Source organism: Pelodiscus sinensis, chromosome 1 (assembly GCF_049634645.1).
Source record: "Pelodiscus sinensis isolate JC-2024 chromosome 1, ASM4963464v1, whole genome shotgun sequence".
In the NCBI taxonomy this organism is placed as follows: Eukaryota; Metazoa; Chordata; order Testudines; family Trionychidae; genus Pelodiscus; species Pelodiscus sinensis.
In genome coordinates, this window is record NC_134711.1 from 119,962,900 (window position 1) to 120,513,564 (window position 550,665).

Below are 550,665 nucleotides of genomic sequence, written 5' to 3' on the forward strand. Positions count from 1 at the left end.
ATAGATTTATCCCTATGATCAATCAGAGATTGTTGAACTCAGTTACTCTGCCCATGCAGATCAGCTTGGACTGTAGGATCTCTGGGACATGAACAATACCTTGAAGTGCAGGTAGCACATTCCTCTCGCTACGTTAATAATCAAATAAATGAAACGGTGACAGTTGAAATGGATTGGGGTGACCATATTTTTGTGACTGTCCTGATTTTATCGGGACAGGCTATTTGGGGCTTTGCCTTACATCGCGGCTTGTTATCCCCCACCCTCCCCCCGCCCTGATTTTTCATATTAACTATTTGGTTACTCTAACTGGGCCAATTAAATAAATCCTCATGGATGAGCAATGAAAGTGTACAGGATCTTAATGAAGGTAAAGGGTTTGAAGACCACAACATTTGGTCCATTAAACCTAAGGTACAACTGTATAAGGGGCATGTATTATTTTAAAGAACCCAACGCCTGACCTACGCGCCCCTATTTTGAGACCTCTCTGCATTTCCCAGTCCTGCGTTGGGCAGTTTGCGGGGTTCATCAAGAAGTGCGGCTTAAAAACCACCCCCCCAAACACCGGTGCTTGGGTTGTCTGAACGCAGCAGAAACGCGGGCCAGATCCGGGGCGGGTGCGGAGCAGCACCGTAGCCCTTCGGCGGCCAGTGGAGCGAGGATGAATGACACGGGCGGAGGGGGCTGGCGCACGGGACGTTCAGAGAGGGGGCGGCCGGAGACACAGGCGGGCGAGCCCCCGGCGCCGCCTCGGGACAGGGCGCTGGGCTGCAGCCAGCCCGGCCGGGCGCGCGCCGTCCTGCCAGGGGAGCAGCGCCGGGGGCGCGGCAGCAGCTGGTCTCGCTGCACGCGGGAGAGGGGGCGGGCGGGAGAGGCGCAGCGCGCGCGGCAGGAGAGCGGCGAGGACTTCAGTGCGCACGGGGCTGTCACAGGCCGCCCTCGCCTCCCCGCTCCGCCAGCCAATCGCCTCCCCGCTCCGCCGGCGCCCCGAGCTCTCGCGAGAGCTGGCTAGTAAACATCCCTCCGCTCAGCGCCCTCCCGCTGCGGCCGCCCTCCCCCCTGCCTGCATGAGCGGCCCAGGGGAGGGAAGGGCGCGCGCGGAGCGGGGCTGCAGCGGGCAGTGCGGGGACGCGGCAGCCGGCGGCCAGGCGCAGGGAGGTGAGTGCTGCGGGGCGCCCTGGTCTCTGCCCGGGGACGGGCCCTGCAGCTCCGGCCGGGGGAAGGCGCCTCTGCCTGGCTGGGTGCAGCGCGATGGATCCTGCATTGGGGACTGCACGTACCCCCCCCCCCCCCCCCGGCGCGCGCACACACACAGCCCCCACCGGCGCGAGGCAGCGCTCGCAGCCACCTTCATTCCCCGCCAGGAGGGTGTCGCGGCGCGCGGCTGCTGGAGCGAGACCCCCCCCCCCCCCCCGCGAGGGGACAGGACGAGAGGGATCCGCTCTGGAGAGGAACAAAGCCTGGCCTGGCCTCTCTCCCCTGCCGCGGGGCCGCAGCCTGTGGGGCCCGGGGGCCTCTGCGTGAGGGGTAATAGATACACGCGGGGAGGTGAGGTGTCTCCCTGCGGGCAGGGTCTTTCTCTGGGAAGGAGCGGCCCGGCTGTGCAGTCCATTGAATGAGCTGAGATTTCTCTCTTTAAAAAAAAAAAAAAAAAAAAAAAAGTGTCGAGTGAGGTTTTAAATCTTACCGAATCAGCCACCTCAAAAAGTCATCCCCGCCAGAGGGAGAGCTGCTCAACCTTCTCACTAAGGGGTTCTCCCTGCTCTAGACTTCAGCTTTCAACTTGGCAGGTTTGTTCTTCGTGTTCTTCCCCCTCCCACCTCCCCGTGCCCGAAATCCTGAGGCTAGTTAGAGTCTCCAGCGCTTGAGTTGAAGGACAGTTTTTAAATGAAAGACTTTTACAGCAGAACTCCTTTTTCAGTAGTGTGACAAGCTTTAAAATCCTGCCTTTAAAATTCATCCAGATTGGTGACAGATACTCCCCGAAAGGCTGAAGGGTAAACAGATTTTTGGTTTAGGAATATCCTGTCCTGTTCTGAAGTGCCAGATGAATCCCTAAGGCTGAACCATTTTAAAAAAAAGAGAGAACCGGTTTATATGGCCAGATCAACAACCCATTGAAGTTAGTGGGAACCTCTTGCTTGACTTCAGTGGGTTTTGGATCAGGCCTGTAGCGTGGCAGCTTTGCTTCTTGCTTGGTTTGTATTTTTAACTGAACTAAAGTAGCATTGATTAGGATCAAAGTTAAAATGCATGCAGAAGTAAGAAGAGTCTTGTACATGCTGTAAATCTTGTTTTAAAAAATCTTAAATAAATTAACCTTTGGGTTAGAACAGTATATTTCAGATGCTTGCTGTCCATTGTTCTTTGTCTTTTGTTTTAAATACCTTGTTTTGGTGTAGACTGCAGGTTTTCAAATTGCCTGACTGTAGATAAATCTTGTTTTGGAGTGTATATCACATTAAAAATATTGCTTTGATTTGCTGTGCATACTCTATGATGCGCCTCTCACAATAAGCAGAAATGTTAAATTGTTGCCTCCTCTCCATTCCAGAAGTACAATGTGTGACAGTTTTTATTTAGAGCAATAACACAAGTGCTTAGACATTTTACTATCTATCTTAGTGGTGAATGTTGGCCATGCTCTGTTCTCTCTAAAATTGAGAGAGGTTATTTAAATATGAAGCTGGTTGACAAACTTCTGAAACTGTATGATGACAGAAGTATGATAAGCCTGTAAATGATTGGGGGGGAGGGGCAAGAGTTCCTTCTTTAAATACAGTATTCATCAACATAAAGAGTGCGCTGTAATGATATGGTAAATTATTTGATTTTTATCCCCCCCAGAAGAGGTTTTGTGTATCTTAGGGTAATGATAGTTGACATACGTCAAACATACACAAAATCACTTAAAATCTTCTCTCGTTACTTACTCATTTTAATGTACAACTATATTTAGAAAAGATGTGCCTTCAACAGTAATTGTATTGCAGTACTATAAAAATACGAGGTTGATAAATAACTAACAGAAGTTAAGTTCTTTAAGATGCACTATGGCAAGATTTTTAAAAGGGATTGATAACTGCATCACTATTAAAAACTGTATTAGCTGTGCAAAGTAAAATAACAGTGAGGGTGATTAAATCTTCTGGTTCAAGGCATAAGCTGAAGTTCTGGGAAAAATCAATTCCTACACCTGTATAACACAGTACACTTGACAAGGAGAGGGGTATACATCTCAGGGATGTAAAATCTCATTTAACTGGCTAATTCTTTAACCAATTAGCCATATTGTTTAATGGGTTAACTGATTAAAAGGGGTGAGCAGGGGCAGCCCCGCCCCCCTCCCCCCCCCCCCCCCCCCGCCCACTGCTGGGCTGGAAATCCTGCCATTCTCTGCTACAGGCAGGGCTGCTCCATCCCGGGCTCAGGCAGGACCTACACCATCTGGGACACTGGAGCAGCCCCTGCCTGTGGGGTACCCTGGAAGGGGCTGCTCTGGCTGGCCAAGTTGCTCCACAGGCAGGGGCTGCTTTGGCATCCCGGCCAGAGCAGCCTCTGCCTGCGGGGCACCCTGGCAGGAGCTGCTCCTGTCCCTAGCTCCAGCGGTTAACCAATCCTACAGATTTCACTTTTTAGTTTGTGTTAACTCATATGCAGTTCAGCCAGATAACATCCGATTTTTAGGAAATGAATGGAGCTGAACTTAATGTTGTTGCTAACAGCTTGAGTCAATTACCAGGTAACACTACTGTTACTTGGCACACTCATTCTCCAAGCACGTTACCAGTATTAACTCACTAAACCTTACCCCACTGCCTACAGAGGGAAAGAGCATATGCTGCCATGAAAAGGCCCACTTACTGCCACAGTTACTCCACTTTCCCTGATAGCTATGTATGGTACTTAGGCACTTGGGGTGTGTCTAAACTACATGGCTCCATCGATGGAGCCATATAGATTAGACTGATGGCAAAGGGAAATGAAGCCGCAATTTAAATAATCGCGGCTTCATTTAAACTTAAATGGCTGCCGCGCTGAGCCGACAAATAGCTGATCAGCTGTTTGTTGGCTCAGTGCGCTAGTCTGGATGCTCCCGCGCCCACCTGGAAGCCCTTTATCGACCTCCTCGTGGGATGAGGTTTACTGGGAGTTTGATAAAGGGTTTTCATGTTGGCAGGGGAGTGTCCAGACTAGAGTGCTGAGCCAACAAACAGCTGATCAGCTGTTTATTATTTAAATCGCGGCTTCATTTCCCTTTGCCAAACAAACAAATCTACATGGCTCCGTCAACAGAGCCATGTAGTTTAGACACGCCCTTGGAGATGACATGAGGGGAAGGCACAGGTATGCCTAGTATCTCCTAGCAAGTCTGGTTCTTGCCTGAGTAACCTGAACATTCCTTAAAGGGAGTTACACAACCAGCACTGAACTCTTCCCCCTCTAGCTCCAAAGGAAAGAAGACAGGACTGACCACTGGATTTAAGACTTCTTGCTGCACACTCTCTTTCTAAGACACTCTGGAAGGGTATTGGAAGGAGGAAATGCCCCAGCTATAGTAGTCAGGTGAATGTGGTGGATCCCAAGTTGAAATCTTCCTCTGAGGTTTTTGTGACTGGGATGGGAGAGAAAGAGGGAGACTCATCTCACAATGCAACAGCTCCTTAAAAATAAAACAGTTGTGAAACCCAATCCCAGCCCGTCTGACTCACTAGAATCTGATCGGGGTTAGTGCAACTTGAGCCCAACATCGGTCCAATCGTGAAAGTATTGTCTGGTCCACCTAAAAATTTGATTTAGTTTTAGTATGTGGTGTGACAGTAACATACACTGTTTTCATTCATAACTCTTTGGGTAACATTAACCCAACTGTATTTTTTGAGGTAGTCACCATTTCTTGAGGTTAAAGGCCAACGAGTTGCACTGCTAGGCTCTGCAACTTGTGTGTGGTGTTATTTAGAGCTTGGTGATGCAGGAAAGAAGAGTAAGTGAACTCAGTTACAAGGTGGTGACGTGTGTGCATATAACACACATTTTTATCAGCCATAGTTGTGGAAGAGAGAAAACAAAGTCTGTGTATGAATGGTGGTTCTGCTCTGAAAATGTAATTTGCTCAGCATCGAACTCTTGCACAGAAAAGTCAGAGATTTTTAAGATGAAAATGAGCTTTTCTACTGGATACTGAACAAGCAGACAGCATTGAAAGAGTTGGCTGTTACTAAGACATGTGATGGCCAACTGTTGACACAAGCTACCCTTTAATGCAGTTGTGACTCTTAGTTTGCAGATGTTTGTTTAGCAAATACACTCTGAAGGAATTATTTCCTAGGACTGGTGTCTTTTCTCGCAGAGCAGCTGCGTGTCCTAGAAAGCAACGTGTGTTCAGCTGCATTCACACTGTTAAGAGAAGTTAACAGGGGAAGGGAAGAAGGAATTTTCATCACTAGCTTCACCCTTTTGCAACGTCCTGCACGTACACTTTTATAGCAAGGTTTTCTTTGCCCTTGGTTGCCCAGCTGTGGTGGTAGAATGTTCTGACTGAACAACTGGCACAACGTTCCTCATGATTGACCTGTCGTATTTCATTTCTGTAAATTGAAAGTTTTCTTGTCTCTAAAGAAACTTTCTCCTTGCTAAATTAAGCTTCCCCTTTGTGCTTAAAATAATTTGTTCCTTTCATCACTTGAAATTCATCCAGGTATGGCTCTTGGTTTCTGATAAATTTATAAAAAACCCGAGTAAATCTGCTTTGTGCATGTGTTTGTGAGGAGGAGAGGGAATCTCTCATACATTCAGGTACACTAAAAAAAAATTAAAATGGCAAACAGCTGTTTAGAACTAGTTTTAAGGCTTATTCAAGGCTAAGTGTTATGGTCAGAATAAATCACTCAAAACTGTCTTGTTCTCTTCATTCCCTTCAGGCCACTGTCAGACAGGATGCTGGGCTAGATTGCCCATTGGTCTGATCCACTATGACTGTTCTTTTGTTCTTATATAATAACCACTGTATAGGAAAACAGAATTAATGGGATTAAAAATTGACTTGTATTTTTCAAAAGTTTGTATGAATAAATACGGGGGATGGAGCTGTCCAATTTAGGATTATAATATCCTCACCTACTAATCGGTTTGATCCCTTAAATCCTTTGCATGTGAATCTTCCATAGCTTCAGCATAAGTTCTACAAATGGGGTGAAATTGTAGACCCAATTAAGTTTAATGGCAACACTTCAACTAACTTCAGATAAGAGCAGGATTTTACCCAAGATCTGTTACTACTCCGATTAAGTTGTTCAGATATCACAATGAGGAGTTTGGTATAAACACTATTCCTTGATTTATTGTTTTGTACTATGGGATCAAGCCACTTTGTGTTAGGTGCTGTTAAAACACATTCAGAGACTCAGTTCCTATCCTGAGAGCTTACAGCCAGCCTACTGTCTTGCAAACACTTGTTTAACTTTAACCATGTGACTTAGTTTCATTGGGAATTAATCATCTACAATGGACTTGGCTTGTTTATATAAAAATTTGTTTCTACCAATTTCCTCTTTATTTCAGGTTGCCTTTCTGTTGTTTTTTAGTTTTGATAAACATGGAAGTTTTTTACACTTGGTGGCCCTATTCAGATGGTGTAAAGTTAATGTGTATTGTCATAAGTCTTCACAGAGTGTGGGCCTCAAAAGGATACCAGTGATTGCCAAGGAGGGGTACATCTACACAGCAGAGCTGAAGTAGGAATAAACTACGCAAACTGAGCTACATCAATTGCGTAGTTTATGTCGAAATAGCTTAGTTTTGCTTTTGATGCTGTCTTCACAGCATGAAGCTGAAGGAAGAATACTTTTCCTTCTACTTTCATTACTCCTCTTGAAACCAGGGTTACAGGAGTCAGAGTAAGAAGTCCTCCAGCTTGAGATTATTCCTAAATAAAGGCTGGCAGTGTAGATGCACAGTTATTTCGGAATAATGCCACTATGCAGACATAGCTGAAGAGAGTGGGATACAATCACATGTATTCAAACATTTTCAGTTTTAAAAATAATTAGGTTCCATTTAATCTCATGACAGTATAACCATTCTTGACTAGCTGATTGAAAGGATTTTATTAATTTTGGAGAGTCAGAGATAGCTTGCATAATTAGCCAGTTTATAGTAATTTTAAAAAGTGATGTTTTGAATGCATATAAGATTTTAAAAATCTAATTTATTTTTCATGATTTATACTGTTTACTTTTGTCAGATCTGGCAGAGAAAGAAAATAGCTTTGTTTACATTGCAAGAAAATATTTTATTTTGCTTTATTTTTAAGTTTCCATTGGAACTCTTAATTTCTTTTCTTTCTTTTCAAACATTTCCTGGAAGACTTACAATGATATGTTGGGTTACATTTGACCTGATGGTGTATCTTCTACATGCTTGAGAATGTCTTTCTTCTGGCCAGAAAATTACAGGAGACCATGAATGGGGTTTAAATAGGCCATAACTTTATTCACTTAAACGAGGGTGGGGAACTTTTTTTTTGGGTCGTGGGCCACTGACTCATAGAAAAATCAGTCAGGAGCTGTGCAAAAGTGAGAAGGAGAAGCAAACCAAAAAAGAAAAGCATCTCACTGACCCATGCTTTCCTCATACACCAGGCTCGTGGATTTTGTGGCTCACCCCTAGGCTCTGGGGTGGGGTCAAAACGAGGGGTTCAGTGTATGAAAGGGAGCGGGTTGCAAGGAAGGAGGCTTGGATTGTGGGGTCTGGGTGGAGGACAAGTGCAGGAGCGGGCTGGGAGGGGAGTCCTAAGTCTCAGGGGCCATATCCAGGCAAGGCTGGGGCCGCACCCTGACTTAAACTATCTGGAAATAGTGATAGAGATGTAGCCGTGTTAGTCTGGTGTAGCTGAAACAAAATACAGGACTATGTAGCACTTTAAAGACTAACAAGATGGTTTATTAGATGATGAGCTTTGATGGTTTATTTGATCTGAGGAAGTGGGTCTGGCCCACGAAAGCTCATCATCTAATAAACCATCTTGTTAGTCTTTAAAGTGCTACATAGTCCTGTATTTTGTTTCATCTGGAAATACTCATCAATAAATCATATAGCGAAGGCCATCATTACTGCCTCAGTCGTTTCCACTTATTGGGAGAGGGCTGACAGCAGCCCTCTCTTCTCAACTTGGACCCTGCCAGCCTGGAACCTAACTGCCTTTCCCTCATATGAGGTAAAGCAGCTGGAAGAGGAGCAGGCTTCAGCTCCCAGTTGTACCAGAGATGTTAGGAGCTCTGAACCACTTCTTCCGCAGCTTACTTAGGGAATGCTTTCCTCTTAGCCCCCTTCCAGTTCATTTTTAAATAATAATAATGTCTCTTCTCTAACAAGTACCTACACTGGACACCTGCCACATTTTTAGTTACTTGCTTGCAGTACATTAGCCTAACCTCCCTGATTCCTGCTGATTTTTTTTTTTTTTTTTTTTGCCTGCCTGCCTGCCAGCCAGCTAAGGGATCACCAAACAGAGTTGGGGTAAGGACATTAGTCCAGTGGTCCCCAAACTGGGGCCATGGAGCATAGAGGGCTGTGCTGGCTCTGCTTCTGGCCCAGCTCCTAGCACCAGGCTCGGCTATCAGCTCAGCTGCAACTCCATTCCTGATTGGGAGGGTGTGCGTGCACAGAGGCATGGACACATTCCATTGTCGGTCAGGGGAACGTGGGGAAAAGTTTGGGCACCACTGCTTTAGTCCAAAAAGCACAATGTTTTCTTGTCTCCATAATCTAATTGCTTTTTTGTGAAAAGTAGTCTAGCCATAGACTTCTAAAATGTCACCTTAAAAAACTGCTGCTGGACAATGAATGATGACAAAGTACTGTACCTTTATGTGGAGTATTCAAAATATACTGGAGGAGGGAGCTACAGTGCATCTATATCTGCCTTGTCCACAGCTGAAGTGTGCTGGATGAGATTTTGCAGTGACTAAGGAAAATCTAAGTGCTTTTTTTCCCCTTGCCCTTTGCTTCCAAGGCATCAGAGCTGGGTTTTACTGCAAAAGCGTTGGTTAAGTAACACTTCTAATGGTAAAGTAAATGATTTCCAGATATTGCAAACTAATAAACCACATTCAGTGCAGTGCAGATTATATTCCATATTTGTCTTGGATGGAAGGTCTGACTTCTGTCTGGAATGATTAAATTTGTTCTTTGGGTGCAGCTTCCTTGTATTCAAGGGTGGTGATCATCTTGTCAACAAAGCATCTGATTTACAAGATGAAGTCATTTACAATAAGTAGACTTTCCATATACATATGAAGTGTTATTTTGCACATGACCAACTAACTTCTGCACCTGCCAGTGTTTTTCCTGGGGTATTCTCCCTTGTGTCTATACATAGAAGAGCAGGAAAGGTTCAGGAAATCTGTGTGTGATTTTTTTCCCCCCCCCTCCCCCTCAGAATCCTATTTCAGTATATGATGCAAAACTTAGCTAGACAATATTATTTAAAGGGAAAATTGTATAATTACATTCTGATACCTCCAATGAAGATGTACTGTGCCAACATGAGAGTGCTCTCCCATTGACACAATTAGTCCACCTTAACAAGAGGCAGAATCTATTTTGGTGGGAGAACATCTTCCCCTAATTTAGCACTGGTGTGCACAGCACTTAGATCAGTGTAATTTGTACTCTTGAGGGGTGGCTATTTCACATCTCCATTGACATAATTTATGTTGGCTTAAGCAGTAGCATAGACAAGCCCTAAATCTGGGTTGGGGAACCCAAGGCCCGGGGGCTGGATGTGGCCCCCGGCTTGCTTGGATCTGGCCCCTGAGGCTCCAGGCTCCCTACTTCCCAGCATTGGGGAGCCCATGCTGGCATGCCAGCCCCCCTGCCACAGGGCTGGAGCGCACACAATCTGCTAGCTTGGGACCCCTTCAGTTCTGGTGTATGAGGGGAATGTGGGGAGTGCCTTTCTCTCTCTCAGTTGCTAGCCTCATCTGTGAATGTTTGGTTTTTGTTTTTTGCTTCTCACTTGTGTGCGGCCCCTGACTGATTTTTTTTTTCTTCTATGGGTCAGCAGCCCCTGGCCCAAAAAGGGTTCTCCACCCCTGCCCTAAATGAATATTTACTGAAGAAGTAGAAGTATTTAAAAAACACTTGGGAGGAAAAAAAGAAATACTATTACTGTTTTTAAAATCTCCAAAAGTTCTATATGGGTCAGGTTAGTTACTCAAAGAGAACAGCTGCTTTCCAGAAAAAAGTCTGGTCTGTTAATATATGGCCAAGTCTTGCTCATGTTAAAATCTATGCCAAAATTCTCAGTGGAATCCCCAAATCCTTTAGTGGGAACAGGATTGGAAAAAAGAGTATTTTTAAAAAGGAAATAATAATCTGCATTTTGATCATGCTTTTAAAAGATGATATACAAAGGAGTCAAATGATCTTTTTTGTTTGTGTATGAAATCTAAAGAGAGCCTTAAAAGGAACATGTTAAAACATAACTTTTAAATTTATTTCTAATGTTAAAAAAAAAGGCATATTTGTGCTTTCAGATCCTCAGGCTGTTTTTTTGCTGTAGCAAATTTCATAGCCATGATTAAATCTCCTATTTTGGGAGCAGTTCACTAAGCACCCAAAATTCAAAAGGACTGAAACCTTCCTCATAGGACACTAATTCTCTCTGCTATCCTCAGTATATTTCTATCTGCTTAGCAAAGCTAACTGTACTAAGATTATTTGTGCTATTAGGCTTTTGTCATTTCAGCCAAAGAATGTTCATGTTAGTTTTACCAGTGATCAAGTTCCACCATCATTGACCCAAATTGTACTTGTAGTACCTGGAATTTAGCTGAATTTCTAACAACCAAGGTCTGTTTCAGTCAGTGGGGAATGAAGAGAAATAGTCTGATTTTATTACATGACCTGTACATTCAGGTTCTGAATCTGCCACCATCTGGTTCCTCTTAAATTTAAATTACCCAATATCCTAAAGTGAAGTACAAGTTAAAAATAGTCATTTAACTGTTTGATGTGAGTTTTGGACTAAACATTTCCAGGAAGAAAGCCAGTGAATGCAAGGCCACTGTGAAGTCACTGCTGTTCTGTGCTGAGTACAGGCAGTCCCTGGGTTACATGGATCCGACTTACATCGGATCCCTACTTACAAATGGGGTGAGGCAACCCCGCACTAGCTGCTTCCCCCCAGCAGACCAGGGAGATGCGAAGCTAGCGCCCCCCCCCCCCTCCCCAGCAGACCAGGGAGACGCAGAGCGGCTTTTCTCAGCAGACACCTCAGCTTGAGAATATAGGACTGAGGGAAGTGAGGTGTGGGAGATTAAAACTGAGCTCTGGAGAAATGTTTGGCTAGAGTTTCCCCTACAATATGTACCAGTTCCGACTTACATACAAATTAAACTTAAGAACAAACCTACAGTCCCTATCTTGTATGTAACCCGGGGACTGCCTGTATGTGCATGCTTTGCTGCTGCCCCAAAATGGTTTTGAACACGGTTTCCATTGATGTTTCAGTTAAGATAAATGAGTTGGCATTATCTTGATAAAATATCACTGCATTTCAAACAAAATCTTGTTAATTCAGTGACTGTATGTGGTTCATGATGTAGTTGGAATGTTTTTAACTGTCTCTGGAAGAGCATGAGAATCTGCTGCATAATAGCAGCTGCTAAAACGTCTGAGCCCAAGAGAGTGGTAGAAGCAGATGGAACTCCTCTGGAATTAATGCACTTTCATTGGTGAAGAATTTGGCTCAGTCTTCATTTAAACTCTTGATTTTTTTTTTCAGTCTCCTCTTATTTAAACTGTATAGAGCTTTATTCTATCTTTCTGTTTTGAATGCTAAATCATATGAACGACCATAGACACTTAGTTTTGTTTCTTTTAATGCATGCACAAACTTCACTTTCAAATGTGTTTCCTTTTGAGAACGTGGATGTGTTGCCAGAGAAATAGTTTGCCTCTCCCGAAGGCTCAAATATTGACCTTATTTCAGTTCTTAGCTGTGAGCAGCTGGTGGCATCCGGGATTATAAAGATTCAGTTTCTCAACCCTTTCTTTCTGAGTATGTAGTTTTGATAAATTACACATTTTGCTTCATGGTTTTTAAAGATTAAATGAAACTTTTCCTTTCTTTGTACCAAGATTTAAAATAGGCTCTCTGTGTTGTACGTATGCATAATGACTTAGACAAAGCATGGCCATGTGACTATGGTGAGCAGCCTGGCTCTCAGGCCGTGGCACTGTATACAAAACATAAATACGTGGAAAGAATACTAAAGATTGGGCCTTGAAAACTGGACTTACACCATGAGTTTAGTTAACTTAATTTTCCTTTATCTCAGTTTCCTCATCTATTAAATGAGACTAGAAAGCTTTATCTTCCAATGTGAAATGCTTTGGACTCTATATTTGTCAAGTATTGACATTATACCATGAAGTCAGAGGAGTGTGAATTAGCAGATCTAGGTTCTAGTCTCAGCTCTGCTATAGACATACTGTGTGATGCAGGTGTCTCTAACCAAATCCTACCCTAATTTACACCTGTTTGACTACAGGATTTAGCCCTCTCAAGATCTGTTTCCTGAGGAGTGAAATGTTGATAATACTACTGATCCACCCATAGAGAGATGTGCCGTATGGCACTGATAGTTATTTTTGCAAAAATAACAAGTAATCTAGTAGCACCTTAAAGACTAACAACACATGCAGATGGTATTGTGAGCTTTTGTGGGCACAACCCACTTTTTCAAATGACGGGAGTGTTGGAAGTCATCTGAAGAAGTGGGTTGTGCCCACAAAATCTCACAATACCATCTGCATGTATTGTTAGTCTCTAAGGTGCTACTAGACTACTTGCTGTATTTTAAGTTTTTCCTGTTACAGACTAACTCGGCTACCCCTCTGAAATTTTTGCAAGGTGCTTTGAGATCTTTGGATGAATGACTCTGAAGAAATGAAACATCTGCAGCCGAGTAACTCCCAAACCGGGTCAGTTCAGGTATTTTTCTGACTTTAATGCAAAGAATATTCAAAACAAGAATAAAGCAACTCAGAATTCTTGTCAACAACCACCGGAGAGACCTTTGCAACTTTCAACAAGCTGAGAAGGGTGAGGACACACCCTTGCTCTAGGTTGCTGCCACCACAGCAGCTTCCTCTTTGCCTTTATAGCACTACAGATGGTCTTAATTCATTATTCTGAGGGTGTTGGGGGTGTGGCAGTACCCCTTGACTTCAAGTGGTTTCTGTCATACATGGTTTTCAGTTTTGTTCAAAGGCTTTCAGAATATAATTTGTTCCACCACTGCTGAGAGTGCATGAGTTAGAATAAAATCCAACTCCCTTTCCTATAGCTGTGTTGATGTCTAAGGATGAAGATGGTACAAATTAAATTAAAAAAAAATCTTTGGCACTAGACTAAGCAGATTAGACTCTGAATACAAATACAGAGCTTATCTGCTGAGTAAATAAGCATCATGTTCATGCAATCACTTTTCTGATCCTTTTAAAATAGTTTGTAGTAAAAGTTATAATTCAAGCACTCTTTTTTTTTTTTTTTTTTTTTTTTTTTAATAAATCCTCTAAGAATAATCATAATTTATACAGCTTGACTCTGATTTTGGAACAGCTCCACACTATCAGTCTTAATGTAGTCTGTTTGATAATGTGGCTTGTTAAGTCATAATGCAGGAAGGGAAAATGGGGCAAGCTCTATTCTGTGATGGAAAATAAAAATGCTCATGCTGGCTCACCAGTTTAAAAATACAGCACACTATATTTGTGATATAGTTGTACATATGTCTCTACAAGGAAATTTGGAAAATATCTAGGTGTCACGTATTTAGCATTATTTTAAAAGATCTGATTAAAAATATCTAACACTAAGGGCTCGTCTACACTGGCCCCTTTTCCGGAAGGGGCATGGTAATTTTTGATATCGTAATAGGGAAATCCGCGGGGGATTTAAATATCCCCCGCGGCATTTAAATAAAAATGTCTGCCGCTTTTTTCCGGCTTTTAGAAAAGCTGGAAAAGAGCGTCTACACTGGCCAGATCCTCCGGAAAAAAGCCCTTTTCCGGAGGATCTGGCCAGTAGGAATAAGAGATCCTCCGGAAAAGGGCTTTTTTTCCGGAGGATCTGGCCAGTGTAGACGCTCTTTTCCGGCTTTTCTAAAAGCCGGAAAAAAGCGGCGGACACTTTTATTTAAATGCCGCGGGGGATATTTAAATCCCCCGCGGATTTCCCTATTATGATCTCAAAAATTACCATGCCCCTTCCGGAAAAGGGGCCAGTGTAGACGTAGCCTAATTGTTGGCTTGTGAATAAGAGTATGAAATGTTGATTAAAGAGACATTCAGTTAGATATATTTAACTGAACTCCTGGTGGCAACATTTTGCTTTTAGCCAAGGGAAAATGTAACAGTAACGGGAAATGTTATTGCCAAAGCTAACTGGTCACTTGCATTAAATTGTTAATATTTGGAATAGTTCTTTTCCTTTCGTAATCTTTTCTTTATTTCACTATATGAAGCCAGAGTATGTGTTCGTTCCATGCTCAAGGCACTTACGTAATGCACATTTTTCAGTGTCATAATTGCTTATCTCGTTCTACCAATAAAATACAGATATGCCCCAACATATACAAAGATGACTTTGATGGAATAGGCATACAAATAATAGCGTCCAGCAACTGCAGTCAGATTTGGTGCATTTGCCAATTAGGTCCTTTTGCAGATATGGGCTAAAACATTCAACCCAAGATAAAACATCCACCTAAGATAAAAATAAGTCTTATCCAGCCAATTGAAATACTATACATTATTTTAAGAGACCTTTTAAAATGAATTCCTTAATGATTCCTCATAATTTTTTCTGTTAGGAATATCATTTCTCTACCTATTCCAAACATGGGGAAACAGAGGCACCCCACAAGTATTTTGCCTAAAGTCAAACAGGAAATCCGTGACATAAGTGAAAGTAGAACCCAAATCTAAGTTACTTAATATTATTTCCTCTGTCTTAACCACAGAATGTTTCTCTTTGTATAGGCATAATATGAAGCTGAAGCATGGCTTACTTTTTAGTTGTTTCTTAAATGCTAGGATCTGCAGTCAGGATCCAAGAACGTTTTTATTTTTGCTGTACGGATTGTCCAACTTTGATAGCTAGTGGATGACTTTCCGCACTACCTTTACAAGTAAATATGCTATTAATGTCAATGGGAAATTTGCCAGGATGAAGCAAATGCATAAGAAGAGCTGAAGAAGGCCCTTGGGAGTGGCTCTTGCCGTCGTCATAAGTAAAATGTATATTCTTCCCAGCATTGCTTGCATTAGTGACAAGCTTATTAGCGAACACTGGTTTGTTTGATGAGACTACCAAGATCAAAACGTAAGACATGTCAAACCTGAGTGCACGGTGGAGGCTTCTGCCCTATGTCAATATCACGGTTTCATCTAGCTTATCTGTGGGTAAACCCTGAACAGCAATTCTATTCTAGAAGAGTTTGGCAATAAGTCCCATTTCTACAGTGGGCTGAGCCATGATCCCAGATGTGAACATGCCTGATATCTAGATTCAGAATCCAACCTTGCGGCCTATGTTCACTTACTATTTTTTCACCAAATGTCTTACTATCTTTGGGTTTTTTGTCTTGTTCTTTATTCAGCATAGGATAAATTATAGCATAATTATATTTCTGGATGCGCAGGAATATGTGTTCTTGATCTTATAACTCACTTGGTTAGGTCCAATAATAGTATCATCAGAGTGAATATGTGGACAAATATGTGGCAACGAGGTTTGTTGCAAGGGAAGGTACCAGGGTTGGTATTAGTGTGGTATGTCCTGTGGTGGTTGGTAAGAATCATCTGGAGTTTAGGTGGTTGTCTATAAGAGACTATGGGTCTGTCTCCCAGAGCCTCTCGGAGTTTAGTATCCTGTCCCAGTATAGGCTGTAGTTTATTGATAATGTGTTGGACAGGTTTAAGTTGGGGGCTGTAGGTGATGACAAGTGGTGTTCTATTGTTGGTTTTCTTGGGTCTGTCTTGGAAGTAGTTGGCTTTTGGTATTCGGCTGGCTCTTTCAATTTGCTTTTTTATTTCTCCGGGTGGGTAGTTGAGGTTTATAAATGCTTGGTAGAGATCCTGAAGTTTCTGGTCTTTGTCAGTGGGATTAGAGCAGATGTGGTTGTATCGAAAGGCTTGGCTATAGACTATGGATCATATGGTGTGTTCTGGATGGGAGCTGGAGGCATGTAGGTAACTGTATGAGTCAGTGGGTTTTCTGTAGAGAGTGGTGTCTAATTTTCCATTGCTGATTTGTACTGTGGTGTCCAGGAAATGGATCTCTCGTGTAGAATGGTCCAGGCTGAGATTGATGGCGGGGTGTAGGTTGTTAAAATCTCTGTGGAATGTCTCCAGTGATTCTTGGCCATGCGTCCAGATCATAAAGATGTCATCGATGTAGCGTAAGTAGAAAAGGGGTAAAAGGGGACGGGGGTTGAGGAAACTTTGTTCTAGGTCAGCCATAAAGATATTAGTATACTGTGGGGCCATGCGTGTGCCCATGGCTGTGCCGCTGATCTGGCGGTATAAATCGTTCTCAAAAAGGAAATAATTGTGGGTGAGAACAAAGTTACATAGGTCTGCTATCAGATTGGCAGTGGTGTCCTCTGGGATAGTGTTTCTAATTGCTTGTAATCCGTCTTCATGTGGGATGTTGGTGTATAGAGCTTCTACATCCATGGTGGCAAGGATGGTGTTATCGGGGAGGTTATTGGGGATGATTATTTTCAATCCGACTGGTTCATTGGGCAGCATGTTCACATTATTTGAACTTCACATTTTAATTGTATTTGTATTTTTAACTGTTGCAGAGCACCTAGAGCTTGGAATTAAGCAACCACCTTCTGCTCCTTTTCCCTCATTTTTTATGTACCAAGATGGTGGCTAAGGCTCTTGTCCACACCTCAGCATGCGGCAGTCATTTCACTGGGAAACACATTAGCAGAAATATCGAATGTGAGATTAATTTAAAGGAAAATGCCATCCATTTGACTGAGCTGTCTCAAGGGCAAGCCAAAGACTATGGACTGAAGTCCCACAGAAACAGACCCATCCCAAACCTTAGCATCTTCCAGTCTAAGACCAAGTGTACACTTAAAATTAGATAGAGATAGCTATATTGTTCAAGGCCATGACAAAATTCATGCCTCAAGCACTGTATTATTTAGAACTAACCCTCATTACACACCTAGCTAGATTGATGGAAGAATGTTTCCATCAACATGGCTACCCACTCAGATAAGTCTGTTAACTGTGCTGATGGAAAAACCATTTCCATCAATGTAGGAAGCATCTGTATTATGGTAGCATTGCTGCAGCCTTGTTCTGATAACTCTTATAGTGTAGACATAGCCTTGCTTTAGTTCAAGGCAATTTTTTCGACCCGTCCGCTCCAATATAGCAATGTATGTGTCCGTAAATGTATTTAAAAAAATCAAAACAAAACCGCTGCACACACTTCTCTCCCTGGGGGAAGGACGAGAGGACAAATGTGTGACAAGTGGTTGGTGATGTTACTTAATGTGCTCAGATACTACAGTGATGAGAGCAGTATAAGAAGCTATACAGAATATAATAAGATTTCTCGCCGCCCAAGCATTGGAGAGATCAAAGATTAAAAGCAAACCTTGCTAGAGATGCCTGTAGACTCTCTGAAACAGATCTGAAAATAAAATTTGAGTCCATTCACCTTTCTGAGCCTGTGACAACTTGTTGAAGAATGTCTTTGCTTGTGATGGTGAACATAGCTACAGTGCTGTTGTCAGTCAGAGTGCAAAATTAGACTAATATTGCCCTTGCTTTTATACTGTACAGTTAACCAGATACTACAGCAGATTGGAAATGTTTTCCCTTTGCTGTTGCTTTTATTGCTTTAGGGACCTTACTGCTAGTCTCATGGTCCCTTCGGGTACGTCTAGACTACCGCGTTTTGTCGACGGAAGTTTTGTCGACAGATACTGTCGACAAAACTTCCGTCGACAAAGAGCGTCCAGACACATTGAGTTCTGTCGACAAAGCCAGCTGCTTTGTCGACAGAACTCCGTAGTCTGGACGCAATGTTACAGGCAATAACACCTTCTGTCGACAGAGTTCTGTTGACAGAAGGTGTTATGCCTCGTAAAATGAGGTTTACCAGCGTCGACAAAACTGCTGAGTTCTGTCGACATTATGTCGACAGAACTCAGCGGTAGTGTAGACGCTGGTATAGTTTTGTCGACAAAAGTCCACTTTTGTCGACAAAACTAGGTAGTCTAGACACACTCTCTGTGAAATAATCTTTCTTCTTCCTTCTGTGGTATCAGGGGGCTGAATCCAGCTGTATGTGAAGCAACAGGGAGGAGCTCTACCCACCACATCCACCTCCACAGGTCCAGGCACTTGGAAGGCACCTTCAAGCACTTGTGTGTACTCCATGTTTCATCTATCCAGCAAGCTCTAAGCTCCTGCTTCTGCTTTATGCACTAACAACTGGCTCCTGCTCCAAAAATCATAATCTGTCAGCAGTGGAACTTCAACCAGCTCCCAGCAGCTTAGTTCTATTTGGATTCATAAATCTTAAAAGCCAGAAATGACCATTAGGTCATCAGTTCTGACCATCTGTATAACAACAACCACAGCAGCTCATCCAGTTTCAATTCTGCTTCTCCTTCAGAGCTCCTCTTTTGCTAGCCTACATTACCATGCTTATTTGTTATATTTGCATATCTGTTGTTCCAGTGGTCCTTATGCTCTTGCCTCCCTAAACTAGGCTATATCTACACTGCCCCCTCTTGTGCAAAAAAAAAAAAAAAGAAATGAGGCAAAGTGTGGAATATCGCCGCACCTCATTTGCATAACTTATGAGGGTCCATTTTTGCACAAGAGGCCTTTGCGCAAAAAGGAGCTGTCTACATGGCTCCTTTTTGTGCAAAAACTCCCTCTCATGCAGGAGCCATTCTTCCTCTTCCCTTCCCTTCCCCCCTCCCCCCCGGAAGAACGGCTCTTGCGCAAAAGCCTCTTGTGCAAAAATGGAGGGAGCCTCATTAATTATGGAAATGAGGCGCGGTGATATCCACCCTTTGCCTCATTTGCCTATTTTTTTGTACAAGAGAGGGCAGTGTAGGCATAGCCCTAGGATGATCTTTGCAGCATGCCCTGAAGATCAGTAGACTTGGACTCTATTGGATCATGGGCAGAATGGAATTCCAGTGGTAAAAGGACTTTAATGGTGTATGGAAGCCACAGGTCGTAATTTTACTATTATTTTTACAATCTTGTGTGTAGCAACCCCACACTTTGTCTTTTCACAATAATGGTATCAATGGCTCAGATCATATGTGGGGGAAACAATATTTTGTTACATTTCCACAACATATTCATGGTGAGAGGTAGTTCGTTCTTTTTAAGATTCTCCTTCAAAAACAAGTAAGTGTCACTTTCCCTAGAACGAGAAGAGCAATAATTTAATTAGAAAAGACAGTGTAGCATTGTGAAAAGCCCCTGAATAGTTGATCTTGCCTTGTTCTTCATTATTTCATGGCCCAGTTTTTGTGGCAAAATGGAACATTATGCACATGCTTCATCAGTGAATTCAGTGGGGCTTAACATAGTGTTTTGCTGGATAAGATTAGACCTAAGCACCAGCATAAGGGTAAGCACATGCTTAAGTGTTTTTGGCTACTATGGAGTAATTCACTATTTTAAAACCTTTCTAAGAGTACAACCACCTTGTATTTTGTACATCAAGTTGAGTCCAAGATGAGTCCTATGACAAGGAAAAAAATATAGTAAGCTAGGGTAGTGTGTGAAATGTGCAGTGTCACATACTTATCTTCTAGCACTGCTTAATTTTTATTCTTTGCCAACCATAATGAAACTGTGAAACAAAATTAAATTGTTTCAAATTTTAGAGTAACCCTTGAGAGAGGCACGTTGACACAGCCAGACTGGAAGTCAGGATGCCATCAAGCTGATTTTCCTGAGACTATATCGCTCCTATTATAATGGGTTTGAAATATGGAGGCTCAGAACTTCTGAAAATCAGGACCTTTAATTCCACTCCAGTCCCTATCATGGCAGCCCTCCTTTTATTCCTGGCGGTGCAGCATTGACATCACATTCCCAGGTTCCTTCTTTCTAGAATGGGGATAATAATATCTTACCTATCTTACAGCAGTATTAATTAATATTTGCAAAGCATTTGAAATCTTTAGATGAGGGCACTACCAAAGAACAAATACTTTCTTTTGAAAATAGTTTGTCAAGAGAAAAGCTGTGAAGAGGCTGAGCTTGTTAAGGTTTGAGCAGAACAATAAAGCTTTGTCTCTATATTGGGTACATAGTGTCTCAAAATTGTTCTATTACCATTGGAATAAAGAGAATGGCTCTAGATAGTGGAATATAGAGACTATAATTGTATTGTGTACACGTTGTTAAATGTTCAGGAACTGAAGTGGTTTTATTGATAGTTTAGTTTTTCTAACTTTTTAGATAACTGTTCTCTCCACCACTAACCAGAACAAATGTTGATGTGTTCAGTTAAATGTTTATTTACTACTTGTGCTGGATGACAGATTAAACTTTTTTGTACATAGCTTTCTTTTACCCGCCCAGTATGTTTTCCTGTTGGGGAAATGAATTTGCATTTGTCAGTCCTCCTACTTGCTGCTCATTGAAAGTAGAGTAGCAGTAAATCATAGGCTGTTGTTTTCAGGAGGTTCCTGCTGCTTTACTTAGTTGAATAGCAGGAAATCCTTAAGTGTAACAGAACTCCAATATTCAATTTGTATTCCGTATTTGGAAATATTTCCTTATCATTACTGTTGGTGTTTTGTAATGAAGAGGAAGATTAATTTTCCTGGGCCTTATTTGAAGGCAATGAGTAAGGTAGCATTAGTCCTCTCTGAATTTAGACAAACTCGTCTAGAATTCGTTTGTACTCTCTGCCTGTTTTGACTAGAAAAATGGTGTCGCTAATAGAAGGGGTGTTTTGGATTAACATGTAGAATAGATACAGTTTTCCACCATTGCAACTGTGCTAGCTTGTGGTTTAACAAAAGGTACATCATCTGGATGAGGAAAAGCAGGTGAGAAGATGTTGAGAATTAACAAACCTCAATTTTTTCTGTAGGCTAGATCTAGGATGTTAACACTTTTCGCCTAGCTTTTAGCTGCTCGTGATTGATGCAATTGGCAGACATGACTACGGCCGTGTTAAATTGTGGCAGTATTGGGGTATGTTATAAATCATGACCTCTACTCAGTGTTTTTTTAAAAAGCACCTTTTTCTTCTAGCCAAATAGATCCTCTTTACACTCAGCTAGGCAAGAGATATGGAGTTGTAGGAGTCAGTCTAAAGGTCAGGGGATCTAAGTTACGTTATCTTATAGATCCCCTCTTAGGTTGGTCCAATGTATCAGAAGCGCTTCCCAACAAATTCTTCTAAAATTTAAGGCCATATCTACACACCCACTTACACTGGCAAAAGTTATGTTGTTTGGGGAGTAGGAAAAAATCAGTCTGAGTGACACAAATTTCACTAGCATAAGCGGCAGTGTGCACAGCCCTATGTAGCAGGAGAAGCTTTCCTCTGTCATGGAAGTGGTTTGGTTGATGGGAGAGCTCTCTGCTGTCTCCACAAAGCAGCTACGCAAGCAATCTGATAATGGTGCAGCTGTATTGATATAGCTGTGCTGCTGCAAGGTCACTAATTTGGCCAGGCGTAACATTTTGAACACAACAGGCATTTGGATAAATTTAATGGCTAAATCCCTAGCTCTTTTCTAGGCTCTCATTCTCTGTATTCTGAGAATTCCTAATGTCTCCTTTAAAAGAGCTGCAATGTCTGAAGAATTGAATAATCTAGTAGGCTTTTTTTCATCTCTCGTTTCTCCATGTCTATGAATACCTTCTGTGGATTTTTTTTCCACAATCTTAGAGTTCAAATGTTGGGAGTGTCTGCTGTTTTGCTATATTAGCTGTCACCAGACGAGTCATGGAGCTATATCTGGTTTTAACTGTAAGAGGTTAGAATGGGCGACTTATTATGGACATTCCACAGGAAGGGCAAGAATTACTTAAAATGGCCAAAACATTTGAGTACTTTTTACTTTTAAATAGTAAAGCTTGTTCTGAGAGAACTAATTTTACTCTGGGTTGCTCTGTGTTCACTCTCTAGTGCCAGATAGTAAAACTCATGTGAGCCTAGTTACAGACAGATTAATACGTATTGGAAAATAATGACTAAGTAAAGGTTTCTAGATTCATAGATTCCAAGGCCAGAAGGGACCATTGTTATACAGGAGATGAACTAGTCTGATCTCTTGTAGAACAAGCATAGAACTTCCCCATAATAATTCTTGGAGCGGATTATTTTTTATTTTTTTGCGAAAAACATCCAGTCTTGATTTAAAAATGGTCAACAATGAGAATCCACCATGATCCTTGGTATGTTGTTCCAATAGTTAATTATCCCCTCCTTCCAACATTTATGCTTTATTTCCAGTCTGTATTTGTCTAGCTTCAACTTTCGTCCGTTGGATTGTGTTATATTTTTATCTGTTAGATTGAAGAACGCATTACTCAATATTTGTTCCCCATGTAAATACTTACAAAGTATTTGGATAGTGGAGGAGATAAGTAAATGGAACATTTAAGGATAAAGGAAGTGGTAGTGAAGTAATCCTCTCATTATTGTCTACTGATGTTTTGAGTTTCATTTTCTCTGCTCGTTGTTAGGCAGTACTTTAGTAAAAATGTATTCCAAAGATATTAGCGAGGGTGCTTACAGAAATATTATCAAGGAAGGAAAAGCATATGTGTTAAGCATCTGATTTGTAATACCTGACTGTATAAGTTGCTACTTAAAGGTGTAAGGAGAAATACAGTTAGAGGTTTTGATGGATGGTGCTATTGTGAAACATGAATTATGAAGGGATATAATTTTTTTTGCTTATTGATCAAGCAGTGTGTTGGAAAAGTTTTACTGATCTGCTAACTAAGCTTGTGGGTAACAGTACTTTAGCAGTTAATATTTTTCAGGTTACCAGAATAAGATTCATTTTTAATGGGTCTGATCCAATCTTATTGAAGTCAGTGGGAGTCATTCCACTGGCTTAAGTGGACATTTTATTAGGTCCTATATATTTCATTTCACTAACAAATGTGAATCCATGTTTTTCAGTATTATGGAGTCTTATTAGCTATCCCTGGCAGTTTGCAAAATATTGCTCCATAACTCGTATGTCCACATTATTCCATCAAACTGGGTTTCTTCTTACCTGCACAATAATACAACCAAGATTTTGGATTAGTGTTATTTCCAGTTCCTGGATTTTTAAGCATTTGTAGAAAGAAACATTGTTTGGTAAAGGTCAAGTTTTGGTAAATTTGATATACAGGCAGTCCCCGGGTTACATGGATCCGACTTACATCGGATCCCTACTTACAAACGGGGTGAGGCAACCCCGCACTAGCTGCCCCCCCCAGCAGACCAGGGAGACGCGAAGCTAGCACCCCCCCCCCCCCAGCAGACCAGGGAGACGCGGAGCGGCTTTTCTCAGCAGACACCTCAGCTTAAGAATAAAGGACCGAGGGAAGTGAGGTGTGGGAGAGTAAAACTGAGCTCTGGAGAAATGTTTGGCTAGAGTTTCCCCTACAATATGTACCAGTTCCGACTTACTTACAAATTCAACTTAAGAACAAACCTACAGTCCCTATCTTGTACATAACCCGGGGACTGCCTGTACTTGAAGATTTGAAATCTGTGCTTGAAACGGGGAGATGCAAAAAAGCGAGCAACACAAATAACAAGTGGCAAATAACAGTGCAAAAGAGACATCTTTCTTCAGGGTACATAATGCAGTCTTCTTTCTCTCTTTTGTCTCTAGGCTGTTCAGTCTCAGATTTAGCATTGACAGCCATTGAAGTGGTAAACTTTTAGTGCGGGGTGGGGGGGGGGGCTATGTTATGTTTTGGAAGCTGCCTTAGGTGACTGGGTTTCTGTTTCTCCTCCCTTCTCTTGCTAACATGTCACATCACCCCATACTGCTGATTCTTTGATTGTCTCACCCATTGTAACTGACCCTGCCCACTGCCTTTTGGTGTGAATCATGCAGTTATTTGTGGCTTTTGTTTGTCTCCTGCCTCTGTCTCTCTTAAAGAGAATGTAAACAATGTGGAGAAGGGAGAGCTGTTTTCATATTCCAAAGCTCTTAATTTGCCCTCTCCTTACTACTTTTATAGATCGCGCCCCCCCCCCCCTTTTTAAATATAGTGGTAGACAGCACTACTTTGTCACCTAATTTTGCTACCACTTGTTCTGCTGTTGTGTCTGTCAGTGGCTGGTCAAGCAGCTGTACAACAGTAAAGGTAATGTGGTCTTTTCTCTTCAGAAGAGCAGGCACTTCATTGTTTTATATAGTGGTGATAATTTATTTGGTGATTATTTATTTTATATAGTGGTGATAGTTTAGTCAGATAATTAATTTACTAGACACTGTGTTTTAACATTTGAATGACTATCAGCATAACTTTCTCCTCTTGACCTTTTTCCTTCTATCTCCTCTGCCTTCTTTGAAACTTTAGTTAACCTATCTGATTTCAGAAGAAAGTAGGGATCAAATGAGAAAATGTATTACACTGAGAGTGCTTCAGAACCAATGGTTTAAAGTGAGAAACTATTTCTCAATATTGTCCCTATACTCAGGTTTGAAATGTGAGTAGTATTGCTCTACTCGACTGGTTTGAGTGCAGTCTTGACAAATGACAATAGCAGAGAATTAGGCCTGTGACCTCTAGGAATCAGAAACACTAGTGCGAACTGGCTTGCATTAATGAGTCTTTATTTACCATCTAATAGAGCCATAAATGTTGTCATAGGAAGGATAGGCATTCCCTATCATCAGGTACATCAGCATATACATTTTACATATAGAATATGTAAGCATTGTATTTTTAAACCCAAAAGAGCAAAAAGGGGTTTCAAAAATTTCCCAACTAAATTGTGAGACCCAGTAATCTGAATAACAATTACAATGTGCTATACTGTAAGTATATATCTGTTAAAGTTGTATAAGGAAACTGGAAGTTTTTGTGCTCCATGCAAGAGGCTCCAATTTGTCAGTTGTTTTCTCCTAGCTACAATGTTCAGTTAGCAAATATCCCCTTGGCTTTTGGAGCAGTTAAAAACTAAACTAAAATAAAACAGTTTGCAAAAGTAGTAGTGGCTGGGAAGAATATTTGCGTTGTCTGGTTTAAATGCTATTTAATTTGATGCGTGGTAGCAAATAGTACCATCTCATGCAGTTGTGCAGAGGCTTTATCTTTTAATGGGATGGGTGATCTCAGTTTGGAGAGCTGTCCACATCAAGAAAACTACCACTACCACTCTCACCAGTTTGCCCTGTTGCTGGCATCCTTTGCAAGAGATGTTAAGGATTGAATGGGCTTGGAGACTTATGGTGTCCCCTGGATCTTGAAGTGTTTTTTGTGAGAAAGATACCATTTCCCCTGCTCGTGCTGTGCCTGTTGAGTGAACAGAAGTCTTTGGTTTTCAGTGTTTCTACTGCCTTTTTGTAAGCATAAATTCCCATTAAAAGACTGAAATAAAAAATACTCAAAACAAAACATGAGGAGCCAGAAAGATTTGATAGAAGGATCTGTGGTCATGTGGCTAGTCTCTCCAGCACGATGCATAGAATGGCCCTATCAATGTACTTTCTGAACTAGGGTTGCCAAGCCTCTGGTTTTTTGACTGAAATGCCCAATCAGATGGGCTGTTAAGAGTTCATTCGGCAGCACAACAGGGTAAGGCAGGCTCAGTACAGTTCCTGGAAGCAGCCAGCATGTTCCTGCAGCCCCTACAACTAGGAGTGATCAGGGAAGTGCCATGTATTGGCTCCACAGCTCCCATTGACTGTGCCTCTGCCTAGCAGCTGGACATCCTGGCTGCTTCCAGGAGCAGTACGAAGCTAGGATCTATAGGGAGCTTTCTTTAGCCTCACTGCGCTGTCAACCTGGAGGTGCCTGAGATAAACGCCACTCAGCTGGAGCCTGACCCCGAACATCTGTCCCAGGTTGGAACTCCTTCCTGCACCTTAACTTCTTCCCAAAGCCTGTATCCCCATCTGCACCCCAATCCCCTTCCCTAGGTCAGAACAAGCCTGCATCCCAACCCTGAGCCGCCTCCTAAATCTATTCCCTTGTCCCAGTCCTGAGCTCACTCCCATACTCCAAACTCTTGGCCCCAAACTTGGAGGCCCCCCCCCCCACTGTAAACCACTCATCTCCTGCCCCACATCAGAGTCCACACCTCTTCACACACCCCATCCTGAATCCTTCATTTCTGTTCCCATCCTGGAGCCCACACTTCCACCTGGAGATCTCACCACCAGCCCCAGCACAGCCACCCTCTGCCGCTCCAGCCAGTGCTCACCTCACTCACTGCTTCCTGCATCTCCTGCCTGCCCCCCTGAGGCTGCAGGTGAGCCTTCCTCCCTGCCCTGCTCCATGGCTGCCAACTCTCCTGGACTGGACACCATTGCAGCAAATGGCATCTGGCTCATCTGTTCTGGGAAAGTTGGCAGCCCCCTGCCTCCCACAGCTTGTCCCTGCAGGTCCTCTCCCCCAGAGCGGCCACTCCTGCTGTGGTGGGTAGTGGTGCCAGTGCTGCCTAAGGCACCAACACTGGTAGGGATGGCTCTGATGCTACCTCATCTTTCATTTTTTCTGGCTTTTCTGAATAGAATCCCATCCAAATCTCTGAAGTCTGGAGATGCAGTGCTCTGAATATGAGAGACTTAGAATATGAGACTGGCTTTTTATGCTTATTTCTCTTGTTAGGAAATGCTCCCACATTTCCAGAGGATCAGTTTCATTAGAGGGAACTCATTCTCCGGATGCTTCATTCATCCCATTTTTACTATTCTGGCTCACTGTAGCAAGTGGTTCCATCTCTCAGATGCTATGGTGCTCCAATATGCTTTGGTTTAATTAACATTTCCAAATCAGTGTAAACACTCTGAGGAATAGAATTTGAGCAGAGGACTTTGCATGGCCATTTGTGCACCAGTGATAGAAATGTAGCCGTGTTAGTCTGGGGTAGTTGAAGCAAAATGCAGGACAATGTAGCACTTTAAAGACTAACAAGATGGTTTATTAGATGATGAGCTTTCGTGGGCCAGACCCACTTCCTCAGATCAAATAGTGGAAGCAATTTGTGCACCAGAAATTGTGGTATGTGGAGACTTTCAACAATGGAACAGTGTTTTCAGGAACATTTGACTTGGGACAGACAGATTTTTAAATCGATCCATAAAACTGATTTGAAAGTGGAGTGAGGAGATAGTAACTGGTGCTTACTAAAGTTTTCCTTTCATAGTCCACTTAGAAGATTTTAGATTTAAAAGGCTGGGGGTATGTCTTAACCAATCAGTAATTTTTACATTTTCTACCAGTAAAGGTTTGTGGTGATGAGATTGTGGAAATGCCTGTAAATCAGGGGAGTCCAAACTTTTTTCAAAGAGGGCCAGATTTGATGAAGTGAACATGCGTGAGGGCCGACCATTTTGCCTGACATTCTTTGAACCATTAAAATTAAATGCAAATTAACTATTTTATGCAAAGTTTATTGCAAAGAGCATACTTTTCATTTTGTCACATGGATGACAAATCTAAACAGGTGTTAAATCACTCTGCCTTTCATATCTGAAGGCCAGATGGAAAAAAAAATCCAGGAAGCTGAAATATATGTCAGGAACATTGTAAAGTACATTACATATTATTGGTAATAAAGGTTGTCTGTCAACTTTTAAGTTCAAAAAATATGAACAGGAACATAACACCAAGTATACATGTTGTGTCCAAATATATTTATAACTGATTTAGACCAACTGACATTAACTGAGATTTTACAATGTATTCATCTCAATACATATGGATTCGTTGGGGGCCTTAAAAGCTAGATATTGCCAAATTACCTGTGGGGCCATATTAAACCGGAACACGGGCCGCAATTGGCCCGCGGGCCGGACTTTGGACATGCCTGCTGTAAATTGTTATCTTTTATATCAAGTATTCCAGAGTAATAGACCTGTTGTAAAGGACTTGAAGCCTTCTGGCTGAGAAATTCAAAAGCACTAAGTGAAATATGACTAATTGGTTAAAGTGCTGTGTTCTTTGTAGTTTCATAAATCTAATGCAAATTAGATGGCACTTCAGGAATAGAATGACTCTATTATGTAAATGGCATGATCTTGGGCGGATTAATGGCTCTTTTATGGGCATTTCCAAGAAATATGGGTGGCACCTTTTCAAAACATTTTGATGAATATAGTGAGATCAGTGAATGCAGTGTTCAGCCAAAATTCTGAGCAGGGCCTTCCTTTGATTTTCCCTTACTCCTCCTGCCCAGATCAGTTGTTTATAAAGGCCATGTTTAAATATTTTGTTTGCCTCTTCCCAACTGCGTTGGGTTGTGTGTACATGTGGAAATTTAGGGACAACTCTGCAAGGTGCTGTATACTTTCTGCAACACCTCTGTGCTCCTTCTTGGGAATCAAGGGAGTTGATTAGGATTAGGCTCTTAGCTAAAGGGATGTGGGTGTTTTTTTTTTGTTTTGTTTTTTTTATAATTAACAATGCTGGAACTGTTAGTTACTTGAATGTGCTCGCATCACAGTGTAAGCAAAATGTTCTAAACATCAGAAGAATAAATAGCAACAGAGAAGTGGCTGGGGGAGGCAATTATGATTTTGGAAGTGGACACTTGCTACAGTAATTCTACCTTTCTTTATTTTATGCTGTATTAGCACAGTAATGACAAGCTTCTGAACAGTTAAATAGATTTCTCTGAGCTCGCTAATTTACTAATCAGGAGCTATTCTGTATTTTCTTATTTTAGAACTACTTCCAATTAAAATCAGCCATTCTATTTATAGCTCAGTGCTTTACTGCTAAAATGATCTCCTTTTTCCAGGCTTAATGAAATCAAGTGATTGAGATTTGGTAGTGTCTGCATTTGTGTGTATAGGAACATGGGGAAAACAAATGAAAAGAGCACACAATTATATGCTTATTTTGGCCAACCGAGAGTACTAGACTTGCAAATGATAAATATGTGTCTGATACAACTGAAAAGTCTTTATACTTTAAATGAAGTTTAATCCATTTTGAGCCTGGGTTAGCAATACATTCAGTGCCAAGAATTCCTAAAGGAACAAAAGGCTGTTTTTGCCGTGTTGGATCATTATTGGAAACAATTAGATCACTGATATCACTCTGTGCCCCGCTAAGAGGGAGAACTAGAATTCGAAGTGTGCATATACTGAACTTCGTTAGTAAAATCACCTGGTTTGTGTTTCCCTTTCTTTGTCAATAGAGAACTGTAGTGCAGCTATTACAATATGTATTGACATGATAGAAATATGCTATACTTACATTTTATCAAGACTTCCACCTATTGACGTGGTGACTTTGAAATGGCATGAAATCAACAGAATTAATAGAAATGGCTAGAGATTTTGTAGATCTCTAGGATGGTACTACGCCCACATCTTGAATACTGTGTACAGATGTGGTCTCCTCACCTAAAAAAAAGATATTTTGACCTTGGAAAGGGTTCAGAAAAGGGCAAATAAAATGATTGGGGGTTTGGAATGGGTCCCATATGAGGAGAGGTTAAAGCGATTGAGACTCTTCAGTTTAGAAAAGAGGAGACTGAGGGGGGGTTATGATAGAGGTATATAAAATCATGAGTGGTATGGAGAGGGCGGATAAAGAAAAGTTATTTATTAGTTCCCATAATAGAAGAACTAGAGGACACCAAATGAAATTAAGGGGTAGCAGGTTAAAAACTAATAAAAGAAAGTTCTTCTTCACACAGCGTGTAGTCAACCTGTGGAACTCCTTGCCAGAGGAGGCTGTGAAGGCTAGGACTATAACAGAGTTTAAAGAGAAGCTAGATAATTTCGTGGAGGTTAGGTCCATAGAAGGCTATTAGCTAGGGGATAGAATTGGTGTCCATGGCCTCTGTTTGTCAGAGGCTGGAGAAGGATGGCAGGAGACAAATCGCTTGATCATCGTTTTCGGTCCACCCTCTCTGGGGCACCTGGTGTTGGCCAGTGTCGGTAGACAGGATACTGGGCTAGAAGGAACTTTGGTCTGACCCAGTACGACCGTTCTTATTTTCTTATCTGTTTTCATCAGTTTTTCCATCACTTCTGTATATGGGAAAACTGGGGGAGAGGCGGGGAGGAAGAGGGAGATTTTTATGGGGGGGGAAGGAAGAGGGAGATTTTTTTATTATATATAAAATCATGATCATGCCTGGTGGTTCTGGTGTAAGAGAAGGTAACCTCTTGGATTTTTGTTTCTGTGTATTCATCTATTGTTAATCTAGATTGTAATAGGTTAATTGAGCAAATAGCAGGCCTTGTGAGAAATTCTAAGGAGATAAAATACTAATAAACCCCGCAGAAATAGCTACGTAGGGTTGCCAGGTATCTAGTTTTCTCCTGGACAGTCCGGTAATTGCGTCTTCTGTCTGGTTTAAAAAAACAAACAAACTAGAAAATACCACAGGGGCGTGCAGGAACTTAAAGGTGCAGCGTCCTTTTTTTTCTCAACAATTTTGCTTGAGAAACCAATTATGGTGTCTCCCCCCCCCCCCCTTTTTTTTCTCAACCAATTTTTTTTCCCTGCCATGTTTGGGATTTTTTTTGTGAAGGTATCTGGCAACCATAGCTACAAGATCGTAAAGTCTACTATATTGCTAGTTCATCAGTATTCTTACTTGTTCTCAGAAGTGGCACGTGGGCATTGTCCAAAATGGATAAGTAAAATACTATCTGCATGCTATTGTAAAATCCCACGGCTCAATGCACAGCTGATGCATTATGACAGTGTTTCTTTGCTAGAAATGTATTAAATACATAAAATTCAATTAAAAGAAGATGAAATGCCTTCCTCGCAAGCTCCCTTAAGCTATGTCTACACTGCAGTGTTATTTCAGAATAACTAATGTTATTCCAAAATAACAGTCTGAATCTATACACAAGGGCTACGTCTACACTGGCCCCTTTTCCGGAAGGGGCATGGTAATTTTTGAGATCGTAATAGGGAAATCCACGGGGGATTTAAATATCCCCCGCGGCATTTAAATAAAAATGTCCGCCGCTTTTTTCCGGCTTTTAGAAAAGCCGGAAAAGAGCGTCTACACTGGCCAGATCCTCCGGAAAAAAGTCCTTTTCCGGAGGATCTCTTATTCCTACTTTGAAGTAGGAACTTTGAAGTAGGAATAAGAGATCCTCCGGAAAAGGGCTTTTTTCCGGAGGATCTGGCCAGTGTAGACGCTCTTTTCCGGCTTTTCTAAAAGCCGGAAAAAAGCGGCGGACATTTTTATTTAAATGCCGCCGGGGATATTTAAATCCCCCGCGGATTTCCCTATTACGATCTCAAAAAATTACCATGCCCCTTCCGGAAAAGGGGCCAATGTAGACGAGCCCAAGCAGTTATTCTGACATAATGTTGAAATAATAGCGAGCTGGAGGACTGCTTACTCCAACTCCTGCAACCCTCATTGTATGCGGAGTAAATGAAGTTGGGGAAGAGTGCTCTATCTTGAAGTAACTGCTGTGTAGATAACACCAATAGTTGAAATAAGCTATTTCAACTTAAGTTATGCAATTAATTATAGTTTAATTATAACTTGCTGTGTAGACATGCCCATACTGTGTGTGTGAAAAGTCAGACCAAGAAAAAGACATGTCTGTAGGTTTTCTATACTAAAACTTACTTCTGTTTGTGACTTTTTATCTGTTCACCAAAAAGAAGCATTATAGTATTCGAAGATCAAACATTGATCTGGATATTTGTCAGAGGGAGCTGCATCAAAATCCTTTTATGAAGCAATAGGGTAATATAAACAAACAAAAAAGGAAGTAGCTTTTCAGGAAGGAGCCATTGGCACAAAATGCTTCCTTCCCTGTCTCTTAGAGAATGGCAGTGCTTACATACTGATTTATTTCCCACCATGCTTTTACCTAGCTCCGGACTAAAACATGACTGCTAAGAGAAAAGAATGCTTCCTAACAGCTCTGCTGGCCTGGAGCTGAGAGAGCTGAGCTGGCTTTGCTCGCTTCCACGGTGGGGAGTTCTTGCTCACCCTTCTCTTGGAACTCCAACCCTAAAACCAAAATGGAATGGATTTGGGGTGTTTTTTTTTTTTTTTAACCAGCCCCCAGACTGCTTCTTAGCAACCCTGTCCTGTTCCTCAGTGATCACATCCCCTGTTCTACAGGTTATTTAAGTCACAAACCTGGAATGGCTATGTGCAGGTCTAGGGGAATTCCTTTTCAGCCTGAAAACCCCTTTACAGTGGTTTCTGAATGTGCTAAACAGTTCTGATTTACCAGATTGTCTCTAGCGCATGGAAAAGGATCTGAAGGAGATCACAAGGCAAACAACTTTTCAGGTTATCAAAAACTCCCTCGGAGCCTGATCCATTTGCAGGGGGGCAAGTTTCATGATTTATTTTTTATTATTTTTGTGATTAAGAAAAATTTCTCCATAAACTACGGAAGATATCTTTTTGAGGGGATGATTTCTAGATACAGTATTATCCAAGTATCAGTACTAAGTTCTAGTAAAAGATGTTTTTTAAAGTAAAATAGTTTACAGTGAAATTTAGCTTATCTTATCTTTGCTAGATGTTTGCTTGTTTTTCATTTTCATCATTTTTTTATGTGAAAGATTTGAAGTTTTTCAGTCTTAAAACTTTTTTTGTGCTGTCCATACATATTGCATTTAGAGAGCTACATGGATGACCTCTTTCCTCATGCTCCAGACTCATTTTATATTTATATATGGGGCAGGTGTGGGGGCAGGGTAGGGGAGGGAGCAGGGAGAGAGTTGGACTCTAGTGAGCCAGTAGTAAATCTCTTTAATGCCTGGACAAGTACATCAGAGTAGTTGCCTGTAATCAGAATGGTCCTCTCCTATGAGTCACTCCTTGTTTTGCCAGGACATGGTTTCTGTTTTTTGGTGAGTGGGTAGCACATCCTCCCCTTGCTCTTACTTTACAATATGAAGTTTATGGATTTGTTCACAAAGAAGGGAGGTGTCTTCCCCATGAATTTCACACTCTCTCTGATTTTCTGGGGGGAATAAAAAGTCTCTTTGAGTAATTGTATGTGCTCTGTTTCAGTTCATGTTACTATGGCAATGACTGCAGGGACTACAACATCCTTTCCCATGAGCAACCACACCCGGGAGAGAGTAACTGTGGCCAAACTTACATTGGAGAATTTCTACAGCAACCTAATTTTACAGCATGAAGAGAGAGAAACCAGGTACTTTGTCCCGGTTCTTTCACACCTTTAGCTTTTAATTTATATTGTTATTTTGTGGTATTTGTACAAACCAACTATGTGCTTTTAAATTCATTTAAGTCCCTGCACAAAGTATTTCTTAGAAAGCTGTATTGATTTCAGTTTCTAAGGAAATTGCTACCTATTTGAGGGTACATTCTTTTAGGGAATGTGTATCTCAGCACAAAGGCCTTGTTTGGGCTTCTATCACTGTTGCACTAGTGTTGGCTGCAATAGCTGCAGAAGCACTAGAATAGAGCCAACTAACTTGATTTTAACTTCCATATCCTCCTTCCCTAGGCCTAGGTCTACGCTGCTGTTAAATCGGAAAAAGAAACACAATTTGCAGTATTCACATTGAGTATCTTTTTCTGATTTACTTTCAAAAGAGGCTTTTCCAAGATTTGGCGCATCTACACAGCGCCAAATTTTGGAAAAAAGTGCTCTTTCGACACATCACTTAATCCTTGAAGAATGAGGTTTACAGGGATGGTGAAAGAGCGCGTCTTATTTTTCGAAAAAATTTTTCAGAAAAGTGGATGCGTTCCTTGGACGTGGTATTGCTTTTCCGGGATATCTCTGGTATCCCAGAAAAGTAATGCAGTCTAGACGTAGTCTAGTTTCCAGTTACATTGAGGTTTACAGGGATGGTGAAAGAGCGCGTCTTATTTTTCGAAAAAATTTTTCAGAAAAGTGGATGCGTTCCTTGGACGTGGTATTGCTTTTCCGGGATATCTCTGGTATCCCAGAAAAGTAATGCAGTCTAGACGTAGTCTAGTTTCCAGTTACATTGTAATCAGCGTTCCCTCTAAGCTGCAGGGTAGCACAGCTTCACAGGTGATTAATCAGCCCCACCTTGTCAGTAAGCTTCATGCAGGGAGCACAGCTTTAGAGAGAACATTATTCAGTAGCTTTACATTAGGATCAAAGTGTCAAAACACCAACTCTTTATTGTAATGAATACTTTGTTTCAATAAATGACATAAGTTTCTGTTGTTATAGAAACAATTTTTTATTGAGATTATATAACCACAGAAAAGGTTTGAGGGGCTTCTCTTTTAGTCCTTACTATATTAAATGGGCCTCTCCCAAGTGGGAGGATAGATTGTTCACCAAGGAGTCTTAGTCTAGTAGATTGTACTGTAATTCTCAAAATGAGAAAGTCTTGACTTTTAAATAAATGCTTAAAATGAAACTAGAGAACTTAAAATCGTTTCACTCGTTCAAAATCTTAGCTCAGATGTATGGTCCCATTTGCTTCAACAGGCTAATGCATGACAATAAAGTGGTGAAGATCAAAGTATCTAGAATTTGGACCTTTAAATCTCCATCCTGCAGACACTTTGCATATATAAAAATTTACTCATGTGACCCATTGGCTTCAGCAGGTCTGGTCACATGTGAGAGGCATGACTGAACATGTGTGTAAGTGTTGAGGGATTTGGGGTATTAGATGGCTCTTGGGGCAAAGGCCTTGTCATCTTTTATGTGAAATGCTATACACACATCTGGTATTATCAAAATATAATAGCTAACACTTATGGACTGGGACATATTGTCATGTATGCCTTTGTGTGGGAGTTCTTGTGACTAGAGAGTTGAGACCTGGGTTCATGATGTTCTTCTCTTTTAAAGGATAGTACAGATCCCTTGTTTTTGTACAGAATATCTTTTCCAAGAAATGAAAAAGCTCTTTAAAATGGCAGATTTCTGATATTACACTTCTGTTCTCCAATTGATGTAAATGATAAAGATGTAAGGGAAATTTTCCCTGTGATGTAAGGGAATTTTTATACTGTCTGATGGAACTTTATTAAAAATGTCTTCTCCCATGTCTACCTATGCAGACAGAAAAAGCTAGAAGTGGCTATGGATGAAGAAGGCCTGGCAGATGAAGAGGTAATGCCAACTGAGATACAAAGTCTTCAAATATATTTCATGGTGGTTGTTCAGATCTGGTGTTTGGATGAGTATATGGTTGATTGTTAAGAGTCTTATTATCCAACATGACACTGATATTTTTTTTTATTGTAAGTTTTGCTGTTGTAAACAAACTCCACATTTGAGTTTTTATAAGAGAAGCCTCATAAGCTTTTAATTTTTTCATAAAAAAGATTGCTCACACACCGTTTGGTACTCATGATCCAATAAGATAGAGGCACCTAAGAAGAACGTAACACAACCCTTGGTTTTTGGAGTATGAATTTGTTTGACGCTCAGGTGTGGAGAAGGAATGAAAAAAGGACCAGAAACACTTGGATGACATAGGCAGAAGACAAAATACATAGGGGAGCGGATTTAGGTTGTAATCCCTGATTCAGCAGGCTGTTTTAACTATGTACCTAACTTCAAGCAGGTAACTAATTCCACTATAGACCGTGGGAGTTGCATATACTCACCCGAGGGTTGAATTTGCTTCAGTGGCTTTATATTTTCATTGAACCAAACCTTGAGGTTTTTTTAAAACACTGGGTCTAGCATGCACCAGCATTAGGGCAGTAAAGGATTTATGTATCCCTGCTTCACAGCAGTGTAAGTGAGAAGAGAATCACACCCACTAGATCTTTCAACATTTTCTCTTTTAAATTGCGTTGCTGTGGCCATTCACATAATTGTTTCTTATATTGAACTTTACAATACATTGGTTACTTTACAATTACATTGGTTCTTTTATTGAAGAATACAATAGTCTGCCTCAGATGGGTCTTGTATTGGTGCATTTAAAAGCTCATCACCTAATTATCCATCTTGTTAGTCTTTAAAGTGCTGAATAGTCCTGTCTTTTGTTTCAGCAAGACCAGACTAACACGGCTACATCTCTATTACTATTCTTTAGAGAATGAGTGGAGAGCAAGTGGCCATATGATGCCATCTTGTGGCTTTAAATGATATTTAAAAATCTAGTATAAAAATGTATTACTTCAGTGCCTGATCCTGCTGGGTCTCAGTACCTTTAAAACTCCTATTAACATCACTGGAAGGTGTTGTACTAGCATCTTTCAGGATGAAGCCCTTTGACACTTTTGTATACTAAAACATATTTGCAATGACCATCAAGCTGCCTTACACAAGTAGTTTTTGGTGTAAATGAAAAATGTGGATCTCAGTTGCCCAGCAAGCTACCTAATTGTTCTCCCACAGCTGCCTTTTTCTTTTTTACCCCCATCCAATTCATAGTACCTGTGCTTTTGCTTTTCTTGACCTATCCCACCTGCCCCACTTCAAAATAGAATTGTCTTCTGAGCCAGTGGATTTTACCCAGTGGCATATGTAGATGATTGGAAGCTCTTTTGTTTCAATGTTCAAGTTTTGAAGCATCACTGGAAGCAATACTTTGAAATGTCACCAGTTAGCATCTATGTTTGTGTCTCACTTCTACCCCACCTCAAGAACTTTAATTAGGTGTATTTAGGTCATTGAGCAGTGGTATGTACTTTAAACAAAGTGTCTTCTCTCCTTCTCATGTGTAGTAGAAACCAGTAACTAAACACCCCTTCACACACTCTACCTGATTGTATTAGTCTCTCTTTATGCAAGTAGCATGCCTGCAGCTGGAATACAGGTGCAGCAAAAGCTGAGCAAGAATTTCTTGGACAATCTCTTCCTGTCTCATGGAAAAGTTTGAAAAAAATTCTGTCCTAAATCAGGATGAAAAGTTGGAATCTCAAATATTTTTGTAAACTGAAAATCCAGCCCCCACACACTCCTGTTTTGAGTCAACTGAAATATTTTGATTCATTTATTTCTAAATGTTTTGTTTCAGTGTCAACCATTTACTTTTTTTAGTATAACTAGTTTGAGATGCAAAATAGAAAACATTGTTTTGAATGGGAAAATCAGATTATTTTTTTCCCCATTTTTAAAATTCTGAAATTAACTGTCCCAGCTGCTCTCCAAAAAACATCAAAACTGATCCTTTTCCACCAAAAGTTTTGGATTTGATTAATCAACATTTTCAGACCAAAAAACATTTAATTGAAAAATTCCCCACTAACTCCCTCATTGTTTTAAAAATATTAATGTTACTAACTTTAAACATGGAGAACTGAAGGGTTTTAAAATCTTTTTTTTTTTTTTTTTGGCAGAAGCCAATATCTAACTATTACGATAAGCTCTTCCTAGGAGTTTGAACATCCATACCTGCTTATTTTGGGGTTTCTTGCACCTTCCTCCAAACATCTAGTGCAAGTTACGTCAAAGACCGACTATTGAACTAGATGGACTAGGGGATCTGATGGAGAATTACATTTCCTATGTTCTAAAACTTTCTTTTTCTAAAATATAGTTTATATATTCCTGATATTTTCAGTTATATATGTTACTTAACTTACAAGAAACTTTCTAATTATCACAATATGTTTCCATAGAAAAAACTGCGTAGGTCACAACATGCCCGCAAAGAAACAGAATTCCTGCGACTGAAGAGGACAAGGCTTGGTTTGGACGATTTTGAATCTCTGAAAGTTATAGGAAGAGGAGCATTTGGGGAGGTATGTGTCTGAAATGTTATATTTATTCTGGAAAAACAGTGTCCACATAGGAGTTATCTGGAATAGATATTTCAGAAAATGTGCGAGTATAGACAAGCCATAAGACTTTCCTGTACAAATTAGCACCATTGAGCTAAAGACCATGTAGTAATCAATTTGATTGTTAATTTTATCAAAACACTGACCATCCCAAAAAGATATTTAAAATATCTAAAGTCCAATTTGGTGTATAAGTATGTATGGTTTATGTCCTGTTTTTTCTCTTTCATGTATTCATGACTTTAAAATCAAAGAGATCTTTTAAGCACCAACCATTTTCAATCCTTCAAGATATCACAATTTTGTGAACCATATTAAAAGGATGATTATCTATTTAATTTTAGGTACGACTTGTCCAGAAGAAAGATACGGGTCATATTTATGCAATGAAGATTTTGAGAAAAGCTGATATGCTGGAAAAAGAGCAGGTTTGTGGAATGGAATGTGCCTAGGTTTATAGTAAATACCTTTTATGTTTCTGTTGCTTATGCTAGGAAATTACTGAGATTGCAAGTTCTCTGAGGCAGGGACCATCTTTTCATCCTCTGTTTGTTCAGCAGCTAGCACAGTGGGCTCCTGGTCCATGACTAGTGCTCCAGGACACTATGGTAATACCTTATTTTCTAGCCTTTATTTGTAACAATGGCATTTTGCAAAGTGTTATATTTGGACACTCCTGGGGTGATGAACAATGCCCTTTTTTTCTTCAGATTATGTAGTGCAGATAGGGCCTTCATTTTCAGTTATTATTTTGCTTTTTTCAGGAATTACCAGTGTTTATTACCACAACAATAAAAACAGATACAAATCAGTACAAAATTATTAATGTTTCTGGATAAATATCAGGGTTTATTTTGGTGGACAGAAAGAGGGGAGGAAAATATTCAGTCAATTAAAGCTTTGAATTTTGTACATCTGTGGGGTTTGCTGAAGAACTCCAAACACAACTGTCACCTCTGGGTTTAAGAAAACAATCTTTAATTCTCAAACTTTATTTTAATAAATAGTTTTCAGTTGTAGACTGAGACCTATTTGCCTATAAATATTTACATTTAATAATTGGGCTACACCGTTTTCACCACATATACTAGCTCTATCGAAGCAGGTGCAGAAATTACAGACATGGCTACAATATAGACAACCCACAATCAGTAAGGAGTGTAGATTTGCTGAATGTTACACTGCTTAGTGTGTTCTGTAGGGACAATGCATTAGAGACAAATGCAATAAAATCTACAGAATTTCAAATATGTTGTCACTGGGAGAGATCGTCATAATTTGTTTTTAAACTGTGTTTAATTGTATGCGGTATCCTCATTCTGAATAGGAGGTAGGGAGGAAAGAAATCTATTGGGACAGGCAAATAAGTTGAAGTGAATAGGCCTCTGTGGAGAGGTGACAGAATGAGGAATGGGGAGACCACTATCCTCACAGAGATATTTCTGGGCAATAGAGTTGAGGAGCAGTAGAAGAAGTTGCATTAAAGATCAGATTCTGTGGCTTGGTGAAAATAGTTCTGAAAGTTGGATTACTGTAAGATTATTTCCTTCTATTTAACATCTTGTATCTATCTGTCTGCAAGACAGAACTTCAGCTGATAGGGAGTGATTCAACTCTTCAATCATATTTCAGATTCTTTAAGAATTAGAAAATACCCAGTGGGATACAGAGCTTAGCTACATTGTCCTTAAGTTCTGTCTAGAGGATGTTGCCGAGTTACATCAGAGCTCACAGGAAATATTTATCCGACATAGTCTTTCTGGACCACACCTCTTCTCCACTGAAATACTACGCCTTAGAGTGTCACAGTTCTTCCAACTAACAGTGCTGCAGACAAAAACAGTCTGTCAAGGTGCTTTTCCACCAGTCCAGTCCAGTACTATTTTGTAGATTGTTTTCATAAAAGAGTCCCAAAACCTAGGATATTTCCCAGTGGATTTTATGAACACTTGGTTAATACTTTTCGTTAGGTTGCTAGTAAGTTGTATTCAGTTAACAAAATAGCACTATTTCATTGCAGCTCAGGCACTTGTTTTTTACCTACCTCTCTTGATGATGGAACCATTCTTCTGCCAGACAGACTGTTTCCACACGATTTAAGACAAGCTTCTACACTTGTACCAAGCTTTCACATTGATGTTCAGATAACATTTCAGCTATTTGTTGGTATCTATGAATTCACAGTTGGAAAAGTTGCATTACAGACCAAACCTTGACATGGTTTTATACTTCAATATGTGGAGCCCAGCACACATACAAAATTTGTATTGGCATCTGCAAAAATGATCTGCGGATATCTGAAAATTTGCAGTATTCTAGATATAAAATTGGATTCGCTCCTGTATCTGCAAAAATGAGCTATGGATGTCCACATAAATGTCTGTGGATGTAGATACTTGTGGATGTGAAGTGGGTATCTGCAGATTTGCAGGGCTGCATCAATAGATAAAAATCTTGCATGAAATAAAAAAAAATCCATAGCCAGTTTCAATAATTCAAAAATTCCATTTTTCCACAAGCACTGCTCAGCTGCTGAGTATTTTTCTTCAAATAGAAACACCCTTTACAAACAACAATGGATTTGGGAATGCATTGAGATGATATTTCAAATCAGGAATTTGCCATGTAGAGTTATTGTTCATTCCTACTCTCTTCAAGCCCATGCAATGTTCAGGGACCTTTTACTGGTAAAGCAAACACTCCATGCACTTTATTTACCACATGGCTATGTCTAGACTGGCAAGTTTTTCCACAAAATCATCTGCTTTTGCGGGAAAAACTTGCCAGCTGTCTACACTGGCCACTTGAATTTCCGGAAAAGCACTGGCGATCTCATGTAAAATCATCAGTGCTTTTCCGGAAAAACTATGCTGCTTCCGTTGGGCAAAAGTCTTTTTCCGAAAGACTTTTGCGCAAAAGGGCCAGTGTAGACAGCATAGTACTGTTTTCCGCAAAAAAGCCCTGATCACGAAAAAGGCAATTGGGGCTTTTTTGCGGAAAACCGTGTCTAGATTGGCCACGGACGCTTTTCCGCAAAAAGTGCTTTTGTGGAAAAGCATCCTGCCAATCTAGACGTGCTTTTGCGGAAATGCTTTTAACGGAAAAGTTTTCCATTAAAAGCATTTTTGGAAAATCATGCCAGTGTAGACTTAGTCCGTGTGTTTCCACCACTCTTATACCCTGTATTATTTTATGCTTACTGCCCTACAGAGCCCTCCTGAAGCAGGGGAGATCTCTAGAGTCGCGGTGTCCAACATGCTAGCCAGATGTGGCTCTTTGGCTGGTTGAGTGTGGCTAGTTCGCTTTAGCAGTAGTCACTGTAATGGCTGCTGCTTCAGAATAGGTTGGACACCATGGCTGTAGAGAGCTTGGACACCACGGCTGTAGAGAGCTTTCTCTCATTCTTTCTCTCCTCTCTCTCAATTCCCTCCTATGCCTTTTGTGTCAGTCTCTTAGTTCTCTTCAGCACATCAGTTAGGCACAGTTCTTAATGAGGTCTACTCTCAGGCTTGTATGCAGTGGGAGTGCAAAGGGTGCAAAAACACCTCCATAGTCCCCCAAGTAAGTACTCTGGCCAGCTGGGGAAGGCAGGAGTGGAGCACTATCCAAGCCTCCCTCTCCCATCGTCTGGCCAGCTGGGGTTGATTTCCCTGCTTACTTGGAGGACAATGAGGGTGCATTCATACCCTTGCCGTCCACATTTACCAAAAAAAAATGCACACACCCCAGAAATTCCTGCATACAGGCCTGACTCTAGAGTAATTCGTTTCAATGACCAGAGTGCTGTCTCCCCTGTTGTTGCACTTTGACAGAGGACTGTAGTTTCTTCATCAGAGATCATGAACAATGCAGTGATTGGTTCAATAACTAGAAATACAGGTTAATATTTAAGTAATAACTGTCCTTGAGATGAGTGACACTTTTTTTTTTTTGTTCTCTTTTCATGTAGGTTGCTCATATCAGAGCAGAAAGAGATATATTGGTTGAAGCAGATGGTGCTTGGGTGGTGAAGATGTTTTATAGTTTTCAGGATAAAAGAAATCTTTACTTGATCATGGAGTTCCTACCTGGAGGTAAAAAGCAAACCAGTGAATTCAGTTGCTCAGTGTTTGTTCCTTTTTTTTAAGATCGTGGGTGACAAAACTAATCTTAAATTCTTGATGATTATGGGCTTTTTACACTGTTAAATTCCAGTGTCAGTGATATAACTATTCCTGCATTTTTTTCCCCCTGGGCCTTCAAAATATTTGTAATCATAGTTGTGGTTTTGATTGAAATAATTCCTGTAATTAGATGTTCTGCTGTTCTCTATTGATGCCAATATCTATGGAAGTGGCTATTACTGAAAACAATTACTGTGTGGTATATGTTAGGTAATTAAACCAATTCCATCTCGCTATGTACCCTACTTAAAAATCCAGTTAATACTTTTCATCTGGTTCCTGCAAGGTCCAATTTTGTGAACAGGTCTTGAAGCAGAGTAACAATGGGTGTACTGAGCTAGCAGTTCCTGGATCAGTGTTTGACAAAGTGTTCTTTGGGTGCTTTGGGAAAGCTGCTAGTGGGTCTGCGCCACTTTGTTTACTTAACAGGTCCATAACAGTGGAGCCTTGCAGCTCCCATTGGCTCCAGTTTGCCATTTCCAGCCAAGGAAGCTCATTTAAGTAAACAAAGCAGCATAGGCCCATTGGTGGTTTCCCCAAAGTGGGGGCACGAAACAAAGTCGTCAGTTGCAAGGTTCTAATAGAATCTACTGACATTTCCAGTACAACTGTGCTTGGTAATTAAAATGCACTCATCTTTCTAATGTGTTTTTTCTCTGTGGTTAGGTGACATGATGACCTTACTTATGAAGAAAGACACTTTAACAGAAGAGGAAACACAGTTTTACATTTCTGAAACTGTGCTGGCCATAGATGCCATTCATCAACTGGGATTTATCCATAGAGATATTAAACCAGATAACCTCTTGCTAGATGCCAAGGCATGTAATTTGTTTGTAAACTGTTCACATTTTAAACTTCTACAGCGTGATGTCAATTTCCCTACACTAGTGTTAATCCGAAGTAACACCATTGAAACTAACAGCATTAGGCCAGGGTTTAAACTAGTGGAAGTGAAGTCAGAATCTGCTACCTACGTTTTATCATTTAGAACATCTGCATAATTAGCATAGTAAAAGTAGTACTACATTGTTTTACTTTACTGAAAGTGTTTTCAATGTGCATCTTCTTAGAAGCTGGAAAAGACACATCCACAATGTCCATATACTTGCAGACTGTAGCCTTAAGCTGCACATACCTCAGCTGTTGCTTTTATTTTACAAAAAACATAAAGTGCAAAACACATAGCCAGTGCTAATAAGTGTTCAGTTTTTCTTTAAAATGAACATTGTAGAAGATGATGCAGTTATCTCATTTGGCTTTTTATCTGTTAACTGATCAGAAGACCAGTCTATTGGCTAGAAGAAAATTTTGAGAGCCAAGAAACTAAACTAAACTATCCCTAAAGTGAGTTTGTTGATCACTACATATCTTTCTAAATCTAGCTATAAAACTGATAAAAATATTATTTTTAAAAGTATATTTTCATCCTAGTTGAGACTTCCTAGTAAACAGTACTGTACTTTTCCATTTTCCCCCCTCTGACTCTAAGAATCAAATAAACAAAATTCTTTGGAATAAATTAGCATAGTTCATTCATTACAAAGCGGAGGCAAGAAAAAAAAATCATGTTTTCTTGATGTATAAAGATTTAGTTATGATGCCCTCTAGAATTAATCCTGCATAATTCTGTAGTTTACTCATTTCTGAAGGGAGCAGGTAATGTTGTTAAATTGTGTGCTCCCTCTAAGGCTCAACTTTCTCAATGAAGTTTTTATCTTCTCTGATTCTGTAGGGTCATGTGAAGCTATCTGATTTTGGACTATGTACTGGTTTAAAGAAAGCTCATCGAACTGAATTCTATAGGAACCTTACGCACAATCCACCAAGTGACTTTTGTAAGTATTCTAGTCAAACTATTCAACGACTTTTGGACTGAAGCCATTCCACACTGTAATCTTAAATCTGTTAGGATTCAGGGACTAAGCAAGACTGGGTTGGGTTGAGTTGTGTTTTGAATTGGAGAACAGTCCACAGAACAGCTAAGAATTACAGGAAGGAGATGGTGTTGGTGATTCTGTAGGTGGCACTTTTTTGAATTGAACTCATTCCCCCTAATGTTAAAGGACCTTTTTCTGTGCTGCTGGAAATAGTCTTTCAGCTAGAATGTCCTCATCACTTGGAATAAGTAATGCTCTCATGCCACTTTTTCATAATTGTAAGGGTGTCAACCTGTTTATCATGGTTACATTTCAGTGGTAGATAATTATATGCTACTGATCTAAATTCTCTCTGTGCTTTAATTCAAATGCCTTATTTTTCACTTCTAACTTTATTCTGCAAGTGTGTGTGTGTGTGTGTGTGTGTGTGTGTGTTTTTTTTACACACACACACACACACACACACACACACACACACACACACACACACACACAACCAGGCCCATCATAAAGGTGTTGAACTTTGGTTAGTTAACAGTGATTTAAGGATTTCTCAGTGGATCATTATCATTAACATCATTATTGTTACTGTTGCATTCTTCATCCTGGCAACTTAGAATTGTTTTACATTTCCTTTTCCTAGTCCAATTCGTGTCCCCCCCCCCCACCTCAAAAAAACCCTGTTTATATAGCATTTCAGAGGTACAAAAAGATTATTTTGTAAATTGACATTATCAATCAGGCTGATTTTTCTTTCTTTCTTGTACTCTTTCACAAATCTATATAGTGTCTAATAACTCTATTTTGTAAATAAGCATTTCAGAATATGAACTCAAAAAGAAAAGCAGAAACATGGAAGAAGAACAGGCGTCAGCTGGTGAGTCACTTTTTATAGTGGAACATATTTAATATTTGTAGAAACAAATGTGAGACAGATCTTAAAAATTCACAGTTTTTAAAATGTTCAAGTTACTGACAAAGTCCTCAAAGGCCATGCTCACATGAATGTACTTAGCTTTAAGTGTGAGAACTCCCACTGTAGTCAAGGGGCAGTGTGATTTAGTAGTGAAGACAACAAATGCAGTCACAATACCTGGGGGCAGATCTTCAGGTGGTATCAATGTGCATAGCATGAAGCCATGGAGACCCACCGCTTGTAGCACGTGTTCTTCGAGTGATAGCTCATATCCATTCCATATTGGGGGGGGGTGTTGCAGCGTGCACTCATGGTGGGAAATTTTTCCCCTAACAGTACCTGTCAAGTCATCAGGGGAGCCCCCTGGAATGGTGCCCCTATACCAGCCAATGCATACCCCTGCTGGGCAACCATTCCCTCAATTTCTTCTTACTGCCTGTGACGGTTGTTGGAACATGCTTCTGCTCTTGCTTAGCAAGTGCCCTTTTGCAGTTACTCAGCATTAAATTTCTGTGTTCTAATATCATAGTTATGGTTCTTATCAGTTTTTCTTTAAGTAGTTGTTAAGTGGTGTTTCCTGAGTTAAGAACTCACCGTGGTTCCTGCTCCATGCACCTGGCATGTGTGGTGGGGAATGCTCTGGTTGCAAGGCTTCAAGCCCTGTGACAAGTGCTAGAGGCCTATGCCCTGTGGCGATCCGCACTCTGCCCGCCTTAAGTGCCTGGGCAAGGCCCATTTGTCCGAGGCCTGTAAAATCTGTAAGGCGTTAAAGCCGCGCATGAGGTGGGAGAGAGTCACGCCTCAAGATCATCCTAATGGAGGTGGCTTTGTGGCCTGCATGGCGTCCAACCCAGCACCGGTGACCCACAGCGCACCAGCCTCGGTGCAGGAGGCATCAAGCTATTTGCGTGCCTCACTGACACCATGCAGACCCTGGCACTGCTCCGAGTCCCCGGTGCCTCAGAAAAAAGGAAGGCCTAGCAAGGGCAGGTCACCTCCATGGCATGTGCCCACAAGTGGGACATGTTGCATCTTCAGGCGCCGAGCCTGGACCATCGCGGTCAGACAAATGACTCAGTCTGCACTGGGACACCAGTCCCTTGGGGGACTTCCCAGAGCCTTTGACTCCGGAGGCCTTCGAGGCTGCTGGGGCTTAAACTGTCCCCCTCTCCTACTTTGGCACCAGCCTCAGGCAAGGATTGGGACTCCAGTCGGCACCAATTGGAGGCTAAGGCACCCAGCGCCCCAGCACCAGAACCAAGGAAACAGTGACACTGCGCCAACTGCAGCAACCTCAACCCTGGCCTCCGCACCGGACCCAGCACCAGGACAAGCGGCAGTGAATGCAGCACCGGCCGCCATGACCTCTGGCCTGCCCAGAGCTCACCAGGCCCGGGGCCAGCCATGCCTCTTTCTTCTCCCCCTCGTCTGCACTGGGGCAAGCCAGAACTGATGACCCGAAAGCAGGGTCACCAGCTGCGGCTGCCTCCTCTCCACCCTGGTCAGCTTTGGAGTATTCAACCGACTCTGAAGCGGAGTCCATGTGGTCATCAAGGGGATCCAGATCCCGGTCTTGGCACCGGTCCTACTCCCGTCACCGATCACGGCACCTGCAGTACCTTTGCCCATCAGCAACAGCACCAGTGGGCACAGCTGGTCCCGTACTGGGGATGTAGCTGTCATGGTCTCTACTGGCACCAGCTCCATCTCAGTGGCCGATTTGGACCCCATGAACCTACTGTCAGAGCGATGGTGTGGGTCCTTCTAGACTGTAGCTGGTCTTCTCTGGGTCCAAAGCACCTCCTTTGTCACCCCACTGACTCGGTCTCCTATGTCGGAGCAGTTGCTCCCGCCAGGGCAGATCTCCCCACGTCCTTCAGAGACCAAGGGCCCCGTAGTTCAGCCTCTCAAGCCCCCTCGCAGGCCACAGTCCTTGTGGAGACAGGCCTGAAGGGGTCCTCATCTTCCTCTCCAGATGAGGCTCTGGGCAACCCTCTCCCCTCTGTGCCCTCAATGGATTTGAGGGCAAACCAGGACCTCCTCCTGGGGGTCCAGGCTGAGAGGGTGTCAGAGGACTCTGACATCCTATAGTCTGACATCCCTACCAGAGTGGCCCTCCCCATCAATAAAACAGTGGCCAACATCTCCAAGTCCCTCTGGCAAACCCTGGCCTCTATTCCACCAATGGAAAAGAAGGCTGAGCGGCAGTATTTCATTTCCCAGGAGGGGAGCGAATATCTTTTCTCTCATCCACGTCCGGGGTTGCTGGTTGTCCAGGCAGTGAAGGAGAGGGAGAGGGAGAGGCAGGGTACCACCCCTAAGAACAGGGTGCCAGAAAGATGGACCTGTAAGGAAGGAAGGCAGGCCTGTGCATCCGGAGGCCTCCAATTTCACATATCGAACCAGCAGGTTCTGCTGTTCCGCTACACCTACAACACTTGGGCCCCATGGACAAGTTTACCTGACTGCTCTCCAGACATTCTCGGCCCGCGTTTAGAGCCCTCTCGGAAGAAGGCAGAGCGATTTCTAAGGTTGTGCTCCAGGCTGCCCTCAATGCAGCTGCACACGCCGTGGCTAGGGGATTGGTGTCACACCACAACTCCTGGCTGCAAAGGTCCAGGGTGTCTTCGGAGCTCCAAAATACGATTCAGGACCTCTCCTGTGAGGGCTCATCTCTGTTCTCTGAGCAGACAGACCAACGTCTGCACAGTCTCAAGGACACCCAGGCCATGTTCAAGTCCTTGGGTATCCACACCCCAACTACCCAATGGCAATCCTTCTCAGGCATGAATGCCCCCAGGCCTTACCAGCAGGGAGTACACCCTGACTTCTCTCATCACCTCAGCAGGAATGGTAATGGGAGGAACGGCAGGTGCCATCCCCGACCGGCCCAGAATCAGGGACAGGGCCTGCCTAGCAAGTCCTCGGGGCCCCATCCAGAGTTTTTTTTCAGGGTAGGCCTGAGGACAGCTTACCAGACTTACCCTTCCCTTTCTGGGATCGCCTATTCCCTTTCTGCCGACTGCTGGGTCCTAGAAATGGTGGCAGAGGCTATATCAGCCCTTATCATCTTGCTCCTCCTTCCCATCCCTCTACCCCATCCCTCCCCAGGTCCCGCTTCCTAGTGTTCAGGTCGGCTGTTTGGGACATGCAGACGTTCCTGATAACCACGACCAGAACTTCATGCGGCTTCTGGGTCTAATGGCTGCATGCACATACATCACCCAACACATCAGGCTCTGCATGCACCAACTGCAGATGTGGCTGGTGCGGACTCACAACCCATCCTTTCATCCATGGGACAGAGTGCTGACTGTTCCCTCCGAGGTCCTTTGCTCCCTGGTTTGGTGGACCTGGGAGGAGCAGGTCTGCACCGGAGTACCATTCTCCAGGCCTCTTCCAACCCTCCAGCTAGCGACGGCTGCATCAGACATAGGCTGAGGAGCCCACCTCTGAGACATACGGACACAAGATATGTGGACTAGGGACGATCTCTCCCTGCACATCAATGTCAGGGAGTTACGGGTGGTCCACCTTGCCTGCGTGGCTTTCCTCCCTCACTCAGGGGCAAGTCAGTACTCATCCTGTCCGACAATACACCAGCAGTCACAGACATCAACAGGCAGGGCAGGGCCCATTCCAATCACCTGTGTTGACAAGCCTTTCACCTGCGGGATCTCTGCATCGGGGCAGACGTTCACCCACTGGCCTCCTGCTTCCTGGGCTCCCAGAACAATCTGGTGAAACAGCTGAGCAGATCCTTCTCCAGACACAAGTGGACATGGCCCGCTGGATCTTCCACAAGTGGGGCTTTCCCCTTCTGGACCTGTTTGCCACATGACAAAACAGGAAGTGCCCAAGGTTCTGCTCCCACATGGGGCCAGGACTTTCAGGGAGATGCACTGGTCACCTCCTGGCCAGTGGTCTGCTCTACGCATTCCTGTTGTTTCCACTAGTCCACAGGGTGCTCCTGCAGGTGCGGGAATTTGGGGCGTTGCTGATCCTCATTTCCCCAGCATGGCTCAGGCAGCACTGATTCTCGACCCGCCTGACCCTGTCATGCGAGAGGCCGATAGCTCTCCCGCTGGTCCTGGACCTGATTACACAGGACTGCGGCAGGCTTCGACACCCGGACCTGTGCTCCCCGCACCTCAGGGCATGGAAGCTTCGTGGCTGACAGCAGCAGAGCTTCAGTGCTCAGCTTGTGTTCAGAAGATACTGTTGGGTAGTAGGAAATCCTCCACTAGGGTTACATATCACTACACGCTGACACATCAGGCAAGGGAGGATGCTACCCTGGGTAGGGCTGTCCTCCATTCAGTGGAAGGTAGAACTCCGACCTCGCCTCCTTGGGTTTCTGCTTTGGAGTCACCTACGTGGAATGGACATGAGCAATCACTCGAACAAACAGTTACTTACCTTGTAACTGTTGCTCTTCGAGATGTGTTGCTCATGTCCATTTCAAATCCTGCCCACCTTCCCTTCTTCCGAGTGATCCAGTAAGAAGTAACCAAGGAGGTGTAGGGCCAGCAGGGGTATATATTGGCTAGTATAGTGGCACTACTCCAGGGGGTTCCCCTGCTGGATCGATGGGTACTGCTGGGGGAAACATTTCTGACATGTGCACGCTGCGCACACACACACCTACATGGAATGGATATGAGCAATGCATCTTGAAGAACAACAGTTATGAGGTAAGTAACTGTTGTTTCTTGGCTCTGTCCAGGACCTTCTGTCAAGTCAATTCACTTCTTTGGGCTTTTGTTTCCCCTCCAACCTTCTAACCATTTAAACTGCAAACTCTTTATGGCTGGGATTGCCTCTTACTATATTACCTAGCACAGAAGGCCCCTCCTTCGTCAGTTGGGTCTTCTGAGGGCTATTATAATACACAGAATTAATGCTAACAGCAAGTGTTTGTGTGATCAGGGCATAAGTGAGGAAATTCAAAAAGAGTACAACCGTGTAATTCAACCACGTTGTACAACTGATTGTTTGCTTTGCAAGTCACAAACTAGAATATATTAAACCAGCAAAAAATAATAAAAACATGTCTGTCTTGTATTTGAAAAGATTTATAAAGAGGAAAAAATGATAACAAACACAGCATGTGTGCTGTACTGCCAAGCAAACGTTGCTTTCTGATTTTTAACTTCGGCATTTCTTGATGAAATTTACCTTCCTTGTTGAGCTGGTTTAAAATATCAGAATCTTTTGTTTTTCGAAACCTCTTTTTACTTGTTTATTTTATAATCTTTAAATTGTGTCATCACTGCACAGTTAACTTGGATGATTGGCAGTAGGGTGTGAGCTGCTAGGTGGGATTGAGTGTGAGCAGCCAAATTGTAAAGCCACTTGAGTGTGACTAGATTGTATCAATTCTGGCACTGCACTCATTTTTGTGAGGTACTAGCACTTCTGAGATATCATCCCATGGTTACCAGAGGCATGTAAATTAGATTACCCGACATAGTCAATGAAGCCGGGATTTAAATATCCCCGGCTTCATTAAAATAAAAATGGCTGCCGCACTGTGACGGCTCAGTTGGTTGACGGCACAGTGCGGCAGTCAAGACGCGGATTGGTCGACAGGGAACACCTTTGTCGACTGTTACAGTAAACCTCGTTTCACGAGGCATAAGGGAGCAGTCAGCTAAGGTGTTCCCTGTTGACTAAGCCATGTCTTGACTGCCGTGCTGTGCCAATGACCAGCTGAGCCGGCACAGTGTGGAGGCCATTTTTATTCTAATGAAACCGGGGATATTTAAATCCTGGCTTCATTGACCATGTCGAGTAGTCTAATTTACATGCCTCTGGCGACATAGGCATGTAGCCTAGACATACCCTCTGTGACTATTTCCTAGTGAAATACAAGAGAACTTGTCTGTCTGGTCACAAAGAGGGAATTGTGGGAAAGCATTGGAGAACTATTAGCAATGGTGATTGAGCCGACATTCTTACAGTAATATAGACAGGTTACCTGAGTGTCATTAGCATTAGCAAGTAGAATTGAGTGGCACTCAAAATTTCCATTTGTCAGGAAATTCCTGACCAGCTCTAGTTTTAACCAGTACCCTAGAATAGGCCAGCGAGCCTATTACAGTAAACCACACTCTCTTGTGTGTGAATAGGAGCCGTGCTAGGGGAAATGCCTGAATTAATTCTGTAATGCAAATAAGCCCATATGCAGAACAGTTTTAGTGTTTCAGGAGAGTCAGATGTTGAATATACATTTTTTTCCAACTTCTTTTGTAACTTACTAGTAATACAGTAGACTAAAATGAATAAATTAATTTGATCTAAGAAATAATTGATATTTCAGTCTGTATAGTCTCTCTACTCTGAAAGTCTCACTTCAAAGTTATCTTGGTTCTATGCTTGTATATCCAAATGAACCATTTCTTTGGGTTATATGTGTTGTGATGATGTATCAGATTTCTTCTCCTTTTCCCACTAAATACCAGTATTGTACTTTATACAGTAATTCTAGTAAGATTTTCACAGAACTCTAAATGGTGAGTGTATAACCCATATGAAGAGTCCACCCACCTTCTGTTTTTCCCCCCCAGGCATACTCTACTGTTGGAACCCCAGATTATATTGCCCCAGAAGTATTTATGCAGACTGGATATAACAAGTTGTGTGACTGGTGGTCTTTGGGAGTGATTATGTATGAAATGCTAATAGGTATGTAACCAATGTGGAGATAGATTTCAAGGTCAGAAGGGACCACTACGTGATTGAGTCTGATCTCCTGTTTTAATATGAGGTGTAAAATTTAATCTACTTTTTTTTATTATTATTATTATTAAGTCTAACCTGACAATTTGTAGCAAAATGCAGGACAATGTAGCACTTTAAAGACTAACAAGATGGTTTATTAGATGATGAGCTTTCGTGGGCCAGACCCACTTCCTCAGATCAAATAGTGGAAGAAAGTAGTCACAACCATATATACCAAAGGATACAATTTTAAAAAAATGAACAAATATGAAAAGGACAAATCACATTGCAGAACAGGAGCGGGATGCAGGGGCGGGGGAGGAAGGAAGGTAAGTGTCTGTGAATTGATGATATTAGAGGTAGGGAGAGTGGGATGTTTGTGAGTTAATGGTATTAGAGGTGATAATTGGGGAAACTATCTTGGTAATGGGGGTGAGAGTTCAAATGTTTGTTAAGTCCTTGTTGGAAAGTGTCGAATTTTAACATGAATGACGGTTCAGAGGATTCCCTTTCAAGTGCAGATGTAAAAGGTCTTTGTAGCAGAATGCAGGTGGTTAAGTCATTGAGAGAGTGTCCTTTCTGGTTAAAATGGCAAGAAACTGTTTTCTCTTTGTGATCTTGTCTGATATCTGTTTTGTGGGCATTAATCCTTTGGCGAAGTGTCTGAGATGTTTGTCCAATGTACATAGCAGACGGACACTTTCGGCACATGATAGCATAGATTATATTTCTTGACAATTTGTATTCAGCTAAGTAGATCTTTCAGAAAGGAATCCACCCTTACTCTGAAGACATTGAGATAGATAATGCACAACTTCCCTTAGTACTGTAGTTTGGTCCAGTAGTTGATTTTATAGTTTTCCAGGAGAGACTATTTTTGTTGACATTTCCTTGCAGAAATTTTTCAGGGAGAGGTAGTGAAATAGCTTTGTCGGCTCAGACCTGGGCATGTGTTCTAATGCTGGAAAAGCTCATTAAGCTTTTTTCCATTTTTATATAGGATATCCACCTTTCTGCTCTGAAACACCACAAGAAACGTATAGGAAAGTTATGAACTGGAAAGAAACTTTGATATTTCCTCCAGAGGTGCCCATTTCAGAGAAAGCAAAGGACTTAATTCTAAGGTTGGTAACTAAACTCCTGTGGCCATTCAGACCCATAGACAGGATCCTCTTCCATTACGTTACTTTTGCACCTTGTGGAGAAACTCATTGTGCATGGTAGAAAGGTGCTAAACTCATCTCCTTCTCCCCATATGATCATTTCCTGAGGCATCTTACAGAAATGGAAAATTCAGCTTGCTGGCCAGATTCTGCTACCACTGAAGTTAACGAAAAGCTTCCAGTGAAGTTGGTGGGAGCAAGAATAGACCCTAAGGATGGAAATCCTGAATTACACTAATGCATATGTATTAAAGACCTGATCCTGTTAAGCTGAGGATGACAGAACTAGAGATATAAATTCCTGTTTAATCAGTTAACTGATCAGTTTATGTATAACTAATTAACTGCTTAATTAGGAGCGGATGGGGGGGGGGGGAACTCCAGACAATATGGGCTGGAACCATCCTTTCCTGCCCCTACCGCCTGTTCTGGCCTGGCCTGGCCTGGCCTATTGTGGGCGGGGACTGTTGTAGCTGGGCTGGAGCACCTTCCACCCTCCCCACATCAGATTAGCCCCCTGGAATAGCCCCTTGCTCCAGCCCCTGCCAGTTAACCGTAACCAGTAAGAATCACCCATTAAGTGTGATGCTTACCAGTTAACTGGTTCACCATTCACAGCTCTAGATAGAATCCCCATTCAATGGAAATTTTGTCTGCATTAGGAATGGGTCCTGAAAGAATATAAGAGATGGGGAGAGAGCTAGAATAAAGGGAAGATCATGAAGAAGAAGGAAAAGAACAGTGATAATAGATTTTACAGTATAACACTTAATCTTATAAAGCATTAGATTCATAGACTGCATTAGTCTTTCTTACAGTCACTTTTCAAAGGCTATAACTTTAGAAGCAATCTTCTGTCACAAGCACCGTAAAAATTATGAACCGTGTTCCACAGTGATCCAGTCAGAGATCAAAGCATCTTTTACTTTTACATGCAGAGAAAGTTTTGGGTTGAAAGAGAAGTCTAAATCTCTTTCAGGTGCCTCTCCCACTTTGCCCTTTTCTCCTATGCATTTTATCCATTATTGGTAAATTTTTCAGTTTTTCATTTGTACCTCACAATAATTTGTTCCAAAATCACATCTGAATGCTTTGCATGAGGGAATAGGAATAATGCAATTACAAATCTCTTGGAATGTTGGTTTCCAGAAGCAGAGACAGAATGTTTTAAAAATAACATTTTAATTTATCAGGAGACTAGAAAAAATGAACAGCACCCAGCAAGTAAAGCACATACAGTCAGAGCCAAACAAAACAACACAGCAGGCGCTTTAAAAATATCAAAGATAGGAAATAATTTCAACCTCAATAAGTGCCATTCAAATGTAAGGCAAAAATATTACATCTTGTGGGAGTATGGCTTAGTCAATTTATAACCTGACTGACTTGTCACGTTACTGAAATGCCTGTCAGAACTTGCTTTGTGCTGGCTAGGAGATTTTGTTTCTGAGAAGGCTTGGTAGGTGAAATGTTTTGTGAATCTGGATGTTGTGATCATGTAGAAATAGCCTGTTACCCATATTGATTCCGATAAACAAATTGCTCTGAGTACGTTGGCAACTGCCGAACATACACCCCTTTAACTCTGTTACTTCAGATGACCAAGAGAATTTTCTATTCTGCTGGACAACAATTGCTGCTGAGCACAGATTGTCTACTGCTCTAGTGTGAAACAGATGACTACTTGAGAGTAGAAGTGGAATCTAATTAAACAAATCAACTTTCAGAAACAACATGGCTACGTCTACATTGGCATCCCGTTCCGGAAAAGGGATGCTAATGAGATGAGTCGGAATTGCAAATCCGTGGGGGATTTAAATATCCCCCGCGGCATTTGCATTTACATGGCTGCCGCTTTTTTCCGGCTTGGGGATAAGCCGGAGAAAAGCGCCAGTCTAGACGCGATTCTCCGGGGAAAAAAAGCCCTTTTTCGGAGGATTTCTTATTCCTACTTTCAAGTAGGAATAAGAAATCCTCTGGGAAAAGGGCTTTTTTTCCAGAGAATCGCGTCTAGACTGGCGCTTTTCTCCGGCTTATCCCCAAGCCGGAAAAAAGCGGCAAAGCCGGAGAAAAGCGCCAGTCTAGACGCGATTCTCCGGGGAAAAAAAGCCCTTTTTCGGAGGATTTCTTATTCCTACTTTCAAGTAGGAATAAGAAATCCTCCGGGAAAAGGGCTTTTTTTCCGGAGAATCGCGTCTAGACTGGCGCTTTTCTCCGGCTTATCCCCAAGCCGGAAAAAAGCGGCAGCCATGTAAATGCAAATGCCGTGGGGGATATTTTACATCCCCCCGCGGATTTGCAACTCCGAAGTGTCTAATCTGCATCCCTTTTCCGGAAAAGGGGTGCAGTGTAAACACAGCCCATAAGTGTATACAAAAACAGCTTATCAGTCCACAAATGAGCTTCAGGGAGTTCAGCACATTTTCATGCATCATACTGAAAGCCCAATTTGCAAGTTGCTGACTGGACTCAACTCCCATTAGGTCAGTGGGTGGCTCAGCACCTAAAGGGGCTGGGTTGTTTATTAGAACAGAGCCTTGTTGTTTTCTCTATTATGGATGGCCAAGGCACTTGACAAGGCACTTGTTTCTCCAATTGTCTGTTGGCTAAACTAGCAGTGTTAGAAGGCTGACTCTCAGTGCACCACTGACTTCTTGCTGTTGAAACATGCTGCTGTTTAATGTGGGAGTATAAGGTTTTGGAGGTTGATTACAAAGAGAGAGTACTTAGCAGAAATGGACACTTGAAAATCAAGTTACTACTTCTACACCAAACCATGTGGAGAAAATGGGAATTCTAAAACAAAATTCCTTCCTATTACTGGTTTGGAATAATGACCAGCACTGGCAGCAACTTGTTCACAAAAGCGTGAGGAGGGAAGGGAAATGTGACCTATTACCATTGTAATATTGTGCCTTTATAATGTGACTGGCAATGTTTCTGTGATTTTTTTTTTTTTCCCCTGCCCCCCGCAGGTGCATTGGGATGTTGACCAATCCAAAGATTAAACCATTTTAAAGGGCTTTATAAAATTTTTGCAACAGGATAGTATGATAGCTTATTTTATATGCTGCTTTTTGCATTGACTGTAATATTCTTTCTCTCTTCCCCCCCCCCCCCCCCCTTTCAGATTTTGTATTGATTCTGAAAATAGAATTGGTAGCAATGGAGTAGAGGAAATAAAGGATCATCCTTTTTTTGAAGGCGTTGACTGGGGGCATATCAGGTATATACATGTGCTTTATTTATTGGATGGAGATCTTGAGAGCAACCATTTTATATGCTGTAAAGACAGGAATAACTTGTTTTAATTAGCTTGTTATTTTTGAAGAGTAGCCACTGGAAAAAACAAGCAATTCCCGCCTTGATCTCAGAAGAGGCATGCTCTGCCTTAGAAAGAATTCATGGTGATGCAATGGTGTTAGGTAAAGAGGATTCCTGACATGCACTTCCCCGCCTCCAGCTGTTCCCTTGGCAGCAGTGGTCCATACCTTGTCAGCCTCACACCTTTTCCCCTGCTCCAACAGCTTCCCATGTTGTAATAGGCTGAGACATAGCTCATGACTTTGAAAAATGCATGGGGCCCATCCCCAGAGAGCAGCCATTGATCACACCCAGGCTGTAGTGAAAGTAACTTAAAATTTCTTACAGGTATGTCCCTGCCAGCTCTTTAAATAGCTCCTTGCTGACTTTTGCTGCAGCTCTGCCAGCGCTTGCCAGAGCTGTGCACTGGGCTTATCTGCTTACTTTTACCTCTGGCCTCAGGTAGCAAGTAGCCTTCTGATAAGCTCATTTAAGGAGAAGGTACAAATTAAAAAAACAGAAAATAAAATGAGGGAAAAAAATCCTACAGAGATATCACAAGGAAAGAGAATGAAAAGGAAAAAGGTTGTAGCTATGAGTTAAAGGAGATGTCCCTGTGTTTAAAACTAACATTAGTAGAGACTGCTGCTACTATTGTCCTTTAAGGATGTAAGGTAAACCTGTTTCTTAGAAATATTGTACCTTCGTATGTGAGAGCCCACATTCCTCCTTGGGACTTGATGGTCACTCCCACCCAATCCTGCAGCTCATTTGCATTTATGCTCTCTCCCTCATATTCTATTGAGTGTGGTGGGAACCAGTGGACAGCAAGAACAATAGTACATTTGTAATTTCTGGATTTGGCAACACAATAACATAGCCTCCTCTCTTCCCTTCCAAGATTCCCCAGTGATATGGCTAAATTCCTGGGGGAATGTTCATTATGAGAAGATATTATGAGGCGTTCATTATGAGAGGAGTGTGTCCTTGCCTTTTACCACCTTATCTCTATTTCCTGTCTCTCACACCCATGATTGGATTTTGAATGGATGTGTGCTTTTTTGATTTTTTTGTTTTTGTTTTTTTGTTTAATGTTAAGGCAAGTCACTTGGGAAGCTCTTTTTAACAAATCTCCCTTTTACAAGTATTTGTTACTTTGTTACTGCTCTGTTAGTTTAATGGTATGAATTAAATCTTTCTGTGGGAGGTAGTGAGGAAGCACACTGGTAAAATAGTCAGCAGCAGCGATCACAAACAAAAGGTATTCAGAACAATAACTGTAGAGTTCATAGTGCTGCATGTTGAATGACCCAGCCTATCAAGGTAAGTACTTGACTGAATGAGTAGGTTGGAACTGCGACATCAGTTCCTGACTACAAATCTTGATTTAAGTGAATCACGCAGCTATAGGTTAGAAATCAGTTTGGAGCCCTTTTTTAACAAAAGGGAGACAGATATTTCCCACATGGAAGCCAAACTTTAGAGGATGTATTCAAATTCAGTTCACAAGAACTGTTTTAATATAAACTAACTCAGAGACTGATTGTTAGTTTCCTGTGATATCAAACCAGAAATTAGCAAGGCATTTTACAGTCAGATCCTCAACTTGTGTAAATTGTGTTAGTTCAGTAGAGCTATAACATTGTACACCAGCTGAAACTCTTACCAACTGTGTTTACAAGTTTTTTTTTCTTCATCCTGTTGTATAAAAAAAGCTAAATTAAAAGGCTATGAAATTAAATGAAGCTTTTCTTACTATTCATTACTAATCTAATTGTTTGTGTGCAGGGAGAGGCCAGCTGCAATCCCTATAGAAATCAAAAGTATTGATGACACTTCCAATTTCGATGAATTTCCTGAATCTGATATTTTACAGCCAGGTGAGACCTTGTAAATGGCAGACTCATCTAACATACCAAAATATAATAATTTTTATCTCTGTTATATTCATTTTTCCAGTATCTTAATTCAAATATGGTGCAGGTCTGAAGTAGCTGGATCATACCTTAACGTACGTACGTGCGTGTGTGTGTGTGTGTGTGTCTGTGTCTGTGTGTGTGTGTGTGTCTCTCTCTCTCTCACACACACACACACACACACACACACACACACACACACACACACACACACACTGTGTTTATATGAAAGTGTGTTGCCTTAATGGTAAGCAGTTATAGAATACAACACAGGATTTCACCATATAGACAATATCGTGACATTTTTGTTAAAATGTATTGAACTAATTGGTTTCAGGTGTTAGATACCATTGAAATGTAAACCAAAAGCAAATGTTATATTCTTTGTCTTTCAAATTTCAAAAGCAGTGAAATGAATGACCAGCAGCAATAGTAAGGACTGCTAGACATTTAAGTGACTTAGGAGCCTTATTCTCATTGGAACTCATACAGACACTTTTGAAAAAGTTAGGTCAGCATGTAGTAGGAGATTGTTAAATGTATAAGACCTGACTTGACATCTCTAGCAGCCGCTACTTTGCAAATGTGTAGTCAACTATATGATTAACTGATAAGCCTAGGCATATTGGTTAATCTTGTCAAGTACATGCATTTCTTCTCCTCCCCCCCACTGCCTCTGTATCAGAGGCAGCCAGGGCAGGGGAAGCAAGAGCCAGTGCTGGGGGGGAGCTGGCTTAAAAGCTGGTTCCCTCCAGCACTGGTTCCATGGTGCCACTTCCCCCCTCGCTCCTGCACTGCTACCTTTATCAGCTTGGGCCTGCTGTGGATAGAAGCTGGTCCCCGGCAACAGCCCATGACAGAAGCTGTTCTACCACCCATGGAACAGCCTCTTTTCACAGTGAGTTTGGGCTGGCTGTGGACAGAGGCTGCTTTGTGGGAGGAGGAGTAGCCTCTGTCCGTGGGGAGCTCAGACCCCCCACAGACAGGGGTTGCTGCCGTGCCACCACAGACAGAGGCTGCTTCGTGGCAGCCTCCTCTCCCTCTTCCCCCCCCCCCCCCATCAGCCTTTGCCCACAGGGAGCTCGGAGCCCTGCAGACACAGCTTGCTGCAACCCCACACTGCTGCCAGAGTTTCAGAGGCAGCAGTGAGGGGTGGCAGGCAGTCCATCTGCATGGGGAGCTGTTTTTTAAATTGGTCTCCTGCCTGGCACCCCACGACCTCTCTGATAGAGAGGCAGCAGCGCAGTTTGGCGGGGCGCTTCCCAGGGGTGAGACCAGAGCACACTGCCTGCTGGCCCCGCCCCAGGGAATGACAGAATAGAAGTTTAACTGATAGGCATGTAACTGCATGAATTCTTATTGAATTATGCAATATCTAGTATCACTCAGCTCCCACTGGCTTCAACAATATTATGTATGTGCTCTGAATGAGATACATACGTAAGTATCTTGGCCTCAGTCTTTACTATTCTTAGCTCATCCCACTTCCCCTAAATCTTAATTTTTTTTCCTACAACCCTGAAGTGGTTCCAATATAATGGCAAGTTTGTTTTGCTTTTTCCTTTAAGGCCAGAATTTTTAAAGTTAGGTATTACATTGCTATTTAGGCAGCTAATTAATTTGCATGGATTTTTAAAGATATTCGGAGGATCTGTTACTTCCATTTAACAGGCATCTGTGATGCACAGTATCACAGAAAATGTTGCATATTCTTTAGATGCCCAAATATGAACTTAACTTTTAGATTTGCAAGTTTTGTCCTAGAACTATAGGAAAATGTATTTGAATAACAATTTTCAAGATCACTGTAAGACAGTTCTATACTATTGCAGTACTGAATATTAAATATTCATAAAGTAAAATATTTCTAGTTTTCCTAAATGCTCTACAGACCCAACAAAAGCACTAAGAAATTCAAAATGAGCAGGCAAAAAGCTTAGAGTGGTATAGTTCTGTTGGGATTTTCACTGCTGTTCCTGGTAGGGTACCAGATGTGTTTGTGTCAGCTCCTAAAAAGTGTTTTGTTTCATTTATTATTTTAATTGTGGTCACAGTTGGGGATCAGGATCTTGTGGTGGTAGGCAATACAAGGGCAATTCCTTCCTTAAAGATACAAGGTGATATTCCATCCATGTTAAAGTTAATGCTAAAACTCACAATTATTGATTACCTTAGGACCAGCATTTTGCCTACAGTTTTTATGATGCTAGAGAGAACCAACCTCAGGATTGTTTGCTGGACATTGTGTGGCAACTTCTCTTACCAGCAGTATTATTTTTTTTAATTATTTCTTTTTGCTTTCTACATTCCAGTGCCAAATACAACAGAACCTGACTACAAATCCAAAGACTGGGTTTTCCTCAATTATACCTACAAGAGGTTTGAAGGGCTTACCCAGCGTGGCTCTATCCCTTCCTATATGAAAGCTGGGAAGTTGTGAAACAAAACAAAACTCCACAAAATTAGAAACAAAAACAACCAAAAAACTCAGGTAGCTGCATCACCAGGCCTGCTTGGCGCAGATATCAATACAGTGACTCTGGTGTGCATCGACTTCACAAGGAAATTCTACAGGATTAGGATTTCTAAGACTACTACAGGAATTAGTTGGCAGTGCCAGCTGGGTTTTTTTTTAATATTTGAATATTTTTGTTAACTTTATTATACAAAGGTACTGGAATAAAAGGATCATACATCCCTTTGTAACTGCACTGCCTGTGTGTGTATAAAGGTTAATTATGCCTCTGTGTACTGTGGCTTTGTTTGTACTGTAAGCCATCTAATCCACGCAGGAGGAAAAACATATCATTTGAAAATGCAACATGGGCTAATGTTGCAGCACCATTATTTTACTGCTAACCTGGTGGATTTTAGATCTACAGTATTAAAAACCATCAAATACATTTGTAAAGATCGCCTTTGAGTGATTGTCCACATGGATTGCTCTCCTGGTATGACATTGAACTCTTTAGTGGTGTGCCTTCAGTCATTCCTCATCTCTTTTCTGCTGTCTTTCTGCCATGGGCAGAACCCCTGCTGGATTGGCTTTGTCTGTGCTCTGTGCAATTTCTAATTTGTATTTAGTTATTATGAGTAGTTTACTAGTATAGGAGGTACTGGAGCCTCCTATAGGAGGGTGGAATCTAAGACACCAGAATTCAAATCCTAAGTCTTCTGTGGGGCAAATATTCTTCTGAATAGTGGAGGCTGTAAGTGCCTTTTCTGCCTCGTTGAAGCACATATTCCAGGCAAGTGTTCCGTACCTTGCTTTTTTGTCATCTCATTTAAAAAAAAGCGAGGGAATCTCACCTTTAAACTTTTCCTCTTGGAACGCTCCATGAGGGCTTCCTCTGTCCCCGAGGAAGATAAAACCGTTAAACTAGATCAGATTGTCTCTGAGTGCTTTGAGGAGCCACAGGTCTAGCCTGTGGTCCAAGCCTTCCTCTCCCTTGCGAAAGACACGTTCTTTGATTAAGGAAGAGCATCTAAACTCTACTCTGCCCTAATGCTGGAGAAAGGGGGAAGGAAAGAACACCTTTCTCAGGGTGACCACAGACTTGGGGTCTTCCCTGGGAGCGGCTAAATTAAACAAATCCCACTATTTATGTATTCTAGCTCATGCTTCTTAGCCAGGACACAGCTCAAGGCCCAGATCAGGTCTTACTGACCTCTCAAGGTCCCTTCCAATCCTAGTATTCTATACTGATACCGTGGCACCAGCTGGTCACTATATAACCAAAGTACTGTCCAAGGATCCTATCCATACTCCTACTAGTACAGTAGCACATTGGTATCAAAGCACTTGGTACCCTCATCTACGATATCCAACACTCAGATGTGGAGGTGAGCTTTCTAGTGCAGACCTTCTCAGGATTGAAGTGCTTGATAATCCAGAGTAATTTAACAGTCAACAAACAACTAGAGTCACCACAGGAAGAGAGCAAAGAAGCTTCTAGCTTCGATACCAACGGAAGATATTTCAGAGTTCCCTGGAACACCTGAGAGGGTAGCTTCACCTGTGTAAAGCAAACAAACCCTTCTCTTCCTGTGCAGAGGATGCATACCTGCAATAGGACAGGGTCCATTTTATACTTAACCTTGTTAATCAATTTCTATAGCTCCATCTGCAGATGACAGCCCCATCGACTTCTGCAGCTTCTCTATGGCTGTGTCCAGACTCAGGGGTTTTTTCGGGAAAAGTAGCCTTTTTCCGAAAAAACTTCACCTGCGTCTAGACTGCAGCCGCGTTCTTTCGAAATTAAATCGAAAGAACGCGGCTTTTCTTTCGACGGCGGTAAACCTCATTTCACGAGGAAGAACGCCTTCTTTCGAAAGTGCTTCTTTCGAAAGGAGTTCTTGAATGTAAATAGGGCTTCTTCGAAAGAGAGCATCCAGACTCACTGGGTGCTTTCTTTCGAAAAAGCGGCTTGCTCTTTCGAAAGTTCCGCGTGCAGTCTAGACGCTCTCTTTCGAAAGAGGCTTGCAGTCTAGACATAGCCTATGTGGCATTCTCTTTCATCTAGTGCTACTCCTTAATAGAGAGCTCTAGAGCTGATGTGCACTTTGGCAGAGCTGTCCTGCAACCACTGTTTAAACCAGAGTACAAGTAGAGCTCCTGACTATGAGGTCACTGTTTGTGAGTCACCAGAAGTGGCATATATGTGGACAATCATTTGAACAAGGTTACTTGCCTTACTGTAACTGTGATTCCTCAAGATGTGTTCTACAGCATGATCACTTCCCTGAGGGATGGTTGGGCCTACTCTGGCTTTCATGCCATCAAAACATCGGGGGCACAGATGGGGCCTCAGCAAACACTGCTGTTCAAAAGAATCTAATTTCACACTTATGAAGTGTGTGCACACCAGAACTGAAATCCTTGTGGGCCGCACACCTTAAAGAATCACAATTAGTATAAAGTAAGTGACCATTCCTTATCAAAAACTTGCCCTGTGTGATTGAACTTGTCAACATATATGAAGGTAATTTTATTAAGGAGATTTCGTGGAAATAGTAAACACTCAAAATTGGTTATTTGTGTGTATGAGGGTGAAATATATACATTTAACTTGAAGCTATCTACTACACTGACTTTTCTGTACATAATAATTGGTTTATCACTAAGGAAAAAGCTATACCCTCCTAGTCATAACACTAAAGATAATTTGCATAGAATACTGCAAATGGTTACTCAAATAAATGCTCACATAGGAGTTACACTCTTAGGGAGACTTACTGCAATATCATTAACATAATAATCTCCTGTATTGTGATAGGTGATTTTTTTTCTGAAAAAAAATGGCATTATTTTAATCTAATCAGCAAGTCAAATTAAAGAAAATATAAGAATACTGCTTTTAGAATTGTAGTGAGAATACTTTTTTAAAGGCAAAACTATGACACTGTAATGATCTAAAGACAACAGAAGGCTTTCCAAAAACAAGGAAGTGCAACGTGTCTTTTTGCTTGATAATTTTTTGCTTTTGACCATGTTTGTCATTATGCCATTTTCTTTTATTCTCAGAGTACCAAAGATCCTGAAATGGCTTGATGATTGCAATCATGTGAAGTTTTGATTTCCATATGTATGTTTTGTTAACTTCTATTAAGTATGGAATAGGGTGTGCTATCCACAAAAGGTTTTTCTGGGCAGGTAACCTGTTCCAGCAGGAGAAAATGTTAAATCATTAGTTGCATAGAAGTGAGCCTGAACCACAATCATGGATCTAATGACTCTCCAAACTGAGGAGGAAGTTTGGATTGAAATACAGCTTTTGGACTTGGATCAATCCATCTCTAATCAGCATGGGTTAATGAATTGAGGTATAGGCAGTAAATAAATGATGGTCAGGGGGATTATTATGTGTGCGCAAGAAGTAGTTAAAATGACAAAGTAATGTTGCCAGCATTCAGAATTGAATATTGTTGAAACTGCATTTGCACTGTTAATTTGCCTTGCTGAAGAGTTAGGTAAATTTTATTTTTATAGGTCAATTATTAATAACCTAAGTCATTGGATACAGTGTGAGGGTAATTACAAGCATTGTAACATACTGTACCTGGAGTCCTTTTAATGTTGTTCATATTACACAAGCTCATTCTCTGAGTCTAAATGGCAACTGCTATATTTTTTTCTGGACTGTTGCATTAGTTGTGATTGGGAAAGTTATATAGAAGCATTATAAAAGATTTATATGAGGCTTTTTATAGTATTTGAAAATAAACATAGCATTCTTTTGTAAAAGTTGGAGTATTTTTTTAAACCCAGTTCATAAATGGCATTTTAAAGGAATGTTTTGTTTCCCTTTCCAAATGTGTAAACAAAGGACTTTTGAGACATTTGAAGACTTTCAGTGTTGGATTTGCCCATCATGAATTCCATCACATACCAGTCTTCAGTCAAAACAATTAGCCATGCTGCTGTTGCTATCATTACATAGACAGCAACCATATGTTTTTTAAAAGATTTGTTGTTATTTATAATAGTTTCCCAAACGTATTCCTATGTGGATCACATTTAAGTAAACTGGAGTTTCTCATGGAGAACTTGCTCCACCTGTTTGTTAAAGGAAGATCCACTTCCCTTCCTCAGGCACATCTAATCACTGTGATAACTCTGGCACATGGTTTTACATGTAATATCTTCTACAGGATGAGCTTTTTTTAGGTGAAAGGGACAAGTTTTTGAGCTCACAGAGCAATTCTTCAGGCCCTGAAGCTTGAAAGCTTCTCTTCCCCCAACAGAAGAGGAGTAAGGGAAGTCAAAGGAATAGTGTTCTTCTTTCAACTTCCTGCTGTGTAGACAGCTCCAAAAGCCCAGTAAAGCTATTTCTACTTAAGCTATGCAACTTCAGCTATGTCAATTGCATAGCTTAATTCAACTTTAACCCTGCTGTGTAGACATACCCATACTGGCCTCTGTAAGATGAGCTAAGATTTCCCAAGCATTTCAACCAAAACACACTTTCTTAGGTAAAATATAATACAGATTTATTAACTACAGAGAGAGAGATTTCAAATGATTGAAAAGTAGCAAACAGATCTCAATTGGCTAAGAAAAATGAATTTTACAGTCTGAATTCTGCAAAGAGGATGTGAATCAAGCTGTGTCACCCTGACAGGTGATACAAACAGGTCACAAATATTTGATCCAGAGGCTCAGACTGTTTCCTGGCTAGGGACCACTCTCCCCCAGTTCAAAGTGCTTGATCCTCCAGACTTGTGTCCTCCTGCTGGTGAGTTGGGAGCGGGAAAGGCCAAGAGATGATGCCACTTCTTTTATAATTTCTTCCAACCTTTCTTCCAGAAAGATCTTATGAAGTGGTGTCAAGCAATCCCCATTGGTGAAACAGTCCCCATGGTTTTGCTCCCTGTGAGAAGTCATCTGGGATAAACCTTAGGGAAAGTGGATTCTCTTTACTGGGCTATCATCCTGTCTGTCTCCTATGCCTTTGTTGTACCTGAAATGAAGTTGTGCGTGTTCCCAACCCAGGGCTGTCCTTAGGATTTATGGTGCCCTAGGCAGGATTATTAAACTGGTGCCCCTATGCCTGACTTACTCTTCCACCCCTACTCCCTCCCCTTCCCAGAGACCCCAGCAGCCAATCCCTTCAGACTTTGCTGCAGGTATTGCATTAGGCTCTCTCTAGGACCCAGCCCTGCTGTTACATGCTCCACTGCTTCTCCTCATAGGCATGTGCAGCACATTTCATTAGGGTGTGCACCCAAAGATTTTTTTTTTAAATGTACTCTTTAACTCCCATTAGCCACACCTCTGACCCCTGTGCTCACTCTTCCAGTAGCCCCACTCTGATCATGTGAGCTACCCCTCCTCATCCTCTCTCCTAACACCTCCCTCTACACACCTGCCCTGTCTCTCTCTCCTCTGGTGCTGTCCCCTGCAGGTGTCTGCCCATCTGCTTCACCAGCAGAATCCCCTGGCACCTCTACCTTCCCTCCTGGCGCCTCCCCCTTCCCTCACTGCCCCTGCCCCCTTTTCCCTCTTTCTCTGATGCCTACCCCCTCACCACCCTCTGCCCCCGTTCCCCTGGCTCCGCCCGTCTGCTGCCGCCCAGTTGACAGTTTCCTTTCCCCCGGCCCGGTACCTTCTCCAGCCGGGGTCAGCTTGCCGACCTCCTCGCCGAAGTCCTTCGGCCCAGCAGAGTGGTGCTCCAGAAAGAGGTGCCCTACGCAACTGTGTACTCTGCGTATGCCTAAGGATGGCCTTGTCCCAACCTCACATGTATCAGAAACACACACATGGTAAAACTCCTTAGCTTCATGTACAAGGACAGCACATACAATCCAATAGGTTATTAATGCTCAGCTGATTAAGACTTTTAAAATACCTGACAGTCACAAGGCATAGGTCGTACAGAACATATTGCAATTGTAGGACAGTGGTGAATATGGGGATTCCAGGACTGAATGGAGGCACAGAGTGTCCGAGGCACCTAGTTCTGCTTGCAGATCTTAACCAGGAGCCCCTCTTTGGAGTTAGGCACTTCTGCAAGAAGCATGGAGTTGAGGCAGGCAGGACCTCCCTCTAAACATTTGACCCAGAGTACTCACCTAGGGCTCAACCCCCTGGTTCAAGCGTGTCTAAACCTGAGCGGGAGAAGCATTTTGAATTGGGATGTGTCAGCTCTTAGATGAGTGCCCTCACTGGTGACAGGACAGTCTGATGTGTGGTGCCCCTCAGACTCTCCTCTTGAAGCTGTTGCATTGCCAAACAGAATCATTGGAGCAGAGCAACAGGATCTTGGGTCTTCCATCTCGTGTGCGAGTGCTTTAGCCACCCACCTTGTCTCTCTTCACATGCTTCTGCTTTCTTCAATGACTTCCCAGGGTAACTAGGACTAGGGATCTCCCACACAGCCAGGTAAGTACTGTAACCAGTGGTCTAAAAGTTATGAGCAGCAACCCCTCTTCCTTCCCTGCCCCGGGCTGTTTTCTAGAGCTTTGAAAATCTAAAGTATGTTGTTGTTAATGTGTACAAAGTATATTTCAGTAAACTGTCTGGAAGGCTTTCTTCAATATGAACGAATAAATGCTGAAGGAAGAATATACTTTTGAAAGTGTCCATATTTAAATGTAATTATAATCTGGCAGCTAAATAAGGAAGTCCACTTTAGGATTGCTAACATACCTTAGTGATTTTAGTGTCGCCCCCCCCACCCCCAAACCCTTTAATCTTAAAAGAATTGGGCATCCAAATCCCTTAAGTAGCTTTGAAAATCTTAACCTGTGTTGTTCACGGCATAAAATACAGTATTTCAGTAAATCTTCTACAAGAGTTTTTCTAATCCATTTGTACCAAGCGATGAAGGAATAATATACTTTGCACTTCTGTACTTCTCAAAGCCCATTACAGGTGGGTAAGAACTATTAGTCCTACGCTTGCTGTATATTAAATGTTCACTTTAAAATGAGAGATGTTCATTTAGTTCTGGCAGCTGAAAAGCAACAGTAAGTGGGTATTTTCTGGGATTCATTTTTGCTTGATCTATGAAAGATAGGACAGTTACACAATACTTTAATACCCACAGAAAGTGTACTTATTTTTTTAAAAAGTCACATGGGACACATGATAAAATATCCTATTCTCATTTAAACTGAGCAAATTAGAAGCCAGTTGCTAGTTTTTCCTTAATCTAGCTCAGGGCTTCAGAGCTTGCATCTTAAAGATGCAAACGTTATGCATCTTCCCTCATCCCCCATACTGACTTAATTTCCCTGATGCTCCACTGGCACTTGCACCACGATGGAAAAACATCCCATTCTGTTCATGTACTCTGTGGCATGATGGGATATGAGGACCTCCTTAGTATTTATGGGACCCTACACAGTACCCTACAACTGGTGCCAACAGCAGCCTGGGTTGACAATGTTTTAGAGATGTGATTTTATAATCTTTAGCAACACACTAATGCGGGAGTTGTAAAGTAAATTTTAAACTATGATCCTGTAGTGTAGACCAGTGGTTCCCAACTTTTTTCACAAAACTTTTGGCAGACTGCTAACATTTTATTTGCATATTCATTATGCAAATAATGAACATGCAAATACAATTTTACCAGTCCACCAAAAGCCCTAGCCTGAGTCACCGCGAATAGCTGGCTTCACATCTAGCAGTCGCCATATAGTGGACAGCTGCCGCAGCTGAAGCCAGCTGTTCACGGTGGCTCAGGGGGCTGGGATATACCCCAGCCCTCTGAGATCCCCCAGTGCCAGCCCTAACTCCTAGAGCCCCCCACCTCTTCTCTACCCCCCAGCACCAGCCCTGCACGCAACCCCCCAGTGCCAGCCCCCTGCCCCTTAGAGCCCCCGCCCCCCCCAGACTCCCCAGTGCTAGCCTCCTGTTTCCAGAGCCCCACTGCACCCAACCCCTCCAGAAGCCCCAGTAGCCTCCTCACTACTATCCCTGCCCGCACAGCCCCCCAGTGCCAGCTCCCCACCCTGGATGCCCTACTGCTTCCCAGTATCAGCCCCCTGCTTTAGAGCCCCCCACCCTTTAGAGCTCCCCAGTACTAGCCCCACTCCCAGAGCCCTAGTATTAGCTTTGCCTCTAGAGCCTCCCCAGTGCCAGTCCCCTACGTCTTAGAGCCCCCCACCTCCAGAGCCCCACCTGGCGCCACCAGTGCCTGCCCCACCCAGTCCTTTCTGCCTCCCACCTGCCAGCTGAGTGCTGTTGCCCGGGTCACGACTGTTCTAAGGCTCCCATGCTGGGCTCCGCATGGCCCTCCTGCTGCACAGTGAACAACTCTTCTACATCTGGAAGGAGACCCCACCTTGCCCGGCACTGGTTGGCTGAGAGATGAGGCAGGACACGCCTCTCTGAACAGCTGTGGTGGGAAGGGAGGTGCTGGGCAGTGTACCCCAACCCCAGCAGCCAGTGGTTCGTGGCCTGGCACCGGTCCACAGCCCAGCAGTTGGGAACTGCTGGTATAGACTAATACAGTAAATTCTGAAACTGACAGTATATACCTGGGGCTGGCAAATGCCTGTTAAATGGCTTCATTACCATTTGAATGGCTCTTTCACAGATCCCATTTGTGCTAATAGGTCAGGCAGGCATTTTAACTAGATCCTCTCCAGAGAAAACAGAGCCACCTACCAGGGATAGGAAGAGCGAGTGAGTAGACATTAAGGGCACATCTACACAGCAGGGCAACATTCCAATTAAGCTACGTAATTTCAGCTACATCAATTGCATAGGCTAGTCAAAATGGCTTAATTCGGCTTTTGGCACTGCCTACACAGTAGGAAATCGAAGGAAGAGTACTCTTCCTTACTCATTGTGAAATGAGGGTTGCTATGATTCAGAGTAAGAAGTCCTCCAGCTTGACGTTATTTCAAAATATTATAAATGTCAGTTATTCCAAAATAATGTTGCTGTGTAGACATAGCCTAAGATTGTAAATTAGAATTACCAGTTGGTAATTGCCAGGATCATCTAGAGGTGATTCTGGCAATTACGGGCAAGTATGTCTAATTTCAGTAGTGGTTGAAACTATAGTAAAGAACAGAATTGTCAGACAAATAGATGAACGCAATTTGTTGTGGAAAAGTCAACATGGTTTCTATAAAAGGAAATCATGCCTCACTAATTTGAAGGGGATAACAAGCATGTGAACAAGGGGGATCCAGTGAAGAGTTCCAGAAAGCCTTTGACAAGCTCCTTCACCAAAAGTAAGCTGTCATGGGAAAAGGGGGAAGGCCCTCTCATGGACTGATAACTGGTTAAAAGTTAGGAAACAAAGGATAGGAATAAATGGTCAGTTTTCACAATGGAGAGAGGTAACTAATGATGTCCCACAGGGGTCCCTACAGGGATCAGTCTTATTCTCCAGATCATTTATGAATATGTTGAACAGGAATGTAAAATCCTGATTAATCAGTTAACTGGTTAAATGTTCATTTGACCTAACGTTTAACATGTTGACTAAGCAGGATCCTAGCCCCCAGGGTATGGCTACTGGGGCTGGCTGCTGGCAGGTAGCCTCACACAGGGGCTCCACACACGGGCTCAGCCCAGCTAGAGCAGCCCTCTGTCTGTGGCAGCCCATGGGCAGGAGGCTGCTTCAGGGGAACTGGTTAATCATTAACCAGTAAGCAGTGCAGGTGGGGGCAGCAGGCAAGATGCCAGAGCAGATCCTGTGTGGCCTAGGAGATAGGGCACTTGCCTGGGGAGGACAGGGTTGTGGGTTCAAGTCCTGCCTTTGCCCCAGTCGGGATGGTCAAAACTGGTCAGCCCCCAAACAGGTGGGATAAGTACTTTGATCACCAGAGATAAAAGATATTATGAAAGAGCGAGATACTCCAGCAATGAAGATAAACAAGCAATAATTGTGACGGAACATGAAGTATTAGCAGCCCAAGATTCCAACGTAAAATTTAGCAAATGGCTTTCCTTCCATACCAAACTTTCAAAACAGTTTTCTTAAAAGGGAGTGTTAAAAAGGATGAAATGGAAGCAGAGGGATAGGGCAAGAATTTGGTTTCAGAGTGTGGTTCCAGGGTACCAAAAGGCTACTCTTAGTTACATTAGGGATGCAAACGTTTAACTGGAGCAACTCCCCACCTGCTAGAGGGAGCCCTGGTCCGCTGCAGGCAGAGGCTGCTCCAGCATCCCACAGAGCAATCACTATACACAGCAGGCCTGGGTGCCTTGCCAACAGGGGCTGCTCCAATTGGGGTGCTGGTGTAGCCCCTGCCTATGCGGCACCCTAGCCCACTGCAGACAGGGGCTGCTACAGCTTCTGCCTGCAGCGGCTGGTGGGGGACGCTCTAGCCCCCTCTCTTCTCCCTTTAATTTGTTAGCCAATTAAACAGGATTTTACATCCTAAGTTACACAGCAAATAGAGGCATAGATGTTTTCTTCCACGTGACACTACTTTCCAGGATTATCTGACTGAAAAGCTACAGTGAGAGCCCTTTGTAGAGTGTGTAATTTTCTTTAATTTAGAAAGGTGCCTTTTAAAAGAGCCAGGTGTAGTCTCTTGATTGTGACTGAACAAGTAGAAAGGAAAGGCCTCACCACCAGAACTGCCACCAGCTGTGAGGTGCTTATGAAGTGTCATCAACATTCTAACCCCTTCAGTCCTCTATTGTTTAAGACTATCCTTTGAAGCAAATGCCTTTTCAGATAAATATCTCTTTGTTCATTTATTCCTGCAGTAACAAGTTTGTAATGGACAGCTTTTGTCTGGATCCCGGCATACTTTCATTTTCCATTGTACCAGACAAACAACTAGCCTGCACTCATCCACATGTGTGAGACCTCAGCTTCCTGTAGGTTAATAGTCACTTGAGAGAGTACTTATGTAAGTAATTTCTCCTGCTTTAGCTCAAAGTAGATACGCCTTTTCTGTTTTTCACATTTCCCTTTTCACTTTGTAAATCAAGGTAGTGGAATATTTCCCCCTGTATTTTAAATGTGATGTTGTTTTGCCTTTGTAATGTGTCCAACTCCTAATAAGCCAATTGTGCTCTATTTAAATGCCATGGCTTTCTCTGTGGACAATAGCAAGAAAAATAAAATATAATGGAACCTTATTTATAAATAACATCCAGCCCCCTTCATTTTGGATTTGGTTTCCAGCCTGCTCTGGCTACACCTGATTGCCCACTCTGGGCTTATCTATGCTAGAGTGTTGAAAGAGGATATGTAAATTCCCATGGAATTTGCATAGGAATTTGCATATCTTCTTCCGATCTCACGTTCGAAAGCGGAGCTTTTGAAAGTGAAAGTAGTTTAGATGCGGCTTTTTCGGCAAACCCCCCTTTGTCGAAAAGCCGCATAAACCTCATTTTTTGAAAGCTCTGTTTTCAAAAGTGAGATCAGAAGATCTTTCAACACTCTAGCGTAGTCTAGATAAGCCTTCTCTGAAATTCTGCTGCCTTGGAATGTTTCAGCCCTTAAAAGTGCACAAGTTGTTTCAGTTCCAAAAGCTCCCTACACATACATTTTAGCAGCTGAAGTACAGTGATGCAGTGAAGACACTGGACTGATACTGGTGTTATCTGGATTTTTAATTCCTGGTTTTGCCAGTCTACCAATATAACCTTTGGCAAATCACTTAATCTCTCTGTGATTCACCTCCCCATGCTTTTTTTCTCCTCTGTTTTGTTAGTCTTGTTCATACAAGTTACTCTTTAAACTGAGTAACTCTGCCTCAGCAGATAGGGTGTATTAGATGACCTCTTAAGGTCCTTTCGAGTCTTACATGTCTATGGTGTCATTCTCCCATTATTATGTGTACGTACGGCACTCAGCACAACAGGTCTCAATATCAGTTTGTGCACCTATGTGCTAGTGCAATATAACTGAAAAGTGATAATTAATAATTGAAAGGCTCTGTCCAAAAGAAAAGATTTTAAATTGTCTGAGGGAATTAATTATTCTCATTTTTATTTGTAAAGGGAAAAGTCTGAGTTCTTAAGAATATAAGATTGACAATTATAGTTACTTATCTTTTTGTTTTATATTTAACTCATACAATTAATTAGTGGTATATGATAGTTACATGGAAGACTATTAAATTAGTTGCCATGTACTATTTAATGCTTTCACATAAGGCTGAAGTTGTGGAAAGATACGATTGCTACAGAAAACTTCATAATGTTAATGTGAATGTAACTTTTGGAACAACACTTGATGCTTGCAGTGTGCCTGAAGCAAAACACATTTGTAAGTGACTGATAAGTCTTTACAATGAATGAAAGAAATTTAGCTACTTTTTAAAAATTCTGGATAGTGCTTGCCAGTTTTTACACATCCATGCTGGATGAAATAAAATATTTTATGAATCCACACAGCAGATATTGACAAAATGTGCACAACCCACACTAGGAGCAGGACCCATACAAGGCTGTATTCACCACTTACATCTCGGTTTGACTGCTTAGGGTCCAAATCTGTATATAAGTATGCATATGAATGTTTGGAGGATTGAGCCTTAATGTAGAGCTTAAATTTTCCAGGGAACCCTACTCTCACTTCATGACAGAGTACAGAGTCTGAGGCTTTGTTGCCAAAAACTGCCTTTTGTCAACAAAATAGTGAGAGCATTTACACTGCAATGCGACTTTTATTAAGAAAAACACCCACTTGGAGACAAAAAACTTCCAGCCCTGCTACAGACTTCCCCCCCCTTTCTTTGTTGTTGACAAAGAGCCAGTGTGCATACTGCTGTTTGCTTTAGTAAGAGAACTGGCTTTTACCAGTATCTCACAAAGCCTGTATTGATGGCTGTGCTTAGTGTTTTGTGATCTCTGCTGCCCTACAGGCATGTACCCCTACACTTTCAAAGCTTCTGGAAGCATCCGACAGCTGAGTGAGCTGCTCTGTTTAGAGAACAAACAAAGAACAAATCATTGGAATGCTGCTGTTCTGCCCTGGTAGGAACACTGCAGCAGGCAAGCTGCTGCTTGCAGCAATGGGAGGGCCGAGGAGGGAGGAGGCTGGAGAGACAGGTGTACTGCTTTGACATTCCTCAGCACCAAAAGCTCACAGAGCTAAGACAGAATTGCAAGAAGTGCAGGGATCAGCTCTGTCTTCCCACCACTCTGCACTGTGGGATGCTTATCCACTTTGCTTTGCTCTGCTCTATCTCAGGGGTGGCCAACGGGCAGCTCTCGACCTGCATGCAGCTCTTTGGTTAAAGAAATGTGGCTCTTGTTCTGAGCTGTGTGCCCAGACTGCTCACAGCTGGCTGCTCTGCGCACGCGCCTAGAGAGAGAAGCATGTGGCGGTTCCAGGACCCAGGCACTGGGTTAGAGCTGGGAGGGGCGGGGCTGGCTGTAGGGGAGGAGGGGATTGGGTTAGAATGGGGGGCTGAGGGTGCCTGGCTCTGTGGGAAAGAAGGGATAATGAGTTAGAATGAGGGGGCTGAATCACCTTAAACTCAAAAGTCTTCATGGATGCAGAATAAGGCAGCCAACACAGATGTCATATTTAAAGTCCACGGCAAAAAAAATTAAAAATGAGGAAACCATACCAGAGATCAACAAGCTGGAGTGAAACAGGCACTTCAAATTGTGCTAATTTACTTCTCAATTCAGTTTAATTGTTTAAAAAAACCACACACGCATCACAGGAGATAATAGTGCACTAATGTTAAATTTAAAATATATGATGGGGATGCTTTTTTTTAAAAAAAGTGTGAGAATGTTAATGTATTTTTAAAGGTTTTTTTTCCCCTCAATTTGATGTTTGTTCCTTGCCCAGTTCTCTGAAGATCTACGGACTGGCCGTGAATTTTTTAAGTGACTAGAGACTTTTTAATTGGTTTTTATTTGAAGTGTCCTCTAATGTTATTTTTATCACTACATTTTGTGTACTATATCTATCTATACACAGATATATAAAAATAAATATATAACATGTGGCTCATTGCACTATATCCACAGCTATTTTGGCTCTTCGTTTGTAACTGGAGGGCCACCCCCATTCTATCTATTGACAGGGTGCTCACAATGTGGCCACGAAATGCCAACAATAGGAGGCAGAAAAAATGGTTTCATCTCCCAACCTTCCCAGTGTAGACACAGCCTCAGTGTTTTGGCAGTGGAGGTCAACGTGATTTAGGGAACGGCTATAGATTAGGGTTGTAATATCATAGTTGTAAGCCAATTAACGGCTAAGCAAATAAGTACAGGTTAATGCTATAGAATACATGTTTCCTCCCCTACACACACTTCCCAATAAATTTTTTAGCAGGCTGACCAGCAGTCCCTCTCAGTCCTGGCATGAAACAGATCTGGGACCTACCGCTGCTGCAGCTCTGCATTTAAAGTATATTAGGAGGCAGGCAGCCCAGCTCAGTTCTGGTTCGCACCAGGTCCGGGAGCTTAGACCCACCCTAGACAGGGGCTGCTGCCACCTCAGGCTGCTGCCTCTTTATCAGAGGCAGCAGCACAGGGTGACAGGCAACCGGTCCATGAGGGGAGGTGGTTTTTAAATTGGCTCCCCGCGGACCAACTCCCATCTGGCACCCTGCACTGCTGCCTCTGCTAAAGAGAGAAATGTGGCGTGGCAGGGTGCTCCTCCGGAGTGGGGCTGGAGCACACTGGCTGCTGGCCCCGTCCCCAGGGACTATAGAAGAGTCAATTACGGGATAAGAATTCTTGAGGTTACTCAGCTATTCGATGAAGTGATATTTAACATCCCTACTCTAGATACTCTTCCATCTGAGGGCCTAGAGAAGAATCTCTGGCTTTTTCCTTCTGTAAGCAAGTTTCTAGCGCTCATATTTGGGGGGGGGGCTTAAAAATGGGACTCACCTGCTTAAAAACGGGAGCTAAATAAAAGGCTCCTATGTGCGAAGCGGTCCGGATGTGAGGAAAAGGGGGGGGGGGCACTGACGACTTTTGCAGACTGGCTGGCCTGTGGCGTCGTTGTTCTCAGCCCCCGCAAGTGCAGTGCGGGCCAAGCAGGCGCCTGGTGCCAAGTCCCAGCCTGCTCCGGCTCCGTGGCCCTGGACTCCGTTGGGCTGCACGTGCGAGTCCGCTCCGCCCAGGGCACCTCAGCGCCCTTGCCCCGCCAGCTCTGAGGAGATCTCGCGAGAAGCGCGCAGTGGAGGGCGGGCGGCGCTAGAGTCGGGGCTTGACTTGGGCCAACCGTCCGCCGGGCCGGTGTGCGCCTCGCGCGCTCCATGCCGCTGGGGCCGGGCGCGCTGCTGCGCGGGGCGCTCGCCATGGCCCAGGCGGGGCCCGAGGAGGAGCCGCGGAGAACGGCGCCTGCAGGTCAGCGCGGGGGAGCTGGGGCTGTCCGACCGACCGACAGACAGACAGACAGACCGGTTACCCTGTGCCAGGCTAGGGAGCGCCTGCCTTGTCTGTCTGTCCATCCGTGTGTGTGTGGGGGGGGGGGCGGTTGTGCATTCCCGTGCGTGGGTGTCTGGAGGGGGTTGTGCAAGCGCGTGCGTCTTGGGAAGTTGTGCATTCCCGTGTGTGTGTGTGTGTCTGTACATAAACATACTTTTTCTGGGTGTGTTATCCTGGGCGGTTGTGTGGGTGTCTGCATTGTGTCCTGGGTGTACTTCTGTACTGGGATACACAAATACACACGTTGGCGGTGTGTCTTTCTTTTCTCCTGGGTGCTGTGCCCCATCTGTATCTTTGTGCCTGATTTTTCCCAATAGGTTATCCCAGTATCACCCCACTTTCCTTGAAAAATACACTGGATTGTATTCCCCTTCCACTATATTCAGAAGCCTGCTTTTTCCCAGGCTTAATAGCCACTCTCTGGCCCTGAGATCCTGCCAGCTCCTCACTTGCCCATGCAGTGTTTTTGAAGTCATAGATGAGGAAGCATTTGCAGCATTGAATTCTATTTTATTATTCATCCTATACACCCACACGCAGGTTTTATGCTAAATAGTCACACACTGATCTGATTTATTATTGCTGTTGTAGACACCTGTATTCAAATGAACTAGACTAACTGCCTTTTTTCTCATTTGTAATGTATTGGGTTTTTTTTTAATTTAGCGGTTGATCTACGCTTTCTGATCTACATTATTTTGCTTTATATAGAGTATGCGTGTAATATATCCAAAAGCTTCAGAGGGGTGGCCGAGTTAGTCTGTAAGTGGAAAAACTTAACAAATAGTCTAGCAGCACTTTAAACACTAATAAAACATGTAGATGGTATCATGGGCTTCTACCATGAGGTATTAGCTTTTTGATGTGCACTAATTTAAACTATCTTAAGTGTGATATTTCTGTTGTGTGTGAGAATAGGTTTAATGTTGTTTGTTCTCAACCATGACTCTCAGGAGCTGAGTGAGATTCAAAATTCACAGCAGTTTGGTCTTTTTCTGCTTTAAAATGTATATGTTGCTTCCTTCCCTGATTTTCATCTGAGGAAAGAAATAGATGCTTTGTGTCTGACTTTGAGAAGGGTGAGCGATTTACCATTCCAAATGTCACTTGTAGTTTGTTATGTTCATGCTAAGTCTTTTGATATTTTGGGCTGTGTGTGTGTGTGAGAGAATTCTAGTCACTTAAAAATAGGTCATCGGTTTTTTTCCCCCTGTTTGTCTCTTGGTTTATGGAAGCTAGACAGCATTTGTTTATTTAAATGCAGGTGCGATTTTGAAGCTGATTTTTGTTTTTGAAGCATGTGGGGTTTATTTTTTACCTTGATGCTTCAATGAAAATCATTTCAAAAGGAGGAAATGTATTTGAGTCACTCCCTACTCTGTGTACCTCTTGTAAGAAAAGGAGGAAACAAAAAAAACTCTCAAAACACTGGATTTATACTGCTCTTCACCTTACCCCCACCCTCACTGAGCAGCATCCATAGGAAAGATAGTTAATCATACTGTCACATATTTTATAGTAACTTGCTTCTTACTGTTTTCAGTTTCCACTATCAGATTCCTGATACTTTTTCACATTGGTTCTTTAAGATGTTAGACCAATTACAGTAGAAGTTGTTTACTTCTACTATTAAGTTATAAATAACTGTGTGAAAGACCGTAAACTTTTTAATCCTAAAATTGGACTAGGTTGAGACCAAACTTTTTTCTTATTTTTAAATTTACCCTTTCACATTATTAGTGCACTTGTATGAATTAAGAAAAAAACTAAAATTAGATTTTTGATATTAAGACACACATGCAAAGTGAGCTACAAGTGGGAATATAAAGGTGTGTGTGTGTGCGTGCGCACATATGCAAAACCATGGGAAAACAAGGACCATTGGGGAAAACCAAGAGCCAAAGGATATACTACTGAAAACTTCCTGGTCAAAATTCTGTTGATTTCAGTAGGTCCAGGAATTTTGACATTGGCTTCAGTAGAACCAGGGTTTTGCCTATAGTCATTGATATGTAGGATTTGCAAAAGAACAGCTAACATCAGTTTTCCTAACTGCCTAACGGGATGTTCAGGACAGGTGTTTTCTCAGTTTGGCTCCAAACTGTGCAATTCTTTGTAGCTTTCCCAGAGTAGGGATGTAAGTGAGTAGTTGACTAGTTGAATAACCGATAAATCTAGGCTTATCTGTTAATCTAGTTGACTGTTTGGATGTTCCCCTATATCCGAGGCAGTGGGGGTGGGGGAGCAGGAGGCGGTGCTGTGGGGGACTTGGCTTAAAAGCTGATTTTTTTTCCCCCCCCAGGACTGTCTCCGTGGCATCCCCAGCTTCCCAACCCCCACCATGCTGCTGCCTCTGTCCATGGCGGCCTGGGGTGGCCAGACTCCTGTGCACTGGGAGCCCCCACAGACAGGAGTTGCTGTGGCGATGCAGCCTCTGCCCGCGTCCACCCGGGTTGGCCATGGACACAGATTGCTTCATGGCAGCAGCCCCTGTCAGCAGAGGGTCCCATTGGATGGGAGCTACTACTGGAGCGGCCTCCATCTGCACAGACAGAGCTGCTGCCTCTGTTTCAGAGGCAATGTAGACCACAGGGTTTTATAATGTTTTATGTAATGTGCTTAATAGGTAGTTTGAGAATGAATGTTAAACAACTATAACTCTGCTGGCCACCTTTCTCTGGTTATCAGGGAAGAAGAGTCTTCTAGGTCCTTAATAAAGATGCATCAGGCAAAAACAGCTTGTGATTATTGTATCTGATGTCAAGACAGAAAGAGATCAGAAGGAGCCTTGTTATTCAGCATGGTTACATTGATGCTCTTAGGAGTAATTAGAATATATATTATGTTATAAAAAAAAATATGATGAATGAATTAAAAGTTTGTATTAGCAGAAGTTTTGTATTGAAAATAGATTGATACCTCTGGTATGGACAATTGTATCCCTTTTTCCCATCTTTGAAATGTGTAGTTCTTGGGGAGGCAGAGTGAATGAGTTTGGAATGTGATTATTTGGAGAGAACACAATTTGTAGGTCCAGCAATTTCAGAGTTCAGATGGTAGAAGAGGGGAAGGGACTGGAAGACTCAGAGGTGTCAAGGTATGGTAAATTGAAGCCCAATATGACGCAGACCAATGGAAGACATATGGATGGCCTTGAAGTATTAAGAAGCAAGCACCCTTTTACAAACAAGCTAGCCTTGAAATAAACACTGGGAAGGAAGCACCAACATATTGATGTCAGATGGCAAAGAAGAATGACTTCCAGATAAACAGATGTCAAAATGGTGATTGATTGATAGCTGAGGATGCAAAATGTATAAACCTGAATGGGAGAAAAGTCCTATAAAAGATGGGATGTCTTGCAGGAATCTCTGGGTCTCATCTTGTCAAATCAAAGCATTGGTCCAGATCAAGAGAAGCTCCTGCTCCTTTCCCTCCCACTTAACTTGCCTGGACAGTACGTTAATGTGAGCAACAAACTGGTAATTTTAAGCAGTGATAAGACTGTGTGTGGGGGGAGGGCATGTCTTTATGAAGCATATGCTAACTGTTTTTCTACTGTATTCTCAATAAATGTGGTGTATTGCCTTTTCCCCTGAAAAAGATCCCATGTTCTTCTTATACGTATAATCACAGTAGGGCAGGGTAGCAGGGAGCCAGTCTGCCCAGGGAGCTGCTTTTTAAACTGGCTCCCCTCATGGATCAGCTCCTGCCTGAAACCCTGCACTGCTGCCTCTGATACAGAGATTTCAGGACACGATGGCAGGGGGCTCCCTGGGAGTGGAGCCAGACTGCACTGGCTGCTGGCCCTGCCTCCGGGGATCATAGAATGGTTGACTAACCATTAAGAATTCATGTGTTTAGTCGACTGTTCTGTTAGCTAACATCCCTATCCCACAGTTGCACCTGGAAGTGATTGAGGAGGCAAAGAAGACTTTAAAGCATTTTCTGTTTGTGAGTGTTTAGGTTTATATATGAGTCATTGCTTACCTCTGTGTGAGTATACACTATATGAAAATCCTGAAGGCAATGAGCTATGTAGGTTTTACAAGCTTGGGCCATTTCATTGGTGAAGAACTGTCCAATCGCGTATTACAATAATTTCTAACTTATTTCTTATCCAGACTTTTTCAAACTTGTCAAAGCTTGATTTCCTTGCTGAAATCTCTGACTGTTAGGTCTGAGCTACTAAAAATATTTTGGATAAATCTGAGCATAAAAAATATCTGAATAGTTTACTTAAGCATGAAAAAACCATCATTTTATGCTATGATGATTCAAATTGCTGATAGAATTTTCTTCAAACATACCCAACAAAATTCACCTCTGGACTAAGAACTAGTATGAGAGAGTTCTGGATAATTTCCCCTACCAGCCGCACCCTCCCTCTTCGCCCCTCCCCCCTTAAAAAAGGATTAACATGAAAATGCCTTTTCATTTCTAAATTATAAGAGTGAAATGCTGACAGGACCTTAATGACAGCCATAGTATTGCAAAGGAGGGAGTAACTACACAAGGATGAGAAATTTTCAGTGTATGCCCTATTTATAGAATATGAAAAATGTCAGACAGAATTTAAATGCACTTACTTTGTTACAGTGTTATTATTTTATTACACTCCAAATAGAGATGTTAGTGACTAGTCAACTGATAAGCAAATGCTTATGGGATAGTTGAGTAGTGACTCGACTAGTTGTTCCTCTCTCACTCCCCTCCCCCCTTGTTGCCTCTGTCAGAGAGGCAGCAAGCAGAGAGCCTATGTTGGGAGGAGCCAGCTTAAAAGCCAGTTCCCCTCAGCACTGTTTCTGGGGTGCCACCTGCCCCCCTGCCGCTGCATCTATCGGAGGCAGATAGGGGACATTGCTGCGAAGCAGCCCCTGTCTGCAGGGGTCCCAGCGGGGTGCTGGGTGCCTCCATGGATGGGGGCTGTTGCCACCAAGCAACCCCTCCCTGTTTGCAGCGACCAGAAGCTGCTCAGGCAGCAGCCCCGGTCCATGGCCAGTATTCCTTAATACTACAGTTTATTTAAAAAAAGGTAGGTGGTGTTTTGAAAGGGAAAAAATTGGTGTAGTTTTCACAGTGCATCAGAGTTATTTTTTATTTAAGAAAAATATTCAAGTTTTGATCTTCTTATGCTTGGAGGAAAATTTGTACCATTGTAAGTGACCAGCCATGCCATTAAATTATTTTCTGTTTATTTATGAAGTTGTTTATAAAACAGGTTGGCTATCTTAGTTTGTACAAAAGACTATTTAGATTTTGTTACTATATGAAAGGATCTGCTGTACTGAAAGGAATCTAATCTTCATTCACTCAGAGTTTTGTTTGTTCAGTGTACACATAAGGTTGGTACTATGGATGTAAAATCCTGTTTAAATAATTAACAGTTAAATGTTAAGTTTAAACAGTTAACTGATTAAATGGAGGTGGGAAGGAGGTAGGGGGCAGTTCCAGCCTGCTGGGTTGGAGCAATTCTACCACCTCGCCCATTGTCACAACCAGGTTGGAGTGGCACAGGCTACCCTGGGTAATAGTTAACCATTACAGTAGAGTCCCTATTATCTGACCTAAACAGGACCGACAGGTGGTTGGATTAACAAAAATGTCGGATAATAGGGATTACCTGTACAGTAGTTGATTCAAGTGGCCTAGCCCCTTCCCTCCCTCCAGCACGGGCGGGGAGAATGGCCCTGCTCACTGCCTCGTCGTTCTGGGCGCTGCTGCTTTTGCCAGCGCCACTCGGTCCCCATTCCTGCCTGGCCCCTTCCCTCCCTGCAGCCCCCAGAGCGACGGGGTAGTGAGCGGGGCCATTCTCCCGGCCCACGTCCAGGGGCTTCAGGGAGGAAATTGGCCAGGCAGGAATGGGGACTGAGCGGCGCCGGCAGGAGCAGCAGCAGCAGCAGGGATGTCAGTAGCTGGGGAAGGAGAAATGGGCCAGGTCTGGGGGCAGCGTGGGGTTTTAGTTTTGCTTTCAGGAGCCAGCTATGTCGGATAAAGCAGAATGTCAGATTAGCGAAGGTAGGATAATCCGGACTCTACTGTACCTGGTAAGTATCATTCATTAAGTGTGATGCTTACTAGGTAACCTGTTAACTGGTTACCCATTCACATCCCTATTTGGTACCCTTCAGTAATATGTACCCCACAAGATTTTTCTAAAAAACTGAGTTATGTAGATTTAATTATTAATATTTAATGTGTAAACATGACTCAAGTACAGGTGCTCTTCAGATATGCTCCTTTATGGATTGTAAGGTTTAATTAATTTCCCACATAGTCATTTTTCTTTGAAAAAGATACTGGAAATGAAATGTGCTGGGAAGATTTAATCCAGAAAAATGTTGAAATTCAGAATTAATATTAGACACAGAGGCAGTATTGTCAATTGTGAAATAGGTTACAAATATTTCAAAGTGAAGATAAGATTTGAAACTCTTCATGATCATTAATATCCATGTTGCTTTATATCATTCCTCACAAACCGTGGCTGTGTTATAACTGCCTAAAGCCTGCTACTCTTGATTGCAGTCTATTAACTCTTTTCTTGTCCATCTACATTAGTTGCTATCCAGGGTAGAAACACAGACATTATATTCTGCCGTAGGTCTTTTTATTAACATTATTCCTAGTAGGAATGTAAAAGAGTAGTCGAGTAGTTGACTACTCGCGTTTTCCCCCCTGCCCAGCTGCCTCATATTAGAGACAGCAAGGGCTGGGGGGAAAGCAGGAGCCACTACTGGGGAGAGTCAGCTTAAAAGCTGGTTCCCCCCAGTACCACCTCCGCAGTTGGGATGGGGGTGGGGAAGAGGGCAGGCAGAGGCGCAGTGGGGAACCCGACACGAGCTTCAGTCCACGCTCACACTGGGTCCTGACTGCTGTGCCTCTGCGTTTTAAATGTAGTAAGAGCAACTGGGTTCTTACTACATTTAAAAGGCAGAGGAGCAGTGGGGGTAGCAAGCACCCCCTCCCCCCCATTGACTAATCAAGGGAGCAGAGAAGGAGAGCCAGGGGAGGCTGCTTTGTGGCAGCAACCCCTGTGCATGGTGGGCCCAGGCTTGCTGTGGACAGAACGTGCTCCACTGGATGCAGAGCAGCCTCTGTCTGTGCCGAGCCTGGGCCTGCTGCGGGCAGACGTTGCTTTGCGGCAGCAGCCTCTGTCCACAGTGGGTCTGAGCTCCCCAAGGACAGAGGCTGCTCCACATCCTGCAGGGCAGATTCTGTCTGCAGTGAGCTTGGGCCTGCTGCTTGACAAGCTGCTTGACAGAGGCTGTTTTGTGGCAGCCTCCACTGCTCCCACTCTTCCCCAGCAGTCTCTGTTCATGGGGAGCTCTGACTCCCACAGACAGGGGCTGCTGCCACCCCACACTGCTGCCTCTGGATCAAGTGTGGGGCAGCAGGCTGCCGGTCTGCGAGGGGAGCCAGTTTTAAATTGGCTACGTAGGCAGCAGTGCAGAGTGGCAGGAGGTTCCCTGGGAGTGGGGCCCGATTGAACTCATTGCCAGCCCTGCCCATGGGGGACTATGGAATAGTTGACTAACTGTTAAGAATTCATGCAATTAGTCAATTATTCTATTACCCACTACCATCCCTATTTTAAACTGATCAAAGCAGTGCCGGAGAACAGAAGCATCATTGCTGGGGGGAGCAGAGGTAGCATGTGAAGGCTCCTTCCTCTCTCGCCAGCTGTCCAGAACATAAAGCAACTGGCTGTTTATACCATGAGCTGTTCTCTGCCTCAGGGTTCTAGCGTGGCAGCCGCAGGTCAGATCCAGTGGCTTAGTAGCCAAATCTGGCCCACTGGCACCCTCTTACCCACCCCTGGTCTAGAACAGGCCTGCACAACTCAGAAAGAGGTGAGGGCCATATTACTCCAAGACAACAGCTGTGGACTGCAAGTAGGGTTGCCAGATGCTCTCCTAAAAAATACCGAACAGGCGGGCAAAAAATTTTTTAAAAAACCCACGCGTGTCGGGCATACAAAAAAAAAAAAAAAACCCCACACGTTGCCCGGCTTCAGCACGCAACCAAAGATTTTGTTGAAAGCTCAAGATTTTGTTGAATAAATTCACACACAAGGAAAGACTCAGTCACACACAGAGAGAAGAAATATCTCACTGTGCAAAATTTGTTCCCTCTGATACAAGTTATAATATCGACGGAGTGTAGATTTTACCAGCTGGCGAGCTGTGACAGGGTGGGGCCACCCTGCAGCGGTGAGGGCTACCCACCCCACACTCCAACAGTGCTGACCCCCATGCTGCATGAGGAGCATGGTGTTCTGACAGCAGTATACGCCGTGCAAGCGGCTGCCCTGCCAGGACGGGAGCTGGAAGCTGGGGCAGGGCCGCACGCAGGCATAGGACTGGGCCAGAGCGTGCATGTGTCCCTGACGTCAGGGGAAGAAGCGCCGGCACAAGAGAGTGCCGCATTCAAAAGGGGAGTAGAGGAGAGCGGAAGAAAGGAGGGGGGAAATATTATTTCCTAAAGTTGTTGCGGGCCGCACTGTGCGCCCCTTCTGGCTGCATGCGGCCCGCGAGCTGTATGTTGTACAGGCCTGGCCTAGAAGCTGTATAGAATAGTTAGGATCCTCTATGAAGGCAAACCCTTGTGCTCGTCTGGAGCTCCATTAAAGTCAGGGGGGGCTCCACAGAGATGTAAAAGTCAGCCTACACAAGCACAGTTTGCAGAATCAGAATCTATGGCTTTTAAAGCTATCAAGTTTATATCATTCTACAGTAAACTTCCGATAATCCGGCACCTTTGGGGCCCAGGGGGTGCCGGATTATCAGATATGCCGGACTATCGGAAGGGGAGGGCTGTGAGGGGTCTGGGGTGCGGGGGGGGGGTGCCACCCCAGACCCCTCATAGCCCCCCCCTTCCGATAGTCCAGCTCTGCCCCAGGCGTCCCTGATTAAGCCGCTGCTGAAACTGACCAGCAGCGGCTGAATCGGAGACGCCTGGGGCAGAGCAGCTGGAGTGCTGCCGGGTTGGTCGGGGTAACGCCGACCCTTGGCATGGAGAGACCAACCAGGCAGCACCCCAGCTGCTCTTGGGGACGCTGCTGCTGGGGTGCTGCTGGGTTGGTCCCGCACCACCGCTCCTCAATGCTACTGGATCAACCTGGCAGCACCCCAGCTGCTCTGCCCCAGGCGTCCCCAAGTCAGCCGCTGCTGAAATTGACCAAGAGCTGACTCCAGGAAGCCTGAGGCAGAGCAGCTCTGCCTCGGGCTTCCTGGAATCAGCCGCTGGTCAATTTCAGCAGCGGCTGAATCAGGACGCCTGGGGTGCTGCCGGGTTGGTCCCGCAGCCCCCAGGGGCAGCACTAGAGGACCTACCCGGCAGCGCCCCAGCTGCTCTGCCTCCGGCTTCCCCGATTCAGCCGCTGGCCAGTTTTAGCAGCGGCTGAATAGAGAAAGCTGGGGGCAGAGCAGCTCCAATGGTCCAGCTGCAGAGCACTTCCGGGTTCCTGATGGTGCCGGACCGTCAGATGCCGGACCAATGGAGTTTTACTGTATTATTCTATACACAGTCAATGCTGTAAAGAACCAAGGACAGTGTACTATGGTAATTGTTTACATCAGTGAGTAAAGCAAGAGAAATATATGGGAGTCTAGTGAAGAGCAGTTTAAAATATTTTTTGTTATGCAGGTCTATGTTGTTTTCTGAGTCTGTCATTGGTGTATCCTACATGTATTGCTTACCTGAAGGAATCTTTTGTCCACATTTCATATGGTTTTTGTATGGAAAAAAGCTTGTTCAAATAACTAGTTTTAATCCTTAGTAGCACACTCAGACCAATTCCCTCAATGAGTATAAGATAGCATTTTCAAAACAACCTTCAGCTATCAGCAGGACTTTTCTACCTAGGTTTGAAGATCGGCTACGTCTGATATCCGTCTGCTTTGAAGTGATGCTTGGAACTGAACAGTCCATAGGGCAAGTTCACCTAGAAAGAAGAAAAATAGCCTTTGTTTTCAAAGACTTAGGGGTACAATGAATAATAAAATGAATAATGACTGCAACATTCATCACTGATTTCTTATATAAATTTAAAATAGCTAGTCCTGCAATATGATGGCATGACCTGGTTACAGATCATCCCATTTAGATGTATTTTCTTTGACTTACTGTTTAGAACTTAATCCTCAATTCCCCTTTTTCTTAACCTTAGGTAAAACCCTGTAGTGATAGGTTGAAACGAGATTGTCAAAGATAGCTCCTTTAGTTTAGTAATTAAATCTTCATGAGCACCACCTAGGTAGTGCTTTGATAAGTCAGACAAGGAGCGTGACAGCATATCAATTACAGTGAATCGTAAAAGAATTATGGTAGATGGAAATGTGAAATGAATGCCAGAGGCTAGTAGGGGTTTTTTTTTAGATTAATTGGAAACATTTAAGCAGTACAGAATGGAAAGAAAATTCCTCTTCAAGGCAATTTGAGAACATAAGTTGAGAATGCAATCACAGAAGTAAATCTGTTGGGACAAATCGTGGATTTCAGTTTGTTCACCTTCCTTCTTTGATTGTTCTACTATAATAGCTAGACAAGCCTAGTTCATTAGTCTGTCCTGATATAAATATGTAATTCCTTTTTTATTCAGCACAGTAAGTCCAAGTGCTGTAAAAATACTATCAGGATTTTTTGTGTTTATGTCTATAAAACTAAATTTTGGATCTGTAAATTAATGGTATTTTTAAAAAATGGTGTTTGAGTGCAGTGCTAAAAATAAATCTTTGGAAATTGATTTAATTTAAGATTTGCACGTTAGCATTTAAAGTCATCATATATTGATACTGAAATTTTCATCATTAGGATAAAATGTAGAAAAAATTCACTTTTCCCATAGCCTTCTCTGCTATAAATGAAAGCCATGAGAAAATGTGAATAAACCCAAATGCCAAAAAAAGCAAACCACTGCTGTCAAACATAAATTTTTGAGATTGCAAACTCAACTCAAAAGTAAGGAAATGGAAGATTTACAATTGACTTTGTAATTTTTATTTCTCCCCCATGTACTTCGATCTTGTGCTTTGAGTTAGGCTAAATTCATCTAGAAAAATATGTTCACATGAAATTAAGGACTATAATGTAATTAGGGCTGTTTGAAAATCCATACCTCACCCTCTAGTAGATAATATGGTTGTAAAGTGTTGGAAGGGTCTGACTAAGATGTTTCCACCTATAAATGTGGGATCTTGTGTGGCACCTTAAATTAGTTCTGTCTGCACTGCTTGCCATTGGTTCGAAAGTTAGCCCCAGCTGCTCCTCATTATTTCTCTCACTGTGAAATGGTAGTTTTAGTTGAAATTACCTCTCCAAGAAGGTGGGGCTTAGAACATAACATATATAGGTTTTCTGTCAATCTGGAAAAAGTATAGGCATCATCCTAATTTCTATCAAAAATTGTTACAGACTTTCATTTGAACTAGAGATGTGAAAGTGTAACTGTGCACTTTTTAAGACTGAAATGAACAAATAATACTCTTCTGCTTTCTTTTTTTTTTAACAGATAATCTTGTGATGGAAGGGAACCGATGTGTTGCCCCTGAACTCTCCACCCTTATTAACACAATAACCAAGCCTACCACTTCATGCTCATTCAATACATTTGCAGTTGAGTTTCCAAAAAAGCGCAAAGAAAGTGACTGTGATAACCAGTAAGTGATTTGCTTCTGTTCTGTTTCTACATCATAATGAGACGAGGCCAATTGGAAGCAAGCATCTGTTCTTGTTTGACTTCCTACCATTTTGGTAGCATTTCCCATTATATTATATTTATTTTAAAGGGAAAATAATATTGCACATCCATTCTTTGGAAATCCTGAGACATTAAGAACTGTATACAGGGTCCTCATTTTCCACAGTTGATTTTAGTAGGGTTTCTAGAACGGAATTTTCTAGTCCAAGAACTTGATAGTACACTGTTGGTGCTGGAATTTCAAGCCATATCTTTTTTTCTATCCCTCTTTTTTTATTTTTTTTTATTTTTAAGTAAAGGCATGCTAACATGAAGCACAGGATTATTACAGATGCAAACAAGAATATCACTTAGGGTGTGTCTAGACTACAGAGATTTTTCGAAAATAGCCTTTTTTTTTTTTTTTTTCAAAAAATCTTTACCTGCGTCTAGATCGCTGCCGCGTTCTGTCAACAGTAAATCGAAAGAACACGGCGGTTTTGTCAATGGCGGTAAACCTGAAAATAAAGGCCTCCAGGAAGAAGCCCTGGTGGACACTCCTGCCAGACCTTTCACTTCTATTGTTCCTGCCTGTAGCCATCTTTTAAAGGCACAGGCACCCAGGAGTAGCATTGTGGCAGCAAGCCAGCTCCAACTAGGACCCTGGCTGCTTGGCTCTTGCTGGAAGGCTGTGGACAAGCCTCCTGAGACAAGCCTCCCGAGGCCCCCCTCGCCTTTCCAGGGATACATCCCCGCAGCAAGCCAGGGGCACCAAATGCCAGGTATCCTCCTGGTCTGCGCCTGAGATCAAAGCCTTCTTAGAGCGCTGGTCTGAGGAGGAGTCTCTTCAGGCCCCACAGTCCAGGAGGAGGAATGCAGACATTTATGGCAGAATGGCTGATGGTCTTGCCAAAAAAGGCCACCACCTCCGCACCCTAGACCAGGTCAGAGCAAAGGTGAAGGAGCTGCGGCAGGGATATGTTAAGGCCTGTGAGCACAGCTCCCACTCTGGGGAAACAGCACACTGCTGTGCATATTATGAGGACCTGGACTGGATCCTGGGGGCAGGGAACCCCTGTCTCCCGAGAAGGTTGTGGAGTCTGGGATGGAGACCCCTGTGCAGCAGCAGCCGCAGCTCCAGGATGACACCCAGAGGATCAGCAGCTCTAAGACGAGGAGGAGGAGGACGACACCAGGCACGCACAGTGACTCTCACCCTGGAGCCGAACACCTAGATGCAGGAGGCCTCCCAGATAGCTTCAGACATCGGGGAGGGAACATCAGGTGAATGCTGTGAGGGTCCAACACGCACAGGGCAGGGGAGGCAGAAGCAAAGTGGATGGTGCAGTACTGTGACGTGTCATGCTGATCACAGCCTGGGGGGCCCCCCCACACATGGCCGACCACAGGGAGAGCCATCCTACCCCTGCACCAGCATGGGTGCGAGGCACCATCTGCTCCTGCAGACAGTGATGCCAAGTTCAGGCATGGCTTTGGGACTCTGGGATTACCACACAGCATCAGGCCTCTCAGCAACCTGTGGGAACCCCAACTGTGGCCTGACACTTGCCTGTGCTGCTTGGCCATGGTGCGTGCGTGTGTGTGGGGGGGGGGGGAATGCAGGATGGTGGCCTGCACACCTACTAGGCTCCAGGAAGGCTGTGGCTGCTGGCCAGGCCACACCTGCCATGCTGAGACCACATGAGCATATCCTGACCCTTGGACAGGCACTGACTGCTGAGAAGGAGGGCATGCCCTTTCAGGGAAAGTGTGAGCATGCATGACTGATGACTTTTCCCTCTTGTCCTTCACAGCTGGACCAGCTGTCCAGGAGGGGAGTGCCACACCTGTCCCACCACCCAGACGGCTGCATGGAACCCGTCGGCACTGGCACACATACTTGGACCTGATGTGACAGCACATCTCAGTCCTGCAAGGGATGCAGGAGAGAATCACACAGAGGATGGAGGCAGAGTGGTGCAGTTGCTTGCTGGACAAGTTTGTCCAGCAGCACATTGCAATTTGCGCTGCTATCTGGGAGGTGATGGCCTTCCCCGGTCCTGTGCCTATTCCTGCTCAACCTGCCTCCCCCACCCCCGCTCCTCCCCATTCCAGATCCAGGTGCAGCCCCACCTCCTGCCCAACCCCCTGCTGTCCCAGTCCACATGCATGGCCATCTCTGAGCAGGCTCCCACACCCAAGGTGGCAGGAGCTCTTCGTCCAGGTGGCACCCTGAGCCTCCCTTTCCTCTTCCAGGTTTACATCCTCCTTCCACCCATGAGACTCAGCAAGGGAAGCACTTTACTTCGTTAACAAAAAGTTTATTTTTCTTTACAAAACAATTATATAGGTTTTGTAACATACCACAGTGCAATAAACTAAGCATTTTGTCAAGCACACCTGTCTCTGTTCTCCTGTGAATGTGTACAACGTGGGGCAGGGATGAGTTTTGGGGGGGAAGGCACTGGGGGCATGGGGCACTCCCACATTTGGAAGGCCCCGGGGAAACTCCTTGGGCTTCTTGAGAGAATCTCTCTGTCAGAGCTTGCCAAATGCGCAATCCCAGCTGGTGGGCTTGGCAGATGGCAGCTGTCCGGGGCTGCTCAAACTGCCTCCCCTCCACATCAGCCCGTGTTTCCCCCCCGGGAGGAAAGCAGGCTGTGCAGCACACAACAGGCAGCAACCACTTCGGGGATGTTGCATTCCCCCATGTCCAGCCGAGTGAGCAGGCTTCTAAACCTGCCCTTCAGATGACCAAAGGAGCACTCTACCTGGAAGCGAGCCCAGTTCAGGTGATATCTTGCTCACATATAGTTGTCCAGTGAACGGCTTCATGAGCCAGGGCATAAGGGAGTATGCCGCGTTGGCCATGATGCACATAGGAATCTGCATATTCCCTGCTACAAAGTTTCGCTCCGGAAAGAATGTTCCAGCCTGTGGTACAGGTATGAGTTCCGGAAGATGCAGGCATTGTGTGCCCGGCCTCATCACCCGACACAAATGTCTGTGAATTGTCCCCGGTGGTCAACCAGGGCCTGCAGCACCATGGGAAAGTCGCCCTTTCTGTTAATATACTGGGCTGCTGGATGGAGCGGTGTGGTGCAGATCAGGATGCGAGTCCCATTGCGTGCTCCACCACAGTTCGGAAATCCTAGCCCCGCAAATCCAGCCACGATGGTATCCAGGTCTCCAAGGCGGACAGTCTTGTGAAGCAGCTCCGATTTGATGGCCGTCACCACTTGCAGAAAGGAACAAATAGAAACACAGACAACAGGAAATTAGAGGAGTTGCCTGAGCTGATGAAAGGTGCTACCTCTCCCCTCCCAGACCCCAAGTCTCCCCCCACCCCCCGCACCACGGCAGGGTGAGGCCAGGAGGGCTTCTACCACTCCCACCCCATCCCCTCTCCCCCCCTTATCTAACCCCCACCCTCCGTGAACTGTCCCCAGAGAGTGACTTACCTCCATAAAGATGGCCCCATGTGCAGACCTCCCCACACCAAACTGATGTCCCACCAAGCAGTAGCTGTCAGGGGTGGCCAGCTTCCACAGAGCAATAGCGACTCGCTTCTCCAGGGGGATGGAGGGCTGCAAGTGGGTGTCCTGGCATTGTAGCGCAGGACGAGCCAGGCACACAGCTTCTGGAATGTGGACTTCCACATACGGAAGTTTTGAAGCCGAGTGTTGTCATCACACTGCTCCCTAACAAGATGGTTCCACCAGTCTGAAGTGGTATCCAGCCTCCAAACTCACCTCTCCAGGAATAAGTTAGTGTATGTCTACACTAGCCCCCTAGTTCGAACTAGGGAGGCTAATGTAGGCATTCGAAATTGCAAATGAAGCCCGGGATTTAAATATCCCGGGCTTCATTTGCATCTTCCCGGGCGCCGCCATTTTTAAATGTCCCTTAGTCCGAACTCTGTGCCCGCAGCTACATGCGGCATGGAGTAGGTAGTTCAAATTAGGATCTCTAATTCGAACCAGCGGTACACCTCGTTCCACGAGGAGTAACGGTAGTTTGAATTAGAGATCCTAATTTGAGCTACCTACTCCATGCCGCATGTAGCTGCGGGCACAGAGTTCGGACTAAGGGACATTTAAAAATAGCGGCGCCCGGGAAGATGCAAATGAAGTCCGGGATATTTAAATCCCGGGCTTCATTTGCAACTTCGAATGCCTACATTAGCCTTCCTAGTTCGAACTAGGGGGCTAGTGCAGACATACCCTTACGTGGCAAGGGCAGAGGGGCTGCAGCTCGAGTGAGGGGCTCAAAGCTGGGCTCTGAATTCAGCTCATTCATGATGATGGTCTCATGAACATGCAGCAGAACTTCCAGCATCAGTGTGGGGCCATCGCTTGCCCAGGAGCAGCTGTAGCTCCATGGCAAAAAAACAATTGAAAGCACAAAAACCAACCAGGAAACAAAATGCCATGGTGTCCCACAAAGCAGGTCACTCAAAGCAAGCACTGCAGCAGTTTTGCTGTCGCTATTGGAGGTAGGCAAGCCAGCTGCAGGAGCAGAGCAGTGGCTCTTCAGGGGGATCCCTTGAAGCACATGTCTCTGCAAAGAGCATGCTGCAGGACCCGGAAGAAAAGGCTGCCCCCATACCCTGGCAGAAGTGCTTCCAGGTGCCCTTTTTTTTTTTGGCAGAGTGTCCAGGCAATCTGGATGCTCTTTTTCGAAAAAGTGGATCGCTTTTTCGATCCGCTTAGTGTAATCTAAACGCTCTTTTTCGAAAGAGGTTTTTTCGAAAGATACTTTCGAAAAAGCTTCTGTCGAAAAAGGCACGTAGTGTAGATGTACCCTTAGGCTGCGTCTAGACTGGCAAGTTTTTCCGCAAAACCTGCTGCTTTTGCGGAAAAACTTGCCAGCTGTCTACACTGGCCGCTTGAATTTCCGCAAGAGCACTGACTTTCTACTGTCTGAAATCAGTGCTTCTTGCAGAAATGCTATGCTGCTCCCATTCGGGCAAAAGCCCTCTCGCGCAAATGCTTTTGCGCAAGAGGGCCAATGTAGACAACGCAGTATTGTTTTGCTCAAAAAATCCCCAATCGCGAAAATGGCTATTGGGGCTTTCTTGTGCAAAACCACATCTAGATTGGCACGGATGCTTTTCCGCAAAAAGTGCTTTTGTGGAAAAGCATCTGTGCCAATTTAGACTCTCTTTTCCGCAAATGCGTTTAACGGAAAACTTTTCCGTTAAAAGCATTTGTGGAAAATCATGCCAGTATAGATGTAGCCTTAGTGTCTGGTTGGGTTGGATGATTAGCTCTTAAACCTAGAACTCTAAAATATGGTCGTGGCACAGTGATGAAGTGGGTAGGAAGTCAGTTAAGTATCTAGACAGAAGTACAAGCGAGGATTTTCTGCTGGACTTCTAAAAAATTTAATAGTGTGACGCATGCTGTTATACTGAGGTTATTTTGTAGACTGCTTCTCTTCCATCCATAGGCAGGTAACATACCTGGGACATCTACAGTGATTGCTTACATAGAAAAAATAATGTTAGAGAAGCTGTACCTTAAGGTATGTTTTTTTTTAATGTAACTTAGCAGCTGGCAGGAAGAAAGAGAGTCAGTATCAGACCAACAAGCTCTCTCTAGACTTCTTTTGGTCTACAGTTTGAGAATCATCATGTTTAATAACAAGGGGGCTGTGTTCCCTTCTTGCTAACTCCCCTCTCAGCTGGCAAAGGTCCAGGGGTGAAGCTGTCCTGGTCTTGACTTCCCCACACCAGGGCCCTGGCTCATTCTTGCTCTTCTTCCACTTCCTTCTCCCTCCTCTCCCTCCCCCCCACCACCGCCCTTTCTTGCCCCTCGTTCACCCCGCCACCTTTGACCTGCCCTGGCTCTTTCTCGCTGCTCCACCCCAGCTGCTGGGGAGGCCCCGCTGATACTTACTTCTTAAACAATGGTGCACATCTGATCACTAAAACACGTTAATTTACAACTCAGTACAGCATTTTACAATAGCTAAGAGGGCATACTTTATGTAATTTTTAGATAACTTTTATTAATTTAGGAAATAATACATAGTATTCATTACTCCTATGAAGCTGCAGATGCAGCAGCAGTACATTAAGAATAGTAAGAACTAAATCACACAAACACAATAGCATTTACGTTTTATGAATGTAAATCTTAATTGTTATATAAATGTTTCACATTTGCAATTGCAACATTCTGAGTTGCCGGCTGACTGCTGTCATTAAAATTTGAAAATTAAAGTGTGTTAACTCTAACAGAGAAGTCCTCAGAACACTAAATGTACAATGTTCTTAAAACTTCTCATCTTCCCCACTCCCACAGTCATTTAGCTTCATAAACTGAAACAGAAATATGAGTTTTCCTGCTTTTTTCAACTCCTAATTGACTTGTTAGATTTATGATGTGCTGGGCCGTCTTTTCTCTGCTCCTGTGCACATATTTTGTACAAAGTGCTTCTTAGTTTTGTAAAAGTGTAAAGTTCTTCTTTGAGTGCTTGCTCCTATTTTTTCCATTCTAGGTGTGTGCATGCCCACATGCACAGTTGTCAAGAGACTTTTGCCTTTGCATTATCTGTAGGGTTGGTTGTGGTGCCCTCAGGAATACTGTGCTCATGTCAATATATCATTAACCACCAGCCTTATACACTCTCGGTTCCTTCTTGCCACCAGTGTGGTAGTTGGTCAGTGCCTTTCTCTCCCTTGCCTGGCAGTTTTGTTTATTGTACATGAGTTTTTAAGAAGTTGTTAAGTACTGTAGTTAGTTAAGGTTGCTGGAGGGGACTTTGCCCCAGGCAGGGCATGCCATATTCTTGGGTTTTGAACCCTGCACTGACCGTAATTATGTAATAGGCCTATGTCTACTAGTGATCTGCATGGTAGCTGCCTGGTGTCTCGGGAAATCCTACAGCAAAGAACAGTGTTGCATATATAAGAACTTTCACTCAAGGACACAAAAAGAATGTGACATTCATTTGAGGGCCTTTCTCATAGATGCTGCTCTCCACCCAGTCTTGAAGATGTCCTGGCCAGGCAAAACTTGTGGCACTTTGGCGTTGGTGCACCCCAGCACTGACCCTTTTTGCCAGTGCCCAAGAAAGGGTTTAAAAAAAAAAAGTTGGATGTAGCATTGAACAAGATGGACCAACGGGCATTGGATAAAGGACCCTTTTTCCCAGAGAGCAAAGGAATCTCCCAGTGTAGCCATTACCGTGTGCAGCAGTGGACCCACAAAAGCTCCCTACAAGGGCAAGCCAGCCATGAAAGCCCCTAGAAGGCAAGTGAACTCCACCAGTCTCTAGAGCTCAGGCAGAGCTCTGTGTCACTTCCCCTTTGGTCTCTGCATCAGGCCAGGTCATTGGTTTGTCTCCACAGATCGCACTGCACTCCTAGTCTCCACCCTTTTGGTCCAGACTCACCAAGAGGGAAGTGCCAGTCACTATATGATTAGCACTGCTCATCCTCACATTGATCCTCTCCTTGATCACCACCAATGCCTAGACTATGGGGGGTTTTCCTGCATGATGGTGCTTCCCCTGCTCCTGGCTAAATATGGTGGCACAATCAGACACTTTTAATATGCTCTGCACATCTATCCTTGCATATGGTATGCTTTCAGTGCCCAAAGGGGTGCTTAAGATCGCCAAAGCCCTCTGGCAAACCCTATCTTCAATCCTGTCCACTTCCAAGAGGGCTGAGAAGTATTTTGTCCTTGCCAACGGATTCAGATGCTTATTCATTCCCACCCCAAGGTCACTTTTTTTTTCCAGTGGCCATCTAGAAAGACCAGCAAGGGTACTCTAGTTCCATCTCCAAAAATAAGGAAGCCAAGAGACTGGACCTTTTCAGAAGGAAAATATATTCCATGGTTAGTCTCCAATTCACAGTTGCAACCCACCAGGCTCTTTTGGGGCGATATAACTTTAATGTTTGGGACTCCATATCCCAAGAAGTGTCCTAAGAATTCAGGGCCCTTGTTGAGGAAATAGCAGTGACTCTGTGTTCTCTCTAGATGGCCTGGGATGCAGCAGATTCATAAGCCAGGGTAGTCGCCTCAGCAGTGGTTGAGAAGTGGAGTTCCTGACTTTGGACCCAGGAGATGCAGTTCTCAATGCAGAATCTCCCGTTTGGTGAAACTGGACTCTTTTGCAGAGCAAACAGATGCAAAGCTGCACCGATTGATGGACACTCAGGCCATCCTCTGCTCAGTGAGGTTACAGACACCTCAGTTGGCCAGGAAGCAATTCCAGCCACTCCCAATACCAAGACCATGGCAGCCTCAGCAGGGGTCTACAAGGAGACGGGACAGTAGTTTTAGTTGCCACTCCCTTTTCTCCTCTCATTCACCTGAGCAACCTAGCCCAACGAAATACTGCAGAGATCAGAAGTATGAGTTGTGAGGGTGTGCTTGAGATACTCCTATAATCTGCCTCATTTTTTCCTCAACTGTCTCTCTTCCTATCATTTGGCCTGGTCATGGTCTACTGAGTCCCAGTGCAGATCCCTGGGGGACACTGCTAGTTACCTCTCTCCTTTCTGAAACTGACTCTTTGTTTCCTGTCTTTTAACATTTATCAGTCCATGAGAGGGCCTTGCCTCTTATTTCATGACAGCTTATTTTAATTAAGAGCCTTTAGTGAGTGACCTTATCAAAGGCTTTCTGGAAATCTAAGTACCTATTTCCACTGGATTCCCTTTGTCCATGTGCTTGCTGACCTCAAAGAATGTTATGTGCACAAACATGGAGATGTGTGACACATCACCTCCATATTTGTGCATATAACAAAATTCATTCTGCACATAACTGATCTGTGGTGGTAATAGGGTCAAGGGGTTCAGAGTGTGGGAGAGGGCTTAGTGTTGGGAGGGATTAGAGTTTTAGTTGGGGGTACAGGCTCTGGGGTGTGGCTGAAGCCAAGGGGTCTGGAATGCAGGACCAGTCTCACGGCAGATTGTTGGAGTAGGAGTGCCGTGTGGGCAGGAGATAGGGTGTGTGGTCTAGGAGGGAGTTAGGTTGGTGTAGCAGGCTTAGGGCAGCGGATTGGGGAATGAGGTCTGTGAGGGAATTGTAAGGGGCTCTGTGCTGGGGCTGCTCTTGTTTGATGGGTGGGACAAGTTGGCTCCATGCTGCCTCATGGTCATCTGCAGGCACTGCCCCCTACACTCCCATTGGCCAGCGCTTACAATGATGTGGCTCCAACCTGAGGTGGAGAGAGGAATGGCAGTGCATCATCGCCATCCCTCCATCCCCACCAGGAAGCACTGGCCCTGAAAACAGGGGCTTTATGGGCTGCAGCCCCTAAAGTCCATTTCTTAATTTAGCCTTGTTGCTGTGGCCAGAGGAGCACACCTCTCCTCTGGCTGCAACAGCATCCCTGAAGCCTAGCATGGGGTTTATTAGATAGCTGCACAGCCATGCAACTTAGATCAAATCTTGGTGAGGAGGGAAACTGGGACTGGGAGTTAGGGGGAAATTATTCAGATCAGTGACAATGTACCAGTTACAGGATATTTTTACACTTTACATCCTTTTTTGGCAACATTTTTGTATGCTGACCACTTACATTCCATTAGCGAATGTTCACCTTTTTCTCCTAGCTTCTCATGATAGAAGCCAATATGGCTTTGTTTCGTTTATGTCTTTATAGACTAGTATCAATAATGTTACTGTTTTGTTTTGAAAAATGTTTAATTTGTGCTCTGTGCTGACTAAATGGAATCATCCTAAATTGTGTTCGGTTTGTTTTTCTTGGCAATAATATGTGTGTCTTTTAAAAAGAAAAATCCGTGGCATATTTCTCACCAAATTACAAATTTTATGATAGCCAAATGTGGGACCTACACCAGCCATGCAATCCATTATATTAGACTATACTATTTAAGTTTTGTGAACATTCCAAGTTACATTCAATGCACTGTATTATGTTTTGTCCTTGCATTATGGAATGGTTCCTAAAGAATTTTGAGACTTAAAACTTTTCCATTAATGAGCAATACGTCGTTTTATTTTTTTAATTAAAAAGTAATATATAATGTAAAATTGTATTCTGTTTTTCCAGGAGTGAAGATGGAGAACATGTGAAAATTAAATATTTCAGGTATAGTAATTTGGAGAAATACATTTTTCTACTATTTACTGGGACTGAATCTACCAATCTCTGAAATCATAATTCATAGTTTTGTCAAAAGTTTTCGAATACTTATGTTTTCAGTTTACTTACACTAATATATACCTAGTAAAACCAGGAGTTTGAAATTTCAGCATGAGTTTAGAAAAAAAGTTTGTTTATGGCATGTTTAAACTAGAGCACAGCTGTGTAAATTTGAGAATCTAGCTCTGTGACTTGAAGAACTTTATAACTTAACAGTCAGATATTACAACTCCACAATCCACTAATCAGCATGCTTTGAAGTGACAGAAAAAAATGCTGGTCATTCCTTTCTTCTCAGAAAAACTTTAATTGCAAAGTCCTGTTATGTGGTCTAATACTACCAAAATCTTAATTATTGTACAATAACTATGAAAGTATGTTTACTGTTTACTCTGAACTATCAGACATTTGATTTAGTTTGACAATTACTGTTTAGATTTAAAGTGCTCTTTGTAATGTATGGTCCTTGCTACCTATTTTACTTGTTAAACACAAAAATCAGTTCTCAAGGCAAGTGCCATGGTGAGTAGATTTCAGCCGCGCGCCCCGTTTACCGGCAGCACGCACATGCGCAATGCGGCTCTTGCGCAAGCACAGTGCGGGGCTGGCGAGCGGCTTTCGCCGCCATTCGTCAAGCCCTGTTAATGAGAATCTGTATATAAATTCTGTCCTTTGTGTATTTTCACATTTTGTTCTTAATTTTGTTATGCATGCAGTTCATGAGAGGAATATTTTAGGGCTTGGTTCCTCCATTGTTGTTTTACAGAAGCTTTGTTGGACAATCTATGAACTTAGTCTCCTCTCCTACCTGGAAATCATAAAACTTTATTTCTTAGCAGCTGAGGAATGCATTCTGCACCATCCAGACCCCTGCATCCATCTACCCCATTTGCAATAACCTACCTATTTACTGGGTTCTCCAGGTGTTGTACAACTGAGGTGGGAACTTCCCCAACTGTCTGGCTACTTACATGTTATAATTTACATTGCTATACATTCTTCTTTGAGAGACATCCCTCTGGTGTTCCAAAGCAGGTGCGCTCTAGCACCACTGACTGGATTCTTCACAGCAGTACCTTGAAGGGCCATGCATGTGCAATAGGATTATGCATGCACAGCCCCCCTTCCCTCAGTTCTTTCTTATCTTCCCCTGCTTAAGATGGAGCTCAGCAGCGTTCTTCACTCATCATCATATCCTGTAGATAAGTAGTTACATTTTCGTTATTTCTTCTCCAATTACCCCACACTTCATCCAAGTTCATCTTCCTTGCCAAAAAAAGTTTTTTTTTCTCCAAGTTGTTCTCCCCTTGTTATTGTTGTTACTGATTACCTTGTGAACAATGTTGGGAACATCAGACTTGAAATGCTGCTCAGCCTATAACAATGCCATGCCCATCTCTGACAGACATTCAAAATGTGTCAGATGTCTCAGCGAGGCCCATGTCCAGCAGGACTGCCAGCATTGCACCAAGCTGAAGGTGGGAATACCCAGAGACAGGGACCTTCGCCTTAAAATGCTCATGATGGAAAAAGCACAACCTCAGTCCTCTGACCCAGGCAAAGAACACCCTGACAAACTGAGATCAGATAAGGGGAAAAAAATCTCCCAAGAAACGTGCCTCATCTCTGACTCCCAAGGCTCCATCACCCAAACGGTGCATAGCTGAAAGATCTACACTGAGGGCTAAAAGGGCACCACGCCTCAGCGACTACGATGCTGTGGGCATCTCTAGAACCAATCGGGCCGTCTCCAAGCATGGGACGCATAGAGCCTGAATCAAACCTACAGGCCTGACTGTGCCTGCCTCACCTACCTCAGGGCCCACTGGTCCATTGTGTAACTAAAGCGGAAATGCCAGTACCAAGGCCTACTGATACAGCACCGCAACAAGTAGCTGCCCCGGCCATTGGTACCATAGCAACATCCGGCAGAGCCGTGACCACCTTGGCACTGCAACACACATCTCTACCAACGACCTCCACCTCTGCACCAGTAGGCACCGTCCACTCCAGCACTAAGGTACTTCCACCCAAGAGACCTGACAGTTAAATGTAGATGAAACTCTGTTCCTCGGCATGGACATATCACCAGTCACAGCAGCACCCAAACATGCCTCTTTGCCCAAGCTATTATCTTGTGATGACAGTGACAATGAGGAAGTAATATTTTTGTCCCAGCTGTCGCCTGGCCCTAAGATATCAGTGCCTTCAACCCATCCCAGCTTAAGGCACTGAATTGGCACCGACATTCCTCCCTGGGGCCCACGCCCATGGATGCCACCATCTATGCCTTACACTTCCCATTGGCAATATTGGAGCCCATTGACATACACAAAAAAAGAGGGAAACTCAGCCTGTCCCTTTTCCTCCACCACAGTCTCCATCAGGATGCAACAGGAGACGGTGGAGCCACAGTCCCTTGAGTTGGACCCAGATACGTCCCCTGTTATGAACTTGTCCTTCTTACCTGACAAGGCAGTAATGTCTCCACCTCCCACTGCAGCTAACAACTTCACATCCTTTCAGGATATTCAAGAGGGTAGCAGCTGACCTTAACATCGCCGTGGAGGAGGTCACAGAGATGCAGCACAACCACTCCATTGGCTAAGATTCGACCCATAAATCCTGCCATTATGGATCTTGCCAAGACTATCTGGCAGACCTCTCCCACTATTCCATCTACCTGTAAGAGGGCAGATAGAAAGTGCTGTTTCCCCAAAGGAGTCTGAATTTCTCTTTACCCACCCACCCCAAATTTTGTGAAGGTGGAGACGGCTCATCAGAGGAAATAAGCAGCACCAGCTCTGCTCCATCCCGGCTGATAAAGACAGCAAGCGACTTGCATTGTTCAGCTAGAAGGTTTATATATCATCCACCTTGCAATTCATAATCACTAATCATGCGGTGCTGCTCAGCGTATATGACTTTAACAGATACTCAAAATAGAACACCTTTATTGATGATATATCGGAGGTGAAGAAACAACAATTGAAAGCAGTCATTGCAAAGGGCCATGCAATGTTACGGATAGCTCTACAAGCTGCTCTTGATGCTGCAGATATGACCACAAGTTTGACAGCAATGGCAGTGGTCATGAGACGAGCCTCATGGTTCAGCTTTTCAGTGTTTCCTCGCAAGATACAGTTAACTGCAGAGGATTTACCGTTTGAGGGCGAGAAGTTGTTTTTGGCTAAAACCAACAATGTCCTTCACTCCATGAAGAATTCCAGGGCGACACTCCATTTTCTTGGTATCCATACACCTGCAACCAGGAGGAGACAGTATAGATACCAACCTTGCTCTAGACCAAGGTTTGCAGCATACATGTATCAGCAGTAATGACAGGACCACCAACTACAATGCCAACATGGTCGTGGCAGGCAGGCATGTAGATGAAGCCACAACAACAACAATATAAGGAAATTTTTGGCATCTGTTGAGGGACTGAAAATGATTCTACCTGGTCCAGAGTTGTCAATAAATTATAAGACTTTTAACCATCTCCTTCTACCCTTTTACACCAACTGGCAGGGCATAACATCAGATAGATGGGTGCTACAAACTATCCACTTAGACGGCATCCCCTTTGTCTCCATCCCTCTTCAGGGACCTCTCTCACAAGGCCATCCTAAGAAAGGAGGTTGATCATCTACTCTGGTAGGGCACTATAGAAGCAGTGTTATGTCCATACAAAGTACACGAGAGATCTTTTCAAGGGAAGAAGGCAGTACGCCGCATTTATTGAGAATGCAACAGTTAGCATATGCTTTTCCGTCTCTCACACACATACACACTCCATGCACACAGTCCTGCCAGTCAATGTTCGTTACCAATCCAGATTTTGGATCAATCTAGTGGCCAGCCAGACTTATCGCAGAGGGGAGCTGGGCTTTGTCGGTTGCGATCTGAAGCTCCGTGAGCTGGTGACAAGACGAACCCAAAGTCCCATGGCAAAGCACCCTGCTCTTATAATCCTCTTTTCTCTGTTGAAGTCTATGGATTTCGCTGTGTCAGTTTGTGATCAGTCACTCCTTAATGGGTGTTATCTTTTGATGTTAACATCCCAAAACACCCCCGAGAGGGTCATCCTGTCCTGCAAATGTTAATCAATTGTGTTAATCAATTGTCGTTGGGGTGCCAGCCTTCACCTTCGAGTCGTCAGTCTGCCCCTTCTTAATCACTGATGGTTCTTTGGCATCCTGGAGTCTCTTCGCCCCCCCTCCTCTCTTGACCATGTGGCCTTAACAACGGCCTTCACACCTTATCTTTTTCTGATGCATACATTCCTCATTCACACAAACAGTCTGTTGCAGAGACCTTCAAAGCTATACAAACAGCAGTGTTTTATATTGAGCAAAAGCAAAAAGCATTGTAAATTAAACCTTACTAAGTCTTGTAATCAAAACAGTTCACATTGAAAGCCCGGGCCTTCAACATTCTTCTAATCTTATTAATATAGACACAATACAAGATCCCGTCTTTTACTTACTAAACCTTAAAACAAAGAAAGCTTATTTACTAAATCTTAAAACAAAGAAATGTATATTTAACTAAAGGGCCTAGTGGTCTGTCCCTGCCTTAACATCAGTACAGACCACTGGCAGTCTGTCAGATGCGTTTCTACCAATGAGGGTGTCTGGTAGGATGAAATTAAGTCATACATTACTACATTACTAAACCTGAAATATAAATATAAAATCCCACTCCTACAGAATTCCCACATGGATACAAAGGGAATGGTTTTTACTTGCACTATTTTCTCACACAGAAAAAGAATGGGAGGTGGCACCCAATTTTAGATCTTAAAGCAGCCCTCAACAAATTTGTAAAAGGGAAAAAATGGAAGATGGTAACGTTGACCACCATTATTCTATCTCTGGAGCTGGACAATTAGTTTTCATCTCTCGATGTACAGGATGCCTACTTCCATGTTATGATTCATACTGCTTCATAGGTGTTTTCTCTGTTTCATCCTAGGTACCCAACATTACCAATATACAGACCTACCTTTTGGACTCTCCCCGGTATTGAGAGTTTTGTCCAAGATGCTTGTCATAGTCACCTCCCACCTGAGGAAACAAGACATCATTATCTTCCCTTACCTTGATGATTGCTTCCATTGAGGCAAAATCCAAATTAGATGCTTGTTGAAACACTTACCTGGTTATGACATGCTTCCACTCTCTGAGCCTGTTAATAAACTAAACAAAATTAGTGCTCACACCAACACAATTCATATACAATTCTTCGGAGCACAGCTCAATACCCTGCTGCAAGACAGATTCTTATAAATCCACAACCTGGTTATCAAATTGCGTTTGATGCCACAAGTCACAGCTCACAACTGTCTCCACCTACTTGGCCATATGGCATCATGCAACCCAGTAGTCTCTTTATGTAGAGCCTTCAAGGCTGGCTCAGTGCTGTCTCTAAGCCAGTGGTCTCCAACCTTTTTAAGCACAAGATCTGTTTTTGAATTTAAGTCAGTCCAGGATCTACCTCAAACCCAAATACCTCTGCTCCACCCCTTTGCTGAGGCCCCGCTCTCCTCACTTTTGAAGATGGGGTACAGGAGAGGGGGACAGAGAGATATCAGTGCCCCCCTGTCTCTGTCTCCCCACTCTGCACAGCAAGCAGGAAGCAGGGGCAGCTGAGCAGGGGTAGGAGGGCAGCTAAAGTGCCAGAGCTTGATAGCCTCCCAGCCAAACCAGTCAGGATCACCTGTCAGATGCTCCAAGATGTACCAGTAGATCCTGATCTACTGGTTGGTGACCCCTTCTCTAAGCCAAATCAACACTCCCTCACCTCAGCCTGTCCATTCCAAAAGTGCAATACTATGGTGGACAAAAACAGACAACCTGTGTAGAGGTCTCCCTTTCCAAACACCAGAACCCTTGGTGGATGCCTCTCTCATAGATTGGAGGGTGCACATCAAGAGGTCCACAACTCAGGGTTTATGGATACTAGTAGAACAGGATCTCCATATAAATGTCCTCGAGCTCAGAGTTGAACCGTTTGCCTGCCAACGTTTTTTACCAGCAATATCCAGCAAACATGTCCAAATATATACTGACAACATTGTCTGCATGTTTTATATAAACAGGCAAGGTGTTGCCCGTTCCCATGCCTTATGTACAGAGGCTATTACCCTGTGGAACTGGTGCCTTGCTCATGGCATCGCCATAAGTGCATGTCATCTTCTCGGTGCCTTAAATACCACTGCTGATGCAGAGCTCTTGCAACAATCTTCAAGCAAAGGGGATGCCCTCTGATAGACCTTTTTGCCACAAAGGTAAACAAAAATTGTCCCCTGTACTGCTCCAGGGCTGGCATTGGCAAGGTCTCCCTTGGAGATTCCCTCATTCTCAAATGAAACCATCACTTACTATATGCTTCCCTATTGATTCCCCTTCTCAACAGAACAATTCTCAAGATAAGGAGGGACAAGGTGAGGATCATTCTTGTAACCCAATGCTGTCCCTGGCAGCCTTAGTTCCCTTTCTGGAAAAGAATGGCCCTGTGTCCCCTAATCCATTCAATCCAAAGCTCCTATTTCAACCAGGGCTCTAGACTTGGCACCTGCAATTTCTCAGACTCCATCTAAAAGCCTGCTAACTAGATGGCTTTCAGGGATAGAGGTGCAGTGCTCAAGTCAAGTACAGAACGTATTTCTACACAATAGGACTCCCTCAACTCGAAAGACATATAGGCTACGTCTAGACTGCAAATCTCTTTCGAAAGATATTTTTGAAAAAGCCTCTTTCAAAAAAGAGTGTCTGGACTAAAACCAGTACTTTCAAAAAAGCAAGCCACTTTTTCGAAAGAGAGCACCCAGGCAGTCTGGATGCTCTCTTTCAAAAAAGCACAGTGTGCATTACATAGCATCTTTTTTTCGAAAGCGCTTTTGAAAAAAGGCATTCTTCCTCGTAAAACAAGGTTTTCCGCAGTCGAAAAAACTGCCGCATTCTTTTGATTTACTTTCGAAAGAACACGGCAGCCGTCTAGATGCAGGGGATGTTTTTTCAAAAAAAGGCCCCTTAGTCTAGAAACACCCATAGTGACAAGTGTTAGAAGAGATGGCTGCCTTAATGGTAGATCCCTCATATATTCCATTCTTCAAAGATAAAGTTTCTCTATACACCCACCTGAAGTTCCTCCCCAAAATACACTCATCCTTCCATATCAATCAGACAATTCACCTGCCTGTATTCTTTTCCAAACGTCATGCCAATATTTTGAAGCACAAATGCATACCCTTGATGTACACAGGGAGCTTTCTTTTGACATCCATAGAACACAAGGCCTTTTAGAGCTTCACCTAGGCTGTTTATTTCTATAGCAGAACGCAGTAAAAGACAGCAGATATCATCTCAGAGATTACCATATTGGATTTCTGACTGCAGCAGAGTTTATCACCATAACCAATTATCACCACCTATCTTGCTACATGCCCATTCCGCCAGGGCTGTTGTCACATCAATAGCTTATCTCCGCAAGGTTCCCATTGAGGGCACATGCGCTGCGGCAACATGGACCTCCGATCAAATATTCGCCAAACGCTACACACTTTTGCAGTGACCTCTCTTCAACTAGAATGGCCAAGGCGTCTTATCTATGGTGTACTTACCAAATAAAAATTTGACCTCACACCATTTTTCATGAGTAGCTGCTGCATATTTTAGGTCAATTAGGTGACAGATTAGCTGTCAAATATGTGCATTGTATATAAATTCTTTCAGTATGGTCGTATTTCTCACAATACAATCTGTCCCCCTGATGAAGCTGAAGCATAGCAAAGAGCAAAATCTAGAGAAAAATGTACGTTTTTTGAACTTTGATTAAAATACTTTTCTTCTTAGAGAAGCTCATAGTCAAACGGAAAAACGAAGAAGAGATAAAATGAATAACTTGATAGAAGAATTATCTGCTATGATACCTCAGTGCAATCCTATGGCACGTAAATTAGACAAACTTACAGTATTACGAATGGCTGTACAACATTTCAAGTCATTAAAAGGTAAATTAAAAACTGATCTGATAATTCCCTGTTTTATTGGGACTTACACAATAGCATTTCATTACAATTACATAACGAAGGTTAGCTGTTCTGCTCATGCAGTCCCCCCTTGAGCTACCATGGCACAATCCCTATTGCTGGGCTGGCCCACATGGGCTGCCCTGGCCCTAGCTAGGTTTCTGGGCTGCCTCTGCTCCGCTACCATGGTCTTGCTACTGCCGCCAGGCTGCTAAAGCCCTGGACCCACTACCACCAGCCTTGTTGTGCGTGGGGTTCTCAGCAGCTGGCCCTCCTGCCCCAGGGCTCTCTCGTTCAGCAACATCTGTGGTCCTACCGGACCATGGATGCTGCCAGATGCAAGAGAGCCCCAGGTTAGGGAGATACAACTTGTATTTAGGTCATATTCTTAATACGTACTGAATAATCATTCTGAAATGAAAATCAGAGTTCTATACATAAGTGATGCAAAATCAAGTTGGTGATGTTACAGACAGTTATTTTGGCTTTTCTCAGTTTATTTAGTATTATCCAATTTGGGGAAGGGAAGATGCAGTGGGGCTTTGGAATAGAGCGATGGTAGAGGGCTTCTAGGGGGAAGTTCGGTTAGAGGTACAGGTTGGACTTCCCTGGTCCAGCACTCTCAAGACCTGACTGGTCCCAGATGAGGGATTTCTCCGAACCAGGGGAGGTGATTTCAGCCCCCTGCTCTGGCCCCCACTCCTTGCCTGCTCCTTCCTCTCCCCCCCCCCCCCCAACCAGGCTTCCTGGCTCCTCTGGCAGCCCAGCTGAACTGTGCACTGGCTCCTGCTCCCCCAGCCCAACTGAGGGGGGTGTATAATGTTCTGGGGTGTTTCTCCTGAACTTGTTTGCTTCAGCGGCAGTCTGGAATTCCTGAGATGAGGGTATGACTCTTTAATGAGTTACTGATTAAAAGAAAAATGAAAGTACGTTCCAGTATGAAAAGCAGTTTTTTATGGTTAGAAAGTACTGAGTGCATGTTCTGTGTGTAAATTTGATTAAAGTGCAGTCTTATTTGTAAAGGAAACTTAAAGGATTAACATTTATAAATAAAACTTTCTGTTTTACAGGCTCTACCAGTTCTTATGCAGAAGTCCAGTACAAACCTTCATTTTTGCAGGATGGTGAACTGAGACAGTTAATCCTTAGGGTATGTGAAAAGAAACCGTATATCAAGCAATGGCCTCTTTAAAACCTGGTTTAACTTTAATTTTAGTTGACTGCAAAGGGCTTTTCCTCGTATTCCTTCCTTCAAGTCAATGCTTTGATATCCTTGCTAAGACTCAGTCTATAAACTCTAAAAATAGTTTATTTTTATGCACAGGATTTTTCTTTAAGAGCCATGGAAGATGTGTGTGGATATGTTTCTCAATATCCAACTGTGTGCTCTTTTACAGAAAACCTCTTTCATTTCCATGAAATATGCCTGCACTTTTTCAACATTTCATTTTGGTTTTCAGAGTATACATGTCAGTCACTGGAAGATCAGGAAATCACCCTATGAAAGCAGCTGTTTTTACTTACAATATTTTCTTATCACATTTTCATTTGCCGTAGTTTACCTGTTCTATTGCATGTAATAATACTCTTTAGCTAGAATCTGTAAAATATCTCTAAGTTAATCTCTTCTACAGCTAAGCTGCCTTTTCCAAAATCTATTTTTATTTTTTGCTGCATGTATGTCATGGTCTGATTGAATATTTGACATCATTTTAATTTCTTCATTTAATAAACTTGAATTTACCTAAGTATTGAGTTGCACAATTATACTGTCCAGCATCAGTTAATATACTCATTCTCAATAGTGTGGTATGATTTTATAAAGACCAATTCTTATATTTATAGGCTGCGGATGGGTTCCTCTTTGTGGTTGGATGTGACAGAGGAAAAATTCTTTTTGTCTCTGAAACAGTCTGCAAGATACTTTATTATGATCAGGTCAGTTTTTATTAAAACGAAATTAGTTTCTGAATAATGTGTTTGGTTTTGTTATAAATATCATTCCTTGTGCACGATTTCTTTAAGTCTTTTGGCTTTAGCTTCCTCTTCAACGCAATTATTCCAAAGGTTTGCTACTCTGAAATTTTAAGATTTTGCAACTAAAGTGAACGTTTCTGACCTAATTACTGACTTCTGATTTCAGGAAATAACTAATCTTCAGGTAATAATTTATATACTAACCTACAAGAAGAATATGTTTTGAAGATGTTCTTGTTTCCAGCTTTTATTGACAGATTTGGGCTTTCAGATGGTGAACTGTTATTTTGAATTTTAAAACCAGTACTTCAACAGTGCAAATAAATTGAAACTTAGCTTGGTAATTGCATAGTTTCAAAGATTTTAAGAGTGAATGTTCATGCACTGACATTTATGGTGTTGTACAGGTTGGATCTCCCTAGTCTGGCAACCTCAGGACCTGAGTGGGCCTGAAGGAGGGAGTTTGTCAGACATGGGGAGGTCAATTCCGGTCCTCTCTGCTGACTGACTCTGGGCTCTCCTAGGGGTCCGTCAGCAGACCCAACTGGGCTCCCTGTCCCCAGGCTCCACAGCCAGCCCCTGGTACTGGGCTCCCAGTTCTTCTCTCTGCCCCCAGCTTCCTGGGGCACTCTGTTCTAGGATATATTTGGTCCGGCAACGTCTGTGGTCCTGCTGGACAATGAATGTTGCTGGACCAGAGAATCCCGGACCAGAAAAGTTCAACCTTTAGTAAGGAAACCAACCCATCTAGACATTTTAGTTCAGGGGAAGGAGAATGAATGAAGACCAATCTAGTGCATGTAATGATTCTCTTTTGCCAAGATGCAAGCTATTTTCCTGGATATCTCTGGCCTGAGCTGCCTTGCCCAGTGGCTGATGAGTAGTTTTTTGAGCTCTTTGTGCCACCACATCTGCTTTTAAACCCCCTCCACTTTTCCATTTTTCCTCATAGCATTTTAGAGTTTAAACGAGGTTGTCTGCCCCCGTACTCTTCTCTAGTCAGCAATAAGAAACACCTTAACCCTTAAATTAAAAACTGAAAGATAGGAAAACAGCATGAATGAATATTTTCCAGTTTCACTATTGAACTTAACAGGTAAGATATAAGTGCATTTCTACCACAGTGTTTTTTTATTAATTTCTAGTGTGTCCATATAATTTTGACTAAAATACTGAAACAAAATTAAGAATTTAACAAAGATTTGTTTGAAAGTAAAGTCAACAGATAAATGTTACAATTTAGACAGAATAATTCAGGTATCTGGAAATTCTGGCCTATTCTAAAACCATCTAAAAAATTAAGTTCCTTGGTGAGGAGATGCAGAATAGAGCATATAATGCACAGCTTCTAAATTAATATTTTTCCCACTAGGCCAGTTTGATTGGACAAAGTTTATTTGACTACTTGCATCCAAAAGATGTTGCCAAAGTGAAGGAGCAACTATCCTCTTCAGATGCTTCACCAAGAGAAAAGCTTATAGATGCTAAAAGTAAGAGTCTATTTAGATATATTCAGATTTTTAATGTAATGTCTCCATTTGCTTTTAAGTTCAGTTATATAATTTGTACAAACAAAACATGTTTGAATGCATACTTCTGCTTAGAGTACACTAATAAGTTGAAAATTACATCAGAAAGGAACTCATTTTAGGTAATAATGCTTGAAGTTTACATTGTTAGACATTTACCAAGAATTGGTATGAACTTTTTTTTTAACCAGGCATGCTACTTTTTTTTCTTGTATTTGATAGGTCTTGTCAATACAAAAGACCTGATGTAGTCGAGCATGGGATAAAATGCTTCAATATCAAGAATCACTGTCTTCTCTGAAAATGCTAAGTGTCAATCCTAATTTAACCAAGTCTTATTTTGCTAGTATGGAGAACATTATGTACTTGCAGCTGATCACTATTTCATAGTGATTTTTATGAGCAGCTTTGCAACTTCCCCCCATACCAAATATAAATGGAAAGATTTTAAACGCTTAATTTACTAAATAAGATTGCATAGCACTGAATGGTATATTAGCATACTTAATTAGTTTCCACTTTTTGACAATCATGTTTTGTTCATCTTATTTAATGCATTTAAGGTTTTTTTTTTAGTAAATAGTATGTGCAAAAATTTAACAGGCAGTAAGGAAATTGGGATAATATATTAATGATTTAAATCACAATGTTTTATAGTCCAATGATCTTTTTCTGACTGTCTTCTTAAACTTTTACAAGCTGGCTTGCAAGTACATATGGATTTTCAAGCTGGGTCAGCTCGATTTCATTCTGGTGCTCGGCGTTCCTTCTTCTGTCGGATAAAGTGTAGTAGGATCACAGTCAAGGAGGAAAAGAAATGCTTGCCCAACTCAAAGAAGAAAGGTATGTCCAAGTGTGATTGAGTTGGAGGTTTTCTATTTTTAAACATTATATATTTAAATTCTGAATCGGTTATAAGCTCTGTGTAGTTATCAATGACTTCACAGAATAATTGTAGGGAATAAGAGGTACATGATAAGACCATGTTTGATCTCTAAAAAACTCGGCTTAGTTATCCCCTTAGAAAAAGAAAACAGAGATTTAGGTCATTGCTTGTAAGTGTATGTGCAATTCTTACGGGATCTTGAATCCTGAAGAGAATTGCTGAATGGAGCTGGAGCAGTGCAAAAGCATAGGAGTAGGAATAAGAAGAAATATCTATTGCAGAGTTCGTTATTAATAGGGTTGCCAACTCTGCTGTTTTCGAGAGGATAGGTTAAGTGATGAAAAAAATCACCCCTCCCAAATACATTGTTGTTGTATTTACATATCAGGTATGATTTCTCTTTTATTATAAAACCTACTAAAGTTCACTATTCAATATGCAGCCCCTAGAAATTAGAGATACAAGGTGGATGAGGTAATATCTTTTATTGAATCAGCTTCTGTTGAGAGAGAAGCTTTTGAGCCACACAGAACTCTTATTCAGTTCCTGAATTGAAAACTGGTTTTTCACTAACAGAAGTTGGTTCAATAAAAGATTATTACCTTCCCGTTCCATCTCTTTAATTCTTTAGTATATTTATGACTGATTTACATGACCGCTTTTATAGCTGTTTTTGTTTCTATGAGTGATAGTAAACACTTGTCATATTTTTGTTGTACTTGGTCACTTTATTTAAACAACTTTTGTTTAGATTATATTAAACATAGATTTTTTTCAAGGCTTACTGAAATTGTCAGAGATTCCAAAGTTTGTCATTTTTATTTTAAATGTAAAACTCTTTTTGTTGCGATTAACCATGGAGCTATTTTAATTTACTCTCTTTCCCACAACATTTATTGTCAACTCCTGACCATATTGAAGTCAGTGGCAAAAATCTTATTGACTGTAATGGGGCCAGGATTTCCTTCTTAAACTTGCATGCAGGAGACACTTGCAATTTGTGGAATTGCTTTTCGTGGTTCTACGTGTTTGCAGCGGTTTCCCTGCCTGGGAGGAGGATACGGGGGTTGGGAGCCAAAGGGAACTCATCCCAGTTCCCGGCCCCCCACAATAAGTTCCCCATGGTAGTCAGGAACCATGGTGAGTTTGGCAGCTGTGGTGAGTTCCCCGCAGCTCCCAGCAGCTTTGGTGACTTCCCCGCCACTCCCATCTTCCGCGGTGTGTTCAAGAGCTGCAGGGAGCTCACCTTGAGGACCAGAGGCCGTGGCCTCTAATATTCACGAATTTCATCTGTCGCAATGGAACGCATCCACTGCAAACGGTGAGGGTTTCCTGTGCATCAGTACTTAGGGAAAGAATGACTATCTAGACATGTCCCAGAAATCATGTTGATATACCACTGGAAATGGCTTTGCCTTTCATTTTCCCAAGGTAGATAAATTGAGTTGCATGTATTTTACTTTGGACCAAAGCATCTTTGTATAGGACTCTAAAAACAGAGCTCCTGTCTGCAGTGCATGGACACCAACAATCCCTTGGCACTTTTTAGAACGATAAAGGTTTGTACCAATGTCTCTGGGCAAAATATCCCCATCTGCTCCTTTTTGGGTAAAATGATGGTAGTCTGCTTAGCTGCAGTCCTGCATCCATATCATGGTGCGTGTACTGATTCCTGAATGTCACACACTAAAACAGGGAGAGATCCACTGAGATAATTGCAATATGTACGATAAATTCAAGAAACAGAAAATTCAAGCTTTTACATTTTGCTGAAAGGTTAGTCTTGGTAATTACACTAAGAATCATATCTCAGTCTCTTTGACTAAGATTAGGATATTCAAGTTACAGAATGTCTCTTTAGCCTAATGTAATTCATGGTACAAAAGAAACTGCATAAAATGTTTGCAGTAAATGAAAGCAATCTGTATTAGTAAACAGTTGGTTTCATTTTCTGGTGTGAAAACATTTAAGACACTAGTTAATGACATTATTTACAACTCTGTAGAGTTCAGACCTTAATTTGCATTTGGGAATTTAACTCCTTTTCTACTTTAATCAGATCACAGAAAGTATCGTACAGTCCACTGTACTGGCTATCTGAAGAGCTGGCCTCCTAGTGAGGTGGGAGTGGAAGAGAATGATGCAGAAAAAGGCAGAAGTAACTGTCTTGTTGCAATTGGGAGATTGCATCCTTATATTGTTCCACAAAAGAATGGTGAGATAAAGGTCAAGCCAACAGAATTTGTTACACGCTTTGCCATGGATGGAAAATTTGTTTATGTAGACCAGCGGTAAGCATTTTGTTCTTTTATTATAGAAAGAGTTGATAGCCACTCCTTATATAAGTTTCTTGATGCTTTCTGTTACATAGACAAAGCTAGTTGAGCAGGAAGCTCCTAAGTATGTAGGCTCATATAAAAAGTTATCTTACACTAACAAATTTACTGACCAGATTAAATCACACATTATAGTGTTATCATGCTTGCTAAGGGATGTATTGCTTACTCCCGGTCTGGTGCCTCCTCATGGTCACTCTGGGAATTAGTTTGAGGCTGAGGCCCCTACCTTTGTCATATGCCATCACACTGTCTCTCTGGTCCCAGGAAGCACAGCATCCTCTTTGTGACTCAGCCTTTCCTCTTTCCAGGATACAGTCCCACAAATCTGTCACTCCCACTGTGACCCAGACAGTTTTCCAGTTCACTGCCCTACATCTGCTCTATGCCCGGCCATCAATGGCTGATACGAAAATCTGGCACCTCAATCCAGGAGTTCTCAACTTTCCTCTCCAGCCCTCTCCTTCCCTGGACTATTTCCTATAACTCCTGGTTTCCCTCTTTGCCCTGAATGTACCAGTTGCAAACCCTCCTCCCTCTTCCTAGGGGGTAACTGCTGTCTGCCTTCCTGCAATCTTTTCTAGCAGTCCCTATCTGTTCCCAGCTTCGCAGCTATATAGGCTCTTTCTGTTTCTGCACAGGTAAGCCACTGCCTCCAGCCTCTAAAGCACTCCTGTTTGCAGTCTAATTAGCTAATTGAACCCACGTGGCCAATTTAGCTCTTACAGGGCCAGTGTGGGGAGCACACAGATCATAATGCTTTAAAACTAATTAATCAAAAATCTCAAATTAGAATTTGAGAAAATTAAGCATAAGTATCAGCAGTTAGCATTTAACCAGAAAATCATTAATTTTATTTCTTATCATTTAAATGAGTTGCATGAATTTTTCCAACAAATTATTTAATATAGCTGTCCTCACTCTACATCCAAGATACGTTCCAAAAAACTTGAACTTATAGTGAAACAACTTAAAGCAGGGAATTTTTTTCCCATGGCTGACTTCCATTTGAACAAATTGAGGGGAGAGAGTTTGTGCGATTTAAGAACTGGGAATGGGAGGACTTACAATTCATTAGTTCCGATAGGCGTCAAAGACTTTAGTGTGGAATGGATGTATACTGGGGCAACTTAAAGTGGGGATGCCCTGTAAGCATAAGAGTTTGTCCATGTGTTAACTAATTTATTTAAAACAAACATTTCATAATATAGACTCAGTTGTCAGCTTTTCTTATTTTATGACTCATTACTTAAAGTAGAAATGCTGTAGGGTTGCTTTACTGTGCTATGTCTATACAATTCTGTCTCTCATCTGTGAGCACAAAGCCTTTTAATATAGAAAAAAGTAATTGTTTAAACACCATTATTCAGTGGGGCCATCTGATTCACTGGGGCCCAGGGCAAGGTTGCGGGGCGGCTCTGTGCCCCCAAAAGTGGTGGGGCCTTGTGCAGAAGGGGGTGGGTCTGGGGTTAACTTCCCCTAGGCAGCCCTCAGCACTGCCCACAGCACCAATCAGCCATCAGCGCTCTCCGGGACAGTTGCTCCCTTTGCTTCCTCCACCCCCATTACTATTATTTAAAGCAGGGGTTTCCAAACTACGGCCCGCGGGCCGGATGCGGCCCGCGAGGCCCTCTCATCCGGCCCGTGGAGACCTTTTTGTCTGGCCCCACCTTCTTCCGCGTGCCGGCGAGATTATCCCTGAGGCGCTCTCGGTTTAAACTACGTTTCCCAGAAGCCCTTTCGATGCCGCCGTTTCAGTCCCTCTCAACCCAGATTGGGCGGGGTCACGCATTGTGGGCGGCACCAACCGGAGCCAATCAGGCGGAGGGTGGCTGCGGCGGTGGAAGGAGAGAGCTTGAGTCCGAGCATTGGTGTCAGCGGGAGAAACGGATTCGCAGGCGGCTGCGCGAGGCCCCAGCGCGCGCACGGGACAGCAGGTAGCCCAGGTCAGGGACGGCTCCGCGTGCCGCTTGGCCGGGCGGGCGAAAAAGGGGGGTCTCGAAGGCGGGCTCCGGATCAGACCCGGCGGCAGAGGATCGCGGGAGGCTGGACGGAGGGGAGGAAACCCGACGGTGGTTTCTCAGGGGCTAGGAGCGAGGGGCTACTTCTCCGGGGGCGGGGCTGAGGAGCTGGTGCCCATTGCAGGAGGCGGTCTGGTTGCTGTGGCACAGCCTCTGGGTGACGCTGTGCCATGCCTAGCGCGCTGCCCTGGTCCCTGCAGTGCGCCCTGAAGAAACATCCCTCTCCCTTCCACGTCTGGTCTCTCTCATCCACAACCCAGAGCAGCACCGCCCTGCCGGGTATCAGTCTGTGGGAGCATTGGGCACTGCTTTCCAACTTCCTTTACCAAGTGATAACGTGTCTGCTTTCAAACCAGCTTTTCCCATTAAAATGCATGCCCCTTGTTCCATGGGGCTATGTTACAAATTGTCACCTCATTCCCTGCATGATAGGAGAGCGATCACATCTCTTCAAGTGTGAGTGTCTTAGGCTGAACATATTTCCAGGATTATGTTGCTTACAATTTTCATCACATTGCTCAGGTGGAAATGAGTTCTCAGCAGTTTCCCCGTTCTGGAGCCCCTCCTGCAGGACTAGGACAAGCACCACCCCCAATTTCAAACAGTGATTTCTAAAGCCAGAAATGTCTGCTATTTTGGCATCCAGGAAACAATTTCACCATTCACACTAATACAGGTGTTCATGTGTAGTGTATCAATGTGTTATTAAATAATAACTGAATAAAATAATATTAAATAAATAATTAAAAACAACATCCATGTTTTGATTGTTTTTTATTTGGACCTCAAGTGTGTAGTCGGCCCCCGAACTGCTGTTTGATAGTTAATGCGGCCCTCGGGCAGAAAAGTTTGGAGACCCCTGATTTAAAGTAATACTGATTTGTAACACTTTGATACCAACCAAAGTGCTTCATTCTTACTAGAAGAGTTTAAAGTGGTAACTGTTAAAATATATTCAGTTTTTTTTTAAAGAAATCCCACTGTGTAATGAATGTAAATAATTTATATCAGCCTTTTTTCTGTATGGTGAGCTAGCTTGTAGAACTAAGTGCAGAATTTCATAAATGTCAAAATATGCCCATAATACAAATATTCTCTGCAAAATAGGGGATTGAACTATTTTGTGTCTGATGGTGCTGACTAACATAACAATGTTAACATCCTGTTGCTATTGCAAATAGATTCAAGGTAATCTGCTACTTAACTGATCATTTATATTATACATGCTTAGATCTGTACCTGTTGTAGTAGAATTTTGTTTTCAAATACAAAACATTTTTCCCCTTTAAATGTGCTTGTTCTGTTTTGTATGATATTGGCATAAGATGCTAAAGAAGGTGTTTTAATTATGTGTGAATCCTCTCTTCTTATTGTATAACAGCGCAACAGCAATTTTAGGATATCTGCCACAAGAGCTTCTAGGAACTTCTTGTTATGAGTACTTCCATCAAGATGATCACAGTCATCTAGCTGATACACACAAAGCAGGTATGAAATTCTTTAATTTTCCCTACGTAAATTACATACAAACACTATGTGAAAAGAAAATTGTCAAGTAGTCAAGAGCTAGGAAATAGAAATAAGGCCTTTGTGTGCATATGCATTAAGTATTGCTGTCCGGTATCTTAAACACAAGAGAATATTCTTTCTCTTCCCTTAGCCCTCTGTCTCAGTCTCTGTCTACCCTATGCACTGAATGAAGCAGAGGTCCTATATAGCAAAGAGTATGTAGTCATATAATTAAATATTGAATTTAATGGACTAACAAACCTCACATCTTCCCACTGTTGACTTGCAAGCGCATAGATGATGGGCTCCGCTTGACATCTGATCAGATGACTAACTTTGAAATTTGATTAGTGTCCAGTCTTTGTGCTTATCTGGAAAGTACCAAACACATTGTTGACACTACTACATTGAAATTGTTTTATTGGTTGTGTGGCTACCAAAACTGAGTAATCAAAACAGATTTTCAAGTCATTTGTGTCCTCCTGTATATACAAATTAGGAGGTCTTTAATATGCTTTTTTCTTATCTAGTGTTGCAGAGTAAAGAAAAAATATTTACAAATTCCTACAAATTCAGAACAAAAGATGGAACTTTCATTACATTGAAGAGTCAGTGGTTTAGTTTCATCAATCCATGGACCAAAGAACTGGAATACATTGTATCGACCAACACTCTAGTGTTGTAAGTAGCTGGTGATGTGAATAAGCATCTTACTTTTTGTCTTAATTAGGGAAATCATTAATATAAATCATTAATATAAATTCATTTTAAAAAGATTAATGAAAAAAATCAGGGCTAAAAATACAAACTCCATGAAATAGTTGAATAATAGATTTAAGTTCAGAAGAGACCATTGTGATCATCTAGCTTTTTGACCTCCTGCACATTACAAGCCACAGAACCTCTGCCACCTAATGCTGTAATAAACCCATAACCGGTTTAAATACTGAAGTCTTTAAATCATGATTTAACGACTTCAAGTTACACAGAATCCACCATTTACACTAGCTTAAACCTGCAAGTGACCCATGCCCCATGCTGTAGAGAAAGGTGAAAAACCTCTAGGGTCTCTGCCATTCTGAACTTGGGGAAAATTCTTTCCCAACCCCCAAAACAGTGAACAATTTGAGCATGTCAGCAAGACCCACCATCCAGACATACAGAAAAGAATTCTTTGTAGTAACTTGGAACTTTCCCCATTTAGTATCCCATCTCCAGTTGCTGGTGATATTTGCTGCTAGCAGTCACAGATGGGCCACATACCATCGTAGGCAGTCTGATCATAATATCCCCTTCACAAACTTATTAAGCTCTGCCTTCACACCAGTTAGATTTTTTGGCCCCCATTACTCCCGTTGGAAAGCTGTTCTAGAACTTCACTCCTCAGATGATTCGAAATTTCATCTAACTTCAACCCTAAACATTATTGCCAATTTATATCCATTTATTGTAGTCATCACTGGCACTTAAATAATTCCTCTTCCTCCCTGGTATTTATCCTTCTGATTTATTTATAGAGAGCAAATGTATCACCCCTCAGACGTCTTTTGTTTTCGCTTAACAACCCAAGCTCTTTGAGTCTCCTCTTATAAGGTATATTTTCCATTCTGCTTCTGGTGATGTCCCCATGGGTGTTCCACTGTTGGTGACAGGCCGTCCCGGAGCTGCAGATCAGTGCTTTTCTAGCAGTTGTCAGTTGGACCGTGCACACGCAAAAGGTGCCTCATGCCGTTTGCACTTTGGCACCTTGCACACACAGCCTGATCCCCTCCCCACCTTCAGTTTCTCGCTTACCACCCTCGGTCATGGATGGAGCTCATCTCTCGCCTAAGGCATTTGTTCTCCTCACATAGATAGCTAGAGTTATTCATACCTTTTTTCTTAGTTTATTGTTCAATAGTTAGGATTTTCTTGTTCCTGTTATCTGTTTAAAACAAAACAAAAAATCATTCCTGAAGGGAGCTGCGGAGTGGCAGCAGCTTTCAGCCTAGTTAAGCTGCCCCACCACAGCTTACCCTACCCTCCTTATCTTCATTTCCGTGTTTAAAAAAAAGGGGGGGGAGGAAAAAGAAGAGAGCAGGAGGAGACAGAATAAGTTTAAGGTCGCCCAGGAGTATATGCTGCTTGGGGGAGGTTCACATACCCCAAAAGTGTGATCACTGCCGCAGCCTTATGGCAAGAGCCAGAAAAGACAGGGAGTTCCAGCTCCATACGATCCTATTTGAAAAGGCTATGCAGCCCACTGAGGAGCCACAACCTTCTCGACCTCCTGTGGAGGCTGCTAAGAAAAGGGCTGCTTCTCCCTTTCCACAGAAGCAATTGAAGAAGAGAGCCTCCCCAGCAAGATCTCTTCCTCCTACCCCATCTCTTAGGGTAAGCAAGGGAGACACACTGGCCACCTCCGGCACCACAGCACCAAGACCTTCTGCTAGCACTGCTTCTGCAGCCTGCATGGCCTCAAGGCTGACACAGTTGTCAGCACCAGAAAGGTCCCACAAACAAATCTCGGCACCGATGCCAACAACATCTGAGGACCCGGCACCAACGAAAGTCTCCACACCGGCAGCTAAGCAGCTGTCCTGCCTTCCACTGTGTTGGCACTGACCTCAATTCTGCTTCCCCTAGGGGCATCAGCACTAGTACAACATAGTCTACATGATGAGCGCACATCACTGACAAAACCCGGCTTGTGTATCGCTGGCACCAGATATAATCAGGAGACAACATATTTCTCTCCCTCCATCCAGAGAACTCTCCCTGGTGCTGCTCTCACCCTACACTTCTTTGAGGTATGTTAGGTCTCTGGTGCTGTCTGAGTGCACCAGATTCAGCGAAGAAGATCAGAGGAGTGGCTTTTCCTTGCAGCACTCCTCCCCTGCGACATCTCATCACTACTAATCTTATTGTGTCAGACCCTGCGACCAACCCTGGTACTCAGAGTGGCTGTACCCTCCTTCCCACTATCCACCCTGCTGACTACCATGGGAGCATTGGGGATCCCATAGACGACACTCCACGGCTCTGTCTACCCCGGCAAAGAGGTCTTCACCAGCCTCGCCCACTCGCATTCTTCTAGCCATGGAGGATTTGGCGGAAGAAAAGGGTCAAATCCCAGATGAGCAGACCGAGACACAAGCTCTTGGGGACTCACCTACTGACAAATCATCATCATCACCTGATGAAGCCGTGATTCCAGAGGATACACATCCCACTGATGACTTGAAACAATTCCAAGAACTCTTTAAGAGGGTGGCTGCAAGACAAGAGATTCAGCTTCAAGAGGTGAAGGAAAAACAGCATCACCTCCTCAAAAACACCCATCCTACCTCTCAGGGAAGGATTGCATTGCCCATTGATGAGGCTATTATGGAGGTATCAGATGAAATCTGGCAAACTTCTGCTTCCATCCAACTGGCTTGCAAAAGGGCCAATAGAAAGTATTTTGTTCCTCCTAAAGACTTAGACTTCCTTTTTTCTCACCCGCAGCCTAATTCGTTGGTAATGGACGCTGCAAACCACCACTCGAACGCTCCACAATTCAGATTCACACTTAATGACAAGAAGCATAAAAAGCTAGATTTGTTTGGTAGGAAATTATATTCCTTTGCCATACTACAGCTTAGCATTGTGAACTATTTGGTGCTCCTAACGAACCATGACTTTGACAGCTAGCTACTCTAAGCTAGCTGAACCCATGGAGCATCTCCCAGATTCCAAGAAGCCCATACTGATAGGTCATCCACGAAAGGCATACCATCGCTCACATGGCATTGCTGTTATCAGTAGACGTGGCTGACACAGTGGCTAAGGCAGTTGTATGCAAAGAGCTTCCTGGATCCAGGTAGTGGGAGTACCTAGGGAACTATAGTCTAAGGTGGAGGATCTCCCTTTCAATAAACCTTTTTGTGGCCAACACAGACAAGGTCCTGCATAGCAGCAAAGATTCCCAAACTACACTCCGAACGCTCAGCATATGTACGCATCCGTGTCAACGGAAGCCTTATACCCTGTACTACAGGAACAAAGACCACCTGCAGCAGAAGTCCTATGATTATAACTGACCCAGACCACGGCCCCAGCGGAAGTGCCCATCTCAATCACATTCCTCTGGCTCTTAGGCTTCTAGGCAGCAGATTTGAACCTTTGCTCGAGGGTCTGCCTGATTTTTCCATCTGTCCAGTGCTACCTTTTCACCCACTGGCTACAACCCTTTTTCCACCATTGGGACTCCATAACATCAGACCAGTGGATGCTAGAAATCATCTGTACAGAATACACCATTTTCTTTACGTCACTTCTCCCTCCCTTCTCCCCTTCCCTGTCCCCTTTTGGGGACCCCTTCCACGAGATTCCTCTCAGACAAGAAATCGATTGTCTCCTTCACGTAGGAGCAATAGAGAGAGTTTCTGACCTGTATTGGGGAAGGGAATTTTGAATTAGCTGCCCAAACTTATCTCCCACATCACCGTTTTGCCATGCTACAGAATCTGGTGGCCATACTATCCATGATTCTTTAATCTCCACCTAATCCTTAATATTCCTTGTCTTTCTTTTCCTTTATATGGCTAGGTACCTTTTACTGTTTTAATTTTCTTAAAAGGCCCAACTTTGTTCAGCTTCTGTTGGTTCTCACTTGTTCCCTAAACTTTCATACCTCCCAGAAGTAGCTTTTCTTGTAGCCATTCTATTTTTTCTTAATAAACCTGTTTGAGATGATTGGTCTGCAACCTTTTCCTACAAATTTTTCCCCTTTTTAGGTCTGCAGGTTTCAGATGGCTTCTGCAACATTGATTTCAATTCCAAGCCTTTTCCATATTCATATCCTTGAGTTCTTTTATCCATTCTACTTTTTAACTAATTCCCATAATTTTTTTTAAAGTTTGACTTTTTGAAATCAAGGACCCTAATTACAAACCTGTTATAGTTCTGAACTGAATTAGCTCATGATTCCTCCAACTAAAGTTGTCCTATAGAACCAGCTGGTTGGTGAATGCTAAGTCTAAAAATGGCATTGCATTTTTTTGTTTTGTTTTTGTTTTGTTTTGTTCAGTGACTAGTTGATGATGAAATCTGTGGGGTATCAAATCCGAGAAAATCTGGGCTTCACCATTATTAGTAGAACTTGTCCTCCAAACTATATCTGGGGAATTAAAATCTCCATAATCACACAATTCCCAGTAATATTTATTTCATTAAAAGCATTAGAAAACAAGATTTTCTGTTGTTGTTCTTCTTCCCCAATGTGATTTTGACCCAGGCAGATTCTGCATTATTCATTCCATCATTTCTAATATCTTTACAGCCTGCCTCATTAGTATATACAATACTACTCTACCACCTTTACCTTTTTATTTCTGTATTTTCTGAACAGCACATATACCATAAATATCTGTACAGCAGCCATAAACCCTATTCCCCCATATTTCTGTTACCCCCTAACACCAGGTTTTACTTCCTGCACCAGTAATTGGAGTTCCTCCCTTTTGTTACCCAGGCTTATTACATTGAACTTCAGACTTGATAGTTGGTTCTGCTTTCCAGATTCCTTACCCAGTTGGTTAGTTGTTCTACTACCAGAATTGCCTCTCTGACTGTTAGTGCCGACACCAATGACCATGTGTTTCATATTGTTCCTTTCTTCATTGTTTTATCCTCTCATAGGTCTAGAAAACATGACCTGTGAGGAAAGACTGAAATAATTATGTTTGTTTAGTTTGGAAAAGAGAAGTGTGAGAAGGATCATAGTAACAGCTTCCAAATACCTAAAAAGTTGTTACAAGGAGGAAGGAAAAAAAATATTCTCCTTAACCTTCATGATAGCACAAGAAGTAACAGAGTTACATTACATCAAGGGAGGTTTAGGTTGGACATTAGGAAAAACTTCCTAACTCTCAGGGTGGTTAAGCACTGAACTAAATTGCCTAGGGAGGTTGTGGTATCTCCATAATTGGAGATATTTAAGAGCAGTTTAGACAGACATCTGTCAGGGATGAGCTAGAAGATGGTGCTTAGTCCTTCTGGGAGGGCAGGGGACTGGACTTGATGACCTCTTGAGGTCCCTTCCAGTTTTAATATTCTGTGATTCCTACTTGATTTGCCTCACTCTATTAGAATCAAGTGAGGAGATTACATGAAACTCTCGTGGCTGTCCCAAGAATTCCTAGTTTATAGGTCATTCAATCAGTTGATCCAGAATTCTGTTTCCCTCACTGCTTTGGTGGAATCAGTACTGACTGTGAATGCTGAAAACATTTTTTGCAGCATCACTGCTACAGCCATCTGTTAGTCATCATACTTGTTTTGCCTTCTCTCTCATCCTCTAGGGACAGGTAGAATCTCACTGAAAATCACATGAGCCTCCATTTCTTTAATTGTCTTCCCCCGCCTGTAATAGTCTCCGTTGATTCATTCTGGCAAGGATCAGCTTGATAAATTTTTTCCCATGTGAAGGGCAATAAAAGGATTCTTCCTGCTCCTTATTCTCCTTATGCTCAAGTCCACATCCTATCTCTTCGTTCCCAGCAGACTACACACCCTTCTGTTCTCTGGATTAGCTCTGGTGACAAGCTTGTCTGTTCTTTTTAGCAAGGAGTCCTCACTCAGTCGTGCTCTGCTTGGTGTTGGTGTGATTCTTTAACCTTCCTCTTTCTGTTCTTTCTCGCAGCAAGTTGTCTTATCTTCTGTTATCACTTGAAATTTTAAGCAAGTCATTCTTTGTCCTCTTGGGGCTCTGAACACTGGCTATCTCCATTGACTCCCTCTTGTAGGATTAGCCACTCTTTTCTTCCTTGCTCTCCCACCTTTTGATAGTACTTCCAGTGCCCCTTTTTCATTTTCCAGCTCAGCAAACCTGTTCATGAGGTCTGTTTCTTGCTTACTAGTCAGTCTTTTCTTTCTTCCTGGTTCTCGTAGTCCCATGCTTCCACTTTCCTTGTCCAGCAGTCTCCCCTCACAGTTAGCCAGTCTAGCTTACTTCTGCAAGTCTTTGAGTTTTCCTGTCAGCTTCCTTTTGCTTTCCCTACATCATCTGCTCAGATCTTTATGACATTCAACCATAGTTTTTACCTGAATCACTGAATCGCAAATCTTCTCTTCCATCAGATCTATTAGGTAGCATTTCAAACACATTTTTCATGTACTCTCTCCAGGATAATGTACACCCTGCTGCTACAGTCATCTTTATTATCTCTTTCATTCCTTGAGTCATTACTGTTATTACCTCTATAACTGTCATAGCCTTCCTGCCTAAGCGCTTGCCAAGAGGAAAAAAAGCATGTGAGCGTGCACACACATTGCTTTCCTAAAACTCGTTTTCAGTTGTGTTGGCTGGCTCCAATGCTGCTATTCAGCTGCCTTTAATAGATCCTGAAGTTGGGGAAACTCCACCCCGCTAATCAGGGCTCTTCTGTCTAAATGGCTCTCCTTCTCTGATAGTATACTGCCTCCTATCTGAAAACGGAAAATAGGAAACAACAAACTAGCAAGTAAGCAACAAAACTCTTAAGAAGTTTTCTTCACTTCTCTTTGCTTCCCATCTCCTCCAACAAATCTCTAATCATGTCCTCTGTTTTCAGATCTGTTTATTGGCTCCTCTGCTGCTGTTCCAAATGTGACAGCTATTCTACATTTCCTGATTCCGATTTTAATTTCAACTTTATCAAAGTTTTTGCATTTAATTTCTTAGGTGTTTCATTTTTATATGGAAAATCTTTTTAGGGAAAACTTAAGACTTTGATCTTATGTTTAGTAAAATCCTATGCCTCAGTTGGGGGATGTCTGATTTGAACGAGAAGGCATTGGATTACTCCAGGGGCAATTTTGTGGGACTGAGCACCTACAGAAAATGCCATCACTGCAGAATTCCTATGCGTCCCTACAGAAAATGGCAAGGAAGCAAAGGGCAACTGTGTAGGGATGACCCGTGGTTGTAGCTTGGGGGGAGATTGCCCCCCAACAGAGGCAAGGCATGAGGTGTTGCATGCTGCAGCTCTCCCCACCCACCAGGCTGCATCTTGATTCAGCTGAATGCAGCTGAACACTACCCCCTTGGTTCTAATGCTAGTCTCTCATCTTCTGTGTGCAGGGAGCCTTCCTGTTCTCTATGTAACAATGAATGTCCGTGATGGTACTGGGTAAGATGGGGAAATGAGGAAAGGGAGTGAGGGGGTGGGAGAAGAGACAATGGGAAAGTAAGGGGACTGGAATAGGGCTGGAGGAGGGGAATATGTTAGTGAGGCATAGGCTCTTGATTAGGTTTGAGGGTGTGCAGCATGCCCTGGCTTGAGGTGGTTTCCATTATGTATAGGGCTTGCAGTTTGGTTCAGTGGCTCTCAGCACCCCACTATACAAATTATTTGCACATCCCTGAAGTGAAAGGAGGAGGATGGGCTAGTTAGGGAGGAGGATGTGTTGAGGAAGAAAAAGGGATAGGGGAATTGTGGAGGGAAGTGGGCAACTGGGATGCAGCATCCCGTTTGCAGCAGCAGCTCCCTTGTTAAGAAGGCCCATTGAACCTTTACCCTGATAAGCCCTACAATTGGACCCTCTCCAACAAGGCCTCCACAGACAGACTCCTGTCCCCCCCAGCAGCACCTGAAGTCCCATCCTGTCAATTCCCAGACTTCCACTCAGTCCCCAGCACCCAAACTCTTGCCACTCAAATCCCCATATCAGGCTCCCTCAGTGAGCCCAGGCCATGTTCTCATGCATCCCCTACAGAGTCCTATTGTCCCTGCACTCAAGATCTCCCCCCAACAAGCCTCTGTGCATCCAGTTCTCCTAATGAGCCACCCACACCCAGATTGCCCCACACAGAAACCTCTTACCCCACACTTGGATCTCCACACATTAAGCTACTCCACACTTGGATCCTGCTGGACTGAGCCTTCCCATCCATACCTGGTGCAGTAGCAGACCTGGCCCTTGCTCTGTGTCAAGGTCAGGTGCAGCCTTGCTGTTGAGGTCCCTGTACCAGAGGTCTGCGGGCTTCAAGGTTATCTCTCACCTCAATGCAGCCAGTGGCCTATGCTCCCTACTACCATGATGGATCCTCATTTATTTATTGACAAATAAAATTTGCAGAATTTTACAATATGTAAATATTATTAATATAACATTAATTGGCACAGAATTCCCTCAGGAGTAATTGGGTGCTGAGGCAAGAGACGGAAGGTTTTGTTTTCCGCCATCTCTGTGTCACTCAATGGGTAGACTGTTTAGGACAGAGGAAGAGAATTGACTGTCTTTCATGGGCTCCTTCTTCTCTACTGTATATAAAATCTTTAGAACATGCAACAGCCATTCCTCTGCTGCAGCTGTGCTGGCCTCCCTGCCTTATCAGGGAATAAATTTGAACTCTGTTACCAGAATACTTCATGTCTGGCTGTTAGACAGTTTTTGGGGAGCTGAAAGAAATTTTACCCTAATGGCAAGGTGTCATTTTTTTATTGTCTTTACAGCACCCTATTCATCCCATTTTAGGCTAAAAAGGTGCAAAAAAGGGAGTTTAAAAGCTATATGTGCAGTTTGTAATTGTATTGCAACTTGTGACTGGTGTCTGGTACAGATGAGGCTCAAAGGAGCCAGCTTCCTGAAACCAGGAAGGTGGCATATAGAGCTAGTAGTCAGTAGAAGAAAGGTAGACCTTCAATCTTTGCAGACTGAAGTACTCTTCCTGTGTACTCACATTCCCCTTCAGAAGGGAAGGGTACAGATTCAGAAATGGATTGAATCCTAGGGGTTTGGCTATAGGGGGCCAAACCTGATTATTGGTTATTTAGCAGGAGGCACCATCAAATGGTTCCCACCCCAAAGAACTAATTATGTTTCTGTGAATTTAGTTTGTAGTCTTATCTTAAGGTCTCATGGTACTGTAGGGATGGTGCCCAATTCTTCCTCTGTAAGAATTTGGAAAAGTTCAATAGCTAAAAAGGTATCTAAATTTAGGACCAGTAATTTCACTTCATCTGTCAATGGTTTGGAGCCTGCAACAGCTTTATGGCTGTAATGGATTCTCCAGCCACAGACACCTAGTGAATCTCAAAATTAACATAATCCTCCTCCAAGAAAGATCAACTCCACCGTTGTCTGTCCTCAGTGCCTGACTATCTGTATGCATCAGGAGAGATAGTAATTCTCTGATGTCTCATCCGCGGGTTGGGTGGAGTGCCTCCCTGGGTATCAGTCTAACACTGTGGGTACAGTATATGCCCTGAGATGTGTTTTCGGTCAGAATATTCAGATGAGGCCCAATTCAATGAACTATCTTGACTTCCATGGTAACTGGATCTTAGAATGAGAAAAACATACAGAACCACAAAATGCACCTTGGAGGATATAAAGGCAGCTTTTCCATAGATACGCAAAAGAGGAATCCCTTTGTCTCCTGCCCTTCCTAGCAGGAGTTTACTGTTCCTGAAGCTGGGAAGAAGAGAGCACAAATCCATCCTGAGGTGCTTGGAGGCATTTATGTGACTTTTTTCTTCAGACACGTGGCCTAAGCAGCTCTACTTCATCAATCTACAGAGCAGACCTGGGTCCCCTTGCACATTAGGATTGATCATCCTAGTGTGCAGGGTGGTGAGTCATATGTCTGGATAGGTTTTATATAAAGTGCACTCCTCACTGTCTCGTACTAGTGGTCTAATCCCTTGTGTTTTCCATTGCTCTAGCTTCCTTCATTAGTTGTAAAATATAACTTAAACAAAATTGGAGCAAAAATGGTGCTAAATTTTTCACCTAATTTCACAAAAAGTGAGGTTGTCCTGCACAAAGCGATAACATAGGATATTGTTATTTAGCAGCAGGAATTCAGTTTTTCTGTGCAAAAGGATTAAACCTAAAATTTTCAGCAATGTGCCCAGAATGGTAATGTTTTACTATGTTTCATGTACTGTTTAAAATCAATTACCAAGTACATGATGTATTGTGTTTTAAAATTTTACTGATTTTTTTCTATGCTATTAAATTCTAGGGGTCATAATGAATCAGAAGAAGAAACATTACTACCCTGTGGTTCCCAGTCCTCAGAAGGCAAGTACAGTTTTTAATACACAAAATCTTATCATTATAATATGTACATTTCTTACAAGATCATTCCTAGTGTTTAGTATAATATTGGAATAACCCAAGTCTTGGGAACTTTGGCTCCAGGGGAATTGTATGAAGAAAATAAGCATTCTCCAAGCCAACTCAAGTATCTTTGTATTAAAGTATAAAACATACTTTAATACTCAAGTGTTAAACATAGTATCTTTGGCTCATGTAGCTCATTGTATCAGCTTCTGATCCATAGTACAGCGAAAACTTTGTTATTCGGCATGCTGAGATAATGTGGGTGCCAATCAATCAAACATTCCAGTTACCTAAGAGTTATGCTTACCAATGGCATACCAACTTTCAAAGAATGAAAATACAATAAAATGAATAAAATTTACAGCAAGCATTTCTGGGAGCAGAGTGTGGGTGGGGCCATGCTGGAGGTTTGGGAAGGCAATGCCTTCCCCCGCCTACCATACTGGCTGCCCATGATAATGCTGCTATATAAATCCATGGTACGCCCATGCAGATATGGTCACCCCACCTCAAAAAAGATACATTCGAACTAGAAAAGGTATTGCAGAGGACAACAAAAATAATTAAGGTTCTGGACAGGTATTACATACGCATAGGTATTAAAGAGACTGGGACTTTTCAGCTTGGAAAAGAGAAAACTAAGAGGGGATGTGAAAGAGGTCTGTAAAATCATGAATGGTGTGGAGAAAGTGAATAAGGAAATTCTATTTACTACTTAACATGAGACAAGAACCTGGGGTCACCAAATGATATTAATAGGCAGCAGGTTTAAAATAAACAAGAGTTAGTACTATTTCACCCAACACACAACCTGTGGAATTCTTTACCAAAAGGTGTTGTGAAGGCCAAAAGTATAACTAAGTTCAAAAAGGGTAAGTTCATGAAGGATAGCCGAGATGGTCATGGAAGCAAAACTATATGCTCTGGGTGTTTATATTCTGACTACCAGAATCAGGGACTGGATGATGGGATGGATCACACAATAATTTCCTTGTTCTGTTTGTTCCCTGTGAAGATTGTGGCATTAATTGCTGTCGGAAGACAGGATACTGTGTTGAGGTATACCATTTATCTGACCCAGTATGGCCTTTGTTATGAGTCTTGTGTAAGTGCAAAGAAAGTATTTTCTTCATTTCAGTTTATTCAATCATTTCAATTAAATAGCAGTCTTGAAGGCCATGGTGACCAGAAACAATGTGTCCAGTTAATTAACTACAGATAATACTTCCTTTGTTTAATAAATCAGTCATTTTTAAATACAAAACATGTTCTAATAAACTTTTTAACTACATATCCAGTAATTTATCTAATACAATTTAATTTAATTTAATTTAATTTAATTTTCATCCCATCGAGCTTGACACAAATTGCAAATAAAATAACAATATGTAATAAATAAGTGCATAAGTCACCATTTTCTAACAAATAAAATATGTAAAAGTTAAGAATCTGGATAAATTTAAATTAATCTGTATAATAGCTTAAATAAACGTGTGTGGATATTCTGTATCTTCCTGGTTAAAGCACCAAAGTTAGTGTAAATGCTATATTTCATTGCACATTGGTGTGTTATAATGATTACTAATGAATGAGAATTAACTTTTCTTTAAGAAAATAGCATACAAATATAAAATTATTGCCAATTTAAATCAGTCCATCCTGATTTTAAATGAAATGTAGTTTCATTAGTCAAGCATAGTGAAATGGGAAGTGAACAATGAAAATCTAATTAAATTTATAAAATTCTCTCTAAGTTGTTAGTAATACGAGGAATCTTTTTATGTAAATAAGAGGCTCTTGCTGTTTAGTGAAAATAAATTAATATTTAATAAACTTCTACTTTGTTTTCTTTTTGTAATTATAGATACTTCAAAGCAGTCTTTTCTCAGTGTACCTGGGATGTCCACTGGAACAATACTTGGTGCTGGAAGCATAGGAACTGAGATTGCAAATGAAGCATTAAATTTAGAAAGGTAATGAAAATTAAATATGTATTTTAAGGCTTTGAGCAAAAAAAATAGCAAACATAAATAATTAATGGAAATTAACTAATGTACTGCGTTTATTTTATCTTGTCATATGAGTAGTTGTTTTTTGATTCAACATTAGTATATTACGTTGTGAGAGATTAAATATAACAACCTCCCTTGAGATTCCTGCATGACAGTGCAGAGCTCTGACCTGATAACCATCTTAGTAATGTGCTAGTCATTTTAAAAGTTTGCTTATTCACCCAAATTTTTTTAATATTTTAAAAGTTTGCTTATTCATCCAAATTTCTAAAATTTGTATTATTCTCGATTAGTTACATTTTCTTTTTAAACTAGATTAGAAAAGTCAGCCTATGGATTAGAAATAATCTTTATCTTCAAAGTGGACTCTGAAGGAGGAACTTTCTTGTAGCAGTGTCGGTTGGGGAACCCTTATAGCCCATTCCTCTGATCTCATTTATCACTGTCCCCAAATATTCAGAGGGTAATATTCTAAAAGGCATATCATTTCAGCAACCTCAGTTCCTTCCAATCACAGTTTCAGACTGATCGTGAACCTCACCACGTCGTTCCGACTGGAATCATAGACTCAGAACTCTGAGCCTTGGTTCACTCTGTTGGTGTAGAATTAACCTGTGATGGGGTACAATCACAGAAGGCCCTTTGGGGTTGCTTCCTGGTTGCAAGTGAAAACAGGCAGAGCAAATTACAAATTTAAAGTAACAGAAAGCTCATAGCTAGCACATTAAAGCTTATTGCAAACGTACCCTAAAACTGTTCTTATTTCAGATAAACCTCCAAGCCAGGGATGATTTTTTTTCCCACTAGGGTCTCTGGTTACCCTCTTGGGTGTGTCATGCCAGCCAAAGACAAAGGCTACATGTACACTGCAGGCCTTTTGTACAAGAACTGTTTTCCACAAGAGTTCTTGCATGAAAGGTCTTGTACAAGAGCACGTCCACACTGTCATGTGCTTTTGAGCAAGAGATGTGCTTTTACACAAGAGCATCCATTTTAGCAAGTACAGACTTGTTAACTTGCCACATTTTTTTTCCTGGGGAGTGGCTCAGATACACTAGAAAACATTAAATTGACACAACATACAGAGAATTTAGACAAACAGAATACAATTATCCTACAGGGATATTAGTATAGAGAATCTGACTCTGAATACTGGCAAGAATGGAATATATCACGTTGGGTTAAATGACCTTACTGACTTTTTCCTAGCTATTAAAAGGATGCTGACCTGTTCTGTCTTTACAAAGATCCCCTTAAACCTTGCACACTGGATCAAACTCATCCAGATCAGTTTACATCTTCATTTCTGAGGGACCTTGTCCAGCATTAGTTCCTGATATTTTATCAGAAAATGAACCATAAGGTTTCATTGAATTCCAGAACATGAACAGGGAACCAGCTAGCAAAACTGGTCTCCTGATGATATATAAAAGTATAACTGAGTTTAAAACAAGAATTAGATAAGTTCATGGAGGATAGGTCCATCAGTAGCTATTACCCAAGATAGGCAGGGATACAACCCCATTCTCTGTGGCTGTGTCTACACTGGGCCACTTATTCCGGAAAATCAGCCGCTTTTCTGGAATAAGCTGCGACCTGTCTACACTGGCCCTTGAATTTCCGGAAAAGCAACGATGCTCTACTGTACAAAATCAGCCACTATTCCGGAAAAACTATTCTGCTCCCGCTCAGGCATAAGTCCTTATTCTGGAACACTGTTCCGGAAAAGGGCCAGTATAGACAGCCCAGTAGTCTTTTCCGGAAAAAAGCCCGAATCGCGAAAATGGCGATCGGGGCTTTTTTCCGGAAAAGCGCGTCTACATTGGCCACAGACGCTTTTCCAGAAAAAGGGCTTTTCCGGAAAAGCAGCCTGCCAATGTACACGCTCCTTTTCCGAAAAAACTGAAAACGGAATAGTATTCTGTTTTAAGCATTTCCGGAAATTCATGCCAGTATAGACACAGCCTTGTGTGTCCCTAAATCTCTGAATGCAAAAAGCTGTGAATGAATCACAGGGATCACTCTGTGATAAATGTCTTGTTCTGTTCAGTCCCTCTGAAGCATCTGGTACCATCCTCTATGGAAAGCTGTGATATTGGACTAGATAGACCACCGGTCTGACCCAGCATGGTCTATCTTGTGTCCTTATGTGTGGTTTCCTCAACTACTTCTCCATCAGAAGGTGATATTCAGTTTGAAGAACTAGTGGAAAAAATGGCTACAATGTAGAAAATATTCACAGTGGAAGAGATTTCTCATCCTGTGTTTGTTTTGCAACCCCTTTCCAGCAGAAAATCACACACCTCATTTTGGAATGATTATTGCAGCTAGCCAAGATTATATGGTCAAATCCTGCAACTGATCAAGTTATGTCTTTATTAACTTTTCTACTTTTTAAAGTACTATATGAAAGATTTTTCACTTTTCCACAAACATCCAGCTCCCTGTTCACTGGTGTTTCACTGCTGTTTCCTAAATGTATATTATTGCCAGTTTTCTTTAATTTCTCCTACCAATATCCTGATCTTTCGTGGGTGCAAGCCACTGTCATCTGAAGAAGTGGGCTGTGCCCACGAAAGCTCATGGTACCATCTACATGTTTTGTTAGCCTTTAAAGTGCTACTGGTCTATTTGTTGTTGTTTTTTAAATTTCCCAGACAGCATTTAATGAAAGAATTGCATGAAAGAGCACAAGAAGTAAAAGTAAATATCAACAGGATATGTGTAGGGTATGTTCCCTCTCTTTTCCCCCACTCCCTCCACTTTTTTTCATTTTTGTTCCCACCAATTATACATCAAAATTCCAAACCACCATGTTCAGCTTTTTGGAAGCTATGTGCTCCAGAGTGAGAAGTTTTGCACTGAAGTGTCCATGGCTTTGTCCTGACGTATGTTCATTTTTATAATTGAGAAAATATGTTCTACTAATTATAATCCTGGGTCTAGATGGCCTATTGCTTCTCTTTCTTTACCAAAATTAGGAGCAGGAAGTGTGCGCAGTTATGTGACAGACTTCAAACTTCACTTTTGAGAAAGCAGTATTGTCTGAAGTCTTAAATAGCTTATCATCTGGGTGGGTATTGCTGTGCTCTGAGACTACATAAGTTTTTTATTTTAAAATGGAAGGGGCTGGAATTCATACTTAACAGTGAATGTATTGTACAATATGCACATGTATATTTTTTAGATTAGAACATTCTCCATCTGTTGGTGAGTTAAGTCCATCTGATCTTATGAGGAAATTTTCCCCAACGTTAACTCCAAAATGCAACAGTGTAAGTATATCATATACCATTGACTCCAAAAACTTTCAATGAAAGGTGGGGTTCATTTAGCAGCTAGCTGTGGGACCGTGCTGCCATACAGCTTAGAGGGGACCTTTGGACCATACTCTTAATCACTTATTTCCTTCCCTCCAGCAAAATTGTGAACCCAATCACTGTCTTCCTACTTAAATGTAGCTTTTCTCTGATAATTTTTTTCAACAGCATTGTGCTATGATTTTTCCCCTTCTCCCTTTTTTATACCTGACGTCCATTCCCACCCATACATTACTTCAGCTCTGTCCTAAGAACTGATTCATAGATACTGACCCACCCTCTAATTAGTGCAAGGCTGGCCATACCATGAGGCAAACTGAGGTGGCCACCTCAGGTGCCAGACTGTGGGGGGGGGCACAATCTAGACTGCAGAGCTTTTCCAGGATACCAAAAGAATCCCGGAAAAGCTGTGCCGTGTCCAAGGAATGCGTCTGATTTTTCAGAACAATTTCCGAAAAAGTAGATACGTTCTTTTACCATACCTGTAATCCTTGTTCTACGCGGAAGAAGGGATGTGTTGAAAGGGGCTTTTCTGAAATTTGGCACCGTGTAGACAGGCCGCATTTTGAAAAAACTTCTTTTGAAAGAAAAGTGGAAAAAGATAAGCAAATTGTGACCCGCAATTTGCTTATCATCTTTTTCCAACTTTTCTTTGCAGCGTAGAACTAATCACAGTCCCCTAAAGGAAAACCCATGTGGCAGTTCTTGCTATAGCTTGGTGGTGAAAAGTCTTCAGTTTCCATTGCAGTCAAAATAGCACCCTAGACTCCTTGTAAGCACTAAAACCATTTAAATACAATTTAAAATATTTACATGCTGAAAACAAGATTTAAAATGCAACAAAAATACCAGCATTTTTTTAAACAAATGCTTGCATTCCAAATAGCTTAGTGCAGAAACTAAAATACGGTGAGTCTTTTTTTTTAAAGCTAAGATGTATGTTCTTTAAAATTCATGGAGGGGAGGGGGTTAGCGTAAGCCTTGTAGAGATTATGGTATGTGAAGTGGAAGAATGTGAGCTTTGATCATTTTCTAGACTCAGAGAAATTAATTCATTTGTATGGTGGTTTTAATCAATTTATAATTTAACTTCATGATGTTTTTTTCTTTTTTGTGTTTTCAGGAGCCAAATAAAGAGCTGGTTCGATTATGTCCTTCAGAAATGGAGGACTTGGAGACCTCTGAGCAAAATCAGGGCACTGTTTCTTTCCCAAGCAATGAACCTCTTCTCAGTAAGAGCTCTTTTATTACAATTTATCACTTTTTATTTAAAGTAAGGTCAACAACATTCAGCATGTGGTCCATCAGGGCACGACTACACTAGAAAACTATTTTGAAATAATTTCTTTCAAAATAACTAATTTAAAATAGTGTGTCCACACTACAGGGAAGCCTTGAAATTAGTCTGAGGCAGGCTCCGTTAATGTGGATATGTTACCTCGACTTAGAGCCCCAGGAAGCACTGGGGGGGGGGGTAATTAGTTTGAAGACTCTGAGGAGTAGTTATTTCAAAATAGCAGCAATGGAGTGTCCACACTAACGCTATTTTGAAATAACTATTTTGAAATCGTTTCAGAAAGGTTGAAATAAGCATTGTTCACCATGGAAAGCAGGAGTTATTATTTTGATATAATGGGCTTGGTAGTATGGATGCTGTGATTGTTATTTCTAAATAAGAGATATTACTTTGAAATAATTCCCTAGTGTAGACCAAGGCTCAGGATAATCTGCTGGTGGGCTGCTAAACAATTTGCTGATGTTGGCTGTCCATAGGCATGGCACCCTGCAGCTCCCAGTGGCTATGGTTTGCTATTCCTGGGCAATCGGAGCTGCAGAAAGTGGCACAGGCTGGAGGAATGTGCTGGCCGCCGCTTCCTACAGCTTCTTGTGGCTGGGAACAGTGAACTGCGGCCACTGGAATCTGCAGAGGACTGTGCCTGAAAACGATCTACATAAAGTGTCTTTGCAGCCCACCAGCAGAATATACTGATGGGCTGCGTGCTGAAGGTTACCAACCCCTGCTTTAAAGAAAAACTCTATCAGTTGGTACAGCTTCAGCACAACAAAGTTGTACAGTGAGTGTGCTCAAAATTGTTCCAGTTTTGAAGGGTTATCAGGGTTCCTATTTTAATATATCCCATCATAATAGTGGGAACGGAAGTTCACTGTCTTTTCTCTTGCTCTCCAATACTCACAAATAGGTTGCTTCACAGTTCTTCCTTCCAAAAATAGAAGTTGTGCAGGGCTGATCCATGCAGAATTAAGGGAACTGGATATAACCTGATGTGCAGACCCTTTATGTAAAGTATGAATGTTTGTGTCTATAGAGCTGATCGAAACATAAATGTTTTGCAAAACAGGTTGGAATTTTGAAGTTCTTTCCATTTTATAGGGTCTGAAATGACCCATTTTTCTTTTATATTAAAACATTTTTCTATCAAACACTTGAGATTTGGATAAATACAAAATTTCAGAATTTTTTTAAATAAAAATGTGAAAAATGAAGCAACCATGTCTTTTGAAATGTTTATTATTTAAAGTAAGACCATTTTATAAACTGTACTGAAATCAAGTTTTCTATGTAAATAGTGTGGCATTAAATTTGTCATTTTATTAGCATGAAGTTTAAAGTGTGTCTATGGAGTGACATAAATTTAGTCCTAGAATCAAGTTACCTATTCTTTTGATGGTTCATGTGCAGCAAAATACTCTGAATAATTTGGTGGTATAAACATTGAAAGTGTCTCTCCTGAATCTGAAATGTGCGTTTAAAGAAGGGTAAATTGAAGCACGTAAGGGGCATATTACATTCTTGTCTTCAGGGAGAGCTGCTGTTTTAAAAATAAAAACAAGTAATCCTTGGCAATATAGAGACTAACAAATATATAAAACCCACTTTCATCTGATATTCATGATCTTATATATTAGCTTCTAAGCCCTGGTCTACATTAGGGAGTTACTTTGAAATAACCCCCCTTATTTTGAAATAATAAGCGGCGTGTCCACACTACCAAGCCCATTATTTCAAAATAAGTCTGGTTATTTCGAAATCTGTACTCGTGCTTTCCTCGGGGAATAGCTTATTTTGAAATAGTTCTTTCAGTAGTTATTATTTCTAATGTAGTTATTTCAAAATAATTTTCTAGTGTAGATATGATATGCCCTAATGTCCCACGGAACTACTCATTGTTTTTAAAGTTACAGGATAACATGGCTACCTCTCTGAGACATTGTAAAAGTAAGTTTGAAATGTGACTTTGTTGAGTAAGTTTTTATGCTGCTTAAATAGTGTTGTTTAATTGTTTCGTAGGTGACAATTGCCAATTAGATTTTGATGCAATGTGTGAAAATGATGACACTGCCATGGCTTCTCTCATGAATTACTTGGAAGCTGAAGGAGGCCTTGGGGATGCTGTAGAACTCAGTGATATACAATGGATTCCCTAGTGGTTCTTTTTTATACAAATAAGAAGAATGTAAAATTCTGTAATGCACAACAGCCGCACATCCTCAAGTACTGTATTGTTAATTTTCAATACTTGATTTTAATTCATGTTTACTATCTGTATATTTGCTAAGATTTTTATGCCTGGTTCACAAAGAAAAGGTTTGTTCTGCACATATCGAAGAAAATGTGATTTTTTTTCATGACTGAGAACCTCAACATTTTATTATTGATACATATCTAACTAGAGCACTTAAAACACTGTTTATCAAAAAGCTTTAACCCAAAGATACCATACAATGTATAGGAATAACTGTGTTCATCTTAATGTTTTAATACATTTTTTAAAAGCTTTTATTTGTAATTTTAAGAGTTGAGTGGGTAAGAGTATTATGTTCCATGTCATTTCTATAGGACATCTGCTTACCTAGTTTGAGATATATTTGTTTTGTATCCATAAGGTGTCTTTGAAAATATGGTTTCCACATTGCAGAATTGTAAGATAAAGTACTATAATACTAAAGGGGACACTGTGGTTTACAATTCTTTGTTCTTTTTAGAAATATTGTGTGCAGTTTTTGTAGTCAGGTCAAAACAAAAAAACAGTAGCCCAGAAGCAAGTTATAGGATTTCTGTAAATTGTCTAGTATGTTGACCAGGAAATGACTTTAAGATTTCTGGACAAATAATGTTAAACATTGTCCCACAGCACATATATGATGAGTGGGAGAAGGAGAGAAACAAAATAGTTTAATTAATTCAAAGTATTTTTATTTAAGTAAAAGGACAGAATACAAACCAAAGTAGTTATATTTGGAATTTGGTCACTATCATTTGGGAATATTATTGTCTTGGAATTATGCTTGAGAGCAGTGGATTTCAACCTCTTTTCACTTGTGGTGTCCTAAAAATGTTGAAGGGAAGGCTGGATTGCTTTGGAAATCTTCAACATAGTCTGCTGATCACCAGAGATCCATGGACCACAGGTTGAAAAGCTCTTTTATAGAGCATAGCTATTTAAAGTGAGTAAATATAAAATTAGCTAATATAATTTTAGATCTGAAGAAAAATTGAGCAGCTGGAGATTTTAAAAAGTAATAAAGTGGGATTGAGTCTAGTCAGAAGTGGTAAAGCATGTTGGTTCTTAATGGCCTTTTTCTGTTTACTGTCTTACATAAATACAGTTTTGTGAGCTTTACCTCAAGTTGGGGGCCTAAATATTGAGCCAACCAAAATCATTAGCCTCTTTTGAAAGAATCCTGGTCTTTTTCTCTATTAATTGAGACTGCTGGAGCTACATTTGAGTTATGTAACTGCACAAAATATTGGGAAAAATGTGTGTATGCTTGTGTAGTGGCTCTAGGAGGTTTCCAAGTGACAATTTAGGGGTATGTTAAATTTTGTGAGATGTATGCTTAAATTAATATTAGCTTTTGTAGTATTTGTATTTTGGAGAAATCAAAACAGTTTTCTATTACTTAATACTAGATGCAAATAATTTTTTGTGCCACTACACTCCTTTAATATATAATTACTGCATTTAACATTTTTCTTTCTAATTTTATAACCTTGCAAAACATGTGATCCAGTTATGCCAGATAAGTATTGAGTGTAGTACACCATATTAATACTTAATAATCTTAATAATACTGTATTAATATGGTGTTAGTTTCCAGGTATTGATGTCTTATCTCATACATTGTTTGTGCAAATAAATGAGTGAATCACTCAAATGTACACTTTCCTACCCAGATGCATAAAATGAAAGAAATGCATTGAAAATGTTTGAGATGTGTAGACCTTTGGTTCAGTTTGTAAGCAGTAAGTCTTCTAAATGTAAAATTATGAATATTTTAATGAAAGAAATTGCATATGATGTAAACATGTGCCTGACATTAAAGGTGATGACTTCAGCAGACTTCAGACATATCTAGTTGAGAGTGTAGAGTGTAGAAAATTTCCTAGGCTATTTCAAGAAAAAAGAATATGTAATTATCCTAAATAGCCACTAGATGTCAGACTTCTTCTGTTTGACAATAATTTGACTCTGAAAAGGGTGGGATACTGTAATTTTCTGTGATGTATTAACTTCTATATTTGACTGGAATAGCTGTATATCTTAAAGATATTTTTAAAAATTACTGAAATGTCAGATATGTATACATTTCTAACTACAGATGTAATTATACTGCTATAGCAAAATTTGACTCTTGACCTGAAGCAACACAAAAAATCAGGACTCTCCCAGAGCAGTTATAGGATTCAATTTTTGTAATTGTTCCTGAAAGACAGATTCCAACTATTATTTTAATTGTAGGGAAAACTATGAAACATAATGGCTTTTTTCCTTATTCTGCATTTGCTACTTGAACATTAAAAGTAAGAATAAATTCTTATTAAATCAAGTTCTGTAGGTAACCCAGAAAATAAACACTTTAGAACCAGAGTATTAAAAGAAGGTCTAGATGCTCCCATGCAAGAATGTGTGAGTATTGCTTCTTATAAGAGATATTCTCATGCATGCTCAAACCACTGTTATGGGATTATCCTGGAGACATTATTCCTGGAGAAACTTTTTTACCTTTGAGGCAAATCTCTTGTAGAACTAGTTTTGCTCATCTAGTTAGCTGGGCCTTTTGTAATCAGCAGCTTGTACAGCAAGTGTGTCTGTTAGTTTCTTTCTTGAATCCTTTTTGTTTGCAAAACCATTTGCCAATACCTCTGATTTCACACTATTCTACATTTACAATGTCTCTTGTAAATATTTTTGATGATGGACCATGAGGGGAAATTAAAATATATTTTATACAAATTTCAAGTAATTATGTGCGTTTGTTTAAAGCCCAATGTTTTTAGTGTGGGTGCAGCAATATCATAGTCGTTAAGATTGTGCCAGGATTTCTGTTTTAACAGGGTGAAAAGGGTCTCTCAAAATCTGTCTTTGGAGTTAGAAGATCAGTTTTATAAGCTGCTTGAATGTTCCATGTCAGTTTCTGGTGAGGAAGAAATATAAAGTTAGCTCTGACTGTTTGAAAAAGTATCACTTGCCCAAAGATATGTGATCTATAAAATTAAATGTGTGGGAGTTGTTTCAATTTATGTGTAACAATGTTTCTTAAAACTTGTAATGTTTTGTATAAATAGCAATTGAAAGTTTAAAAAAATTAGGGTTTGGATGTTGAAAATTATATGTTACAGGTCAAGGTAGCCATTGTTATTGATGACTTAATTCCTGTACCACTACACAGATGGTTTAGAATGACACAAACTATCAGGCATAGTATTTACTACTACATACACTACAGGACTTCAGAAGATGCTAATGTCATTCATGCTAATTATTTGGCCCATCATCTTCATATAACAATAAACCATGGATTCTGGTTTGAGAGTCTACTCATACCTCTGACCTGTTTCTTGAGTTCAGGCTCACATAATTGTACATTCAGGTCCAATCCTGCACACATATATGGGAATTTGAACACTTGTGGGTTTCTGCAACTCTAGAGAGTCTTCCCCAGGGAGGGTAAGTGTGTAACTGTACCCTAATTTAACTGTGTGGGGGATTTTGTGGGGAGGCTCCATCTAGTGGTTAGATGTCTAATGATGATCACTAATCAGATCATCTGTGGGAGAATGACCATTTCTAGATGTAAAGCCTCTTCTGTTAATGATTAGGGCCATCAGATCAGCGGTGTGCAACGTACAGCCCATCAAGGTTCAATGCGTGGCTTGCAAGACATTTTGTTTATCATTGACCGTGCACAGTGTTAACAAATTCTATGTACATGAAGTGAGGTGTATGCTAATTGCACACAATATTGATGTGAAAGCTATGCATCCGCTCTATGTCCAGTCAGCACACCCCACAAATTCTAGATAAGCAAGTGTAGTTAGCAAAATTACCTTATGCTGGGAGACCATCTTAGTTACCACAGTCTTACGACCCACTGCGATGAAGGTGGTTTGTTCATGCAACCCACTCACTAGCCTGGGCAGCCCATTGCTGCATTAGGTCAACAGCAGAAGCAGGCTCTTCATAAACCTCCATGTGGTACAGCTGCTTTAATGAGGCAAGCGCAATATTGTAAATTTGTGTTCACTCAATTTCATTCAGCATAGGACTGAAAAGACATTTTAGAATAAATATTTATAGAATCATAGAAATGTAGGACTGGACAGGACCTCCCCTAGAGATCATCAAGTTCAGTCCTCCGTGATGAGACAGAGCCAAATAAACTTAGACCATTTCTAATGGATGTTTGTCCAACCTGTTCTTAAACTCCAGTAATGAGGATTCCACAACCTCTCTTGGAAGTCTATTCTAGAACATAAATACTCTTATACTTAGAATGCTTTTCCTATTAACTATCCTAAACTTCCCTTGCTGCAGAGCTAAGCCCATTACTACTTCTACTGTCAGTGGTCATGGAGAACAGTTGATCACAGTCCTTTTTAGACTACCCCTCAACAGATCTAAAGACTGTTATCAGCTCCCCACCCCCATCATCTTTTCTCAAGGCTAAACATGCTTATTTTTTAACTTTTCCTCATAGGACAGGTTTTCTAAATGTTTTCTCATTTTTGTTGCTCTTCTCTCAACTCTCTCCATCTTTCCTTAAGTACACATGGACACGGTACTCCAGCTGAGGTGTTACCAGTGCCAAGTAGAATGGGACCTCTGTCTTATAAACATCACTCCTATTAATATGCCCTAAACTATTTGCTTTTTTCACAACTATCTCGCATAGTTGGCTTGTATTCAGTATGTGATCCACTATAACACCCAGATCTTTTTTAGCAGTATTACCAGCTAGCTATTCTCCATTTTGTAATTTTGCATTTGATTTTTCTTGTGTAAGGGAAATACTTTGCACTTGTCTTTATTGAATTTCATCTTGTTGATTTAGATCAATTCTTCAATTTGTCAAGGTCATTTTAAATTCTAATTCTACGCACCAGCCCCTCCCGGTCTGGTGTCATCTACAGATTTTATAAATATATATTCCACTCTGTTATTCACATCATTATATAATACTATTTGATATTTTCATTAAGCAAATACTGTCTTTCATTGCTGGTCCTAGCAGCGATGAGGGAAGATTTAGTCATACTCATGGTATACCATACTCATGGTATACCCCATGTTATATCCCTCAAAACTGGTTCCTTTCACCTAGACCCCTGCTTCATCTTGCAAAATGACACGCCTCATTTAAACTCAGAAAACATGCTGGCTATCACTGGGAATGAGAACAGTTGGTGTGTTTGTAAATTAGGACTTCAACAAGGATAAATGTTTTGTTTAATCCAAGCAAATAATGTGGAGGTTGAGATCAAATTTTGTGATATCTTTCTGGCCAGGTTTAAAAGTAGAGAGAGATGCTTCACATGAGCAGAAGAAGAAGACCATGAGAGAGGAGAGCATGGTAGCATTACAGTACAAGTTCACATGCTGTTGCTGCAGCATCTCCTGGCTGTATCAGTTTTCCAGGAAACACTTTGATGTGCTTGGGAAAGGAAGGAGTTCTGCATACTCTTTTCATGGAAGTCACTCCTGCTGACAGGTTGTTGTTTCCATTAAATATGGCAGGTTACTCTTGGCTTAATTAGATTCTGTAACTTTATAATACTCATATCATTGCTGAGAGACCTTTATGCGGCATGTTGCATTTAATGACCTTTGGGAGGATTGAGATAGCTAGGGGTGGTTTCAGTGATGCAGTTTTACTGTCTCCTCCTCCTCCTCCTCTTCTCAGATCCTGAAAGATTTGAGTTGCTTCAATTTCGTATATAAAAAAGACAAGTTTGGGAAATCAACATAAACAAAAACTTTATTTAGTAGTAATTAAGGTTTCAGACATGACACACCCATCAATGCCAAATCTTTGAAAAGATGAGAATAAGTCCTGCATTCATTACCTTAACAATGCCTGCAACACCATGTTAACACTGTCCAAGTAGCATTTATCTTCCACACTGAAAAGTGTTACATCTGAAAAGCATTCCCGTCTTCATCACACTGACTCTTACCTTACAAAAACTTCATTGGGGGCCTCAGCAGAATTAACACAATAACTTTTCTAATGGACTTTGGGTAGATGTCACAGTTCAGCTAATGCAGCTATTATGTGATTTGGCTGAACTGTGAAGTATGTATGATTATATGTTCCTGGTGGTAGAAATCACACCATCTGTATACTGCAGAGGAGCTTATTTAGACAAAACATTTAAAAAAATTAAGTTTGCTTGACAAGAGCCCCTTTCTCATAGTGACAATGTTTTGTCAAAATGGGAAAATAAGTGAATCCATTCCTCAATCCTCTCCATTCATGTACCCATTTATGGTCCATGGAGTCTTTCAGAATCCCATCATCCTTCATATCAGAGTCCAACGTAACTTCAATGTCAGATTCTTTAAGTATTTCCCAAGGAGTGGTTAGCCTCTAAAAATCAGAGGTGTTCAGAAGATGCTAGTAAATGTCATGTCCTTAGGACACAATCAGCTGATGAAAACTTGTTCTGATGAGGTAAGCCTTTTCAGTAGGTTTTTGCATAGTTGCCTCTTGATTCCCTATGAAAGCACATACAATGTCATTTCTAATGTTCAGTTAAGTTCTTGTTAAATGAAGTTATATGTTCTCTGTTTTGTTTTCAGTGTTTCAGTATTGCAACTCCAGGAGCAACAATACTTCTATATTAAGCAAAACTTTCTAGTCTAATTGTGTATCTCTCTCAATACATAAAAAAAAGTTTTACCTTTGGGATGACAGAGTGACATCATCATGTTACTCTGCATCCTGCAGCCCCTCTCCTTCTCCAGGTTTCTGCTGCCACACATGAACCTCCTTTCTCCCCCTTTCCCGGTGACAGGGAGGAAGAGCACAGGGCCTGTGAGGCCCCAGAGCAGTCCCCCTTTCACCACTGGCAGCTGGGAGAAGAACACAAGATCTGTGAGGCCTCCCTCCCTCACACACACACACACCCCCCAGCAGCCAGGGGGAAGAGCGGGGGAGCCTACAAGGCCCCAGAGAGCGCCCCCCCCCCCATAGCAGCTGAAGGGAAGAGTACAGGGTCCCTGAGGCCCCGGAAAGTGCCCCTCTCCTGCAAGGCCACAGGGAAGAGTCAGGTGCAATCTGGCCTGGGTCCTCCTTCCTGGCGGCCAGGGGGAAAAAAGAGTCAGGACTTGGAGGGGGAGGGGGAAGTGTCTGGCAGGTGCAAGGTGGAGGAAGGGGCCGGCTGGGGTGGCCTTGGGGTCTGGGAGCAGGGCGGAAGAGCCAGGGATGGTGGTGGCAAGAGCAGGGGTGGCCCGTGGTAGGAGGGAAGAGCTGGGGCTGGTGGGAGGCATAAGGGGCTGGGGCGGGAGGGGAAGAGTAGGAGTGGCCTTAGGGCGAGGAGACTGGGGGGTGGCCCTGAAGAGACAAGAGGGAGAGAGATGGGGTAGGCCAGGACTGCCACGCCTCGGCCTGGCCCTCCCCAGTGGCCGGGGGAAGCCGGGCTGCCTACCCCAGAGGGAGGGGTTGGGGAGCGTAGTGAGCAGAGGGAACCACCCCATAGTATATTTATATTCTATAAAGTTCTTATCTCTATAGGGTGTGAGTCTTGAATATTTATTGTAGTTTTTGTTTCATGAATAACATTTTAAGAGTTTTGTAAGGTTTCTTGTTGAAGATTTATTATATAAACAGTATAGAAAGTTATATTAAGATCCTTCTTCATATTAGGAAACCATCACTTGAATTGTTATCTAAACAATTGTCATTTGTGATGTTTTGCTTTGTAACTAAATTGTTAGGCTTATTATGCAGTTCTTGAGATGCATTGTATTAAGGCAGGCATGTCCAAAGTCCGGCCCACGGGCCAAATGCGGCCCGCGGTCGGATTTAATACGGCCCCCCGCTTCTCCTGGCTCCCCGGTGCTTTTTCTAACTGGCGCGCTCAGCGCGCCGCTTCGGGCCGCCGCCGCCGCCGCCGCCGCCGCTGCCACGGTCCCAAACCCTGCCCCTGCACTCCGCTTTGGGGCTGAGAGTGCAGTGACAGCCCCCGCTTCCTCCCCCTCTCCTGGCTCCCCGGCACTCCTCTGACTGACGCCGCTTCCGGCCGCTCTGCCGCCGTCCATGGCGGCCGCTGCGGTCCTAAAGTCCACCATGTAGGGCACGTCCACAGCCCTGCTCCCCCGCTTGGCTACGGGTTCGCCCTGCCCCCGGGCCGCCGTGAGGCCAGCGTGCCCTGCGCTCTCCACCCGCCTCTGACCCTGCAAGCCCTCTACCTTGGGGCTGAGAGTGCAGGGACGGACTCCGCAGCTGCTGAGATCAGGGACGGACTCCGCAGCTGCTCAAGCTCAGTATCTGCGATTGGCCCTGCGCACTGTCAGCTTCCTGGCGGGCTCAGGCACGTGGAGCTCATCATTAGAGACTTCGCCACAAACAGCCACAAAGGCAAGAGAATTCTTGTTGGGCAGTGTATTAGTGCAGTGTATTACTTGGGCAGTGTATTAAACCTCTGGCACTGCGCTCACATGATCCCTTCCCCTTCTGGTCAATTTTAAAAAATGGCGACTGTAAATAAGAGAAGGAAAGTTGACAGTGAGGGCCGCCGCTTCCAGGACAGGTGGAAAGTGGAATATTTCTTCACTGAAATAGAGAATCACTGTGTTTGTCTGATATGCCAAGAGACTGTGGCTGTTTATAAGGAATTTAATGTCAAGAGACACTACCAGTCGAGACATAGCACATACGATAAGCTTACAGGGCACGACCGCAGTGAAAAGTTGAAGCAACTTGAAGCTGTTTTAATGTCACAACAGAAATTTTTCATAAGAGCCCGTGAGTCAAATGAAAATGCCACAAGGGCGAGCTATGAGGTGGCAACGTTAATTGCTAAAAATTGCAAATCTTTTGCTGAGGGTGACTTTATCAAAGAATGCGTTATGAAAATGGTTGAGAATATCTGTCCCGAGAAGAAGCAAGAGTTTGCCAACATTTGCCTGGCTCGTAACACTGTAGCACGGAGAATTGAGGAGATTTCATCAGATATTAAGAGACAGTTGACATCCAAAGGAGTGGATTTTGACTTCTTTTCAATAGCCTGTGATGAAAGCACGGACCTATCTGACACAGCTCAGTTGCTGATTTTTATGAGAGGGGTGGACGATGAAATGAATGTGACTGAAGAGCTACTTGACCTCCAGAGCCTTACGGACCAAACAAGAGGAAAAGATTTATTTGTTTCTGTTAGTTCCGCCATAGATGACATGAAACTGCCTTGGAACAAAGTTACTGGGATTATTACTGATGGGGCACCTGCCATGGTTGGTGAACGAAGTGGATTATCAACCCTAATCTGTAACAAGGTGATCGAAGAAGGAGGCAAAGCTATTAAACTCCATTGTATCATTCGTCAGCAAGTTCTCTGTGCTAAACATCTCAAATATGATCATGTTATGAAACCGGTGCTAAAGACTATTAATTTTATTCGCTCTAAAGCCCTGTGCCACCGCCAGTTTAAACAGTTTCTACTGGACATCCAGGCTGAATACGAAGATGTTTTATATCACAACGATGTAAGATGGCTCAGTCGGGGGTCTGCACTGCAGCGTTTCTACTCTCTCAGAAAGGAAATCGGAGAATTCTTGGAAACAAAGGGACAACCAATGCGAGAACTATCTGATCCTATTTGGCTGGCTGATTTGGGGTTTCTAGTTGACATAACAAAGCATCTGAATGTACTGAACACGAGTCTTCAGGGGAAAGATGCAGCGGTGAACCAGCTTTATTCACACCTCAAAGCCTTTGGGACAAAGCTGCAACTTTTCATAAGGCAGTTGTCACAAACACAGCCCAATACCATACATTTTTCAGCGTTTCAGGAAATAATGAACAGTTTTCCACAGGACAATATCAGTGCGCAAACGAGCAGGTATGCAGCAGACATTGCATCTCTGGCTGGGGAGTTTAAACGGCGCTTTCAGGACTTTGCAGCTATTGAAAAGGAGATCAGCCTTTTCTCCTCTCCATTCTCTGTTGACCCCGATGATGCTCCAGATCAGCTGCAGCTCGAGCTCATTGAGCTGCATTGTGACAGCGAGTTACGCAGTCGTCACCAACAGCTCTCTCTTGTGAACTTTTACCGCCAACTGGATAAGAGCCGGTTTCAAGAGATTCGAACATTGGCTAAGAAAATGCTGAGCTTGTTTGGCTCAACATATATGTGTGAGAAGACATTCTCTGCTATGAACTGTAACAAGAACCGCGTGAGGACAAGACTAAGTGACTCTCACCTGCGTGACATTTTGCGCATCAAAACCACTGCCTTTGAACCAGACCTAGCCTATGTACTGCAGTCCAGATCTCAGTTTCACCCTTCACATTAGTGTAGGCAAGTTTTTTTTTCAATTGAGGTGAATACATTGTAAAATCTCAGTTAATGTCAGTTGGTCTAAATCAGTTATAAATATATTTGGACACAACATGTATAGTTGGTGTTATGTCGTTTGCCGTTTGCAATAAACTTTGCATAAAATAGTTAATTTGCATTTAATTTTAATGGTTCAAAGAATGTCAGGCAAAATGGTCGGCCCTCACGCATGTTTACTTCATCAAATCTGGCCCTCTTTGAAAAAAGTTTGGACACCCCTGTATTAAGGTAACTTAAAATATGTATGCTGCTAAGTTGTTATCTATAAAGCATCTGTTTAGTTGGCTTTAGTATGTTATAGCTCTTGTGGTATTGACTGTTCAGATGTGGCAAGGAACATTTTAATCTTCCAAGACAAGAATACATGTATTTGCATATCCCAGAAATAGGAGGGCAGTATTTTGGTCTTCTCATGGCTGATCTGCAGGGAAACCCTGGAAACACTCTAACTTTGTGGGAGATGAGAGATGAACAAAAGATTGAACAGAATGAAAAGTTAGATACATCTACAGGAAAACGTATACTGTTAGAAGAATATTTATACAAGCCCTTCAAATAAGTGATCCAAAGCATGATCCTAATGCACACGGTATGCAGAACCTTCAGAGGATTGGTCTTCTGGAGTTAATATTTTATTACAGTAATTCTGGATTTTTTTCAGATACATAGTTGTCACGTATACCCTTTTGAATATTTACTGAATGGGGTTATTTTACTCAAGGAGTCTTTTTATTGCGCTTTGGCTTTTGATGTTATGCATATAGGGGCAATACGTTCAGAAAAAATGTTGAGGATTGCTATTGGCAATATTTAGTGGTGGAAAATATTTTAAACATACTGGACTGGATTCTTCTACTACTTACGGTAGCCTCACATTTGTATAATACCACTGACTTCAATGGAACTGCTCCTGATTTTATGGGCTATGAATGAAGAAGTAAATCAATCCCACTAAGTGAATTTCAGTCCTCAGTTACACTTTTGTAATGTGTTTAACTTAACTTTACACCAGTATTTCTATGGGCAGAATTTGTCACTGAGAGTTAGAGAGAGCGCTTGCTGAATTAAAACACTTTACTTCCAATAAGACAACACAAGTCTTACTTTTTAGAAATATTAATGGAAAATGTACCATACTATTTATAGCGCATCCTATATATCCTGCTGTTCCTTGTGTGCTTTGATACCTTACTCTAATTTTGATTAGCCAAACTCAGATATATGAAGACATAACAGGAAAAGAGCTTTCCAAATTTAGCCTTGGATAACCTGTGTTGAAATCATGGGAATTGTCCCACTCCAATAAAAAAAATGTTGAAGCTGTTCAAATATTTTTGGAATAAGAAATTGATGACTTGGCTCCCCTAAACAATTTCTATCTTGGAGAAAGGTGTGAGGAGTAAGTTTTGTATTGAGATTGCAGAGTAACTCTGGTTAATGGGAATTATGTGCCTGAACTAAGAGAAACCCTCACTACCAGTCAATCAAAAGATTGAACAGGTATTTTTCAAGGAAATTATGTGCAATTTCTATATGAATTACCCAAGATAATCATATAGTATTAAATAGCTTTTGTAGAATAACCAGAATTCTGAAATTATTTGATTATCAGCCTCAGGGAAATCTTGGAGTGTCAGCCACCCTTGTCTGGCTACAGGCTGATGACCTTACCTGAGGTCATGAAACTATTGTTGATCTGAACTCCAGTCTATTCCAAAAAGGATGACACTAAATGTGACTTGGCTGAAGGGCCTAGTCACAAGATGGAGACCACAAAAGGACCTGAATAGGTGGCCAGTGGGGCTACACCATGGGTAGGCAATAATTTTTGACCAGGGGCCAATTCAGAAATTTTTGAAGTGGCCCTGGGCCACCCCAAAAGAAGAGGGCTCTCAGGCGGAAGGGGCGGGATCAGGACACTTCTGTGCTTCCTCACCCACAGACCCTGATTGGCCTGGGGGTGGAGGTGCACATGAAGTCTTTGCCCCCGCCCACTCCCAGAGAACCACCAGCTTTTCTGAACAGCTAGCATTTCTCTCTAGGCACCTGTGCCCCTGGCAGCAGGAGGATTGGCCTGGGGGTGGGGGAGCAGCAGGGTGTCCGCAGGCTGGATAAACCCGCTTGGCAGGCCAGATGTGGCCTGCGGAGGCCCTTTTGCCCACCTCTGGGGTGCAGAGAGGGAAAATCCTATAACAACACACCCAGCCACAAGGCAGCACACCAGCTAGTTAGTCATTTTGACACAATGCCCAATTCCCATTACAGCTAATTCAGATGACTTTGGAAGTCTCAGCCATAAAATGCTAAGAAGTGAATATTTTTATTCATGTTTTCTCCTTGAAGATCTAACATATTCATGACTGTTAAATTCAAATCAAAAGAGAAAGGAGTAATTCTCTGTAATCATTCAGAAGGAATATTATTAGAATTTAATTTAATAAAACTAATTAGATGGATTGTTTTTGCAAATTAATTTTTTATAATGTAATATGCTTATATTTTTCAGCTGAAAAAGATAATAATGGTCCTAAATTAAGTGTTCCAGTATTAGCTATATTACATAAGTTGCATTATAATTGTTATGGATATGATTTGATCATGGTAAAATTAAGCAAAATTCACATAACAGTTAAGGATAAAATGTACAAAATCAGGATATTGTCTCGGCAACCAATGGGGAAATGGGACTTAATAGGGTAGGGATCCAGGTGCAGCTGGTTAGGGCTTCATGGAGTGGGGATCAGGGTACAGGTGGCTTATTGGGGTGCTCCAGGTGTGAGGGGAATGGGGCTCAGCAGGGAGGGCTCTGGGTATGGAGGATGAGACTTGGTGGGCGTGTCTGAGGGTGTCTAGATGTATGGCTTTGGCAGATAGGGTAGCAGCTCCCATACATTGATCACTCATCTAGTAATTGAGGAGTGCAGGAAGTGGGAATGAGGGAGTTTGCAGAGATTTCTGCAACCTGTGGAGAAATCTGGGGGTGGGTCTCACTTGACCTGAGAAGCCATGCAGGAGAAAAGGAAGGCCTCTCTTCCCTGCCCCAGCCAGGACTAGCAGCTAAGCCTGGCACAGGCTAGAAACAATAAGCCCAGTGCTGTCCCATCTTACCTAGTCCTGGCCTTTGCCCCTAGTGATTTCTCTCTCTGCTGGCTGCCCTGGGGACCCATAACATACTGCTGGGTAGGATCACATGACTGCTCTTGTTGCTTCCTTTTGCATCTCCATCTGAAAGTATTTTTTTTCTGTGGGGAAGCAAATAAATTGGAGGGGGGGCATGAATTCTGCATATGCACAATGTTGTAGACTTCCACCAAGAGTAATCAGATGCGGGTTCCATTGTATCTGCACCCAATCTTTCTTTGAGTGGGAGGAAGGAGCAAAGCAGTGTGGGTTTGGATTATGATTTACAAAATCTTACCAGACAGGTTTTGTTTTTGAGACATCAGGATGCTCTGGATTTCATTATATCTGAGCCACTGGTTTATAGATACCCTACCCCACCCCATTTACCCAGATCTATGCAGCTAAGGAAGAAGGAACCATTTGATTATGTAATCTAACCTCATGTATAACACATTTCATCCAGTTATGCATGCACTGAGCCCAATAACCAGTGGTTATTAAACTATAACTTGTATTTGGCTAAAACATAACTTCCAGAAAAGCATCTAGTCTTGATCTGAAATACAAAGAGAGAGAATTTACCATTTCCCCTGGTAGATTGTTCCAGTGTTTAATTATCCTCACTTAAATTGTGCCTCATTTCTAATTTAAATTTTAACTTGAGGAGAGTATTAAATAAAAACAGTCAGTGTTGTGCATTTTGATGTTTTCATGACCTTGTTTTCTTTCATCTGGTTTTTGATAGCTGAATTTAGCATTGTTGCAAAAGGTACCCTTGATTGACAGCACTGGAAATGAAATCCTCTAGCTTCAGAAAAGGCACAGCATGAGCACACCAAAGTAAGAACTTATATATGTAGCATTTTATATCTTCAAAGCACTGTACTAGTTAATCCTCACAAGCATTCGTGTGAGGAGAACAAGCATTATTACCATTTTAACGATGGAGAAACGTAGACACAGAGGTTAAATTACTAGTCTCATAATTTCACACTGTAAACTTCATTCCTAATTCGTAGATCTTTCAATTTCACAATCCCTGCCTGGGCCTAAACCCTGATGTGGAGCCTCTAGTGTTGAGAGAGTAGTTCAAGTTCCAGCTCTGGTTCTAAAGTTCAGTTTTTGGCTCTTCTGCCAAATTTGCAAATGAGGATTCTGAATGTTGGCTGGGATTGGGATTGCTTTGTGAGGTAGGGACACTAGTGTCCCAAAAACTGGAATGACTCCACCACCTTCTCTTACAGGAACCACTAATAACTTCAATCCATCCCAGACTGGGTGGGATTTCAATTAGTAGTCTTGTGGTGCAAAGGAGAAATAGTAGATTATCCTTACTCGGTATAAAGAGACAATCACTAGGCAGGTGAAAGGGGCTGGCTGGAGGCATGTGCCCCCACCCATCATCTGTGACTACCCCAGCCCCGCTCCTCACATTCCTCATATGCCCATTAGGGAGGTCAGTTCCTATAGGAACATTGCTGCTTCTTTGAGAGATGTCCCTGTGGGTGCTCCACATTAGGTCGGTGTGCTGCCACCAAGCCATCGATTGGAGAATTTAGAGAAGTTTCCCTAGGGTCGTGCATGCACGTGTCTGCTGAGTGAGTTATCCTAGTTGTCTTCTGTTTTCTTTAGAATAGCCTTGCTAGTTAGATAAATGTGATCCCAGATAATTAAATTCATCTACTGCCACAACAGCTCATCTATTTATCATGATGTTAGTTTCCATGCTGTTTAACTGTGGCAATGTACATGCATTTTGTTTTTGTCACATTCAGGAACAGTACGTGTCTCTCTCTAATTGGTTTTATAGCATGTGGTAATCATTGTACCATGTCCCTGATATTGCACACAAAGTTCTATGCTACATCATTCAGGGTTGCATAAAAGAAAAGGCTAGAAGCTCAACTACCCTCACATGTGACCAAATCACAAAAATCCATCATATCATTGAAAAATGCAGAGTACAATCAGTTACAGATCATGTGCTTTTGATACCACACATGTTTGGAGGACAAACAAGTTCCACGGTGTCTCATTTGAACCCGTCTCAAATCTTTGCCACTAACAACAAACTATAATGCAAATGTCAGTAGGCAACAGTGGGTGGTTTTCCATTGGACAGGATGAAAGACAAGGGTGTATTTTGTCCCTGTGCCTTTTGAACATCAATCCATTGATGACATAATGTGCTTTACTACAGCCACTGAAGCAGTGCTGAGTGGCAGAGGAGGGAGAGAGCGAGAGAGAGAGAGAACAGTCCAGGCTGTTAGCTGGGAACATGGAAAATCCAGGTTCAATTTTTCTGCTTTATCACAGACTTCCTGTTTGACCTTGGGAAAGTCATTTAATTTCCCCTTTGGTAATTGTTCCCAAGTGCTAATAGCACTACGGTACTCATAGGAATGTGTTGAAGATAAATAAATGTCAGTTTTTGGGGTGCTCGAATACTTCAACAATGGAGGATATATAAGTATCTAATATACCAGCCTCTGATAAGAATGCCAGCTGCTGCCCATGGGGAACAGCAAAGTGGTGGAGGTTTGAGAATTGCCCCAACTCAGGTCAACTGACTACGTTCATAGCCCAAGCATAGGGTAAATTTGCACAGTCCTGAAAACATTATTAAATCTATACTGTAGTTTGAATTCCACTCTTGCTATGGAGCTTCTGATGAGGAAAATCATGTGGAGAAGGCAAAATGGTGGGACTTAAATAAAAAGAAAAAAATCTGTTTGCTGATATCGGCTGTTTGCCTGTTACAGAACTTTGCATTCTTCAGCTTTAGAATAACTAACTTTGGTGATAACCCTTGAAAAGCAGGAAATGAGCCTGATGAACCAAACATGAGTTACTTCTGAGGAGCTGCTCTCACAACCAGCCACCCCATTTTTCAGGCTGATTAATTCATGACACAGTTGAGACACAGCTGTTCACTAGGAAACCAGCAGAGTTTATCTGATGCATACCAAAGAAGAAAAATCATGCACAGAGAAAGGAGGCATTAACCAAACACTACTGTTCCTCCTCAAACACTTCTAGATTAGCCTGATGAAATTCTAACCTGAGTGCTAATTGTGACTCTTTAAATTAAGTTTGGAAGCAGGTGTTACTTCTTGAGCGATTTAATGCAATAAGCCAGAACTGTGCTACACTGCAGTCTCTGGTATTTCCTGTCCCACAATATCTCATCCAGATGTCTCCCAGCCTTCCCTGTCTAGGTATCTGTTGAATGCTAGAGCACAGGTACTAGTGAGCTTAAAGTGCTGGAAAAAAAACTTTATTGCTGTAAGACTTCAGCAATGGAACAAGCTGCCCGTGACAGTTGTAGATTCACCATTATTGCAGATAGCGAAGACTGAACATCTGTCAGAGTCTGTTTTAATGTTAATGCTTAACTCCTACCATGACTCAGAGAGAAGGAGGTAGATGGCCACGCTATACTGGATCAGAATTTCAGAAATGCCTAAGGGCACTAGGAAAGTCAAACTAAGATTGTACTAAATCCCTGAGGCATTTTTTTTAAATCTCTCCATAGTGTGTAAGGTTAGATAAACCAAAAGACTTGGAAACTGAAATTCTTAGCTAAGACCAAGATATGTTTAGGAAGGCCAGCATGAATACAGCTCACTCCTACTCCTTGCAATGAAGGCCAGTTGTCATTTTTACACCCACACTTAACATTGGCCATGAAAAATGGTGATATTCCACTTTTATCATTGAAAATTACTTCCATATAATTTATTCAGGTTATAGAAAATCTATTGAATATAAAGAAATTAATCCCATACCATTACAAACATCACTGGGATTATTAACCGGATATGGAGTTCACTGTGTAGGTAATATGCCAAACAACACCATGAATGGAAATTTTTAGTACAAGCATTTTATTAAGCATAGGAAGAGAAGGTGTTGATCAGATTTAGTCTAAGGCCAAATAGCAGGGGTAGAAAGCACTGAAATCCTGCAAAATCTGACAGAATGTTGTCTCAGATGATAGAAAGCTCATGGGAAAAGTCAATAGCATGGATAAATCCACCATTTTGTCCCCAAATCCTGTGAGAACAGCGGCTGCTGTATGACAAAAACAAGGAATGCAGAAAAAGAGCCCCTGTTGGTTGGGATTACTTCTTGAATCAAAAGTATAGGAGCACATTCAGTTCTGGGCATTTTAATCCAATCTACTGCTCACAAGGTTATGTTTTGGTCCATCTCTAGCTGTTTTACTTTTGTGAAGGCTGAGTGTAGATAACCCAGGACCCAAACTTGCAAGAAATTCAGGGCCTGCAACTTCTGTTGACTCCTTTCTGACCTTGTAATATCTGTGGATGCTCAAGAGTTCACAGACTCTCTTCCAAAAACATTAGGTCTTGCAACAAGAGGCACGCAAGGACAGCATACCAGGCAATCCCTTTTGGAAATCAGCTTCTCCATTGATCACCTAGATCAGTGATACTCAACCTCTGGCTCAGCCCTAGAATAACCTTTATTTTATTCAACCATAAGCTGTTCTTAATTAGTCGTACCTAATACCTGTCAATTAAAATGCAAAATTGATACAAATTAAAATGTTCTCCTACACTGCCAGAACAGCAATCAGTTCAGAATAGTCTTTATCAATTTCACTATTTGGTACTGAGGTGCATTTCAATGTTATTGAGTAGGGATTGCAGCAATGTGTAGGACATTGGTCACGTGAAAGGTCTATTATGCATATGATTTGCCAATATCAATTAACTAAGCTATGGGAAAAAAAACCCCTACTGCTATCTTGTATGAGACAGTCTTTGACCACAGCTAAAATGTATGTGTGGGATGTGCTATGTGTTTCATAGACGTGCTTGCCATATGCTTCATTCCCATTTTATAGATAATCTCTTTCATTTCTTTGCATTCACTCATAAGATGGGAAACAAAAAAGAAAACTGCAACTTTTCAGTCTTGCCAGAAATATGCCATTTTACAATAAGATGTCAAGTTTACAGTCACAATCTCAGTTCATTCATGTTTTTAAGTTTTTTTTTCTTTTCTTTCAGAATGCCATAATGCTGATAAGAAAATGGATATTTGGAGGCGGGGGGGTCATATGAACAATATTGGAGCAAGATTTATTTACTATGTTTATTATGCTTTATAATTCATTTAATGGCTTATGGTTCCAAAATCCTTCTGGGAGTGTCACAAATCTACATATTGGGCTAGCCTTCACTTGTTGTATATTGGCAGAGGAAAATTGAAATTGATTAACTTTTGTTGCATTACATCAGCTGAGGATTTAGCCCAGTGTTTCAGAGCACTAGTCTGCATTTGCTTCTCTGATTTACCTAACAGATATGAATAAATTCATATAGCCTAGCCAAATGACTCCCTAGTGACTGCACAGCTGCAAATGCTTTAGAACAAGTTATTACAAATAAAAAGTTTACATTAGCATAGACTGTTCCCTCCAGATCTGCTTGTGGTAACATACAGCTTTAATATTGTTTTGTGCGGTGTCTATTCTTTTTATCAAACTACTTTGGAAATACACGTTTTTGTAAAGCGGGAATTCAAAGCAGATACTCTGTTAAGATGCAGAATACCTGCAAATAAATAAATGATGCTGCCCAACCACTGAACACACAGGTAGCTCATTTCATATATGTGTATCCCTTAAGGGGAACATACTCATATGACTAGAATTGTTTTATTGTGGTCGCATCCGACTACTGCATTCAAGATTGATTAAAAGATCATAAGGCCAGAAGGAACCATTGTGATTAGTTAGCCCCCAAAGAACTTCCCCAAAATAATTCCTGTTTAAAGTAAAAAATGTTTTTAGAAAAAAAAACAAATCTCGATTTAAAAATTGCCAGTAATGGAGAAGCCACTATGACACCTGCTAAGTTGTTCCATTGGTTAGCTAACCTCATTTCCAGCTGGCATTTGTCTAGCTTCAACATCCAGCCTGTTGAGCAATACATATATAATAGGCATACTATACACTATATCATGTAAACTATGTGCCTGTATTTGTACAATATACTTTATATATGTATGTTAGGAAGTTATGTTAACAATGTACAATGCTCTTCCCATGGTTCTGTCTATCCATGTCCAGTATCCCACAACCAAAGAGTCAAAGTCAGCTTTGGCATTACAAACTAGGAAACTTGTCAAAGCAAAGTTGCATGAAATCTTTGTATGAAGTATAATTAGGGAGTATATTCAGGCTTATCAACACTTGGAATGCAGTATTCAAAATGAGGTATGGCAAAGTGTAGGGAGGTACCTTCGTGGACCAGTACCCAGAATGCTAGTATCTAAAACAAAGATAAGGTACAGAACAACAAATTAAGGTGCTGGTATGACATAGTGGGTTAGATTTTAGCCACATATAGAAAGTTTTGTCACTTGTAAAATGATAGTATGAATATTGCTACCTGAAAAAACATTTCTCTGTAAGTTGAAAATGCTGTGGGAATTTGGTTCTCAGAAGGACAGTAGGAATGTCTCATTTATATATGGCACTGCTTTGTCTTTAGTCAGGGACCGCAAGGCTGGCCAGAAGGAAGGGGGGTGGGAAGCAGAGCCGGGGGGACGGAATCGAGGGCCGGGGGGGGCTGGATGGGAGGAGAGGGAGCCAGAGGAAGGGGGGCGGGAAGCAGAGCTGGCGGGGGGTGCAGCCACTGGCCGCAGCCTGAGTCCAACAGGCCGTGCCCCCAGCAGGCACTCCCTCTAGTTGCTAGTAGAAGCCGGGCTGGGGTAGGGGGAGTGGCTGGGATCCACTCCCTCTGCCCGGCTTCTGCACGCAACCAGAAGCTCTCAGCTGGCAGGCAGGGCCGCGATTGGCGCTGGGAGTCTCTGGTTGTGTGTAGAAGTCAAGCAGCGGGAGTGGCTGGGAGTCCCAGCCATTGCCCCCACCCCAGCTTTTGCACACGACCACACGGCTCCTAACACCAATTGCGATCCCCCTCCCAGTCGCTCCCCCGCCTGCCCCAAGCTTCTGTCCGGCGCCCAGCCGGAAATTCAGAAAATACCGGACATTGAACATGTCCGGTATTTTCTGAATTTTTTCCTACCGGACAGAGGGCGCAAATACCGGTCTGTCTGGTAGAAAACCAGACACCTGGCAACCCTATGGTACCCTATCACTCTCTGTTCAGGGCCTACAGGATTTTCCAAGAGGAAACCTTTCCTGGGTCCATAATCGAGGGAAGAATATCATAAGTGGTTGCACGTAACTCCTATCAAAGTCACTGGGAATGACACACATGCATCTAAGGGGGGGGGGGGGAAGAATTTGGTACATAGCCCCCCTTTTATAAAAATGTATAAAATGCTTTGATTCTATCTGCTTTAGCGATTCCCAGACCAGAAAGGATCATCTAGTCTGACCTGTATAGCACAGGCCATGAAATTCCACCTGGTAATTTCTGCACTTTATTTGAGGATACTGAAAAACCAGCTCTTCAGGTTTAAGATCGTAGAATCATAGGGCCAGAAGAGACCTCAGGATCCTCGGTATTAAAGGAGACTGGATGCTGTTTGTCGTCACCTGTGAAATGCCAAGAGATAATGACAGGACTGCATTAATATCAGGCACCCTGATGCTTCCAAAGCAAAAACAAGTCCAGAGGCTAACACAAAGGGAGCATATGAGTTCTGAGTAGAATAAAAATCCAGCCCATCTCTGCTTTTGAAGTGCTGCTGTTACGTTCAGAATGAAACTAGATGAATTTCTGAAATGGTCTAGAGAACATACATTAATAGCGCTTGTCTTTAGAGGACCTGCATCGGTCTTCCAGCGCTTCTTTGATGTATGTTGCCTCATTAACACAGAAGGGATAGGCCGCATAATTTTTTACAAAAAATGGGAGCGCAGCTTGAATTAAGGTTCTTCATCGAGTAGTGTCCCCGTGGGTGCTCCACTCGAGGTGCTGGGCTTGTCCCAGCACTGCAAACCGGAGGAATTTTCACTAGCAGTAGCCCCCCTACCGGACCGCGCATGCGCGAGTGCCCTTTCGCACCTTTCATCTGAGCGCGGTCTGGTCTTGTCAGTTTCTCTCCAACCGTCCGCAGCCGCGGATGGAGTTAGTTTAGGCTCCCTTCCCCTCTCTGAGGAGAAAGGGAAATTTCCTAGTTATAGTTAGTTGATTGGTTTAGTCATAGATAGTTATCTGTTATACTGTTTCTAGTTATAGTTCCCTTCTTTTTTTCCTGGTTTAAAAAAAAAAACTGTTTTTCTTCAGCGGCCAGTCCGTGCCTTCCTGAAATTGATTAACAGACTGATTAAACAGTAAAGGACTCAAGGATGCCAGGATCACCTGGCTTCAAGAAGTGCCTCCAGTGCCAGGAGGCTATCCCCATCTCAGATGGACACTCCCGGTGTGTCAGATGTCTCGGGGATGCTCATGTCCCAGCGAAGTGTGCCCACTGCGCGAAGATGACAGCTTGCACCAGAAAGGATCAGGAGCTGAGGTTGAGAGTCCTTTTGTTTAACAAGGCTCTCCAAGCTCCTGAGGTCTCCGAGCCGCGCTCTGCATCTACTGAGCACGCTGGGCAAGCCCGCAAGATCCACGGGACGCCGGGCGGCACTGCGGACAAGCCGGGGAGCTCTGGCTATGTGCCGAGACTCCCTGCGGACAAGGCAGGCAAGGGCCGTAGCTCTTCTACCCCAACTGCAGCCCGCCTCAAAAGCTCCGCTCCGACACCCAAGAAGGGGTCGCGAGCGGAGTCGGTGCCGGCAACGGCTTTAACGGCCATTGCGGAGCCGGCAAGAGAAGCTCCGGCACCGGGAGTTTCAGCGCATGCGCGGCCGGAGACAGCTGTCGGCACCCGCAGCGCCTTCCCTAGGTGCCGCTCAGGGCTCCTCGGTGCCGGGCATATCAGCACCGGATGCACCGTCGCAGCAGGAGTCTCTGCCAGCCCAGTCTCCTGATTTCACATTCCCGGCTGATCAACCTGCTCCGAGCCTTTACTCTGCCGACATTCAAGTAGCAGAGGCTTCTTCACTGCCTGCTGTTCTGCCACAAGCACCTCCTCAGCCTGCCTGCAATGCCTCGGGGCCAACCAAAGCACAGCAAAAATCTGCATGGGTCCGGACACTGTCACTAACGCCGGACCATGTCACCTTCTCACCTGGACCTGATTCACCTACCTCGTCCCACGCTGATTGCCGTCGTCGTCTTAATTGTTACACGGTCTCTAGGGAACCCTGCTATAGGTCACCTCATCGTTCACCGCCACGTCGGTACTATCGGGACTACTACTCGCAATCTCCTTCACGCTACTATAGGAGATCCCTTTCACCAAGGTCCCCAAGACGTACAGAGTGCCCTCGTCGGTATGACACAGTGAGAAGATACAGCCATTCTCCCTGCCACAGCCAGAGGGATGACCGATGTTATCACTAGTGTTCTTCTCATTCATCCCACCGCAGAAGGTATTCGTGATCGCGGTCACCACAATCTTCTCGGCATGAATCTCTACACGGTCTGGATGAGTCTACTCCTTATGTTGCCCCGCCATCCTCGGCTGGGGATTTGGATTTGGATTCACAGTATCAGGAGGATAAGCAGGACCACACTCCTCTTCAGGGACAGCAGAGCCCTGATTCCCCGGTGCAGCATTCCTCATCCTCGTCGGATGATGCAGTTATCCCTGCGGATTTGTCTCCTACGGAGGACCACAAGCAGTTCCAGGAGCTCTTCAAGAGGGTTGCACAATCCCAAGACATTCAGACCACAGATGTGCAGCAGAAACAACATCGGTTGCTTAAAAATCTACAACCTTCCCAGAAGTCAAAGCTCACTTTTCCCTTTGATGACGCTATACTGGAGGTCGCCAATGACATTTGGCAGACGCCAGCCACATCGCTACCAACTAATAAGCGGTCGGACAAGAAGTACTTCATATCTCAAAAGGATATGGAGTTTCTGTTTACACATTGTCAGCCTAACTCCCTTGTTGTGGATGCTGCACAGCAGAGAACAAGAATGCCTCAGACCAAGAATTCCTCAAACGACAAGGAGGCCAAACGACTGGATATCTTGGGCAGGAAAGTATATTCCTCCTCCACGTCTGCTCTGAGGATGTATAACTTTGCGGCACAGCTAGCAAACCACGATTTCGACAACTATTCGAAACTGGTCCCTCTATTTGAGCACTTGATGGACTCCAAACATCAGATTCTCAAGGCAGTGATACAAGAGGGCTATACGGTCGCCCGAACAGCCTTGCAGATGGCCCTTGACATGGCTGACGCAGCTGCTAGATCCACAGCTTCGGCCATAGTCATGCGTTGGGCATTTTGGTTACACCAGGCCGCTGTTCCCAAGGAGTTGCAGGCCAAGGTGGAGGATTTGCCCTTTGATTGCAAGTCGCTATTTGCTCAGTCAACAGATCAGGTTTTCCACTCGGGCAAGGATACACGTACAACTTTGAGAACGCTAGGGATGTACACCCCCCCCTACAAACGTAGGAAATAAATACCCTACAATAGGCAAAGACCATTCTCGTATGTGACGCCACGCACCAGGCCATACGAGCAACAGAGGCCAAGACAACGGCCCCAGAAGCGTCGCCAGCAACCTAACAAGTACGAACAGGGTGGTTTCTCTGCCCAGTCAGGTGTGGACTTCCCTGACATGGTGGGACAGCCCCAACAACATGCTAACGGTGGTCCCCTTTCATGCCCGAAAACCATCTCTACAAATCACTACAGATGCCTCTCTGCTTGGCTGGGGCACCCACCTTCAGGAGCACTGTGCGCAGGGTCTCTGGACGCCCCAGGAATCGCTACAACATATAAATTTTCTCGAGCTAAGAGCACTTCAAGGCCTGCGAGCACTTTCTGCCCATCATCCGAGGTCACTCCATACAGATTCTCACCGACAACATATGCGTGGTGTATTACATCAACAAGCAGGGGGGGTCACGTTCCCGCTCCCTGTGTGCGGAGGCTGTGCGCCTGTGGAATTGGGCTATTCAACAAGGTATCACCATAACTGCAGCATACCTTCCTGTCAAGGACAATGTAATCGCCGATACTCTGAGCAGGCATTTCCTCTCACAGCACGAGTGGGAATTGAATCCCGAGGTGCTCCGCGACATCTTCTTGCAATGGGGTTTTCCCAAGGTGGTCTTGTTCGCCACTTGACACAACAGGAAATGTCCTCAGTATTGCTCACGAGCAGGCATCAGCACGGACTCTCTCGGGGATGCCTTCCTCCTGGACTGGGATCGTCACCAGTTGCTATACGCCTTTCCTCCACTTCCACTCATTCTGAGGGTTCTGGAGAAGATAGCACTGGGCGGCGCAACAGTGATTCTGATAGCTCCTTTCTGGCCCAGGCAGATCTGGTTAACACAGCTGTCGAGAATGTCAGTGGCCTATCCACGACGACTACCGGAACTGTCCAACTTGCTATCTCAGAAACACGGCACGATTCTTAACCCAGCCATCGACCGCATGCACGGCTCCTAGCTGGCTCCAAGCTTCTGAACTCTCCTGTTCCCAAGAAGTGAGACGCGTGTTGATTAACGGTAGGCTCAGTACAACACACAAATCCTATCTCTATAAATGGCGTCGTTTCCATTTGTGGTGCTTGGCAAGGGATCTTGACCCTCACTCGTCGTCTATACAACAGATACTGGATTATGTCATGCATCTGAAGACGACGGGACTAACTATTTCTTCCCTAAGGGTTCATCTAGTGGCAATTTCAGCCTTCCGTCTTCCCGTTGACGGTTATTCAGTGTTCGCCACCCTATCACCAAAAGATTTCTGAAGGGGTTAGGCAACCTGTATCCGACCCACAGGATTCCACCAGAGCCTTGGGACTTGCCTCTAGTATTAGACACTCTGACTCGCTCGCCCTTTGAGCCGCTTGTGACATGTGGTCTACGGATGCTCACGATGAAAACGGTGTTTCTACTTGCCATCACGTCGGCGCGTCGAGTAAGCGAATTAGCTCTTTCCGCCGACCCGCCGTATACACAATTCTTCAGTCATGCGGCAGTACTGCATGTCCAACCAGCGTTTTTGCCAAAGGTCAACTCTGCTTTCCATATAAATGAGCCCATAATTCTACCGACTTTCCACTCAAAGCCTCACTCCTCATTGGAAGATGCACGTCTACACACCCTAGATGTCAGGCGAGCACTGGCCTTTTACCTTGACAGAACTTGGGTCTTTAGGAAGTCTCAGCGGCTTTTCCTCTCTACAGCCGAACGCTCCAAGGGCTAACTACTTTCTGCACAGCGTATTTCCCATTTGGTCGTTGCTTGCATCACACAATGTTACACCTTGCGCAACAAATCTCTTCCAAGCGGTCTTCGTGCTCATTCCACACGGGGCATAGCAACATCCATTGCCTATCTTCACGGAGTACCGTTGCAGGACATATGCCGTGCGGCAACCTGGTCGTCTACCCTCACATTCGCTAAACACTATGCCCTTGCGAACATACTTACCTCCGATTCGAGGGTAGCTCAGGCGGTCTTGTCTACAGCCTGAAGGCGATAGGTCCGAAGCACTCATGTAACGTTGGACCACTGCTGTGTACTCACCTCGAGTGGAGCACCCTCGGGGACACTACTCAATGAAAAAAAGAGAGTTATTCACCCTGTGCAGTAACGTCTGTTCTTCGAGATGTGTGTCCCCGTGGGTGCTCCACGTCCCACCCTCCTCCCTGCTTCGGAGCTTCTATTTATGTCTTTCAGATGCTTTCGGTTGGGAGGAAACTGACAAGACTGGACCGCGCTCAGATGAAAGGCGCGAAGGGGCACTCGCGCATGCGCGGTCCGGTAGGGGGGCTACTGCTAGTGAAAATTCCTCCGGTTTGCGGCGCCGGGACGAGCCCAGCACCTCCAGTGGAGCACCCACGGGGGGACACATCTCGAAGAACAGACGTTACTGCACAGGGTGAGTAACTCTCTTTTCTGTTCTGTGTAAAATAAGATATGTTTAATTTAAAAGTACAGCTGCATACGTAATGCTACTATGGTAGCTGACAGCCCAAACAAATCATCATTGCCACTAAGGATTGCCTCATCTGAGAGAGGATACAGTACATGAAAGGCCTATGGTTTTAAAGATTATCTTTAATTTTGTCATGGGACACTTAGTCCAGATTTTGGTTGGAGGTATTGAAAGTTCCTGTAAGGCTGGCTGTGGTTGTTTCTTCCTTTTTTACTCTGATGTAACTTGTTTTATATTGCATTTTATAACAAAAACAGTACCACCAGAATAGAATAATACCAAATAAGTGTATTGTAGGAGAGGGTGTGTAGTCAAATGGTCAAAGGACTAGAAATCAGGACTCCTGGGCTTTATTCCCAGTTCTTTTTGCCCTTGGTAAGTTATTTACCTTTTTCTATGGTCCAGTTTCCCCATTTATGACATGGGCATAATAACAGTTCCCTTTCTTTATAAAATGTTATGAGACTCAGAGATGAAAGGCATTATGTGAATGCTAAACTAGAGTTAAGCAGTAGCATGGTATGGTGCTTAATTAGTACTGTGAGATCCTTGGATGAAAGCTGTTAGAGGGATTTAGGGCAAATCCAAGCGCACAGTCTGACTGTAGCAAGACCGTGAGCTGTTTTTTCTTTTCCATAAACATTGGTGATAAAGGGGATCTTTTTTCTTCTCCCACCTCAGGCTGCAGAGTCCTGAGGCAGTAATATTAGATCCTCTGCTCCATTTCTGCTCTTCAGTGTCTGGCAGTTGGTGGATCTATATAGAGCAGAACCAAGATGTTCTTCAGGGCCTTCTCTTCCCTTCCCCAACCTTGACATACACTCCTGCTACCTCCCCCAATTGTGATTTACTACAGAGAGGGGAGGTGCATCAGTGCACCTCTCTAGCAATGTGTGGTACATCCTCCGGGCTCACCCAGGTTAGCTGGGCAGTCAATATAAACTCAGGGACCAGGAATATAAAAAGTCTTTCTTCAGTTCAAAGTCCACCAGGGAGCTAGCAGGGGGACCATGTTTGCCTACTCCACTGAGTTGTAGCTGAGGGCCCTCAAGTTAGAGAAGCAAAATTGGGGTTCTTCAACTCTGAAAGTGCCCTGAGCTCCTCCCTACTATCCCCTGGATCTCTGGTGGCTCTGTGATGGTTTTGGTCACCGAGATCCCCTTGAGACTCTCACTTGATGTGCTAATCGTACCATTGAGTCCACCTACCTGCTCTCTGGAGTGTCCCAGCATCCTATCCTGCTGAACCAGACCCTCTAGTCTTCTCCAGCATTGACACAGAGTTGGGATCACAACCCACAACAGAGCAACACAGACAATGACATCAGCGCAACTCTGGAAAGGCTCAGTCACAGGGACTTGACACAGCACCCAGGTGCACAATGGGACCAAAGGCCCAGATAAATCCATCTTACTCTGTATAAAGTTTTTTATACAGAGTAACTCATAAATTGTTCACCTCCCCTTTATCAATGAAAAAAATATGCACAACTGTTGTCACCCCCAGTTAATAATTATTTATACTGGGTTTATTATTAAAAAAGTTAATTTATTACATATAAAAAGTAGGATTTAAGTAGTTGTGAGTAATAGCAAACATCAAAATAAAATAAACAAAATAAAACAAAACATGCCAGCTAAGCTTGATTCTATAAGAAACTTGTTACATGTAATTCCTTATTCAAACAATAGTTCTAAAAATCTTTTCTCGCAACCTGGGAGGCCTCCCAATTTGGTGCAGTCTCCATCCTTAATGGTTTTTAAGGCCCATCTTAACTGAGCTCTGGTTGGAATGATTTAGCTGGGGTTGGCCCTGCACTGAGCCAGGGATTGGATTAGATCAGTGGCTCCCAACCTTTTCCAGACCCCTTTTCAATCTATTAAAATGTTACGGATTCCTGCATACAATATAGCTGTACCTACAGCCTGCATGTCCCTCAGCCCGTGCTGCTTCCCAAGCCACGTACCTCAGCCTGCTCGGGGAGCAGTGTAAGCTGAGGGACTTGCTGGCTGCTGGCACGGAGCCTTTCAGCTCCCAACTTCTGCGGACCCCTTAGAGTTCCATTGCGGACCACTAATGGTCCACAAACCACAGCTTGGAAACCACTGGATTAGATGACCTCCTTAGGTTTCATTCAACCCTAACCTTCTATGATTCTACTAAGATCAGAATTATGCCCAAAGTCTGCCTCTGGACAGTCATTTTAAATTTAATTTTAAACTTCTTGTTGAATTCAATGTCTGGATCAACTGAGTGAAGAGGAGGGTTTTTTTCATCTTCACGGTCACTGAGCCATCAGATATTGTGCAGCCAGAGAGGTGATGAAGCAAGCTGGAGGCAAAACATGAAGTTTTCTGAGCTGTGAGATGCTGCTATGCATTGTTGATTGTATTATTTTATTAGTTTACTTATGTTCTTGGTTATAGCAGCTTCAGGGTAAGTGGGCAGCTATTACATTTAACTCTGCCCCCCCTTCCTCTGCTTCTCTTGGATTATATGCTATTGTGGGAAATAAATTTCCATGAATTTGGTTTAATTTTAAGAAATGTTGTTTCATGCTCAAGAGCTTATTATTATCTTTTTATTATTACTGTTTTCAAACAAAAGTACTATTGCTTCCCCAAGTATATGGCTTCTTTAGACAAAAATAAATGCGGGGCTTAGATGGTAACTGAGCAGAAGCCAATTTTCCTAAACTAGTACAGAACAAACCAAGCTGAGCTCTTGTTAACATGAGCCCAATTTAGTAAGGGGGAAAAAATAACCCAGCTCCTGCAAAAACGTAGAAACGGATTATTTTTAAAGCACAAAAGGCTTGAATGCTCACAAGTACTCTGCATGTTTTTGTGCATATTTGTAATTATCAATGGTCTGGAACAACTTCAATATGAGGAAAAGTCTCAGGGTGGGATCTGTGTTAATCTGTAACTGTAAAAACAAGTAATCCAGTGGCACCTTAGAGACTAACATACATTTTATATATATAAAACCTAGTGATGAGCTTTTGTGGGTAAAAACCACTTCATCAGATGAGCTGGAGTGGAAAAAAAGGAATCCAGAATGTATAACAGAAAAAGAAGGGAGAGGGGGAGAAAAGTGCCTGCACTACACTTGACAGATGCTTTTTTTCCTTGTCCCCTTCCCTCCCAGTGCCTCCTGGCTGCACCATCAGTTGTTTGGCGTACAGTGCAGGCATTGAGAGTTGAGAAAAGGCAGGGTGCTGGTAGTCCTGGGCAATGCATGACCCAGATGCTAGGAGTGGACGGGATGGGACCAGCCCCTTCCAGCCACTGAGGTGCTACTGTTCTGCAGTCCTGCATGGCAGCTGTCCGAGAGAGCCTGGCTGGAGAAGATGTGATTTCTGTTCCCTGCCTGGGCTTGGGTGCTGGTCCCCGACAGCCAAGCCAGGGAGTGAGCAGAAACCATCTCCTCCCTAGCCAGGCTCTCTCAGGCAGCTGATGAGAAGGGCTGCAGAGAAGTGAGTAGGAGGGGCCGATGTTGAAAGCAAATCCCTCTTGCTCCCTGCCTGGACTTCCTGCCCTCCAGGAAGAGCAGCAGAATTTGCCAGGGGGAAGTGGAACAGATGTACCTGGAGGTCAAAATGCCCCCCACAGGTACCATGGGGTGGGGAAAGCATGGTGGCCCTGAAGTTAGGTACAGGAGAGTGGGCACATGAGTCCACTCCTTTAGAGACCTGTCCTTTACATCTGTGTGGAGGCACTACTTGAATATGGGGCACTGTAATGGGAGGGAACAAAGCAGGGGTGGGAAAAGGTGGGACAGGGGTGGATTGGGAGCAGGGCCTAGGATGGAGTGGAGGCTAAAGTGCCCCCCAGGAAATCTGAAAGTCTGCACCTATGAGAACAGAAATATTTATTGAACAAGTCTGCCTTTTCTGCATTATTAGAAACAGTTCTACCATGTTTCTGTAGTAATGAACTACTTTTGTTCTTGCCATTCTTAAAACCCATCCTTTTTATTATCTTATATTTTGCTGGCCATAGACTGTGCCTTGTGTCTTTTAGTATACCTTATCAATTTTCTGTCCTTCATGTCTTCTAATTTTTATTAACTGCTAACTTTCCCTGTTCCCCATTTAGTATATACTCCATTGAGACTTTACTTTTTTTGTAGCCGCTTTAACTTCCTGTCTAAGTCAGGCTGTTTTTTTCAGCTAGCACAGTGTTCTTTCTCAACTGTAGCTTTTTGTGCATCAGGTAAAATGGATTGTGAGTTTTTTTGAGCATCTTGTAAGGTGTACTTAAGCAGTTTCTCAGCTTTTTTCTGTTTAAATCTTTTCTCTTAGGTGATTTTGTGCATAATTGTTTTCAACTTTGTGAAATTAGCCTTTTTAAACCATCAGATTTAGATTTACAGATTTAGACTTTGTTGTGTTTGCACATATTAAATATAATCAAGACATGAGCAATTGCACCTGATCTATAATTTTTAGTTCAGATATCAATTCTTTCTATCTGTCAAGATGTGATGTAAAACAGAATTTGCCTGTGCTAGATGTAACAATATTTGAGTTATCTTTTGATGGCCATTTAAGTTTAAAGACTTTCTTTAAGAATAATGTAAATTTAAAAGAAACTGTTAAAAGCTGAAAGACCTATATAGGAAATAGATGTAGAATTTCAACTCCTACTAAACCCTGATGAAAGTAAAGGGATGTACAGTAAACTTCCGATAATCCGGCATCTTTAGGACCCAGGGGGTGCCGGATTATCAGATATGCCAGACTATCGGAAGGAGAGGCTATGAGGGGTCTGGGGTGGAGTGGGGGGGATGCGCCCCTCGGCACTGCAGGACCAACCCGGCAGCACCCCAGCTGCTCTGCCCCAGACTTCCTCAAGTCAGCCACTGCTGAAACTGACCAGCAGCTGACTCGGGGAAGCCGGGGGGCAGAGCAGCTCCAATTGTCCGACTGCCCAGAGCACTTCCGGGTTCCAGATGGTGCCCGACCATCAGGAGTGCCGGACCGTTGGATGCCGGACCACTTGAGTTTTACTGTATCAGAAAATGAACTGAATAAAATAAATATAGCGTTTTAACTCTCTTTCAAGGTATTTTGAGAATTTCCTGTCCCAAACTCAAAAGCAATTAGTTGCAATATTGAAGAATTACAACCCTGCTGCATATGCAATAGGAGACTGCATATTTTTGAACTGAAGATGCTCCTGTGACCTGCCAATGAAAGGTTACAGTGGCTGCTATTTCAATCCAGTCAAATCCTGAAAGAGGTATGCCTTCCATCTTTAGTGGAACTGTGAAAAGAGAGGTGTATAAATAGCACTGGACTCAGATGCATACAGGCTCACACACCTTTGTGCTCTTATTTTCATATTCGTAAGTGTGTATACTCACTCACACTTCTCTTGCTCATGCACGGTCACTTTCTTATGCTTATGCCCTTAATTCAGCTAGTTCATCTCATCTCAGCAGGAGCAGCAATATAACAGGTAAGAAGAACAATGAAGCCACAGTACAGCATCCTGAAGCAGCATTCTCCTGACCCAGTATGGCTGCTGCAACAAGATAATGAGAGCTGGTTAAAAAAAAATCTGACAGATCAATATTCCATTGGAAAATACTTATTAGATAAAATAGACAACTTTCAAAAGAACATATGACTTCATCAAAATTTTGATAGGAAACTATCTAAAACTTTCACTTTGACTTTATAATTTTGACTTTTAGGGTGTATATATTTCTAATATATAGCTCAAAAATGAATTCAGAACATGTTAGTTGCATTGAAACAATATTTTTGGAACATTTTCTTTTATTAAAACATGACATTTTGATTTTTCTTCCCAATTCAGGATTAAACCAAATTTCAAAACTCCCCGTGTGATAGAAATATCAAATTTCAACCACCTACTATGATGACATGATCAAAGAATTCAACACCATTGGTGAGCTGAAACTTGCAAAAGCACTGCCAAGGGACTGGCTTTAAATTGATCCTGAAATAGTTTTAATGGGATGTTGAAATGTTATTTTAATTGAAGGTACTAAGAGTTTCTCCTATTAAATATCAGATTGTTTAGATTGTGTACCAGAGTTGTTTACTCGAGTCCCACAACTTGAACTCGAGTCCGACTTAAGTTGCCTAGGTGACTCGACTTGAGACTCGACTCGGATTCATTGTTTGAGACTCGAGACTCGACTTGAGACTTGCTAATTTTGTTAAATCAATTTGGTGAAAAAATTGTCCGAAAATGCTGATATTGATGGCTTGTACAAAAGTGACTTGACATTTTTTAAATTAAGACTTGAGACTCGACTTGGGACTTGACTTGAAAGTGACTTTAGGGACTCGAGACTCGACTTGAGACTTGAACTGTAGTGACTTGAGACTCGACTTGGACTTGACAATGACGACTTGAAGACAACACTATTGTGTACTCCTGAAAAAGAGATGTCCGCTACCCTTGGTAGACAGAAAGGTATAGTGAAATGTAACTTGAATGTAAGATTCTTAATAATTAATGTATCTGTTTCCAGACTGTTCCTTGCTTTTCTTAGGTAACAAATTTAAATATTGTTTTTGCTTTCATAAGATTTAGTTAAAAACACTTACCTTTGCTATTCATAAACTGTTCAGGTTACCCAGGCTAAACCGAGAAGTATTAATCAACCCTTAAAAAATATTTATTTGCCCAGCTATAAACTGCTCTAGTAATGAGACAGGATTCATTACTAATTCTGGGAATAATATTACTTGTCTTATCTTACCTAGAGGAGAGTGTCCTCACCAAAAGAGGACTCATTTTTAAGGTCTCTCTATTGAAAGTTCATCACAGAAAGACATGCAGAAAATATTGCATCTGAAGTAACTGTTGTTATAGCCTGAGTTCTGTTTAGTTTTGTCTTATTTTATTTCTCTTTCTTTACTAATAAAATACTTATAGTTAATGACTATAGTTATTTTGCTTAGCTGACACCACTACTAAAGACAAGGCATGGCAAGAATCCCATGTGATTAAAAGAGTGGGAGTCAACTCTTGGAATTGGCATTGAGACATTTACTAAGATCTGGCCTGTCATTTCTTGTTTTCTTAGATTACAAACAAAATGACGTGGCACTTTAAAATGCTCATTTCTATCCCACATATGTGAGGGATGAATGGGGCCCTTGGTGTACAGTTATTTCCCAAGTCAGTGAGTCAGGGACTTTCAAACCACACAATGCATTCTAAAGATGTCAGTCCAGGAACAAGCAAATACAAATGTCTCAAACTCTTGGAAATGGGAAGCAAACACAGTTCCTGTTCACATAGTGGAAGGATATTGTGACCTTCCCTGGAGGTCTTGTGGGTTTTAAATACTATTGTCGGATTTGTATGGGGAATGACTGAGCATGTAGTCTCTTCTTCTTTTTAAAGCAGGAAAGCTGGTTTTGGTGTTAAAGTGCAAGCCTGCAAGGTTGTGTTCCTCTCTCTGCCATTGACTCTGTGTATGTATGAGGAAGTCACTTAACTTATTTGTGCCTCATTTTCTTATTTGCAAAATGGAGACAACTCTTCCCTATCTCACAGAAAGTTGATGTTTAATTCATTCACGCTTGCAAAGGGCTTTGAGATCCTCTGATGAACAGCACAATAGATACGTAAAGTATCCTTATTGTGATTTTTATTACCTGAATGACTGTGCTTGATGAAGGGTGACAGGCATTAAATATATACTGTATGTATGGCCCCTGTTGACATAATCTGAAAAGGACTCTGTTTAAGGCCACCAGCAATTTTAGCCCCGGTGCATCTTAGAGTATATCTGCACTGCCCAATAAGCCTGGCTCTGACTCACCTTTGAGCTCAAGCTCTCTTCCTTCCATGCACTCACAAATTAGTCCAGTTCATGTCAGCAAGAATTTAGGACCCTGCTGAGGGGGTAGATCAGAGCCCAAATTACATTAAGACTCTGGTCCAAACCTTGTTTTTTTTTTTTATGTAAGTCAAGCTGCAGATCCGACTCAGCAAGTCCGCATATTACAGTATTGACACATTAGCCCGGCTGCAAGACTTAGGTCCAGCAATTGTAAATTGTGGGCTTGGAAAACACTGAGTCCACAGACCTGGGTCCCATAGACCAGGGTTCACAATGTCCTTAGGGCAGTGGTCCCCAACCTTTCGGGGCTGCCCAGTGCCCGGGGGCGGGGCTGCTCACACGCCGGGCGTCCAGGGGCGGGGCCACCCATGCGCCACGTGCCCGGGACCAGTACCGAGCACGCGCCTCACGCCCGGGGTAGGGGCCAGCCCAGATCATTCAGTGGGTGCACCTAAATGCCCCATAGCACCTAAATGCCGTAAGTGCACCATGGCGCCCGCGGGCACCGCATTGGTGACCACTGCCTTACGGTATATCTACCCCACAGTTAGATACCTCGAGCTGGCACGTGCCAGTTGACTTGGGCTCTAAGGGGCAGTTTCATTGTGGTGTGTAAGTTCAGGCTTTGGCTACAGCCTGAGCTCTGGGAACATTCCACCTCAAAGGATCTTGACCCAAGCCCAAACCTTTACAGTGCAATTAAAGAGCCCCATAAGCCCCCACAGGCCAGTCATGAGTGTCTAGTTGCAGTGTAGATATTCTTAAAGGCTGCAGCTTGGAGCAAATTGGATCCAGCTTTACTCAAAATAACTTTCATGATTAATGCAACTGATTAAAAGAGTTCAAGGAAAAAATAAAGCACCAGTCTTCCTCTCCCTTCTCTAGTAAACAGCTAGTTGATTACGGGGGAAGTTGAGAGGATATCATTTCTGTGACTAACTTATACCAGGCAAGCTGCTGCAGCAGAGGCTCGGAATAGGTGTAAAATGAGCACACGAGAGCCTTTCTGCAGGCCATGCTGCAAATGTAAGTGGGATGCTGTGATAACAAATACCCAATATAAGGCAGTCATGTGCCCAAGCATAGTGGCAGGGTGAGGAATGGCTAGGTGTGCTGCTCAATGGGTTTACAGGTGTCGGAAGGAGAAAGCAGATGTTACAGACCAGCTGGACGATTCATAACAGCCATTATTAGACACAGATATAAAATGCACCTTTGCTCTTTATTGTGTCCTTCAGGTGTGCTATACCCAGATGCCATTTGTCTGTATTTCTATAGATTCCTTCGCCCTGATAAGTAGCGCTGGGTGGGCATTGCCCAAACCTCTGTGTGTATGAGTGTAGAGAAAGAGTAGAATTACTCTCATTTTGCACATCCACAAAAGGCCTCATCATTGTAAGTTAGTCAGAAAATTGGTGTAATCAACAAAGTAATTGATCTTATGCTTGATAGCTTAATTTTATAGCTTTCAGTAAGTCACTGCAGATTTTTTTTCTAGATCCAAATCCATATTTCTTCAGTATTAGAAGGAAGTGTTCTGGCTGGGGCTTGATCCAGCAGTCAACTTTAATAAAGACATGAAGCAGGAAGTAGTGAAACATTTTCTTCAGGTCCAGAGAGAGAGAGAGAGAGAGAGAGAGAGTTATATATGAACACTGTACTTGCATGAACTCACTGAATATTACATTCAGATTAAGGTATATTTATATTCAAATGAAAATCTGGAAAATCTTTGAAACAAAAAAGCAAGGTTCTTGTAGGGAAAAGGGGCCTAGAAATTTGACATAAGGATGTGAAATTGACTTTTAGGCTGCAATTTCTTCTTCCTTGCTCCCAGCAGAAGTGATCACTACAAATAAAATAAAAACAAAAGCCCCCTTCACCCATCAAATCTTGACAATAATTAAAACGCTGCCACTAAAAAAATACTCTTAATTGGCTATCTAAGTATTTCCGGTTCACACCAGAGTAAGAGGAACTTTTAGATTTTATTTTTACATCACTTTTATGTATAGCCATTGTAACTCACTGATATTTATCTCCATGTTCAAGCTGGCCAGATTCCAGGAATTAATCACTCTGTTTCACACATGTTAGTATATAAGGCTTTTTATTTGAAGATTTCTTACTCATTTGAAAAGAATTTGTAGTGGTTGTTGACCTCTTTCCCTGCTTGTGCCATAATGGAGAGAAGAATTATGCAGAGCTTCCAGAAAACATGTGATAGCAGCATAATCTTGAAAGGGTCAATATGTCTTATATTGAGCAACCCACCGAATGGAGAACCAAAGGGAGCACGATTAACAGAAGCACAGGCCTTCTCAAGTTGCAGCTTCCCAAAGCATCTTCTGAGTGACTGTGTTATATCAAGCTTAGGGTTGCCAGATGGTTGAAACAAAAATACCGAAAGCCCCACCTCTCCCCCCCCAAAAAAACACTGAGAAAAAATTCTGTTGAAGGGGAAAAAAAGTGTGTGTGGGGGGGGAGGGGGCGCAGGGAGAGACCAAGGTTGTTGAGTCCTCCCCCCCCCCCCCAAAAAAAAAGGACTCCAAGACCATTTTGTGCCGGCAGCCTTGAAGAACCAGGTAAGTCTGGTGTCAGGGGGACTGGGGGTGTTGGGAGCCGGGATGGCTCGAGGGCGGGGAGGCAAGTTGCTTCTCAGTTTAAATCTCTGTGGTAATCACAGGGATAGGATCACTGCTAGGGTTACCAGGTAGTCATTAAAAAAATAAATACCGGACACGCTTCATGGGGGAAGGAGGGGAAGGACCAGCCGGGAGGGGAGCCGGTGCTGGCCAGGAGGGGGGTGGGGTGGGAAACAGCTAATGGGGGGCAATGAGGCTGGCTGGGGGAGAGCGGGGGGCTGACGGCAAGCAGGGCTGGACGTGGGGGGAGGGGTCGGGCATAATGGGGCTGGCTGCGGGATATCGGGGGGGGCGAGGAGGCAGCGAGCTGGCTGGGGGAGCTCAGGAGGAGGGGAGAACTGGCTGCCAAAAGCAGGGCTGGCGGGGGTACAGCGGGGCTGGCCGGGGAAGATCTGGAGCAGGAACCGGTCAGCGGGACACAGAGCTGGCGGAGGGGGTAGGGGAGCAAATGAACTGGCAGAGAGTAGGACTGACCGAGGCTGTGCAGATCCTAGGGCGCTCCCATCCCGCGAGTCAGTCTGGGTGCAGCTCCACCTCGCACTTGATCAGCGCGCAGGAGCATGGACCAGGCTGCCCCTCCTCCTCACGCGCAACCAGGGCTCCCATGACCAATTGCGCCCTGCCTGCCAGTCACTCCTCCTACCCCCGCTAGGCTTCCGTCTGGCGCCCAGCCGGAAAACCAGGAAATACCGGACATTGCACAAGTCCAGTATTTTCTGGATTTTTTTTTACTGGACAGAGGCCCCAAATACCGGACACCTGGCAACCCTAATTTCATGGCTACAGGAGAAGTCTACACAGCTATTTTCAGCGATTACACATTTACCTAAAAAATGCATTTTAACATCCCTGTTGCTGGGTCTCTGTCTTTCTGTTTAGAAATTTAAAAAAACTATAGGGCAGCGATTCCTGATTTCTGCATTACTGTCCTGTGAAAGACTTCTCCCATCAACATAGTTACAACTTCTCAGGGAAGTGGAATAACTATGCCAATGGGAAAAGTTCTCCCTTCAGCATAATACCATTTTCACTAGAGCACTCCAGAGGCACAGCTGCCCGGGTGCAGTTATGCCGTTGTAGTCGGGGCCATATAGGAAGACCTGACCTGCCCCTGTATCCATTTCTGAGCTGAGCTCCTTTGTTTCCTACCAGATGTTTCACTTTATGCCTCAGCCTGTTTAGTGTGCTGCACCAGAATCAAATTGTTATGAAGATGTTCTTTGTTGCTGCTCGGATATACATTCAATCTTTCTCAAATCTGCTGATGATACCAAGATAAGGGGTACAGCATCAGGAGGCCAGACCCAAACTGCTATATGATCTGGATTAATTATAGAATTTGGAAGCCTCAGGAGAGAGGACTTCTCTACTAGTAATGTGAAACTCCTTTCCCAGGGAGCACAAAATAAAGAGCACTGTGATGTAACTCTACCCAGGGTGTTAACATAAGATTATTCTCATTATATTTCAAATCTGTCACAGTGACTTTTCTCTGTCACCCAGAATTGGAGGAACTGCACAAAAGGTGCAGAATCAAAATGGAGCCTGGCCACAAACTGAGCTTTCTCAAGAAGTGGTTCTCAATCTGAAAAAGGCTAAGAGCCACGGAAAGTCCGTGTCATCTGGGCAAGTGAGCACATGGTTGGGAACCAGGCAGGCCTGAGTTTTCATCCTGATTCATTGTGTGACCTAGGGAAGCCATTGCACCTCTTCATCTCAGCTGAGCGCCAGTCTGGCACCTTCCATGGGCTGGGAACTACACCTAATGGGAGCTGTGAGGGCAATGCCTGTGGGTGGAGGCAGCACGTAGAGCCTACTGGTTGCGCCTCCACCTAGGACCTGAGGGACTTGTTTCCACTTCTGGGAGCCACCCAAGGTAAGTAACGCCTGAAGCCCGCAACCCAAATCCTGCCTGTACTCAGCCTCGTGACCCAAACCCACTCCTGCCCCAAACTCCCTCCCAGAGCCCACACCCTGCACTCCTTCCCATACTGCCACAGCCCAGAGCCCTCTTCTTTCCCCAAATGACTTCATCCCAAGTCCAACCCTAGACCCTGCACCCCAACCTCTGCTCCAGTTGTGAACCTCCTCCCATACCTCAATCCCCTGCCCCGGCTCGGAACCCTTCCCCACACTCCAAACCCTTCAGCCACATCCTATTGCACCCCAAACTTGCCATCCCCATCCCAGAGCCCTCACCTCCAGCCAGAGCCCTCATTCCCTCCTGCGCCCCAATGCCGGTGAAAATGAGTGAGTGAGTGAGAGAGAGTGCAGGAGAGTGTGTGACAGAGGGAGGGGAGGGTGTTTGGGACAGGGACAAGGCTGCGGAGCAGAGGAGGGACAGAGCAGGGGGCAGGGTAGGGGTGGGGTAAGGTTGTTTGGTTTTGTGCAATTAAAAGTTGGCAGCTGTACATGTGTTAATAACACCATAGAGTGGCATCTTATAATTTCACATAACAATGTTGACACCCATATTTTATCAGGATGATACTGATCAACAAATTAAGAGTTTTCAAATGATACCACACAAGAAATATTGTGTACAAAGATGATTGCAGTAGTGTGCAGGGTGTGAATACAGAAGTACATTCAGTCATAATAATATGTACCCACCTATCTCAAATAAATGGCTATAGAATGGGGTAATTGCCCCTCACCTGGGCATTGTAAGGATAATTACATTAAAGACTGTGGGCTGTTCAGATACAACAGTGATGACAGCAATGTTAGCACTTAAAATGGACACTTTGTGAGGATTAATTAGTTCTTCTGTACAGTACTTTGAACATTTAAAATGATACAGCCATGTTAATCCATACAAACATTTGAGTTATTCACTGGCACTAAAAAGACAAAGTCATGTACAGTATTTATCTTCAAAATGCCCGTGGGAGCTGTCAGAATTATAGGCTCAAGTATTCATACTCATTTTGAACCACAAATAGAGACTATTTTCATTGCACAAAATATATTAAAGAATGTAAAACATTCTAGAGCAAATATCTGGTTGTGACAATCTCCTGTTGCCTTCCTAAGAAGGGTTGGGTGAGATGTTTATTTTTCCAAATGTTGCATTTTTCAGAAATGTATAGCACAACAACCTTTCTTACAATTCAGCCTGAAGCAAGAAGGGCTAAGCTATTTTGGGAGATAAGAGATAAGCAAAGCAGAAACCCTCATCAGAGATTTGTCTTGACTTACAAGGTATTTTCTTTAATGAAAGAATTCAAACAATGGTCATAAATTCTTTTTCAGTTTTGATTTGTATTCAGACAAAACTCACTTGTTCAACCTCCTACAAAATATTTCTGTTTAGATTAGATTTCTGTGAGTTGCTCTTTGTCTTTCAGGATTAAAGGAGAGTTAAGAATCAGAAAAAAAAATAAAAAGAATGAAAAGAAATAAACGGACAGACAGAGATTATAGTAGTGTGTTTCACCAGGGATCAATGTTGCTTAAATTGACCGAAGGAGTGAGGTGATTAGGTCCAGGATTTTTGTTTTTGATCCCAACCCTAATATTTATTAATTGTCTGGGACACAGGCTGCATAGCAAGGTGGCAAAATGTGTTGTAGATTCAAAACAGTCAAAGCCAGTGTTCCCTCTAATCTTTTCTATGCCTGTGCAGATTTTTTTTCATCCATGTATGGAACAATTTTATGTGCACCGAAGCAAGTGTAAATGTGCACTACTAGTAGAAACAAAACTTAGCTCTGAGTGGTTGCACAAGCACACAACTTACTGGGAACACTGGGAGAATGTCTAGAAAGACCAACCACAATTAGATAACTTGGCAAAATAAAAGCAGATTCTTCTTCGAGTGATGTCCCCGTGGGTGCTCCACTACAGGTGTCGGATTCGTCCCGGCGCTGCAAACCGGAAAGTTTTCGCCAGCAGTAGCCCCCTCCGGAGGACCGTGCATGCGCAGAGCGTCCCGCGGCATTCGCGCCTTTTCTGCGTCGCGCAGTCCGACTCGCCAGTTCCTCCTAACTGTCCACGGCCGCAGATGGACTTGGAACACGCTCCTCCCCTGAGGAGAAATCGTATCGTTTATTCGTTTGTTCTTTCCCAGTTAGCCCCTTCCTACATAGTGTTAGTCAGTTATTATCTTAGTTAGTTAGTTAGTTAGTAGTTAATAGTTTAAAAAAAAAACATTTCTCTTGCCGTTATAACCTTTGAGGGCCGCTCCGACCAGCTCCTCAAGTTCTTTCTTCCCCCGGAGACCACCGCACTAAACATGCCCGGCTCTCCCGGCTTTAAGAAATGCGCTTCGTGCGGTGACGCCATGCCGGTTTCCGATGGCCACTCCCGCTGTCTTCGCTGCCTGGGAGAGGGCCACATCCCCCAGAAATGCGGTCACTGTTCCAAGTTGACTATGCGAGCGAGGCGGGACAGAGAAATGCGCCTGAAGATGCTACTCTTCAATAAGGCGCTTCAGTCCCCGTCAGTAGAAGAACGGGAAGCTTCAGCCCCGCATAAGTCCAGGGACGGAAAAAGCTCCGCTCCGTCCAGGAGCCTAAGTGCAGGAGAGACACGAGGCTCATCGGGCTACCCTCCCACACAGGGAGTGGACAAGTTACCCAAAGCCCGTAGTACATCGGCGCCGAGCCCCGCACTCTCAGTGCTCTCGGTCCCGCCAGGTCGTCCGGAATCGGCACCATCATCTGCGGCACCGAGTCTCCGAGCAGCACCGCAGCCAGATACGGTGCGGTCCTCGGCACCGAGACACTCGGCACCGTTGCCTCACGAAGACTCTCAGACTAACCCGGCACCGAGAGTCAACCCGGCACCGAAGCCTAAGCAGGCACCGAAGACTAAGCCACAACCAATGCAGACACTGGAGATGGCACCGAGAAAGCACTCGGCACCCAGGCGAAGTCTGCACAATCAAGAAACTCTGCTGCGGACAAGGAAGCTAAGCGTCTGGACTTGCTCAGCAGGAAGGTATATTCGTCGGCAACAGCCACACTGAGGATGGCCAACTACTCTGCCCAACTTGCTAACCACGACTTCGATAATTACTTGAAGTTGGTGCCTTTGATACAACATCTGTCAGACTCCAAAAGGGATGTACTGAAATCCATTGTGCAGGAGGGTTATACAGCAGCCCATAATGCACTCCAGATATCTCTGGATATTGCCGACTCAGCTTCCCGCACTACGGTGACATCGGTCGTCATGCAACGTGCCTCTTGGCTCCACCTTGCTTCTGTGCCAAAAGAGCTACAGCCCAAGGTGGAGGACCTTCCATTTGATCGAGCCTCCTTGTTTGCCCAGAACACGGATCAAGTGTTCCATTCCGGAAAAGACTTCCGAACTACGTTAAGAACCCTCGGGATGTACACTCCGCCTTTCAGGCGCAGGAGAGCATGGCCGTATAACAGACAAAGGCCTTCTTATTATTATTCCACCCAACGCTTCAGGCCCTACGACCAACATAAACAAAGGCAGTGCCCCCAACGTCACCGCCAGCAGCCCATTAAGCATCAGAATCAACAACAACCTCGGCAGCAAGTTTGACGCCCTTGTCGAGGGTCTGCGTACCATCCCCCATTGGAGTCTCCATCACGAGTAACCAAGCTTTTCCACCGCCGCCTGAACCCTTATTGCCGCCGTTGGTTCACCATCACCACGGACCATTGGGTCAGGGAGATCGTAACCTCTGGACTCACCATTCCCTTCTCCACTCTACCTCCCACCAACCCTCCATTCCCGTCCCTTTTTAGGGACCCCTCTCGCGAATTTCTGTTGCGTCAGGAGGTCATGCACCTACTTACCATAGGTGTGGTAGAAGTAGTTCCTTCCGAGTTCCGAGGCAGAGGCTTCTATTCCTGGTACTTCCTCACTGAGAAGAAGTCTGGCGGATGGAGACCGATCCTGGATCTTCGCTGCCTCAACCGCCACCTGTGAAGACAGAAATTCAAAATGGTTACTTTGGGCTCCATCATCCCAGCACTACACAAAGGGGATTGGTTCGCGTCCCTCGATCTACAGGACGCATACTTCCATATTGCCATCCATCCAGCTCACAGGAGATTACGCTTTACCATGGGCAACGATCATTACCAATATGTGGTGCTCCCCTTTGGCCTATCCGCAGCCCCAATAGTGTTTTCAAAGACCCTGGCAGTCATAGCTGCGTACCTTCGTTGAGCCGGCATCACCATCTTTCCCTATCTTGACGACTACCTCCTCACGGCCCCCTCGATGCAAGAGGCCGAGACCGCAGTTACCGCTACAAGAGGTATCTTCGAGACTCTTGGACTAATCATCAATCTACCAAAATCTTCTCTGGTCCCAGCCCGGTCCATCGAATTCATTGGAGCCAGACTAGATTCTACAACCGCTATGGCGTACCTACCCATAGACAGAGCCCACGCCATCCGAGACCTATCGAGCGTCCTGCTTACTGCCCCGGCAGTCTCATACCTCACCTGCCTGAAACTGTTAGGCCACATGTGTTACCAGATTTGCCCAATACTCTGGGGTATGCTCATTTATCAGGGTTACCCTTATGGGACTGGGGGAAGGTTAACAGTTCTATCCGTGTGCTGTTGGTGCTTACTGGGGCTCTCATATGGAGCTGAATTCTCCCTGCTGCCAATTCCCCCTCCCACTGGAGCTCTCCTGCAGGAACTAGATTCCTCAGGATGGGGTTCTTCCCACCTTAGCAACACACACAGACACTCACACCCACTAATCAGAGCACGTCTGAGAGGACTGGGTACTCAGCACTCACAAGCTGACCCCCTCATATGTCCCTGGACTCAGCTGGCTGGGTTTCACAGCAATGCCACACTGCACCCTCATGTGCCTTTGGACTCCGTGGGCTGGATTAAACAGCACTTTAAGCTGCCATCCTCATAAGCCCCCAGGTTCAGCACCCCCTATCCCCACTTTCACACCACAGTCATTCACTGGTAAACCACACGATGAGCAAACCCCACAGGATTTTGGGCACTACAGGGATCTTTTGCTTGGGTACAAGAAGCGTTGTTGCAGAGCGAATGGGGAAGCCAAAACCACACCCCTTAAGGAAGAGTGAGCAAAAGAGAAAGAAAGAGAGAGAAGCAACCAGCTTAACAATGAAAGTGATTTATTTCTGAGTAGTGAATAGATATCAAACAGTTACAATATTAAATCTAACAATTACAATATTAAATCTAAATTGAAGCTGCTTACAAATGTTAGGTAACCATATAACAGTTTACACAGGGCAGGGTCAGGAGGCTATGCTTAGAGAGATAGTTGAGAGAGAGAGAAAAAGAGAGAGAGAGAGAGAGAGAGAGAGAGACCTCACCACTCCACGGAGCTTGCACTGATCGGGGTTCCCAGATGATGATGGTAGCCGGGGGTCCAGAGGGCAGGAGAAAAGCAGGACAGAGCCCCCAGCACGATCAGACAGGAGATGAAGAAGTCTCAATGGAACTGATGCAGTTTAAGTCCAGGTATCAGAACAGATTTCTTGGGGCAAGGATAGGAGTTTTTATAGGGATAGTTCAAAGAGAAAGAGGAGAGACAATAGAGACTGATCACCCCTGGTTATGGGTGATGTTCCTTGAACGAGCTCACAATGCAACTTGGCAGTTTCAGTATTTTAGATGTCAATAGGATCGTTACTAGAATTGGTCTGATAATGACTAATTTGGGTGTGAGCAGGCTTAGGTTCATTAGCATCTGGAGCAGGGATTTCCCATCAGGCAGTGCTTCTCTGCTTTCGGTGTCCCATAGTTCAGTGCGGTTCCTGCCTTGGAAGAGCTGCTCTCCATTCTGTATGCTAATGAGATGTCCCTCTGTTCCATCTTTAATGTAAATGAGGCTGGGGTGTTTCCTTAATTGTATCACCCTTGTCTGAAGCAGTTTAGGTGTGTCTTCCCCGGCCTTTTCATTGCTTTGTCTTTGATTCTAGCAGAGGCCTGAGGGAGGGGGATGGTTTTCCATGAATGTCACTCCCTGACTCCCCAAGAGCACAAGGCTGACAGGCGACCATGTTCTGGTTCCCCAAGAATCACAGAGCTGGTGGGTAACAAGTGGCCTCCACTACGTATGTCATAGCCCACGCTCGCCTTCGCATGCGGTGCCTGCAACATTGGCTTCTTGCAACCTACAGACCTGGTATTACCAATATCAACAGGCTCACGCCTGTTCCTGCCCGCGTCAGGGACTCGCTCGCATAGTGGCTCCACCCTGCCAATACTTTTGCTGGTGTCCCCTTCCGGGCTCAACCCCCGTCAATCCAGCTTACCACGGATGCGTCCCTTGTAGGCTGGGGAGCACATATACTACAACATCGGGTTCAAGGCTTGTGGTCCCACCAGGAATCCCTACTCCATATAAACTTCCTGGAGCTCAGAGCAGTTTTCAACGCTTGCCGCCACTTCGTCCACCAGATCCAGGGAACCACACTACAGGTCCTTACGGACAACATATGCACTGTATACTACATCAATCGACAGGGCGGAGCCAGATCCAGGACCTTGTGTGCGGAATCAGTGCGCCTTTGGAACTGGGCGATTCGCCACAGTGTCACACTCACAGCCTCCTACCTCCCCGGCAAGATCAATACAATTGCAGATGCACTCAGCAGATCCTTCCAATCCCAACACGAATGGGAACTCCTCGACTACGTAGCCCATGATCTGTTTCAGCTATGGGGCTACCCAGAAATCGACCTCTTTGCCACTCACGACAACAAGAAATGTCGCGCTTACTGCTCAAGAGCGGGCATAGGCAGCCAATCAATGGGAGATGCCTTCCTGCTCAATTGGGGGACATATCATCTCCTATACGCCTTTCCCCCGATTCCGCTGATACCCCGAGTAATAGGGAAAATACTATCCGACGCAGCGACAGTAATCCTGGTGGCTCCCTTCTGGCCTCGCCAGACCTGGCTGACGCAACTCATGCAGATGTCGCTATCCAGACCTCAACGACTTCCACAGCTGAGCAACTTGATCTCGCAGCAACGCGGCAATCTTCTCCATCCGAACATTGACAGTTTGCATCTGACAGCTTGGCTCCTAACTGGTTCCAAGGCCTAGAGCTAACCTGCTCCCAAGCACTCAGAGACGTACTGGTACAAAGCAGCTGTCACAGCACTCAGAGATCTTACCTACAAGTGGCACCGCTTCTATACTTGGTGCCAATCACAAACCATCGATCCTCTCGAAGCACATATCCAATGCATCCTAGACTATATACTCCATTTACATTCACAAGGCTTGGCAGTCGCTTCCCTAAGAGTACATTTGGCGGCGATTTCGGCCTTTTACGCTCCGATAGAGGGTTTTTCTGTCTTCTCTCATCCACTTACGAAGAGGTTCTTTAAGGATATTTCCAATCTCTACCCACCGCATAGGCCTATCTCAGAACCATGGGACCTTACCCTCGTACTGGACACTCTTACCTGTCCACCATTTGAACCACTTGCAACTTGTGATTTACAGACTCTCACTATTAAGGTTGCCTTTCTCCTCGCGATCACTTCAGCCCGACAAGTCTCCGAGCTCGCGGCACTCTCCGCCGATCCTCCCTATACAGTATTCACTCAACAGGGCGTCTCATTGAGATGTCACCCAGCCTTCGTGCCAAAGGTTAATTCGTCATTCCACGTCAATGAGCCTATGGTCTTTCCTACCTTCTACCCCAAGCCACATGCTACACCTGAGGAAGCTCGCTGGCATACATTAGACGTCAGAAGGGCGTTGGCATTCTATTTGGACAGAACGCGTCCCTTCCGGAAGTCTCCACGATTACTATTATCAGTGGCGACCCGCTCTAAAGGTCATCAACTGTCGTCACAACGTATATCGTCGCATATCATTAACTGCATCATTCGCTGCTACACCCTCAGGGGCAGGCCCCTACCCTGTCCACCAACAGCACACTCAACCAGGAGTATGGCTGCCTCCACAGCATTCCTAAAGAACGTCCCACAACGTGACATATGCCGTGCAGCAACATGGTCGTCCTCATCCACGTTTGCTCGACATTATGCCCTTGACCGTCTCAAAGCTGCAGACATAGCAGTCGCTCAGGCAGTTCTTTCTTCTGTGCACAGATAATTCCGAAGCACGACCAGCTGTTTGGGTGACTGCTTCATACTCACCTGTAGTGGAGCACCCACGGGGACATCACTCGAAGAAGAAAAAATTGTTACTCACCTTGTGCAGTAACATCTGTTCTTCGAGATGTGTGTCCCCGTGGGTGCTCCACGACCCGCCCTCCTCCCTGCTTCAGAGCTCTTCTTTCTCTGTTTCAGATGTTCCGGCTAGGAGGAACTGGCGAGTCGGACCGCGCGATGCAGAAAAGGCGCAAACGCCATGGGACGCTCTGCGCATGCACGGTCCTCTGGAGGGGGCTACTGCTGGCGAAAACTTTCCGGTTTGCGGCGCCGGGATGAGCCCGACACCTGTAGTGGAACACCCATAGGGACACACATCTCGAAGAACAGATGTTACTGCACAAGGTGAGTAACAATTTCTATGTTTCTGTGTAGATCTGTTCCAGGTAAAATACAACTGTTCTCATACACGCTGATGGAGTTTGACTATGTTATGACTTCCCAACACAAAGATCCAGGAAGCCAGTGAATAAGTGAAATTAGATGTTTTCTTGGTGCATGACAGCTAGTAAGATCTTGGCATTACAGAAAATGTCATTGTACAAAATAGATGCTACAGTATATCTTCACCTTGAGTACTGCAATTAGTCCCCTAATTTCTGAAAGGTTATATTAGGAACAGAAAAGAAATGCCAATTCATTGTGCAGACAGCCAACAGAAAGACCAGGCTTCTGTTAAATCCCAGATGAATCCTGACATACGATTTATGTGGGATTTAAGTGATTCATGGGATATTTGCTGGTCATTTCACCTTGCAAGAGAAAAATCTGGTAGAGGTGGCTAATTTGGAGGACAGTTTGGATGGTAATAGAAATGTAGCCATGTTAGTCTGGTATAGCTGAAGCAAACTGCAGGACTATGTAGCACTTTAAAGACTAACAAGATGGTATTAGATGATGAGCTTTCGTGGGCCAGACCCACTTCCTCAGATCAAATCTGATCTGAGGAAGTGGGTCTGGCCCACGAAAGCTCATCATCTAATACCATCTTGTTAGTCTTTAAAGTGCTACATAGTCCTGCAGTTTGGATGGATGGGCTCAATGAATGATGAGTTACAATCTCACACCACTTCTATACTCATTTGATTCCATTGACTTCATTGGTTTGTACCATTGCAAGTGAGATCACAATTCTGGTCTACTCATACCCTTTTATTGCTGCTTTTCACTGTAAATTTAGATATTGGTATAGAGAGAGCACTTATTAAGTTTGAAGATACCAAGCTGGGAGGGGTGGCAAGTGCTATGGAGGATAGGGTCATAATTCAAAATGATCTGGACATGGTTTGAGGTAATTAGGATGAAAGACAAATGCAAAGTACTCCACTTAGGAAGGAACAATCAGTTTCACACATACAGAATGGGAAGCGAGTACTGCAGAAAGGGATGTAGGACTCATACTGGACCACAAGCTAAATATGAACTAACAATGTGACACTGTGGGGAAAAAAAAAAAGCAAACATGATTCTGGGATACGTTAACAGGAGTGTTGTGAGCAAAACACAAGGGCTGCGTCTAGATTGGCATGATTTTCCAGGAATGCTTTTAACTGAAAAGTTTTCCATTAAAAGCATTTTCAGAACAGAGCATCTAGATTGGCACGGACGCTTTTCCGCAAAAGCACTTTTTGCGGAAAAGCGTCTGTGCCAATCTAGACGCACTTTTCCGCAAAAAAGCCCCGATCGCGATTTTCATGATCGGGGCTTTTTTGCGGAAAACAAATCTGAGCTGTCTACACCGGCCCTTTTGCACAAAAGCTTTGCGTAAAAAGGACTTTTGCCTGAACGGGAGCAGCATAGTATTTCCGCAAGAAGCCCTGATTTCTTACAGTAGGAAGTCAGTGCTTTTGCAGAAATTCAAGCGGCCAGTGTAGACAGCTGGCAAGTTTTTACGGAAAAGCAGCTGATTTTCCACAAAAACTGGCCAGTCTAGACACAGTCAAGAAGTTATCTGCTTTACTCTGTGCTGATTAGGCCTCAGTTGGAGTATTGTGTCCAGTTCTAGGCACCACATTTCAAGGAAGATGTAGAGAAACTGGAGCAGGTCCAGAGAAAGAGCAACAAAAATGATTAAAGGTCTAGAAAGTACGACCTATGAGGGAAGACTGAAAGAACTGGGTGGCTGTGTCTACACTGGGCCACTTATTCCGGAAAAGCAGCTGCTTTTCCGGAATAAGCTGCGAGCTGTCTACAGTGGCCGCTTGCTTTTCCGGAAAAGCTATGCTGCTCCCGCTCGGGCAAAAGTCCTTTCTCCAGAAAAGCTTTTCCGGAAAAGGGCCAGTGTAGGCTGCTTTTCCGGAAAAGCAGAAGAAACGGAAAAAAGCGCTTTGGATGCTGCGAGACCCCGTAGGAGCCCTGGACTTCCTGGTAACCCGAGCTCTTAAAGAGCTTGGAGGCTGCTGGGCGCACGTGGCAGGAGCGTGCCGCAGTCCCTGCTGCCTGAGCTCTGCCACGTGCCGCTGTGCTGCCCAGCCACCATCTCTCAGCAGCAATGGCAGCTCCAGCTGGTGAGCCCCCTGCACTGCCAGCGGAGGAGGCCCCCAGGGGCCGCAAACGGCGGGCCCCATCCTGGGCCCCCAGGGAGCTGGAGACCCTCCTGGACCTGTGGCAGGAGGAGGAGGGTCTCCACGACCTACACTCGAGGCGCCGCAACGTGGACATCTACCGGTGGCTCGCCGACAATCTGGCCGAGCACGGACACCCCACCCGGAACTGTGAGCAGGTCCGCTCAAAAGTGAAAGAACTGAGGCTGGGGTACATCTGGGCCAGTGAGGGCAGGGGGGCAGGACCAGACGCCTGCCCCTACTACGAACGCCTCAACGCATTTCTGGGCCAGCCAGCCCCACAAGCTCCACCAGGGCCAGTGGACATCTGCCAGCGCCCCCCGTCGTCTGACCCACCAAGGCGGGGGAGGGAGAGGAGAGCGGCAGCGCATCCGGTGGAGAGGAGGCCAGTGTTGCCACCACCCAGTAGGCCCCCTCCAGCAGCTCCTCTGAGGCCGAGGCCGGGGAGGAACCCACTGGTGAGCCTTTGGAGTTTGCACTACCAAAGGGCAGGGGGCTGAAGGCGGAGGGGGGGGAGCCAAGTGCCCGGAGGGAGGAGGGGGAGAGCATGTCATTCAGGCCACGCGAGCTGCACGCTGCGTAGCATTAGGCAGCAAGCAGCACATGCAACCACGTGCAGCCTGGTGACCGAGCAGCACTTGTCCACGGCAGGCAGCTGCAGGGCACGCCTGGGACCGTGCTGCTCACACACATTCCGGCGGGACCAGGGGGAAGGGTGGATGCCGGCTGGAACCGGCCAGGGCCCCAGGGACTCAGCCCAGAGCCCGCACCTCCGCCAAGGGTGCAGCACGGAGAACGGCACACTGTCCCATGCCTGGCTGCGAGGCACAGCCAGCCGCTGTTGGGTACGCTGCAGTATCACAGTCCTGTAACCGTGGACCCCACCGAGCCCCTCGCCTGCTCCCGGTGCCTTGGCTGGTTCCCCGAGGGAAGTCCCCACTGTGGCCACACATGTCCTTGGGCTACCGGGCTTGCGGGAGGGATACTGGGAGGGAGAAGGGTCCCAGAGTTTTGCTGCAAGGATGGGACACCCTCCCCCACCCAGTAACTCTTCTGGTTCCGTCCAGGAGATATCCCACACGAGGGGATCTGAGGGCCCAGACCACCTCTGCCAGATGTGCTCCCAGGCACTGTGTGGGGATGCATCTCGCTCCCTGTCAAATACCAGTGATTAGCCCAAAGCTTTTCACAGTCTCCACCGGCAGGGAGTTCCACAGGTGAACGCAGCCTAAACTAAAAAGAAAAACCCTAACTAAGCCCGACACACCCGACGAACAGTCACAATGATGGCCGATATGCTTTGAACCGACGCTTTACAATTGGGGGAGAGGTAAGGGGAGGAGGTAGGGAAAGGTAGGGGATGGGAGGGAGTAGTCTGGGGAGACCCAGGCGACCCTACCACAGGGCTTGGGCAAACACGTCCACCAGGGCCTCTCTGATGCGCACCGCATCCTGGCGCGCCTGGCGGACGGCAGCTGTGTCGGTCTGGTCTAATGTCTGTGAGCCGGCTGCCATCCATGCACAGAGGAAGGCCTCCCCACTGCGCTCCCCAATGTTGTGGAGCAGACGGCCAGTACCTCCGTTGCATTCTGCTCACCCATCTCGAGACGGGTGAGCAAACAACGGAAGCGGGCTTTTAAACGTCCAAAGGCGAGCTCCACTGGATTTTGGACCTGGTTGAGGCGGTCGTTGAACCGGGCCCGGTTCTGGTCCGGCTGCCCCATGTAGGGCCGCATAGGCACATCCCCGACAGTCAAGTCTCGCCGGGGGAAGTAGGTCCCTGCCTCCAACCTGCGAAAGAGTCCAGAGTTGTGGAGGATGCGGGCGTCGTGTGCTCGGCCGGACCAGCCCCCATAAATGTCCATAAAGCGGCCCCGGTGATCCACGAGGGCCTGCAGAACAATGGAGCAGTACCCCTTGCGGTTCATGAAATGGCCCGCTCGATGCAGGTGGCGTCCAGGCCTCCCCCGCAGTTGGGGAACCCGAGGGCAGCGAAGCCGGCCATGGTATCATCCACGTCGCGCAGGTGGATGACTCTGGGGAGCAGGACGTTGTTGATGGCGTGGACGACCTGCAGAAGGGTGCAGAGAAACACAAGGGTACACATCACATACGGCAGGGGTGAGTGTGCACTCCCTTGGGCCCCCCCCCTTGATTCCCTGTGTCCTCACACACACACACACACACACCAGGGCCCTCCCTCGCCCCATGCCCCCCCCCCCCCACCGGGCCTGTGCAAGGGAGGGACGGCCCAAACCCCTGGGCGACCCAGCCTGGAGTCTTGGCTGTCCCTGGGCCTGGAGTGCAGCACCCTCCCCCCACCCCACTCCCCCTGGGACTTACTTCCACGACGATCACTCTGACGGTTGATCTTCCCACCCCGAACTGCTGTGCCACCGAGTGGTAGCTGTCCGGTGTGGCCAACTTCCACAGCGTGATGGCGACCCTCTTCTTCACGGGGATGGGTGCCCGCAGCCAGGTGGCGGCTCTCTGGAGCGGGGGGGTGAGCCAGGTGCACAGCTTCATGAAGATCCGCTTTCTCATCCGGAAATTCCTGATTCATTGCTGGTCATCCCATAGTCCGAGGACCACCCGGTTCCACCAGTTGGTGCTGCTCTCCAAACTCCAGACGGGCCTCTCTACGGTGGGGTGCTGATGCGACAGGGTTGCCAGGGCAATAAAGTGATAGGGAATAGCCAGCATGGGTTTGTGAAGAACAAGTCATGCCAAACTAATCTGATAGCTTTCTTTGATAAGATAACGAGCCTTGTGGATAAGGGAGAAGCGGTGGATGTCATATACCTAGACTTTAGTAAGGCATTTGATACGGTCTCGCATGATATTCTTGTTGATAAACTAGGCAAAGATAACTTAGATAGGGCCACGATAAGGTGGGTGCATAATTGGCTGGATAACCGTAGTCAGAGAGTTGTTGTTAACGGTTCTAAATCCTGCTGGAAAGGGATAACAAGTGGAGTTCTGCAAGGGTCTGTTTTGGGACCCGTACTGTTCAATACAGGCAGTCCCCGGGTTACGTACAAGATAGGGACTGTAGGTTTGTTCTTAAGTTGAATTTGTATGTAAGTCGGAACTGGTACATATTGTAGGGGAAACTCTAGCCAAACATTTTTTTTAGTTTTGGATAGCATAGGGAAAGGTTAACTCCCCTCTAATGTTTGTTTTGCTGTCTGTTCCCCTGTTCAGAAGATTTCACATCTATTTCTGTCCCTGTGACAAACTCAGGACTAAAGGAGTAACTCATCAAATACCAAACAGCTCTGCACCATGCTTTGAGCTAATAGCTTTATTTCCACACACCACCCAGGGTTCTAGGAGGAGGGTCCTTTTTTTGCTAACACAATGAGGCCAGCACTTTGTTTGTGTTGGTGGAGTCTTTGTTTGCCCAGGGAGCCCAGCATGTATAGAGGGGAGGAGGAGCGGAGAGGCTGCTTTTGTCTGTTCGGCAGCCTGTTGCTCAGGGGAGGGGGCAGCCTGTTGCTGGCAGGGGGGTGGGTGGGGGGGCAGCGGGCGTGGGGAGGCACTTTTCCTCTGCCCGGCAGCTCTGCGGGACCCCAGTCAGAGCCGGCCCGAGGAGGAGGAGGATCCTAGGACCCAGGTGAGTGAGCCCCGGGAATGCTGCTGCGCATGTGCGGGAGTTGCCTCACCCCGTTCGTATCTAGGGATCCAACGTAAGTCGGATCCACGTAAGTCGGGGACTGCCTGTATCTTCATCAATGATGTAGATATTGGGATAGAGAGTACGCTTATTAAGTTTGCAGATGATACCAAACTGGGTGGGGTTGCGACTTCTTTGGAGGATAGGGACATAATTCAAAATGACCTTAGCAAGTTAGAGAAATGGTCAGAGGTAAACAGGATGAGGTTTAATAAAGAGAAATGCAAAGTGCTCCACTTAGGAAGGAACAATCAGTTCCATACATACAAGATGGGAAGCGACTGTCTAGGAAGGAGCATGGCAGAAAGGGATCTAGGGGTCATAGTGGACCACAAGTTGAATATGAGTCAAAAGTGTGATGCTGTTGCAAAAAAAGCAAATATGATTCTAGGTTGTATCAACAGGTGTGTTGGTAGCAAAACTCGTGAAGTCATTCTGCCGCTCTACTCTGCACTAGTTAGGCCTCAGCTGGAGTACTGTGTCCAGTTCTGGGCGCCACATTTCAAGAAAGATGTGGAGAAATTGGAAAGGGTACAGAGAAGAGCGACAAGAATGATTAAAGGTCTAGAGAACATGACCTATGAAGCCAGGCTTCATGAACTGGGCTTGTTTAGTTTGGAAAAAAGAAGATTAAGGGGGGACATGATAGCGGTTTTCAAATATCTAAAAGGGTGTCACAAGGAGGAAGGAGAAAATTTGTTCCTCTTGGTTTCTGAGGACAGGACAAGGAGTAATGGGCTTAAAGTGCAGCAGGGGAGGTTTAGATTGGACATTAGGAAAAAATTCCTAACTGTCAGGGTGGTCAAATATTGGAATAAATTGCCACGGGAGGTGGTGGAATCTCCCTCTCTGGAGATATTTAAGAACAGGTTAGATAGACATCTGTCAGGGATGGTGTAGACGGAGCTTGGTCCTGCCTTGAGGGCGGGGGGGGGCTGGACTCAATGACCTCTCAAGGTCCCTTCCAGTCCTATGATTCTATAATGGCTCATTTTTTTGCATGGAAGAGTGATAGAAATCACGGAGGCAAAGTGTGGACAAGTTACGTAGTGCAACAAAGATCATGTTTGGCATCCACAGTTGGCATCTTCTGATTCAGAAGAAGCTAGTTGGGGAACAAATTTAGATCTTCGCAGAAGGTGATCTACAGGAGTGGAGGGAGGTGGGATTGCTTACATAACGAATACTCAGTGTAATTAAGATAAAGGCCAACTTTAATGTTATTTTCTGGCTCCATTCAGGAACTATCAGTTCAAGAATACAAATTATTAATATCACATCACATAGCAGAGGCCAGTACCCACCATCTCCAGAAGTTAAACTTAAAAAACAATAAATGGTCTGGTAGCACTTTATAGACTAACAAAACATGTAGCTGGTACCATGAGCTTTTGTGGGCACAGCCCACTTCTTCAGATGACCTGAGTTTTGAGTTTAGGATGTGCAGACCCAAAATAAACATCTCCAGAGGCCATGTTACAAGAAGGACACTATACAAGCTATTATCCTTAAATGCTTGCTTTTTATTATTTTTATTTTAGTAGTAGTAATATTTTAAAGGTAGGAGCTTTGTAGTGGTTTGCATAGTTGTTAGACGATCCCAAACATAGTAAAAGCGATGACTTTACTGATAGTCCCTAAAAGAGGGGAATTGTGGATGCTCTTCCTGTTTGGCTCATTCAGAGTTCATTTTTTTAATTGTATCCTTTGGTATATATGGCTGTGACTATTTTCTTCCATTATTTGATCTGAGGAAGTGGGTCTGGCCCACGAAAGCTCATCATCTAATAAACCATCTTGTTAGTCTTTAAAGTGCTACATTGTCCTGCATTTTGCTTCAGAGTTGACTGTGTGTGCTGAGTTAGTGAGTATGGGTTACTCTGGATAAAGCCTGTATTGAAATCCAAATGCTTGGAGCATGTTTTCTAATTACGAGGGAGCCAAACTCCGGAGATGTTTGTGTGCAAGAGGTTTAGAGAATGCAGCGCTGGGTTCCTGTTTTCCTCCCTACTCTGTTGCAGGCAGCTTTCCGCGGGGTGCCCACAGGTTGCTGGAGCCTAGCTGGGAACAATCCCGGGAGTATCAACAGAGGCGTTGCAGGGAGGAATCTTTGGGTGTGTGTCTGTGTGGGAGTTGCGAGACGTTGCTCTTCGGTGGGGGTGCAAGAGGCGTGTCCTAAGAAGTTGAAAGTTGGGGAAGGCGCTGGCCCTGATTTGGAGCGTGTGTCGATTCTGAACAGTCTGTGTAGGGAACACCCCCAGAGAGTGGGGCAGCCCCGGTGTCAATCACACTTGCAGTGTAACCGGGGAGGGGGGTTGTTTACACTTTCCTTTTGGGCTCGGAGGTCAGGACTGTCCCATGCAGAAGGTGCCCAGCATTGGCTTCCTGAGCGCTTCGTGAAACCACCGCCCCCTGCCCAGAGACACCAGGGAAGTCGCATCCACAGCCCCCCCCCCCCCCCGTCCCGATTTCCAGCAGGACTGGCGCTCCCCGCCTGGAACGCACACATGCTCTGCCTGCCCCTGAGTGACTGCTCCCGGCCCCAATGAGCTGGAGGGTGCCGGCTGCCATTCCCGCCCCTCCCCGAGCCTCTGTGGCCATTCCCCGCGGGGAGGGAGGTACCTGGAACCGGAGTGACGTCAGCTCCCAGCTCAGCCCCTGCTCGGATTCCTGCCCTGGTGCGAGAGGCAGGGAGCGAGCCCGGCGGGGAGGAGGGGGCGATCGAGGGTTTAACAAGGCTGCCCAGGGAGAAGGTACCGCGCTCGGCCTGGGGGAAGGGGCGGCAGAACTTTTGGGGAGGGACCTGGCTGCTTTCCACCCAGGTAGCTGGGTCGGATTGGACTTTGGTGGAAGTCAGGAAAAGAGGGTGGTATTGCAACACGGGGCTGTCTGCAGCTGCTGTTCCTGGGGCTCAGCTTCCCTCTGCAATTCCTGCTCCTCCTTCCAAAACAAAACCTGTCCCTTTCTCTTCTCTCTTGGCCTCTGGGTTTTTACTTGAAGCGCGGGGCTGCTCAGTAACGGATCGGGCAAAGCTCCCACGGAAGGGCGGCGAGACAGTACCTAATTCAGTCTGCCTTGCAGCATGACGGTGTTTGTGTCCGTGGGAAGGTTTCCTGTAGAAGGTTTGTTTGCAATAGTTGGAAGGATTTGTTTGGGGAGGAGGTAGCAGAGTGTGAAGGAAAATGCTGAGAGATTGCAGACCGAAAAAAAGTGGTGGGGGAGGCGATTGTATGCTTTGTAGTACATTGCAAATCTGGTGTTTGTAAGGATGTGTGTGTGTTTAAATGGTTTCTCTGTGGAGAAAGGGGGGAGGGAGGATTCCTTGAAAAAGAAAACCTGGTGCCTTCAGGTGCTATAAGTTTCTGGCTTCAGGCTTATACCATGCTATGTGGAAAAGAGAACAGGAAGCATTGGTTGGTTGTAATGTTGCTTCAAATAACATGCTTAATTTGTTGCAGTGTAGTGACTGAGACTAGGGTTCTCAAAAAAAATCATCTTCTAGAAGCTGATTGAGTTCACTAGCACTATGGGTTTTCTCATCCCCAAGAAAGGCTGTAGGTGCCTTTTATTTAATTAAAAATGTTGCACTCAGTAAGTTATTTGCATTCTGTGGGAGGCTGTGTGAAATTCAGCTGCATGTGTTAATTGCAAACCTGTCTCCTAAATCTAAGGGAAAGCAGCCTTTTGGGAAACATTTCAGTTGAGCAGCACAGATAATCCTGCTCGTCTCAGCCATTTCCGCTTTCCTCCTTAATTTTAACACAGGAACATTTTCTGTTGCTTTTAAAGTTCTGCTCTTTCTGGAAAGTGAAGGGCTCATGTGAACATAGACTTCTTTATTTCCCCTGATTGCTGTGGACTCCAGTTTCAACGGGCAAAGTTAGAAGGAGATCTGGCTAATGCTTATGCATTGCAATGAGACAAATCAATCTTGTGCCTACTAAAAAAAGGTAAAGAAGCAACTGTGTTTAAAACTTTAAAAGCCATATCTGCCTTGGTTACTTTAAACTGTATTTAGAGATTGTGTAGCCACTCTCTTGGAGAGAGCTGTCGACCTGTCTCCCCCCTCTTCCCCTTGCTGCAAAAGACATTGCCTGTTTCTTGATCTTTAGCTAGGGTTTGACAGAAATAATCTAGGGTGATGAGTCATGTTTCCAATGTTTTGCTTTCCTTAGTCCAAAGGAAGGTAACCCCCTTTCTTCCCACCTTGTAGCATCTCCATAAGGGAACAGGAATTGGCTTCGCTGTGAGTGAATGGTTAGCTGGCAGCTAGACTCATGGCACTAGAGTGGTGTGTATCAAATGGCATCCTCTCCAGGCCAGCCAATAGGGATGAAAACTAAGTGTGTGTAAGTGTGTGTGTGTGTGTGTGTAAACAGGTGATGACAAAATTTAGACTACTGGACTCTGCTAACTAGCCACTTACTAGGCTTGAAAAATGAAGCTGATTAGAAGAAGGTCTAAATTTAAACCTGTCATATTTCTGTTACTGTGTAATATAGTGCATTATAGCAAAAGGGTTGAATCTGTGTCTGGTTTGCCATACCGCGTGTACTGGGATGTATTCTTGAAAGTCACTAGCTACAAGCCATGGAGACATTCTGCTTCTAGGAAGATGGTAGGAGAAAGGTGTGCTTAAGTTCAAGCTCTTTCATAATTCATGGATTCAGTAGAACTCTTCCAAATACAACCATTAAAAAGCTAGGTGTGCCTTGGGTTAGCGATGTTTCCTTCTCTAAGGCCTGGTCTACACAGTCTTATATAACTATTTTGTTGTGCTCTTTGTCAGACTGTTTAAACCAGTGTAACCCTTAGTGTGGATGCAGCTATACCAGTATAGAAATTCCTTATACTGAAATAGCTTATTTACCTTCCCTAACATCAATAGTTCTGCTGGTATAACTGTGTTCATGTGAGGGGGATTGTATACTGTTGACTCTTAAATGAAAATGCTTGTCTATGCACAAGAGTAGTTAGTATTGCTTTAACTATGCCTGTGTAGCTAAAGTTTAGTTATCTTGAGAGCTTTCAGAGGCTTTGCTGGTTTGGTCTGGTTGCTTTGACCCCAAAAAGGATTTCAATAGTAAAATGTTTGAGTGGATTGTTGGAGAAGCAAAGTGGGTGAGGTAATATCTTTTATTAGGACAACTTCTGTTGGTGAGTTGGAGCAATAAAAGATATTACCTCACTCACTTTGATATCCTGGGTCTGATATCCTGGGTCCAGTATGGCTACAGCTACACTGCATAAGTTGTTCATTGATGCCATTTCAGTATATGCCACAGAGCTGAGCAAAACAAGTATCTGCATTCCTCAAACTGAGTCCTCAAAGGAAAAATGTTCTTCATGCTTGTGTGATCAAATGTCTGACAATAAAATGTCTTGGTGTGTCAAATCCAGATTTATTGCTTCTATTAAAGGCAAGAGTCATAGTTTAAGAATTAACATTTGTGAAGGACTTCTGACTTCTGGTCACATTGTAAGTGTAGATTTCAGTAAAATCAGTACCATGGTAATCAGAGAGGCATCATTGAAGCACTGGGTTGGGAACCAGGAGATATGGGTTCTGTTTTGCTTTGATGCTGACTTGATTTATTAAGTCTTCTAAGATTTGAGTGCCACACTTTCCTCATCTCTCAACTAGGGATGATAACATCTATCTTGTGGGGATATTTTGAAGCTCAATCCATTAATGTTGGTATTGTACTTTTTAAGATCCTCTCCTGGAAAGTACTGTAGGAAAGTACTGTAGGAGTGATACATATTGCATAACCTGGATTTGTAAAAAAACAAAAACAAAAAAAACCCCACCTCCTGTTTTCCGTTAGCCAAAGCAAAGTGATGCTGATATGCTCTGTGAACAACGATGTCACACTGAATGCAAGTCAGCACTGAATCTGGTCTATTCTCTCACCTGGGCCATCCTCGGAATAATAGTTATTCCGAAATAGCTTATTTTGAAACGGCATGTCTATACGGCAGGGAAGCCTCAAAATTAGTCCTAGGCAGGGTTCTCGAATGTAGATGTACTATCTTGATTTAGAGCCCTTGAGGCACTGGGGAATAATAACTTAAAATGGCCCAGGTGAAGGGCTATTTTGAAAGAGCAGCAGTGGAACATCTACTCATGCCTTATTTCAAAATAGCTATTTTGGAATAGGTGTTATTCCTCATAGAATGAGGTTTACAGATTTTGGAATAAGCTGTCCGTTACTTTGAAATAATGGAATGGCTGTGTAGATGCTTGCATTATTTCAAAATAATACTAGTTATCTCAAAACAATGGTGCAGTGTAGACATACCCCTGCTTTGTACCACAGAGGTATGGAGTGTTGCTAAGATTCCTTCCTTATCGTTGCACCCCCTTCACCACAACCACTAAACTTCTCTGTAGCCCAAACACATCCCTTCCACTGGGAAGGATCTACATGGCAGCAGGTCATTGGGATTTACATCTTCCACAACCCATCCCAGCTGCATGCTGGACCATTCCCCGCAAAACTGAGCTTTACACAACCGGTTCACACCCGGCATTTCTCTGAGGCCCTACTTCCCGTCATCTGGTACAGCAGAACCGCCTAAGTCCTACTGCCAAAGGAAGCCTCTGCAAGTACAGATTTTGCCTTTGATGTACACACGTTCCCTCCAAAATCTTGATCAATACTTGGAACAACCAAAGAAGATGCTTCCCCCCAGAGAATCCATTCTAGATTTTACATAGAGCCTTTAGACAGTGAGCTGTTTACAGAAGGGATTTTATCTCTTCATATGTTTGTACCCTGCCTAGTAGAAAGGCACCAGGTTGGGATAGGAGCATTTAGCTGCTACCACAGTACAAATAGTAATAGTCCACTGCATGCTGGGAAAGGAGATAATGGAGTGCCTTGTGAATACTGCTGCAGTTCAGCAGTGAAGTTTACAGGTATTTACCTTACTTTTGTGTCCATGCCTCAATAACCATTCCCATAGCTCTCATCCTTGAGGTATGCATGTCACCAGCACAGTCTACTTGACAGCTTCTTCTATTGCTGAACTCATTATTTTCAGACTTCAAAAAGAAATTCAGCCTCTTCTGCAGCTTTAAAGCTACACAATTACTGTGACCTATTTCTGTCTTGCATGTTAAACATACAGATATCAGCTTTGAACATTTAACATTTTTGCTATAACTTTTGACTCCTCTTTTTTGGCCAGGTTTACTGTATATTTCTGTGGTAAGGTTAATCTCAAATAGAAACCTGATCATGATGATGTCCCCCTGTTCTTTTTGTCCCTAAATCCCTTTAAGAGCTTGGCAAAGAAGATCAGAATCATTACCCACACTTTTCAGATGAGTAATTGGAGCCTAATATAAACAATTAGTCCAAATGCCCTGGGATCTTTGCATATGTACAGTTAACAGTGACCTCCCCTAATAGTGGTGGATCATTGTTGCCAGTCATTCATAGGTGGCACATGGGTCCTCCATTGTGGAGGCTCTCACAGGAGAGCTGGAAGCAACATAGAAGTGAGGGGTGGGGCCATGAGCACCTGGACTGTGGCCCCGCCCTCTGTCTTCTCCCATCCTCCTCCCCTCCCCCCCCCGGCCCAGCTGCTCACTTCTCTCAGCCTCTTTCCCCAAAGTCTCCCCACCCAGTGCTTGCTCCGATCTGCCCCCTTCCTAGACCGGGGGGGGGGGGGGCATGGCCTCATCCCATTTACCTGCTTTAGGTGGGCAATGGGAGGAGAGGAGCGAGTGGAAGGAACCATTGGTGGAAGAGGCAGAGTGGGGGCAGGGCAGAATGTGTGTGGGGCCATGGTGCAGGCACCAGTGGTTCTAAGTCCCTCACTCCCCAGTCTGTGGAGTTTCGCTCCCAGCCCTCCAGAGGCGGCGGGTGGGTGAGTGGGATCACCCATGCAGTCATTTCATTAGTAAACTCTCTCTGGCTCTGGGACCTAATCATGATGTGCCTTAAGAAGAGAGTGTCTCCCCAAGGAGCTTACAGTCTAGGGGTGATGGCACAAAGGGGAGTTAGTTTTCTAACAAAGTGTGTGCCCACTTTCTAATCACAGGGTATATGATCTAGCAAGTTCAGGTACTGGCCTAGTGAAGCCATCGCCATCTAGGCTTCAGTGCAGGCTAGATGGCTGAGTAATGACGCAGAGTTTTGGGTAGCCTGTATAGACCATGCTGCTGTAGCCTCATTGCTCCAGTAGCTAGATCAAAGCTAGTGTGCAGGAGCTGCAATGACTCCCCCTTTGACAAGGAGGACTTTTCTCATAAACTTTTCAGTAGAACTGGCCAATAATTATGTTGCTGCAGCATTTAAAAAAAAATAGAAATGCTGAGTCTGATTCTCCTTCCACGCTAGTTTTATATATCTGTTTAGTCTGATTTCAGTGGAAGTTGGGAATAACTCCAATACTATTGCATTAGGGAGGTGACCTGAAACTTGTGAAGAAACTGCTAGAACTATGTAAAGACAGTTTCAGAAACCAGGCTAATATAGAGCACAAGATAGTCTTCAACATGCTTTACAAATGCTGATCTTCACAGTACCTTGTGAGCCAAGATAAGTATTATCCCTTAGAGGTATTAGACTTGCCCAAGATTTTTGAAGGAGTTGGTATCAAATCCAGAATTGGAACTTGGTTCTCTTCTTGGAGCACTAAATTATGTTTCTCTAGTGAGTGGGTTACCTGGAAATATGAATGCATCACTGTTGGACAGGGGCGTGCACAGGAATTTAAATTTGACTCCTTTTGGAGGGGCCTGTTAGAGCAGAATCTAGGGCTGGATCCAAGGCTGAAGCAGAAATAAATACTTTTTAGTGAATATTGGGGAAGGGACCTATGCTCCAGCATGCTCTACCCCTCCTCCCCCATGCATGCTCCTGTTGTTGTTATAGAGCAAACTTTTTCTCCTCAGTTATTGTAAACCAAGGCCTCAAATATTACATCAAGTGAGGAAAACAATGGCTCTATCAGTGGGATACTGTGTTTTCAGATCTTTCCTGTGGCGTTTGACCTTGTTTGGTTGTTTTTAAACAAAATATCCAGTCAGGGGATTAAGTGTGAACATTTTCCAAGGTGCTGTGAATTATTCAGTCATTTTTCTGATTGAACATAGTGATTTGTATTTTTAGTTCAGATAGGCTAAGGTTACTGGTTCTCTGCTGTTTTTCTAATTGTAGTGACTAAACAGTTTATTACCATTTTGAGGTTTATTATTTTTTACTAAAGATTGGAATTTTTTATTGTTAATGAGTCATCAAACTGGATTTGCAGTCACTTACCTGTGATGTGGATTGACTTTCCTGTTCACACATAGGGTTTCCTCAAGCTTGTAGCTTTCAGGGCCTTTTATTCCTTTATCTTGGTTGTAGACTGGAAAAATATGGTGGATAAAAGCTTAATTTGTGCAAAGAATATGTCTCTGTTTTTGTCAAAAGCCCAAACTAAATTACCATGTAATAAAACTGATTGTGGTGCATGGAAATATTTTAAATAAAACAAATTGCAGCCGTAGCCTTTCTTAAGCCTCTTTCATTCCCTCTTGCATGGAAATAATTTGTGAGGGAAGGGAACATTTACCTGAAAACTTGGGCAAGGTTTGGGGCTTTTGCCAACGCTGAAAGGCAAGTCCTTAACTAGCTGAAAATTTGTAACTCAAATTCTGTGGTTCCTCATCAAGACAACTGCTCCTCCACATTTCTCTCATGATGGGAAGCGTTCCTCTGCAGCAACACTGCCTTCTGTGCTTGCTACCTGTTAAACCCTGTGGTTCTTCTCAATGTGGAGGGATTTAAACCTGCTTTAGGACTTCCTCAGCTTTAAGCAGAACCATCTTTTCTAGGTAGGACGTGCTTCATAGTAGCTGTTCCTCTCCTCCATCCCTGGCACACTCCACTCTCTTTGCCACAAGCATTTTAATAGAGTGACTGTAAATGTATATTTTAGACACAAAGAGTGTAGTCCAGGGACGTGGCCTCGGGGACTACTGGGAGCCTGTTTCAGGGTGGCAGCAGGGGTCAGCCTCTTCCCCCCCCCCCTTGCATTTATTGTGGTGGCAGGAGCCGCAGGGAAGCGGAGCAACGTGGCAGCCTCTGCTCCGCTCCACCACCATCTGCCAGGCCAGTCTGGTTGTTTCGCTTCACCGTGTTGGTAGGAAGCAGAGCGCCCAGCTCCTGTGCAGGCTTGCTGGGAAATGGCAGCAGAGCTGGCTGCTGAGTAGCTCTGCTTCCCTGCAGCTCCCACTAACCTGAATACGGACTATCCTGTCCATAGGCTGGCTGGGGCGGCCGCTGTAGGGCCCAGGGTGGGGGCCCATACTGTCCTATGGACAGGATGGTTCTGCGCACTCCTCTGCCAGGCCACAGGCACGTGCTGGCAGTGGTACAGATCTAGCAGCCAGAAGTTGTGCTACTGCTGGTGGTGCCAAGGATCTCGGGGGGAAGAACATAAGTTGCTCAAGGGGCAGCAAGTGGAGCTGGGGGACATGCAGCAGAGAGGGAGGGAGTGTGCATCTGGCTGGCAGATGGGGCTGGGAAACGAGGGTGTGGGAGAAATGCATCCAGACATTTTCCCCCCCTCCCTTCCAAGCCCTGGCAGAGAAGGGTGCCCACTGGATCACAAGGGGGATTTGAGGACTGGCACTGGCCCTAAGCTGAATTGAGTGCGAGACCTCTGGTGTAGGCCATGCTCACACGATGGGGAAATAGACTATGAAGCAGTGACAGAAAAAGATGTCTGGGTTGTGTTACATAATTAGTTGAATTCAGGCTCCTAAGGTGATGCTGTGGCAAAAAGAGCTAATGCAGCCTTTAGATGTATACACAAGTTAATCTCCAGTAGGCATAGAGAGATTATTGCACCTCTGTATTGGGCACTGCAGGGACTGCTACTAGGAGTCTGTGTCCTGTTCTGATGTCAGCAATTCAAGAAAGATGTTGATACATTGGAGGAGGTTCAGAGAAGAACTTCCAAGTACGATTAAAAGCTTTTGAAAATCTACATAATAGTGATTGACTTAAGGAGCATCAATTTATCTCAAGAAAGAGACGGGTAAGGGGCAACTTCATTACAGTCTGTATGTTCCTACATGGGGAACAAATAATTTAATGATTAGCTCTATAATTTAGCAGAGAAAGGTATAACATCCATCCACAGGCTGGAAATTGAAGGTAAACAAATTCAGACTGAAAATAAGGTGTACAAATGTAACAGTGGGAATAACTTACCAATGGTGGATTCTCCATCACTGACGATTTTAAAATCAGGCCAGGATTCTGAAAGACCTGCTTTAGGAATTATTTTGGGGGAATTTCTATGGCATTAGACTAGATGATCATTGTTGTCCGTTTTGGCCTTGGAATCTGCATCTCTTTGAAAAGTCATCTCAAGTGAATGGAAGGTATTATCTCAGCAGAAAGTGGAATATTATCTTCCCTTGAACACTACCCACAACATTTTCAAGACATTTCTACAGTTTTCTCTCTGCTGCACTGCAGAATGGAGAGGGGACGTACAATGGGAGTTTGTGTTCTCTATGGTTTATGGTAGAGTCCTTTTAGTTTGGGGTCTGAGACACGAGTGCGTGTGAATATAAATGTTTGTGGTTTTCAGTTGTAGCACAAATGTGACTTCTTAAATACTTCCTCTTGTGATGTGAACCCCAAATACGATTACACAACATGTTAAGTCATGGGAATCGGGCAGTGAAAATAACTGTGTAGATCCCTTGTAGTTTTATTTTCTGTGTCCTAACCAAATGTCAAAAGCAAAGTCCGCCTAAATAAGTAGCCACAGCTTCTAACTGGGAAAGCAGCTTATAAGACCCTGAATATTCATTTTAGGTGCCTACCTAGGTAGAAACTTTTTTGAGTTAACTGTGTAAATGGTGGACAGATCATTTTATTTTTAAAATGTTCTAATATTACAAAGTATTGATAAATATTATTACTAACAAATAGTAATAATGCTTGTATAGCACTTTTACATCTTCATGCCACAAACATTAATCCCCACAAACATCCTTGGGATGTAGATAATCATTATCCCCATTCATCACATAGGGAGAGAGGTAGGAAGTTTGAATGATTTGTCTAAGACCAGAGAGGAAATCAGCTGCACAGCTTGTATTAAACTCAAGACTTCCTGACTCTTAGTCTTCTGCTCAGACCACAAAACGGTGGTGGTTTACATAACTCCTGATTGTTAGTGCTGTGATTTTTTTTTTTAATTTGGTTGTTGTCTTTACAACAGCAAATTGCATGGATGGGTAACATTAACATTGACATCCATACACTGGGCATGGTCCTTCAGCCCTGACATGAATGTCCGTATGGGAACAGTCCCATTAACTCCACAGAAACTTCTGATGGAAAGTTGTATGTTGATCGATACGGGTGTATGCTTGTCCCCGTCATTGTTGGCTTATTAGTCTTATTGGAGACTAGCGTGTGAGGATCATGTTTATGAACCACCTACAGTACCTGAATTTTAGGACATACACAGGAATCTAATTATAGGACTTAAAGGTTGTTTTTAAAAAACATACTGATTTAAGACAAGGAGTTATCTTCAAAGACTTATGGCACTGGTTTGGGAGAACAGTTTTATTTAACTGTTTTTCATGAGAGAATTGATTCAAATAACAGAGAGATGGAAAAGTTGGGACCGTAAAATGGATTATGGGCTGTAGGGGGAGTTTATTTTGGCTAACTTTGTACTTATGTAATGGTTGGTCATAAGTATCTTATTGGCTAGTCAATTTTTAGGTAACCACCACTGGAAAATGCATTTCCATTTCCATTTCAAATATAAAAAGAGAAAGCAAGTTCTTGTTACCAAAAGCTTATCAAACATTTTAAAGTTTGTGAAAGGGGAATTGAAACTACTAAATGTGATTTAAGCCGGAGACTCCACAATATCAAGATGATTTTATTTCTTTTTTTAAAAAACTCTCATTTTGAAGGCCCTGCTCCTTCAGTGCCTTGTATGAATGACAGAAGGATAAAATTAAGAACATGTATGCATTTACCAAATTAGCAAAGTGTTGTTTTTGGTACTAGCAGAAAGGGTGGCACTCTGCTGAGTCTGACGGCTTTACACGTAGCTGCCCATCTGTTCTCGGTACTGTGCAAAGTCATTTTGAATTTTAATTTTATACCAGTCACATGTTTCAGCTATTGTTGGACTAAATGGTTTTGATTTAAAACAGCACGAGTAGTGGGTGAGTTCAGTCAGAGTACCTACATTCAGAGATAATGCTGACTCCATTCAGCTGTACACTTTTCCTCTCTGCAAAAAGAAACCCTTTCAACGGCATGAATGAAGAAAACTGGAACGATTCCATCCTATTGCACCCACAAAGGCTACAGAACCCTCAGAGCCAAATCCCATCCTTGGTGTAGGCAGGCACCATTGAAGTCCGTGGGAATGAAGCATGTTTATTCCCAGGGATGATTTGCCCCTTGTTTTTTTTCTTCTTCTTTGTATTACAGTAGCACCTACAAGCCAACTTTTGGGCACAGTATTTACATACAGCCCATACCTCAAAGAGCGTACTGCCTAAATAGAAAAGGCAGACAATGGGTGAGAGTGGAAACAGCTGCAAAGAGAGGTGAAGGTCTCACAGAGGATCAGTGACAGAGCAGGAAATGGAGCCCCACACTCGGACTCCCAGTCCTGTGACTTACCCCTGAACTGCTGCTTCCTCCAAAATGTCTTTGTTTTGTTGTCTGTCATAACATATTCCAGTTAAAAGGAAATGATTAAGTTTCTTGAAAAGCTGCTCTTTGGCTCATCAGTTGAATTTTCCTAAAGTTTGAAGATGATCAGAAACCGTGAGTGTGAGTGTTAGTTAAAGGGTCAGAAACATCTATGCAGACTGGAGCTGAACTTCCCCAAAGTTTGGAAGAGTTAGGATAATACAGCTCCAGTCTGTCTCTTGTAAATATATCTTGGTTAAATGGTATGTGAGGATCAGGCAGAAATATCACACTTCTACAGGTATTTGAAATATGTAAGCATTACACGTTACAGATCCATTGTTTAGGATGGCCCAAACCCAAGGGAGTTTGTAATAAAATGCGATGAGAGTAAGAAAAGGAAATATAAGCTCACTGGGAGCAGAAGGCTTCTGAAAATGGAGAAGTAAAATTGACAGATAAAGATGTTTCCAGGGCTAAATTAAGATTGTATGATAAATAAGTCAAAGCAGGATTCTAATAATTGAAATGAATGCTTTTCCCTGGGGAGACTTGCTGTTTAGATGACATCTCAGGAAAAATTTCCTGCTGCTGAGACACATTCTGTAATACTTCTATAGAAATTACTTCAACAACCTATAGTTTAACAGAGGGCCCAGTTCTGCTGTAGAATTTTGTAGGCTGATATTAAACATTTTGTGGATAGGTGGCTATTCACTAGTAAATTTCCAAGGATTTTTTTCTGGCAGAGAGAGGGACTACATGAGCTTTAGCTAATGTGAATTCCTCATTCTGTATGTTCATAAGTGCCTTTGAGGTGTTGGGATTTTTTGATTCCATGTCTTCTAAGTCTCAGATTATTACCCAAACCACTGAAGAGTCTTGAGAAAAGTATAAAAAAAAATGCACCAACCATAACCAGGAATTTTCAGGGAACCTATGAATTGTAGATAGCTAGTATATTTTAGAAGATAAATGCAAAATGGTGATGTGTGGGGTACCCTACTCCCAGCAGAACAGAATTTGGTAATGAGGATACCATGGTAATTTCCCCTGATTCTAGCCTTAATGGACCAGAAGTAGGTATACTGAGGAGCCTGGTTAATCAGACTAGGCATTAGTCCCCTGCAGGAAGGAGGGAGTGTAGCTGTTCCGCTGGACTTAGTTTGGCTGCACAAAACCATCCTTTTGGTCAGTGTTGTCTTCAAGTTGTCATTGTTAAATCCAAGTTGAGGCTCAAGTCACTACAGTTCAAGGCTCAAGTCGAATCTCAAGTCCCTAAAGTCACTTTCGAGTCAGTCTTAATTTAAAAAATGTCAAGTCACTTTTGTACAAACCATCAATATCGGCATTTTTTGACAATTTTTTCACCAAGTTGATATAACAAAATTAGCAAATCTCAAGTCACAAACAATGAACCCAAGTCAAGTCTCAAGTTGAGTCACCAAGGAGACTTAAGCCGGACTCGAGTTCAAGTCTTGGGACTCGAGTCAACAACTCTGCTTTTGGTGCATTCCATTTTAAAAGTGAGACAAAGGAAACTTTTTGCATTTTTAATTTGAATCTCTGTGGAAAATCTGTTTTGCTTTTCATTTTGACAGGGCCCCAACAGGTGGATTTCCAAACCGTGCAGTGTTTGTGTCTCACCAAACTGAAGTTCGTTTAACCTGTCACAGCACCATATTTGTTCAGAGAAACATCAGGCAAGGTTCAGAAGTATTTAACAGCTACGCTCATGTAAGGTAGAATGGTGTAAACTTACATTCTTAATTTAGTAGATGTGCTTCAGTCATCCAATGGGCCTCTTTTTCTTTCTCAACCTGGGGCTGATGCAGGCATCAGCCATTGGACAAAGGCAGAGGGAAGCCTAGAGGTGATCACTCAAGTGCAGAAGGACACACATTTCTATCTTGCATCCTTCTGGCAACAGTCAGAGGCTGGATCTAGGATTTTTAGTGGTGCTACTCCACCCCCTGCTTAATGTGGTTTCTGTCATGTACAGGGTTTACAGTTTGGGTCAATGGCTCTCGGTGACCCCATGATACAAATTGTTCTAGTGTCCCAGTGACAAGTTGTTTCCTTTCGGCCTGTACACTGTTGGCAGCCATAGCTTCTAGCTGAAAGCATCTTCTAGAGCAGTGTTTCTCAACCAGTGGTACGAGTACTCTTAGGGGTACTTGAGAGCAGTCTGGGGGGGTACGTCAACACATCTGAAATTTATAGCAAACTAAATTTTTGTTAACGTTTTACAGCGCTTTACTATTTTTGTACTTTTTACACCCAATAATTTCATTACTTCCCCTCCCTGACTACAATTAAGTTGTTTAAACAAATGTGTTGCAATGGTAGAAAAAAATTGTGTGTGTCTGAAAACTGTAGGTACTGGGGGTACTTATAATTTTTTTTAAAAGGGTACTTTGTAAAAAAAGTTGACACAGTGTTCTAGAGGAAAGTATGGATTGGTTGTAGTAATCGGGGAAGCTATAGCATAGACATTTTCAAAATTGTCATATAGTTCTGCTCTTGCTACTGGGAAAAACATCTGTCTCCTGTTTCCACTAGCATATCCACTGCTACCAGGTCTAAAACATGGTTGTGTAAATAGGGTTGCCAGATGGTTTAACAAAAAATACTGACACCTCTCCCCCCCCCCCCCCCAAAAAAAGGGAAAAAATTCTGTTGAGACAAAAAAAAAAAAAAAAATTACAGTTGCGGCTCCTTTAATTCCCAGCCCACTCCATCCTCCCCGCCCCAACCAGCCCGAGCTGCACCATGTGTCCCAACCGCCCTTCCGTCGGACGCCCGAGCCAAGAAAAATAGAAAATACCGGACATTTTACATGTCTGGTATTTTCTGATTTTTTTTTTAAACTGGAAGGAAGGCACAAATACCGAGCTGTCTGGTTCAGTACCGGACACCTGGCAACCCTGTGTGTAAAGAGAGCCCCACAGGTATAGCGCCACTCAAAGGATATGTTTATACTAAGGAGGCTATCCTAGCATAGCACCATAATGTAGATTCAACCTATGCTGACGGAAGGGATTTTTCTCTTGGTGGGTGCAGGAATACCACCTACCTTAGTAACATTTGCTGTGTTCACAGGAGCCCTGAGGACTGTGTTGCCATTAAGTGCATTGGTCAGAAGCATGTGGTTTTTCACAAATCTGACCATAAGTATTTATGCTGCTCTAACTCTGTATAGACCAAGCCAAAGCTGCTTTTTGCGGGGAGCTTAAAACTGATTGTTCAATTTCTCCCTTTTGGCCCACCTTTTACTTCACACTGCTCTACCTGCTTCACGGTTCTTTCTGTCACTTAAAAAGTGTGTTCTAAGTGAGTTTAACCTTAACAGTGCAGATGTCACTGCAGTCATAGTTTCTTGTTCACCATTCCTTTGTTACTTGCATGGCTGACTTGGCTTCAGATGGTTCATGCAGCACAGAGATAAAAAACAAATGATGTTGTTCTAAGGGTGGTGCAAATAAACTTCCTGCTAGCTTTAGTGAGTTGTTCCACAGAGGTAATTCTGTGGGTTTAGCTCCATTGTTGGGTGATTATTCTGAAATGAATTTATAAAAATATTTTGGGAAGCGAGAGAAACTTTTTTATCTAAGTTGAAAAAAAAATCTCTTATGAGTCCTGTATGTGAGAGTTTCACTATATTTTTGGAATTAGATCGGAATCCCTAATTTTTGCATATCCTTATCCAAAAGGCACAGAATGAGGACATACACATGGAAAAGTTGTATAATTGCTCTTCATGCTGGTTGGCCATAATTTAAGGTGTAAAGAGACTCTTCTGTCCTAAAGCTCAGGCTAAGGTATCAGTATGATAGAAGGGATGTCAGAATTCTCCCACTGTGATTAAAATTGATAACTGAAGGTCTGATTGCTGTGTAGCCTGTCAAAATAATTCTAGTTCATCTGTCAGAAAGGAGGGGTAAGGGCAGAGTCGCTTGGCTCAGCTGATAATCCACCACTAGGCTGTGATGCACAGGGAAAGTCGAAGCAACTTAAGGGGAAATCTTTTTACTCAATATGCCAAGGTCTGTGAACTTGTGACTGTGCTAGATCAGATTTCTGACATAACTGAGGCACCCATGCAGGTCATGAGTGAGCTGATGGTTCTAGGCAGTAGCTTATCTGTAGTAGGAACTTCCCCTACTGCCTTGGTTCTTATTCTATAATTTCCCAGCTATAGGAATGGATTTCCCTTCCCTCTTCTCTAGTTTGCAACGCAGTTGCTAAGGATGTTGAAAGTGATGGTAACAACTGGAGTTCCACATGAGCACGAGCAATGCTGCTAGAACCCTTGCAGGCCCTGCAGAGCACCACGCCTCAGACCAGTACTGCAGCTATTAGCAAGACTGGCGGCAGTTCTACATGACCACACACAGTCCTCCCTCTGCACTCCCTTGCTCGACAAGGTGCATTTCTAACTGCCCTGGTTGAGGGTGGCATTTTGTTTTGGACCCTGGGAGGAGGCTATTCTCCTCTGATCTTCATGTTATATACACGTGGAATGCCAAGGCAATAGGCAAGGCTTGATGGCTATAGAAGAGGAACTGTACGCTGGTTGTGCTAACCGCTCTATTGCATTTATGTGGCCATTCCATACTAGGAGTACGTTGAGTTTCTAGCACCCAACTCCTGTGATTACAGCTCTAACCCACTTCAGCCCCCACATCTGAGGCCTTTTGAGATTTAGGCCTTCCATTTCCTCCTCTTCACAGGAATTTTGTAAATAAATCAACTAGCACCAGGTAGTTATACAGCAAGAATAAAAAAACAAACTGGCTTCATGGTGATATGAAAAGTACTTGTGCAATACCCATGGAAGAGATGCACCTCACAATTATCCCTTACATTCCTTCAGGACATACCTGAAATTATTTCCAGTAGTTAAGCAATTATTGCAAGTTTGTGCAATTAAATATATTGGTAACAGCTTCTCTTTCTTCAATTTTGTACAGTAATTCCTCATTTAACATGTGCCTGCTTAACATGTTTTTGCGATAGCACGATTTTTTTGTAGGGAACATTTTTTGAATTACACGACTGTCCCCTGCCTCCCTGCAAAGTGGCGGAGGGTTCGCTGCTGACTTCCCCTCGCTGGACTCAGTGCGGGTCCCAGCAGACCTGTCATAGGGACATACTCCCAACCCAATCCCTCTCTTCCCCTCTGCTTCCCTTCCCCAGAGCCAAACACCTCCCCTCCCTGCTGTAACCCAGTCCCCTTTCTCCCCCAACCTTATGTCCTGGTCCCAGCAGACACCACCGCTTGAAATGCAACCCCCACCTTTTCCATTATTTTCAATAGGAAAATTGACCCTGCATAACATGTTTTCACTTAACACGATCATTTTCTGAAACATATCTATAGTGTTAAATGAGGAATTACTGTACTGCAAAAAATGCATCATTGCAAATGAGGGAATAATGGATTTAAATTCTTGGTGGATGAACTACTCCTGTTGGACTCCACCTGGATTATCAATCTGATAGGGTGAAATTTCAGTCAAGGTCTAAAAAGACTTTTTAGCTCTCTGTTATGCCTTGCAATGCACATAATTAGGTGCCAGCTAATTTTGTGGCAAAGGAATTGAATTATTCCTGTTTGAATAGTTCCCAGCATGTGAGCGTTAGTGCTCTTTAATTTGTGCATCATGTCTAATTTAACTTAATCTGTCAATCTGCAATGAGTGAGATGAAAGTGAATAATTCCTATCTTGAAACCTCATGCTGATACTAAGCTATTGGCACTAATGTGAGATGAAATCTTTACAGAAGTGCAACAAGCAAAACTGAAATGGGGGTATATCAGACGTGCCCAAAATAAATCTGACCCTGATTGTTTTTCATTTAGAACAGCCGTTCCCAACCTGTTAACCCTAGCCTGGCCGGCCATGGCACATTGCCTGGCCACGCCCCCAACGTTTGATTAGTCCCGCCTGCTGGGGTTCCCTAGAAGGGAATTCCCTTCTGCCCACTTCACCGTGCAGCAGCACTGTGAGTGGGGGGGTGGGTAGGGTTGACAGATGGTTTCAGCAAAAATACCAGACACACTTGACATTACATCACAATCTACATTGCATCTTATGTAGAAAATACCAGACATTTCTATTTTCTCAATTTGTTTCCCGAACAGAAAGCTCAAATACTGGACTGTCCAGTTCAAAACCGGACACCTGGCAACCCTAGCGGGTGGGCAGGGCTGGAGCTTGGCTACAAGCCCAGCTAAGGGGGCTATGTGGAGAGTGGCTACAGTGCTGGAGGTGGGTGAGGCCATGGCTGCATGGTGAGCAGCTGGGGCCTATTCCAGCAGCTGGGGACAGGGCCAGTGCCATGGCCATATGCTGAGTGGCTGAGTCCTGCTCCAGTGGGGGGGAAGGGAGGGTGGGGCCTGTTGTGGCTGTGTGGCAGGGGAGCTGGGGCCTGCTTGGGAGAGGGGCTGGGGCCTGCCACTTGACGAGGAGGTTGGGGCCTGCCACAGCTGAGTGGTGGGGGAAGCCAAGGCCTGCTGAGGTGGGGCGGGGGGGGGGGGGAGAACGGAACCTGCTGCGTGGCAGGGGGCAGGAATCTGCTCCATCTGATGGGCAGCTACTCTGGCAGCTGGAACTGAATAAAATAATATGGGTGGGGGGGAGCAGGGGTCAGGGTTAGAGTACACGGGGGGGGAGGGAGGGTACATATTTTGGCAAACAAGAAGTGTTTTATTTGCATATTCACATTGGTTATTTGCATAATGAATATACAAATGCACAAATGTTGCCAGTCCACTGCAAATTTGTGAATGGGTTTGCCTGTCCCTGGTATAAAAAACGTTGGGAAACACTGATTTAGAAGGCTGTATTTTAGAACTTTGTCCAGCTGTTTTGCATTGCTTTTAAAAGGTTATCTTACTCTCAGTGAAATATAGTACCATCATATGTGTATAAGCTCAACAAAACACACATGCTTGAGCCCTATTTGTGCTCTTTTGTACCAGTGCTGTTCCATTCACCTTACTGGGATTGCATAGATGTAACCGAATACCTAGAGGGGATCTGTCTTACTGTTAGGTTAATGTGAATGCAAATTAGGAGAACTATTTCTTATGCCTCTGAAAGGGCGTTCATGGACTTCACTGTATTTCCCTAATCTGCTTTATTACATAGCTTAAATATACTAATTAAGCACATAACATTTTCTTTGGATGTTGCATTCAATCCAGCTGGTATACTCATTGGTGCACCTATCTGTAGTGGTACATCAGCGTATTTAAAAAAAAATTGGAGTACATAAAAGCTTGAAAATCTTTTCTGAGAGGTAGACCTAGTCTATATTTTTATTCAAAAACACACACAAATGATGTGGAGAAGGCAGAATGATGATACAGGTTGGACTTCCCTGATCCGGCACCCTGGGGACCTGACCAGTCCTAGATGATGGATTTTGCTGGATCAGGAGAGGTCATTTGTGGCCTCCCTGCAAACTGCTTCCCCTGTCCTGGCCCGGCCTCCTGGCCGACCTCCACCTTCCGCCGGTCCCACTGCCTTGCCAGCCGGCCCTGCTAGGCAGCCCCACTGCTGGCATCCCGCTGCCCAGCCTTCCCTCAGGGATCCCAACTGCCATCCATCCACTGGGATTCTCTGGTCCTGGAACATTCATGGTCTGATATTGCTGGTTTAGAGAGGTTCAACCTGTAGTTTTAACTTATAAGAATGCTTTTCCTTAAGAAATCTCAAAATGCCTCTCTCTTTTCAATAGAGGAAACACTTCTATGCAGCTGCCTCTTGGGCTCGTGGTGATAAAATATTAGGTGGTCACTTTATAAATATAAGGTGAGCACGTAATATTTTACCACCAAGTGCCATGTTGTTATTCAGTGACCACTAGTGGGTAGAGTCTGGGTTTTCTCTTATCTTTTTTCAGCTATTAGATGGAGATTAACTTCTTTTGTGACTGCCACTTTATTAAGGTGGTGTAGAGTCTACATTTAGCTCTAATGTGGGAGTGTTCCTGTATAATAGCTGCGAGATTTGTTCTTCAACAGTTGAAAAACTGAAGAGAGCCAGGTTTGGAGTGTCTGGATAGTCTGCTACTTGTTTTCTTTTTCTTGTCAATATCCTGCTTGAACCTCTGGCTTTAGTCACCCTGAAAAGTACATTGTTTCCAGAGGTGCTCCACTTAAATCCTAGGTTGTTGAGAAGGTGCTGTGGAAAAATCAGAACCCGGCACTTGTACTGTAAGCTGCTCTGGAACTCAATGAAGGCTGAAATCCTGGCCCGACAAAAGCCAATGGAAGTTTTGACGTTGATTTCAATGGGGGCTGGAGTTTACTTTGTCGTCTTTGTTCTAAAACGGCAATACACATTTGTGGTGCTAGAACCAATGTTGTCATCACTTAATATGTACAGTATGGAATAGCCCACGTGTTAATGTTTAGGGCACTGTGCAAAAAGCCGCTTATTAGGGCTTGTGATGTGAACTGCAAGCTTGGGCCTTGGGTGGAAGAGTGTGATGGAGTTTGGGGTTCTGTTTGCTGTCTGGCTTTCTGATTTTTATCATTATGTTGGGTTGCTGGGTGATGTTTGAATTGATTGTAAGTGTAGTTGTCAGGGCACCTAGAGCTTATACACAGGCACTATTTGTTTGTCATTTAAATCAAAAGAATAAATGAGTGTTTTCTTCCAGTCTGCATATCTGATACACAGCTGTAATCTATTGCCCAATATTGTGCATGTGGAAATTTTTGTAATTTTAAGAAATAACTTAAACTCTGATGATTAGTCTGTTGTGGAAGAAGAATTTGAGAAATTACTTGCTTTCATGGAACATTGAGACTAGTGAATTATAGAAATGCAGCTTGTAATCCAGTTCCCCTCCTCGAACTACCAAAGCTCTGCTCCAAGCCCTGCATTGCTGTAATCTGGTCTGCACTCCTCTCCTCTGCCTGCTTCTCCCCATTCTGCTCAGTTCAGTATTGTCCCACTAAAATGCTCTCCTGTGTTCTGGGCCTAGCATTCTGATTGTTACCAGCTCCTACAGAAACCCTTTCCCGGCTTTGTTCCATTTTACTTGAAGTTCAGATGTGCTGCACAGTGACACCCCTGCCAACATCTCTGCCCTAGTTTCCTACCACTCTTTACCAACTCTATCTGCTTTAGCAAACCCATAATCTCCTCCTATCTGCATTGTGGCACTACTTCTCTCTCTTCCCCCCCCCCCCCCCTTCAAACCACTCTCTACATCTGGGAAAGGCGCTCACTTTTTTTCATCCCTTCACATATCTGATTGTTGCTGCTTCTTTGCTGTCCACCCCTCCTCTTATACATATTGTATCCTGTCTAGGTTCTTGCACTTAGCAGATCACTATAGTATCTAAATGCCATCCAGTTGTGCATTGTATATGCTTTACCGCCTACTACTTTATCTTAGTCTCTTCACAATATAAATAGAATGTGGGGGTTTTAATGTCAAATTCAGAAGACAAATATACAACCCATCCCAACCAGTTATGTTGTGGCCTTTTTTGTGTAACTATTGTCTGATTTAGATGGTAACCTCTCTGGAGCAGAGGCCTTGTGAATATCTAAAACCCATATATGTTAACCACACCGTATAAGCACTAGATAGTAAAGTAAAAAGACAGGGAGAGGTTCTCCAAGTCTCTAGCAGAGCCAATGGATAACCATGTGTCAGGTGAAATCCAATTTCCATTATTTATTGCACGGTAGATCCAGTGTTATAGTACACATTTATCGTGTTGCATAATTTAAAGTACATGGAAAATGAGGAAAAGTGAGTTGATCTTTATGCAGTTTTTGAGACAAGTCTGCTCATAAAGTTGATTGTGTAGGCATTGTGTAAAGAGATTAGGTGAACTACTTCACGTAACTACTCTAGTTTACAAAAATAAAGGCTCAATACCCTACTTCAATGTACCCATTATCTCTGAAGCAACTAAACAAAAGAGCTAAAGGGATGGGCTGGATAGTAAAGTAAAGCTGGTAGGGCAGGCCTGGCGGAAACGCTTATTGGTTAGCTATAAGCCACATGTGCCACAGGATACATAACTGGCTTTTGGAAACTCATGCTTCTCCATGCGCATGCTACAATGTTGGAGCATGAGGAAGAAAAGTGAATACCAGGAAAATGGGTGGGTCTCAGAGCATCTTAGAGAAGATGGACATGGTTCTGTTCCCGTGGTGGTGCTCAGGGTGAGCCATAAGGGGCCAGCTGAGAATTCTTCTGGTAGAGGGAGGGGAACTCTTGGCTGGTGTAAGGTTGGTGGAGCCGGTTCCTATGCCAGATGCCTTCCTCTCCTCCCCCGCTCCTAGCATTAGGGGAAGGGAAGAGGGTCTGGTGGAATCAGCTCGGCAGAGCAGAACCCTTCAAGTGGTGAAGACTCACCTTATGGCCAATCGAATTCATGCTGGAGTTAGTATAAAAATATAAACCAGGACGAGGACCAAGTAGGGACAGCCAGCACTGCGACCTGGGATCTCATCAGGGGTCTCGAAGTGGGCAGGGTTAGGCCTGGCCAATCAGGAGGTATTCATAGGAGTTTTCCCATCTTGGTGCCACAGGGAATGGTGGTAGCCAGTCACCACACACACGTTCCCCTCTGAGCTTGTACTAAATCATCACCAGAAATTGTATAACTGGGCACTGTGGTGCTTGTAGCCCATTTCTTCAGCTGAAACACATTTAGGCTTTTTAAGTCTAATGTTGTTAACTCTTTATAAAAGCCATAGCTCGGCATATGTGAATTATTAATCCAAGCTACCACATCATCTCATTGTTGTCACCCAGGTCGCATCTTCATTTAGACCTTGAGTTTATTTAGTTCAGGTGGATTCCCACTAGAATCAACTTTCAGGTTTGGGACTTATGATAATAAGTGGTTCGGGCAGGTCTGTTAACTTTTACTCAGAGCACTGGGTACATTTATACTGCCATCTACGTAACACGGAACTTGGGAAGAAGAGCAGGCCCCTGTCCCCCAACATCAATCTATAACGTGCAGCATTTACACAGAATGCTCCCTCTGGTAAGATTAATTCCATGTCCCCATTTCTATTAATGTTTGTCAATTTACTGCATGCTGCTCTTGCCTATGAATGAATCTAGTGCGAGTCAAGAGCCCAAGATAATAAATGCCTCTGGCTTATCAAGCCAGAGGAGATGAGCTGCCTGAAAGAGAAAGGAAAACATACTCATTTTAGTTATGCCTTTCCAAGGAGACCTTCCGCCATTGGCTTGGTGCCTGTAGCACTCATTCTTAGCATTTTAGGTATTCCTGATCGGAACCTGTGTTAACTTGAGTTGTGCTCACTTGATTATTCGCTCTCCCTACTCCCCCCAATGGGCCTTCTCCTCTTCCCATTGAAGGAATCTCCATGTTATGATAAATCCCATACCTACAAAAGCTGGAGAGAGGGTTTATAAGCAGGTCTTGAACTGAGTCTATGATGTTATTTAACTTAACATTTAGTTGGATACAGGGTGAGCACTGAACACAAAAATGTGTTTGGCCCCAGGCTTAAACTTGACACGCATGTTCTTATCTGAATCAGGATTTGGTTTTTGTTAAATTGGTATCAGTTCTTTTCACCAAAATTAAACACCATATCAAATGTACTGCAGACTGGGTCACAACATAAGAAGATTCTATGTTTGTTTGTAAGTCTAATCTGGCTCTCAATGAAGACAACTACTTACTGATATAATGCATTTTGCAGCCATATACACAGAGACTGATTCCCTCGTGTTTCCTTCAAACTCTTCTGTCCTACAGCTGATTCCATGTATCTCTTTTTAAGAAAAAAGAGAAATAAAAGTGCTGTTCCTTTTTGCTTGTTTTTTTGCTGTCTGTCATTTGGTCATTTACAGTGCTTTTTTTTGTAAGGAAAAAGGTGCCGGTACTCCAGGGGAAAGTTGTTGGGAGGGGGAGGAGGAAACCCTGGGGGACGAAATGCCCTTTAAGAGCCCCCTTTCTGTCAGGAGCCCAGCCGCCCCAGGAAAAGAGGTGCCAGTATGCCAAAGGGGAATTCAATTCATTTAAGTTATGCAGGGAAAATAGGTGCCGGTATGATGTCCTGGGGTGTATCATCACAAAAAAAGCACTGGTTTGTCTTAGCATTTGTCTGAAGAAATAGTAGGACTTGGTGGACTTGTAGGCTCTAAGGTTTTACATTTGGTTTTGGTTTTGAAGTTTGGTTCTACAAATACATTCTATATTTGTAAAATGCACTTTCATATTAAAAAGAATTTCATTGCAGAACTTGTAGGAGGTGAATTGAAAAATACTGTTTCTTTTGTATTTTTACTGTGCAAATACTTGTAATAAAAATAATATCTGGTGAGCACTGTACACTTTGTATTCTGAGTGTTAACTAAAATCAATATATTTGAAAGTGTAAAGAACATCCAACATTATTTATAAAAAGTCCATTATTGTTTAACAGAGTGATTAAAACTGGAATTAATAATTAACTGCAATTAACTCAAAACAAATTAATTAAAATTAACTCAGTCGTTTTAACTGATAGCCCTAATATATATATTTCTGTAAAAAATAAATTTAAACAGTGTATTTCCATGGCCTCACCCAACAACATGTGAATGTTTATGAAAAATGGGCTGTCAGACAAGGTAATCATGGGAAAAAATGAGCTAATGCTTGCCAGGTTTGATAGCCTGCTGTCTTTCAGATGGGTGAGAACTGAGGTCCTAGCCACTTATTAAAAATTCCACATTGCTTTTAACAAGAGTAAAGTTGTTACCTTGGATTCCTGGCTATATTCTGGCTAGCGTGTGTCTTCACTGCAGAGTTAATTTGAGTGTTTGTTTTTTTTACACTTGTTACACCTTTTGAATTAGCCTACCTCTCCTGAGAGAGGTCCAGTATCACTCTTGAATCTCTGTGTCCACACAGGCCCAACCCTCATGTGTAGTGCTAAGGCTGTTGGGACCACATGCTATGATGATTAGAGCTGCAGTAAGATGTGCTGCTCTATGCATTCTTTCACGGGATGTTGTAGGAGAATTTATCCTTTGTGGGCATGGGAGGGTGATGGATTGTAAAGAGCCTTTAGAAAACTAGCACTACTCAAGTGTGGCAGTAGCTTGTGTCTGTGCTGCAGAATGTCTTTGTTTAGCATAGGGCAAGTTGATTTATTTGAGCATTATTTTGAGCCTATGTCTCTGATGAGCTGACCACCTTGAGTAAAAATACTGTGGCTCTTGAGTTCAGGGTTTTTGTGTGTGGATGGAGGTTAAGTTAGTGCTTGTCTTCCACTACACTACCGCACCACCAGTGGTCAATCTATCATGTCCATTTAGACCCAATAAATCGACCTCACAATGCTCTCCCATCGGCTCCGGTACTCCACCAGAATGAGAAGAGTAGCCGGAGTCAGCAGGAGAGCAGCCCAGGCAACCTTCCTGTGTGGAAGACACCACAGTAAATATGTCGAATTCAGCTATGCTATTTGCGTAGGTTATATGGGGTAGGGAAAGGAGATAGTGTAGACTAGGCCTGAGGGGCAATATTCAAGTTACAATTTGGCAGTGATGCCAAGCCCTCAGTTCATTAGTCTGTTGAGCTAAATCTACAGCAATTTAACATTTTTTTATCATTCTCTTATCTTATCATAGTGGTTTGCTGTACAACGTTAAACAGTTCCTCCGTCTCAATCTTGAAATGGTTGCATTTCAGTAATTCACTAAGTAATCTCTGGGTAGTTTATATTATAGACTGCATTATATGTTATAACGCCTTGCATCATTCATTAACTTTTTTGTAGCTGGAATATTCTAGAACGTAATTTGGTTAAGTCTTTCAATAATGCTACTGTGTGAGATTGAGTAGAATTCTACTATTCTTTCTGTTTCCTTTTTTATTTTGTGCCTGTATAAATGCTCTTTTCTCTCCCCCTCCCCTTCTCTGGCCCATCTTGAATGCTAGTCTATTTTGGTGTGAGCTGCATCTGTCCCTAGCTCTGAGTGGGAAGTGATGTCTAGTAGTTAGAGCATGGGGTTGGTAGTCAGGCCTCCCAGGTTCGATCCTTGGTTGAAAGAGTGGGATCTGGTGAGTTAGAGGGAGTCATCAGGACTTCTGGGTTCCCTCTCTGGCTTTGGGAGAGGAGTGGGGAGTCCCATCATCCGCTTCTTTTAGAAACTCAGAGTCACTGTTTCACAATCATGCTTACATTGAGAAGTTTGATCATCTGCCTTTTTTTTTAATTGCTTTGCAGATTATCAGCAGTTAACTACTCCTGCTCCATAAAAAAGGACAATCACTCAAATCCAGGTGTGTGTGTGTCTGTATATTCAAATGCAACATTTCAAAGTGCAGTACTCTGTTTTGCTACAGAGTTTATGTCCTCTGGGTGTAATAGGCCATTCAGATTCAATGACTTAAAAAAATCTACCTGATGTTATAGCTCATGGGAAGTATATCTGCAGTCCATGGTATTTTCCTAAATTATTTGAAAAAGCTCCTGGAATATATTCCTTCAATGGCCCTTTTCGTGTTTGTTTTCTGTTCCCTGTGCTAATAATTTTGGCTCCTTATTCACTTTTTTTCAAGTGATTATGAAAACAATGATTTCTTTTTGCTGCCACAGTATCTTACAGGACAAATAAGTCTCATTATACTTTTTCTTGGCATCAGAAAAATGTTTCATTAGAGGGAAATCATAAAATAAAAAAAAATACAGTTTGACCTTTTAGTAGATAGGAAAATAGTGTGATGTAATCAAATGGCTATTGGAGAGTATTTGTGAGACAAATGGTACTGATCTCAGGCCTTTTGTATGTCAGTTCTTTTGCATTTTGCCTGACTCTGTTTTCCAAGAAGTGCTGCACTTTGCCAGAACTGCAGTCCCCAGCTCTTGTAGTTATACTATTGTATGGAACTTTAATTTTTGATTGTGCAGATATGAGTCCAGATAATCTCTGCTCAAAGCAGAGAGAGGGGTTGACAAGGAGCAGGTTATAGCTCCCTGATTGTGTCCAGAATCCTCTAACCTGCATCAGATGGCTCAGTAGTCCCCAAGAGATCATTTGCCAGCTGAGGTGTACCCAGCCATACCTGCTTCCTGACTTTGGCAGCTATTTGCATAAGAAGTTACCGGGAAGGTGGCTAGTCTTTGCCACCTTCCTGTCAGGTCAGGGGGATGTAGCTAGTCTCTGCCTCTTTTATGCCATTTGAGTGTCACGAATGGAGCAAAATGTGGCAGACACTCTCTTCCTCAGTTTCTCATATGGACCAAATTCTGGCTTTCTTGTACATGGCTCTAAAGCGGGTGTTTGTTACCTATCATTGTACAGCCACCTTCTGCCCTTTCCCAGGTCCCTAGTACTAATGGTTCCTCTAGGGAGTATAACATCCCTGGTGGGTAAGTGAACTGGAGCAGTAGGAATGTGCATGCAGCTGCCTGGACCTCATGTGCTGGAACTCTCAACCCCCACCATAGAAAGTCTAGATCTGACCCATTGGAGGATTTTGAAAAACTTCAGATTGGGGGAGAAATCTTTCAACTAGCACCTTCTCTGCACTTGTTGCATGCCACATTGCAGACCGAATGGGACCCTACAGGACTAAGATTTGACTTAAACCTGTATGAATTCAGAATTTATTCAGTGGAGTTGCCCTATTGTAAAGCTTGTGTGAGTGTGCTCAGAATTGGCCCCATTTTGTTTGAAAGGGGAAAACACATGGTTATTGATGAATGCTCTCAGAATCCATTGCTGAGCTAGTTTGAGACTTTCCAGATCTTTCCTGTGTCACACATCAACACAGGCTTTCTTTTGCTGTTTAGCTGGCTTCAAAACATGCGCTTGGTCAATGGAAAAGTGCATGCCACAATCCCCAATTTGCTGCAAGTCTGACCCAATACTTTGTTCCAGCTAGATGTGTACAAGCTATCATGATATTATGACTAGGAACAGAAGAGAGTGAAAACCAAAGGTCACACTCTGGGCAGGAATGGTGTCCCTAGCCTCTGTTTGTCTGGAAATGGATGACAGGGGAGGGATCATGTGATGATTACCTGTTGTTTCCTGTCTCTGGGGCATCTGTTGGCAAACAGGACACAGGGCTAGATGGACCTTTTGTCTGACCCAGTATGGCTGTTCTTATGTTAACAGACGGTGAACCCTTTCAAGATATTCTGAAGATTGATTTTACCACATTCGATCTTCAGAAGTGTTTCTGGTCTTTGCATGTGGGATTGATTTTAGTTGATTCTTCACAAAGCTGATTTTACCCATCTCAGCACAGAAGCTTTGACCTGTATCAAAAAGGGATTTAGTAGAAGTACCTTTGTAGCTTAGAATTTGCAGACATCTTTAAATAGCCCACAAGCTATGATTTAATATCTGGAAAAAATTTAGCTTTTGGATATTGAATGAACTCACTAGCCATTACTATAGAACAATCAGATTTCCTTGCACCTCCGTGGTGATAAGAGTCCATTGCTGAATAGGATAGCTCTTGTTGGGAATGGACAGACACATAAGCTTGTATTGAAGAAGAATCTTTCTTCGCCTGTTAGGTGCTTGGGTAGAATTTTGCACTTTGCAAACCTCCTTATGTAAATTTGCTGTGCTTCCTGGGGTCTACAGTTATTCACTTCCTGCTTCCTTTTGGGGGAACAAATGACTTTAAACAGGTAAAGCTGTTAGGTATATATGTAATTATGTGCATGTGCTGACATGGAGAGATGCAAGTTTCATGCCTGTGTATCTGGTAGGAAATCATTGGGCCAAGACTGAAACTTTTAGTTTTGAGCCACAGGGAAGTTCAGATTCATATGGGCTACGTCTACACTGGCATCCCTTCCGGAAAAGGGATGCTAATGTAGCACGTTGGAATAGACAAATCCGCGGGGGATTTAAATATCTTCTGCGGCATTTGCATTAACATGGCTGCTGCTTTTTTCCGGCTTGGGGAAAAGCCGGAGAAAAGTGCCAGTCTAGACGTGATTCTCCAGAAAATAAAGCCTTTTCCGGAGGATCTCTTATTCCTAAAGAGATCCTCCGGAAAAGGCTTTATTTTCCGGAGAATCACGTCTAGACTGGCGCTTTTCTCTGGCTTATCTCCAAGCCGGAAAAAAGCAGCAACCATGTTAATGCAAATACCGCGGGGGATATTTAAATCTCCCGCGGATTTGCCTATTCCAAAGTGCTACATTAGCATCCCTTTTCCGGAAAGGGATGTCAGTGTAGACACAGCCATACAGTATAGCTTTTGTGAGTTAGGCCCAGCCTTAGTAAGAAATAATAATTAGCACTGATGTAGCACTTTGTTTGCACAATATTTTTCAAAGGAGGATACAGAGTCCTTTAACACTGTGCCTGCCCTTAGGAGCATCTGTGCCTGGCCGTCATGTAGATTCAGTATCTTGTGTGTACAGATGCTCTTAAGTGTCCCTCTGAAACTCAGCATTTCCCAGTAACCGTATTTACCACAATTACTTCTCTTGGCTGAGAGTCCTGCTTCAGGTAACTGTTGGCTCTTAAATGACTTCAAATATCCTTACCTGGGTGCCATAAAACAAAATGAAGAGTGGGCGAGTGAGTTAGAAGTGTTCATGGTTCCCCAATCCAAATGCAGTACACAAAACCACCCTGCAACTTAAGTATCAGTTAGTATCACTGTGTCTCTGAAAAGTTTGCGTGGATGGAAAAGGAGACCATCCTGCATAGTTGTCGGACTATTGACCTCTATCAGAGCATCTTTAGACAGACTTTGTTTTTCTTATGCTGGTTTTGCACAGCTGTAACTCCATTTACCTCAGCAGAGTTATCCTTGATGTATGAGTGCAGAATTCAACTCCAAAATGTTCTTGCTTTGCCCTGGCCATGCTTTTAGGTTAGTGCACCCTGCATGGCTTGCAGATGCACCTCTGTGGTGCATCTGGTGAAGATGCTCCATGCTGGCCGGAGAGAGCTCTTGTGTTGGTAGAATAAAACCACCTCCATGAGTAGCAGTAGCTAATTTGGTGGGAGCTCTCCTGCTGGCATACTGCTGTTCACACCTGCGTGTAGGGCCATGCAACATGTATCCCTCTACAGAGGTGGCTTATTCCCCCTATTGAGCAACATAAATTTATACCAATGTGACCTTTAGGTTAGACAAGCCTTTGAATTCAGCAGGATTTTTTTCAGGGAATTGCTGGAAATAAAGTCAAGGGCGTAAGTCTTAAATGGTTGAATCTATTTTTCCACAAGTCCTGCTTCATAAAAAGGGAAGTTTTATGTGACATTCTTTTATAATGACCCACTGTATATGGGTACACTTACCAACAAAAAAAAAATCTACACTGGAAACCTATTCCCTGAAGTTGAGCCATGAACCAGGCTACTAACAAAATAGTTTGTTCCTAAGCATTTCTTTGGCATAATTATATTGTGAGGGCGGGGGCGGCGGAAACCCTCTATTCCTTGATGGCACATTTTTCTCAAATAAAGGAGCTCTACAAAAACCCTTTGAATGAGAAATTGTGCTGCAGGCAGAGAGGGGGAAAATACATTATAACAAACTGTATAGCTTCAGTAGGCACGAGGATTGCTTTTGTGCAGTGAGCAGGGTAGTCTCTAGGCTATGGTAAGTTTTAAATCTCACTGATTTCATGCTGCAGCAGAAGGTGGCTTAGCAGCTTGCAGATCCCCAGCTGACTTGGAGAAGTGACCCTGGGGGAAAAAATTGTGGAACTGCCAGTTGGTGACACTCTCTGTACATTAAAAAAAGTTTTTCCTGCAGGATGACAGTGACATCATCACGTCACTCTGCGTCCCGCCTCCTTCCTCCCTCTCATCGCTGCTTCCCCTCACCACTTAGAATTGCTGTTTCAAACTGAGCCCCTGCTCACCTTCCTCCACTCCCACCCCACAGGGCTTTCAATGCCAAGAAACACTGCACAGCAGCCTGCAGACCCCACATCTCAGCCATGACAGACGGGGGGAAGGGTACGGTGCTTGGAACAGCAATCTGGGGACAGGCGCTAGGAGCGGGGTCCCAGCTGAGCTTATGCGCCAGCAGTGGGCTCTTGGGGGGCTCCCCCGCCACCAGGCTCTTGGGGAGCCGGAGGGCAGTGCCCGACTGCACCCATGGTGACTCACCCCCTCCCCAACAGCTGCACTTACAGCGACTGCCAAAGAAACCCCAAGCATCCTGGGGGAACCGCCGCACTGACCTGTCTGCAACTTTCCTTTGGCTCCCTGCGGGTGGGAGGGCAGCCCTGGGCTCTGAGCAGGGATGGGGCGGTGAGCAGTGCAGGCAGGACCACACAGGGGAGAGGCCAGGACAGCGCCCTCCCGTACCGCTGCTTTCCCCACGTCAGCAGGCTGCAGTGCCCTGGAGTGTGGAGTGCACACAGCACTCCCTGCACCTCACTGTGCCCCATGCAGGGTGGGCAGATACCTCTACACTATCTCAGCCGCCAGGGTTAGAGCCAGGCCTGGTGTGCTGGGGAGGGGTGGGGGGCTGGCGGCGGCTGGGAGGAAGGGACTCTGGATCACGGGGGAAGGGGGAGCAGGGCAAAAGAAGGGGCCTGGGCTGGAGTGATGGGAAGGGGGAGAATGGGGGCCGGGGTGGCAGCGGGAGAAGAGATGCCTGGCGGCTGGGCAGGGGAGACCCGGGGTTGCCTGCCATCCGCAAGAGGGGGGTCGGCAAGCGCAGGGAGCACAGCCCCCTAGTATTTTTAATGGAAAAAAAAGGATTTATCTTTCTCCACTAGAAGGAGAAGAGCTGCTAGTAAAGAAGCTAACTTTGCAGTAGTCAGTTCAAAATTGCTGACTCCATTTGCGAGCTCTGGAGGGCCTTACACTATTCTTCTCTGTGCTTTCCCTATTCTTCTGTTTTCTCCTTCCTGCAAGTAACGGTGCTTGTGGACATTGACACTGGAACTTTTGTAATAGTGGGGGTGCTAAAAGCCAGCCTCCCCCTTCCCTCCCCTCCGAGCTGGGGCTGGATGCAGGGCTCTCTCTCTAAGAGTGGGGACCCAGATAAGGTGGGGGCTGAGCCTGTGGCTGGCAGCCAGGATCCCAGGAGCGGGGCTGGCATCCTGGACCCCAAGCTGGCAGTCCATATGCAGGGCCATGACTGGAGCCTGCATTCAGTGCTGGCAGCAGGACCCCTAGCGCAAGGCCGGGTGTGGAGGCCTGTGGGAAGCTGGGGGTGCTGCAGCACGCCCTCCGCTTCTAGCTCCCGCACTTAAGATTGTGGCTTGCTCCTTTGTGCTGACCAGTCTGACAGTCTCTTCCCTTCTTCAAGGCTATTGAGTCACCTTCCTTCTTTAAATCGGCACCTTGGAACCACTGCATCTTTTAGGACTTGTAAACACAACTTTCCTCCCAGCTGGAAACGGGGGCAGTGTGACAGGTTTGGTGACAGAGACTCCTTTGAGGCTGTCACTGGATGTGCTTAAAATACGACTGGGCCCATCTACTTGCCTTTTGGGGGGGGCTCCCTACATCTCTGTCCTGCTGAGCCAGGCCATCTGGCCCCCTCCAGACTGGCCCAGAGAGGAAGTCACAGCCCACGGCAGAGTAACACACTGAGATCTGCTCAACTCTGGAAAGGCTCAGTCAAAGGGACTTGCTATGGCATCCAGGTGCACAGCCTGGTGGGACCAGAATCTCAGATAAATCCATCTGGCTCTGTATAAAACTGAAACAGAGCAAGATAAACAAAATAAAACAAAACATGTTAGCTAAGCCTGATATACTAATAAATGTTGTTACCCTAACAGTAGTTCTAACCATTACCCTTCCCACCCCAGACTAGAAAGCCTCCCATCCTGGGCTCAACCTTCCCCCTGTTCAGTTTTAGGTGTTTTCAGCAGTCATCTTGGGTGATAAGCTCCAGTGTTGTGGCATCTGGCAGCAGTCCCTGTTGTTTGGCTTCCAGCCTTTTGTATATAGATTTTGCCCTCAGTGAGAATCCATTGTATTCGGTTTACACTTTTTCACTCTTTCAGTGGAAAAATACTATGTCCAAGACGGGTTCCATCATTAGGTGACCTAAACCCATGTCTTGAGCCCCTATTGGCTGGTTCATAGGAAAACAAGTCAATTTACAGGTCACTGTCCCTATCCATGAGCCCTAAAGTTTCTGGAGTACCCTTAATAGCCCTCACATAGCATGTCTAGATTAGTAGAGCAGGTTTTGTACTTCTTATTTTTAACTTCAAATACAGGAATGATAGATGCACACAAATAGAATATACATCTTGAGCAAATGGTAACTATTTAAATGATACCTTCTAAATATGGGTCGTCATTACATTTCAAAAGGGTTGCCAAGTGTCTTCCCCAGGTGGCTCTGCCCTTCCTCTTCCCCCTGTTTTTGAATTGCCTTTGGTCACCAAGTCTTCCTGAATTGTCAGAATAGGTCCCCATCTGGAAAAGGTTGGGAACTGCTGCCTTTATAAGGAGTGTTTTGCATAAAGTATCTTCCATCAATGCATATTCATAAGTGTATTTCCATAAATAATATGAAAGGCATCATCACAGGGAGTGTGGTGTCTTTTGGAGGAGACGTGAAATTACACTGAGAGCTTGTGGCCTTCAAAGTTTTAATGGCGATTGTCAAAAACACACTGTGAACCTCACTGTTGTGAGGTTTTGCTCACGATACTATATATTTTGATTAGTCTCTAAGATGCTGCAGGTCTGCTCCATTGTTTTTGAAATAACTTGTGTGCATTCTGCTTACCTAAAATTTCCCTATTAGTTGCAGTTGGCTGCTGTCATTTTCATTTGCTGCCCATAACGGTTCCACAGGGTCACAAGTGTGGTGCTGGCAGTGGCTGCATTTCAGCACCAGATTAAGTGAATCTTGAATAACTTCTTAATATAAACTTGTAAAGATCTTTGGGATCCTTCTGCATTAATGGAAGTTCTGCCCTCAAAACACATTCCTCTTCTCTAGGATTTGTTATTGTCACTAAAGCATTAGGCTATTTCCGTCTCTGAAGGGCTGTCTACCACAATAAATTGCACTGTAGTATTTTAAGGGCTGGATTGTAATTCTTGTTGCTTGAGGGTGGGAGATGTGCTAATTGGATGTTTCTTAGGATGGTGCAACCTGCTTCCTTCATGCCTTTGCATGTGGCGTACTTGGCACATGGGAGTGACACGCATCCTAAGGGCTGTGAAGAGAGTAATTCCTCAGTGAATGGGTTATGACTGTCACTGGTCCTTATATAAGTGATTAAGGAAGTTCCCTGTGTTCTTCCATCAAGCATCTGTCAAAATCTAACCCTTAATAGCAACAAGTAGTCCTGTGGCTCTAACAAATAATATATACAGTATCATAAGCTCTCATAGGAAAAAACCCAAAGCTCATGATTTTCGGTGTGTGTGTGGAGAGGGGGAGAGAGAGTGCGCTACTCCTCGTTGTTTTTTAAGTTACAGACTAACATGGCTACCCCTCTAAGGGCTAAAAGTCTCAGTAAGTTTTTTTTAGTTAAACTAATTCAATTTAAACAGTAGAAACATAATTAGTGAAATCTGAACTGTCCCAATGGTCAAAATTTGTACCAAACTAACAATAACATTCTATTTTACTTGTCTGGCTTTGGATTCCTGATCTTCTAATAATAAATACTGTCCATCTTCATTTAGGAGTCGTCATGTAATAACTTTCCCCTGTGGCTGAGAGGTATAGTTATTCGTGGTGGCTTTTACGTGAAGATACTACACACTGCTTATGTGGGTTGGCTTGTTTTTATTTTTAATAGCTGTGAAAGACGGCGTAGGTACCAGTGGATGATTTTCTAATTAGCTACTGTGTCTTGGTTTGAACAGCTTGCGTTTCCACCACTTTGAAAACTTGGCAGATGAAACAAAAGAATTAATTGAACTAGACTCTTTGAAAGGAACAAAAGTAAATGTGCTTCTTTTGTTGTTGAATAGTTGCACTGTTCTATTTTGGATTCTGCTGGAGCACACTGATGGTTCACCATGGAAAGACTGAGGATGTTACATACCAGTAGCTCATCTTTTTTTACTTTTATGTCCAGTTTTGTCTCATTGTTTACTCCTGGTCCCCCTGTCTGTTTTGTCAATCTGTTGTCTGTAGTTTTACCCTTAGATAGGCCCTGCCCCAACAGCTTACAGGCTTTCTGTTATGATTGTACAGTGCCTAGCACAAGGGGTGCAGGGTGCTGTTCTAATACTAATAATGAGCTTCATCATGAAGGTTGCCAGGGTGACATCTATGTGACAATCGCTAGGTACAGTATAGGTGGCAGCCATGCAAAATTCCCCACATTGCCTAGACCTGGGGCACCTGCAGTGGTAATAAAGCAGTTCAGTTTCCATGCACATTCAGCCTGTTGCTTTTCTGGCGTGCCTGCCAGTGTGGGGGCGGTGTTCTTTCTGGAGGTGTGGCGGACATGTGTCCACCGAGAAGTGTACCGAGAAATAAACTTCACTTATTTTAAAGATCAGCCAAAAATCCATTGGCTGTACATTTCAATCATTACATCATTGGGCTGGATTTGAATTGGTGACCTAGCGCTGACAAGGTTCAGTATCCCTTCAGCAATGCCCTGAGCCACCCATTCTTCCTGATTCTTTTTTTGAAAAATGGTGCATTTTGTTCAAAAGGAATATAGTCAGGGCTTTCATTCATTTTAGTTTGATACCACAGTCTTTGAAAACCTATTTTGGAAGGGGTAGGCTTGATTCTTCATGCTCTAAGCAGAGCTTACTTCTCCTCCAGACAGGAAAATGAAATTGTGGCACTTTTTGGGTTGCATTCATAGTGCATCGTTAGTATTCTCCTAGAGAGAAAAACAAAAATCTGTTGTTGCAAGACACTGACCTCTTTGGAGAAGTAGATGGATTGAAAGCTAATGACGTTTATTCTCTGAGGACAATGCTCTATAATTGTCACTGAAATTGGGGTATTTAATGCTAGTGGCAGTATCTTTACTTACTGCTGAGATAAAATGTTGCAATTGGTGTAAGAAAGGCAGATCAAAATGTTTCTAGCAGCTATGTGGGGAAGAGTTTGCCTTCTGGCATCACACTGAGGAAATGATAGCTGTAAACTACCAACATAAATAAAACTAGTGCTGTTTATCTGCCAGCTTTAAATGTATGCATGTGGTGATGTAGCTGTATGGGTCCCAGGATATTAGTGCGACAAGGTGGGTGAGGTAATATTTTTTTTCATTCAACCAACTTCTGCGGGTGAGAGGAACAAGCTTTCACTCTGAAACTGAGCTCTTTTTCAGGTCTGGGTAATGTACTCAGTGTCACAAGACGGAGAAGTTTGTTTAGCCTAAGTAGCTAACACACATTTCAGGTGCCTGTCAGCACCTCTCCAGAGACCTTCCCCAGCCTGGCAGATGCAAGTATGGGGAGCATGGTCTAGTCCTTTGGAATAGGAAAGCGGGGCAGGTACTTTGAGGTCTACCCCTGTTGCTTCTAGTGATTTGCTATCGGCCAGCTTCTGCAGGGTACTGTGTGCTTGCAAGACCAGCACATTGCAGAATATGCTCAGGGTCTCACATGACATGTCATGAATGGGCAAATACCAGGCTGTCGGCTGGATCTGGTTACCCAAGGTTAGCCGCAGTGGACTGCTGGCTCTATACTGATCTGCGCCTCCACAGGTACAGGTGGGTGCAGCTCCTGTTGGCCGTGGATTGCCTGTTCGCAGCCAATAGTAGCTGCGGGAGGTGGTGTCCTGGTCTTCAACGCTGCTTCCAGGAATAGCAATCCACAGCCAGTAGGAGCTGCACTCATCCGTACCTGTGGAGGTGCAAGTAAATATGGTGGTGATGGCCCACCAGGGGCGAACTGTGAAGAAACACCACCGTTTTATTGCCTAACCCTGCTCCATGTGGTCATGGGGAAGTTATTTGACATTATTTTGTGCCTCAGTTTTCCCACTTCTAAAATAGGGATAATACTTACCTGCCTCTCCGTGGTTTTCTGGGGCTAAATGTGTTAATGTTTCTGAAATACTTTGAGTTGCATGAGTGAAAGGAGCATAGACACGCAAATATCCCCAGTTCAATTTATGCCTTGCTCTTACTGGCCCTTCACCCTGCCTACTGACAGCTTCCCCTTGTCTTGCTCCAATCAGTATTTCTCAGAGGAACCTGTTCTTGCCTAGTCTCATATGTTTACAATCAAAATCCATTTCTCTGGTATCTCCTCCCACAAGCTGTCAAATCCTCCTTCTTGCAAGAGGGGAACTTAAAAAAAACAACAAGCACTACTGCTTACTTAAGAAAAAACAAGGCCTTGCATAAACCATTGCCCAGGAGAGGAGCCTGGGGAGAGAATCATGCTCTGGGTAGCTGTGTTGTGGGACATTAGATCTTGTGTTCCTGTAGTCAGCCTACATGAGGGGCTCTCCAGACCACATCACTTTTTGCATCCTGTTTTCCAGGTGCTGTTCCTGTGTGCACTCACAAATCAAGTACTTAAACGTCGCACTGACCTAAATTGTGGCTGTAGCTCGCACTCCTTCTGGGTGTGGTGCTCCGTCTCATCTAGTGGCACCAGAATAATTGTTTGTGTATAAAAATAACCCACAAGTCTGGAGTTCTCTCTGATGGAGAAAGAAGAGAACTCTCTATTTGGGTGAATGAGATTAAACAACAAATCGGGGTGATGGTGGGTTTATTTTGTAATCTAATTGCAGCTCTTTACACTGTTTGGAAAATCATCTGGAGAATGGAAATGGTGTTCTCAGGATTATTTAAAATTCCCTGTTGGCTGTTAGTTTTGTATATTGGAAGCTTACATTGCACTTGTGCTTATCCGTATATTTTAAAGTTAAAAACCAAAACAGACAAACCAGAAAACCTGGAACTGCAGTTTTATTTGGCAACAGTGGAATACACCTCTATTTGTAATGCCATTGAATTGAATGAGGGCCCTCGTCAAGTCAGTGGAACTATATCAGAGATGAGTTTGTCCCTGTGTGTCTTCAGATAAGATGTAAGTGAAATTAAAGATAGCCTCTTCAGAAGTTGTGAAAAGAATGGAGTAAAATTGGAGTCGGTGAACGAGAACACAGTGGCCACGTTCTCATGTTAAAGCATGGTTCTTTTATAAAATGATTGTAATAGGGGCTTAAATCATAGAAAACTCTTGTTCATTCTGACTTTTGGACTGTAGTGCAGTGGTCACTAACCAGTACATCAGGATCTACTGGTAGATCTTGGAGCCTCTGACAGGTGATCCTGGCTGGTTTGGCCAAGAGGCCATCAAGTGCCAGCACTTCAGCTGCCCCTCCTCCCACTGATGCTCATCTCCTGCCTTTTGCCTTGGAGCTGTTCCCTTAGGAGCCTCCTGCTTTCTGTGTCGGGCAGGGGAAGGAGAAAGGGGTGTTGATGTCAAGGTGCCCTCCTCTCCCACTTTGTATCCTCACTCACCAGAGCAGAGAGGGGGCGCAACAGGACTTGGGATGTAGTTTGCTGGCTGCTTTTGGGAATGATGCAGGGCCAGGGCAGGGTGAGCCTGCCTTAACCACAGTGCACCGCCACCCAGGGGCCACCTGAGGTAAGACGCGCCCAGCTGGAGCCCACTTCCTAAACTCCCACTCCAGTCATGAACCTCTCCTGCACCCCAAGCTCCTGTCTTAGCCCCGAGCGCCCCTGCATCCAAATGCCCTCCCACAGACTACACCTAGAACTCCCTCCGGCACCCCAACTGCCTGCCCCAAGCTCAGTTTAGAGCCCCTCTCACACTCCAAATCCCTTAATCCAAGACCAAAGCCTGCACCCCAACCCTCTGCCCCAGCCTGCTGAGAGGGAGGGAGGATGGAATGAACAGGGGTGGTGCCTTGGAGAAGGTGCACAAAGGAGGCGGGACACGGGTATTTGGGTTTGAGGTAGATCTTGGATTGCACTTAAATTCAAAAAGTGATCTTGTGCTTAAAAAGGTTGGAGACCTCTGGTAGTAGATCAGGCAACAGGTAAAAGTTTGTAATAGACTTTTAGAATTTCCACAGCAAGGTGGCTTGCTGCTAGCATTGCTATTAACTCTGCAGGTTGTAACTTGCAGCTACTTGTCTTCTGAATTAGCAAGATCAATGAACTGAGTCCAAGAGATACCAGAAAAATTGACTGAACTAAAAGACAGACATGACAAATAGATTTCATCATTTTAATTTATACTAGAAAATAAGTCTTTTTTGCGTAATGGGGGGAGATGAGAGATCTCTTCAGTATCCCTTTGGATATGACCAATTACCACCTTGTTTTTACAACAGACTTGGGGCATGAAATGTTGTAGATTCTTACGTTGGACTTGTGAGTTATAGGAAGATTTTATTTTTAATTCGGCATCTTTCAGCCATTGTTCGTTGGTGGGGAATTAAGCAGCAAAAATAACCACCATAGTTTTGTCATTGTTTTATAAAGTTAAGTTAAAACAACAAGTTCTATTTAGCCTAACCGAAATGACACAATTAGTGCAGAAGAGTACTTTAATTTTGCAGTTGACTCAGTCAGTGATTAATATACAAATTAGTCATACATAGTCTTAAATTTTTTCCTAACGTAGGTCATGTCTAGTTTCACTTTTAACCTCTAAACAGCCAGTTACTTGAATACTTTATTTAAATGATTCGCAATTTTATTTTCATCCTATTATTCATGTTTTCACCAACAGATCTGTTTAATGTAGCGCTTATCTGTGCTTTCTTTTGGCAGTACATGTTGAACCTTTGTAGTCCAGCACCCTTGGGGCCTAACTGGTGCCGAACCAGATAATATACCAAACCACGGGAGGTCAGTATTGTCTAGCAGCACTACCTATACCCCCACTATCTATTGAGCTCTTGGAAGACATTTAGGGGTCAATTAGAGCTAAATAATAGCATGCAACACTGAGAGCCAGAACTAGTGACTGTAAGCAAAATTTATGGGACTGTGGGAAACTTGGCCAAACCCATAGGTGAACATTTGACTAACTACAATCATGCCAGATGATGGGTGTTGCCACACTAGAGTGTGCCGGACTACAGAGGCTCAGCCTATATATAATAGGTTAGTGAAGTGTTTTCCCAATAATAAGTTAGTGCAGTGTTCACCTGTTAAAGAGACAGAGTCTATTTTTATTTTTTTGCTAGACCAATTCTGGCAGGTCTGTTTTTGTTTTTTTGCTTGACAACTGTTACCCTGGCAACCCTAGGGGTTCCTTGAAATTCTTTTAAGATGAAAAGGGTTCTTTGGCCAAATAAAATTTGGAAATACTGGGTTAGTGTAGGATATGAGGTTAATGTTCTGAGGTTAATGTTCATGATTCACATTATGAGTTGAGGACAATTTCCTTTTTCATAGAGATGAAAAAGTAATCAAGGATATTTTGAGTGAAGGTTGAAAAATTCTGTATCATGTGTGCTTGGTCAAATGACTTTGCCTCTCTGCTTCAGCCTTCTCCTCTGTAAAATTGGAGTAACAATGCTTGTATCTCAAGTATATGTGAGGCCTAGGGATGTCAACATATAGATGACTAATTAACCAATAAGCTAGGCCTAGTTAATCTTCTTGACTACACGCTCTCTTTCCCCACTGCCTCTGTATCAGCACCAGCTCCTGCCGTTCCCTCCCCTTCCCACCGCTGCCTCTGTAGGAGGCAGTAATGTGGGGGCAGGCAGGTCCGCGGAGCCAACTGCCAAGGAGCACTGAACCCGCCTGCTTCCCTACCCCACCCCACCTCCCTACCTTCAGCTGAAGCCATCTCCTGCTCTGGGGAAGCTGGTGGTGGCTGCCCATTTGCTCCAGAAGTGGAGGGCAGGGGGCAGGTGGGAACTGGTCTGTGAGAGAAGCAGATTTAAAAACCGGCTTCCTGTGCAGATCGGCTCTGCCTGCCGCCCTGATAGAGAGACAGCGGTGCAGAGGGTGAATGGGGAGAGGGCAGGCAGGAGCCGATAGGCGCAGGAAGATGGTTTTCAAGCAGGCTCCCTGCACATGCCAGTTCTATGGACCCGCTTCCCTCCCCCCCCCACCCCCGCTTGCTACCTCCTACCGAGGTGGGGGGTGGAGGAGGGGAGAGGAAGAGAGGCAGGAGCTGGTGCTGAGGAGAGCCAGTTTAAAAGCTGGTTTCCCCCAACACCAGCTCTGTGGTGCCAACCCCACACCCTATGCCGCTGATATCAGAGGTAGCAGTGTCGGGGGTGGGGGCTGGTGGCAGGGGAGGCTGCCGTGAAATAGCCTCTGTCCGTGGTGGCCTGGGCCTGCCGTGTACAGAGGCTGCTCTGTGGCAGCAGCCCCTGTCCATGGGGGTCCGAGCTCCCCGTGGACAGAGGCTCCTCTGGCATCCCATGGAGCAATCCTTGAACATGGGGGGTCCAAGCTCCTTGCAAGACAGGGGCTGCTGCCATGGCTCAGCCTTTGTCAACGGGGAGCTCGGATCCCCACGGAGAGGGGATGCTGCTAGGGCTGCCAGATGGTTTTTCCAAACCCCCCTCCCCACCCTCCAAAAAAAACACACCAGGGAAAAAATTCTGTTGGGGGGGGCGGGGGCGGACACCAAAGTTGTTGAGCGCAAAAAAAAAAAAAAAAAAAAAGACCCAAAGAGTTAAGTAAATAAAACAGCATGGCCACTTTAAGTGCATGCAGAGTCAGAATAGGGATAGGAAGAGGAGAGGTTGAGTACTAAGACCCAGGGAAGGCATTGCTTCCCCTTGCTCAGGTCTTTCGGCTTTTTGCCGGTGGCCATCTTGTTTTCTTGGTTGAGCCAGCCGGGAGCTTCCCTGTGGAACCAGGTAAGGGGGTGGGAGGACAGGGATCCATCGCCTGTGCCTAGTTGCTGAGTGTGTCGTAGGGTTGCCAGATGTCTGTACATTTTAGGTGTCTGGTATTTTCTGAATTTTTTACCGGACAGGAGGCAAAAATATAGGACTGTCTGGGTCAATATCAGACACCTGGCACCCCAAGGTGCTGCTACCCCACGCTGTTGCCTCTGGATCATAGAGTATTTTTGTAATGCATAAATACTCTAGCTTTCATCTCACTCATTGGAGTAAATTATGCATTTTTAAATAGGACACTTGCTGAGCAAACTAGATTCCTGAACATCAAAGCGAATCCAAATCACAGAATGTGTAATTGAATTTTGAACACCGAAACCATATTTACTAGATATTGTTTGCAGTAGCTATCAGGTGTTGGTTACATCCTACAAGGCTGACGTGAGTTTAGTGACCTGTTTTTATTTCCCCTCCAACTTTAAAATTTTGTAGTGGTAAGTATAGCAGTATGCAAAATACCAGTGGTTTTGGTCAGAGGGCTTCATGCATACATTAAGTTTCAGTCATGAGGGTTTGAGCACTAGTTTCTCTCTGAGCTTCGGGTTTAAAGGAATGCAGAAGCTCAAAGTAAAATTGAGTTCAAACTCCAGCATTTCTTTCAACCCAGGTTCAATCAAGGTTGTAATCAAGCCTGCTGGTAGGCAGGTTTTATGGGCATTTTGCCTTTTGCTGTACATACCTCTTCCGAAGACAAAAATGATAGTCCAAAGACTAGAAGGTCAACATTTTAGTTATTACAATTACATGAGCTAATTTAAAAGAAAAAAAACAACCTATGCATGGTAGCGGGAGCTGAAAACATTATTTCCAGAAGTAGACTGACCTCGCTGCATTTTGATATTTTGAATGGTTAGGGGCTACGTATTGATATGGTGAAGTATAATGACATTTTTCACACAATAATCCTCTTAACTTCATTCCAAAACAGTGTTTGACTTAATGCCTGTTCTATGATGATTTGCAAAATATTATATTGAAATAACAAAATGTTTATCAGCCATGAACATGGAGTTGACTTATTTTTTGCTAAGACAACATTGGGCTGAAATAGGAACACAAATATTCTTCAGTGTTTGGCTCTTTGACTTTTTAAGACTGTAGTATAAAGTTATGGTCTCTGCCTCAACCTTGGTGCAGTCATAGGGTTGCCAGGTGTCCAGTTTTGAACCGGACAGTCCAGTATTTGAGCTTTCTGTTCAGGAAACAAATTGAGAAAATATAAATGTCCGGTATTTTCTAAATAAGATGTAATGTAGATTGGGATGTAATGTCAAGTGTGGCTGGTATTTTTGTTGAAACCATCTGGCAACCCTACACAATCATCATTGATTTAAAACAACAAATACAACGACAAACCAAAAAATGCTGTTTGACAGCTGGGTGACATACATGATTTGACAGCTGGGTGACATACATGATTATTGAAATTATGATGACTATGGTGATTGCTTTAGAAATATATAGACGAGTATTCCTTTTCTTTGATTTTAAAATAATCCCCCCTTTTAAAAATCTCACGTGATCACAAAATCAACTAAATATCAAGAGAAAAAACAGAGAAAAGGGTGGGTAGGTTCCAAAAGTTCCCTATGACTTTCAGTATAGATCAAGAAAAACAAGTAGCAGTTGATAATAGGACTTTTAGAGAAGCATCTGTCAATCAGAGTGTTTCAGTTCTGGGGCCGCTTTACATCATTTATCTATAAAATACAGCATGTACTGAGCATGTATTGTTGAGGAGGTTAAAGACTGAGGGCCAAATCCTGGCTAAAAGGTCATCTTTGATGTGAAACTCATAGAAGATGTGTAAGCCACCTGGGGTTCTGATGGAGAAGAACATCTCCTATGGGACAGCTTCTTCATGATGTCCTCATCACTGAGTGATGTCTGACTCTTCACTTTAAGTACAGGCAGGTTCTTTGGGAGGAGGCTCCTCCTCAGTTTCTCAGCAGTGGGTGGAAGAGTTAGTCTGTGGTGATGAGACTGAATGTGCTGGGTGGTCTGAGGGCTTGTCCTAGGAAATATCTCCGTAGTATGGCTGCAGCCAAACAACAGAGATGGGGGCCCATCAGGCTGAAGAACACCCCATCTCCCTGAAAACAGGAGTGATATCTAAGGTGGGGAAAGCCCCACAGGACACCTACATGTACCCCAAAACCTCCCACATTTAAAAAAGAGAAAGGGAGAAAAATCAAGTCTATTATTCTTTCCCAAAGCCCTACTATGGGGGGAAAAGTCAAGATGTGCATAATGAGGCTCTTGTGTTGTATTTTAAATGTCCAGGCACTTTGCAAGAGATGTCAGTATCATCTCCTCCATTCTACAGATGGGGAAACTGAGGCACAGAAGCAGCAAGGGGGTGGGCAAAGCGAGTAGTCAGGACTCGACTACTTGCTTACATCCCTACTCTAGTGACCATAAATTGGGTCACTCCTTGGATTTTTAAAACCATAAACCTCCTGGAATGTTAAGGAGGCTGAATGCATGGCAGGTTGATCAGCCATCTCCTTTGCTCCCTTTCAACGGTAGTGATGATTGTGGATCTCAGTGGCTAGCCAAGGACCAGCAATGGAAATCTTCAGTTTTTACTTTAGCAAAAATATTGAGGTAAGATCACAGCCAGGCATGTCGAACTATATTACATTTTTTGTTTGGGGCTTATCTCTAAAAACAGGCACCTCACAAAAGTATAAGGTGGTAATGGGATGTACTTTCTGAGACCACTTGTCATAGGTTAAGGCAGGAGTGGGGAAAAGGGCCTCCATGGGCCAGATCCGGTCCATGGGGGCCCTGCTGCTCCCCCGCCCCCAGGCCAGTTACGGCCTGGGGGCGGGGGAGTGCGCGAAGCCTTCCCTGCTCTGCCCTCACCCTGTGAGCAGCGCACAGCACTTGGAAGCATCACTCGCCAGGCGGGGGCAGGGCAGAGAAGGCTTCATGCGTTCCCCAGGCCCTGATTGGCCTGGGGGTAGGAGAGCATGCCAAGCCTCTTCCAGGGCATGGCTGCCTAGTGGGAAGGGGGGAAAAGGGGCTCCCTCACCCCCCAGACCATTCATATCTGGGGTGGGGGGGGAGTAGCCCAGCCCCTTCTGGAGTGTCCCGGGGCTACTTCAAACATTTTTGAAGTGGCCCCAGGGCAAAAATTATTGCCCACCCCTGGGTTAAGGGGTTCTGAGGAATGTGTATGGACTTATTAATAAAATTAATGTAGGTTTAAAAGAGGGAAAAATTTTTTTTGAAGTTTGTGATAGGCACACACATTATTGTGAAATAAAATTAAAAAGCTCAGATTCATCTTTGTGGTAACAGCTCACAATGTAGTATAGGTTTCCTTTATGCAAAATGTGTTAATTTTTTTCCTCCTGTAAAGCAGTGAGCGATCGTACCAGCGGCTAGAACTCTAGACTTTGTACATTCAACCTTAAGTCTGTTGAAAAGGAAATAACCAAAGCTGCTTGTTTTCTGTCATACCAGAGTACAAAGAACATCTTTGATTTACAGAAATAGCCCTGTGAAAGAGAGACAGAAATAACGACAGTGTTTATAAACAGATGTTAAGGACACTCCACTGATGGAAGAACAAATTAACCCAAGCGCCATGTTCAAGGTAGAAATGAGCGAAAGCAGCTCTCCTTATTAAAGTGGAATAAATAAGGTGGATGGACTTTGCATAACCAGAAAAAGCTTCACCCTGACAGCACATTCTGTTACTCTTTCCCTTAAGACCGATCTCCATAAAGTCTGCAACAGATGAAAAGGACAGAGTGGCCTTGATTCAGTTAGCACAAGTGAGTGAAGGCCAATTGGAAGCCTGACTAAAGCACATTTATGAACCTCCACCTCACACACTGGGGAAGACTTTCCTTCCTCTCCTTAGACTCTTACTCCCCTGGATGGACTGCTGTCTTCCTGAGTCTTTAGTCTTTCTGCCACATGGTCAGGCTAGCTCATTTCAGCTGTCAGCTAGCTGCTGGCCCTGTTCGGCAGCACACAACATCACTGTCTACTGTGCTGCCCTCTGACTCACTACTGTGTTTGGCCTTGTCAACATGAAGCCACAACCTTGTGACAGATCCTGCCAATTAATGAGGCTTGAGCATTTTACCATCAGCTTAATACATGCGATTAAGATAGCAGAGACGAGGAGATCTTTTTCCTTATTACATTATTTTCCATTTGAGTCCTTTGCTTTAGTCTAGACACACTCAAAATAACATTGTCAAGTAACTTTTTCCCTAGCTGTCTGCAATTATGTGTCTGCAGTGCTGTTTTTAGAATCCTCACCTATGTTTTCCACCTCCCAGATTTTGTCCCTTTTACATCGGGCAAATGAGTCCCCCTCCCCCCCAAACACTGGTGAATGGAGCTCAAATTAACACCATTGTTCTTTTTCAAAAGTTTGTGGCCCTATTCCTGCAACAGTATCTGCTTCAACAAAAATCTCTTATGCCCATGTAGATTCTTGCTGCCTTGAGAGCAAGGAGCCACTTGTGTGACCTTTTGCAGGATCAAGGCCTGAATCTGTATGTCACCTTATCTGGACAAACTGTCTTTGTGCCCCAGCATTATGACAGATGTTAGCAGTCCTGGCCAGCTCCCACCAGTGCAAAGATGGATCTACAGAGCAATTTAATGTGTGTGTGGGTTTTTTTTCTTTAAATTAACTTCTGGTTTGGTAGGTTCATTAGTTGATGATTTCACAGTTCTTTGACTGTACAGAAAGTGCTTGTATCTTGCATTAAAAATACAATTGACCTTTAGGAATCAAAGGAATTTAGGAATCCAAGAACTTTAAAGTTAGAAAAGCTATTTAGATTATCCAGCCCAACCCCTTGCCAATGTAGAATTGTTTCTGATGTTTGTTTCCTAACCTTTGTCCGTTCTAGTTTAAAAGAATTTTGGAACAAGAACTAGATATGGGGGTCACCAAATGAAATTAATAGGTAGCAGGTTTAAGACAGACAAAAGAAAGTATTTCTTCGTACAACGCACAATCAACCTGTGGAACTCTTTGCCAGAGGATTTTGTGAAGGCCAAGAATGTGACAGGAATTAATAAAGAGCTAGATAAATTCATGGAGGACAGGTCCATCCATGGCTGTTAGCCAGGATGGGCACCGATAGAGTCTCTAGCCTCTGTTGGTCAGAAGCTAGGAATGGGTGATGGGATGATCACTTGACGATTACCTGTTCTGTTCATTGCCTCTCTGGCACCTGGCATTGACCACTGTCAGAAGACAGAATATTAAGCTAGACAGACTTTGGTCTGACCCAGTTTGGCCGTTCTTATGGAGCCAATGAGCTTTTACCACTACTCTTAGGAGACTATGCCATAAGTTAATACATCTCACTGACCGTTTTTCCTTGAATTCAGTTTAAATTTTCCTACACTAGACATCTTTCACTCCTTTGTATTTTTACTCTTTTGAATATTACCAAACTGTCTCTCATGTTCTCAGCCGCCACGTTACCTCAGCCAGTATTTTCTTAATCCTCTTTTTTTTCTTTTTTTTTTTTCAAATTGATCCCTTCATTTTTTCATCGTTTTTCTTTTATGATGCAGTCCAGACCTGAAGACAGTATATCTAGATTGGGGGGGGGGGGAGAGAGAGAGAGAGAGAGACCGAGACCCACACCCACCACCCTGCTGCTCAGTGATGTGTGTTAACTTTACAATACAGGCAGTCCCCGGGTTACATGGATCCGACTTACATCGGATCCCTACTTACAAACGGGGTGAGGCAAACCCGCACTAGCTGCTTCCCCCCAGCAAACCAGGGAGACGTGAAGCTAGCGCCCCCACCCAGCAGACCAGGGAGACGTGGAGCGGCTTTTCTCAGCAGACACCTCAGCTTGAGAATAAAGGACTGAGGGAAGTGAAGTGTGGGAGAATAAAACTGAGCTCTGGAGAAATGTTTGGCTAAAGTTTCCCCTACAATATGTACCAGTTCCGACTTACATACAAATTCAACTTAAGAACAAACCTACAGTCCCTATCTTGTATATAACCCGGGGACTGCCTGTATACGAGTCCCAAAGTACACACACCTTTTTCCTTTTATACCTCACTGCAAAGGCATGTCTCATTTACTGTTTCTTACATTAACCTCTTGGAGGAGGAGGAAGGTTCATACATGTAATTTGTTTTAACTAAATTAATGGTCCCCAACACAGTGCCCGTAGGCGCCATGGCGCTGGCTGGGGCAATTATGTGCGCCCACCGAACAATCTGGGCCAGCCCCAACCCTGGGCATGTGGCATATGCGCGGGGTCGGCCCCAGGTGCGTGGCGCATGGGCAACCCCTGCCCCAGGCGCACAGCACATGCTGGCCCTGAGTGCGTGGCGCATGGGCGGCCTCAAAAGTTTGGGAACCACTGAACTAAATTCTTCTCCTCTTAATTGTGCTTTGCTTGCACGTTTGTAAGAATGTAGAGTTTCCAAGAGAAATGTAGAAATATTAGTGGCTTCACTTTGATTGCAAATGTGGGTAGAATGTGTGAGGGGATGGAATGGCTGCTTCAAGCAGAAAGTTCACCTGAGGCTCAAGAAACATGCTTGCTTCTGGCTTTCTCAGTTTCTGATTTTATGGGTCCCCAACTCTGTGGTGTGCTCTCCATAGACTCCCAAGATTAGAGGCGAGCCTGTTGCTATGCACTTTTTCTCCTTTCCTTGTTGCATGTTCTTGATCATCTTGGCCAATGGAAAGAAGAATCAGGGCCATGGAATAAATAGAAATTGTAGGAACAAATTTTATTAAGAATTAGGAATAAATTTAATAACTCATTTCCAATATGCATTTCTTTCTCTACTCTTACCCGTTAGTTAGTTTTTGATATTCACTTACACGATACATACAGGTTATGTCTACACTCGCGGCTTCTTGCGCAAGTATGGCCGTTCTTGCGCAATAATCTGCAGAGCGTCCACACTGCCTGCCTGCTCTTGCGCAAAGAAATTTACAGTACAGCGTGGTAAGAGAGGGCTCCTTGCGCAAGAGTTACGCTCTTTTTTTATCAGGTGTAAGCCCTCTTGCGCAGGAGCTCCCATGGCAGTGTGGATGCTCGGCAGGGATTTCTTGCGCAAGAAAGCCCTATGGCTAAAATGGCCGTCAGAGCTTTCTTGCGCAAGAGAGCGTCCACACTGCCATGGGAGCTCTTGCGCAAAAGCACAGCTTGCACATGGCAGTGTGGACGTTTTCTTGCGCAAGACTTCTTGCACAAGAACCCTTGCACAAGATGCCGCCAGTGTAGACATAGCCACAGTGTTGTTTTTTTTTCTTCAGCCGGTGTTGTATCTGATAGTTGTGTGCTTAACAAGTTACTTCAAACTTTGTGCTGATTAATAACTTGAGTTCTTCTTGTGTTTTTGTTTTTTAGTGTCAGATGTTTGTATGGATCCATTCATTAATCAACTGTATAGTCTGAAGAGCAGCAGCAAAGATCAGCATTAAGTCGTCTTTTCCAGTGTGAGTAATTTCCCCAGTCTACTGAATCATCCTCATTATTGACCTCTTTAAAGGTCATAGTCATCTGTGTTGCTTTTACATTATACCCCTGAGGGGCTACTTTCCCAAGTTAGGGAAAGTTTTACAGTATAAAATCCTTGTAATGAACTGTAGATTGATCCCTTCCTTTGTATTATCCCTGCTTTGAGGCAGTAGGACTGGGACCTTAATAGGCAGACTGCTGTTCTATCCCTGTTCTGTACTGTATATCATGTGGAAGACTTCCATATCCACACCTACAGGAAATTTCTCTAAAATAATCACTAGAACTATCTTTCTTGTAGAATTTGATTTAGAAGACCATTTTGTTAAACAATAAAATATTTGGTTTTTTTTTCTTAGGATGAAGACCTATATTTTTAAATGTATCTGAATTTGACCAATTGTAGGCTAGAACAGGGGCGGGTAATAAATTTGGTGGGGGCCACTCCAACATTTTGGAAAGTGGCCAAGGGCCGCACTTTTTCTGTGCAGGGAGTGCGGGGTCAAGGATGGAGGTTGGGTGCAAAATGGCCCACAGGGCATAGGACTGGGGTGCAGGAGAGGGTGTGAGGTCTGAGAGGGAGTTTGGGTGAAGGAGGGGGCTGTGATCTGGGTCAGGAAATTGGGGTGCAGGGTCTGGGAGGGTGTTTGGGAGCAGGAGAGGATTCTGGCCTTGGAGAAGGGCGTAGGAGGGGATACGGGGTCTGGGAGGGAGTTGTGGCCTGGGGCAGGGGCATGCAGATGGCTTAGATGGTGACTTGCGGGAGGGAGTTGGGGTGCATGAGGGGCAGGGGTGCCAAAGGCAGGCTCTGGCTGGGAGGCACTTACCTAAATGTCTCCCGGCCTGCAACACTCCCAAAGCAGGCTTGGTTCCTTGTCTGCTGCAGCCTCATATAGTTTAAATCTGCAGGCTTTTCCCTCCATGTGGCTCTCAGCTCCAGGAGGGAGAGGCTTGTGCTGTTCCCCATCCCCCAGGCCAATCTCTCAGCTCCTATTGGCTGGTCGTTTCCAGTCAATAGGAGCTGAACATTGGGTGGAGGGTGGGGAGATCACACGAAGCCTCCCCCACCCTCCAGAGCAGAGAGGCAAGTAGAGCAGCCCTGTGCTTAAAACAGCAGCTTCTGTGTGCTTGAGGGTTCTGGCATGGGGGTCTGCAGGCCAGGTCCAGTGGCTTGGCAGACTGCATCTGGTCCATGAGACGTATCTTGCACACCCTGATTTAGACTCTGATCTAAACAAGTGGGCACATGTCAGAGGGTGGCATTGTTGAGTTATCTACATTTTCAGGTACTAAATACTGGGTAAAACATGAGAGGACTTCATATTTCTGAAACTAAACTCTCTCTTTATTAATTCAATTGTTTACATAGGGACAGCAACTGCTGCCAGTATTCCAACCATATGCGTACAGACAGACTTCTTAGTGCTCCTTCCAAACTCTTCTTGCAACTTGTGCTTCTCCTTCCAAGATCCATGAAGGTTGCTACAGTGTCCCTTTAAAAAAATTTTTCCTGTTTTTATGAGCGTGTGTGCGCACACGTGCGTACATAAGCCAGTGGTTACTAGAACAGATCCTTCCATGGGCACATGGCCTTGAACATCAACTCATTGTGCCCTGTTAGGCCTCACATTCCTTCAAGTGTACCTGTCTTCAAAACAGCCATCTACTTCTTGTTTGTGTCAGTAGCCTGAATGAGTATTTTCTTTTAAGAAAACTGCATACCCCTCCCCCATGGTGTGTGTGTGTGTGTGTCTCTCGATATAGATATAGATAGATAAGGTGTGTGTGTGTGTGTGTGTGTGTGTGTGTGTGTGTGTATGTATATATATATATATATATATATATATATATAAAAATATAAAAACAGAAGTAGAAAGAAGCTTTATAGGAAACATGATAAGCTGATATACCATCCAAGTATCAGGAGGACAGTATTAAATGCCATTGAAGTTGCAAATCAAAGAGGATTGTACTTAGATTTGATTCACCATTAGATGCACAGAGATATAAGGCCACAGACACTTCAGTTTTTTAAAATGAGTTCTTTGTCTTGCCCAGACAAGTCCTGACAGATGTTGTGTTATTCATAGTATGAATGAATTTAACCTCAAGTATGAAGGAATGAGGAAGGAGCAGAGACAAACCCCTAACAATATTCAAAAGCACTGAATGCTTGGCTGTCAATTTTGTTCAGGCACCAGACAAAATTCTAGCACATCTGCATAAAAAAACTTGATATTTGTAAATGGAACATAGTTAATTCATTGAGACTGGTAGTGTGGATGTGGTCTAAACAAGAAAGAATATACTTGAATTCTGTTCTTACAGATGAGTCGGACGGTTGTGGGGTGTGTGTGTGTGAAGGTGTCATTGAAACTTTGTTGTTTTTTTAAACAAATGCTGCTACTTGTAGAAAATTGTGTGTTACAGGGCCTCATCTCTCTCTCTGTTTATATTAGAGTTTGAGAGTCTTTTTGTTCAAGAACTCCTCCTAAATGAAAAGAGCTAGGACCACAAAATTTGGTAGGCAGCTTCCTCTTCTCCAAACTTAAAGCAAGGTCTGGGTTTGGCTGTGCCAGAAGGATGTGCCTGGAATTCGATTGTTTCCCGTATTATGGAACGGGAGGGAGCCGAGAGGAGGGATGCAATACTCAGTGGCCATTGGGGGCAGTGAGCCCACAGGGGAGGGCTATACTGCAGAGTGACTACTAGGGACAGCCAAACCACCAAGAGAGTGGCAGTTGAGTCTGGGGCTTGCCATCTTGCCTGCCACCAGACCAGATAAGTAGTTCCCCTGCCCCAAACCCTTTCCTCCTGAGTCTGTTGGCTGCGGCACTGGAATGGGGAGAGGGAGAAAGGCCCCTGCTGCCCAAGGAGTCTGGAGGAAAGAGCAAAGGCCCCTAGTGGATGGGACACCCCCACCTCCCTGAGCCCCTCCTCACCCCAATCCTCACTCTCTCACCTCCTGCATTGCCCCCTGCCCTGAGACACTCCTCAGTCCCCCTTACTGACTCCTGCACCCCTTACACCCGCAACGTCCCCCCCCACAGCCCTAAGGGCTGCCCTGATTCCTGCACCTCCCATACTACCAGTCCCCTGCCCCAGAGGGTCCAAGCAGCACCGGGTAAGTCTTCTAATAATGTAAAAACGTGTCTAGCTTGTGGTTCAGGCAACGGAAGTGCTCTGTTTTGCATTCTCTTCACCTAAAACACCAACAGTGAACTCCAATACAAAGAGGCAGGGAGAAAGCATATAAATATTTAGCACACTGCCCCATTTATCTAGCATCTGATCTCTCTATGGCATCCAGTGAATAGGGTTGGGTTTCTTTTGTTGTTTTTCCGTGTGGTGATTTATTAAATTTACCCCTCCAGTGCCAGCTATCTATTTTAGAATGTGTACCTCTGTCAGTCCGTGAGTCTGCTCAAAAACTATTCCTAAACGGTCAGAGCTAGAACCATCAAATTTGGTATGCAGCTTCCTCTTCTCCTAACTTAAAATAGGGATGTTAAATATCGATTAATTAACTAATTGAATAGTCGATGCGATTTCCATTGACTATTTGATTAGTTGGTAATGACTAGCATGCGTTCCGCCTTTGAAACGTACAAGAGCCCGAGCAGAGGTTCTTGTGCATTTTAATGATCGAAAGACCACGTGGAGCCCAGGGCCAGCAGGGAGTCGCCTGCTAACCCCAGACTCCACACAGCATTCCAATTTTGAAATGTACAAGAGTCCCTGCTGGGGCTCTTATACATTTCAAAGAGGAAGTGCCACTGCTGCGCCCCTGTCCCGTCCCATGGAGCTGGAGCTGGGGGGAACTGGCTTTTAAGCCGTCTCTCCCCCCCAGCACCCCCTCCACTCCTCTCCTTGCTGCCTCCTTGTAACAGAATCAGTGCCGGGGGAAGAACCAACTAGTCAACTAATGTGTCTACTATCCAATAAGCTTTTGCTTATCGGATAGTCGATTAGTCGCTTGCATCCCTAACTTAAAGCAAGGTCCGAGATTTGATTGTGCCAAGAAAACAGGAAGTGCTGGGAATGGGACTGTTTCTCACAACATGGAAAGGGAGGGACGTGATATCGAGAGTGGCCACTGGGGGCAGCCACACCACCAAGGAAGAGGCCACTGGGGCTGGAACTCCGCTGTCTTGCCTGTCACCAGAGAGGGTGAGTAGCTTAGTAGCTCACCTGCCCCAAACTGTTCCCCCCCCCCTTCCTCCAGTGCTACAGCCAAGGGCTGGAGATGGGGAGACAGTTGGTTCCTGGTGGCAGGAGGTGCTGGGGGGAAGAGAGAAGGCCCTAGGTAGCCGGGGAGGGAGGTTGGGGGCAGACAGAAGGCCCCTCAGATGGAGAGAGCCCTGTCAAATGACTCTCCACCCTGAGCCCCTCCTCACCCCCACAGCCCTCACTCCTGCCTCCCTAGTCCCCAGCCTTCTGCCTTTGACCTCCATATCTCCACTGCCAACCTCTGGCCCTGAAGGACCCAGGCAATGCCGGGTAAGTCACTTCATATTCAGAAATTATAGATTCATCATCCCCAGAGCTTTTAAGTATTTCCACTTCTTTGAGATGTTGTTTTCCCTCTCCAAGACTTGAGATACTTTTTCATGTTTATTTAGACAAGCTTATTCTGCCAGCAGAAAGCCCATTGAGTGATATTTTTCTTTTCTTGGATGTGTAATCCAATAAAGTTTATATGGTTGGAATGATCTTCCTGAGCTGGCAAGGGATTATGCAACTTGGTTTAAAATGTCCCACTTTCTGAGTATCTCATTTCATTACAAATACAGTTGCGTGTTTGTGTTTTTTCATAAGTACCTAGAAGGAGAAAATACATAATTTCATCATCGAATAGTACTGCTTGGCACTTAGGTAGCACTTCGGATCTTGAAAGAGCTGTATGAGCATTAAGTAATTGTTACAACAACATTGTGCAGTAGCTAGTAATTATTGTTTGCTCCATCTTACAGGTGGGAAAATGAACTAGAGTGGTTTTAGTGACTTGCCTTAGGCCATGATGAGGAGGGCAGGGTAGTCATTTTTCACAGTGAAATTAGAACACTAGAGGTGCTGGCTCTTAGTTCTGTGCTAAGACAGTACCACACCCTTTTGCAAACTTGCTCTCCTAAGAAAAAACTTTATGTAGAGAAAGATCAGACTAATTTACTTCAGTTGCAAAAGAGAAATTTTAAGTCCGACACTTTGGGAGAATGTCATCTTTATGCTTTAAGTGATCTAGCCTAGCTTTGTGAGCCATTAGTTATTTACTTGTATAATGACAAGTTTTGCAAGTTATGAGGAAATGGACCCTCCCCCAAGGAATATGAAATCAAAGATCCCAAACCTATAACTGGATTCATGTGGGCAGAGCCCTCTTGCCTGCATGAATCTGCTTGTTTGGAATCTGGGCAGAGCAGGCAACCTAGGAATGAAGAATAGGGCTTGAGATGTGACCTTAAAAAGCAATGATCAAGCAGAGGGGTGAAATGTCTTGTTTTGTGATTGATTTGTTTTTGATGTATTATATATTATGTTTTGCTTATTGTTGATTTCATTGGATGGTTGACATGTCTGGGTGTAAGAAGGGTTGGTTTCAGGGGCGGCTCGTCCATATAGGCGAACTAGGCAGTCGCCTAGGGCGCCAAGTTAAATGGGGCACCAAATGGTAGTGCAATATCATTAAGGGGTTTGGAGGGGGGGCGTTGATTGCATGGTTTGCCTAGGGTGCCAGTTGCTGGCAGCTAATCTAGGGCCGCCCCTGTTTTTATTAGGCTAAAGGGGGTGTGTTTGACTTACTGGAGTGTAGGAGAAATAAATAATTATCCTACAAGTGGTTGGCAAGCGTTTCAAACTAAAGAGCCAAACTACATCAAAATTCAGAACAAGTGGTCATCAAAGAGCCGGACGAGAATACCCATTTGCATGACTGAAAATATACAACTTAATATTATTGATACTTGACATAATGATTAATAATAGCAGAAATGAAACTTTATTTAATGTAACTTTATTTAATGAGACTTCTGCTGGTGCATCTTTTCGCACCATTCTTTGAAGTTTACATTATAACTGGTCAAATCCAGCTTAATGCACGCATTCAGTCTGTCTTCTGTCAATCTTATGGCGGGGGGCTGGGCATTTAGGCATTCAGGAGTCTGGTTTGGGGTATATGATGGACTCAGGGCTGGTGTATGGTGTGCACAGGAGTGTTATGATACTGCAGCCAGATGGGGGCTGGGCCCCAGTTGGGGGTTTGTTGGCCAGGCTTCATTTTACTTTACTGTCTATTCCTTCCTTCCACTCTATGCTTCAAACTTTCTCCCCTTTCATAAAGCTGAACATATTCCAGATGGGACTGGAACTAGTAATGCTGAAAATAATAGGAGGAAGTTTGTTGTAACAAAGTCCCAACTGAATTGTGCTGACTCCTGAGAATCTTATACACTTCAGCTAAGCATCACATAGAACCTGAACTATGCACCTTGAGCGCAGTCCAACTTTGAGAAATCTGTGGGATTTTTTTGTTCTCTTGAAGTGGGGGGAAAAAAGTTGTTGGATCAGGCCCCTTTGGAGGTTCTCATCAGTAGAACCAATGTTTTAAATCAGTGACTTTGGCTAAGGCTTAAAAGGGCATTCACTGTATTTGTTGTTGTTGAATTATTTTAAGCTGCCCAAAAGTACATTAAGAATTTTGCAGAATAGGTAGTTCACTTAATTTACTGAATTGTCATCCCTGATAGAATAGGGATGTAAATCATACTAATAATCTCCAACTGCTAGTTATGCTAAAAATACTTTCCCTGGAACAAAGGAGACAAGTTTTGTTTGGCGGTTTTCCTGAACAATAAGGAAGATCATCTCAGAGCTGAATAATGACAGAGCCAGGTAACCCTGTTGGGGAAAGATATTTCATCTGCTTAGTGAAAAAGGGCTGGGGCAGAAAAATGCAAATTGCACTGGAAATATCTTCATTTTGTTTAAAAAATTCTCAGTGGTGCTTCCTAAAAGGTTTCCAAAGTGGTTTGTACTGCTTATGTCTGACCCACGTTGTGGCACTTGCACTTTTCCCGGCAACCATTTTGTGTTGCTAACCAGACTTTTTAGGGTTGCCAGGTGTCTGGTATTGACCCAGACAGTCCGGTATTTTCGCCTCCTTTCCAGTAAAAAAAATTCAGAAAATACCGGATACCTAAAATGTCCAGTATTTTCTGATTCCCCCCCCCCCCCCCTCCCGCCAGGAGGTGAAAATACTGGACACCTGGCAACTCTATGACACACTCAAAACCAGTCCCTGTCTCCCCCCCCCCCCCCCCCCGTCAGGCCCCTTGGATCCCCCCCCCCATCACCCCACTTACCTGGTTCCGCAGGGGCTTGTCTTGTGGCTGAAGCAGAAAAACAAAATGGCCACCAGCAAAAAAGCCTTTTCTTAAAGGGGCGATGCTGATTTGGGGGGGGGGGGGGCTCAACAACTTTGGTCTCCCCCTTTTTCCCCCTCAACAGAATTTTTTTCCTGGTGTTTTGTTTTTTGGGGGCAGGAGGTGTTCGGTAATTTTGATTAAACCCTCTGGTTAAACCCTACTTCTAATGTGCATGCTGCATTTACTGCACTGTTGATAGAAAGGTTGCGGGGATTTTTTTTTCAGCTCTAACTGGGAATACAAATCCTTACCTCATAGTTCACTCTTCAACCCAAGTTGTCAATTTAATACCAAGTAGTAATGGGTGGTGGTACAATTTTATTTCTGAAGCTTTTATTTCTGCATTTCAGGCAGGAAATACTGTTTTCTCTTGGAGGGGCTATGCTTTTGGCTGCGGCAGACAATTTTTTTGCTTTCTTTTAAATGAATGTGCATTTTAGTTTTCAACTTTCCATTGTTGGTAATGTTCTATAATTTTATCCCCAAATTCTGTGTGTGCATATGCACATACATGCATATTGGGAAGTGGGGGAGCAGGAACTGAGAAAGAACTACAGACATGGGAGAGGTTATTTATACAGCCATATTTGTGGACTGAAATTTCTCTGCAGTGATTTGGTTGTGTATCTTCCATGTTCATTTTAACATATGTAAATTAGCCATTGGCTTTATTATGGGTGGTGCTGGTAGCTCCACCTATAGTTATGGTTGCATGAAATGCCCTATTATTAGACCTAGGTTTCAGTTGCTTATAACTTTGCCAAACTTGAAACCTCCAGTAAGAAGATTTCTGGACATAATCATCCTGTGCCAGACATTCAGCATGGAAAGTTTCAGGAAAAAAATGGTTCAGGTGTTTCCAAGGATAAGTTTAAGCTAACTATGTTGGACATGCTAATTAGCTGTAAGAAATACTTTGAAAAGTGCTAATACATGCAGGCTGTGGCGTAGGGACTTGAAATTTGGCAAGGGCTGTGTCTTACTGTTACTATGTCTTTGTAAAATTTAAATGAAGTAAAATTTAAATGAAGCCATGATCATTTAAATCACAGCTTCATTTCCCTTTGCCGATCAGCCTAATCTACATGGCTCCATCGATGGAGCCATGTAGTTTAGACACACCCTTAGTGAGGCTTCATGGCTGGCTGGCCAGTTTTGCCATGGACCATTAACGATCTACTGGATCAAATTAGCCCTTTAGCACCATGCTGGTGGATTGGTTCTGGGACAGAGTAGGGAAGTCTCTTCTCTACATACCGACCCAGGACAGCCCAGCTCACTTGGAGGGTCTGTACCATGAGGCACAAGTGAGGCGGCGGTAGGCATAATATCTTTTTTGCAAGATAGGCTTGAGTTGAAACCCAAGTTGTTGGACTTACTGCAGAGTGAGGTCTTATGGCCTGTGCTATGCAGGAACTATCATGGTTCTCTCTGGCCTCAGAAGCTAGAAATGATGAATTGCCTTAGAAATATCTTACACCAGAGAGGTTGAGGATTTTAATCAAGAGCTAAACTCCTCTCTTCTCCTCATCAACTTTGCCCCTGCCCTTAGTTATTTCTGTATATGAGATGAGTGTAGGTGGTCTGCTTTCTAATAGCACAACACCCCTTTCTCACCCATTTTCTGAGGCCCTGCTCCCTCCAGCCCACTTGTCACTTGCTCTCCTTCACCCTTACTCTTTCTCACCAGATTTGGGCACGGTGTTGGGGTGGCTGTGGGAGAGAATGAGGCTCTGGCAGGGTGTGCGGGGTTTGGGGCGGGGTCAGGCATAAGGGCTTTGGGGCACCAAAGGGGGCTTCAAACTGGGTCTGGGGGATTTGAAGGGTGGGAGGGGGATCAGGGCTGGGAGCAGGGGTTTGGTGGGGGTGTGTGTGGAGGGAAGAGGCTCAGGGTGCAGGCTCCGGGCTGAGCTTGTCACCTTAAGCAGCTCCTGGAAGCAGTGTCATGTCCTCCTCCTGGCCAGCTCCCATGTGGAGACACAGCCGGCCAGTGGGAACTACTGGAGCAGCACACACAGCCCTCTGGCCGCCCTTACTCGTCAGAGCTGGCTGGAAAGAGGATGGGAGTCGCGTGGAACCATGGCATGCACAGAGCCGGGCACACCCCACACCTTGCTCCCCAGCAGGCGCTTGAGGGCCAGATTAAAATGGCTATTGGGCTGAATGCAGCCCATGGGGCCCTAGCTTGTCCTCCTCTGAGCTAGCAAAATCATTAGGTGCTGATAAAATCAACCTGTGCAGCAGCACCAGTGTTATTTCACCAAGGGGCAAGAGTTGTTAACTTGACCGCAGACTCCAGCTAATTCTGCAGTCAGGATATAGCCACCTGCTCTGCCCTGTCAAGCCAAAGATAATTGCTTGGTTTAATTACTGGGTGATGTTTGCTGAGGTCTTTGCCATGTCTACACAAGAAACCAGTGGGCCAGGATATCCCAGTGGCACAGCGAAGGGGGGCAAAGAGTGCCAATTTAGTCCCCATCTGCTCCCCCCGTCGTCCCTTGGCTCGCCTGCTCCTCCTCCGCCGCCTCTCTGCCCCCAGTCCGACCCTTCTCCATCTCCGCTGGCTGCGTGCGAGGGCCTGGCCCCAAACTGAAGGGGGAGGGGAAAGACACGGTACAAGTTCCCCGCACCCTGAGTTGGGTTCAGCTGTGCTCCAGGTTCGGAGCCCCGCTGTGCAGTGTGGGGAGGGCGCAAATTTTGCCTTTGCCCCCGGGTGCATAACACCCTCGCTACGCCTCTGGTCTATCCCATGAACATAATTTATTGTGTATAAAATAACCCAGACACATGTATAGTTCCTTAGCTCAAGCTATGAATGAAAATGAAGTGTCAAATTATGGCAGATGTTTGTGCTTTACATGGATTACAGAAAAGCCCCTAGTGTTAATCAGCTGTTTTTGGCCTGAGATTTTCTGGGTCTGGGTTCTGTAGAATTTTTACTTGAAGCAAAAATAATCCAGGCATTTTGGAAGACAAAAAAAGAATGTTTGGTAGGGAAATAATTGTCCTGGAGGAAAAGTGCCTTTTTGAAATCATCTTGAAAAAATGGCGGTGATCTGGCTGAGTTTTGAGCCTTTGAAAAGTGCATTCCATGCACTTATAGTACATTTTTAACAATAGCACTCAACTCACCTCATTCAGTGCTCTTTCGTTCCAAAGTGATACAGCGTCTGTGGCTGTAACTTTGATATTTCTCAGAGTCTTTTATGTAGAATTTGACTGTTCTTTCAAAGTAGATGTCTTTGATGTAATATTCTAGAATTTCTGCTTACTTTGTCATGGGTGGGCAAATATCAGCCCGTGGGCCAAATACAGTCCCCCCGGGTTAGCCTCTGGCAGGCCGCCATGCTGTATTTACCTGTGCCTCCTGTTGGCCATGGGTTGCTGTTCCTAGCTAATGGGAGCTATGGGAAGCAGTGTGGACTGGGACACCACTTCCCGCAGCTCCCATTGGCTGGGAATGGTGATCTGCAGCCAACAGGAGCTGCAGTTGCTCATACCTGTGGAGGAGCAGGTAAACATAATAGTCCTTGGTGAACTGCCATCATTTTATTGGCCACCTCTGCTTTAAGTGAATGGTGCTTTAACTTACAATATGGCACAAGCATAGCATACTTCACAATCCAAGCTATGGTGGACCTATTTACTGCTGAGAAAAAGTTTATTATCTGTAAATATCCTGCAGCTTTGCTAGTGCTCTTGCTGTTTTGCTTGCATAAAATAGAAATATGTGCAGCAGTGTGAGTGTCACTGAGCATTTGCAGATGATATTTTGGAGTCACTAAAACCAAAGCGATGTAAAAGGTCACACACACTCTGCACAATACACACTTGCTGGCCTACAGCCATGCTACCTTGCTGTGATCCTGTCAGATACCGTAAACTAAGAACCATTAGACTGTGTCAAACTTGAATGAGAGATCTGCAAGATATGCTTTGCTGCTGCCAAGCCTTTGCAGTGCTCAGTATGCCTGTGCATCTATGCCTCTGTCCTGTTTAGTACCTTTTCTATTACTGCATGTAATGTCTCCCAAAAAAACACCAGCAGCGTATTGCATGTATTTTTAAATTATACTTTATTATGCATTTAAATTTCTGATAATTACACTTGAGATTGTGATACCATAGTATTTAAAGCCTATTCAACTTTGGAAGCCCTAGGAGCCACAATCAAACTCTCAGTACATGCCGAGGGCCACAACATAAGTGTGGTTGCATATACATGCAAATAGCTTCTTTCGCACTGACGGGCATGACTACAAAGATTAAGGCAAGACTACACAACACACAGGCCCCATATAAGTCTGTTCTGCTGATATTAATAAAATACAATACAGTAAAACTCCAGTTGTTCGGCATCCAGTGGTCCGGCACTCCCAATAGTCCGGCACCAACTGGAACCCGGAAGTGCTCTGGCCAGCTGGACAATTGTAGCTGCTCTGCCCCTGGCTTCCCCAAGTCTGCCGCTGGTCAGTTTCAGCAGCGGTGGACTTGGGGAAACTTGGGGCAGAGTAGCTGGGTGCTGCCCACGATTTGCAGTTCCCCGTCGCCCCCAGACCCATCATTGCCCCCCTTCCGGTACCTCCAGCATATCCAATTATCCGGCACCCCCTGGGTCCCAAAGGTGCCGGATTATTGGAAGTTTACTGTATTTACCCAATTTCCACCCATGTGACTAGGGTTGCTAGGTATCCAGAGGAGAGTGGCAATCTAATTTTAAACTTTCCCACAGTGCAAGTCAAATATTTCAGCCAGCAGTTCAGTATAAAGCTATAGTGAACAGCGGTGGGGGATGAATTCTAGAGATGACCCTCCTCAAGCCACCAGCACTGGGCAGCTCCTGGCCAAGCTGTCTCACTCCCCTGCCAAACACCTCCAGCCAGCCACCCAACTGGCTTGGTACATCCCCCCTCACTCCTCCTCCCATGAAGGGGGCAGGGATGCAGTGAATACTGGGTGGTTATAGTGGTCAAGTGGCAGATCCACTGCAGGCCAGGCTGGCGCCCGTGCCTGGCTGGATTATTGAGGGGACACAGCTGTTCTATAGTCCAGATGGTACCTTAGGGGATGTCGTGGGTCTTCAGTATATTAGGAGAAGAGCTGCAGTTAAAGGCAAAACTCCAGCACTAAAATGGCTGAAGGAGAGAAGCCACATGATATTGTCTTCCTTGAACAGAAGCCTTTTCAGGCTTATACAGGAGGCCTCCTGTGTTACGACGGCCCGATTCACGACCCCCTGCACTTACGACCTTTTCCATAAGTGCGGAAGGGGCCAAAATCTCCCGATTTACGTCCTCAGCCCCGCATTTACAACGGTGTACAACACCTGTTGTAAATGCGGACTCAAGTTATGAGATCAGTTATCTCTGGAACCGGTTGCATGGCAAGTTGGGGGCAACCTGTACCCAGCACTGAGATTACACAGCCATATGGTTCTAGCTGGAGAAAAGCTGTCACACAAATACTATCCCATTTTCTATGCCACGAAGATGCTTAGGATGTGTCCTATACTGCAATAAAATCCCACAGCAGCCAGATCAGCTGATTTTAGAGGTGCAGGCTGTGGGGATATAAATGGCAGCACAGAGATTTCAGCCTTGGAGGAGATGTGACGAATTGGGTAGAACACTGAATGTGGCTCAAGAAACCTGCATTCTCTTTACAGGTCTGGCATTAATTCACTTGCCCCTATGGCAGGGGTGGGGAACCTTTTTTAGGTAAGGACTTGCTGACCCACAGAAAAGTCAGTCGGGGTCCACACACAAGTGAGAAGCAAACAAACAAACTCTCACTAACGTGCCTCTGACTGAGAAGGAGAAAGACACTCCTCACGTTCTGCTCACACACCGGTACCTTGGGGGGGACCCAGGTTAGTAGATTCTGTGTGTTCCAGCCCTGTGTTGGAGCGGCTGGGGGGAGAGGCTGGAGCACTAGTGGGGACTCCCCAAAGCTAAGAGGGAACCAGATCCAGGCAAGCCAGGGTCCACATCCAGCCTCTGGGCCTTAGGTTCCCCACCCCTGATCCATGGCCCGCAAACACTGCTAATATCTACATTGCATAATATACCAGTGCGGTGGGAAGGTATTTATCTTCATGGTATCAATGGCAAAGCTCGAATTTGAAGTAATAAGCAAATTGCCCAAGGCTGCTTTTTGGGTGTGTGGCAGAAATGGGAGTACAGGCAGACCCCGGGTTACATGGATCCGACTTACATCGGATCCTTACTTACAAACAATGTGAGGCAACCCAGCACTAGCTGCTTCCACCCAGCAGACCAGGGAGACGCGAAGCTAGTGTCCCCCGCCCCCCCCCAGCAGACCAGGGAGATGCGGAGAGGCTTTTCTCAGCAGACACCTCAGCTTGAGAATAAAGGACTGAGGGAAGTGAGGTGTGGGAGAATAAAACTGAGCTCTGGAGAAATGTTTGGCTAGAGTTTTCCCTACAATATGTACCAGTTCTGACTTACTTACAAATTCAACTTAAGAACAAACCTACAGTCCCTATCTTGTACATAACCCGGGGACTGCCTGTATTGTCCATTATTCTTGACTTTCATCTCCCTGGTTTTCCCAAGGCATACAGTGGTGGCGGGAGGGGATGCGTCATTGGAAAACTCCCCCTTCCATTCACCCCTTTTGAACAATAGCAGACTCTTTCTCAGACTGGTAGGACATGTCACTCAGCAGGTAGGGTACTGGAATACAACTTAAGATACCTAAGTCCTGGGCCTAGTGGCCAACACTAGCCTGAGTGAACACAGGCAACAAAAGTGTGTTTGAAGATTTTCTCAAGGTTTTCTCAAGTGCTGAAACACTGGTGCTCATGTGGTAAGAGTCATTATTGCAGTGTACTAAACATTTAAGAGTAACAGTTCAACAAGCAAGTTTCCTTAATCCTCATTTTATTTGAATCATATTAAAGGATGCTTTGCACAAGCCTAAAAATCAACATACATGCAAAAATGATGCAATTCAGTAGTACTTTAGTCTTGCCAACTTATTTTTCTAATTTTTTCTCTTCAGATTCCAAGAATTTAATGCAAGTAAAAGATTTTTAATCCTACTGCTTTCCTCTGAAGTTTTCAATTAGTCGATTAATGCTGATTCAGATTTTGCAATCTCTGCAAAGTACTGTACATAATATGCTGCTTATATCTTACAGCACCAGGTTTTTTTTCTAAAGCAAATTTAACGAGAGAATTATTTTTTAAATCTTACCAACTAGTTGTACAAAGATGAATGTCAAGAATGTTAACTTGTACTTTCTCTAAAAGCTACTTAAAAAACAAATTTTGTCTGCAATTCAAATGATGTAGGAGAGATGATGTTTCATTAAAATGCACTTTTGCTTTATCAAACTTCCTCAGAAAACAGAAATTTGCTAATTAGAATTCTCAAGAAGGATTTTTTTAGAAGTGCACCAAAACCTCTGGTTCAGAAATAAACTATTGAAAGTGCAATACTGTAACACTTGCCATTATGGGATGCTTTCTCTTTCATTCTCTTTTCTTCTGGGCAACATGATGGCATTTTATAAAAGGGTATCTTTTGCCAGACCTAGCTGCAAAGAAAATGTAAAGTTCATCTAAAGTTGAGTTTGAACTGGTGTTTAGAAAATCTGTAATAGCGATTACAGGTTGCACTTCTAAAATCTGTGATTTTCTGGTCCGGCAACATCCGTGGGCCAGCATGACCATGGATGTTCCAGAATTAGTGTGTCCTGGTGCACTGCAGTAGGGCTGGTGTGGGTCTCAGCTGGGCTGCGAGGAGGGAGCTGGAGTGTGGTGGGAGGAGGGGAGGCGCAAGGAGCTGGTGTCTGGCTCAGCTGCATTGTGGAGGTTCTAGGAGTTGGTGTGCGGCTTAGCTAGGCTGGGAAGGGGCTGGGAGCTGGCATGTAGCCCAGCTGAACTGCATGGAGAGCCGGGGAGCCAGGGAGGGCTGGCAGGGGAAGGGGCCCTGAAATTACCTCCCCTGGTCCAGAAAAATCTCTCATCCAGGGCCAGTCAGGTCCCAGAGGTGCTGGGCCAGGGAGGTCAAACCCATATCAGAATTTAGATTTATTTCCAAGTACATTACAAAAATGTGCAAGGCTGAAAACTTTTTTTCTCTGCAGCTTCCACAGTTTATTGGAGTTGGGACAGTAAATGGTATGTAACATCTGCTACATTTTTTAACTGAGCTAGGCCTGCTGCGGGCCATCCCTCCGGTAGAGGAGCCTGGCTTCTCTTAAAGACCCTTTTCCACTTGATTTTGAGAAGTGGAAGCCCAGGAGATCAGTTCAAAAGAATTTGAGGTTTAAGGTCTATCAAACTGGGGATGGTTCTTGTGCACAGCATTTTGTTGTTCTATTTTAGAGCATAGAGCTGTAATATAGCACTGTACCTGATAAATGCCAATAGTACACTAGTCAGTGTGTAATTTATACAAAGCTCTTGGTACTCAGTGTCTAATATTTTTATTAGTATTTTGAATAAATACTGTGATGAGAGAATCAGGAAAACAAAACTTTTTTTTTTTTTTTTACAGTTCTTAAGAGGCTCATTATAGTATATTTTTTAATTAAAAGCTTATTGTACTAAGAGATTATATCCTTAATGGAAAGTGTTACTTAAAGTGTGTGTGTGTGTGTGTGTGTGTGTGTAATGGAAAGTGTTACTTAAAGTGTGTGTGTGTGTGTGTGTGTGTGTGTGTGTGTGTGTGTGTGTGTGTGTGTGTGTGTGTGTGTGTGTGTGTGTGTGTGTGTGTGTGTGTGTGTGTGTGTGTGTGTGTGTGTGTGTGGCGCCAATCTTTCTCTGTTCCATTCAGCCTAATCCTTGTGAATCCCTACTAAATTTCCATGTTGGGTCTGGAATCTGCCCTACAAATTGGATTACAGAATCAGGACATGAATTTGTGCATGTATAAACACAAGCTTTTATGAATGTAAGTTATGTAGCTAGTTGCATAAGCAAATGATTGTGCATGCAACATTCAATGCATTCATTTACTGAACAGCATGAAAGTTCATGAGAATTTGATACATTAGTGATTTTTTTTTCTACTCTTAGAAATGAATGTTCTCTGAGGTCTTCATGAGAAGCTTTTGCTAGTATAGTGATGTTGATTTAGGGAAAAGCTTCAATGCAATTATATTGGCATAAAGATGCTTTTGCTGATATAGCTTATTTTGTTTGTGGAACTGGTGTAAACTGTACTGGCAGAAGTTGCATCTAAATTTGGAGGATTTTACTAGTATAATTTTGCTGGTGTAGCTTTACCGGTAAAGCTTTTAAGTGTTGGTTAGATTCTGCCACTCATGTATTCATTGAGCACTATCATAAGCCATGAATAGTTTCATTGATTTCAATGTTTGTGTAAACCTGGCTGTATGGAAGTTGAGTTAATACCAGCGATACTTCTCCCATAACTGTAAATTACTGTGGAGTTATTTGGAAACATACACAAATACTAAAATGCATAAAGATTTATTTCTATTGTCATATCAGAATATAAAAAGTAATTTTTCTGTGATAGACAGAAACTCTAGTTTTAGTCCATAAAAATTAAAATTAAATATAAATGCATTTTCTGCTCCAGGGTAAAATTTTTGCATATTTGACTCAGTTTGCCCTTTTACTATGACTAAAATGTTATACAATGGGGTCTCTGCATGACTAATGTCTTCTGGAAACCTAGAATAAAATTTATAAGATGCTTTCTTTCCATGTGGTGGGGATGGTGGGGGGGAGGAGTGGTGAAGTGAAAAGCATGTCATAACTTTAGCCATGGAAACCAAATCCACAGTGCTTTTAAACTAAATATAAATATCACTGAAAACAATTCTTCTATTTTTAGTCTGAGTCCTGATTCAGCCTTAGAGTCAGCCTTGACAAAAGATATTTCAGTGGGGGAAAGCCTTAAGGGGAATACAACATTTTTTTTGAACATGTACTACGATGAAAAGCGTGTTTGGGGAAAATAATTAAAATATTTTCCTGGTGGACTCTATTTTCTTATGGACAGCCTGCTCTAAATTCTCAGTCTGAGGGACAGTCTTCACACTCTGGTATATTTGCTTTCCACAACCAACTCTGTGTATATTGCTTCCCACAACAAACTTCATGAGTGGTGTATTTGAATACTTGGATGCCAATATCTAAAGTGTATTGCTTAAATTTATTCCCCTAAATTTAGCTTATCTTTGTATATGTACTATCTCGATCTTTGACTTTTAAAACAGACTTTGTATTTGTGGATAATCCAAGCACTGCACCCAAATGGACAGATACTCTCTTCTTTACATGCAAATTATGTACATTTTTAACATAAGCTTTAATAACATTTTTAAATTTGTTCAATGAGAGTCAGCATTTTAATGGTTTGCTTTAAATAGTGCCTGAGAGCAAGCCACATTTTTCTGGTCTAACTCCACTGATTTGAGTTACTCCAAGGATGGGAATTAGCCTGTGATGTTTAAGTGATGAGTTGGTGGAAAGCCAAGGCTGTTCCTCCCTTTAACTGCAGGATGCAGCCAGGGTCGCTTCCATACCCTGCTCCACCAACAGATTCTTACTCGAGTCTGGAGGAGCCTCCTTTCTTGCTGAGAGGCAGATTTCCCATTTTTCAGTCTATCTGACAAAACTGCCAAGGAGCATTTGTGCCAGTTATGACCATGCACTGTCTAATTTTGGTACTTCTTTATCTAGAAGTGGGCAGATGCTACCTATTCATTACACATTGGTCACTGAGTCCATCTAGGGCAGGCATGTCCAAAGTCCGGCCTGCGGGCCAATTGCGGCCCGTGTTCGGGTTTAATACGGCCCCACAGGTAATTTGGCAATATCTATCTTTTATGGCCCCCAACGAATTCATATGTATTGAGATGAATACATTGTAAAATCTCAGTTAATGTCAGTTGGTCTAAATCAGTTATAAATATATTTGGACACAACATGTATACTTGGTGTTATGTTCCTGTTCATATTTTTTGAACTTAAAAGTTGACAGACAACCTTTATTACCAATAATATGTAATGTACTTTACAATGTTCCTGACATATATTTCAGCTTCCTGGATTTTTTTTTCATCTGGCCTTCAGATATGAAAGGCAGAGTGATTTAACACCTGTTTAGATTTGTCATCCATGTGACGAAATGAAAAGTATGCCGTTTGCAATAAACTTTGCATAAAATAGTTAATTTGCATTTAATTTTAATGGTTCAAAGAATGTCAGGCAAAATGGTCGGCCCTCACGCATGTTCACTTCATCAAATCTGGCCCTCTTTGAAAAAAGTTTGGACACCCCTGATCTAGGGCCTTGATAATGTAATAAGATACATGTGAGTGGCCCTTTGCTCCCTTAGGGACTCTGTGGGACCAGACCCTTCCATCTCTGCAGAACCCCACTGAGGTTGACAACCATAGGACTGCTTACGTACTTATAGTTAAGGCCATGTTTAAATCCTTTGCTGACTTGAGTTTTCAGCCCCTGACAGGATCAAGCCTTGTGCACACACTTCCATTTGATCTCTTGACACCTAAAATATTGTTGCGTAAAGCACCCTAGCAAAAAACTGTTTCCAAGTGGAAATCTCAGCACAAGACTGATTTAGATACAAAGATAATTGGGGAGGAGAGATGCTTTCCAAAGCTTGCTTATTTCAGCGTTGGAGAGACAACCTGACAGGAACTGGTAGGCAGGAAAATTTTGACATTTCAGTGAAATGCAGGGATGACCTGTGAAAAATATGTTCTATTTTGCTGTTCAGCTACACTGTTTATACTGAAATCTCTCAATGGCCCTGAAGCTTTTTGTAAATTGAAATTTGTTTATTCACATCTGAGCAGATATACTCAGTCTGCAGTTCTTTCATCAAATGGAATACAAGTGTACTGCAAGTGGGCATGTCTGGTATTTCTTATTGTTCACTTCTGAAAACTTTTACTTGTGTTAGAGGCTGGCGATTTTTGCGTGCCTCAAAGTGATCTTGAAGAGGCCTGATTTTCAGAAGCCAGTTGCTCAGCACCTTCTGAAATGCGGCCTCCCTGTAAAACACTTAAGTTAGAAGTGATTGGGGAAACTTCTTATTCCATGAACAATTCAGACAAAAGTGAAGGGATTTTTCATTTGATCTAAAAAAATTTTTAAAATATTTTTAGCAATGTTAATAAAATAACAGGGCCTGAATACCACTGTAATGAGCAAAAAAAAAAAAATTGGTTTATTTAAAAAAAAGTTGCCCATCCTGCTGAATTTTTTGGCATTTGTTTAATAGGTTAAATAAATAGCAAATGGAATGTTTTCATTTTTATGAAAAAGCTGTGTTATATACACTGTGTCAATGGTGGCAGCTGCAGACTACTGAACCTGGCATCCATATGTTCATTGATAACGTTGAGAGTATACATTACATTTTATTTTTATGCAGCTTTGCTTCTAAAGACCAGACATGTTCTCCCTGAAAATCTACCACCCATAAGCATAAAATTTAGGACATAAAGGATTGTCTTTCACTGCTACGACTTCCAGCATAGCACATTCTTCTGCAAAGTTACAAATAGAAAGCTGTTTTTTGAAACGGTAAGAAACGTCAGACACAAGGCTGATGAATTCAAGTTTATGAAATTACAGTGTAAAATGCCCACAAATGTGTCTGTCTTGATCTGCATACTAATGCCCCTCCCTCAGGCTAATTAGTGTCTATCTGAGTTTCTGCAATGCATTCCAAGTGAGTAAGAGTCAAATGATTTTTTGTTTCATTGCCTTGAGTGCTTTGGCCAAACTAGCAAACCACTGAATGAAGTGGCTGCCACTGAAATAGCTCTCGGTATTGTTGAAAGGCACAATTAAGAGCTTAAGGTTGCTGTTGTCTTTTGCAACTTAAAATTTAAAATGTCTTTTCAAAATAAATGGAAACTTTACAGATGGGAACAAAATCTTATTGAGATCCAGAACAGCAGGTTCAAGGGTGTGGCTCACACAGCACACAACCACACTTGTCTGTGTTTGGCCTGCACACCAGTGTAATGAGCCAATAGTCACTGCTGAATCGCCTACATCCCCTGGAACAGACCACCCTGACAACTGTGCCAGGGAAAATCCCAGTGAGGCACTAGGTAGTTCCTTAGTGCCCCATAGGAAAATACCACGTTGCCTTTGGGAAAGCTACTGTGGAGAGAACCCAGAGAGTAAAATGAGCAGCAGCAGCTTAAATAGGAACTTGCAGATGATACTGAAGCCATTAGAGTTTTTTAAAGTTTTGATTGGACAATCTGTCCCCTGTGCTGATTGGTGGTTTGCTCCAACGCCTTCCTGCTTCCTCAGTTGCCCAGCTCCTCCATCTTACCATTTACGTTATCCCCTCCCAATTAAAGCTCATCTCGGACAAAAATTGTGGTGCTAACAGGACATTTTGTCACCATTGTATTGTTTGTTCTGCTTGTGCTCTCCTATGTCCTGTCTTGTGATGCTGTAAGCTCTTCAGGGCAGGGACTGTGTGTTTGTACAGCGCTTAGCACAGTGGGTCCTTGACCTTGGTATGTCTCTAGACACTGTCATAATAAACATGATTAATAACAAAAACCAATTTAGGCCAACCAATTTTTGAGTTCTGCTGTGTTAACCCGCACAACTCCTACAGAAATTTTTATTCCCTCAGCTATCCTAGATTCCAAATCTGTGTCATCAAAGAGAATATAAAATTTCTCATCTTGTGCAAATTCAGCATACAAAGGGTTGCTCTGCCACAGATGTATCTGTAGATGGATCAATAAACACAGTGATAAACCGTTCTGCTTATTTCTAAGCCATTGTTTTGTTCTCCAGGCTGTAAGACCTACCTACCTCTGTTCTAAATGGCCTACCTGTGAGTGCCATCCGACCACTCCTTGTTTTTTGCATGAGGAAAAAAAAGTTCAACAGCTATAACTAGGGGGCTGGATCTGGTGTTTGCCAGCAATATGCCTAAAGTTCTGTGATTGAAAACACTCATCTGCTTTTACCAAATGTACAAGTATATCAAAAGAGACAGTAGGAACTTTTTTGTTAAACATCATTATAGTTAAGCTGATTGCTTATTATAGATGTGACATTTATTTTACCAGACCCATAATGATAGATGTGAAAGTCCAGCTTTAAAATAGCCTTCAGAATGAGAAGCCAGGCAAGCCTGAAGTTAAGATTCCCATGGAACTGTTGACTCAGCTTTGATAGAGGGCCATGTGTACTATAAAGCCAATTCATAGCTTTGGACACTGCTAAGAACAATATGTGGTAGTACTCATAGAGGTTTCTTTGCTACTTACCAGTATGGCATGTTGAGAGTTTTGCAAGCACTGCATTTTTGTTTTGCAGCTAACATACTGCTGTGTAAAGATTGGTCCTGGATAGCATTCAGCAGACAGGTTTTCATTCCCATTGAAGCCATTAACTTTAGTGGGACTAGGACCTGGCCATGGGAATTGAAGGTGCCTGGCACCAGGCAGGATTGGAGCCTAAAACAGTGGTAATGCAAAAAAGCTCTATTGTTAAAACTATTTTTCAACAACTGTCTGGTACAAACTAATGTTCAGGTTCCAGCATAATAGTTTTTCAAAACTATTAATTATTTCAAAACTTAGAAAATGATTTCAGATGATCAGTTTCCTTTCATTACAGTGACTAAGGTCATCTGTTATCCAGGGTAAATGGTTTTGATTCATAGCTATTAGACTTAGAGTAATTAGAGATGCAAAGGACTGATTAGATTATCAAATGTGTCATGTAAAAATAAAGTTTACAGATTTCTATTACAAACTCTTGGTATAGTGCTTTAAAATAAAACAATCACCGCCCACAAACAAATCCTTCCCCTAAGGTCTGATTTTGAGTTTAGTAGGGAAGAATTTGAAAACTGGGCCAAAATGTGTTGGGGGTGTTAGTTTTTTCTGCTTTATAACTTTAATTTTTGAACTGGAGAGAGGAAATTCTTGAAAATCAAGTTCACAAACATGCCAAGTTTTATCCTCTTTTAGTTTCAGATCACCACGGCAGGAAATACAGAAAATCATGCTGTGTGATGGAAATGCCTGCAGAGCCCTTCTCACAGCAGCATTCCAGATGATTGGAAATAATACAGCTTTTACATGTTGAGTTCTTTTTATTGGCCTTCTGGGTTCTGAAGCCTTAATAGTGCACAAAGACCACATTTGCACGCTTTTTCTCTTCCAACATGAAGGCTAGAAATATACTTTCTTTCCTCATTCGTTCACTTGCAGCAAGGTAGCTCTAAGAAACAGACTTGTGATAAAATCACAAGAGCTAGCCTAACTACAGGCAGTCCCCGGGTTACGTACAAGATAGGGACTGTAGGTTTGTTCTTAAGTTGAATCTGTATGTAAGTCGGAACTGGCGTCCAGATTCAGCCGCTGCTGAAACTGATCAGTTTCAACAGCGGCTGAATCTGGACGCCAGTTCTGACTTACATACAGATTCAACTTAAGAACCCCAGGCATCCCCAAGTCAGCTGCTGCTGAAACTGATCAGCGGCTGATTCCAGGAAGCCCGGGGCAGGGGCTTCCTGTAGTCAGCCACTGGTCAATTTCAGCAGCGGCTGACTTGGGGACGCCTGGGGCAGAGCAGCTGGGGTGCTGCTGGGTTGGTCCAGTAGCGCCGCCGCTCCTCGGTGCTACTGGACCAACCCTGCAGCACCCAAGCTGCTCTGCCCCAGGCGTCCTGATTCAGCCGCTGCTGAAACTGACCAGCAATGGCTGAATCAGGACGCCTGGGGCAGAGCAGCTGAGGTGCTGCCGGGTTGGTCCAGTAGCACCCAGAGCAGTGCTACGGGACCAACCGGCAGCGCCCCAACTGCTGTACCACAGGCGTCCGGAGCAAAGCCGCGGAGCACGGGGGCAGCGGGACAACCCAGACGCACCGTGGCTGTCCTGCTGCCCTCGGGCTCCGCGGCTTTGCTCTGCTTTGCTCCCCGTCTCCCTGGTGTCCAGCAGACCAGGGAGAGGAAGCAAAGCGGTGGAGCACGCGGGCAGCGGACAGCCCAGACGTGTCTGGGCTGTCCGCTGCCCGCGTGCTCCGCCGCTTTGCTTCCTCTCCCTGGTCTGCTGGACACCAGGGAGACGGGCCCTGTTCGTAACTGCGGATCCGACATAAGTCGGATCCGCGTAACTCGGGGACTGCCTGTATTCCCAAGTTTCAGCATATTAATCTGCTGCACAGCCCCATTGTTTCTGTAGAATTCGAATGTGGAAGTTAGCAATTCTCTGGCAATTTCAGGTCATACTCAATAACCAGTGTGCCACAGATTCTGTATTCTCAACCAGGAAAGTTGTAAGTTTTGGTCTTTGTGTAGAAAACATTTGGCGCTTTTGGCACTTGTGTGTTTGAATGGTGATGTGGGCAAGCACATTAGTTTGATGCTTACTCTAAAATATTCAGTAGTGAAACGGAGAAATAAAACACTAATGTTATTAACTTTTTTTAGTCTTCACAATTAATATCCTGTTGGTCTATATGAAGCAGCTTACTGTCTTGTCTTTGACCTTACGTATCTAATGAATTTCTACCTCTAACAATACAGTGCAGCTATGCAGTGCAACTTTCCTAGTGGGGACACAGTTATACTGGTATAAAGGTGCCTTATACTCATACAACTTCTCCCCATTATGGAGGAGGAAGAATAAAGTTATACTATAAAGCCCCTTTGTACTAGTATAGCAGGGTCCGTACTAGGACGGTGGTCCCAGTATAATTATTTTACTAAAACTAGCACTCCTAAGTGAGGTAGCTTTATTATATGTAAATATGTGTAGCCTAGGAATTTAGTTTATTATTGCTGTCTCTCTGCAGTCTGAAGAAGGCAACTCTGCATCATTTTATACCACTTCCTCTTTTCAAGGTTTTCTTTACAATCATGAAGGCTAAATATTTTTTTCCGAAATACCTAAAAACTGAAAGTTTGAGAACAAACCTGTGGTATTTCATGGAAAATGTCACTGCCAAAGAGTATGTTGAGGTCCCGTTTAAAATACTCATCTATGTGGCAAAAGTATTGTCTTAACCTACTACAGGGAGTCCCCGTTAAATGTCCAAGATATGTTCCAAAAAACATGGACATATAGCGAAACAATGTAAAACCGGGAATTTTTTTCCTACAGCTGACTTCTGTTTGCTTAAATTGGTCTCTTTTTTTTTTTCCCACGCAACGTAAGAGGGGAATGGGAAGACTTATAACACAACAGTTCCTATAAGCGTCAACAATGTTAGTGTGGAACCAACGTATACTGGGACAACCTATACCCAGGGACGCCCTGCACATACATCAGAACCATTATTTTGCAGGGATGGGCCCAAAGCAAAACTCTCAGTCCAAATGTCATAATCAGCTGCATCAATATCTTGATCCACACACCCATATAATGGCAGGGTTGAAATCCTAATTTGAATTCGGCCAAATTTGAGGTCTTTTTTCAATTTTTGTGGTTGGATTAATTTATTTAAAGACTGAGGCATGAACAGAAAACTCTGATCTGAGCATGGCTTCGGATCTGAGATTTTGGTGGTTCTCTAGATTTTTTTGAAGACTTAATTCTAGGACCCTGAATCAACAGTGTCTCCTTTGTTTCATGCAGTGTGGCCACAGACTATCAATATTGTGTTGATGGGGACTGTATGGCATTTCCTTGCTTGTATTTGTGGTCTAAGAGCTAGAAATGAATGTCCTGACTGTTCTTTCCTAATCAGCTGATCTAAGCAGAATGTGTGAGGAAGTAAATGTATTGATTTCTCAGAATGTTTAACATGACCCGTTGAAAAGAATAATTAATTAATATCAGCGGTATAGCATCTACGCATACCCCTAGTCTCTCCTCGTCCTCTGTCCATGGGGAGATTGGGCCCACCGTGGACAGGCTGCTTCGTGGCAGCCTCCCATAGCCCTTTCTTCCAACCCCGCTGGGCTGCTACCTCTGATAGCCTTTTAAACCAGCCCCACTCTCCCAGCACTGGCTCCTGCTTCCTTCCCCCATCCCATTTCTGCCTCTGATATAGCCTAGGCTTATTGGTTAATCGTATAATTGACAACATGTCAACATTCCTAGTCTCACCTTGAAAAGCTGCTTTAGTGAATCAGAAATAGTAACAGTCAGGCCCTAATGTAGGTGAGGTAGAGTAGATGTTCTGCATTAATAAGTATTTGGAGGATGATGCTCCTGCTGAAGACATGGTTCCATACTTTGACGTTTAGGAGAGAAGAAGGAGATGAGAAATGTCACAAGCCAAAATTGTTCACTAGCTTTAGTCTAACAGTGATCTTTCCAGTGAGCTAATCTGCAGTCCTAGGAAGTTTCTTGTAATTAGGCTGACCACTTAGCTCTTCTTCCTTTACCACTTCCTGTGTATCATATCTGAGAGACACTTAACTCTTCTTAAATATAGGGATGTTAAATTTCAACTGATCGGCTAATTGAGTAGTCAATGGATTTTCCATCAACTATTCGATTAGTCAATGGTGGGGGGGGGATAGAGTGGCTCTCTATCTTGCCTGCGCCTCTGCTTTTGAAATGTAGCAAAAGCCTCAAGCAGTCCCCGCTCACACCAGTTCTAACTGTTGTGCTTCTGCCTTTTAAGTGTAGCAAGAGCCTTGCAGAGCTTTTGCTTCATTTAAAAGACAGAGATGCAGCGGGGAACCCAGATGGGGCTCTTGCTACATTTAAAAGGCTGAGATGCAGCAGTGGGACCCGGCGGAAGTGTGGACTGCTGGAGTCCCAGCTCATACCATTTCCCCCACCCCTCTTGCGGAGACGGTGCTGATATAAAGGCAGCAAGGAGGGGAAGTGACTAGTTGAGTAATGACTCGACTACCCAATAAGCCTTGGCTTATCAGGTAGTCGACTAATCGCTTACAGCCCTACTTAAATATGCATCTTTTTCTTTTATCTACCGTTTCCTTTATCTGTACCTTTCACTTCCTCTTATATGGTCAGGGCTAGTTTGAGCACTCCTTTTCATATCTCTGAGAAGACTTATTCTACTATGCAGTAATAATCTCTTTCATTCAGACTAACAATGTGTTTAAAATCTATCTTTCCTTTTGGCAAATTCACTTGCAGTTAAAACAAGGGCAGCTTAAATTCCTGTTCCTCTGTCTACTCTCTAATAACCGGATTCAAGACTTTTTTCCAATGCTAGTAGTGGGTATTACAAATTGCAATTTGGTTCTAGCTACAGTACATATTGTAAGATAAGACAAATGTCTTCCATCGTGATTTTCATCATCTATTTGTTTGCTTACCTTAGGCACAAATTCAGAAAAACACTCAGAAAAAGTCTGGAGATAAAATTGAAACAGAGTTTATTTTTTCTGTTTTGTATTAAGATATACAGTGAAGCCTCGTTTATCGCGGTAGATAGGTTCCAAACCCGACCGCGATAGCTGAAAATCCGCGAAGTAGGGACACCATATTTACGTATTTATTTAACATGTATATTCAGACTTTTAAAACCCTCCCTTTACGTAGTACTGTTAACAAACCACCCTTTAATGTACAGAAAAAAGTCCGCGAAGTCGTGAATCCGCGATGGTCGAACCGCGAAGTAGCGAGGGCTCACTGTATTTCCAAATTGTTCCTATTATGTTACTGCCTTGCCAGCATTTATTTAATATTGCTTGAAAGTTTATTTATCCTCCTTCCTATAACACCAGTGTAATGTCTTTGAATACATTTCTACTGTGTTTTTTCAGGCCTGAACAGATTCAAAGCTAAGACCTTTTTCTATAACCACTAAAAATACCCCAAAGTAATTTAAAAAAAATCAATTGCATGTTAAATGTTGAAGTTTTATTTTTGCACCTTTCACCCATTCTTTGCCGTTTGCTAAAAAACCCACATGCATTTTCTTTAAGAAGCGAATACTGTAGTAAATGAAAAAATAAATATGACCATGAGACGAATAGAGACCATGAATCTAGAACATGTGGACTGGAGTGCCAGTCCACATGAAAAGGTAGTGGTGATGTCCTTTCTTTGTTCTTCACGTTGCCTTTAATAAATCAACATTTCATGTGTTTAATAATTTTCAGAGTTGTGGTGTCATGCAAGGAGCAAAACATAACCAGTTTGATACTGTTTAACTATAAAACTGGTTGTTAGCTTTTTAGCCTTTAAAACATCCTGTGGGAAATTATTCTTAGTGAATCTTATTACTAAATGTGTTCATAATTGAAATGTATTGGGCAAAGATTTCTGCATAAAGTATGTTTCTTGCTTATTTTGGCTCTCCAGAGAGCACACAAATTGGTATCACTATGTATGTCTCTCAGGTGAATACAGCTTTACCTAGTAATGCTGATAGTTAAGGATGTGGTGGTGTTTTTTCTGATTTTTTTTTTAATTCCATAGCATTATTCCTTATTAGTGGGTTTTGTAACTAGGCAGAATTAATTTGCTCTAGGGTGAAATGTGGCACATTGATTTTTCTACATGGAATAACCCCCTTCACTTGCAAAATATAAATACTGATTTGTTTAGTTTTAGTTTTGTGTGTGTTTGTGTGTGTGTGTGTGTGTGTGTATGTGTTTGTTTCCAGATAGACTACCAAGAGAATAGCCTTTTGACTAGCTGGTTTCTCCCCCCCCCCTCCCCCACTCTCCTCACCCAAAACTGTTTCCTCTGGCTAAAAAACAAAACATAACCAGGATTGGAAATGTGGCATGCAGTAACTACCAATATTAAAATGCTTCAGAAAGCAATGTGAGAACTGGTTACCCAAGACAAGAAGCATATATTTTATATTATATAACTAGAAGATTTGTCCAGGTCCTTCAGGGCAGGGGGTTGTGGATGGAGAGGCTGTAGGCGTCAGGGCAGGTGCTTGGGGATGGGAGGCCTTATGGCATGCTTGCTTGCTCCACCCCTCCCACCTCCCCCTATGGTCATTCTGGAGTATAACTGTCCAACTATCATAGCCCTCCCTTTCCATTTGATGGGAAACAGTCATGTTCCAGGCACATCCTATGTCCTGGCACAACCAAACTCTGACCTTGCTTTAAGTTAGGTTAAGAGGAAGTTGCATACCAAATTTGGTGGTCCTAGCTCTTAACATTTAGGAGGAGTTCTTGAACAGACTGACTCAGACATTTCTAAAAATTATATAGCTAGCTAGATAGATCGATAGATAATATATGATAATGAAAACAGTACAATCAATTATAGTAATACTTAGTACTTATCAAATGCTTTATTAGGATTAGGTCACCATATAAAGAGCAATCTAGATTGTTTAGTAAACTGATGCAAACATGTTTCAGGAAGCCATATGCAAGGTTACATCTCTAGGGACAAAGAATATAGATCCTGCTTATGGGTTAGGGAACTATGTTCTTATATTAAGTGTCAGTGAAAAGGACAATACCATGGTAGATATCAAACTGAGCATGAGCTCCCAATGAAATCCTCTGGCTAAGAGGTTGAACATGACTCTTGGATGTGTAGGTATGGGGGTAGCAATGGGGAAGCGATAGTATCTTTGCAGCATTAATGAGATTATTACTGAAATGCTGCATCTGGTGTCCATGTTTCAAAAAGGGTTGTTGAAAAAATTTGGAAAAGTTCAGATAAGAGCCCATCCGAATAATGTGAGAACTAGAAAACCTGCCTTATAATGAGGGAGCCAAAGAAGATAGATATTTATCTTATTAAAAAGAAGTTTTACAGGCAACTTAATTATAATATGCAAATACAGCATGGAGAAAAGATGCTTCATAGAGAAGGACTTTTTAATTTATCAAAGGCAAAAGATTTGGTCTAGGCATAAGATTTTTGTCTTCATCACTGTAGCATCTGTGAACCAGAAGCATGGTAAGTGTTGTAACTCTACTTGTTTTGTGAGATGCTCTTCATCATCTTTTTCTCTCCAATGAGATGGAGTCCAGTCTTGTATATGACTCCCAATGAGCTCTAAAGTTGGATCTGAGGAAACCAAAATGGCACAGAAAATGCCATGGGCAGCCAACACTGATAACAAATGCTGCCATTTAAAAGTGTTACTATGTCCTAAATTATTACACAGCTTCTTCGCATAACAATTAATAAAACTAGGGGGCTGTGCCCCCTGCTCCCCTACACTCGCCAACCTTCCTCTCTCCAGCCAGAGAGTGAGAGAGCTGCGCTCACCAATTCCCCTCTCTGGTGGTAGGTATCTGGCCAGTGGGGAGGGTGCTGGAGCACCTGGGGGCAGGGTGTCTGGCCAGGGGGGATGGTGCAAGAGGAGCCTGGAGGTGTGGGGTCTCTTTTTAGGGGGAGTATGCCTGAAGGGCCTGGGGTGCGGGGTCTTGTTAGAGGGGATGTGAGAGGCAGCTGGGGGCATGGGGTCTCTGCATAGGGTGCGTGTGAGGGGGTTGGAGGTGCGGGGTCTCGGCGGTGGAGGTGAGTGGGTGGTCTGGGGGGTGGGATCTCGGCAGGATAGTGAATGACCAGAGTGGGATCTCGTCTTGGGGGAGTTGTGGGCTCATACCCTGGGCCCGCCCTGCTGCAGATGCACTTAAAATTCCACCCAGCCACCTAAGGCAGGCACAAATTCGCCATTCCCCCACAGCTTGGGAGGGCAGAGTCAGGATGCAGGAAGCAGCATATCTGCAGCAGGGGCACGCGTAGCACCTAGGAGGCTGCGTGTGTCTCGCCTCTCCAGAGCACCAGGGAAAGAGGGTGTGGGACCAGAGGAGCAAAACTCTAGCTGGGGACGGAGCAATGCTGGTGATGTGATGACATCACTTTGTTGTCCCCAGGAAATGTTGTTATATAGAGAGGGAGATAATTCTGATCAATGTAATTGGTATTAAGGAGAAGACAAATATGGTAGATTTGGCTATTTGGATCTTTTTTTATATACATATTTTTCAGTTAGATAAGAGGAAGCTGGTGCTGTCAGGAAATGGAACTGGAGGTTTTACTCAAAGTAGATCTGGACATTGATAGATTCCCAAAGAAAATTTACAGATAGGGTGCTTAAAAATATTTTTCTTGATGCAACTGAAAACATATCGAAGTAAACATACATTTAATCTCACCTGTCCTTAGTTATTTTCAGTATTGTCTGAGGTGGAAAGAACATCATTGTGTATCTAAAGCTAATTTTACAGCATGTTGTGGTTCATTAGAGCAGTTTGTTTATTTCAGTCAAAGGTAATTGCACTCTTTAACCATAATGGATACCAACTATACTTTTGTGTAAATGGGAAAATAATTTGGTCTTAGGCGAGACTTAATAATTTCTGTATGTATCGGAACTACAGACACTTGTATGAAATTGAAGAGGACCGTAAAAACAAGTAGTTCTTGTTCATAGAAGTCTTGAATGAACTGAAACTGCTTATTGCCTTTTTTTATTAAACTTGAAGGCCATTTTACCTTCCTTGAGCTCAAAAAAAGTGAAACATACTTCTCTAGATTCTGGCAAGTTTTGAAGCTTTCTCTTTCAGTGAAAGAAAGACTTAAGATAGTTGCTGGTGTTTTTTTGTTGTTGTTGTTGTCTTTTTTTTTTTTTTTTTATCAGAGAATGAATCCCCATGGGGTTTCTGTCCAAATTTACCTTCTGGCCTTTCATATCACTACTGCTCAATTTGCAGCTAGCTCTTTGGATGTCACTATGACAGGTCTACGCTATGGGGACAAGTATATCTAAGCTACACAATTTGAGTTAGGTTGGTAGTGTAACTTAAAAATATGTAGCTTAGATCTGTTTACCTCAGGGTCCACACTGCACTGGATCGACTGTAGAAACTCTCCCATTGATTCCCCTTACTTGTTTCATTCTAGTGGAGTACAGGAGTTGGACAGGAAACTGACTGGCAGTCAATTTAGTGGGTCTGAACTAGACCCACTAAATTGACCCCCCAGTGGATCAGTCACCACAGCTTTGATCCACCCCGTAGTGGAGACATACCGGTAGCCTAACATATCCGTACACGGGTCTTCCACATATTGTCACTGTCCCAGTAATTTGTAGTTTCTTTGTAAGTGCAGGGAGCTCAGACTTGAAATGAAATAAATAAAATGGTTGACACTCATATTTCTTAAATTAGCCATGTTTCTCTCTGAAGTCTGCTCTCCCTCATCTAAAAGTTCAGGCTATAGTTTTTAAAAAGTCCTCTAATTTTGGTGGTGTTAATCTTGAGACAGAGCTACCTTTTCAATGGTGCTGAGCACCAGAATCCATCATCAACATCAGATTGTGTCCATCCAAAACCAAAGGCACCCAAAACTAGGAGACATGTTTGAAAATGCTGCCACTAGAGATGCATTTTTGAGCTAGAATAGTCTCTGGAGAAGAAAAATTATTCAAATTTTAAACATAAATAATACGTTTAAGCTCTTCATTTTTATTTGGCATCTTTGTTAAGGATCCTGAAGTCTTTATTCAGGCAGATCTCCGTTTGAAGCTGATGTGAGCTTTATGTGAATGTGTATTGCAGCATAACCTCCCACATGCTGCATATTTTGGCTTTCCTTTGGGTTTCTTGCAAAGCAGTGTTTTCTTTTCTTTGTGGTTTGTGTTTCATTTTCTCTTTAAGTGGCTTGGAATACATCTGTACTGGTGAGGTAGTCAGAAGGGTTTGTGTGTCTTTTTTTTTTTTTTCTTCCCAACTGAAAGTTGAAAGCATAAGCCTAGCAAGCAGAGTGGCGGTGGGAACGAGCAGAAAGGATATTTAACAAGTAAGACCAAATGTCTCTGGCTATTACATATAAGGAGATATTCTGGGAATGTCAGCAACCCATAAGTCATCCTAACTGATGAGAGAAATAATAAGTGTAATGTGGAATGGTGTCTCGTCATTTAACCTTCACGAAGTACTGTTTTATTCTTCTTAGCCTGAACAAGGAGTTCAGCTGTGAGCTCTGGCTTAGAGGTTTGAAAAAAAATTCTTGAACGGATGAGATTTAACAAAGGAGTGAGGACGGTAACATAGATTTTCTTTTGGGAAGCGTGGCAGAGCTTGTCTGAAATAGTCCCTAAGGTAAAGTCTTTTGCGAGAGATATGCACACAGTGGAACAGATTCAGACCTGGTGTAGCTGCCCTGATGTCAGTAAGATTGTAAAATGGATGAATTCCATGTGTTTCTCTTTGTAGGTAAGCATCTGTGTGTCTCACCTTCTGAGTTATGCATGTGGCTGCATCTGTTCTGATGTGGTGATTTTCCCTTTCAACTTATCTTTGCTAGTGAGAGAAAATGGCTTATTCTGTTTGGTGTGGTGTTTATATATTAGCTATGGATGATTATTAACTAACGAGGTTGTGCAGATAAAATATTCCCAGGTCCTCGACTGCTTTACCACTCCGTGTTACCTGATTGTTTAGCTTTTCCCATTTTTTATTTTTTGGTAGGACTTTACCTCCTTTGGGTAAAGTAAATTTAAAAGAATGAAGCTGCTCTATTCATCAACAAGTATCTGATCTGTTCTGTTTCATTGCCAGTTCGTCATTCTTTCATCTGCGGCCTACACTAGATTCTACCCATTCTGTTTTGGAAGTCAGCAAATGATTCTTTCAGTGTGTCAGTATTATTTTTTTATCCTTACTCATATTTTATTAGTGCTAGAAAATCAAGCACTCAGATGATGCATTTAGTATGTATAAGACAAGCATGACCAATCTCTTGGTACATAAAATGCTTTGGTGCGCTTGTCCCCCAAATGTGTGCTTTATATTACCCTTTCCGTCTGCTTTTATGATGGCCTCACGACTTTCCTTCTCTTTCTGTGGTGCGTTACCTTTTCTTGCCTTGTTTTTTGTTTGTTGTAAATTCTTTGGAGTGCAAAGTCTTTGTCTTCCTTCCTGTCACTTGAATGCCATATGTAGCAGTGGTGCTATGTAAATAATAAAAACTACTGGAGGAGGAGAAATAAGCTTTCAGTATTCTTGTTATCACCAGTAACTTCACTTCCTCAAACCTAGATGACGAACTGTCTGCGGATGGTGGTCAGCCCATTAAATTCAATTCAAGCTATGCGAGTTCTAAATTACTGTTGCTTGTTTTCCTAATTACTCAGCTGTGCAATCTTGTCACATAATCTCCATTTGTCTTTTACCTCTCAACATTTCCTAGTCTGTGTCCTGCTTAGTAGAACCCTGAGTGGATAGTTTGTATCCACATCTGCAAAACTGATCCATGGCGGTGGGAACCCACAGAGTTCTAAATACAAAATTAGTATCTGCATCCATGCTGCAAAAATGAGCCATGGATGCACATCCACGGATGCAGATACCTGTGGATTTGCAGGGCTCTTCTGCTCAGTTTGACAATAGATGGCCTTTGAGAGGCGAGAAGAGGCTGTCTGGAGAAGTCTTGTATTCGGTTGCTTCCCTGGACTTTTTTTTTTTTTTTTTTTTTTTTTTTAATTTGCCCCCTGTTCTTATGCCTCAGGACAGCTCCTGTTGTGGTAGCAGTAATGGGAGCTCTACTGTATGGCTGCCTGTGTTTTTAACCAGCCTGTCGTCCAACCCCATTTAAAGCAGGGCGAGATGACGCTGCTTAAAACACAAGTGACCACCTGGGCCCTATCTAGACTAGCACACTCACTGGTGTTGCTATTAGTAGAGCTGTATTGATGGTAGCTTTGGTGGAGCTCTTTAAGAACTAGAGACCAAGTCTTTGTTCAGAAGGAAAACAAGTGGGAAATGCGTTTAGCTGAAAACTGTGAGATTGTTTTGCCCGGAGGAAGCAAAATGGTTTCCTTTTTTATATGATAGTAGGTGAAGCCTAGGTGCTCCAGCCCCATTACTTGCTAACATTGTAGAAACATGTGACAGACAGTCCCTGCCCCATGGAGCTTACATTTAAAGCATAAGACAATGAACAGGAATGGAGGAAACACAAGGTAACAATGAAATGATGATTCTGCTCCTTGTCAAAGTTATGGGCAGCAACTTGGCTTTCTGATGTTCTCTCCCTCCATGAGGCTTATTTTATAGGTGCTCTGTTCCTGAGCTGTGCCAAGCATATTCTGTTCCTATTAAAATAAATGGTAGTTCAAGGTAATCTTCACTTTGCAGTATAGGGCCCTTAGTCCACAGCACAATAGGGAACCAGAATGTTGTCTAGAGCGGAATAAGTTCTCTTTAAGCTCTCAGCCTTAGAGGACTCAAGTTTAAAGATGACCATGAACATTTTCTGTTAATGAAGATTCTTATGTTGCGGTTGGGAAGGGAAAATGCAAGGAGATCTGAATTGTCTAAATGAACTTCAAAAGAAGAGAGTTTTTTTTCTCCCGTATCCAATATTTAGGCAGCTGACCTATAGATATTTTAAGAAAGATTTACTGTATGTTATGGCAGGCAATATATTGTTTGATCTTTATGTCTTGCATACTTTATGCCAAAAACCTGCAGCTATATTTCTTTGATTTGGAGGTTCTTTTTGTAAGTGTAACTCAGCCACATGTTACTTTTTTTCCTTCCAGAAATCACTGAAGCTTCTCAAACTTGGGTAATTAGGGGAAAAAAACCTGTATATGTCATTATGTAAGTTTAGTAGTTTTCATTCAAAGAATATCCTTAAGGTTCAGATCCCCTTATTGCTGATTTGCTGCAAGAAAAGCTTTGCTGGAAAGAATATGATGCTCACTGGCCTTTTTGAGCTCTTCAGCAGAGATAGCGGGCAGTCTACAATGAAAGTTACCCAGCCAGATGGTTTATACCAAGAAGATGGCACTTGTGTAGGGAAACTTAAGAAATTTTTTTGTGCTTGTTAGGGATCTGCATTCTATAATTTACATCAAAGGTCAGAGGAACAGCTTTCTGCATTGATTGCATTGGAGAGTGTTTCCAGTGACGCTGAAAATAACCTGACCTTTGTTAAGATGACAAAATGGCAGGGCATGCAAAAGGTTAAAATGATTCTCCCTGTCTGATTTTTGTTTAGCCTTGTGCTGTATCTATATTTATATAGACTTGTTCTCTCACATGGACTAATGTGTACCAGATGTAAGCCACAAGGATCTAGAGAATCCCTGGAACTGTATCTTCATTTTGTTGGAATATAGGCTACCATACCTCTATGATTTATAGTCACTCTGATTCAGCAAAGTACTACAGCATATGCTGAGCTTTAAGCATACGGATAGATTGCTTGGTGGAACTACTGGTGATCTTAAGGTTCAGCACATGCTTAAGCGTCTTGTAAGTACAGAGCATGTGCATATAAACTCCCTTTCAGCACAGTTGCTTGCCATCTTGGTGAAGACAATTATTTTTTTAAAGGCGATCTTAGTGTGTCTGAAGGGATCCAGATTGACATCCTGGAGACTCAAATCTTCCCATCATAAAAGATGTGTCTATACTGGAGCTGGGGGTGTAATTGCCAGGCCAGGTAGTTGTACACACACACTAGCTCTGATTTGAACTTGTGAACTAAAAAGAGTGTGGCACAGCACAGGGTCACCACCTGAGGGGACAATCCACCTGAGAGGCCTTAGTTATGTATTTAGGTGGCTAGCTGTGCAACTGTGGTTACTGCACTATGTTTAGCACACATGCTCTCTCAAAGCTAGCATGGGGCATCTAACCAAGCTGTAAATTATAGCTCCTGTTGTAGTGTAGTGTAGATGAACTCTAATGGGTAAGCCAAGGCATGGGAAGCAACAGCTCAAACTTTCGCACACTGTTGATACAGATTTGGCTTGGAATGGAACTGGAGCAGACAAGGCAGAGGGGGGCACTGCCCAGCCGGGCTGAAGGCTCCGGGCAGCCTGAACAGGGCAGCTCCGCTCCAGCTGCAGTTCTGCACTGAGCTGCAAGGGGACCGGGTTGGGTAAAATATTGTACAGATCTCCGGCCCAGCAGTTGGCGAGCCTCGTTCAGTGTAGTGTTGAAAGCAATCCATCTTCCAGGGATAGGGCTGCCTAAAGCCTCGTGGCAATTGACAGACTATTTATCTTAGATTTTAATAGCAAATAATGATCGAAAATATGTTCCTAATATAAACTCTTCTGGGTTTTTGTTGGGATTTTATAAAAACTTTTGAGTCTACGTTTTTGTTTTTCTATAGCAGCAATTTATTCATTAGGATTATTTGGTTTATAGGCAGATTGACTTTCTGGATTGGTATCAAAATTTACTTCAGTTTCCTTTGATCTGACAATAAGATGTCCGCATGGCGGAGGGGGCTGCTCTGGGGTTAGCTGGGCCACTTGGGACAGCAGGACTCCTCTGGGGGCCGGGGCATTGTGTGTGTACAGATGCAATGTAAAATAACACATGACCGCTCAGAATTAATCACCATAACAAATATGCAAATAAATGAATTGCCATAATGAATACGCAAATGTTTCAGTGCCAATCTGCCAGAAGTTTTTGAACAAGTTTGCTGGTCCATTGTATGAAAAAGTTTGAGAACTACTGGTCTGATGCCCTTAACCTTAGGTATAAGGCAAAGGAGTCACATGCTGGTTCCTGGTTGTAATAACCAAATATAGTGAGCTCTGAGAGAGCAATCATTTTGGTTCAAATTTTATATTGTATGCAAGGATTTTTACACAAGCAGTAAATACTGTGAATTATGTCTAGATATTAGGGCTGTCAATTGCAATTAACCCAAAACAAATTACCTCAATTAAAAATTATGATTAATCAGTTTTAATTGCACTGTTAATAGTAGAATATTAATTTAAATTTAGTATAAATATTTTGGATGTTTTTCTATCTTTTCAAATATATTGACTTCATTTACAACTCTGAATACAAAATGTACATTGCTCACTTTGTTATTTTTTATTACAAGTATTTGCATTATAAACATGGTAAACAGAGTATAGTAACTTTCAGTTCACTTCACACAAGTTCTGTAGGGCAATCTCTTCACCATGAAAGTGTAACTTGCCAATGTAGAATTATGTTTTTTCGTTACCTAAGTAGACTTGGAAAATACAACAACATAGAACTTGAAAGCCTACAAGTCCACTCAGTCCTACTTCTTGTTCAGCCAATCACTAAAACAAACAAGTTAGTTTACCTTTACAGATGATGATGCTGTCAGCTTCTTATTTACAATGTCACTTGAACCGTATAACTGGCACTCAGATGGCACAGTTGTAGCTGGCATTGCAAGGTATTTGTGCCAGATATGCTAATTATTCTTATGCTCTTTTGTGCTTTGACTTTGTACTACTTTTTTTTACAATGCAGATATTTGCAATAATAATAATAATGTAAAGTGATCACTCTATGCTTTGTATTCTGCATTGTAATTGAAATCAATATATTTGAAAATGTAGAAAAACATCCAAAATATGTATAATAAATGTAAATGGTATTTTATTATTGTTTAATAATGATTAAAACTGTGATTAATTGTGATTATTTTTTTAAAACATTTGAGAGCCCTACTAGAAATATAAAGTCTCCTTTACATCTGCAGAATGTTTTTTTGCCGTGTGTGTGTGTGGGGGGGGGGAGGGTGTTACTTTCGTATAAGATATGATTTGAACTCTAGCATGCCAGGTGCTTCCAAGGTGCTGCTGCTAGTGCATTTGACTTTGGCCCCTTTTGATTCCTGCTAAAGGGTTATCAGCAATTGTCTCAGAGAGCAAGCTCTGATGCAGTTCATTTAAATTAGTACAAAGGAAGTGAGGTTACCATCTTTAAAAGCCTCTTAGGTTGATTTTTCTAAAGTGGAATGTTCTCATGAACTAAAGGATAACAGGAAACAAGGATGAATTGTTGCAGCTGGGAAAGTGGGAGTGGTTCAGCAAAGAATAAAGTTTGAGGACCAAAACTTAAATATACTGCTTTCTTCTTTAAATTACCCATTTAGATTCCAAAACTCCCAGCTCATCATCTTAAGTGTATCCTGCTTGTTAGCATTTCCAAGCTTTACTCAAAGGATCCATCTGAGAAAAGTCTATTTTTTTTTAAAATCACTCTTTATTCTTTGGCTTCTAAACACTTTTATCATTAGATGACCTGTGATATAACTGTGTTGTCTTCCCTGGATTTCTCCCAGGGGAAGGTTTGGGTCACACCAATGTTCCCTCTAATTTTTTCCATCCACGTGCAAAGTAAATTTTGTGTGCCCTGAGGTATGTGTGCAGATGTGCACCACTAGTAGAAACATATGCTGCTTGCTGTGGGCAGTCTGCAGATCAGCTAGATGGCATTTGAATCTCTCTTGGAGAGCCACCCATACCCACAACTTTACAGGGAACATTGGTTCTCACACTGCTGACTTTTGTTAAAAAGATAACAACTAAAAGCACTCTCCTTACTTGCAAGGAACTGTCTTTTTGTATTTTTATTTACTAATTCATTTTATTTGTTTGAGGATTTTTTTTTATTTTACCCCACTTGTCCTCTCTTGTTTTTTCTACATACGTAGTCCTAACATTACACATGGGCTGTTTTTCCCTTGCTTCTATTAAAGCAATGTGCAGAACACTAAATCCTGATTTATCTAAACTTCCAGAAACCTGGATTATCAGAAATTGTGTTCTTTCCCCCTAGATGCACCATTGATATAGAATGGTACTCTGTTAACCAAAAGAGATATTTCCTTTCTCATCCACTGTGGGACTGTCTTTAATTCGTGAGGGATTATAGAAGAAAAGAGTAGCTCTGAGCCATAGGGAGCTATAAAGCAGAGACTCGGGCTACTGGTGTGATTGAAGATTTATCCTCAGTTTACCTCCTTTCTGGCAAATTTCTGGCAAATTTCAGCTGTTTCTCATGTGTGAACTGTTCATATGCTCCTGCTGCTGGAAATTAGAGGCAACAAAAGTTCTTGAGTACAGGCAGCTGGTGCACATGAACATGACTGTGAACAGGCCTCCAAAGATGTGGACCAGTGTGCAAAGCAAAGGCTTGATTTCCTTGTAGCTCTGTCAGACCTTGGGGGATAGGCATCTGCTGATACTGCCAGTGGTCAGGAAAGAGCCCTGTTGTTTAAGAAGTTTCCTGAATTTTTACAGGACTCTGAGTGATGCTGTGAGAATTGGGCATACAAATGCATCCTCATTGTAAGCTCAATTGTAAATAAGTATATGAAAGTTCACAAGATGCAATAACTTATAAAACAAATGTTGGAGGAAATTGATTGTTTTCAATAATTGTTCTAAAAAGGTATGAAAGTGAGACAAAACTGAATCTGTGTAAACAAAGAAGACTACAGCTAATACTTAGTGGAACCAAAAATTAATGAACCAAAATTGATGTAAAATATTAGACATTATTGCTGGACAAAATAATGGCGGGGGAGAGGGCAGGGAGAGAATGGAAAATAAATCAGAATGAGGCTCTTGGAGCAACTTTGCCATCATGACGGTCCCCCTGTGTCTCCTTTGACCCCAGCCTTTGTCTCCTGATCCCGAGAGATGCCCTGCCCAGAATGGGCCAGAGAGAAGGATGCTGATAGCAGTGCTAGCCCTACCAACTCCATCTGAATCCCCAAAACCACCTGAAATAAAATGGGATCAAACTTGAGCAACAACTCTAGCCTGTTTCCACTAACTTATTTTATTACCATCTTGAATACCATCTAAGGGACTGTCAAACAAGGTGGAGGATGGTTCCTTCTAAAAGCTCTCTCCAGATAAAGGAAAAAGAACGAGGGGTGTTGTTGAAATGAAAGTCTGACTGACTACTTTTCATAGAATTTGCTTCAACTTTTCCTCCCCTTCTTTGTATCTTTAATAAACACTTACCAGGGACCTTCAGTAGTTGGTTTGCCATAGTAGTAAACCAGCTGAGGTCTGTGTATACCAAGCCCCAGACCTTTTTTAATGTTGGACAGTGACTGGGTTATGTTAATGCTTTTGGCTCAGGTTTTCCATCTACATTAATACAACAGTGAAATGAATATCCATTTGCAGACTGATTTGCATAGTTGAGGCTTTTGAAGTATTTGTGTCTGTGTAACAGAATTATCATTTCTTTTCTTGTTAGGGTTTAGCAGCGAGTACCTTTGGGAAGCAGGAAGATGATGAGTGACGCGAGTGACATGTTGGCTGCCGCTTTGGAACAGATGGACGGCATTATAGCAGGTCAAAACACTGTGCTGTTTGTTTAACCGGTTCCCAACCCTCCTTTTTGTCTCTGTAGGGCTGAGTTCCAGTAGGAGGAGGATACAAATAGAACTGTGTTTGATGGTTTCCTACTAACTAGTTGTGAAACTTAAAGGGAGCAGACAAATTTGAAAGAGGATAGCACAAATCCTTGCATACACATAATGCCAGTTTGATTGTGGCTTTTCTCCTACCTCCCCATGTCTATGGGAAATGTGGTTCAAGTTGAAGGACTAGAATAGCCAATGGATATTTCAGATCAGGATTAGTGTGTTTGAAGAGTAGTGGGGTGTCAGAAAGGGAATACTTGTCTAGTACTGTACCTCCCTCAGCTCTTGGGAGACATTATTTAAATGGTCCTGAATGGGACAGTTAAGATCAAGAACTCAATTTTGATCCCTTCAAAGTAGAGGCTCTTTGAATTTGGGCTTTGGTTTGGGTCTATCTCTAATTTTAATGTTTTCATAAGTATGAGCAGTTCTCCCATAAATTTTACTGGGCTGGGGAAAAGAGATGAAAAAGTATATTACTTCCTGAACTCTTAAAGTTGCAGTGAGCAGAGAAAAAAAAATGATATAGAACAGCGAAACAAGGCAGAGACACATTTTTGGTTTGATTCCATTCCAGCAGAGCTATCCAAACAGCTGTTCAAATTGACTAAGTATTCTGCGTAGGCAGTGTCAGAGATAGGAAGGCTTCCACAATCCCACATACAATAATTTCTCTTAAAAGTATCAAAAAGTTTCAAAAAATGCATGCTTTTCTACAACTGGATTTTCTCTACAATGCTGTCTCCTTAAAGACCTTTCCTACACATGTACAGCGGATACAGCAGGTCATAACGATGTATAATTTATATAATGTGTCTCTAAAAAATGTCTGTAAGTAGATATTAGCATGCAGATCTGGTCAAACATCAGTATTATGAAGGGCCTAAGTAGACTTGGACAACATAGGGATTAATATAAAAATAAAGGGCGGCTGTCAGTAAGTTTACAACACCAAAGACTTATTATATATATATATCTTTACAAACTTTTAAATAATATTGCAAAGGAGTTGTTAAATTTGTCCGATCACCTCCTATACTTCCGAGAGGGATTTCTGTAATTTTTTTGAAGGGTAATTAACAGCTGGAATACTTACATTTTTCAGACTGCCAGATAAATGAAGGCTTGGAAGGAAGTTCATATTCTGTATATATCTGCAATATCCAAACAGTGAATAGCATAAAAACTGGTATTTTGTCATTAATGTCCCATTGTATCTTGGCATTCCAGTATGAAGTTTACAGATATGATCGTCAAAAAACAGCGTACTGAAGTATTGAGACAGAATTAGCTAAGCTAACTTAAATCAGGTTTAACTGTGACTTTCTTTGCTTTTTTATTTAACCTTTAATTTTAGAGTGAATATCCTTTGTGTTATTGAATGTTAACTTGTGCTTATTAATGCTCGTGTGAACACATTCATATCCAATTTGTTTGGGCATAGGATTTTAATTTTAGAGGAAGTGATTCAATATTTACTTTCTCTCCCCCCCCCCCCTTTTTTTAAAGGCTTCTAAGGCATTGCATCAGGGTATTCTATCTTTCCTGAGTGACACATATTGATTGCCATTCCCTGCGGAACCTATCAATGTCACTCTTGGGTCATGTAATCAGCTAAGGCTGAGCTTATTTTTTCCACTGTATTCCCAACCTCTGGTAGCCTTGGGCAGCTGGTGCATCAAGCTTTGCCTTGAGCTCCCATGTGCTTCATATTGGCATGTTAGTCTGCTGCAAGACAGTCTTAACAGCCCTTGATTGACCATGTTAGATTTAGAATTGTAGAAAAGATGCAAGTTACAGGTAGCATCGGGATAGCAGATGCCTGGCAATGAAGAATTACCTACGTCTGTGCTATAACATGCAGATCAGGCTGTATCTAAACATCCTTAAAATCTGGCAAGTTCAAAATCCAAGTCTAGGTCTGAATTTTATTTGGAATAAATACATGTCACTGGGAATCTCTATAGATGCCGAACCTCCTAGATGTGCTATGGCAAGTCTCGTAATTGTATTATATATTTATTTACTCTTGTGGCTTATCTAATATAATCTTTGTCCCTTTACCTTTTTGTCTAGGTTCCAAAGCTTTGGAGTATTCCAACGGTATATTTGATTGTCAGTCCCCTACCTCCCCATTTATGGGGAGCCTGCGAGCGCTGCACCTTGTAGAAGATTTACGTGGTTTATTAGAGATGATGGAAGCAGATGAAAAAGAAGGATTGAGATGTCAGATCCCTGATTCAACAGCAGAAGCTCTGATTGAATGGCTCCAAAGCCAAATGGTACAATATCATCTCGAGTTTCTTATAAAACATTGGTGTCCTGTTTTACGTGCTACCAGCTGGTCAGAAAATGGATTTTTGGTTTCTACAATCAAAAATTGAAAACCAAAATATTTGGGACAAAATAGGACCTAATTTGGTTCAGAAAAGCTGCTTCAGGGCCTCATGATTTAATTGCCTTTTATTTCCAGGAAGCCACTAGGTGGACTATATTTTCCAGATGCACCACAAGGTGGAAAAATTTTCAAGGGATTGGCCAGTCAGTATTTTTTATGAGAAAATTAAATTTGTGTGTGGAAAGCAGACGTTGTTTAGTGAAAATTTTAGGTTAGTTGAAACCCAATTTTCCATCAACAATCAGTTTGCCATTGGAGATGGATACAAAACTACATGGCCCTTGGAGGGATTCAATTCTTGTGTTCCTAAGTCTGTATTCCATTAGTAACAATCACAACATTGTATGCAAAACTAGAGGCCGTTTTTGAATGTGTCCCTGTAAAAATGTAGTGCTTTTCGTTGCTAGAATTTGCTTCTATTTGACTTCTGGTGCCATCTAGTGGCACATGAAGTTCTATGAAATATTAGTCGAGAGAAACCAGCCCTGGGAATAATACAGCTGCTGAACTTTTCTCTTATTGAAGATTCTAGGAGGAGAGCTGTGTCTTTGAAGTAGTTTTTGTCTTATACAAGTGACCTGGGGCCTGATCTCAACCTGCTGAAGCCAGTGAGAGTCTTTTCACTGACTTGAACAGGCTTTGGATTAGGAATGTGAAAGATTAACCTGTAGGGGCTGGAACCGCTCCCTGCCCCCGCTGGCCGGGGTCTGCTCCAGCCCTGTGTGGCCCACGTTAGGCTGGGGGTTGCTCCAGCCCAGTCAGAACAGCCCCTGCCTAAAACAGGAGGAAGGGGGAGCTTCAGCCCAGCCAGGCTGGGGTGCCCCCCCTTTTTAAGTAGTTAAACGGTTAAACACATTTAACCAGTTAGCCATTTAAACAGGATTTTACATCCCTGCTTTGGATCAGGCTGCTAAATGTTAAATCTGTGACCAAGACCCAAAGTGACATAACACGCTGATATCGGAAGGAGGGGATTGAATTATTTGGTTCGGTTCTGTAAAATAGATAAAATGATCTATAATTTCAGCACCTCTAAAGTCTGTAATTAACAGTACAGAATGCTAGCTCTTACTAATACCAGAGCTGTGTGGAACAAGAATAAACATGGGACTCAATTGTGTGCTGTACAAGAAGTTGATTTAAAAATACATGAATGCTAGTGACTAGTGCTAAGTAAACTATATCCGTGATAAAGGAAAATCTCTGAATGACTAGTTTAAGTTTGGCTTTGCTGGCCTGCCTTATGCATGAGCTTCAGGAGCCATCTCATCCATCTGTACCAGCCAGAAGGTAGTTCTCTCCTTGTGTCCATTCGGTTTCTCTGCTAGGATTATAAGGATGCTAAATAATGCCAGTTTTGGTGGTGGCTTCGTAATAGAGATGTGCCTGCCTATTAGGAACTGGAAGGAAATCTCCAAATTCATTTCATAGCGACCACCACACAGCTGTCAGATGGTAACCACTTTCAACTACAGGTGGAATTTTGAACTAGTGACCTAGCTGGAAAAGAGTCTGGATTAGCATTACTCATGGTGTTCTGTATAATGTGGTACAGTTAACAGATATTTCTTCAATCCTACAATATTGAAATTGGCTGTCTGAAGTTATTCTCATTGTTCTTCCTGTTGGGATGACTCACAAAGAAAGAGAGCAAGATTCATAGAATAGAAGATTCATAAAAGATTAGGATTGGAAGAGGCCTCAGGAATCATCCATGCCAACCTCCTACTCAAAACAGGACCAACCCCTGCTAAATCCTATTCTACATAGTAAGCATTTAAAAACAAAATGAACTTTTACTGTTTCAGATGCCCTTTTTGTACAAAAGGACAAGTAGTTATGTTAAAATACAGATGTGAAATATTTTAAGGAGAATCGTTAAGTGTGTAGATTGCCCAGGAGGAACCAGCTATGTGTGTTGTACGCTTAACATCTGAGAGAAAGGAGTTGTTTATGTAAAGTGATCAAGTAGTTTTCATTGGGGAATTCAGAGGGAAACTAATGTTTCTGTTGAACAAAATGAGCACTTAATGTCTCCATTTGAAATCCATATTGTATTAATTAACTAAATGGGATTGAATCAAGTTGCTTTTCTTGTCTCCTTTTCTAACTAACTTTGAATTTAAAAAAGTGCAGTGGAAATCATACCTGCATTTCCCTTTGTGTGTGCTGGAACTGGATGGATTAATGTGATTAAACTTGGAGAAGGCCCGGTCATTCAAAGTTTGGATATGGATCCAGGCTTTTTTTCAATGTTCCAAAGTATTGGAAACCAGGGTTTCAGTGTGTCCCGTTGTAAATATAGTGTACAGTTATGAAATTTACAATGACATCATAACCTTTCTGAAGTTTCAGGGTTTTTAAGATAGTTACTAATGAATAAAAATTCTCATTCTGTTGAACGTGTATCTATTTAATTTATATAGTGCCCATGGCAAAGCATTTATTCAATCTCTTTTCTTTACACATAGATTGTGTTTTGTTTCTCAGTTCTTTCTGGGTCAGATATGGTTAGTTTTCAAGTTAAAAAAAAATTCTAGCTATGAGTCTCACAAATTAAAAGGCAGTCTAATTTTTCATTCCTTCTTGCATAGCATCATCGGTAACAAAGTTATTTCAAAGCAAATTCTGCACTTAATTGTATCACTGCAATTCTGTTGCTTTCAGTTTGAAGTTAATACATAATTCTGCCGATGAAGCACACAAAAAGAATAGAATTCAACTCACTGTCCCAGATTTGGCTCCAACATGCTAATAAGAGTTAAATACAGCAAAATCTTTCCATAGTCACTAAAGGGAGCGGCTCTGACTGGGAACACATACTTGGGAGCAGATCTCTTGAGTAAGGAGTTATACATTTTACCTAATCACCAGAGCCCTGTGTGGATACAATATTTGTATCTGCATTTACATCTGTGGATGCAGATACCTGCAGATATCAAGAGGGTACGTGCAAATTTGCAGAGCTCTACGTTTTTATGAGTGGAGGCTCACTTTAAGCAATATATAGTAAAAATCAAACAAAAAATCACAAAATCTAAAAGACATCTGTCAGGTATGACTGCATCTTCCTATCTGGGTAGCAGGCACTCCCAGACTTTCAGCGAACTTCTTAAAATGCTTTTCCATAATCATGATCATCACCTCCCTCTTCTCAGTTGTTTTCAAATTAAAGTTGTATAATTTGTTGCTGCTTTTAAAGTGATACTGATTACAGAAAAAATATGGTCAAGTTCAGTGAGTATTCTGTGCTTTTCTTGTTTAAAGATGGATTTTGCCCATAACTCTAGCTCTAAGTTTCCTGTAGTTTAGATCTGAACCTTTAATCCTTGGCCCCATCTCTAAGAGCAGTGTCATAGCTCTTTGTGCTTTATTTTATTTTATTTTGTTTTGTTTTATTTGTTTTAAATACAGAGGAGCCAGTAATCTTTAACAGCCAGTGCCCCTTTTTTTAGTCGTTTCATGTTCACCATGGGTTAGTTCATGTGTATTTTCAGTTTGTGCTAATGAGTTGACTTGTGTTGCAGACAGTGATTTGCTGACTTCATGTATTTGGTTGTTACACTATGAAGAAACGCGGTCCTCTTGTATAATTAGCTGGAGGTTCTGCCTCCTCTTTAATGACCTAATTCTTTTATAAACTAGCCAGATTATTTGAAGATAATAAAACCAATAATATTCTTAATGAAGGCATATTAGGTTTCAAAGATAAATATGCTTATATGAGATCATTGTACTGAAATAAATCAGCTCTTCTAAAGATGTGGAGTGGTTCCCATGTGGTGAAAGTAGATCACTAGATAAGGAACATTTACGGATTATTTATTCATGGGAAAAATCCTGTATTTGAGTGAAGATTTATTTCTTAGTGTGAACATACAGAAGATTTATTTGTTAGACTGGTCGAGTTAGAGTCTGAAAGCATTTTCTAATTGTGTGGCACGCTTAGCCTCTCACCCCTGAATTCAGATCCTGCCAGAGATCATAGCTCAGTAGCTCCCAACCTTTTCCAGATGGGGACACATTTTGACAATTCAGGAAGTCTTGAGCTTCAGGGGGTAGCTGAGTTAGTCTGTTACAGGAAAAAAACAACAAATGGTCTGGTAGCACTTTATAGACTAACAAAACATGTAGATGGTATCTACATGTTTTGTTAGTCTATAAAGTGCTACCAGACCAGGAAGACTTGGTGACCCACGGCAATTCGAAAGCGGGGGGGGGGGGGAGGGGGGCATAGCCACCTGGGGAGACACTCGGCGACCCTTTTGAAATGTAATGGCGACCCATATTTGGGTCCTGACCCATAGGTTGGGAAACCCTGTCATAGATTAAAAGGAGTGTAGTGATTCCATGCTAGTCCCTAGTGGAAAGTGCCTATATCACAATTTGTCGCACAATTGTGAGTTTGCTCATGACCTGCCTAGCTGCAGAATGCTCTTTAACCATGAGACTATCCTTACTTGTTGGTGTGTCTTGGATTAAATAAGTGATTTGAGAATAGCAGGGAGCCATCCACCATGCTGCTTTGCTTGGCATCTTTGAGTTCATACGTTGTATCTTGTTGTTGAGCAGCCACAAGGGTAGTATCACCGCTCCAAAGCATTGAAAAAATCATGAGTTGGGATTACAAATTCATGATTATCTTAAAAATCATAAGTTTTTAATGATTAATACATGCAGGATTCTTTGCATTTGCTTCCTGGTGTTTGACTCTTTTAGAGTTCACCTGTGAAGATTTTTCTCTGAAACAATGAGGCTGTAACTTTTTTTTTTTGGTTATAAACACAAACTGAATTTTTATGATAATCACTGGACTCCAGGAGCTGGGGTTGATGCACCAAATATTACGAGATTTGCAACAAAATTTTGAGAGTTGGCAGAAGTGTAACCGAGTATAATTGTTCACCAAGTGACAGTTTAAAAATTGAAGCACTGAGGCATTTGGTGGTGTTGAGACAATGCGCCATAACCTGACTCCTAAATCTTCTCCTAAAACTTTAGATGTCATGTTTCGACTTGAGAATGTTCAGCCATTTTTTTCCAATTATTTTTCATTTTGCTTGGCTTCTGCTCTTGGTCCTACCTTCTCTTCCACCTATTTAAACAATAGTCCATCAGTAAAATCAGAGTAAAAGACCTAGTGTTTTTAACCCTATTTATGTCTTGATACTTTTAAGCAGGAAACAGAATCAGAATCTCTATTTTTAACTGAATTATTTCCATATAAAAGGAGGGTCGTCCTCATGATTTTAGTAGAAGCTGGGGAGTTGAGAAGGAAAATGCTTGTACTAAAGCAAAAAAAGCTAAGGGAGTCTTTATGACACTCTGCCAGATGAACAAAGGAACATGGGGAAGGGGGTAATGACTAATGGAGGGAGGCTTGGGTGTCTCAAATTTGAACAAATTAGCCCATCTAAGAATATGGGGCTTTGATGCCTAGTGAGAAGCTGCTTTTCATGCACGAGGGTGCAGGCATTCTGCAGCCTCCCTTCCCACTCCAACCCCACATTTATAGTGTCTCCTAGTAGATGAGGAAACCTGGCCATTGCTAGCTTCCCCACAACAATCTCTGCCCAGGAAGTCTTGATGGCACACAGGCACCACCTTGTGCTTGTTGTGGTACTCTAGGTCTTTGCATGAGTAGTGCTGTGGCTTTTGGTCTCTCAGCTAGACACAACGTTCAGTCACAGCTGCAACATGCATGAAAATAAATGTGACCGAAACGGAGTGTAACCGGAACACTCACAAGCACTTTGCTTTGCTAAAAAGGGTAAGAACATCTATTTTGGTTCTGAGTCGCGCGATCTGGGTAACAAACTATAACATATTTGTATGGCTTATAGCTCTGTGCTGTAGCAGTTCTGAATTGTTAACAAAGGAATTGGTCCTCCTGAAATAGTTTCCCCTTCTTAGCAGCTGCTTTATTTATTTTTAGAACGTGTTTCGGGTAAATTCTAAGGTTTTTGTTTATTTGTTTTTAGACTTTCTTCTCTGACATTCTTTTTGGGTGTGGGAGGTTGGCCTGTTTCATGTGCATTTCTGCTATATCTTTTACAAGTAAAATTAGTTTAGTATTTTTTTATGATGAAATTTCACAGAAGTGTTCAGTAAATTTTTAAAAGTGTACTGTTTAACAGTAGATCATTATGAATATAAATGGATAATTTATAGCTGGGATGAAAATCACAAGGGTTATAAGGAAGAGAAATTTGAAGGAGATGTAGGCTTGGGGAGGGGGAAAGGTGGACTTTTGTGCATACTAGATAAACTGATTAAGGTAGTGGAGATATCTCCATCCATCCATCTATCCAAAGCCTGTTAAAGTCAATGGGAGGAGGCTACTGTGTATATTATCATGTGGCATGGTGTAAAGGTTTCCTCTATTGGAATTTGGGATAGATCTCATTACTCATAATTGGTAAAGCTATATATGATTTTTGTGGGTCATCCCAATTGAATGCCCATAATACTTTTTACGACACAGCAAGTTTGGTGCAAAATCTACAGGTAGCACAAAATAATTTAGGCTTAGTCAGCATTAGAGAAGACTCAGGAACTCAAGGGACCCAACAAAGCTAAATGAATGAGCATAATGATGGGAGATGTTTAGTGTTGACAAATGCTAAGTAATATGGGTTGGATGCTAGATAATGTGTTAAAAGGAACAATTTAAGCTACTTACACCTATTATGCTCATTAGAGATGTTAGTGTAGCACTTGACAGAACAATGAAAAATCTCTGTTCAAGCTACAGTAATGTTGAAAATAGCAAACAAAATGTTGGGATGTACCACATAAAGAGCATAAAATATTATAATGAAATATAGCACAGTATAAAGCAATGGTCATTTTACGATGTACACACACACACACACACACACACACACACACACACACACACACACACACACGTAATCTCAATGGTGCAGTTTTAACTGGAATATTGTGTTAGTTGTGGTTATTTTGTCGTAAAATTCAAGAATAGAGAGGTCCAGAGATAGACAACAAAAATATCTCTTATAGGCCTCAAATGTAGGCTTAATTTTGAGGGGAAATTCTACATCTGAGGGAAAGAAAGGAAACACTTTGCAGATTGCTTTAAAATGGCACCTGTTTGAAACTGCTCAGTGTTTTGGTATGTAGTAGGTAGAGGGCAGATTAAATGGTGAAAGGTGTATACTGTTTTTATCACATAACACTCACCTACAGAGGTGCTGGGTGATATATATGTAAAAACAAAATCTATGTACATACATTTAAAATATATTTTTGCAGTTGTCACGGAGGCAGCATTTCGAAGGGGCAGTGCTGCACAGAGCTTGGTACGGGCTCCATGTGGCACTGCTGCTTTTAAGTACCCCATCTCCTCCGCTCTCCCCAACTTCTGCTCTGCCTGCTCCCCCCCTGCCCCATATCGTATATTTGCTTATCGGATAGTCAACTAGTCCTTAACATCCTTATTCTGAGCTTGTTTTTCCATACTGTTAAATAGCTGCAGCGACTGACTCGGAGGCTGTTTTCAATAATGAATAAAGTTATAACTAGCATGTGCTTTGCTCCTTCTGTAGGCCAAGCACATGGGTCTTTACATATCCACATTCCCTGTCTATCCTGGATAGTTCATGTGCACCAGTCCCTATCCCTATCTAATTCAGGGATTCCCTACTACACCCTTTCTCCACCTCCCCCCCCCATATTCTGTAGGAGCCCTAATTTCCCCTTCTTCTCCATGCTAGGGATATGAATGTTTAGCTGGTTAAGCAGTTAATCAGTAAGCCTCATCCTTAACAGGTGAGGCTTATCGCTTAAGGTTAATCAGTGGAGACTGGAGCATGCAGTGTCATGGGATAGGGGCTGCTCTGGGCTTGGGCACCCAGCTGGTAGAGGCTGCTCCAACCACAATGCCTGACACTGCCCCCCCAGGCCACGCTGGGTCCCCTCTACCATCCAAACCTAACCCTCCCCTTCTGCCCAGAGCCTGCACCCCCAACCTGCTCCTGCCCCTTCCCTCTGGCCAAACACCCCTGATTTTGATGATAGGAAGTATGTTTTAAAAGTGCCTGGCTTATTACTCTTCTCTTATATTAATCAAAGTCGACATGCTGAAAGTGATGCCTAGTGGACCAAATTCCCTGTTACTGTCACTTGAGCTCAGTGAAGTCACAGCAGCCAAGAATTTGGATCTGTGGGGCCAGATCTTCAACTGGTATAAATCAGCATATCTCCATTCACCCCCGGTTACACCAAGTAAGGATCTAGCCCATTGTTTTTATATATTAAACCTTTTTCTTGAAGGGCCCTGCAGTATTGCATTTAGCTGGAGTTTCTAGGGTTTAATTACTTTGAAGTTACATTGATGAAAAATGCTGATCCTATAATAGTCCATAATCCAAACTTTTATTTTTTTCAGACTAATGGCCATATAGCTGGTAATGGAGATGTATATCAGGAAAGGCTAGCACGTCTGGAAAATGACAAGGAATCTCTTGTTTTGCAAGTAAGTAATTTCCAAAGTTAGGGGTCTCCCCCCCCCCTCCGCTTGTGTGTATAGATTTTGTGCTTTGAGTGACTGAATATAGAGCTTTGAATGGTGACCTACAGTCATGCTACCTTTGAACTGTGAATTTATTTAATCTTGCTAGCTGAGCTTTTTCAAGAGACCTCTACCTTCTCGCATCTGTATCCCTCTTTCAACACCTTAAAGAAATTATACAACTAAGGTATCTATGTATTTTTATTTGCTATCGTTTTTAAAAATTCTTTATTCAGGAAAGGCTAGATAGACTAAATTCATAATCTGACTGATGTGGTCCTCATCCTGGTTGTTCTAACTTCTTCCTAATGTTTTAGTTTACCTCCATCATGGAATCATGAGTGAAAATTGTAAGGGCAGGGATCATATCTTTTCACAGTGTAATATGATGAAATTAGTATCATAGGCATTACAAAGTTATTAATAGCTATGCAGAATCAGGAGTATTCAGTAGCTACATGGGTTAGAATGTGCTATGTAGTGGCTTTGGTGATATAGCTGAAGGTACCTTCAAATCTGATTTGGCAGCAAAATAAATGGTCCTTAAAGACATATTTGGACTCATCTGCTTAAGTGAATTTTACCCACAAAAGCTCATGATCCTATATATTTTTGTTAGTCTCTAAGATGCCATAGGACTACTTGTTGTTCTTAAAGGCATAGTGCTGGTAGACATGCAGGTTCTCAGGCAAGGGTGAAATGAGAGTCCAACCAACTGTGGACATTTAAGAGCTTATGGTACATTTCAGAAAAGGTTGTAGAAAGCCCTGCAATCCTGTCTGAATTGCAGCTTTGGACAATTGTGATGTGCCTGCCAAAAACTGCACTGAAATTTCGACTGGCCACTGGGATTTCCTGTTTTTCCTCCTCCACCAAAAGCTCTGAAGGAAACGAAGGCCTGATCTACACTAAATAGTTGGGTTAATGAAGCTACATCACTCAGAGATGTGAAAAATCCACACCCTTGTGCAACTTAGCTAAATTGATCTCATCCCCAGTATCAACCCTATCCACTGACCTAGCTTGCCCACTCTTAAGGAGGTGCATTTCCTATGCCTCCCATCAGCATAGGCCAGGGGTTTTCAAATTTTGGGTTGCAACTTATAATGGCGAGCTGCTAGCTGGTCGTGAGAACCTTCGTTTACCTGAGTGTCCACAGGTGTGGCCACTGGTGGCTCCCAGTGGCTGTGGTTCACCATTCCTGGTCAATGGGAGCTGCAGGAAGAAGTGGCCCAGCTCACACCACTTCCTGAAGCTCCCACTGGCTGGGAACAGTATTGTAGCCACTGGGAGCTGCAAGTGGCCATGCCTGTGGATGCTCAGATTTTAAAAAAGCGTCCTGCAGCCTCTTAGCAAAGTTTTAAAATCCCTGGCATAGGTAGCGTCTACACTGAAGCACTATAGTGGTGTCTTTTCAGGGCTGCAACTGTGCCGCTGTAGTTTGCAAGTGTAAAAAAAAGTCATGGGATACAGGGAAGCCCTCTCATGGATCAGTAACTGGTTGAAAGATAAGAAACAAAAAGTAGAAATAAATGATAGTTTTCATAATGGAGAGATGTAAACAGAAGGGTCGCCAAGGATCTGTACTGGAACCTGTGCTGTTCCACAGTATTTACTGTTTACCCCCTTTTCCAGATCATTAATGAAGTGACAAAATTTGCAGATATAATATTATTCAAGATGGTTAAGTCCAGAGCAGACTGGAAGGAGTTAGAAGTATTACAAAGCTGGATGATTAGGTGACAAAATGGCAAATGTTATGTGCAAAGCAGTGCATGTTGGAAAACATAATACCAACAATACATATAGAATGATGGCTTCTAAATTGTCTGTTACTACCTAAGAAGCAGCTCTCGAAGTCATCATGGATAGTCCTCTGAAAACTTCTGCTCAGTGGTCAGAAAAGGTTAACAGCATCTTAGTAACCATTAGAAAAGGAATGGAAAATATTATATGCCACTCTATAAATCTGTGGTGCACTCGTATTGAATACTGTGTGCATTTCTGGTGACCCCACCTCAAAAAAAAAAAAAAAAGAGGATGCAATGGAACTGGAAAAGCTTCAGAGAAGGGCAAAGATGATGCTGAAGGGCATGGAACAATTTCCCTATGAGGAGAGACTAAAAAGATTAGAGCTGCTCAACTTGGAAAAGAGACCACTAAGGGGAGATATAATAGAGGTCTATAAAATCATCTATGGTGTGGTGGATAGAAATAGATAGAGAATTGTTATTTTTCCTTTCACCCAATTTAAAAACTGGGGTCACTTAAATAAAAGTAATTGAGCAAACAAAGAAACCTGGAGGAAAACTTGTCGAGCAAATAAATAAATAAATAAACACATGCTCAGAGGCCGAAATGCGGTCGCAGCCCCTTTAAGAGCCAAAATGCCGCACTGGGAGCCGGAAAAAAAATGCCTTGCGTCCCGAGCAGGCTTCCGTCAGGAGACGAGCGGAGCCAGGAAAACAGGTGCTGGTATGTACTGGAGGAAATGCTATTCCTTTACTGTGTGCTGGGAAAATAGGTGATGGTAAGCCGTACCGGGCTGTAATGTCACAAAAAAAAGCACTGAACGTGAGGAGGTAACTTTGCTCTTGATGCACAATTAATTTGTGGAATTCATTGCTATGGGACGATGTAATGACCAAAAGTATAGCTGGGTTAAAAAAAGATTATTTCATGGAGGATTAGTTCATGAATGGTTGTCAAGATGGTCAGGAATGCAACCTCATGCTTGGGATGATCCTACACCTATGACTGCCAGCAGTGGAAGAAATTCTGTTCTTTACGTTCCCCTTGAAGCGCTTGTATGGACCACTCTGAGACTGGATACAAGGCAAGTTGGACCATGGTCTGTCTCACTGTGACAATCCAAATGTTCCTCCTCATCCTGAACAGCATAACTATTAGAGATTGCCTCCTATGCACAAGTATCGACTCAGTGGGAGCTCCTGGGCTGGAGCACCCATGGGGAAAAATTAGTGGGTGCTGAGTATCCACTAGCACCTAAGGTCACACCCCCTATGTTTCTCCCCTGCACTTCTCGCCCACTGGTGGGCCCACTAACCAACTCCTCCCCCGCCCTCCTAGTGCTTCTGGAGCAGGCATTCAGGAAACCCTGAGAGAGAGGGGTAGGAGTGGGAGCAAGGCACGCTTTGGGGAGGAGATGGGGTGGGTGGGGAAGTCGGTATCTATACTCTTATATGTGGTCAGTGCCCTTCAGGGTGATAGGTGCTGTATAAAGCTGAGGTAGTTATGGATTTTCTTATTTCTGTACTCTACAGGTAAGTGTACTTACTGACCAGGTGGAGGCACAAGGAGAAAAGATCCGAGATTTAGAGTTCTGCCTAGATGAGCACAGGGAGAAGCTGAATGCCACAGAAGAGATGCTGCAGCAGGTATTGTGGGGAAGCCAGAGCACCCTCATTTCTCTCCCTGTTTGTGCTGAGTAGATTGTACTGTAGCACTGAATACTGTTTTGTCTGCTTCATTCAGACTAGGGTATTAGCGCAAGATTTTGAAACCCGCAGTGTGTCACTGTGAAGTGGCAACTTCTTTGTGTATATTTCTATTTTATTCATTAGAGCAATGCTAATTCTTAATCATGTCAGCCTTGTTCCACAGAATAAGTATCCAGTCTTACTCTTATGGGAGTCCCTGCTCTGACTTTTAAGGGAGTTAGATTGGGGCCCTAAGTAGAATGGATGTTAATTCTTAGCTCTTACTTATTTTAACTGTGTCTGCTGCCCTTGACTACTGTTATAGCCAGCAGGTTTATTGGGGCAGTTGTTTTTTGGACCTGTTCCTTGAAACTCACGCAATACCCATATTTCTGGAGGCATTTGGGTTAGCGGCAGCCACCAATTGTTCAAAGACCATATCTGTCAATGGTTGCTGAGTAGCAGTGTTGGCTTGCATAAGACCTGCAAATGTCCATGATTCACATCCTTTCCATAAAGGGGTGGAATTGGGCATTCTAGGGAAAAAACCCTGGATAAACTAAGGTTAAAAGCTGAGCCCTTATTGAGACACAGGCAGCAGGGAACAATCAAGAGAGGCATATTAGTCAACCAGGTTAATTGGGGCTAGTGTCCTGGGCTTGATAGTTTGAAGGAGGAGTCAAATCTTTCAACCCAAGAAAGATGTAGGAAGACCAGTTTCCTATTGTCTTATTTCTTGGGCCTGTCATAATATGATGTTCAACATGTAATTTTTCCTTAGAAGAATAATTCTGTTCCTTTTCCTCTTGAATCAGGAGCTTTTGAGTAGAACATCCCTTGAAACTCAGAAATTGAACCTTATGGCAGAAATTTCCAATTTGAAGCTAAAGCTAACCGCTGTAGGAAAGGACAGGTTAGACTGTGAAGACAGATACGGAGACACAGAGGTGAGTAAAGCAGATGAACTGATTCTCAGAGCTGCATGTGGCTGCCATTTACCTGAAACACACTCTCGGTTTTACAGAAGTACCTGACCGCATTCAAGTCATTCTGAGTCAGAAAAAAATGGGATTTGAGATGGACTTTTAGGGGGAAGGAACAGGTACATTGCCTTGCTGTGTTTCAAGCTGTCAGGTCACACTCCTACATACTTGTGCATGTCACAGCAGATTCTCAAGCATATTGCTCTTGTTATGGTGATGATCAGTGAGAATCATTCAGCATCTCTCTGATAGTTCTTTTAAATCTCACCCATTTGACAAATCAAAGTGTAAATCCTGGCCCTTTTGAAGTCAAAGGGAGCTTTGCCATTGACTTCAGGGAGGCCAGAATTTCACCCAGAGTCTGAGGTGTGTCTCAGATGTCCAAAATGTCAGCAGATATTCACTAAAGTCTGGATTCTGCCAGACTTTTATATGGGATAGGAGACAGGGAGAGATGAATATAAAGATCTCTCCTCTCAATTAACAGCTTGAATCAGGGCCAGACAGAATGGTAACGCATGGCTCAGTATCCTCTGGCTGCGCATAGGCTAAGAAGTGGCAATTTAAAAATAAGTATGCTGCCCCTCGGTGCCGAGAGCTGTTGGCTTTGTCTTCATTGCAAAATATTTACCGTTTTTTAACATAGAACACTGCCCAGAGCTCCCAGCAGAACTTGTGTGTGTTAATTTCTCTTTGGAAGATGGAGTTCTCTGGTGAGGTTCACCAGCTAGTAAGCCATTCAATATGCTGCTTGGTGTGCCTAGTACATGTACTTTTTTTTTTGTTTTAATTTAAAACTAACTCTCTTTCAGTGGCTTTCTGTTACAAAGATCAAACTGGCCCAGCCCAGTTATGCATGTTAACAGTGAGAGTGAACTGAGCCACCAATAGCAGTGAGCTGTATTATGACAACGATCATTTAGTGGCTGCACAAGTTACTAAAGATAATTTTAAGCCCTGATTTTTTTAAAAGAAACTTTGTTTCTTACCCTTCATGCTGCAAAGGTAGAATTCCAAACACGAATGGATCTGTGGAAAGAAAGAAAAAAAAAGAAACGTAATTCTGGGAGGAATGACAAGCCCTATTAACTTCCATGGTTTGCTCATTTTGAAGACTAAAGACAATCATTTAAATGTCAGCATTCATTATGTAAACGAAAATAACTTCTGTGAAGCTATGTGCAGGGCTTGCTTTGAATTCTGTTGCCTTTTCCTGCAGTCGTCTGATCCCAGTTTTTGCTGAATGACTGCTATTGCCTTAAAGCATTAAACTTAACCAGTTCAGACAAATGCCACTCATACCAATGCTGTAGAAATAAGCTCTCCATCTGTCAAAGAGTGATTGAATTCTCCTCAGCATTGATAGTGCTGTGGTAGGTCAGTCAAGTTATAACTGACTGGTACTTTGAACTCTCACAACTTGTAATGTTTTTTGCTCACCCCAGTGTCACACAGTAAAATGTGAAATTCTTTGCTAATGTAGGAAATATAAAAGATACAGTGTAATCCAACACTTATAAACTAAGACTCACTGAGCAGTCTGATGGGTGAACACATCAGCATGAATAGCAAACATTTTTTTTATGGCGATATTGATAAATGATCACAGGAAACACGTATTGCTGAAACTGCATTCTTCTGTATCACCGCTTGGTTTCTTAAATACGTTTTCCAAAACCAGTAACAAAAGTAGTTGACGCTTCAGTGCTTTTGCTTTACTCTTTGCATGTGTTGGTATTTTGCTTACCATTTTTTCCAAATCTTTCCTGTGATCCCCTTCTTTAATTTCCCTCGGCACTGCAGTCACGCCATAACGTAATGGCAGAACTCAGACAACAGATGGAGAAAGTGGAGGTGGAATTAGTACTGTTCCAGGAAAAGAGTGGGGATCAAGAGGTGACTTTTCCACACCATGCACTGCAACTGTAGACTCTGTGCAAAAGGCTTACTTGCATGGTAGCTGTTAATACCAATATTTCTCTTAAAATGCCTCAGAATAGGCCAAATCATAGTCTTTTATAGGTCTAAAAGAAGCTGCTGTAATAAAATTAAACTTAAATTGCACTTAAATGCAATTATTATTAAGTAAGAATAATACAGTTTTATTTGCAGGACATCCATGTCAAAACTAATACTCTTAAATGTGTCTTGCTTCCCCCCCCCCCAAAGGCAATATAATACTGCAAGCTTTGTTACAAAACTTCTTAGTTCCATGAGCTTAGCCTTTCTATGGTAGTAAAGACTTGGTGGCAGCTCTGCATATTGATGCCCTATAGTTTTGGGGAGTAGAATGTTCAAAAGTGCTCACTGTTGACCTAACTCTACCCCTACTGAAGTCAACGGTCAGTTCATTTCAACGAGGCCAATGTTGAGTGCTTTGAAAATTCTGCTCTTGAGCTTCTTGTACCATTCATAGGCACAAACACACCCAAACCAAACGGAGATGCTCCATAGCTCGAAGAAAACACAATCAGGAAAAATGTCCCGGCCCTCCAAATACTAAGCTACTCCCAAGTACTAGACATACTTGATTACTGGTTGAGTTAAATAATTGACTCCCCCCACAACCATCCCATTTTTACTTAAATAATATTACTACTACTGCTTCCCCTTCACTGCTCTCTCTTTATCCTCTTCACTGCTCCCTCTTTAAATGAATACTCCCTTTCAACTCTTTTTACATAATTTGCTTTGTCAATTAAATCTTTGTGCTCCAGAGTGGCTCTCTCCAATATTCACAGGTACAGTAGCTTTTCCAGGTTAATGATATGCTTAATTTCAGTAACTCAGTCCATACTGATTTATTTTTCTATATTAAATAATCCTAATAATGTTAATCTGTTCTCCAATAAAACCTCTCAATTTATTTCTCTCTTTCATCTTTTTGGCCTTGTGCTGTACTCTGTCCATCTTGACAGCATCTCTCATGAAGATGGCCAGAACGGAACACTCTGTTCCAAATGTGGTGTTTTAGAATGGATAACTTGGTAAACATACCTCAGTACAGTACAAAATGGAGGAAGATTTATTTAGGGAAGGGTTCACAGCCAGACATGACCCCCATTCCATTCCGCTCCCCCCCCTCCCCCGCTGCTACCCCTATCAAAGGCAGCAGTGGGGGGTGAGGAAGAAGCCGAGGCTTCTGCGAAGCCAGCCTGGGCTGCCATGAACCGTGGCTGCTGGGCCTGACACGAACTGGAACTGAGCATTTCAGGCTTGTGTTGGTCCGGAACCGCTGCAGCTCTGCATTTTAAATGTAGTAAGAGCTGGGCAGCTCTTATTACATTTAAAACGTAGAGCTGCAGTGGTCCGGGACACAGTGTAAGCCGAGACTGCTCAGTCCCCCAGCTCATGCTGGGTCCTGGACCTACCCCTCCTGGCTCTTACTACACTTAAAAGACAGAACCACAGCAGTCTGGGACCCGAAGTGAGCCGGGACTGCTCAGTCCCAGCTCACACCCGGTGTCAGACCTACCCCCACTGCAGCTCTCCTTATCAATAAGTGACTCCCCTTATTGACTAATCGTGTAGTCGATACAATTTGTATCGACTACACAATTAGCTAGATACCTGCTCCTTAACATCTTTATTTTGGCTATGTATAACCCAAGGCAATCATCTTTTAGTGTGTGTGCGTGTGTTTTCAAAGGAGAGATTAAGTACAGGTTGAGTAGGTTCTATAAAACCCGTCTCGATGTTTCACCTTTCAGTCCAGTATTTTCATGTGATCCAAAGCCCATTGAAGTTAATCAGACTCCTGTTGGTTACATTGGGCATCTGATCAGGGCCTAATGATTTGTGGGTTTGCATCACCATATCTGAAAGGCTGGGGGAGTTAGGTGTAGATATAGAGAGCACTAGCACCTCTTTGCAGAAGTATTCTGACTGTGGGCTGTTGTACTTATTGTGTTAGAGTAGCACTTAGAGGCTTCCATCAGCATTGGGACCTGCTCTACTAACACCTTGTAAGCAACAGTCCCTGCACTAAATATTTTATCATCTAAATCCAATAAACAAGATAAAGAATGGGAAGAAAGAATAACACAAGCAGCTGATGAGGGAACTGAAGCAAAAAAAAATCATTCAAATGAGCCTGAGGAAGTGAAGTACCACTGAAAGTGTGAGGGCTTGTCTACATTACTAGATGAGGTCGAATTTATTAAGCTCTATTTGTTAGCATCCGTTTTGGTAAAGTTGAAGGTGCATATCTCCAGCGGGCAGAAGAATTCAACATATTTCGAAGTAGTGCATCTGCAGTAGGGCAACTACTATTGACTTTGAGAGTGATGCACTGTGGGTAGCTATCACACAGTTCCTGATGCCCCTTTGCACTCTAGGTTATGCTCCCAATGCCTGATGGGGACCTAAACTGTGCAGCACATGGTTCTGGGTACATGTCAGCATCCTAATGAACTCATCTCCCTCCACCACTTAAAATTAACAGCAACCGTCTGCGCCTATTTTCCCCTGGTTTTCCATGCAGATGCCATAGCAGAGCAAAAATGGAACCATCATGGAACATGTTTAGCATCAAAGTATTATGACAATCATGTTAACCACAGTGCACCTTAGGCTGCAATATGTCCAGAGTGTATCAGGGCCCACCAGAACGAGGGAAAATCTTGGGAGGCCATGAACATACTCTTCTGCCAAGCACTTAAGTTCAGCAACTGGCAAATGTTGCTGGCATTTGATCTTCTAGACATACTAGAATGCTGTTTCTGGTGCTGTGAGACAAGCACAGATTGGTGGGGCCACATAGTGATGCAGCTATGGGACAGTCAGCAGTGTCTGTGAAACTTTTACATGAGTAAGGCTACTTTAATGGAAGTTGGCAAATTGCTTTTTCCCACCCTGAAGTTTGGAGTGGAGAAATCTACATTTGGGGTTGTTGTGATGACAGTAGCCAAGGCCTTCAATACACTTCTGCTGTGAAGGTAATGATTCTGGGAAATGTACACGACATAGTGGAGATACTTCTCGATGGTGTTATAAGCACTGGTGGCTCACAAGGACAGTTTCACCAACATCAATGTGGGATGGTTGGGAAAGGTGCATTACGGGCACATCTTTAGGTATTTCAGTCTTTTCAGAAAGCTGCAAGATGGAATTTTCTTCCCAGACCAGAAAATTGCCGTTGAAAATGTTGAAATGCCAATAGTGATCCTTGGAGATCCCGCTTACCCCTTGCTCCTATAGCTCATGAATCTGTAAACATATAGAACAAAACATAAGAACATAAGAACGGCCGTACTGGGTCAGACCAAAGGTCCATCTAGCCCAGTATCCTGTCTACCGACAGTGGCCAGCACCAGGTACCCCAGAGAGGGTTGACCGAAGACAATGATCAAGCGATTTGTCTCCTGCCATCCCTCTCCAGCCTCTGACAAACAGAGGCCAAGGACACCATTTTATCCCCTGGCTAATAGCCTTTTATGGACCTAACCTCCATGAATTTATCCAGCTTCTCTTTAAACTCTATTATAGTCCTAGCCTTCACAGCCTCCTCTGCCTGGATTGCAGTCAGGAGCAGTTCAACTACAGGCTGAGCAAGTGCAGAGTGGTGGTAGTATGTGTTTTGGGGCATTTAAAGGGAAGGTTTTGCAGTCCGCTAACTAGTTAGACCTCAGTGAATGCAACGTTCCCATTGTTGTAGCAGCCTGCTGTGTGTGTGCTTCATAATATCTGTGAGAGTAAGAGGGAATGTATACTTCCTTGCGTCTTGATTGAAACAGTCAACCTTGGATTCAGTCTGGTCTCTTTTAGCAAAGAGTTCTATGGCTAGTATTGCATGGCTCAGAATGTTCTACCCCTTAAAGCTAGAGTGCTGAAACCTGCTTGTCCCTAGCTGTGTCACTTTTGGTGAAGTGCAGCTACTTCAAAAGGGCAAGGACACCTCTGTGGGAGTCAGATCCCAATCCAAGAGGGTTAGCCTGGTTCTGAAGCAAGTGAGGAATGAATAGAATTCAAAAGCAAACATCTGACCACGTTCACAGCAACTTTTGTTGCTTATGCAGCACACATCTTGTGGTGGCAGTTGTGTTCAGCCCTGGGAAATGTAGGTTGCACTACCATCTCGCTTAATATGAGCAAGAAATATAGAACACCACAGATAATATCCCATTCATTTCACTGATAATACAGGTACCAATATTGATAAAAGGGTGTCACCCACTGGAACTATGTGCAGAAATTTTGCATGGGTGTAAATGGCTGCATGAGGTGCAGGATAGTGGAGGATCAGGCTGCTATTTTACTTGTAAGCTGAGAAATCAGCTGATTGTTGCCTGCATGCATTAGTTTGGTGCTTTGAGGAGGAAACTGGGAAATTCCTGGGTCTGATTCTTAGTTACTTGACGGTCTCTGTGCTGCTGTGGAAATGTAAAGACCCTCTAAATACAGGGATGGGCTGTGAACTGCTTTGACTTATACCGGGGCCCGGAAAGAACATAGGGAACACAGCAGCCACTGAAAGCTACCTTTTGCTCACCTGCTTCCCTCCTTCATTCCTGCCTTCAGTGCAGAAATGTAGGAATTCAGTTGGAGCCTATGGATGGCCCGCCAAGCTCTTAGTTGCTTGAATATTTGTCCTGGCCTAATTTTGAACTTAGATGTGTCTGTATGCACTATGTGTGTGTGGGGGAGGGGGGGAGTGGAGAGAGTGGTGTTGCTTTTTTTTAACTTTTCTGCTGAGATGTAGTTAAGTTCTGTTTTGTTTTGTTGAATTTATTTTTTCTTTTTCCCTTTCACTCAGGGCTTGATGCAGGAAATCAGTGAATTACGGTCAAGAGTCGGAGAGATGGATAATGAAAGACTTCAGTATGAGAAGAAGCTTAAATCCACCAAAGTAAGTTACAACTTGTGAGAAAGAGGGGAGAGCTGGGTATAAGTTGCAAACTTTGGAACTTTCTGGTTTTTCAACATACTTAAGTCTTAAGAGTTTGCAGATCCAGGGCTGCTTTTTTATTTTTTTTTTATTTTTTTTTTTATTAAGATCGGGGCCATTTGCAAGTTTCATATCAAATTCTGATTTCAAACCTCAGCACAGAAACTGGGGGAGGTTCAGATCAGGGAGTCTGATACAGCTCTATTTCTGAGAGGAACCATTGCATTAGCTGAAAACTTCTAACTAAGGTTGCCAGATGGTTTCAGAAAAAATACCAACCTCCCTCCCCCTCCCTCCAAAGAAAGGTCCCCAAGAGTTGTTAAGCGCCCAAAAAGAAGAAGAAGAAAAAGAAAAAGAGCGTGGCACCTTTAAGAAATGCTTGGTAAGGCTTTTTGGCCCTAACAGGCTGCTGGCAGCCACCCACCATCTTGCCTCCCTGCGCAGGGCCGGACAGCTCCCCTGCAGAACCCAGTAAGCAGTAGGGTTGTCAGGGTGCCTCTGTATTGAGCTGGACAGCCTGGGATTTTCGCCTCCTGGCTGGGAAAAAATCAGAAAGTACTGGACATTTTAGGTGTCCGGTATCTTCTGAATTTTATTTACCAGACAGGAGGCGAAAATACACAACTGTCTGGTTCAATACCGGACACCTGGCAACCCTACTTCTAGCTTGTAGCAGCAATTTTTATGTTTAAGTTCTATTTAGCTATCCATATGCTTTTGGATCAGGGAACAAAGATTGTAATGAGAGAGGTATGGACAAGGGTAGGATGAAAACTTAGCATTATTTTCTTTTACATGTGCTATAAATTATCCATGTTTTCCCTGAAGAGACACCTGTGCAATTCTATAATGCCATTTCTCTAAGTATCTAACTCCCTTATGAATTCTGTTAGCTATCTAGCCTGTTTCTTTTCTATCGTTAGTTTTCTCTCACTCCTCTGTCTCTGTTACCAGTCTTTAATGGCCAAACTTTCTAGCATGAAAATCAAAGTGGGTCAGATGCAGTATGAAAAGCAGCGGATGGAGCAAAAATGCCAGATACTAAAGGTGTAGTAGATTGTGGGTAATATTGGGCCTGTTTTCTGCACAACTGCTTTGTGGTCCGTGTTGCATCTTGCTGTCATGCTGTCTGTGTTCTTTGATTACTTTCTTTTGACCTGCAGTGTGCTCTTGCTAGTAGAAACTAAACCTTATGAAGTGAGATGTTCCTCCTTACAAATTGTTTTTAGGGCATAAATAGATGTTTACAGGGTTTTCCATAGTGCACAAGTCTTGAGTATGTTACCCACAACTTTACTTTAAATGTAAATGATCCCTCTTCAAAAGGGTAATTTTCACTTCTCCAGTTTGCATTCATTATTCAGAAAATGCTCTTATTGAGCTGCTTAGAGAAGGGCACACGTACACGCCCTCTTGCACATACACACTCTCATGCACTCTAATTTCTTACCAAAGACTTGTTAATGTATTTTAATCAAGAAAACAATTGCTGTAATACATCACCTTCTCTATACAGTATATTATGAACATTAAGTAACAGACCAGATGTTGAGTTCACTGAGAAAAGTACCTTACTTCAGAAACTGAAAGTAACTCCAATTTAAATCTCAATTCTTAGTTTAAAAAGTCTTAAAGATTCTAAGATAGAGACATTTGTGGAAGAATGTAGGGGCCTAGACATGCATGCCCTGTGCAACTAAACCTTGCATTGAAATCAGTACCAGTTTGGAATGTCTGAGGAATTTGTCTGAATCTAAATGTTACATTTTGACTCATTAGTCTCTAGGATATAATAGAACAGTTAGAATTTGCAAAGGAAATTTTGTGTGTTGTTTTTAAAAAGGAAGTTAAACAAATGCCATTTTATAATTCCATAATGAGCTTCAACAAGGGGTAAAATCCTATTCCAGCTACTCCCAGGAGGCGTCCCATTGAGGTCAAAGGGATATGTTAATAAGGTGAACAGAATTTGGCTCAGAGTGCAGAAACAAAACTTAATGCTGGGTCATTGTGTATGGACCTAGAGTTCAAAAGTATTTATCTAACCCCAATCACCATATGAGCTTTGATTGTTCCAGTGAAATGGGATCCATATCCTACCCACGCTCTTTGATTTTGGTTTTAAAAACCAAATATTTGCTGAGGAATTGCAGTAGTAAATCCATCTAAGGTATAAGTTGTAAGTGAACTAATCTGTGTAGCTGCAGTGACCCAATCCTAGACTGTCGAAATGGAAAGAGAGCTTAGATGGAATATCTAGTCTACAAGGTTTGGTTTGGTTTCCTTATTGAGAGTTTCACTGCTAAAACTGCCTGCAGCTTACTTTTGTTCATTTTGTCTGAATTGCTTTTCAGAGTGTTTTGCTTTTATTACATTATAGTTGATTTACTTTCATAGTAAGTTGTGTGTATTGACAAAACTGTTCATGGCCTGTTTTGAGACAACACTGAATTTAAAGAGAAATAAAGCAACATCTACGAGCCATCAAGCACAGGCAGTAAGCAAACACAACCCATGTGTTTAGCTACTACCTGATAAAATACTAGACCCAAAATAGAGCATGATTCAATTAATATGCAACTGTGTTTTGTTTTCGCCACTTCAAACATAGAAAGCGCTGTGAAGCATTTAGCCTCATCCTCTTTAATTTTGCTGTTTATGCATGCTGAAAAGAAATACCTCTTTTCCCCAATGCTAATTTTAATTCAGACAAAAAAAGTCATAATACATTTAAATTGGTGATGGGACTTGCATGGAAAACTTGGTCTGAATCCAAACTATTACAAAGTTTGGGGCTGTTTGGACCTTGGGGAAGGGTCTGTTCTGCTACAGAGAGATTGGCTTTGCTGCGAAGTTCATGTTCAAAGTTCTGGGGACAGCTTCTCAGCTGGTGTTGTTATTCCAGTGGGCCCATAACAGCTTGCATCAGATGAGGCTCTTCCCCCTGGGGGCTTTTTAGGGGTGACATTTCCATTGGGTACCATCTCTAACTTAAATGGTAAAAAATATTTTAAAAGCCTCTTTAAAACGGAAACCTTGTTCTTCTTATGGATAAATGATTGTGGCTCTATACAGGATGAACTGGCATCTTTGAAAGAGAAATTGGAACAGAAAGAAGCAGAAGTAAGGCGGTTACAAGAAAAATTGGTTTGCAAGATGAAAGGAGAAGGAATTGAAATAAGTGACAAAGGTAAGAATGAAGGAGGCTTTCTGTTAAGTGGATTTAACATTTCTGTTAAATGTTATGGGGGTTTTAAAAGGAATTTTTTTTCCTTCAAAATTTGCCACAAAAAAACAATTGGCATTTTCTGACCAGCCCCCACTTCACCTCTTAGCAATTTACACATTCTGTAACCAGTCTTCAGATCGCTAAGATTCCATTATTTTTGTAAAATAGTGTTTTGTGGCATTTACTAGCCTAGTGTATGTCAACCAACGGTCAGGGCAGTGAGTGGGGTGGGGGTGTGTGTGTGTGTGTGTGTGTGTGTGTGTGTGTGTGTGTGTGTGCGCGCTATACACCTGAGACTTCAACTGCTGAGACCGGGGTCCCTTGCAGCGGGCAACCTGGAGAGGAGGTTGATGAGCACCCCAATAAGTTTGCAGGGAGAGCTTATTACACTTCAGATTTTAGCTGCTAGAATCTGTTATTCCTTCGCAGCGGGCAGCCTGGGGGAGGCTGAGAAGTGCCCCAACGGATCTGCCACCTGGGTGTGACACAAATCCAAACGCCCAAGCTCTCCCTATATCTGTCCCTTAAGACCAGCTGAAGTTCTTTTACATTGTGCCTGGTTCTGTTACAGCAACTTGAAGGAGTCAGGTTAAAGCTTAAACAGTTACAGGTTTATTGAGGAAGCTTATAAATCATATGGTTGCAATGGCTTTTGTTCTATTTCTTAACTGCTAGCAAAATATAGATCTTAAAAATGGTTACAAAGAAGATAAAGATAGAAAAAACAGAAATAATAGTACCAAGTAACCGCTTAACCTTTAAAGAGCTCTTAGTCTGTGTACACTTAAGACAGAGGACCACATCCAGGTACAATTTTTACCCCCTTCTGTGCCTCTCAACTCCAGCGTGTCAGGCCAGGGCCGGTCCCTCAATTCCTAGGAAAGACGAAAATACGAGGTGGGCGTCCCCATAGAACCTCGGGAGGTCAAACACCTAACCCGACCAGCAGGTGGAGGGTAGAATGACACTCAAAAGTGAGTGTGCTGCTGTACCCATCTTTATACCCATGGGGTCACATATTTCTCTTTCTTATCTGTGATGCCAAATAGTGCTGGTCTGCCTTTTGTGAGACCAGTTCTTACAAGGGAGTTGTGAACTTAATTTACACTTGTAAGAGAGAGTTGAGAGGATTAAATTGGAAGTACTGGAGATTCTTTTCTCAGTGGGGGATTCCTCTCCCAGGGACGGCTGTGTGTTTGTATCAACATGGGTGCCAGCCGGGCACTTCTCGCAGTCTCGAGGCCAGCTTATTGCCTTAATCGTTCTCTCCTCATATCTATGTTTTCAGCTTCTCAGGATCAGATGAGCCAGCATAGACTATGCTGATTTTATTGCTCCTTCTCTGTCCTGTATGCCTCAGGAACCTCAGAGAGGCAAATAAGATGGATGAGATTGGGGGGGGGGGGGGGGAAGGGAAGGTTCTGTCTGGCTACAGTGTATTATTGCACTGTAAATAAACTAGTCTTCCTTTGCAAAGATAAATGAATAAAATACAATGTATACATTATCCTTGCAGTTTTGGTTTGTATGCTTACTAATTTACTAATGTTAGTTTTTATTGTATTTATTACTTATATTGAGCTTTTTCCTGGAGGGTGCTGACTGTGGAGCATCCTCAGCTTCCGCAGGCCTATTAACTTGTGGTTTTGAGCTGTAATTTTCAACACGGAGTCCTGGGTGTTACTGTGAATGAACTAAGGTTCTGTTGTGTTCGGAAAATGTTAATGCATTTTTTGCAGTGAATGTAATTGCAATATTTCCAGATTAACTGCCATGTTCACAGACTTATGCTTATTTGAACAATTATATTCTGTCATCCGCTGTTAGTTGCTAGTATAAGTGTAATATATTTCATGTCTACAGTGATACATGGTACAGCAAGAGTATTCTGTTGGGGGAAAATACTATATGAGACAAGTATATGAGGCCTTGTATAAGGCCCAATATTATTAACTCTCGTGCCAAAGCCCTTAGAAAGTACCACATCTACTCGTTCATAAGCTGACTTTTTTTGGAAAAAGAATCCCATTCTGAAGAGCAGGGGTTGGCTTATGAACAGGTTCTAAAAAGGCAGAGTGGCAGCGGGGGACTCGGCGCAAGTTGGGACACAGCAGTCCCAGCTCATGCCAGGTCCCAGACACTGCAGCTCTGCTTTTTAAATGTATTAAGAACTTCCAGGCTCTTACTACATTTAAAAGGCAAAACTGGGGACCCTGGTAGCTCTTACATTTACAAAGCAGAGCTGCAGCAGTCTGTGACCCGACACCCAAAACTTAAGAGAAAAAAGTGGTAAAAGGTCATTGGCCCATTTATAAGGTCCTAGACCACTGTACTCTGGAGTCAGCTTCTAAATGGCTCAGTGACTTTTTACCATTTTTTTTCCTCTAAGTTTGGGGGATCAGCTTATAAACGAACAGGCTTATGTTTGAGTATACAGGCAGTCCCCGAGTTACACGGATCCGACTTATGTCGGATCCGCAGTTACGAACGGGGTTTGCTGCCCGTCTTCCTGGTCTGCTGGAGACCAGCAGACCAGGGAGATGGGAAGCAAAGCCTCTGAGGACGCCGGCAGCGGGACAGCCACGGCGCGTCTGGGCTGTCCGCAGTCCCTGTGCTCTAGGGCTTTGCTCCACTTCTCTCCAGACCAGGGAGACAGGGAGCACACGGGCAGCGGACAGCCCAGACGCACTGCGGCTGTCCCGCTGCCGGCGTCCTCAGAGGCTTTGCTCCCCGTCTCCAGCAGACCAGGGAGACGGGGAGCAAAGCCGCGAAGCACACGGGCAGCGGACAGCCCAGACGCGCCGCAGCTGTCCCGCTGCCCGCATGCTCCGCAGCTTTGCTCCGCTTTGCTCCCCGTCTCCCTGGTCTGCCGGAGACCAGCAGACCAGGGAGACGGGGAGCAAAGCTGCGGAGCACGTGGGCAGCAGGAAAGCCGCGGCGCGTCTGGGCTGTCCCGCTGCCCCTGTGCTTCGCGGTTTTGCTCCGGACGCCTGTGGTACAGCAGCTGGAGCGCTGCCAGTTGGTCCCGTAGCGCCGCTCTGGGCGCTACTGGACCAACCCGGCTGCACCCCAGCTGCTCTGCCCCAGGCGTCCTGATTCAGCTGCTGCTGGTCAGTTTCAGCAGCGGCTGGATCAGGATGCCTGGGGCAGAGCAGCACCCAAGCTGCTCTGCCCCAGGCGTCCCCAAGTCAGCCGCTGCTGAAACTGACCAGCGCTGACTACAGGAAGCCCGAGGCAGAGTTGCTCTGCCCCAGGCTTCCTGGAATCAGCCGCTGATCAGTTTCAGCAGCAGCTGACTTGGGGACGCCTGGGGTTCTTAAGTTGAATCTGTATGTAAGAACTGGCGTCCAGATTCAGCCTGTTGAAACTGATCAGCGGCTGATTCCAGGAAGCCCGGGGCAGAGCAACTCTGCCTCGGGCTTCCTGAAGTCAGCCGCTGGTCAGTTTCAGCAGCGGCTGAATCTGGACGCCAGTTCCGACTTACATACAGATTCAACTTAAGAACAAACCTACAGTCCCTATCTTGTACGTAACCCGGGGACTGCCTGTATGTGGTAATTCTCTTTAGCTTCAGCAGGTGAGTAGGGACGCCTTTATGTGCAAATTTGTAAAACTGAACCCTTAAATTGTAAATTTTTTGTTTTACTCTTGTTATCTGAGCGTGAGGAATGATTCACTGATAACTCCAACAGTAACAGCAGTATAAGGATAATTGTGTTTAATGTCAATAACCTGTATGCTAATTTCAAATCCACTGGGTTTTCCTGCACAGATGAAAATTGTAAAAAGAAGCTCAAAGACAAAAGTAAGGTTTCTTGGTGTCTTTCCGCAAGCATTTATACTTCAGAAGTTCTGTCCAAAATAGCTTTCTGCATGTGGTTTTTTTTTTTTTAAAAAACTGCTTTAACAAAAGCTGCTAGGTTGCCTCATCTATAACCCTCGGTTACATTATTAGACATTGAGACATTTTAATCTTTTAGTATCAATCTTTTTATTGAAATCCAGTAAACACAATCTTTGGTGTGGTTTCCTGAAGCAGCCTGTCAGAAGGGAGCCCGCTCATTTCTGGGTGCTTTACGGGCCTGCTAGATAAGACTTGTTATAGAAAGGCCTGTAAGAAATTAAATTGATCCTACTAAGAAGTACTTTTACAGGTGGTTGAATGAATAGATTTTTCTTCATAAAGGCACATATACATAAAGTGTCCTTCTGTGTCAAGTGCAGTCACAATGCACTAGGCCAAATTTTCCACCGCTGGCATAACTTGATGGAAATCAGTGGAGATGCAGAGAATTTGTATATCTAACTTTAAACAGCTATATTTATATGGTGAGCCGGTCTTTCACAGGATGATGTAGTTTGTATATCTTCATTTGGTCTTCTGTTTTGCTGTGGCCAAATTTTTTCACTCTCTTGTCCGTAAATCTTGGTTATCTTTGTTGGTGTGTGATAACCAGTAGCAGGTTAAAACACTAATCTGTGATGTTACAAAGCAGAATTTTTGTTTGCTCAAGCTTTTGATCACTTTTTTACATGTGTAACATTATTAATTTTGAAGCTTCATTTACTCATTCAAAATAGGTAGATTTCTAATAGAAGAAAATAACATCACTACCTCTTAAAAACACCAAATTAAAAAATCCTCTTTGATTGCCAAAGTAAACAATGGCATTTACATATTTTGTAAGTGAGGATTATAGATGAAGCACAATTTGTACTCATCTCTGTTTTAAGGATTGTTTTCCAAATCTAAACTACAGCACACATTCTAGCATGATTGCTCATCACAGTGAATAAGATATGCCATTCCATCATGCTGTTCTCATATCTACATCCATTCTGGGTTATGACTAAGTCTCATGACACAATGCTTTTCTTACCATGTCCACAATCCATTGCTTAATTCCATTGCTTTGTATAGCTGGGTTGATGATATGGCCTGTGGAATGTTTGGCTTTTACCATAATGGACTGTTGTATTGTACTCTGGTTGTAATGTTTTTATTTTGGAGCTCTTATTTATCATTATTCCATTATATAAAGAATAGAAATAGCACAGAAAAGGCATCATTCATTGTTTTAGCAGTTTTCTTAGAATTGTTTAGGATATGAATATTTGCTAAATTCTGTCATTTAGTTATTGAAAGTTGCTTCAACAGAGAGAATGTTCTGAATCTTTTTCTTGCTTTCCATTTCAGATCAAAATAATTGTAGTGGTTTGCATTTTGTTTGTTTCTTGTAAACATAGCTTCAGAAATTGTCAGGAAGTTTTGTTCCACTTATTTATTTAATCTTACGTGTACTTTGTATTTTTAGATATAGAGGTACAGAAAATGAAGAGGGCCGTGGAGTCTCTAATGGCAGCGAATGAAGAAAAGGTAGCCAAACAATCATTGATTAAGTTATATGAAGTTACACCTGTAGTGCAATCAGCACATGTGCATCATGTAAATTGTTACAGTTCATTTTGAAGATTAATCAATAAGGGTCCAATTCTGTTCTCAATTAAGACAATAGGTGTGTTGCAAATGCTTCTAATGGGACAATAAATAGGCACTTATATGCAAAAGTTGGCCATGCAAGTAATCCTTACTCACACAAGTAGTGCCATTGAATTCAGTGGAACTCCTTCCATGAGTAAGGTTTGTGGCTCAAGACAGATCTCATAAAGTGCCAGAAAATGTAAAGATCTACATATAAGTTTCAAGAGTAGTTATGGGCCAGATTTGAAAAGGAACATTCAATAAAGTAGGTAGCAGTTGTAAAATGTGGATGCTCACTATTCGCACATGAACATATTGTTTTTTGTGTGTTTGTGTAAATTTTCCAGATGTCTCTGGTGAATTTGTAGTTTGAATATCCTTTTCTTTAATAAAAAGGGCAGAAGATATGTGATTTCCTTTTCTTTTGGAGGTGGGGAACCTGCAAAATTTGAGATCCACCTTAAAGTTTAGGTATATTTGAATCCTCTGCATTTTGGTTATGTCCTTATTACAGAAACCAGCTTTCACCGAATATAGATCCAAGTTTGAATTTCCTACACTATTCAAGTGTTGAGTTTTTATCACCTTTAGTTTCCTTAAATCAGTTAAACAGTTTTAATTTATTTAGGCTTTTATTTCATATTTTTGACTCTTCATGATGGATCCTTTCTTTATTTTAGGATAGGAAGATAGAAGAGCTGCGACAATCCCTGAATCGGTATAAGAAAGTGCAAGATGTGGTAATGGCTCAGGGTAAAAAAGGTACAGCACAAATGCCAAGATTTTCCATTTTGCTGACATTTCAACTGCACACCTACTGTGGTACCATTAGATATTTAACTCTTGGACTTGTTATCTTTCCACGTGAGAGTATATTAAGTGCCAATTCCACAAATGGTATAAATTCTCATAGTTTTATTGCAGACAATGCAGTTACACCAATTAACACCTGAAGGAACTAGCCTTGATGATTATATAGAGATCAGGTAGTGACTTTTAAAATTTAGATTCCCCAATACTTTCCATTTTTAAAATGACTCCCCACCCCACTTTTAAAGGCTCTGTCACTTCCCTTGATTGCTACAGGCCTTTGAAATTCAGAAAGGGGAAAGTCTTTGGGCTAGAGAAGTTCCTTTACTTTGTCCCACAAAATCCCATAGAGGTTTAAAACAGCCATTCCCTTTTGCATGCATCCTGGGGGAAAATTGGCAGCCAGCCAAAATAATAGCTGGATATGAACGTTCTGGGGAACTGAGTTCCCACTACGGCCGCAGCAGCCTCCGTCACACGCTGCACTTGGAATGTTTGCAGGCTGCCGGAGCAACAGTCGCAATAGGCAAACGGTTCTCAAACTGGGGGTCAGATCCTCAAAAGTGGTCATGGCCTCATTTTACTGGGGTCGCTAGGGCCGGCCTTGACCTGGGGTTGAATCTGAAGCCTGAGGGATTTTAGCCCTGGGAGTCGGGCTCAGATTAGAGCCCCCTGCCTGGGGCAGAAGCACTTAGCTGGGGCTACTTGGGGTGGTAGTGCTCAGGTGGGCTCGGGCTTCAATCCCCCCTCACTTTTTTGTCTGAAGGGAGTCTCAGTACAGTAGAATTTTGAGACCCCTTCTCGCTCCCCCTCCCCCAGCACTAGGTAACGGGCAGGAGAAAACCAAGTTTGGGCTCAGTCTGTCTTCATCCCATCCTCTGGAGCCAGCATGTGGCCTCGGGATCATACCCTCTCTGTGGAGGACATGACTTAGAACAAGAGCCCCCCGCCCAACCTCTTTTGTGGGATAGGAAGGGAGAAGGAACCAGGCTGGGCCAGGCTCCCCATTAGAGCCACTACATGGTACCTATGGCCTTCTCACCTCTGTTATCTCAGACTTCTCTACTGCCAGATAATGTCCTCAGTCCCATAGCTCAAATGGTAAAATTCTGTGCCTCAAAAGGGTTAGTCAGGTTTTCTAATCAAATACTCAAAAAGTTAGACAATGCTAGAGGGTGAAGAGTATCTATACAATTTTAATTTAACCTCCTGGTGCATGTGTGTTATTATGCAGTCTTTAATTACACAGTCACATGTTGTGTCTCCCGCAGGCTCTCTGCACATGTATTCCTAAAGGATTTAGGCTTGGCCAGTAACTATTAAAATAGAGATTGGCATTTTACCAACTTGAAGGCTGCCTAACATGTTTTCAGGAAAGTTTGAGGGAATGCAGATTGCAAGCCTTATGGAAGAAGCATAGTGACGTGCCCTACTGAATTACCTTTGTCACTATGAACCTTTGGAAGGATTGCAGGGCCAGACCTCCACAAGACTGAGAACTGACTTGGCTGTTTGGCTTGCTAAAGGTGGTGGGAAGGACAGATGTGAATTGACACTGTAGGTGACCCTTGATCCTAAGGCAGGAGTGGGCAAGAGGCTGCCAGCAGGCAGCCGGAACCCTTAGGCTGAGAACAGCTCACGCGTTAAAGAGTCAGCCGTTCTCCATTCTGGATGGCTGGAGAGGGAGAAGGGAAACTTCTTATGATTTTCCTGCCCCCCCCAACAAAATCTCTCAGCTCCCATTGGCCAATAGGAGCTGAGAATTTTTGGTTGGAGCAGGGGCTATGTAGGAAGCCTTCTCCCTTCCTCCTCGACCCCCTCCCGCTACCTCTCATGCCTGGAGCAGAGCCATATGGAGCAGTGTGCAGTAGACTGTCTGCCTCAGGTTTCTGCTGGTAAGTGTCTCCCAGCCAGAGCCTGCCTCTGGCACCCCAGCTCCTCCCCACACAATCCTCTGCCTTCCCTCCACATTCCTAAACTCTCTGCCCTCTCCTGCACCCATACCCCCTCCCAGATCTAGCACCACAATTTCCTGCCCGAGATCACAATCCCCTCCTGCCCTAGGTCACATCCCAAAATCCTGCCTCCCAGTCCCCTGACCTGGGTCACAAGTACCTTCTTCACCCAAACTCCCTCCCAGACCCCATTCTCCCTTCTGCACCCCAGTCCCTTACTCCAAGCTCCCTTCTGCAACCAACTTGCACTCCAGACCTCAGAATTCCCCCATTAATATCCTGGAAGAGTGCGGCCCTCAACCACTTTCCAAAATCTTGGAGTGGCCCCCGTCAAAAATTATTGCCCATCCCTGTCCTAAGGCTTACAAAAATTGGAGATTTCTGAGATTGCTGGAGGTTGGGACTTAGAAGGCCCCTCTAAGACTCTCAAGGAGTGAAGGTTGACGGTGGACAGAGGGCAGATTAGCTAACTCGTCAGTGGAGGGTTCAAGTTTTTCAGTCCCTGACAGTTCCTCTGTGTGGTCTGAACAGCAAACAGAGCGGGGAAGAAGTTCATCACTTTCTACGTGTTAGACACAAGTGATGATTTTAATCGTATTTATCATGTGAAGAGTAAAGTCCAGACCAGTGATTGATACACATACGGTTTTAATAGGCCCAGTTTCACAAAGGTGAAAACAATTATGAGCCAGATCAGCTGAGAGTAACAGATTAGTCAGAAAAATATGAATGATAATTTTTGAGTCATTTGAGGCACTATATTAGATGCACAAAAAGCCACAATTGCAGAAGGCGGCCATGTTGGTTTAAACAAAAATACCTGGTTTAAAAGGGAAGTGAAGGCAGCTATAGAAAATAATTCTATATAAAGCAAATGGACGAAAGAGGAAGTTTATAATAATGAATACAAATCAGAAGTTAGGAATTGTAGAAAATTGATAAGGGAAGCACTAAATGGCCAATAAAGTTAAGGACAATATGTCAGACTCTGGGTTCTAGGCAGGTGAGGCATAGTAGTTTGGAGCTGTGGCCAAGAATGGGCACCAAGGGTTGAAGCCAGCCATAGAGTCAGGACTGGATCAAGGGAATCTCTGAAACTGTGGTCTGGGACAGTCTGTGATCAAAACTGTGATCAAAGTCTGTAGACGAGCCAAATCAATGTCGCACGGGGTGGGCAATAATTTTTTTCAGGGGTGGGGAGGCACGCCAAGAATTTTGAAAGTGGTCAAGGCCCACTCCATTGATTTCAGGGAGCTTTGGATCAGGATGCATGAGCATGATCTTTCCTGGAGCTGAGTGTACTCAGCTCCTCATGGTGGTGTCATTAGACCCCTAGCTTGCACATCCCTCTATGCAAACTCTGTATACCTACGTCAGGAAGTTTGAGCACTTGCATGAAAAGATCAAAGGTTGGTAGGACAGAGCAACCTATTTAGTATGGAGAGAGAGATGGTGATTTTAAAACCAAGGTTCAGTGTGTTCATTTGTGACAATCTACATGCCACAGGAAATGATAAAAGTCTGTTTTTCCTCTTGTAAGCTTCACAGTTCACATTTTTTTTTCAGCTAGAGAAAAAGGGGCAGGAAGGTTGAAATTTTACTTTCATAATTAATTTTAGGTGCTAGAAACACAGGGTTGCGACTGCCTCATTGCTTTTTCTTGTCATTTTCAGTCATGTGGTATTTTAGGTATTGATCTGAAGTGTAGAAATCTATACCTTTCAACATTACTGAACCAGTTAAAGAATGGCAGTGCTATCAGTGAAAGCTGAATATATAAAGTCTAACATGGCAGGGAATTGGCAAAATGAAGCCCCATTGATTTGTGGCACAGTACAAATTGTCAGATTTTTTTTCTTATTAAAAAGCTAGCACAGTAATTGATTTTGACTGTTCTTTTTCCAGTTATTTACTGCTCTGAGCATTATTCACCATTTTCCCTACGGATGACTCAAATTGCACAGCAGAGACCAATTTTGATTCTTCATCTTACATTGGAGGCGAATATATCTGATCCCTTTTGGTTCAATAATGATGGGAAAGAAACATCTCTGTGCAGTGTTTTGGGGTTTGATACATTAATGAGCTCAAAGAATGTTCAACATGTTGAAAAGGAACCCACTGAAATGCTCATGTGCAGGGAGTAGGTTTCTGCTATTGTAATTAAGTATAATTGTGTGAGCAGGATGCTCCTGTCTACTGTGCCCTTTGCTGCTGTCACAGTTGTGTAAATGAGTCATTAGACAATTGGACCCAGCTAAGGAAAAGTTTTCCCCAGCTCAGGCTTTGCATGAGCTGGCTTTTACACGGCCTCATGTGAGCCCCACTATAAGCCCTGCTTTGGATATATATGAGAGAGGACAGGCACAGGAAAAGCACAGGCAACCAGGAAGCACTGTGGGAATTCCAGGCAGCGCTGCTAACATAAGCACCTAGAAACAGGCAGCCCTTCAGGGCTAGCTTACTCCAGGGACCACAGTGGCCTCCACAGTAGCCCAGAATTGGAAGGACACCAAGCCCCCATTAGCCCCTTTCCACTAGCCTCAATGTTCTGTGTCCAGCCTCGTCGTGTCACAGCAAAACATCTCCCCCAGTGCGTTTTAAATAAGGGCTATGCTTTCTGGTTCCACAAGAACTTCAAGTAACCCATAAAAAATCTTTCAGGAGTTCACTAGCCATACATTTTTGGAAAGCCAAACATTTTTAAAACAATGGCTTTCATAAAATGCAACCCTCTTGGATTAAAAACAACATTAAATGAAACAAAAAACACCAGTTGGCTTATCATTGTGCAGGGTTTCTGCCTAACATTGTCCAAATTCCAGATAGGGATTCATAGGGCCAGATCATCAGATGGAAGCTGTCATAACACCATTAAAGTCAGTGTAGTTGTACTGAATTACAATGGTTAAAAATCTGCATCACAGTGTGAAACTTCATTTGCCTTTTGTTGTATGGGCACTGCAACAAAAAACAATCCTACAGCTGCCTATCGGGTATCCATACTAATGTCCGGCGTTGTGGCTGGAATTGGAGCTCCTGCTGTTAACCACAGATAATGTTTTTTTAATTGTTGGAGTTTTACTTTAAACTCTGTTGGGAAATCACAGTGCCAGTCAGGAAGTGGTTAAAGAAGAAGCCAGCCATCCCAACCTTACACCGTGTCTCCTCCTGTCTCTGTCATCCCTACCCTGTTGTTCTATTGAGCCCATAAATAAAAGTACTGGCTTTATCCTCCAGGAGAACAATTCTCAGATATACTAAACTAAAGCCAGTCCATTTGTATCTCTCTTCCATTAGGCAAAGAAGGCGAATGTGAAGAATTTTTAAATCCAGGATCTGTTTCAGCGGTTTTATTGGACATGCAGAGTTTAATTGATCAAGAGAAAAGCCCATCTCCTGTTCCAGTAATCGGGTCTCCGAGCCATGAAGTATTTAATACCAGTGTTCTTGAAGAGGTATTTTTCTATATTTTCTATGAGTATCACTACTTGATAATGTTAGTCATGCTGTAGTTGTATTACAGAAACCAGCTCCCTGCTTCATTAAATGTTCTCGCATGTTAGAAAGTTTGAGTAAAACTTCCTCATTTGGTTTAGAAAGTCCTTGTGTGTATAGAATTTATGTGAAAGCCACCAACCCCAAATTTGTAAACACACACACAAATTCATTTGAATTAAAATGTCCAGAAATTATTTTAATGTCAAATATAAGAAGTTTCTAGGACGATGTCATATAAAATCTTATTTAAAAGCTTATTTTCAGTTATCTGAAATAAACTGAAACTATTCAAAATCAGTTTAAATATACTGCAGTATATATTTTAAGGAACACAGTTGGGGATGGTCTAAATGGTGCTTGGTCCTGCTATGAGGGCAGGGGACTGGACTTGATGACCACTCTAGCTCTCTCCCAGTTCAAGTATTCCGTGAAAACTTGTCCAGTATCAGAGGGGTAGCCGTGGTAGTCTGAATCTGCAAAAGCGGCGAGGAGTCCTGTGGCATCTTATAGACTAACTGAAGTGTAGGAGCATAAGCTTTCGTGGGCAAAGACCCACTTGGTCAGATGCATGTAGTGAAAACTTGGAGTCTTGTCCATTTCCAAAAATGAGTTGCAAGTATTTTCTGATCTGCCCCATGCTAACATGCTTTTTATTTTGCAAGCGTGTTTTCCTAAATTTAAAATGTTTCTCTCTCCTCTCAAAGCACTCATGCAAAATGAGGAACCAATTAATTATACAGAGAAAACCACTGAAAATGAACTAAGCAAACTGAAACGTGCTGTCTCCTTTCCTGGCTTCTCCCTTTTCCGTCCCTCCCCACAGGGTACCTAGTAACAAGTGGTTCAAAAAATTTCAGAGAAGTGAGATTATTTTAAGTTGATGATGGTGCCCCTTTAAACCTAGGGCAAGACCCTGCATTTCTTCAGCTGGTAATCCAGGTGAACAGGCAGTCCAGGATTGGGCACTAAGAAAGAGCACCGTATCAGGACGGTTATATATAGTGCCAGGTAATATCTTACCCTGAGATAACATGATGAATTCTTCTCTGAATTGCTCCATTTTCAAAGGAAGCATTTCTTCCCACAACATAGACTTTGGAATTCTTTGCCACAGGATGACTTAAAGGTCAAAGATACAACAGGATTTAAAAAAAAAAAAAGTAGATAAATTAGCCAGGATGGGCTGGGATGGTGTCCCTAGTAGGGATGTTAAATATCAGTTATTTGAATAATCGATTAACCTCATGAATTTTTATCAGTTACTCAACTATTCTATAGTCCCTGGGGTTGGGGTGGGCAGCCAGTGCTCTCTGGCCCCACTCCCGAGGAGCCCCCTGCCACTCCGCACTGCTGCCTCACTTTAAATGCACAACTGCAGCAGGAGCAGGTCCTAGACCCTGCGCAAGACGGGACTGAGCTGGGCTGCTGGCAACCTGCAAAAAAATTAACTGGCAAGGGGGCGGGGAGGGGAGGGGAGGGGGGAATGCATGTAGTCTGTAGCATTAACCGATAAGCTTTTGCTTATCACTTAGTTAATTGCTACACTATTACATCCCTAGTCCCTAGGCTCTGTTTGCCAGAATCTAGGAATGAATGACAGGGGATGGATCACTTGACGATGACCTGTTTTAGTCCTTCCCTCTGAGGCATTGGCCGCTGTTGGAAGACAAGATACTGGGCTAGATAGACCTTTGTCTGACCCCCATGTGGCCTTTCTGATGTTCTTATCTTTGGTACTCTTCAGTCTTTCTCTTCCTGGGTATCTGTTTATACTTCTTTCCTCTCAGTACCCCAATCCACTTTTTTAAAAGAACCGGTCTTAGAACATGCAAGTTGTCTTGGCTTGTGCTTAAATTTGAATAATTGTTCTAGTATTCATTTCTTAACTTGCTTATATTAGCACATTTTAAATGGTTGAGAACATCTTATCAGACACACATGCAAGTAACATAAGTGTAAGTAACCTTGTTGACATCTGTGAGACCACTCATGTGAAAAGTTACTTATTTGTGTAAGTATTATGGGGTGAAGACCCTAGTTTTTATTGAGTGTATTTCCAAGTCTGGTGCTTCTGCCTTCTGAAAGGCTCTGAGCAACTTGGAATAGGATGTCTTACTCCATTGCTGTGTCTACACTACAAATATTTTTTCACAAAAACTGGTGGAGTGTCCACACCTCAAGTATGTTTGCACACAAAAAAACCCCCCAAAAAACAGTAAATCGACAGAACAGAGGGCTTTTGCTGGTAGAGTTACTCCTCTCCCCATGAGGAATAACTCCTTTTTGCGCTACAGCTCTTGCACAAAAAGGCAGCTGTGGACGCTCTGCAGGGATTTCTTGCGCAAAAAGAGCCTATCAGAAAAAGCACAGGTGCTCTGATGGCCATTCTGCTAATGGCAATCAGAACTTTCTTGCACAAGAGCGCCCATACAGTGTGGACGCTTTCTTGCGCAAAAGCACATTGATTTTGTGATGTGCTTTTCAATATGTTTTTGCAGAAGATCTGTTCCTCAAAAAGCTTCTTGCCCAAAAACCCTGCAGTGTAGACAAAGCCCGTGGGTTGAATTTATATATTCATACATTGTTTTCTTGATGCTTAAAGAAATTGAGAACAATGGTCGAAATATGTTACTGTAGCATCTAGAAGCCCTAGTCCTATTCTGGTATCCCAGTCCACTAAAGGCTATACAAAGCCAGCCCAAATCCCTGTCCCAAAGGGTTTGGGATTTTAAGTGTAAGACAAGAGACAGCAGGTGAGGATGGTGGAGAAACCCCGCTGCTTCTACCAGTAGTTTTCTTCACAAACATGTCTTGCATTGTAAAATAATGGGGATCTATTTAGCTGACCTGGTGCTCTCCTGTTATACATCATGTATTTAAACCGTTTCTTGTGTTTGCTAATATCTGAGATAATAAAAACTAAATGTACAATTTTCTCTCATCTTTTATTAGTTTATATAGTGTGCCTCTCTGGGCCTCAGTTCAGCAAATCACTTAAACACATGGTCACTGCCCATTGAAATTACATTTAATGGGACTTAAGCATATGTATACATTAATCATCTACTTAAGGGTTTCCAGGGATGGATTTACACAAGTGCATAAAGTGAATTAAACAATTAACATTATGTAGATATTAAATAGGATGTAGAGAAATTACTTTTTAAAAATCCATGTAAAATGTACCGGAAAATAATTTTGTACAGGATTTTTTGAACATTGAATGGAAGAACTAGCATGTAATTTTCTATCTAATTCTAAATGATATTTCAAAAGGCCTATTGGAAAGTTACAGTTTTCTATTAAGTTCCATAGGACTTTTCCAGGTAGTGTTTTTATCTTTAAATTTTAGGCCATGTCTACACAGGAATATGTAAAGCGCTGGCAGTTAGAGCGCCGCTCATGGAGTCCACAGCGAAAAGGCTGTTAGGTGTCCACACTGTCAGCTGCCAGTATGTTAGCATGGTCACATGCAAGGCACTTGCAGCTCCTTTGGGAGCAGGGCATTCTGGAAGCAGCACCTCTTCCTCCTCTGCTGCAGAGGTTTGTGGGGAGGCCTGAGACATCCTGGGTCCTGTCCCAGTGTTCCGTGGTTCATCACTTCACAACCCAGCAACTCCTGCGCTTGAGTGCTTTCCCAACCCCTTACCAGTTGTGTCATCCGCGGTTTCAGAGGGCTGCCAGTGGCTCGGCTCTTCAAGGGTTACAAAACAGCTCCTGGCTGCAAGCCTCTATGGCTGTCGAGTCCTCTCCTGGCTCAGGGTCCCTCGGCTCTGGCTTCCTCATGGGAGAGATACATTGAGCAGGCAGCGTCAAGCGGCTTATGCAGCTTTTATCCATCCTATTATACTTTCTCTGTATATCAACAACATTGGCCCATCTTTATAAGCACTAAAATATGTTTATAGTAAAAAAGAAAATAAATCATACCAGGTGCCCAGACTTTTATTTTGTCACTGACCTATTTGATTCTTTCTTCATTCAGTGTTTGTGTCATTTTGGCCGCTGTAACAATGTGTCCTTTCTTTTTTAGAATTCACTACAGATTCACACCAGCATCTTGCAAGTTTCAATCCCTGCTTTTTCTCCTGTACCCAAAAGCCCAGAGGCAGCTACAGAAAAAGAAAAAGCACAGCCTAAAGCAGAAGTTACAAGTGAAGTGAGGTATAGTTATTACAAACTGTTTCTAACTGGTATGTAAAATCGAAGTTTCGTTACAAAATGTTAGGTGTATTTGTGTTTATTAGTCCTGGGCAATTGGACTATTAAATCTATTTACTCAAACAAGCAGTGTCACATATTGCAATTTCCATCTAGGACAGTGTTTCTCAAAGTGGCCCTCAGGCCGCGAGGCTCTGTGGCTACAGATAAACAAACCGGAGTGGTCCATTAGCAGATTTCTCAAAGTGGGCCTCAGGCCCACTTTGACAAACACTGATCTAGGATTAAACTGCATGCTCAGCAAATCCATTTGTTTTTGCATTTCTGCAACAAATCCATTTGTTTTTGCATCGTTATTTGTTATAGCACCAATAGTGTGCAACATGCTTGCTAAGAAAGAAGGCAGTAGGGGTATGTCTACACTAGCTAGGTAGTTCGAGCTAGGTAGGCAAATGAGGGCAACCGGAGTTGCAAATGAAGCCTGGGATTTAAATATCCTGGGCTTCATTTGCATCTTACTGGGCACTGCCATTTTTAAATCCCTCTTAGTCCGAACTCCGTGCCCGTGGCTACACGTGGCACGGAGTTAGGTAGTTTGAATTAGGATCTCTAAGTCGAACTACCGGTACACCTCATTTCACGAGGAGTACCGATAGTTTGAAGTAGAGATCCTAATTCTAACTGCCTAACTCCGTGCCGCATGTAGCCGCGGGCACGGAGTTCGGACTAAGGGGGATATAAAAATGGCAGCGCCTGGGAAGATGCAAATGAAGCCCAGGATATTTAAATCCCAGGCTTCATTTGCAACTCCAGTTGCCCTCATTTGCCTACCTAGCTTGAACTACCGAGCTAGTGTAGACATAACCTAGGAGTGTTGTGGGGAGCTGTTGCCCCATAGTGTCTCCTGACTGGCTGAGTGTGGCATGATAGATGCCATGCCTCAGTTTCTTTCCCTAAGATGGGTCTCCTCCACACATACCTATATTGCATCTGTTGCTTAGCCTACTGGCCAAATGACAAACAAAACATAACCTCTTCTGGGGTAACGAACGTCCCATTAAAAAAAATCATAGACTCATAGAATTCTAGGGCTCGAAGAGACCTCAGGAAGTAATCCAGTCCAGCCCCCTGCCCAATGGAGATTCTACCACCCATTCCAGTGCTTCACCACCCTCCTAGAGAAATAGTTTTTCCTAATATCTGACCTAGACCTCCCCTACTGCAACTTGAGACCATTGCTCCTCATTCTGCCATCTGTCACCACTGAGAACAGCCTCTCTCCATCCTCTTTGGCACCTCCCTTCAGGTAGTTAAAGGCTGTTATCAAATCCCCCCTCACTCTTCTCTTCTACAAACTAAACAAACCCAAATCCCTCAGCCTCTCCTTGTAGGTCATGTGCTCCAGCCCCCTAATAATTTTTGTTTCCCTCAGCTGGGTCCTCTCCTGTACGTCCACATCCTTTCTGTAATGGGGAGCCTAGAATTGGACACACTACTCCAGATGTGGCCTCGCCAGTGCAGAATAAAGGGGAATAATCACTTCTGTAGATCTGCTGGAAATGCTGTTCCTAATGTACCCCAATATGCCGTTTGCCTTCTTGGCTACAGGGGCACACTGTTGACTCATATCCAGCTTCTCATCCACTGTAATCCCCAGGTCCTTTTCTGCTGAACTGCTGCTTAGGCAGTTGGTCCCCAGCCTGTAACAATGCTTGGGATTCTTCTGTCCCAAGTTCAGGACTCTGCACTTGTCCTTGTTGAACCTCATCAGATTTCTTTTGGCCCAAACCTCCAATTTGTCTAGGTCACTCTGGACCCTTTCCCTATCCTCCATCCTCTCCCCCTAACTTAGTGTCATACACAGACTTGCTGAGGGTGCAATCCATCCCCTCATCCAGGTCATTAATAAAGATGTTGAACAAAACCAGCCCTAGAATCGATTCTTGGGGCACTCCACTTGATACCTGTCACCAACCAGACATCAAGTCACTGCCATCTGAGCCCGACAATCCAGCCAGCTTTCTATCCACCTTTCAGTCCATTTATCTAATCCCTACTTCCTTAACTTGCTGGCAAGAGTTATGTGGGAGAACGTATCAATAGATTTGTTAAAGCCAAGGTATATCACATTCACTGACTTCCCCATGTTCACAGCACCAGTTAACCTCGTCATAGAAGGCAATCAGGTTGGTCAGGCTTGACTTGCCCTTGGTGAATCCATGTTGACTGTTCGTGATCACTGTCCCCCTCTTTCAGCAAACAAAAAGGTTTTTTTACTTTTTTATACAAATAGCTTAGTTTTAGATGCAACATCATGATGTATAGTATGAATTTGCTGTAAGTGATTTCCACATGAAGGTTTTCCATGGTTACTAAAAATTACTGTGCAAAGCACTGCCAAAACCAACTGGAAACTGAGAGTGGCTAACCAGTACTGATCACAAGAGTCATAACTAAGCTATCAGGAAGATGAATCTCATTTTCAAAAAGTCTGAGTAATAGATTTCCTTGAGGCTTGGCATATGACAATGAAATTGTGTTTTCCTAGTCTGGAGTGAGCGCAGATTTTAATGAGGAGCATTGGTTGACCTTTTTTTAAAGCCAACTTGATGATTATAGCTTTAACTGCAGAACTCCAGCTAAAGCTAATGGGAGCCGTTTGGCTGAGGTCCTTAATTGGCTTTTGAAGATCTCAACCATTATTGTTATCCATAGTAATATCAGATTTAGGAGTCCAAATGCCATGAATTCTTGTTGATATAAGACTGCCTTTCAGCTTAGTGTGTAAACTACAGCAGGCAAGTGTTGAAGTGTGCTTTCTTTGGCTCTGATACAGGAAAGTATCTCCACCCAGGGCTGCACTTTTGCTTGGTGGCTTTTTGTTTTTTGTTTGTTTTTTTCTGAATCAGACTCTGTCTTTCTCTGCTCTCTTCCCCCTCCTTCCTTCCCACTCTTCCACTGGTTTGCATATTTTTTCTTGCTGTTTTGCCACTTGTAGCTGTGACCTCTTCATTTACTCAGACCCAACGCCTGAATATGTTGATTAGCCTGTGGTGCTTGCAATGATGTAGAAGGTCTTTGTCATACTACTTGAGTTCACACCTACCCTTCTAGCAGAAGGAAAGATGTGATTTGTGGTAATATATTGTCATTCAGGCTAAAAGAGAGAGTTAAAATTCACTAGCTGACAAGATAGGAATTATGTATCAATTCTGTATTGTTAGGTTTCTTAGGTATCTTATAATGTGGTACTTTTTCTCATTACAGTGAAGGTAAAACACCAGGTTCCTCTGTAGAAACACAGCCATGTGACAGTCCATTGTAAGTACTGAGTCGACTAATGAAATGCTTCTGCTTAGACACCTTTCTACCATATTTTTAATGATCACACAAAAATGTGTATAGTAATTCTAACCATGTGAAATCATTTTAAAATAATTTGGTGAGGTTGATGGTTTTCTGCTCTGACTGTTTTAAGGTGGATGCCTATTTCCTGTAATAATTTCTAATGCTCTTTCTAGAAATGTGTACTAGCATCTCATTTCTGTTGTAATATGAAATGTCTTCAGTCAAGTCATGTAACAATAGTAGGCTTGGGGATTTATAATTGTTTCATATGTACACATGCCTTATGGTTGCCTTTTGTAGTAATGGCAAAGGGACATTGGCTGGCTAAAGGGATTCATTGTGGGAAATTAATTTTAGCCTCTGTCTCTTGTCAGTCCCCGTAATACACGAGGTTCGAAGGGATGCTGGAAAGGATGAGACCACAACTGGGGGGTTTTAAAAAGCACAAACTGATTTTATTTTGATGACGCCAGACAATCATCAGAACAAAAATTAAACAGATTGCCAGACAACACAAAACAATTCCCTGAGGCTTTTCTAAATCACAATAATTCCCAATAACTGCCCAGGGGTTAGGAACAGTTGAATTAACACTGGTATTGTCCATAGGGCTGATTATTTACACAACTTTATACAAGGAAGCAGTAAAAAACCTAAACCACAACTATTTATAAACTAACTTAGTAACTTTTTAGCCACTGTCACTTGACAAGCAATAAGGACAACTAAAAAATCAATTAGGATAGGGATGATGGCGGGGGGGCGGGTGTTATACCAGTTCTGGAGACAGCAGGAACACAAGTACCAGTCACATGCTCATAAACTGTCTCCACTCGGGTCGACCAACTCGGAGTACGCTCAGTAAGACTCAAGAGCGGGGGGTGCAAGGCGTCTGGGTGATCAGGCCAGGCGTTCACTCGATGCAAATCCCCAGTGAGAGAGGGGCTGCCTGCCTGTTTTATTGCCTGTGAACTTATCACCCCATAGGTTGGTTTTTGCTGCAGTGGGTGGAGTAGCAGGCCTGAGCACAAGTCAGCCCATTGGCTGATCTTTCACTGCAATGGTGGAGCGAGCAGGGGAAGATTATTAATTTACATGCCCTTATATGGAAAACACTCCACCTCACAGACAGAGCCCCCTATACCAGCCTCAGAGGTATTACAGGCTATGGCTCCCTGCGACGGTTAGCCATTGTTGTAGTTCTGACTCGGACATCTCTTACCTTTACCACACACTGAAATCAGCGGGATTGCTTTCCTGCTCTAAGTTTAACATACACGTAAGTTATTTGATGAAAAAGGGCGTAAAGCATCCTAGTCTCCTAGCTTCCATGCATCCTAGTCTCCTTGCATCAACCCTGCACATGCTCACCAGGAACGTGTGTGTCGATGTATAGTTCAGTGCACCAGGAGTAAGTATCCTGTTGTACAACTCACCATCAGTCCCTGGTGGGGGCCACAAATGAATCACCTGGGGTGCCTGAAAGCCAGGGGTCAGCTTCCCAACATGTAACAGTTTCCACCTCATATCCCATAACTTTTGAGCTTTAAGGAAAAAAAAAATCCACAAACCCATTCGGAACTCCTTGTTGTCTGCCATCTCTGAAAGATGCATGGCGCCGTCACAGCTCACACTAACGTTATAACTGTAGCTAGTGCAAGTTGCATGATCCTTCAGTATTTGTAGAGCTGTAAGAGGAACCAGATCAGTAGAGCACATGAGCATTTCCTGGAAGACACTGTGCTGAGGGACATATTGAGAACCAGTTTAAGATTGGTGGCATTCTTGGAGTAGTTATAGATGGCAGACTGCCACTGCCGGTCCCAAGAAACAAGCAGCGACTTGTGGGATCACATTGTGCTGCGAGCTTGGGAGGATGATCAGAAGCTACTGAACTTTTGGATGTGCAAGGCCACATTCTTGAGTCTGTGTGCCAAGCTTATCCTAGCCCCCAGTGCGGGGTCGCCAGGAGAGCTACCCTGACAGTAGAGAAGTAACCTGGGGATCATGCTGTGAGAAGCTGCATTGTCAGATTACTGCCTGTCGGTAGGAAATCGTTTTGGAGTTAGAAAATCTCCTGTGGGGCCACTGTTATGCAAGTATGCAGAGCCATTAATCGTTTCCTGCTGTGCAGCACTGTGACTCTTGGCAGTATGCAGATAGATTTGCAGCAGTGGGGTTCCAGAACTGTGGTGAGACAATATATGGGACATAAGTTCCTATTTTGGCCCTAGAGCACATGCCACAGAGTGAGAGAGAGCTGCTTTTCTAGCACTATGCGATCATTATTGGATTATGGGGGATGCTCCGCTGACATCAGTATGGGGTGATCAAAGAAAATGCATAACACTCGCCTCAACAGCACCAAGGAAAGAGTCAGCTGTCAGCTCAGCAGGTGCAGAATGAGAGTTGAACATGCTTTTGGAAGATTGGAGGTACCGTGGCATTGTTTATTTACAAGATTGGATCACCATGCGAAAAATATCCCATGTCCTTCATAATATCTGTGAAGCAAAGGGACAAAAGTTGCCACCATGGTTGAGAATGGAAGTGGAGCAGCTGTTTTCTGAGTTCGAACAGCCAGATGCCAGGGCTATTAGAAGAGTTCAGTGTGGAGCATACAGCTCTGGAATACTTTGGAGGAGCACTTCAACAGCAAGCCAACCTAAGACATAGTAGTGTACTGTGCTCAACCTGGCCATACGCTTTCGGGGCATGTTAAAAATTGTGAGGTGCTTGGTGCATATCTGTGAATACAACACTATCGGTGCATCTATTCATTGTGTAGCGTTTGATGTACATTTCTGATTATTAGGCTGTTTGGCCACCGAGCCTATGAGTTGTCTGACTCTTTACAGTAACAAATAAGTGGGTGGTTTCAGAGCTGCTAGGCATTACTGCAACATATGTTGTAAACTAATAGACACATTATTTTTCAAATAGATTTTTTTCACTAACAAAACCAGTGCAAAGAAAAATCTTTGCAATTTGAAAGTAAATACATTAAAAACTTAAGTTCTGTTCCACTAATTTATTAACAAGGAAAAAAACCATGTCAGTGTATATGAAGCTGTGGTTTTCCTGATGTTCTAAATGTGGAGTGATAGATGTCAGAATACGATTGCTGATGGCAGGTAAAATACTGAGGAGCGGTGTAGAGAAGTGCTATAATGGAGTACACCATGGACTGCAAAGGGGAGTGAGCCTGTGATTGTTGAAACTGGCAGTCTGTGGCAGTCTGCAGCATGTGTTTGCTACCAGAGAAGCCCCATTATATCCTGGTGCATCTTCCTTACCTTTTCCTGCTGGGACACCTGGGTCTTTCTCCTCTATTCTTTCCTTTTCCATGGTATCTGCAGTGTTCACCATCCAAGCCCCTGGCTCGTGATCTCATGCAGCACTAGCTTGCAGGATCTCATTGAACATGTCATCCTAACCCCTCTTCTTTCACTTCTGTATCTGGATCTGATACTCCGTGGGTGTGAAGGTGAAACCTCTCATGGCTGCAATGGCAGCAGCTCCAGATGGCACACACAGGGGTGCCATTGTCTACAGTGGAAAGTGAAACTTGAGATTGAGAACTCCCTTCACTTGCTCCCATAAAGTTTTAAACAAACTTGCTTGTTGACACGAATGCTGGTGTATGGCACCATTCACAGCTATGATGAGTATGGGCGCACCAGGGTCAGGGAAATGAGGAAGGCATTGCATGAAACTACAAGTATAGGCCAATGACACTGAGTACTGGCACCATTTTCCACAGGCAGTGGTGATTTTAGCTATCCTCTCTCTCCAGAAGGTGCCAAAGGTACAGAGAGTGTATGTGCAGCTGCTGCTGGACTCCCGGAGCTGCCTGGGTGGGGAAGGATGCTGCTATGCCTTGTACTGCAGTGGTGCTGGCCAATGGTATTGCCTGTGAAAGTACCTTACTGCAAAGGAAGAAACATGGCTGTCGTCCTTGGAAACATTCAGGAGAAGACTGCAGAGAACTTCCCTGAAGGTTTCATTGAGATCTCTCAGGAAGATTCAAGGGACCATCTCTGTGTGCGGGGCACTTAAAAACTGCTCTGCATGGCCTCTCTTCCCTAACTTTACCAGCAAATGAAAAGAAAATAGTGCTGCCGCTCTGTTATACTTCTAGTACAAGTAAATTAATGAAAAGTCGATAGCTGTATCCTATTAAGTTGGGGGCACTTAGCAGTACATGGAAATACATTTACACTTACCTGAGGTTCCTTCCCCTGCACTGGGTTCACCCCTGCTAAAGTGACTGGACTGTGGTAGAATCTCAAACCAATCCTGGCTTCTGTCATCCCTCGTCCTCTCTGTTCATAGCAGGAGTCTGGGTGTTAATCTACTCAGCGGTGTCCGCAGTGTTGATGGGATGTAGCTCTTCTATACATAGATGATGGTTCAGTGCTGGTTGGGGGAGCCATATTACTATGTCATCATAACAGGGCACGTACATCAGTGGGAGACAAAGTGTAGACATGTACACAGTTTGAGGGATGCAAAGCCAGGTATGTCAACCTAACTTCATAATGTATACCAGACATACGACTCATTGAAAGTCTCTTCTGAAAATGGGACTTAGTGTTATGTTTTCAAAAGCAGCTCAGAGACTTAATAACCTATGTTTCTTAAAATTAAATTTGGCAAAGCCTGTTGTTGACAGTATTGTTTCTTCTAAAATATTTCCTAGTTTCTGTTTTCTTTTATTTATTTATTTTCAATCTAAAAATAGTGCGTTTTCCTGGTTTGATTCCCAGCACCGTTTCTTCTCTGTCCTTACTGACATCCCAAAATAAGTGATTTTTTTTTCTTGAGGGACTTTCCTTTAAAAATAACTATTTTGTTTTTAAAATGTATATGCCATTCTTAAAAATGAAATGTCATAGAGAATTTTTGAATATCCATCTAAAGTGCTTGAATTAATATGCATGCATTAACAGTACAAAGCTGTTAATGTATGCATATGTACAAATTAAACATGAAGAGCTTGCAAGTTATGCATGCAATTTGGCTCTTGCAAGTACTTGATTTGGATGTGTATTTTCAGCCTATCTTTTGGAAAATGTAATGAAGTGAGAAGCAAAGAATTTCAGAGTTGAATTTCCTGCTACTCCAGCATTAGCTCATTCTCTTCTACCTTAACATAACAATCATTAAGCTATGGAAGATCTCCAGGCAATAACTAGCCACCACATGGGAGGAATAACAAGGGAGTGCTGTAATACAATCTTTATAGACTCATAGACTTTAAGGTCAGAAGGGACCATGATGATCATCTAGTCTGACCCCCTGCACAGTGCAGGCCACAGAATCTCACCCACCCCTCCCAGAATAATCCTCTCACCTATATCTCAGACATTGAAGCCTTCAAATACTTTGAAGACCCCAAGATGCAGAGAATCCTCTAGCTGTGATCTGTACCCCATGCTACAGAGGAAGGCGAAAAACCTCCAGGGCCTCTGCCAATCTACCCTGGAGGAAAATTCCTTCCCAACCCCAAATATGGCGATCAGCTAAACCCTGAGCATGTGGGCAAGACTCATCAGCCAGACACCCAAAAAGTTCATATAGTTCTTTAAAATACATTTGCCTTTGAGACAATGCATTCCATCAACTACTAATCATTTTAATCTTTATGTTCTTATTGTAGAGCTTCAACCCTGCAAAAATCCAGCAGTCTGGGCAATTTGAAGAAAGAGACATCAGAAGTGGTTGGTTTGTTTTTTAGTCCCTCCCTTCCCCCCTCCCATTCTGAGGTCCAAACGGTCTACTCCAGTTCTGGTCTCATGAGTGGTGCAAGGGAATGGAATTTGGATGGAGTTGGCTAGTTGAAAATTCCTGGGGGGGGTGGGGAGGTGTCTCAGGTGGCATAGAGCTAGTTCTTCCACCAACTCTGCCTGCCCCAGATGAGGTCTGGAGCAGAACAGATCTCTGTTCATTCAATTTACAGCTATCTATGGCCCCTTTTGTAACAGAATCCTGTGGATATTAGTGAAGGAGAACATCTGTTGCTGAATACTTTAGGGGTTGCCTATCCTTTTATTGTATGAGATATTTCCATAAATAAATCTCCTGAACTTCAAAGTTGTCCTCTCTAGATAATAAAGGGCTAGTCTTAACTCAGGTTGCCTAGGTAGTTGTAACCTTACCCTAGTAAAGACAAGGCAGTTTGCCATTGTTATGTAAGTTAGCAGGGCAAGTTAAAGACCAGGGACCCATGTTAGAGACGGATAAAAGATGTACATGGAGGAAACTAGAGGAGAGGGTGAATTTTGTTTAGACTTACAAATCTTTATCTGCCAAGAAGAGAACCAGAACTAAACAGGGTAAATTTGAGTCATGTTATATCCAAAACTGAGATCAGTAGCGATAGTTTAGGCTCACTGCTGTTTTCAGCACTGTGGAAGGGTAAACCTGCAATTATACCTCATAAAATTTATTTGCCCTATGTTTAAAGAGAGGCTATTCCCAGCTCTAAATTAGAATTATTTATATGGTTAAAGCTAATATTGGTTGTGCAAAGTCATCAATAAATCAGCACCTAAAAAAAACCTAGATTATGAAATCCAAAACCTAAACAGAATGGCTTGTCTGTCAGGAAAATAAAAAGTGACATATTCTAAGGGAAATGTAGTTCTTAAATGATTTCTTTTGAAAAATAAAAGAGGAAAGAAATCTCACTATTTTTAATTGCAATGAATATTTCTCAATCCTTTCCAAACAGGACAAAGAACCCCTACAGAAACCAGCAGAGGTAACTTTTATGTGTGTCTTTATGTGAAGTGATGCAGAGAGCAGAAGGTGTTTTAAATAGCCTCATTTTATTAACGTTCAGTGTCAGAATTTTTCAGGAAGAACAGCAGACCTGTAAGTGAGGTTGTGGAGTGTGATCTCAGGGAATATATTTGAGTCTCCACCATCACTTTTGTGTCAAGTTTATATTCTCCCACTCGCTCTTGTCTTCTCATACATGGTTCTTCATTTTGACCTGCTGAGAATAAATAAAATCACCCATTTCCTGACTTCTCTTGGGAGCATGCATTTTCAAATGACTCTCTTGTTTCCTGGTTGATTTTCTTTCCTCACTTATTCTCATCCCTTCCCAAAGACACCATCTTATTTTGGTATGGTGTCCTGGCTAAGTAGAACTCCACAGTGCTTTCAGCCAAAACCATGTATGTGTCTCTTGAGCCAGCTAGAGGATTCTTTTCAGAACAGTAAACGCAGCTTCTGTTCCAAATGGCAGAGTGTGTGCTACTACTCCAGCCTGCTCATCCCTTGTCAGCCCAGGATCAAGGGCTACAGAGGTTCTCCATCCCTACCACCTGTGAGGTTACACATTGCTCCACCACAAACTAACAACGTTGGGTCTCTGATTTGTTTAGCTTTGTAGAATTTGTAGTTAATTTGTGTGTTTCTATATTAGAAACCTTCCAAGTTCGCCTTTTGTTTTGTAGCAGAGTTGCAATTATCTTCTTACAGTGGTTGCCATTGAAAAGTAACAGTTTACCAACCACTAACTAGAATACAGCCACTGTTTCCTGTTCTAAGTCAGAGGGAGGAATCCTAGAATCTGAAATACCATTTTTATAGTCATGACTGTGTTTTTCAGCAAAATAATTGCTGCTTTTGAGATGTTAATGTGTTTACCTTGCTAGCCAGAGACCATCAAAAGTTAAAAATCAGACGTTTAAGAAACCCAGTATGAACAACAAAGATGTGCTTATTATTATTACAAAAATCTTCTTAGATTATCAAAACTACCAGAATTTGACAAAACTAATGTTTCTCCACCACATCTGCCATTTGCTTGCTGCATCCGTTTCTTTCAATTAGAGAATAGAAATAGGCTGCTAGTCAGGCTTGATGACAGGAGCGGGCAGAGGACAATTGCCATGGAGTGCCAGGCAATATAAAAGGGCACAAGGATGCACGGCCACTGCTGCAGTAGCAGCATCCAGGAGCCCCAGGTGGGCCAACATTGGTGAAACCGGGTGGGCATGTGGAAGCCCTGACCATGACAGTAGAGCAGGCCCAGACAGTGCATTCATCAGCTCGCTGGAGTCCAGCCATTGCTGGCGCAGCACCACCCAAATGTCAGGTGGACCACATCCGCCTGTGCACAGCTTGCGCATGTATGGGGGCCCACTGACTGTTCTGCACCGGGGCCTGGAATTGCTGCCAGCAGGTGTGTAGCTGGTCCAGTGATTTTTCATACTGTGCTCTGCAAACTGCTCATGGTTCATGGAAACTTTCTGACAATTTGCAGAGAACTGGCCAGTCGTGAAGTGCTTGTTTCTCCTCCTTTTTCCCCAGAAACTTTCAATGGAAGATGAGGGAGCTGAATGCAGCATGTGCACTTAATTTATTATTTTAATGTGCCACTTTTGCAAGATCTGAAACATTTAGTACAGAAATGCTATTGTTAAAGAGGTAGTGAATATAACTGAATCCTGAACACATTTTAACTGAAGATCTTCCTTATTTAATCTAGACTCACAACACATACACTATATTCTATTTTATAGTACAAATGCATCTTTATTTCCAGGTTACCTTTCAGAAATGATTGTGTACAATTAAATGCTTTTTATGGTGCAGCAAGATTGAGTTTTGAAGTTTCGTTTTTCTAATTTATCAGACTAAAGCTCCTGTGGAAGGTAACAAATGCGGAAACCTCCCTCCAAAATCTCCAAGCCATAGTGGTACTGGAGAGGATGACAGATTTGGTACCCGCAAAGCCAGAACTTCATTTGGACGAGGCTTTTTCAAGATAAAAAATAACAAGAGGACAGCGAGTGCACCTAATTTGGGTAGGTACTATGCTCCTGAAAGCATCTCCAGTGCGTTTTGAACAAAAATCTTTAATAAGAGAGGAGGGGTTTTCTAATGTATGTTGTAGCTACCACAAACAAGGGTAAAACCAACCATAATCTGACCCAAAGGCCATACTAGAGTTACTGATGGCTGCACAAGGAAAGTACCATGCTATTGCATAGCAGTTCAATTCAACCCTTGTCTTGACCTCTCTCCTCAGACCCTGAATAATAATATACAACAATTTAAAGCAACAATTTCCTTACTGAAATGCAGCAACTTTTATTCATTTTAATCGTGCTCCAACCTCTGCTCAATACCCTAATCTTATCATGAGAGTTGTTGGTACTACATCCAATATTATATATACTGTAGCATCTCTACTAACGTTGTCTTCCATCCTTTTATTAAAAGTGTCAATAAAATGTGTGCACTTGATACATCCTCCCAACTCTTACTTTTTCTGGGAGAGAAGCAATGAAAAACCTTCATCTTTCAGATTTTTATATGGAATTATGGCTTCCTTATTCCAAATAAGACTTCCACTCTTGCTACTTAATGGTCATTCCAATCCTGTACCTCAGGGAGTTAATTTAGCCTCAGCCGTGTTCCATATGGCCTATTTCGTCTTCTCCCATACATAAAAGGAAAATGTATTGGCCTGCTTGTAAACTATTTTGATGATTAGACCAGCTGTCTTGTACCATTTAAGATGTTTTTGTGCCCATTTCTTCATACAACATCTGCAGGGCAACAAAAATAGCAATTTTAAAATAATTTTTACTAGCTGAAAACAGTGGGGTACAGTGGTCGCACTAGAGGGCAGGGAGATGGGACCCTGGTTCTGTTCCTAGCTCTGCTGTGAATTCACTTTGTGAATCTGAGAGAGTCACTTTCATTATCTGTGCTCTGGTGTATCCATCTGGAAAACTAGTCTATAATACTTATCTCCCTCACCAGGGTATTGAGAGGCCCAGACGCAACTAATTATAATTATACATGCAATCTGTTACTTTCTTGTGCTCCAATGCGGATGGAAATCTTTTGGATGTTGTTTTACCCAAAGCTGTGTCTTGTTATATTAGGTTTTGGTGAGGAAGGGATTAACAATGTATGGGTAATCTTAATCTTTGTGTTTTCAGTGCTGTGTGTGGTGCATGTGTCTGTGTTACTTTTCTCCCCTTGTCTTGTATTTTGCCAATGTGAATTTTGATCTGTGTTTTACCTTGTCATTCTGCGTATTCTCTCCCATTGTGCTGCGTGTGGTTATGTGCATTGTTTGGATATCTGAAGATCGCAGTCGAAGTGCAAGTGCACCTACCTTAGGTATAGTAATCCTGCATGTCTGCCTGTACCAGTTCTCTGGTGTGATTGCTGCTAACAGCTTGTTATGGCCATGCACTTTTAAAACAGAGCTAGAAACAAGATCTTTATGTTGGCACACTAAAATATATGTTCTGTGTAACACTGGCCCACTACTAAAAGTCTGCTGCATTGTTTCACGATAACCACTACTAATGTGAGATGATGTGGGTAGACTTGTGATGGTTAATGAGAATGGGAGGTAACTGCAGAAGTGTGTGTAATCCACAACGTTTGCCCATGCATTCTGCTCACTTTTATAATAAGGACCAATCATCATCTCTTTGTATTCTCATCTGACTCGGAGCTTCTGGAAGATGCTATCAAATAATGCAACATGAGTTTTGGAAGTATATGTAAGGCTTTGATTAAGGTAGCTCTGAAGGGAGGGATACACAATTCCTCTTTCCCAAATAACTTAAGGAAGAAATTAATAGAATACATATGAGAGAGAAAAATCACACATGGCAGCTAAGCACCTGCCAAAACTACCAGTTATGCTAGTAACGAGGGCAGTATAGGAACCGGAAAGGAATGTGCTGCCTTTATGTACACCCTTGGCATTTTAAACCAGTCATAACTGAAGCCAAATATGGTCCTAAGATATGACAGAAACAGAGGCAGACTCCTTGGTTTTTATTAGTGTTCCAATTTCCAAATATCACTTTCCTAAAATAGCTGTTCTAAAAGATTATTTCAAAGATTTAAGGAAATGGAGCGTACAGGCATTCTAGTGCCCACAAACCTCTGCCTCTGATTCGATCAACCGTCTTCTGGTATTTCCCACCAAGAATGCTGCTTAAATGTAGGTTTTTTCCCCTAGGTTTAGATGCCTTTCTAAAATACCCTATCTGTACAGTAGCTGTGTCCTCCAGCACCAAACACTTTGTTCACCCATCACGAATGCTTAGAAAGCACTTGTTAAAATACATTATATAGTTGCCTCTTTTCATTTTTGGCCACTAGAGAAGCTGTTGCTAAAATGGGACCTTCTAAATGAGCTTTTACTAGGGCATCAACTTTTTGTCCAGTTAATGACCACACTGCTGAGTTCCTAGGAGCCACAGGGTCATGCCTAACTTGTATTAATTGGAGCAAATTGGAGCCACCTTAATCCTTTAACTGTGGTTCAGGTTGAACCTCTCTAGTCTGGCACTCTCTGGTCTGGCCACATCTGTGGTTCAACATGATTTTAGTTAGCTGGATGTCCACTTCTCATGGGTGTGGCCAAGTTTTCTGTGGTCCCATAAAGTTTGTTTACATTCCTGGCTCTCAGTGGGCTGTTTTTTAGCTACAACCCTAAAGGTCTTCTAAGAGCCCAGTAAGCAGTGGAAGTGGTGGTAATGCAGCTAGATAATATTGACCTCCTGTGGTTCAACAAATTATCAGGTTCAACATTAATCAGGTCCTGAGGGTGCCAGACTAGAGAGGTTCAACCTATATTGAACTATAGCTCGCAATGTATCATGCTCCATCTTGGTCCAAACGACTTGCAGTTGCTTTGTGAACATTGGTTTCTCTTGAAAGGCAATACAAAGTTTATTTTTTAAAACCAATGATGGTACCGGTAGCTGTCCGTCATGTTAAAGATGATGACGGTGGCCACAAACCGTTCTGTGGACTCCAGGGGCTACATTTTAGCTATGGCTGCTTCACTTTATGAGGCTCAAGCAGTAGATTTATATTCATTCTTCTACCATTTTGTTTTAAGCTTCCATTAGCAAATAAGTGATGTAAACAAACTCCTCGTTGTTTGTTTGCCCACAGCTGTATGGCACTTGCTGGCTCACCTCTGCTTACGTAGAAGTTTCTGCAGTTTGTTCAGTCACCTATGTAGCACCTTTTTCTGTTTATTTGCTTTTCATTTTATAATTTTGGTTGCCAAGTACTTTCTTGAGTAGTCCCCAGGTTTACCTGGACTGGATGTGAAGTCTGTAGACAAACACAGGATAAAGACGTAAGATTTGCATCAGGAATGGTAACATGTTTTTTCCCCGTGCAGTCCTGAGTATTAGATACGTCCATCCTTTGACTCGTAAAATAAGAAGCAGAGGCTTTTTAGTCAGGACACAACCCCAAAGTGCATGGTACTTGCCTGTGAAAGAGCAAAATATTCTGCTATGTGCTCAAGCATAAGGCCCTCTTTTTCCATTTGCATTTTTGAGTTAGAATGAGATGGCTGTTGCTAAATGGGAATCGAATCAGAAATTACATTTTATTATCAAGGACACTGGTGAGGAAATGCTTCACAGTGCTTAGAGTATCTTTAGGTACTACTCCTAGCCGAGCCAGGCTTCCTTGTGCCTCAGTGTATCTATAAAATGGGGAAGATTCCCTGCCAAAGTTGTTAGAGGCTTTAATTTATTAGTGATTCATAAAGTATCTTGTGCTCTTCTGATGCAAGGTACTTAATGAATGCAACATACTGAGGTTTTGGGGTGCTACCAGTTTTCAGACACTATTACCACTGAAAGAAGCACATTTTATCTCCTTGGGATCCCCCTGTTTTCTTAAATCCATGGTTCACCGTAATTCCAGCCACAGTGGTTACAGGCTTCAGTAGTGTGCTCATAATGTGAAATGCAGGTGAAGTTCTGCCAGGTGAAATTCAACTGGGGTTTGTTTCAAAATAGCTGAAACAGAAAAGGGATTTGCAGATCACTTGGACCTAGCTGGTTTGCCCCCTCGACCGAAAGAAACGGACAGTGGGCAGATGTCTCCCTCTTCTCCTGACTCCAAGAAGAAGACCAGCGGAATCAAGAAACTATTTGGAAGGTAAGTTTTGTTTTTTAAAAAGTGAACATCGTGTGGGGTTGGATCATTAGGGGGATTGCTAACGAGCTATGTAACCTTTCATCTCTAGGTCACCAGACGTGTAGCTCAAGCTGGACATAATAAAGTCTTTGGTGGCTTAGGTTGAATGATTTGGTATTCTCACACTGTTTCTAGTACAGTAAAACTCCATTGGTCCGGTATCCAATGCTCCGGCACTCCTGATGGTCTGGCACAATCAGGAACCCGGAAGTGCTCTGGCTGCCAGACAATTGGAGCTGCTCTTTCCCCGGCTTCTCCGATTCAGCCGCTGCTGAAACTGACCAGCAGCTGAATCAGGGAAGCCGGGGGCAGAGCAGCTGGGGTGCTGCTGGGTTGGTCCCATAGTGCTGCCCCTTGGGGCTGCAGGACCAACCCGGCAGCATCCCAGCTGCTCTTGGGGATGCCTGGGGAAGAGCAGCTGGGATGCTGCTGGGTTGGTCCCGTAACGCCGTTCCTCGGCGCTGCGGGATCAACCCAGCAGCACCCCAGCTGCTCTGCCTCAGGTGTCCCCGATTCAGCCACAGCTGCAACTGACCAGCAGTGGCTGAATCGGGGATGCCTGGGCCAGAGTCGGACTATCAGAACGGGGGGCTATGAAGGGTCTGGGGTGGCATCCCCAGACCCCTCATAGTCCCCCCTTCCGATAGTCTGGCATATTTGATAATCCGGCACCCCCTGGGTCCTAAAGGTGCCGGATTATCAGAAGTTTACTGTAAATAGTTATCCATACCACAAACTCTCTGCCATACCTAGTGCGTTTTTGATTTTATCTCTCTATTTCTTTGTCCTAAGCTCTTGAAAATCTTCCCCCTCCTTTTCTGCAACCTAGTAGCTCTGGTCTAGACTCTGCCAGTTTTTAAAATAGACCTAATGGAAATTAATGAAGATGGAAAAGTGCAAAATTTATTGCAACTTATTTCAAAACTCCATGGTGTAGTCTGTGGTTGCAACAATAAAGAGATTTATTCCTGGTTATTATTTGAACAAAGGTATTATTAAATGTTCTCTGCCTTTTTTACTTAGGCTTAAAAGGAGTCAGTCTACCACATTTAACCCGGATGATATGTCTGAAGCAGAATTCAAAAGAGGAGGGACAAGAGCAACTGCAGGACCAAGACTAGGCTGGTCTCGAGACCTTGGACAGTCTAAGTAAGAGGAACTGCACTGAACCAGAACATACAGTGCTTTCTCACTTTTATTTGCCCCTGTAGAAGATTTTCATTTTGCTGCTCTATTAACTGTTACAAAGCACAGTTCCTCTTAAGTGAGAGTAATGTTAGCATTGTTAGCAAAAGGAAATGGGCAAGCCCTGGCTCTTTGGGACATTGTCCTCCTTAAGAAGATGGTCAGGAATTCAATGCACTAAGTATGTGCCCCGCAGTCCTGCAGTGTAAGTCACCTGGATGGAATCTCAGACCCGAATGTAGTCCCATTGACTGCAGTGGGATTTCAGGTGAACGGGCTCTGGATCCGATCTGTGGAGAACAGCCATAGTGGGTCAGACCAAAGGCCCATCTAGCCCAGTATCCTGTCTGCCAACAGTGCCCAATGCCAGATGCCCCAGAGGGAGTGAGCCCAACAAGTAATCATCACATGATCCCTCTCCTGTCATCCATTTTCAGATAAACAGAGGCTAAGGACCTAACCTCTGTGAATTATCTAGCTCTTTTTTAACCCTATTAAAGTCCTGGTCTTTACAACATCCTCTGGCAAAGTGTTCCACAGGTTGACTGTGCGCTGTGTGAAGAAAAACTTCCTTTTGTTTGTTTTAAACCTGCTACCTATTATTTCAGTTGGTGATCCTTAGTTCTTATATTATGGGAACAAGTAAATAACTTTTCCTTATTCATTTTTTTCACACCAGTCATGATTTTATAGTCCTCTATCATATCACCCCCGAGTCTCCTCTTTTATAAGCTGTAAAGTCCAAGTCTGTACATGAGTGCAGGTGCCACATAGATTTAAAGATGATCAAAGCCTCGGTCATGGCATAAGCTGATTGGTTGCCTTCATTGTAATATAGGTCACTAGAGTATCTTTAGTTATCTTGAGTAAACAAAATATTTCAGTCATTTTAAAGTTGTAGCCATCCTGGAACACTCAGTTTGATCATGATGGTGAATAATAGCCAACATCATCTCGGACACAACAACTGAGATCAGGATCCCATTTTGCTAAGCACTATATAAACATAGCGCAGTAGACGTACCTTTTCCCAAATAACTTAGAGTCTCAATAATACAGACACTAATCTTGCCTATGTGTGGCCTGAGCTCTCAAAAACACCCATGAATTTGTAATACAAATATTTTTTTAAATTTTCTTCTGCTTTAGTGACCTGGATATGCCATTTGCTAAATGGACAAAGGAGCAAGTTTGCAACTGGCTTCAGAATCAGGGTTTAGGTTCATACATGAATCATGGGAAACACTGGATACTGTCTGGGCAGACTCTCTTGCAAGCTTCTCAGCAGGATCTGGAAAAGGTAAGAAATGTTAGGAAAATATTGCTATTAGGGATGTGAAGAACTAGTAAACTAGTCAACTAACAAATGCTTATTGGATAGTCAAAATTCTAGTCGACTAGTCTCTCCCCAAAAAGAGGCAGGAAGGGGGGGGGGAGAGGAGGGTATACTTCAAAGCAGCAGTGCCGCTTAAAGCCTGGGGCCAGACCCTGGGCTCCACACCGAGCTTTTGCCTTTGAAGTGTAGCAACAGCTCTAGGGCTGTTGCTACACTTCAAAGGCAGAATCACCCTATCAACTAATTGAATAGTCGATGTCAAATACATCAACTATTCGATAACTCAATTAGTCGCTATTTAACATCCTTAATTTCTATTGCGATAAATGTTAAGCCTTGGTGTACATTATGTATGTGCAAAAGTCAGGACTAGGAGATGCAGCATGTAAAAGCGAACAAGACCAGCAAGTGAATTGTTAAAATACATTTGTCTGTAGTAATGCAAAACAATTGTTTTGTGCTGACCTTTAGTATGACTTTACTCTTCTATAATAAGAGGTAATGAAATTTATGATTTTAATCAAAATAAACGTTGGCACATCAACTAACTCGTCCACACAGGAGCGGTCCGAGGCTGGCTGCGGCAGCTGGCGCCCCAGGCAGAAGGTACGATCAGCACCCCTGCCTGCATGGCCATCAATGGCCGTGATGTAATCATCGGGTGTCCAATGACATCATCATCGGGCGCCCAAGGCCGGTGGCACCCTAGGTGACCGCCGAGTCTGCCTAGGCTCACGGGCCGCCCCTGCTTCCACATGTTACGTTTAAAAATACATTCAGGTAAAGGAGTGAGTGGGAGTGAAATGCTACTCTTCTGATCTGGTTGTTTGCCACTTTGTATAGTTGTGAATTAGAGCTCAGTGTTCAAGGGCCCCATTTTGGGAGAGCGGAGGATAGAGAGGGGCAGCAGCCAAGAGTACTGGGACGCAGCTTGCTTTTCTTCACATTCCCTTGACAATAAGGGAGCAAGGGAAAGGTACTTGGGTTCTGTGAATTACTCCTCTGTCCCCTCCCTTCACCAGCCAGCAGTCAGAGGCATGCACAGAAGCCATGTCCTCCCCCCCCATTCCCTTATCAGGGAATGGGAAGAAAAGCAAACCACATCCCGGTACACACGGCTGCTGCCACCCCTTCGCCCCTCTCACCCGAAATGGTGCCCTTGCCAGTGTTTACATTTGGTATCAGTTTTTCAAAAAAAACAAAATGGTCTTTGAAGCTGATAACTAATTAACCTGCATCCGTACCTGTCTCAGTCTTAGGTAGATAGATCGGTATATTTATCCCTTAAAATATTATGCTGGATACAACCACGATGTAATGAATAGACTATGTTTTCCCCATATAAGAATATTAGGACTAACAATCATCAGATAGATGAGGTGTCTCAATCCATTAGGCATGCAACTAAGTAGCCAGATTTTCAGAAGTGCAACTGCAGACCCATTGACATCCTAGGGCGTTTGGTTGCTCAACAAACACCAAGCTGTGCTCAGTAGGTGCTTCACTGTGATTTTAGGCACCTAACCAGATTTGTCCTCTGATACACGTGCACAATACTTGTTAATTTCAATAGCAATTGCTGCAACATTTAGCCTGTAGTGTTGGAGTTCCTGTGTGTGTGTGTTTGTGTAAAAAGGATTTTGATTTATTTTTATATTTTGATTCTGTGTAAACCATATGCTGCTGAACTAGACATTAAATGCTTTGAGTTCTTTATCTTCACAGGAACTTGGAATAAAGCATCCACTGCATCGAAAGAAACTTCAGCTTGCTCTTCAGGCATTGGGGTCAGAAGAAGAAAACAATCATGGAAAACTGGATTACAACTGGGTTACCAGTAAGATTCATGCACTTTAAAATAATAGTCTCTGCATTCTAAAAGCGTGACTGCACCCCATGGCAGCAGTGAAGCCACACGCAGCAGTGAAGCCCAGGCTGCGTCCACACTACATTTTGTAGCTCTGGTGAAAGGGGCAGTGCTAGGGACAGCCAGCCCTCAATGCTTCCCCAGACTGCAGTGTTGCATCCTCCCAACGCCTCTGCCTCCCCAAGCAGCCTTCCCAAAACATTCTGCGTGGTGTTCTGGCAGCCATTTTAAGGGTCTGGGGCTCCAGCTGCTGTCACTGCCGTGGTAGCAATGGCAGGCAGGAGTCCCGGCCCCTTTGAATCGTGGGGCCCTGAGGCACGTGCCCCTTTTGCGCACACACGTGTGTGTGTGTATGTGCATGCGACACACACACACACACACACACACACACACACACACACACACACACACACACACACACACGCACCCTTCTAACCCATTGGCCAGCACCAGTGTATAAGGCTCTGTCAGGGGGAGGCAGCTGCAGGAACGTTCCCCTGCTGCCAGAATCTTACACTCTGATAAAGAAACGCTTTGGCAGCTCCCTGTGGTGGGGAAAGTCCCACCAGGGCCTCTCCCCACTGCCAGAGCCTTTCCCTGCTGCAGGAGCCTTTCTCTGAGGCGGGGAAAGAGTGGTAGTGGGACACTTCACTGCTAACAGTAGAGGTATCCATGGGAGGAGGTGCTGCCTGGGCATGTAGAGAGCCACACAGGGTAACTACCCCTAAGCGTTCAGGTCTTTCCTCACCTGAGCAATGTTTCACCGTCCATATAGCTGTTGGTTCCCATGCTGGGGAGGAGATGGGGTTGCTACCCATGTACTCTACATGCTGCTATAAGGAGTGTGCAGTATAGACGTACTATAGGGCAGGGGATTAAGGGTTCTGGATAATTCAAGTTTCTGTGAATAGCTGAGAGCAATGATAATATGAAGAGTGCTGGCTAGATACATGACTGTCCTTAGTCCAAAGGTGTTTTGAGCTTAGTAATACTTTTTTTTTTTTTTTTTTTTTTTTTTTTTAAAAGGGTGGTTGGATGACATTGGACTTCCCCAGTATAAAACTCAGTTTGATGACGGAAGGGTGGATGGTCGAATGCTCCATTACATGAGTGTTGTAAGTAAAAGGCAGAGGTTTTTTTCTGGCATATTTTGTGTTCTTGGTTTTGGTTGGTTTTGTTTGTGGGGGCACTTTCCTGCCTGTCCTGGGGCCCCTCACCATGACCAGTTTCCACCTCATGTTTGGCCTGATACAGGCCACAGCCTCTTACGATATGTCTTGATTGGATAAACGCCCCACTGCACAGCCACAGTTGGCGTACGTCAGCTGACTTGGGCTAGTGGCGCTTGAGCTGTGGGACTAAAAACGGCTGCGTAGACGTTTAGCCTTGGGGTTTGAGCTTTGGGACCCCTCCACCCTTCCAGGGTCCCAGACTTGGGACTCCGGACCGAGTGCAAAAATCGACACCACAATGTTTCAGCCCCGCAAGCCTGGCTCAGCTGATCTTGGTCAGCCACAGGTTGCTTATCCCTGTGTAGACATACCTGCCCCACCCCCTTGTAGACCTGCTTACTTTACTTCTGGCTGGGGGGAAAGGCAACAGTTCAGGTGAGCAAAAACCAAGCCCTTCCTGGAGTCAATAACATGGCGAAAAGGGCATCACCTTACTCTGGGGGTGCCCAGTTAGCAGCTTCATTGGGCCTTTCATGGCTGGATAGCTGAATCAGCCCCTCCCTGTCAGATTTACCCCTGGAGTTTGCTGGATTCCACCCACAAGTGGGAGGCTTCTGGCGTGAGGATTCCTGCTGCTATTCAGCAGCTCTCTAGTCACACCCCCTCTCAGGATGTCCCCCTTGATGACTGCAGCTTTCCCCTTTTAAAGCTCTCCTCCCTACCAAGCATAACTGACAGGGGCAAGGGTATTTTAGAACCCAGTGCCTCCCAAGACCTGTCAGTGCAGGAATTATGTACCTGTCATGGATGGTTTAATGATTTGGTTCACCTTGGCTTTTTATGTGTGTACAGCCGCCAAACCACTTCACGCAGACCTCTCAGTAGCCTTCATGCACTAGTACCTTTCATCTCTAGTGCGCAAGTGGTCAGTTTCCATTGTCAGTCACCTGACCATTCATTCCTTCACAGCAATGTCTGAAAAACTTTTATCAGCTACAGTTGGGTTATTTATTTATTTAGCCATGTGAATGCTTGTGCCTGCCTTGAATTAAAATGTAAAATGAGTTGCTGGCAGCATTTGGTGATGACAGGCTATGGCACTCTCTCATCTAATCATTCCTTGGAATCTCTTGCACTAACTTTGGTGCTATTTTGATGGAAGTTGCGCATTTGGTAGAAATAATTCTGGGAAATCTTGGCGAGGGGGATACAGGACTCTCATGAGGTGGAAAATATGTTTTGTGCCTTTCAAAATTACCAAAAGGAGGAGCTATCCCAGCATTTCTTACATGTGGCACAGTAGGCAGACACCTATATCTATCTTTTCAGGGCATTATAGATGCCAAAAGTAAGTGTGTGTGTGTGTGTGTGTGTGTGTGTGTGTGTGTGTGTGTGTGTGTGTGTGTTCACACCTCTCTTTAATTTTTCACAGGATGATTTGCTGTCCTTGAAAGTTGTTAGTGTCCTTCACCATCTTAGTATTAAGAGAGCCATTCAAGTCCTGAGAATAAATAACTTTGAACCCAACTGTCTACGCAGGAGGCCGTCTGATGAGGTAAAATATTTAAAGTGAAGACTAAATCATGCATGGAGAGTATAATCCACTGGTTTACCTTATAAATGTTTCTTACTCTACGTATCCCAAGTCTTGACTGCTGTGTATCCTGAACTGTCCCTGTCCTTGGCTTATTCCCTTCTTCAACTTTCATGTGGTGTCTTACCTGCCTGGGACTGGCTACTTTCCTTCTCCTTGCCTTCTCCCAAGCCGTTGAGTGCCTTCTTGACTCTTTCTGGATCATATTCTGTGTTATGGTAGTTTAAGGATGGCATTAGAATCTATTAATTATTCTGAATTAGAGGCACAGTTCCTCTAAAGCGTTAGGTCTTGATGAAATCTCTCATTTACTAAATATTTGCCTCCTAGAATGAGTTGAGTCTTGTAATCAAATATCACTTTGGGCTGCCAGTTTGTCTTGGAGACTGCTTGCTCTTGACAGGGAATTATGAAACTAAAATAAGGCCACCAGGACTGGGGTTCAAGATGCATCACATCCACAATTTGAATACTATGTGCAGATGTGGTTGTCCCATCTCAAAGATATATTGGAGTTGGGAAAGGTTCAGAAAGGGCAGCAAAATGATTGAGTATGGAATAGCTTCCATAGGAGGAGAGATTAGTAAGATTGGGACTTTACAGCTTAGAAAACAGACAACTAAAGGAGGATACGATGTTATGCTTATAAGAAACACATAAGATTTTTATAGAGGAAAAGGCAACATGCCGCATTTATTAAGAATATTATAGGAAAGCAGCTATCATGTGCTTACACACACACACACACACACACACACACACACACACACACACACACACACACACACACACACACACACACACACACACACACACACACACACACACACACACACACACACACACACACACACACACACACACCAATCAAGTTTTATATTTACCAGCTTACGGTCTGGATCTCTCTGGTGACCAGATTGAGCATGGATAGGGCTCTATCGGTCTGGACCGATGCTCTTGTTTTGACAGGGCAGGACCCAAGCACTGTTGCAAAGCAGCCCCTTTTCATAGCAGTTGTTCTTCATTGAGAATCATAAGTTTCATTTGATCATGCTGTAATCAGTTTCCATTTGACGAGTGCTTGTTTTCTGAAATTGTTCTTCAGCTATCTTGTCCCAGCTGATAAGTGCTTGCCTTATCTTCTAGAGTCGTCAGTGTGCCCTTCAGCCATATCTCAATAGGGGTATACAGCAATCTCCTGGCACCTTTACACCTGCCCTTGGCTCCTCCTGGCACCTTTACATCTGTCCTTGGCTCCTCCCTAGAACATCTGGTCTGGTGATGGCCTTCACACTTACCTTCTAACATACATTCCTCATTCTGCACTCATACAAATAGATCCTTTTAGTCTATACCCGCTTCAACATGAATTACAAACACAAACAGTCTGTGTAATGCATCTTTACCAACAGCATTAGGCTGTTCCTTTCTGCAAGTCAGAAAGGATGGTTGGTAAGGCACGTTACATTTCATAAAGTTACATTTTGGTTACATGGCTACAATGATAGAGGTCTATAGAATTATGACTGGTGTGGAGAAAGTAAATAAGGAAAAGCATTTTACTCCTTTTCATAACACAAGAACTAAGGATGACCAAATGAAATGAATAGGCAGCAGGTTTAAGGAAGTATTTATTCACACAACACATGATCAGCCTGTGGGGCTGCTTGCCAGTGGATGTTTTGAAGGCCAAGATTATAACCAAAAAAGAACTAGATACATTCATGGAGGATAGGTCCATCCATGTCTATGAGCCAGATTGGCAGGGATGGGGTCCCTAGCCTCTGTGTGACAGAGCGGGTGATGGGATGGATCACTTACTTGATGATTACGTGTTCATTCCTGCTGGGGCGCCTGGTATTGGGCACTGTCACAGACAGGATAGTGGGCCAGATGAATCTTTGGTCTGACCCAGTATGGCCGTTCTTATGTAGAAATATAAACATTTCGATTTCTAAATTGGTGTTCTGGTTAAAATTAATTGTTTCCGATCAAAAGGCCTTGTCTAAAAACTTCCTACAAGTCCTCATAACAGTCACAACAATATGAGAGAGCTTTCTTTATTCCACCTTTTGATAGCAGTACCAACTGCTGTTCAACAGACTTTTATAAATGACCTTGAAATATCAGACTTGGAGGTGTGAATGGTGAACAAGAGACAGCAGCCAAGTAGCGTGGAAGAGATCCGTTCAACCCATCAAGCACTTGGTAGGGTGCCTCCTAGGACAGCATCTCTGGTGAAGACACGGGCTTGAAAAGCTTAGATCTCCTTTATAATTTCCCAGTGTTTGGGGGGCTGGATCTGGGATTATGGTGCAGGTATCTCCAGTCTGATGGTATGAAATGCCACGAGGTACCATTGAAAAAAAGAAGTGTTATGCATTTGACATGGTTGGTTAAAGAGAAGGGCAGAAAAGGAATTGATAAGAAATCTCTCTAACTTCAACTACTCTCGTTTACAGAACAACATCACCCCCTCCGAGGTTACTGAGTGGACCAATCACCGTGTGATGGAGTGGTTACGCTCAGTTGACCTTGCAGAATATGCACCTAATTTGAGAGGAAGTGGTGTACATGGTGGCCTTATGGTAAGTATTAAGTTTTTCACTTGGGGTGTATCTAAACTACATGGCTCCATCAACGGAGCCAAGTAGATGAGTTTACTGTCGATGGAGCCATGTAGTCTAGACATACCCTTAGAGTCCAGATGAGATTTTAAAACTAAATGTGGCTAAAATCAAGCCATGTTAGCTATCGCCTTTGTACTTCAGTCTCTCCAGACGGGCGGTCACCTTTCATAAGCTTTGTAATGTTAGGAACCATTATAAACCCCAATGTGTTGGCCATTTGGGTAACAACATTTCTGTACACTTCAACTTTCCCTTGCATTATTTCTTGCCCTAAACTGTTCTATAGTGTTGCTGTTCTGTGGTATTAAACAGCTAGATGTGCTTCCATAGTGGGTGAGTATTTTGGTTCTTGTGAATAGTCTGTACATCAGTTGGTAAAATACTTTTGGATCCTTCAGGCACTGTCATTAGCAGAAATCTTCTTTGTATAAGTGATATTAATCTCTGGCTCAGATACCACCATCAAGAGAGAGATGTAAGTAATTAGGTTGGTAGATCAGATTCTTATACAGAAAGTGATTATAGAATGCAGAATGTTGTCGTGCTGTTTTGAGAAACACACAACACTTTCGCTTTATGCCTGTTCGCTTTCCATTATCATTGTCGTGCAGCTGAAATAAAATTTCCAACATTAAACCCGAGATGAAAAATACACATTGGCACATCATGATCAAGTTCTCCATTTATCCAATCAGAGTAACATTAAAAAAAAAAAAGGGGGGGAGGGTGGCTTTTACCATAAATATTTGCACATTTTAAGCATGGTGGTGGGTCAGTCTATTACTGTCTCTTGTTTACTGGTTTGTTTCCTTTGAGAGCTCTCACTGCTTAGGAGGGTTTCTTGAACAAATGGTCTCGCAAATAGATGAACAGACAGGCACATTTCTAAAATACCTAGCTATATTTCCCCTAAAAATGCACCCTAAAAAGTACCCATAAAGTCTGGCATGACTGCTGGGATATTGATTTCGGTTTGACTCTCTGTGGTTTGTTTCCTAGGTCTTGGAACCTCGTTTCAATGTGGAAACCCTGGCACAGTTGCTGAACATCCCACCCAACAAGACGCTGCTGAGACGCCATTTGGCAACCCATTTCAATTTACTGGTTGGTCAGGATGCCCAACGTCAGAAGCTGGAAACCATGGAATCTCCAGATTACATTCTTTTAACTGCAACTGCCAAAGTGAAGGTAGGTCAGTCCTTGTTACTGTGCAGTGTTTGGGTGGGTACATTTTAAGCAGCAGTTAAAGCACCAGTTTGTTGGCCGTGTGGTGGTTTACAAGTGTTCAGAGTGCTGTTCACTGAGGCTTGGGGAGAAGGAAAGACAACTAGCTCAGTCATTAGAGCATCACACTTTTAATCTGAGAACCCAGGATTCACGCTCCTGTACGTTCCACTGCTTTTTAGCATGGGTAGATGATCAGTGGTGAAGAAGTTAGACTGTGAGTTAAGAGATCTGGAGGACCCTATCAGCAGGGCTGTGAAAAACTTGTCATGGGCTGTGATATCTGGTCTCCCTTGTGAAATTTGGTTTTTTATATACTGTTACCCAATAATATACAGATTTCACTAAGGAGACCAGTGTTGCTCAAACTGGGGGTCCTGCCCCTGAAGGAGTGATGGAGGGTTGCAAGGTTATTGGGTTGGGGTCAAGATATTCCACCTTTTACTACTTCACTGCCTTCAGAGCTGGATGGACAGAGAATGGTGACTACTGACCAGACACCCAGCTCTGAAGGCAACATCCCACCAGCGACAGCATGGAATTGAGGGTGGCAATACCATGCCACCCTCACTTCCATACTGCTGCCTTCAGAGCTAGGTGGCCAGAGAGTGGCAGCTGCTAGCTTTCTGGCAGCAGTATAGAAGTAGGGGTAGCAACACCACAACTCCCCTTCCCATATCTTGCCATTTCCCTCCCCCCGCCCCTCCTCCCCCCATCCCCCCACACAGTCACTTTTTGGTTAGGAGCCCTGCAGTTGCAACACTGACATTTCAGAGATAAATATCTGAAGCCATGAAATTTTAAAATCCAATGCTTCGAAATTGACCAAAATGGACAATGAATTTGATAGGGCTTTAGAGATCCAGAATCAGTTCCTGGTTCTCCAACAGACTTTGAGACACATTGTGCAATGTCTCTCTAACTGAGTTTTCCAATGGTGAATGAAGACAATGCTTCCTTTCTCCTGCCTTTTGCCCTGTCCATTTATATTTGCAAGCCTTTTGGAACAGAAGACGATTTCTTTCTCTGTATGTGTTCAGTATTTAACACAGTCAAACCCCGATCTCAGTTCTGAGCTTCTGGGTGCTTCTATTACACAAATAAGAAGAATGAGGGTCAGTTTCTTCTTGGCTTTAGTGAAATTTGAAATGTTCAGGCCGATGTGTTTAGGAGAGCTGTTGGTTCTGAATCTCCCTTATTTGCTTGCAGTTAAATAACTGGTGCAAAAATAAAGACTTAGTTGAATCCAGGGGAGTAAATTACTGAGTTCCTGATTTCATGACAATTTTTTCCAATATTTTAAGCCAAAGAAGATTGCCTTCAGCAATTTTGGAAGCCTGAGGAAGAAGAAGCAGGAAGATGTGGAAGAATATGTGTGCCCAATGGAGTTGGGACAGGCATCTGGAAGTGGGTCTAAGAAAGGGTTTAAGCCTGGCATGGATATTCGAGTGTATGATGACGACGATCTGGATAGACTAGAGCAGGTGGACCAGCTTTTGCTGTTTATATTCTGTAATGGTGCTGTTGAGTTCCTGTTTCAGAGTTGGTTACCTTGGCTTGTTTAATGCCTTGTCAGCAGCAGTAATGGAACGCCCTGATGCTGCCAAAAAAAATATGGTTCCTGACACAAGTCCCAACAGTTATTTATGCATGGAATTTATCTCCAGGGATGGAGATTCCACAACCTCCCTAGGCAACTTATTCCAGTGCTTCACCACCCTGACAGTTAGAAAGTTTTTCCGAATATCCAACTCTTGGTGCAATTTAAGCCTATTGCTTTTTGTCCTGTCATCAGATATTAAGGAGAATAATTTTTCTCCTACCTTTTTGTAACACCCTTTCAAGTACAGATTGAACCTCTCTAGTCCAGCACCTTCAGGACCTGACCAGTGCTGAATCAGAGAATTAGCTGAACCATGGGAGGTCAATATTGTCTAGCAGCATTACCAACACTTCCACTGCTTACTGGGCTCTTAGAAAACATTTTAGGGGTATTTTAGAGCTAAACAACAGCATAGAACACTGAGAGCTAAGACTGGACTTTATGAGACTGCAGGAAATTTGGCCACACCCATGACAAGTGGACATCCAGCTAACTAAAATCGTGGACTGTGGCTATCGCTGGACCGGAGTACGCCATGCTAGAGAGGTTTAAACTATACTTGAAAAGTTCTATCATGTCCCCTCTCAGTCTTCTCTTTTCCAAACTAAACAAACCAAGTTCCTTCAGTCTTCCCTCATAGATCATGTTTTCTAGACCTTTAATCATTTTTGTTGTGCTCCTCTGTACCTTCTCCAATTTCTCCACATCTTTTCTGAAATGCGGTGCCCAGAACTGGACACAATACTCCAATTGAGGCCTAATCAGCGCAGAGTAGAGCGGAAGAATGACTTCTCCTGTCTTGCTCACAACACAGCTGTTAATTAATGATGTTTGCTTTTTTTGCAACAGTGTTACACTGATTTATTTAGCTTGTGGTCCCCTATGATCCCTAGATTCCTTTCCGCAGTACTCCTTCCTAGACAGTCACTTCCCATTTTTATACGTGTGAAACTGAATGTTCCTTCCTAAGTCCTTGCATTTGTCCTTTTGAACGTCATCCCTTTTACCTCAGTTTGTCCAGATCGTTTTGAATTATGACCGTGTCCTCCAAACCATTTGTAAACCCCCTCTCTTCTACCCCCTCCCCCGGCACCCCAGCTTGGTATCATCCGCAAACTTCATAAGCGTACTCTACGTAAAGCATGTGTGTTGTTTAGTGCACTTATTTAATCACCACAACAGAATAGTATAATTTTTGTATGTGACCTGTTTCTTGTAGATGGAAGATTCAGAAGGGACAGTGAGGCAAATAGGAGCATTCTCTGAAGGCATCAATAACTTGACAGTAAGCCTTACAATTTTACCAGAACTAAAATGTCTGTCTTAAATATATCCCAAAATTTTAGACAATCTCCTGTATTAAGAAATAGCCCAAAATATTGCCAAGCATGCGGAATACAACTCTGCTTCATTCTTCTTAGCTGGCCTTCTGTGTTCAAGAGCTGATTTGCACCCCCCACCTCTACTCCCCCGGTCCTTTGAAACTTGTCCAAAGTAATCATGTAATCTATTGCAGAACTTGGTGAAAGTTAGTTTTTATATTGTGAAACGCTGGCTATACTTAAGTAGGCTGAAAGTCCAGAATTTTTGTACTAATCTGAGTTCTGCTAATAGCTAAGGCTAAGATTTTGTCACCGTTTTTTTTAGTAAAAGTCAGGGACAGGTCATGAGTAATAAACAAAAATTCATGGAAGCGAAGACTTGTGACATCAGTAAAAATAAGCAGGAGGTGAAATAAGAACAAGGCTAGGTAGGGTGGAAGTATGACAGCTGGAGTCCCATAGGGAGAACTGACAGGCCAATCCTTCCCTCCCCCCACCCTCCCCAGATGGGTTAGGGCACAGGCTTAGCTCCAGCAGAATCATGGAGGGGGAAGGGCCTCACAGCCCCCACTCCAGAGCTGGGAGGCAGGGGCATAGAGACTCAGTTCCAACCGCAGCATAGGTACACAGCCCTGGCCAGAGAGAAAGGGGCACCTAGCCCTGGGAAGCCACAAGGGGGTGCCATCTCCCACCCAGGCTCCAGCCACTGACCAGCTGAAGCCAAAGTAGTCATGGAGGTCGGGTAAAGTCACAGAATCTTTGACTAAATTGTAGCTTTGTTTATAGCGAACACTGGAAAAGGTGTAGATGACAGCCAGATGTTCCAGCTGAAAGTTCTCCGCATAGGGAGGAGCCCCCAGCGTGTGCAGAGCTTTCTGGAGATGAGTCCTGCATCAGTCACCCTCATATGGGAGCAATCCTACTGGGGAAGAAGGGTGTGGCCACTATGCTCTGCAATCCCTGATTGGTCAGTGGCCCTTTATCGGTAGAAGCAGCAATCCTGGGACTGCTCTATATTATACCAAGAACCAAAGCAGCCCCAAGATCAGGCAACTGCAAATGTTTCTCTACTGCCCTCCCCACCTACCATACACTGGTTGCAGGAGAGGACTCCTCCACAGAGGATTCATTGCGGTTGCATTGCATTTTATTTTCCTGAGACTACACAATTCTGGATTTAGTCCGTGTCTGTGTTAATGCTTCCTTTGTTTCCTTTCCAGCACATGTTAAAAGAAGATGAAATGTTTAAAGACTTTGCTACTTGCTCTCCTAGCGCCAGTATAACAGATGAAGATTCAAATGTGTGACAATAATTGCCAGTACCAATAAATAATTCAATTTCTTACATGCTAGGAACATCATGGTTATATGTGATGGGCAGCAGATCATGTACATTACATTGCTCTTGCTTCTGTTTGTTAGAAGTGATATTTTTGGGTGGATGAGGAGGAAAGGTGCCTATTTTAAAGTTGCCATAAAAATAAACCAACCAGACACTGGTGAGTGGTAGTATAATTGTTTTTACTATATTTAATGTACAAACCTGTGACATATATTTCAAAGTATTTCATTTACAGTTTGCTGCCATAATGTTCTTTATGCTTATTCATGTAGTGAAATCTGCTGTTTCAGAATAACCTGAAACATTAAGTAGAATATTCAACGTGTAGCTAACCTGTGTCCGCATTCACTGTTGTATTCAGCTGGGGAAAAAAGATATCACGGTGTCCTATTTTAATGGATTTGTCCAAAGTAAATACCAGTTCTTTTGTGTAGTATCCAGTGTAGGCCTCTGAGTCCCATGGCCCTACACAAAACTCAAAGGTAACTCGTGACTGTTGCTTTCTTATTTTTATACTGTTTTATATAAAAAATATGAAGTTCATGTAAAGCAGAAGTTTTATTTTGTGACATAAAGTGGTGAAAGGTTCAAAAAATTTTTAAAGGAATAATCCGAGTTTGCTAACCAGCTGGTTACTGGAAAAGTCAGACTGACCTTTGACCTACTTGCTTCCTTTCATTTTTAATTTTTGCTGGGTGTTGTCAACATTTGTATGGTTGGAATGAAGCTAATGTGAAATGTAGATCTGCTTGCATCACATTTCTTAAACTGTACTATCTGAAATTTCCTTTCTTTTCACCTCCAGCAGCAGCTGTTAACATTTAAAGTAAGTTTTAATGGCTTTAGGTTTTTAAAAATATTCTGGAAAATTCACAGCTTGAAATTGAGAAGTGCTCAGTCTGGGGAAGGATATTTCTGTGTTCTGTTTGCAGGAGGATGGCTTGTATAGTTGCAAAAGTTATATGGAGAAACATAAGAAATGTATAATTTCCCAGTATTAAACCTCAAACATTTTTTGCCTCAAAAATAAGTTAAATACCAAAACATGTTGCCGAATACTTACGCCTCTGTAAAGCACAACTCCTTTCTGCTTTGAAATAACCAGGTTTCTAAAATTCTCACTAGCCGGGGAAAATCTTTTGTCATACATTCTATAGAATAGGGTATTTCTTACAAAACATTGCCAGCTATTTGTCTGTTAAAGTGATGATTGTTAAGGTGTTGCATGTTGCATGATGCCCCATGGCTTGTAAAGAAAAACTGCAGCTTGGCTTATTACCTTACCCATGTTGTTTGCTTGAACAGAAGGGTTTCAACATACTTTTTTTTCATCATAGTTGTTGTTACAAGCACTGGGAAGGACACCATTCTAGACAAGTTGCTTATACAATGTAAACAATGTGAGAGTTATGGCAATTTCAGCACGTCATGTTTTGTTACAGAAGTTGGGAATGCAGTTGAGATGTTTTCAAGATTTTGTTTAATGTGGGCTTGTACAGAGGGATTGGAGACTTTTTCTGATGTTTAGCAGTATAATCATATCCGCTGTTACCAATCTGGTTCTTTAAAAGGTGTGCAGCGTAGGTTTATATTTATTTATAACTACAATAGATTCAATAGAACCAATAATGTTGCGCATTACATTAAAATCTGCCATTCATTCTTTACTAACCAGAACCAGGCAAAGAATACATAATGTATTATTTATTCATTATTCAAAATTATTGACCGGATAATATCTACAAATAATGCTCGATGTATAGCTGATTGATCAGCAATGTCTTGTGGTGATTTGGTATCTGAGTTGTTTTGATTGGACAGGTAGGTTACATGGAATGCGTCTGTTCCCTGACTGGCTAAGTGTAAGAAGAAGGTTTCCTGTGTGAATACTTGTGAATTTGAAGTTTGCTTTCTGTGAATATTCTGCAGAGTAATTATTTGTATTGAAGTAGTGCCCAACTATGCCCATTCAGGATCTGGGTCCTGTTGTGCTAGGCACTGCACAAATACAAGAAGACATGGGCCCCTGCCCTTAGGAACCAGTATTTGATTAAAATTCACTTTTTAGCAAACTCTCTTCGAAATGAACACAATAGTTAAAATATTTGCAGAAAGAGATCCCAAGGGGATTACAAACACAAATATTAAAACAAATATTCACAGAAAGGGCTGGATGGGGGGAGCTACCAATAAGTCTACTGAGACCTATAGATGTTCATTTGTACTGAATTGCAACGTAAATAGAGGTCTGTTGAAAATCATTCTTTTTAGCAGTTTAATGGTTGGAAAAAGGCCTTCCTATCCAAGCTACCTATCATCTGAACTTTGATTATTTTATGGAGAGAGTAATATAAATGCTAAAATAAAGTCAGGAAGTTAAAACAAACACATACACTTCTTATGATATTTTAATTTTTTTTCTGTGTAAGATGTATGGCTATGTAAAAGCAAATAAAGTCTGTTGGAAAATGCCAAATATTTCTGGACTCCTGCATTTTTTAAATAATATCTCACGTGTCTTGTTGTCTTTATAGTTTCAAGTGACCTTGGAAATACTTTTCTGACTAATCTTCTGGAAAGTTATGTTCCCATCATTTTTTTTAAAAAAAAGCAAGCCAACCAGAATCTCAGCGGTTATATATTTATGGATGGATGAAAAATTAAAGTCCTGTCAGGCCAACCGCTTCTTTGATTTCTGAGGTATTCCATGTTTCATTTCTGAGAGAAAGATATAAACCAGCCCAGCTTGATAGCAACAATGCAATGCAAAAGCCTTGCTCCTGCCTTGGTCAGTAATGATCTCTCAAAGCCACATTAGTTGGCCCATTGATCGCCTGATATCATGCCCCAAAGTGCATTTGCACTGTGAAGAGTGAAATGATGGTATTTTGGCACCAGTGCAAAGAGTTTCAAAGTGCTGTGCAAACAGTAGTTAAGCTTTGCAGTTGGGAAGTTGAGGCACACACGGGTTAAGCAGCTTGCCCAACGTCACATGGCTGATTTATGATGGTGCAAATGCAAGATGGCATGCAATTTACCATCATGTTCAGTGAATCCAAGAAGAGAGAATGAGAGGGGAGAAGAATGGATTTTGTAAGACTAAAAGACCTTTTGGTGCTGTATTGAAAAGCCCTTTTGTATGGGGTCCCCAAGACAAGCATAACACAGGATGCTATAAGCTTCCCGACCTTGTCATGCCACTGTGCACATATTTCTGAGTTGCAAGGCATTTCTATGGGGAAAGTGGATAACTTAGCTTCCATTTTTTCCTTGGCCTTTCCCCTGGTTACTAGTTATTACTAGCAAACTTTACAAAATGGACAAGCACCCACTGAGAGTGCACCTCAAACCAGCTGTTCATTTCAGACTGCCAACAGAAAGATGTCAATGCAGTTTGGTCTCTGGTGCCCTGAGCTGGATTTGAATCTGTGTTTATCCCCATGAACCATCCAGTCTCCCTAGAACGTCGCCTTTGTTGTGGTTTTAAAACCAAAAAAAGGATCAGATAAGTTAAACAGCTGGTACTGGAGTTAATGATAACGGTGTAAAGTCTGAGTAACGCACACCAAAGAACTGACACTTTGTGTGAAAGCTACCCGACCTGTTCAGCTGGTTTCTAGGGTTGAGCTGGATGAGAGCACGCCCAGAAAAATGTATATCTGCCTTTCCGGAACTGTGCCGTTTGCATAGCATAACTCTAGCTATTGGTGTGACTTCTTTTCTGGAAAGCAATGGGTGAACATTGTGCCTATTTAGCGGCATGACAGCCCCGTGACCACATTACTTTCACTGAAAGAAAAAGAAGTTGGCCTAGAAAATTCTGCATGACGTCAATTTTTTTTTCAGAGAAAATGGGCCAGAAATTATCACAGGAGTATGATGAGAAGAACAAAGCTGACATTCTCATCATAAACGAGATATTCAGCCAAGGAGTGGTCTATGCATCTCAAAAGCTGAAAGAATACCTTGGATTTGAAGATCCTCAGAGCAAATTCCACCCAGCCATGGATACTTTAAATGAGATCTTTTTGGTTAACTTCATGAGTTTCTGTATCGAAAGAGGAATGGAGGAACGTATCACCACCAGCAAAATGACAAAGCAACAGTCTTTGCTGCTTGGGATTGACTGGATCTGGACTCTCTCTGGAGCCGACAAACAAATCAGACTTCAGATCGCCGTGCAGACTTTGCAGATGGCTGAGCTCCTCCAGAATGAAACTGGGCCCAGCAAAGAAGACTCGTTAGCAAACTGGCATTTCAAAAATAAAAGCAGGTTTGAGAAGCTGGAAGAGTTCTGCAAGCTGGTGGGGCATGGCTGTGTGGGCCTCTTTATAATGTTTGGCGTGCCAGGGAAACCTAAAGATATCAGAGGTGTCATGCTAGACAGCATCAACCCGGAGAAACGAAAAAATCACCTGTCAGGCGAGAATGCTCTAAGGCAGTTTGTCTTGAACACTGACTGCTTCCTCTCCACAAAAGAAATGCTTGAAAACTGCCTTTGTAAGAAAAACGGAATCAAGGAGGTGGGCAAAGTGTACATTAACTTCCTTTGAACTCCTGGTTAATATTAAAAAGTCTGTGTACCCAGTCCCCAATGAATATCCAGTACTAATCTTTCAATTATTTGCTTTTCTGTCCTATGCGCACACTGTTGGATATTATTACTTAGTCCAGACAGCTGATTTTTATGATGATTAAATCTCTCCAGTTTTTAAAACATATTCCGGAAAATGTGCCAGAAACTTAAATATTCTGAAGGAAAAGAATATTCTTAAAATTAACACTCTAACCCAATCCTTTGAAAGCTCCTTTGGAAGAATTGAGTTCACTACATTTACCTAGAGAGTATTGGTCATTTAAACGGGAAGTTACTATAAAGAAAATGTATTTTTTTTATTTGCAAGGAGAGAGAAGGGCAATGATTGCATGCTTTTATAATGCTGAATGTAAAACCTTAGTTGTTTCATTATTGCAGAGATCAATCCTGCTTTGGCATGTATGTAGACTGAACCTTGCCTTCCCTATGTGTATCTCTTCTCCTATATAGTAAATGGTAGTCTTTAATCATTTATTATTGCCTTGCTTCAATGCCTTGAAATCCCAAATGAATTTGAAATTGTGCCTTGCAGAAAACAGAGATAATCCCAACCTTAAATCACTAACCAAATTAGGCAGACAAAGGGTGATGGTAGGATAGAAAGCCATTATTTGGTTAAAGGAAGACTAAAAACAGAAATGAAATCCTGGCTTCACTGAGTTCCATGGGAATAATTTATTATGTGGTCACAAAGCAACTAACACCTTGAAAGAGACTCTGTTTTATACATGTAGATATTTAATTTTGGGGATATTAAGTTTCTTTGCACAAACCTTTTTCATAGTTTTTCCACTTTAAGTTGCATAGTCAATTTTCTATTTTAATGTTAATTGTATTCAACAAAATAAAACATATAGTATTGAAAATAAATTCGGTGCTGAGTTTTAACGGACTTTGCAATCTTTGTGGTGATGAAAATGAGATATTAAGACCTTGTATAACTCAGGCACATCTCTGCTACAGTTTACTCATGCTACTATAAAATCAGTATAAGAGAGCACAGAAAATCAAGCCTGGAATTCCTAGCAGATTTCTATGATGCATGAAGCCAAACGGTGAACTGAAAATATGAGGAAAAAACAGTAAGGGTACTACAATCTGTCTTTACGTGAGCAGCCAAGACCAGCAATAATCAGCTGTCCTATTAGGAGAAGCCTTGTCTATGCTAAAATAATTCTTTGAGGTGAAGGTTGTCTAACAAACAGATGAGGTCGCTAGTATAGTTTTCAAGTATTTTAAGTCTATTGGGAGTTGAGTAAGGTAAGGAAAACACAACTGGTCTCTTAAAAATGGATATATTGGGGATGACTATCCAGGTTTTTGTTTGAACGTAGTAGCACTTTCGATTCCTTTCATTATAATAATCTTTGCAAAGAACAAAGGCCTCTGAAATCCTCAGAGATCCATTAATTTGGTCTCACTTACTGAGTTAGAAACATTTTGTCAACAGAAAATGCTATTTTCCTGACATTGAAAAATCTCAGCAAAATCTAAAGTTTCTGCTGAGAAATTTCAGTTTTCTATCAGGAAAATCAAAATGAAATGTTTTGCTTTGGGTTGGATTAACTCGAACTAGAGCATTACAGTATGCCAAGCCAGGCAGGAAACTTTAATTTCAGATCAGTTTATTAATCTTTGTCCATTGTACCTCATGTGAGATATACAGGCAGTCCCCAGGTTACATGGATCCAACTTACATTGGATCCCTACTTACAAACGGGATGAGGCAACCCCACACTAGCTGCTTCCACCCAGCAGACCAGGGAAACGCAAAGCTAGCGCCCCCCGCCCCCTCCGCCAGCAGACCAGGGAGACGCGGAGCGGCTTTTCTCAGCAGACAGGGACTGAGGGAAGTGAGGTGTGGGAGAATAAAACTGAGCTCTGGAGAAATGTTTGGCTAGAGTTTCCCCTACAATATGTACCAGTTCCGACTTGCATACAAATTCAACTTAAGAACAAACCTACAGTCCCTATCTTGTACGTAACCCGGGGACAGCCTGTAGTTCACATGCCTCTAGTAGCACATGGAGAAGGTGGGAAGGTTGTGTGTTATTTTTATGAATGTAACACAATGTCTCCACTCAGTGTTACGCACTGAGCATGAAAATGTTAATTTTTTGCCTGGGCCAGAGGGTAAGCAGTGCAGTGAGCAAGTAAGCAGGGTGGGGGGGTGGGAGGGGACGACTATCAATGTATGAATGGAGTTACCATGGAATGACTATAGAATATAATGGACTGGACCACAGGGACAGAAGAGATGCATGAGAACAATCTGACACACAACAATGAACACTGATTTATTTTGTTGAACATAGTGTTTTATTTCCTATAGAAACAAGAGAAGGTTCCCAGGGCTTTGTCAGTGAGTAGACCATGTTGCCTCAGAAGCAGGGAATTCGCTCCTGTCATTGGCTTTTTGTATTTCCCTATTGTTCCCATGACCTCCCTGCCTGCCTTAGTCCAGTTTCTGATGCCTGTTCTGTCACCACCTGTCTTTCCAATTCTACCCTGCAGGTTAACATGGCCCATCCAAAGTTTCTGCCCAGCGGCTAGTGACTAGATCGTGGTTGGTGCCTCCCAGGTAGTTACCCAGCATGAGGGGCTTCATTTCCCACAAGACACCCTAAATACAGAGTTGCCTGCTGTGGGAGGGAAGGTCTGAACATGACAAAAGAAGCAGTGAGGGGTCTGTAATGAGAGCTTCTTTTACCACAGCAGAGAGAGAGAGAGAGAAGAGAGGGGTGATCCTACAAACAACAGGATTTGCTTTACCATTCTAAGCCAATATTCTTCAATATTTTATTCCCATTGACTAATAAAATATCTTGTTCAGGCTCAGGCTCTCAACTGGCCCGCTGGCTGTAGTGCTCCCACAAGCACTTGTTTATTGAAGCCAGGGATGCAATCTGAGTAGCACCACAGGGCTGCTGCATGCCAAAACGGCTGAGACCAGAGACACATGTAAAGGTAGGGTGCAGAGCACATGGTGGGTATCTGTCACGACACCCCAATCTCCATTGTGGTGTGTTTGGATCTTTTCATTCCACAGACTGGAATGAAATTTCAATTTTCCCTTCTGATTTGTGATATTCAGGTTTTTGGCCAACTCTTTTTACTGATTGATAGACTTACCTGCAGACTACTGTGATACTTAAAGGCTCTTGGTTAGAGAGTAGAAGCCTAAACTTCAGTTTTCCATGCAGTGTTTCTCCTGTATCTTCAAACTTGCAGATGGCTTTAACATGATGCAAAACTGTTTGTTTGTACACTGGCTGTAACTCGGACACCATTGAGTTACACATGACTGCGCTGTTGGTAAGCGCAGGTCGCGTGTGTAACTCAGGGACCATCTTTACTACCACTCCATGGGAGCTTTGGTCATAACTCAGGGAGCAGCTGTATCAAATAGCAGTAGAAAAGTCCCTACAGTTAGCCAGTATAGGTAAAAAGTGAAAACATTTTGCAAGGTAAAATATCTTTCAGCTAGTATGTAACAGTCTAAGCGCCATTGATTTCTGTTGCACTCATTTACCCCAGAAATATGCTGGGCAGTATTTTGTAAAGCAAAGCCTTTCATAATGTGATCTCACTATTGCATCTGCTAATTGACTCTTGCCTGAGAAGCATGGGGACATTGTTAGGTATTTGGAAGAGAGGATTTAATGAAGTAAAATATCAAATGGGTTTTCTTAAGTAATTAGTCTGTACAGGATAAACTTAAAGTGCTACCAGACCATTTTAGACTAACAAACAGTCTAACCTGGCTATCCCCTGAAGCTGCTGAGTTTCTTCAAAGTCAATACAAACTTTTAAAGAAATATAATTGAGTTGTTTAATACTGCGTGTGCTCCATTAGTATTGTAATAGGAAGTGCCACAATGATTTTTTTTAACTTGGTAGAGAACCTCTTATCGTTAGCCTTTGGTGGCTGAATAACAGGCAGTTCTACAAGTTAGTTAATCTAATCTACCTCTTAAACCATGCAGTGAGTCAGGGATGAGCACACACAATATAGGCTAGAGTGCAGCTTTATAGTAGACATTCTCACAAGTCTAACATAAAAGCACTTCCTTTTAACTCACACTAAATCTTTCATTGCTATTTTAGGTGTGAGTCAGAATGGTAACTGGTAAGTGCTGGTTAGGACTGGGTATGTTTGTTGCATTTTCAGTAATTTTATTTTAGAACAACAAATAGTGAAGCCTTAATGATGGGTGATTCATAGCTGGGTCCCAGGGATGAACTTGTGTGAACATGTGTTGGGTTTAAGAGACCACATAGTGATGATGAAAGTTCTGACCATTGTCCATGCTTGGGTACTGGATAGGGCAATTTTTACCTGCAGAAAGCTCCACATTTAAGGAATTGACTGGCTGCATTGAAGATACTAGGGGCCAGAACTGGGACCCTTCCTCCCAGCTAAAGCAGATTACTTTCCCCAACCAATGGAACTGTTAAGGCAGAAGAGTCTGTGTTACCTCTATGGATGCCCATGAGGACTACTACTTTGAATAGTGGCCCAGTGTTGCTGATTGGGTCAAGTCACAGCATGAACGACCAAGTAGGAGAGGTAATAAGGCATTCACAGGAAAGGGTCTTGCTGCAAAGACCGATAGTTAACTATAATGCCATCACATAGTAATGACAAGTTTGCAAATGGTGCTTCTAATTTAGTTAATTCTTCCATAAAGATCTTGAAGTCAGGGCCCCCCTGTTAGCAAAGGTGATGCACAATAGAACCACAGACAATTTCCATTCCTAATATGTCTTAACTTTGAATAAAGCAGTTTGGGCTCCAGCCAGATTTCTGCGGCAGCTGGGGGAGGGAGAGGATAGGCAGTCCAGATCAGACTTCCTTTTAAAATGCAATATAGGCACAGAATAGCATTTGCTTTTCCCCCTCCCATTTCCTGGTGTCTGGTTACTTCTGCTTTCAGAGTCAGTACATAGCTATGGTGTTTGGGGGTTGGACTGTACTAAAAAGCATAACAAAATACAATCTGGTTATTATATTCTTCCCTGAATCTAAGGAAACAGATGAAAAAGTAAGTCTATTCCTATCCAACTGCTCACTCTTTATGGCTGTACTTTTGCAAAGTTTGCAAATAACACCCATATAAAATGATCAGCAAAATATTTTATTTCTTGCACAAACATTTTGAAAGCCAATAAGTGAATATGCATGATAAGTAATACAAAACAGCTTGTGATTAACCAGCTATAAAGTTGCTCATCAAAAGTCTTAATACAAGAAAAAAATCTTTGGGTATTTGTCCCCTAGAAAGACAAGCAACACAAATGCTTTACTTTAAACTTGCACATTACCTGCTCTGGATTTAGACTTGTAGTGGGAACACCTCAGTTGTACTCAGAGGACAATACAGTTCTACCAAAGACCAACTTTGAGACTGGAAGCAGCACACATTGACAAGCTCTCCCACAATGCAGCAAGGCTACTAAAGGAAGTTAAAAGGAACCTAAAAGTGAGTAAGAATATTATCTTTCCCCCTGTTAGGTGTAGAATACCAGGCTGTACCTTTGTTACTCTTTTCAGACAGTGAAAACTACATTAGCGTACAGACCATATTCTATGGTTTTTCAAGCCCCCAGTTTAACATACAGAGCAAGTTTTTTACAATTTGACAGCTTCAGTCTCAAGAGCTTCGCTGTTGCTGGAAAGTAGAAAATCCTGTATGGAAACATGGCAAAAGAGTAGGTACAGAATGCTTACGCTAGAATCAGCCCACCACTTTTATATTTGGCTAGACAAGCTGTCAGTTAAGTTTTATTCTACACTTCCTATTTGGACAATTTTACAAATGGGGTTTTGCTTGAGCACTGTATGCAGGGGAGAGGCCTCTGCTTAGTAACATCACAAATAACCATGGACAAAAAGACTCATTTAAGTATTACTCCACATGAGTAGTTTTTGCCAATGGAATTTTTAGTTCTTCTAGAGATTTGCAATTAAAATCTCCACCTGTAGAGCCATCACAGCTGAGCATAGCACTTTAGGAGTGAAATCCTCACTGGAGCAGTTCTGAAAAGTTGTCAGATCTACAGCAGGAACACAGTTCAAAGGCCAAGCACTAGCACCTACAGCTCTTTAACAGATTCAACCTTTTATCTTCAAAACCTTGATCTCCAGCTGCTAGGGGATTAGTGCACAAAACCCCTTCCCACCAAGAATTCATTTCAGGTCCTTAGGATGGTAGGGCTAGGAAAGATTTGTTGTGAGGTCCATCCAAAACAACTGGCAATGATGTTCCTAGTATGTGTATTTATGACATCTAGCTGTCAATCACTGGACTTCAACTAATGGCCATTTTGAACTTTTCACCTCTGCAAGGTGACTGTGGCAGATTCTTGACCTTCCTACTGTGATTAAGATTTGGCAATAGTAAGGTAAAAAGGGGCACTGCCACCATTCATACCATGTGCAATATCCAACGTACATCAAGTGCTGTGAAGTAACCACTGACCCCTGTGATTACAGTGCTAAGCACTTGAACCAACTTCTTCATTTCCCTCCCCCTACTTCCCTGAAATTACACTTCAATGCTGAAAACTGACACTGACATGTAGTCAATGGTCAGTCTCTGCAGAACATGTTAAAGGAAGCACACAGGTATCACTGCAACTTGGCTACCCAAAAAAGAGAGTCAAAATTAAAATTTGAGTCAAATGGATGCCTTGTCTTCCAAACTCATTAAGACACCTAAGCAATTAATCTAAATACAGCTTTCCTGCACTGTGCACCAGCCACCTGTGTGTACTTTGTCTTGTTCCCCATTAACTAGATGCTCTTCTTTGTCAGCTTTCTTTCCACACTACAGCACAATTAACTCCTCTTTAGTAGGAGAATGTCATGTTCTTGGTGTATCCCAGTTTTTCCAGGTTGGGAATGCAAGCATACTGGATCATTGGAGGAGGGCCACACATGAGGATCAGAACATCATCTTGAGGCGGGGGCAGGTGTTCACGGAACATGTCTTGGTTCACAAATCCCTCGCTGTACTCCCAATCTGAATAGAGAGGTAGGGGGGAAACGGTATTTTATTGACAGGTTTTATAATACTCACCCTTATTTATTTGTCCAAGAAACTTTGCAGACAAGAAACTTTGCAGACAAAGTTCAGCCACCTGGACTGTATTTATACAACACAAGGGTACTGAGGACAAATGTATTATCACCCTCATATTAAAGATGGGGCACTTTAATAAAGTGGAAGTTTTTGGCAGAGCTGTGAACAGAACCCACGTCTCCCCCAGCACAGTTTTAGTACCACAGGATCTTCCCCAGTTTAAGAAAACATATAGCCTGAAAGGGTTACCACATTAAACACCTATGTCTACTCTAGGGGGCTTTATCAGAAAAAAGGTACACAAATTGCACTCTGCCATGTGCATACCTTTTTGGAAGAGGCTTTTCTGAAATTTGGCCCCATCTACACTGGGCCCAATTTTAGGAAAACTCTTTCAGAAGAGCCATTCTGCCTTGGAGGAGGAAGACAGGGCTTCCGAAAGAGTGCAGCGGCTCTGCCGCTTTTTTTGGCAGAAGAGCAGACATGTTCCCAGGCCATGGCGGAATTTTTCTGGGATCTAGACATAGCCTCATTCAGGGTTTCCCAGCTTGTTGCTGGCACTGAACACACAACTGCAACCCCAAAGAGGGAGAAGAAAGAGGCAATCTTTCCTCCCATGTCCACCACCACATTTAATCCTCAATTCTTATTTCAACAACGCACTCCCTTTCTTCAGAATATAATGGAACAACTCAGAACATGGGGTGATTTGTTCAGCTGTGCCTCCCAAGTTCATGGGTAACTCACAAAATTGCAAAAAGTCACAGATGAGAATTACACACTAGCAATCTCTTGACCAATTTCACAGCTTCAGAGGCAAAAGCTAACATCCTTCCTATAGAAGTCACCATGTCAGTTCTGAAGGCATCTAATTACTTTAACAGGGGATTAAAGTTAGAGAGGATTCTAAGGGGTAGAATGTGAGTTCTTACTCTCAGGTGCTCTGTCCAACGTGTACCAAAACTTAAAGCGATCTGGATGCTCAACCTTGACTTCCTCCAGTTCTTCACGTAACAGGATATCTTTCTCAGTCTGCAGGAAAAAGAAAAAAGTCACACTTAGTTTTTCAACCAGCCTCTTAGCATTAAGAAATTAGGACACTCAGAACTCCAGTGAAATAGTATCACCTCAATATTAGACACACAAAAAGTTTGAGATATCTATAAATGAACCCAATGGATAGTCTGAAACAGATCCAAAATCCCCCAGTTTCCTGAACTTTGACCACCAGATTTCCCTTTCCACTAAGGAATAAAAATGTTTAGATTATTTTTTCCTACAGCAAAACAACCTCCACCACATGATTATCAGATGCAGCATGACAAAGCTCTTAGCCTTTAGTTTCAATTCAGCTGTCAAAACCTAGGAAATTCAATAGTACTGAACAATGTTAGTTTGTCCATCTTAAGAGATGTCTCTTCATATTCTACCCAGCGATTTGGCACCAGTGACAGTAATATATTTGGGATTTCAGAGGAGGGGGAAATTTATCACCACCTGGTGCTGACAAGGCACCTATTTCTGGATCTAACATGAAACTGCATGTTACAAGAAGGCTATTTCAAGATATGACTAAATCAAAGCAGGCATCTGAACTGGACAATGGAACACATTTTCAATGACCTAGAGGCAAAGAGTATGTAGGAAGCTTAACAGTAAGTATTCAGTGTGGATGTGCAGAACACATGAGGACAGACAATACAAGACTGTCTATAGTTTTATAAATATGGTGAGGAATTTAAATGAGATTCTACCTACGATAATACAAGATATAGGTACAACCCTAACCACAGGATAACAGAGAGAAATAAGGAAACCAGCAAAATGAAGGACAGAGGAGCTAGATGTTTCCAATTCACTGGTATGTTAAAATAGGATGTATGGTTGTGCACAGACACAAATACCATGTCAGAGAACAGGGAGACAGCAGGACTTCTATATAAAGTTAGAATATACCTGGAATACGATACTAGGAATACACTGACAGGGTGGAGAGTTCAGAGAAGAGCAATAAAAGTGACCAGTGTATGAAGGGTGAAATACTGAGGTGGAAGGGAAAAATGCCCAAAGGAGCCAGTTGTGGAAGCACTTGCAGGGATGGGCAACTGCAATTAGTAGGCAAAAGGGGCTGGCCAGAGGTAACCCCCCCCCCATGACTGCCCCAGCTCCAAGCCTCCCACCACCCAGGCACCTTTTAGGGAAGGCAGGTGGGGCTGGGGGTGAAGCCTCTTCCTCTACCCCCAATCCTTGTGGCAGCATTGCTGGATGTTCCTCTGTCAGGGAGCAAGGGGAAAGTGCAGTTTGCTGTGTTCCTCACTCTGGCTGGGGAGCACAGAGAGCAAACAAACCTGGACCTGCCCCTGCCAAGGAACACATACCCCTCCCTAGCTGAGCCCGCTGCAGTGGCCATGGAGAGGAACTTCTCACTTGGTCCCAAGCTGCAACCATGAGGAGGCAGCCTGCGTACTGAACCCTTCGTTCCCAAAGCAATTATTTAAATGAAGAAATGAGTTAAGGACCCAAGAAACACCGAGTAAGTCTTCAAGTATACAATAAGGTCAATCCCCTACTGAAAGGGGGAGGGAGAAGAGGACACTAGATACTCCATCACTAACTTCTGCTATTCTCCTTTCTACATTATCAGCTCTGATAGTAGACACAAAGTAGTGAGAATAGACTGTAGCATCATACACTGTCAACCCACGTATTTGCTTTTGAGTTAGTGAAACTTGACATGATGTACCTAGATATTTATGCCTAGATTTTCAGAAATGCTCAGCACCTATCAACTTCTACTGAAAACAATGGGAGCTGAGCTCTTTAAAAAAAAAATCTGACTACTTTATTTGTGTGTCTATATGAGCTCCTGGAATCTCACCCTTCATATATTTTAGTAGGTGTGGCAGAATGTTATCTGTGACAGAGCAGCTGGCTTGGCTTTAAGCGACAAGCTGTTCACAACCGGTGGTGGTGGGGAGGGGGGGAATTGCTACCATTAGGAGATATTTGATTACTAGAACCAAATGGAACTAAGACCTCCTGTTAAATTACCCCTCAGATGGTGGACAGAGGTTTGCATCCAAATTAAGCTACCATGTGTCTATTTCTCCTCTTTCATATGCCTAATGATTAGCACCTCTAGATCATGAAAATCATAAGTTTAAAACTGAAGATTACATTTCCCAGGTTTACTACAACCATACTGATTCACTGTTCTCAACCCTTCATTGAAGTTTCGTAAAGAAAGAAACAGCATATAGTGGGATAACACAATGCAGAAATTTAAAAGCAGGGCCTGAGTGGAATATGGCCCCAGCAGATCAAAAAATATTTCTGTAGCATTATTTCTAATTGCACAGCACACTCTCTCCCATTCTGCAGTTATCAATCAGCTGTTGGGGACAATTACATTTAGGTCACATACTGCAACTGTGTTCAGAAATAGTCAGATTCATATTTCCTCTCACAAATTTGGTTCCATGCCCTGGATATGGGTGGGTGGGTTGCATATGCATCTTGAAGGAGGGCAGATAATGCCACCACTCAATAAAGCAGCTTTAAAATTCCAAAAAGGTTCCCACAAAGGTGGGGGGAAAGGGGAGGAGAGAAGAGAGCACTAAGCACTTCTAGGAACCATACAGAAGAAAGAATCCCCCCGTCTCTGTTTTCTTATCCAGGCTTTGAGAGGACAAAGGGAAAAACAGCATGGGTATATGGCAGGGCAAGAGTTAAAGAGGCAGTAATGTAGAGAACTGTTTGCTCATTGCAATGGTATCATATATGGCTGCTTTTATAGGTTTTGTTCATTTTAGCCTAAAGTTTTACCATACTGCGGCATACCTGTGTTTAGTGCTGTCTCAGAAGAGGCTTCCACACAACTGGTTTTTGTGTTAAAAACAAAGACAATTATAATACCTTGATGCAAAAGAAGAAGTTACCTGATTAGCAAACAACAGCTGGCAAGTGGTGGGATCATCTTTGTCCTTCATGATGGCACGAATAAGCTGCAACATAGGTGTTATGCCTGGAAAAAAAATGCAATTAATAATAGGCCACCAGCAATCTAATAGTCTTGCAGAAACAAGGCACGTAAAGAACAAAACTTTATTCTTACATACCAGTTCCACCTGCAATCATGCCAACATATTTCACTGTTTTAAGAACAGGTTCGGCTTTCTTCTCAGCACGAATGGCAAACTTGCCTGGGGAAAAAAAAAAAAGGAGAAGACAGGGACAGTAAACCTGCACCATCTGGAACTTAAGCATCCAGAAAAGTGTAGGAACAGGCAAATTTCTGATGCCAGGAAAAGCAAAACAAAAAAACAAAAAGGAAACTGGCCCTTTAAGTGCCAGGACGCTCCTCAGACAAGTGTGCAGCACATACCCCAGAAGCAAGCATCTCTGCTCCCCATGGCTCCGTCCCATGGCTCCCCCCGACCTCCCCTGCAGGCCGCCGCTGCCATCTTCGCCTCCTGCCCCTCACCCACCTTCACCATGCCGCATCCCGCCCTCCCCCCCCCATGGCTCATGGCCCCCACCAGCAGGCCACATCACAGCCCCTGTATGGCTCCTGTGTCCCCCCGGCCCCATAGGCCTTGCACAGTTCTTCCCCTTCTCCCTCAGATAACCAGAATTTAAGTTACCAGCATGCCCTAATCCCTGGGCATGCTAGATAACACAGGTTTTACTGTACTAGGAAGTAGTAGCAAACATTAAATTAAACAGAGGACTGCGATCGCACATCTTGAGTTCTCATTCTGATTCACAGTGACCGTATCAGGCCCTAGGAAGTCACTTCTCCTCTCAGTTTTCCCATCTGTAAAATGGGGATATGTCCCCTTCTCTCATAAGGCTACAGTGAGGAGAGAGGCGTCTGAAAAATGTTAACTATTTTTACACCCGGGGCGTAGCGTACCTGGGGTGGCACTGTGCATGCGCTGCACACCCCGGACCCCGTGCATGTGTTGCGTACCTGGGGCGGCACTGCGCGTGCGTCACGCACTCGGGAGTGGGGCCCCATTCCAGGGAATCAGCCGAATTGGCCTAAAGCCGGCCCCGGTCACGACCAGGATTTAAAAGAGCCCATGCATCGGTCTCTATGGGCTTCTCTTCAATGTCCTTTTTCTAAAGCAGAAGTTAATCGATTCCCAAATAATCTGAAATACTTTCTTAAATTTGACAGGCTACAAAAATTTATACTTTACCCTAAGAATCAGCCCCTGCTTGGGATAAAAGCCCCTTTCTTAACCCTAACATTATGTGTTCTTGCCTCATTCAGGGAGCCCAGGCCAAGGTAACCAAGTTTAACAATTAACTCTCATGTAGATGGGCTCCTAACACAGCTACTGGTGCTTCTCCTAGGAACGAATCAGGACTCATCTACACGCTCTTTCTGTATCAGTATATCTATGCCAGTTAGATGTGCTATTTTTTTTTTTTTGCCAATATCGTGCAATTCCTACTGTGGGGGCCACTACAGTTTATTAAAGTTGCATTATGCTGGTGTGGCTCATACCAGACTTACACATGAAACTTTTGCCAGTATTGCAATGCTGGTTAGAGGTGTGATTTTTTGGGGCAACATTTCTATGTCAGCAAAAGCCAAAGTGGCATATAGGTACTTTCACTGCTGTAGCTTATTTTACTCAGGGAACATATATATTGTTCTACCAGCATAAACACTGAGGGTTAGGTTTGCCAGGTGCACAGCACTGAACTGGACAACCGGTATTTGCGCCTTCTGTCCGGTAGACATGTAAAATGTCCGGTATTTTCTGTTTTTCCTAGCTTGGGCGTCCGACAGAAGGGCAATTGGGACATGCAGTGCAGCTTGGGCTAGCTGGGGAAGGATGGAGCAGGCCAGGAATTAACTGGGCCACGACTGTTTCGGCCCCGGTCAGCCCCTTAGCTGGGTTTTTTTTTTTTTTTGCTCAACAGAATTTTTTCCTGTGGTTTGAGGGGGGGTGGGGAAGGGAGGGGAGAGAGAGAGAGAGATTTTCTGTTAAACCATCTGGCAATCCTCCTGGGGGTATAGATAGGATTTTACATCCCTAGCCTAACTGACTAACCAGTTAAGCCTTCACATCTTTCATATGGGCTGCATCTGTACTACCAGACAACCAGCCTATATATTCACTTTACATTGTAAATAAGGCTTTATTCCCCTTCCTCCATAAGTACATAAACAGCATTATAGCTGCATCCACACTAGAGCGGTTGTACCTCTAAGTATCCCAATGCAATTAAAATGGCACAACTTGTGTACAGGCAAGGCCACAACCTCCATGAGAAAAATTATAACTGCTCCCACATTTCCGTGTATCACTATTTTATAAGATCTCTTGCGCTTTTTATTCTGGACACAATATTTCTAAAAGAGTCAGTGTTACCTTTTCCCTTATAGACAAGTAATCCACTGGGTCCTCTGAAGTCAATGGTTTCCCCAAGTTTCAGGTTGTCTAAATATTGAGACATCTTCCCTCCATTGGGGAACTTTGGATGGACCCCTTTGAAATAAATCTGTTTAAAATTAAGATTTAAGAACCTTTTTATTAAAACAATTCAAGTTACTGATTTACAAAAAAACAAGTTAAAACCAGACAGATCTCTGCCCTTAACTTTCTGGCAATACACAAATTTGTATGCCCAAACTCCATAAGCAAAGAGGCTTGGCAGTCAGAAGCTAAAACAGTCATCCGAGAATCCAACACAGACAGCTAAATAGGTGAAAACTGTCCTACGGCAGTTTTGTTAAGCAGGGATGGCCTCAAGACTGGTTAACCTTGGGCCCCAATTCTGAGATACCAAGTGCCTACATCTTCCAAGTGAAGGCAGTGAGTGTAGCAGGTGCCAAGTACTTCAAGATCAGACTCTTATCTGTAGAGCTACAGGCTCCTGTGACCTGGGAAGGGGTTTAAGCTAAGCCTCTTCACACCCCCAAAAGCAATCTACTCTTATACCAGAAATAAAAGGGTCACAATGGGATAATTGATAGAACATTCCCATGTAGACAAGACCTACATTTAACATTCCCCTTTGCCACTTATTCAATATTAGAAGGGAAGCTTGTGAAAGGCAAAAGGGAAACACACAAGACAAACTGGGAGAGAAATCAGAAAGTTTATAGCACAAAGTGAGTTATACCTAGCAAGGGGCATAAAATAATACAAGGGATATAAAATATATTAGTAGTAATAGGAAGACAAAAGAAAATGCAGGTCCACTACTGAATGGGGGAGACCTGAGGAAAGCTGAAGTGTTTAATGCCTATATTGCTTCAGTCTTCCATGAAAAGGTTAAAGTTGACCTATTCTCAACACAATATTAACAACAAAGGGAAGGAATGGGAAAAAATGGAAACAAACCAGGTTAAAGAATCTACTATATATTTTAAAGAGTTTGTGTGTGTGTCTGCGTGTCCGTTCATGAGTCCATTTGTTCAAGAACTCCTAAACAGTAAGAATAGGACTACTACATTTGGTATGCAGCATCCTCTTATAACTTAAAGCAAAGTCAGTATTTGATTGTGCCAGGACACTAGGATGTGTATGGAATGGGACTATCCTTCCTATCACACCCCTGCCTTCCTATTTGATGCAAAACAGTTATACTCACAAATGACCACAGCGGGGCAGAGAGCGAGCAAGCAGCATCCAACCATCCTGCCCCCACCCTGTCTGGACCTAGGCAATACTGGCTAAATCTTCTAGTATTTAGATAAGATAGATGTATTCAAGTTGGCAGGACCTGATGAAATTCATTCTAAGGTACTTGAGGAACTAACAGATACAATCGCTGAGAACTCGCTGAGGAGAGGGTTTAAAAAACTCCAATCTTTAAAAAAGGGGAACAAAGGAATTATAGACTTATTCAGACTAACTTCAATACCGGTCAAAATACTGGAAGAAAATTAGTGATCAAAATAAATTTGTAAACACCTAAATGATAACAGTGTTGAGAGCCAACATGGTTTGTCAACAACAAATCATGCTCTGTGAATCCTTCTTTGAGCAAGGCTACTGGCCAAGTGGATAGGAGAGAAACTGCAGCTCTTGATTTTAATCAAGGCTTTTGACAGTCCCAGGTGACATTCTCATAAGCAACCTAGAGAAATATCATCTAGATGAAATGAATACGGTGGGTGCATACATTACTGAAAGTTCATAGTAGTTTTCGATGTTTTGCTATCAGTGGGAGGGAGTATTTAATGGGGTCCCACAAGTGTCAGTGCTGGATCTGATACTACTCAATATCTTCACTAAGTATTTGGATTATGGAGGGATGAGAACGCTTATAAATTCTGCAAACGATACCAAGCTGGGAAGGCCTCAGCTGGAATACTGCATCCAATTCTGGGTACCACACTTTGGCAAAGATGTGGACAAACTGACAAGAGTCCAGAGGATTCCAGAACAACAAAAACGGTGATCTTGAGAAAAGAGTGAGGAGGGACTTGATAACAGTCTCTAAATACATTACAAACTGCTATAAAGAGGATTAGTGATCAATTGTTCTCTATGTCCAGTGAAGGTAGGACAGTAAGTAACAGGCTTAATATGCAGCAAGGGAGATGTAGGTGAATGTTTACATCAGGTGTGTGTGAGACAATTTTATAACCATAAGGGTAGTTAAGTTAAAGGACAGGGTTTTAGAAGAGGCTATAGAATCCCCAACACAGGAGGTTTAAAAAAGGTTGAACAAATATCCATAAAGGATGACAGAATATAGATCAGTGGTTCTGAAGCCGGAGTGCACACACACTTGGAGGTGCAAAAAAGTCTTCCAGGAGTACATCAGCTCCTCTAGATATTTTCCTATTTTTACAAAAGAAAACTTAAAATGCACTCAAAGACTTACAAACTAGTTTCAGACAATGACTTGCTTATACTGCTCTATATACACTGTGCACTTCAGAAATCTGCACTCTACACATACAGATCTCTTTAAATTCCTGCCTCTCACTTAGAGAACTCAGTATGCTGAGGTATCACTGCATGGAAGCCAATAGTAGTGTTAAGCACAAAAGTATTTTTATAAAACCATGTTTTTACTGTACTCTTTAACTGCTTGTAAATAGCAAGTACCATATGGCACAATAATAGACTTACCTTAACAACGAGATCCACATAGCCTTTGTCATCATCACTGGAGACTGGTGTATAGGGTCTGATAACTAGATTCCCGTCAATCCGTGCTGAAAGATAAATATGCTGTCCTACAAACAGAAGAGGGGAGGAAGAGCAGATTTATTTTGGAAGGGTTAATTTGAGCAAATTCTCTTTCACTACAGCTGACAATGACTTGGTGAAAAATCCAGATTTGGTACTAAGGCTACTTTTGGCCCAAAAAGCAACTATTTTCCTCCTTTCTTTCTTGTATATCCATATTACCTCTCTAGATTGTGTCATCCAGTTCACCTGAAATCCAGCTAAGTGGGTAGAGGGTTCAGTTCCCTCAGCCTGAGAGCAGTTCTCCAACCAGGAGCTCAATCACATGTGTTATTTATTTTAGCAGCCATTAAGCTTAGATGTTTGAGGAGATAATAGATATTAAACACATACCAGGGATGTTACATTTAGATTAACTATTTGATTAGTCTATAAGGGGCGCCATGCGCTCCTGCGGTGCCTCAGCCTTTGAAACGTACAAGAGCCCCAGCAGCACTCTAGTACATTTCAAAAGCAGAATCGCAGCACAAGTGGAGACTGCTTCAGTCCCCACTCACGCCATTTCCTGCTGTGCCCTACCTTCCCCGCCCCTCATGGAGATGGTGCTGGGGGGGGGGGGGCGGGGGGGGGGGGAGAACGGGCTTTTAAGCTGGCTCCCCGCAGCACTGGCTCCTGCTCCCCCCGCTTGCTGCCCATCTCTGACAGAGGCAGCAAGGAGGAGGGGGGAGAAGGGGAGAGAGACTAATCACATCACTAGTCGACTCTTTGATAAGCTTATGCTTATCGGAGAGTCAACTAGTCACATCCCTAACAGAGATGTGTAAGAGGTAGGGCTGTCAAGCCATTAAAAAATTTAATCGCATGCGCCTCCCATTTTGAAACGCTATGGTAGCATTTCAAGGAGGCAGCGCTGCATGGAGCCTGGGGTCAGCTGGAGTCCCCGGCTGACCCCAGGCTCTATGCACCACTGCCCCTTGGAAACGCCGTGGCAGCGTTTCCAAGGAGCAGCGGCACTTCAAAGGGGCTTTGCAATGTGGAGCCAGGGATCAGCTGGGTCCTCCAGCTGATCTCCGGCCCCACTTGTGCTGCCCCTTTGAAGCGCTGGAGCGGCACTTCAAAGGGGCAGCCCAGCATTAACGCCTGCAATTAATGCTTTAAAAAAAATTGTCTTGCGCTAATCGCAGGCATTAACGCAGGTCAATTGACAGCCCTAGTAAGAGGATGTTCAAGGATGACTCACATTTGAGTGCTATTACCACTTCATTAACACGTGTGTCAGTTACACATAGCATAGATGACTGACATCCAAAAGGCATATTATAAAGATGCCCTCAGGACTCCATATTTAAGGCTGCATTTTAATATGCATTTAGAGCAGGTGGTTTTATTTCATTTTATTTTGCAACTGGAATGAATCAGACAGATATTACAGGGGAAGATATACGTCAGTAGCGTTTAAAAAATTCTAAAACTGTTCTTGCAGCCCATAGAATCTGTACTGCTTCACAGGTTTAATTAAGAGCTTTCTTTCCTTATGATAAAAAAACAGGCTGACAAAAAAAAACATACCGATAGGGAGACCTAAAACATGTTCTCGAGTTGGCAGGGCAAAGCGAAATCTTCTCGTGTCGTGACTAATGTCCTGAAACAGGAAAACAAAACCAAACCATCATGTACACTGTTAGAAATACTTGGTATTCTGTTGGGCGGTTTTTTTGTTTTATTTTTAATAGACATGTCAGGCTATTTCTAAAAGTTAGTTTCACCCTAATCGGCAGATATGTAACTAAAACCGTTTCAGCACTGTGCCCCCACAAAGGTGAAAATAAACGGATGCACTCTGACATGCCGTTCTCGCAAAAAGGAGATTTCTGGCTGGGGCACTCGGCTGCAGTGGGAGGGATGGCACCCTCTCAGCTGGGCTCTCTCCGGGCTGCCCAACCAAGCAGCAGGCAGGTTAAAGGGGCTGGCTAGGGGCATTATCCCCACTGCTCTGGGGTCGTCCCAGCCCTGAGCCTCCCCCCAGGGCTCCATTTAGGGAGGGCAGGGGGTACTGAAGCTCCCCTCAGAGATACATAGAGGGACACTGCTTGATGTTTCCCTTCCCCTCTGGGAGCGAAAGGAAAGCTCGCAGCATGTACATGCCTCTCTCCCCAGGCTGGGGAGGAGGTAGAAAAGTGAATGACCCACAGTGTGAGCTTCCCTCTCATTCCCTGAGTGTGACAAAAGAGGACAGTAGGCAGCCTCAAGGTATGATTTCGGAGCATCTCCCTGCCCTCCCTAAATAGTGCCCATGCCCCCCAGCACTCCGCCCATCCACCAGCCTCCTGTCCTGAGTCCCTCCTCACACCCCCAACCCTGCATCCATCCCCCTAACCTGAACCCTCACACCTGCAGTCTTCTGCCCTAACTCCTGCACCCCCCCCACACACACCTCATCTGTGCCTACGCCCTCCCGCACGCCACTTTTCTGAGCCCTATACTCCACCCCCTACTTAAATTTCTTACAAGTACTGTCATATCACAACACCCCAAGCCTTGGACTTCATTACCAATTTCAAAAGCATTTATCCCAAAATAAATTGTTTCTCATATGGCTTAAAAGTGGTACTGGACCAAAGTGACATCAGTTTGGATACAATATTAAGTGATCTGTATTTGGATGGAGCAAATAAGCACCGGTGTTTATATTCTTTCATTTTCCCCTTTTCACTCCACTTTGTTTCATTGCAGCATATGTTAGGGTCTGAACTCCAATGTTACTGATTACTTTACAGCCTTTAAACAATAAATACTTAGTACTTCTACAGAGTTTTCATATGTAACTCTTTACACAGATGGATAGGCATTTATCCCATTTTACAGCAGAGGAACCTGAAGAACAGAGCTGTTAAATGGTTGCCATGGGACACCCAGCAAAACAGTAACAGAAGAGAGAGACTCCCAGGTCTCCCAGTCTAATGCCTCATCCACTGTACCATACTGCCTCTTATAAGAGGGTCCTATAAAATTTAATAGAACATTATATCCCTAATATACAATGGCTAAATATCCACAGAAGCAGCATCTATTAAGTTAGATATAATTTTAGAATAGTTGCTACAAATAGGTTTAATTTCTATTATAGGACACCTCCCCCCCCCCCGGATTCAATTCAAATCAATTGGACTACTGCTGTTACTCAGGATTTTAGGATCAGACTCGTTGGCTATGTCTACACTAAAGACCTTACAGCAGGACAGCAATTCTGTTGCAGCTGCACTGTCATAAGGTCCCTCATGTAGCTGCTCTTCGCCAACAGGAGAGAATTCTCCCCTGGGCATAGTTAAACCACCTCCAAGCAGCAGCAGCAGCTCTGTCTGTGGGAGAGCAACTTCTGCCAACAACTGTTAGCACTTTTGTTGGAGAAATGTAGGTCGTTCAGGAGTGTGTGTTTTCACACCAGCAGTTCTGTCAGAGGTGTAAGACAGACTTAGGGCTTGTGTAACACCTATGTCATGGCAAACTGGGGTGCTACCTTGCACTAGTCTGACATACATTAAGTGTCCATGTGGACCCTGCTGCTGCACACTATCAGTTGTAGAATATTCTACTGAATGAAGTCATGTCTACACTATGAACACCATAGTGGCAGAGATATGGCGCCACAGCTATGCTATTGTAGAAGACACTTCCTACAGCAATGAAATGCATTGATAGGCTGCCAAAAGTGTTCTGTCAACCTAGCTGAATTCACACAATGTCACAAGTATATAAGAACAGGACAAGTCCCAAGTCAGTGACATAACCTAATGACAGCAAAAGTTACTGATAGGACTTTCCTACTTGAGCAACAGCTAGCAGTTCCACTTAGTATGGTATGTATGGTTTATTGAAACTGGTGTTAGAGGTGCAACATTAAGATTGGTTGTTCAATACGGCTGTGTCTACATTGGCATCCCTTTCTGGAAAAGGGATGCTAATGAGACACTTCGGAATTGCAAATCCACGGGAGATTTAAATATCCCCCGCGGCATTTGCATTTACATGGCTGCCACTTTTTTCCCGGCTCGGGGTTTTTGCCGGAGAAAAGCGCCAGTGTAGACGCGATTCTCCGGAAAATAAGCCCTTTTCCGGAGGATCCCTTATTCCTAATTTCAAGGGCAAGAAATGACCTCCTCTAATCCAGCAAAATCCCTTATCTGGGACTGTCAGGTCCCAAGGGTGCCAGACCAGGGAGGTCCAACCTGTATTTGGTAGTGTGAAAATGCCCCCACTCTCAAATGAGAATGGAAAATAAGCACAAGCAATGATGTCTGTGGGCATCTTGAAAACCTGTCTGAGACAGTAGCATTAACTGATATTCACTTCAAGGGTAGTCTTCACTTTCAACAGTGAAACTTAATAACAATTCAAGTTGTAACATTGTCAGCATTTTCACTAACTGATCTAAGCATGCTATAGAAAAGGAATTCTTATATTAACAGCTGCACACTAGTGCAAGGAGCAATGCAGTTTGGCATGAAGCAGCCAGAATCTGAGTTGTGGACTGAGCTTCGGAGAGTAGTACCACTCCCCTTACCCAGATCACCCTTTGGTAAGAAAGGGGAAGGATGACCACTGAAAACTCTTAGGAGTCCACCTAAGAAAACAATCCTCTCCTAACAGGAGAGATTTGAAAACAAATTTTATTAGTTGCAGGATAAGGGTAAGCTTATACATCCAAAACTGCAGCAACATCACAGCTGCATCTGTACAGCTGAGCTGATGACACTGTTCAGTGAAGATGCTACTACACTGATGGGAAAGTTTCTCCAGTAGAGGCAATGGCAGCTCTCCCATCAACACAGTGACATCTGCACCAGGGGTTAGATTGGCATAACTGCATCTCTCACGGCTGTGGATTTTTCACAGCCCTGTGTAACTTCATAACTCAGATATATATGGGTAGTGTGGCCTAAGCTCCATATTCAAACCAAAAGCCAATTGTGCATCACGCTTCTGTATCTCAAAGAGGGATGTTAACATCTGGAAAATTCAGCAGTTACATGTTCACATGCAGGAAGCGACTCCCATGGGAGTAGCATCCCCCGCTCCTCCCTCTACACTGCTGCTTCTGTCTTTTAAGCTGATGACATCTCTAGGCCTGGAAAAGCTGGTGGTGGCTGCCCATCAGCTCCAGGGGCAGGGGGCTCAGGGTAGGTGTTGGAGGGGAGGGGGGAAAAAAGGGAGCCAGTACCTGCAGGGAGCTGGCTTAAAATGTTCATTGTATCAAGACACATTTTTTCATTTCATTTTTTTCAGCTACAGCTGTTTATCTGAGACATCTTTTTTGAACTCCCATCTACAAAGATACAAGTACTGTAATGCAGATTGTGAGCTTATCATAAAATGGGTGTCTTCTCAATCCATGGAAAATCTGGATTAAAATAAAAGAGTTTACACAGAAAAGAGTCTAATTTTGCAGATTTTAGAAATTTTAGGGTGGCACGTTCCATAGAATAATCTGGGAGAAACATTCTTTCCCATTTGCCATGCACAAAAACAAAACACCACTAATAAAATGGTATGAGCTTACAGTCTGTGTGTAAAATAAATTAGATGCTCTCTCACTCACCTTGCATTGTAAATATCATCTAAACCAGTGGCCCCCAACGCAGTGCCCGGGGGCACCATGGCGCCCACCAGGCCATTTCTGCGTGCCCACCGAGTGATCGGGGCCAGCCCCGCCCCCGGGCATGTGGTGTATGGACGGTGCCAGCCCCTGGACGCGCAGCACATGGGCGGCCCAGCCCCCGGGCACGCAGTACATGGGCTGTGCTGGCCCTGGGCGCGCGGCTTATTGGTGTCCCCGCCCATGGGCACGCAGCACAGGAGCAGCCCCGGCCCCAGGTGCACAGCGCATGGGTGATGCCGGCTCCTGGGCATGTGGCACAGGAGCGGCGCTGGCCCCGGGATTGCAGCACATGGGTGGCACAGGAACTGGGCACGCAGCGTATGGGTGGCCCCGCCCCTGGGCACATGCACAGCCCCGCGCCCGGGAGCCCAGTGTGTGAGTGGCCCCGCCCCCAGGCACCCAGCACCCCAAAAGGTTGGGGACCACTGAGCTAAACTAAGTAAACAAGCATGTATAAATAAGTTCTCTGCTTTGTTTACATATAAAATGTTGATATGGCTTAACCAGAAACAGAACTCGGCACCCTCAGAACTTTTACAGCTCCAAACAGAGCACAATATGCTGCAAGGTTGCTCCCAGTTTAGAATAATATGGGCATAAGAGAGCTATACAGAAGTGTTGTTAGTATGCTCCGTGCTATTCAAGTGTGTATTTACTTACCTCTTTGTCAATCAGCCTTAATGGGTATTTCACTTCAGGGTCCTCCAGGGTAATTGCAGGACGAGGTTTCCTAAAGAAACTCATGATGAAGCTGTAGACTATCCATACTGGGTAGATCACAATCCCACCAAGCTGCAATAATGCAGAAAGACAAGAAAATTAGCATTGCTATTTATTTCAGTGAAGTGATACCATAACATCATGTCAGAGACAGATCCTCAGTTTGTGTGTTTCCGTTATGAGCATACGGAAAATAATTCCATTCAAAAATATCTCAATGCAGAAAGCGTAAACTCTGGTCAGGTTTACCCACATTTAATTTGCCTTTTTAGACTCTTAGCACTCAGACATCACAGCACTGAGCAGATTATGGAGGACAGATTTGTTCTGCCTCTTGTTTTCATATGTCCAGTTAATCATCCAGAATAAGCCTTTCCCCTTTACAGAGGGTCCATACAAAGGTGGCACAGGAGTCCTCTGTGCAGGAATAATTTTAAACATAGGGCCATTTTAGATCATTCTCCGCAGTCTACTTCCACACAGCAGAGGGGATAACTGGAGCTCTTCTTGCAGAATTTTCTACACACTTTCTTCCTCTGGAGAAAGATTTAGAAGGGGCAATCTTTTTTTTTTTTTTTTTAAATGTTACATACGACATGGGGGAATTTAAAACATAACAGGACATTTTTCACTTTCACCAGCTTATAAAGTAATTTGATTGACTGTTTCAAGTTATAAGTCACATTTATAGCACTATGATGTAAGGTTGTTAAGAGGTGGGTAACTTAGTAATTGTGTAGTCGATACAAATTGTATTGACTACATGATTAGTCGATAAGCGAAGACGCTACCCCTGCTGTGGCTCTGCAGTTTAAATGTACTAAGAACTGGGTGCGCAGGCAGCTCAGCTCCTACTACATTTAAACTGCAGAGCCGCAGCGGGAGTAGCTCCTGCACCAGGTGCAAACAAGGACTGTGCTGGGATCCTCCATGAACAGAGACTGCTGCTGAAGCAGCCTTTGTTCACGGCTGCTGGAACTGGTCACGGACAGAGGCTGCTCCAGCAGCAGCCCCTGTCCATGGAGGATGCCAGTGGGGAGTTGGTGGGACCGCCCATGTACAGGGACTGTTTCGCCACAGCAGCTCCCTACTAGAACCCCATACGGATAGGGGCTGATGCTGGAGCAGCCTCCCCTGCCCCCTTCCCCACGCTGCCTCAGAGATAGCAGCCCGGGGAGGGGAGAGGGGCAAGCAGCACAAAGGAGAGATGCTGGGAGGGGACTGGCTTTTAAGCCAGCCCCCCCCCCCCCCCCCCGCCCAACACTGACTCATGCTTCCCCTTCTTGGTGCCTCTGATATAGACACAGCAAGGGGAATGCGAGTACTTGACTTGACTATCAGACAAGCCTAGGCTTATTGTATAGTTGACTGACTGACTACTCTTTTACATCCCTACTATGCAGTTCAACAGCTACCTGTGTCAGGAGGCTAAAGAATCTGCCATAAATGGTTGCTTATATTAGATCATTTTATGTGCAATAGACGCATCTGCTCATAAAAACTGAAATGAAGTCAGAACAGCTTAAACCCTCCCTTCCCAAAACTCTGCGATACTGAATTAACACACTAAAGTCTCATGTAGGGGCTTTTGTAGTTTATCCATTATCATAAGAACTTGGAATCGGGCTGTCCCACTAATTTCTGTCTAACAGCTAATATTGATGTTATACATGCATACCAGTTTCTAATGGATCTGAAGCTAACAAGACTACACTTCCATATTTCTATGGCACTCTTAGATGTCAAGTTGAAGGGTTTGCCTACGCTTACAGTTCTGTGCCACGTTAGCACTAAGTGAAGATGCTACCTATGCCAATGGGAGCGCATCTCAAGTTGTGCAGATACTTCACTTCCCTGAGAGGTGGTAGCTATGTTGATAGGAGAAGACTCCCTTTGACATAACACTGTCTATACCAGGAGTTCCATCAATACTACCGTGTAGTTATGAGCAATAGATTTTTCTACAACCTGAGCACCATAGTTATTCTGTCGTAAGTTTACAGTGTAGATCAGGGCAAAGAAGAGTGGGCAAAGAAGAGTGTTCATTAATTGCTGACATGGCAACAGCAAAAAGCTATGTAAAATGTTCTTTTATTTTTCATTTCTTGGTGACAGATAGGCAAAGAATAGAAACTCCAGATTACAGAAAATCTGAGGCACACCAAATTTTAGGCCTGATATTCTGTAATTCCATTGAAAGATGCAGTTATTAATTAACAAAGGAGCAGCTACATCTAATTCAACGAGCCCAGGATTGCGAATCAGGGGCAAAGGTCTATTCATAGCTCTGTCATGGACATGCTGAATGACTATCAGGCAAGTTAACTTCATCTCTCTAATCAGTTTCTCCATCTGTAAAATGGAGCTAAATCCACACCAACTTTGCGAACTTTCAGTTCACATGTGGCAAGTACTGTAAGTGCAAAATATTACTGTTACTTATTACATTTTATATCAACATTTAAATCTTCTTCTGAAGCACATGACAGCCATCTCTGAAGGAGGAAGGGCACTGCACTACAGATCTGTCACACTATGGTAATTTCTACCAATAGGTTTTTTCCACACAACCAATGCATTCTTTGCCTGTGGAGAATGGAAGGCACTTTTTGGTCAGTTAATTCAAGGGCCTCATGAGATTAGCTTCAAAGGAAATGTACAGTTAGGGTAGCTCAGATACATTCTCATCTAGTAATTTAGATTCCTTGTCAGCTGATGGGAAAAACACAGGCTGGTTGCTTTCCAAAATAATGAATCATTCTTGCTAAGAAAACAGGCCTGGAAAATACTAGTAGGACAAACCATGTTCTGTAGACTCCTAATATAGGGCATCAATCAAGACATAAATCAAAAGAGCTCCACTGAAGTCAAAGGAGGCTATTCCAATTTACAGCAGTGGAGTGCCAGAGAAGGCACATTGCTCTGTCAAGTCCTGCTCTCTAATAAGGTACATCATTACCTTGCTAATAAAGATAAAATTACTTCTAAACAGGAGGTTTTATTACCTCAGTTAAACAACTCATTGGGGTAACAAGCATAAATATTTTAAGAAAAAGGTTCTACTTTTAACAATGACATTTTATTACAGCACCAGGATCTTCAGCTTCTGCACTGAGGCATGATCAGCTGCATGTAATGAAATACATTCAGAATTATAGCTTTCAGACAGCTCAGTTACAGCCAGGTGTTACTGAGCTGCTAGGTTTATCAGGAGACAGGGCAACAACTGAGAACAGGGTATCTGTCAAGCATACTTGGTCATGGAATTATAATTAAATAATTAAAAAAAAAAAACTTTCCTAGGAGAATGTCTTGCACCATCCAGAATGGTCAACTGCCAGCCTACACCCACCTTTAAGAAAGTAAAATTAGCACAGAGGGGTTGTTTGTGGTTTTGGAGGAAAGGGGTACACTTTGCCTTTATTATTTACTCATCTTCCTTCCCTGCCTTTGTGGTCTAGAAGCAACAGTATCTAAAATTTGATAGTGTATAGCTACCTCCATCTATTCCTGCAGGTCACCCACAATTAACCATAGTTAGAAATATTTAAGCAGGTGCACGGGAGGAAGGTGGTGGAAGTGAGAGGTTAGACAACTGCTGGAAAAGGGTAATGGGTAATGATGCATGTTAATGACAGTTAACACTTTTCTCCCACACAGACCCATCTCTTAACAAGCCACATGACTGCAAAGATCTCAGCCACAGCTGATAATTACAATGGTATCTTTTTTTAAAATCAGACCATGGCAAGGAAAAACATGCAACTGCAACTTACAACGTATGTGAAATCTGAAAGTGAAAAGAACACTAGTCCAGCAGAAAGGCAGTCAGCCAAGCAGCCTAAGCATCTGTCAATGGCCTTTAAGCAGATTTCTTCACACACCTTCAATTTGTCCAGTTACAGGCAAAGAAAGCAAGCTGTGCTGCTTAACCTGTGAAGTCACTAACATTCCAAACAGAATGTCTCTATTGTTGTGTCATACACACCTTCCACATTCTGTTTATTGCATCATAGGAGCACTGAGACAGTCAGCCCTAAGCAAACAGCAAGGAGGCTCATTTAATGCCCGTGTTTATACACAAACGCTCAACGCGTTGGAGAGAAGAACTGGGCGGAGGCAGGCTGAGGTGCCATCCAGAACGCTGGAATCTGAAATGTTTTCCCACTGACTGCAAACGCGGTGAGTCACAAACTCCACCGCTACACAAGCCTCGGAGCAGCTGCTGAGACCTCGAAGAGAAGAAGCTCGGCGTGTTTTCCCAGCTTGGCACAGCTCGCAGATCATCGCCAACCTCCTGCCTTAGCAGGCAGCAGGCCAACCGCACCCACTGCTCCCGAATCCTGCGGGCATCAGCCGCCACTCCCCAGCTTGTGTTGTTTGTCTCGCTGGTCACTAGACGTTGGGAGCCAGGCCCGGGAAGGGGGGGGGGGGTGCCCGCACGCAGCAAAGGGACCCCCCCGGGCGCAGCGGGGCGGGGGCCTAATCCCGGGGGAGAGAAGGGAGCAGCCTCCGGCCCTGCTTCTCCTAGCATGGAAGAGGCGCGCTGCCCAAGCCGCAGGCCAGCAGAGGATGCCGCGCCTGCCCGCGGAGCGCTGGGTACGTGCCCCGGGCTGCAGCAGGCGGCCGCTTACCGTGCTGAGCTGCGCCCCCATGGCCGCGCGCGGGCACCCTCCTTGCTGCAGCAGCGGCGCTGAGAAGAAGCTGGAGGCCGCGACCCGCCCCCTTCCCCCGCGCTACAATGTGGCCCGTTCTACGCCTGCCTGCCTCCCTCCCGCGCCCGCCCCACGGGTCGGCCTCTCCATTGCTGCAGCCCCCTGCCCATCACGCTGACTGACAGCTCGCCGCCTGGCTGCGGGGCGGGGCGCCGCGCCCTGGTTCCTCCGTTCCGCCCGTGCTGCAAACCCCCCGCCCAGGCGCAAGCGCAGGGGTGTGGCTGAGTGCAAGGGAAGGGGCGGGTGCAGGCTGCAGGGGGCGGGGTGAGCCGCAAGCTACCCTGCCTGGCGGGTGGCTTCGCACTGGGGTGAAGCTTTAATTCTCCTTTGCTGGAGCTAGGAGCCTCTGTAAGAGCAGGTCAGACAGAAAATCGTGTTCACCCCTGTCCTTACTACCAATGGGCAGTGTGAAGGCATGTGCTCTAGTGCAGTGTTCTCAACTATTTTGGCACCTGGCTCAATGCAAACCTTTCCATGGACTGCCAGTGGCTAATGGAAACTCACAGCTAATTACATAATTAAGCCTGAGCCCTCTTGCTGGTGCTGCAGCTAGGGAGAATGGTTTAATTTAATCAGTAACAAAGGAAATATGAGTTTAAATTATTAAACAAATTAAGCACTTTTACATCTTAGTTTATCAAACTTCATTTTAAATGAAGTAAAATATTAATTAATGTCCAACAGAAAAGGTTTCCATGTTTTCTTTATTTATGGTCGGGGTTGGAAACCTTTTTTGGCCACTGACCCACAGGAAAATCAGTTGGGGACCACACAAGTGAAAGTAAAAAAAAAAAAAAAAAAAAAAAACCTCCAAATCCCTCCTGCCCTCACTGATGTGGCTTCCCCTCCCCCTCCAACAGAACACCTCACTTCTCTGGGGCTCCAGCCCCATTGGAGGAGGGGGAAGGACAGAGATAACCGAGGTTCATGGCTTCCCATAGGCCAGATTTACTCTGCAGGAGTTAAGGAGTTAGTGGATTTTGTGGACCCCCCCAGGTTCTGGGGTGTGGCTAAAATTAGGGGTTCAGTGTGCAGGACAGGGCTGCTAATGAGTGGGATAGGGATGGGGGTGTGGAATCTTGGGGGGAGATGGGGTGCAGGAGAGGGTGAGAGTATGAGGTCTAGATGGGAGGTAGAGTACAGAAGCAGGCTGGGAGTAGGGTGCCTGGCTTGGGGGGGAGGGTGCAGGAGCAGGCTAGGTGCGTGGGGTCTCTGGAAAGGGTGAGGGTGTGGGGTCTGGGAATGAGGAAAAGGGGACACTTATTTGCCTTCGCAATCTGTGTCGCTTCCAGGCACCAAATCCCAGGTGTGGCCTCCTGCTGCTCCCATTGATCAAATTTCAGTTAATGGGAGATGGAGGGAAAGCCCCCAGGCAGCACATCTATGCACTGCTGTTCCCACAGCCAGAGGAGGGGAAGCAATAGTGCACGGAGCCACTTCTGGCTCTGCTTCTTCCCCACAAGGCAGATCTGGCGGGGAAACTTGAGGCTTTCTCCCTCTCCTCCAGAGGGAAGCCAGCGCTGGCGCTCCAACCTCAGGGGGTGGGGGTGAGGCTGGAACACCAGCATGGGCTCCATGCTACAGGGAGTAGGAGGGAGGGAGGAAGGAAGAGTAGGGCTGAGCTTGAGCTGTGAACCACCTGGAAGGTGGCCACGGCCCACTAGTGGTCCACAGACTGCAGTTTGAAAACCACTGCTCCAATGCTTAAGGACATCTGGGCCTGCAGCCCCATCTGCCAGAGCTTGTTGTTTGGCCTCCTTGAACAAGTTGTTTTATTTTTGTATGTCATATATAAAATCAAGAGAACACCCTAGCTATATAATTATATATAAATGCCCTTTTTTGCCTCCCCATTGCTAGCTGGAAAAGTTAATGTTCTTATGGTGCTTTGAGATCATACAATGAAAACACTAGGAAATGTAACTTTCCGTATGGCCATATGATGTAAAGTCTCTGACAATGGAAAGGTGGTTTTAGATTCTCTGCCTTGTCACAATTGACAGGTAGCTCTATGTGCATCTCTGTGGGTTCACTGAGATGCGCGTAGCTGCTGCTCTGCTAAATCACCTGCCAACATTATTGTTTCACAGTCACTCTAGTATTCACTCTAGCTTCCTGTAATGTAGCTAGCTCTGGTACCAGAATGGTGACAATACCGTCACCACTGTGTGAGCTAGCTGCACAAGTAAGAGAGAACTTGTACAGCTCATGTGCAGTAGCACAGTTTCACTACTCCTATTTAGAGCTAGGCAGGGGAGGAGAGAGGCAAAGTGGGATAGGTCCAACAAAATCTGAAATGTTGGTGAGACTCAAAAAAGTCTCTTCCAAAATAGGCATTTGAATGTAGCTCTCCCACATCCGAGCAAGTGCCTTAACACCGAACTAAAGAAGATAAAAACAAGGAGGCAATAGGAAGGACAGCAGCATCGCAGCTGCCTCTTTTTGCCATTTGCTAAATGGCCACAATTAATCATGTCCAATTTTTATCACTTGTTTTTGTTTGACTGTAACTACATTTTCCTTTGATGGGACCCAGTGAACCACACCTATCTAGACACTGCAATCTAGGCCAGCACATGAGCCAGGAAGCAGGACCAGCATGCAGCAAAGGGACACACTGCGTACAATGCATCTCTGCCAAAGGGAGTGTCAGAATGGGGCCCTGTTCTTAGGGAAGAAGGGAGCAGCCTCCAGCTCTTCTCCCTGTCACAGACAAGAAGCCTTGTCCAAGCTGAAGGGATCCAGAGGCTTCTATGTCATCCACACATCAGAAATTAACCCCTCTTCCCCAGGCTGGAGCAGGCAGCCACTTGCCATGCTGAGGTGCACGCCCATGGCCTACTAATCTGAAAAAAGTCACCCAGCTCTACCACAGGACCTGACCTAACTAGATTAAAGATAGCTCATGTATATCTGCATGAGTTGCAATGACACACCGTGACTGCAATGTATGTGAATCCTGAAAAATAAAAAAGTGAAAACATTCGTATTAAATTATACACACATTACTTCCTTTGTAAAGTGCTTTCAGAGGAACGGTCCTTTGGCATCTCTCCTGTTGGTACCCAATCAACTAAATTAAAGCCTACTCAGATGTGCCTATGTATGTTGAAATCACACTTCCTGATTGCAAGGTAGACATATCCAAAAATAAAGGGAGCACAACATTGACTTAAAGTCAGCTTTCTCACCTAAGTGCAGGAAAAGAGCAACTGAGAATGGGTCCTAATTTCTTTTAGGTCATCCAGTAAAGAATAAAAACCTGATGAGTGACCTATACTAAATATTGAACCATAAAAGAGCCACAGGTCCTAAAAATTCTGGCTTGGAAGGAAAACAGATTATTTTGGTTTGGGTAACAAGCCAACGAGCACAAAGCTGGGAATCTGAAAAGAGGTAACCAGTGATCTTAAGGTGACGTGCACAATTTCTTGTATTATGCTCTTTTTGTTTCCTTTTATGTATTGTTAAAAGCCTGAACTTTTTTTGCTTTTGTGTTCTCTTGATATAGTCCCTGCATATTTTACATTAAAACTTCAGGTTCAGTCTATGCTGGATGTTTGTAGGGTGACAGAAAAATATGTTTGTTGATGAAACACATAAAAGATAAGCTATTGAAGGGATTTCTGTTTCATAGAATCACAGAACACTAGAACTGGAAGGGACCTCGAAAGGTCATCAGGTCCAGTCCCCTGCCCTCGCGGCAGGACCAAGCACCATCTAGACCATCCCTGACAGGTGTCTGTCTAACCTGCTCTTAAATATCTCCTGTGATGGAGATTTCACAACCTCCCCTGGCAACTTATTCCAGTGTTTTACCATCCTGACAGGAAGTTTTTCCTAATGTCCAACCTAAACCTCCCTTGCTTCAATTTAATTCTTTGGATTTGACTTTTTAAAAAAGGGCAAATCCCAATAAAAAACTCCTTTTCAGGTCACTTTTGAGGGCAGGCATTGCCAAAAGAGAATGTACCTCAGGGACACAGGCAACGGAATAATTTAAAAGCAAACCCTGAATTTGGGCTGTCCCTGTTTCAGGAGTGCAGGCCTTCTGGCCAATACCGTTTCTATCACTGGCGAGGAATTAAAGGAAAACAGACGCCAGATCATGTTGATAATTATATTAAAGGATAATTAACAATAAATGGGAAAATGGGGAAATATCAAACACCAGTTAACAAGCCAGCATCCGTAAAATACAAAGTCTTAGAAAATTAACAGGACAGTACAGGACCCGATTAAGCCTAGACCCAAACTGTCCCAGGTAAGAAGTAAAAGAATGATAGAAAGACCCCGAACAACTAGGAGGTTTACTTTAGTGTCGGGCATTGACAAGGACAGCGTGAAGCCTGGAACCTCCACCTTAGAGCTAATTGTAAGCTCTTTAGGAGGAACACTGGGGAGATCCCACAGAGATATTCAGCGATGGTATTGGATCTGATTTGCTCTCCACTAAAGCACTGCTGGTATCCCTCAGTGCTTCTGACCGGAGTCGCCCTGTCCGAGTCTCTGTGGAATGCAGACTCTCCCTCAGATGGTTTGAAGAGACTGACTGGATGAGCGGCAGGGGCAGAGCTTTTATCAGTTCAGTGGCACGAAAGTTCACATGACTGACAGCTCTGCTGTGCGCAACTCCTAAGGTAAAGTGTTTTTGGCAGGAAAATCCGGTTGCAGCTGGATTGATCTAGCCGACCCCTGCTGCTATTTTCAAGCACCTTTCAAAATGGCATCTTATACATACAAAATGGAGTCTTGATCACATATCAGCAAAATGGAGTTTTATACATCACCCATAAGAAGAATATACGCTGTTCCTCTCCATTTATTTCCTGGAACAACCCTAGCCTTTGTTCCACCTCCTAGCCAGGAGGAAACTACCCTTAGGAAGGCATTCATGAGCGGTCTCACTTGGATCTTTTGCTCTGTAGCAGGGTCTTGCAAAGTTGATCCTTGGGATGGCACATCTGTCTGGCCTAAGGGGATATGCAGTGATAAGCAAGCCCTTGTGCTCCTTCCAGGGTTTCCAGTCTTCTCCTTCTTCTTGGGTCATCTGATTTCAGATTTAGCTGGCCCTGCTTTACAGATTACTTTGTACAGCCTTTGACAGTTAGCAAGGAACTTGGGATTTGGCATTTGAAAGCAGAAAAGGTATAAATGTGTTTCCTGCAGAGGAGACTGCAGGAACTCCAATATTCTTTGTCCAGGCTTGGGCCCAGGGAACCAGGACCTTCCAAAGGAGACATGTCTGAGGCTCTGCAGCTTGCTGGGCCCACAGATGCTCATGGTTTTAGAAGAGAGTGACATATTGTACCTCAAAGTGCCACCCTATATCCCTCATATTCATCATCTGCATATGGTTGTGATAGTTTATACAAAGCATGCCATTTAAAAAACCATATGAAAGGCCATGATCTGTTGAAACTCAGAGTTCTATCAAAATATGTATATCATAGTGTGTATGAATTAGTGAGGTTTTGCTATATTGTTGTTAGTGAAGTAAGTTGTGAGTTTGGGAGATACCCGCTGCTGGCTTTCCTGTGACAACATAAGTGGTGCATCCAAATGTCATTAAGTGACCATTAGGAGCCACTGCCAGCAGGGGAAATGTAAATGAGAGTTTTACAATTCTGTAAGAGACAGTTGCATGAGCACCACATAATGGTGATTGCTCTATTCTGTCACCCAGCAAATCCCACAGGACAGGGGTTGGCCAATATCTTCTCTAAGTCACGAACTGAGTGAATAAAATAAGGGACAGTGGCATTATGAAACCACCTCTTCCTCCCCCACATATTCTTAAGTCACCAAGAATCACGGGAAGACAAAGACTTTGCACAGGAGAGATTAGTTCCATGCTAAAAAGGAAATTTAGCCTGGTATTTGATCCGCGGAAGTGGGTCTGGCCCACAAAATATCATCGCCTAATAAACAACCATCTTGTTAGTCTTTAAAGTGTTGCATAGTCCTGTCTTTTGTTTCAGCAAGACCAGACTAACACAGCTACATCTCTATTACTATTGTATTATTAAGAACTGACACCTACCTGCAACATCCAGTGGGAGTGAGAAAAACTGATTCAAATCTTGTTTGGTCTGAAAGTTTAGCACTTAGAATATGTGTTTACTTTTTATTTTCTTACATAACTATCTCTGGCCATTATGCCTACTACTTATAATCACTTCAAATCTTTCTGTAGCTAATACACTTGTTCTAATGCTTCATCCTTACCAGTGCGTTTGTCTATGGAGCTTGAGGAAGCTGCTGAGATCACAAAGGATGGTGTATGTCCATTATCCTAAGACGACATGGCGAACTAGTTAGTGAGCTTGCATTGGTCAAGAAAAAGACTTGAGCAATGTAAGATTAAACATTTTTGGGGTGAAAGGTGGGAGGGGGGTCTCCCTCTGTATGAGTGACTTGCAGAGCATTTATGCAATTTAGCTGGGTGTCTCTCTGCATGCCAGTGGTAAAACCTGTAGGTTTGCTGTTTGTCACTAGCAAAGCACTGTGAGAGACACCGCAGTCCTACAACTTTAGGTTGTACCCTGGAGATCCCATCACGCCAAGCCATTAGGTCCCTAATTCCTCAACCAGATTCTCACTGGGGCTGCTGTTGCATACAGCCCTTGGTCTCATCCTGTGCTGACACAATCAGGTAAGGTGCTTCCAGGATGGCCAGTTGCTCGGGTGGGCACTGGACTCCTGTCACCACTTGTAGCCATGTAGCTAAAATGTAGCTTTATGCAATGTAACATGCCTCAGTGTACCCTGCCAACCATCCTTTCTGAAAGCAGAAAGAACCTGTAACTTACCACTGGTAAAGGTGGAATTTTCTGAAGCTGATTCCAATGCAGGAATAGAATTGTATGGTTTTTGTTTTAAGTTTTAAAATTAGTATTTTGAAATAAGTAAAAAGGCACAATTATTGTTTTCTTTAAATTATAATTTGATATTCCCACAATATTGATATTGTGTCTGTGTAACAAAGAAATCCATTCTGTTTTGTGTATGTGAATGAGGAATGTGTGTTAGAAGATAAGTGTGAAGGCCATCACCAGACCAGATGTTCTAGGGAGAAGCAGAGGACAGACGTAAAAGCTCTAGGAGAATGCTGTATACCCCTATCGAGATGTGGATGAAGGGCAGATTGACGACTCTAAAGGATAAGTCAAGCACCTATCAATTGGGACAAGATAGCTGTGGTATAAGAAGAACAATTTTAAAAAACAAGCACTCGTCAAACGGCGATTGGTTACAGCATGATGATGTGAAACTTACTGTTCCCAATGAAGGACAACTGCTATAGAAAGGGCCTGCTTTTGCCACAGATTTTGGATACATGCTGCCAAGGTTGGAGCATAGGTCCAGACCGATTTAGTCCCTCTCCTATCTGTGATTAATCTGTTTGGCCACCAGAGAGACATGGACCGTGGACTGGTAAATATAACATCAATTGGTGGGATAGTGTGTATGTATGTGTTTGTCTTTGTAAGCACATGCTAGCAGCTTTACTATTGTATTCTTAATAAATGCAGCATATTGCCTTTTCCTCTATAAAGATCCTGTGTGCTTCTTACAAGCATAACATACGTCTCAACTATTACCAAGCAAACCTCTGAGTCATCCTCGGGGCCAATTTCCATGAGCTTCACTGGCATGACTATAGCTGGCCAGGGCTTTAGCTCCTAGTGTTGAAACTTCAATAAGCCCCTGAAGCTGCACCTAGGCCATTTCCTGTCGGACTTGTTATTGCTATAGCTTGAAACCCTCTTAATTGGGATTCTCTGATCCGACAACATCCATGGTCCAGCACGGATGTTGCAGGACCGGGGAGTCCCAGTGGAGGAGGGCCAGTGGCAAGGATCCCTGCGGGGCCGGCAGGGCAGTGGGCTGCCCACAGCGAGCTCACAGTCAACTCGTGGCAGCAGGTCTGCCCAGTGGAGCTGGGAACTGTGGTAGCTCGGTAGGTCAGGGATCCGCAGCATGCAGCTGCCCTGCGGGTCCCAGATCCCCAGCGTGGCAAGCACAGCTGCCCAGTAGGACCCAGAGCCCCAGCACAGCACATGCAGCTGCCCAGCGGGACCCGGAGCCATGGCAGCGATGGCTGACCCGTAGGGTCGGTAAGGCAGCTAGGCCAGCAGGAGGTGAGGAGCCAGTCAGGAGGTCAATGGGCTGGATGGGGGAGCCAGCAGCAGGGGAGCCAGAAATGACCTCCCCATGTCCAGCAAAACCCCTTATCTGGGTCAGGACCCGACGGTGCCAGTCCAGGGAGGTCCACCCTGTACTGTCCTTGCTGTTTTGCCCTAAATCCCATATGTGCTGTTGCTGCAGAGCAGCCAGTTGTCACAGGAGCTGCTGTTGCTATTGCCGGATCTTGGTCATTCACATTAGAAGGCATCCCAGATCCATTCTCTTGTGCTTTTATCAGCTCACTCCCTTATGCTGAAGGTGTTCAACAGTTTGAGTCAGTCTGTCCGCCTCCTTTCTCCAGGGATGGGAAGATCGTACCTGCATCCTCCACCATGTCATTACTGTCAAGTGGGATTATTGCTTTTGAAATGCAAAGGTCCCTGTGCACAAAAGATAAGCCTGCAACCTCCCCAAACATAAGGCAATTCTGCAATCCTCCCCCCTTCGACACCCACTTGATCTATATGTGTTAGGATTTGTCTATACTACAGAGAAGATTGAAGCTGCCACTGTCGATCTTCCAGGGTTCAAATTAGCGGGTCTAGTTAAGAAAGCTTCTTCGAGCTGAGAGGGGCACTCAGGGCTGTCCTGAGGCATACACAGAGTAAGCAGCTGCACAGGGCACCACTATTTGTGGGGCACCATTCTGCCGGGACGGACAGTAAGCACCGGAGCCGGTGGGGGTCCTGCTCCAGCAATATTTGGAGCTGGGTTTCACACCTGGCTCTGCCTAGAGTGGTCCCCGACCCTCACCTGCTGGCCCCCCCGCGCGCTCTCCCACACCGGCCCCGGAGCTTCCCCCCTGGCCCCGGACCGTCCCTGCCATACGCACCTTTCAGTGTGGCTGCTGCTGCTGCCATGCGCGGCGTTTGCAGGTGAGCGGGGAGGATGCTCAGGCGTGACGTGACGTGACGTGACGTCCCGGGACTTTAAAACTGCTTGGCGCCACGTTGCACCACGCGGCCTAGCTCTGGGTTTGGAGTCCGGGGCCTAAGCGCAGACTCCGGCCCTGCAAAGTAGAAAGCAGAAGGTAGGGGAGGGGTAAAACTAGGGGGAGGAGGTAGGAGGGGTGGGAGAGGAAGGGGCTTGTGTGGAGGGGGAGAGGGGAGAAATGGGAAGGCACCAAGTCACAGGGTGGAGGGGAGACAAATGCCAGGGGGCCAAGTGCAGACAATGAGGAAAAGGGTAGGAGGGGAGGTGTCAGTGAGAGCGGGGACAGGGTGATGATGGAAGAGAAGTGGGTAAGGGCACTGGGGGCTAGAGAGGGAGGTGCTGGGAGAAGGCTTGAAAGAAGGGGTGGGCATGAGGAAGGTGGAGATGGAGCAAGTCGTGTGAGGGCACAGAGGGGCATGAGGGGAATGGGGGCAGAGTGGTGAGGGGGTGGTCATCAGGGAAAAAGGGGGCAGGGGCAGTAAGGGAAGGGGGAGGCACCAAGAGGGTACAGGGCTAAGGGAAGGTGCAGGTGCCAGGGGATTCTGAGGATGAAGCAGAAGGGCAGACATTTGCGGGGGGGGGGGGGGGGGCGAGGACCAGCACCAGAGGAGAGAGGCAGGGCAGGTGTGTAGAGGGATGTGTTAGAAGAGGGGATGAGGAGGGGTAACTCACATGATCAGAGTGGGGCTACTGGAGGAGTGGGCACAGGGGGGAGAGAAGGGCTGGTGGAGGGAGGCAGGAGGGATGAGGGTAGGAGTCAGGATGGCAGAGGAGGGTGAGGAGTTGGGGGGCAGCAGGCACCAGGGGAGCTGATGGAGCCATGGCACCAGAGGGAAAAGGTAAAGGTTTATACAATATTTATTAATAACTTGGGTGCCACAGTGGCACATCCAAACAAGCCACATGAACTCAGTACGGTGCACAACACAAAATTCATTCTGCTCATGGGAGGAAACTCTTAGGTTATGTCTACACTGGTGGCTTCTTGCGTAGGAACATCTTGCGCAAGGGTTCTTGTGCAAGAACTCTTGCACAAGAAAACGTCCACACTGCCATGTGTGAGATGTGCTTTTGCGCAAGAGCATCCTTGGCAGTGTGGACACTCTCTTGCACAAGAAAGCTCTGATGGCCATTTTAGCCATGGGGCTTTCTTGTGCAAGAAATCCCTGCTGCACATCCACACTGTCCTCTTTCGCAAGAGCTCTTGAGCAAGAGAGCTTACACCTGTTAGAAAAGAGCATAGCTCTTGCACAAGAAGCCCTCTCTTACCACGCTGTACTGTAAATTTTCTTGAGCAAGAGCAAGCAGGCAGTGTGGATGCTCTGCGGAAGAATGGCTGTTCTTGTGCAAGAAGCCGTGAGTGTAGACATTGCCTTCCTTGCTTAGGGTGGCTGCAGCAAGAAGCATCTTGCAGCCCAGCCCTGGGCTGCCAGCAATGCCTCCTTAATCGTTAAGAAGGCATGTGGGACCTAAGGGAAGCAGGGGAGGGGAAATCCCTTGCAGGAGTGGGAGGGAAGGGGAAGATCACCCCATTGTCTTCGCTGCAAGGAGTGGCCAGGGTTGGGCAAGCCCCAGAACCACTTCCCAAAGTGGGGAGCTGAGAAACGGGAAGAAGGAACAGCCATAGCTGGGCAAGCCCCAGAGGCTTTTGCTGTGAGTGGGGCATCAGTTGAAGCTGTGTGGAGCGGTTTTTTCTTCTCACTTGTGGGTGGTCTTCAACTGATATTTCTGTGGGTTAGTGGCTCCCAACCCAAAAAAGATTCTCCACTGCTGCATTAGAGGTGTTGGGGTCACTGGGCATGATCCTAGGTAACTCGGGGGAGTGGAAGATCACAAGAATCTATGAAGCGCCCCCGCTCTAAGCCCAAGCACCCTAAAAGCACCTCTCTTCCCCCCCTTCCGCCCCTTCTACCCCCCCAGGCATAACTTTTCTCTGGCTCGCTAATAGCTGGGAACAGCAAGACAGACCTTGAGGTTGCCTAGTTACTATCAGTGGTACAGAAGAAGAATTCAGATGTGTCTCTGTAGAGGGGAGGAGGAGGAGGATAAAGCTGGCAACATGTCCCAGCGTGGGAACCTTGCTACAGTTCACTATTTTCCTGCAAGTAAACAACCTGGGTATATAAGGAGGAAAAATTTGCTTACGTTGGTGTGCTTGATCTGAGATGTCTAGTCTCCTGGCACCTATTTGAGCGTTCAAATAATTTTTTTTGCTTCTCCACACCAGTGTGTTTATTGGAGCACACACACAGGGCAACGAACCCTCTCGGGCACTGTGTGCTGGCAACAGTTCTTGGCACCCCAGATGGGACTCGAGGCTGAAATTTAGCCTTGCCTGGACCCCTGCCAGTGGTCGATGGATTGCGGCAACGACCGACGCCCAGCGCGCACCGGTGACTTTATCGGGGGCCTCGGCGAAGACACAGTTTGATCGACCCCCGGAGGGCACAACGGTGCAACGCGCTCAAATAGTGGAGAAGCAGTTGCGGGCGATGGTGCGGAACCAGTCCTGTGGATAAGGTAGGAACAGTCCAGTGGGGTGGACTTTCGCCTGTTAAGACCTGGGGACGCCCAGTGTCTCCTGAGGTTATGGGGCAGGCGACAGGCAGGGCATGGTGTACGCCCTTAGAATGCATTCTAGTGAACTGGAAAGTGTTTGGATCAGATCCCATGACTAAAAGTAAACTGAAAAGGTTCTGTACAGTAGACTGGCCTCAATATCAGCTAGAGGACCAAGAAAGGTGGCCACCGGAAGGATCAATCAATTATAACACGATCCTCCAATTACTCCTGTTTTGTCAGCGAACGGGTAAATGGCATGAACATTTATATGCGCAGTTGTTTATGGCTTTAAGAAATAGAACAGATATTTTGCAACAGTGTAATTTAACTCCGTCGGGTGCAGTAGTAACTAATGTGAGCCGCCAGAGCTCTCCTACAGCTGTAATGGCAGATTCAGTGTCCCCTTCGGCTTCAGCACCCCCACTATATAAGGAACAGGTGCCTCAGGTCCCAGAGGTTGCCCCCCTGTGGGATTCTACCCACTGATTACCGAGACTGTGGTAGCCCGCCGAGGGGCGCCAGGCCACTACTATGCAAGTTTACACCCATGTGCCTTTTAACCCAGTGGACCTAGCAGCCTTTAAAGTACAGGCTGGGGAATTCTCCACGAACCCAAGCCGGTTTATCTCAGTGTTCGAGGGGTGTCTGGCTAGCCACAAGCCTGACTGGGATGACTGTAATATCCTCATGAGGACCCTATTGTCTGAGGTGGAACGGAATCAGGTTATAGCCAAAGCAAGGGAGGAGGCACAGCGGAGACATGAAAGGGATCCACAAAACTTCCCTGAGCCTGCAGACATGGTTCCCCTAGCAGATCCTAGGTGGAATCCTAATGACCTCTTGCAGTACACCCGTCTCACCTCCTACAAGGAGTTGCTTTTACATGGTCTCCGGCACTTGGTTGTCCGACATAACAACTGGGCAAAACCATATGAGTTAATACAGGAGGACTTAATGGGCATGTCCATGGCACAGATTTTGGAAACTGCAAATAGGGCTTATTCCCTGAGAGAGGGAGAAAAGGAAAAGAAGCAAGTGAAAATGATGGTAGCTGCAGTACAGGCTGGTGCTAGGGGAAGGTTACAGGAAAGAGGATGGGGCCATGGACGCGGGCGTCCTGGCCTGCAAGAAAGACGTCTGGGTCGCAACCAGTGTGCCTTGTGTCGAAAGGAGGGACACTGGAAAAATGAATGCCCCGAAAGAGAATGTGCCCCTATGATGGCAGCAGAGACTCATGAATAGGGGTGTCAGGGGAAACGGATCATCCTGCCCCCAGAACTCCGAGTAAAAATGAGGGTGGGAAATTTGGAAATAGACTTTTTAGTGGACTCTGGGGTGGCACGAACCGCCGTAAACCAACCCCTTCAGCTGCCCGTGGCGGACTCCCTCACTGTGGTGGGTGCCACAGGAAAAGGAGCCCAGTGTCCAGTGTATGCCCCAGCAGAATGCGCTCTGGGAAACAGAACTATAACTCACAAGCTGGTCTATCTCCCTGAGTGCCCAACACCGCTGCTGGGACGGGACCTGCTTTGTCGCTTAGGTGCCACCCTGCATTTCACCCAGGATGAAATAACCCTTACCTTACCCCCCGAGACTGCCTGGATAATGACTCTGGCAGCTAAGCCCTCTGCCGTGCAAGCCCCTGAGTGGAGCCAGTGGGAGGATCAGGTGTACCCCCTAGTATGGTCATCAGGGGTCCCGGGAAGGACCACACACCAAACCCCTGTCAGCGTTCAGCTCCTCCCAGGCAAAAGCCCGGTGCGGATCAAACAGTATCCGATTAAGAGGGAAGCCAGAGAAGGGTTGCAGGAGACTATAGACCAGTTCTTAAGCTGCGGTACACTTCGGGAATGTCAGTCAGCCTGGAACACCCCATCTTGCCTGTCCGGAAGCCGGATGGCACATATAGACTAGTCCAGTACTTAAGGGCAGTTAATGAACAGGTTAAGACGCTGCACCCCCTTGTCCCAAACCCGTACACACTGTTGGCCTCCATAGGAGGACAGTATACCCACTTTTCGGTTCTCGATTTGAAAGATGCTTTCTTCACGATTCCGGTTGATGCTCCATCTCAGGAGATTTTCGCTTTCAAGTGGGAAGACACAAAAAGGGTTAAGAAACAGCTTTGCTGGACAGTGTTGGCCCAGGGATTTAAAAATTCCCCCACCCTTTTTGGCCAGGCCCTGGCCAGAGACCTGGCCGAGTGGGACAATGAGGACAAGGTACTCCTTCTGCAATATGTAGATGACTTGTTAATTGCCGCTGTGGGCCTAACCCCCTGCCTTAGAGCCACCGTGAGCCTCCTGAACTTTATTGGACTCCGAGGATATCGGGTAGCGCGGAGTAAGGTTCAAATCGCCCTCCCAGAAGTATGGTACCTGGGGTTCCACATACGACAAGGGGAGCGCCAGCTTTCAAATGAAAGAAAAGAGGCCATTTGCCAAATTCCCACCCCACACAGTCGCAAGCAGCTCAGGGCATTTCTGGGTATGGAAGGCTTTTGTAGAATATGGATTCCAGAGTTTGGACTGTGGGCTAAGCCATTGTATGAATGTGTTAAGGGAACAGATCAGGACCCTTTTCACTGGTCCACAGAAGCCGAGAAGCTGACGTTGAGGGGGATCATGCAAGTGTATACTCCCCATATGGTCCAAGCCCTGCTGGACGCTAAGGGTGGTCTTTGGCTCACCCAGGCTCGGGTAGCTCGGTATCAGGCTAAGCTTTTAGAGAACCCTAAGTGACCTTGCTAACCTGTCCCTCCCTTAACCCGGCCACTCTTTTACCGGAGACAGAGCAGCAGGAGCACGACTGCTTGGAGATAATAGATGCCCAATACTCCAGCCGTCCGGACTTAAAGGATCAACCACTCCCTAATGCGGATTGTGAGCGGTACACTGATGGTAGTAGTGTTGTGGTAGACGGGCAAGGGAGGACGGGTTACGCTGTCTTAACCTTCCACGATACCGTGGAAGCCGAGGGTTTGCCTGCTGGGACATCTGCCCAGCTTGCTGAACTGCTAGCCCTGACCCGTGCGCTCAAACTCTCAGAAGGAAAACGGGTCAACATCTTTACCGACTCCAGATATGCTTTTGGAGTACTACATGCTCATGCTGGTCTGTGGAAACAGAGGGGCATGCTGACAGCCCAAGGCTGCCCGGTCAAGCATGGGGCCCACATTCTTCGGCTCCTGGAAGCAGTGCAACTCCCCTCGGCAGTGGCAGTGGTACACTGCAAAGCTCATCAGAGGGACGACCAAGACGTGGCAAAGGGAAATGCCCGGGCAGACAGGGAAGCCAAGCGTGCTGCCACCCTGCAACCACTGGAAGCAGAGAACGCCTATATGCAGGCTCTCATCCCATCCGTGGGGGAGCTCCCGACCTCTCAGTACTCACCTGAAGAAAGAAACCTAGCCACCAAGCTCGGGCTCCGGGAAAAGGAGGGATGGCTCCACTCCACAGAAGGAAAGATCCTTCTATCGAAGGACCTAATCCGACCAGTGCTGCAGAGACTACATCAAACCACTCACGCCGGCAAAGAGGCTCTAACCCAGCTTATGAATAAATACTTCTTAACCTCTGGACTTCGGCCCCTAGCATCTCAGATACAGGCCAACTTTCTGGTCTGTCAAAAGAACAACCCTCGACCAGGATTTTCAGTACCACCAGCTACTCTGGAACCCACCCCAGGCCCGGGATCGGTTTGGCAGATAGATTTCACTGAGCTCCCACGGACTCAAGGGTTCAAATACCTCCTCATCCTGGTGGATCAATTTAGCGGATGGCCTGAAGCCTTCCCATGCCGTAACTGTACAGCCAAGACTGTGGCTCTCAAGTTTGTCAAGGAACTCATCCCCCGCTTCGGGCTGCCCCAGTGGATGGAATCTGACAACGGAACCCACTTTACATCCAAGATTGTCCACCACATAGCAGCCGCCCTAAAAATCCCATGGAAGCTCCACAGGCCATGGCGACCGCAGGCCAGTGGAGCGGTGGAATGCACAAATCAGACCCTTAAGTGTCACCTCTCGAAAATCTGTCAAGAAGCCTCCCTACGGTGGCCTGATGCTTTGCCCATTGTTTTGCTCCGCATCCGCGCTCTCCCAAAGGGTAGATTAGGGAATAGCCCCTTTGAAATTATGTTTGGAAGGGCATGGCTTATGAATGGGACACCGGCTCTGGCAGGGGAGTGGAAACTAGGATGCGGCTTTTTATCTCAGTATATGTGTTCTCTGTCTGCTGCTCTCTCTTCTCTTCACAGGTACACCAAAGACTCACAGCCTCTTCCGCTGGATGCCCCTGTCCACTGCTTGCAGCCGGGAGACTCCGAGCTCGTTCGTACCTGGAAGGACGAGCCTCTCCGGGAGAAGTGGAAGGGACCCCACACCGTCCTGCTGGTTTCCCACACGGCAGCAAAGGTTGAGGGACACAAAAACTGGATTCATCACTCGCATCTGAAAGCAGTGCCCACATCGCCACCAGCAGAACAGTGGACCGCCCAACCCACCAGAGCATCATCCACTGACGCTCTGGGACTTAAGTTGTTGTTTAAAAAGTGCTGAGGGGTTAGGGGTTCTGTTGGAAACATAGCTGCCCTGTCCAGTAGACTCACCATGGGTTCTAATGCAGAGTTTGCCCTACTAATACTTTTGGCGACAGTTGCCAGTCTCTTGTTGTCTCCCGTGTCGCCCTCCATGCATGCAGGATGGGGAAGGGCCTCTGCAAACTTGGCTACTAACACATATGAAGCCCTAAAGGTTGCCTTCGCCCGCGAATTTAATCTCTCCAACTGCTGGGTGTGTTCTCAAATCCCTCACCATGCAGCAGGGTTACCTTAGAGAGCGGTTCCCCTCTCATAAATAACCCCAGTTCCTTAGCACTTAATCAGCTTTTGTCCTCAGAATATGAGAAAACTCAGACCAAAGTTTGTTGAGTATTCTCAAAGGAGGGAGCTGTTGGGGTCACTGGGCATGATCCTAGGTAACTCGGGGGAGTGGAAGATCACAAGAATCGATGAAGCGCCCCCGCTCTAAGCCCAAGCACCCTAAAAGCACCTTCCTTCCGCCCCTTCTCCCCCCCCCAGGCATAACTTTTCTCTGGCTCGCTAATAGCTGGGAACAGCAAGACAGACCTTGAGGTTGCTTAGTTACTATCAGTGGTACAGAAGAAGAATTCAGATGTGTCTCTGTAGAGGGGAGGAGGAGGAGGATAAAGCTGGCAACATGTCCCAGTGTGGGAACCTTGCTACAGTTCACTATTTTCCTGCAAGTAAACAACCTGGGTATATAAGGAGGAAAAACTGCTTACGTTGGTGTGCTTGATCTGAGATGTCTAGTCTCCTGGCACCTATTTGAGCGTTCAAATAAACTTTTTTGCTTCTCCACACCGGTGTGTTTATTGGAGCGCACACACCGGGCAACGAACCCCGCTGTTGCCCCCCTCAGGCACTGTGTGCCGGCAACAGAGGTATGGAACAGCTTCACTATGAGGAGAGATTAAAAAGGCAGGAACATTTCAGCTTGGAAAATATATAAGGAGGGATACAATAAAGGTCTTTAAAATCATCAAACGTGTGGAAAAAGTGCATAACGAAGCGTGATTTACCCCTTATAATCAGGGCCGTCCTTAGCCATAGGCAGAATAGGCAGTTGCCTGCGGCACCAGTATTTCTGGGGCACCAATACTGTAAGTTTATGTTTGTGTTGCTAAGAGCAAGTCAGGCATATGGGCACCAGTTTAATAATCCCACTTCGGGCACCATAAATCCTAAGGACGGCCCTGTGGGCACTCCAGTTGATGCTGGGTAGTCCTGCTTTCACAAGAAGTAAGGGACGTTGAAGGGAGAGTGTTCTTCCTTAGACTTTCTGGTGTGTACAGCACCAAAAGCCAAGTTAAGGTACTTCAACTTCTCCTATGCAATTAATGTAGCTGAAGTTGCGTATCTTAATTCGACTTTAACCTGTAGTGTAGACAAACCATTAGAGAGTGTAACGCTGATATATAATCAATTCCTTATTTAAACTGCTGAATTGGGAACACTGCAGAATCTTTAGTTGGGCACAGAAGCTTTTACCATTAGATATCCCAGTGAATTGATTCTCTGGCAACTGGCAAATCCATACAGAAAACTGTCCAGGCTGATCAAGTGCTGGTAAATCTAATGCCAGGGTGCCCTCTAGGGGCCAGGCCAGGCTTCAGCACTCATTAAAGCATCTGCTTTATGGTGTCTGGGAATTTCAGCACTCTAAGGCTACGTCTAAACTACACTACACCCCTCTGTTGGCAGATGGATGTAAATTAGACACTGAAAGTACAAATGCTGTAAAAGCTGCTGCCTGTACACGTGGAGGAGGCGGCTGCACAGCAGAGGCCCCCTGGGACAGGGGCGGTCCTGCGGGCTGGGGGAAGAGGGGGCAGCGGGAGCTATCTACGGGCTGTGCAGGGGGCAGGGGAGCAGAATTTTTTCTGTTTTCTCCGCGGCACACCTCCAACTGCCTCCTGGCACACTGGTGGGCCGCGGAACACATTTTAAAAAACGCTGTCCTATATGATTTAATGGGGTTTCCTGGTGGGGCAGGAATTCTTGTGTGCAGACCCATTTGCAAGTTTGAGGTCGTAATACTGGAAACATTTTTTTGGCTTCCATAGCTGTAAGTCACAAAAATAAAGTGAAATTTTGATATGTAATTTTTTTTTAAAGAGGGAATTAAAAGAAAGTAGCTTTAAAACTTTTAATTTAAGCTTGATGAATTCACTGATTATAAGCAAAGATTTAAGAGTACATTATCTGATAAATGCAAAGTTTTGCATTTGTAAAATACAGGATTTTATAGCCCTTCTTAGTACTTGCCAAATGTCAGCTATCATGACAGTTGTGGGTGAAAAGGCATGAAGGTGTTTTTTCCCTGTACACTGTGTCTTCATTAACTTTTTCTTTGTTGATTTATAATGCAATAAAACAAAAGCATGAGAATGACACTCAGGACCCACCCCTGCCCTCAGTGAAACCAATACTATACTTTTCAGTTTGAAGTGATTGTTTCTGGTTGTAAAATTCATACACTATCCTGGAAAGTAGTGGGCAAAGAATTCAATTCTGGTATCTCCTACAGAGCTCTGTGTCCTATGTGCTTTGTAAATCTACAAGTTAAAAATGAGGAAGTAGATCTAAGTCTCTTTGGGTGTGTCTAGACTACATGCCTCCTTCGACGGAGGCATGTAGATTAGCCAGATCGGAAGAGGGAAATGAAGCCGCGATTAAAATAATCGCGGCTTCATTTAAATTTAAATGGCTGCCCCGATCTGCCGATCAGCTGTTTGTCGGCAGATCGGGGGAGTCTGGACGCGATGCCCCGACAAAGAAGCCTTTCTTCATCGACACAGGTAAACCTGGTTTCACGAGGCTTACCTGTGTCGATGAAGACAGGCTTCTTTGTCGGGGCATCGCGTCCAGACTCCCCCGATCTGCCGACAAACAGCTGATCGGCAGATCGGGGCAGCCATTTAAATTTAAATGAAGCCGCGATTATTTTAATCGCGGCTTCATTTCCCTCTTCCGATCTGGCTAATCTACATGCCTCCGTCGAAGGAGGCATGTAGTCTAGACACACCCTTTGTCTGCTCAGCACTTATAAAAACAAACAAGTTACTGCAGCTACTAGCAGGTTGCTGCTAGAGGCAAGGTTATTATTGTTAAGTTTTGCCCCACCCCTCTTTGCACACTCCCCTCCTATAGCCACATGTGTACATCTTGGTTGCTTTCTTGTCCCCTCTATCATACAAACAGTTCTGAGAAACCAAGTTGGGAGAAAGTGACTCTTCACTGAGTGGCAGACAGAATTTTGAGCTTCAGCTGGGATCCAGTATATTTACCAAGAGAAATACATCCTTTCAGCATGGCTCGTGGGTAAGAGAGAACCACTCTGGCCCAACATTCCTCTTTTTAAATGCCAAATAGTGAGTTATGCTTCTCCAGGGCGCTTATATTTAAAGGGGGCATTAACTGGAGTGCAGCATTGCCTTAACATTCTGCTTATTGTTTCTGTTTTATTGTAGTAACTTGCCTCTCTTTCTAGTCTTTCATGAAGACCTCTTGAGTTTTTCCTGAATTATAGGGTTTTACTAGAGTATTTATTGCATTAATAGTTATTATCTTGAAGCTTAATCTCCACTCTAGAGATACAGTTCCATTTACTGGATCTGATTCTTCTCTCAGATGTATCAGAGAGATTGTAAATCAGGCATAACTCCACTGAAGCTAATAGAGTTGTACCTACACTGGAATAAGAGGACAACCAAATCACTAGTTTGTTTATTTTACGAACCATTTCATAAAATTTTAAGTAAAACTTTAAATGCATGTTTAGTCTATAAATACAAGGGTTGCTTAACAACCTGTGCAAATGTTTGTAAAGTATAAACAACGAGAAGATTAGAGGATTTTGACATTGCACTGCTGCTAAAGGTCTCTCTGAAGATAAAATTATATTTTGTTGAATTCATTAGAACTAGCTTTCAGGCTGGTTGTTTCTGTTGGTTACAGCAGTACTTATTTCCTGTTCAGAAACTATTTGGACAAGATGAAAAAAAGGTGGGGGGGGGGGGGTGAGGAGGGGGGACTATACAGTTGAATTGAACACAGAAACAAATGGCATATCATGCAAATGTCTTCTTTTAAATTAGCAGCAATGCTAAGATTAGAGTTTTATTTTAAGTGTACAAATGTTAGACCATAGTAAAGTTTCAGTCAAGAAGCTACATGCCACCAGCACTCTTGTTTCTTACAGCAGCAGGATAGCTTTTTTTGCACTGAAACTGAAACATAGCTTTGAAATGACTGAAACCAGCATCACTTTTGCAAAAATCACTTTTAATCCCATGCAAAACATGGCCTGTCTGATCATGCAGAAATTTTTTACATCTTTTTTTTTATATGGAAACACAATGCTAGCAATTAAGGTGATTTCATCAGCAATATGAAAGGACGAATAATAGGGAAAGAATCAAGAACATACAAGCCTACTTTCAGGTTGCAGCCACAGACACTACCATATTGAAAATGAGAGAGGGAAGTACTATCATTTCTTTCAAGGAAAGAAACACCAGGAGTAAAAGGAATTTAAATTTCTTACTGGTACTGTCCTATTGCAACCCTGCCAGCTCTTTAAACAGCTTCCCTGCTGGCTTTTGCTACAGCTCCGCCAGTTCTTGCTGGAGCTGAGCACCCAGGCAGAGCCTCTTACTTTCACCTCCGCTAAACACTGACTGCCTCTTAAGATGTATTATGTCCTGGGGCTTCAGAGCCTCTGCTTGAGGTTGTCACACCTCAGATGGCGCAAGTATTTTTGTGACACTTTTTACACTTTGTACACAATGCCAGTGTAACTTGTTAAGCAACAGCTCTGCCTTGGCAGGGTTTGTTTTTGCTGTTTGCCTGGCGCACCCTCTCCCAGGCAGCCACTGCCTGTCCGCATGTAACCAGGTAAATGCTGAATTTTTCAGGGGTTACACAATTAACAAAATGGATTTTAACATCCCTACTCCAGATGGGGGCGAGGGCTCCGGGATGGGACCAGGGATGAAGGATTTGGGGCTCCAGGCTGGGGCAAGGTGATTGACTTGTGGGGCTTGGTGAGGGTTCCATCTCAGGGTACAAGCTCCGGGGTGAGGCCCGGAATGAGCATTGGTGAGCAACCTACAAGCCACCGGAGCCCTGCACTTCCTACCCCTTACCTTCCCTCCTAGCACTTTCGGAGCACCACAAATCCACTGATTAGCTCTCCATTCCCACTCCTCCCCATCCCTCCCAGAGCTTGAATGCTGGAAATCAGCTGTTCATGTTCTGGGAGGGAGAGGAAGGAGTGGGGATGGGGCACAAATCAGCAGATTGATGGTGCTCTGAAAGTTCTGCGGAAGTGGGGGAGGAATAGAAAGTGTGGGGCGCCAGTGCCTCAGCATGTGAGAGGTGTGGGGGAAGGGGGCAGAGAGGGTCTGTAGGTGAAACTGCAGTGGACCCTGGACTTGCCCACCACTGCAGCTCACTGAGACAAAGGAGAGCCACTCATGTGGCCCACTCAGTAGTCTTGGTTGCCCATCCCTGTAGCAGTGAGAAAGAAGAAAAGGCCAGAAGAGGGAGAAGCTTCAAAAACAGCCATGAATACATGAACATAGGAGGTAGCCAGTTCTGTGACAATAAATTATTGTACAGGTTGAACCTCTCTAATCTGGCACCCTTGGAATCTGACCAAACCAGAGAATTTACTGAACCACAGGAGGTCAATATTGTCTAGCAGCATTACCAACACTTCTACTGCTATTAGAAGACATTTAGGGGTAAACTAGAGCTAAATAGCAGCCCAGAACACTGAGAGCCAGGACTGGTGGCTGTAAACAAACTTTATAGGACCATGGGAAATCTGATCACATCCATGATAAGTGAGTATGTGGCTAACTAAAATCATGCCAGACCACAGGTGTTGCCAGACAAGAGAGTGCCAGACTAGAGAGGTTCAACCTGTAACATGATGGGCCTATTTGAAATCATGGGATGGTGGGCGGGCTTCGCCCACCCACCTTCTAAAAGCCCCTCCCCAACCTTATGGGAGGGACACTGGACCCATGTCCAACTGATTGCTTGGGACAAATAATGACTAAAGGATCAAGAAGTGCGGGCTAGAGGTTCAAAATAAGGGAGCCGGATGGGGACACCGAGCAGAGAACCCCGGACAGTGCCCACTGCTCCTCAAAGTTGTCGATGGAGCCAGTGGACGCCACCCAGAGGAACTCTGCCCATATTCGTGACACGAGGGAAGAGCGGAAATAGGCCCCACAGTCGCAGAGAACCCCCTCGTCTAACCTCCTCCTCCTGCTATTGTAGATGGCAACTTTCGCTAAGGCCAGGAGGAGGTTGACGAGGAGGTCTCGCGACTTTGTGGGGCCACGGATTGGGTGTGCGTAAATAAAAAGGTGAGGGGAAAAGTGCAGCCAGAACCTCAATAAGAGGTTCTGGAGGAGCCGGAATAGGGGCTGCAACCTGGCGCATTCGAGGTAGGCGTGGGCCAGGTTCTCCCTCACGCCGCAAAAGGGGCAGGTGTCTGGGATTGGGGTGAACTGCGCCAAGTACACGCCCGTGCTCACGGCCCCATGAAGGAGCCGCCAGCTGATATCCCCAACGGGCCGCGGAATTAAGGTCGAATAAACGCTGGCCCATCGGGGTTCCCCACCCTCTATAGGTCTGAGATAGTGCCGCCACTTTGTATCGGGGCGGGACACAAGGGTGGGGAAATGCAAAGCGTGGAGCACGAGCGTGTACAGCTGTTCCCTGGGTGCGGTCCGGAAACAGACCGGCTGCTGTAACATGATGGGAGCATGGCAACCCATCGCTTCCAATATGCTCCCTGACATGCAACTGAATTGGCATTTTGATAAGAAAAGAGTTAATCTATGCTTCAGGTGTGGTCTGATGTAAAGGAATCTGCCCAGGAACACAGTGCATATGCAAAACAACTATGGTTATATACCTCTGAAATCTGTCAGGGGTCTTGTGCTCACTGACATGTTGAACAATTTATGAAAAAAATAAAGGAGGCCTGGATTCAGTTTCCAGTTCTCGAGCCAAGCTTATCCAGATGTAAAATCTTAAGTTCTGGTCTACAATAGAGAGTTACCCTTATTTCGAAATAAGTGCAGCATCCACACTACCAAGCCTGCTATTTCGAAGTAACACGCTGGTTATTTTGAAATCTGTACTCCTGCTTTTCTTGAGGAATAAGCTTATATCAAAATAGTTATTTCGAATTTAGTTATTTTCGAAATAATTTCCTAGTGTAGACATGCCCTAAGTGAGCACCAGGAGTGGATTTGACCTTCTTCTACCTGCTTAAGGCTAGTGATGGATTTAGCCCTTATTCCCCTTGATTTCAGTGCATGTTTGAGTGAGCTTTTAGCCCCGATGACCAGCAGCAGTAGGCAGTCCCTCATCTCAGTCAATGACAAGCTTCTTCAAATAATGAAAGAGATTCATTTCATGGGATTTGCTGTGTATTCTATCCAAGGCCTCCAGGGCTAAGTGAACTATGGCTATCGAAGAGACCTGGATTGTGTGGCAGGGGTAATGATAGAAGGAATTCATGATAAGAGGTGAACCCGCAGGACAGTTATTGCAAGGAGACCCTTAGTTCCACACCCTCCTCATAACCAAAATCTTTGTGTTAATAGCAGTTTGTGCACAAGACACTGTCATTTCCTCAGGTGGTTTTGTTTCCTCTCATGCACTTACACAGCACATTTTCCGTGGGTTTTGTAATCAGCATCTGATTTCTACACCATTTATTGTGGAGTAATATTACTTGGCTATTGAATTTTTTCTAAAAAGTTTGTTCTAAAACTAATTTAAGAGCTCCAAATAGAATTGCAAACATCCACAAATAAATAGTGTGTGTGCACCAAAGGACATATGCTGCTCTCTTCCACTTTCATCCATTTTTGCTTATACTTCATTTCCTCACATACAAGCAAGAGGCTCCTATTGAAGTCAAAAGGATGCTGCAAAAATGTACCCAAAGGCAGAAATTGGCCCATTGCTGTTAGATGTTTGACTTGATAACATCAAGACATTGAATGGTGTCTGGCTCTTTTGTTTCTCACATTTGGTAGCATAAGATATTCAACTTTGATTATGTTTCATTGTCTCCAATAAGTGCAAAAATTTTACAACATCCTGCCTTGAATAAACATCCTCATTTAGCCAAATGAGCAGTAAGCAATAGCATCTACACAGAATGTGGATGACCACCTGTTCCTTCTCTCCCACCTGAGTACTGCAGAGCCTCAAGGAACTGTGAATTGGCTAATGTAGCCTAGGTCTCATTTCAAAAGATTACCAATGGCTGGGCTTGTTCTGTAGTCCATAGTCCAATAACACGCCTCCTAATGACAACAGCTGTTTTGTATCAGAGGGGTAGCCGTGTTAGTCTGAATCTGCAAAAGCGACGAGGAGTCCTGTGGCACCTTATAGACTAACTGAAGTGTAGGAGCATAAGCTTTCGTGGGCAAAGACCCACTTCGTCAGATGCATGTAGTGGAAATTTCCAGAGGCAGGAATAAATATGCAGGCCAGGTGGTCATCTCCAGCCTGATCCTGGCCTGCATATTTATTCCTGCCTCTGGAAATTTCCACTACATGCATCTGACGAAGTGGGTCTTTGCCCACGAAAGCTTATGCTCCTACACTTCAGTTAGTCTATAAGGTGCCACAGGACTCCTCGTCGCTTTAACAGCTGTTTTGTCTGAGTTAATAGCTGCAGAATTAGGCTCCTCTTTCATCTCTGCATTAATTAGAGAGATAAGATGGGTGAGGCAATATCTTTTGCCAGAGGAACTTATAAGAGAGAGATGCTTTTGATTAACACAGCTTAAAAGCTTGCCTCTTTCTCCAACAGACATTGGTCATATAAAAGACATGACTCCTCCCACCTGGTCTCTCTAAGATCCTAGTACCAGCACAACTACAACATTGCATACTTTAAAATATATCAGAGGAGTAACCATGTTAGTCTTTTAAGTTTTTTTTAAGTTACAAACAAAGAGAGGTCCTTTTGCACCTTAAAGACTAACAAAAAATATATTTTTGTTAGTCTCTAAGGTGCTACAGGACTACTCATTTTTATTTTTTTTCAAACATACATATTGTTTGAAGGAACATTTTCTTTTGCTCAGCTCCTGCCTCTAAAGCTCTGTTTTCTCTAAGCCCATTTGACAGTTCTCCATTGGTGTATGTCTTTTGAATGCATATTGTATCTGAAGGCCAGCAGTTTAATAAACATGAAATTGTAATCCGACCCAATAATGTGTACACAAAAAGCAAAAGGTTTGGAAAAAAAAAAAGGGGAATAGTGTGGCTGTCATCTGTTAGCATTCAGCACTACAAGGCTATTGTTTAGGGTTGCCCGGTGTCCAATATTGACTTGGACAGTCTGGTATTTTTGCCTCCTGTCGGGTAAAAAAATTCAGAAAGTACCAGATACCTAAAATGTCTAGTATTTTCTGGGTTTTTTACCCGGTGAAAATACTGGACACCTGGCAACCCTATGACACACTCAGCAACTGGTCCCAGCCCGCTCTCCCTTCCTCTCCTCCTCCGCCTCCCACTCCTCTAAGCCCCTCCCAGCCCCTGACCCCCGGCCCCCCTGCTTACCTGGTTCCGTAGGGAAGCTGCCTTCTGGCTCGACCAAGAAAACAAGATGGCTGCAGGCAAAAAGCCTAAAGACCTGAAGCAAGGGGAAGCAATGCCTTCCCTGAGTCTTAGTGCTCAACCTCTCCCCTCTTCCTATCCCTATTCTGACTCTGCATGCACTTAAAGGGCCCATGCTGTTTTAATGCTGTTTTATTCTTTTGCTCAACAACTTTGGTCTCCTCCTTTTTTTCCCCTCTCAACAGAATTTTTTCCCCAGTGTTTTTTTTTTGGGGGTGGTGGTGGTGATATTTTTGTTTGGTATTTTTGGTTAAACCATCTGACAACCCTACTACTGTTGTAGGTTTAATGTATAGGGTTGCCAACTTTCTACTCACACAAAACTGAACACCCTTGCCTTGTTCCACTGCCCCACCCCTTTTCTGAGGCCTCTGGTCCTTTCTTATTCCATCCCCGCCTTCTTCTGTCACTCACTATCTCCTACCCTCACTCGCTCATGGTCACCAAGCTGTGGCAGGGGGAGTTGGGATGCAGGAGGGGATGAGGGCTCTGTCGGGGGGGGGGGAGCGGGAAGAATTCTACAGGGGAGGACCAGAAATGAGAGTTTCAGGGTTTGGGAGGGGGCTCAAGTGTTGGCATGGGGTTGAGGTGCAGGCTTTTGGGTGGCCGAAGATTTTGGGGGTACAGGAGGGGGCTCTAGGTTGGGGGGAAGCTGAGGGGTTCAGCATATGGGAAGGGGCTCTTTGCTGAGGTAGGAGGTTGGAGTGTGGAAGAAATACAGGTTATGGGCTGAGGGTGCAGATTCTGGGGTAGGGACAGAAATGAGGGTTTCAGGGCATGGGAGGAGGCTCTAGTGCAGGGAGTTTGGGGTGCGGGCTCCAGGAAGGAGTTTGGGTGTGGAGGGGGCTCTGGGCTAATGCGGGGAGTTGGAGTGTGGGAGCAGCTGCATGGAGTGGGATATAGGCAGCATTTATCTCAAGGGGATCCCCTGATGCAGTGACATGTCCCTCAGCTCCTAGGCAGAGGCAGGGCCAGACAGCTCTGTGTGATATGCACTACCTCCACCTGCAGGTACCACCTTGGCAGCTCCCATCGGCTGTAGTTCCCGATCAATAGGAGTACATGGAGCTGGGGCAGTTCATGGAGTTCCCCTGGCCATCCCTTCACCTAGGAACCTGAGGGAGATATTGCTATATCCAGGAGCTGTGTAGGGAGCCTTCCAGCACTGCCAACTACACTTTTAACAGCCTGGTCAGTGGTGCTGACCAGAGCTGCCAAAGTCCCTTTTTGACCAGACGCTCCAGTCAACAGCCAGACACCTGGCAAACTTATCAATGTACCCTGTATAGTGTGTTTCTTCATTGGCCACAGAACACGATCTTCCAGAAAAAAGCCATCCAGCAAAGACCCATCCATCCAGTTGTTAGTTTTTTGCATAACTTTTTCTTCCTCAGCCCTTTTCCTTTTAGCATCTGAACTTTTTTTAAGTCGGGAGAAACTAAACAGTTATTTGTGGTGGGTGGGAATAAGGGATGTTAAAATGCATTTAATTAAGTGACTGTAATGGCTGAAAATTTCAGCAGTTACATGTTTACATGCAGGGCAGCAGATACACATGGGGAGCCAGCTTTTAAACCATCTCCCCGCGTGTACCAGAAGCCTGTGTGTAACTGTGAAGGTTAACTAATGAGCCTGGGCTCTTTGGTTAACTGTATACATGGCTACACTTTCACATCCCTAGAGCAGGGGCAGGGAACCCTTTTTGGTTCCAGGGCCACCGACCCACAGAAAAATCAGCTGGGGGCCACATGCAAGTGAAAACAAAACAAAACAAAAAACCTGACATGGCCCCCGACTGAGAAGGAGAAAGTCACTCTCCACATGCCCCTCCCACACCAGAGCCTAGGGGAAGCCCAGCCTAGTAGATTGTGTGTGCTCCAGCCCCATTGTAAGGCAGAGGAAGAGGGACAGGAGCACCAGTGCGAGCTCCCCATTGCTGGGGGGGAGAGCCCTGAGCCTCAGGGTCCGGATCCAGGCAAGACGGGGGCCGGATCCAGCCCCCAGGCTGAGGTTCCAACCCCTGCTCTAGAGGAAACGGCGAAGGCAGGTTTAATTTGTATTTGGCAATGAGGGAGTCTGAAGAGAATTGACAAGTGTAGGTTCAGAGCAACGTGACTGCATAGATAGGGAGGGAGCAGTCATGGAGGGAAGGCATAAGATTTACGGTAGTTTGGTTTTTCTTTTGTTTCACTGTCAACAGTTTGAGTCATGTGTTTCAGAAAACCAGGATGTGTGACTTAGTTACGCCTTTTGAGGCCACACAAGGATTCTTATTGCTCTCCAGTGTGCCAACAGGGCATTTCAGTGATCAGTGGCTTGTTTAGCAATACATGGTTCTTGTGCCAATATAAATTTGCACAAGTTCTTCTTGTTTCTTTTGGAACTAAGGTGCTAGACTTGCCAATTCAAATGGCTAATCCAAAGTTTTACCTTGTAAAGTCCAAGGGATTATAATTGAGCCTATTTGAACAGTCACAGCAGAATAAGAAATAGGAACTAGATAGGCCCTGCTGGCTGTATTTTGAGATTACCTGCACTCTGTGGCTGTGTCTACACTGGGCCACTTATTCCGGAAAATCAGCCGCTTTTCCGGAATAAGCTGCAAGCTGTCTACACTGGCCCTTGAATTTCCGGAAAAGCAACGATGCTCTACTGTACAAAATCAGCCACTATTCCGGAAAAACTATTCTGCTCCCGCTCGGGCATAAGTCCTTATTCCGGAACACTGTTCGGGAAAAGGGCCAGTGTAGACAGCCCAGTAGTCTTTTCCGGAAAAGCATGTCTACATTGGCCACAGATGCTTTTCCGGAAAAAGGGGTTTTCCGGAAAAGCAGCCTGCCAATGTAGACGCTCCTTTTCCGGAAAAACTGAAAACGGAATAGTATTCCGTTTTAAGCAGTTCCGGAAATTCATGCCAGTGTAGATGTAGCCTGTTAGTTTACTTCAGCATGGACAGAAATGAGTCACCACCACTTGTTCACTAATGATGTATCTTCACTGGGTGATTAGCACTTTGGTCTAGACACCCCAATGGGCCTAACCTAAGTGTGAGCAGCCACACTGCACAGCCATAGCTGAGTTACTGTGTCCTCCCTGGTGTTACACTCAACCATAGGGTTGCCAGGTGTCTGATATTGACCAGGACAGTCTGGTATTTTTGCCTCCTGTCCAGTAAAAAAATTCAGAAAATACCAGACACCTAAAATGCCCTGTATTTCCTGGGGTTTTTTCCCTGCCAGGAGGCGAAAACACCAGACACCTGGCAACCTTATGACACACTCAGCAACTGGACCCCTCCTCCCGCTTACCTTCTGGCTCAATCAAGAAAACAAAGCCTAATGACCTGAAGCAAGGGGAAGCAATGCCTTCCCTGGGTCTTAGTGCTCAGCCTCTTCCCTCTTTCTATCCCTAGTCTGACTCTGCACACACTTAAAGGGGCCATGCTGTTTTAATGCTGCTTTAATTTAATTTAATTTTATTTTTTGCTTAACTCTCAGGGTCCTTTTTTTTTCTTTGCTCAACAACATTTTTCCTCCCCTCAACAGAATTTTTTCCACTTTTGGGGGGTGGGGGGTATTTGGTATTTTTTGTTAAACCATCTGGCAACTCTACTCAATCATGTGAGTCTCCGAGGGGAGAGGGTGGCACAGGGTGTTTTGTGCTGTAGTCAGGGCCATCTTTAGGAGGGTTTGGGGCCTGGGATATAGGCACCACGTTTCTAATCTTCTGGGACGGTGTTCCCCCTGGCTCTGCTCAGTCCCTGCCCCCATTCCACACCTTCCAACAAGGCCCTACCCCTACCCTGCTTCTTCCCTGCCCACCTTGCCCTTGCCTCATCTCTTTCTGCCCCCTCTCCACCCAGTTCTGTCCGCTCCCCCGAGCACACTGTGCCCTCGTTCCTTCCCCTGCTCCCCCAGCACCTTCTGATGCTGCAAAACAGCTGATCTGTGACAGGTGCTAGGTGCTGGGAGAGAGAGGGAGGTGCTGAGTAGCAGGACCCACTGGAGAGCAAGAAGCATGTTGGCAGGGGGAGGGGCGATGTTCAGGTAGGAGGCCCGCCTATGAGTGCTCAGCCCCCACCATTTTTTCCTGTGCCTCCTCACTCAACTCCTGCCTGTCACTCACTTCCCCATTTTCCTCCTCACCTTGCTCGCCCACCTACCTCTTGCCTTGCCTCCCCATGGGGTCTCCCAATGTGTGAGGCTCGAGGTAGCTACCCTGATTCACTGTACCCAAGGGATAGCTCTGGCTGCAATAACTTGAGGTGCTCTATGTTTCTTGTCTACTGAATTGTGGGAGACCTTATCTGTCCTCCTGGGTACATAGGGTGAGGGGTGGGGAACTGGAGGACTATAAGTGTTTGGGTGGTTTTGCCTGCATCCTTGGTAAAAAATGACCAGGTATCCCGGCCAAATGAAAGCCTCACTGAGGCTTGAGGCTGCAGCTTGGTCAGCTAGCCTGGGTTAAAAGCACCACACTTGGGTCATAGGGTCCTGTGTATGGACTGCAGGGGCAGAGAGGGAGGGGGCAGGGTTACACTGAAGGAAGGGGTACTTTATAAAAAAAAGTTGAGAAACACTGGACTAGATGATCTCTCAAAGTCCCTTCCAGACTCATGGTTCTATGATTATGGAGCCTAGTCCCCTCTGACCTCATCGTTCTACTTGCTTTCCTTGCATTTTGAGGATTATGGCGCTCTCTGCTGGCTGGATAATGAACTGAATAACCATACCTTGCCCTGCTCTCTCCACCTCTGCTGGGGTGGAAGCAAAGTAGGAACCAAGTTATCAGCTTGGAGGCTCATTACAAATATGAAAGAGAAATAAAATGTCACCTTCACAAACCGTCTTGAAGAATGCTCCTTGCTGATAGCGATGTAATTCTATTTCTGTATGAGACAAATGTCCTTTGAAGTGATGGAAAGATTGTCATCTTTATTTTAATTTGTTATTAGTAGATTTCACTAATTATAGATTAAAACTGAAGTCTACCATTCAAAGACAATAAAAAATAATTGAAGTTAAAAAATTAAAAAACCCCTCTTAAAAACTTACAAAATAAACACAAATTTCCCATCTCTTGATAAAAAGTCTTTGGATAGTCTCAACTAACTGTACTACTATTAACATTATACCTTGGTTACATGTGGAACTGTGAGTTTCATGAGCGGAGAACACTCCCTCAAAGTCCTGAAGCGCACAGAATGCTACTGAAGTGGCACCAGTAATGTGGAGTCTGGCTCTGATTGAGAAGTATTGATCTGTCCTTTTTTTTTTTAAAGAAAACATTGATGTTTCTCTGCATTTCTTTGCAGGCTGGTCTTAAATCATGAACTTTCTAAATTTTTCAATGAGCTGTGGGATGCAGATGTTAACCGCTTTGTGCCCGGGAAAGATTATACAATAGACTTACAGGTAATTGAGCTACTAAATATATGAAATCTTGGGAGTAAGAGCCCAGAGGGTTGTGTATGGGGAGGAGGACATTGGACAAAAAGAAAGGCAAGTTGGCACGTATCAATTAAAATACTAGGGGGTATTTTGTAAATGAAGCTTAAGTCTCTAAAATTTTGTGCAAGATATTTTTTATTTTCTTCTAGAGAACTTGATTTAGCTGATTTCTGTTGTCCAATATTTGTATGTTAACACTAAAACGATTAGTGGAATGTTACACTCCCAGAGCTAAGCCTAGATCCCTTCTTTGGCAGGGGAAGTGAAGTTCTGCTTTGTGCTGGAGTAGGGAACTAAAGATGGGAGGCACTCCCAGGTCAGCTGACAGCTTTTGTGGGCTCTCAGGCAAAGTGTGTGTGTGGGGGAGAGGGGGATGGCTCCATGCCCTCAGAAGGGGCGGGGCCTCAAGCAGGTCAAGGCTTGGGATAGCTGGCCCTCAGTGCCGCCTGATACTCCAGCAGCGATTTAAAGGCCACTGCCACAGGAGCAGCAGTGACACCTAGGAGCTCCAGGCCCCTTTGAGTTGCTGGGCCCTGGGGCTACTAATGCTTCCCCTCCCTGTTGGCGGGTCTATGCACCCCTTATTCAGTATGGAAAACAACAGCACATGGGGGTGTAGCATACGGCTGGACTATGGGCAACAGGAAGTGGGACTGGAAGATCAGTTGCTAGGTGCTTCTTCCTTTCCTCTACACCGGAGATTTGGATCTGTGTCACACAAGCTCCTCAGTGTATCTACTCGGTACTTGGCCTGGATGCTAGGCTCAGGATTTGAATTCAAGAGAAGAACGTCCACACAGAAAGCTTCAATCTCTTGTAGAAACAGGGCTGACTTTCACACACACAAAGGGCAGTGAAGCGCTCAGCTCGCATTTAAAATCAATGGGGTTTGGGTGCCTTGCTGCCCTTTACACCTTTGAGCCTCTCCCCCACTGTGTCAGTTTCCACAGTTCTAACAGAGGTACCAATTTCCCTGAAAGCAATGGGAGTTCTGTTTGTCCCAGGAGTGCGACATCAGGCCCACATTGCTCCACATGATTGTTTATCTCCTACATATTCGAGAAGGTTTGTGCAGCTGTGCCTCTGTCTGTGTGTCCGTACATCTGTCAGTGAGTACATTTGTTCAAGAACTCCTCCTAAATGGTAAGACCACCAAATTTGGTAGGCAGCTTCCGCTTATCATAACATAAAGCCGTGGTCCCCAACCCGGTGCCCGCGGGCGCCATGGCGCCCGCCGGGCTCTTTACATGCGCCCGCGGAGCAATCTGGGCTGGCAGGTGCCAGCCCCGGGCGCATGGCCGGTCCCGGCCCCGGGAGCACCGCGCGTGCCCTTGCCGGCTCCGGCGCCGCGCGTGCCCCGGTTCCGGGCGCGCAGCGCTTACGGGGGGGGGGGGGCACCGGGCGCGCGGCGCTTGCCAGGGGGCGCCTTCCCCCGGGCGCGCGGCTATGGAGGGGGCCCCGCCCCCGGGCATGCAGCTGGGGGGGGCCCGCCCCCGGGCATGTGGCTGGGGGGGGGGGCGCCCCCTGGCGCCCGGCAGGCAAACGGCCACGCCCCCTGGCGCCCGCCAACCTGAAAAGGTTGGGGACCACTGACATAAAGCAAGGTCTGAGTTTAGTTGACTCAGGACCACAGGATGTGATTGTTTTTATAACACAGAAAGAGAGGGACAGTTGAATGACCCCTTGGGGGCAGCAAAGGGCCAGATATGGGTACCAGGACAGCTATAACTCCATTGGGCCATCAGGGGACAGGGGTGGAGAAAGGGACAGCTAATTACTACATATTTCAGAGTTTGTCCGTCTGTCTGTCCCCCAGCTGGGGGACATGCATTCCTCCCTGGCTGTGCCTGTGGCAGCTGCAGCAGCCATGGAGAGGCACTTCGCACTTAGCCTCAAGATGCTGTGGTGAGAGAGAAGGCTGGGGTTGTCCTCTCTCCCCACTGCATCCTGAACCCCTCATCCACACTTCCACCCTAGGACAATGATTTAAATGAAAAAAAAAACCAAAACTTATTTGAGCAAAGGACCCAAGCAACGTGGGGTAAATCTACTTCATAAATTCATATAACACAGAGGTTTTCTTGGTAATTCGTTACAGCTATACCCAATAAACCATCATTCTTAGCTTTCAAACTCTTACAATGACAGCAATTAATATTTCTCTTCTCGATGCCACGATTTATAGTATAATGATCTCTATTGTTTTGTAATACAATAAACAGTTTTAATTGCAGTTAACTTCTTGATGTGCTTTGATTACTACTAGGAGAGGAATTACCTCCTTTAAAAACATTTCACATCCTTCATTGTTTTGTTCTTATGGTTCTCATAGGGAAAAGCGGGCTTTGTTCAGCAAGGTAGCAGCATTGCAAGGGACAGTGCGGCTAAACCTCTGTTTCACTACATAAATGAAGAGCGTCTGAAGAGCATAAAAACTTTTGCAGGTGAGGTCTTCTGTGGAGTTGTTCTTCAGTAACAGTGCATCCTTTCTTCTCATTGTTTTGTTCTCATTGGATGTGGGATGATGAAGCTGTATTTTTTTAAATGTAGACTTAAAATGTAGCATTAGGTCTAGCTTGGATGGTCGGATTATCAGGAGATAAAGATCATCATGCTGTATGTCATTCGAAAGGTAATCGGAGTTTACCTGGGGAATCTTTTTTAGAAAGTGTACTGATCTCCAGAGAAAATATGCAGCTAAATAAATGTAAACATTTTTGTACGATTGGCTAGAATTATATGTATTTACAAGAATAAACTTAATCAACAGAACCCAGTAGCCTTTAAAATTTAACTTGTTTACACTTAATACTTTTGTTGCTCAGATGGTTTGTTACCTTGGTATAGAGTATCAACTACAAACTTTATTTCAAACAAAAATCTCTAAGCAGTATTCTGATGGCAATTTCATTAAAAGTCATGGAAGTAATCTCTCTGGCTGTGTCTAGACTGGCCAGTTTTTCCAGAAAATCAGCCGCTTTTCTGGAAAAACTTGCCAGCTGTCTACACTGGCCGCTTGAATTTCCACAAAAGCACTGACTTCCTACTGTAAGAAATGAGTGCTTTTTGCAGAAATACTATGCTGCTCCTGTTCGGGCAAAAGTCCCTTTTGCGCAAAACTTTTGCGCAAGAGGGCCAGCTGAGATTTGTTTTGCGCAAAAAATCCCCGATCGTGAAAATGGTGATCAGGGCTTTTTTGCGCAAAAGCGCGTCTAGATTGGCCACGGACGCTTTTCCGCAAAAAGTTCTTTTGTGGAAAAGCGTCCGTGCCAATCTAGACGCTCTTTTCCGAAAATGCTTAACAGAAAACTTTTCCGTTAAAAGCATTTCCGGAAAATCATGCCAGTCTAGACGTAGCCTCTGTGTATATATACTGAGCTGTGTAACTCAGAACAGAATTTGGCCATATACCTATTAAATGACAGTTTCAGAAATTGCCATTTCAATTTATTACATATTCCTTGGGGCTTCTAGAAACATTAACTAATTAATTGATTGTAACATCTCATTTTGCTGCCATTCAGGTTCATACAGTGTGTTCTGTCTCCTTTTCTGCATGGAGAAAATTGCTATTTATACTGTGGAACAAGGATCTTATTTATACTGTGTTCACACAGGTCTTATTTTGTCAGGGTTAGCACCCACTCCATTCACTCTGATGATGGACAAACTTTGTATGGTTGAACAGCAAGCCTTACTGGGCCTAAAATCCTTGATCAGAGCAAAGATTCAATAACATAGGGATTAGTGGAACTTCACTAGAACACTATTATTTATGTGTCTGCTATATGAGAGAAAAATCCAGAACTGATCATTTATTGTGATTATGTTGCCATCTAAAGAACAATTCACAAAGGCGATTTTAGTCTACACACTGTTAAATACTGATAGGTGCCATGTTTAATGGTTTCTTTCTTTACAGCTTTTGTGTCCCTATTGGACAACTATGAAACATCAACTGGTGTAGAAGAAGTTGTGACCCCACAAGAAATGGCAGAAAACAATCGTTTTCTTGATGCTATCTTAGAAACAAAAGTCATGAAAGTGAGTACAGCTGCTCATCATTCTTGCTCACTTGCCACAGTTAACTGTGAATTAAACTAATCATATTCCCTTATTTTGATCCTCCAGCTTACTCATCAATATTTAGTTACAAAAAATTGGTCTAAACCCAGTCTTAATGATTTCAAGTCTCAGCTCTATAACATCTGGTTTCAACTGTACACCAGGAAAACAGGAAAGGGGTATGTATGGTCAATATGGATCCTAGTAAAAAGTATATTTAATAGGATTAAGAAATAAATCTGTATGTCACACAGACATTACCACAGAAAATGGAGATGAGTAAGTATTAATTGGTATCACATGGGTAAATGTAATTTTAATGTCCCACTGCTCTGTAATAGCTCATCCTGGCTTATCAATAAATATTTTCATTTTTTTGAGAACTGAATGATTAGTAGGTATACAATCCTTTTTATGAAAACAGATTTCATTTGTGGGACAAAACCAATTTATAGATAAATTTGTTTATAATGGAAAAGACAAATATTCTGGCTCATTTGTTTGTTTTTTACCATCAGTTATTCCTTTAAAATCAAATAACTTAGATTTCATGACCAGATCTTTAAATTATTATTTACACCAAAAAAAAGAATAGAAAAAGAAAGCATTCAAAACAGGAAATGTACATGGATGACACACAGCAAATGCCCATTTTGTTCATTTTCTGCCATTTTGCATCCAGCAATTTTAACTTTTTAGCTAATTATTTTTATGCTGATTTTATTGTAGGCCTGATTCCTGTGGGTTTGAACACGTGTTTGTCGGAGAAACAAAACATGGAAAAGAGATTCTGGGGTTGCATAACTGGGTACAATTTTACCTTCAGGAAAAGCATAAACAAATTGACTACAAAGGCTATGTAGCCAGGAGTCAAAAAAGCAGGGTAAGAGATGTGGGATTGTCCATTTGTATGTGTATAGTTTATAAATAAAGTGAGTAAATCTACTTGAGATTTCTCTGGTAATAAGTCTAAGGAACCATGGCGTTGGGATAGACAGATTTTTTTTCCCCCTATGGATTTTGCCTGGTACAAATCTCAATACCCACCTAATTTTTAATTCCCCACTGAGATTGCACAATTTTCTCAGGCCATTTTATCCCCGTTATCTCTTGAGGATAGAGGGGATTAATAATCCTCTGGTAGGTAGTGTCTCCACTGACCTTACAGGCTGAACCCAAGAAAGAGGGCCTGATATTAGAAGACACTGAGGCTACATCTACACTGTAGGCCTCTTGCGCAAGAAGCCTTTTGCACAAGAGTTTTTGTGCAAAAACTTGCACAAGAGCACATCCATACCTCAAAGTGCATTGAAAAAGAGATGTGCTTTTGTGCAAGAGAGCATCCACACTGCATGGATGCCCTTGCACAAGAAAGCTCTGATGGCCATTGGCAGAATGGCCAACAAAGCACCTGCGCTTTTTCCCCACGAGTTTCTTGCACAAGAAACCCCTCTGAAGCATCCACACTTGCCTTTTTTGCACAATAGCTGTAGCTCAAAAGGGATTTATGCCTCATAGAAGGAGGTTCACCTACACTGGCAAAAGCCCTCTGTTCTGCCATTTTACTGCTGATTTACTTGCACAAAAGCACATTTGAGGTCTGGATGCTCTGCAGGTTTTTGCACAAAAACGGCCAAACCTTGAATGTAGACGTAGCCCAAGCGTATTCAGCCGCAAAAATCTCTTGGAAATTACCATGTCTTTAAGAGAACGTGGGGCAGAACCCTGTATGTTTGCTGCCTTTCTACTAAGCCCCACTGCAGTAAGTTTCAAAGGGTTCAATTGGGGAACTTATAAGCTCTGTTAGATTAATGGGTTCAAACAAGTATGTCGAAAAAAGCAGCATAATTCTGTAATTCACATGATGTGTTGTATCATGGTTAAAAAATGGGACTGCAGTTTTTTGTTTCTCTCTTGGTCTGAGATCTTGGTACTTAGGGTCTGATCCAATACCCATTGAAGTCATTGGACAAATCAATGAGCTTTGGATCTGGCACTTAAAACATTCTTTTCTGCAGTTTTCTCATCTGTAACATAATGCCAATATACCTAACTCATAACAATGTTGTGAGGCTTAATTAAAGGGTTTCTGGTAAGTTTAAACTCAAGTGAATTAAAAAAAGTGTTAGAGAATCCCTGCCAATTCTTGTGTTTTAACTATTATGTTTCCATGATGTTTTTTCAGTCTTATTGCTGTGTGAAATGCCTATACAAATACAGGCAGTCCCCGACTTATGTGGATCCGACTTACGTCGGATCCCTAGATACGAACGGGGTGAGGCAACTCCCGCACATGCGCAGCAGCATTCCCGGGGCTCGCTCACCTGGGTCCTAGGATCCTCCTCCTCCTCGGGCCGGCTCCGACTGGGGTCCCACAGAGCTGCCGGGCAGAGGAAAAGTGCCTCCCCACGCCCGCTGCCCCCCCCCCTGCCAGCAACAGGCTGCCCCCTCCCCTGAGCAACAGGCTGCCCCCTCCCCTGAGCAACAGGCTGCCCCCTCCCCTGAGCAACAGGCTGCCGAACAGACAAAAGCAGCCTCTCTGCCCCTCCTCCCCTCTATACATGCCGGGCTCCCGGAGCGCAGCAGCGTCCCCGGGGCTCGCTCACCTGGGTCCTAGAATCCACCTCCTCCTCTTCGGCCGGCTCCAACTGGCCTCTGCCTGCAGCAGCTGGCCACAGGGACAGGGATCCCGCAGAGCTGCCGGGCAGAGGAAAAGTGCCTGCCCACGACCGCTGCCCCCCCCCACGGCCTCGCATCCTGCACGCCTCCCCCCTCCCCCCCTGCCAGCAACAGGCTGCCCCCTCCCCTGAGCAACAGGCTGCCGAACAGCAGACAAAAGCAGCCTCTCCGCCCCTCCTCCCCCTATACATGCTGGGCTCCCTGGGCAAACAAAGACTCCACCAAAACAAACAAAGTGCTGGCCTCATTGTGTTAGCAAAAAAAGGACCCTCCTCCTAGAACCCTGGGTGGTGTGTGGAAATAAAGCTATTAGCTCAAAGCATGGTGCAGAGCTGTTTGGTATTTGATGAGTTACTCCTTTAGTCCTGAGTTTGTCACAGGGACAGAAATAGATGTGAAATCTTCTGAACAGGGGAACAGACAGCAAAACAAACATTAGAGGGGAGTTAACCTTTCCCTATGCTATCCAAAACTAAAAAAAATGTTTGGCTAGAGTTTCCCCTACAATATGTACCAGTTCCGACTTACATACAAATTCAACTTAAGAACAAACCTACAGTCCCTGTCTTGTACGTAACCCGGGGACTGCCTGTAGAGAAAACAGACTGAACAGAGGAAACAGTGAAAATGATTCTTATACAAACTGCTGGCTAATGCACAAAGTAAAAATACAGAAAAAATATTCTTTCAATAATCATCTTATGTTTTACTTGTAACAATAGTAGGTTAAAAAAAATCACGTAGCTATCAACTTGAAGTTAACAGTGCCCTTTAAATGCAGGCAGCGTATTTTGAGAGCTGTGAGGGAAAAATGCTATGAAACAGTGGTTGTCAGTGAGGGGTAAGTGCATAGCTGGGGGTACACAAAGGTCTTACAGGGCACATAGTCATCTTGATATTTTCCTAGTTTTACAACATGGCTATGTCTAGACTGGCATGATTTTCCGGAAATGTTTTTAACGGAAAAGTAGTCTCCCACGTTTGTATTTGCAGAATAACCCAAATGTGAAAATGTCTGGTCGTATTCAGGGGGTTTTCATGTCTTATTTTTGCTTACAGCCTGATGAAGATGATCAAGTTCTGAGCCTGCAGTTCAGCTGGAAAGGTCTAGTAAAGCCCATAGGAAGCACCTTTATTGGTGTCAGCCCTGAGTTTGAGTTTGCCCTCTATACAATCATTTTTCTTCAGTCTCAGGAAAAGATCACTCGTGAGATGGTGCGGATAGAGGAGTATGAGCTAGAGATAACTGTGTATCGGCATGGTACACACATTGGAACAGCATATCCTGCCCTCCTTAGCAGCAACAATGAAGATTTGTATTGAAAAGGATCGATTTAAAATGAGTTTCTTTGAGTTCAACTGTCTTGCAGAATTTTAAGTGGCATGTTTGGAATAATTAACTTTTGTTGTGTATTAGGATGTTTAACCTAAGATGTGTCTTTTAAAGTGTCTGTGCAGGCTTTAAAATTCTTTATCATTGTAGCCAAGGATGAAAGAAATTGCACTGAAGTGCTTTCATAAAGCAGTACTTTAACTTCCTGACCAGACAGCTGGTTTTTAAACTAGACCCTATTAAAATGGAAATACAGGCAGTCCCCGAGTTACGCGGATCCGACTTACGTCGGATCTGCAGTTACGAACGGGGCCCTCTCCCTGGTCTCCAGCAGACCAGGGAGAGGAAGCAAAGCGGCGGAACACGCAGGCAGCGGACAGCCCAGACGCGTCTGGGCTGCCCGCTGCCCGCATGTTCCGCCGCTTTGCTCCCCGTCCCCCTGGTCTGCAGACCAGGGGGACGGGGAGCAAAGCAGAGCAAAGCCGCGGAGCCCGAAGGCAGCAGGACAGCCACGGCGCGTCTGGGCTGTCCCGCTGCCCCCGTGCTCCGCGGCTTTGCTCCGGACGCCTGTGGTACAGCAGCTGGGGCACTGCCGGTTGGTCCCGTAGCGCCGCTCTGGGCACTACTGGACCAACCCGGCAGCACCCCAGCTGCTCTGCCCCAGGCGTCCTGATTCAGCCACTGCTGGTCAGTTTCAGCAGCGGCTGAATCAGGACGCCTGGGGCAGAGCAGCTTGGGTGCTGCCGGGTTGGTCCAGCGGCGGCGCTACTGGACCAACCGAGCAGCACCCCAGCTGCTCTGCCCCAGGCGTCCCCAAGTCAGCCGCTGCTGAAACTGACCAGTGGCTGACTACAGGAAGCCCCTGCCCCGGGCTTCCTGGAATCAGCCGCTGATCAGTTTCAGCAGCAGCTGACTTGGGGATGCCTGGGGTTCTTAAGTTGAATCTGTATGTAAGTCAGAACTGGCGTCCAGATTCAGCCACTGTTGAAACTGATCAGTTTCAGCAGCGGCTGAATCTGGACGCCAGTTCCAACTTACATACAGATTCAACTTAAGAACAAACCTACAGTCCCTATCTTGTACGTAACCCGGGGACTGCCTGTAGAGGTTACTTCTTAACTACTGCAAACCTAGAACTGATCAAACCATATAAAATACAGACCAGAATATCCCATAATACGTGTAGCTTGTGGCATTAGTGTTGAAATTAAGCTCAGTTATGACAATGTAAAATAATACTGCATGGCTGTACTTTGTGTTGGCATCCTCAGTTATAGGCTGAGACACGGATTTCTGCCAATGGCTATCCAGACTTTTATAACATTTTCCCTCCCCTTCCCAACCAGTACAATCCTTATGGACATAGAAAGGATTCTTGGGATGCAAGTTAGTGCAGCGTTTATCACACTACATTCAATTCCTCTTTTACCAGACAGGCCACTTAAAAAAATTAATGGAGACTAGCATGAAACCTGCTCTGAGGAGACAGTGAAGTAAGCAATCTGCCTACATCAACCCCTCCACCCCCAAATCTACTAAACTCCTCCAGAAAACAGAGCAGAGTGAGGCAGACGATGGATTCTCCAAAAATAGTGTATAGTAAACTTTTAGACAAGGAAAAATATATTTCAGTCACTCCCTTGGGATAGTAATCCACATCTCAACTATGCAAGAGGAGTCCCCTGTGGTAGTAACTACAAATATATTGCTGAAAACCTCTTGGCAGATAGCAAAACTCAGGAAAAGGAAGATAGGAAGTCTGGAGACTGTACCAGCAAAGACAGAAGTGAAGCTGAAGAAGAGAACCCAGATACTGGAGGAGTAGCCTAAGGATGAACAAGAAGAGATTTATCTGCAGTCACAAGAAATGAACATAGTTGCTGCTAACTGCTAATGTTATAAAGAAAAGAGTTTGCTTTAATTGCAGTGATGATAATTCTATGTTAGCAAAAATAGAGATGATAAAAGACAATAAGGAGGAATAGGCCAGGGGTGGAGGAGCCAGAAGAAAAGAGAGAAGATTCAGGAAGAATGTTTAGGAGTTCTGTGTAAATCCTCCCCATGCAATTCAAATGACTGGATGGCAATCTGTTTTTAAGGGTGGTGAGTTAAGGTCCCATGGGAGGAGAAAGTACCTCCTTTGTCCTGAACGACAAGCAGGCCAAGTGTTCGGGGAAAAGCATGGAGGTTTGGGTTTGGAAGGAATTTGAGGACACCTTTACATGCTGTATTGGTATTGTATGTATGGATTTAAAGTAAGGAGAATGAAGAATAGGGCCAGGAACTTACAAGTTGGGGGGAATTACTACAAGAAATAGGTAAGGAGACTTACAAAACAGAAACCAAGTTCATCTCCACAGTTGCAAACACAACATAATTGGAAATGAGATATTGGGCATATAAGTGTTCATGCCAGCAAAGAGACATCAAGAATCATCACAATTACACATTTTCAATAAGCTAAATATTCTCAAATGCTCATCCTTTCCAAGTCATCTTTGAACGTCAAAGGGCTAACTAAAATTGTTAAAGGAAAAAACATGCTCAGAATATTCTACATCAAGATAGTGATAGAAATGTAGCCGTGTTAGTCTGGGGTAGCTGAAGCAAAATGCAGGACAATGTAGCACTTTAAAGACTAACAAGATGGTTTAATAGGTGATGAGCTTTCGTGGGCCAGACCCACTTCCTCAGATCAAATAGTGGAAGAAAATAGTTTGAGAAGGGACAAATTATATAAAGAAATATATAACAAAAGGGTCTCATGACTATAGTTCTGTATAATCTCTCTTTAAACCAGTGCTCAATATTGTAATGATTGTTTTGTTTCTGAGATTTACACATCTGTTAATGTTTCATAATTAAATAAATAGTATTAAAAATGTTTCACCTCTTGGGCAGTCTGCACATGAGCTCCACACCCCAAATTGAAATGGGCTGAGGTACAAAACCTTTACTGGTTTCATTGAGGGCAGGATTTCTCCTGTATGTCATCACCGGAGTGTTCCCCAACTATTAATTGGCTACCCTGCAAGGAAGATAGGGAAACACTTAATATGGTTTTAATCAGGCCACAACTTTATTAATAGATACCTGGGTCTACTTGGCAGTTAACCATGACACCTACCATCAGGTGTTTCTATGAAAGTTTCAATTAAAGCCTTGGTTCTCTTTTACATTGGCCATTCTGTGACATTCTTGATTTAAATAACATCATATGTCACCAGTTTCAGGGCAACTCTAGATTCAAGTATCTTTTTATGGGTAGTTGTAAATATATTTGAAAGGTACATATAGCAATTTACACCAGCTAACGAGTGTTTTAGTAATGGATACATTTTAAACATCTTGAAGAAATGCTTGTGTTCTCTTGTAGCTTCTTTTGCATAATGTAGTGTCTTACAGAAGAGTTTGAAAGGTCCTTCTTGCACATTAACTTCTCTCTCCAATATCAAACGGAAACTCAAGTGAGAAATGTATCCTCTATTCAAATACAAAGATTAAAAAGTAGCCCGTTTATGTTCAGCTCAGTTATTTGTTCCAGCAGAATAAGAAATGGTAAAACAGATAAACTGGTTTTTCAGCCGTTTCAAATGATTTTTCATTGGGTTCATTGTTTCATTTAGACTTTTATTGTGATTTCCCCTCCTCCCCCAAAATGTATAGAGTCATCTAGTCATAGTATTTAAGAGCAGAAGGGTCCTCAAGTTCACCTAGGCTGCAAGTGCAGTGTTTTGGGAGAGCAGAGGGCAGCAGCCATGTGTACTGGGATGTGGCTTGCTTTTCTTTCCATTCCCCTGCACTCCCAAAATGGCGTCCTTGTTAGGTTGACCTGTGTAACACAGCTCACCATCAACACCAAAAAATTAGACCGAGGTATTACAGCCCACACAAGACTGCACTAGCCTGCACAGCAAGTACAGAATAGCAGGGCTTGAAGTGGATCAGTGTTCAAGGCCCCCTGCAGTGGCAGGGAAATGATTAAATGAGATATACACAGATAAGCCTAACAACTGCCCTTGATCCCACACCGCAGAAGAAGGGCAAAAATAATGGAAAAAAACAACAAAATATTTTGGTTTTTTTGGGGGGGAGGGGGGGGGGGGAAATTACATTTGACCAGAAACAATTTTGAGTTTTGATTCACTGATTTAAAAAAAAACATTTAAAAATGATTCTGTTCAGCCACTGACAAAACAAAACAAAACCAAAGACAAAAAGTAATTCATACAGCTCTACTCAGCATGCACCTGCATTTCACAGAATTCATACTCTCTGAAAACCTGGCATACTTCTTATTCGTTTTTTCCTGTTTTGTTTTTCTACTAAACAGGCGGTTCTCTCTACTAGATATGCACTACAGTTTCCTTCCTATGGAAGGACTTCTCTCAGAAACAGACCCAGCTCTGCAGGGACCAGAAATCATCTAATTGCAGTCTCAATCTGAGCATGCCAGCACAAGAAATATATTCTATTTGCAGATCTGAAAGATCTGTGCCTGCCTTTTCTGTCGCTCAACCTGCATTCCTTCTCCCTTCTGGACCATCACGGGTAAAATCTAAATCTCTTCATTACATTATGTTCAGTACACTCTGCCAAGACAAAAAGCATGCTGTAAAAACAAGCCTATGAATTACACAGTGTCATTACCTCAGCTTTGTATCACTGTTCGATCCATCTTTGCTCTGAGAAAAAGCAGTCGTATCTTTCTTATTTTTATTTGTTTTTGTTTGGCAATGTACTGCAATGTCAGTAATTCCATAAACAGCATTAATGCTGATGCCCAGTCTGGGAGATCAGCTGGGACAGTGTCAATAAGGAAGCTAGAAGTAGGAACAAAAACCTGCCAGTCCAGCTACAGCTTTGATACCAGCAGAAAGAGAGTCACAAACATGTGAGGCAGAGGTGCCAGATGATGGAACCACAAGTTTGAAGGAGGCACAACTGAAGCTCTAAAAAGGAAAAAAGTCTGTTAAGTCTTCCAGAAGAGGCATATGACAATACAGAGATGATGATGGGGACTAAATTAGCTGTTACCACTCGAGAGAGACATTGCAGTCATTGTCGAGAGTTCTCTGAAACTATCCACTCAATGTGCAGCAGCAGTCAAAAAAGAAAACAGAATGTTGGGAGTCACTTAAAAAGGGATAGAGAATAAGACCGAGAATATCTTATTGCCTCTGTTTAAATCCATGGTATGCCCACATCTTGATTACGGCCTCATCTCAAAAAAGACTGGAAAAAAATTCAGAAAAGGGCAACAAAAATTATTAGGGGTATGGAATGGCTGTGGTATGAAGAGAGATTAAAAAGACTGGGATTTTTCATCTTAGAAAACAGGAGAAATGAGGCATATGATAGAGGTCTATAAAATCATGACTGGTGTGAAGAAAGTAAATAAGGAAAAGTTACTTACTTATTCCCACAACACAAGAACTAGGGGTGGCAAAATTAATTTAATAGACAGCAGGTTTAAAACAAACAAAAGGAAGTATCTCATCCTCGGCCTAATCCCATGCCCCGTAACTCCTCCTGCACCCGAAACCTCTCCCCTAGTCCAGAGCCTGTACCCACTCCTGCACTCAAACTCCTTCCCAAAGCCTGCACCCAATTCCTTCCCACCAATTCCCAGACAGAAATGTTGCCTTTGAGGATCATTATGTAGTTTGTTTACTTCAATCTACAAGCATTATCTTTTGAACACACTTTAACATTTCGCTCTAGCCATTCAACACAAAAAAAATAAATAAATGACAATCATACTGGATTTGAACAAAATAAGGAACATAGATGGGCACATCCAGATCCTTTCAAAACATATTGCAGTATTTTTTTCTTGCAGTGAATTTCCTAACCATATTTCTCAAAAAAGGTTCAACTTCCCATACAGTTGAATAGAACAATGGGGCTGTGTCTACATTGGCAAGATTTTGTGCAAAAGCAGCTGCTTTTGCGAAAATCTTGTCACCTGTCTACATTGGCCACGAGTACTTGCGCAAGAACACTGACATTCTAATGGATAAAATCAGTGCTTCTTGTGCAAATACTCTGATGCTCCCACTCAGGGAGAAGCCCTCTTGCGCAACTTTTCTTGCACAAGAGGCCAGTGTAGACAGACAATGTTAATTTCTTGCGCAAGTAAGCCCGATGGCTAAAATGACCATCAGAGCTTTCTTGCGCAAGAGAGCGTCTACACTGGCATGGATGCTTTTGCACAAAAGCATATCTCTTGCGCAAAGGCACATGCCAGCGTAGACGCTCTCTTGCGCAAATACTTTAACGCAAAAACTCATGTTAAAAGTATTTGCGCAAAATCATGCCAGTGTTGTTGTATATTGGGTTGTAGATATAGATCTTGTTGTTATGGTAACTGAGTAGGTCACTGGGGTCAGCCCAGCTAGTCTGGGCTTGTTCTGGTGAGTTCTGTGCTATGCAATAAAATGGACACTTGCACCTACTCCAGCTCTCTGCCTTTCCACTGATTTCTTCCTTTACTCTGAAACTCCCCACGACATAACAAGTGGCGACGAGGATGGGATACCTGTGCTGCCTCCAGCAACAAAAGAAGTAGAAGTCAATGTAAGAAAACAAACTCTTTCTGGCTGTTCTGGAAGGTGGGGGTAAGAACTGACTGCTACCCTGTGCAAACTGAAACTAAGATCAAGGAGCCCAGAGACTGGAAAAGAAAAAAGAGGGGGGGGGGAATGCAGCAGCCATGGCTACACTTACAGGGCCACTGGGACCTTTTGAGGAGACTGTAGAGCAATGGCACGTATATACTGAGCGTTTTGAACTTTTTGTTATTGCAAATGACATTAAAGAAGAGAAGAAGGTGCCAATATTTTTAAGTGTTGTAGGGGCTAAGACCTATTCTCTGCTACGCAGTTTGCTGCTCCCTGTTAAGCCAGAGACCAAATCTTACAGTGACATTGTGGAAATCCTGGGGTCACATTATGCTCCAAAACCACTGGTAATTGCAGAAAGGTACAGGTTCCATAGCAGAGACCAAAAAGAAAGTGAAACCATTGTACAATTTGTAGCCAATTTGAAAAAGCTTGCTGAACACTGTGAATTTAAGGAGATGTTAAATGATGCCATACGTGACAGGTTAGTGTGTGGCCTGCACAGTGAAGCTATACGGAGGCGTCTGTTAACAGAAGCTCAGCTCACCTTGCAGAAGGCCATTGATATTGCGGTCTCCCTGGAACTGGCCACACAGGAGGCACAATACCTTAGTGCACCCCCTGGGGTGCATAAAATGTCCCAAGAACCTACTCACAAAACAGTGGGGAGCCAGGAATGTTACCACTGTGGTAAGACAGGTCACCATGCCGCAGAATGCTGGTGTAAGAACCTAGTGTGTCGACAGTGTGGAAAAAAAGGACACATTGAGCGTGCCTGTAAACAAAAGAAAAAGAGGCCTGAGGCCTGGCGGAACAAAAAGGAAAATCTGCATACCATTGAGCAGATGCCTGATGATCAAAGCGACACCTTGTCTGAAGAAGAAGTGCCCTGCTATGTTTTGTCTTTGAAAGGGGGCTCCCATGAATACTGGGTAACCCCACTGTTGGATGGCAAACTGGTACGCATGGAAGTGGACACTAGTGCAGCGGTTTCATTGGTCTCAGACTCGGTGTATAAGGAAAAGTTGAAGCATCTTCCACTTAAGGCAACAAAGATCATTCTGAAGACATATACAGGAGAAGCAGTACCCCTATTGGGCACTACTGATGTTAAGGTGGAACTAAATGGACGGACTGCAGAATTACCACTGTTTGTGGTGAAAGGCCATTACCCAGCCTTAATGGGGAGATCATGGCTTAGGAAGATCCCACTGGACTGGGCAGAAGTGCACCAGATGACTAAAGAAGAAACAGGTCTGACTGATATATTAAAGAGACATGCTGCTGTTTTTTGGAGAGGATCTGGGAAGTATGAGGGGAATCACCGTGAAACTGAACATTAAACCTGGTAGCCAACCAAAATATCTGAAGGCCAGAACTGTGCCATATGCTATCAGACCAAAAGTTGAAGCAGACCTGGAGCGCCTAGTCAAAAATGGAGTCCTAATACCAGTTACCCATAGTCCATGGGCAACTCCAATAGTTCCAATATTGAAGAAAGATGGTTCTATTTGGATTCGTGGGGATTTTAAGGTCACTGTTAACCCTGTTTTATGTGCAGAGCAATACCCCCTTCCTCGCATCGATGACATCTTTGCGGGCCTGGCTGGGGGACAAAGGTTTAGCAAGATTGATCTGAGTCAAACATATTTACAGATGCAAGTTGAGGAGGAATCCCAAGAGCTGTTGACTATTGTGACTAATAAAGGGCTTTATCGGTACTGTCGCTTACCCATTGGAATAACTTCTGCTCCAGCCTTGTTCCAGAGAGCTATGGACCAGATCTTGTGTGGCTTGCCAGGAGTTCAGTGCTATTTTGACGACATCCTGGTCACGGGTGGGAATGAGGAGGATCACCTTAAGAACTTAGAGGCTACCCTACAAAGACTGGAAGAGTATGGCCTACGAGTCCGTAAAGATAAGTGTGCATTCTTTCAGTCCTCTGTTGAATATTTGGGACACATCATTGATGCTACTGGTCTTCATAAGTCCCCTTCAAAAGTTAAGGCTATTGTGGAAGCTCCACCCCCTCAAAATGTTAGTCAACTTCGCTCATTTCTAGGACTATTGAACTATTATGGAAGGTTTATTTCACAGCTAGCCACACTATTAAAACCACTTCACAAACTCCTTGGCCAGACCAAGGTCTGGAAGTGGACTGATGCCTGTGATGTTGCATTTAACAAGGCTAAATGTACATTGCTAAATGCAGAGGTCCTGACGCATTTTGATCCATCCTTACCTTTACAGTTGGCTTGTGATGCCTCCCCATATGGAGTGGGAGCGGTCTTGTCACATGTTATGCCCTCAGGAGAGGAGAAACCAATTGCTTTTGCTTCACGCACCTTAAGCACAGCTGAAACTAACTATGCACAAATTGAACGTGAAGCATTGGGAATCGTTTTTGGAATTTGGAAATTTCACCAGTACCTGTTTGGACGGAAGTTTACACTTCTCACTGACCATCGACCTCTGACGGCAATTTTTGGTCCACACTCAGGTATTCCACCAATGGCTGCTAGTCGTATGCATCGATGGGCATTGTGGCTTTCAGGACACACATATGAGATCAGATATCGGAAAGCCACTCTACATGGCAATGCAGATGGTCTCTCTAGGCTGCCTTTGCCAGTCAAACATCAAGATAGTGGCCAGAAGGAAATCTTTTACTTTGACCAGGTAGAGAACAGGCCCATCACTGCTGCACAAGTTAAGAGAGCAACTCGTGTTGACCCAGTACTCTCCCAAGTAATAGAACTAGTGATGTGTGGAACATCTCTACGGAACTCTCAGGTCTCATCTGACCTTGTCCCTTACATGTCCAGGAGAATGGAGTTATCAACCCATTCGGGGTGCTTGTTGTGGGGAATGCGTGTCATTATTCCAAAAATACTGAGACAACAGATGTTAGAGCAACTGCATTTAGGTCACTGTGGAATGGTGCGCATGAAAGAAATTGCACGAAGCTATTTTTGGTGGCCTGGTTTGGACAGTGACATTGAAAAGAAGGCAAGAGCTTGTATTTCTTGCCAGGGTGTGAGGAATGCACCTCAATTGGCACCTCTGCACCCATGGGACTGGCCTGAAAAACCATGGCAACGTATTCATGTTGATTTTGCTGGCCCATTTGAAGGTAACATGTTTTTGGTGGTGGTAGATGCTCATTCCAATTGGCCAGAAGTCTGTATAATGCCTTCCACTACTGCTGAGAGTACTATCCAAAAATTACGGGGAATCTTCTGTCATTTGGGTATTCCTGAACAACTTGTGAGTGACAACGGTCCACAGTTTGTCTCTCAGGAGTTTGGAAATTTTATGAAAGCAAACGGGATCCATCACATCACTTCAGCACCGTATCACCCGGCCACAAATGGATTGGCTGAAAGGTTTGTCCAGACAATTAAACAAGTTTTGAAGTCGGTTAGAGAACATTCACTCGTACAAAAGAGTCTGGACACCTTCTTACTATCCTACAGAAACACTCCTCACGCTACAACCAAAGTGTCCCCGGCTTTTCTAATGATGGGACGTCAGCTACGCACATGCTTTGATTTGCTGAAACCTTCAGAACCACGACAAATTGTGCAACGTCAGCAGGAAGGTCAAGTCATCAGGCGTGCATCCAGAGCAAAAGACCGAACCTTTAGTCCTGGACAGACAGTTTTGGCTCGGAACTATGTTCCTGGAGCTAAATGAGTCTCTGCCACTATTATTGCTCAAACAGGACCTGTTTCCTATACTGTCCGGACTGCGAAAGATCTCATCTGGCGGCGGCATGTAGATCAGTTATTGACAGGTTATTCCTGCCCTCGAGGCACATCTCCAGTTGAGTTGCCTGTCCTTCCCACTGCTGGTGAGCTACCGTGTCAAGAATCACCTGCTCCTGACTCTCCTCCTCCATCACCACCAGCAGCGAACAATAACCTCCTCCCTGAGCAGGCTGATCCAACAGCCTCACCTGTTCACACTTCAAGTTCCCAGCCCAGTGTCAGGCCTGCACCCATAACATCTTCGGGTGCGAGAACACCGGATGTCCGCCGTAATCCACCTAGAGAAAGGAGGCCTCCTCAACGGCTGGACCTTTAGTTGAGATTAACTCACAGATGGGGCAAAATAATCCCCAGGGTTAGCTGGGAACTTGAGGCGTTCTACCCTCATTTCATAGTTAGTTTTTGTTTTCTTAAAGGGACGTTTTTATTAAGGGGGGAGGAATATGTTGTATATTGGGTTGTAGATATAGATCTTGTTGTTATGGTAACTGAGTAGGTCACTGGGGTCAGCCCAGCTAGTCTGGGCTTGTTCTGGTGAGTTCTGTGTTATGCAATAAAATGGACACTTGCACCTACTCCAGCTCTCTGCCTTTCCACTGATTTCTTCCTATACTCTGAAACTCCCCACGACATAACAAGTGTAGACGTAGCCTGGTTGTATGTCTGATTCCCTGATGAGATAAAAAATATCACACTAACTTGACTGAAAAGTTTATTTAAAACAAAACACCCTATGCACAAATCACTTTTTAAAAATGGAAGTCATTACGCTGAGCCTAGTGGTTTTTATAAGAACTATTGCTTTTGTTGGGGCAAATTAAAAAAACCAAAACAAAAAAACCCTTCTTGCTATATTTGCCTTGTAAGATGAAAAGGGTGCTTCCTAATTGTTTTTCAGTGAATATGGTGAATCATAAATATTTTCAAGGGCTATTCATTATTTACTATATATTTTAGAGAGTTTGTCTGTCTGTCTGTCTGTCCGTTCCTCCATTACTAAGTCCACTTGTTCAAGAATTCCTACTTAATGGTAAGAGCTAGGACCACCAAATTTGGTATGCACCTTCCTCTTATCGTAACTTAAAGCAAGGTTAGTGTTTGACTTTGCCAGGACATTGGGATGTGTCTGGAATTTTATTGTTTCTCAAAACGGAAAGGGAGGGGGTCTGGTAAGAGGGCTAGTTATACTTAGGAATGACCACATGAGCGACAATTATAGAAATGATCACAGGTGGGACAGCAAGTTCTCCAGCCCCAAGGAGCAGTTCCTGGCCAGCAGTATGGTCTCCACCAAACCAGGATTGCCTCCCCCAGGGAGCAGCCACCCATCGGGCCCCACCCTACTCTGGGCAAGCCCTGGGGAGCAGTTGGTAGGCACGTGCCTGATTTCAATCTTAGGGCCAGCTGAGATGAAGGAGGGCCTCTCATGTGACACATTGACTATCTTTGCTTGCCCTTTGCTGTTCTGGTGTAATTAGGCCATGTCTACACTCCAGAGAAGATCAGTGCTGCCACAACTGCTCTTCCAGAGTTCGATTTAGCAAGTCTAGTTAAGACTCAATAAATCAAAGCAGAGGGTGCCCCACCAGCAGCTCGCACTCCTGCTCCTGCAATGGTTAAGGTTCCTTGCTCCTGTCGGCCTCCTGCTGTGAAGATAGCAGGGAAACTCAAATCAAGGTGTGTCATATCTGGAGTTGTGTATCTTGACTCAACCTTCCTCTTTAGTGTAGACCTGGCCCCAGAAACCCATTTAACTGAGAAATAGCTTGGGGGGGGGGGGGACCACATCAGGAATTTTCTTTCATCATAAATTAGCAATATTATTTATATTTTGTAAACGCTTATCAATTGGTATTTCTAAGGAATAGCAATGCCTTCTTACGGCTATTTAATCATTAATCCCATTGGCTACGTCTACACTGGCATGAGTTTCCGGAAATGCTTTTAATGGAAAAGTTTTCCGTTAAAAGCATTTTCGGAAAAGCACATCTAGATTGGCAGGACGCTTTTCCAGAAAAGCACTTTTTCCGGAAAAGCGTCCGTGGCCAATCTAGATGCGTTCTTCTGCAAAAAAGCCCCTATCATCATTTTCGCGATTGGGACTTTTTTGCGGAAAACATTACTGTGCTGTCTACACTGGCCCTTTTCCGGAACAGTTTTCCAGAAAAAGACTTTTGCCAGAATGGGAGCAGCATAGTTTTTCCGGAAAAGCACTGATGATTTTTACATTAGATCGTCAGTGCTTTTCCGGAAATTCAAGCGGCCAGTGTAGACAGCTGGCAAGTTTTTCCCGGAAAAGCGGCTGACTTTCCAGAATAACTTGCCAGTGTAGACATAGCCATCATGTTTCCAGGTTAAAGGATTCTTAAGCTAGGCCGCCGTACAGCCTTTCTTCCTAACAGAATGATGCAATGTTGGTCTGCTAACTCCACTTGGAGAGATGAGAAAGCATTAGAAAGAGATCCAGAACTGGTCTGAATGTCTAAAAGTTGTGATCCCCAAATCACAGGCCTCGGAACCCTATAAACAGGCTCTTCCTGAATGTGATGAGCCACAATTTCTTTTACGAATGGGAAACTTAAGTGAAGGTCTCTAATCCTTGTTCAAAACTAGCCATAAACATTTAGTTGTACATGAAGCTACAATTATAAGCAAATACACTATTGGTGGTGTGTGTGTCTGGTGGTTTTTGAATAAGACTTGGGAGAGGGTTATGGTCTGACAATGCTCACTATATTTGCTTTCTTCAATTGTCAGTCAGGGTGGAGACTTGGCTCTGGAATTGAAACTACAATGGTCACATTGGGTCGATGTCCTCCTGGCAACAGATGGTAACCAGGAATTCATGTTAGTATCATTAAATCTAACAGCTACCGATGATACAGTTTATCAGGATGTGGTATTGACTGGCTAGGGACTGTGACGGGAGTACACAGGGCTGCTTGTTCTCCCCCCCCCCCCTCCAATGATTGCAGTAGATAGTTGTGGGCAATTGTATTGCTTCAGGAAGGGCTGTCGAGTGTGGCATATCACAAGCTGCTGCTCTGTCACGTTTGGTGTAGATATGGGCGTGTTAGGAGAGGTGATAAAATGGCATGGCGGGAAGCACTTTCAAGATACCACCCAACTGCATGCCCCTAATCTTGTCCAGTTCAGATAATGTAGTTCAGCTCCTCAGTGCCTACTTGAGATTGAAGGCAAGCAAGCTGGATGAAGCTCAGCCCAGGTCAGACTAAGGTGCTGATGAGATCAGTGAAGGAGGCAGCAGAGGGAGCGCATCCATTCAGCTGCTGCAAGCTGTTTAGATCACACCAGTAACCTACTCAGATTTTTACAATCTGTGCCTCATTAGGAAGTTGCTTTCAAATGCAGCATGTGCACAGTTATTTATACCTCTGTTTCTTTTGCTGAGGACAATTACATTAGTTTAGGCTATGTCTAAACTGTAGGTTTCTTTTGGAAGAAGCTTTTCCGGCAGAGATCTTTCAGAAAAACTTCTTCCAAAAGAGAGCATCCACACTGCAAAAGCGCATGGAAAAAGCAAACTGCTTTTTCTAAAGATAGCATCCATTTAGTGTAGACACTCTTGCATTTCAGCTGTGATTATTATGGACAAAGTGGCCATCAGGGCACCTGTGCTTTTTCCTCTCCTTTCAAAAGAACTTCCTCTTCCCCATTCATACATGCCTTTTTCCAAAACAGCTCTTCCTCGTAGAATGCAGATTACCGATGTCAGAAAAAGCTCTCTGTTCTTTTGATTTTCTTTCAGAAGACAGCGATTGCAGTTTTTCCAGAAAAATGGCCGTTTTTCCAAAAAACCTCTATAGTGTGGACATACCCACAGACTACAGCTACACTATGGTTACGTCTAGACTGACATGATTTTCCGGAAATGCTTTTAATGGAAAAAAGTTTTCTGTTAAAAGTATTTCCAGAAAAGCGCGTCTAGAGTGGCAGCACGCTTTTTCACAAAAGCAGGAGCCCTGGTGTTCCAGGACCAGGAGGCAGAGATTGGCTTTAACTCCCTCACCAAGGAGGCCATGAAGACCCTGTGGCATCAGCACCCCAGGGTGGAGGGGCCAGTCTGGAGATTGGACACCAGTACCGACTGGTGGGACCGGCTGGTCGTTGGACAATGGGATGACCAGCAATGGCTCCGGAATTTCCGCATGCGAAAGCGGACCTTCCTACAGCTGTGCGCCTGGCTCACCCCGCACTACAGAGAGCCACCACCCGGCTGCAGATACCCATCCCCGTCGACAAGAGGGTCGCCATCGCGCTGTGGAAACTGACCACCCCGGACAGCTACCACTCGGTGGCACAGCCATTCGGGGTGGGAAGATCAACCGTCAGTGTGATTGTCATGGAGGTAGGTCCCAGGGGGAGTGGGGTGGGGGAGGGTGCTGCACTCCATGCCCAGGGGCAGCCAAGACTCCAGGCTGGGTCGCCCAGGGGTTTGGGCCGTCCCTCCCTTGCACAAGCCTGCTGGTGGGGAGGGGGGCTGTGGGGTGGGGTGGGCTGTGGGACAAGGGGTGGGCCTGGTGTGTGTGCACGCACGCACATGAGGACAGAGGGAATCACGGGGGAGGGGGCCCAAGGGAGCGCACACTCACCCCTGCCGTATGTGATGTGTTCCCTTGTGTTTTTCTGCACCCTTCTACAGGTCATCCACGCCATCAACGACGTCCTGCTCCCCAGAGTCATCCGCCTGTGTGACGTGGATGGTACCATGGCCGGCTTCACTGCCCTCGGGTTCCCCAACTGCGAGGGAGCCCTGGACGCAACCCACATTCCCGTCTGGGCCCTGGAGCATCGAGCAGCCCATTTCATGAACAGGAAGGGGTACTGCTCGATTGTTCTCCAGGCCCTCATGAACCACCGGGGCCACTTCCTGGACATCTACGGGGGCTGGTCCAGCTGGGCACACGACGCCCGCATCCTCTGCAACTCCGGACTCTTTTGCAGGCTGGAGGCAGGCACTTACTTCCCCCGGTGGGACTTGACTGTAAGGGATGTGCCTATGCCCATCTGCATCATCAGAGACATAGCCTACCCCCTGTTGCCCTGGCTAATGTGGCCCTACACAGGGCGGCTGGACCAGAACCGGGCCCAAAATCCCGTGGAGCTCGCCTTTGGACATTTGAAAGCCCGCTTCTGTTGTTTGCTCACCCGTCTCGAGATGGGTGAGCGGAATGCAACGGAGGCACTGGCCACATGCTGCATGCTCCACAATGTTGTGGAGCGGAGTGGGGAGGCCTTCCTCCCTGCATGGATGGCAGCTGAGGCACAGACATTTGAACAGCCCCACACAGCTGCCGTCCACTAGGCATACCATGATGGGGTGCACATCAGAGAGGCCCTGACAGACATATTCACACAGGCCCCGTATTAGGGTCACCTGGGTCTCCCCATATGACTCAACCTACCCTTCCCCACCCCTTCCCCTTACCTCCCCCCAATTGTAAAGCGTCGGTTCCAAGCATATGGGCCGTCATCGTGACTGTTCGTCGGGTGTGTCGGACGTAGTTAGGGTTTTTCTTTTAGTTTAGGCCACCATCGCCTGTCCGAGCTGTCCCAAAGAACAGGAAGAGGATTCGTGGTTCGTGCAGAAGGCTCGAGTCAGCGTACCTGATTCCGGTCGTCTTGGAAGGATCTCCTGGCTGCTCCTCTCCCGAGGCCCAGAAGGACGAAAGGATTGAGGTTGCCAACAACACTACAATCGTCCCCCTGCGCCTAGACTATGTTACATATTCTTTTGTGTGCGTCTTTTAACCTTTCTTGCTTGTTTGTTATCTATGTTAATATAGTTGGTGGTTTAAATTTTACTTAAAAGTCTCAAGTATTTATTTAGGCACCAAAAACCAATGACCACTTAAAGGGACCCCCGGTGATAGAATACAGAATTTGGTGTTCGCATTTTGTAACCCTTTTAAATTTAGGTGGCTAATTGGCATCTCAAATCATTTATTACAGTTACCTCGAGTAACACAATAACCAACAGGAAAAATTGTCTTATTTACGATGAGGGGGAGGGAGAGGAGATCTTCAACTGGGACCAGGAGGGGGGAAGAGCTACTGGGACGGGTGGCCCCTGTGAGTGCGGACCTACACATGTGGGGCAGGCCGCATCGGGGCAGGCCGCATCGGGAGGTGAGCAAGAGCAGGGGCCATTGCAGGGGCAGGAGGGGGCATGGGCAGTGCTACAGGAGGGATGGCGGGGCCATGGGGTACAGCCATGCCGTAGTGAATTGCGTGCGCGATGTGTGCTGTGAGGATGGCCATGGAGTCTGCCATCCTCGTGCATTAGGCCTGGAAGGCGCCCCAGGCGTCCTGGTGCCATTGCAGGTCCCCCTGGACACGCTCCCGAATGGAGCCCTGTATTGCCTCCACCGCCTGGACATGCCGGCGAAGGAGCTGTTCCTGGTGGCGGAGCCTGCGCGGTTGGGCAGCTGGTAGTGCCGCTGCGGCCGGATAGGAGGGTCTTGTGCTTGGTCTCGCTGCAGGGAAGAGAAGAAAGGATGGGTCAGTCAGGCAGGCAGGCAGGCCGGCCACTGTCCGCATACCTCATGCCCTCCACCCCTGAGCCCAGGTGACCCCACAGTTGTTGTATGTTTGCAAGGACCACCACCCCTGGAGTAGGATCCTCCTCCATGTATTGTAACCACCAGTCTGTGTCCTGGCCCCGTGGAGGGCGCTTGTGTTGCGTTCACCTGTGGAACTCCCTGCTGGTGGAGACTGTGAAAAGCTTTGGGCTAATCACTGGTGTTTGACAGGGAGCAAGATGCATCCCCACACAATGCCTGGGAGCACATCTAGCAGAGGTAGTCTGGGCTCTCAGATCCCCATCGTGTGGGATATCTCCTGGACGGAACCAGAAGAGTGACGGGGCCGGGGGGGGGGGGGGAAGATATCCCATCCTTGCAACAAAACTCAGGGCAGCCCTAAGGGCGGCCCGAGCGCTTCCCCCCTTCTCCCTCCCACTATCCCTCACACAATCCCAGTAGCCCAGGGACATGTGTGGCCACAGTGGGGACTCCCCTCGGGTAGCCAGCCAAGGCACCAGGAGCAGGCGAGGGGCTCGGTGGGGGGCCATGGGCACAGGGCTGTGACGCTGCAGTTTACCCAAGAGCAGCTGGCTGTGCCTCACAGCCAGGCATGGGACAGTGCTGCACCCTTGCAGAGGTGCGGGCTCTGGGCTGAGTCCCTGGGGCCCTGGCCAGTTCCAGCCGGCATCCACCCTTCCCCCTGGTCCCGCCGACATGTGTGAGAGCAGCACGGTCCCAGGCGTGCCCTGCAGCTGCCTGCCGCTCGATCACCAGGCTGCACGTGCTGCTTGCTGCCTAATGCTACACAGCGTGCAGCTCACGTGGCCTGAGTGACATGCTCTTCCCCTCCCCCCTCCGGGCGCCTGGCTCCCCTACCGCCCTTGTGAGTGCAAACTGCAAAGACTCACCAGTGGATCCTTCCCTGGCCTCAGAGGAGCTGCTGGAGGGGGCCTGCTGGGTGGCAACGCTGGCCTCCTCCCCCGAAGCACTGCTTTCCTCTCCTTCCCCCGCCTTGGTGATTCGGATGACAGGGGGGCGCTGGCAGGTGTCCACCGGCACATCTGGGCTTTGCAGGGCTGGCTGGCCGAGGATGGCATGCAGCCGGTCATAGTGGGGGCAGGTGTCTGGTCCTGCCCCCCTGCCCTCGCTGGCCGGCACGTACCCGAGCCGCAGCTCCTTGACCTTCACCTGGACCTGGTCAATGTTGCGGGCAGGGTGTCCACGCTGGGCCAGCGCCTCGGCCATTCGGCCGAAGATATCGGCGTTGCGGCGCCAGGACTGGGTATCATGGAGGCCCTCCTCCTCCTGCCAGAGGTCAAGGAGGGTCTCCAGCTCCCTGGGGGTCCAGGAGGGAGCCCGTCTTTTGCAGCCCCTGGGGGCCTCCTCTGCTGGGGGTACAGGGGGCTCAGCGCCCGGAGCTGCCATGGCTGGCTCAGATGGCTGCTGAGCAGGGCAGGGGTGCCGTGACAGACCTCAGGTTGCAGGTCTGAGGCACGCTCCTGCCACATGCGCTCAGCAGCCTGCGGGTTCTTTTAAGAGCTCGGGTTACCAGGAAGTCCGGGGCTCCTACGGGGTCTCCAGGCGTCCAAAGCGCTTTTTTCCATTTATTCTGCTTTTTCAGAAAAGCGTTAGCTAGCTGTCTACACTGGCTCTTTTGCGCAACAGTTTTTTGGAAAAAGGACTTTTGCCCAAACACGAGCAGCAAAGCTTTTCCGGAAAAGCGGCTGATTTCGCACAGTAGATCATCATTGCTTTTGCAGAAAATCAAGCCGCCAGTGTAGACAGCTGGCAGGATTTTCCGGAAAAGCAGCTGATTTTCTGGAAAATCTTGCCAGTCTAGACAGCCATGTTTAGCATTTTCCCATGCTTCATTTGTATACTCTCTTTCGTTCCGTTTTTGCACAAAAAGAGGCAGTGTGGCAGTGGCTGTTTTGCTCAAAAAAAACCCCACACCTTTCGCAAGATCCTTATGCTCAGGACTTGCTAAGCGGCAGCGAGCCCCACTCGCTAGCCATGCGGTTCTGCGACCTGTGCATGTGCAGATCGTGCTGTGCCAGCTTGTAATCTACTCACCATGGGCGAGTAGATTACACGATTTGTTGAGCCCTGCTTATGCCCCTCTGGGACAGGCATAAGGATTGTGAGTAGCTGCACATGGCTGCCATCTGGCAGGCTCATCAGGGGGCTGTATGCGAGGCCCCGAGGGACAGTTTCTCACAAGGACCCCAGATGACACACTCTTCCGGGCCTCCTCACCAATTGCCTGTGCCTTGGCCCAGTGCTCCTTTCCTCCCCTGCCCGCCCTTCCTCCTCTTCCCTTGTTGACACAAAGCAGACTATTTTTGAACCAAGAAACTATTTTTTTGTTTAACTAGGGGAAATCGTAATTTTCCCAGGGGGAAAAAAAACCTGGAAGGAGGAGGAGGGGCTCAGGGATTGGGCTGGGAGTGGCACTTGCTCGGGTGGTGCCACCGCATCGTGTGCAGGGCCCTCAGCAGCCATGGGGATAGAGGGTAGGGGGCAAAGCCAAAGGGTCAGGAGCAGGAGCAGCTTCCAGCCGCTCCATGGCAGCAGTGTAAGTTGTGCACATAGTCTGTGCCTGCTGTAAGAGCTCCCGGCAGGTGGTGCAGCACAGCTCCATGCCTGCCTTCACAGAGCACTGTGGGGCACCGATGTGCACCCGCTCCAGGTCCTCTCAGGCACCTCACTCGCAGCTAGACCAGTATTGAAGAACAAAGAGACGGGCAGCCATCCCAAGAGACAGGGTGCCTGAAGCCCAACCCCCATCTCTGAGCCAACACTGAAAGGTCATGGGTCAGACGAAGGCGATGTGCTTGGAACAAGTCCACTGATGGCCCAGACAGCGGGCCACTTCTTGCAGGGACACAGATGTCCCTAGGGGGAGCCTCACTATTCCTACATACTGGGGACAAGCAGGCATGGGAAGGTGGCAGCCAGTCCAGGAATCTGCAGGTTGGCGAGGTGATGGGGCAGCTCAGCTTCCCTCTGCCATGCACACATCAGGACAGGCAGTGGCATAGGCCCACTGGAGGAGGGGTGCGTGAGCAGCAGATGTCACGTTTTGGGGAGGGTGCTGGTGGGGTCCCCTGAACTTCCTCCCCCTTGTTCTCCTGGGCTCCACCTCACCATGCTGGCCTGGGAGTGTGGGCATGCCCGTGTGTACATTTGTGACCCCATCCTCCCTCGTGGTGGCCTGTGGCGGGAAGGTGTTCCACCACAGGGTTGAGAGTAAGGCAGGCCTCAGCGTGGCTGTCTGCTCTAGCCTGCCACTCCGTGTGCAACCACGTGCCCAGGGTACTGTGCAATCCCTAGGCCGAGAAGGCAGGGTGAGGAGTGTACAACTCCTCACCACCCACTGCCACCATGCCACGTGTCCCAGGAAAGTAGTGCAACTCACTTGGTGGGACTCTGGCCTCAGCTGAGCCCTGGGTGACATCCTAGGAGGAGGGTACTGGCTCCAGGGACAGAGTGAGGGCCTGGCTAGCAGCCATGCTGTGTGGTGGCCACCTCCTCGTAGTCCTCCTCCACTGTCAGCCTCCCAGAGGGTGTGGCAGCAGGTGTCTCCAGGCCAGAATAGATGACTAGGGGAGGGAAAGGAACCTGCCCCCCTCCCAGCATGCCATCAACCTGCATGTAGAAGCAGCAGGTCTGGGTTGCCATTCCCAACTGGGAACTCCTTTCCCTAGTCTTGGAATAGGCCAGCTGGAGCTCCTTGACCTTCATTCTGACTTGGTCCAGAGTGCGGCTGTGCCCACTCTGGACCAGGCTGTCAGCCATGCAGCTGTACACTTCAGCAGTTCACTGTCTGATGCGGAGATCCTGGGTATTGGACGGCTTCCCCCAGGTCTCAAGGAGATCCAGGATCTCCATGTCAGTCCATAATGGCACCCTCCTCTTCCAGCCCCAGGCAGGGGTTTGGGAGCTGGCTGCAAATGGGCAGGCAGCTGTGGAGGCCTCAGATGGTGTGCTGGAGTCCACCATGGCAGAGGTAAGGCAGAGCAGGTACAGTAATAGCAGGGCTGCTATGTGCCACAAGCCCTTTCCCCCCCGTGGCTGCAGCTTTAAGGGGGAAAGGGGACTGTGTTGTTCTGAGTGTAGACAGAGTGGGAAGCCCTGAAGGCCCCTTATTTCGAAATAACCACAACTCTGCTGTCTACCTGCACCCTATTTCAAAATAACTATTTCACAATAGGTGTAATTCCTCGTAAAATGAAGGTTACAGATCTCAAAATAAGGTGACCACAACTTAATCGTAGCCGGGTGGGCAATGAAATTTTTGGTTGTAAAAAATACAAAAATAATAAAGCAGTGTAAAACTTAAAACAAAAATTCAGTTCTCTCCAAATATCAGTTGTGTTGATGTACCCTCCAGACTTCTCTCAAGTAGCCCTAAGGGTACTCCTAGCACTAGTTGAGAAACACTGACTAGAACATCCCTGACAGATGTTGGTTTAACACTCTTAAATCTCTAGTGATGGAGATTCTACAACCTCCCTAGGTATTTTATTCCAGCATTTAGGAAAAATAGCCTGCTAGGGTGGTTAGTGACCAAGCTAAACGTCCCTTGAAGCAATGGGTTTAGATTGCAGTTTGTCCTATCAGAGGTCAAGGAACATTTTTTTCCTCCTTGTTACACCCTTTTAGGTACTTAAAGGTGAGGCTTACCAGTTAACTGGTTAAACAGTCACATCCCTAGTGCAGATGTGGTCACCTCATCTTAAAAAGATGGTATTTTTTTAAGTGGAAAAAGTCATTCCATACCCCTAATTTTTGTTGCCTGCCATATGAAGAGAGATTAATAAGACAAGCTTTTCAGCTTGGAAAAGAGACTAGTAAAGGAGGATATGGCAGAGATCTGTAAATCATGACTGGTGTGTATAAAGTAAATATGGAAAAAAGTTACTTACTCCATCCCATAACATGAGAATTAGGAGTTACCAAATGAAATTCATAGCTAGCAAGTTTAAAACACAGGGAAGTATTTCTTCACACAACACAGTTAACCTGTGGAACTCCTTCCCAGAAGATGTTAGGAGGTTCATGACTAACAGGGTTTAAGAAAGTTGGACCTATTCTCTGTGAATTTATCTATCAATGGCTATTAGCCAGGATATGCAGGAATGGTGTCCCTAGCCTCTGGTTGTCAGAAGCCAGGAACAGGATAGATGATGTGATGACTACCGGTTCTGTTCATTCCCTTGGGGGCACCTGCCATTGGTCACTACTGGAAGACAGATGGACTCTGGTCTAAGCCAGTACAGCCAGCCATTTTAATGTCCTTATGCAATGCTTCCCATCCTTCCTTGCAAGTAGGTCGACAATTATCTTTTATTGAATTAACTTGTTAGAGAGAGAGAAGCTTTTGACCTAGAGAGCTTTTCCCAAACCTAAGGAAGAGCCTTTCTTACCAACAGAAGCTGGTCCAATAAAAGACAACCTCACCCATCTGGTCTCTCTAAATTGCTGGAACTGGCTACAACACCATTATACACAATTACAAGAAGAACATTACTATTTAGTGTTTAACATGTTTAATATTTGTACATTAAAAGTGAAATCTGTTCCCTTCATTCATGATCCAGTATGATCATAGTAAAATTTCAGTCACTTTACAGTTAACATGATTTAAACATACTGGAAATAATTATCAGATACATTTGAGAACAACAGAACACAATCTGCCATTGCAAAGCTACAGAAATAAAGCTGAGCCAATATTTAATCACTGAAAAATCATCATCAGGTATTTGCATATTCACACAGGGCTGTGTGTTTATAAACCTGCCAATTTTACTGCCTATCTGAACCTTACAAGACAAACCTGGGAGCTACATATTTAATTTTACAAATAAGCCAATTTGGTGATCAAAATGAGCACTGGTGCACAAGGTTCTTTATTTATTCATCCATTTATTCATCCATTACTGTACCTTCCTCTGAAAACACTGGAGTCCCTGGAAAGACTCGTTTCTACAGGCTTTGGATCAGGTCCCAGAATACAGGTAGGTTAGTAGAAGTGCAAGTTTTCCACAATTAAGACCAAAAGGCTGGTTAAATATCAATGCTAGTTTAAGGGCTTGATTATTGACTTCACCGATAACAGGACAGGTTGAACCTCTCTAGTCCAGCACCCTTCGGAGCTGACCGATTCTGAACCAGAGAATTTGCCAGACTACAGAGGTCAATAACGTCTAGCAGCATTACCAACACTCCCACTGCGTACAGGGCTCTTAGACATTTAGGAGTAAAACAGAGCTAAATAACAGCTCAGAACACTGGTGGCTATAAACAGTTTTTAATGGGACTGCAGGAAACATGGCCACATCCATGGTAAATGGATATCTGGCTAAGTAAAATCATGCTGGACCACAGATGTTGCCTGACAAGAGAGTTCAGCCTGTAGTGTAAATCACAGTACAATTTCTTACATCGTAGACATCAGTCCATTTTCTGGACCACAATCACCAACCTTATTTTAAATAGGTTACCAAAGAATTATTCAAGGTTTTTCTTGTGAAGAGATGAAAATTTCATGTATTGACAATAACTAATGCAGAATATAGGAAGTTTCACCAATCACAAACAAAATGAAACAATTTGTAAAAACTTGAAAAAAAGATAAAAATTACATCTCCCCTCCCTCCCCCGCCCCCCAAACATTGAACAGTAGAAAAACGCCAAAGGCTGCTTTGGTTTTACCTTCTTAAAAAAAGAGATCATTTCTGAAAAGGCATCAAATGGCATTATCCAGACAAAACAGCACAAATTCTTTATTTTAAAATATGCCAGCATTTTTTATTCAGGATCTCTGGCAATAAAAACAATGCCTGTGGTCTCTACCCATGCCAAAACTCAAAATAAGAGCAAAACTTTTAAAACTCCCCACCCCAGGAGATTCTACAATATTGCAAGAGCCTATTTTGCCTAGAAGCTAAAATCCTGACCCCAACTGTCTCGTAAAGGCAGTACCACAAAAAAAGTGAGAAAAGATTACAGTGAACTGTTCTTCTCTTTTATTTCAATCATCAATATAAGCCCTACGTACAGCTTTAAAAAAAAAAAAAGAGTCCTCAACAGTTTCCATATCTTGGTGCAATATAACAGGAACACCCATTACATTTTGACAGTCTTCAAGGAAAGACTGATCTGACTTACTCAAGTGGACCACTTCAAGCTTTTTTGAATTTTTCAACCAAAATTTCCCTTTCCTCTCTCAATAATGATTCTATCACATTGAACTGCATTTGGCTGGTTTATCAGATACATCATAGCTTATTAAACCTGGTTGGGAGCCACAATTTCTATTCTATAGGAGAGTCTGACATTCTGCAGGAAAGTAAGCCAAAAAAAAAGCTGTTCCAAATCAAAGCCAAAGTTATATTGTTTGAGCCAAAGATTAAACAAACACAAAACTAACACTTCATCTCAATAGATTTTAAATGTTTCAATCACCAGTCATTTTGTTGCAACTGTCATAGTATATTAAAATATTACATATATTTTTAATACCAAAATCCAAATAAAAATTATTTGAAACACAATGTTTTGCCTTATACCCATTGTAAAATTTAGTAAAAAAACCCAATTATGTTCCTGCAAAAAATATTGTTTTAGTCAAAGCTGCATTGTGATAGAACAATATTTTATCCATTTTTTAAAATCAGATCTGCCGTGTATCACTTGAGGTGGGATAATAGGGGCAAAAGACTCAAATACAACCATTATTGATTATCCTGTTTCCTCATGCATGGATGAGAGGGTCACGCCATGTGGATTTTCCTCAACATGGAGATACCATGTTGATGAACTATTTGATTTCCATTGGGCACCCTTTTTATCTGTATTATCAAGATCACTAAGGCAGCTGTTAGAATGGAGATATCCAAGATACATGATCCTTAATGTGCAAAGGCGGCCCTTATTCATTTCACTACAGTCTAGACTAGCTTGATATTAAATGACCATGAATCATATCAAACTAATCTGTAAGGACACAACTGATCCAACTTCCCATGTTCTACAACTGAGGAACTCCCTCTCAGTTTAACAAACTGACCTCTGTTCTATTGACAGCAGGAGAGACAACATATTAGTGCAAAACTCTTTATGCAGGTTGAGAGTTGCAGTGAAATAGGCCATTATAGGAAAAGGCACTTTTCCACATAAACAGTGCTATATTTCACATGACATTCAGAGGCATAGAGTGTGAGCAAATAAAATGAACACTGAGGCAGCCTGACTAAACTAAGCTCTGCCTTGATCACTGGGCTGTCCCTGGTTCAGCCAACCTTTCACTGCTCAGCTGGACTGAGGGCAGGTAAGAGAGAAATACTCGAAATAGGATACCATACTACACAGACCAGGGATCTGTTCCAGCCTGCAATTCCCTGCATTTTTACCCAATTAAATCAGTGAGATGCAACCTAGGCTTCATGAGTGGCCCTCCTCCATCTTAGTAGGCTGCAAGGTTGTTGTAACCAAGACAAGTCACCTGGGATAGGGTAGTTTTGCTAACTGCACTTGAGTACCTAGAATTTGCAGGCTGTGCCAATTGAACCATAGCAGCATTTTGTTTGGCTGCAGAGGGAGGCACACAGCTCTCAGTCAATGTGTGCAATTCATGTGCCCGTGCTTTACTGTACATGTCACTTTTCTAATACCAGTAGGTTAAAAAAAACACACTATGTAGATGGAAACCAGCAGAATTTGGCAACCATGCATGGGGTCAATGGTAAACAAAATATATTCTCATAGGCCCCACACAGAACCCCAACGGGCCACATGCAGCACAGTTTGCTCATCTCTGATTTAGATAGTGCAGCTGCTATTTTTGCCTGATACAACGGGGGGGGGGGGGGGGGGGGGGAGAGAAGAGATGGGCTATCAATGCTAATGTCACAGCTGTAAAGTGTTCATGAGGTAGGACTAAGCAAAGCTACAATGAGTACAGTTTGGCTCCAATGGATGGAGACAGGATATCATTTTACACTGACCCTGGGGCTGCATGTTTTGGTAAGTACACTTGGTGGGGACTGTGGAGAAACCAAAGAGATCCAAAATGACTGTAGAACGTATAGAAGATGAGCAAAACTAAGTGTGAGACCTAAACTTTAGGAGGAAGTTAAATCCCAGACCAGATGACTCTTAGCCTTGTGAGGTGAAGGGGATGAGTTCCCTAGTGGGTCAGTTTTCACATGGCAGTTTCTGCCATTTGCATGGCTGCAAGTGAACAGAGAAAGAAATAAAGAGTTTGTATCCGGCTATGCTTCAAGCTGTCCTTCATTTTACTCACTGCCTTGGCTCCGCTGAGCAAGTCTGTGCTTGCTTGTGTTTGAGCTGGGAAGCAGAAGTCCTGAAGCAGCTGCAGATTTGAAGGTCAGATTGGGTCAGAGGTGATGGTAGGATCATGAGTTGAAGTGGTTTTCCAGCAGTGCCAGATCATACCATCCCCTTAGGATTCCGTGTTAGTCATGTTCATGAAATGAGTGCTGGATCAGCCACTGTTCTTGGAACTTCAGAGAAGTGTATTTTTAGATCTGAAGTTGGTAGCTCAAGCCCATCTTTATTCATTAAAAAAAAAAACCACCACCATTTAAGGCTCAGGCAAGGTGTCGGAAATATATTTAGTGGTTTCCTTTACTGAGTAAAGAGTAGGAAACGGATGATGTCCACTTACCCATAACAACCCCATCTCAATACATGGCTGTCTCCCTGGGTGACCCCCTTTTACTATAAATCTTGTGTTAGAGTGTACACACCCAGACTGATGCATTATCTGGCAGCCTACCTCTCTTCTAGTCACTTTTACTTCATCAGTTCTGCTGTACTCTAAATCAGGATGTAGACTCACAGCTGAATCAAAGAGCAAGAAGCAGCAGTGATCAAGACAGAGGCAGGCAGCCAACCTATCTTCCCCCTTTGCAGAGGCTACAGCTGGCTCCAACATAATTAGGAAGAGCCTATTCCGAAAAGGTGTGGAGTGCCTCCTACATAGGGTGGCCAGGTGTCCGGTATTCACCTGGACAGGCCAGTATTTGACTCCTGTCTGGTTAAAAAACAAAACAAAACAAAAAATCAGAGAATACTGGACACTTAAAACATCCGGTATTGTCTGAATTTTTCCCTGGCCAGGAGGCAAAAATGCCAGGCACCTGGCAACCCTACAAACACTCAGGGCCAGGCCTGGCCTCCCCCCACCTCGAGACCCCTCCCCGGCTCCCAACACCGCTAGCCCCAATGCTTACCTGGTTCCCCAAGGCCGCAGGCACAAAATGGCTGCTGGCCAAAAGACCTAGGGGAAGCAATGCTTTCTCCTGGGTCTTAGTGCTCAGCCACTCCCTGTTCCTATCCCTTCACTCACTCTTAAAGGGGACATGCTGTTTTATCTTAATTCTTGGATTTGGGGGCAGGGTAGAATTTTTGGAGCCCCCTTTTTTTTTTTGCTCAACAACTTTGGTCTCCCCCGCCCCCCAAAAGAATTTGTGTGTGGGGGGGGGGGGGGTAATTTGATATTTTTTAACCATCTGGCAACCCTACCTATGAGATACTAGTTTCTTCCAGTTCCCATTCACTTCACAGCAGATGTTCAATCCCTTTCAGGGCTAAGTCTCAATCTAGGAGGCAGCCATGTAGGAGGATGTTGAATAAAAGACAGCAGAGGGGCTCAGATTGCCACAGTAGAAGCCTCAAATGGAGGCTCAAAACCTGGAAAATGGAGCCATTAACATTTCTTCCCCCACCCAATGCTTCCTTCTCCTTGCCACCCCAGTATCCAGCAATCTACCCAATCCCTTCAGTGACAAGTTCCTCTAACATTGCAAAAGCCATCCCATTCATTGCCCTCCAGCAATGACGCATCCGCCCCCGACAGATCAGTTGACAGATTCACATGTTGTAACACCCACAAAACTTCATTAACCATAGCACATGGCTACAGCTGTTGTGCAAGAAGGGAAATTTAGAATTTGTCATTTACTTTACACTGAATTTATGGAAACCTGGAATTTCCTGGCAAGATAAAGAGTCCCAAAGCATTTATGGTTTCGCCTTGGACTCATCCCAGTGCTGGGAGCCTGCAAAGACACAGCTTTTTCCACAACATAACTATCGTCTCTCTGCCCCCCCACCCCCACTCCTGCATCAGTTAGGAAGTTTCTCAGTCACATGCTTTCAGTAGCATTTATTCAGAAAACCCCTGCACTTCCAGGCTACGTTGTGCCAGAAATATGGAAGACCTGACAGTGTAAGGAGCATCATCTTTCAGGTTCAGTGCTCAAGTGAGGTTCAGAATAAAACCTAGGTTCAATTCTCAGTTTGCCATGCATTTCCCATGTGATCTTGGGCAAGGAGCTCAGGCTCAGTTCCTCAGAGATATTTGGGCAACTAACTCCCATCCTTAAATTTCTCAGTGCCCCCGCCACTCATCTGTAAAATATGAGAGTGGTACTTTCCTCCCCATGGCACTGAAGATAAAATGATTACTATTTGCTCAGATGCTACAGTGATGAAAGGAGTGGGGAAAGCTGAGGTAGGTGTATGCACAGATCATTCCAATAAAATGAATGTCTTAATGATCTGGATACACCCATCGCTTGCATCTTCATAGCATATTAAATTCTGACCCGTGTTTAAAATAAAGTTTGTCCCATGGCTACTTAGAAATTTTACTTAAAAAGAGAGTTTGGACAAACCTTGAATTCTTTACCGGGTCAAGCCTCATTAGAGAGGGTGGGAATTTTCCCCATTAAGAACTGAGCAAGGACTACACGGCATATGGCTCCTTGTGCACAGTGTCCCATTATAAATAAAAGTATATAAATATAAGCTGGAACATATGGAAGTTCCTTTCAGCCTCTGGTTTCTGCAGTAAGGAAAAAAAATAGAAAAAACATTTTAAAAAATTCTTAATCCTTTCCTTCTTCTCTGTTGTCTTCCTTATTTTGTCCCTTGTGGTCTTTCTAATCCTCCTATTAACTCCTTCCTGAATTTATTTTCCCTCTGCTGCCCTCACTTTTTTTTTTTTGGAAGATATTTGGGAGTTCACAGGAATTAACCAATGACCTGGGTCCAGTTTTGTCATTTATTTATAGTAAGGCCTCTTTATTCCATGTTGACAACATAAAGATTGTTTCATCTCATTTTAAGACCTCTTTATGCTGCCACAGTGGTGTAATATTTATTCCTGTTTTAGGGTCCCTTTACACAGCCAAAATAATAAAAAGAGACCTGAGTGTAAGGAAAGGAAGGAAAATGAGGTAAGCACTGTTCATTCTTTAGGTAACTTCCACATTCAAACTAGGTTCAGTCTGCCCTACATTTATCTTTTAATTTCACCACCTCACTGCTGGGTGTTTGATGATTCACACACAAATAAGCACTTTCAAATTTATATTTTTGCTTGGAAGGCCGAAGAAGTTTTGGCTACTTCATTTGTCCCATTAGGCAACAGGTGGGTCAATTGATTCCTTTCAAAAATACTTCTTCATTATCCCATATGTTGAAGGGCAGTAGTGGGAATGTAACTGAGCCAGCAAAGCTTTTGAGGTGATCTCAAATCTTGTCCCCTGACTCTTTTTATTCCAAATATGCACCGCGTAGGTGTTCTTGAAGAGTCTGTGAAGCTCTGAAGAGCTGACCACTTCAAAGTACTTTTTCCAGTCCTGCCAACGGATGGGATAAAAGGCCTCTCTCGGAAGAGTACTGACTCCTTTACAGCTTTTACTGCTCTGGAGGCTTCTGATAGAGCACCATTTTTTGAAGACCCGGGTTAAAAGCTGCGGGCCCTGGTGCCCCCATATCCAACCATTGTAATTCTCTACGTAGTCCTGCATGCAAAGCTCTATGAACTTGTGTTTGGGTTCAAAGGAGAGGAAAGCCCCATTCAATACATATTTGGACTGGATTCCAAGCACATTGGTGAGGTTCTTTAAGTACTTAAGGACTATGAAATCTGTGTCTAGATAGATACCCCCAAATTTCCACATGATAGCAATCCTACAGGCATCAGAAAGTATGGGTAAGAAATAAGGCTCCCACCGGTGCTGGGCCACTGAATACCATGTAGCTAAGGGGGTACCAGAGAAAAGGTCATTTAAGTCCAGTGGCCGTATTTCCACATTGGGGAAGCAGCTTAGCAGGGAGAAACCCCAGTGTTTTGGCAGAGTGAAATTTCTATTTGCCAAGCCCTTCATAAGAATGACAACTTTAGTCTCAGGGTGAGCCCTGGCTGCTGATTCCACAGAGCACATAAAGAGGAAGCTTGGGTTGGTTCGCTCTGAGGTCTCCACAAAGAATATATCCCCTGGCAGCGGAGGTGGCCTGCCAGATACAGGTGAGGGAGGAGAAAGCACAGATTGAGGACATTTGACTTCCAGAGGCAGCCCATGGAGCAGAGTCTTGCTTTTGGCATCCTCGGTGATTCTCCAATAGAACATGATGGAAACAAAGGACATGAACTTAAAGGTGATGATAAACACAGCCCAGAGCTTGTGGTTCATCACCACTCTACTTAGCTGTAGCACACAGATAGGCATTTTGTACATTTTTCACCTCCCTTGCAGAACCTTGTTCTTCCAATAAAAAAAAAATAGGGTGATCTGGGGGGGAAGAAAAAGGAAATTATTCAGCACAATAAAGACAAAACATAACAGTTAACACCAATCCATATTTTGGAATCTTATGCAATTATATATTTTGACTTGCACAGTATACTGACTTACAAATAATACGGGTGATTAATAAAGTATTGCGTCAGCAGGGAGGGGCCCCAAACAGACTGAAGCCTTATTGTGCAAGGTGCTTAACATAATACCCTGCTCCCTTTAATACCACGTAGCCAAATTCTGCCCTTTGTTTACACGCATGCAACTGAACGTATTTCAATGGTGTTGCACAGGGCAGAATTTGACCCCCTAAATTAGCTTCTTTCACTTTAGGCCATATGCCTCACCAGACTAATGTAGTAGTGATTCTAGAGAGCTGGGAATGGGGGGGGGGGTCTACTTTTTCTGCAGGACTGCCATCTCAACAGTCCCACAGTCCTGAAAAAAGGCACTGTGGTGCAACTGTGATTGTTATGACAGACTGTTAATGTCTTAATAAAGACAAGGACAATCATTTCCTTAAACTAATTGCTTAGGTGAAACCAGCCCAGTGATCATGCCTTCCTCTCAAGAGATTCCCAACTGCTAGCCTGGCAAACAAACATGATATTTGCTGACTTGGTGTTCTCATTTTCCTGGTGACATCCCATTGTGCTGTTCTGTTGTTACAAAGTCCCACAACCATAGGGGCTAGAACTAGGAATGCTGGGGCTGCTGCTGCCCCCTGGCTTGAAGCAATTTCCATTATATACAGACAAGATGATTTACCCAGCATTGTTCTGGGGGCAGGGCGAGGGAGGAGGGGTTCAGGGTACAGCCTGTCCCCTAGGGAGAGAGGACAACTCCAGGCCTCTCACTATAACAGCTTGGGGCCTGGTGAGAAGCACCTCTCCATGGACAGTGCAGCAGGCACAGCTGGGGGAGGGAAAAATGTTCCCTCACGGGGGGATAGCTAGACAGACAAACTCTCTGAAATATATAGTAGATAGCTTCCCTTTCTCTAGCCCTGTCCCAATGGGTTGTAGCAATCCTGGTCCCCCAACTGGTCCCCCTTCCTGCTGCCCTGTGGTCTTTCTGGAATATTATTGTCCCTCCTACCAAACCCCTCCCTTTCCATTTTTTGAGAAAATAAAGTTCCAGACATCCCATTGTCCTGACACAACCAAACTCTGACCTTGCTTTAAGATAGGATAGGAGGAGGCTGCATGCCAAATTTGGTGGCCCTAGTTCTTATCGTTTCGAACTGATGTCCAACCAGTCCAACTATAGTGGCTACTGCTATAGTGAACGAGGCACACTCAACCAGCCAAATAGCCACACGGCTAACATGTTGGACACCATGGGTTTAGGAGGAGTTCTTGGACAGATGCAGGTTTCTAAAATATATAGCAGGGTTCTGCAGTTTGGTTCACCGGCTTTCAGCTCCCCCATCAACAAATTGTTCCAGTGCCTCTGCTCAGGGCCAGATGGAGGCATGGGCGAACCGGGCAGCTGCCCAGGGTACCAACCGATGGGGGGGCGCCTAATGGCAGCTGTAAGGGGCACATGGCATCCCTTATAGCTGCCATCAGGCACCACGTGTCCAGCTCCCGCAGCGCCAGCCCACCAGCATCCCTGTGGAGACAGCCAGCAACACTCTTTCCCCCACGGCCACGGTGCCCTACACGGCCCAGCGTGCACACCAGCAGCGACAGCTGGGCTGGACTGTGATGCGCTAGCGCGGTGCGCCCCGGGAAGGCGGGCCCACTCCCCAAGGGCAGGCACGCGCATGAACTGTGCGCCTGGGGGTGGCACCGCACACTTGTACCTGGGGCGCCAGAATGCCTCTGGGCCAGCCCTGCCCCTGCCTATCATGTGAGAGTATGGGCCAGATTGCTTTCACACTTCTGTCTCTACTCCATTCTCCATTGACTAGTGCTCGGCTTCCTGATTTAGGTATTTTCATTGTAAAAGTTTTAATATTTAAATCTAAGTACCTCCTCCTTCGCAACACAGGCCTATGCCCCGGAACCTCGCTTTACCAAAACCAGCTTCTGGAGTAGAAGGGGAAACACCCAGTGTCCTTTTCTCTTTCCTTGCGTCCTATTAGGGTATCTCCACAAGGGAGGGGAAAAGTCTGTCTACCCTCGCAATCTGCAGTTGGAGCAGGACACATTAGTGCCATCCAGTGTGACTGGCCCTGTAATGTTCTGGCCAGGGAATGAGATTCCTCAGAGTTCACTGGACAGAATTTCCTGCCATTCAGCAAGTAAAGTTATTTGATCTGCCCAGACAGTTTATTCTGATGACCACCTTCCTGCCCTCTGGGGCTCTCCGCCTCCCTGTCCCGCTTGGGAAAATACTCTGGTCTTCCACAGACAAGACTCGAGTGAGGTTTACTGCCCCCTTGCAGAGCAGCAGACACAACCAGTTCAGCTCTGAGAGGATGCAGGTTAAGGGCTCACCACCCAGGAAACCAACCCCCAAAAGGGGCCAAAACTCCAAATAAATCCATCCACCTTCTGCTTTTGGAATTAATGGAACAGCTGCAAACTAACACTGCTTCTCTGCATAATCACACAGCATGCCTGGCACCTGGAACTCGTCTTCAGTTAGTAACTATGTGATTGCAAATGGCAGTGTAAGTAAATGTCTTCCCTTGCAGTTATCAGAGCACAAAAAGCACAGTGCAGGATCCGTCTTCTCACAAAGATGCTGGGGTACACAGCACTCAAGGGCCATAGAAAAATGCCTTGAAAACAAGCCAGAAACCCATGGAATACCAGGACAGAAGAAAACGCATCGGACATTGAACTGCATCTTGGGACCAGGCTCAATCTCTGTCTTCCCACAGGACTTATCAGCCGAAGGTGATGAGTTAGACTACAGGAAAGAGTACCCACGGTGCACTGCTCACGCTGTCAGTAAGAGCCCCCTCAATCAATGCGCTCTGCTGACAAAGGGAGGGAGAATATGAACACCCAATACGAATTTACACTAACGCTTTGAGTGTTGACATAACTATAGTATCAAAACTCTAATATTGCCAGGAGAATAAGGCCTTGTCTATTGGGGGAGGGGGAGCAAAAAAAAATCTATTTTGGAAATATAAAACATGGAGGCGTGATAAGTGTGAGAAAAAGCACCTTCCTGCCTGCCTTTGTGGTTTTCTTCTGAAAGATCAGAAAAGCAAAAGGCTATTACAGTATATTCAGCAAAGATCTATTGAAAACAGGGCAGAGAACTGCAAGCCAGATTCTCAATTGATCTGAAAGCAGCATGTGCCAACTGAGGGTTAGTTTCTAAAACAGGGCTTTTACTCAGTCACTGCTGACATAACTGCAGTGTCAACTTGAGATGAATGAAAGCTATGCTAGCAATGGGCAAACCAAAATGGTTCACTGTTCCAGATAAACAGTATGTTTGGATTCTTAGATGAACCGTTTTGCAGACTTTCACCACCTATATTATATCACTTCTGTAACTGCAAGAAAAAACCCTCCTTTTTGTCTCTAGCTTCTCATCCTGCTCCCTACCCCCACCATTTTGTATCCCAACTCTTCTCCAATCCCCTCACTTAGGATATAATCTAGACAGGACAGGATGCTGAATGTCTACTTACACCTTACAAGGCTTCACAGATGCTCTCAGTGTCTAAGGCATCTGGGATAGGTTTCTGTTTGTATGCATCTCAGTTAAAGTCACATAGCATATAAAACCTTCATAGAAATAATGTCCAAGGCTTCCCATGGTCTCTTGCTGTTGCTGACTGGTTTCTGAGTTTATAGGAGCAGCAGTAGATCATTGCACACTGACTTCTGACATAGCAATCTCACAGACCATTTTTGGCCACCTTTATAAATACTTTGTTAGATTGCTAGATTCCCCACACACCCCAGCCAAACCAACCATGTCTTAATTGCAGTTTTTAAATCTGTAGCACACAAGGAAATAATTACAGCCAATGTCTCTGCTCTGTAGCTCTCTCAAGAGTCGGATTGATAGTTCACTCTGCATGGTTGGAAGCAGGGAAAAGGAGCTCTAATTTCACACTTGGCTGAGATGAGGCTTATGTCATCATCCAGTGAAAAGACAGACAAAATCATGAGGTCTAGATAGCTGTTACTATTCAAGAGAGATCTTGGAGTCATCATGGATAGCAGTCTGAAAACATCTGCTTAATGCATAGCACTAGTCACAAAAGTTACCTATTTTAGAAACCATTAGGAAAAGGACAAGAGAAAAATATAATAATTCTACTATGTAAGTCCATGATACACCCATGCCTTGAATAGTGTGTGCAGTACTAGTGGCCTGAACTTAAAAAAAAAAAAAAAAAAAAAAAAAAAAAAGGCTATATTTGACTCTGTACTTTTTCCAAATCTATGACTGCTATTAGGAGTATGGAATTTCCATGTGAGGCGAGATTAAAAAAAGTCTAGGACTGTTCATCTTTTAAAAAAGACGACGAAAGGGAGATATATATATTACCATGAATGGAGTGGAGAAAGCATCTAAGGAAGTGTTATTTATCTGTTCACATAATACAAGACCCGACCCACAGGGCACCCAATGAAATTAATAGCCAGTAGTTTAAAAATAAACATAAGGAATTACTTCTTCACACAATGCAGTCAACCTATGGAACTCGTTGAAAGGGGATGTTGTGATAGCGAAAAGTATAACTGGGTTCAAACAAGAATTAGGTAAGTTCATGAAGAACACGACCATCAATGGCTTTTACCCAATATGGCCAAGGATACATGTTCTAAGCGTCCCTGGGACTGTCAGAATTTAAAAATGGAGGACACAGGACAGACTCCTCACTAATCACCAGTTCTAGTCAATCTCTCTGAAGCCAGCCAGGTTTGGAAGAGAATAGTGAGCTAGCTGGACCATTGGCCTGAACAACTGTGGTCATTTTTATATGTTCTCATAAATACCTTGCTCTAGCCTGATTTCTGTTCTCAGCATGAAAGGCCACATCAAATATGATCTGAAAGTGCAATTGCTGCTTGGCCACTGATAGTTTTAGTCCAGAGACAAGAAATTCTTTCATTCGGATTTCCTTAAGGGGGCCCTCAATTGAGCTAAAACCGGAATAGTGATGTAAGATTTGTATGCCTCTTTGCTTCTGATGCTCTAAAAAGCAGCTGCCTGCAGGACTACATTTGGTGAATTATTTTTATTCTAAATGGAGCTGGCAACTGTGGAACTGAACACAAGAACTAAGATCAGAAGACTGTGTCCTCAGTGTTTCTTCCCTTGCTAATGCTCCAGCAGCATGGAGGAAGAAAAAAAATCTATTTGACTGAAATGCAGAAGGAATAAGATCTGGACTAAGGGAGGAGGTAGGTGTTGAAAAAAGGAAACAGATTGGGAAAACTGAGGGCTGGAGAGAAAGAGGACACTGCAAATGGCTGTACAAGGAGAGACAGGGAAACAGGAAGGAAGTGAGATCAGACAAGGAGCCGGGGGAGGGGGGAAGAGAAGGGACACTGACTGGCAAGGAGACTAGGATAAGTGGTCCGTGCAGGGAGTAGACAAGACTGGGATAAGAAGCTTGGGATGGAAGAGCGATTCTCAGATTGGGGGGGGGGGGGGAGGGGGGAGAGGAGAACCTTGTGTGGGAGACTATGATCGACTGAGAAAGGAGACTGGAATTAGGAGTCTGTGGGATGGGGGACCTAAGATGACTTAAGTGAGATCAGTGGATCTGGTATGAGGTTCCAAGAAGTCATAAGAGACAGGATAGGGAAGCAACAGAGCAGGAGTCAAGTATGGGGTGGGAAATGTTGTGCCTAGTAGTCTGCACTCCCCTGCTTGCTCAGGCCTGGTTTCTGTTCCAAACCTGAAAGATCATATGAAGTGAGGTGGCAGACACTGACAGCACTGATTGTGAGCTGGTCCAGACCAAAGCTGACCAAAGCCTGGACAGGAGCAAAAGCTGCTGAATCCCATCATCCCTCTGATGCCTGCAAATATTTGTGAAAGGCCTGCAAAGGCCTCCTCTTGTCCCCTGCTAGTGCTGGTCCATATATCGGACAACAGACTACTGTTGCTATCAGTTGCTCCTTTTACTCAATGGTACAGCTATGTGCTGTGGAGCTAATGGCTCAAACCCACAGTGGTTCTCAAACTTTTGGTACTGTGACAGCTTTTGCACAGCAAGCTTCTGAGTGTCCCCTTGGAAATTAAAAATATTTAAACACTACTTTAAATTCTGGAGGCAAAGCAAAAAGTTGGAGAGGAGGGGGAAAGTTGCTTCAGTTGTCAGCTTCATGCTTGCCTAAGTGAAGTTTGAGGAAAAGGGTACTGACCTCCCAAATTGCAAGCCTCAGACAGTCACGGAATTTGCCCCACTAGCCACAGCCCTGTTGCTAGACTGGAGCTCTCCCACCCCCAATTTACAAGTCAAATTACACTGGAGCTATGGCAGGGTTCCAGCTGCAGCAATAAACAGGGATGACAGCTAGTGAAATCCATGCAATACACTTGCAACCCCCTGAGGGGACCCCCAGTTTGAGAACCCTTGAGCTAGAGTCTGTGCAATGGAAAATCCAGTTTGATTTTTTTGGGGGAGGGGAGGAGGAAGCATGTAGAATGAGAATAAAAAAAACCCGAGAAAACTAAAATTTCCTACTAAATTAAAGAAAAGAGTTTCAGGTCAGTCACCATATTGTTTTAATAAAGTCATTTGTTTGATTTGGACTTTGTTTTACGTAATAAAGTAAATAAAGTTATTCTGAAACAAAACAAGACAGACATTTTGTTTCTATCTTATTCCAAATGAATTGTCAGAATTTACATGCTCCCACAGAATGTTTAGGTTTCAATTAATTATACTTTTTCCAAAGGAAAAAATGTTCCATTAGAACACTTTCAACCAGCACTTGAATTCCAATCCTCCTGATCACATGCATTTTTTAAAAAAGCCTAGAAATTACACAAAAACTATAAGTTAAAACAACATTGATTTGCCAGGTGAAATACTTAATTTTTAGGAAGAGCCAGAATTAAGGTTCTGTGCAATCCTGGTTTTGCATAGAACCCCTGACTTCATGCTCACAAAGGATTGTGTTCTAGGGATGAATCAGGACTGTTTAGTAAAGGAGTGTGTCATCATTTGTTGCAGTAACAGGTAGGTATGTAGTGAATAAGTTAAGGAATTACAAGAACAAAAAGGATGGGTCTCAGTGTTGAACTGAATACTACCATGAAGAACTGAATTCTGCCAGCACTAGGAATGTGAGTAGTCAACTACCCGATAAGACTAAGCTTATTAGGAAGTCGAGTTGACTACTCATTTCCCTCCTCCTTGCTGCCTCTGTATCAGAGACAGCAAGTGGGGGGGGGGGCAGGAGCTGATGCTGGGGTGCCACCTACCCTCCCCCCCCACTGCATCAGCTGGTGCCGCCTTTCCGCCACTTCTGTCCTGTTGTAGGGCAAAAGATCACCTGTGCAGGCTCACCAGAGGTGGAGGCTGCTTTGCATCCCACGAAGCAGCCTCAGCCATGAACAGGGGCTGCTGCTGGAGCAGCCTCTGTTTGCAGCGGCTGGGGGTATGCTGTGGGCAGAGGCTGCTCTGGCAGCAGACCCTGTCTGTGGGGGGATCCCAGGTCCTGCACTGGGACCCCCAGGGACAGGGGCTGCTGGACATGATGTGAGTCGGGACTGAGCAAGCCCGGCTCAGTCTTGGCTCCTGCTGGTCTGGGACATACCCCTGCTGCGGCTCTGCAGTTTAAATGTAGTAAGAGACGGACTGCCTACGCCCCCGGCTCCTACTGCATTTAAACTGCAGAGCTGCAGTGAAGTAGCTCCTGGACCTGGCATGAGTCAGGACAAAGCACCTTCCCTCGCTGACTCATCATGTAGTGGATATAAATTGTATTAACTACACGATTAGCCAATTACCCACCTCTTAGCATCTTTACCCAGCACCACACAGGAACTCTGTGGCAAGTAACTTAAATCCTCCCCTACCCCCAGGTTTCAAAGAACAGAGCTAAATAGGCATTATTAGGCACCTCTCTTCTTATGTTAGAGTTGTGCTTTTCTACCCTGCCCAAGAGTTGAAATCACTGGGGAGCTGAAATCATCTGAGACTGATGGGCAGAAGTCACAGCCAAGAAGTGGATGGCAGCAGATAGTGATTGAGAGCCATTGAAGTGGCAAAATGTTTTATTTAGTGATGTGCTTTGGCATTTGAGAGAGATCAGTTTTTTCCATCTCTAGGTTTATTTATTAAAAAGTCTTTTGTATTTAAATAGGAAGGAAACTCAAGAAGGTTCTACAGTTCTGCCCCTTCCAGAACTTCCAGCAATTATGAAAGTTTAACACATTTAAATGTTAAACAGAAGCTTAAATCCCACAATTGTACATAAAAGTGAAAATAGTTCAAAATAAAACCTTGCTTAAAACCGAATAGCATTATCTATCAAAATACAAAAAATAAAAAGTTCTGCCAACCGTAACTATGTGATAAAGTTAAATAGTACAACCCAACTAGAATGGCTGCAGTTACATCAGTATAAAAAGGTACTTTAAGAAAAATATTCCCATTCAGAAAAGGGGATAAGTATATTGGTACCCGTATACCTCATCTACATTAAGGGTTGTACCAGTAGAACCATACTGATTTAAAACACACACACACACACCCCCACACACACACATTTTTATGCCAATATAACTTTCAAGTGTAGACCAGGCCTGAACCTTTGTTTACATAGGGAAAACATGTAAACATGCACATTTTCACAAACCACCTCAGCATCTAGGGCTAACAAAGGCTTTGTGTTTAAACATGTTAACTGCTTGAGGTTAAAGGACTGGTGACCCATGAGCTATTGTAACCCAAGTGCCTAACAGGGAGATCTCATTCCTAAGGCCTTGTGATATGCTGGGGTCAGAGATGACCCCTTGGGGGTGCCTCCTGGGGTGCTGACACGGCCACTGCCACTCGTCTTCCTGCTCTTTGGAGCACCTCACCTTCTCATCCTGCTGGGCCAGCTCAGAAGCAGCACAAACACTGAACCACTTCAGGTCCAAGGAGAGTGCAGTTTAGCGCCCAGCCTCCTGAGAGGGCACTCCCCACATGGGATCAAACCCCAAAAAATTAGGTAAGCCACTTTTAACAGTGAAAGGGGGAAATGTGCACACTGGTTGCCCCTCCCCAGGTAATGATTATCTACACTGGGTTTGATAGTAAATAAAAATGGTTTTATTAAGTGGAAGTAGTAGGATTTAAGTGGTAATAAGTGAGAACAGGCAGAGCAAAATAGATTACAAATCAAAAGAAACAAACACTAGGCTAATTCTACACTGAAACCTCAGTACAAACTCTTCACACTCACCCTAAAACCTCTTTTCCAGCTGCCACTCCAAACCAGGGCTGTCTCCCCACCCTGGGGTCTTCGGCTCCTTTCTTCAGGTGCAGCCCAGCCAAAAGACCCAGGTCGCTCCTTTCCTATTCTTTTTATTAAAGAATTGAGGCCACTCCCTACCAACCACTGCTCAGACTGAAGGACAAAAGATTAACAGTTGACCGCAACACCCTCCATCTCTCTCATTCACACATTTGAAACCCACAAAGTATTCTCCACTCCATGTGTCTAATTTTACATACAAGAGTGATACAAAGAAAGATAAACAGAACCAGCAGATCATGACATGAAGATGGATGGGTTACATGAAACAATTAGCTCAAAGCACCTTTGAGTTATGTATATTCATGTCCATAAGTCCATTTCATAATGGGGGGGGGCATCACAGACCTGTTCTACATTAAAGGGGAAGGTTGACTTCAGACATGCAACTGGAGTTGTCGATTTCAGCTATGTAAAATACATCATTTTAAAATCACATTTCCGCACTGTCCACACAGTGGGAGATCGATGGGAGCAAGTGCTCCCATTGGCTTCCCTTACTCCTCAGGAGGAGCAGAATTACTGGCACTGATGGGGGCACCTTCCCTTCCCTAGACCCACTAATCTGAACCCCAGAAAATCAACTGTGGCAGCCTTGATCTTCCACAGTGTAGGCCTGGCCTAAGAGACCTATTGTGGGGGATGTAAGAGTGAGGAGTTGTGTCTGGGTCATTGTTAGGCAGATTTAGCACTCCACAGCCAGAAGCTTCTGGAAATGGGTGTGGCAGTTTTGGGTCTACTCCAGTAGGTTCTCTCTGTGTTGCTGAGGTCAGGTTCCATAAGGGAAAGCACTCAGGGCAACTGTTTTACATAGGACACATGGTCCATAATGAGTTTGGAAGAGCGGAGCAGAAAGCAGGCTGTCCCCCTAACTCTTAAGCATTTTGCAGCATGTTACTGATGTTAACCCTAACAGGGAACATGGGCAATATTAATTAGAACAAGGAGAATCTGGAAGGGAAAAAAACATTTCATTTATATGCTCTGAATATTTTTCTGATATTAGCTTACTAGCATGATTCATCAACTTTTCTTTAAATGTAGCAGTGGGGAAAGAGTCATTTATATTTGGTTGGTCTCAGTTTTTGTATTTTCTTGTAAGAATATTTTCTTTAAAATATATAAACTTGTGATTTGTTCATCAGTTAGCTGACAAGCAACCCGCAGAGGGAGAGTCTGCCTGGATTCCAAGCAGCCAATGGAGGGAAAAGGTTTCATACTCAGCAAATTGTTCACATTTGGTGATCTTTGGGGGCTCAGTACTTGCCCCCAAATGTAAGACCAGGGTATGGATACAGCAGAGATGCCTTTAGTTCACTTAGGTTTAGTTCACCTAAGCTTTTGGGATCTCTGTTTTACCGTGTTGTGTGGCTTGAACTGTTCACATTTTAATGTTAGTTTACTCTTATCTATGCATTTTTAATAGGAGTTTCTCATTTATGAGGAGATCATGTGACTTTGCAGGGCCACATGTGGTTTGTGCATAAATGAGTAGGGAGAAATGCAGCCAGAAGCTCAGAAAGAGGTTCTGGAAGAATTAGAAGAGGGACTGCAACCTAACACACCCTACATAGATGGGTGAGGGGTGTAAATTTGTGGGGGCGCTGAAAGCTTTTAACCAGACTATAAACCCTGAATATAATGAAAACCATTTTGACAAAGGGAAGGTTGCAGCACCCCTAGTTCCATCGTCCCTGCTATAGTCTCCCTCTCACCATGGAAGGAACAGGTGTCAGGGGAGTTAATGCCTCTGCTTACATCTCCCTGGGGGAGCCACCAACTAATATCCCTGGAAGGACATGCAACTGAGTGGGGAGCAGCAGGGTTCCTCACCCTCCTTGGGGGGCAGCAGGTTGCATGACTGAATCAGGGGAGAACAAGAATGAGGAAATCAGTCAGCTGGGAATCTTGCAACTGACTGAACTGGTATGTCAAGGGCAGCCCAGGAAGCAAGTGAGGCAAGGGCGGGGCCCCATGACAAGTTTCAGAGGCTCAGGGATGAGAAGCAGTCAAGGAGTATTCTCTTGCTCAGCTCACTTAAGGAAAGCAAGAGGCAATTTCTGGAACATGACAGGGAATACACAGAGCCAGCAGACCTATATGCTGGCTGAGTGCTGCAAGGTGCCCCCAGTCCCTCTGATCATAATCCAGGAGGAGATCTCAAATTCCGCTGGTACCAGCAAGGACTATTCTCTGGCACACTAAAAAGGATTATACCCATAAGTAGCCAAGTAAAGGTTGTAGCCATCTAGTCTTACAAAATTTGCCCATCTTTAGTTAGAAAACTCTACCTGGTTCTTGCATTCTTCTATTACAAAATGCTTTCGGTAAAGCATTGCTGCACACACAGGGGTGCAATAACTTATTCCAACATTTCACCAAAATAATCATTGTGCCCATGCGCTAAAATGCACATTCCAAACCACCAAAAATGGGCATACTGTGTCTACTTTAGACAATTAGTTAAGCACTATAGAACCAATTAACCATCTGTGGAAGGAGGCACAAGAGACTACAGGCAGTCCCCAGGTTACATACAAGATAGGGACTGTAGGTTTGTTCTTAAGTTGAATTTGTATGTAAGTTGGAACTGGCGTCCAGATTCAGCCGCTGCTGAAACTGACCAGCGGCTGACTACAGGAAGCCAGAGGCAGAGTTGCTCTGCCCTGGGCTTCCTGGAATCAGCCGCTGATCAGTTTCAACAGCGGCCGAATTTGGACGCCTGGGACAGAGCAGCTGGGGCACTGCCAGGTAGGTCCCCGCAGCGCTGCACCTCAGCGCTGTGGGGACCAACCCAGCAGCGCCCCAGCTGCTCTACCCCAGGTGTCATCGGCGAGAAAAGCCTGGTCTGCTGGGGGGGGGGGGAGGCGCACTAGCTGCACCCTCTGTGACGTAGTGGGGGTACTTGCTGGGCTGTGGTGACCTCTGCTGTCTGGAGCAAGACCCAGCAGGGAAAACCTTATTATGCAAAGGTGACTCCATACTGGTTGAACCAGCCAACCCCCCATGGGGAGAAACAAAGGGAGGTGAAATGCTGCCCTGGCTGGGGGCAGGGCTTGGAGAGGGGGAGTTAGTTCCTGGCTGGAAAGCAGGGGAGAAGGAACTGGGGAGGGGGCTGGGATTCCCCTATCTCAAGGGGGGCACTGAGGCCTCTTAGCCCCCAGTTCCTGTAACCACATTACATCTGTGCTGTGCTGAATCCTGGAGGAGCAATAAACCACCCTCAATTCCACTGGCTGGTGGAGTCTGTTTGTGCCATCTCAGGGTGCAGGAGACGGGGGACCCCCAATGCGCCATCACACTGGTGTCAGAAGTGGGATGCACTGCACCCCATGGATGGAGCTTCCAGCAGCGAGCGACAAGGCGCCGTAGAAGCAAGAGCCCTGGAGCCAAGTGTGCTGGAGACAGAGCGAAGCAGTTCCTGGGAATCGTGGGGCGCTGCAGCACTAGACTGGTGAGTCTGCACCGAGGGGACCAGCGGGCAGATGGCCTATGCCTGACTCTTGAAGGCAGAGCTGGTGGGGCTGTGCAGAGAGGGGCTTGCCTGTGCGGAAAGCAACCAAGGCCCAGCTGAAAGAGAATGACCAGCCACAAGGCCAGGATCTTGTCCCCAGGGGAAGCAGCCAGACCCCCCGAGAGTGTGTCAGGCTCAGAGAGGGGAAGGAGCGCTGGAATCCACCAAGAGATGAGACAGCGTCTCCCGGGAGGCCTGCAAGCCGTAGCCCATCTAGGGCAGGGGCCAGCCCAGTGGAGCTGCGGCGGCTGGAGATCCAGCTGCGGATAAAGGAATTGGAAGTACAGGACCGAGAGAGGGACCGCCAGGACCGAGAGAAGGAGCGCCAAGATCGAGAAAGGGACCACCAGGATCGAGAGAGGCAGCGACAGCATGAGCTGGCCATGGCAGAGCGGAGAACCGGCAGGGCACCAGCTGCGCCAAGTGCGGATGGGCCCCAGGGTCCCGGGACTGCCAGGCGCTTGGAGAGGCTTGTGGTGGCCCAATTGAAGGACATGGGTGACATAGACGGGTTCCTCAGCTCCTTTGAGAGGGCCTGTGGACTGCAACAGGTCCCCCCAGCTGACTGGCTCCAGGAGCTCATCCCCGCACTGAGCCAGGAGGCGGCCGGAGTGCTCAGTCAGCTGGAGGACCTACAGCCAGGGGATTGCAACCAAGTCAAGGAGGCCCTGCTGCACAAGTTTGGGCTGACCCCCGAGATGTACAGGAAGAAGTTTCAGGGGGTACAGAAAGGGCCACGGGAGACCTATGTGGATCTGGCCGCCCGCCTGTCGCAATATGGCCGCAAGTGGGTGTCTGGAGTCGGAGCCCAGACCGCAGAGGAGCTGCTCAAGCTGGTCCTGATGGCGCAGTTCTATGAAGCGTGCCCACCCAAACTGAGGCTGTGGCTCAAGGACCGGAGACCAGAGAACCCCCAGGAGGCCGGGAGACTGGCAGATGAGTTCACGGAGAGCCGGTCCGGGTGTGGACGGGAGTCCCGGAGAGAAAGGGAATTGCGCAGAGACCGATTCTTGGCTGAGTGACGGAGAGAGGCACCTCCGAGGCGAGCCCCAGGGACCAGAACCAGTCATCGATACCCCAGAAAACCAGCCAGGGCCCGGGCAGAGCCGACCCAAACGGGCCCACAGAACCTAACTTGCCATCGCTGTGGGCAACGAGGTCACAAGAGGGCTCAATGCACCAGGCGCAAGAACAGGTCCCATGACCTGGGACTTTCCAGGGTTAACTGGCTGGGGCGGGAGGAAGGGCAGGCTGCCCCAGAGGCAGGGGCTGGCCAGCAAACCTCCGCTCGGGGGCGGGGGGGGGGGGGAGAAGGATGCTCAGTGTACCTCCTCTGGGAGATCTGACCCTCGGGAGGCAGATTTCCCCGTGTACCAGGTGGGGGCAGGGCGGCCCCTACGGAGGGACTGCCTCATACCCCTGGAGGTGGATGGTAGGAAGGTGACAGGTTTCTGGGACACGGGCAGAGGTGACGCTGGCCCGACCCGACATAGTGGGCCCAGACCATATGCTACCCGACACTCAGCTGACACTGAGGGGCATAGATGGCACCCCCTTTAAGGTACCCGTAGCCAGGGTGCATCTGAAATGGGAGGCCAAGGAGAGCCCCAAGGAAGTGGGGGTGCACCCGCACTTGCCCACTGACGTGCTGATGTGGAGTGACCTGGCGGAGTGGCCAGACTGACCCCACAGGATACTGGTCACCACCCGTAGCCAGAGCAAGCGAGGGGCTGGCGGCCCGGAACTCGAGGAGGTTCCCCAACAGGGGGCCCGGGCCCCGTCCCAGCAGACCTAGAGTTGGACCTAGGCAGTGGGGGAAACCACGTCCCTGTCCCAGCCCCAGCCGCTGAATTCCAGGCGGAGGTGCGAGCGGATCCCTCCCTGCAGGCCCTGAGGGACCGGGCTGACCTGGGTGCAGCTCAACCCCTAGGAGGAGACTGCCAGGAGAAGTTCCGGTGGGAGAGGGGATTTCTGTACCGGGAATGGCTTTCCCCCGGGACGGTAGGGAAGTGGGGGCTCCAGCAGCAGCTGATGGTTCCCCAAAGGTATCGCCGCAAGCTGCTACACCTGGCCCATGACATCCCGTTCTCGGGACACCAGGGGATCCGGCGCACGCGGCTGAGGCTGCTCCAAAACTTCTACTGGCCGGGGATGTTTGCAGCTGTACCTGCCGGTCCTGCGACTCCTGCCAACGAGTGGGGAAGACCCAAGACAAGAGAAAAACTGCGTTGAGACCCCTGCCCATCATAGAGGAGCCTTTCCAGAAGGTGGCGATGGATATTGTGGGGCCCTTCAACAGAGTGACCCGGAGAGGGAAGAAATACATCCTGGTGGTGGTGGACTTTGCCACCCACTACCCCGAGGCCATGGCCCTGCCCTCTATCGAGGCAGACACGGTGGCAGATGCCCTGCTGACCATTTTCAGCAGGGTGGGGTTTCCCCAGGAGGTTCTCACGGACCAGGGATCCAACTTCATGTCGGCCTGCTCCAGTGCTTGTGGGAGAAGAGTGCAACACACCTGGACCTCGGCGTATGACCCCCAGACCAACGGGTTGGTGGAGAGGTTCAATGGGATTCTGAAGCATATGCTACGGACCTTTTTGCACAAACACCCACAGGACTGGGACAAGTACCTACCCCACCTGCTGTTTGCATACAGGGAAGTGCCCCGGGAGTCCACGGGGTTCTCGCCGTTCGAGCTGTTATATGGGAGGAGAGTGAGGGGCCCCCTGGACTTACTGAAAGACGAGTGGGAGGGGAAGGTCTCCCCGGAGGGTGAGCCGGTCATGGAATACGTCCTGACGTTCCGGGAAAGACTTGCCGAGCTCATGCGCCTGGCCAGAGGGAACCTGAGCAGGATCCAGAGGAAGCAGAAGGTCTGGTACAACTGCAATGCACGGGCCCGTGCCTACGCTACTGGGGACCAGGTGATGGTCCTGATCCCCATGAGGGAGAATAAGCTGCAAGCTGCCTGGGACGGCCCCGTCAAGGTGGTTAAGCAGCTGAACGAGGTGAACTACGTGGTGGAGCTGACAGGCCGGACGCGCGGCCAGCAGGTGTATCATGTTAACATGATGAAGCCATACTAGGACAGGGAGAACTTGGTGCTGGCCGTGTGTAAGCCCTGGGAGGAGCAGGGGGAGGATCCCCTGGTAGGCCTGTTCCCTGGGACCGGAGAGGACTCTTCACTGGAGTCAATTTCCCTCTCGGACCAGCTCACCCCGGCCCAGCAGGCCGAGATCCTAGAGGTGCTGCGTTCCCACCAGCAGCTGTTCTCCGACAAGCCTGGTCTCACCAACCTGGCTGTCCACCGGGTGCAGACGGGCACTCACCCCCCGGTGCGCTGCCCACCTTTCAGGGTCACGGGGAAAACAGCCCAGGACCTGGAGAGAGGGGTCCAGGACATGTTGGCCCTGGAGGTGATCCAGCCGTCCTCCAGCCCCTGGGCCTCTCCTGTGGTGCTGGTCCCCAAGAAGGACGGGTTGATCCGGTTCTGCGTGGACTACCGGCAGCTCAACGCCGTCACGGTGTCCGACGCCTACCCAATGCCAAGGCCTGACGAGCTCCTGGACAAGCTGGGGGGAGCTCGCTACCTCACCACCCTGGACCTCACCAAGGGCTACTGGCAGGTACCGCTAGACCAGGAAGCCAGACTGAAATCAGCTTTCATCACGCCGCTGGGGCTCTAGGAGTTCCTGGTCCTGCCCTTCGGCCTCAAAGGGGCACCAGCCACCTTCCAGTGCCTGGTGGACCAGCTGCTGCGGGGAATGGAGAACTGTGCCCTAGCGTACATCGATGACATCTGCATCTTCAGCCAGTCCCAGGAGGACCACGTGGCCCAGGTCAGCCAGGTACTGGATCGGCTGAGGGAGGCCGGGCTGACTGTAAAGGCTGGGAAGTGCAAGGTTGGAATGGCCGAAGTGTCCTACCTGGGCCATAAGGTGGGGAGCGGCTGCTTGAAACCAGAGCCGGCCAAAGTGGGAGCCGGCCGAGACTAGCCTGTGCCCCAGACCAAGAAGCAGGTCCAGGCTTTCATTGGGATGGCGGGGTACTACCGGAGGTTTGTGCCCAACTTCAGCTCCATCGCTGCCCCGATCACAGAGCTGTGCAGGAAGGGGAGGCCAGACAGGGTGGTCTGGACGGAGCAGTGCCAGAGGGCTCTCTGTGCACTGAAGGAAGCCCTGGCCAAGGCCCCAGTGTTGGTAAACCCGGACTTTGAGAAGCCCTTTATCGTGTTTACGGACGCCTCGGACACTGGGCTGGGGGCGGTGCTGATGCAGGCGGACGAGAAAGGGGAACATCACCCAATCATGTACCTGAGCAGGAAGCTGCTGCCCCGGGAGCGGAGCTACGTGACCGTAGAGAGGGAATGCCTAGCCATGGTGTGGGCCCTGCAAAAGCTGCAGCTGTACCTGTTTGGCCGGCGTTTCACGGTGTACACCGACCACTGCCCCCTGACCTGGCTGCACCAGATGAAAGGGACCAACACTAAGCTGCTGCGGTGGAGCCTGCTCCTGCAGGACAACGACATGGAAGCGATCCACGTCAAGGGGAGCGCCAACATCATCGCCGACGTGCTGTCCTGTAGCGAGGGGCCCGAACTTCCCTAGGTCACGAGCGGAGTGACCCTGCTCAGTTCACTCTCGGAGGGAGGAGAACTGTGACGTAGTGGGGGTACTTGCTGGGCTGTGGTGACCTCTGCTGTCTGGAGCAAGACCAGCAGACCAAGGAGACGCAGGTGGCGGGACCGCCGAGACGCACCACGGTCCCACCCGCATCCTCCGCGGCTTTGCTCCACGTCTTCCCGGTCTGCTGGGGGGGCTTCCCCCCCAGCAGACCAGGGAGACGCGGAGCAGCTTTTCTCGCGCCGGAGGACGCGGGCGGCGGGACCGCAGCGCATTTGGGCGTCCCGCTGCTCCCATCCTCCAGGGCGAGAAAAGCCGTAAGTCGGGGACTGCCTGTATTAAGTGTTTCCACACTGCAGAAAGGCATAATATACTCAAGATGATGTAAAACTAAAACAAGGCATTCTTAAAAGGCCAATGTGTTGGTTTTACATTGTTGTTAAATATTCTTCCTAAGATTGCGCCCAAGATGTCTTGGATGCTTTCCTAGATGAATATAACATATTCAAAGCCTGCTGCAATTTCAGCCCATTGCTTCTTGTCCTATCAGAAGTTAAGGAGAATAATTTTTCACTCTCCTCCTTGTAAGAGCCTTTAGATACTTGAAAGCTGCTATGTCTCCTGTCTGTAGGGTTGCCAAGTGTCTGGTTTTGAACCAGAGAGTCCAGTATTTGAGCTTTGTTTAGGAAACAAATTGAGAAAATATAAATGTCTGGTATTTTCTAAATAAGATGTAACGTAATATCAAGTGTGTCCGGTATTTTTCTTGAAACCATCTGTCTGCTCTTTTCCAGACTAACCAAACCCCGTTCTTTCAGTCTTCCCTCACAGGTCATGTTTTCTAGACCTTTAATTATTGTTGTTGCTCTTCTCTGGACCGTCTAATTTCTCCACATCTTTCATGAAACGTGGTGCCTAGAACTAGACACAATGCTCCTGCTGAGGACTAATCAGCACAGAGTAGAGTGGCAGACTGACTTCTCATGTCTTGTTTACAACACTCCTGTTAATGCATACCAGAATCGTGTTGGGTTTTTTGGGTTTTCTTGGGGGTTTTTTTGGTAGCGTGTGGTGTTTTAGATGCTGCTTGTAATTATTAGAACTGGGAGCACTGGCTGTTGGGTGTCTGGAAGTACAGGAAACAGGAAGGAGGGGGAAGAAGATTAGCCAGTGCTGAGTGAGAGCTACAGAGGGGTGCAGCAGCTTTGTAAAGAGATTTCACTTTCGGTAAATAAAGCCCTGTTGAAGTTTGTTAGCACCTTGCTTGCAGGATACAACATTTTTGGCGACGAGGGTGGGATCTTCTGCCTCTGAACCCACCTGCATCCTTTCTGCCAAGCCCAGGCAGGCCTTCAATTGCTTTTACTGCCTGGATTCAGATGTTTGAGACTTACCTGCTTGCAATCAGTGCTACAGAAATTTCTGAAGTAAGAAAACATGCTCTGCTAACCACTGCCTTGGAGCAGAAGGGCAGTGTATATTTTACACTTTTCCCCCTTGCAGATGATAAATATGAGACTGCACCACACTGCATTAAAGAACTTTGTGCCAAAAGTGAATGTAGTAGCTAATCGCTACAGATTTCGGCAGCTTGAGCAGAAACCACGGGAGACTATACAGGAAGTCCCCAGGTTACATACAAAATTGGGACTGTAGGTTTGTTCTTAAATTGAATTTGTATGCAAGTTGGAACTGGTATGCTAAGTTGAATTTGGATGTAAGTCAGCCTCGGCACAGGGAGTTTTTTAAAGTGGCCCCGGCAGCGCTTCACATCCCCTTCCCCCGCCCCCCCTCGGCCGGTCTCTGGGGCTGGGGCCAAGCGTGCCCCGTGCGCCCCGACCGGCCGCTGCAGTGCCCGGAGGCCGCAGCCCAGTGCAGCTAGTGCAGGTTGCCTCCCCCGCTGTTGCCACCTCTGGCGGCGCAGGGGACACTTCCCCCCAGCAGACCAGGGAGACGCAGAGCTAGCACGCCCCCCCCCCCCCCCCCGGCAGACCAGGGAGACGCGGAGCGGCTTTTCTTGCCGCGGAGTATGCAGGCGGTGGGACCAACCCGGCAGCGCCCCAGCTGCTCTGTTCCAGGCGTCCTGATTCAGCCGCTGCTGAAACTGACCAGCGGTTGAATCTGGACGCCTGGGACAGAGCAGCTGGGGAGCTGCCGGGTTGGTCCCGCCGCCCGCGGCGAGAAAAACCGCTCCGTATCTCCCTGGTCTGCGGGGGGGGGGGGGGGGGAGGAAGGGCGCTAGCTCTGCATCTCCCTGGTATGCTGGGGGGAAGCGCCCCTCCCGCGCCGCCAGAAGCGGCGACAGTGGGGGAGGCACCCCACACTAGCTGCAGCCCCCCTCCCCCCGTTCATAACTAGGGATCCGACGTAAGTCGGATTGATATAACCCGGGGACTTCCTGTAATGCAGTATATTGCTTCTCTGAGGAGTTTGATTGTAATGTGTGACTTTGGGAATATGGCAGATGAGATGATTAGAGATCAGTTCATTGAGAAAACAACCATACTTCATGTAAGCAAACGCAAGAACCACAGCTTACACTGGAAAAAGCAATAACCATTGCTACCCAGATTGAGTCAGCTATAGCAGAAGACAAAATAATGAGCATTGATACAGGAGGCCCAGTCCAGGCTGTGACTCCCTTGCAGAAGAGTCCACTATCACTGCAGACAAACAATTACAAGGAGAAAGCTAATGAAAAACCACAGCATCAGCACATTCAAAGTACAGCAAAAAAGGGAGTTACTCACCTTGTGCAGTAACGAGTGTTCTTCGAGATGTGTGTCCCCGTGGGTGCTCCACTGTAGGTGAAGGGTCGCCCTGAGCTTCAGATCGGAGCTTTCTATAGCAGTTTCCCCTGTTGAGCCACACATGCCCAAGAGGCGTCTCGAGCCCTTCCCGCCTCCTGAGGAGCGTGACTCAACCCTCTCCCTTTCAGTTCCTCGTCTCCGCCCGAGTAATTTCGACTCCGAGCAGAGGGGAGGAAGGGAGGGTCGTGGAGCACCCACGGGGACACACATCTCGAAGAACACTCGTTACTGCACAAGGTGAGTAACTCCCTTTTCTTCTTCGAGTAGTGTCCCCGTGGGTGCTCCACTGTAGGTGACTACAAAGCAGTATCCAGTATATGGTTGGAGGGAGCCGGAGTCAATGTTTGGCAGTGGTGGAGAGCACTGCCGTGGCAACTGCTGAGTCACTCTTAAGTTGTGGAAGAATGGCGTAATGTTTAGCAAAGGTATGATCTGAGGACCATGTCGCTGCCCGGTAAATGTCTCTTAAGGGGACATTGCTCAGAAAGGCTGTGGAGGCAGCCGTGGCTCGAGTAGAGTGTGCTCATGGTGGGCATATCAGCGGTCTATTGCCCAGAGAGTGGCACTTAATTATGCATGTCGATATCCACTTTGAGATTCGTTGAGATGATATCGGTGTGCCTTTGGATCGTTCAGCAATGGAGATAAAAAGTCTTTCAGATTTACGGAATGGTTTTGTTCTTTCTAGGAAGAAGGCCAGAGCCCTCCGGATGTCCAGAGTGTGCAGGCTGGCGTCTGTCTGCGAAGAGTGCGGTTTTGGGAAAAAGGTAGGTAACACGATCGGTTCGTTAATATGGAATTCTGTACCGATCTTTGGCAAAAACGTGGGGTGGGGTCTAAGTATGACCCTATCCTTTGTGAAAATTGTGTAAGGAGGTTCTGACATTAACGCTCCGAGTTCGCTCACCCTCCTGACTGAGGTGATGGCTAAGAGGAAACAGACCTTCATAAAAAGGAAAGGAAGTGGCACTGTTGCCAGTGGCTCAAAGGGAGGTCTGGTGAGGCAGTTCAAAACAAGATTTAGGTCCCATAAAGGGGGTGGAGTCCTATGTGGTGGGTACACATTCTGGAGTCCCTTGAGGAATCTTTTTGTAATAGGGTGGTTAAAAACGGAGAATCCATCTACTGGTGTATGAAATGCTGCTATTGCAGAGAGGTGTACTCTTAGGGAGGAGATAGAGAGTCCTGATGCTTTAAGATCCAGAATGTAATCTAGAATGGTATCTAATGGAGAGGCACGGGGCTCCACTTTGGGTCGCTGACACCATTTCTGTTGGTAAGTTTTACGAGTAGATTGTCTCCTGCTCTGGAGAAGGATGTCCTTTACTCGCTGGGAGCAGCGATCTTCTACCTCTGAGAACCAGAGAGAAGCCAAGCCTGAAGATGCAGGGTATTGAGTTGTGGGTGCAATATCTTGCCGTTGTCCTGAGATAGTAGGTCTATCCGGTACGGTAGCGGGTAGGGAGGCTGGACCGCTAGCCTGTGAAGATATGGGTACCAGGTTTGTCGAGGCCATGATGGCGCAATCAGGATGACTAGGGCTTTGTCTCTCAGGATCTTGCGCAGGACTCTCGGGATGAGCGGTATGGGAGGAAAGGCGTAGTGTAGGGAGGCTGTCCAATTGATCAGGAAGGCATCTCCCAGAGAGTGTTTGCCAAGTCCCGCACGTGAGCAGAATAGGGGACATTTGGTGTTCTGGGCAGAAGCAAAGAGGTCTATCGATGGCCATCCCCACTGGTGGAAAATTGAGTTTGTCACCTCTGTATGCAACTCCCATTCGTGGTTCAAGGCGAAGTTTCGGCTGAGTGAGTCCGCTTTGATGTTGTTCACTCCGGGCAAGTAGGACGCTATGAGGGTGACTTGGTTGCGGATACACGAGTTCCACAGGCGAATAGCCTCCGCGCATAAAGACCGGGAGCGGGCTGAACCCTGTCTGTTTATGTAGAACATTGTGCAGATGTTGTCCATTAGGATGCGGACTGTGTGATTGGCGATGTCGGAGGCAAAGTGTGCACAGGCATTCCTTACTGCCCTCAGTTCGAGGAGATTGATATGTAAGTGTGTCTCGTTTGGGGACCATCTGCCTTGAGCTACATGGTCGTTCATATGTGCCCTCCAGCCTAGCAGGGAAGCATCTGTGGTGATTTGGATAGTGGGTTCGGTTTGTTGGAATGGAACCCCTGTCAAAAGATTGTTTGGCACTGTCCACCATCGTAAGGATCCCAGCACGTCTGGTGGGATATTAACCGTCTTGTTTCGAGGGTGCCGTGATGGGATATAAACGGTTGCGATCCACAGTTGAAAACATCGAAAGTGCAGGCGAGCATGGTGGACTACATAGGTGGTGGAAGCCATGTGCCCCATTAGTCAGAGGCATGTAAGTACCGTGGTGGTCGGAACTGTAAGCATCCCGTTTATAATTTCTTGCATAGTTGCAAAACGTTGTTGAGGTAGGTATGCCCGGGCTGTCACTGAGTCCAGGCGTGCGCCAATGAACTCTATGTCTTGAACCGGATACAGTGTTGACTTGTCTTGGTTGATTAGAAGGCCTAGACGACTGAGGAGGGTCATGGTCATCTGTATCATAGAGGCTGTTTCGGCGTACGAGGATCCCTTTAGAAGACAGTCGTCTAGATAGGGAAATATGATGACATTTTGTCGTCTGAGATACGCCGTCACGACCGCCAGTACCTTCGAAAATACCCTCGGGGCTGATGAGAGGCCGAAGGGAAGAACCCTGTACTGGAAGTGGTCTGGTCCCAACATGAAGCGCAGGTAACATCTGTGGGAGGGGTAGATGGTTATATGGACATAGGCATCTTGGAGGTCGAGGGCTGCAAACCAGTCCCCTTGATCTAGCGCAGGAATGATCGTGGAGAGTGTGACCATCTTGAAATGCTGTTTCTTGAGAAATTTGTTCAGTTTGCGGAGGTCCAATATAGGTCTCCAACCCCCTGTTCGTTTTTCGGTTAAGAAATAGTTCGAGTAAAACCCTCTCCCGTGGAACGCTCGGGGTACCCTTTCTACTGCTCCGATGAGGAGGAGTCGATCGATTTCTTGTTTCAAAAGGGTCTCGTGAGAGTGGTCCCTGAAGAGGGACGGGATGGGGGAAAAGGTAGGGGGGATAGAGGTGAAAGGGATGGTGTATCCCACTCGAATGATTTCCAAAACCCAGCGGTCCGATGTTATGGATTCCCATTGAGGAAGGAATGGGTGCAAACGATGGGTGAACAGATGGCCATGATGGAGTCGTGGTAGATCGTAAGAAGGGTGTCGCAGGCCCTCGACCAAATCTTCAAATTTGCTGTTTAGATGGTTGGATAGTTGGTGGGCGGGCCTGGTTGTGGCGTCTTCTGGGACCTCGTTGCCTTGGTCTAGTGTCTTCATAGGGCCTCTGTGGTCTATTGTATTGCCCATATCGGTATCGGTTGTATGAGTTATATGGGGTGAATCGTCCACGTCTATAGGGCTGCGTGTACATGTCCAACGTGCGGAGTGTGGACTTGGAATTTTTGCTGTTATGGAGTATTTCATCCATAGTAGCTGCAAATAGCTTGTGCTTGTCGAATAGCAGATCTTCTACTTTAGGCTGGAGATCGCGGGGAACTCCTGATGACTGGAGCCAAGAGGTTCTACGCATGACCACCGCTGTAGCTGTAATTCGGGCTGCGGTGTCAGCAACATCCATTGCGGTTTGGAGAGCAGTGCGGGCGATCATATGGCCCTCATGAACTATTGTTTTCAAGATGGATCTTTTAGACTCAGGGAGATGTGGTATCAGCTCTCCCAGTTTCGAGTAATTGTCAAAGTCATGGTTTGCTAAAAGAGCAGAGTAGTTCGATATTCTGAGTTGTAGGGTAGAAGAGGAGTATACCTTCTTGCCAAAGAAGTCCAACTTTTTGTGGTCCTTGTCTGCGTTACCCAACTTGTATTGTGGAAGCTTTGCACGTTGTTGTGCTGAGTCTACGACTAATGAGTTAGGTTGTGGGTGTGTGAAGAGAAAGTCGTTATCTTTTGATGGGACAAAGTACTTCCTATCGATTCTTTTATTCGTTGGTTGAATGGATACAGGTGTTTTCCAGAGGTCTTCCGAGGTCTCCATTATTGCCTCGTCTATAGGGAGGGCAATCTTGCTATGTAATGTGGGATGGAGATTTTTTAGCAACTGGTATTGTTTCCTCTGGACCTCTTGCAGGGAAACATTCTGGCTTGTTGCAACCCTCTTGAATAGATCTTGGAACTGTTTTAGGTCATCAATTGGTGCCGAATCTGATGGAACTACGGCTTCATCTGATTGTGTTTCGGGAGCATCAGAATGTGTAACATTTATTGAGTGACTGTCTGATTCATTGTCAGAGATTCGGTCCACCTCCTCATCCGAAAGAATTGCTGGAGGTAGTGACTGCGGCCGAGATAAGTTTCTCCGGGATGGAGTGGAGTGAGTTGGGGAGCGTTGTCCACGTGACTCCCAGTGTTCCCAGGGTCCCCATTGTGGATAAGGTGGGGGTGGGTAAGGCCAGTACGGGTGCCATGGGTTCTGTTGTGGTGGAGCTCCATAATGATAAAAACGAGACCGCCTAGGTGATGCGTGCCTCGAGGAATAAGCCGTGTGGTGATCATCCTCAGGAAGGGGAGCGTCTCGGCCGGATAAGATTGGTGTAGACCTGGGAGGGGATAACCCTGATGGGGACTTCCCAGGTGAGTAAGATGTGGAAGGCAGACACCGGTCATAAAGGCTGCTGTGTGAGTGAGTTTCTCGCTGAGGCTGCTCCACAGCAGTGTCATCTGGCTGCCTGTCTGTTTGCGCTGGCAGCGTTAGTGCAGCATCATGCTGCTTATCTAAAGGTGGTGCTGGGCGCTTGGGAGGCTGTGACTCACTCTGCTGCGGTGCCGTGGCTTTATTCGGCACTGCAGCTTTAAGCTGTGCTGCGACTTTCGGCGCCGCGGAAGCCTGTGGAGTTGAAAGCAGTGCCGCCGTTTGAAGCGGCACCGCGGTCTGCTTCGGCACTGGCTTTTCTTGCTGTGCCGGCAGTTTGGAGCGCTCCCGGGGCCGCTCAGCCGTAGCGTGCCCCGATGCCGGTGCGGAGTGGGAGGATCGCCCCGACGCCTTTGTGGCGGGCGTCCTCCCGGTCTGGTGTGCCTCTCCTCCATGTTTTGGAGAGGAGGAGGCTGGTAAGGAGCGGGATGGTGAGGGTCTACCCCTCGGCTCGCTCCTGGAGAGTGGGGGAGGCTCTTGTTGCGTTCCCGCCTGTTCCGCGGCGGGCTGTAAGGCTCTCTCAAACAAAATCATTCTCAGGCGGAGCTCTCGGTCTTTCCTGGCTCTCGCCGTGAGTGAATTACACTGAGTGCAGCTGTGCGGAGAGTGAGATTCCCCCAAACAGCGAATGCACTTTGAGTGTCCATCTGAAGCCGGCATAGGGTCCCGGCATTGGTCGCATTTTTTAAAGCCTGAGGAGGCGGACATGGCCGGTTCTCTCCTCTTTAATCTTGTTTTATGTATTTGAGTGTTACTGCTGTTGTCGTCAGTGTCCGTGTTGGTTTTTTTTTTTATAAATCTCTTCTTTCTTCTCTGTATTGGAGAGCTGTGAGGTCTCCGGTACCTCAGAGTCCCGGTTTAAGATGGTTCAAGCCCCCCCGGGGGGGGGGGGGTTAGGTAAGTGTATTTTCCTTATTACTAAAAATTTTTTTTTTTTTTTTTTTTAAACAGGGAAAGGTAACTTGGGATATCAGTGGAAAGAACTATAACTCAACTAGGGAGAGAAAAGGTAGTCAGAGAGTCTGACAGGGAGCTCCTGTTTGCTCCATCCGCTGGCAAGGGCGGTTGAAGAGGAACTGAAAGGGAGGGGGTTGAGTCACGCTCCTCAGGAGGCGGGAAGGGCTCGAGACGCCTCCTGGGCATGTGTGGCTCAACAGGGGAAACTGCTATAGAATGCTCCGATCTGAGGCTCAGGGCGACCCTTCACCTACAGTGGAGCACCCACAGGGACACTACTCGAAGAAGAAGCATGCTTTCATTGTGGATCCCCACAACACCTTGCAAGCTACACAAGATGTCCTGCAAAAATAGCTCAGTGCAATCACTGCAAAAAGGTTAGGCATTTTGCTAAGGTATGCTGCAGTAGCCTGGTCCAATCAACAGGTGCATGCAGTTACAATACCAGATGTTACTGTGCTGAGTGTGGACAAAAATCACCACTGCACATATTCCAGAACAGATAAGGTGAACTGTAAATATTTCTGCCACATCTTCAGGCAAATCACCTCCTATTCAACTAATGTTGGACACTGGCTCAGCAGTATCTATACTACTTGATTCCATCTATTTGTATTACTTCAAAGATGTGCCTCTTACTGAACCCAAACTTCACTTGGTGTGCTATTTAAAAAAAAACCAAATTCCAGTACATGGCTGCCTGACAGCAACAGTGATTATGGACAATGTAGAACTCTGCAATTACACAAAAGGTACTCCTATCCTTGGCAGAGATTTATTGGCTGCTTTAAACCTCAGGGTAGTTAATGGACAAATTGATCTTCCTCAGCAAAGCACTCTTGCAGTAAACACACCAGTTTTAGCTGGGACCCAAGACCAAGTTGAGGAGAAACTTGGCTGTGCTTATGGGTTTGTGCACAAAGTAAAAATGCGATATAACATGATGCCTGTAAGACAGAAGTTACAGCACTTAAACAGCTTCACTGACAGAAAATGGTAAGTTCTTCTGAAACTTGTACAAAAGGATATTATTGAAGAGACACTCATCGGAATGGGTTTCACCTATAGTGGTGACACAGCAGGAGGATAGAGGCATTTGCCTGTGTGTGGACTTAAGGGAACCAAATAAAGCTATTGTGATTGACAGCCACCCTCTGCCTCCCACAGAAGTAGTATTTGCAGAACTCCGTGGAGCAAAGATGTTTTCTACTCTTGATTTGCAGAGTGCATACCACCAAGTTATGTTGCATGAAGACAGCAGACCTCACAGCATTTATTACACAGGGGACTATTTCATTTTAAATGTGTTCCATGTGGTCTTGCATCTGCCCTCACTGCCTTCCAAAAATAATGTTGTCATTGATTCTGAAGAATCAACATGAAATTCAGTGCTATCAGGATGATATTATTGTGTTTGGAAATACTTCTGAGGAGCATGAGAATAACCTGCAGTCTGTACTAAACTGCATCAGCACAGCAGTCCTCAAGCTCAACTTGTCTAAATTTGCATTTAGACAAACAGAACTCTCCTTTCTGGGGCATGCAGTTTCACCAGCTGGACTAAAACCTGATCCAGATCATATCCTAGCAATTTTAAAGGCTCCTCCTCCAACAGGTTAGCAAACCTTACATTCCTTCTTGGGTGCAAAATTTATTCTGAATTATGCTTCTGTCATTGAACCATTATGAGAATTACTATGGAGAAGTTCAACCTTGGTGTGGACAATGGATGCACAAGCTAGTTTGGAAACTGTGAAAGACTTGATTGTACATAGTCCAGTACTTGCACTATTCAGTCCTATATTGCCTACAATTGTGGCTACGGATGCTTCTGATTATGGACTTGGGGCTGTCCTCACACAACTTCATGAGGACAACATGGAGAGGACTCTTGCGTTTGCTTCAAGCAGGGCCGGGGCGCCAACCTATGGGTGCCTGACGGCAGCTGTAATAAGGGGTGCTGTGCGCCCCTTATAGCTGCCATCAGGCGCCGGGCACCCGGCTCCTGGATCACGGGCTGCAGCAGCTCCCAGCAGCCATCCTGCAGCAGCTGCCCGGCATGGGGGCTGCATTAACCCCCACAGCGACAGCCAGCAGCGCCCTTCTCCCCACGGCCGCGGGGCCCTGCACAGCCAGGCTCAGGCCACCTCAGGCAGCCCTCAGCTATGCACCAGTGGCAGTAGCTGGGCCGGTCACGTGCGTCCTGCCACCGCCAGATCCACGCACACTCCCCCACATGCCGGGCGGGGGTGGGACTGCGCATGTGCGTTCCCCCAACCTGGGGCATAATTCAACTGTCTGCTCAGGGCACCGGAATGGCTTGGTCCGGCCCTGGCTTCAAGGACAACGGGTGATGCGGAGAGAAAATATTCTACAGTTGGAAAAGGAGCACTTGTTTGTGTCTGGGCTACTGAAAAATGGAGCACTTACCTGTGGGGCTGCACATTCAAGTTGTGCACAGACTACAGCCCTTTGACAACATTGCTAACCAAGAAAGGACTAAGAAGAGCAGGAAATCGTATTGTTAGATGGTTTGCAAGACTACTCTCTTTCAATTATGAACTGGAATATAAGCCTGGAAACCAAAATGTGATAGCTGATTGCTTGTAATGAGTGCAACTACTTCATCCTCTTCCTCCATCTGGGGACGACAAAGGCAGGCAAGAAAGGCACTCTTACTGCAGTTACAAGAGCAATTCCAAGCTGCTTATTGAACAAAAGCTTTGGGAATTCCCTACAGATGGCCCACTAACCCTATTAACCTTGACCCAGTTTTGTTGCCTTATTTTAGGGTTCAGGATGAACTTTCTTTGCTTGATGGCTGTGCATGGAGGCACACACGTGACCGGCCCAGCTACTGCCACTGGTGCATAGCTGAGGGCTGCCTGAGGTGGCCTGAGCCTGGCTGTGCAGGGCCCCGCGGCCGTGGGGAGAAGGGCGCTGCTGGCTGGCGCTGCAGGGGTTAATGCAGCCCCCGCCCTGGAGCTAATTGTTCCAGAAGAATTACAGTCAAAACTCATACACCTGGCACACAATACTCATCAAGGGATTGTCAGAACCAAACAATGACTACACGATCTTTATTGGCTTCCCATCCCCCTAGCTTCTGGGGAGGTGGGCTACCTATACCAAGAGAAGAACCCTTCCCATCAGCATAGGTAGTGTCATGTAGACGTGTCCTTAGGTGCCTAGGCTCCCTATGTGGCAAATGGTGAGTGATAAGCACCTTTGAATGTCATTCACAAAAGACAACAAGGTAGGTGGGTAGACACCTAAATCAGGCAGTGGGAATTACCCTCAAGAGGGATGTGTGCTAAGCCCTGCCCTGTTCCACTGTTGGAGCAAGATTTAAGAGGCTGGGGTCTGTACTGGGGTCACCAATGGCTGGATAGTAACTGGACGTGGGAAGGATGTGGGACACAGCTAAAGAAGTGTCCCAGAGACTGTTTTTACACTTTGAGCCACCAAGTCATTCCTATTTTTCCCTTCTTTCTGGCTCAGTGACTACTGCACTGTTCATAAACACTCACAGCCATTGGGTCAGAGCAAGAGACAGAGGAATGAATCTTTGGCCCAGTATGTAAAGCAACTGCTCAGGAGTGGCTTGTTCAAATCTTTTCTTCCCCTGCATGACAGAAGGGAGAACTGAACCTGGGTTTCATACAGTGTGCTCTAACCTATGGGCTAAAAGTTAAGGTGGGCAGCAGCAACATCACTTCCTTCTGGTTCTGAATGGGACCTAATCCGGTAGGCGGGCGGGCGGGCACACACACCCCACCCAGGAGAAAATTGCATTCGGGCTAAGGATCACTGAGGCACAAGTGCGAGGTAAACATCTGGATGCCTGGAGCGATGCAGCAGTGCTTACGCTCAGAGGCTGGAACTTAGGTGCCTAGGGAACTTTTTACTCCCAAAACAGGGGACAAGTGATTTCAGGTGCCTACCAGATTCAGCGGGAGTTTTCTGGATCCCACAGAAGCTGTTGGCACTCCTGCTCAAGCTAAACTATCAATGGTCTCTTCATAGCTTTCAAGGTCAGAACTAGTGAGGAAGGTTGCCATAGAACAGAATATTAAGTATCCTGATTTAAGCACTATAGAACAGATCAGAGTTTTGCCCAGAAAAAAATAAATGTAGACTTTGGCCATTAGTCCCCTTTAACTGGAGAAATTGTTGTTTTCAGATTGTAGAGTCTGAAAGGCATATAGTAGTAGAATTTACAAATCCTTGCCAATATTTACACTAAAATGGAATGTAGGGCAGGCGCTGGAAGACACAATGAAGAGAATGGATGGAAAAAACAATTTAACAGTGTAGCAATAGCTACATGCATAAGAGCGAGTAAACTGATACTAGCAATATGGGACTGAATTGTAAGCTCTTGGTGGCAAACATGGTATTTATTTGTACAATGCTGAGTACAGTCATGGCACAATTTATACTATCCCTTGGGGACATTAAATATGAGCAACATTTTAGCCCTCACCTAAAAGGTGAAGCATGAGAAGAACCAACCTTTTTGGAAGGATGTGTCAGGATATTGGGATCACACCTGCCTTTGTCACTATTCCCATGATTTGTGGTCATTTTGGAAATTAATACATTGGACAAAAAGTATAACAATATTAATCTGAACATTTGTGAAAAGCAAGCATCTAACCCTGTTATATAAACTAACATAATAGGGACTGTACCATGGAAAGGGGCCATTTAGAGTTTGGCCTATTCTTACTGTTCTTCTGAACTACAAGGCTTTTTTTCTTTGTTATTTTATTAACTTGGGCATCAAACAGATTACTGGACTGTGTATTTAAACAAGTTGCACAAGAGCCTAAAGCTCTCTGGAGTTATACACTTGAAAGAATTTTCAAATCTTATAAACAATTTAGAAAACAAAGAATACTTACTTTTACATATTACTCTCAACAGACTTTTGAGGATTTCTCTGTCCCCAGGCCTTTGCTCTCTGGTCAGAGAAATTGATTTCTCTTTTCCACCCCCATATATAAGATTTGAAGATATACTAGAGAGGAAGGAGGGTCACTAAGGATATGTCTACACAGTAGCACGTACCTCGAAATAAGCTACGCAATTTGAGCTACGTAAATGGCATATCTTATTTCATAATTCGGCACTGTCTACACAGCACTAATTTCAAGATAAATCGTTATTCTGGCATCTTCCTTAATCCTCATGCAAGGAGGTTTACAGGAAGCTGGAACAAGCCCCTTATTTCAAATGTATTTTGAAGTAACGGACGTGCTGTTAAGATGCACAGAACGCTATTTCAGGATAACAGTCATTATCCTGAAATAGCGCTGCTGCGTGGACATACCCTAAAAGACTCCAGATACCTCCATGCAATGTCCTACTCTACCATAGGCTCCCTATTATTTTGAGCAAGTGACAAACCCAAATCCTGAAAAGGTATTTAGGTATTAAATTATGCCTGTGAGAAATTGAGCCTTAGTCTCTCTATGCCTGTTTCCCCACTGATGAAAGTGGACTAGAACTTCCACTTCCCAGATGTGTTGTGAGGATACATATAGTAAAAACTGCATGTCACTGAGACACCACAGTAATGAGAGCCAGGTAAAGACTACACAGATTGACAGTCTGGCTTATGGGTTTATTGGTCTCACTACGTTAGTATCATTGACAATAGCAAATCTGTTTGTCCTCTCACCTTTTGGGCTTTTCTATCTAGAAAACTAAAGTTTAATGCAATTCAAAATCCCATCACACTGCCTGTGATTTTATTTAAACATGGCACTGTGGGCGAGATATCGGATAATAATGCCATTGTGAGAGTCCACCAGAAGGGAGGAATTTATTCTCACAGGGTCCCTATGCAGAGATCCAGCCAGTTGTACCACTTAAAATTCCCTCTGCAAGATCTTATTTTAAGGCTTGCACAGCGTATAGGCCTTGTGTAGGTTCTGCAAATGAGTGATCTTCACCCTAAAATAAGAACAAAATACAAATCCTAGGGCCTGATCCAATCCCCACTGCAGCTCTGCATTTAAAGGATATTAGAAAGAAGGCAGGCAGCCCGCCTAAGTTCCAGCTCATCCCAGGTCCTAGAGTTCAGACCGCCCCCCTGGACTCAGAGGGCTCTAGTCACAGCAGAAGAGAAGAGCTGGTTCTAGGACTTCTCTATTTGGCAGTGGTTTGGCTTGCTGGATGAGTCCAGATTAGACATAAAGTATAAAATTTTAATAGCCATTGGAACGACTTACCAAAAGTTGTGGAAATTTAAAAAACAAGATTGGACGTTTTGCTAAAATATAGGATTTAGTTTAACAGGCATTAGTTCAGGAAAATCCTACGGCCTGGCCTAGGCAGGTGGTCAGACTAGATGATCAGAGTGGTCTTTTCTTGCCTTATAATCAATGAATATCATAAGAAAACAGCAAAATTTGATTTTCTTGTCTTTCCTTCTAAAGTCTCTCTTCCTGGCTGAAGAGATCACCACCACCCCAATCTCCCAGGCTCTCATAATTCTATTGTATGACTCATCACTCTCTCTCCAATCACATTCAGGCTAGTGCCAAATCCCACTTTTTCCATGGATATGGAAAATATGCTTGTCCATGTTTGGGTTGTCTCCATTTTACTTGTGCAAGTTGGTGGATTCCTAATTCTCATATCATGGTCATCCAATTTAACCCAAAATACTGACTAAAAATCATTTCTCACCCATGACACTTCTTTCTTCATATGCCTTCAGTGACTCTCTCCCCTTCCACATCAGGCTTAAGCCTCCAGTCCTTGAAGAGTCTGTGCACCTCAATCTTTATCTTTCTCCCTATTATATTCATACCACACAACCCTCCTCTATCCCAGCACCCTTTTTATCCACCACCCATGTCTCTTTGGGCATTTGTCCAGTGCCCCATTGCTTGGAATTTACTAATGGCCTTTGGTGATCATCCTCTCTCATTCAAATCCCTTTTAAAAACCTCACTTCTTCAATGATACCCACCAAGATGAATTCATGTTGATCTGTAGATAGTGGAGTATTGTATCTTTTTATTAAAGAATTTATCAATAAGCATAGCTCCAAGACTTGATTTGGACAGGGGAGAAAAGTCATAGTATTCTTACAGGCTTATTCTACAAGCCAGGAACAATGACCATTAAATCATCATTAGGTTTCTGAGTTAACAGCTCACTGAAATGAAGGGAGCCACTTCCAGAACTAGTGTTTCAGGTTCTATGCAGACTCAGGCAAACAGTTCTGCATTGTTTTGTACCAGGTTTGTTTTGAAGGTGGCCTTTGCTGCTATGAGAGCAAGAGACTTTGGGTTTGATTTTAAATGAAAGCAGAAACTCTGAAGAACAAGATAGCATCCTCAAAAAAGTGTTGTATTGCTGATCTGTCCCAGTTCAAGCCCTGTATTGCTCTAGTGAGGTCATTGAAGCTATACCAAATTTACACCAGCAGGGGATCTGAACCATAATTCATGGGGCCCCCTGTCCACTGATCATCCAGGACATTTTGAATCTGAATGGTTTTCTCTATTTAGATTGTTTCTTACAATGTCTTTAGCTGATAGTATAATTATGGGGCTGATATAGTATAATTATGAGGCTGATATAAAAAGAGATAAGATAGTGTTGTTGGCTAACTTAATAAAAAAAATGCAGTTATCTGCAGTGTTCTGTAGCTATATTGCCTGACTTATTGCCACTCAGTGTGATACTTGCAGTCATCAACCTTCTGAGAGGGAAGTCACCATCATTTCCTGCCTTCATTTTGTATCGCTTTCTAGCTGGTCCTTCTCTGGAGATTTATTGTATCTTCTTGCCAAATTCTGACAAATTGTGATGTGCTAATCGCTGCCTCCATGTTGTCTCTGGCACTGGAGTTTGTCTCCTCCGGTTTCTTTTCAGACTTGTTCTCAATTTCCAGCTTCAGACCAAGGTGTATTAGTTCAAGCAAAAAGAATCATTTGGGAGTTTAAGAATACTTCCCTAATAGACTGGTTGATAAATGATTAAAATAGTTCAAAAATGTTAATGAAAATGTTTAATATTTGAAATAAAAGGTTTTTCTACCAGCACTCTGGTTTATCATATCCTTACAACTAAAGATCTTTCTTTTTCTGACCCTTAAGTTGAATATTGAGCCCTCATTATGCAAATGGATCTGGTAATAGCATAAAAATGCTTCCTACTACTATTCAGGAACTGGGCCAAAACTATATTATAAATCCCAAGCCTCTTTCTGCCTACACCACAAATACCAACATGTAAATGTGATTAGTCCTACTTCGATCATCAGATGTTTTAGGGAGCCTTTCCATGCACTGGAGAGTCTTAATGACACGCAGAAGTGGTTTTGTTATTTATCCCTGACGTTAAACTCTATGAAGCAAGGGAACAGGCCTCTTGTTTGGAAATATGCCCCCCACTCTCCTCTTCTGAAGTCACTTAAGACAGAAGAGACTGAAGTGTTTCCCCACATTAGAAGGTAATATTTCAGAAATGCTGCCTTAGCCATGCCATTGTACAGTCCACTTTAAAAATAAAATAAAAAAATAAAAAAAACCTGTATTTGCCTGCCAATTCCCTCCTAACCTACCACAAAGTGGCTCTGGATCCAGAAATGTTTTATACAGGAGTAGCAGCCATTATGAAAAAAGTCTTGACATTTGTGCCTGTTTTACCTCAGTTATGGAAACTGATCCAATTCAGACTTATTTCAGAATACAGGCAGTCCCTGAGTTACGCGGATCCGACTTATGTCGGATCCGCAGTTACAAACGGGGTTTGCTCCGTCTCCCTGGAGACCAGCAGACCAGAGAGACGGGGAGCAAAGCCTCTGAGGATGCCGGCAGCGGGACAGCCACGGTGCGTCTGGGCTGTCTGCTGCCCGCGTGCTCCGCGGTGCGTCTCGGTCCGCCGCCCGCATCTCCCTGGTCTACTGGGGGGGGGCGCGCAGCTAGTACGTTCCCCCCCCCCCCCCCCAGCAGACCAGGCTTTTCTCCGGACACCTGTGGCAGAGCAGCTGGGGCGCTGCCTTGGTCCCGCAGCACCGCTCTGGGCGCTACTGGACCAACCCAGCAGCACCCCAGCTGCTCTGCCTCAGGCGTCCGAGTCAGCCACTGCTGAAACTGACCAGCGCTGACTACAGGAAGCCCGAGACAGAGTTGCTCTTCCCCGGGCTTCCTGGAATCAGCCGCTGATCAGTTTCAGCAGCAGCTGACTTGGGGATGCCTGGGGTTCTTAAGTTGAATCTGTATGGAACTGGCGTCCAGATTCAGCCTGTTGAAACTGATCAGAGGCTGATTCCAGGAAGATCGGGGCAGAGCAACTCTGCCTCCGGCTTCCTGTAGTCAGCCGCTGGTCAGTTTCAGCAGCGGCTGAATCTGGATGCCAGTTCCGACTTACATACAGATTCAACTTAAGAACAAACCTACAGTCCCTATCTTGTACGTAACCCAGGGACTGCCTGTAAAAGTAATTTAAGAGCAAGGGAACAGGGTCATCAAAAGAAAGACAGATAATTTTAAAATGTTTATTTGGACATTACTTATACTTTACTACCACTAGTGATAATTCAGAAGAAAAGTGTACTGGTATAAAGTTTACATACGATAAATTAAATGGAGTAGAATCCCTTGCTTTATAATAGGAATTAATAAAAGAAAATTTATTTTCAGGGCTGCGTGTTTTCCAAACAAGGGTCTTACCTTCCAGTAACTAGATAAGATTTAAAAAAAAAAAAAAAAAAAAAAAAAAAAAAAGAGGGTGGGGGAAAGAACAAAACTAGTGCTGTACCCTTAAGCAAGTTACTAGTTTTGTTTTTTTGTTTTTTTTTTTTTTTAAGAAACAACCTCAAGCTCTCATTTTTTCTAATTGCCTATATTAAAGAGAACAAGTTACTGCAGTGAAAAGGAATATCCACATTTAGCGCTTTTCTTCTTTGAAGAAAATGTTATCAATATTATCAGACTCAAGCAGTGGAAAGATTAAAGAATAGAGGGTTCCATTTTATTTAGATGCTTAATGGTAGACCTAAAAGCACACTTTTTTTGGCTATAGGGGTGTTCGTTATACTTTGTATGATATTATTATTATTTGAACCAGTTCTGAAGGATTGTAGTTTCAATTATAGAAAAGAAAAAAAAAAGTGTCAGGTGTTTTAGGCATGCTCCTAAGCCCATGGAAGTCGATGGGAGGCTTTCCACTGAACTTCAGTGGACTTTGATATTTTTATTGATACTGTTTGTAATCTAGGCTTTTATCCAAATAGTAGTATTAATGGATTGTTGCATTTCATACAAAAGAAAAAACATGAATTGCAAAAATGTAACTTGGATGTGTCCTCAACACATTTTTGTAAGTATATTATACCATTTGGTATTCTTTGATAGAATATTAAAAGGCAATTTATAAAGCTACAAGTAATTTATCTTACCATCATTAGTTTTAGGTAGCAAGATTTAGACACAGATATACATTACTTTTTTTTTTAAATTCGTGTATAGCAAGAGATTTCCTGTATCTAGTTTTAGGTAGCAAGATTTAGACACAGATATACATTACTTTTTTTTTAAATTAGTGTATAGCAAGAGATTTCCTGTATCTAGTTTTAGGTAGCAAGATTTAGACACAGATATATGTAACCCCTCCTGTTGGCTAGCCTAGTGTGAGGTTATTCAGCATAGGGGAAGCTTGTGACTTCTTACACCACTGTGGGGGGAGGGCTAGGCCTGAGGCTGCTTGGTGTGCTCTGCGTGCGCGCGTGCGCACCTCAGACCAGACCCACTCCAACAAATCACCAGGAACAGGCTTTATTCTGTAAAAAACATAGAACAGGAAAACAGTTCAGCAGCCCCCTTCTCTCAGCATGCAGCCTGTGTGCTGCTTCTAGCACAGTCCTTGCTGAGACCCTGCTGGGGGCAGAGGGCACATCCTGGAAGGAACCAGGAAGTTCTCCCAACATGCCGCAGTTTGTAGTCCACAACTTGTAGTTCCCAGGGCTGCTGCTGAAACACACTGGACCTTGGGCTACACCCTTCCCCCACTTAATGAAAGGGCGACCTCGTCCCTTTCCTTAATCAAAAACCTCTCAGCGTCCTGCTGCACGTCCCACAGCAGCTCTGGCTAACCCCCCAGTCTCTACTCTTCTTTCATCAGGCAGCCCTCTGTTCCAAATCGAGCCAGACAGGTGCCCTGCGCTGTCTTGTTGAGCGCCGTGGAGCTGGTGGGTTCTCTCTAGGCATCTCTTCGGTCTGGTCCCAGTCAGTCTGCCCTTCTCCGATCCAATTCAGTTCATTCAGACTCTCCTCAGTTTGGTCGGCCTCTTCTGTTACCCCCATGGTCTGGTCAGGCTCCTCCAGGTCAGAGAACTGAGAGTCTGAGTCAAAATTGTCTGGCTCTGGGGTCTCATTGCAGTGTAATCCTGACTCCCCCATGTCCCAGGTATCCCCTGTGTATGTCATCCCCCTACAGGTTCTCTTTCCTCTATAGCCCCCTGGACTATCTATAGGGCCTCTAGTAAGTTCTATTCCTGCCCCTGCCTCCAACGGGAGGCTTCCCTCATTTTCTGGCATGGCTTCCTGCATGTCTACTTCCCTGCCAACTGGTTGACTGACTCCACCAATAGGTAGAAACATGCATGGGGTAATTCGGTTACGATGCATCAGCAGTTCCCCCCCTCCTGTTTCTGGCTGCACTACATAGACAGGCAAATCCCCTTGTCTTCTAATTACAATATAGGGAGTTGATTCCCATCTGTCTCCCAGTTTGTCTCCCTTTCTTTACCTTGGCTACTAGCACCCTGTCTCCAGGAATTAATGGGGCTTCTCGTGTCTAGCGGTCATAATACTTTTTCTGGTGATGTTTGGCAGCTTCAGATGCCTGTGCAGCCTGATGGTATGCTGTCTCCAGGCATTTTCTGAGGTGGGAGACGTACTCCTCCACCTCTAACCCCTCATTTCCTCGGTGGGGGAGACCCAAAGCTAGATCTATCTTCAGCTTTGGGTGCCGGCCAAACATTAAGAAGAACGGGGAAAACCCAGTGGACTCATGACAAGTGCAGTTGTAGGCATGAGTCATGGACTCAACATAGTCCTTCCAATTTGCTTTTTGCTCTGGACACAGGGTTCCCAGCATATTCATGAGTGTCCGGTTGAACCGCTCAGTAGTCCCGTTCCCCTGGGGGTGATGGGGATCTCAAAAAGCAGAACCACGCCCTAACAGTTTCCAAAACTGGACAAGGAGATTACTTTCAAAATTCCTCCCCTGCTCTGTATGTATCCTTTCAGGGATGCCATAGTTGCAGATGAAGTGTTTCCACATCACCTTGGCCACAGTAGATGCCCGTTGGTCACGAGTAGGATATGCCTGAGCATAGCGACTAAAGTGGTCAGTAACCACAAGGATATTCTCGATGCCCCCTCGGGATGGTTCCAGGGTGAGAAAGTCAATACATACTAGCTCCATGGGCCTACTGGTATGGATGGAGATAAGTGGAACTCTGTTTCCAGAGATGCCTCTCTTTCTTAGGCAGCACCTTTTGCAGGAAAGGCACCACTTCTGGATGGTGGACTGCATGCCTGGCCAATAACAGCAAGTGCGGATAAGGTCCACTGTACGGTCAATGCCCATGTGTCCCATGTCTGTGTGCAGAGCTTCAAACACTTCTCTCTGGAGTTTCTCTGGTAGCACAACTTGTTGGATCTGTCCCTCTCCTGGGATTGTTGTTCTCCTGTAAAGGATCCCTTCTACCAGCTGCAATCGTTTCCATTGGTTCAGTAATATCTTCACTGGTGTTACTTCCTTCCGCCTCTCCCGGGCACTGGGTGTCCGCTGTCTGGGCAGGTAGGATCTTACTCGAGAGATTACTGCATCCTTTTCCTGTAGCCTCCTCAGTTCTTCCTTAGGCAGGCCTGGGATTAACTCTATGCCTGGCCAATGGAGTGGCTCAGCTCCACCTGTTGCTCTCCCTTGGCCATCACCCTGGGTTGCTATGGAAGACACATTGCATCCGGCATTCAGAACAGTAGCCACCTCCTCCCAGGGTAGTCGAGACAGACCATCAGTGTTGGCATTGCTTCTCCCAGGCCGGTACTTTATGTCAAAGTTAAACTCTGCCAGCTTTGCCACCCACCTTTGACTAGTTGCATCCAACCTAGCGGAAGTAGTGACATAGGTCAGTGGATTGTTGTCAGTTAGCACTGTGAATTGGTGTCCTAGAAGATAGTCTCTAAATTTATCTGCAGCTGCCCATTTTAATGCCAAAAACTCTAGTTTATGGGCAGGATAATTTTTTTCTGAGGCAGTTAAGCGCCTGCTGGCATAAGCTATGACTCTCTCCTTTCCTAACTGAACCAGTGCCGGTACAACTCCTAGACCCTCCGTAGATGCATCTGTCTGGAGAATGAATGGTGAACTGTAGTCAGCATAACCTAATATTGGTGCAGTTGTCAGCTTTGTTTTCAGCTCTGTAAAAGCCTGGTCACATTCCTTTGTCCAAACAAAACTTGGTATCTTAATAGGACCCCTCTTATTCCTCCTTCTAGTCTGGGTGCCCCCGCCAGTTAGTCTGAATAATGGGGCTGCCAATTTGGAGTAGCCTTTGATGTATCTTCTGTAGTAGCCAGTGAACCCAAGAAACTGTAACACTTCCTTCCTGTTAGCGGGGATCCTCCAGTCTCTCACCTGCTGAACTTTATCTGGATCTGTTGCAATGCCTTGGGCAGATACTATGTGCCCAAGATATCGTACCTTTTCTCGTAGCAGATGACATTTTCTGGGCTTTAGCTTGAGCTTGTGTTGGCGGAGTCTGTCAAAAACCATCTCCAAGCACTGCAGATGCTCCTCAAAAGTACTGGAGAACACTATGACATTATCGAGATAAATCAATACTGCTGAGAAGTTTAGATCACTCAAAACATGTGTCATCAACCTCTGGAATGTAGCTGGTGCGTTCTGTAGACCGAAGGGCATACTATTACATTCAAACAGTCCCATGGGGGTGATAAATGCAGTTTTGGGTTTATCGTCTTCTGCCATTTCTACCTGCCAATATCCTGAAGTAAGATCTAGTGTAGAGTAATATCTGGCTCCTCCTAAGGCATCCAGAGCTTCTTCCATACGGGGCAGAGGAAATGCATCCCGAGTGGTTTTAGCATTCAGCTGTCTGTAGTCAATGCACACTCTCATAGAGCCATCTTTCTTCCTTGCCACCACCATCGGTGAAGCATATGGGTTTTGACTTGGTCTTATTGCGCCCACCTCTGCCATACCCTGCAAGTGCTTGCGGACCTCCTGGTACTGTGCTGGAGGTATCCTCCGGTAGGGTTGTCTAACAGGAGTAGTGTCGATCAGGGGTATCCCATGCTTGACTGTGAAGGTACACCCCAAGTCAAGATCATTTTTAGAGAATACATCTGCGTTCCGCTTCAACAGTTCTTCCAACATCTTCAGTTGAGCTGGGTCCTGCACAGCTACCTGACTCGGGTCTACTTCTGGCACCTCGGCATTGGCTTGTGCCTCTTCTCTCAGTGCTTGCCCTGGAGAGTAGTTTAAGCTGCTGCTCACACTAGCCATGCTGTAGACTACTGATGCTGTAGCTAGATGCTGGTTCCTCCCTATTATTGCTGTTGTTTGTCCTACATTCTGCAGGTAAACATAAGCCTTCCCGTGTTCAACATCTACTATACCTTCCTCCACCCTCAAATTCCCTGGCAGGTGACTCTTAGCATCAGGTTCAATCATAACAGTGTATGGCTCCCATCCTGCACCCCAAGGGGCCTTCACAGGTACCGTTTTTCCTTCTCCAGCTCTCAACAAGATGGGTTGCTTGCCAGTGTCTCTCAAGGATGGTCTCTCTTGGCCAGAGATTACTTGCTTATAGGCTGCATGCCAGACTGGTGACTTCTCTTTCAGGCAATCTGGGAATTGGTTGCCCAATTGGTTGCCCAATTGGTTGGCTAAATCCTGCCAGCTGGAATGTATGACATTTGTCCCCAACAACACAGGGACTCCCTGTCGGTACTTCGTTCCAGGCACCAGAAGGGCAGGGACTCCTTTGTAGGTTTGCCCAAGGAAAGATAAATCTAATTTGATAGCTCCTAGATGAGAGACTGCTTGGCCACCAGCACCCTCTATCAGGAGATCTACAGGTGTGGGATGTGACTTGCCCAGGGTAGGGTGATTTCTCCAGAAATCCTCTGTGATGGTTGTGACCTGCGACCCTGAATCAATTAGAGCCTTGCACAGAATACCATTCACTTCCACAATTTCCTTGGTCAAGGGCCCCACCAGGCTGGGAGGCCAGCTGGCAGATGGTCGGGTACACTGGGACGTTGTGCACACTGATGCTATTGGGGAACTTCTCACCAACTCTGTGCCCTTCACTTGCCCCTCAGTGTCAGGCTTTAGCAGTTTAAAGAGGAGGGAGCCTGAGAGAGTTGATGGCAGCCACGGGCTATGTGGCCTTCTTGTCCACAACGGTGGCATACAAAATGGCCTCTGGTGACACAGGCACTGTTGTCAGGGGTACTTCCCTCACTTTCCCATCTAGAATTTTGAGGTGCTGCCCTCATTGCTACACCTTGCTGCAATACCTGTGCCTCCAGCTGTCCCATTCTCACATGGCTCTGTTTCTGGAGGGCAGTCAGTTCCTGGACTAGTCCAGTTAGGCCCTTCATTGTCTCCAGCATTGCCTGATGCGGGGTACTGCTGGGTGGAGGTACCTCAGGGGCAGCCTGCACAGCAGCCTGCACAGCATCATCTGACGGGGCAGCTTGTTGCAGGCTATTTATCCTCTGGGCTGGCCCATGCATTCTACCCTCTACATTCCTCTCCCGGGCCAACTGACACAGTTCTTCTTGCAACTGTTGGAATGTCATGTAGCGAGGCTGCATAGGTGCCAACCTGTTCCACACATCTCGGTCCCAGATGCCCCGCATGAACTGTTGTGTCAGTTTATAGTCCCGATCAGGGAAGGATCAGCCCTGTTGGAGCTTCTCCTCTACTACCCACAGTAAGGCTTCTAACTCGATGGCATAAGCCGAGGCTGTTTCTCTAGGGCGTTGGCATCGCTCATAAAAGTCTGCCAAGGAGTCCAATGATAAATGACAGTCACTGTATTCTGCACTAAGCTCTTCAGCAGCTCGGGCTGGAAACTGCTCCTGAGGCGGCAGATTAAGGACTAATTTACGGGCTCCCCCACTTAGGTATCTGACAAGGGTGGGGAACTTCAGAGGCTCAGGAATGCCAGTGGCTGCTAGCAGATACTCTATATCTTTTATCCAGTCCTCAATGTCTACTCTGCAATCTGTACCACCACTGAAAACAGGCACCCCACGGATTTGGTGCTGTGCAGGGAGATATGGCACTGCTATGCTCTTCCCTAAGGTTTCCCCTCTAACAGCTATATCCTTAGCCACAGGGATCTCTAGGCCACGACACCCATTAGGGGTCTCTACTTTCACTGGCACCAACCCCGGGTCATACCAATCCCCCTGGGCTCCAAACTGTGAGTTCATGCTGTCCTGGTGTGGCAGATTCCTAACTCTCTGCAAACTAATCAAACTTCCCCTATCCGAGTCACGGCACCAGTAACTAAAAAAAAAAATGTAACCCCTCCTGTTGGCTAGCCCAGTGTGAGGTTATTCAGCATAGGGGAAGCTTGTGACTTCTTACACCACTGTGGGGGGAGGGCTAGGCCTGAGGCTGCTTGGTGTGCTCTGCGTGCGCGCGTGCGCACCTCAGACCAGACCCACTCCAACAAATCACCAGGAACAGGCTTTATTCTGTAAAAAACATAGAACAGGAAAACAGTTCAGCAGCCCCCTTCTCTCAGCATGCAGCCTGTGTGCTGCTTCTAGCACAGTCCTTGCTGAGACCCTGCTGGGGGCAGAGGGCACATCCTAGAAGGAACCAGGAAGTTCTCCCAACATGCCGCAGTTTGTAGTCCACAACTTGTAGTTCCCAGGGCTGCTGCTGAAACACACTGGACCTTGGGCTACATATACACTAATTTAAAAAAAAATGTAATGTATAGCAAGAGATTTCCTGTATCATTTTCATTGGAGCGGTGTCAAAAAAAAAAAGCAGCCAATGTGAAAAATGTGTCAAAACCAGCGTTTCCTGAAAAGGTTTTCATTTTGACATTTTCAAAACATTATTGAAGCTTTTTTTTTTTAAATAAAAAGTGTTATTTGTATATAAAATGTGAACAGTGAAACAAAACAAATACATGCACAAGATGGCAATACCATATTAAACAAGAAAATTCAGTGTTCGTTATTTGTAAAACTTGGAGAAAAAACAAAATTAATACCCCTGAACTTTTAGAGGAGATACAGAGCATAATTATTACAGTGATTAAATGAATAAGTGGGTCTAACCTTAAAGTATCGGGTACTTATATACACTAAACTGAAAAATATGCAAGAGTTGTGTTTGACCAGACTCATTTTTTCCTATTAGAGTAATTTTTTCCATTAATTCAATAGAGCGTTCACTAAGCCAGTCTGTGTATCAGAGAGGAATTGCAGATTTCCGTTTGCTCAAAGTAACTCTTAGACACTAATAGAACTGTTAATGCCAGCACATCCCCACCCATAAAATACGCAAGCTTGGTGAAGGCAACAAAGAAAGCAAAGTTTAAGAGCGCACTAGAACATGAAGTTCCACAACACATGTATTTTTGGACAGGCATAGAAGAGGTGTGAACAGGAGACATTTATATGCATACCCAACATCCACTGTGTTGCAAATCTAGCCTTTGTGGGTGGGTGTGTCTGTCCCTCAAAGGCTAGATTTGCAACACAATGGATGTTGGGTATGCATATAAATGTCTCCTGTTCACACCTCTTCTATGCCTGTCCAAAAATGCATGAAGTCCAGAATTGGGGTGGGGTGGGTGAGTGTGTGTGTGTGTGTTTGTGTGTGTGTGCGCGCGCGTGTGTCTGTCCCTCACCCCCCCCCACCCCCCAATTCTGGACTTCACAAGTGCATGTTTTATAACATTCTCCAAAGAACCAGAGGGACAAAGAACTTTAATATAATACAAGCCAAGGTGTATGTGTGCATGATAATACCCTTCTCTCATCTTGTTTGTGTCTTTTCTATTTAGTTTGCACACTAATCAGGACAGGCAGTGTGTCTTATTAGGAGCGTGATGCCCAACACAATGGGACCCTGACTTCTCTATAGGGATGTGAACAGTTAACAGTTTAACTGGTAAGGACTGGAGCAGCCCCCTGTCTGTGACAGGCATGCAACTGCTCCAGCCCTGTGGGATCCATCACAAGCAGGGACACTGACTGGCCAGAATTGACCCTGTCCATTGGCGGGCCCAACCTGCTCCCCATCCCGCACGCAGAGACTTCTCTGGCCAGCTGAAGCAGCCCTTGTCTATAGCAGGGGGCTGCTCCATCCTGGCCTTGACAGGTGGGGGTGCCACTCCCATCCACATCCCTACTTCCTTGGAGCCCTCCAGACACTACTGTAATACAAGTGCTAATGAACAGCACTGAGTTTGTTCCTGCTACGCTAATCTACTATAGATTTGAGAGAGTTTTGCATGTCTATCCATGTGCCTGTCTGTTCAAGAACACCTCCTAATAGTATGAGCTAGTACCACCAAATTCAGTATGCAGCGTCCTTTTATCATAGTTTAAAGCAAGGTCAGGGTTTGGTTGTGCCAGGACAATGGGATGTGCCTGGAATCCATCTGCTTCTCAATATCATACAGAAGAGAGACTATCACCAGGCAGGTGAAAGGGCTGACTGGGAACATCCCTACCCTGGAGTGCCTCAGCACTGGAGTGCCCACAGGTGCCCTTTAGGGTAAACTGGGAGGGCTGAAGCGTCCCCCCCCCCCGCCCCGATTTGCACAGGAACATTGCTGGTGTTTCCCCTGTGTCAGTGAGTGACGGGATGTGCAGTTTGCAGCATTCCTCACTTTGACTGAGGAGTTCAGGGGGCAGATGAACGGCGCACTTTGTTCTCTCTCTCTGACAGGAACAGAAAGGGAAAGAACAAGGAGCCATGATACAGATTTCGGGATGGGAGGAGGGAGTCAACGGAAGTTTTGCCAGACTTTGGCTCCAGCCTGAAACCACCACAAAGCATCACAGGCAGAGGTGAGGTCTGCTCTGGCTGGGCTGCTGGTTAACTGCCGGTAGGCTAATGCTTACCGGGTACCTGGTTAACCCTTACATCCCTATTAGAAATGTTTTCTGTGGTGCATAACAGTGATCTGGTGGTCTACAATGGGGTGATTTATCATATTGGCTCAATCTCGCAAAATTAAGTGACCCTTATTTCCTCCATGGGAGTATGCACCTGTGTATAGATTTGCAAAATCAGACTAATAAAACTTACAGAATTTCTCAGAATGCAAGAAACAGAGAGAGGGGCTGACTTCCAACCAATGAGTGTTACCATAGCTTCTACTGTCCATACCAGATAGGGAGCTTCCTTGGGCTCTCCTGATAGACCTGGTGCCCACAGGCCAGAAGATTCCCATAATGCACAATAATAGTATAAAGTAAATCCAGTCACAGCTTGGGCTACTGTGCTTATTGATCATATCCATACTCTAGTGTTGGCACACCACATAGACAAGTGAGAAGAGTATATACCAAGATGTATAAAACAAGAGGCTTTGCTTTCCCTAGGCAAGTCAATTTCAAAACCAAACAAGAACTGTTCAGAAACAACTGGTATCCTTTAAGCCTAAGGATAGGAGCATGTTTTTGTTAACAGTGCAGCTTGTTAGGGGAAAAAAGGTTTTAAGAGTCTGACGTGGCTGCTATACAAAATTAGACTTATATTAAAACTGGGACAGGGGCCCAAACCAAAACTTTAGATCCAAATTTCCCTTGGGCTATGGGTGTTCTGGATCTAATTTTGTGACTTTTGACCATCTCCAGGATTAAATACCAGACGTCGCCAGATCTTCCGTCCTATACACCCCACTAAGAAAAATTACACGTAACTGTCCATATGTCCTCACCTAATACTGCCTCTAATCACTGGCAACATACATCTCTGCCATGCCCCTTGGGTGCACTCTCCTCCCCCCACCCTTCCTCCCTCAGCACTCCCAGCCTATGAACATCGCCACCCTTTGCTCCAAAAGTCAAGCGAGTTCCGCCTGCTGGACTCAAAGGACCCAAATTCTCATAAAGCAACGCTTCCCGCGGCTGCATTGGGAACCCCATTCCCCTGCCCAGGCAACTGTGGGCTGCACCGCCGGGGGCTGACTAGGCTGAGGCGCCAGAGCGCAGCCCGGTCTCCCGCTCCGCCCAGCGGGTTGGCAACTCGCTCCCCGCTGGCGGCGCCCCCCCAGCTCCGGGGCAAGACGCGGCCCCCGCAGGACGCGGTGGTGTCGCTGCTGGTCTCACGTCAAGTTCCCAGCCCGGGGCCCCAGCAAGGCGGGGGGCGCGGGGAAGGGCCCGGGGCGGGGCTTTCCCGCGCCCACCCCTCGGCGGCACCGGGTGGGGCTGGTTTTCTCGCCCGCAGCCCCTGCCCGCCCCGCGCCGGGAGAGTGCGGGGAACCTACCTCCAGGCTGCTCCCCCGCGGCGGGCGCCCGAGGCTCCTCCAGAGCCGGCCACTCCCTGCTGCTGGGAGCTGCGGTCCAAGCGCAGGCGAGAGGCGGATCCCGCGCCCGGGCACCCTTCACCGTCGCATCCCCTGCCCGCCGCTCCGGCCTCCCCCCCACGCGCGCTGGCTGGCTCTGGAGCCCGCTTGCCAGAAACAATAAATAACACCAGCCGGCCCAGCTCCTTAACCCAGCAGCACCTCGAGGGCGGGCGCCTGCAAACAGCCCCGCTCCCAGGCCAGTGGGCTCCCCCGCCCCGCCGCTCTTCTGCGGGGCTCAGCCTCGTTAGCGGCCAATTGGCGGCAGGTGGCAAAGGCAAACGGGATTCCCGCCCCTAATGCTGCCTTGGGGGGGGAGGGGAGTCCAACAAGGTCCCAAGCTGGTTTGACTCTCCCTCACGGGGAGGGACCTCCCGTCTGGCCTGTCTTTGATGATCTTCGCTTCCTCCCTGATGAGCACTTTGGAAAATAACTGCCATGCACCAGACGCTTGAGCCAGACTCCATAGCTGCTGGGCAGCCTGAGCCAAATTCATCCTTTGAAGTGACTACGGCAGGGGAGCGTCAGTGTTGGACTCAGCGTTGGGAACACCTTGACATATTAATCAGCCCGTTCGCCTGGCATGAACTGCCGCGGGAATGAAGAGCTCAGCTTCCCTCCCCTCCCCTTCCTTCCCCTCAAACATGGAAACAAGTTAGCTGGGGGATATTAATAGTCTGGAGAACATCCTAAAGGCCTCTGTGGTCTCTGAAAAATCCAGCACGCTAATGCCAGGAAATGAATTCCTATGGCAGAGGACATGAATAGGGAGAAAATGAGGTGGGGATTGGCCTGATCCTGGAAACTGCTGAGCTAGGGCTTCTGGACAATTATGAGCTTTGCCAATGAACTGGACTGGACTAGACTAATATGTTTGAGGTATCAAAAATAAATGTAGTTACACCAACATAGAAGTGCTTATACTATCAGAGCTTATTCCTGTCCAGGAATGAAAATCTACCATATATATATAGGGGTTGACATATTATGGAAAACCCTACTCACCAGACAAAATAGGGACTCGCCACCGTCCCCCACAAAAAGTGTTTTTAATGGCATAAATTCCTAAGAAGAAGAAGAACAGTAATTACTAATAAGTTAATAAATATCACCCAAGTTATTAATAAATATCGTATAAACCTCTACCTTTTCCCTCTGCTGCTATGTCTCCTCCCCTTGCTCCACCAGCTCCCTTGGTGCCTGCTGCCCCCCACCCTCTGCTGTCCTGACTCCTGCCCTTCTCACTGCCCTCAGCCTTCCTGAGACCTGCCCCCCTCCACCCATCCTTCTCTCTGCCCTGTGCCCACTCCACCAATAGCTCCACTCTGATCAGGTGAGCTAACCCTCCTCATCCCCTCTCCTAAAGCCTCCCTCTACACACCTGCCCTGCCTCTCTCTGGTGCTGGTCCCTCCCCTGCAGGTGTCTGCCCTTCTGCTTCACCCCCAGAATCCCTTGGCACCTGCACCTTCCTGGGGCCTCCCACTTCCCTCACTGCCCCTGCCCCCTTTGCTCTCTTTTTCCCTGATACCCACCCCCTCATCACCCTCTGCCCCTGTTCCCTCACACATGCCTTGCTCCATCCCCACCTTCCTCATGCCCACCCCTTCTTTCAAGCCTTCTCCCAGCACCTCCCCCTTCCCCTCTAGCCCCCAATGCCCTTACCCTCTCCTCTCCCAGCATCACCCTGTCCCTCCTCCCACTGACACCTCCCCTCCTGCCTTTTTCCTCATTGTCTGCACTTGGCACCCTAGCATTTGTCTCTCCTCCACCCTGTCCCTTGGTGCCTTCCCCTTTCTTCTTATTATTCTTCTCCTGACCTCCTCCCCTCAGCACAAGCTCCTTTCCCATATTTTTCCCCTCCCCTCCCCACAGCCCAGCCCAGCCCCTTCCCCTCCCCAGGGGCCAGCTCTAGGTTTTTTGCTGCCCAAAGCAAAACATTCCCTCCCCCCTTTGTTGATGTCTTTTACATGTTTGCATTTTGCAATGGTTTTTTTTTCTTTTTTGCCCCCACTTTAGCCCTATAAATAACATTCATTCGTTTTTTTCCATAAAGGCAAAGGCGCTTCAAGTGAACTTTCACTCCCTGCTGGGTCACAGCAGCCTTTTCCCTGCCCTGTCCAGCCTCTCCCTATGGGCAAGCACCCTTCACTCCCGACCAACAGGGGGAGCAGGGACAGCACAGAGCCAGAGGGGTGCAGGGAACAGTGGGGGAGTACGGGGATGGCACAGGGAATAGGAGGCACAGAGCCAGAGGGATGCAGGGATCGGGGGTAGCAGGGTGCGGTGGAGGCACAGGGAATGGGACGCAGGGAACAGGAAGGGCAGAGGGATCATGGTCATGGGGCAGTGCAGGGAATGGGCAGCACAGAGCTGGGGGGGCAGGGATTGGGGGGTGCAGGGTGTAAGGGCAGTGCAGAGCCAAATGGTCATAAGGAAGAGGGAGAGCAGGGGGTCTGGGGTGCAGGGGAGCAGGGTCGGCATAGGGAACAGGCGGCACGGAGACAAAGTGGGGCTGAGGCCGTGGCAGGACTGGAGCCGGCAGGGCAGGCCCTGGCTGTGCCATGCACCGCAGCCAGCTCCCAGGGACACGTGACCAGAGCTGAGCTCCTATGGCCATTTGAAATCAGCAGGGCCAGGTCACGCCAGCATCCTGGAGTCCTGCCCTGCCGCTGCACGCAGGCAGCCCGGTGGGAAGAATCGCCACACTTCCCCCTTTCCAGCGGCGCTGTGCTCCTCCGCCAGCCAGTGGATCGGATGGGGCCGCGCCGCCCGTAGTGTGGGCTTTGGCCAGCCCGTCTCAATGGCCCACCAGGCCAGTCCGCCCCTGCACTCACAAGCTGGAAAAATCTACTCGCCACGGGCGAGTGCATTTGTCAAGCCCTGTAGATATATATATATATCTATATATGCAGGGCTTGAAAAATAATACAATCTACTCGCCCGTGGAGAGTAGATTGCAACATGGAAGAGCCGGACTCGGGCAGCATGGCTGGCGAGCGGGGCTCGCCGCGGTTCAGCGAGCCCTGTATATATGAGTGTCTCTGAGTCTTCATTCAAGATCTATTCCTAAAAGGTAAAACCTAAGACCACCACATTTGGTAGGCAGCTTCCTCTCATCGTAAATTAAAGGTCAGGGTTTGGTTGTGCCAGGACAACAGGATGTGCGTGGAATGTGATTCTTTCTCATAGAATGGAAAGGGAGGGCTGTGATAGAGGCAGAATGACTGAGGACATCAAGCACAGGGGATAGTTATACTCCACAATGACTATAGGAGATGCAAGCAAGCACTCCCCCTGCCTCCCCAACAGCCCCAGAGAGCCGCAGAGCTGTCATTAGTCAAGGGGTGTGACCCCGCCCCCTTGGGGAGCAGCTGCTAACTGACCCCACCCCTGCTTTGGAATGGAAATCTTGAATCTTCCATTTATCTGGCTGTCTTGGATCTTATATGATCCTCATCACCTTAATATCTGAGTGCCACTCAGGATACATCTAGACTGCAGGCTTCTTTCGAAAGAGAACATTCACATTTCAAAAGCGGATCGAAAAAAACTATCTGCTTTTTCGAAAGACAGCATCCACACTCATTGGAAGCTCTCTCGCATAAAAGGCCACCTGGAACCACTTCTGGCAGGGCATTAGGTCAGCAATTACTTCCGGGTGCTGTTGCCTAAGGCTATCTGCGATGCATGCTTAAAGGGACCCCCCTGGACAGCCATTTCTCAGGTTCTGCTGCGGGTTTGCCTACCTCTCTGAGGGACAGCAAAGCTTTTGCAGTGCATGCTTTGGTTGCCCAGCTTTCTTGGATGCCACAGAATTCTTTTCTCTTTTCTGGGCATGCGATGGCCCCACACTACCATGCTGCAGCATTTTCAGCAGACCATCATGACGGTCCTGCCCCAGCTTGACTCAGAGCTCAGCTTTGAGAACCTCTGCCTGGATATGGGAGTAATGCCCTTTCCCCCATATCCCATGGTTGAGAGACTGGACACCAGTTCCGACTGGTGGGACCGTCTCATCATGGAGCAGTGGGACAACCAGCAGTGGCTCCAAAACTTCTGCATGCAGAAGGCCACCTTCCTGGAGCTGTGTGCCTGGCTCGCCCCTGCCTTCCCACGACAGTATACCCACCTGCAGCCCTCCATCCCCCTGGAGAAAAGGGTCGCAATTGCCATGTGGAAGCTCACCACCCCCAACAGCTACCGCTTTGTGGGACAGCAGTTTGGCGTGGGGAAGTCCACCACCGGGGTAATCTTTATGGAGGTAAGTCACTCTCGGGTTACAGTCCCTGTGGGGGGTGGATGTAGGGTGGATGGAAAAGGAGGAGGGGAGTGGGAGTGGGGGCAAGGCCCAGCCCCGGGGGGGAAGGTTGTGCCGTCCTGCCCTCACACAGCCTTGCTGCTGGGGGGGGCAGCCTCATGGAGGGTGGCTCCTGGGATCTTTGGGGGGGGAGGGGAGGAAGGGCACCTCCCAAGGGCTCAGGCACTGTGACTGACCAGGCCGGGTCTGGGCACAGCTGAGGGCGTCCGCTCAGGGCGAATGCTCAAATTCGGGGCTCTCTCTAGCCTCCAGACTGGAGACCTTCCCAAATAGGCTACAAACCAGTCTCACAGAGCGCTTCAGCTGCCTGCCAGAAGCCTCACGAGCAAAACTCCTCTGCCATCCCAGGAATATCCATGCCTCAGATGGCCCTGGGCCTCATACACAGGTGAGGGGTCTTTGAACCCAATCTCACCTACCCCGAACAAGTTCTGTCTGGTTCCAAGAAACCAGCCACAGATCCCTGGTCAATTTACACTCTGGACCTTACCCACAAATCACGCTGAGCCAATCCTTTAGAATCTAACATCTAAAGGTTTATTACTACCAGAAAGAAAAGCATGAGAGTAAGGTTGTTAAGGTATCATACATTACATGCATCGAATCTCCCAGTTCTCAATGCAGGCTTGCAGCAGAGATGTAATAGCTGCTGGCTTAAAAGTCTTTGGTGAACATCCTACTTCAGGATGAGTCCTCAGTTCTTTCTGGCTCTTCGATCCCTGCACTGCTGCCTCTGGGATGAAGGGCTGAGCTGAGTACCAAGATGGAGTCGGCCACATGGCATATTTATACCTCCTTCCTGGTCTCTTCTTGGCTGCAGCAGGACACCTGGCCAGCGGCCTATCCCTGTGTCTCCTGCTGGTAGCCCTTAGGTATCAGTCATCATTCTTGAGGTGTGGCCTTGGCCTATAGAGGGCCCTTGTTACATAGAGCTTTGCTCATTAGCATGTCCATAGGCCGAGCTCTGCCCATTGCTCAACCACATACAGAGAAACATTCAGTACTCATACAAAGTACGTGCTTATAACTTCACACACAGACATTGTACAATTACATGAATAGCATATATAGAATCAGAAGAAAGTAAGCTTCTATTTGACACCTCACATGGCCCCCTTTGTACCAACCTTTGGGGTGAATACCCCCCCCATGGGTGCAGCAGTGACCTAGTTGCTCCCCTCAAAATCCAAAACGTGGCAGGCACCATCTCTCATTCTCTGTTTTGTGTGTTTCTATGTCTCCTTCTTCAGGTGGTGAGGCATCAACTTGGTGCTGCTGCGCAGGATCATCCATATCGGAGACCTAGACCTCGCTGTGGCCAGATTTGCTGCCCTTGGATTCCCGAACTGTAGAGGAGCACATCCCGATCTGCGCACCACACCATCAAGTGGCCCAATTTATTAACAGGAAGGGCTACTTCTCCATGGTGCTGCAGGCCCTGGTCGACCATTGGGGACAGTTTTCAGACATTTTTGTACGGTAGTCAGGCTGGGCACATGATATCTGCATATTTAGGAACTCTAGCCTCTACCGCAGGCTTCAGGCTGGAACATTCTTCCCCCAGCAGGACACTGCAGCTTCCCACTTGCATTGTGGGCAACGTGGCCTACCCACTGATACCATGGCTCATGAAGCCCTACACTAGCCACCTGCACCCGAGCAGGGAACAGTTTAACACGCACCAGAACTGGACTCGCATGCAGGTGGAATGCGCCTTCAGGCACCTCAAGGCCCGGTTCAGGTGCCTGCTGACACTCCTCGACGTGGGGGAGCGCAACATTCCCAAGGTGGTCTCTGCGTGTTGCGTGCTCCACAACCTGGTGGAGAGCAAAGGGGAGGCCTTCTTCCCAGGGTGAGGGACACAGGCTGGTGGTGAGGGGAGGCAGTTTGAACAGTCCCAGACAGCTGCCATCCGCCAGGCCCATCAGGGAGGGCCTGAGGGAGAGGTTCTCTGAAGGACCCCAGTAACTCTCCCCAGGACCTCCCCAATGGGGGTTTGTGCCTTGCCCCCCCTATACCTTTCCCAATACAACCCCTCCCTTCCCCCATTTCCTGGACAATTAATAAAGACACCAGTTTTGATTTCAAAGTTAACTTTGTATTTAGTTCTTTAAAATCAAAGTAACTGGGGCAGAGGGGGGTTCAGAACCTGAAGGGGGGGAAGGAGGAGGAGGGCTCAGAACCTGGAGGGGGGCTGAGAATGAGGAGGGAGGCTCAGGGCTGGGAGTGTCGCATGGAGCGCCTACACGTGTTGCCTCAGGTCCAGGACCTCAACAGACTCGGGGTTGGGTAGGATCTGGGACAATAGGGGTCTGGGCAGGAGGGCGGGCTGCAGCACGGTCGGGGGGGAGAGTGGGATGGGGACAGGACTCGGGTATGCCTTGACCTGCTGGATGGTGACACACCTGTTTTCACCCTGCTGCAACAGCTGGTCCCACATGCAATTGCGCCATTTGACATCATCGTGGACCTTTTGGAAAAGTGTTTGCTGCATGTCTTGCAGGACTGCGATGTTCTGTCACATAAGGTCATGGTGGATCCCCCACTTTGGTCGGCGGGCTGGGCTGGTGCGGCTCACCCCTCAGTGATGGCTGATCCGGCTGTGGAGGACAAGAGGGAGAGGTGGTCAGTCATCAATGCAGACACTGCCCCTGAGGGCGTGCCCTCCTCTGTGAGCAGCGAGCAACGCGGCCATCCAGCTATAAATGTCCGCATTTCTGTGGCATGACTGGAGTTCCTGGAGGGACTCCTCACTCCAGAGCTCCAGGAGGTCCCGGATCTCAGCCCCCAACCAGGATGGCGCCCGGCATTTGGTGGCTCTGGTTGGGTCCTGGGACCCCTGGGGGGCTCCCTGGAATGGCTGGAGGGGAACTTGGGGGGCTTGTGGCTGTGCCATGGCTGGTTCTTGCTGTGGTAGGGAGAGCTGTGCAGTCAGGGTGCTGCTCTGAGGCCGACTTCCTGCCATAAGGCTTGCCCCAGATGCCTACAGCTTTAAGATCTGGCTGAAGACAGGAACTATAGAACTGTGATTAGTGTGGACGGTGTGTCCACCACGGCACCTGTGCTTTTTCCTGAAGGTCTCTTTTTTTGAAAGATCCTTTCGAAAGAGCTCTTTTGGAAAAGGCGTTTTTCCTCGTAAATTGAGGTTTACTAATGTCAGAAAACCCCCTGCGTTCTTTCGATTATCTTTTGAAAGAATGCAATTGCAGTGTGGACGTAGGTGAAGTTTTTCCAAAAAACCCCTGCACCCTAATTATGAGTGAACACAGTTTTTTTTTTCCTCTGATTTACTGTTCCTTGAATTTTATTTTGATTTTATTTTTGTCATGTTATGGGAAGGATGGAGTTGCATTTTGTTTTGAAAGTGATGAGGTTCACACTCATCCTGATATTTTCCAGCAGAGATTTCCAGATTCACAAGAGAGTCGTTGATATTAGATCCAAAGACATGCACATTATGAAAAAAATCTCTCAAGTTTTTAAATCCTATTTAAAATACAGGACCAATTAATTTAAACCCCAAATGTTGAACTTGTAAATAAGAGACGTTGTGCAGTTTGTTAAAAAATATAATTAGAGACACCCATTAGAATTTGGAATGTTTGAAACACAAAGGCTACGTCTACACTGGCACCCTTTTCAGGAAAAGCTTAAAACGGAACAGTTTTCCGTTATAAGTATTTCCAGAAAAAGTGCGTCTACATTGGCAGGATGCTTTTCTGGAAAAGCACTTTTTCCGGAAAATCGTCCTTGCCAATGTAGACGCGCTTTTCCGCAAAAAAGCCCCGATCGTCATTTTCACGATCGGGGCTTTTTTGCGGAAAAGACTACTGGGCTGTCTAAACTGGCCCTTTTCTGGAACAGTTTTTCCAGAAAAGGACTTTTGCCCGAACGGGAGCAGTATAGTTTTTCCGGAAAAACAATGCTGATTTTACATTAGATCGTCATTGCTTTTCTGGAAAAGCAAGCGGCCAGTGTAGACACAGCCAAGGTGTTCTTGGAACACCTTTTCAGCTGTCATTTTCTATGCATGGTTTATATGGCTTATACAAATTGGTTAGTTTTTTTTACAAGGTGAAAGTGGAATTTTCCTCCTACTTTTCCTTAGTTCACAAATGGATGGAGATATTGTGCTGACATTTTAATTAAGTATACACACAAAATCCTAGGGAAGCACTGTGTATTAGCAGTCAAAATAGCCCCTTTCATTCTGTTACACAAGAGTGGATCTACAGCAAAGGTGATTAAAAAGGCTAAAGTCTGAAACTTGCATGGACATAGTCCTCATTGAGAGCTAGTGGACCAGACTGGAGTTACTCTGGATTTACTAGAAGTTTTACCTGGCATTGCTTGGATCTTTTAACTTTATTTTTATTTTTATTTTTTGGAAAATGCTTCATTTAAATCATTACTCTGAGGTGGGATGGGGTTCAGGATGCAGGCTGCCCCAGGGAGAAAGAACAACCCCAGCCCTCTCTCATTGCAGCAACTTAGGGACAAGTGATAAGCACCTGTCCTTGGCTTCTACAGCTCCTGCAGGGACAGCTGGAGAAGGATGCATGGCCCCCGCCTGGGGCAGGTCAAGGTTCATCTAGCCTCTGCCCTCCTCAGTCAGAGTGAGGAATGCAGTAAACTGTGTCCTTTCCCCTCACTCCCTGACAAAGAGGAACAGCCAGCAATGTTCCTGTACAACCCTGCCCTCCCTAAAGAGCACCTGAGGGGTGGGAGGCTCAGAGCTGCAGGAATCCTGGACAGGGGATGGCCTGAGACAGCCCCTTTCACCTGCCTGGTGATTCTGTGTCTCTTCTGTATGGTTTTATGGGAAGCAATCCCATTTCAGGCACATCTCATGTTCCTGACACAACCAAACCCTTACATCGCTTTAAGTTATGATAAGAGAAAGTGTATACCAAATTTAGCAATCCTAGCTCTTAGGATACGACTACACTACATCCATAGCTCGAAATAGCTTATTTTGAAATTTGGTGCTGTCTACACAGCACCTACTTTTAAACAAATTGCTATTCCAAAACATCCCTTACTCCTCATGGAATGAGGATTACTGGGGTGTCAGAATAATGAGCCTCATATTTTGAAATAATGGACACAGTCAAAAGATGTGGAATAGCTATTTTGGGATATCTCTGGTATCCCGAAATAGCACTGCAGTGTAGACATAGCCTTACTGTTTAGGAGGAGTTCTTGAACAAACAGACAAACTCTCAAACATATAGTAGATAATGAAGGACAGATATAATTTGATTAGTCCGGTGAAAAAAATTTAAATTGGTGAAATCATCCTCATAACTGAAACGTCAATAGACATCAGTGCAAGCTGAGATGTAAGCTAGGAGATTCAAAAGGAAAGAAAAGATGCAAAACTAGAAATGCAGCTTATTTTACAGTCTCAGAACGCTGTTAACAAGAGCAAACAGGAGTAAAAGCTTATTTTTGCCAATAAACTGAAATTAGGAAGAAGGATATTTTCTAGGAAATTGCTATTTTTACAGCTGTATCGGTGTTATAGCACACCCAAGGTACATGTATCATAGGCTGATGAATGCACACTAAGCATAGTAAGCTGCCACCACCATGAAGAAATTGGCCCTTTATCCTTGTGCAAATAATCCTCCAAGTAAAGACCCAGTACAAGTGTAGTGCCAATTCTGTATTTAGAAATTCTCAATGTGCCGATTCCACATGGCCAGTCAACAAGTGCAAGAGACCTTTTGTCAACACTCCCAGCCCATTCCTCTCTTAATGGTTCCCTACTCCGCTTCTTCCTGTCAGCTGGCATGGAAGTTTTGATTTGAATACGCTTGTGCCTATAAGACTAGCAACAGCTCAGAGCAGGGCTGGCCCTACCGTGAAGCAAACTGAGGTGGCCACCTAAGGTGCCAGACTGTGGGGGAGGTGACCCTAGGACCCAGAATGTAGAAAATTGTGTCTGCTGCTGCTGCATATGTATTCTCTCTGCACTAGATGCACAGAGATGGTGGAGTGCTGTGCTGGAGGAAGGAGGGCACAAGAGACATAACAGGCAGGCAGGAGAAAAGGTGGCACGTGGGCGTCGTTTGAGCTCCCCGCCTCAGGTGCCAAAATGTTGTGGGCTGACCCCGGCTCAGAGGCACAAGATGATCCTTAGAAGGAGCCTGCAGCAGGGTTAGATTTAGGGGCAGGTGATTCAGGAGACCTTCTAGAGTGCCAGGCTTTTGGTGATGTTTGTGTTGTTTGCAACAAAAAGGAAAATAGGGAGTGTATAAGGGTAGGGGCATTGACTGCCAGTCAACAAAATATAAGAACAGACTGAAGACCAGTGAGAGCCCATCTGTGATACTGTGAACCTTGTTTTATTATGTAATTGTGGAAGTGTACTCGTATTTTAAGACTTGAGGAGTCATGAGTAGCGACTAATAAAGAACATATTTAATGAGATGCTAGAGATATTGATCAAACCCCTAACTACATAAAATTATAACCAAAATACTTCTTCTGCCATGCTTAACACCTTATTGATGCAGTTATCAGAACAAACCACCGTACCATAACAGTGAACTGCACTCCCAACATAACCACCGTGAAAAAGATTTCATTTACAGTAAGTTTCGTGGACAAGGATGGCTGTATTCAACTAAAGGAACACCTTATTGGAAAAGGCTTTCCTGAGCTGTTTATGAACATTTTTCATGAGAACAAAATAAATGGTTAGGAATGCTGCAAATATGAAGGGAAGGAACAGTGGTGTCCAGGCACGGATCCTTGCACTGAATCCAATAGCTTTCTTCATGCCTGGTGGCTGCCATTCCCTCAACCTGGTTGTGTCAGAATTACAGATCCTCACGTGCAAATATATCATCTAAATCATGAATACCACTCATGCAACCAAGTTGTGAAATGGGCTACATATGCAATAAAAAGATATTCAAAAGTTTAAAGATACTTCTCACTCTGGGGCATCATTTGGCCTAGAGTCCCTTCAGCCAATTAGATTCAGTTGAGGTGAATCCTCAGCTTCCCCAAGCTAAATTTGGATTTTATTGTGTGTTAGCTATGCCATTGCCGAAACACACCTTATTCTTCTAATGTAATCATGGCTTGGGTATATCTTCTCTCCCTCTATATATTCAGACCTTAGAAGTTTTGGAAGCCATTTGGTTATAGGGTCATAGAGTTTAAGGCCAGAAAGGACCAATGGAGCATTTACTTTGACCTCCTTTATATCACAGGCCATCAAACACCAGCCAGTCCTTTCGACCCTGAGCTCTAGCAACCAAAATTAGACAAAAGAGATGAAACCAGGGTCTCCCACAGGCAGAGAACAGGAGGATCAAGGTACTCCAGTACTGTCCATTGCCACCTTGCTGCTCCTTGCATCTCAGCTGGTGGAACCAAGGTAGCTTGTGACCACATGCATTGAAAGGGCAGGTGGCAGCAGATTCAAAGGTGATTCAGAGCTTGTCTTGTACACACCTACCTCTTGGCCTCTGGAAGTGAGATCAACAGCATATTTTTTTAAAAAAATCTTTCCACCTCAAGAGCTAGGGCATGAACTCTTCCGCACCCCACTTCCAGTATGCATGGGATGTGAGAACAAGACCCGTTAAAGTACAAAATCTGAGTATTATGTTGCCAGGAAGATTGTATTCCTGTTCAGTCACAATTTAATTGAAATCAGAGAGGATTCATGTCTCGTTGTTTTCTTGATCTAATTTCTGTGGAGAAGGGAATTAACCATGGAATGGTTTTGCTGGCAGCCAGAAATGAGAATGATCTGCCTCTATCCAGACAGGGTTTTTTTAATGAAGAAGTTGGCAACCATGGATAAAACCTTTTAAAAACATTAACCCGATATTCTGGGCATCGATTAATATTCAGCGCATAGAGGAGTGCTGCAATAGATAATGCCAGTCAGTAGCAACAAGGATTAAAAGTAATTTGTTTACCAAGCAGAGCAGGGATATGGAACCTCTGGCCCGTGGGCTGCATGCAATTTGTCAGGGTTAGCCACTGGCAAGTTTGTTCGTTTACCTGAGTATCTGTAGGCCGGGAGCTACAGAGGCTGTAGGTTTGCCATTCCTAGCCAATGGGAGCTGCGCAAACCGGGCCACCACTTTCTGTTGCACCCATTGGCTGAGAGTGGCAAGCCACCACCACTGTGGATGCTCAGGTAAACTGTATGGCAGCCTGCTAGCAGTGACTCCTGATGAACTGCATATGTCTGGTTCTCCGTCCCTGAAGTGAGGCCTCTTTGATCAAAAATGAAATGGTGTGATTTTTTTTCCCCCTCTAAGTGGACAACCTGGCTATCTGCCCAGAATGCTAGAAGATTGTAAACATCAAAAGGAAGAATATTGTTTTACAGAAAGCGTTTTCATGTGGTAGGACCAAAGATTTCAGTTCTTCTATTCCGTGCTGAAATGCAGTGTGGGGAGGGTCAAAGACGGTTTTACTCCAACTTTGCATCTCCCATATCATAAAGTCGGCAGCAGACGGGAGCAATATCCAGTGGAAGTTAGAGCAGCCCCAAAAGCTAATTAAATTTATAGCCTGATGCAAAGTACATTGTGCTGGATTCCTGACCAATGGGAGCGACAGAGTGGAGCCAGCACAGGAGACAAAGCTTCCCTGTGCTTCAGTTCCAGCACATTCTCCCCCTGCCAAACAGAGTCCATGGGCTGGATGCTTCTAGCAGCTTGCCTTGATCCAGGCCACCAAAGCCTGGAAGCTGGCGCTGGGACTCTAGCCAGTGCACCCCACTGTTGAGCAGGGAAGCCCTGAATCTGGTGGGCCAGATCAAGGCAAGCCACTGACCACAGTAGGTTCCCCACCATTGGTCTAAGACAAGCCCCAACAGTACCTTGCTCTTAGAGAGAGCTTTGATTGGTTGATCCCAAAGTGCTTCACAATTTTTTAAGGTATTTATCCTCACAAAAGCCCTGTGAGGGAGAAAAGTGCTGTTATTCCCACTGCAGGGAAGCACAGACTTGCCCACCAGCAGGGAATTGAAGCCAAATTGCTTAAGGTCCTTGGAATACTGGCTCATCCTTCCTCTCAAGTTTGGTCCTTATTCCAGTGACCAGCTGTTTACCTGTTCCAATCCCTCCCCCCTTCATTTTGACCAGATTTCGAGGTGCTCCCAATAACTTACTGATTTTAATTGTGTGGTTTCATTGCTACCACTGCTTTGTTTAGTCCTTTCTTCAGAAACATCTGTTGAGTTAATACACTTGAACAATGTGACCTGCCAGCTATTGGAGGAAAATAATCTGTCCCCCTCCACCTCATGGTCTTTGGAAAGCAAATATCATTAAAATGGAAAGACTTTTTGATATTAGTGCTAAACAAAAGTAACTCGGGATTTTTTGTTATGTTACACATAGACAAACACTTCTAATTGAATCAAGAAAATCCATTTTCAAAAACTGTCTGGATCTTTATTGATTTCCTGCCATCATTTCAAGGTGCGTTGCTAATGTACCTTCCAGAGAACATACAAATGCTCTATTCTTAACTCTAGAGTTGTAGGGAGATCAGATATATTTCATTAAAATATTACTTGTTCCTTTGAACTACAAATGCAAAGTGAAAATTATTTGTGACATTTTGAAAATATTATTTGGATAGCTGGATAAACTGTAAGATAGAACAGGATAATTTAGCTGCCAGCATCCATTTGAGAAACAAGCATTCAGACATGGAATAGATATCATACAAAGATATTCTGTCAGGTAGCTCACATGTATGCTGAATGACACATCACAACAATATTTCATATCTTTATGTAGTCCAGAGAGCTTACCAATTGTACAGCAGTAACTATGGACATAGAAGAGCTGTCTTTGTTTTAGTCTTTCAGTAACTGGGTTTGGTTCTTTAAAGGATTTGAAACCACAGACAGAGGAATACTTCTTTTAAGGGTCAAACAAAGATTTTTTATTTTTTTCTATTTACTTTATAATTAATTTTTCATTTAAATCAATTCACTATTTTTGATTCTTTTAAGACAATATAATATACAAAGAAAAAGTAGAAAAACAGTACAGTTAAAAAAAACCAAGAAATAACAACTTCTCCTACAGATATACCCTCCTGATTTACCTTTAAACAATATTTGGAGCTTATTTGTTCCCCTTTCAGAGCTTATGGATGGGTTGCAAATCCAAAAAGCTAGGTCTGATCAACCAAAGCTCCCTCCCTGGCGCTGAATCTTGCTGCCGCACATAAGCTTTGAAAGGGGAACATATAAGCTCCGAAAGGGGAACACCGGTGGTAAGTTGCAACGAATAATCCAAAGAAAGGAAAAACATAAAGAAAAGAATATCTCCTGAATCTAAGCAATGCTTCTATCTTTCTTAACGTAAGTATTATATATTTGTTAACTCCAAATATTGTTTAAAGGTAAATCAGGAGGGTATATCTGTAGAAGAAGTTGTTATTTCTTGTTTTTTTTTTAACTGTACTGTTTTTCTACTTTTTCTTTGTATATTATATTGTCTTAAAAGAATCAAAAATAGTGAATTGATTTAAATGAAAAATTAATTATAAAGTAAATAGAAAAAAATAAAAAATCTTTGTTTGACCCTAAAAAGAAGTATTCCTCTGTCTGTGGTTTCAAATCCTTTAAAGAACCAAACCCGGTTACCGAAATAGTCCAAAGACCTGGATCCATCATAGCGCTTCACGTACTTAACTTTTGAGCGTGTGGAGCTATTCACATTCTAAAATCTAAGCATGTGCTTTTATATGATTTGCTGAATAGATACCAAAGTACATTATAAGCTAAAAATACAAGGATCGCCTGAGCCTCTATTGAAATGCATCCACCTCTCAGGGGGAACTCAAGAGGTGAAAGATGTGAAAGAATACAGTATTGTGTTAAATTGGCTGAGGGAATGTAATTTCTTTGGGCCCCTCCCCTTGAACAGTTTATATATGATCCCATTAGGGATGGGTCAGTTTAAGATAGAAATAGGTACAGCAGCCTACTGAGAATGAAAAGTACAATTGTTAGGCAGAAGAAAATATTTTCTGCGGTTCTTGAATCCTAAAGTGGGGTGATGGGAAATTATGAGTCTTTTGAAAAATTGATGCCAAGAATAAGCATTTTGCCATCCCAAACTGTTCTTGTTAGCTCTCTCATGCTCCAGGACCTTTCAACAATTTTGCTTCCCTGATGCACCTTTACTTCCCAGTGCCTGAACTGGCTCTTCAGACAATAGCACCTCCTATCTAGGACAAAGTTTTCTTCCAAGTAAGGGATTTTTCTCCATCTTTCTTCTGTGTGCTTTTTTTCCCTGTCACTTCTACACCCATTTCTGTGATCTCCCTGTCTTTGTGTATTGTCAACACATTTCTCTAATCACTAATCGTCTCCTCCCATTGTGTCTTTTCATCTGTCCCTAAATCCCTCAAACGGTAGTGTCTCAGTCAAGTCCTGCAGCAACTGGGTAGGCAGAGATGGAGCAGCAGCTGAAAGAGTACTCTAGACTTTGCAAAAACAATTCATGGAAGATCTGTGCTCCAAATGGACTATCCTAAAGCTACAGCTATGCTGTAGCCTTTTTCCGGAAAAACTTATGCAAATGAAGCACAGCGTGGAATATCATCGCATTTCATTTGCATAATCAATTAGCGCCGCTTTTGCACAAGAGGGGTTTTTTGCACATAAAGGAGCCATCTACACAGCTCCTTTGTATGCAAAAGCCTTTTGCGCAAAAGCAGCTGCTAATTAATTATGCAAATGAAGCACAGCGATATTCCATGCCACGCTTCATTTGCATAAGCTTTTCCAGAAAAAGGCTACAGTGTAGCCATAGCCTAAGTGAGTGAGTGTGAGATCTGTACTGGAGATTCATCATGAGTCACAGGCCACGGCTAGTAGGACAGAACTACAGCATTGAGACTAAGGCCATGTCTACACTAGGAGATGAGGTCAAATCTATTATGGTCAATTTCTGGTCACGCAATTTTGCAAAGTCAAAGGTCCGTGTCCCCACTGTGGGAAAGAATTCAATGTGGTCCAAAGTAGCATGTCCCCATTAGGGAGCCTGCTGTCAATTTTATTCCTGCACACTCCATGCTGGTGCTTTTTTGCACTTCTGTGAACTGGAGCTTAATGGGACTTGAAGTATCATGGCCACATCGGCTGCTCAGGTGTGCTGTCTGCTCTGAGGTGTGCTCACAATGCTGGCCACGCGAAAAATGAAATTCAAACTTTTCCAGGGCTTTATCTGTTCACCTGGAGAGCAGTAGAGGTGCAAGTTTTGGCCACAGCGGGTCACTGTGGGATTCCTTCTAGAGGCCAAGAACCCCAACTTTCACCAGTGCTGCATCTACAGTACCGTAAATTTGACCAACCAAAGTCGGGACGTTGACGTTACCTCGTGAAAAGCAGGAGGAACCAAAATTGACTTCAGCGGCTCTTAAGGTGGACAGAACCGGCTTGGTAGTGTGAGCACATGATTTAGAAAATCAAACTTATGCAGCTAAATTTGGTCTAAACTCCTACGCTACGTCTACACTGGCATGATTTTCCGGAAATGCTTTTAATGGAAAAGGTTTTCCGTTAAAAGTATTTCCGGAAAAGCGCGTCTAGCTTGGTCCCGGAGTTATCATTATAATGATGCGCTTTTCTGGAAAAGTGCGTCTAGATTGGCGGCGCGCTTTTTCGGAAAAGCAGAAGCCCGGAACCATTTTGAAGAGGGCAAAGGCCACCAGACCTTTCCGGGGGCAGGGCCGGAGCTCCGTTCAGACACGTGCTTAAAGGGGTCTCGCCGGACAGCCGTTTGTCTTGTGCTCCCGTGCCTTGGGGCCTCTGCCAGGGACTGACACCCTTCGCAGGTTTGGTGGTTGCCCTCTGAGTTTTGGGGACACCACCCTTTGGCTCCCAACTGCTTTTTCCTGCGTTTTGTTTCTTCTGCCCTGCTCTGTCTCCCATGGAGCCGTGGGTGGCCATATGCCTGCTCGGGCCCTTGTTGGAGCTGTGCAAGTGCGTGTAGCTCGTGCTGCAGGCCGGTGGCCTGCTGTTCATGGACCAGGAGGCAGCGATCACATTGGACTCCCTCACCAGGGAGGCCATGGTGGCCCTGTGGCGTCAGCACCCCATCGTGGAGAGGCCAGTCTGGAGTTTGGACACCAGCACCGACTGCTGGGACCGTTGGTCCTCAGACTATGGGACGACCAGCAATGGCTCTGGAATTTCTGCATGAGAAAGCGGACCTTCCTGCAGCAATTCGGGGTGGGAAGATCAACCGTCGGAGTGATCGTCGTGGAGGTAAGTCCCAGGGGGAGTGGGGTGGGGGGAGGGTGCTGCACTCCAGGCCCAGGGACAGCCAGGACTCCAGGCTGGGTCGCCCAGGGGTTTGGGCCGTCCCTCCCTTGCACAGGCCCGGTGGTGGGGGCGGGGGCCGTAGGGCGAGGGGGGCCCTGGTGTGTGTGTGTGTGTGAGGACAGAGGGAATCAAGGAGGGGGGGCCCAAGGGAACACACACTCACTCCTGCCGTATGTGATGTGTTCCCTTGTGTTTCTCTGCACCCTTCTGCAGGTCGTCCATGTCGTCAACGATGTCCTGCTCCCCAGAGTCATCCGCCTGCATGACATGGATGGTACCATGGCCAGCTTCTCTGCCCTCGGGTTCCCCAACTGCGGGGGAGCCCTGGACGCCACACACATCCCCATCCGGGCCCCGGAGCATCGAGCAGCCCATTTCATGAACCGGATGGGGTACTGCTCCATTGTTCTGCAGGCCCTCGTGAACCACCGGGCACACGACGCCCGCATCCTCCGGAACTCTGGACTCTTTCGCAGGTTGGAGGCAGGGACCTACTTCCCCCGGCGGGACTTGACTGTCGGGGATGTGCCCATGCCCATCTGCGTCGTCGGGGACGCGGCCTACCCCCTGCTGCCCTGGCTAATGCAGCCCTACACGGGGCAGCCGGACCAGAACTGGGCCCAGTTCAACAACTGCCTCAACCGGGCCCGAAACCCAGTGGAGCTCGCCTTTGGACATTTGAAAGCCCACTTCCGTTGTTTGCTCACCCGTCTCGAGATGGGTGAGCAGAATGCAACGGAGGTACTGGCCGTGTGCTCCACAACATTGTGGAGCGCAGTGGGGAGGCCTTCCTCTGTGCATGGATGGCAGCTGAGGCACAGACATTAGACCAGACCGACACAGCTGCCGTCCGCCAGGCACGCCAGGATGCGGTGCGCATCAGAGAGGCCCTGGTGGACATGTTTGCCTAAGCCCCGTAATAGGGTTGCCTGGGTCTTCCCAGACTACTCCCTCCCATCCCCTACCCTTCCCCACCCTCTCCCCTTACCTTCCCTCAATTGTAAAGCGTCGGTTCAAAGCACATCGACCGCCATCGTGACTGTTCATTGGGTGCGTCGAGCGTAGTTAGGGTTTTTCGTTTTAGTTTAGGCTAGGGTTTAGGCCACCATCGCCTGTCCCAAAGAACAGGGAAGAGGATTCGGGGTTCGTGCGGAAGGCTCAAGTCAGCGTACCTGATTCCAGTCATCTTCGAGGGATCTCCTGGCTGTTCCTCTCCCGAGGCCCGTAAGGACCAAAGGATTGAGGTTGCCAGCTTCGCTGTCATCTTCCGTCAAGGGATCTCCTGGCTGTTCCTCTCCTGAGGCCCGGAAGGACCAAAGGATTGAGGTTGCCAGCAATACTACCAATCGTCCTCCCTGTGCCTAGACTATGTTACATAATCTGTAGTGTGCGTCTTTTAACCGTTCTTGCTTGTTTGTTAGCTATGTTAAATATAGTTAGTGGTTTACATTTTACTGAAAAGTCTCAGTATTTATTTATGCGCCACAAACTAATGACCACTTAAAAAGGGACCGCCGGTGATAGAATACAGAATTTGGTGTCCACAGTTTGTAACCCTTTTAAATTTAGGTGGCTAATTGGCATCTCACATCATTTCTTACAGTTACTTCGAGTAACACAATAACCAACACAAGAATCAACTGAACAATAGACTTGTTATTTACAAGGGGGTGGGGGGAGACCTTCAACTGGGACGGGGAGGGGGAGGAGCTACTGGTACGGGTGGCCCCTGCGAGCACTCCTTCGGGGGCGGACCTGCACATGCGGGGCAGGCCGCATCGGGGCAGGCCGCACGGGGAGGTGGGCAGGAGCTGGGGGCATAGAAGCAGGGGCCATTATGGGGGCAGGAGCTGGGATAGGAGCAGGGGCCATTTCAGGGTAGGAGGGGGCATGCGCAGTGTTACAGGAGGGATGGCGGAGGCATGGGGTACGGCCATGCCATAGTGCACGGCGTGCACAAAGTGTGCCGTGAGGATGGCCATGGAGTCGGCCATCCTTCTGCACTGTTCCAAGAAGGCAGCCCAGGCCTCCTGCCGCCACTGCAGGTCTCCCTGCACACGCTCGCGAATGGAGGCCTGGATCGCCTCCATCGCGATGACGTGGCGGCAAAGCAGCTGGTCCCGCTGTCGGAGCCTGCGCCTCTGGGGTTGGGCAGCTGGTAGTGCCGCTGCTGCTGGACTGGAGGGTCTTGTGCTTGGTCCTGCTGCAGGGAAAAGAAGAAAGGATGGGTCAGTCAGGCAGGCCATCCACTGTCCCCACACCTCATGCCCTCCACCCCTGAGCCCAGGTGACCCCACAGTTGTGTGGCTTGGGCCCACTCAGTTCTCCCCTACCCCCCGTGTTGTATGTTTGAAAGGAGGACTGCCCCTGGAGTAGGGTCCTCCTCCAGTATTGTAACCACCAGTCTGTATCCTGGCCCCGTGGAGGGCGGGAGGGCGCTTGTGTTGCGTTCAGCTGTGGAACTCCCTGCTGGTGGAGACTGTGAAAAGCTTTGGGCTAATCACTGGTGTTTGACAGGGAGCGAGATGCATCCCCACACAGTGCCTGGGAGCACATCTGGCAGAGGTGGTCTGGGCTCTCAGATTCCATTGCGTGGGATATCTCCTGGATGGAACCAGAAGAGTGACTGGGGCAGGAAGGTGTCCCATCCTTGCAGCAAAACTCAGGGGCCCTTCTCCCTCCCACTATCCCTCCTGCAAGCCCGGTAGCCCAGGGACATGTGTGGCCACAGTGGGGACTCCCCTCGGGGAGCCAGCCAAGGCACCGGGAGCAGGCGAGGGGCTCAGTGGCGGCCACAGTCACAGGACTGTGATGCTGAGGTGTACCCAAGAGCAGCTGGCTGTGCCTCACAGCCAGCCATGGGACAGTGTGCCGTTCTCCGTGCTGAACCCTTGGCGGAGGTGCAGGCTCTGGGCTGAGTCCCTGGGGCCCTGGCTGGTTCCAGCCGGCATCCACCCTTCCCCCTGGTCCCGCCAAAATGTGTTTGAGCAGCACGGTCCCAGGCGTGCCCTGCAGCTGCCTACCGTGGCCACGTGCTGCTTGCTGCCTAATGCTACACAGCGTGCAGCTCACGTGGCCTGAGTGACATGCTCTCCCCCTCCCCCCTCCGGGCACCTGGCTCCCCCCCTACACCCCCTGCCCCCCGCCCTTGTGAGTGCAAACTGCAAAGACTCACCAGTGGATCCTTCGCCGGCCTCGGAGGAGCTGCTGGAGGGTGGCAAGGCTGGCCTCCTCTCCTGACGCGCTGCCACTGTCCTCTCCCTCCCCCGCCTCGCTGGTTCGGATAACGGGGGGGCGCTGGCAGCTGTCCACGGGCACGTCTGGGAGTTGCGGGGCTGGCTGCCCGAGGATGGCATGGAGCTGGTTGTAATGGGGGCAGGTGTGTGGTCCTGCCCCCCTGCCCTCACTGGCCTGGACGTACTCCAGGCGGAGCTCCTTTACCTTTGCCCAGACTTGTTCGCAGTTCCGGGCAGGGTGTCCCTGTTGGGCCAGAGCCTCGGCCAGCCGGGTAAAAATGTCCACATTCCGGCGCTGGGACCTGATGTCGTGGAGACCCTCCCCCTCCTGCCAAAGGTCCAGGAGGGTCTCCAGCACCCTGGGGGTCCAGGACGGAGCCCGCCTTTTGCGGCCCCGGGGGCCTCCTCAGCTGGAGGTGCAGGGGGCTCACCAGCAGGAGCTGCCATAGCTGGCTTGTGCTGCTGGCTGGGCAGGACGGGGCGCCGTGGCAGAGCTCAGGTCTCAAGCCTGAGGCACGCTCCTGCCACATGCGCTCAGCAGCCTGCGTGCTCTTTAAGAGCTCGGGTTACCAGGAAGTCCAGGGCTCCTACAGGGTCGCCAGGCGTCCAAAGCGCTTTTTTCCATTTCTTCTGCTTTTTCAGAAAAGCGGTCTACACTGGTCCTTTTCCAGAACAGTTTTTCTGGAAAAAGGACTTTTGCCCGAATGGGAGCGGCAAAGTTTTTCCGGAAAAGCGGCTGATTTCGTACAGTAGATCATCATTGCTTTTCCGGAAAAGCAAGTGGCCAGTGTAGACAGCTGGCAAGTTATTCTGGAAAAGCGGCTGATTTTCCGGAATAAGTGGCCAGTGTAGACACAGCCCTAGTGTAAGTAGGCCAAATCCACACAAAACCATCTTAGTGCAGCTATTGCCAACATGGGACACTTATCCAGTGTAATTTAGGGATTATTGGGTGGATGAAATAGGAGTTGTTCTTTTATGCAGCGTCCATATTGGTGGGCTTTTCTTGCCTTCAGGACTGTATGAATATTCCATTTACCAATTCTGTGCTGGTTTACCACTCCGTTGCTGAGTGTTCAAGGTCTTCTGTTTATAATGCGTGTCTTGTGTTGGATAGTAGGTGTCTGTCTTTTTGACCCCACCAACAAATAGAAGTGATAGTATTGGCACAGTTCAAAGCAGCTGCACATGTTTTCCTTCCATAGGCCCTTGAGAGCACCTCGTCTTTGCTCCCAGCACTTCAGCCTTCCCCTCTGTTGGGTGGAGAGCTGTGTCTCCATTCTGCTTCACTGGTTTTTGGAGGGGGGTTTCAGGCTGCACAGTTCCCTGATTATGCTGTGATATTAACACCAACTTGCAAATACTCTGGGGTTGGAAAAAAAACCCAAACCTGTGGATGCTTAGCACCTGCTGGCAGCCAGATCAATACCTTGCCCTGCCCCCACCCGCCCCCACCAATCAGTTCCTCCCTACTGTGATCAGCAATGTGCAGGAAGTGCTGAGGAGGGGGAGCAGGGGCAGAAAGAGTCCAAGAGGGGAGAGCGCTTGGAGCAGGGGGTGGAGTAGGGGGGTGAGGCCTAGGACAGAAGGGGATTGAGCACCCCCAGGGGACTGGGGGAGTCAGCACCTCTATGCTGTCCTAGCCCAAGTGCCCGTGACACCAAAACAGAGCAGCATGCGCTCTTTGCTGCCTCACCACAGGCTGTGACCAGCCTAGTTGCCCATAGTTATGTTACCACACAGTCCTTAGTAAAAGGCACACACATTTGTTCTAAAGGGGAAGATGTTACAGAGAAAATATTAAAATAACCCACAGAGGTGTTAATAACTTACCAGAGATCACCCTCCCCCCCCCCCACCCGACATAACTACAACAAGTGCTCCGAGCTGTTCTTTAAACTCCACCATGGGGATTTTTCTGCAGCTATGAATTCCCCAGAGCCTTAGTTCAGAAGTAGAGCCCAATGAGTAGATCAATCTGTCATTTATACAACCTGGGCCTTTGATCTTGAGACTGAGAGAACAGGTAATGTACTGAAAAATTCCCTCCTCCTCATTCTCCAGGATATGTTTTTGCATCACCAGACACTAGGCATTTTCATTTACTTCCCCCTAAAGATTTCCCAAGGAAGCCACTTGACATGGTTTGTCCTGAAAGTCCATGCTTATATGGCACATTGTTCACCTGTGGTCCTTGGAAAGTTATAGTACTTTCCAGGGATTGCATCCCATCTCCACCCTAGAGAGATTGTATACAATCCTGAACTATAATACTGTAATACATAAACTTTGCATTTAATGCAATGGACTCCAGAGACAAAAACCTTAGTTCAATATGCTTTTCCAAAGCTATTGCAGAAGATTTCCCTATCTGCTACAAATATATTATTTAAATTGATCATTTTCTCTATCTGTGGTTTCAGCAGCCTCTGAGTGGATAAGGAACATATGGCTGATTTGGGCAGTCAACTGACCTGTTTCTCTGAAGTTGTACATTCAGCAAACAGATTGTTTGAGTTCACCACTCACACATGTAGTCAGTGTGTACAGGTCACCTTATCACAATCCACATATTCATTAGTGATAGGATGAGCATCTGGCTTGGATGCTTGGTACAACAAATAAGAGAGAAGAGGTTCTCTCAAGGTCATATTGAGGGACAGTATATGCAGTTGCTTTGAACTGTGCTAATACACCCAATCTGAGCTCTAGCAACAGGTCCTTACTTTTCAGCACTACATTGTTAGATTACAACAATGTATAGGTGCCCAAAACTATATCATGCAGCTCCCAGCCCAATGGGGACCCTAAACATGTCGTAAGAGCATTTTCTGTCTTGTGGACTTTACAGTCCAAAGAGACAAAGTAGGGAAAAAAAAGGAAATATTTGTAACTCTTTTAGACCTGAGTGGCTTGTTAAAATTTGAGATCAGGATTGTTCATTTGGAGAGGTATCTCTTTAAATATATTAGAGGGATAAATACCAGGGAGGGAGAGGAATTATTTAAGATTAATTCCAATGTGGACACAAGAACAAATGGGTATAAACTGGCTAGTACAGTAAACTTCCGATAATCCGGCACCTTTAGGATCCAGGGGGTGCCGGATTATCAAATATGCTGGACTATCGGAAGGGGGGGCTATGAGGAGTCTGGGGTGGGGTGGGGTGGATGCAACCCCAGACTCCTCATAGCCCCCCCTTCCGATAGTCCGGCTCTGCCCCAGGAATCCCTGATTCAGCCGCTGCTGGTCAGTTTCAGCAGCAGCTGAATCAGAGACGCCTGCAGCAGAGCAGCTGGAGTGCTGCCCAGTTGGTCCCACAGCGCCAAGGAGCGGCGTTACTGGACCAACCCGGCAGCACCCCATCTGTCCAACCCTGCTGTCCCCGATTCAGCTGTTGCTGATACTGATCAGCGGCTGACTCCCGGAAGCCCGAGGCAGAGCAGCTCTGTCTCGGGCTTTGGGAGTCAGCCGCTGATCAGTATCAGCAGCGGCTGAATCGGGGACAGCTGGGGTAGAGCAGCTGGGGTGCTGCCGGGTTGGTCGCACAGTCCCAAGGGGCAGCACTCCGGGACCAACCCAGCAGCACTCCAGCTGCTCTGCTCCCGGCTTCCCGGCTTCAGGAATGGGGAAGCTGGGGGCAGAGCAGCTCCAATGGTCCGGCTGCCTGGAGCACTTCCGGGTTCCTGAGGGTGCCGGACCATCAGATGCTGGACCATCGGAGTTTTACTGTAGGAAGTTTAGACTTGAGATTAGACAAAGGTTTCTAACCATTAGAGGAGTGAGGTTCTGGAACGGCCTTCCAAGGGTAGTAGTGGGGGCAAAAGATCTATCTGGCTTCAAGATTAAACTAGATGGGTTTATGAAGGGGATGGTTTGATGAGATAACATGATCTTGGTAACTAATTGACCATTCATTATCAGTGGTAAATAGGTCAATGGCGGGATGATAGGAGTTACTATAGAGAACTTTCTGGGTGTCTAGCTGGTGAGTCTTGCCTACATGCTCAGGATTTAGCTGATCGCCATATTTGGGGTCAGGAAGGAATTTTCCTCCAGGGTAGATTGGCAGAGGCCCTGGAGGTTTTTTGCCTTCCTGTGTAGCCTGGGGTACAGATCACAGCTGGAGGATTCTCTGCATCTTGGAGTCTTCAAAGTATTTGAAGGCTTCAATATCTGAGATATAGATGAGAGGACTATTCTAGGAGGGGTGGGTGAAATTCTGTGGCCTGCACTCTGCAGGGGGTCAGACTAGATGATCATAATGGTCCCTTCTGACCTTAAAGTCTATGAGTCTCTTTGATGCAATCCTGTTTATTTACAAAGAATGCATAAGGGACTATTTCCCTGACCACTGAAGGAATCAAACGACAAGAAACAATCTCACTTACTCAGTTCCAAGCCCCTTTTCAGTCAACACTTAGCCTAAAAGCTCTCTCTCCTTCTTAGCTTTCCGCAGGGCCAGGTAATGCTTATTTGGACTTCGTCTAGTACTTCCTTGCCGCCGTCGTCTCTCTGGGTATGTCTACACTACAGTGCTAATTCGAACTAAGCTAATTCGAATTAGCGCAGCTAGACTTAAAAACTAGTTCGAATTAACGTTTTGCTAACGTTTTCAGTGGACCCTGAATAGATGTTAAGGATGGCCAGAAGCAGTGCCGGCAGAGCATCAGATGAGGACTTAGAGCGTGGAGCTGCTGTCTCAGGCTAGCCAAGGGCTGTGCTTAAAGGGACCCGACCCCCACTCCAGACAGACAGTTCTCAGGGTTCCCCGCTTGCAAAGCAGTCCTGGCTTGGAGTGCCCTGAGTGCCCACACGCGGAACATCACAGCACTCGGCCATCACCCCGGCTGCACTTGCCACAGGCTGCCATCCGGGGGGAGGGGGCAATCGGGGGGCTGCAGGAGAGGTTCCACCCCCAGAAGCCCGCAGAGCCAGCCCAGTCCTCCCCATCGGGGGCACGTACCCCATTCCTCCCTCACCTCCTTCCACTTACCCTTCCCTAGCCCCTTTTCTTGATGTACAAAATAAAGGACACGTGTTCAAAAATAGAATCTCTCTTTATTGAACAAAACTGGGGGAGACTGGGAAAAGGAGGTGGGAGAGGGGAAGAGAAAGGGGAGGGCAACTACAATGATGAGGGGTTTGGAACAGGTCCCATATGAAGAGAGGCTAAAGAGACTGGGACTTTTCAGCTTAGAAAAGAGGAGATGGAGGGGGGATATGATAGAGGTCTATAAAAGCATGAGTGGGGTGGAGAGGGTGCATACAGAAAAGTTCTTCATTAGTTCCCATAAAGAAGGACTAGAGGACACCAAAGGAAAGGAATGGGTAGCAGGCTTCAAACTAGTAACAGAAAGTTCTTCTTCAAAAAGCAAAGAGTCAACCTGTGGAACTCCTTGCTGCAGGAGGCTGTGAAGGCTAGAACTAGAACAGAGTTTAAAGAGAAGTGAGATAAAGTCATGGAGGTTGGGTCCATGGAGTGCTATTAGCCAGGGGGTAGGAGTGGTGTCCCTGCCCAAAGTTTGTGGAAGGCTGGAGATGGATGGCACGAGACAAATGGCTTGGTCACTGTCTTTGGTCCATCTCCTCCAGGGTTCCCAGGGTTGGCTGCTGTCGGCCGACAGGCTACAGGACTAGATGGACCTTTGGTCTGACCCAGTACAGCCATTCTAAGCTCAGGGCTCAGGGTCGGGGGTCTCAGAGGACCACCTTGATTTTCATGCAAACCTGCTCCTGGGTGGCCAGGCTGGCAGCTCTCCTGCCCTAGATGGCCACTTTCCTGTGCCTAGTGCGGAGTTCGTGGACGAGGTCCACGATGTCTGCACTAGACCAGGCGGGTGCCCGCCTCTTGCGGTCCTGGCCAGGCTCCCGAGAGCCGCCAGCCTGGTCCCGGGAAGAGGCGGAGGGCTGGGGGGCATCGGGTGGCTGGCTCATGGCGTGCCAGGTGCAGGGTCTGCTGGCTGGGTGCTGGCAGGCTTGCACGTCCGTTAGTTCGAATTAACTTTGTAGTGTAGACATACCCTCTGCCTCTCTCTCTTTGGCTCTCTTTCTCTCTCACCCAAACCTTTACAAAACAGCAGCCAATGAAACCTCTCTGCCTATATATGCCTTGTTTTTTATGATAATGTGTCTGTGTAGTACTCTGAGGCTACGTCTACACGCAGGCTTTTTGCGTAAGAATGGCTGTTCTTGCACAAAAACTAGCAAAGCATCTACACTGCATGCACATTCTTGCACAAGTAAATTTACAGCACAGCGTCGGAAAAAAGGGCTTCTTCCGGAAGAGTTATTCCTCTCCCCACGAGGAATAAGCCCTCTTGCACAAGAGCTCTTCCACAAGAAGGCAGTGTAGACAGGCAACATGAATTTCTTGCACAAGAAACTCCTATGGCTAAAATGGCCATCAGAGCTTTCTTGCATAAGAGAGTGTCCAAACTGTCAAGGACGCTCTTGTGCAAAAGCACATGGCAGTATGGACGCGCTCTTGTGGAAGACCTTTTGCACAAGAACTCTTCCGCAAAACAGTTCTTGCGCAAGATACCTGCAATGTAGACGTAGCCCTATTGTTCCAGTAAGCTGGTTACAAAAGGAGTATAATGGCTTTCCCTACATTTATGTTCAATGATACAGACATGATAGTTTCAGAGAGCTTTAACCCACTCTAACATTATTTTCATTTGACTTATGGGGAACGCTTGCAGATATTAAGTGATGGGCTCAAGGTCACACAGGAAGCGTATAACAAAGCCAAGGTTTGAACCCAGGGTTGCTGAGTCTCAGTCTAGGGACAGAATTGAAAGAGCATCAATTTGTTCTCACTATAGCTTGTGAAAACACCCAAACCCAATTGTATTGTAGCCAGCTCACCTGACCTTTTCCAAGTCTGAATGTTTTCCCACATGGGTGCAAATGTGATTAGGAAGTAATGCTCTATACCAGAAAGGGGATAGTGGTAGGAAGAATTGTAGCCTACAGTCACTTAGTATCACAATAATTGGCATAGTATAAAAACCTGAATAGACTAGAATGGGGATTGAAATTTTCCAGATATAGGAAGTGCAGAGCACTGTTTGTAGAAGAGTCATAGAAATTAAAAAGGTAAAAACTTTTGAAGTTAGCTAGTGCATCCTAATGCAGGACTATTCAGAAGAATTAAATCTAAGTATTATCATCAAGTTGAGCATTTATTTAATGCCTTACATATTCACAATTTTCTATAAATATGAGTTAATTAATCCTCCCAACTACCCTGAAACAAAGGTAGGTAAAATGTTGACAGTATTGTTTCAGCGGGGAAACTGAGGTAGATAGTTAAAGTTACTTTCACAAGCCCACACAGCAACTGTGATAGACTGGGCTAAGAACTCAGGTCTTCTTAACTTCCAAACCCTTATGCAGACTTCCAAACTACACTGCCACTTAGACCTAAGTCCCTTTCCTCTCATAATTTACTAGCACTGAAGTTTTGTGACAAGGAACTCAAAATCCTGGACCCAAACTTCAGATGTGGGTACTGTTTCAAACTCAATTCTTGTTCCATAGGAAACAAAATGCAAACACAAAAACTCATCATCATCAAAGTTTCCAAAAGCCAGAAACTGAACACCAGATACAGCTCTGTATTTCTTACCTCTAATAGGCTGAGCCAAAAGCCACTGAATAGAGTCTCAGTTCAGTTCTACAGTTGTTTTTCAGAACAGAACAATTTCTAAACTTCAGGTGACTATACTACTTGCGCCTCAGCAACACAGTGTGAAAGAAATAGCTGGTATGGGAATATAGACCCATTATAAAATCTAAAATTTCCAGAAGATTTCATAATGGAAATAACGTCTCTATCACAATGAAGCAGAGATCCGTGTTAGTCTGGTGTAGCTGAAACAAAATACAGGACTATGTAGCACTTTAAAGACTAACAAGATGGTTTATTAGATGATGAGCTTTCGTGTGCCAGACCCACTTCCTCAGATCAAATAGTGGAAGAAAATAGTCACGACTATATATACCAAAGGATACAATTAAAAAAAAAAAAGAGAACACATATGAAAAGGACAAATCAAATTTCAGAACAGAAGGGGGATACGGGGGGGGGGAGGAAAGGTAAATGTCTGTGAGCTAATGGTATTAGAGGTGATAATTGGGGAAGCTATCTTTGTAATGGGTAAGATAACTGGGGTCTTTGTTGAGACCCACGCATAGAGTGTCGAATTTTAGCATGAATGACAGTTCAGAGGATTCCCGTTCAAGTGCAGATTTAAAAGGCTTCTGAAGCAGGATGCAGGTAATTAAGTCGTTGAGACAGTGTCCTTTCTGGTTGAAATGGCAAGAAACTGTTTTTTCTCTGTGATCCTGTCTAATATCTGTTTTGTGGGCCTTGATCCTTAGGCGAAGTGTCTGAGACGTTTGTCCAATGTACAAAGCAGATGGACACTTTCGGCACATGATAGCATAAATTATATTTCTGGATGTGCAGGAATATGTATTCTTGATCTTATAACTCACTTGGTTAGGTCCAATAATGGTATCAGCAGAGTGAATATGTGGACAAAGCTGGCAATGGGGTTTGTTGCAAGGGAAGGTACCAGGGTTGGTATTAGTGTGGTATGTCCTGTGGTTGTTGGTAAGAATCATCTTGAGGTTAGGTGGTTGTCTATAGGAGACTATGGGTCTGTCTCCCAGAGCCTCTCGGAGTTTAGTATCCTGTTCCAGTATAGGCTGTAGTTTATTGATAATGGGTTGGACAGGTTTAAGTTGGGGGCTGCAGGTGATGACAAGTGGTGTTCTATGTTGGTTTTCTTGGGTCTGTCTTGAAGTAGATGGTTTCTAGGTATTTGTCTGGCTCTTTCAATTTGCTTTCTTATTTCTCCGGGTGGGTAGTTGAGGTTTATAAATGCTTGGTAGAGATCCTGAAGTTTCTGGTCTCTGTCAGTGGGATTAGAGCAGATGCAGTTGTATCAAAGGGCTTGGCTATAGATGATGGATCCTAAGGAAACTACAAAACCTCGATAACCTCCCCAATAACACCATCCTTGTCACCATGGATGTAGAAGCTCTATACACCAACATCCCACATGAAGACGGATTACAAGCAATTAGAAACACTATCCCAGAGGACACCACTGCCAACCTGATAGCAGACCAGTCTCCTCCTGCAGACCAGCTCCCACCTGGCAACCCATGCTGCTGGCTCTGATATAGAGGCAGCAGTGCGGAGTGGCAGGGGTCTTCTTGGGAGTGAGGCCAGAGCACACTGGCTGCTGGCCCCACCCCCAGGGACTATAGAATAGTCGACTAATAAGATTTCATGAGGTTACTCGACTATTCAATTAACCAATATTTAACATCCCTAGTAAGTACATCTACACAGCAACATTATTTCAAAATAACTAGCGTTATTTCAAAATAACCGTCTGCGTCTACACAGCAGTTATTTTGAAATATCATCAAAATACTGTCAAGCTGGAGGACTTCTTACTCTGATTCCTGTAACCCTAATTGTACAAGGAGTAAAGGAAGAAAGAGGAAGAGTGCTCTATTTCAAAATAAGTGCTGAATAGACGCTCCCAATTTTGAAATAAGCTACCCAATTGACGTAGCTAATTTGACGTAGTTTATTTCATGTTAAGTCTGCTATGTAGATGTACCCTGTGAGTCAGACATGTTTTCTTAACTATATTTTTTGTTTGTTTAAATGTTTTATTAAAACTTATAAACTCATATTGAATCACATATCTTTTAATAAGCACTATGAGTCCAGAATCTTTGAGGACATCTGTGGATCACAGTTAGTTAGTCCAAAAGCCTGACTGTTCTTCCTAATCAGTCCATGACTCTCGCATCAGATGCTTCTGATAAATCTGAACAGACTGCAAGCCACTGCTAACTCAAATGTCACTCAAAGAGACACAGGAACTAAAAGAACAATCTCAGTACAGCCACTCCCCAAGTTACGACCACCTCCACTTACGACCATCTGCACTTACGACCAAAGCGGTTGTAAATGTAGATCCGAGTTATGAACAGCGATCTACGCTTACAAACAGCACGGTCGCCATGTAATTCTATGGGTTCCAAGTTACGAACACTTTGAGTTATGGCCAAGTCTTTGGTCCGTAATTCGTTCGTAACTCGGGGAGCAGCTGTACTGATTACAAACATTTGCTTTTCTTGGCTTGATAGCCAAGAATAGCCAATGAAGTTAATTAAAACAAAATGCAACTACAGTGCTACAGCTACGTCAGCAACATGAACTATTTGGGGACAGCTAACCTTTAAAGAGGTGTTTACACATGTCAAACACTGACAGATGCAGTTTTAATAGGCATATTATTTTCCAGTCCTCCTATTGTATTGACTTCAAATGTAAATAGAAACTTACTATTTTAAACCATTCAGTAGGAATGCTGCATTTTGCTAACAGTCACAGGATGCTTCAGTTCATTGGCACAGAAGTCAAGGGTGCAAAGATACCCCATTTCAGCCTTGATATGTTTAATATATCTAGCTTTTGTTATATGAATCAATATTGTCAAACAATCCTTCTCAAAACACTGTATAATTGATATAGTCCCATGGGCAATATGTTCTGTTTCTGGTCCCGATTCTACAGGCAGATCCCTGTGCCGTGCCCAGCCCAGCCAGCCATGCACAAGAAGCTTCATTGACTTTGATGTTGCATCCTGTGGATGCAGAGGTCCAATTGTCTATACAATAGCTTACACGATTAGAGCCTATGGCCTGTTTTAAAGAACAGTTGGAAAAATATTTGTAGCCATTACAGGGCTAGCTGCCTCCTCTCTCGGTGCATCCTTCGGGTCTCGTGCCTATTGCCTTCACATCTCCTGTGGTATCTTGCCATCCTCAGACCACATCCAGCGTTGTTGTGTCCCATGCATGAACTGTGTTCACCCTGTAATTCTGACCGGGTTTTGTACCTCAAGAGTCTGTACCTCAAGCGTTGTTTAGTACTAACAGTAGGAACAATGCAAAAGATTTTAAAACAACAAAACAGTCTATACATGTGTCTAACTTACCTAGAAGCTTCTTGACCCCTGATGTAAGTAAAAAAAGCCCAACTTCTTCGGATGCCACTGGCATCTATGTGACAGTTTGAATAGCTTATCAACAACTGCCTAATATTTAGACACAGAATGTCTTTTTAAGTGTTTGAGGTCTTTTTGATCAGCTGGCCCCAGGAACTAGCCAAACAAGCCTTGTAACCTGGAGGCAGGATCTTCACAGTTAATAGCAATGTCTCTTAACCACCATGAACTATTTACCATGAGGTAGCTTACATTGAGCTATTATTTCACTTCCTGTTTGTTTTTCCAACAGATTCATACAATAAACAACCCAATAACCCTGCTGTACATAGTATTAAAAAATTATTACAGAATAGCCTCACATCTGCCACAATTGCGATATACCTCTGTTTTAGGCAAGGACTCAAGCCACTGACAAAAAGGTCATTGTCTAACAGAGGTAGCTTTTGGATAGAAGTGGAGTAAAATTGATGTAGTGCCTGCAAGGTTATTTTGAAGTGGTCTTTTATGACAGCAGGTTGACCTGTAAAGCTGCGTTCGGTTTCATGGTGCATTTAAATATGCCAAAGATGCATGGAGGGGCCTGTGCACTGCCTCTGTGTCTCAGCAGGCGAGTGAAACATGGGTCTTGCAGGGTGGTTTCTGCTGGATGAGAAATTATGGCATCGGGAAATTTCTAAAATGGAGACTAACTGGATAGATTCAGCTCTCCCATCCATGTGCTCAATTAATGAATATCAATGCAGAAGAATTTAAGTAATTTGGGCTGTGACCAGACTCAGGGGTTTTTTTCGGAAAAAGTAGCCTTTTTCCGAAAAAACTTCACCTGCGTCTAGACTGCAGCCGCGTTCTTTCGAAATTAAATCGAAAGAACACGACTTTTCTTTCAACGGCGGTAAACCTCATTTCACGAGGAAGAACGCCTTCTTTTGAAAGTGCTCTTTCGAAAGAAGGCGTTCTTGAATGTAAATAGGGCTTCTTCGAAAGAGAGCATCCAGACTCACTGGGTGCTTTCTTTCGAAAAAGCGGCTTGTTTTTTCGAAAGTTCCCAGTGCAGTATAGACGCTCTCTTTCGAAAGAGGCTTGCAGTCTAGACATAGCCTTGGAAAATTCACTTGGGTTCACAAATTGCAATTTTCCCCCCTCTTCTAATAGTTCAAAGGGAGCCTCTTTTCATTGAACATTAAACCATCTGAAAAAGGCAATCTGATGAGTTATTTCCAATGCCAAGAATATATGCATGACAAAAATTAACCATGATGTCATGACTGCAGTGAGTTGTAAATGGATAGGTCCCATAAGAACATGATGGATTCTTTAACTATTTAGAGCTCTGGCTTTGACTATTTTGATCTGTGGTGCACACAGTAGTAATGCAGCAATACTAACAAGTAGGGATACAGAAGGATGTGTGATGACTGGGGTTAGGGTGGTCAGACCTACTGATCAGAGGTGGAGTCAGGAGCAGAACCAAGGCCTTAGGCTCGAAGCTAAGCCAATGGCCAGAATCAGAGCAGACATCAGTGACTAGGAGAAGGAACAAGGCAGGAACCCAGAAAAAGATAGGAAAGCTGAAACCAGAAACACGATAGTAAAGCAGGTCTCAGGTGAGAAGGCAAAATCCAATGTAGCCGCCAGGCAGGAACTCTCCCACTTGCACTAACAACTTCTTGTGCCTGCTACAAGTATAAATAGCACAGCTAGATCAACCATTGGGGTTGGGCACTTTGCCAATCAGGTCCCCCAGGGGTGGTGCTAAGTGGAGCTACAGCTCCATTAGCCACTCAGCCCACGTACTAACAAGCTACTGGACAGCAGCTGAGATGTGAAGATTCTATGACAGGGGGCCAAACACAAGCGAGAAGCAAAAAAATCCTTATTGACATGGCCCCTGACTGAGAAGGAGAAAGACGCTCCCCCCATTCCCCTTGCACATGATAGCCTAGCAGATTTAAAATGTTCCAGCCCCATGGTGGGGCAGCTAGGGAGCTGGAGAGCCCCATCCAGCCCCTGGGCTTTAGGTTCCCACCCCTGTTGTATGGGGACCCACAGAACTAGGGTCTAGACCTGCGGACCCTTTTCAGGAGAGAGTGGCAGAAGCCATTGTATCAATCCTACAGAATAAAGGGTACCAGATTGTCATGTTGTTTCCTCACACCATTCTCCCACAGACTTCCTGAGCTCTTTGTGCTGGATCTCTGTTTAAGGAGGAAGATTTTCCAAAAGAATTCAGCTGTAGGACTGGCAGGCATAGTTCCACTGCTTAATGAGGTCGGCACCACATCTGGATAGCATCACATTATTATTTGTTTCTTTGATCACTGCACCCTAGAGGCTCCACACCCATCATAGCAGGGACTGTACAAAAAACAAAAAAAAAGCCTGCCCCTAACCCAAAGAGGTCACGATCACTATTTAAGGTGAGAGATAGCACATGGAGTAAGAGCCGGGGCGGAGAATACAAAGAAACAGACAATATTGGTCAGTACAGCAGGCAGTGGTCTCAGCACACTGGGTGCCTCAATGTTGTCAACATTTCATGGGGTACAATTAGTAAGCAAAAGTTAGGCCATTATTGGGGAGTCTTCAAGTGCTCTAGCTTTACCTGGAGGCATTCTGGAACTATCTCTATTAATAACAGAGGGCATCAAGCCCCATATCAAGAACAAAGGGGGTCACACAAACAAAACAACTCAATGCAGCTGTCACTAAAACTATTCCACCCACCTCAAGTTCCAGAGCTGATGCCTGTTAAAAATGTGACTGGCACAGTGCCAATCACATATTTAACTGGGCATGGAAACAATATTGATACAAAGTTACTGGGCCTGTTTATGAGTCACATTTCAACATGCCTAGATTTGCTTTGAGAACCATAAAAAAAAATCACAGGACCTGAAGGCACCTTGAGAGGTTTTCTAATGTAGTCCTTTGCACTCAAAGCAAGACTACATATTATCTAGATCAGTGTTTCTCAGCCTTTTTTTTTATAAAGTACCCCTTTAAAAAAGATTGTAAGCACCCCCAGTACCTACAGTTTTCAGACATACCATTTTTTTTCTACCATTGCAACATATTCGTTTAAACGATTTAATCGTAACTGGGCAGGCGATGAAATTTTTGGTCTAAAAAGTACAAAAATAATAAAGTGCTGTAAAACTTAAAACAAAAATTCAGTTTTCTCCAAACTTCAGTTGTGTTGATGGACCCTCCAGGCTTCTCTCGAGTACCCTTAAGGGTACTCGTACCACTGGTTGAGAAACACTGATCTAGACAATCTCTGACTGGGGTCTGTCTAACAAATATCTCCAATGATGGTGATTCCACAACTTCGCTAGGCAATTTTTTGCAGTGCTTAACCAGTTAGGAAATTTTTCCTAAGGTCCAACCTAAGCCACCCTGGCTGCAATTTGAGCCTATCACTTCTTGGTCTTTCCTCAGAGGATAAGAGCAACAATTTTTTCTCCCTCTTCCTTGTGACTTTTTATATACTTGAAAACTGTTATGCCCCCTCTCAGCTTCCTCTTCTCCAGACTAAGCAAACCCAGTTTTTTAAATCTTCCCTCATAGGTCATGTTTTTTAAGACCTTTAATCATTTTTGTTGCTCTTCTGTGGACTTTTTCCAATTTGTTCACATCTTTCCTGAAATGTGGTGCGCAGAACTAGACATAATACTCCAGCTGCAGCCTAACCAGTGAAGAGTAGAGCAGAGGAATCACTTCCCATATCTTGCTTACAACACTCCCGCCAATACATCCCAGAATGATGTTTGCCTTTTTTTTTGCGCAACAGTTTAACATAGTATCAAGGCGCTGTATCTTGTAACAGGTATCAAATAACCATGGATTCAAAATTCCCTTTTGGGTAAGAATATAGACAAAAATTTCAAAAGCTCCCAAGTTGAGTTAGGGCACCTAAGTCCCATTTTCAAAAGTGGAGTAGGCACTGAGGAGCCTGAGGATATGTCTATACACTCCCCAGACACGGGGGGCTGTGTCTACACTGGGCCACTTATTCTGGAAAAGCAGCCACTTTTCCGGAATAACTTGCCAGCTGGCTACACTGGCCGCTTGCTTTTCCGGAAAAGCACTGACGATCTACTGTAAAATTGTCAGTGTTTTTCCGGAAAAACTATGCTGCTCCCGTTCGGGCAAAAGTCCTTTTCCGGAAAAACTGTTCTGGAAAAGGGCCAGAGTAGACAGCACAGTAGTCTTTTCCGCAAAAAAGCCCTGATCGCGAAAATGACAATTGGGACTTTTTTCCGGAAAAGCGCGTCTACATTAGCCACGGATGCTTTTCTGGAAAAAGTGCTTTTCTAGAAAAGCATCCTGCCAATGTAGACGTGCTTTTTCCGGAAATACTTATAACGGAAAACTGTTCCGTTTTAAGCATTTCCGGAAAAGGGTGCCAGTGTAGACGTAGCCGGGTAGACTCAGGCTAGTGGGGCTTATGCTAACACTCTAAAGATAGCTGTGTACACAGCATGTTGAAACCTAAGAACGTGGGTAGGCTTCAGAACCAGCCCTCCAGTCTGAGCTTCAACTTCAAAGTGCTGTGAACACAGCTACAATTAGAGCAAGACCATGAGCCTGACAAGCCCATGCCTATCTACCTACTTTGGAGGACACACTGCTGGGAGGCTATGTAGACTACCCTAAATCTCACTGAGATTATCCCATAACTCCTTTTACAATATATTGTCTGGAAGAGCCTTCTAGAATTTAACAAGGAGAAAACCTTTTGGGGTCTCTAGAAAAGTGTCTAATATTTTATTACAAGAGTCTATTTATAAAAGGTTTATGATGTTACAAGTATGACATCCACGAGTAGCATGCGTTATAGATGGCTGTGAGCCATGGTTATACACAGTTTACTGATCTTTTGCACAATATATACCCTTTAAGACAACTGTTAATTATTTGCAAAATATTTATAAATGGAATGTTAATACCAAGCGTGACTGAAATGCACTAGGGTTCCATGTCCATTGTTCTAAAAATCCGAGGCAAGATTCTCCCAGCCCATGGATTAGGAGGCTCAGGTGGGTTGAAGTTAGCTTTGTGCCCTCTTGATCTCAGGATGCTTTGGAAATTGGAGACTCTCTCAGCATAAATGTAGACACTGATGGGAGGCCTGTCTGAGTTTCTCCTCAGCCATAGTGCTGCCCAGAATTTTTGCAGAATTGGATGCTACAGCCCCATCCCATACACCCCTGCCATTCCCAGCCTCACCTATGCCAGGACTTCTGAGGGGAAGCCCTCCGAGAATAATGCCAGTGTGAGGGGAATTTTTCTCTGGCAGTAAATGGATTTTTTTAAACCTGTTTACATACACTGACCCTTTTAGCATTTTCATTATTCACCCACAGAAGCTAGTTGAGTGTGTCACCCTTTCTATCAGTTTTCCAAATCTGCCTTGAGAATTCAAAAGCAGTGATATATTCTATGACAGGTTCTCTAAAAGGATTCAAAACACCAGTAAAAAGGGTCTCAATTAATTTTAAGATAAAACTTGACAAATTTATTTATGAATGGGATGGTATGACTTGATTGCCTGCCATGGCTTGGTGGCTCATAGGTTCCCTTTTCCTCCTCCTGTGCCTCTATTCTTCCAGCTTTACTGCCCTAATTGCTAAGTCTCTCATCAAGGTGTCTCTCTCACATGCCTCTTCCTATATATTCTCACACTTGGCTCCTATCCCTTTTTCTTCCCCTTTAACAACCACAGTCATTGTGTTCTCTCTACTTATTCTTCAGCCTCATTCCCTTTTTTGGATAGGTGCCTCCTCTAGCTCTCCTCCTCCATTCTTTGAGGGATCCCTCACTCTATGCTGTGGGCTGTGAGAGGGAACAGTGTAGAACTGCGTACATTAGCCCTCCACAACTCCAGCACTAGAGAAATTCTACCTAAGGCTGTTGTGACCGCTCTCGAGCCCTTCAATGCTGCCAGAGAAATTGGACTGGCAGCCAGAATTTGGCCCACAGAATTTAACAGTGTTTCTTTCTATATATTTTTTAACTTCCTATAGAATTGCCTGTCTGGAATCTGATTGTCTGCTACATTCTGAAGGCTAGTCCAAAAACCATATGGAAAGGACAGGATTTTCTATTAACTTTTACAGGACTGAAGATGTGGAGTCCTTTGTAACTAACAAATCTCTCCCAGTATCAGTGACAGAACCAGGAATAGAACCAAGACCCTTAACTCCCAGTTTCCTACTTGTCTGTAGTTCTTCTGTTATGTTATGTGTCTTTATAGTGTCAAATTTTAAAAATACTAAGATAAGAGAACAAAAGCTCTTTCTAATTTTCCTGTGCTAAAAGAACAGGTGCATATTTTGCTAGACAAATTGAGGTTTGACTGGAAAAGGAAAACAGGTGGGAATGACCTGCTGGTGTAAACTGGAGCCATTTTGATAAGTCAATGCCAATTTACAACAGCAGAGAATTTGGTCCAGTGCTAGGCAGAAATATGCAAACTCGTTTTTAAATGCTGATTGCATAAGCTCTTTGAGACAGAGAAATATTCTATTAATTGTCACGTACATTATGGTGCTACATAAAGTAAAGGATCATTTTAAACAATGCAGCTGTGTTAAGAAAAAAAAAAGGAGGGATTCCAAATTCTCATTTGCTAATTATTGAATAAGGTAGCTTGCCAGGGAACTCCCAAGAAACTTAATCTCACAGGTCTGACTGGATGGTTTCCCTGATAATGGTAAAGTGAAGAGGCATGACGTACAATAAAAAAAATCAAGCAAGAATATCAGAGCCATGGCTGCTTTTTTTTTTTTTTTAAACTGTGCCACACCAAGTCCATACAACGAAATCAAACTTATGAAAACCAGGCAGGGGGAGGAGGAAAATCTTATCTGATTTTCTGCAGTAGGATTTGCAGCTTGACCTTCATTTACTTAGAACAGAGGTTCTCAAACTTTTTGGTCTATGTCCTGCCCCATTCAATGCAAACCTTTCCGCAGATCACCAGACAACACCCATGATGACAAAATAGGTGCAGGAAGGGCTAGGAGGTTGGGTGCAGGAGTGGGCTGAGGATGCAGGGTCTAGAAGGCAGGGAGGGATGGTGCAGGAGAGAGGTGGGGGTCCAGGATTTCAGTGGGAGGGAGTGCATGGGAGAGGATTGTGGGTGCAGGATCTGTGCATGACAGGCTAGGGGTGGTGCTCCGTGCCACCTGCTGCTCCAAGTGGCTGCAATTCCAGCCAATAGAAGCAGCAGGGAAAGCCTCCAGACAGTGCTTCCCTGCACTACAATTGTCCCAGCCAGGGGGAAGGGAAGCAGCAGCACATGGAGCTGCTACCTCCTGCCACAAACCAGATCAACCCCTGTCAGCTGGTGGTCCACGGGAATTTGCATATCTTTTTCTGATCGCACTTTCGAAAGCAGAGCTTTCCTTTAAGGAAGAGCAGCTTCTCCTTTAAGGAAGAGCGGCTTTTCGACAAAGGGGGTGGTTCGCCAAAAAAAGCCGTGTCTTAATTACTTTCATTTTCATGATATCGGAAGAAGATATAAATTCCCACTGAATTTGCATATCCTCTTTCAATCATTCGGCGTAGTCTAGATCCACCTATAGGCTACATCTACACTGGCATGATTTTCTGGAAATGCTTTTAACTGAAAAGTTTTCCATTAAAAGCATTTTCGGAACAGAGCATCTAGATTGGCATGGACACTTTTCCGCAAAAACACTTTTTGCAGAAAAGCGTTCGAGCCAATCTAGACGCGCTTTTCCAAAAAAGCCCCGATCGCCATTTTCGCAATCGGGGCTTTTTTGCGGAAAACAAATCTGGGCTGTCTACACTGGCCCTTTTGCACAAAACTTCTGTGCAAAAGGACTTTTGCCCGAATGGGAGCAGCATAGTATTTCTGCAAGAACACTGACAATCTTACATGAGATCGTCAGTGCTTTTGTGGAAATTCAAGCGGCCAGTGTAGACAGCTGGCAAGTTTTTCCGGAAAAGTGGCTGATTTTCTGTAAAAACTGGCCAGTCTAGACACAGCCTAGGTGTGTGTAAAGTAGTGCCCCGATGGAGGGGGGGTTTGGAGTCATGGCTGAGCTAGAGATGAGACAACAGCTTGTTCCATTGTGGCTGCAGGAATGTAGCTGGTTGTTATGGCATAGTGTCTGGTAAAATTATGCTCAGATGACCAAATGGCAGCCCTACTTATGCCCTGCAACAACATGCCTTTCAGCAAAGCTGTGGACGTGGCTCCAGCTCCAGTGGAGTGAGCAGTTATCCAATGTGGAGTTTGCTTGTTGCATAGAATGTAACAGGTACATATGCAGCAAGATAGTCGCTTTGAAAGTAGTTCAAAGGGATTTTTCTTTTTTGAAGAAAGAAGAGGTAAGGAAGGAATGGGGGAAAAAATAAATGAACAAGAAGATGATTTGCCTTTCAGGTTAAGGAGTGATGATTGCTAAGAGCACCGTCTGCTGCTGAATATGGAAGGAACTGAGGGGGGAGGTGTGCTATGTACTCAGCCAATGGACACAAGTAGCACAAGGAGGCGATTACTGCGCAGGTGCAGCACAACCAGACACTGCTAAGAAAAATCTCCAATCGCTTTCACGTGGACACGCCAACACCTAAAGTGGATCACTCAGAGGGACAGGACTCAAAGAATAACTCCCATTTCTCACTTTGGAGTGACCCAGCCACACATCTGAATTTACATGCAATTGGAGAATAATCCAGATTAACTTTATGCCTTGAAAGAGCAGCTACAGCTGTAAAGCTAGCAACAACCCGATGAAAAAACACCAATGCTCTAGCTCCGTGGTCCCCAACACGGTGCCCGCGGGCACCATGGCGCCCGCGGGGGCATTTGCATGCGCCCGCCAGGTGCTCGGGGCTGGCCTGGCCCCGGGCACATGGCGCGGCGCTTGCGGGGAGCATCGGCCCCGGGCGCGCGGCGCTTGCAGGGGGGGGAGCGCCGGCCCCGGCCCCGGGCGCACTGTGCTTGCAGGGGGGAAGCGCCGGCCCGGGCGCGCGGCGCTTGCAGGGGGGGCACCGGTCCCGGGCGCTTGGCTATGGGGGGGCTCTGGCCCCCCGGGCACATGGCTATGGGGGGGCCCTAACCCCAGGCAAGCGGCTATGGGGGGGGCGCCCCCGGGCGCGCAAGTGTCCCCGCCTCCTGGCGCCCGACAACCTCAAAAGGTTGGGGACCACTGCTCTAGCTACATCACTGGGTAACTGACTGTCTAGGAGTAATAACTTCATTTTTACTATCAACAAGATACTTTCTTTAGATTTAATTTACTGTGTCAGCTGCTATTGAACCTAGTGCTAAATATCAGTTTGTGTGTCTTTCGGTCTGTTAATACTGAAAAGAAAACCACCCAGAATTTTAGCAACTGGATATTGAGCTATGTCTAAGTAAAGATGGTTGTTCCATAGAACATTTGTAAATTCCATAGAATTATACTTCTCTGTGCGCGCGCGTGCACACACACAAACACAGAGTGAATGTAGTTTGTTCATGCAAAAAACCCCTCTTGTGCAAGAGCCGTTCTTCCTTATCTTTTCAGGAAGAATGGTTCTTGTGCAAGAAGTGTGGGGGGTTGCACAAAAAGCCCCTAATTAATTATGCAATCGAAGCGCGGCAATTTGCTAATCTGTGCATCATTTGCATAGGCTTTTGCGCAAGCAGGAAGCAGTATAGACGTAGCCTAAGAGGCTGAACATGAGTTACTAAAGGGACTAATGTTGCAGTGTAGAGAAGCCTTAGTGCGTAAAGCACTGGTATAGTTTACCCAGCACTTCAGAACTGCTCTCAAGAGCCATTGGCTCAGTTCCATTAAATACTATTCCTGTGTTCAGAGGCCCATGTTCAGCATAAAAATTCTCCATCTGCTCATGATTTGATTACTCCTTAACTATGGCCACATCTAAATTAGAGAAGTGTAACAGGCCCTAACCTCCCACGAGCTCTCCCCTTCCCCCCATCTGACCAAGCGATTTCTCAGTACCTTCTGTAGAAATCCCTCTAAGTTGGTTTCCCCACTCTGGTTGAAAGTGGTGCCCCCAGAGCTTCCCCTCCTGGAGAGAACACCTTGCCCTTACAGTATCACAGTTCATCAGTCTCACCATAGTCCACAGTCTCTCCACAGTGCCACCCAGTCCCTCAACCAGCCAGTTACCAGACTTCTCTTCTGGAACTCTGTACTGCAACTCACTGCTGCTATGTTTTGCAGCTCCTTCTATAGGCCTTGCTGGTCCATGATTGGCCAGTTTCTCCACAGCTGCTCTAGACTCCTAAGGGACTTGTTTATGGCTCTTTTCTGGGGCTGTATCTACTACAGGATTTTTCCAGGATAGATCCAGAAAACTTTGCCATGTCCAGGGAACGCGTCTGCTCTTCCGCTTTTTTTTGTGGAAGAGTAGACACTTTTTTGGAAGCCCTGTCTTCCTCCTCCCATGAGAAAGAAGGGCTCTTACAAAAGAGGAAGCTTTTCTAAAATTTGGCCCAGTGTAAACTGGCCAAAAAATTGTGCAGTTTGAGTACCTTTTTTCAATAGATCCCTGTAGTATAGACATAGCCTGAGGCAGGGTGTGGCAGGACCACAGGGCCTCTTGCAAGGGGGCCTCAGGACCTGGCTCACTAGTCCCCAAAATATTTGCCAGTATAGATAAACCAACAAAGCTATATCAGCAAAACCTCCTAGTGTATCTAGATGCCACTTATAGTGGCCAATAAAAAGGGGAAAGAAGGGCTCTTGCTGGTTATTATATGGATTTGACAAACTAAATAAGAGTGTCTGGGAAAGCACTTTTGTACTATTATAACTACATCTACACTAAAGCTTTTGCCTGTACAAAAATGTCACCAAAATAATCACACCTCTAACTGATATTATTACACCAGCAAACATTTCTAGTGTATTTCTGGCCCAAGTCCACTTTACTATGAAATCCAATTTGTACTAAAAACTGTAGGATCCAATTTGACTCTTTGCAAGAATGTTAAATTTACCAGCTGGTCCTGATACTTTTCTTATGGGAGCATTCATCCTTCACACTCCTCTGTCTGCCTAATCATTTCTACAGAACACACATCATTCCGTTCTTTGCTTTTGCTCCCCTTTTCCAGGATGTTTGGCTTTGCTCGAGAAAAAAATTCTCTTTGAATTACTAAAATGTATGTGGAAATCAGATGGCTGAGTTGTTTGAATCACAGGAATTTGACTACAACATAAATACATTTTCTAGGCTCTGTGTATTGCTAATTCATTTAATCTATCTTTTATCTCTGGAGTGTCTTTTCTAATTACATTAAGGGTTTGTTTGGATAAGAGGATGGGAATTTCTATTTAGTCTGTAAGACAAATTTTGATCCAAGAAGATTGGAAATAATTTTTCAGTCCATTTTTTTAAAACTTACTGCAGTGATCTTCCAACAGAAGTTACTTGGCACTGCTTTTATTCATTAGAGAAAGAGCTGTGTTCTTCTTTCCATCTTTTCCATTTTAGAGTATTTTTTCCCCTCTATTTTTGTAGGATTGTCACATACTAAGACTAACTTTGCATAGATGCATCAGGCGATTGGCTCTACCACTGACTTCTTGTTTGATGCTGGGCCTAATCCAAAGGGAGACTTTCCATTGGCTTCAGTGGACTTTGGATCAGACCCTTAATCTCAATTCTACATAATAGGGATAAGGTTCCTTTCTCCCACCATTAGTCCTGTCTATGTAGACTGTAGATAGTTTGGGAGCAGAGACTGTTATTTATTTGTGTATGTACTGAAGGGCTCAATGGGGTCCCAATCTCAGTTGGGGCCTGTATCATTCAGTCTATCATCATAGATATTAGAATTTAAGCTTGGTATTTAACACCTAGAGCAGGGGTTCTTAACCTTTTTACCTTCACACCTCCCCTGAAAGTAAACTTCATGTTCACACTCCCTCCCCCCAACCATTTTGTGCACAGACTAGCCCCGCCCCCTCACCTGACAGGAAGCTAAGGGGCGTGGCTAGGACTATAAGAACTCTGCCAGGGAGCTCAGTCAGGGCCCAGCCTCTGAGGGAGACAGAGGCCTGCCCAGAGCTCCTGGCTGACAAGGCTGAGCGCTGACCTGGGCCTCCCATAGCTGCCTTCCCTCAGGCCAGCGAAGGCTTCCCTGCCTGGGCCACCAATCTCTAGAAGTTAATAAGAAATTAATGTTTATAAATTTAATTCATAATATTAATTATGAAGAAAGCTAAACTTTAGAATTTTATCCAATGAGAAGGCAATTGCGATACATTTTCTGGGAGGCACCTCACACCTCCCCTGTATCCCCTTCACCCCTCCTGTGGGGAGGTGCACCTCACTGGTTAAGAACCCCTGACCTAGAGGCTAATCTGGCAGGATTTTATCGGGCTAGGTGCTGTATGAGCATTTGGTTCCGCTATATGCTGCTCTTAGATAAAACCCACCAGCATTCATTTAATTAGATTTAGCGTTATTTGCTGCATTTAATAGTAAAAATGGACATTCAGATCCACATACATGTACTTCAAAATTAGACTAAAATCTGCAATCACATCTAGTATGAGGGGACTTCTGGCTACAGAGAGGCCTGTTGAAGTCAAGTCTTTTATACACAGCATGCACCTTGTTCAGGTGAAAAGGTGTCATGAATCAGTGGTAGTGTAGGTAGGAACACTCAACCCTACCACAAGCCATGAAGATCTTTCTGGGGAAGATGAAGGATTGTGCGCTCTCCACAGCTATGTATATGGCAGCCCTGTCACAGGATGCCACACTGAGATATGTTGAGTCCTTTACAGCCAGGGGAGAAATACCATACTTCCCATTATGGGTCACAGCCCAGCTTTCACGGAAGAAGGGTAGAAGCTGACCACACTCAGCATCTTGCAGAACTGAGCCTTATTTTTACATGGATCTTTAATGCTTAGAAAACTAAAATAAGCCAGTTAGTTGGTCCTTTCTTTAGCCAGCAATCTATTGCTGATAAATCACAAGGGATTTGTAGGTAGTAATTCAGCAGCGGTATAGAAAACAGCTGTGCAATTACATTTTATCAGATCACAGTTAGATATTAATTTTCCAGAATAGCACACTTAGTACTATAAAGTTTTTCCCTACAACTCCCGAAATTCTCAGGCCACTCCTTCCTGCTTGGAGTTTGCAGATTCTTTGCAAGGCCATTTTATGTAAAGCCCTCATTATACCGAACAAGAACTTTTCTTGCACTCAGACTTTCCAGGCAAGGTTTCTATTACTTTCCAGAACTTGCCTTCACTTTTCATATGACCTTAAAATTGTAGGGAAACCCACTTGCTGTTTTTGTTCCTCTGTACGTATAAGGCCTAATGCAAGCCACAGGTAGGATTGCCAGGTGTCTAGTATTGACCCAGCCAGTCCAGTATTTTTGCCTCCTGTCCGGTAAAAAAAAATTCAGAAAATACCAGACACCTAAAATGTCCAGTATTTTCTGTTTTTTTCCTGGCCAGAAGGTGAAAATCCCAGGTACATACCAGGTTCCGCAGGGGAGCTGTCTGGCCCGGAGCAGGGAGACAAGATGGCGGATAGCCTATTAGGGCCAAAAAGCCTCAAAAGCTTTTGGCCCTAACAAAGGGACCTCGCTGTTTTTTAAAAAAAATATTTTTTGCTTAACAACTCTCAGGGTCTTTTTTTTTTATTATTCAACAATTTTGGTCTCCCCCTTCCCCCTCCCCAACAGGATTTTTTCCCCGGTGTGTTTTTTTTTCCTGAAGCGGAGAGGAGGGGAAGGTATTTTTCATTAAACCATCTGGCAACCCTAGTCACAGCCTATGACTCTTCACTGTCACTCTGCTGGACATTGTGTGTCTATTTATTCACACCCACATTTTGCAGGGGATCCACAGAACACATTCCATAGTTATTGCTCTAGCCATGCAGTAAGCTAGTAACTGCACACTGGGGTATAGTAGAAAAAGCCCCCACAGGAAAAGGCATAAAAGGTTTCAGGAAGAATAGGAAACTAATTATAGGTGGTGAATGTTTAGGAGCAAGAGAAAATGCCTGTGGACAAGGTGTATGTGTGTATGGGTGGGAGAATAAAGTGAATAAGGAAGGTGAAGAAATAAACACAGCAAAGGATGAAGTTGAGGAAAAGAGCAAGGACTGCAGGCAAAAAGTGAAAGATGGTAGAGAGGATAACAAAGCAAGGTGAAAGGGTGGAAATGTATTGGGGGGCGGAGGGAACCAGATAATACAATCAGCAGAAATTAGACAACGAGAGAGCAGAAATAAGGAGGAATGAAAGTACAATGACAAGGAGGAAGAGAGATACAAATACATGAAAGAGAGAGAGACTAAGAAGACAGAAAAATTAATGTTATGTTTCATGGCATACAAACAGCAGTTAGATAAAACCATAAATACTCTTTTTTGAAGGCTACAACATAACTCTACTTCAGTTCTTGAATTCAGAATAATACAAAAGAATCCTAAATAGACAGACAAAGTTGCTTCCTATGGCAGAGAAACAGAAGTCATCTAATCTTATTAGAGGCTGGCTTTCTGCAGACTGACTGCTGCTATGCCAAGATCACACATTTCCCCACTGAGCCTCCCAGCCTTTGACCAGAACCAGGGAAAAAAGTCCTGATAATTTAAAGTAATACAACTTTATAATTTTAATAAGAGATTTCAATACTCCACACTAGGGGAAGTAGGTGCTAATTGCAGCAGTGACAAAAAATTCTAATTTTCTGTCCCCCAACACCTTTGTATCTTTGCAAACCTAACCTATTTCACTGGTAGCAGTTGGGCTTTTATAATCAATGCCTATGAAAGAAAAAGCAAATGTTACTTAGCTAAGTAGAAGCAGACCAAAAAATATCCTTAAAAAGGAACAAAATTAAAAACATGGCATGTATGAAGCCTGGCAGTCTCTGACTGCAGACAGGTATTGTGCCAAACCACAGAAAAGCTGGGCAGATAGTGAAAACACGGATTTGTGAATAGGCTCCTTAAATCCAACAAGTGGTTTAAAAGTCATCTGCAGCCAGAGCTCTTTTTATTTTGACTTTGTGAACATTTGGGTAGCCATTTTTTGAGCTTTTATTCATGCAAATATGCTTACATTGGAAGTGTTGGTGGGGCCCTTCTTAAATGTAAACGGGCCTTGTGTGCACAGGAGTGACCAGGTTTTGGAAGACAAGGCCTGATTAGGAAAGAGAGAAAGCCAATGACATTGGCACAAAAAACTAAGAGACCTGTTTTCTCTGTCACCATGATATGGAGAACACAACAAGATTCTTGAGTGGAACCATCCAGCACAGGACTTTTGCACCTAATTCTGTCCTGCTCTAGCTCTAATATTTTATGGAAATGTAAAGAGAATTGAAATATTTGCAAATAATTTACATACCTCACCATAACTTAAGCTTACTATCAAGATACCTTGCGCTGACAGTGGCAGAAGAAGCTATTGCCGCTGAATGAATACCAGAAGATGTCTGTGATGGAATATGAGTTGGAAGTTTCTAAACTGTTGATACTGATAAGAGGCACAGAACTCTGGAATGAAGGTAGTGGTGCTTAGGAGAAGGTGCTGCAGCTCCTGAGGGGCAGGAGGTTAGTGGGGCTGGATATTTACTGGGGTGTGCTTGTGTCTAGTGCAGAAGAGTTAGGCAAGAAGGAAGCCTGGAGCCAAAATCAGGCTTTATTTTATGCTGTTGCATCCATTGACTGCTCTGTCCCACCCAGGTGCTTGCTCCTGGCTCTGATCCACTAATGGCGGTGGAAGGGAGCAAGGGGAGGATGAGCCATTGTGGCCTCGGCCGATAAAAGACTGAACTGTAGGCAAAGCCCACTGCCCTCTTCTAGGTCTACTGAAAGGGTGACATGCAGGAATGTACAAGTGCATGATACTTGGCAGCCCTGAACTTTTGGCAAGTATGAAGATTAACTTAGACTCCTGAACTCCATTGATGTTAGTAATTCCTTGGCTATCCAAGGAATGCAAAGGAGGGGAAGTTAAGGCGAGTCATCTTTCCAGCTCTAGAACATAAGAACGGCCATACTGGGTCAGACCAAAAGTCCATCTAGCCCAGTATCCTGTCTACCAACAGTGGCCAGTGCCAGGTGCCCCTGGGGGAATGAACAGAAACAGGTAATTATCAAGCAATCTATTCCCTATACCCATTTCTAGCTTCTGTCAAACAGACCTAGGAACACTTCAGAGCATGGTTTTGCATAACTGTCCAATCTTGGCTAATAGCCATTGATGGACCTATCTCCATGAATTTATCTAGCTCTTTTTTGAAAGAGTTAGTAAAGGCTTTGGAGCTGAAAAAGTTTGAGTAAACCTGGCTTATGGCATATCGTGACTGGATCCACTCACAACAGCTGGTCTGCTCTGAGAATTATGTATGCAACTGGGTTAGTCTTGGCCTTAACAATATCCTATGGCAAAGAATTCCACAAGGTGACTGCATTGTGTGAGGGGAAAAAAAACCCTTCCTTTTGCTTTAAAT

General features: G+C 44.4%; 7 protein-coding genes and 3 long non-coding RNA genes across 44 annotated transcripts; 6 read left to right on the forward strand and 4 right to left on the reverse strand.

Moving 5' to 3' along the window:
* The first annotated feature begins 928 nt into the window (after positions 1 to 928).
* STK38L (serine/threonine kinase 38 like) lies at positions 929 to 62,399 on the forward strand. 3 transcript variants are annotated; one of them, XM_075899022.1, is made up of 14 exons: positions 929 to 1,161; positions 33,254 to 33,398; positions 35,264 to 35,315; positions 37,784 to 37,906; positions 38,290 to 38,373; positions 41,895 to 42,018; positions 42,775 to 42,929; positions 43,844 to 43,946; positions 44,804 to 44,865; positions 51,474 to 51,591; positions 52,628 to 52,751; positions 55,921 to 56,016; positions 57,882 to 57,973; positions 60,322 to 62,399. In XM_075899022.1, the coding sequence occupies exons 1-14, from the start codon at positions 1,071 to 1,073 to the stop codon at positions 60,447 to 60,449; spliced, it is 1,497 nt and encodes a 498-aa protein (XP_075755137.1). In that variant the 5' UTR covers positions 929 to 1,070; the 3' UTR covers positions 60,450 to 62,399. The 3 variants fall into 3 exon arrangements, with proteins under 3 accessions (XP_075755137.1, XP_014431259.1, XP_014431258.1); XM_014575773.3 differs by lacking the exon at positions 929 to 1,161 and adding an exon at positions 1,516 to 1,793; XM_014575772.3 differs by lacking the exon at positions 929 to 1,161 and adding an exon at positions 23,997 to 24,420.
* Positions 62,400 to 65,066: 2,667 nt separating this feature from the next.
* Positions 65,067 to 75,433, reverse strand: LOC112546541 (uncharacterized). Its single transcript, XR_003090252.2, has 3 exons — positions 75,297 to 75,433; positions 66,115 to 66,244; positions 65,067 to 65,404 (listed from the first exon to the last, which is right to left on the reverse strand). It is a non-coding gene; the product is annotated as an uncharacterized LOC112546541 (long non-coding RNA).
* An 89-nt stretch (positions 75,434 to 75,522) lies between these two features.
* Positions 75,523 to 139,192, forward strand: BMAL2 (basic helix-loop-helix ARNT like 2). Of its 8 annotated transcripts, none has more exons than XM_075898977.1 (17): positions 75,523 to 75,758; positions 78,142 to 79,321; positions 87,352 to 87,499; positions 97,561 to 97,599; positions 105,513 to 105,670; positions 106,759 to 106,838; positions 107,534 to 107,626; positions 109,038 to 109,155; positions 109,894 to 110,037; positions 112,140 to 112,371; positions 115,819 to 115,925; positions 116,477 to 116,627; positions 126,919 to 126,977; positions 128,884 to 128,992; positions 132,219 to 132,306; positions 133,475 to 133,583; positions 135,662 to 139,192. In XM_075898977.1, the coding sequence occupies exons 3-17, from the start codon at positions 87,363 to 87,365 to the stop codon at positions 135,796 to 135,798; spliced, it is 1,761 nt and encodes a 586-aa protein (XP_075755092.1). In that variant the 5' UTR covers positions 75,523 to 75,758; positions 78,142 to 79,321; positions 87,352 to 87,362; the 3' UTR covers positions 135,799 to 139,192. The 8 variants fall into 8 exon arrangements, with proteins under 8 accessions (XP_075755092.1, XP_075755086.1, XP_075755108.1 ...); XM_075898971.1 differs by having other exon boundaries at positions 78,142 to 79,306; XM_075898993.1 differs by having other exon boundaries at positions 79,205 to 79,321.
* A 37,499-nt stretch (positions 139,193 to 176,691) lies between these two features.
* LOC142818595 (uncharacterized) lies at positions 176,692 to 191,900 on the reverse strand. The gene is made up of 3 exons (XR_012896137.1): positions 191,766 to 191,900; positions 178,558 to 178,684; positions 176,692 to 176,810 (listed from the first exon to the last, which is right to left on the reverse strand). It is a non-coding gene; the product is annotated as an uncharacterized LOC142818595 (long non-coding RNA).
* Positions 191,740 to 353,754, forward strand: PPFIBP1 (PPFIB scaffold protein 1). 24 transcript variants are annotated; one of them, XM_075899110.1, is made up of 34 exons: positions 191,779 to 191,896; positions 217,078 to 217,133; positions 239,990 to 240,078; positions 255,635 to 255,668; positions 280,423 to 280,520; positions 282,668 to 282,873; positions 291,400 to 291,486; positions 294,807 to 294,920; positions 295,778 to 295,909; positions 297,749 to 297,841; positions 302,700 to 302,792; positions 303,786 to 303,878; positions 305,907 to 306,021; positions 309,833 to 309,865; positions 311,376 to 311,437; positions 312,223 to 312,304; positions 317,608 to 317,765; positions 321,842 to 321,972; positions 325,237 to 325,290; positions 330,980 to 331,040; positions 332,054 to 332,083; positions 333,971 to 334,142; positions 335,440 to 335,472; positions 338,142 to 338,283; positions 339,346 to 339,471; positions 340,657 to 340,807; positions 342,569 to 342,680; positions 343,737 to 343,825; positions 345,315 to 345,437; positions 347,939 to 348,064; positions 349,106 to 349,294; positions 350,635 to 350,814; positions 352,153 to 352,218; positions 353,476 to 353,754. In XM_075899110.1, the coding sequence occupies exons 5-34, from the start codon at positions 280,457 to 280,459 to the stop codon at positions 353,560 to 353,562; spliced, it is 3,204 nt and encodes a 1,067-aa protein (XP_075755225.1). In that variant the 5' UTR covers positions 191,779 to 191,896; positions 217,078 to 217,133; positions 239,990 to 240,078; positions 255,635 to 255,668; positions 280,423 to 280,456; the 3' UTR covers positions 353,563 to 353,754. The 24 variants fall into 24 exon arrangements, with proteins under 24 accessions (XP_075755221.1, XP_075755172.1, XP_075755268.1 ...); XM_075899106.1 differs by lacking the exon at positions 217,078 to 217,133 and having other exon boundaries at positions 191,740 to 191,896; XM_075899065.1 differs by lacking the exon at positions 255,635 to 255,668.
* A 544-nt stretch (positions 353,755 to 354,298) lies between these two features.
* Positions 354,299 to 360,352, forward strand: REP15 (RAB15 effector protein). The gene has a single exon (XM_006127701.3). The coding sequence runs from the start codon at positions 357,422 to 357,424 to the stop codon at positions 358,148 to 358,150; it is 729 nt and encodes a 242-aa protein (XP_006127763.1). The 5' UTR covers positions 354,299 to 357,421; the 3' UTR covers positions 358,151 to 360,352.
* Positions 360,353 to 363,316: 2,964 nt separating this feature from the next.
* CYB5R3 (cytochrome b5 reductase 3) lies at positions 363,317 to 385,614 on the reverse strand. 2 transcript variants are annotated; one of them, XM_075899295.1, is made up of 9 exons: positions 385,457 to 385,614; positions 380,763 to 380,894; positions 376,016 to 376,088; positions 374,387 to 374,493; positions 371,669 to 371,798; positions 369,398 to 369,481; positions 369,218 to 369,303; positions 366,212 to 366,311; positions 363,317 to 365,219 (listed from the first exon to the last, which is right to left on the reverse strand). In XM_075899295.1, the coding sequence occupies exons 1-9, from the start codon at positions 385,475 to 385,477 to the stop codon at positions 365,047 to 365,049; spliced, it is 906 nt and encodes a 301-aa protein (XP_075755410.1). In that variant the 5' UTR covers positions 385,478 to 385,614; the 3' UTR covers positions 363,317 to 365,046. The 2 variants fall into 2 exon arrangements, with proteins under 2 accessions (XP_075755410.1, XP_006127764.1); XM_006127702.4 differs by lacking the exon at positions 385,457 to 385,614 and adding an exon at positions 384,599 to 384,618.
* On the forward strand, positions 384,750 to 393,116 carry LOC142818594 (uncharacterized). Its single transcript, XR_012896135.1, has 4 exons — positions 384,750 to 385,004; positions 388,777 to 388,933; positions 391,769 to 391,894; positions 392,557 to 393,116. It is a non-coding gene; the product is annotated as an uncharacterized LOC142818594 (long non-coding RNA).
* An 11,829-nt stretch (positions 393,117 to 404,945) lies between these two features.
* On the forward strand, positions 404,946 to 429,584 carry LOC102458775 (poly(U)-specific endoribonuclease-like). Of its 2 annotated transcripts, none has more exons than XM_075899319.1 (7): positions 404,946 to 405,124; positions 416,784 to 416,883; positions 419,252 to 419,363; positions 420,842 to 420,963; positions 421,051 to 421,163; positions 421,714 to 421,867; positions 429,330 to 429,584. In XM_075899319.1, the coding sequence occupies exons 1-7, from the start codon at positions 405,114 to 405,116 to the stop codon at positions 429,441 to 429,443; spliced, it is 726 nt and encodes a 241-aa protein (XP_075755434.1). In that variant the 5' UTR covers positions 404,946 to 405,113; the 3' UTR covers positions 429,444 to 429,584. The 2 variants fall into 2 exon arrangements, with proteins under 2 accessions (XP_075755434.1, XP_075755428.1); XM_075899313.1 differs by lacking the exon at positions 429,330 to 429,584 and adding an exon at positions 424,723 to 425,462.
* An 18,279-nt stretch (positions 429,585 to 447,863) lies between these two features.
* On the reverse strand, positions 447,864 to 502,305 carry A4GALT (alpha 1,4-galactosyltransferase (P1PK blood group)). Its single transcript, XM_075899285.1, has 2 exons — positions 502,165 to 502,305; positions 447,864 to 455,550 (listed from the first exon to the last, which is right to left on the reverse strand). The coding sequence occupies exon 2, from the start codon at positions 455,494 to 455,496 to the stop codon at positions 454,423 to 454,425; it is 1,074 nt and encodes a 357-aa protein (XP_075755400.1). The 5' UTR covers positions 455,497 to 455,550; positions 502,165 to 502,305; the 3' UTR covers positions 447,864 to 454,422.
* Positions 502,306 to 550,665: the final 48,360 nt, after the last annotated feature.

Excerpts from the sequence above, each read along its gene's own strand:
- STK38L (XM_075899022.1), top strand. The coding sequence starts at position 1,071 with ATGAGCGGCCCAGGGGAGGGAAGGGCGCGCGCGGAGCGGGGCTGCAGC. Across the intron at positions 43,947-44,803 it reads CAATCCACCAAGTGACTTTT|CATTTCAGAATATGAACTCA; the intron begins GTAAGTATTCTA and ends TTTGTAAATAAG. Across the intron at positions 56,017-57,881 it reads GTTGACTGGGGGCATATCAG|GGAGAGGCCAGCTGCAATCC; the intron begins GTATATACATGT and ends GTTTGTGTGCAG.
- BMAL2 (XM_075898952.1), top strand. The coding sequence starts at position 75,668 with ATGCCGCTGGGGCCGGGCGCGCTGCTGCGCGGGGCGCTCGCCATGGCC. Across the intron at positions 109,156-109,893 it reads AAAGCTTATAGATGCTAAAA|CTGGCTTGCAAGTACATATG; the intron begins GTAAGAGTCTAT and ends AACTTTTACAAG. Across the intron at positions 116,628-126,918 it reads TCGACCAACACTCTAGTGTT|GGGTCATAATGAATCAGAAG; the intron begins GTAAGTAGCTGG and ends ATTAAATTCTAG.
- PPFIBP1 (XM_075899106.1), top strand. The coding sequence starts at position 280,457 with ATGATGAGTGACGCGAGTGACATGTTGGCTGCCGCTTTGGAACAGATG. Across the intron at positions 331,041-332,053 it reads AGAAAGAGACATCAGAAGTG|GACAAAGAACCCCTACAGAA; the intron begins GTTGGTTTGTTT and ends CTTTCCAAACAG. Across the intron at positions 339,472-340,656 it reads CGAGACCTTGGACAGTCTAA|TGACCTGGATATGCCATTTG; the intron begins GTAAGAGGAACT and ends CTTCTGCTTTAG.
- REP15 (XM_006127701.3), top strand. The coding sequence starts at position 357,422 with ATGACGTCAATTTTTTTTTCAGAGAAAATGGGCCAGAAATTATCACAG.
- CYB5R3 (XM_075899295.1), bottom strand. The coding sequence starts at position 385,477 with ATGGGGGCGCAGCTCAGCACG. Across the intron at positions 380,895-385,456 it reads TGGGGGCGCAGCTCAGCACG|CTTGGTGGGATTGTGATCTA; the intron begins GTAAGCGGCCGC and ends GCATTATTGCAG. Across the intron at positions 376,089-380,762 it reads TAAGGCTGATTGACAAAGAG|GACATTAGTCACGACACGAG; the intron begins GTAAGTAAATAC and ends TTCCTGTTTCAG.
- LOC102458775 (XM_075899313.1), top strand. Across the intron at positions 420,964-421,050 it reads TAGAAACAAAAGTCATGAAA|CTTACTCATCAATATTTAGT; the intron begins GTGAGTACAGCT and ends TTGATCCTCCAG. Across the intron at positions 421,164-421,713 it reads ACCAGGAAAACAGGAAAGGG|GCCTGATTCCTGTGGGTTTG; the intron begins GTATGTATGGTC and ends ATTTTATTGTAG.
- A4GALT (XM_075899285.1), bottom strand. The coding sequence starts at position 455,496 with ATGTACAAAATGCCTATCTGTGTGCTACAGCTAAGTAGAGTGGTGATG.